This window comes from Jaculus jaculus, chromosome 13 (genome assembly GCF_020740685.1).
Source record: "Jaculus jaculus isolate mJacJac1 chromosome 13, mJacJac1.mat.Y.cur, whole genome shotgun sequence".
Classification (NCBI taxonomy): Eukaryota; Metazoa; Chordata; class Mammalia; order Rodentia; family Dipodidae; genus Jaculus; species Jaculus jaculus.
This window is the reverse complement of record NC_059114.1, coordinates 56,100,485-56,677,200: the sequence shown is the minus strand read 5'-3', so window position 1 is coordinate 56,677,200 and position 576,716 is coordinate 56,100,485. Positions and strand designations below refer to the sequence as shown.

The 576,716-nt window shown below is 35.9% G+C and overlaps 1 non-coding gene and 2 pseudogenes across 1 annotated transcript; 1 reads left to right on the top strand and 2 right to left on the bottom strand.

Moving 5' to 3' along the window:
• Window positions 1–181,084: 181,084 nt before the first annotated feature.
• Window positions 181,085–181,521, bottom strand: LOC101608277 (annotated as a pseudogene).
• Window positions 181,522–360,422: 178,901 nt separating this feature from the next.
• Window positions 360,423–360,529, bottom strand: LOC123454296. The gene has a single exon (XR_006633281.1). It is a non-coding gene; the product is annotated as a U6 spliceosomal RNA (small nuclear RNA).
• A 166,142-nt stretch (window positions 360,530–526,671) lies between these two features.
• LOC101607986 lies at window positions 526,672–527,287 on the top strand (annotated as a pseudogene).
• Window positions 527,288–576,716: the final 49,429 nt, after the last annotated feature.

Here is a 576,716-nt window from a genome sequence, read left to right as displayed (position 1 = left end):
TCCCTAGAAAAGTTTTGTCTTATAGGCATCTATTCTCTTGTATTTTGGTAGGCAAACCTAGCTGATTAACATAGCCACAGATAAATGAAATGGAAATGGTCCATACAGATATTGGAAACACATACAGATAACAGACAACAAAACAATGTGTTTGATAAAATTTGGAAACAAAATTTGTGTGTCTCTAGGTCCTCTTCTTATGTAGACTTTTGGGGCATGAAACAATAGTGATCTCATATATACTGAAAAATAGAATTTGTGTAGCAGTTAATTTAACGGAGCTACACAAATGTAGAACTCCAGAACTCTACATAGGAGCCTACTTAAGTCTTTGGCTGAATACCAAGAAACATGCAGGTAACAACAGTAAAATTAGTACCAGGAGTGGAGTTGTTGCTGCTAGAAACCTTACTGTAGCTTTTGACCTTTTGAAAATGACTTATAGGAGGAATATTGGAGGATTTGATACTTTTTCTTAAGAGATGCCTTATAATGTGATCAGTAAAGCTTGATGGATTCTGATCATATTTGAAAATTTAAGTACATTTAGAACTATGGACTACAAGATTTGGCTTATGAGGGAACAGCTTTGTTAGGACTGGTCTAGAACTTTGTATAAGAAGCTTGTTGGATTCCGCCTGTCTGTGTCCTGAGAACTTGTGATAGTTGCAATGCATCAAAATGCTCTTGCATGAGTAGATGAATGTGGCACAAAAAGAAAGGAAAGTTTTGGGTTCAACATAACAGCTCAACTTAGCTGCAATCATTTGACAGATTCCAGCTATTGTGATTGGACCAGATGATCTGCATTGGGACAACAGAAATAATGCTGACTCTTCAAAATTTAAGGAGTCTGAATCCTGAAGGAAGGTCCTGCTCTTCAAAATTGGCTTAATTTTCCCCTGGATTAACAATTTGGTAGTCCACCCAGTCCTAAGGAGTACAACAAAAACAGGACAGAGAGGGTTATTGGATTTGCTACACCATTTTGCTTTTGGAATTGGCCGTGTGCAATGCCAAGCAAGCTTGCTGGATTACCTCTATGGAAGTCTGATGGGGCCTTGAGGATGAACTGTAGTTTTCATCAGAGACCCAGTGGAAATGCCAGGACTATGGGATGGCTTTCAAACAGCTCTGATGGAGTTTTTCTCTGGGATTTTGAGTAGCCTGTCTGGAGGGATAAAATTGGAACTCCAGAGACTAGTCACTTAATCACTGATTAGAATTATTACAATTGGAGACTTTTCAGTGGTTAGAGTTATCAGACTAGAGTTACAGAAGTTGATGTGTGCCCTGTTTTAAATTGTGTATTGTTTCAACCTTTCTCTACTATGTCCAATGCCATTTTATTGCAGTGTCAATATTTATTTTGTGCCAATATGTTTTTTAATATTTATTTAATTAATTAGTTCTTTTGGTATTATGGTATATTTATGAGACCATAGACTTAGACTATGTGGATGTTTGAACAGCATTTGGATTAATAAAAACCATGGCGGCTTTTCAAGTTGGACATTACATTTTACATCATGGATATTCATCAGTTTATTGGGAACAGGGAAGAATGCATGAATTAGGTGTCCCCTGTAAGCCTTTAATGTTCTGAATGTTATGTTACCAGCTGATGACAATTTGGGAATTGGAACCTCCTGGAAGAGGTGGGTTGGTGGAATGAGCTGACGGATATTATAGTCAGCTTTCCCTCATCAGTGTTTGTCATGTTCTTCTGATGCTGTCATCCACCTGATGACCTGATGTTGTCCAGGAGGTGATGTATAGCCTCAACTCATACCATATTTTGCCCTGCCATAATAGAACTTCTCCACAAGTCTGTAAGCTTAAAAAAAAAAGAAAAAAGAAAAAACAAACTTTTTCTCTCACAAGCTGCTTCTGTTTGGGTGTTTGTCCAGCAACATGAAGATAACTATAACAAGCAGTACTTAAAAATGAATTGATAAATTTCTAGTAAATCATATGTACCTGTAAAGAATAATATCAAGTGAAGTCACCCAAACTCACAAAGTCCAAAATGATAAGTTCTTTCTCACTTGTAGGTACTGGATTGTAATATTTATAGCTATGTATATATAGGGAGGTAAATACAAAGGCAGGATGATAGCCAAAAGTGAGCATAAAAAGATGAGCTGGAACAAGGGTGAAGGACTAAGAACACATGTGACATGCAGACAGACTGGAGATGAATATTAGAGTGGGAAGAGAATTTGGAGTGGAGAGAGGAAAGAATCAACAAAAACAAAGTATATTTGAAAATTCCAAAAAGGATGCATAAAGTTTACCAACTAAACTTTTTTTAAAAAGAATGACAGAAAATTTTATGAAAATTACAAAATATACCTATAAGCCACTGAACTCTAAGCAAATTTAAGTCCTTAGAAGAAAATTGATAAGAGGAAATTTAAGACCCAAAACAAATGAATGATAATAATACAATAATAAAGAAAATAATTCAAGGACAAGTAGAAATAAAGAAATTCACTTATGGGAAAGGTATCATAATTACAAAAGGACTCCCAGCAGACAGCATGAAACAATAATATGCAGGACAGAAGACAGTTTAATATCAATTTTAAAGTAATCAAGGATATAGAATTCTATCATCCTTGATGTTTGGCTAAACAGAACATATCTCACAAAACAGAGAATGAAATAATTAAAGACAATAATACAAAAGGCAAGATAGTCTTTGGCAATAGATGAATCACAACATTTTATGATGATAAACAGTATATGACAAGCCCAATGTGTACACACAAACACACACACACACACACACACACACACACACACAGTGTGCACATCTGCATATATGTTGGATCCTGAAAGGCCCAGGTGTGAAGCCTAGTGGAAATTCCTGAGCCTAGCTAAAATTTGGCGACCTGTCTCTGGCCAGCTATGACTCAGCAAGACGCCTAATGGCTTCTGGCCTACTACCTCCGCGTGGCAATTATAATTACCATTTCAATAGTTAAAGTTTGCTATTGGCCCTTACTTCTTCCCCCATCCTAAAATCCCCGCCTTCATCCCCAACATGATATAGGCAACTGCTCAGAGTAATAAAACGAGTTGTTTCTGCGAGTTCCTGCATTGAAAAGACTCCCGACTCAGTGTGTTTTTTCTCCGGTGGCCAGGAGAGGTTTCTGAGTAGTCTGATGTTCATCATCCCCTCAACCCCTAGGGAGGAACCAGCAGGCCTGATCCTTCCCTCGGCACTACCTGACCAGGAAGGAGCCCCACACATATATATTAAATAAAGAGGGACATGAGAGGCATTTACAGGGACAGCTACCTGGCTTCTCTAGAGAAAATGCTGTTGAGTTGGCGATTACATCTTAAATTCCAGGAGATAATCCAAGCAAAATTTCTTCTTTCTCAGGAAAACTCAATCTTTGTTCTTAAGGATCTATGAGCTCATATGAAGGCAATCTTCTTCACTTAGTCTTTACTGGTTGTAACTCTTAATCACTTATATGAAGTTTTTACAACAGCATATAAAGCACATGTACACAAGCAGCTGGTCACCATTACCTAACCACTTGACATATAAAATTAAATGAACTCAAAAATTTCTCCCCACAAAATTAGATGAGAAGCACTGTATGATATAAAAGTTACAATCTGGGGCTGGAGAGATGGCTTAGTGGTTAAGCGCTTGCCTGTGAAGCCTAAAGACCCCAGTTCGAGGCTCGGTTCCCCAGGTCCCACGTTAGTCAGATGCACAAGGGGACACACGCGTCTGGAGTTGATTTGCAGAGGCTGGAAGCCCTGGCGCACCCATTCTCTCTCTCTCTCTCCCTCTATCTGTCTTTCTCTCTGTGTGTGTTGCTCTCAAATAAATAAATAAATAATTTTTTAAAAAGTTACAATCTGTATTATAGGTTAAAGTGAAATTTTGATAAATGAAAGATTATTTGACAGAAGCATCAGGCCCAATCAGGATCTTGGTGAAGTCGAGGACTTTCAATGTGAAGAGGCATGTGTGTGGGGAGCAGATAGCAAGGAGAGAAAGCATTTCTCTTGACTAAGGGCTTGAATAACTCATGGTATTCACATGTCAATGACTCAATACCTACACTGAAAATTTATGATTATTTTGGTTATGTGTGAAATTTAACTTTTGTGATCATATGCATTTTCCAGGACTTAAACATAACATGGGAAATTAAAATATGAATTTGAATAATAGGAATATTATGCCACAAAACACATTTAGGAATGTGGCCAAGAAGTATACTATATGCTTTAAATCTAAGCAAGCAACTGGGCATTTGAGGCAGAGGCTACCAGCCTTCCTTTGCTGCACAGTGAGTTACATAGATGCTATCTTTCAAAGAAAACTCTTGAAGAGCACAGGTAAATTCATGCTGAGAAAGTAATTTTGCAATTTTTGTAGTTTGGGGGTTGGAGACATGGGTTAGCACTTAAGGCACATGCCTGAAAAGCATAAGGATCCAGGTTTGATTCCCCAGGTCCCAGGGGATTAAGACAGATGCACATGGTGGAGCATACATCTGGAGTTCGTTTGCAGTGGTGAGAGGCCCTGGTGCTCCCATTCTCCCTCCCTCCCTACTTCTCCTTCTTTCTCTTTCTCTCTGTCTCTAAAAAAAAAAAAGAAATTAAAATTAAAAAATGAAATTTATGCAGTTTCATGAGTGTATAAATGAAAAGGAATATAAAAATATGTCTTGTTTTCCTTATCTGGATATAAAATTCAGAATTGAAAATCAAACTAAAAATGACAAATGATTACAAATAAAGGACAATATTAGTGTATTTTTATATATTTCCACTAACAAAACAACAGAAGCAAAATATATATTAGTGATTAGTAATTTATTTAATTCTGGCAATTTTTGAATAAATATAATTATATAAAAAGTCCTTTTTGATTTTCAGTTTAATGTTTTATTGGATGCTATCACCATATAAAAGGAAAATTAAAATAATATAAAGTCTGTAAATGAATATTCATTACTAAACTATCATATATGCAGGAATCCAGAGGTCCATTGTTCAAAATCTCTGTTAGCAAGAAAAGTAACCAGAACAAATCCTGGGAAAGTAGTGAGGCACTTTCAGCCTTACAGATTTGTGGTTTGAATGGAAATTAGTGTCACCCATATGAAATCAGTGTGATGGCTCTTAAAACTGAAAATAAAAAGAACCTTTTGATTCAGCTGCATCATTCTAGGTCATTACCCAATGGAACCTTCTTAAGCATAGCTCAGAGATACTGCCACATCCATGTTTATGTAACCACCTGGAACACATGTTCCAGTCTTACCATTCTATATTTCAACTCTAGGTATCAGCAGAGCGTCATTCTTTTCTGCAGTGTTTCAAGGACTGCCAACCTCTGCTTTCTGTCCTATGGGTCTAGATGCTGCCAGTGTTTCTGTTCTCAAGTCACCATTGTGCATTGTCAGGACCAGCAGATGTACCCCTATGCGTCTTGCTTTGGACCCAGTCTTTTCTCTCTCCTTTTTCTTTTCTTTAATTTCTTTTTTTGTTTGTTTGTTTGTTTCTTTCTTTCTTTGTTTTTTTTTCTGTTCTCTTCTTTTCTCTTTCCTTCCTTTCTTCGTTCCTTCCTTCCTTCTTCTTCCATTTCCCCTTCCTTCTCTTCCTTCTCCTTCCCCCTTCTCCTCCTCTTCTTCCTTTTTTTTTTTTTTTTAATTTTTATTTGTATAATGCATGTGTGGAAATCCAAGGAAAGCTTGGAAGTGTCTGTGCTCCACCATGTATAAAACAGGGTTTCTTTCATAACAAGTGAACTTCCAAACTGTAAAGGAATATCAGACTAGCTGGCTGCTTCCCCTCATCACTGCTGCCTAGAGATGGCAGATGTATGTCCCCCGATGCAGCTAGCTTTATGTGGATCCAAAGGAACTGAACCCAGGCCACAGGCTTCACAAAATAGTGCCTTTCACCTCTGACCCAGATCCCCAAACCACTTACTTTTCTAGTATTAAGGAATCTTATGAGAATATTGATCATGTCTGGCTAATCCTGATGAATCCACTCATGTTATCTTTTTTTTTTTTTTATTAGCAGCCTTAATTGTATCAGCAAATAGCACTCCAGCTTATAACAGCACATAGCATTTTCATCAGTAGGGGAAATCTGAGGGTCAGAGGACTCCCTTCTGCCTACTACATATTCCTCAGACTCAATTCCCATTCATCTAACATCAAGGGAGATTAGCAGATATTTAAAGCAGCTTCCCCTGTATCTAATGCCTTCCATTATGAATGCCATACACAAGTTTAAAAACACACAGTTGTTCTCCAGCATAAAAAGCTTGTAAGTGTCTTTAATCTTGAAATAAGAAATATTGCAAAGATTTAAATATTACCTTTACTCAATGAACTAGTAAGTTATTTCTATTAGATTTTTTTAGGTTTGTTCAACAGAACCCACATTGCCTAATTGTTTTGTAATGTTGGGTTCTGTCCATAAGTTTAGAGACAAGAAAGTGCTTGTTAGTGTTCTGCTTAAGGTTTGGAAAGGATTATTATGTTAGTCTTTGTCAGAATCAGCAGTTTCCCCAACCCTTTTAAAGGGCTTTAGGGAATAAATGGGAAAAGGCATATAGCATACTGGTAGTGAACTTCAACATCTGCATTTAAGAAAACCACCAAGACATGAATATAATAATTATTTTTGAAGATTAAAGCATTATAACTTAGTGATTCCCTCATCTGTATCTTGATATTATAATCAAAATATTATAATATTTGGAAACAAATAAAATTCCTTACATTTTTTGTGCATATCTCTCTATACATATTATATAGTCCTTTTATAATCATGACAATTTTATACTTTGCTATGAGAGAAAACAAAATCAATAAGAAAATTAAAAAGTGATAAAAATAGTAGAAAGGGCATACTTTGCCCTTACTCTGATTACATGTCTCAGGTTTTGCCTATTCCTGTCATACATCTGGAAATTGAATGCATATTTTGTGTTGCATAATGTCGACATGAACACAGTCATTTTAAATAAAGATAAAGCACATTCTCCTTTATTGGATTAGTTACTTTCTGTTCCCATTAATTTGATGACATTTATAATAAAATGGCACATATTTAGTTGAGTGCAAATTCGAGAGATGATTTTACTTGTCAAAACAAATATGTTATTCTCTTGGAGCTATAAGGGAAACATTTCCATTTGATTTATGACACCAATATAAAATTACAATACCACTTTATTATCATAAGTAGGATGTAAAGTGACATTATTGAATGCAGCTATGGAAGGAACAGTGGCAGCATGTTAATTAAAAATTAATTCAGATATTCAAAAAGCTTACTGATTATGAGTAGTTTAATTTAAAAAAAATACATATACAACTTAGCTTTGTTCTTGTTTTTTGAAGAGAAGACTAAGTGTATAAAGGAAATATTATGCAGGTGTGATTTTTTTTTTCATTCTCTACACTTATCTTTGGTTTGTGTGACCTTGCATTAATCCAAACACTGAGGACCTATATTGTTTCTGTACTGAAACATGCCAGTAACTAATGTCAGATGAAAGTTCATTAACAGGTAGAGTCAATTCTACTATAAAATCCTACACAAAAGTTTAATTATGCACTCTGTTGCCTCTCAATTATTTGGTAATGCCTTTATCAATTTTGTGATGGAGTAACTATATAAACTTATCATTAATTATTTTTATAATATGAAGGGAGGAATTGGCAAATTCCCTGTCTATTACACTGACTACAGGAATCACAATTGTCCTTTCATTGTTGTATCCTGGCCAAATGTATTTAAAACACTGACAGAACACTTTAAAAGGGAGATGACAGTCAGAGCACATGCACCAAGGTATTTTCAATTAGTATTTTAATTATGCTTTGTGAAATCTAGTGATACATTTCTTTATTTCCTCAAAACAAATGAAGTAAATCTCATCAGAGTTATCTACTCCTATGGATTGTCATTTACATGATAAACTTCTTTGATCTACAACTACATTACCAAAACCCAATTGTCTCATGCTGTTCATGAAAGTCAGTAATAGGACACAGACTGTGATACTACTAATGCAATTCAATAAAAGGGTATTAGAATATCTAATAAAATGTCACAAATGAGCAAGAGAATTTTATAGAGTGCTAATAAGATGTTGTAATATTGTACTATCATAATTTTGTAGCCTTTGCTTCTGTTTTACTGTTTGCCAGTAAATATTATTGATATACTTGTTTCCTCAAATATTATTGATATACTTGTTTTCGCAGTAGAATCAAACTTTTGCCCTAAATCACAACATGGCATCCTTCATGCTGAAGTCAAATTACTTTCTGTTGTAAAAATTCCTTGATTGTATTTAAAGTGGAAATATTTTATAAATTTTGATAATTTTCTAATCATTACTTATTGACAAACTTAGGCCTAAATATTAAATCTTACAAAGTTCTATTTAACTACTATACAATATATAAAATTCAGAGTAAGAATTTGGATTAATAAAAAATATGCCGGAAAAATTAATATGAAGTGTGGGCTTAGGACATAGCTCATTGGTACTATCCTTGCCTATATGAACTAGATAATTAAATTTAATGATCTATACCACAACAGAATACTATTTTCATTGCATATTCATGAAAAAAGTATTTCTGAAAGCAAGTTACATTTTTATAACCAGAAAAATCTTTTGGCCTCCCATGATGATCTTTCAGTGCTTGAAACTAAGGGTAGTAAGGTTTTCACTGTGTTGAAGATATGCCAGTACATGATATGTCTGTGTAAACTTATGATGACAAGTACATGGTGAATTGCTATTTCTAAATGACTTCAAACATTCCTTTCAGTGATTAAGTTAATAATTATTAGCTAGATTTTATCCTGCTACTAACATTACCAACCAAGTTGGTCTGCTTTCATACCTTCAAATCTTCCTCATAAATTACTTTGTTATTTCATTATTTCACTCAGCTTTCAAGGTGTCCATCAAATGCAGTTGACGATGTAAGATTCAAAGATGAGTCCCTGTTATTTTCTTTCATGAAAACTTACAAGGGTTGCAAAATAATTTGTACAAATGAAATAATGCAGACTCTATACAATAAACTTTTGGACTACTGTGGTATGATAATTGTGGTAAGTTGTAGCAGATAATTAGACATAGAATACAATTAAAAATAGAAATTTCAAAGAAAACCTTTTTTGATAAGTTTAAAATAGAAACAGTGGTTATAGAATTATATCACAGAGGTAACTAATATAAAGCAACCCTGGGTACAATATGTCCCAGAACAAAGGATGTACCTAGGATGTTAAATTAATATTTTATAAATTGATCTATGCACTCAAAAATTTTAAGAAAAAAATAGACAGCATTAATAACTTCTAAACTAAAAGATATATTAGAAATTTCTCATATGCTATTTTCATTAAGTAGGTTTTATACATTAATGAATAAAAGAAAAATATGTGATATTAATTTCCAACTCTAAAAGTTTTAAATTTGGGTTAGTTTTGTCTTTCTTCATTAGTAGCATTTGGTGAATAATAGAACTGGACTTGAATCAGACACTAGTCACCCTGTATAGGCCTCAAGTATATTTTAAATCCTTTTCCAGCTTTCTGGCTTAATTAGAATACTTGGAATTTATAAGCTGTTTGTATATATTTGCTCTCCTATGCAAACATTATTATTAGTTTTTTTCTGTAATTTTCTACATAGCTTAACAGATAATGATCTTTTTTTTTAATTTTTATTTACCTTTTTCTGTGGTACTGTAGTTTGAACACAGAGCACTGGCTATACCTGTTAAATGTTCCATCTCTGAGCTACATGTTATGTTTTAATAACAAATTTCATTAACCCTAATTTAAGCTCTTTGGGGGAAAACTTCAAAGTATGTGTTACGAAGTAAAGATGAGACCATTCTTTAGAACATGTTCCATTACTCAGAAAGCAATAGTCAAGACATAGCTTGTGAAGACAAATCTATTCATACTTAATTTATACAGTTTAATTTTCTTAAGGTCATTTAAAAAACATCCTTGTAGTAATTTTTCCTGATGATCATGTAACACATTATTTTTTATGCCAATCATAATTTATGTATTTATTTATTTATTGACAACTATAATTGCAGATAATAACCCATGGTTATTCCCTTGCTCCCCCCACTTTCCCTTTTGAAACTCCACCTTCATCATATCCCCTTCCCCTCTCAATCAGTCTTTCCTTCATTTTGATTTCATCATCTGTAACACGTTTTAATGGAGACACTGTCAGATCTCTGCTATCCTGTTGCTAGAGAAAAAGAACTCTTTCTCACTGTTGTTTTTAATATGACAGAAGTCAGGTTTTCTTTAAAGAGAAAGCAAGACAAGACTTTGTATTGTCACTTTTTTAGTTACTACTCTAACTTTCCTCACTCTGCTAAGTCACTAAAAGGTTGGAAAATAGTGGGAAATTTCAGAGGTGCACAGGCTCAGGAATCAAGTCTTCAAACTCAATGGTGAAATCGCATGAATCCAGTTGCTCTGATGAAAAGCTATTTTCTGTAAATGTTGAAAGGTTGACAGTAGTTGCTTTGTAGATTTGGGGGAAAAAATCGTTGATACCAATCATATATATATATATATAATTTTAATGGTAGTATATATTTTTTAAAGACAGAGTTTCTTTGAAGTGGTGACTTTAAGCCATGAGTTATACTTCTTGGAAACTTCTTATAAACTTTTAATCAACTCACATTAAAATTGTTACAGAAGAGAAATAAATGATAAAATATATTCCTGTGTTCATCAGTTCATGTTTTTTTTCAGTTTTACCTACTTATTTATGCTTGGATTCTTTATAATATAAACTCAGAATTAAGTGAAAGCATCTGAATCATCACCATGCTATAGTATAAGAAATTAACTTGTTGTCTCTAACTTAGATTAACAAGCCAGCCTCAGAATCTAAGCTTGCTAAAGTCATAGTGCCAAACAAAACCATTTTAAAGGGTAGTATCTAAGACATTGATATTTCATAAAAATAATGAAATGCTATTTTTAAAGGAACTTTCCGTTCCATAAATAATGTATTCCTGTACATGACAGCAGCAACCACTGTCTATTTCAGAAAAGATCAGCTGTTCAGTAATGTGTATTTCAAAGACTGTTACATATTGGCCCTTTTCACTAAGCATTATTGATTGGTCATTGTGAAAAAATGTGGAGTGTTCACAAATCAGAAAATAATATGAAAAGAAATAACAGTAAAGAATTGAGAAAATAAGAGTGGGAAAAATCTTCCTGAATGAAACCCCAGTAGATCATGAAATTAAAAAATCATTCAACCATTGGGATCTCAAGGAGCTGAAAAGCTTTTTCACAGACAAGCATACAATAAGGAGAGCCAATAGATTGCCCAGGGAATGGGAGAAAAAACTTTTGCCAGATACACATTGGACAGAGGCCTAATTTCTAGAATCTACAAATAATTCAAAAACCTAAACAATGAAAAGTCAAACAATACACTCACAAAATGGGTCAGAGAACTGCACAGGGAGTTCTTAGAAGAAATACAAATGGCAAACACACACTTAAGAAAATGTTCAACATTCCTAATCATCGGGGAAATGCAGATTAAAACAACTATGAGATTCCACCTTACCCAGTAAAGATAGCAAATATTAAAAAATCCAATGACGATAAATGCTGGTGAGGTTGTGGAGAACAGAAAAACTCATTCAGTGTTGGTGGGAATGTAAGTTGGTACAACCACTATGGAAAGCAATATGGTGATTCCTAAAAAGGATGAGTATAGAGTTACCAACAGATCCAGTTATTCCCTTACTGAGCATTTACCCTAAAAGTCCAAACCTCAGCTCATAGATATTTGCTCAACCATATTTATAGCTGCTCAATTCATCATAGCCAAGAGCTGGAATCGACCTAGATATCCATCATTAGATGAATGGATAAATAAGATGTGTATACCTACACAATGAAATTCTATGCAGCACTAAGGAAAAATGACACAATGAAATTTGAATAAAAATGGTCAAACTTGGAACAGATTATTGTCAGTGAATACACTCAGTCACAGACAGATAATCATTGCATGGTCCTACTCATCTGTAGCTCCTAACCCGAATCTGCCCATGATGCTGACATACCCAATAAACATCTGAAGGACTGGACAATAGGGACGGTGGGGTGGGAGGGAGTGTACAGATGGGGGGGTGGACAACAAAAACTGGATCAAATGGAAATGGTAGCATAAAATCCTACATCTTGAAAGACATACTAAAAGTTCAAACCTTCATCAGGTGCTTAGAGAGAACACCTGATTCACAGAAACATGGAGAGGGTATAATAAAAACTATCCTTAATCTTCCCCTGTTTCTCTCTCTCCTTCTATTTTATATTACCTATACTTTTCTTCCTTCTTCTTCCTTGGCACTGATCTATAACTCCCAGTATCAGCATGGTGGTAACATCTACAACGAGCTGCTGATCAGAGAAACCTAAAAGGCTTCCTGAAAGAAGACCGAATTCTGTCAGAGTACTTGATGACCCACCAAAGATTAATGGTAAGTCCTTATTACCAAAGATACCATATGCTGTTGAAACAGACATGGAGCAAACTGGCTAGAAACTGGAAAAGAGTTAAATCCCAGGTGGTTAGCTTTTCTAGTGCCAGAAGATGCTACATGAACAACTGGAGGAAAATGACCAACATCTGTCTAAGCTACTCATTGTCCAAGCTACTTAACAGCACTCAACCTGCCATGATGCTCACACAAATTCAGGAGTGGCACACAGCCATGGTGGAAAACCAACTGCTCTTGAGTTGTCTAAGGAATCTCCTCAGTGGAACAGAAGCCATACCTGGAACAGGGTAACAAGTCAGAACCATATCCCAAAACAAGCCCACTCTCCAATATCAAGCTCCTACCAGTGGGCTATAAGAAGACCTACACTTATTAAATGCTCTCCAAAACAATAATGGGTATCCATGTATCTTGCACTGACCTCACTTTCCACTGGAGAATTTGTTTCTCTTGTTCAGATGGATGCAGAACCTGAGGAGAGAATCTTCCCATTACACCCAGCAGGGCACCAGCTGAAGCCATAGAGTTAGCAGGGTAATGAGCAAGATCTGTTTCTCAGTAAACCTGGTATCAGCACAAGGGTAAAGGAGATTGACACAGAGAACACTCAGCTCCTACCAAATCAGATATTCAGAGACCTCATCACTGAAACAGACCTAAAATGAACCCAAATGGCTTGGGGAAATTTGTGGAAGAAGGGGTGAAAAGATTGTTAGAGCCATAACTTGGGTCATAATGCACAGAGACATTGCCTCACTCCCATAACTGATGGTCACCCCCACAATGCAACACCCACAATCCTCATGGGGGCATAACAAGGAGAAGGCTAATGTTGCTATATGATGGCTGTATACACACTATATACATAACTAATAAAAATAACTACTAAGTTAAAAAGAGTGGTTCCATAAAACTACTAATAGAAACGATAAATGCAGCAAAGTATTAGTAAGAGTGGATGGCACATCAAACACAGAGGGCTTTTTTCCCAGTAGTTCTCTGCACCCTATCTAAGAGAACAACCCAGTGACCAACTGTTTGAATGGTTGCATAGAACAACACTGAGTGCTACAGTTTCATGGCCTAAAAATGTGTTTAGCCAGGCGTGGTGGTGCACGCCTTTAGTCCCAGCACTCGGGAGGCAGAGGTAGGAGGATCGCCATGAGTTCGAGGCCACCCTGAGACTACATAGTGAATTCCAGGTCAGCCTGGGCTGGAGTAAGATCCTACCCCGAAAAACAAAACAAAACAAAAAAAGTGTTTAATACAATTGATAGCTGTGTTAAATACACTTTTGATGCATATCTATGTAAAGATCTCTGGTAAAACAAAACAACAACAACAAAAGACTTGAGATAAAATGTTAGGAATTCCAAAATCTTGCATTTTAATCAATGCCTATTTTAAAAGATCTTTGCAGGAAAATATTTTTGTTCTTTGTATTTTCTAACTTCTATGCATTATACACTCACATAGCTCTTATATTTTGAATTATAGCTTTTTTCCTGTGACATCTCCTTTCACATAATAACATCATATTGCTAATCAACTATAGTGTCACATTTTAAATGGTAACATAATTATTTAAAAGTAAAGATTTGCTATAAGCTTGACATTTAAAAATATCCCATAGGGAATTTTAACGATAAATTCTATATTTTTCTTTCTTTTTTGTTTTTATTTTTATTTACTTATTTGAAAGCAAGAGACATAGAAAGAGGCCAAGAGAGAGAAAGAGAGCAGAATGGGTGTGCCCAGGGCCTCCAGACACTTCAAATGAACTCCAGATGTGTGTACCCCCTTGTGTATCTGGGTAACATGAGTCTTGGGGAATCAAGCTTTGAACTGGGCTCCCTACTTCACAGGCAAGCACTTAACCACTAAACCATCTCTCCAGCCCATATTTTTCTTTCTTTAAGCACCTATAAGTTAATATGAGGACCAGTAATTTTGGTTTGTATCCTGAAATTATATCTGCAGAATTATATTAAAATATTTTTCTTTATCCTTTGTAAATGATATACAAAGTCTGAAATCTTTCTATATTCATAATTTTGTGTTACATTCTTCTCTGTAACTTTTCTATTGATTTACCATTTTATTAACATCTTTATACATCAGGTTAGGGATTTCTACAGAACTATTTATCCTTCTGCTCTTTGAACCCTCTGTCCATCTCTATTCTGTTGGCTACTCAAGTTAAATGTATACAAAGTTTTTCAACCCCTTGCTGCCCCATATGCTCTTGAAGCTCCCACTAATAAAACACTAAGCCCATTAAAGCCACTATGTATAAAATCTAGCAGTCCATCCCATATAAAATGTTTCCTCTGTTAAACCACCTGCAATATTGTTCACCCAAGCTGATTCATCAGTCTGATATCTATAAGAATCTAACTTTTAATATCCTTCATATAAAGTTAGAATTTCTCTTGCCATTGGGAATGAATTGGTTGACCCCTATCATTTATTATGAAAAAATATCTAATTATTTTTTCTAATGAAAACAGGAGAAACTCTCTTTGCTTCTATACCCCAAGTCTGATTATTTTCTGCCTGTCCTTTAGGCTGAAATTCTATTGCATTACCTCAGGGAATCCATTCTATGATATAGTACCTGAATCACAGATATGTAAGGTCAGAAGAAGGTGGTCCCTAGGAGGGAAGTTTTCACATTTAAATTCATATGCCAAGCTTAAGACAAAGCAGGTACTATTAATGATTATTTTGACCTTTTTTTTTTTTTTTTTTGGTTTTTCAAGGTAGGGTCTCACTCTGGCTCAGGCTGACCTGGAATTCACTATGTAGTCTCAGGGTGGCCTCGAACTCTCGGTGATCCTCCTACCTCTGCCTCCCGAGTGCTGGAATTAAAGGTGTGTGCCACCACGCCCAGCTATTTTGACCTTTTATGCAGCTTGTTCATATAGTAGTTGGAAGTAACCAAATTTTCTCATCTATAAATATCTAGCATATCTACAACAACAGTGCAATATCTATTATTGACCTGATACAGGTATAAGTCAATTTTAATTTAAAATACTCTTAAATTATAAATTTTGCTTCAAATTAAAAATATAGTTATTAGACATAGGCTATAAATAAAATAAAAAATCATGATGAAAAATTCCCAATTTTACTCTTTGTCCTAAAGAAAACATAATTCTGTTCCATTTGTCCTTGCTAACTAGTTCTGTAAATATTCTGCATCTTGCTTGTAAAGCAATCAACCCAGCATCCCACATACATTTTCTTTTTCTGTCTTTTCCTCCCCACCCTCGGGAACCTGTTCAGCATCCTTGCCAGAGCTTTCTGCACCAACAATGAGCATCCCTCCACATCATGGAACTTGATCCTCTATGAGGACATAGACATTATCCATTTCGAAATATAAAATTCTCAATACCCCTAATTCACAGATTCTTGTGTAGATATCACACCTCCCCATACTTATCCTAACACAGCCAGCCTTAGAGATTACATTAATCTTGAAAACTCCTTTGACTGGAATGCCCTTCTTATTTCTTCTGTATAGTATTGTCATGTCATAGAACATGATCCTTTTGTAATGACTTATTGTCCTAGATTCTTAAATTACCAAACGAATAAGTTACATTCCTTAAGGTATGTACTTATGTGTTTAAGGCACTCTGTTGAAAAGAGTTATTTCATATATATATATGTATATGTGTGTGTGTGTGTGTGTATATATATATATATATATATATATATATATATATATCACCTCAGTTGTGAAAATAAGTAAAAGGGAAGGTTTATTGTTTTTCTTATTCTTAAGCAGAAACTTTGTATAGACACATCATATATTGGTAGCATCATTTCCCTCCTCCCTGTCTCCATTCCAATGAGAGCCCTATTTAGTGGGATAGCTGGTATTCACCATGGAATTGTGGGTTACGAGTTGTGACAGCAGCAGTCAATCACTGTGGACAGGCACTATTTCTGGGAATTATCTCCCACCCTGTGGTTCTTCCACCACTTCTTTTGCAAATTCTCTGATACTTGCTGGATGGACTTTAAGTCAAGCATTGAGTTCTCAGCTACTTATGGATTTCTGCTTTGATGCATATTGAGCATCCTCAGTTTGTGTCTCCATCACCCTGGCCCAGGTTCTCAGCTTAGAGTAAAAGCAGCACTCTTGCTCATCTTGCCAGCTCCTCTGTGGTTTGATCTGCACCCTGGCTCTTTTGCGAGGTGTGGTTCATCTCCTGCCAGGGAGTCAGCTATCTATTCTTGTCTTGTTGATAGATTTTTGTTGTCCTTGTTTGTCACTGCCTTCTGGAAAAGAAAATTGAGTTCTCCAGTACAGAGGGAGATCAGTATTGATTGAAGGGTATAAACATTCTTAATTCAGAAAGATTTTTATGGGTGTAGCCTCACTTTTGGACAAAGACAAGTGGGATCTTCTCACTAAAATCCATCATGTTGGTATCCCTAGGATTCTGACTCAATTCCCATCTCCAATATGGGTTCCTTTCCACTGAGCAGATCTCTTAGCCATTCAAAAAGCCTCATTTTTGAAAGTCTGTAGAAGTCAAGTTTTGAAGATAAATGGTTATTAACATTTAATAGGTCATGAGATTGTATGCAGATGATTAAAAACGTATTAGTTATGTACACAGTGTGTATACAGCTATTTGGGTACCATCACTAGACTTTTCTATGTCCTCCCCCTCTGCAGAGACCCTCCTCCTTATAAAATGTGGTTTGTACATTGTAGGGTTATACATCAGTTATTGGTAAGAGGCAATGTCTCTGTGCATAATGTCCCAACATGTGGCTCTAACCACCTTTCCACCACCTTTTCCATAAAATTCCCTTAGCCATGATGGGTTTGTTTTCAGTCTACTTCAGTGATGATGCCTTGGGAGCCTCTGTGTGTTTGGATACCTGGTTTTGTAGGAGTTGGGTATTCTCTGTGTCTGTCTCTTTCACCCTTGTTCTGGTATCAGGTTCACCAAGAAAGCAGAACTCTTGCTCATTTCCCCAGTTACTAGTTGAGGCCCTGGTGAGGTATGATGGGATGATTATCTCCTCAGATTCTGCATCCAACTGAAAAAAGAAACAAATTCTCCAATGGAGAGTGAAGTCAGCACCAGATAAATGGAACAACCATTATTATTTTAGGGAGTATTTAGTAGATATAGACCTTCTTGTAGGCCATGATTGGTGTGAGCTTGATAATGGAGAGTAGGCTCATTTTTTGGATATGGTTCTTACTTGTTTCCCAGCTCCAGCTGTGAATTCCATTTCACTGAGTGGACCTGGTTGCCAAATCAAGAGCCGTTGGCTACCCATCATAGCTGTGTGCCACTACTGCACTTGTGTGAGCATCATGTCAGGTTGTTTGCTGCTGAGTAGCTTAGACTATGAGTTGCTTGGACAGATGTTGATCATTTTCTCCAAGTCACTCATTTAGTACTTTCTAAGACAGACACCTCCTCAGTGTGAAAGGGTGGAAAATGATATTCCAAGCAAATGGAAATAAGAAACAAGCCAGTGTAGCTATACAAATACCAGATAAAATAGACTTCCATACCAAAAGTAATTAAAAAAAGACAAAGGCCACTACCTACTCATCAAGGGAATTATCCAACAAGAGGATATCACAATCATCAATCTTTATGCACCAAACACAGGTACACCACAATTCATAAAACAAAACCTACTTGAAAAGAAAACAGAAATAACCACCAACCCCATCATAGTTGGGGACTTGGGAAATCCACTATCAGCAATTGATAGAACATGCAAACAGAAAATTAACAGGGAATTGAGAGAGCTCAATGAAACCATAGACATAATGAGCATCTACAGAACATTCTACTCAAAATCCACAGACTACACATTCTTCTCAGCAGCCTGTGGAACCTTCTCTAAAATCATATACTGTGTCATAAAGCCTGCCTCCATATACTTGTGAAGACTGATATAATTTCCTGTGTTATATCAGATCACAATGCTGTACTGCAAGAAACTAACAACAAAAGTTGTGCCAGAAATCCCATGAGCTCCTGAAAACTGAACAATACACTTTTGAACAATAGCTGGATAGTGGATGAAATGAAAAATGAAATTGTAAAATTTCTAGAGATGAATAACATTAAGAACACATCATACCAAAACTTATGGGACACAAGGAAGGTGGTCCTCAGGGGAAAATTCATAGCACTAAATGCCTTCATAACAAAGACAGAGAGATCACAAATCAATAGCCTAACTATGCACTTAAAAGCACTAGAAAAGCAAGAAGAATCAAACCCAAAAGTCTCCAGACATAAAGAAATAATTAAGATCAGAGCAGAAATTAATAAATTGGAAACTAAGAAAACAGTTAAGAAAATTGATGAAGCAAAGAGCTGGTTCTTTGAAAAATAAAATTAAAAAAGATTGATAAACCCCTGGCTAAACTTATCAAGTGACAAAAAGAGACACTTGAAATTAACAAAATTAAAAATGAAAAAGCAAAGATCACAACAGACATAAGTGTAATTGGGAGAATCATCAGGACTTATTTCAAAAACCTCTACTTCAAAAAACTGGATAGTATAGAGGACGTGGATGAGTTCCTGGACACATACCACTACCAAAGCTAAACTCAGAGCAGATTAATCTCCTAAAGAAACCTATCACACCCACTGAGAATGAAAAGATTAAAAACCTCCCCAAAAAGAAGAGTCCAGGACCAGAAGGTTTCTCAGCTGAATTCTGAAAATATGTTTTGAATCTGAAATTTATATACAGAAGAAAAGAATCAATGTAGCAGATATATTGTTAAACGTTTCTGTTGGAGCTGGAGACATGACTGAGCCATTAAGGTATTTGCTAGCAAAGCCTAGCGACTCAGGTTCAGCTCCTCAATACCATCATAAAATCAGATTCAAAACTGCCGCATGTATCTGGAATTCATTTGTTGTGGTAGGAGGCTCTGTTGTGCCTATTTTCTCTCTCTCTCTCTCTCTCTCTCTCTCTCTCTCTCTCTCTCTCTCTCTCTCACACACACACACACTCTCTCAAATAAATAAATAAAAATGAACAAAACATTAAAAAGAAATATTTTCATAGATAATATTATGGACACTATATGTTAGTTCAAGTTGGAAGCACCATTGCCTGATGATTGAAATGGGCAAAAGTTGATTGAATAAGAAGCAAAGATGACGTAAAGGTGATGGTTACAAGAATTTACTGAAAGATATGAAAAAGGAAGTTTCAGATTACATTCTCAAAATATAAATGCACTGTATTTTGTGATTAATAGTGGGTAGCAGAGGAAAATGATTTCATGAGTTCTTGTCTAATTATATCAACTGAATTCACTTTGAGGAAGCACACAACTGATAACTGCTTTTCTTCACTGGAAAAGCCCATCTTTGCTATTGTGGGCTTGAAGCTTGCTAGTATTTTCATTAACACATTCATCAAACTTGGTTCCATTTCCCTCAGGTGATGAAAAATGAGCAGAAGAAAGAGATGTGATAAATTCTTAAATAAATAATATTAGCAGGTTGTGCATTTTTTCTTGTATTTCACTTTAAATAATACATCTGTAAAATGATAAAACTGGGATTTGTTTTATGTAAATATGTAACCAGCACAGATTGTTCCAAACAAAGTTGAATAATAAAGCTACTTGCTTAAAAAATATTATGTAAGATTACATATTTCATGTTACTAAAACCTACATTTCTGCACAATCTTGTTAAAAGTAATGGTGATAATGAAGGCTCCTGTTTTGAACTAGCTGTAATCTTGTTAATGGAGTTAATGGATGTATAAAACCTCATGAGTAATTAGGCATAGGTTTCACAAATGGAAAGTATGACCTTGTTTTTAAAGACTTTAGATTCATTTTCTTTTTATATAGTGTTTAAAATGTAAATGTTGCAATGCATATGCAAGAACAGTATTTACTCACTGTATTTTGTGTGGAACAGTTGCTTTTCAGAGATGTTTTTAGCAGAAAATATGAAAAATATTTGCTGATCTTCTGTAAAGCCTTTAATTTTTTTTTTCTCTTTTTTTCTTACCTTGTTACACAACGCTGCATGAGGAGCAAATGGATACTGTTCTGTAGGGCATTTTGTGAGTACTACCGGAGCTGTTGTTCACAAGATTCTTCAGGAAGGGATTACCTGCATCTCAGATCGGACTTCTTCAGCTATGCCCATCTACCCAGTGAACTCACAAATTTGGTAACATTTTGTTGTTGTTTTTTTGTTTTTATTTTTATTTGATACTATTCATCAACCTGTAAATAGATAATTAATCATCATCAAACATTGGCTTGCTTTTAATCAATAAGTATTATGATTATACTTTTTTGTATTTAAGGCAAGATGAGAGCTTAAATGCACCTTGAATAACTAATACAGAAAATATATAGGAATATAATTGCACATGAATTGTGTAGGTTTTCATTAATTCAATGTCTGACAAGAAATTATCATCAGTAAAATACTAAATGTGATGAAAATTACATATATGCATGTATATGTAGTTAGTGTTTTTATTTAACTGAGAATTGTCTATTCTACTATTGGCTTTACTGAGCTTAACAAAAGATATGTGATTTAGAAATTTAATGAGTAAATAATACTATTTAAAAGAAATGAAGTGCTATGTGAGAAAATATGCCACAGTTTAATATAATTTTTAAATAGTAATACTTTCCATTTTCTGAAAACAAGTATATGTGTGTGTGCGTGTGTGTGTGTGTGTGTGTGTGTGTGTGTGTGTGTGTGTGTTTCTAGAAAAGAAAAAAAATAAATGTTTTGGACTTTTGCTTTATGTCAAGGCAGAATAATAGAAACTAGATTTAGTTTCTAGCCAGAGAAAAGCAAAAGAAAAATGGACCAAATGTAATAAAAATTGTTTTTAATATGTTTGTCATGAAATTATGAAGGATAACATTCTCAGAGATACATGACTAAAACTGAGTCCTTTAACTTTCTTAGCTGATTTCCAGAAAAGTATTTGCTTACCCAGGTTCAAGATAGTGAAAAAGTGAATGTCATATTTGAATGAAGTGGTCAGCATCCGTGGCAATGCAGCTGCACCATGTTATGTCTTTAGCATTGTCAGAAGCATTCACATGTAATGCTTCCATTGTGGTATCATTTCCTTCACAATTTTATTATCAAATTCCAATAATGTATATATAAATTCTAAGATAGCCCCAAATTAAGAAGGAAAATATCCTAGGAATCAAAAAAGTAGTTGATTTATTTAACAATTAGTAAAATGACCTTTATTCATAAAGGTAATAAAATATCTAAAACATAATATAAATATAAATGGACAAAATAATGCAATGCTTTATACATGAAATTAAATTCACATGAACACTATTAGGTAAGTATTCACATTCATTTTAATTTTTTATTTCTTTTTCTAGAGATGAAGGACTTCACTGTTTGACTTCTATTAACATATTCTTAAATTCATGGAAATAATATATTAGTTATAATACAGAAACCAATAAAATATTATCACTCTTGGCATTTGAAGAAAACGTAATATCTACTCAAGGCCATCATAATTGGAGGAAAAGATCATGACATCAATATAAAAGAGAAACTGATTGAGAGAGGGAAGGGAATATGATGAAGAGTGGAATTTCAAAGGGGAAAGTTGTGGGAGGGAGGGGATCACCATGGGGTATTGTTTATAATAATGGAAGTTGTTAATAAAAAAGAAAAAAAAATAATTAAAAAGGCATCACATAGTAAATCCAATTTGCATAAGTAAGGTTTATATATTTCATTGTGTATGTTACAAAATTGAACACAAACCACAGACAAAATTTGTGAAGTAAAATAATGTCTTCAGCCAGAATCTTCCTTTTTAAAAACAAGTTCTATTCCCCAGTACCCACTTAAGCCAGATGCACCAAGGTGATGCATGGATCTGGAATTCATTTGCAGTGCCTAGAGGCAATGGTGTGCCCAATTTCTCTTTTTCTCAAATAAATAAAAAATTTTTTTTTAAATGGAAAAAATAAAAATAAATAAAAACAAGTTTTCAGTCCAATTTGAAGCCTAAAAATTTTATTTAAGAAAGATTCTTCTATGTCAGTAAATGACTGTGGAAACTAATGTCTACTACAGGAAAAACTAATTTGCTGCAAATCCCAATTATTGTTTTTTAAATATATATATTTTTTTATTTTAATTAGTTTTGTACTCAGTGAATACAGTTGGTACCATTGTTAGCCTGCTCCCTGTCCTCCCCCCCCCTTAGCCCCTCCTTGTTGGGGTATGTGGGTCATGCATTGTGGGGTTAGCCCTTAGTTATGGATAGGAGGAAATGTCTCTGTCTCTGTGTATCATGACCAAACGTGTGGCTATAACATTCTTTCCACCCCCTCTTCCGGTAAATTTCCCTGAGCCGTGTTGGGTTCATGTTAGGTCGGCTTCAGTCATGAGGTATTGGGAGCCTCTGTATCTCCAGATATCTGATTTGGTAGGAGTTGATTGTACTCTGTGTTGATCTCCTTCACCCTTGTGCTGGTACCAGGTTCACCAGGAAAACAGCACCCTTGCTTATTTCACCAATTATTCTTAGTTCCAGCTGGGGCCCTTTTGAGGTATGATGGGGTGGTTCTCTCCTTAGGATCTGTGTCTATCTGAAAAAGAGAAGCAGATTCTCCAACAGATAGTAAAGTTAGCACCTGATAAATGGAATAACCATCACTTTTTTTAGAGAGAATTTAATAGTTGTAGGCACTCTTGTAGCCCACGATTGGTGGGATCTTCATAATGGAGAGTGGACTCATTTTTGGATCTTGTTCTGACTTGTTTTCCAGCTCCAGCTATGGGTTCCATTCCACTGAGTGGATCAGTTAGCCAAATCAAGAGCAGTTGGTTTCCCAGCATGGCTGTGCACCACTATTGCATTTGTGTGAGCATCATGACATGTTATTTGCTGCTAAGTAGGTTAGACCATGAGTTGCTTAGAAAGATATTGATAATTTTCCCTAGTCACCCATGTAGCTAGCACCTTCTGGTACTAGACACGATGACTGTTTGGGGACTGACTCACTTCCAACTTCCAGAAGAAATTGAGGAGGACTTATAAAATGGAAAGACGTCCCATGCTCCTGGATAGACAGCATTAACATTGTGAAAATGGCATTCCTACCAAAGGCAATATACAGATTTAGTGAAATTCCAATTAAAATCTCAACATCATTCTTCACGAGATAGAAAAAATGATTTCAAATTTCATATGGAAAGGCAGAGGGATTTGGATATCCAAGTATATCCTCAGCAAAAGAAATGCCTCTGGAGGCATCACCATACCTGATCTGAAGCTATATTACAAAGCCATAGTAATAAAAATAGCATGGCACTGACATAAGAACAGGAGTATAGACCAATAGAATAGAATCGAGGACTCAAACTTTGGGTCAAGCAACTACAGCTACTTGATATTTGACAAAGGCCCTGGAATTATAGTCTGGAAAAAGACAGCATCTTCAATAAATTGTGCTGGACAAACTGGATAAGCATAAGCAGGAAATTGAAACTTAATCCACACATCTCCCCATGCACAACACTCAAGTCCAAATGGATCAGAGACCTCAATATAAGACCAGAAACTCGGCAATAGCTGGAAGAAAATATAGGAGAAACTTTCTATGATATAAGAATGGAAAAATACTTCCTGAACAAAACCCTAGCCACACAGGATCTTAAACAGTTACTCAACCAATGGGATCACATGAGACTGAAGAGTTTCTTCACAGAAAAACATACAAAAAGCAAAGCCAGTAGATTACACACAGAATGGGAGAAAATTTTTACTGAATATCCAACTAACAGAGGCATAATCTCTACAATATACAAAGAACTCAAAAACCTAAACAATAAAAAGGTCAAACAACCCACTCACAAAATAGGACAAATAACTGGACAAGCAGTTCACAGAGGAAGAAATACAAATGGCAAACACAGACTTAAGAAAATGTTCATCATCCCTAATCATCAGGGAAATGCAAATTAAAACAACTGTGAGATCCCAAGTTACCCCAGTAAGGATAGGAAACATAAAAAAAAAAAAAAAATCAAATGAAAATAAATGCTGGCAAGTATGTGAAGAAATAGTAACCCTCACCCATTGTTGGTGGGAATGTAAGATGACAAATCCCCATTATTTTCCACATGTGTTTGTTGTCATTTCTGGGGTGAGCTAATGCCTTCCTCATCTGAACTGTCTTGTCCTTTATGTAAAACTAAATCTGAAGGTATCTGGGCATGTGGCACACACATTTAACCCCCACACTTGGGAGGCAGAGGTAGGACGATAACCATGAGTTAGATGTTATCCTGCAACAACAAAAAATATAAAAAATATGAAGGTATATATTATCATTTCTTACTGATATGGCACGAATGTTCATATATATATATATATATATATATATATATATATATATATATATGGTGTCATTTCACAAAAACAACATAAAATCATGAAAATTGTCAGCTAATAAATTCAATTATGAGAATAACAAATTTGTTGCCCAGATATTATTAACAAATGTCATACTGTTATATATCAAAAATATACTTTCTTTAATTATTGATAGTATGTGAATATATATAAATTAAAAAAAGAAGTTGTTACATAGTAAGTACCATAGATACTAAAATGGAAACTAACCAGATTAAAAACATAAAATGCTGCCTTTCAATAAAACAATAAAATAAATATTATGTGCTTAGTAAGTGCTTATTTTCTAGTTCATTTGCTTTTGTAAGATCCATCTGAATCAAACTTTCTTGGTGCATGTGTGTGTGTGTGTGTGTGTGTGTGTGTGTGTGTGTGCGTGTGTGTGTGCTAATATTTGTGAAATGCAGAATATGTATGCCGCTGCACATGTGGAAATCAGAGCACATTCTTGGTTATAAATTCTTGCCTTCCCCACAGATTGAAGTAGGGTCTCTCATTGTCCTCATCAGCATTCACCAGGCTGGCTGCCTGTGAGCTTTCAGTGGATTCTATTGTTTCCACTTCCCATCTTGTTATAGGTGCATTAGGGTAACAGACACCAGCAACAGTATCTGGCTTTATGTGAGTTCTGGGGACCTAAGCACAGCATAACAAGTGCTTTATCCATTGAGCCATCTTCCTGTCCTGAATCAAGCTTTAAGAAGTCACTGAGTAGCATCCCATTAGTCATGAGAGAAGGAATAAAAACACAGATTCTAGTGAATCACTCAATGGGACAGAAGAAAATTTTTCCTGTGATCAAATAGGCATTCTATGGAAATGGCTAGAAAAAGGAATCTGGGACATAGAGATAACAGAAATTTGGGGATTTTGGAATAGTTGTAGTATGTTCAAATAATTACTCTTAATGTAGATAACTATTTTACTTCCACTTAACATGGTACTAAGATTATAATTTATTAATTTTTTTGAGTTTTGAATGAATCTATGACATGTTTTATTTATATAATGTTGTTCAAGCCATTTTTCTTTTCCCTACCTCATTTTGCTGATTTCTTAAAGTATCAATCCAATTAAAGCAGTCAAGTCGTATTTTCATCCTCTCTGATTAAAAAAAAAAAAAAACAAACCAAGATTTAAACATGTACAGCTATCTTGCTATACTATTGTCAGAAAACTGATACTGAAGGAAGAAAGCTTGAGTGATCAGTTTTAAATTTACTCTATAAAATTACCTTTGTATCATGGGAAAGTAGATCACTACCTAATTACATGTCAGAAGTCACATTTTGTGGACAGTATTTCTCTGAATCAATAAAGAAGTAAGCCAAATGGAATTATAACAAAGCCTTTGTTTCTCCTCTTCAAGAGTTTGTGTTTTTTTCTTCCTTTTCATCACTATTTTTTGAGAGGGCAAGAGGAGAATCAGGCTTTATCTAAACTCTGTGATATTCATGTCAGTAAAAATCTTCAGAGTTGGGATACATTGATTTGCTTCCATCTCTGAAACTAGAAAATGTACCTCTTATCCTATCAAATAAAACACACACACACTCACACACACACACACACACACACACACACACACACACACACATACACATACACACAAAAAGAATGGAATCCACAATGAAGCTGGATGGCTCTGACTCCAAATAAAACATTCAGACAAAAAGTATAAAATTATATTCAGAAAAAATATAAAATTGTTATGAAATTTGGAAATTACTGAACTAATTCTTCCATATTATAAATTTAAAATGGAACTTCCCAAAACTAAAGTAATTATGAAGTAGAAATTGTAAGAGTACCTGAATTGTTACATCAAGTTAATATTATAGCCACTGAACATAAATTCAGGAAACAGGTCACCCACAATGCAGTTACCCCTATCCCATATTTTGCTGCTCTGCTCTAATTATAATTGCATTAAATTGTATGAGCCAAATCAAACTAAATGTTATATAAATGTTACTGAATGCAATGTACAATTATGTCATACTTATAAATTTAAGATGTTGAATTCAAGAAATTATAAAAAGCTGGGTGTGGTGGTGCACACCTTTAATCTCAGCACCAGGGAGGCAGAGGTAGGAGGACAGCTGTGAGTTCAATGCCACCCTGAGTCTACATGGTGAATTCCAGGTCAGCCTAGGTTACAGCAAGACTCTACCTTGAAAAATAAAAACAAAATAAAAATTAAAGAAATTGTAAAAAGCTACATTATCTATAATAACCATTATATTAGTTACTGTTCTTATTACTATGGCCAATTGTCAGAAAAGAGGCAGCATCAAGAAGGAGAGGTTTATTTTGGCTTACAGTCCCAGTGACCATAGTCCATCATAGCAGAGAAGACAGGCTGACAGGAACCGGAGACAGCTGGGCACTTTGTATCCAGAGATCTACTACACCTGCTCAAAAGGATTCACTTCCTTTGATCAATGTTTGTGTGCAATGTTTTGGGGCCATCAGGGACCTCCTTGGCCAACACCACTACTACCTGTACAAATAGTACCAGCAACTGGAGGCCAAGTGTTCAAATACATAAACCTGTGGAGGACATTTATAGTCAAACCTCACATACCTAATATGGATTTATTACATTAATAAAAATAATGTATATCACTACGTCACAGTAATATACACACACGCACAGAAATACAGAAATACCAAGTTTTCACAAAAAATAAACAGAACATAAGATAAGTATGCCAATATGTTCCAACTGAGCAGAGTATATCCTTGATGAAATTCAAAATCCATACTTTAGAAAAAAAATGTCCATTATAAATGTCATATTAAAAGCTAAACTATAGCCAGGCATGTTGGTACACGGCTTTAACTCCAGCACTCAGAAGGCAGAGGTAGGATGATCACTGTGATTTTGTGGCCAGCCTGGGACTATAGAATGAGTTCCAGGTCGGACAGGGCTGGCGGGAGAACAGCCCTAACCAAACAAGAAAAAAAGAAAAAGAATATTTTTTTTAAAAAAAGCTTAACATATAGCATTTTAACTGGTAATTTAATTTAACTGATTAGATATATACCTCAAAAATATAGAAATAATGTTAAATATATCCTATCATAGCACTTTAGTTAAAATAGTACTCAGGGCTGGAGAGATGGCTTGCTTATGGAGCATAAGGACCCCAGTTTGAGGCTCAATTCCCCAGGACCCACGTTACCCAGACCTACAAGGGGGCGCACGCGTCTGGAGTTTGTTTGCAGTGGCTGGAAGCCCTGGTGTGCCCATTCTCTTTCTCTCTATCTGATTCGTTCTCTCTCTGTCAGTCTCAAATAAATTAATAAAAATATATTAATAAAGAAAATAAATAAAATCATACTCAATGAGCTGGCGAGAGATGATTTAGCACTTTCCTGTGAAACATAACAATCCAGGTTCGATTCACAGTACCCATGTAAGCCAGATGCACAAGTGGCACGTATGTCTGGAGTTCATTTGCAGTGGCTAGTGGCCATGGTGTGCCCATTCTCTCTCTTTCTCTACATCTGTCTCTTTCTCTATCTCAAATAAATAAACAAAAAATTTAAAAAAGTAAAATTAATACTCTATATGTGTTTAGTTACTAATTTAGAAATAGTGTTTTCCAAAACATATTTTCTAATTGAATCATCATAAAATACCTGAGGGCTGGAGAGATGGCTTAGCGGTTAATCGCTTGCCTGTGAAGCATAAGGACCCCGGTTCGAGGCTCCCCAGGTCCTATGTTAGCCAGATGCACAAGGGGGCGCACGCGTCTGGAGTTCGTTTGCAGAGGCTGGAAGCCCTGGCGCGTCCATTCTCTCTCTCTCCCTCTATCTGTCTTTCTCTTTGTGTCTGTCGCTCTCAAATAAAATAAATAAAAAAAATTATAAAAAAAATAAAATTAAATAAAATTAAAAAGATAAAATAACTGAGTGACCAAATTGCATTTTAACATTTATTTTTATTTTTCTTTCACTTAATGAAATATTGAGTCTTTATTATACTTCAGTTACACTGACATAAAATCTTACATATTTAGGCCAATTTCAAACAACATTATAGGACATGGATCCCTTTACTTCCAACTGAAACAGTGTTTATTAAAATAAATCTTAACATAAGTAAGAATGCCTTTGAAAACTAAAACATTAACAATTATCTTTCTGATTTCTTGTGGACTTTCTTCCTTGCAAGGAAAGATGTAGTTTTGTCAACTAGTAGGTGAAAAGGCAAAGGAGACATTTGTTGTTGTTGTTGTTCCATTTATGTTCTAATAGTTCATATACTGCAAATTGACATCTACTACAGTACACAAAATAATTTTTAATTCGCATGCGTTTACCCTAATTACAAAGCATTTTATTTGTAATTTGCTATTTTGAAAGTCTAGGAAATAAGGCAAGACTTTAACATGGAGAAAACAAAGAAGTTTTATACTCAGATGACATTTGAACATACATGCATATTGCTGGCCAACAATGAATTGTTCAAATCACTAGTATAGTATTACTCATGATTAAGGTAATATGATTTTAAGGATCTTAGACACAGGTTTTCTGGAAAGTTTTCATGGGGAAGAAGGCATTCTGAAATATGAACTCTCTCAGGTCAATGTTACAGTTCTAAAATGCTATAAATGATCATATTCTGGAAAAAAATCAGAAAAGTCATAATTACCATCTTGACGAAAGTTTGCAATATTTGGCACTAAAACTTCTGCTGTATAAGTAACTTTAAAAAATTATTTGAAATCACCTAAAGAAAAATATTTAACAGGATTTCTATCATAGTGACAAAAAGTCTAACAACAAAATTAATAATTATTTAATATTTTGTACTATGAATACAATAAATTGCATATTTTCAAATAATGTTTGCACTATATGTATACAAGAATCTAAAGAGAATAAAGAGAATGATATTTTAGAATGGTTTCTTAATTTTTAAAAGTCCAATATTGCTTTTCAAAACACTAAGCTAATGTTTCTATTGAAAAGATTTAGGAAATTTAAATCTATTAGTGGTTCTGTTTCGAACAATATTAATAGACTAGAATAATTATTTGTAAGATTGAATCAGTGTAAGAATTAATAAAATTATTAGTATTAGACCTATCAGAATGGCACTGAAAATACATAAATATTAAGAAATTTTTCAAAAATGTGCTTCAATAATATAATTAGGTAAACATATCAGCATCTTTTAATGTTAATACAGACTTTGGTGTTATTCATTACACACTATAAACAGGCAAAAATTAAATATATAACATTGTCTTTATGTATACAATGTTTGTAAATACCTTTTAAATAGTGATAAAAAGATCTACCATACTATAGATATTTTAAGGAAATATTCATAATATTTATATCTTGCAATATCTGACAAAGATGAAAGCTAACCAATGAGATGAATAGAGAGATCACGAATTGAAGGAGAAGAAAGCCCAAGACAAAATGACAGAATTTTGAAAATGTCTTTGTACTATAATGTCCTCTGATACTTAGGAAAAGGGGGTTAGGATTTATAGGAATATCAAATTTGGTGATCCAGATGTAATGTCAGGTATCCCTGGTACATCAAGTAATCATTATCATCATGACAATAATGATTACATTATTTCATATTTTTATTCTATAGATTGTGTTATACTTAGTACTAATTTTCATTTTCTTCAAGAAACTTTCCACTTTATTAAAAAACTAACAGTTTGTTTTATTTAGTTAGCTAATTAGCTAGGTAGACTGGTGATTGAAATTAGAGCTTCAAACATTCCAGAGAGATGCTGTGCATTACAACTTCAGCCAAGATTCTATATATTTTTGTAGTCTCTAAATTATTTTTATGATTTGAATTTTTAATTGCTTATGTTTGGAAAATGTATTTATTTTATTTTAGCTATTATTCATATTTTTAAGTTAATGAGATATGTTTTGTTGAATGTGTAATTATTTACCCAGAGAATGAGTATATGCTTCTGTGAAGAAAGCTAGTCTGTATCTTCTGTAGATATCTGTTGGCTCTAGGGTATTCAGTTTCTGCAACTATTATTGTAATGAGAACTTACTAATATTTCTGTTAATATATTTGGGTGAACTTGAAATGTGTAAATATGTATTTACAATTATTCATTCCTGTATTGACCCATCTATCTTATACAAATGTGGATATTAAGCTAAATTGGGGAGGATGTGGACATCAAGCTAAATCACAACAGAGTAATCTTTATACAATCTAAGCCTGAGGATACTACACTTGTGCACATGGGGTAGAGTATCTTGAACTTGGTAGCTCAAAGCTTCTCCTATTATTTCCTGATGAAATGATTATGAGCCAAACAACTGGTAAAGGTGATCTGCATTGAGAAACATGAGAAGGGCAACTAGTGGTCTGTGAGGACATACATGACTCAATAAACTCATGATTTTCCCTGTGTCAGTTATTACAAACATTCCTTCAATTTGGCTCTAGCTCTCCACAGTTTTCTATTCATGAATCCTAAGTAAAAGCTGTGAGTACAGTTAATACAGACTTGTGTCTGCAGAGACCCCCCCCCGACCCTCCTTTACATCATACTTTACATATTGTGTGTTCATTTCCCATTAATCCAAATACCACTGGACTGTGTAAACATATAATGGCAAACCTTGCTGTTTCCTGACTTTTTAGTATATTTTATTTCATGGAATTGTGGCTATTCATGCTTTCTGTTTGAATATACTTTACATAAACTCTTTTTTTAAAAAACTTTTTGTTCATTTTTATTCATCTATTTGAAAGTGAGAGAGAGAGAGAGAGAGAGAGAGAGAGAGAGAGAGAGAGAGGGGGGGGGGGGAGAATGGGCATGCCAGGGCTTCCAGCCACTGCAAATGAAAATGAAAATGAAATGAAATCTGGAGATGCATGCGCCCCCTTGTGCTTCTGGCTAACGTGGGTCCTGGGGAATTGAGCCTCAAACCAGGGTCCTTAGGCTTCACTGGCAAGCATTTAACCGCTAAGCCATCTCTCCAGCCCTCTTTTATTTTTATTCATTATAGACATATTCACTATGTAAACAGCATATATTGGTACCATCCTTTCCCTCATACCTACCTCTTTTCCAAAGGGACCCTCCTCCTTGGGAATGCAGGTCATCCCCATGGGGATTGTGGATCTTGCATTGTGGGGACAGCCATCAGTTATGGGGAAGAGGCAATGTCTCTGTGCACAATGAGCCAACGTGTGGCTCTAATAACCTTTCCGCCCCTTCTAACACAAAATTCCCTGAGCCATGTTGGGTGAGTTTTAAGTCCACTTCAGTGATTAGCTCTTAAGAGCCTCTGGATCTCTGGTTTGGTAGGTGTTGATTGTCTTCAGTGTCTATCTCCTTCACCCTTGTGCTGATATCAGGTTCACTGAGAAAGCAGTACTCTTGATCATTTCCTTCCCCTGTGGTATCAGCTGGGGCGCTGACCTGGAATTCATAATGTAGTCTCAGAGTGGTCTCAAACCCACAGCAATCCACCTACCTCTGCCTTCCGAGTGCTGGGATTAAAGGCATGCACTACCTTGCAGTTTAAAATGCATTCTTACTACAACAATTTTGTCTATTGGTCTATTAGCTGCTTTATAGTGTGTGGGATGTAGATGTGAGTATTCATGTGTATAATGGCAGAGATTATGTGTGAGTATGCATATGGAGTCCAGAAGGCAACCACCTCAGTTGCCATTGACTTTTATGAAAATATTATCTCTCAGGGGCTTGAAAGATGGCTTCGTGGTTAAAACACTTGCCTGCAAAGCCTCAGTACCTATCAATCTCTTTCCAGATCCCATGTAAGCCATATGCATAAAAGGTGAGCCAAGTGCAAGGTCACATATGTGCACTAGGTGATACAAGGATCTGGATTTTGATTTCAGTGTCTGGGGCCCTGGTGAGCCAAATCTCGATCTCTCTCTCTCTCTCTCTCTCTCTCTCTCTCTCTCTCTCTCTCTCTCACACACACACACACACACACGCACACATACACACACATGCTTTTTCTCTTTGTCATTCTCTCTCTCTCCATGTCTCTCTTGTTTTCTCTCTAAAAAACATGGTCTTGGCTCCAGGGATTATTTAGTGATTAAGGTGCTTGCCTCAAAAGCCAAGTAACCAAGGTTTGATTCCCCAGGACCCACTTAAGCTACTTGGATGAGGTGGTACATGAGTCTATAGTTCACTTGCATTGGCTGAAGGCCTTGAACACCCATTCTCTCTCTCTCTCACTCACTCTCTTTCTCTCTCTCTCTCTCTCTCCCCCTCCTTTTCCTCTCGTGTGTGTGTGTGTGTGTGTGTGTGTGTGTGTGTGTGTGTGTGTGTGTTGTGTGTGAAACCTGATCTTTTGTTGCTATGTAGCTCACCAAATAGACATTAGCTGGTCAGTACGTCTCAGGGATCTACGTACTTGCATCTCCCCAACAGTGAGTTTACAATGCAGACAATCACACCTCCAAAGAAATAAGACAAGGGTGGAGATATGGACACTTCCTGGAAGAAGTGTGCTACTAAGGGCGCTACAGAACCAAAATTCTCCCTTGCTGACTAGCTCATTCTTGCTGCTTTCTGCAGCTGGTATAAAAAGAAGTGATTCCAACTGCTGTTATGTCATGCTTTTCCCAACAGCTGCATCTGATCAGCTGTTTTGTGCTGGCAACCAGAAGCTAAATGCAACACAGATTAACTCCCCAAGATTTCAAAAGAATATGGTTTTAAAGGCAGAGAATCAGACTTGTAGGATGTTTCCAATGTATCTTGTTATATAGCCATAGCAATAGTAAATCAACATAAAGCCTCAGGAAGCCAATGCAGGTTTTCCAATGTAAAGTACATTTTACTCTAACAAATATATGATTATATGCAAATGGCTTGAAAATTGGTTTTGCCAGGTTGCAGGACAAAAACCCATGGTAAAATATCAAGATTTTCTTGAAAAACTATTTGCAGAAACATAGATATTGAAATTTATTCTGAAGAAGGCAGCAAGAAACATAACAGGCTTTAGAAAAAATGTCTTTAAAGTTAAATATATAATAGTGACAAAAATATTACCACAAATAATTTGTTTTCTTTTTTAATCTTTTGTCCCTCTTCCCATCTCCTTTCCACTGGCCTTCTGTCTAACAAATCCCACTTTTGTTTTGATGCCTTTGATCATCCATATCAACATGTTGATGGACCAACTATTCCAACTATTATACAGAATTTTGTGCAGTTTCTGAACTGTAAGGTTATAAATGCAATGTTTCCTGTGGGTCTAGAAGACAATGTTCAAAAGCATACTTCCTTATCATTTGGCTCTTACATACTTTCTGCCATCTTTTCCATTGTGCTTCCTAGGCATTGGGATATTTGGTAGAGATGTTTTACTTAGGGCTGAAAACTCAACTCTCTCTTCTATCCACATGAGTAATTTTAGTCTTCCCAGTAGTCACTATCATCTGAAAAAAAAAAGCTGCTGTAACCAAAAGTGAGAGAAACATTAATATGTGGACATAAACATAAATATTTAGAGGATAATTTGGTGGGCATAGCATACCCATTTTGCAAAATAATAGTAGTAGGTTCTTACTACTTAGGGATGAAGGCCTTACAAGCCATAAACTTTTGACTAGGTTTTTAACACCAGGCATGTGTTTCCTCCAGGTCTCAAATCCAATCAGAGAACAGCTGGCTACCCCCAAAACATGCATTCACTATTGTTCTAGTAGAAAAATTGTGTCTGTCTTCAGGGTTCATTGCTGGTTAAGACTTTTCTCCTTCTGCTGAATACATAGCACTTTCTAGAGGTGTGACCACTAGTCAGCTGAAGAGGCTTCCAACTCAGTTCTGTCTTTATTTCTCAGTCCCCTACACCTGAAGCATGTGGTGATATCAGCAATAGAGTCTTATCTAGATCTAGTTAGCAACAAAGAGCCTTTACAACAGCCTATGTGTTGGTTTTTTTTTTTTTTTGGTTGGGGGGGGGGGTTCGGGTTCCTCCTGACCTAAACTCACAGGGAGATATGACACTTCTTTCACTGGGATTTTCCAGTAAGAACCTATGGCTTCTGTGAGCATTAATTGTGCACCACCATAGACTACTTCTGTCAAAACTGTTTAATTATTTGTTTTTTTTCTTTTTAAAGAAAATTTATTTCTGAGAAAGAGAGAGGTGAAAAGGTATGCAAGGCCTCCTGTACTACAAAGGAATTGTAGATGCATTCACCACATATTTATCCCATTTGTTTTTATAAGTGTTTTATGCTAGGGAATTTAATCTAGGCATCAGGCATTGCAAGAAAGCATCTTTAACCACTGAGCAATCTCCCATGCCCATACACATACGTTTTAGTTAGCTAAGAAAGAAGTAGGTTTCCATATGGATTACTCGTAACACATTTAGCTTTACCCACTTCCCATCCCTTCTTCTCATCCAGTAGTCTCCACTAACTCCACTTTTACCTATCCACCCATAGTGTTCTAGAGATGACCTTACATATTCAGTACTATCTCCTCATATGCACTCACGAATAAGAGGAATTCAAAGTTTTTCTATTGAATTCTCGTAGGCAAATGAAGGAGGAGCGTTTGCTTCTGGAAACTGGTTAATTGGTCTTTCTTATAAAAAAACGTTTTAGAAAAGAGCTTCTCTTATTTACAAAGAGTAGATTTTGTAGTTGATGAATATTGGTATACACCTGAAAGTTCCAAGCAAGTGTTGAGGGCTTTATTATTTTCCCTTTTCACATTATAGGGGAAAAAGTCGAGCAGAAAGGAATTAATTGATGAAGGAACTATAAAGCAAATCAGAATCAGTCCATAATAATTTAGAAATTTGTCAACTCATAAGATGTTTTATTTTGAAGATAGGACCTAGATATTTCTTTTTGCTAGTCATGATTTATAAATATTTTATTTTAATGGACTCACTTTTTATTTCATTATGTTGAAATTGAGTATTAGTTGTCCTTTAAATTGGTTTTAATTTTGTTGAAAGCTAGTTTATTTTTGGTGACTTATACCTTGGTTTCATTGCAAATTTCATTCTCTAATCCAAGATATTAAAAAAGAACATTTCTATATGTTTAAAGTTTTATGGTTTTAGCCCTTATGCTTTGTTTTTTGATACATCTTAAGTTACATTTTTATACATTGTGAAATGATGATACACATTCCATTAGTTGTAATGATCCAGGCATTGAATAGCAGTGTTTTTGAAAGAACTACTCCCTATCCCATGAAAAAGAAGGTATTATACTTCTGAAAACAAATGTTCCATGATGGGAAAGTTTCTCTAGAAAGTAAATTCTACTTTATTGAACTGTATGTCTGTCTTTATGCTCATCCACATTTTTAATTGCCATAAACTTGATAACTAACAGTATGTCATTCAACTTGTTTACTCATTATAGTTTAATTTTTTTTTAATTCCTGATCTTTATTGAGAACTTAGTCATCAATAAAGTAGCTCTATACAAAAAGGAAGAATTTTTTTATTAATTATGGACATGCTTACTATGGATACATCATAGGTTGTATTTCCTTGACCCTGCCTCCATTTCTCTGCATGCCATCCTCAGTGGGGTTGCAGGTTATCCCCATGGGGTTGTGGGTTATGCATTGTGGGAGCAGCACTCACTTATTGGGGAGAGTCAGTGCCTGTGGGCATGATGTCCCAACTGTGGCTCTTACAATCTTTCTGCCCTCTCTTCTTCGAAATTCTCTGAACTGTGTGGGGTATGTTTTAAGTCTACTTCCGAGTTGGGCTCTTAGGAGCATCTGGATCTCTTCTTTGGTAGCTGTTGAGTATTTTCAGTATCTGTCTCCTTTACCCTGGTGCTGATTGTCAGGCTCACCATGGAAGCTGCATTCTTGCTCATCTCCACAATTCTTCTGTGGTTTCAGCTAAGGCTTAGAGGAAGCATGAGAGGTAGTTTATCTCCTCCAGCCTTGCTACTGCCTGAAAAATAAAAGCAGATTCTCCAATGAAGGGACTTATTATCTTCACCTTTAATCTTTTTGGAAGTGCACGTTTAAAAAATCTCTCTCTCTCACTACATATATACATATATATATATGTAGTGAGAGAAAAAAAAATATATATACACACACACACACATATATATATATATATATATATATATGTATATATATATATATATATATATATATATATATATATATATATATATATTTTTTTTTTCCTAAGATCCATGTCCCTTTATGTGGGGAGCTCCTCGGCCCGCATGGCCAAGGCCTATGGGGAGAGTACCCCTGGCCAAACCCTAAAGATGGTGCCTGACGGAAGTTTAGTGCTTGGGACAAACAAGTCCATATTTGGAGGAGTTTGCCATCTCTGCCGCTCATTGGTTTCTGATGCTCTTCTGGAGGGGTTGGGTGGCCTGGAGTGATTGGGCAGAGTGAGTGCGCGAGTGAGTGCGCTTGTAAGGAATCCCCGCCCAGGCTCTGGGGAGATGAAGCTTGAAGTTGCCTGAATAAACTGCTGTAAGAAGAACTGGTGGTTGTGTCTTGCTTGCTGGTCAGGCAGACGCGACACCTTTACATGGCTTTTGGGCTCCACATGTACCTCTCTTCTCCCCACTATATTTTCCCATACCTTCCAGTTTCTCATTTCCCCACTCCTTTGTAAGATCTGAATAAAATGTGTTATTCTAAAATAATTTTCAGGAATCTGGAATTGCCAATTCTTTGGTTAGTTTGCAGATATGAACTCAGGGATTGGGGTACCAAAATGCAGCCCAGAACCTGAATTCTCCCTGTTAAAACAGCATTCTACATTACCAGCAGCTTTGAATGAAAGTTCCAATTGTTCCACAGGCTGTCTTGTTTCTGCATGTTTGTTTCTCTGCTTTTTAGGGTCTCCTGTAATCTAGAAGGCCTTGTATCTGAGGATGACCTTAACCTTGATCTTCCTGCCTCCATCTCCTGACGGATACTGTGGTTGTATGCCAGTATGGTTGGCTCTCGTTAATATTTTTGGAAGTAATACTTGCGTTATGCTATGCTCTTATATCTTAATTTGGATTTTCCTATTGTTAAACTATTTCTGTATTTGATGATTTATTTTATAACTACAGTGGAATTTCCATACATAAGTTACAATTCACAATTTATATATTTCAAAAATTAGCTAATAGTTTATTATGTGATGTATAATCCTTTATGAATTATGGATATATGTCTTAAATATATTTTGTGGTTCATTCTCAATACCTTTAGACCTTGAATATTTCTCTGGCCTAGCAATAAATAGAAATTTTGATATTATTAACAGGTATCTGTAGCAATTTCCTCTCTCTTTGGTCTGGTGCCATGTTTATTTCTCTAAAAACTATTTGTTAGCCAAATAGTTTAGGAGCTTCATGTAGGGTTTTTTTTTTTTTTTAATTTAAAGCAATATTCCATCTTGATTTAACCATAAGCAATTTCAAAAATATTGAAGTTGATGTTTTCATGCTCATACATGAAATACCTTTTCTGAAAAAAGTTTAAAGGGATTGCTGCAGTGTACTTCTCAAACTGGTCTTGTAAGTTAATAAACATTTGTTTAAAGATTTCTAAAACATACTATATTACTCTACTGCTCTTGCAGGATCTCTTTATCTCTCTTTTTGAAGTAGAGTCTCCAGCTCAGGCTAACCTGCAACTCACTTTGTAGACATTCTGGTCATGAGCTCACAGTGTCTTCCTATCTCAGTCTTCCAAGTGCCAGGATTGAAGTCATGAGCTACCAAACTCAGCCTAGCAGCATATCTTTATATAGTAACCTTAGTCTTCCATATCTATTTTTTTAATTTTCAAATCTTCTCAATCTGTCTTCTTTATTTTTGTTTTTTGGACATTTACATTTCTATTTAAAATTTAGAATAAATTTTTTTATCAATGTTGACAATAAATTCCCTTGTCAATTCATAATTATTCAGTTGAATCCAAAATTAAATTCAAGAAAAATCATTTTTTTTTCTGTAGGCTACATCATGCAGTCTAATTTGCATACATAATTTTCTATGTGCTTAAGTTTTTATCAATTCACAAAATACTATTTTGTTATGCTTAAGATAGAGGATTTTAACCTTTTTGTAATTTTATTATAATAAAATGTTTCAGCATAATAATAATGCAGATTTTAAATTAAACTTTAAATTTTAAACATTCTTTACTATGAGTACATAGGAATATATAATAATTAATTTATTCTCTTTATTTGATGTTCAGCTGAAAATTATGTTTCTCAGTATTTAACTTTAATAAGCTTACAAAACCTATGGTTTGATATTTTCTTTAAATACAGAAAGTGATTCACTATTGTTTCTTCAATACTTTTCTCCCATAGTGAGGATTAGTAGTGCCATCTTGGAAGAATCTAGAATCAACTAGAAGACAAATCTACAGGCTTGACTTTGAATGATTTTCTAGGTTATATTGTCTAAGATGGGAAACACTCACCCTAACAATACATAGTGGGGGTTCTTATTAAACAGAAAAGAAGAAATTACTCTTAGCACTAGCCTTCATCACTTCCTGTTTTCTGTAAGTGTAGTGTTACCAGACACTTTTACTTTCACCATGCCTTCCTGGTTATGATGCACTGTATCCCCTGGGACTATACACCAAAATATACCCTTCCTCCCTAAAGCTGCTTCTTGTCAGGTCGTTTGTCACAAGCAGGATAAAGGTAATTAATGTAGCCTCTTTCTTTCTTTATATTCACATAGTTATTATACATGCATAGGTGATAGGCCAAAGAGATTTTATGGTGTTTAATTTAAGTGTCATTTATTTTTTTTTTCGAGTTTTTAAATTTTTGTTCTTATTCTTTCTACATTTTGTGTCAGAGAATTACTCATCATCTCTTAGCTAAATGAACTAGTTACTGTTACCAACATGTTCTATAACAGTTCTATGCATTTCTACTTCATATGTGCAATTTTTCTGTTGTAGGATGATTATCTGAGTTCTTCAAAAAGTATTTTTTTCTAATACTGCTGAGATGTCTTACTTATTGATTTTTTTTTCTTTTTTGCCTAAGAGGGTTTGGGTATACTTGCAATGGCTTTTACAATGCTTTTAATCACCATGACTGCATTTTCCACATTTTGTTTATAGAAAATATTGTTCATCTCAGTCTTTGCATCTAACTTCTTTTTGCTCTTGCTGTCTCTGTCATTTTTTCTTTTTACTAACTGCTTAACTTTGCAAATCAGGCATTATTGGAATTTTGACTATTATGTATTTCTCTGAAAACTATTGATTTAAGTTGTAGTTCAAATATGAATTACAGGAGGGAACAACTTCCTTGTTTTGTGAATGTTGAGTATTTATGTTTGTCATAACAGCAGGGAAAGATTCTTGTAATAGACGTACCTAATCAGGATCCTTTAGGGCTCCAATGTGTTGATATAAGAGCTCCGGTAAAGATTTGGGCTGTATTCCAACATCATTGAAAACTGTGCAATGGTTTGTCTTTAATTTCATCCCTCCGTCCTTCAACAGAATAAATCTGCCCATGAATAGTTTACTTGTCCAGCATAGCTTTACGCTAAAAAAAGATTTTTGGACCTTCACACAGACACACATTTTCTCTTCTCCTCTGTTTTAGTAGTTTATTCCTGAATATATCTAAAGGACACACATTCTAAGTATATGTCTTTTTATTGTTTATTTCATTCATCTCCATTACTATATCACTTTTCTCATTATGGTTTCATTGTAAAGAAAAGCTATATTGAAAATGTACTTTTTTATGAATTGTAATCAGAAAAAAAAGTTATATTAGTTGATAAACAATCCATTTTATTTATGTAACAAACAGATATGCCTGTTTTATTTAATTTTACTATTTTGTTTTAAGTATTTCATTTATAATACTTCTTTGGAATTTTTTTTTGTCCTTTCATCTATATAGACATACAAGGCATTGTGTTGTTCATGAATGCATACTTTTTCTTCTCATTTTTGTTCTCTTGGGTATGTGTATGTTTGCATAGGTTTATTAACCAATGATTCCTAATATAAAACTTATTTCTAAAAAATATATATATATATATATGTATGTATAAAAGTATATCTGGTCATGGCTTTTATAACATACTTTTATTGTTTATAGTATTAGAAAAAGATTAGGAAGACAAATCCCAATTTAAAGGACACATGTACTTTATACACTGCATATCATGAATAACATGTCTATACTTATTTACTGTTATATTTGTAAACATATTTAACACTTATTAAAGACAATTTCATAGCAAAATCCCTCAATTTCTCACTTAGAATTAAATTATTATGTTAAAAATATAACTGTTTTGGCTGGCATGTTAGTTCTCACTTCCTTCTCCAACTTGGTGACTGTCAAGATTCTCAAATAAACAAACCAGGTTTTCTTTTTAAAAATATGCACATATCCCCCCATGTTTATAATGTATTTAATGTGTTTGCATACGTATACTACACATGTGTGTGAGTGTACACACACATAGATAGATAGATAAATAGATAGATAGATAGATAGATAGATAGATAGATAGATAGATGGTAATTCAGAATTATTCAGTTGAATCTAAAACTAAGTTCAAGAAAAATCAATTTCTTCTTTAACATACATTATTTATTCTTATTTATAAACATTATTTCCTATTTATATTTTTATTAATTCCTCCTTTTGTTGTGTTAATATAGAGGATCTTAATCACTTTTGTAATTTCATTATAACAAAATGTTTCAACATATGAATAATACAGATTTTCAAATTCAACATTCAGTTCTTTACTATGAGTACATAGGAATATATAGCAATTAATTAATGCTCCAGATTTGATGTTAAGCTAAAAATTATGTTTCTCAATATTTAAGTTTAATAAAATTATAAACCTATGGTTTGATATTTTCTTTATTAATGTATTTGTGTGTGAGAAGTATGCATAAACAAATGGGTAAACATGTATGTACATATATGTCTATGCATATACTGTGGAGTTGGGTTGATTGAACACTTACCTAGCATGTGTATAGCCCATTGTGGGATCTCCAGCACTGGAAATAGTAACAATGAATGCTGCAGTTTTGAAGTTGACACAAATGGGGCTCTGGCTGTTTGTGCTTATGGGCTGTTTGGTAGTGTCTCTCTCCTGTGTATCTACAGAAATGAGCCAGCTTCTTCCACCTTTGATCATGTTCCCCCTAGATTCTGGGAACCTGAAATAAACCTTTTTCTCCTGGAAGCAGCTTCTGGTCAGGTGTTTGTTCAAACAATGAAAAAAATAACTGCAAAAGAAAACTGGTTTGAGAAATGGAGTTGTTGCAATAAATCTGACCATTTTGGTATTTTGAAATGTGTTTGCTGGAAGAATGTGGAAGGATTTGGTGCTTTGGACTGGAGAAGCCATGCAGTGCTATATGCAAAGCTTTACAGGGTATTCTGGTGAGAGTTTGAAAATGCTAAATGGAAAGAGAATTGTGGAGTGTGAAGGTTTGGCTTATGAACTGTTAAAGGGGAAATAGAGTTATTGGTAGTCTGCCACTGCCAAAGCCATAAGAATTTGAGCAAGGTAGAACTTAAAACAACTGGCCTGGTGTGTGTGTGTTGGAAGGTAAGGATCAGAAAGATGTCTGGTTTATAAAAATAAAAATTCAAGCAAGTTTGAAGTTATTGGCATGGAGACTGTCTTTAAGTTAATGGAGCTACAATTGTTTTAGAAGCATGAAAAATGCAGAGAAGTGGGTCATGAAGTGTAACGTAGTTTTGTTTTTTGGAAATAGCCTCTGGGTAAAGTGAAACAGGACTAAGATCCCTGTGTGGATAGCCAGTAATGATACTATATAAGTATTAACTGGTTCCAGGAATAACAGGGATGCTGCATAGTGAAACAGGGTTTATATCTCAATATGTTGGCCATGTAAGGCCATTGTATGGATCTATGAAGATGAAACATTGTTTGCAGTGTCGACCCAAAGATGCTTTAGATATACCAGGACTATTGAAATGCTACCATGGAGGGTTGCTGACTTGGGATATAATTTTCCACAGGCTGCTCAGTCAAGCTGGAGGGACATAATAGGAATTCAGAGATTTAATGACTGATTATCGATTAGAATTTAACTGCAGATATCTGATACTTGCCTACTGGTTATTGATTCTACTGTGTCCCAGTTTCTCCTTGTTATGCCTTTTACATTGGAAATGTTTACTCTGTGATAAAGTGTTAGAAGTATGTAACTTGTGATTTGATCTTACAGAACTCACAGTTAAGAGAAAGTCTAAAATTTCAGATGAGATTTGGGACTTTAGAACAATATTGAATTTGGCAAAGACGATGGTGACTCTTGAAGTTAGTCTGAATGCAGTTTGCATTGTCAGATGGTCATGAGACTTATGGGGGACAGGGGTGGAATGTGGTGGTTGGATTGTGAATGTGTGTCTCCCAAAGCCTCAGGTATTTTCATTTAAGGGAAAGCTTCCTTCTTCAATCTCCAGTAGTGTGCTGGAGGAGGTGTCAGTGGGTATGCATCTTGTGGTCCAGCCCTCAGATTTGTGCAGAGCCAACTGGTGCGCTGTATTTTCATGTATGCTGGCCATTTGGTGGTGTCTCATTGTTGAGCATCTACAGTAGTGAGCTGGCTTCTTCTACTGTTGATAGTGTTTCTTTTGGGTTCTAAAGAAATAAATAAACTTTCATTCCCTGTACTGCTTGTGGTTAGGTGTATATATCAGCAACACAAAAATGATTGCACCTATGGGTTAATTATTATGTCTTACAAGCTCTGTAAAATCAGGAATGTTGAGATTTAAATGTAAGTCTTGAAAAGTCTTCCATGAAAAATGGAGTGAAGGAATGTAGCAGAGTATTACATATCATAGCAATTTTCATTAAAAGAAAAAAAAACATTAAATTATTTTGTTCATGTATACATTGAATGGCTGGAGAGATGGCTTAGTGATCAAATTTGCTTGCATGCAAAGCCTGAGGTTCCAGATTCAATTCCATACTATACATCTGAAGACAGATGCAAAAAGTAGTGCCATCATCTTGAAATCGTTTGCAAGGGCAAGTAGCTCTGGTGTAATCATCTCTCTCTCTCTCTCTCTCTCTCTCTCTCTTTTTCTCATTATCCCTTTCTCTTGGTCTTTCTATCCCTAACTCTGTAAATATATAAATAAAAAATTTAAATTTTAAAAAATTATATAAACAAATATTTAAAAGCAAAAAAAAATTGTAAATGTGTGTAGCATGTCTGTGTGGTTTGCTATGTGTATTTTATATAAATGCATGTATGTACTCTCCATGTGCATGTACACAGATGCCAGAGGAAAAGAATGGATTTCCTTTCCTTATAATTAATGTTTGTTTTTTTTTTTTTCCTTCAGACAGGATTGACTTCTCTATCTCAAAACAATAGCTTCTGTTCTTCACCAAGCCTCAGTGATTCTACAGTTACAACCTCTGCTGGACTGGGGTAACAGGCATGTATAGTTTATCTCTATAATAAATTATATTATAGCATTTTATGATATTTATTCTTGGTAAAATTAATGGAGGAATTAGTATATAAAATATATACTTCTAGATTATTGGGAGTTGTTGGTAATAGCCGTAGTATTGTATTTTTTGAATATATTATCATATAATTAAAATGGTAGTTCACAAAAAGCACATGAATATTTTGTAAGATCCAAATGATAATTTTTTGAACTACAAGACAAAGACGAAAGAAAACTGGCCTGGAAACTATTTATTTAACTTAAAAAAAAAAGACAATAATAATTTGTGTTTGACATTGAGAACTTAAAGGTGCAATTCTGCATTTGAATATGCATGTCAAATCAAGAGGCTCCAGTTCACTTGAGTATCAAAGGTCATAGGAGGATAACTTTCTGACACACCTAGCCCCTTTCTTTATGCTGTGATTTGTCTTTCCTAAACACTTGCACTTTCTGACTCTTTAGTTTCAATTCCATCCATATTCTACCCTCAACATTAATACTTTTGTTCTTGCATTGTTGTGTACATAATTCCACTGAATTTAAATACTCCTTCTTGAAGAGAGTGGCCCTGCTCGGGAGACTCAGGTGATCAAGTCTGGGAGAACTGAAATTTACAAGGTGACAGGGCCACTCCTTAAGACTTTAGGAGCAGAAGTAAAGAAGTGTTGATGGGTTGAGTGTGATCACTACTGTGCATTATTTTTTTTAAATTGAAACATTGCCAGTGGAGGGAGGCTCAGGAGACACAGGAAGTCAAGAAATCTGGAAAAAAGGGTTGCAAGATTCCTCCCTAAGGTTATGTAAAGAGTAAATTATTGGGGAGAGACTCTCTGACCTGCTGAGCTGCCTTCAACTGACAAAAACAAAGCAAGGATTGCTGTGCCACTTCTGAACACAAAGACCCTGAGGCTGAATTAAAAACCAGCATTATGCTGTTTTAACTGTGCCTAAAATTTTAATTTAAGAGACAAACTTCATAATTTAAATTTCAAACATAGTTTTATATTTTTTCTATTGATTAGATATAGTTATAGCAATAATTTTCTAATATCTTGGAAATAATTTTAATATAGTAAATAAGATATAATAAACTAGGTGGGCTTATGATTTTGTAATTTTGATAAAATATATAATTAGGAGGATTTTATGTGCAACCTTCTGAATTAGACATACATTACTTTGCTATGACTTATTTAAATTGTTTCTCTAAAAAGACACATAAAAAGTAAACTTATATACTAGTTAAATTTACTGAAGTGTGTTTAGTGTCCAAATTATCCAGTACTAGCTGACCATTGGTCAATAATCAGCAGCAGTCAATGACACTAACAGGCTAAGGACACCAGACCAGCAGTGTGGATCATATTAAGTCACTCTAAAGCTGGTGTTCATGTAGAGAGATAAATCTACTTCAAGCCTTCTCAGGTTTCTCCACTGTGCCTTCACACTTTTCACAATCACAAAAAAACCTGTTTTTTTGTAATAATTTTTAATAGTGACATTCATTGAAAACCACAACTGAATGGAAAACCATAATCTGTATGAAATACAAAATAATAATAATAATAATAATAATAATAATCAGACTTGAGTTACACTCAATTCCTTTCTTCTACAACCAAAGCACTCATAAATGGTAAACAATGAATACCAGGTAGCTTAGGTTCAAGGAAGACATTTGATACCTAGAGAGAAATAGGTAAGAAAGTGAATAAAGCAGTAGTCACATTTCTGAAGAATGAAGTTGGTAGATTGCAAGTGACAGGTTCAATTACTGGTCCATGGACCACTGACACATCTGCCTTAAACTCTGAGAAATGGGCAGTGGAAGAGGGATGAATAACTCTTAAGATTTTGAGAAAATATGTAACCACTCAGGCAGAAAATTAGCAATTACATTTTGTGCCATCAGTAATATCTATTTCAACAAAGATCTTAAGGGGACGTCAGCCTGCGTGACAGTATATCAACCATAACACCTATGTTCAATCAGTAGCCACATCCCTCAGTGTGATACTGAGCAGATCAGTTCAAATGTGGCTTGCTCAGTGATAAGCAAGATGGCTGGCATGTGGTGCAGAAGTGTTCAAGAGCAACTTACTTCCCAGTTTTGAAGCCAATTGTTGAAAAGAGAAAACTTCAAAAAATTTGAATAGCTGCTATTTGTTCAGGTTATCCTTTGATATTTTTCCTTGTCTATAATTAATATAATTTTTCCTCAAGGTAAAGTTCAATATTGTATTAATAGACCAATGAAAACTTCTAACAGTATATTTCTTCAGATTTTCAGTTGAACAAAAACTCAATGTTAATAAGTGCATGAATTAATGCCATTTTTCCTGTTCATTATCTTAAAAGGATGAAACCAATAGAATACAAACTCAAAATAGAACTAAAATATGAAACTATATTACTTTTCTTATGTTTTAAATGTAAACCTGACCTGACATTGTAGATTTAAATATTATTTTAAACTTTACATATGTACCGAGAAAAATGCATGAGAACTACAACTGATTTGTTTTAACAAAAGGGAAAATCTAACTCACAAACCCTACAGTTCTTTGTAAGTACTTTTAAAGTGTGATATATACAAAATAAATTTTAAAAAGACAAAAATTAGTGAAAATACAAAAGTATTAAAGATGGTTAAAACTGTTTGAAAACATTTGGTTTTTTTTTGGGGGGGGGCAGCTAAAGGTAGGGTACCACTCTAACTCAGGCTGGCCTGGAATTCACTATGTAGTCTCAGTGTGGCTTCAAAGTCACAGTGATCCTCCTATCTTTGCCTCCTGAGTTCTGGGATTAAAGGTGTGTGCCACAATACACAGAGCAAATGGTAGTGCTCTCCAAGACAAGACAGAGAAAATAAGAATAACTTATTTTCATGTAATTCAAGTGTATTACTGAAAAGTTTTAAAAGACCAGTCTTTCTGAGCTAGGAACAAGATTCTATAATTGTTTGTTACCTATCTTCCAATTTCTTTATAAACTGAAAGTTATCAGAACTTACAATTTTTTCCTTAGATTTTCTTCCTCATTACCCCTCATTCTCAAAGTCCCTCTGCCTCATCTCCATGCTATCAATGTTCAATTTCAGAGAGCTATAATGTTGGGAGGGTTTGAGTGACTTCTACTCATTAAGGTATAAATGATAGATTGATTCGTGGTCTGTCTTTTCCGGGGCATTTACATTTTAATAGGGGATAATTCTTTCATTCATGGGGAATGAGTTCTATAATAGTGTCATTTCAAACTAAAGTAATAGGACAATGGGAGGGGGGTATAGAATTGGGAAATCTTTGCTCATTTTTCTCAAGGTAATATCACATTAATTTTCAAGAGTTCAAAACTTTATCTATACCTTAGATTCTATTATTAGCAAGGATAGGTATAGTCTTTCCAAAAGTGAAGTCGTTTTCTATAAGCAACTTAAACATGGATACGATCCCATTAAATGTTTCACATCATTAAAGTGACACTGAATGTACAGTAACCATGAAATACAAAATTTCTCAGGTAGATGGAATCAAAAGCTAAAATAAAGCAATGAAATAAAAAGAGCATCAAGCACAATTGCATAAAGTCACAAAAAGTGTGGAAAGAAAACTTAATCAGACATCATAGCTGTAATATTTATGTACCTCCCAGCACTGCAGTAAATATTGTTTTATGTGCAATCGCTATTCCTTCCCTTCAAGGAGAGATGAGATTTCTAAGTACCCTTTTGCTGTGCAACCTTACTAAATAAACTGCACCATAGTCTTATAACCATCCCAGAGAGAGATGGAGATCACATCCAAGGCATTCTTATTTTTCTTTGCACCACGTTTTTATGAATTATAAATCATACAGAATCTTAGGAAAGGGAAATACACAAGAAACTCACAGACAACTTGTTAGTATCTATATTACAGAGGTACATATTTTAAAATCTACTACTCATATATCACTGTATTTATTCATCATGTCACAACAACCCTAGAGTGTTTGTAAAATTTTAAACATTATATATTGTTGATTGTGTCTTATGGATTGATTTGAGATGACAAAATTATACTGTGTTGCTTAAGAGACTGAATATGTAGATGGTCATTCCAAACACTGACATACTTTCATGCAATATTAATCCTATACAAAATTACTTTGTTGGGCTGGCAAGATGGCTTACCAGTTAAGGCACTTGCCTGGAAAGCTAAAGGACCCCAGTTCGATTTCCCTGGACCCATGTAAGTCAGATGCACGGTAGCGCATGCATCTGGAGTTCGTTTTCAGTGGCTGAAAGCCCTGGTGTGCCCATTCTCTCTCATTATGCCTCTTGCCCTCTCTCAAATAAATTAAGAAAAATTAAAAACAATTTGTTATTCATTATATAACTCACAAGGCAAGAAAACCAAACTCGTGTCATGGAATTCTGTACAAATGAAATTATCTAGTAAGCATTAATCAATATGTTTGAATACAGCCTAAAACATGTAGATGTATTTGAATTATTTGGAACAATTATAATGCAAATTTAAAGACTGAAAATGAATGACTTTTTTTAAATAATAGAAATTTAAATCTTTCTGGATCTTTTTATAAGAATTTATTAATATTGAGAGCCCTAAGCATAATTTAAGTCTCTGTTTGACTGATGATTAATTTACTTCTGTCTCCATTAGTGATTTAGAATCACTTATCAATTAATGAAGGCTTCCTTCTTCTTTTATCCCCCCCCCCCCCCCAGGTAAGCTCTTGCCTTAGCTTAGGCTGATCTGGAATACACTCTGTAGTTTCAGGGAGGCCTCAAACTCACAGTGATCCTCAGCCTCATGAGTGCTGGGTTAAAATGTGTATGCCGCCATGCCCAGTTCTCTTCTGTAGGATTCTTAATGATTTCTGATTTATTTTTATTTATTTATTTGAAAGCGACAGACAAAGAAAGAGGTAGAGAGAGAGAATGGGCGTGCCAGGGCTTCCAGCCACTGCAGACAAATTCCAGATGTGTGCGCCCCCTTGTGCATCTGGCTAATGTGGGTCCTGGGGAATTGAGCCTCGAACTGGGGTCCTTAGGCTTCACAGGCAAGCGCTTAACCGCTAAGCCATCTCTGCATCCCCTAATGATTTCTGAAAGCAAATTAATTTCTTTGGTAAAGTTTACACTCACTGCTTACTACATCTTTAAAATAAGATGTCAAACATGATAGTACAAAATGAAAAATGCAATTAAAATATTTTTGTTATGGAAACTATTTTTCAAATAATAGAATATAACTTTAACATAAAAAGAATTATAAAAATATTCAGTAGGAATAATTTATAATCCCTTTTGAATTATGTTGGTACATACATGGATTCTTCACTATTAAAAAATAAATAAAATTTGGGGCTGGAGAGATGGCTTAGTGTTTAAGGTACTTGCCTCCAAAGCCTAAGGATCCAGGTTCAATTCTCCAGATCCCACTTAAACCAGCTGCACATGAGGGCACATACAACTAAAGTTCATTTGCAGTGGTGAGAGGCCCTGTCACACCCATTCTTTCCCTCTCCTTTCTCCCTAATAAATAAATAGAAATAGAACTGAAATGAATGTTTACTGGGCAATTAAGACATTTTAGGATGTAGGAGAGGTTAATTAAAGCTACAGACATAGAAAACCACAGTTAAAGGCACTGGATAAGGAAGAGAATTACCAAGCTCTATAAACTATTTCAGAAGCAAATTGTTCTAAGTGTCAAACTCTAGGAAAAAATGACACTAAAATGATGATGGCACCTGAGTATGGTGGATACAACTTCTGTAATTTCACAACAAAATCCTTCATAGTTCTACGGTTTTCTTTTATACTACAATTTTCCAAATTCTAGCAACAAATGTGTTTTCTGTTGCTTGAAACTTTGGCCAGGTATTCACTTGCAAGAGCAATAGTTGAATAATGAAGTAAAATAGTCTAACGTGGGGTGTAGGGTGCACCCGCAGGCAGATGAAAAGGCCTGCACAGACACTTCACTGTGGGACCTAATACTACTGGACAATTTACAGCAGCGGGTGAAATGCCCCAAAGTTGTCACTCGCGACTGAAAAAGCAGCGCTGACTTCCTTATACTTGAAAAGTGAATGTATTTGGTGTGGTTCCTTTGATTTCAGTGTCTAAATAATGTCTCTATTTTCTTCTCTTTAGTGTATTTATGATTTGTACTATTGACTGGGGGGCAATTCTTAGATTTCAAAGGTTATTGTCAATGTGTGATTTGTGTTTCTGTTTTATAGGTGATCTAATGTGATATACCAGTTTTTATAATGATATTTAGATAATACTAATAACTGTATATTTGACAACCCATTAAAATGTTTTGCATTGGAGTCCCCCCCCCGCTAATTGTAATATGCTAACCTACTCATGACCATCTAAAAGTAAGTTACTCAATAAATGTTTGCATTGTGATATGTTCTCGAAACTTAAAAAATAAAATAAAATAAATAAAAATAAAATATTTAAAAAAAATAATAAAATTTTTAGATTTCCTGAGGAATATTTAATTATGGGAAAAATTAAAGCAGTAAAAGTTCCTAGTAATTAATTGCTACTTGATTCTCTATCCTGTGAATATGTAAGGATTACCAGTTTCTGGTATAAGAATAGAGGGAAAAAATGCAATTTCAATTAAAGAAATATCACTGGATGGGCTGGAGAGATGTCTTACCAATTAAGACACTTGCCTGTAAAGCCAAAGGACCCAGGTTTGATTCCCCAGTACTTACGTAAGGCAGATGCACAAGGTGGCCCATGCATCTGGTATTCATTTGCAGTGGCTAGATGCCCTGGCACACCCATTCTCTATCTTTCTCTCTAACTGCTTCTTTCCCTCTCTCCCTAATAAATGAGTAAAAATAAGATATTAGAAATATATATCATTGGAATACTGTGCAAAAAATCAATGAGAAAGAAAGAAAATTGAAAATGAATCCTTTTTATCTTTAACTGAAAATAAATATTTAGAGAATATTTGAAAATTACTTATCTTTGCTTCTTGCAATTTATGTTCAGTAATACATTCAAATTTCATTTCATAAAAACTGAATTTTAGTTAATCAGAAAAATAGCTGATCTGCTAACTCCAAGAAAGTGTTCATAGGCTAACTAAGCCATGAATGCATCATTCCAGTGTAACAACTGACATAAATGAATATTTTCTTTCAAATATATAATTCACTCAGTTGTGTTTTTTTAACAAGTCAACAATTTTCTCACTATGTCAATCTTAATATAAATGTAAGAGAAACTTATACTTTGTATTCATCAGTTTTCATAACCACCTTGGTTATTAAACTGGTGATGGTTTAAGATATAATATGCTTGCATTTTGGAAATTAACTGTAAAATATTGAATCATATTTCCACTTAAAAAAAACTTCTTCTAAAATGTTTACTATTTTAAGAGTGAAAAAAATTCTTTAGTTCAAGAAAATAAACATGATATTAAGACCAACTTTTTTCACATTTGCCTAATGAAGTTTTGCTTGGGTTAGTAGTCCATTAAACTTTCTAGATTAGGCCTGAGCACAGTGACACATGTGTATTATCTCAGGACTCTCCATATAAAGGCATAAGGACTAAGGCTTCAAGGGCAATGCTATAAATTGCTGACACAAACATCCAACCAGACACAGCTCATGGGAGGAAGGTATTTATTTCAGTATTACAGAGTATAAGGGAAAAACATGAAGCTGGATCCCTTTCATATATTCAACCACAGAGACATCACCAATAGCCTAAAAACACCAAAATCAACAAGCAAATAGAACTCAAACTGCTGCCTACATAACTTGGGCTGGAATTTAGATCGACCTTCAAATATACCTTAGAGCTGGACTCCAGAATCTGGCCACAATGACACACTGCCTGGTAACAGGGATCTCTCTGATAGGGCTCACATTCTAAGCTCAATTTAAATGAAACACCTGAGTCTATGTGGGCAGATATTCAAATGATCACATTCAACTACCACACTAAGCTACATCATGAGTTAGAGGCCAGTCTTTGCATTTTTAACTCTATCTAAAAACAAGAAGAAAAATCAGGTATATGTTTCACCTTAAAGTCTTTTGTACAGCAAAGCTCTGAAATTCAAATGACCACAAAAACTACTTAATGTAGGAAGAGGAATTTTGTATAAGTATCGATTTTGGGGATGAATTAATAGATGGAAAATAGAAGAAAGTTGCTGCAAATAAATATAAAGTGACATTGTGCTTTATTTATAAGAATACATTATGGAACCAACAGCCAGAACATGCATACATACTTCATGTTGCCATGGAAAGCTCTTTTCATAGCTCAAAATATAAAAAAATATAAAAATAAGAAATTACTTAATGTTTGATAACCTAGGACAAAAAATATAATGAAACAATTTTGACTCACTGGAACTTAGTCTTTCTTATGTAGAATATATAATATATGAAATTATTTTATTTCCCTTATGTTTTTATTAGTTTTCAGAATAAAACTGAGATAATGATGTATCTTTGAATATCCTTGTACCTTGTATAGAAAGAGCCGGAAGAGTGTAGGCAAAGGTTGATGAGTTGTGAAGAAATTCATACAACATAATAGCTGGGCGTGGTGGCACCCACCTTTAATCCTAGCACTTGGGAGGCAGAGGTAGGAAGATCACTGTGAGTTTCAGGTCACGCTGAGACTACATAGTGAATTCCAGGTCAGCCTGAGCCAGAGTGAGACCCTAACTCGAAAAACAAAACAAAACAAAACAAAAAAACAAAATAAAAAAATCATGCATCATAAAACAGTGGATAGACATGATACTCTCCAATATGGTTCTTTTTTATGAAAGGGTATTTTAGCAGTCAGCATTTCTCATTTCTAGGAACAGATGTTAAAGGAAGAGCAGCTTATGAAAGGAAAGGATTAATTTCCAGCTTACAGTTTGAGGAAATGTTTATCAAACAGAGGAAGCTGGCTCACTTTAGCCTACATCCACAGCAGAGGGAGAGACCATCAAACTTAGCTAGCTCTGAAAAACTAGACTCAGCCTCAAGGTCTGCCTTCAGCAAAACAGCTCCTATAGCAAAGTTCTAACTCCCAAAGACTTTGCCAGCTGTGGGCTAAGTAGGAAGCATGATTACAACCATTTGAGGCTGTAGGGTCATTTGCATTCAAACTCACATTTATCTTTGTGCTTACAGACATTAATTCAAATTCCAAGTCCTCATTTGTCTCCTTAGCAGAGTATTGATAATGACAGTGATAGCAAGCACCATTTGAATTCCTTGAAGCTTCACAGGAAACCAACTCGTTTTTTAAAATTTTTTTTGTTTTTTATTTTTATTTATTTGAGAGCAATAGACAGAGAGAGAAAGAGGCAGATAGATAGAAAGTGAATGGGTATGTCAGAGCCTCCAGCCACTGCAAATGAACTCCAGATGCATGTGCCCCCTTGTGCATCTGGCTAGCGTGGGTCCTGGGGAACTGAGCCTCGAACCGGGGTCCTTAGGCTTAACAGGTAAGCGCTTAACCTCTAAGCCATCTCTCCAGCCCAACCAACTTGTTTTATAACACTTGAGAAATGTTTTATTGTATGTCTTTATTCAGATAGGAAGGAATGTCATTGCTACATAGAGCTATGTTAATTGTATTATCCTTGGGGAAAAATCTGGGGCTTTAGTGTCATCTCACTTGTAAGGGAACTCTCTCATGGTGTTCAGACCATGAAAACATGAATTCCGTAATCATTTCCTCTGTTGTATCCACTTGTGACACATCTGTGTGACAGCTGACACACAGATTATCCATGTTTAGAGAGAGTCTGAATTCTGAGTGTTGCAGTCAGGTTTGAATTGCTGGTAGAAATCACCCAACCAAGAATAGCTTGTGGTTAAAAAGAAGTTTATTTTGGCTTATAGACTCGAGGGTTAAGGTCTATGATGGCAGGGAAAACGATGACATGAGCAGAGGGTGGACATCACTCCTTGGCCAATATAAGGTGGACCATAGCAACAGGAAAGTGTGCCAAACACTGGCAAGGGGAAGCTGGCTATAACACCTATAATCCTGCCCCCAACAATACACTGCCTCCTGGAGGTATGAATTCCCAAGTCTCCATCAGCTGGGAACCTAGCATTCAGAACACCTAAGTTTATGGGGGACACCTGAATCAAACCACCACATTCCACCCTGGACCCATAAACTGATACCAATACATGATATAAAATACAATGCATTCAGTCAAACTTTAAAAGTCTCTATAGTTTTTTATCAATTCCAATGATATTCATACATCCCTTTAGTCCAAGACCTTTTAACTGAACCATAGTACCAAAAAAAAAAAAAAAAAAAAAATTCACCAAAAAAACAACAATGGCACAGAATAAACATTCACTCTGGTAAAGATGGCATTGGGCATAACAAAGAAACATTCATCCAATACAAGATTTAAAACAACCAGGGCAAACATCAAACTCTGTAGCTATGAGTCCAACAACTCTAGTCAATGACAAGTCTCCAAGTCCGATAACTAATCAGCAACAAGTCTCTGGGGTTGCAATTTCACCCCTCCAGCTAATAATCACAGTCCTGGAAAACTTCATCTTGGGCTGCAGCTCTCCTTGGCAGCCATCTTGTGGTCCCAGCATCTCCACTGTAACCCACAGTTCATCCTCATAGTTTCATGCAGGCATCCAACAAACCTGCTTCACATTGCCCATGGCCATTTTCAAAGCACAAGACCGTGTTGCAAACTCAGTGAGCCTCTCTTTCCTACATTTCTTATACTCCACAATACCAGGCAGGGTGCCAAATTGTTAATCCGGTGGTAGTACAACAGACTTTGAAGAACAGGACACTCCTTGAGCACTCAGCCCCCTTCAAAAGAGTCTACATTCTTCCTATTGTCCTATTGAAAGTCAGCTGACTCAATCTCAAAGCTGGTAATCTCTCAATTGTAGTTGAATGGGCAGCAATTGACCCAAAGATTTTTCTTTCTGTGCTATGTCCCTCTGCTCACACCAATTCATTTCTACACAAAGCAACCTTGCACAACTTCTCAGGATATGGGCATAACAGCAAGCTTCTCACACACTGTTAGCCCAGTCCAAGCAAAGCTCTTTCTCACCTTCATAAGCCAAACCTCACAGTCCATAGATCTTACTGCTTTGAGGTCTTTCAAGTCTGACGAGAATAGTCAGTCCATCAAGCACATTCCTCTTAAAAATCCAAAAGGCCAAAGCCACACAGTCAGGTGTCTAGCAACAATCCCACTCAGCACCACTTTACTGTCACAGTCAGGTTCGCATTGCTGGTAGAAACCACCTAACCAAGAGCAGCTTATGGGGAAAAAATGAGGTTCATTTTGACTTAAAGGCTTCAGGGGGAAGCTCCATGATGGCAGATATTATAATGAAAGAAAAAAATTACCATTTGTGTAATACATGGGATTTTAAAATGTATTCCTTCTGGATATGAAAAAGGACCTTATTAGATTGGTATGCAATTTAATAAATTGTGGTATTTGCCATGGTGACAATTAATTATGACATCACTAACCTAAGCAGTCTGCATTACCAATAGTTGAATATAGAACATGAGACATATTCATCAGATAACAATTGAAAACATGCATGATTTATCTTGTGTGCTAAGTTTAAGCTTGTAAACAGGCAACTAATCCAAAAGATAGATTACTAAAATACCTTGGGCAATAAACATTCTCCTGTTTAAAAAAAAAACTGTAAAATATTATGTTTTATGAAATTTAGAGACTTTTGCAGTTACCTTCTCATTTCTAGAACAAAGTACCAGATAAAAGCAGCTAATGGAGGGAAAGGTTTATTTTATCTTAATTATTTTATTATATTTTATTTTGAGGCTAAGAACCTCAAGGGGAAGTGCCATGATGGCAAGGAAAAGCATGACCTGACATTGGGTGTACATCACACTACTACAGCAGGTGCAAGACAATAGCAGGAGAGTGAGCCAACTAACATTAGCGAGCTAGGTGCTAATAAACCTCAGGGTTCACCCCAGCAGCATACCTCCCATATCAAGGCTCCACCTTCGATGTTTCCACAGCTGGTGAGCAAGCATTCAAAACACATGAGTTGGGCTGGAGAGATGGCTTAGCGGTTAAGCGCTTGCCTGTGAAGCCTAAGGACCCCAGTTCAAGGCTCGATTCCCCAGGACCCACGTTAGCCAGATGCACAAGGGGGTGCACACATCTAGAGTTCATTTGCAGTGGCTGGAGGCCCTGGCACACCCATTCTCAATCTCTCTCTCTCTGTCTCTTTCTCTCTCTGTCATTTTCAAATAAATAAATAAAAAATGAACAAAAAATTAAAAAAAAAAACACATGAGTTTATGAGGAACACCTGATTCAAACAATCAAAGGATCATAGAGACAAGTCTTAGAGAAACACATTAAAGTCCTAGTTTCACACTCTTGTGATAAAAATGATAGATAGATAGATAGACAGACAGACAGATAGATGATAGATTGATAGATAAGAGATAATTAGATGATATGGAAAGATATGTAACTGCAAGATGATAGATAATGATGGACTATAGACAGAAGATAGATATAAGTATACACAGATATAGACATTGTTATAGACATACACAGATCTAATTTGTCTTGTAATTTCTAGTTCCTTTATTGTTGTATCCATCTTGCTTTATATGATGAAACTCATGAAAATTCAGGGAATTTGATGGATTCTTATGTTTTCAAATGCTGAATACATTGAGTAAATACTTCTTCTAGACATGCACAGCTAAAGAAATTTACTGTGTTTATAATCTGGAAAATATCAGAGAAAGACTGAAGTCCATAAAATAATTTCACTAAAAATTGTGTATAAAATAGATAGTATTTCTTTTATAATTTCCTTATTTTTTTCATTGAGGTTATTAATGAAGAAAGTGCTTTTATTATTTTTTTGTTTATTTTTAGTTATTTTACAGTGACAGACAGAGAGAGGAAGAGGCAGATAGAGAGACAGAGAGAGAATGGGCGCGCCAGAGCCTCTAGCCACTGCAAAGGAACTCCCGATGCGTGCGCCCCCTTGTGCATCTGGCTAACGTGGGTCCTGGAGAATCGAGCCTTGAACTGGGGTCCTTAGGCCTCACAGGCAAGCACTTAACCTCTAGGCCATCTCTCCAGCCCAAAAGTGCTTTTTTTAAATAGCTGAAAGCAAAATAAATAATCAAGAAAATCTCAACTGTTTATGAGTGTAAAACTATTTGTAGTTGCATATTTGTTTTGAGTAACTACTCAGAAATACCAAAAGCAGAAAGTTTATTTGCACAATGAATGAATGCATCAGCAACCAGAGGCTAATCCACCATGATCCAATAGTAGACTAGACCATATTGTATTTAGTATATTAAATTAGTAGTCTATTATTCAGAAGGTCATTTTGAAACTCCACATAATGCAGTTGCATTCATATCTTTAAATATTTATAGTATCCAAAACAGCATTTCTTTGGGCTGGAGAGATGGCTTAGTGGTGACACAGTTGCTGTGAATCCTGAGGACTCTGGTTCGAGGCTTAATTCCCCAGGACCCATGTTAGCCAGATGCACAAGAGGGTGCATGCATCTGCAGTTCGTTTGCAATGGTTGGAAGCCCAGGCACACCCATTCTCTCTCTCTGCTTCTTTCCCTCTCTGTCTGTCACTCTCAAATAAATAAATAAAAATAAACAAAAAAAAATGTAAAAAAAATAACTTTTCTTTTAGAAATCTATCTTACGTTGAACTAGAGAAAATACAGCTACAATGTTAATTAAATGATAATTTAAAATACGTCTCCTCCAAACACTTTTTACAGATTTGATTACATAAGTAACATTTAACTTAAATTATCATATGTGTAGCAACACTTGGATCATCAAAAGCCCTTAGATGAAAAGTAGGCAACACATTCTGTATAAGAGTCTCATCCTAATGGATTGTGCCACTGCAGTGTCACTGTTTGCACAGGCACAAAGGTGTGTGACTATGCACGTTCATGTATATTTATGCTTTGGGACTGGGGAAGGCGTCTAGTGTCATCCTCAAGAACGTTGGACCCCTTTTACAATAAGGTCTTTTTTAGGCCTGGAGCTCACAAATTCAGTGATATTACATGGCCAGAAAATCCAAACATCTCGGTCTCTGCTTTCTCACTCCTAGGAAAAGAGTCATGGGTCATCTTGCCTGGTATTTTACTAGGGTTCTGGAGATCATACACAGGTCATCGTTCTTGATGATTTTATGCTTAATTAACAATCAGTGAATAGAATACTGTGAGCATCTATAATTCCTGTATCTCCAACAATGTGTTAACAATGTGTTAACAGAGGCAGTCCACAGATTTGTATTAGATTTGCGATATCTTTGTTTACACTTAGTTTGTGATATTCCCATTTTGCCTTTATTCATAAAAGTTACACACTGGACTGCCATTGGTAAAACTGCCTTCAGAATGTGTTGCCTGGAGTTCTGCTGGAAAATTAGTGTATAAAAAGAAAAATGGGGCTGGAGAGATGGCTTAGCGGTTAAGCACTTGCCTATGAAGCCTAAGGACCCCGGTTCGAGGCTCAGTTCCCCAGGTCCCACGTTAGCCAGATGCACAAGGGGGCGCATGCGTCTGGAGTTCGTTTGCAGAGGCTGGAAGCCCTGGCACGCCCATTCTCTCTCTCTCCCTCTATCTGTCTTTCTCTCTGTGTCTGTCGCTCTCAAATAAATAAATAAATTAAAAAAATTTTAAAAAATTTAAAAAAAATTAAAAAATTAAAAAAATTAAAAACATTAAAAAAAAAGAAAAATGGGGGAAAACTCATAAAATTCATGAAGAATTATATTATTAGAATTTTAAAGAGATGACTTTCTTTTCACATTCTGTTTTTTAATTTTTTAATTTAGTTTTTATTAGATATGGACATATTTAGTAAGTAAACAACACAAGTTAGTACTATCATTTCTCTCATCCCTGCTCCTTTCCAGAAGAGGTCCTCCTTGTTGGGTGTGCAGGTCAACCACATAGGGATTATGGTTCATGCATTGCTGGGGCAGAAGTCAGTTATAGGGAGAGTCAAAGTCTATGTGCATAACGTCCCAACCTGTGGATCTAACAATCTTTCCACCCTATCTTCCACAAAATTCCCTGAGTCATATTGGGTGCACTTAAATTCTATTTTAGTGATGGGCTCTTAGGAGCCTCTGGACCTCTCCTTTGGTAGGTGTTGAATATCCTTGGTGTCTATCTCCTTAACCCTTGTGCTGATATCAGGCTCACTGAGAAAACAGCACTCTTTCTCTATTCCCTAATTCTTCTGTGGTTTCAGCTGGGGCCAGGGTGTAGTGTTTTGGGTTATTTATCTCCTCAGGTCCCACTCCCATCTAAAAAAAAAAAAAAAAAAAAAAAAAGAAGAAGAAGCAGAATATCTAATGGAGAGTGAAGTCAGCACCAGTTAAATGGGATAAGCATTATTAATTTAGAGAGAATTTAAAGAGTGTAGACACTCTGTAGCCCAAGATTAGTGGGAACTTAACACTGGAAAACAAAATCATTAATTGGATGTGATTCTGACTTGTTTCCCAGTTACAGACATGGTTTCCTTTACACTGAGTGGATTCCTGAGCCAATCCAAGAGCAGATGGTTACCCACCATGGGGGTGTGCCACTATTGCACTTATGTGAGCATCATGTCAGGTTATTTGCTTTTGAGCTTAGACTTTAAGTTGTTTGGGCACATGTTGGCCACTTTACCCAGGTAACTCATGTAGCACCTTCCAGCACTAGATGGGCTAAATGTCTAGGGACTGGCTCTCTTCCAGATTCCATTCAGGTCTTTCCATTGTCCATGCCAACATCATATGGTATCTTCATCAGTAGGGTCTTACCATTTACCTCTGTTGGCTAATCAAGTGCACTGACTGAAGTCTGTCTTGTTTGTTTTGGGAAACCTCGTAGATTTTCTCCAATCTACAGCTCCTTTTGGATGTTAACCATATCCTGATACAGGAATTACAGGCGAGTGCCAAGGGTAAAGAAAAAAGAAAAACAAAACAAAACAAACAAACAAACAGAGAAACAGGAAAAATTTAAGGTTAGGTTTCATCTCACCCTCTATAGGATCCTTTGATTCAAGTGTTCCTGCTAATGTCCTGTTGAGGGTTCAACCTTTTAGTCTAACTTCCAGGATATAGGATACTATGGTACCAGTTAAATTTGGGTTCAGTATTGTGTTCCCCTCGCCACAGCCTTCCCTTTCCCCCAACCACTACCCACCCTAGTGTCCAAGCCTTGAGATGCTGTTCAGTTATGTCAGCAACTCAGGCTGATGCATATTAGGAACTGCAGATGAATGAGACTATGGAACGTTTGTCTTCTTGTGATTGTGAGTCTACCTATGTGTCATCCAATTTGTCCAATACCATTTGTTGAAGATGCTGTCTTTTCTCCAGTTTACATTATTGGCAACTTTGTTAAAGACAAAATAGCTGTAATTACCTGACCTAAGGTTTGGTCTTCAATTCTGTTACATTGACTATGTTTCTGTTTTTATTCTAGTACCATGCTGTTTTTCTCACTATGGTTTTGTAATATAGCTTTAAATTGGTATGCCATTCCATATGGATTTTGAGATCATATTTTTCAATCTCTGTGAAGAATGACACTGGTATTTTTATTGGTATTGTCAAGGTGGATAATGCTTTTGATGTGTTCTTGAATTTGGTTGGTGAGCATTTTGTTCCCCAGGAGCTTTACATCTAAATTCATCAGGGATATAGGCCTATAGTTTTCTTTTCTCATTGCATCTCGGTCTAATTTTGGTAGTAGAGTGATGCTAGCTTCATAAAAGGAGTCAGGGAGGATTCCTTGGCCTCCAATTATGTGAAACACTTTGTGAAAAATTGTTTTCAGTTCTTCAATGAAGGTTTAATAGGATTTATCCGAGAAGCCATCCAGTCTTAGACTTGTTTCTTGGGGAGTTTTTTGACTAACTTTATAATCTCCATGAATGTGGCAGGTTTTTTAAGGAGATTAATCTATTCTGCGTTTAATTTTGGTAGGTGTCATATGTCTAGTAACTCATCCAGTTCTTCCAGATTATTTAATTTTATGGAGTACAGGTTTTGGAAGTATGCCCTGATGATTATAATTTTATTGATTTCTATTGTGACCTCTCCTTTTTATTTCTGATTGTGTCGATTTTCTCTTTCATTGTTGGATCAAATTTGCAAGGAAATTATCAATCTTGTTTATTTTTTCAAAGTACCAGCTCTTCCTTTCATTATTTTTTAAATCATGTTCTTAGTTTCCAATCATTTATTTTCTACTCTGATCTTGATTATTCTTTCTACCTGGAGCTCTTTGAGTTGAATTCTTCTGTTTTTCCAATGCCTTTAGGTGGACAGTCAGATTATTAATTAGGGATCTATCTTTGTAATGAAAGCATTCAATGCTATGAATTTTTCCCTTAGGAATGCCTTCGTTGTGTTCCTTAAGTTTTGATAGGTTGTGTTTTCATTATCATTTATTTCTAGGAATTTTAAAATTTCTTTTTTGATTTCTTCCATGACCCATTGATTGTTTAGAAGAGTGTTATTTACTCTCCAGGAGCTAGTGGGATTCTTGATGTGTGTCTTAATTTCTAGCATTAAAGTCTTGTGATCTGACATGGTACATGAAGTTATTTCATTTTCCCTGACATGAGGCACACTTTATGGTATAATATATGGCTAATTTTGGAGAAGTTTTCCTGGGCTGCTGAGAAAAATGTGTATTCTGTAGAGTTGTGGTGGTAATTTCTGAAGATGCCCATTAGGTTTAGTTTATCTATGATGTTGTTGAGCTCTATTATTTCCCTGTTGATTTTTTGCTTGTATGATCTGTCTGTTGATGATAGTGGAGTATTGAAGTCTCTGGTTATGATGCTGTTGGTGCTTACTTATGTTTTATTGTCAAGTAGATTTTGTTGTATGAGCTGGAGTATACCTTTTTGGGTGCATATATATTTACGATAGTGATGTGCTCATGTTGGATCATTCCCTTAATGAGTAACAAGTGGCCTTCTCTGTCATTTTATTACTTTTGTTTTGAAGTCTATTTTATTAAAAATTAGTATAGCAACATACACTTGTTTTTTTTTTATTTCCATTTGCATGGAATATCATTTTTGATCCTTTCACCCTGAGGATGTGTGTATATCTTTAGTGGTGAGATAGGTTTCTTTCTTTTTTTTTTTTTTTAATTTGAGAGCGACAGACAGAGATAGAAAGACAGATAGAGGGAGAGAGAGAATGGGCGCGTCAGGGCTTCCAGCCTCTGCAAACGAACTCCAGACGTGTGCGCCCCCTTGTTCATCTGGCTAACGTGGGACCTGGGGAACCGAGCCTCGAACCGGGGTCCTTAGGCTTCACAGGCAAGCGCTTAACCGCTAAGCCATCTCTCCAGCCCGAGATAGGTTTCTTGAAGACAATCAAAAGAAGAGTCCAGGTTATTGATCCACCCTGATGACCTGTGTCTTTTGAGGGGTGAGTTAAGTCCATTAATATTTAAGGTTATTACTGTGAGGTATGAATTAATTCCTGTCATGATGAGGTGTTTTATAGGGTTTGTTACTTTCTTGAGATTTGTACTTTTTTGAGACTGTTCTAGTTTTGGTTATTGTGATCTTATTCTTGTTTGCTTTTATTACTGGTTGTTTGACTGTTCTGTGTGGTGTATTCCCTCAAGTATTCCCTGTGGGTTTGTTTGCATATAACCATAGAGTTGACCTTTGTCATGGAAAAATTTATTTCACCATCTATCATGAGGAATACTGCTCTGGGCAGAATAGCTTGAATGGAAAACCATAGTTTTTTAGACCTTAACTTTAAGTGTTTCATTACAGATCCTTCTAGCTTTCAAGGTTTCCATTGAGAAATCTGACATAATTCTGATGGAATTGCCTTTTTATGTTGTAAGTTTTTTTTTTTTCTCTCTTGCTGCTTTTAATATTCTCTCTTTATTTTCTTTGTTAAGAGTTTTAACTATGGTATGCCTTGGAGAGTTTCTTCTTTGTTTCTGTCTGTTTGGTGTTCTATGGGCTTCTGATAGCTGGATGTGCCTATCTTGAGAGGTTGGGAAAAATTGTCTTTAATAATTTTGTTGAATATGTTCTCTATACCTCTGGCTTGTATTTTTGTATTTCCTTTCCTTCTAGTGCATCCATGATCTGGATGTTTGGTTGATTTAGGGTATCCTATAGTTCCCTTGTATTCTGTTCACTTGATTTTTGGGGAGGCCAAAAACCTTACTAAGTTCAATCAATTTCTTCTGTTTTGTCTTCCAGGACAGAGGTTCTGTCTTCCACATAAGTAATTCTATTGTTTAGAGGTTCTAGAGAGATTTTTATAATTTCTATTTTTTTTTGTTGTTTTGTTTTCTGTTGTGTTATTTTTCATTATGTCCAATTCTTTTTTGAGGTATGGTTTTCAGTTTGAGTTCTGATTTTCCTGACACTCCTTGAAATTCTTTCTTACATTTGATCAAGTCTTTCTTAGGCTTAATCAACCAGTTGTTGAGATCTTCCATTTTTTGACTCATATTCAATATGATTATATCTCTGTTGAGGGTTCTAATGTGTTCTTCAATAAAGTTAAGCCTACTTTCAGAAGCTGAATGCCTTAAGAGATGTTTTTAGTTTCACTGATACAATTGTTGGTTCTTTGATTTTTTGCTTCCAGTGTAGTTGCTTTTTTGATCAGGGTCTCATTGATTGTTGTGTTTTCATTTCGGGAATGAATTTCTGTTGATTTCTCTATGATATCCTTGGAGGCTTACTTTGTAGGACTATGGGTCCTTGCTGGAGATCCCTCAGTTTTCTGACTTTCATTGGTTTTTAGGGAGAGTCTTTATTTTACTGAGGAGGTAGCAAGTTTTTGTCCTTTGGCCCATACACTCTCCAATTCAGGATAACAGGGATCTTGGTAACCAGTGGCCAGTCAGGATACCAGAGAAAAATGCCTGATTCCATAGACCACACAGGGACCATTCCTCCCCAAACAAGGTACAATGTGACCTACCAGAATTAGGGAAAAGACACAAGCCAGGGAACAGAAATACGGACTACTTACTCCTTGCTATTCCGACCTGCACATCCTCCCATGCAGGGGACCTGGACCAGGGACCTGGGAGGAGCTGGAAACAGGGATCTGGCCCATGCTCTCCAATCTCTTGCCTGCCATCACAGTCTGGTGCAGGGAATTCAGACCCTGGAACTGGAACGAGCCAGGAATCAGGGGTCTGGTTTATTCACTCTGGGCCTGCTATCATACTCTCCTGTGTGGGGAACTGGGACTAAGGAGCTGGGAGGAGCAGGGGAACAGAGGTCTATCCTACTCACCACATACTGAGGCATCCTCCCACATACTGTCTGGTGCAGGGAACCTGGAGCAGGGCTATGTTTAAATTTTTTTGAAACTACAATAACTTCAAATAAAACTGTTTTCCCTATGCATGTTAAAATTACCCAACAATGCAATAAGAAACAAGCCTCATCTAGAAAAAGAACCAATTAGAAGAGGAGAGAATACAGCAAGAATGAAGTGGAATATGAACTTGGGATTCCAAACAGAGTGAAAAGTTCCTTCAAAATGAGAGTGAAAGCAAAGCATCTGAGGATAAGAAAGCACTGCAAGAATATATCTTTCCCAAAATTGCTCCATAGGAACTGCCAGAAGATGTCTTCTGATTGATGCAAAATACACCATTAGGAAAAACTATACAATAGGAAAGTGGGCAATTGAAATATTTTCTATATGTATAAAATATTAAAATATTTCTGTGTGTCAGACACATGCATAGTAAATTGTATGCTTTTTTAAATTTATTAAATCCATAATGTGACTAGTAAAAAAAATTGATGCCAGCATCTTAAAAAGTAAACTTGTAGTTTTTTTATTATTTATTAATTTTTTATTAAGGTCATAATTTGTATGGATTCAATCATGTGTTGTTTCCACCTTTTGTTCCTCCTTATCCCCATTCTGCTGAGGGCCCTCTTCAGTGGGGTTGCCGCTATTCCCCATGGAATTATGGATTATAATTGTGAGAGCAGCAGTCATTTATGGGGGTCAGGGCAATGCTTCTAGGTATGATCCTGTATTTGTTACAATATGTTTACCTCTTCTTCTACAAACTCCCTGAGTCTTGTTGGGAGTGTTTTAATTTTTTTCATTGATTTTGATTTATATATTTGAGAGCAACAGAGAGAGAGAGAGAAAGAGGGAGGGGGAGAGAGAGAGGATGGGCAAGCTAGGGCTGAGGATGGGCAAGCCAGGGCCTCCAGCCACTGAAAATGAACTCCAGATGCTTGGACCCCCTTTGCACATCTGGCTAAAATGGATCCTTGGGAATCAAGCTTCAAAGCAGGGTCCTTAGGCTTCACAGGCAAGCACTTAACTGCTAAGCCATCACTATAGCCTGAGTGTTTTAAGTCTACTTCAGGCTTGAGCTCAAGTATCTAGATTTTTGGTCTGATATATTTTGAGTATCTTAGAGTCTCTCTCTTTCACTCTATTACTGATTTTCAGGCTCACCTTTGAAGCTGTACTCTTGCTTATCTCCCTAGTTCCCTGTGGTTTCACCTGGACCTTGGCTGAAGTGTGAGTGGTGGTTTACTTCCTCTGATCTTGCTATGATCTTGAAAAAAATCCAGATTATTCAATGGAGAATGAAGTCGCCAAAACATAAATTGGATAATCATTGTTAATTCAGACAGATTTTGATGCATGTACCCCATATTTTAGCCAAAGACTAGTGGGACTTGCTTTTGGAGACCATAGGATTCTGTCTCCATAGGATTCTGACCTGGTTCCCAGTTCCAGGTAGGGGTTTATTCCCACTGAACAGATTTCCTAGCCAATCAGAAAGGCATGGATAAATAGCCAGGAAAAGCAACAACAGCAAAAACAAAAAACAAAAAAAAAAAAAAAAAAACTTCCATCCCAAGGCAACAACACTTTATGTTATCTTCTGCATAGCAATGGTATATACAAAACATCTTTAGGTCTCCACTGCCAACCATGTTCCATCTTACAATGGCCTCACCAACCTCTCTATCAGAGACTTCATGCCCTGCCTCATTTACTGTGCCTTAGCTGCAACTCATAGAACCAGAACTATGTATACTTCATGACCCACTTCCATGCATTTGTCATGTTTCCAAAACTAGTACCAGGAGTGCAGAACACAGCCATATTGCTAATACACCAATGAAGTATATCATGACCTAAAAGACCAGGTATCTTCCTTTCAAAAGCATTTGAATTTCTACCATTCGGTCTTTCCTTAGTGGAATCACCTCAGGGATCCTTTCCCTTGTTTCAAATCAACCCTACTTCTTGGTACTTATTTTCTGTTTTAGTTAGCATCACGTTGTGTAGAGGAACATCTAAACAGACACAGTTTATGGGAGGAAAAGATTTATTTCAATATTTGAGATCCAAGGAAAGTTCCATTCAATGGTGGAAGAAGCTGGCTCCCATTTAGAAATCCAAGCAGAGAGACACCACCAAACAACCAGCACCACAAGGAAACACAGCCATACCTTTAGGCTGGAATTCAGATCTGCCCTCAGTGGCATGCCTTTCTCTAGTAGTTGTCTGCCCCCTAGGGGTTGAAGCATAAAACTCAATTTTAATAAAACACCTAAGTCTATGGGGGACATATATTTAAACTAGCATAAGCCTATAATCCAAGAAACAAGCACACACACACGCACACACACACACGAGAGAGAGAGAGAGATTTTTAAAACATTTTTCTCCAGTTTTATTTGTAAGTAACTCTCTAATGGCCACGCAAGAATTTTTAAGCACATTTCAAGGTAAAATTACACTATGTGTGTGACATATCATTAAAATAATGCTAGGATGTATAACTAGAAGACCCCAGAATAATATACAGAAATAAAAATAATTTTAACTGGATATGTTGGTAGAGTGTAGAACAGAATAAGTCACCTTTAAGTTATATCCAGCACATTAGTGGATATAATTAGAATTACTTATTAACTTCACTTTTAGAATATAAACTTTTGGGGTATGGGTATAAAATGTATCTAGTTTTAAATATGGAGGCTTGATGACATAATTAGTATAATAATATTACCTTATGGCAACTACCCTTATTGAGAGGATGTTATAAAAGCAATATATAAATACGTCTCATTTCAATAAAGAGATATAATCCTATATTTAAAAAAATTATAGGGGAGAAAAGATACAAATGTATATTTATAACATACTCCTCAAATTATCTATATGTTTTACAAATATTATTCCCTATTGAAGCTTTTAGTTCAAAATGTACGTGCTCCTTCAAAAGTTTGTGTAATATTTTAAATCTATACTTACTTATCTAATAGAAATGATAGGTTGAATTATGATTTTTTTTTATAATCATTTAGGGAAAGTAGCTATGTTTTCTCTATGCTGTGACTAAAAGCATGGCAAAAACCACTTAGTACCAGAAGAGCTTATTTAGCTCAAGGGTCAGGGACACACAACTCATCATAGCAGGGCAGGCATGGCAGCAAGCTTGTATGACTATGGGAGCTTTAGGTTCCCTACTTGTATCTGTGTGTTTCCGGGATCACAGAGAGAAGAAAAAAAGTATGCCTGGCTACGAAACCACCAGACTAACCATTACACTCCAGTAACATGATTTTAGAATGTTGGTGATCATTTAGAAATGTACCTGGTTGGACAAAGTGGATCCCTGGACTGTAAAGGCTGAAATGATTTTGGATATTTCCTAGATCTTTTGATAGAAAACATCTTATCATCAAGACACCATTCATATTGTGGAACTAAGAATGCACATTTCTCTTCAATTGCAAAAACTTTTTAAACAATTACCTCTATTTTGTTCACAATTATCTAAAATTAAAAATTGCCATACATGGAAGGGAGGAGGATACTTAATAGGTTGATATTGTATATATGTAATTACAATGATTGTAATGGGGAGGTAATATGATGGAGAATAAAATTTCAAATGGGAAAGTGTGGGGGTGGGGAGGGAGGGAATTACCATGGGATATATTTTATAATCATGGAAAATGTTAATAAAAATTAAAAAAAAATTGCCATATATGCTTTTCCTTGCCACAGTATACAAGTCTTACTTCCTTTATTCCACATTCTGCATCGAAAATTTGGTTAAGAGAATGAGCACTTAGCATGTCTGAATGCTATTCTGAATGCTTTTATGTCTATAAAAAAGTTAGTCAGTTATTTTAGAGTTCAGATTAACTCTAATTTTTAGGACATGAGCAGCAGGAAGATGACTCTTTGGCAGAATGTAACATGAAACTATTCTAGGAAAATTTTCAATAGAATCCCAACTCTCACTTTAAGCATTATGAAAAGATTTTAGGATTATAAATTCCTACCAGGAACACCTAATAAGCTCTGTTTAGAGCATCCTTTCCCTTCTTTGTCTCTCATCTCCAAAAGCAACATTTTTCTTATAAGCTATTTCCAGAGGCCAATGAGCCACCCAGTCAGGTTTATAATAAAAATGATCCCACTTCTCAGCACCAAACTTTATATTAGTTCTCTCAGCATTGTGTCCAAATACTTTAAAAATGATAAGGATTAATAGATTTATTTTGGATCACAATTTGAGTCCATCACAATAGGGAAGTCATAATGCTAGGGAAATCCATGGTGGCAAGAGTATAAAGGTACATTCTCACATCTAGGCAGTTTAAGTAGCAGAAAGAGAAGGGAAGTGAAGCCAGGTACATAACGTGAAAACGTGTTCCCAGTGACTTACTTAAATAGAGGCTCTACTTTCTAAAATCACAGCCTAGGAAAGCAGCATCACAATCTAGAGAATGTGAGCCAATGAGGTCACTTCAAATTCGATCTCTGAACAGAAGTATTTGAAAATCTTAGTCTCTAGCTTAATAATTAGCAGGTAAGCATGCAATAGCAAAGTATAACATTCAATTTAGAAAATATTTAACTAAAACATAAACAGATAATGTCTCTTAGAAAATTCTGTTTTTTTCCCAGTCTTGAAAAAATTATAAAGAAATGGGATATACTTTTGATATATTTGAAATATCATCACATCTACATTTTCATTTTTTGGTCCCCACAATCACATTTTATTTTTTATTTGTTTATTCCTGCATCATACCTTTTAAAATTGTAAAATATTCCAAATGTCACTTATCAATACTTTTTTTTTTTCAGTTTCCCAAAATAAAGCACACTAGAAGATTTCTGGTTTGGTTTCACTGGTGAACTGGAAACATCAAATGCATGAATGCCTTTCTTTAGGGATTACTTGAGGGTTTTTTTTTGTTTTTCCCCTTCCTTTTTTTGTTATTCATTGAAAGATCAGGCTATAAAACCTTTTGATATTGTAAAAGATATGAAACTGAAACCACAGTCTACTGAAAGCCAGTCATTTTGTTCACCTTTAAAAGAAGTTCATATTTATACTAATCTTTTTGGACATCATTATCTATTTCTATGGAATGTATGTATTATGAGCTTAGATACAATATTAATATACTCAACCTTTCTGAATTGTTAATACAATACTAATTCAAGTGCTATTACAGTAAATTAACATGAATATATAAATTTAAGAGTACATATTTGCAACTTCAGATATTTCAGTAAAAAAAAAAAATTCATTGATATTTAGCAGCAGTTCAAAGAAGGCAGTTGATAGTTTGTGAAAAAGTATAGATAAAGTTGAGAGCTGAGAAATACTTGCATAACAATACATGGTGATTTTATTTCACTTTTAGTAACTCAGCTTTTAATTTTATTATTTGAATTTCTTTGAAATTACTTTTTTCCCATAAATAACAATAAAAACCATTTTCAATCCTTATGATAGAACCTAAGTGCTTACTGTGAAAACATGAGGAAGTGAGTTCAACATCCAGAACCCATGCGAAAAAAATTGTCATTGTTATGCATGCTGGCAACACCAATATTGAGAGGGGTTGAGCTAAGGGTGTCAGCAGGACTGGTTGCTCAGACACCAAAGAAAAGTGGAGCATCACAGGTTCATTAGCAGACACTGTCTCAGGAAGATGGCATGGAAAAGTGATAAGAAGACCCTTGATGTCCTTCTCTGGACTCCCCATGAATGAGAATAACATGCACAAATCTGCATACATGTGTCTAAAACACACATGGAAAAACCACACATACTAAACATACATATATAAAAGAGAACCTACAGGCAGGCAAGGAACCTCTAGGCATATTTGAACCATGCTTCCTAGGTACTTGGGCCAGGCAAGCCAGGGACTACTGGGAGCTCAGACACCATGTGTTTGAGCAGGCCCGTGAGCAGGATTCTACCTGCCATCATTTATCCCAGAACACCCACATAGATGCAGGACACACGCAGGCCCCACAACTACTATCACTGAGGTCCAGCCCCTATTGGAATTCCTCAATATTTTCTTTACTTTCTCCTTTTCTGCCACCAACAGCCATATCCAAATCCAGCAGCAAGAACCAGGAATGGAGTAGCAGAGGGAAAATAGGACACTGTCTGGTCACTGAACTTGCAATGCCTTTCAAGGTCCCACCCAGAATATCTAAGAGTCTGAACTCAAAAGGAAGACTTTGACTCTGACTCAAAAGCACCCTGTCAAAACCTGTGAGTGTAAGGGCATCCCACACCAAGCTTGTTCAACATAGACTCCACAAGAGCTAAGATACATAATATCATAATGGAAGCACCATTGCAATCATAGAAGACACTCCAGGCATATAACTCCAAGACAAAATTGTGACAAACATATTTAACAACCTTAATGACACCAAGAACAAAATTTGGGAAAAATTAGAAGAGAATTAACATAACTTACAGAACTATTTAAAGCATGGCTGAATGAAAACAGTCAACAAAAAGAATTCAAGAATTAAATAAAAGCATGGCTGAAGGAAATGAAAGAACATTAGCTTAAAAAATTCAATACACATCTAAAATATTTAAAGACAACAAGGCTGGAGTGATGGCTTAGCAGTTAGGGCACTTGCCTCCAAAGCCAAAAGACCTAGGTTCAATTCCCCAGGGTCCATGTAAGCCAGATGCTCAAGGTGATGTATGTGTTTGGAGTTTGGTTGTAGTGGATGGATGCTATGGTGTGCTCATTCTCTCTTTCCTTCTCCCTCTCCCTCTTTCTCTGACTCAAATAAATAAAATAAAAATAGTAAAAATAAATTTAAAAATTAAAGAGAATAAAAAGAACTTAATAGAAGTCAAAAGGAAATAGGAGAGAACCAAGAAAAAAAAATGAACTGAAGGGGCAAAAGAATAACTCAATGAGGATATAATGAAATACAAGAAGATTCCAACAAAGAATAAGCAAGTTTAATCAAGAAATGAAATTATAATTCTACAAAGAGATGAAAATGTTTGTAAAGAACAACAACAATGATACAACAATTTTAATAGGCTCCCAAGAAAGCCTCCCACCAGAAAAGACCATGTGGTGGGTAGACTATCCCAACTCAGGGACAAGATAGATGAAATAGTCAGACAGTTCAAAAAATATTTCATTTTTTTTTAAGTATGAACATAATATGAGGGCAATGTGAAACACTTTATGAAGACCAAATGTTCAGATCATGGGATACTTGATGGGGAAGAAATATGTGCCATAGAGAACATCTTCATCCAAAAATAAAAAAAAAAAATCCCTAAACTCACAAAAGAGAGGCTCAGCAAAGTACAAGAGACTCATAGAACACAAAAATGAGAGGACCAGAGAAGAAATTCACCATGTTACATTAGACTTAAATCCAAGTATTTTAAACAAAGAATGTGTTCTAAATGCTACAAGGGCAAAACAATTTGTTACATACAAACATAACTCAACACATTCACCTCTTATTTCTCAATGGACACTGTAAAAGGCAAAAGGGCTTAGAATGGAGCATATCAAATTCTAAAAGACCATGAATGTCAACGCAACATTCTATACTCAGCAAAATTACCCTTCATAACAGAAGGCAAAAGAAAATCTTTCCATGAAAAAGCCTATCCCACAGAGAATATTGCATAGAATACTTCATGCTGAAGAGACAAACATTGAAGAGACTGAGGGAGGGAAAATTAACCAAAAATAGAATGAATTTGAAAATATGCAAAGATCAAGAAAAGTCAAAATTGACAAAACCTTTAATTTAACAGGGGTTAACTCACATCTCACAGTTTTTTAAAAACTATTTTTGTTTACATTTATATTTTTGTTAATTTTTATTTGTTTATTGGAGAGTGATAGAGAGAGAGAGGGAGAGAGAATGGGTGCACCAGGGCTTCCAGCTACTGCAAACGAACTCCAGACGCATGTGCCCCCTTGTGCATCTGGCTAACGTGGGTTCTAGGGAATTGAGCCTTGAACCAGGGTCCTTAGGCTTCACAGGCAAGTGCTGAACCACTTAGCCATCTCTCTAGCCCTCATTTATATATTTGAGGTTGAGAGAGAGAGAGAGTGTGTGTGTGTGTGCGCGCGCACACACAAAAGACAGAGAAAAAGAGAGAGAGAATATGGATGTGCCAGGACCTCTAGCCATTGTCAAGAAACTCCGGACACATGTGCCACCTTCTGTATCTGGCTTATGCGGGTCCTGGGTAATTAAACATGGGTCCTTTAGCTTTGCAGGCAAGCACCTGAACCACTAAGCAATCCTTCTAGCCCTAACAGTTTTAACTGTAAATATCAATAGATTCAACTTCCCAATCAAAAGTCACAGGCTAAAAAGCTGGAACAGAAAAATGGACTCATCCATTGGACACCTTACCAATAAAGATAAACACCACCTTAGGATAAAAGGATAGAAAAAGATATCACAAGCAAATGGAAATAAGGAACAATCAGGGGTTGACTATATGGATACCATACAAAAGTAATCAAAAGTGATAAAGAAGGATATTTCATACAAATTAAGGAAACAATACAACAAGAGGTAATTTCAATCATAGACTCATATACACCAAACACAGGAGCACCAAATTTTTCTAATGCAAAATCTATTGGGCAATAAAGCAGAAAAAATCCCTAATAGATTCAATGCAATTCTGATCAAAATCCCAGCAACATTCTTCACAGAGTAAAAAGGGGTCTCAAAATTCATATGGAACCAAAAAAAAAGGCTTGAAACAGCCAAAAACATATTCAGCACAAGGAATACATCTTGTGTTATCACCATACCTGATTTCAATACATACTATAAAACCATAGTAATAAAAGCAACATGGTATACACTCTCTCACACACACACACAAATAAATAAATAAATAAAAATTTAAAAATCTCCACATAGTCTCACTCATCTCCAGTACCTAAACTGAATCAACCCAAGATGCCTTACATACCCAGCAAGCATCTGGTGGACTAGACAATAGGATGGGTGGGGAGGGAGAGGAGGACAAAGGAAGTGGTGGGAAACACAAACCTAGACTAAAAAGGCAATGGTACCATAAAATTCTACATCCTAAAAGGCAGACCAAATGGATAAACCTTCACCATGCCCTTAGAGGGAACATCTGAGCCACAAGACACTGGAGAGGGTATGATGAAGACTGACCTTCTGACCTTAATCTTCTACAGCCTCTCTCTCTCTCCCTCTCTCTCTCTCTCCCTCTCTCTCTCTCTCTCTCTCTCTCTCTCTCTCTCTCTCTCTCTCTCTCTCTCTCTGTCTCTCTCTTTCTCTGTCTGTCTTCTCTCTAACTCTTTTATATTAGCTATCATTTTCTTCCTTTTCTTAGTGGGCACTGGCCTGTAACTCCCAGTACCAGCATGTGGCTATCGTCCACAATGAGCTTTTGATCAGAGAGACCTACAAGGTTTCCTAAAAGAAACATAGATTTCTGTCAGAGTAATTGATTACTTACCAAATGTTAGTGGAAAGGCCCTACTGCCGAAGACACCTTATGTGGTTGACACATAAAATGGAATGGCATGGCTGGAGGCTGAAAGAGAGTCAGTTCCCAGACAATCAGGTGTCTAGTGTCAGAAGGTGCTACGTGGGCAACTGGGGGAAAATGACCATCTCTGTCCAAGCAACTCATGGTCTAACCTACTTAACAGCAAATAACATGTCGTGATGCTCACACAAGTGCAATAGTGGTGCACAGCCATGGTGGGAAAGCAACTGCTCTTGATTTGGATAACTGATCCCCTCAGTGGTATGGTACCCACACCTGGATCTGGGAAAAAAGTCAGAACCATATCCAAACATAAGCCTGCTCTCCATTAACAAGCTACCACCAATTGTGGGCTACAGGAGGGCCTACACCTATTGAATTCTCTATAAAATAGTAAGGGTTATCTCATTTGTCTGGTGCTTACTCTCCATTGGAGAATCTGCTTCTCTTTTTCAGATAGAGGTAGATCCTAAGGAGAGAGCCACCCCATCATACCTCAAAAGGGCCCCGGCTGAAACTAAGAACAATTGGCAAAACAAGCAAGCGTGCTGTTTTCTTGGTGAACTGGGTACCAGCACAAGGGTAAAGGAGATCAACACAGAGAAAAATCAACTCCTACCAAATCAGAGATCCAGAGACCCAGAGGCCTCCAATACCTCATCACTGAAGCAGACCAAAAATGAACCCAACATGGTTCAGGGAAATTTTGTGGAAGAGGGGCAGAAAGAATGTCAGAGCCACATGTTGGGTCATGATATGCAAAGACATTTATCCTACCCATAACTGTGGGCTAACTCCAAAATGCATGACCCATATACCTCAACAAGAAGGAGTCAGGGGGAGAGGGCAGGACATGGATGAGCCTAACAATGGTACCAAATTGACTGTATTCGCTGAGTACAAAACTAATTAATAAAATAATAAAATAAAATAAAAAGTAAAAACCAGGCCCATCTACCAATGGGATAGAGTCAAAGAACCAGGTATGAGCATGAGTAACTTCAATTACCTGATCTTTAACAGAGGAGAAATAATGCTCACTGGACTAAACACCGTATCTTCTGCAAATATTCAGAAACTGGTTTGCTGCCTGTAGATTAACAAATTTTGGGCCTTTCCTCTCACTGTGCACAAAAATCAACTCCGGATGGATCAAGGGCCTCTATATAAGACCTAAAATTCTAAAATTACTAAAAGAAATAAAAGGGAGAATGCTCCAAAATGCAGGCATAGGGAAAGACATTCTCAGTAGCCCAAGGAATTTGGGAAACAATCACTATGATCTCATGAAAATAAAAAGCTATTGTACAGATAAGCAAACTAACAACAGATTCAATAGGCAGCCTACTAAATGAAATACAATCTTTACAAACTATACCAGAGGTTTAATATCTAGAATCTACCAAAAAAAAAAAAAAAACCACCAAAAATAGAGCAGATATCCGGGCGTGGTGGCATGCTTTTAATCTCAGCATTCAGGAGGCAGAGGATTGCTGGATTGCTGGGAGTTTGAGGCCACCCTAAGATTACATAGTGAATTCTAGATCAGCCTGGACTAGAGTGAAACCCTACCTCAAAAAAACAAAAGAAAAAATTACAATTTACTAATAATGGTGCAGGGAATTGAGTGGAGTTCCCCAAAGAAGAGATATAAATATCCAACAAACATCTAAAGACACACTCAACATTTCTCCTCATCAGGGAAATGCAAACTACAGTGTCTTTGAGATTCCATCTCATTTCAATCAGAATACAACATATTATAGTTGATATATTTTGATATTTAAATTATACAAAAATTGACTAACATATTTAGGGCAGCATTTAAGGAAAAAAAGCACACCAGTACATATTTTTTTCAATTTAATTTATTCACTAGAGAGACAAAGGAGATGAGAGAGAGTGACAAGGAGAGAGACAGAGAATCGGTGTGCCCAGGTCTTCAGCCACTGCAGATGAACTCCAGATGCAAGTGCCACCTTGTGCATTCAGCTTGTGAGGACTCTTGGGGAATGAACCTGGGTCCTTTGGATTTGCAGGCAAGCACCTTAACCATAAAGCCATCTCTGAGGCCCCAATATTGATTATTTTTTAAGTATATCAGAAATTTAAAACAAAATTAAAATTTCCATTAGTCATTCCTTCTCCTTAGAAATAAGTAAAAAAAAATTCTTTCTGGGTATTTAAGTATTTTTTTTTCTTTTCTATAGAATGTGTTGTGTGATGTGTGCATATGGATGTGTGTATGTGTCCCCTGTACCTGCCTGCAGTGTCCTGTGAACTTGCTTGCTGCATTCAGAGATTACTAGATACCCTCTCCCATAACTCACTACACACACACTCACACACACACACACACACACACACACACACACACACACACACACATACAATTATTGTCAAAAGTCACTTACTGATTCAGGAATCTGTATCCAAGAGTCCCAGTGATTTTCCCATCTTCAGTTGCCACAGGACAGGGGTAATGCACAAAGCCATGGCCAGATATTTACCTAGGTTCTACGTACTTGAACTAGGGAGAGTCTCAGAAACCCCCTTGCTTGTGCTGGAGGTGTACTTAACCACTGAGAAGTCTCTCTAGACCTTGGGTGTGTTTTGTTTTATTTTATTTTATTTTATTTTATTTTATTTTATTTTATTTTATTTTATTTTATTTTATTTTATTTTACTTAGTCGAGAGTAGAGAGAGAGAATGGGCACAGCAGGGTCTTTAGAAACTGTGAAGGAACTCTAGATGCATGTACCACTTTGTTCATCAGGCTTACTTGGGTGCTGGGGAATCAAACCTGAGTCTTTAGGTTTCTCAGGCAAGTGCCTTAACTGCAAAGCCATCTCTCCAGTTCAGGTGTATTTTGTTTTAAGAAAACATGACTGGTCCAAGACATGGCTCAGCCATTAAAGTTTGTGCTTGCAAAGCCTGCTTACGCAGGTCCTATTTCATAGTACCTGCACAATATCAGATGCACAAAGGAATAGGTATCTGGAGTTCATTTGGAGTGGCAGGAGGCCCTGGTGTGCCTATTCTCTTCCTTTGTCTTCTACTTTCCATGCACAAATAAATATTGTAAAAGTAAAAAAAAAAAAAAAAAAAAAACTATTGCTTTTTTTTCTTTTTAAATTTTTTTTTTTTATTAATTAGTTTTGTATTGAGTGAATACAGACAATTTGGTACCATCATTAGGATCATCCATGACCAATCCCCTCCCCTTGGCCTCCATTGCTTATTAAAGTCCTGTATTCCAAGAATGGAGAGATGGCTTAGCAATTAATGCAGTTGCCTGAAGAGGCAAAAGACTCAGCTTAGATTCCCTAGGACCCACATAAGCCAGATGCACAAGGCAGCACATACATCTGGAGTTCTTTTGCAGTGGTAGGATAACCTTGTATGTCCATTCTCTCTCTTTACCTGCCTCTCTCTCTCTCTCTCTCTCTCTCTCTCTCTCTCTCTCTCTCTCTCTCTCTCACACACACACACACACATACATAAATAAATAAAATAAAATAATTTTTTTAAAATACTATATTCTAGAGAGTAACAGATGTTTTATTTCCTCCTGTTAACCAATCTGTGAACTGTAGGCTCTCCATCTTTTATAGATTTGATCTATGAGGATCAAAAAGGTTAGCTTTGCTTTAGAAAATAACCAATAAAATTATATTCAAATTTGTGTTTGACTAATGACTAAGTCTACATATGTTCATTTTTATTCTAAATTAAATTTATGTTTGTGACATTAAAACAAGAATTATATTAATGGGTGGAATACATTTTTCCCATGCATTTTATCAAAAGATAATATTAGCTTATATACTGACATTATTTTCAAGTGTACATAATCAATATCAAATGAAAACATGTTTTGTAGTATTTTACTTAAAACTGTGAGAGTTTCCTTTTTAATTCCTATACTGATTTTTATTTACTTCTATTGTCTTGTTATTAGATTTTTTAAGCATATCTAAATTTAATAGTAAAAATTGCACTGTTTTCTTCTTAGTTATTTCTAAAATCTGACCTGTTTTAGGTCTCATCTTTTATTAGAAACAGTGGTGCTAATCGTAAAAATCTGAGCTCAAGAATGTGCCCTTTTACATTATAATTATACACATATTGATAAGGAAAATCTATGTCATTTTCTCCTTTTCTAATTAACATGGGATTTAAAATTGGATGTATATTACATTAATAATCATATTGAAAGAGATTGCTAGAAAATATGTTAGTTAAAATTAACAATTGTTTGACTAAATTAAATATTCACACTAAAGAAACTTTTTCACTCAATAAGAAAAAAAGTCAAAATAATATCAAAAAATCTCTAAATTATAGACTTCCTTAATATTTTTAAGAAATGAGCCTAAAATACTTAATGGATTTCAATATAAAAATACCACTTTTAAACAAAAATAAATGCTGGAGATGGCAGGCATGCTCTATTATAAATAAGCTGACAGGAGAGATTTGAAAGCATTCAAAAATGACCATAGAAAGTATAAAAAAATATAGTCAGATTCCAGAAATGTGTACACATATGAACTGTAATGGACTAGACAAAAGAGACAGAAATTATATTTGTGAGAACTACTTTACAGAAATCTTCCTGAAAAACAAAGAATAATTGGCCAGAGCAAGAAGTGTGGGAATACAGATGCATTGACTATGCTATTCATGTTAATTAATCAAAGAGTCTATTTATAGCTTCAGATATGACACAAGAACAAGCAAATATCTTGCTGCAATGAAATTAAGGAGAGGTCCTTAATGTGAGTACTCAAAATCCAGTAGATAATGAGGCCTGAAAGAGTGTAAGTTGATAATAAATGCAACTCTCAGAGCTATCATACATCAAATGCAGATCAAAGGAAAGCCATGCTGCAATACCAAGCAGTGAGTTTGTTTTAAGTGTCCTTAAGGAGGTTACTGGTAAAATAAAAATATTAGATAGATAGATAGATAGATAGATAGATATTAAAAAAAACAGTGAGGAATCTATTCATATCTTAAAAAACTTCTCATTGGTTTGAAAAAAAAAACATACTAAAACTGTGTTGCAAAATAGTTTAGTTCATTACTTCTATAGTGCATTATTAAGGAACAGAGAACATACAAGCATTTTAAACAAGTCAGCTGACCATTTGACTGGAAGAATGCCTGCTTCCCTGAACTTGCCTTTGCTCTACACTCTACCTATGCAACTCTCCAGGAAGGGTACAGTTAAGAAAGTATATGTTTTCATTAGACCCATTATTTTTAAGCATTGAATTAATTACAAGGGACTTTGGAATATAATTCAAAACCAGGGAAGGACTTAAGTTTATTTTAGAATAATAAAAACAAATAATTGCATTGAGATAAGGTTAATGTGAAAGTTGAGTTAGATCAGAAAGAATATATGGGAAACCTTGGTAGCTGCAGCCAGTAAGGGACCAAAGTTTGATTAGATATCCAAGAGCTAATTTCAATAAGCTAGGTAAAATAATGCCTATTGTGTTGAGTATGATTCTATTTGTGAGATTGTATGTTTCCTTAAATATTTTTTTTTCTTCTAGATGGTTTTAACAGGATTATGAAAAGCATTATCAAAAACATTTTATTGACACCTTCATGTGAGTGTTTCATGTACAGGAAATGGGAAGCAAGACCTGAACAGCAAGAGGGAAAACTGAAATGCATGTGATCAAAAATGCATTCTATCATGGCCACAGGGAGCTGAATGAGGAAATGAAAATGCAAAGGTGGAATTCTGTCACCTAACTGCATCTGTTCATCACTCATAGAGGATGCCTGTAGCAGACAGAGGTGACAAAATGCTCAATTTACAAGTACAGTAACAGTTTTGCTAGACAAGTAATTATATACACGAAGAGAACAGAGAAACTGGAATTTGCATAGTTTTAAGGAATCTGTTTCATAAATAAAATCTGTGTTTTAACATAATCACCACTTAGACCTTGGCTTTTACCTTAAAGTCTTACAATTACTTAATACTGAAAAGTATGATGGCATATGTACACTAAGAACTCCATGCAATCAATGCAAACAAAATGAAAATACCTCACTTACTCTATGTTTTCTATTTTGAGGATTCAGCAATTGGTAGTCAACAAACTAAAACATATTCCTAGCATCAAATATCCAATATAGTTAAATTCATATGAACTGAAATTTTAAAATCATAAATTTGAGAGTTCCCTGGTCCCAGTACCTCCATGAAAAGGGTGTATATGCATAGCATGGAATGAGTAGGCCAGATCGCTGTTCCCCAGATCCTTCCACTTCTTTTGTTGTGATACCAGGTGGTGGAGGGTGTGTGGGCACAGTATGGAGTAAGGAGGCCAGATTCCTCTTCCCTGGCTCCCCTCAGTTCCCTGGTATGGCAGGTACCACTGTGCCTGGCTTAGGGAGGTCTGGTCCCTGTGAGGGGGCTATGGAAGCAAGCATTTTCTGTACTGGCCACTGGGTACCATTATCCTTGTTCACCTCAGTAAGAGAGTGCATAGTGCATTGTAGGAGCTGGCCTCTTGCTTCTGGTTCTCCAAATTACTGGTGCCAGCTTCTCCAACCCATGATACCCATGAGATGAAGAGTATGTGCAAGTATAGTGAGTAGGCCAGAGCTCCCTGTTCCCCAAGTAATTCTGATGTACCTGCAATCTCCCCAGTCTGTGCATCTGGGGTTATAACCCCATCATACACCAGTACCCCAATGTGGTTCACATTTAAAACAGAATACACTCTGAAGATCCCACAAGGATGCAGAATTGCTTCCTCCTCAAAAGGATATAGTGCCTGCCCAAGATGAGTAGACCCCAGTGCAAGCACGCGCGTGCGCACACACACACACACACACACACACACACAAAGCAAACAAAAGTTGGAAAACTGAGAGCCCTTCACCAAGGATGCCTAGTCCTCCAATGGAAACCTCCCATGAAATCATGGAGAAATCAATGGAAATTCAATCCCAAAATGAAAACACAACAACCAATGATACCCTGATTAAAAGAATTGCTGAACTAGAAGAAAAATATCAAAAAAAAAAAAAAAAAAAAAACAATCAGGTTGGAGAGATGGCTTAGAAGTTAAGTGCTTGCCTGTGTAGCCTAAGGACCTTGGTTCAAAGCTCAGTAACCCAGGACCCACATTAGCCAGATGCACAAGGAGGCACATGTGTCTGGAGTTTGTTTGCAGTGGCTGGAGGCCCTGGCACACCCATTCTCTCGCCCTCTCTCTCTCTCCCTTCTTCCCTCCCTCCCTTTTTCTCTTTCTGTCTTTCACTCTCAAATAAATAAATAAAAATAAATGAAAAAAAATTATTAAAAATACCAACAATCTTATCAATGTAATTGGAAACTAAGAACACTTATAAAAAATAATGAAACAAAGCTGCATCTTTGAAAAATAAAAAAGATTGATAAACCCCCTGGCCAATTTGATCAAGGAGAGACAGCAAGAGTGAGAGAGCGAGAGAGAGGTCTCAAATTAATAAAATTAGAAATGAAAAAGAAGAGGAGAGATTATAACAGATTCAATGAAATTGGAAGAATTATGAAGGCATGCTTCCAAAACCTCAACTCCACAAAATTGGGTAATATGGAAGAAGTCAATGAATTTCTAGCCATATCCCACCTACCAAATCTAAACTCAGAGAAGATTAATCTTCAAAGCAAGCTTATCACATCCATGTAGATTGAAAACACAATTAAAAACCTTGCCAAAAAGAGAAGTCAAGCAATGGATGCTTCTCAGCTAAAATCTATTCAACTTTCATTGAAGAACTGAAACCATTTTTTAAACTGTTTTGTATAATCACAGACAAGGGAATCCTCTCCAACTCCTTTCATATATCTAGACTAGCTCTAATGCCAAAACCAGACAGAGATGCAACAAGAAAAGAAAATAATACACCTATAACTCTGATGAACTTAGATGCAAAGATCATGAACAAAATCCTCACAAACTGAATTCAACAGCAGATCAAAAGAATAATTATGCATCCTGATCAAGTAGGCTTCATCCCAGAGATGCAGGAATGCTTCAATATATGGAAATCAGTCAACATAATACACCATATAAGTAAACGTAAGGATAAGAGCCACATGGTCACCTCAACTGATGCAAAGAAGGCCTTTGGCAAAATAAAATACCACGTCATGATCAAAACAATGAAAATCATAGGCATAGCAGGCTTATATCTCAACACAAAAAAAGGCTATATATAAAGCACCTAAAGCCCAAATAGTACTTAATGGGGAAAGACTCAAAGTGTTCCCATTGAGATCAGGAACAAAACAGGGGTGCCCACTCTCACCACTGCTCTTTAAAATAGTACTAGAAATAGTAGCCTAAGCAACAAAGGAGGAGAAAGAAATAAAAGGAATTCAAATTGGAAAGGCAGAAGTGAAGTTAGCCCTATTTTCTGATGACATGATCCTGTATATAAATGACCAGAAAGTCTACATCTCAAAACTTCTAAAGGTGATTAATTCCTTCAGTAAAGTGGTGGAATACAAAATCAATGAACAAATCAGTAGCCTTTCTATATGTAAAGGACAAATATGCAGATAAAGTAATGTCCCATTTTTAATAGCAACAAAAAATTAAATAACTTGGAATAACACTAACCAAGGATGTGAAAGACCTATATAACAAAATCTTTTAAAAAAAAAAAACAAAACCTCAAGAAATAAAAGAAATAAATAGAAGATGACTTGAGAAGATGGAAAGACCTCCCATTCTCCTGGACAGGTAGAATTAATATTGTCAAATGGAAATTCAACCAAAAGCATTATACAGATGTTACACAGATTTAATGCAATACCAATAAAAATACCAGCATCATTCTTCACAGAGATTTAAAAAATGATTTCAAAATTCATATGTAATGGCAGCAGGTCTTGGATATCCAAACATATCCTCAGCAAAATAAATAAATTAATTAATTAATAAAAACACCTGAGAAGGCATCATGATACCACACCCTATCTGCAAAGTCATAGTAAGAAAAACACCATGACACTGCCATAAGAACAGAAACAATGCCCATTGGAAGACCCAGACCTTAGGACAAGCAATTATAGTTACTTGATCTTTGACAAAGCTGCTAATAATGTGAACTGCAGAAAAGACAGCTTCTTCAACAAATGGTGTTGGACAAATTGGATGACCACAGTTAGAAAAATGAAACTAGACTTACTCATCTTTCCATACACAAAAATCAAGTCCAAATGGATTAAACACCTCAATATAAGCCCTGAAACTCTTCTCCTACTGGAAGACAAAAATAGGAAGCACTCTCCACAATATAGGAATGGGGAAAGACTTCCTAAACAAAACCCCAGTAGCCCAGGAAGTTAAACAATTACTCAACCAGTGGGATTGCATGAAGCTAAAAAGCACATGTAGACAAACACACCATAACCAGTGTCAATAGATTATTCACTGAATGGAAAAAATCTTCTCCAGATATACCACAGACAGAAGCCTAATATCTAGAATCTACAAAGAATATCAAAAACAAAACAATAAAAGTATCAAACAACCCACTCCAAAAGTGGTACAGAGAACTGAATAGGGAGTTCTTAGAGGAAGAATTACAAATTGCTTACACACACTTAAGAAAAATGTTCAGCATCCCTAACCATTTTGTAAATGAAAATTAAAACAACTATGAGATTTCACCTTACCCCAGTAAGGATAGCAAACATTTAAAAATCAAATTTTGCCAGGTGTGGTGGCATGCACTTTAATCCCAGCACTCAGGAGGCCATGAGTTCAAGGTCACCCTGAGACTCCATAGTTAATTCCAGGTCAGCCTGGGATAGAGTGAGAACCTAACTTGAAAAACAAAAACAAAAACAAATCTAATTTTGGTGAGGTTGTGGAGAAATAGGAACCTTCATTTACTGTTGGTGGGAATGTAAAGTTGTACAAACACTATGGAAATCAATATGGAGACTCCTCAAAAGGATGAATATAGAATTACCCACAGATCCAGCTATTCTGTTACTGGACATTTACCCTAAAAGCTCCACACCTCAGTTCAGAAATATTTGCTCAACAATGTTAATCACAGCTCATTTTATAATAGCTAAGAACTGGAATCAACCCAGGTGCCCATCATTAGATGAATGGATAACCAAGACGTGGTATATCTACATGATGGAATTCTACTCAGCAGTAAAAAAAAAAAAAAAAAAAAAAAAAAAAAAAAAAAAAAAAAAGACAAAATGAAGTTTGTAAAATAAATGATTGAACTTGGAATAGATCATACTTAGCTAACTCACACAATCACAGAAAGACAATTGTGGCATGGTCTCACTCATCTGAAGTTTTTCACTTGGATCAGCCCGAGTTGCTGAAATACCAGATCTCGAGGGCTGCACAATGGAGAGCATAGGGCTGGGGTGAAAGGAAAAGTGAGGGGAATATAAAACTCAACCCAGATTGAACTGGTGCCATAGAAAACCTAGATCCTGGCAGATGGACTAAATGGTTGAACCCTCAACAGGACCTTAGGGAGAGCACCTGCATTAAAGGGCCCTAGAGTGGGTGTGATCAAGCCCAACACTAAATTTCTCCTGTCTCTCTCTCCTTATTTTATTTATTTATTTATTTATTTATTTATTTATTTATTTATTTATTTATTTAATTTATTATTATTTTGCATTTTCCTTGGCTCTGGCCTATAATTCCTAGTACCAGGATGCAGATAACACCCACAATGAACTGTTGATAATAGATACCTACAAAGTCTCCCAAAACAAGATAGATTTCTGTCAGAGTGCTTGATTACCCATCAGAGGTTAATGCTATGACCCTATAGCTGAAGACACCATATGCTGTCAGCAAACCATGGAAAGACCTGCCTAGAGTCTGGAAGAGAGCCAGTCCACAGACAGCCTGTTTAATGCTGGAAGATACTACATGAGCTACTGGGGGAAAGTGGCCAACATCATCAGAGCAACTTGAGGTATAAGCTACTCAGAAGCGAACAACTTGATGTGATACTCACACAAGTACAAAAGTGGCATATAGCCATGGTGAGTAACTAACTCCTCTTGGATTGGCTAACATATTTGCTCAGTGGAATGGAACATAAACCATACCTGAAACTGGGAAACAAATCAGAATCATATCCAAATAATGATTTTGTTTTCCAACATCAAGTTCCCACTAATCTTGGGCTATAAGAGGCTATACACTCCTTAAATTCTCTCTAAATTAGTAATGACTATCCCATATAACCTGTGCTGACTTCACTCTTCATTGGAGCATCTGTTTCTCCTTTGCAAATGGGAGTAGAACCTGAGGAGATAAATGACCCTTCACACTTCAACCCGGCCCCAGCTAAAACAAGAAAGGAATTGGGGAAATGCATAAGAGTACTGCATTCTCAGTGATATCAGCACAATGGTGAAGGAGATAAACACAGAGGACAATTAACACCTACCAAACTAGATATTCAGAGGATCCTAAAAGACCATCACTGAAGTAGATTTAAAACACACCCAATATGGCTCAGAGAATTTTGTGGAAGAGGGGGTTGTTGTAGTCAGGTTCACATTGCTGGTAGAAGTCACCCAACCAAGAGCAGCTTCTGGGAAAAAAACAGGTTTATTTTGGCTTAAAAGCTTGAAGGAAAGCTCCACAATGACAGGGGGAAATGATGGCATGAATAGAGGGTGAACATCACCCCCTGGCCAACATAAGCTGGACAATAGCAACAGGAGAGTGTGCCAAACACTGCCATGGGGAAACTGACTATAACACCCATAAGCCTGCCTCTAACAAAACACTCCCTCCAGGAGGCATTAATTCCCAAATCTCCATCAGCTGGTAGCCTAGCATCCAGAACACCTAAGTTTATTGGGGATGTATGAATCAAACCACCACATTCCAGCCCTGGCCCCTATAAACTGATATCCATATATTATCTAAAATATAATGCATTCAGTCCAACTTTAAAGGCCCCCATAGTTTTTATCAATTCCCATAGTCCAGGGTCTTTTAACTGAGCCATAATACCAAAAAAAAAACAAAAAAAACAAAAAACTCAAGACCCATAGTTGCACAGAATAAGCATTTACACTGCAGAAGGTGGCATTGAGCATAGCAAAGAAACATTCAGCCAATACAAGACTTAAAACAACCAGGGAAAACATCAAACTGTAACTCCAAGTCCAACAACTCTAGCCAGTGACAAATCTCCAAGTCTGATAATTCTAACCAGTGACAAGTCTCTGGCATTCCCATTCCACCCCTCCAGCTAGGCTACTCACGGTCTTGAAAACCTTTATTGGGGCAGGCGGCTTTTCTTAGCAGCCATCTCGTGGTCCCCACATCTTCGCTGGGTCTCCACTGCAATCCATAATTCATCGTCATGGCCCCATGGGGGTCTTCATGCAGGCATCCAGCAAACCTGCTTCACACTGCCCATGGCCCTTTCCAAAACACAAGACGTGTTGCAAACTCAATGACCCTCTTTCTAGGATTTCTTATACTCTGCAATACCAGGTAGAATGCAAATTTGTTAATCCAGGGGAAAATAAAGCAGACTTTGAAGAACAGGACACTCCTTGAGCATTCAGGCCCCTTCAAAAGAGCTTACATTCTTTTGTTGCCCCAGTGCAGGTCAGCTGACCCAACCTCAAAAGATGTAATCTCTCAGTTGCAGCTGAATGGGCAGCAGCAGCAGTTCACCCAAAGATTTTTCTTTCTGTGCCATACCCCTCTGTATCACACCAGTTCATTTTTATGCAAAGCAACCCTGCACAACTTCTCAGGACACAGGCATAACAGCAAGCTTTTCATATAAACAGCTGGCCCAGTCCAAGCAAAGCTCTTTCAAACTCTCATAAGCCAAACCTCACAGTCCATAGTTCTTACTGCATTGAGGTCTTTCACCTCTGACCAGAATAGTCTATCAAGTTGTGGTTACAGCACTGCAAGGCATCCCTTAGGCTAAGGTTTCAAATCCTTCCACATTCCTCTTGAAAATTAGCTCCAAAAGGCCAAAGCCACATAATCAGGTGTCCAGCAGCAATCCCATTCCTCACTACCACTTTACTGTTACAGTCAGTTTCACATTGCTGGTAGAAATCACCCAACCAAGAGCAGCTTCAGGGAAAAAGAAATTTATTTTGACTTATAGGCTTGAGGGGAAGCTCCATGATGGCAAGGGAAAATAATGGCATGAGCAGAGGGTGGACATTATCCCCTGGCCAACATAAGGTGGACAATAGCAACAGAAAAGTGTGTCAAACACTGGCATAGGGAAACTGGCTATAACACCCATAAGCCTGCCTCCAACAATGCACTCCCTCCAGGAAGCATTAATTCCCAAATCTCCATTAGCTGGAAACCTAGCATCCAGAACACCTAAGTTTATGGGGGACACCTGAATCAAACCACCACAGGGGTGGAAAGATTGTTGGAGCCACAAGTAGGGACATTATGCACAGAGACATTGCCTCTTCCCCATAAATGACCATTACACCCATAATGCACAACCCACAATCCCTGCGGAGGTGACCTGCATTCCCAATGAAGAGAGCCCCTTTGGAAAAGAAGCAGGGATGAGTGAAAGAATGGAAACAATGTGTGTCATTTTCATACTCTGTGTGTGTGTGTGTGTGTGTGTGTGTGTGTGTGTGTGTATGTGTGTGTGTGTGTGTGTGTGTAATATTTTAAGGAAATGGTATTTCTGCAGTCAAATGAGCTTAAAGGCAATTAAAGATGCTATGCTTGAAGTATATTACTTTAGGAAATTGAGTGCCAGTCTCCAGATGCCTACAAGATAGGTTTTATCAATCTATCATGATTTTTACCTTGATACACTATCATTGCACATCCATTTTCTTTCACTTCTTAAAACTTCCTCAGAGATGTGGGATAGAAAACCTCTCATGAATGAATATTCATGTGTGCCATTATTTTGTTCTGTTTTTTTTTTTTTCTGATTTTACTTTTTAGAAGGTAGTTTTAGAGTCATTAATCTTTTAAAGCAGCTCCACATTTACAGATAGTTCTGTTTTTCAGTTTCCTAAATCAGGCAATAAGCTGTTAATCTTTAAGCATTTATTATAGTAATTCCTTTCATATGATGAATCCTCTGCATACTACAGATTATCACACCTTAATGAATTTTCTTTTGAATTGTGGCAAATGAAGCAGGTGAAACAACATTAAATATATTTATAAATTTCATTTATTTTACTTCCTACCTCAAAAATAATTTATCCTAGCAACATAAATTGAATTTTACTTATGTATTTTAAGTAAATATTTAAATATTTTAAAATAAAAGTATTTGGAATTTTATTTTTGCTGAATATAGTGGACTATAATGCAATACATGAGGAAAAATGAGGATATTAAACACATAGTAAATGAAAAAGAGGAGGTTCAGGGCTGGAGAGATGGCTTAGTGGTTAAGCGCTTGCCTGTGAAGCCTAAGGACCCTGGTTCGAGGCTCCATTCCCCAGGACCCACGTTAGCCAGATGCACAAGGGGGCGTACACATCTGGAGTTCACTTGCAGTGGCTAAGCAGCCCTGGCACGCCCAATCTCCTCTCCCTCTCTCTCTCTCTCTTTCTCTGTCTCTTTCTCTCTCTGTTGCTCTCAAATAAATAAATAAAAATAAACAACAAAAAAATTTTTAAAAAAGAAAAAGAGGAGGTTCTTTCCTCCAGTGCAACTTGATTTAGTAAGTTTAAAATCTCAATAGCTTTCATGAAATAGACAAATTAAACATTTCCATAGATGGTTCCAAAACATCATCCTATTAAGTGAAGAAAGAAAGGAGTCACAGGAAATAAGCAATATTTCCTTGCAACTACTGTTATGAATTAAGACAAAATAAAACTAAACAACAACCACTAAAATATGAAGTTGCAATGGCTTCCAAAAGAAAAATTTGAAAAGAGAGAAGCAAACTATGTAGAATGTATGCTGTCAGGGAAATATTGGCGAGTTGAAACTAAGAAGTTTATTTCAAAGTATAACAGGTATACTTTAGGAAATAGACTCAATTGATACCTTGCCAAATAGGCTGAAAGGACTTCCATTATGTGCAAAGGCAAAAGTATTTTTCTAAACTGGATATCAATTGTGTGTGAGACAGCATGGTTGACTGATTTGAAGTTTTGTGATGGGGAAAAATGAGAGAGGAAAAATGGAATGCAGCTTTGCTTTATTACTGTGATTTGTGGGTGGCAAAAACACAGAATGTGAAATATCATTAAAATAGATTTGTTCTAAAGAATTTCAAGACCAGTATGACAAGACCAAAGGCAACAAATAAAGTGCTGCCTGTGGGTGAGTATAGGTCAGAGCACTGACTCTCTCCATCTAGGTGCGAAGGAAAGCAATGGAAGGTACCAAGTAGATCACCTCAAGGGGGTCACTGCACAACCCCACTGGGGCAAAAAACTGAAACCATGAATTATTAAGTAGGTTTCATTCTATCTAATATGTATGTAAATATTCAATAGTTTTATGAAAGCAACTATTAAAAAAGATAATAAGGCACCCAACAGGTTACAACAAAATTAAATAACTAAAACCATATTATTATATATTAAGTATATAATGATGCTAAACAGGGATTCATGGACATTGCCAGTGATCACAGTATTAACTTTTCTTTCCAACTGCTGAGGCACTTGCGCCCAGTCAAATAAAGCTTTATCCAGCAGGCAAGTCGGAACAGAGCCTGATGGACACTGGAACAGACCAAGCACAGTACGCAATTCCTCCTTGTTAGCTTCCAGCCTTTGCTTCTATCCAGAGCAATCCTGCAGCAAGAATTACAAGGTAGAAATTGGGTTAGACCCTGGCCCATGGATGTGTAGGACATCTGGGAAAAGAATGCAGGATTTGAGCCTAGGATGTATGTATTTATGTTGCAGGTTCAGTGAAATAGAAAATGTTAATTGTAGTCAGGCATGGTGCTGAACACCTTTAATTTCAGTACTTGGAAGGCAGCGGTAGGTGGATTGCCATGAGTTCAAGGCCACCTTGAGAATTCCAAGTCAGTCAGACCCTACTCCCCTACCCCCCCCCAAAAGGGAGAAATTGCTGATTGAGTCCTACACAAACTTCATTTGGAAAATGAAAAGATCCTGGGAGACAGAAAGGCCTTTGCTATAGCAGAAGACTGTCAAACTATCTTATGCTAAGTTTCAGGCTTGCTGGGAAAACATCATCTGTTCCTTATCATTGTTCTCTCTGATGCCTGAAATTCTTCACTCTGAGTACAGGACTTCAGCCCTGAAAGATGCTAAAGAAGAAATGATGGTGATGGTGATTTCATAAACGTAAAGAAGGTAGACTAAATAGATTTTTCTTTTCTTTTAAGAAAAAGATTGAGAGTATTTTGCATAACATTACATGAGGCTTCTATTTCCCATGATCTATTGGAAAAAAGGTAATAATTTGCTTTACCTGTGATATTTGCTTTGAGAACAAGTTTCTAAGCATGTGTGGATTAGTTATGGCTGGAGGGTATTAGTAATGTGTGGTTATCTATATGGTCTCCATGAGCCAGGAGGAGATCTGCAGGCCTGCCTTCAGCCTTCCTGTCATTGGTATAATGTTTCCAAGTTTTTTGTTTTATTTATTTATTTTTAGTTGTTATTTGTCTGTTTTGTTTCTGCTCTGTTTGGGATTTTTCTTTTTTTTTTTTATTTTTTGCTAGTCTCATGAGACATAAATCAATTAGAGTCATTAAAATAAAATGATAAAAATACGTTTCACAGAAATGGTTTTGATGGGCATTAACAAGTAAAATATTGACTATAATGTGCATCAAATTGGAATTGTGAAAAATACACTTGTTTTTAAATAATTATTAATAAATAAATTTTTTATAAAGTTCCCAACTTTGTTTTGCTTATGTACTGTTAAATGTGGAGAGTACTCAGTAGAATCCCAGGCTTCTATTAGTGAAGAAAGATGCATACAGAACAAGTTATTCACGTGACTTCATGAATCTAGTAAAGCTGAAAACCAGAGAATTGTTTCTTTTGACTTCCGAATACTAATGATTTTATTATCACATGGTGTGTCCAAAACAGATCTTATTTTTTTATGTTTGTATTAATTAAGTCAGAATAATGATAAAAATCAACAATGCACAATGACTTGCATTTCTTAGCAGTAACCAAGGAGCAATTTCCCATATGTCCATTCAGAAAGTATTTATGGACATACAAGGGAATGTATAGTTATTCTTGAAGGTGCATTCTACTTGCACAAAAGAAATTGCATCCTATTTCTTCCTTGTGTCCTATTTTTGTACAAATGAAGATGTTCTTTATAACAATCTGTATAATCAATGGTACATTCTAAGGATTATAAATCATGTATTTCTTCAGGACCATAACTTTTTAATGCTTAATTTGGAAGTACTTTGCAGATCTTCCACTACAGGGAATATACTTGGTTGAGTCCCAGCAGCTATACTAGGAAATCTACAGCAATAGTTCCACCAACACCATACTTCCTTCCATATATTTTTCTAAGGTAATGACTGAATGAGGCAGAAATAGTAAGTCATGTTCATTCCTAGAGATATAAGGATTATCTGATAAACAACTACAAACTGATATTGTAACAGAACATTTTTTAGATCTGAATATTACTGTATAATGCTTTCATGCAACCTTCCTCCCTCTCTCCCATCCCACTTTTCTGCCTTTCTTCCCTTTTCTTCACCATGGGCCATCTTTACTATTCTTGCATCTGAATATTTTGCCAACCTAAACTATAGCAATTCTATTTTCTGCCAAAAAAACATTTTCCTTGATAACATTTTAATATTTACTACACATTTATCTACATGGAAGAGTTTGCTCATCTAATTTAAAAAATAGGTTTAAATTATTGCTATTAAAAAGAAAGCATACTTGATGAAAAATACGTTCAACATAATTTCTGAAGAAATTGTGGTTTTACTGGGCATGGTGTTGTACACCTTTAATTTCAGCAAACAAGAGGTAGAGGTAGGAGGGTCACTATGAGTTTGAAGCCAGCTTGTGACTACAGCACTTTAGGTAAGCCTTGGCTAGACTGAGACCCTACCTTAAAAAAAAAAAAAAATCATACCTTCAGATTAACTATGTGTTTTCATCAAGTCTGCCTAAATTTCTTACATGTGTTGACTTGGATTATGAATGATAGAAATACCTCAAATCCCTATTCAATATGGCTTATTAAAATTATGTTTGTTGGGCTGGAGAGGTGGCTTAGCAGTTAAATGCTTGCCTGTGAAGCCTATGGACCCCGGTTCGAGGCTCGATTCTCCAGGACCCACGTTAGCCAGATGCACAAGGGGGCACACGCGTCTGGAGTTCGTCTGCAGCGGCTGGAGGCCCTGGCATGCCTGTTCTCTCTCTCTCTCTCTCTCTCTATCTGCCTCTTTCTCTCTCTGTCGCTCTCAAATAAATAAATAAAAATGAACAACAACAAAAAATTTTTAAAAAATTATGTTTGTTTTTATGAAGTGTTTGTTTCCCATCTCCTAAAGCTGTGCAAGTTAACATGATTAATTGATATGGAGAACATGACTATTTGTTAATAGTTATACTCTAAACAGTAACATTTCATTGCTAGTTTATTTTGTGTTAGTACTACCCTAATGGGAGAATATGCTAGATTGGGAGAAGTATAGTATTTTCATTTCAGTCATTTTTGGTTTCCTTAATAGCAAATCACAAGGCTTATAATGTTAACTTATCTAATCGTTTAGCATTTTTTCTTATGTGAATTTACAAAAGAATTAAAACACAATGGAATAAGGTATTATTTAAGAAGATCAACATAAAAGTTCATTTTTATTAGTAAGAATTATAGCAGACAGCTTCAGGTTCACAGAGATGAACTTCCAGACAAGGCACAATTATGGAGGGAGGGATATTTAATGAAGGTTTGAGATACAGGGGAAGAAGTTCCATAGTGGCAGAAGAAGTTCATCTGCCTTCACAGGTCCAAGCAGAGAAAGAGAAACACAAGCCTAAAGGCACACAGTGCTGCACACTTCAGGATCTCCAGCTAGGAACACTTTGCATATTTAGATTGGATTCTCAAACCTACCACCACCACTATACCTTAGGGCTGAACCCTTAGATCAACCCAGTGACACTGCCTCCAGCCAGGTGGCTGCAGATCCAAACTACAAACTAATAAAACACTGAATACATTGGGGGCCATATTTTCAAACTATCACATTCTGCCCTTGGCTCCCAATAGAGATAAAACCATCACATATTATAAATTGTATTCAGTTCAATTTCAAAGGTCCCCACAGTCTCGACCAACTTAAGGTAGTGAGTCTTATAAAATCAAATAAGTTTAATACATTCAGCATATAAAGGCACACATAAGGGGACAGAATAAACATTTCTATGATAGTCCTTCCTCAGGCATCATTTCCATTGTTTTATTGTAAAGCAGTTGTTGTATCTTCCTTAAGATTGGTAATGTGTTGACAATAGCAGCTTCAGTAACCAAAAACCAGTCTAAGTGTCTTTAATTTTAACTTTCTTGAGGTTTACCAACTTAAAGTCTAAATCAGGCCAGCATCTTTAACCAAGCATACCAGTCCATTACAAATTTAACCCTGATCGAGCTCTCTGGGCCTGGGCAGCAAAATGCAGCCAGCCCTTCTGTCAGTAGTCCAGTTCCAACAAAGTTTTCTGCAGTCTTTCCTGTCTCTTAAAAGCTCATAAGCCAAGCTTTGGAGTTCAATACTGTCTGCACTTAGAGTTCTAAAATGCTCATCAGAATAGTCCATAAAACTTGGCTTACCAGGTTCATCTCACCCCACATTTAGGTACTAACTTCTGTAGCAGACAACTTCAGGTTCACTCAGATGAACTTCAAGACAAGGTACAGTTATGGATGTACGGATATTTATTGAAGGTTACAGATCCAGGGGAAACTCCATAATGGCAGAAGAAGCTGACCTGCCTTCACATGTCCAGGCAGAGAGAGAGAGAAACACAAGCCTAAAGACACACAGCACAGCACACTTCAGGAATTCTAGCTAGGCACATTTTGCATATCTTTAGATTGCAATCTCAAACCCACCACCACCACCACCACACCTTAGGGCTGGACTCTAAGATTCACCCATGTGACACCACCTCTAGCCAGGTGGCTGCAGAATCAAACCACAAGCAAATAAATCACTGAATATATTGAGGGCCATATATTCAAACTATCACAGAAAATAACAAAAGTATCATAAAAAAGGGTGAATGAGCCCTATGCAGTGACTTAGAGCTCATATTAAAAGGTCTGTAGGGCATTAGTACAAGTCAGACTACTGGCTGTCACAGACATAAGGAAACCTTGAACACTATCTGGCCAAACGGTAACATTACAGTATCTGAAATTGTAATTGAGAGACTTAACAGAATGACAAATTGTTGTCAATTATACTCCACTTATTTGAGCATTAGTCTTCACTTAGCCCAAGGACCTCTCTCTTCACTATTAATTCTGACTAAGACAAGGTACCAGTCTCCTTTAAGCAATTATAATTCATTTAAATATTTGAATAACAGGCTCTTTCAATAGATACTTTATTGTTTAGTAGCAAATGAACTTCTAATAGGCATATTTCAAATTTATTAATCAAAGTTATGAAAAATTCTCAAATAATCCAATTGCAGGCATAAATGTGTAAATACATATTTAGAACTGAGGGAAATTGAATGAGCATGTAGCTTTTTCTCTTTTCTGGCATACAACTTGGAAAGTTTAATCCAGATTTTGAGCCCCTGGGACAAGTCAGATGGACAGACAGTCACAGTGTCTGTAACCATAGAAAACATGGGAATGTATAAGACAAAAAATGGCAAATATTGGTTAAAATATTTTCAACCTTTTCTCTGTTCATCAGTTTACTCAACAAATAAATGATATCTAGAGTGGTCTTAGCATTCATTCTTTCTTTCTTTTGTAAACACACACACACACACACACACACACACACACACATACATACCTCTTTCCAACACTATGGCACACACATATATAGCACATTCCAGCCCCTTAGCACCTGGGAGTAGGCTTTCAGCTGATTCTAGACTGGTTTCTGAATTTTCTGTAGCCCAAACATGTGATGTCATCAGCAATAGGGTCTTACTGTCTAGTTATGGTGGTCAACCAAGAACCTTGGCAATAACCCGTGTTGTTGTGGGAATATTAGAGGCCTCACTGACAAACAGCTCAATGGGAAACATCCCAACTTGGACACTGAAATTTTTCTCTGACCTCCTTTGGCTTCTGGCTGTAGCATATATACCCTCACTGGGTATTTTTGCAGATGCTCTCTTTTTAAACATATTTTTATGATTAGCTATAAAAGAAATATATTTGCATATGGCTTATTTATATTATATTTAGTTTGAATTAACCCTCCTTCCACACCTTCCCCTCTTCCACTCACCTCCTGTAACACGTTTTAGACCATTCCATTCCCAGTACGCATCCCTGTTTTTGCTTCTCTACTATTTGCTTCATTTAAGCCCCATCCTCTTCCCTTACTAGAAGCCTGATACAGCCCAACATTGTGTAAATGTATGCTGTAGGCACATAAATATAGCCACTAAGCTCCTATATTTACACTTCAAAGGCTTTTGTGGAACCAGCCCTTGCCCTTAAATGGCTTGTCATAATCATGATGTACTAAGTCTCATATCCTCTCATAACACTGTCCATAACATTTCTAAAGCTTAGAAACTTTTTGCGCCTTCACTCCCTACATTCCTCCAACTCGTTATTAGGCCTTTTCTTTGTTGAAGAGTTGTATATATGGGCTATCTATAAACTATATTGCTCCATGCATGTTCCTTTTACTGTATAATAGTACTTGTCTCAACATGTGTGAGGGTTTATATTAAGTTGTTTACTCTTTGAATCAAACAGTCATCCTAAAGAAAATATATTTAAATTCTATTAGCAGCTACTGTATAGCCAAGAGTCTCTGGCTAGATCTTCTGATAGCTTCATACTTCTTTTAACAGTAAATTTAATAGCAAGAGGCCATATTCTAGGTGAATTTATAAACAACCATAAAATATGAATTATAGTAAATATTTGACAGCAAGAACTATTGTCTTAATTTGTAGTCAGAAGGTCAATAATATTTATAAACTTGTGTGCTATGTTGATTTATAAGAAAAATTACATTTCATTTATTTGGCCATGAGTCTTCATTTAAACCAAAATAAAAACACCTCTGATTAATTTTGTGAGACTATCTTAATAAAAAAAACACAGCCAGATAAAGACAATATATGTTTATATCCTTGATGACTATTGATGGTAAAATGTTAACAAAATATTATCAAACAAAATTAACAACAAATTAGGAGGATATCACACTATGACCCAATTCAATACCAATATGGTACAACTTAAAAAATCAATCAATTCAATTCAACTCATTACTATAATGATAAAGAAAAATGGCATGAGCGTTTTAGTTTACATAGTAAAATTATTTGAAAAAATACAATCTCTTTTTTTTTAACTAAATTGCCTTAATAATCTAGAGATAGACAGAATTACCACAAAATAATAAAGGTTATATATGGAAATCTAATTTCAAATTTATTTTATTTTTTAAGTGTGTGTGTGTGCGTGTGTGTATGTGTGTGCGTGTGTGTGTGTGTGAGAGAGAGAGAGAGAGAGAGAGGATTGTCAGAGACTCCAGACACTGAAATTGAACTCCAAATGTGTGTGTCCCCTTGTGTACATGCGTGACCTTGTGTGTTTGCATCACTGTTCATCTGGCTTACATATGACGTGGAAAGTCAAACACTAGTCCTCAGGTGTCAGAGGCAAACAACTTAACTGCTAAGCCATCTCTCTAGCTCACCAATTTCAAATTTAATGACTAAAAGAGTGAGAACTTATTTTTTTTCCTTGTTTGTATTAGGCACGTATGTGTGTGTGTATTTGTGCCACAGTGTTTGTGGAGGTGAGAGGGAAATTTATGAGTTTATTTTCTCCATGTATTTCATATGAGGCAGGGTCTCTCAACATTGTTCACCACTGCATTCTTGAGCTTCTAGGGAAATCTAATGTCTCTGCCTTTCTTTTCTCTCAGTAGGTATATGGAAGTTCTCACAGCTTTTGGCATTTAGGGATATGGGGATATAATTCTCTCGGAGTTATAAGCAAATAACATCATCCACTGAGCCATTTTCCCAGAACAAGACAGATTATTTTTTTTTCTTTTAAGAACATAAAAATAAGACAAAGATATACATTTTGCCAATTTTAACAATAATGCAAAATAATGAAATGACTAAAAAATAATTATAACATAGAAGGTAAAAGATCTGTTCACTAAAAACCATGAAGCATTACCAAAGAAGATTTAAAGCTGTTGAATAAATGGAAACATAGCCTCATGTAGGAAGATTAAATGTTAATATCTTCCTCTCTCTCTCTCCAGCCTCTGCAAATAAACTCCAGATGTATGCACTACCTTGAGCATCTAGCTTATGTGGATCCTAGAAAATCAAACTAAGGTCCTTTGGCTATACAGACAAGCACCTTTACAGCTAAGCCATCTCTCCAGCCCAACATTTCCTATTTTTAAAGGTAATACAAAGCTCAGTGATTTAAATATATACAAAAAGGCAAATAGATCAGTAGATTATACAGCAGAACCATAAATAAACATCTCATATATGGTAAGATGATCTTGGTAAAAGTGCAGACTATTCATTGGAAATATAGGACAATAAATGTTGCTGGGAAATTGGACATTCAAATACAAAGATTAAACTCTTAATTGCAGCATATAAAAATTCAGCTCCAAATGGATGAAAGCTATAAGCAAAAGAGTAAAAACAATGAACTCCTAGAAAATTATGGGATAAAAGTTTTCTAACATTAAATTTAGGAATAATTCCTTGACTACTGCACCAGAATCAAACATATACACGAAAAATAAAGAGGACAATATCCACATTAACAAATCTCTGTGCATCAGAGGATGCAATGAGTGATAAAGCATCCCAGAGAATGGCAGAAAATGCATTCACTTTTTAATAATGCAACATGTGCTCAAAAATGTGTCAAAAGGAGCTTTGGCCACTGAGGGAGAATTGCACATAAAAAGCTCAATAGACCAAGGATGTGTATTAGATGTATGTATGTATGTATGAATGTATATGTATATATGTATATGTGTGTATATATATATATATATATATATGTATGTATGGAGAGAGAGAGAGAAGTGTTAAAGATGTTAATTGATAAAGAACTTTTGGCTCTTTTAAAAACTTGTGGAATCAACAGAGGAAAATATAGAACTGGAAGTCATACTAAGTGAAAAACCATATTAAAATATTTTAATAATTTTTATCCTCTTTTATGGAATCCAGATTTAAACAATGGAAACATGAAAGTCACAAGGGAATAATTTGAGAAAAGGAACAAGAGCAATGTGAGTAGGGAGATGGGACAAGAAAGAATAATACAAGGGGAAATGTAATAAAATGAAATTAAAGCACAGTATACAATATAGTTACCAAAACAGCACAATGAAAACCTCTGCTTTGTACAATTAGTATAACTTAATGAAAAAAGAACAAATGTGCTGGGGAGATAACTCAGGGGTTAAGGACTCTGTTGCATAGCCTACAAGCCTAGGTTTGAGTCCAGTACCTTTGTAAAGCCAGATACATGAAGTGGCATCTGGACTTCATTTACAGCTGCAAGAAGCCTGACATGCTGTTGCAGTCAGGTTCACATTGCTGGTAGAAATCACCCAATCAAGAGCAGCTTGTGAAGAAAGACAGGTTAATTTTGGCTTACAGACACGAGGGGAAGCTCCACGATGACAGGGGAAAATGATGGCATGATCAGAGGATTAAAATCACCCCCTGGACAACATCAGATGGACAACAGGAACAGGAGAGTGTGCCAAACAGGAGAGTGTGGCAAGGAGACACTAGCTATAATACCCATAAGCTCACCCACAACAATACACTGCCTTCAGGAGGTGCTAATTCCCAATCTCTATCAGCTGGGAACTTAGCATGCAGAAAACTTAAGTTTATGGGGGACACCTGAATCAAATCACCACACATGCCCATTACCTCTACTCTCACAAATATATAGCAATATTTTAAAAAAGAAAAACAATATGTGGAGCTTCACAAAAATAATTTTAAAAAAGAAAGGGTAAAAAACTTCAATTTTATAGTTAATGCAATGTATAAAAATTAAAGTATTAAAGCATGTTTGCATGCATTTCTTATTAGACTATGATAAAGTGAGGAACGAAAATGAAATGATTTCCATCCTTCTTATATTAATATAGTAAATATATTAGTGCATAGAAAGGATCTGGTCTTATTTTAGAAATTTGTTCTTATTTTTGTGTGTTTGTGTAAATATAAGTGATTGTGTATATTAATTTTGAGTAGTGATCATTTATAATACAGCAACATTGATATCTTCATCATGGACACAAAAAAGTAATACTTGGAAGACTTACAGTAAAATAAAGTTTTATATAGGATGGCACAGAATAGAAAGGATTTAAGCTATAATAACTTCCTCAAGGATCAGTGATTTCCACTTTCTCTCCTCTCAGTTTCTAAGGTTTAAATCCCTAAATTCTCTTTACTCTTAAGCACTAAGCCTCCTCAGAGAGTATTACTTGAAGTCGTTTACCTTGCATACATGAGCAATGGAGCTAAAGACATGAGCACGTAAAACACCCCGATGTATATAAGAAAATCATTACTCAATTAAAAAATAGTAAAACACCCCAGAAGTCTTGGCAGAAAACTCTCATTTTGAAGGTTAGATTCAGGTGTTTCACATGGAAATGTGACTTACCAAATCAGAATAACTCACTGAAAGACCACCAGATAGAGAGAAGCTCACCCTAATTCCTCATCATGCTATGATAAAGCTAATTCATCAACATCCTGGTCCTGATAAGTACAATGCACACTCCTAGACATCTGAGAATCTGTAAATACCAAATAATTTGATCTTTCCAGTTTTTATCCACTGTCATTGAAAATGCATTTGCATGTGTATCATGCATTTTGATAATAATCCCATCCCATTACCTTCTCATTTCTTTCCTTTCATTACCCTTTCCATTGAATTCCTTTCCTTTTACAACTAGTCCTTCTTGTACTCGTGTGTGTGTGTGTGTGTGTGTGTGTGTGTTCAGAATTATTTACCAGAGATGTGTAGTTTACAAGGGATATACCATTGAGAAATTACTTCCCATTCTACCAGCAACCATTAATTGCAGATATCTCCTAAAGTGAGGATGGGATCTTCATGCCCAACTCCATTCTCCATGAATGAATGTTAATGAACACGACTTTGAACATTTAGATTTTATGTTTTAACTTTCATTTACAATCATTATATTTGTAATTATTCAGAATTCTAGCTCCTTTAGGAAGCATTTTCTCATGTAAGCAACATTAAGTCTCTTTTACTTCTAAAATCTTACTAATAAACAACACTGTTTAAACATTCACTTTGTTCATCTTCCTATTATGTTTCTTTAATTATTCAACAAAGGCTATCTTTTTAAAATGTTTATTATTATTAACAAAGTGTTTCATATGGATACACCATATGATGGTACCTCTTTTCCCTTGTCTCTGCCCCCATTTTTCTGGGGATTGCTCCTCAGTGGGGTTGCAGGTATTGCCCATTGGATTGTAGTTTATACATTGTGGGAATAGTAGCCACTTATTTGTGGGGGGCAAGAATACTTCTAGGCCTGATGTCTCAACCTGTGGATATTACAGTCTTTCCACCCCTCTTCTGCAAAATTCCCTGAGCTATGGTGGGTGACTTTTAAGTCTACTTCTGTGATAAGCTCTTAGTAGCCTCTGTGTCTCTGCTTTGGGAGGTGTTTAGTATCCTTGGGGTCTGTCTCCTACACCTGTACACTGATTTTCAGGTTCAACATGGAAACAGCACTCTTGCTTGTCTTCCAATTCCTCTGTGCATTCAGTTGGCACTTTGCTAAAGTGGAAGGGGTAGTTTATCTCCTCTGGTCTCACTACCTTCAGAAAAAGAACAGCTACTCCAGTGGAGAGTGAAATTAGCAGCATAGTTTTAATGAGAAAAGCATTATTAATTTTGGGAGAATTTGATGTATATAAACCCCATTTTAGCCAAAGACAAGTGAGAGCTTGACACTAGAGAACATAATCGTTTTCTCCATAGGATTCTGACCTGGTTCCCAACTCTAGATATGGGCTCCTTTACACTGAGCAGATCTCTTAGCTAATCAGAAAGCTATTGGTTACCCACTGATGCTGTGTGCCATTATTGCATTGGTGTGCACAACGTGTCAGGGTGTTTACTTCTGAGTAGCTTAGACCTCTGGTTGCTCAGACATTTTTTGGCCATTTTCCCTCAGTAGCACTTGTAGTGCTTTCCAGCACTAAACTGGCTAACTGTCTGGGGACTGGCTTTCTTGTGAATTCCAACCAGGTATCTCCATGTTCTGTGTCAACAGCACATGGTGTCTTGAACAGTAGGGTCTTGGTTTAACTTTTGCCTCAGGCAGGTAGTAAGTGCTTTGACAGAAATTTGTCTTGATTTGGGAACCTCGATGGTTTCTCCGATCAACAGCAAAATGTGGGTAACAACCAATCTCTAGTACTGGGAATTAGAGTCAAGGACAGAAAAATAAAAATATTTTAAGCTGATGTTTCATTCGCCCCTCACTAGCGTCTGACTTTTCAGGTGCTTTCCCCTGTAATTCTTTTGAGGTTTATATGTTTTAGGCTATCTCCAAGAATAAAAGTTTCTATGGAACCAGCTAATGTTGGATTTAATTTTGTGTTTGCACCTCCCCTCCGCTCCCCCTTAAACATTCCATCCCTATTGTCTGGTCAAGGTATGACAGCAACTCGAGCAGGACCACATTAGGAACCACAGATAAGTGACACCATGTGGTTTGTCTTTCTGTGATTGTGTGAGCTTGCTGAGTATATGTTCCAAGTCTGTCCATTTTTTCTACATATTTCATTGTTTCATTTTTTTTTCTTATTGCTGAGTAGAATTCCATTGTATAAATGTACCACAACTTTGTTATCCATTCACATTTTGGCATGCAGCTGGGTTGATTCAAGATCTTACTTATAATGAATTGGGCAGCTATAAATACGGTTGAGCAAATGTCTCTGTATTGATACACAAAGCATTTGGGATAAATGACTAGTAAAGGGGTAAATGAGTCTGCTGGTAGCTCCATGTTCATCCTTTTCAGGAATCTCCAACTTGTTTTCCTTAGTGGTTGTAAAAGATTACATTCCCACCAACAGTGGATGAGGGTTCCTCTTTCACCACATCCTCACCAACATTTGTCATTATAAGATTTTTTTTTATGATTTTAATTTTTTTTAAATTTAATTTATTAGTTTTCTTTTCAGTAAATACAGGCAGTTTGGTACCATTATTTAGGCTCATCTGTGATCTACCCCCTCCCATTAGACCCTCCTTGTTAATGAAAATGGGTCGTGCATTGTGGAGTTAGCCCCCAGTTATTAGTATTTTTAATGATGGCTGTCCTTACTGGAGTAATGTTGACTCTATAGTCATTTTAGTTTGCATTTTCTAATTGTTAGGGATGCTGAACATTTTCTTAAGTGTGTGTTATCCATTTGTAATTCTTCCTCTGAGAACTCCCTATTCAGTTCTCTGCCCTACTTTTGGTGCAGATTGTTTGGTTTTAGAAGTTGCTGGTTTTTTGTGTGTTTTTTTGAGGTAAGGTTTCACTCTGGCCCAGGCTGATCAGGAATTAACTATGTAGTCTCAGAGTGGCCTCAAACTCATGGTGATTCTCCTACCTCTGCCTCACGAGTGCTGGAATTAAAGACGTGTGCCATCACGCAGGTGGTGTGGCAGGTTTTTTAGAGTTTTTTTGTAGACATTAGATGTTAGACTTCTGATATTGTTACAGTGGGTAATATATTGGCTCTGCTTATGGTGTGTTTGTCTGTGCAAAGGCTTTTTTAGCTTCATGAGATCCCATTGGTTGAGTGCTTATTTAATTTCCTGGGCTACTGGTTTTTGTTTAGGATTACTTTCCCAACTCCTATATTGTGAAAAGTGCCTATTTTTCTTCCTGTAGGAGAAGAGTTTCAGGGCTTATAGGGCTTAACTCATTTGGACTTGATTTTTGTGCATGGAGTAATAAGTGAGTCTATTGTCATTTTTTTCTATATGGTCATTCAATTTGTCCATAACCATTTGTTGAAGATGCTGTCTTTTCTGCAGTCTACATTATTGCCACCTTTGTCAAAGATCAAATACCTGTAGTTACTTGATCTAAGGTCTGAGTCTTCAGTTCTGTTCCACTGGTTTATGTTTCTATTCTTATGCCAGGACCATGATGTTTTTGTTAGTATGGCTTTAGATCAGGCATGGTGACAACTTCAGAGGTATTTATTTTGCTGAGGATCTAACTGGATATCTGAGGTCTGCTTATATTCCATATTAATTTTGAGATTGTGCAGAATAAAGCTTGCAATTTTACTTGTATTAAATTAAATTTGTATATTGCTTTTGGTAGCCTTGCCATTTTCACAATAGTAATTCTATCTATCCAAGAGCCTGGAAGATCCAATTCAGCCTCAATTTATTTCTTAAGTTTTTATATGTTTCCATTATGTAGGTATTTCACATCTTTGGTTACTGTTATTCCAAGGTATTTAATTTTTGTGGTTGGCATTGAAAATTGGACAGCCTCACTGATTTCTTTCTCTGTATATTTGTCCTTTGGATATAGAAAGGCTACTGATTTTTGTGTATTAATTTTGTATCCTGCCTCTTTTTTGAGGGAAGTTATCACCTTTAGAAGTTCTAAGATGTATATTTTTGCTTCACTTACATATAGGATAATGTCATCTACAATTGGGCTAATTTGACAACTTCTTTTATAATTTGAATCCCTTTCATTTCTTTCTCCTGTCTTATTGCTTGTGGTAGTATTTCTAGCTCTACATTGATGAGCAGCAATGAGAGTGGGCACCCCTGTCTTGTTCCCAATCTCAGTTGGTACTCTTTGAGTCTTTCCCCATTAAGTATTATTTGGTCTTTGGGTACTTTATATATAGCCTTTATTGTTTTCAGGTATGAACTGTCCATGAAATGGAATTGTGTTTTGTCAAACGCCTTCTCTACAACAACTGATATTTTCATGTGGTTCTTGTGGTTACGTTTATTTATGTAGTGTATTATGTTGAACAATTTACATATGTTGAACCATCACAGCACCCCTGGTATGAAGCCAACTTGAACAAGGTGGATAATGCTTTTGATGTATTATTGAATTTGGCTTGTGAGGATTTTCTTCAGGATTCATGGAAGTGATAATTTGTTTAGGAAATGAATTCTCTTTGAGTTTAGTTTTGCTAGGTTGTATGTGTCTAGGAATTCATACATTTCTTACAGATCATCCAATTTTGTTTAAAAGATGTTTTGTAAGTAAGTCCTAATGATTATTCAATTCATTAATTTCATTGATGTCTCTTGTGACCTTTCCTTTTACATTTTTGATTTTGTTAATTTGAGACTTTTCATTTCTTTTCTTTCTTTCTTTCTTTTTTTTTTTTTTTTTTCTTGATCAAATTGACCAGGAGTTTACGAATCCCATTTATTTATTTATTTATTTTATTTGCTACAAACCAGCCCCTCATTCCACTGATTTTTTTTTCATTATTCTTTTTTTTTCTCAATTTTTACTAACATTTTCCATGATTATAAAAAATATCCCATGGTAATACCCTCCCTCCCTCCTCAAATTTTCCCCTTTGAAATTCCATTCTCCATCATACCCCTACCCATCACAATCATTCTACTTACATATACACAATACCAACCTATCAAGTACCCTCCTCCTTTCCTTTCTCTTCCCTTTATATCTCCTTTTAAACTTACTGGCCTCTACTACTGAGTTTTTTTTTTTTTCCTTCTCATGCGAAGCCCAATCATCTGTAGCCAGGATCCACATATGAGGGAGAACATGTGGCACTTGGCTTTCTGGGCCTGGGTTACCTAATTAGTATAATCCTTTCTAGATCCATCCATTTTCTTGCAATTTCATAACTTCATTTTTCTTTACCTCTGAGTAGAACTCCATTGTATAAATGTGCCATATCTTCATTATCCACTCATCAGTTGAGGGACATCTAGGCTGGTTCCATTTCTCAGATATTATAAATTGAGCAGAAATAAATATTGTTGAGCACATACTTCTAAGGAAATGAGATGATTCCCTAGGATATATGCCTAGGAGTGCTATATCTGCGTCATAAGGTAGATCAGTCTTTGGCTGTTTTAGGAACCTCCACACTGATTTCCACAATGGCTGGACCAGATTGCATTCTCACCAGCAGTGTAGAAGGGTTCCTCTTTTCCACATCCCCGCCAACATTTATGATCATTTGTTTTCACGATGGTAGCCAACCTCACAGGAGTGATATGGAATCTCAATGTAGTTTTAATGTGCATTTCCCTGATGACTAGTGACGTAGAACATTTTTTTAGATGCTTGTATGCCATTCGTATTTCTTCCTTTGAGAATGCTCTATTTAGCTCCATAGCCCATTTTTTGATTGGCTTGTTTGATTCCTTATTATTTAACTTTTTGAGTTCTTTGTATATCCTAGATATTAATCCTCTATCAGATATATAGCTGGCGAAGATTTTTTCCCATTCTGTAGGTTGTCCCTTTGCTTTTTTCACTGTGTCCTTTGCAGTGCAAAAACTTTGCAAATTCATGAGGTCCCAGTGATTAATCTGTGGTTTTATTGCCTAAGAAATTAGGGTTGTATTCAGAAAGTCTTTGCCAAGACCAATATGTTGAAGGGTTTCCCCTACTTTTTCCTGTAGCAATTTCAGAGTTTCCAGTTTGATGTTAAGGTCTTTAATCCATTTGGACTTAATTCTTCTGCATGGAGAGACAGAAGGATTTATTTTCATCCTTCTACAGATACATATCCAGTTTTCCCAACACCATCTGCTGAAGAGGCTATCTTTTCTCCAAAGAGTATTTTTCACATTTTTATCGAATATCAGGTGGCTATAGCTACCTGGACTTACATCTGCGTCCTCTATTCTGTTCCATTGATCTACATGTCTGATTCTGTGCCAGTATCTCACTGTTTTTGTTACTATGGCTCTGTAGTATAGGTTAGAATCAGGTATGATGATACCACCAGCCTTATTTTTGTTGCCCAGTATTATTTTAGATATTCGAGGTTTTTTGTGATTCCAAATGAATTTTTGGATTGCTTTTTCTATTTCCATGAAGAATGCAATAGGAATTTTGATGGGGATTGCATTAAATGTGTAGATTGCTTTTAGTAAGATTTGTTAAGGTTTGCTTTGTGTCCTAATACATGATCTATTTTAGAGAATGTTCCATGTGCTGCTGAAAAGAATGTATAAGAATGTATATTCTTCAGCATTTGAATGAAATGTCCTGTATATATCTGTTAGGTCCACTCCTTCTATGACCTCATTAAGTCCAGATGCCTCTCGGTTTATTTTTTCCTGGGATGACCTGTCTAATGGTGAGTGGGGTGTTAAAGTCACCCACTACCACTGTGTTTGGTGTTATCTGTGACCTTAGTTCTAACAGTGTTTGATAAATTTGGGAGCACCCATGTTAGGTGCATATATGTTTAGGATTGTAATGTCCTTCTGTTGGAGTGTGCCCTTAATCAATATAGAGTGACCTTCCTTATCTTTCTTGACTAATGTTGGACTGAAGTCTACCTTGTCAGATATTAGGATAGCAACACCTGCCTGTTTTCTGGGCCCATTTTCTTGAAACACTGTTTCCCAACCTTTCACCATAAGATAATACCCATCCTTTGTAGAAATGTGAGTTTCTTGGAGACAACAAATTGCAGGATCCTGCTTTTTAACCCAGTCTATATACTTATATCTTTTGGTTGGGGCATTGAGGCTGTTGATATTAAGTGATATTATTGAAAGGTGTATATTTATGTTTGCCTTTTTTTTTTTTTTTGTGGTTCTGGTTCTACCTTTGCTCTCTTGTGTTAACTAGTATTTGCGTATTGTTTGTTTTTCCCAGGTTCCTTATATGTGTGCTTTTCCTTCTCTTTGGCATGGAGGATTCTTTCAAGTATTTTCTGTAGAGCTCGTTTTGTCTTCAAATACTCCTTTAGCCTGCTTTTGTCATGGAATGTCCTTATTTCTACATCTATTTGAATGGATAGCTTTGCAGGATAAAGTAACCTTGGTTGACAGTTGTTATCTTTCAGAGTTTGGAATACATCACTCCAAGCCTTTCTGGCTTTTAAAGTTTGTGTTGAGTAATCTGCTGTAATCCTGATGGGCTTGCCTTTGTAGGTAACTTGATTTTTCTCTCTAACTGCTTTCAATATTTTTTCTTTGGATTGTGTGTTTGGTAGTTTGATTGTAATATGGTGAGGAGAGGTTCTTTCCAGGTTTTGTCTGGCTGGTGTTCTAAAGGATTCCTTTATGTGCATTGGCACCTCTTTCACAATTTAGGGGAAGTTTTCTTCTGTGATTTTGTTGAGGATGCTTACTATGCCTTTGGAGTGAAATTCTTCTCCTTCTACTGTGCCCTGAATTCTTATGTTTGATCTTTTCATAGTGTCCCAAATATCTTGAAATTCCCATTCATACTTTTCTGTTAGTTTGTCTTTCTCTTTGTTGGACTGTATTAGATCTGCCACCTGGTCTTCTAGCTTAGATATTCTGTCCTCTCCTTAATCCATTGTACTGGTGAGATTTTCTACAGAGTTTTTTTTATTTATTATTATTTTTTTTTATTTCATTAACTGTGTTCTTCATTGCTTGTAATTCTGCCTGGTTTTTCTTTATTATTTCTATTTCCTTATTTATGTCTTGTATTGACTTCTTTATTTCATTAAATTGATGGCCTGTGTCTTCTTTGATTCTTTTATTTCCTTTTTGATTTCTTTGAACATATTTACAGTCATTCTTTTGAAATCTTTCTCAGGCATTTCCCCTAACTCGTTCTCACTGGAGGTAATTACTGATGCATTAATACTTTTTAGTGGATTTATATTGCCTTTATTTTTGGTGTTTCTTGTGTTATAATGTATATATATTTGCATCTTGGATTAAGTTAATGCTTGTATTTCCTAGTTAGGTGGGTATTCTTAGCTGTATCAATTGATTTGATGTTATATATCTTCAGTGTAGGAGATTAACATGTTAAGTGTGGCTCTTAACACTCTCGGAGTATCTAGAAAAGTGTTCCTAGGGGTTGGGTTTGCCTGCTATGGGAGTATTCAAGTAGGATGAGTGGCACAAAATACAGGTAGATTCTAAAATTTAACTAACCACTGCACACATTCAATCATAACAGCACAGAGTATTTAGGCAAGAGTAGTTATTATAACAACCAGATCCTCTATCAACAAAGAGGTTAAGATTTCTGGTCTGTTGAGGGTTCCAAGTCAGCTTGTGACCAAGTGAGACCCTTCCCTGGTGCAATCCCAGTTACCTTTTTGGATCATTTTCGTCTCAGTCAAGTAGTCTGGCTGTGTTGCTGGACCACTGTTCTGTTTTCTGGAGCTGGGCACAGGCTTTTCCTGCAGGGCAAACTAAGCCTGGCAACTGTGGCCCTGCAGATCGGCACCCCCACTGCTGGATCCGATGCTGCTGCTGCTGCTGCTGCTGCTGCTGCTGCTGCTGCTGAATCCACCGATGCTGCTGCTGAAGTTGCCGCTGCTGGGTCCGCTGCTGCTGGAGCCGTTGTTGCCAGTGCCAGAACCACTGCTGTTGCTGCTGGATCTGGAGCCATGGCTTCCACTGCCGGAGCCGGGGCTGCTGCTGCCGGAGCTGCTTCACCCTGTATGTGTGGGCTTTTTCTCCCCTGGGCTGTTGTGGCCTGGTTCTTATGCTGCCATCATAACTGGTAGTCCTCCACTGATTTTTTTTTTTAATTGTGTTCTTAGGTTCCAATTCATTAATTTGGCTCTCACCTTGATTATTTTTTCCATCCTGAGCTCTTAGGGTTTGATTCTTCTTCTTTTTCCAGTGCCTTTAGGTTGATAGTCAGGTTATTAATTTGGGATTTCTCTGCCTTTGTTATAAAGGCATTTAGTGCTATGAATTTTCCCCTTAGCACTGCCTTCACTGTGTCCCATAAGTTTTGGTAGGTTGTGTTTTCATTATAATTCATTTATAGCAATTTCACAGTTTCTTTTCGATTTCTTCAAGAACCTATTCATTGTTTAAAATTAAGTAATTTAGTCTGCAATAGTTGGTGGTGTTCTTGATGTGTCTCTTGTTTATTTCTAGCTTTAACACATTGTTATCTGATAGGATGGATGCAGGAAATTATTCAACTTTCCTGGTTTTATGCAGGCATGCTTTATGGCCTAATATATGGTCTATTTTGGAGAAGGTTCCATGGGGTACTGAGAAGAATGTGTATTCTGTAGAGTTGTGGTGGACAGTTTTGTAGATGTCGAGTAAGTCTACCTGATCTATGGTTTTGTTGAGATCTATTATTTGCCTGTTAATTTTCTGCTTGTATGATCTGTCTATTGATTATAGTGGAGTATTTAAGTTTTAAACTATGATGGTGTTGGTGCTTGTTTCTGTTTTTTTTTTTTTTGTTGTTGTTGTTGTTTGTTTGTTTGTTTGTTTGTTTTTGTCAGGTAGATTTTGTTTTATTAAACTTACACCTATGGTGCATCTATGTTTAGTGCATATACGTTTATGACTATGATGTTCTCATGTTATGTCATTCCTCTGAAGAGTAAGAAGTGGCCTTCTTTGCCCTTTTTGATTACTTTTGGCTTGAATTTTATTTTACCAGATATTAATATAGCAACCCCTGCTTGTTTTATATTTCTATTTGTTTGACATATCTTTTCCATCCTTTCATCCTGAGGAGGTGTTTATCTTTAGTGGTAGGGTGGATTTCTTAAGGACAGTAGATAAAAGGGACCATTTTTAAATCTACCATGATAACTTGTGTCTTTTAATGGATGAGTTAAGGCTTAATATTTAAGGTTATTACTATAAGGTGTGATATTTATCCCTGCCATAATATGTGCTTCATTATGTTTGGGGCTTCCATGGGTTTTTAATTTTTTGAGTCTGGTCTATTTATGTTTTTTTTTTTTCCTATGACTCATTTATTGAAGGAGACAAATTGAATGGCCTGAGGGAGGGGCCATCTAGATGACAGCCAGGACAGAGCTGGCACCACACAGGGCAAGGTAATTGTTTTTGTTGTCTTCTTCTTGTTGGCTCTTGAGATTGGTTGTTTGACTCTTCTGTATGGTGTCTTCCCTGAAGTATTCTCTGTAGGTTTGGCTTTGTGTTCATATAATCATAGAGTTAACTTTTTTCAGGGAGTTTTCCTTTCACTTTCCATTATTATGGGTACTTTTGCTAGGTAGAGAAGCTTAGGTTGGAAGTCATAGTTTTTGAGACTTTGAAGTGTTCCATTCCAGGCCATTCTGGATTTCAGGGTTTCCACTGAGAAATTTGACATAATTCTGATGGGATTGCCTCTGTGTGTTGTGAGCTGTTTCTCTTTTGCTGCTTTTAACATTCTCTTTTTTCATTGTTAAGTTTTAACTATGATATGCTTTGGAGAGATTGTTCTTTGGTCCTGACTGTTTGGTGTTCTGTGGGCTTCTTTAATCTGGATGGGCCTCTCTTCAGAGATTGGGGAAATTTTCAATAATTTTTTGAGTATGTTTTCTATGCCTCTGGCCTGGATTTCCTCTTCTTCTGATATATACATGATCAGGATGTTTGGTCATTTTAGGGTATACCATAGTTCCCTCATATTCTGTTCACTTGATTTTTTTTCTACACCTTTTTTATTTATTTGTTTTTTTCTTCTGTGTTGTCTTCCAGGTCAGAGATTCTGTCTTCCATATGAGTAGCTCTGTTGTTGAGGGGTTCTAGAAAGGTTTTTAAAGCCTCCATTTGATTTTTGTTTTCTGTTTTATTTTGCCCCATGCATGTCTCTCTTTTTATGAAGTACTAGTCAAGTTCTGATTATCGTGATTCTTCTTGGAATTCATTCTTACATTTGATCAAGTCTTAATTAAGCTTAATCAATCAGTTTTTGAGATCTTCCATTTCTTGATTCACCATCAATTCATTCATATCTTCTTTAAGGGTTCTGATGTTTTCTACAACCAAGTTAAGCCTACTGCAAAAGCTGAACACTCTAAGAGAGGATGATGTTCAATTTCATTAATGTGACTGTTGGTATTTTGATGTTTTCTTCCAGTTCAGCAATTCTTTTGATCAGGGTCTCATTGGTTGTTGTGTTTTCATTTTGGGATTGAATTTCTATTGAATTTTCTATAATTTCATGGGAGGCCTCCATTGTAGGAATAGGCATCCTTGGTGGAGCTCATTCTGTTTTCTCACTTTTTTTTTTTTTTTTTGGTCTACCCAACTTGGAGAGATACTTTATTCTATTGTGGAGGAAGCAACATTTTGTCCTTGTAGCAACTTCAGAGGGTGTTCTGTTTTGAATGTAAGCCAAATTGGTATGCTGGTGTATGATGGGGTTATAACCACAGATACACAGATTGTGGAGATTTCAGGTACATCAAAAAAGCTTGGGGAAGTGGGAGCTCTGGCCTACTCCTTCTATATGCATGTACTTGCACATGAGGATCATGGGTTGGGGAACCAGGAGCCAGAAATTTGGACAACCTGAGGCAAGAGGTTCTTACAATGGCCTGTACACCTTCTGACTGAAGGGAATAGTGATGTTGCTACCCCATAGCCTTTAAAGGTACCATAGCAAAAGGCCTGCTTCCACAGTCCCCACACAGGAATCAGGCCTCCCCAAGTCTGGTAGTGTGACCTACCAAGACTAGGGAATGTGAAGGAGCCAGGAAGCAGTGTTGTAGCCTACTCACTCCTTGCTATGTGTGCCCTCCCATGCAGGGTATCTGGGAATTGGGGATCAAGGTGCACTTCAATCAAGAAGGGGGAGCAAGGAGCCTGCTTCTGTATCAAGCTTTCAGTGCCCATGCAGTCCCAAGCCAGCTGCATGGGACCTACTGGGACCACAGATCCCATCTACTCACTCCAAACTGCACTGACACATGTTCCAGACCAGGGTATCAGGACCAAGGAACTGAGAGGAGCTGGGAAACCGGGATTTGACCTCCTCAGTACACACCTTGTACACCATCCCATTCCGGGTGTCTGGGCAACAAAATTTGTCTTAATTATAAAAGTTACAATTAAGTTGTCTTTGGATATTCAGATATGTAATTAACATGACATTAATTAGAATTGCTGCCAAAAGCCATGGTCATTTTCTCAGTCAGTATTGCCAACTCAAAGTTTGTATTTTTCAGTTATACACAATACTACTATATAATCATTTTGAGATTTTGGTAAAACTATCAATACTTGCATGCATATAATATGAAATCTGTATAAAAGTTGGAACAATTTCAGACAGTCCAAACTTCCTGTATTATCTAAAATAATTGCAAATACTCTGGCAAAAAAAAGAAAAAGAAAAACAGAAAGAAAAAGATGAGAATCATTTACTCATTGGAAAAGCATTAGCCCTTCTGCTTTCATGTAACTCATGGCGTCTCTTTCAGTGTTTCACCATCATTTGACCACCATCTCTCCCTATATGTGTAGGGAGTATATGGTCCATTCACCTCCTAGGTTGAGTCTCCTTCATAAAATTTTTTTATGTGAATCATACGTTTAGATTAGCATAGCTTTTAGTAACTTGCAAGATTTGGAGTACAGGAACTCTGTGGATGCAATGACTCAAAAACTAAGAGTATGTTGTTTCCTGGTAGAGCTGTGGTGATTGTTGAAAAATGGTGCATGTGACTTTGAAGAAGTTGTGAAGGTGGAAAGGTAAAGTAAAAAGCATGTCGGGTCAGACCCTACTACAAAAAATGATTGTGACTGAGAGAAACATTGTCATCAATATTTACAAGAGAAAATCATTTATTAAATACACTAGTGAAAGTGTGTTCCTAAGGTCAGTGAAATTATTTTGACATCTCTGTTTACTGGAGGGAAAATATTAGTTCTCTTCCTTTCAACAAATTTTAAAGAGATGTTCATATGAAATTACTAAGTAGGCTAGTAATTTTATATAATGGTTATGATACAACAAAAATATTTCATTGCAATATGTAATTTATTGTATTTATATTATAACATGTGCTTCCAGATTATACTTGTAACTATGCTCAAAATAATATAATGTGTAATACGTAAAATAAATATTAAAACAGTAGTCAGGGAAGTCATTAGCTGTAATTTCAATTTAAATTTGACTGGAAATTTTAGGAAAAAAAATAGGAAATCACAAGCTCTCTTTATACTTATTTTTGTGAAGAACATTACTAGGCAGGAATATTTAAATAATCAAAATCTAAAAATTAAAACAAATACTTTTGAATGTAAATGAACACAAGTATATGAAATAAACTATTTGGACTTCAAAAACAAATAAAAATATTTACATTAGCTACTCCTATGTCAGGACATGAGTATTTTAGCAGAAGCAGGACAAATCTTATCTTCATTTCTCCATTGTTATTTGAGTTAGGTTTATAAATCATAAGACTGTACACATTAATGAGAAGGTGTTATTCAGTATTACAGTATTTTCCAGGACACAGGATATCTGACAGTCATAAAATAGAAAGCAGAAAAACATTTGTAGCAGTTTATATGGGACTCCATAATAAACTACCACAAACTGGGTACTTAACAACAATGACAGCAAAATTATTTTCAATTTCCAGTTTTCAGTATAATGGTATGACTTGTGATACAAATTCAATTGATTTTTTATCTTCTCTAGACTAGAAATATGTGATAGAATGTTTGACTTTACCCTCTAATCCCAGCCCCAATTCTGATGAAGATCTGTGGTAGGTTATATTTATTGCGGGTAACAATTAGCTTCACTCAGTCTCTGCCAGGAGGGTTTGTGGAAGAGAGGTGTTGGATTGCGAGTGCCTTAGGCTATTCCCACCCACACTGAGGCTCTGAAAATCATTTTTTACCCCTTCTGAAATGTTCCCAAGCCTTGGCAGACAGGTAAAACACCTAATTTAATGTGTTTTCTGTAGCCTCTGGACTGCTGTTTTGATAAGGTGTGAGTGATCACAGTGTCTGTAGCCCTTTCCTTGGAACTGGTTTTCAGGCTAGCCATAAGAGCAGTATTTACGTCACTAATTCTTCTGTAATGACTTCTGGGCCTGTGAAGATAGATCTCATGGTAGACAGTTGGCTGTCTATTGCTGATGTATTGAAGTATCCTGGTTCTCCCCAGTATTCTCTGCCATCTGAAAGATGGAAAAGATTCTTCAACTAAAAGTAGAAACAGTTTGAATTAAAGGGGATGAGCCTAGTTATTAGAGAGAATTACTGATGTGAGTGTCCACTCTTCTTAAAGAGCAATTGAAATTCTCTCTGATGCCTAATAGTTTCCTGTACTAGGTAATCTGGCTTGGTTCCTAGAGCCATATAGGAGTTCTCCACTGAGTGGGTCTCATGCCCAATCTGTGAGTAGTTGGTTACTTACATAGGCTGTGTGTCACTGTTGCACAAGTGGGTATATCTTGCTCAGCTGGTTGCTATTGTAAATAGCAGGATCTCCTGCTTATTTACTCTGTTGGCAACTGATATTGCCTAGCAGTTCTCATAGCTTGTTTCATTACTATAGGTGCAAACCAAAAGAATATTGGATTTCTATGTAGTTCCAGCATGGTCACTTGATGTTCTACAGCCAAAGGCTGTGGTGTCTTCAACAATAGACACTTATTTTTTTTTCCTCTCTCTTGCAGGTAACCAAGTCTTTTGGAAATGGCCTGTGTTATTTTGCATACATTATGTTTCTTCCTGACTAATATCTCAGTTTTGTGGTATGGACGGGGAAGGAGAAGACAATGTGCTGGGGTACTTCTGTCCCTAGGAATTACTATCCACAGCCCATGGTTTTAGGGATAAATTTTCTTCTCATTCTACGGGGCTCTGCTCTTGGGTTCTCCTTCCCCCTTATTGAGGGTAAAGGCTTGTTGAATGATATCCAGGAAGAAGTATTCCTTTTTTTTTTTTTTTTTCCTATGAGGTAGAATCTCACTGTGGCTGAGCTGACTTGGAATTCACTATGTAACCTCAGAGTAGCCTCAGACTCACAGTGATCCTCCTACCTTTGCCTCCCAAGTGCTGGGATTAAAGATGTGGACCATCATGTCCAGTGGTGAAGAAGTTTTCTATGTAATTCATAGTACATTAGTTTTGTGTATTGCTATCCCTCTTCCTCTACCTGTGAGACCTTTCCATCTCTTTTTGTTTTCTTTATTCCTTCCTTCCTTTTTTCTTTCTTTCTTTCTCTTCCTTCTTACCATCAGCTAGTTGTCAAGTAGCCTTCCCTCTTCTACCCACCCCCCATTTCCCTCTTTTCCTAGCTTTATTATAGTATGATGTCCATACTACTGAGTATTTTGACAGGGCAGAAACCTAACATAACAAGAAGGCACTTGATGTGGGTAAGCAATCTATACTCTCCAATGTACTGTATTACTAAATTGAGAAGCTTAGTAGGTTAGTAGTGTCAAATATTTTCGCTGTTATGCAATATCCAAGTGAATAATTATCATTTAAGTAGTTATTAGGCTATATATTATTTCTCAAGTGTTTATTTCATCATATAATTGAAGATATTTTCTTATGTCCATTTTAATTACTACAGAAAAAAATTCTGCTTTAAAATGATTTTTCAAAGAAACAGAGAAATATTTTCTTTTTTATATATTTTTAAGTTTGTTTTTTGACATGACCTATTATTTAGACCAGCTGCTTGGAACTTGTGATGCTTCTGTACCAGTCTCTGAAGTGTTGGAATTATACTTGTGTGTCAATGTCTAGCTTAAAATGACTATTTTCTAATTAAATCATTAATGTAAGCAAAAAGTAGAAATCCATTAAATAAAAAGGCCCGATTAAGAAGATAAATTAATAGAATCAAATGAAAGTGAGAATTTGAATTTAGGGGAAAAGTGGGAAATCTGAAAAAAATATATTAGAATGGGCAAATTAATGAATGTCTGTTTCTGTCTCTGTAGAGAATGATACTAGAATTTTGGCTGATATTGCACTGAAATTGCAGATTGATTTGGCAGGATGGCCATTGTTGCAGTCCAGTTCACATTGCTGGTAGAAATCACCCAACCAAGAGCAGCTTCTGGGAAAAAGGTTTATTTTGGCTTACAGGCTCAAGGGGAAGCTCCACAATGGCAGGGGAAAATGATGACATGAGCAGAGGGTAGACATCACCCCCTGGCCAACATAAGGTGGACCACAGCAACAGGAGGGTGTGCCAAACACTGGCATGGGGAAACTGGCTATAAAGCCCATAAGCCCGCCCCCAACAATACACTCCCTCCAGGAGGCATTAATTCCCAAATATCCATCAGCTGGGAACCTAGCATTCAGAACACCTAAGTTTATGGGGGAACACCTGAATCAAACTGCCACATTCCGCCCCTGGCCCCCATAAACTGATATCCATACATGATGTAAAATACAATGCATTCAGTCTGACTTTAAAATTCCCTATAGTTTTTATCAATCCCAATGATATTCATACATCCCCATAGTCCAAGATCTTTTAGCTGAGCCATAATACCAAAAAATAACCTCAAAAAACCCATAATGGCACAGAATAAATATTCACACTGCAAAAGATGGCATTGGGCATAGCAAGGAAACATTCAACCAATACAAGATTTAAACAACTGGGACAAACAAACTCTGTAGCTTCAAGTCCAGCAACTCTAGCCAGTGACAAATCTTCAAGTCCATTAATTCTAACCAGCAACAAGTCTCTGGCATTCCAATTGCACCCCTCCAGCTAGGCTACTCACAGTCCTGGGAAACTTCATTGGGGCCGGCAGCTCCTTGTCAGCCATCTCATGGTCCCAGCATCTCCACTGGGTCTCCATTGCAAGCCACAGTTCATCCTCATGGCCCCATGGGGTCTCTATGCAGGCAACCAGCAACCCTGCTTCACACTGCCCATGGCCATTTCGAAAACACAAGACCGTGTTGCAAACTCAATGACCCTCTTTCCAACATTTCTTGTACTCCATGATACGAGGTAGGGTTCCAATTTGTTAATCCAAGGGGGAATAAAGCAGACTTTGAAGAACAGGACACTCTTTAAGCACCTAGGCCCCTTCAAAAGAGTCTACATTCTTCTTGTTGCCCCAGCGCAGGTCAGCTAGCACAGTCTCAAAGGTTGTAATCTTTCAGTTGCAGCTAAACAGGCAACAGTTCACCCAAAGGTTTTTCTTTCTGTGCCATATCCTTCTGCACACACCAGTTCATTTCTATGCAAAGCAACTCTGCACAACTTCTCAGGACACGGGCATAAGAGCAAGCTTCTCACACAAACTGCTAGCTCAGTCCAGGCACAGCTCTTTCTCACCCTCATAAGCCAAACCTCACAGTCCATAGTTCTTACTTCATTCAGGTCTTGCAGCTCAGACCAGAATAGTCCATCAAGCTGTACTTACAGCACTGCAAGGCATCTCTTAGGCCAAGGTTTCAACTCCTCCCACATTCCTCTTGAAAATAAGCTCCAAAAGGCGGAAGCCACATAGTCAGGTGTCTAGCAGCAATCCCACTCCTCGGTACCACTTTACTGTTGCAGTCCGGTTCGCATTGCTGGTAGAAATCACCCAACCAAGAGGAGCTTCTGGGAAAAAGAGATTTATTTTGGCTTACAGGCTCAAGGGGAAGCTCCACAATGGCAGGGGAAAACAATGACATGAGCAGAGGGTGGACATCACACCCTGGCCAACATAAGGTGGACCACAGCAACAGGAAGGTGTGCCAAACACTGGCATGGGGAAACTGTCTATAAAGCCCATAAGCCCGCCCCTGAATCAAACCACCACAGCCATTTTAACAATACTAATTCTACCTCTCATAAGCATGGAAGGTCTTTTCATCTTCTGGTATCATCATTTTGTTTCTTCAGAGTTTTAATTAAATAAGTCTTTCACTTCATATATATATATATATATTTATTTATTTTGAGGCTATAATAAATAGGATTGTTTCCTGATATCTTTCTTCTGTATATAGTTGAAATTCATATCTAGTGAAATAACTGATTTTTATATTGTAAATTTGCATCATGTGACTTTGCTAAAAGTACTCATAAGTTCCTGGAGTTTTCTGGTGTAGAGTTTATGGATCCCTTATTACACAATCTTATCCTCTACAAATAAGGATATCTTAATTTTATACTTTCATATTTGCATCCCTTTCATTTTCTACTCTTATTGCTTCTGTTAAGACTTAAGTGCTATGTTGAATAGGAGTCAAGAGAGTGGACACCCTTGTCTTATTCCTAATCCTAGTGTGAATGTTTTAAGTTTTTCACCATTTTAGCATGATGTTGGCTGTACATTTTTCACATGTAAAGTTTATTAAGCTGAGATATGTTTCTTTCATTCCTAACTTCTCTAGAACTTTCATTTTGAAGGGATATTGAATTTTGTCAAAGAAATTTTCTTCATCAATTGATATGAACATATGATTTCTGTCTTTGATTCTATTTATATGATGCATAACATTGATGGATTTGTATATGTTGAAACATCATTGTCTTTATCTGTTCTTGAGTTCTGTGGCCAGGCATTTTATTGTAAATTATTATATCTACATTCATCAGAAGATTAGTCTATAATTTTCTGTTTTGGTTGTATTTTTATCTGATTTTGTATCAGAGGCCACTAGAGGGAAATCATGCCTGGTAATGTAAATCTGATATCAAATCCATGGTGATGACTTAGGCTCTAGAGGGGAATGAATTGCTGTGGTTCTGTTACTTGGCTAACATGTCAAACTGCCTTCCAAACACTTATGCTTGTTTCCTTAGTTCTGTTTACAGCCCCAAACCTAGTAGTTTGTTTATGCGAACAATAGAGGCCAAGACAGAGATGTATAGATGGTGTCATTACCAAGAATAAGTGAGTACTGTGCGTTCATCCCTAAGCACTACTTTTAACCACACCCCCAGATATTCAGGGAGCCTCCAATAGAAGGGCTGGAAAGAATATAAGCACAGAAGGCTAGGAAGGGGTGCTATGAAATACTGCCTTCTAGATAGGACAAGGATTCTGTGCTTATGACCTCTGCACATGTGGTTTCCTACACATTACTGAGTCTGTTGGTATTTTTGCATGGGTTAGGGAAGAAACCATGAGACTCCACAACTTACAGAGTAAAAGAAATGACTACAGGGAGAGAACAAGTTATGTATATTTGCAGTATATCTCATTATCCAATATGTATGCCTCGAATCATGATTATACAAGTGGTCCTAATTTACATAGTGGATCAAATAAAGGAGAATATAAGTAAATGAGGTAAGACAGTAAGACAGGAATGCAAAGTAAGAAGACATATTTCTGTGGGCTGAAAATGGGGAAGAGAGTATAACTGGGGTGATGAGACAAAAATGCATTGTATACATGTACAAAAATACAAAAAGGAAAAAATGTGATCATACCCCAAAGTCAGTATGAATCCTATCACTAACATTGAAATTTTATGTTAATTTGGATGAGAATGAAATAAGCCATGAATAAGATTTTTTTTCCTTAAAAATCAGCATCTCAAATGGTGCCTGTAGTTGTTTGAATGGATGGCCCCCAATATATTCATAAATTTTTAAAGTTTTTAATTTAGATCTGTAGCCACCTGGTTTGAGGAGGTGTCCCTGTGGGTGGATCCTAGTGCCCAGACCTAAGGTTTGGAGGTAGATTTAGAATTGCAGTCTAAAGAAATGCAAAGTACCTGAACTTTGGAGTTCCTAAGTGTGCTTGCTTCTGGTGCTGGTGTGGTGTGGCTTGTGGTTTTTCTCTCCTGGCTTTGGCCTGTGAAAAGGAGATCCACTTCTTCTGCCATTATGGAACTTCCCTTTTATCTTCAATAAAATCCCCTCCTCAAAAACTGCTTGTCTAGAAGTTAATCCCAGCAACCTGAAACTGTCTATGTACAGAGCCCTTGGAAAAATGCTTTTCCCTCTCTCTCTCTCTCTCTCTCTCTCTCTCTCTCTCTCTCTCTGTGTGTGTGTGTGTGTGTGTGTGTGTGTTGCAGCACTTGAATTTAAAGACTCATACAGGCAGGCACTCTACCATTGAGCCATAATCCATGCCTTGGGAGAATGTATTAACATGGCAAGATTCCTATGAAATTTAAAAGCAATTGTTCCTCTTTCCATTATTTAGTCTTTCATTCTTCCTGGAGGGGAACCATGAGGATTTCCATGCTCTACTTTTATGAGATGAAAAATTATTTTTTGGATCCCTAGGGTTCCACAGTAGCTTAGTGGGAATACTAGGTTGCTGCCAACATGACAAGCACATGTGACATGTACAATTTTGTGAGAACTTTTTCATGAATAAATTTTCATAATTTGTTTTGAAAGTTCATCAACTGGCAAATGAAGCCACAATAATAATCTTTAGCAAGGAAAGAAGTGTATACATCAATGTGTTTCCAAAAATGTATCTTACATATAGTCCTCATTTTTCCAAAAAGCAGACAGAATAAAAGTTAAATTATACCACAAGATGTGAGCAAGATCAACTATATATTTACAAACAAATGACTTTTTACATGGTAAGTTTTTTTTCCCCCCCTAAAGTTATGATTGATAGTTTATCCTGACAAAATCTGGATTGGTAGCTACAGACCCTCAGGACAGATTTTATATCATTACAAGCCCTTCTGTCTTCTAAAACTAACATTGAAAAATCACTTATGGCCATAACCTTCAGAGTTCAGGTTTCCTGAACTCAAGTCAAGCCAAACACAAGTAACACACGCACCTGTAATCCTTATGTGCCTATGACATGTGAGGCAGAATATAGTGAATCCTGAAGCTAGTGGGACAACTCGTCTGGCATAGACAGTGACAAATAATAGTGACAGTTTAAACAATATGAAATGGCATGGTAAAAGGGGAAGGAAAATAGCCTGAGGTTGTCTTCTAACTTTCACTACACCATAGAATGTATGCCATGGCAAATGTATGCCCAACTAACGCCCAATTCATAATACACATACATACACATGCACATGTATGCCTATACAGATAGACAAGATGATGAAGATAATCATAACCTATATTACTAAACATTAAAAACATTCTCTGTAGAGATTTTAGCTAATAGGAGTAAATATTAAATAATGTTGAAATATCAAATAATGTTGAAAGTTTGATTATGTTGTCACCAGGCTTTCTTGATTATGAAACAGGGGACATTCTGCTTTTTGAAGAGATCACTGAAATGTATATTACCAGAGAGTGAGCAAAATAACTTACACATTTCAGCATTTAGGATGAGCACAGCTACCTCGTTGCTGCTATCCTTTGCAGCACTGGAACCCAGTTTCATTAGTCTTTCCTTGTGACCCAAAGTCTAGAGGGTCCCTAGGAATCCTCCAGGCCTTCAATGCCAGACTCTCTCTCCTGGGACATCTAGTCTTATGGATTGAGTATCTCTGACCCTCCAGCCTGCAGACCACCCAGCTCATATCCTGTAATATAATCTAATGATTCCATTATTAATATACATTCATTATATTGGTTCTATTCTTTTGGAGAACCATAACTAATATGGCTAGAAAAATATTTACTTATATCATCTTATGGCTCTTGTTCTGTTCAATAGAATTTCTGTACAAACAAGGAATTTTAATACTTATTTAATGATAATGTAAAGATTTATTCAGTTATTTTGCTTATTGCTGTTAACTACATGCAATTACTAAAAAATGTAGGTTTCAACACTAAAATAACACATATTACATAAACAATACTTAAAATTTTGCAATGATTTTATTTTGATTGTTCTCAAATTATCTGTTTATAAATTTGTATATTTTGGGACTTTGAATCTATAAATAATTAAAATTGTAATAGAGTTATAGTCTTTATGATATTTTGTCTAAATGTTAAAGAAAATGATTTCAATTATAACAATTTTTCTTTGAGAAACCATAATCTTTTCTTATACGTATTATATTATAGACATCTTTCTATTATTCTAGACAGGAAAGGAAGAGGCATATCTTTGCCTATTTGTAAAACATCTGGACCCAGGGCTGAAGAGATGACTTACCTGATAAGGGAGCTTGATGTACAATTATGAGAGCATGAGGGGGCTTGAGACCACCTGACTTCACATCTTCAGGACCAACTTAAACAGCTAGGCCTTGCCACACATATCTACATCCACAGTCCTGAGAGGAGTAGAAACCAGATGATTTCCCTCAATCCAATTTGGCAAGCTCAAGAACCAGTGAAATACTCTATCACTGGCAAAACAGTCAGATGAGTAATGAAATAGGGCTCCTAATATTCTTGGGTTGCCAAAGGTGAGCCTGATAGGGGGTATAGTCAACCACATATAATGCTTCATCAGGACATAAAGCTGTATATACTACCCCCACGTACACACAGTATTCTCATGCAACTAAAATAGAACCTGGGGACACACACAATAAAAGGAATGAAAGGTGTGAGAGGCAGCGTGGAGTAGAATGCATGATGCAGGAGGCCACGTGGTGTAGCCATGTAGAGAGCCCAAACAGCTGGCCTAGGAGGGGTTGTGGAGTAGAATACATGGTGTGGAAGCCAGTGTGGGGAGGCCATGTGGAATAGGTATGTAGAAAGCCTGTTTTTCTACAGCTGCTATATTTTATTTATTTACATTTTTATATTTTCTTTTTTTAAGGGAGTTATAATTAAATCATTTTAACAAAGCAGACATATAAATTCCTGGTTTCTCTCTGCCATTTGAGAAAAGTTACCATTTAGAAGAATTCAGTGACATTTGGTATGGATATCTAAGTAGGATCAGAAGAGGTGGATGGACAAGAGATGGGAGTGTGAGAATGTTTAATCAGATATATATATATATATATATATATATATATATATATATATATATATATATGCCATATGATTACCTGTTTCTCTGGTCTTTCCCTCTCTCTCTCTCTCTCTCTCTCTCTCTCTCTCTGTGTGTGTGTGTGTGTGTGTGTGTAAAATGCAACAAAAAGTAAGAGATTGGGAAGATACAGCACATGGGGTGGGTAATACCATGCTCAGAACCTCTAATTTGTTGCAGAAAAAAGTAAGTCCCAGGGTCGGATACCTTCTATTGAGTTGTTAGGCAGTGAGACCCTTAAGCCACAAAAATAAAGGAGACTATTTCCATGGCTTTTGCTTGCCTACAAAACTAGAAGGCAAGACCCTACTGCTGATGTGCTAGGTTGCAGGACACTGAGAAATCAAGCTGGAAGTTTCCACCCAGAGATCATAGTGTGGAAAGTACTTTGTAACCTGATGGGAAGGAAAAGTCACTGAAGGTCTTAAAAGGCAGAGTTCCATGCAAGCTACACTTTTAGACAAGTACACAACTACCTACTCGTGCATTCTTGGCATTGCAGGAGTAACACCAGAGCACTCTGATTGGATTTGAGACTCACTACACTGAACAGCTTTCATGCCTGATGCTGCAAACCTAACCAACGACCTATGACTGGGAAGCCTTAAGCTGCAGTGAAGCTGCTACTATTGTTTGGTTGCATGGTCATATTATGCCAACCAAATCGCTTTCTAAATACTCAAGTCTATGCCTATATATTCTTACTGCTCTCACTTTTGGTTAGAGAATATTCTCTTTTCAGAGGACAGTAACTTCCAGGGAGACTCAAAACTCATCAATGTGGTGAGAAGAAGTGAAAATTCTGTGTTCGGCATTTAATGAGACATCTCTATCACACCGTCCAATGACTCAGGAACAACATCAGGAGAGGTGGTATGGCTGAAAGAATGTAAGAACCAAAGCATGGGAGGAGTTCTTTGGGACACTGTCTTTCAGACTCAGAGTGGTCATTGTCTTCATGAACTCTCACCTGCTGTTGTCACTTGCATAAGACATGCATAATACTGAATTGACCAACAAGGTTATATGTGGATTATAAAGAAGGTGAAAGACATGTGAAGAGGTAATGGTAGGAAAGAAAAGTGTTTTAGTAGAGGGTTAATGAAGGGGGACCAAAGGAGATTAGTGAGAGGGGATTATGTAACTTTTTGTTTGTTTGTTTGTTTGTTTGTTTGTTTGTTTGTTTGTTTTTCAAGGTAGGGTCTCACTCTAGCTGAGGCTGACCTGGAATTCACTATGGAGTCTCAGAGTGGCCTCCAACTCATGGGGATCCTCCTACCTCTGCCTCCTGAGTGCTGGGATTAAAGGCTTGTGCCACCATGCCCAGCCCAGCCTGGATTATGTAAATTTTTGATAGAGTTTTAACTTTTTAAATTTATTTTAGAGCAACAGACAGACAGAGAAAGAGGGGGAGAGAGAGAGAATGGGTGCATCAGGGCTTCTGGCCACTGCAAATGAACTCCAGATGTTTGCCACCTTTTACATCTGGTTTATGTCGGTTCTGGGTAATTATGCCTTGAACCAGGGTCCTTAGGCTTCAAAGGCAAGCACCTAACAACTAAGCCATTTCCCCAGCCCAAGTTTAAGAATTTTTAATAACAAAGAGACAGTTTACATTTCTTTCTCCTTACCCATCCTGAATTCACTGATTTCTCTGAAGACTGAAATGTTTCCAGGAGCAGAGTCCAAATTTGAAGGAGTTTAATGTTAATCAGTTTTTCTGTAAACATAGATTCACACCCACACTTATGTTATTTTGTCTTTGACAGACCTTCAATATTGTTAACCCTGATTTTCACACGTCTGCACACACAATGACTATACTGGTACTAAAGTCTATCATGTGCATGTAGCCCCATGAGATACTATAGATGGCAATACACTTAAGAAGTAAGAGTCTCTCCATGTAGGATTTTACTGTTGATACTAAAGTGTTAAAATATGACAACAACAATGGAATTTTCAGTTACCTCAGGTAAGTTTAGAATATTATCTAAAAATGCTACATTTTAGTCAGGTATAATTTCTACAAGGTTTTAATCCAGTTTAGTACCCATTAGGATATTTTAACTTACGTTGTTTCCAATTTCTTCAGGTAAAAGGAAGCAAAAAAAAAAAGCAATGATGAAAGCATTACCATGGACAACATTTTAAGTGAGTTAGTTTTAGGTCAGCATGAAGTGACTAAAAATATTATTTAAATCAAATTTAATGTACATATTTGAAGTCATAATGACTTCCAATATTGAACTATCATAACATTAGCTGTACAGCAAAATTCTGGTGGATCTATGATATACATTAATAATTCAGGAAAAATTGATTGATGTTTATCTGTACTTGTACAGCTTTTGACCTATGTAAACCTGTGATGATACTTACTGTAGTTTAAGATTTACTGCTGTTCATTTTCAGAATGAAATTAAGAGTCAGCCTTATTATTTCATAACAATGGGAAAGACATTGATTGTGCTGCTTTTGAAATTCAGCATCATATGAGGCACTTTCTAACAATGATACCCTTGGCTTGAATGGAAGAGAAAATTGGCTTGACCTAATTAAATACTCAAAAGATCCCCTCTATTATTATTTCATAAAATTTATGTAGGGTGTGTGCCAATTAATGAATGGACAGCCTTAAAAAGCCTGTCAAACATAGATGAAATGAGACACGTTAAAGAAAGTCAAATCATAAGAAGTGAGATGTGCCAGGCTGTAACATTATTCCAAGCACATCAATGAAGTTTCAAAATGGAGTGCATTCATCTTTGTTAGACTCTCGTTCCTCAGATCAAGAAAAGGACATTGCTGAGCCCAGACAGGTGAGCCTAATCTGAAAGCATCTCTCTTCACACACAATTACTCTAAACCTCAGTGAATAATGAAGCATTTCTTGTTACCTTGGTGCCATCTTTCTATCTTTCATTTTCTACTACAATGAGATAACCCCCATTATTATTTCTGAGTGAATCCAGAGCCAGGAAACTATAGACAGCTTGGATTAGTTCCAAGCTAGCTCTTTTTATTCAAAATCAGAATTATTTGAATTCACACACATATTTGAGCAAGTCAAAATATGAAATAAAATTCAGTCTCCATTACACATCCAACAACCTAACTAGACTCAGTATGGTTTAACACATCAATATCAATTTTCTTAAAATCGATGGCATGTATGTATCGATCTTTTTATCTCTTACATGTTTATAGTTGTCTCTTCCCCCATGTTCTGTATAGTTCTTCACCACACTCTACAAAATTGATCCCAAAACGGCTGCTTTTTAGTTTTGTACATGATATTTCATGTCAACATTCTTAGTCTCTGGTATTAACTCTTATTATTAACACAGTCACCTGATTTCTGTGATATTTGTTTTATTTCACAATAGCAACCCACATATATTTAAATATGATTTTATAAGTATAATTTTCTAATAATTGATATTTTGCCATTTTTTGAAACTGCCCTTTTCCTCATAAATAGAAACAATAGAGGAACAGGTTTAGTATACTTTAAAATATTAGGTTTCACAGGTATTTCAGATTTTAGATTTTTTTTTTCAGATTAGGTAATATTTACACAGATTTTCTTTTCTTTCTCTTTTTGTAACCACACTGTTATTTGAAAGTCCAACTTTTGTGTGTGTGTGTGTGTGTGTGTGTGTGTGTGTGTGTGTGTGTGCTTAAGGTTGAATCTAGGTCCTTGTATACGCCATGTCCCTGCCTGGATGTTTTCACTGAGAATGCTCACCCCATATTTGTATAAGGACTCTTTAAAATGGTTACATTAAAATATATTAATTTACTTACTTATTTGCAAGCAGAGAGAGACAGAGGGAGAGAGAGAGAGAGAGAGAGAGAGAGAGAGAGAGAGAGGAAGAGAGAGACTAGATGATCCAAAGCCTCCAGCCATTGTAAACAAACTCCAGATCTATGCACCACCTTGCACATACGGCTTTATGTGGACACTGGAGAATGGAACTAAGGTCATTAAGTTTTCCACGCAAGTACCATAACCACTGAGACAATTCTGCAGCCAAAATATGGTTAAAATTTTAATTTCAAGAAATTGTCTGCCAGTTACCCTGATTTAAAAAAAAAAAGTCTTACCTTACCAGGTATGGTGACATATATGCCTTTAACCCCAGCACTCAGGAGGTTGAAATATGTGGATGGCTGTCAGTTTGAGTCCAGCCTGAGACTAATTTCAGGTCAGCCTGAGCTAGAGCCAGATCCTACCTCAATAAATACATAAATAAATAAATGAATAAATAAATAAAATAAAAAGGTAAAAAAGAAAATCTTTACCCCTTACATATCAGTTTTTCTACAGTGTCCTAAGCTGCCAGATCTCTTCCAGTGGAAATGTTGGTCATAATCCTAATGGGAGGAGAGTTGAGTTAGTGTGACTGGACCCCTAAGGTGAAAAGCATAGTAAAGTTTGCACTTGCTAAAAATAAAAAATGTCTGATTTCTTATCTCTCCTGCCTAGTTCCCTAGTGCCGTTTTTCCACAAACAGCCAGGACTCCTCCTGGGAAGGAAGTCTTTCACAGGATTTAAACATTGTTGTTGGTCAAGTTAAGGCCCCCAGAACTTGGTACCAGGGCTAACCTCTTCCTGAGACAACCCCTCCACAACCAGCTGTTCCTCTGATTCACCTAAACCGAAAGACCCCCTACCACTAAAAGTTTATGTGATGGCTAAGGTGCTGTCAACTTGATCTGTTTAGTCATTCACAGAATTCCCTTTCACATGGGTCTCCGAGGTTGCTTCCAGGAAGAATTAACTGAAGGAGGAAGTTCTTCTCCCAGAGTGAACCCTTCCTCCAGAGCTGGTGGCCCCTCTCAAAGGGAGACTTTATATAAGGGAGCTCTTTTTCCTTCTACTTGGCTTTTTCCTTCTACTTGGCTGCCTGTTGTAGTCAGCTTTGCATTGCTGATAGAAATCACCTAACCAAGAGCAGCAGCTTGTTGCAAAAACAGAGGTTTATGCTGGCTTACAGGCTGTAGGAGGAAGCTCCATAATGGCAGGGAAAATGATGGCATGAGCAGAGGGTAGATAGACATCTACCCCTGGCCAACATCAGATGAACAATACATGAACAATGGAAAAGTGTGACAAACACTGGCAAGGGGACACTGGCTATAATACCCATAAGCCCACCCTCCTAAATACACTGCCTCCAGGAGGCATTAATTCCCAAATCTCTATCAGCTGGGAATCTAGCATTCAGAGCACCTAAGTTTATGGGGGACACCTGAATCAAACCACCATACTGGCAGAGTTGCTTGCTACCTTCCAGAGTGGATTGAAGTCCTGCATGGACTGAAGACCAGCATCAACTGAAAACACATGTGGACTGAAAACCAGAGGTTTCTTTAGGAAGCCTCCAGGCCTTCATTGCGAGATTGGGACTGCTGAGGCATCTGGCCACGTGGACTGAGCAGCTACAGGGTTCCTGGATTCTCAGGCCTGCACCTGATATTGGACTACTCTAAGCTAATCAAATAAATTCCCTTTTTAATATAATTCTTTCTAGCAGTTCTGTTCCTCTAGAGAACCCTGATTAATACTGGATACGAATACCTTTGCAAGGGGAGGGCAGGCACTCTGACCTCGTGAGAACTTCCAGCTGCAGTTGAGTTTTTCCATAGGCTGGACCTGGGCTGGCTTGCCCCAAGCCCAGGCAGGAGGACCCCTAGCCCTTACTCTCTACATTAGCTCCTTTATTCCCTCCAAGTCTCCACATGGCAGGATCTCCTTGAACTTGCTTTACTCTTTTCTTTCTGTATGTTTTTCTCTGGGTCCTCCACATGCAATCTCTAGTCATGTGGCTGCATTTCCTTGGCTCTGTATGTCCCTAAATAAATATGATAATTATCCTTCTCAGTCTTCTTTTTTATTCAATTCTTTGATTAAAGTTAGAAACAAACCTAGAGTTTGGGGTTTAAGGACTTTCCCGGGCCTCTAGTACCCTGTTACACTATGAATGTGAATCACATTATTATAATTGGGAACCTGTTGCATTCAGTGCACTTGCTTATGATACTCCCTTTTATATGATGATTGACACTATGAATGTCAACTAGCAAACCTCAAAAATCCATTGTTAATGATGGTTTTATAATCAAACTTTTTCTTTCTTTCTCCATCATGGAACTGCTATTATCTTTCCACAAGATATAAAAAGCTTGGATATTTTAGCAGTTAAGGTGCTTGACTGTGAAGCCAAAGGACTCTGGCTCAACTCCCCAGCACCCATGTAAGCCACATACACAAGGTGGTGCATGTGTCTAGAGTTCGTTTGCAATGGTTGGAGGCCCTACAACACCCATTCTCTTTCTTCTCTCTCTCTCTCTTTCTCTTTTTCTCCAATAAATAAATAAATAAATAAATAAAATAAAATAAAATAAACGATGTAAAGAATTTGTTGGTACCCCATACATGACATGTAACAAGCTTCCATAATTCCGTAAAATAATCTTATATTTTAAGTATTAGCTATTCTATTAGTTTAAGTGGCCCAGATTTCATACAAAGCATACATATTTTGTTAGCATATCCATAAAAAGTAATTTGACTGTTATTTAAAGGAAAGCACAACTAACTTACTATACTCAGGAGAGCTACTAAGTATGTAGGAAAAAAAAGTATTCTAGAGCAAGGTTAATTGGTTTAACAATATGGATTCATAAAGGCACTAAATCAAGTGGAGAAGTAGAAATAGAATTCTGGTGAGGAGAAGACTAGCTTGGACATCAAACAACAACAACAACAACAACAACAACAAAAACCCCACCTTATTATACCTAAGAAGAAAAAGAAGTCTGGAGAGATGGCTCACCTATAAATGGTGCTTGCTTGTGAAGATTGATGCTCTGAAGTTGAATTTCCCAGTACCAATGTCAAGCCAGATGCATAAAGCAGCACATGCATCAGAAGTTACTTACCAGCAGGAGGCCCTGGGAACTTATTGTCTCTCTGTCTCACTCTCTTCTCCTCATTTTTAAAGAAATAAATAATATATATATTTCAATAGAAAAAAAAAGATGTGTTCCTAAGAGGCATTATTTTTTTATGGAAAACATTAAACAATTACATACAACTTGACAGTCAAACTAGGGTACATGTTGTGCACTGATTCTGTCTCCATCCCACATAACCCAGGCTTTACCCACAACACAATGCACAGTTGTGGCAGCATATAAGGGTAGAGGAGTCCACAAGATAAGTCATTGTTAAATCAATGTTTATTCTTGGCATCCACCAATATACTTGGTTTATCAAGAAGTGGAATATAGTAATATATACCAGTTTTATCTCCTCCCTGCTAAAGAGCCACAGAATGCCTGCACAGTCAAATTCCATATGAGTGTTGTTCGTTTGTTTGCATCTTATTACTATGATAAAGCATATAGACATAATGCTATTAGCTCCTAGTTCCAAGGAAATTTATCAGAAATATGAAATTATTCTATTGGCTAGTTTTTAGTCACATAAAGAATATACTACTATTATATATTTGCTTGTTAGAGACAGATATAATTCATAACTTTACAGTATAGTAGAAACCAGAAAAAACTTAACACAAAATTTCTATAATGCTGTCATAGTTTTCCTTGTGCAGTAGTTACCCTCACATTAGTATGATTTTCTGTTCAGTAAGAGGGTTGATTTTAAATTTAAAAGGATAAATGGAACCTAATGTGTCTAAAGCAATTTGGCTACAAGTATATAGTTAAATGTGATTTATAAATGTAGCCACTTTTAAATACACATGCACATAAGGTTTTGAGTAGAGAATCATAGTCATTTAAGTGTTTAGACAAAATCAGAGATACACAATTTTCATTAAGACACAAATTGGTTTGAAACCCTATCTTTGAAAAATCAAATAAATTAAACTACATTATTACTGTTATATCATATAATACAATAATACAACTATGGGCAGTGAAATGCATTACTGAGTTCAATCATTACCAATATAAAATGAAAAGATAGTCTATCCTGAATTATTTCTTTTAAGGTTCTTTGATTCTAAAGAATACTTTAAGTATCTTCAATTCTTCAAGAATGATGCTGGGGGCAGGAAACACACACACACTTCTCCATGTCACTACTTTTCTGCAAAGAAGAACCACTTATCCACTATCTAATACAAAATATGTAACATTTGTTCATTCATGTCAGTAAATCTTCAAAGTTGTAGAAAACTTACATTTACAGAATTACATGCTTAAATCTAAACCTACTTCAGTCTTCATGTTGTCTGAGTAGAGTAAAGATATTTAACTTTGGTCAGATTAGCAGCTATCTTAAAAAAATAAGTCACAAACCCTGGTGTAGTAGTTGCTACTCTTGTTTAAGTATGCAGATATTTATGCTCAAAAATTGTCCTCTAAATACTTACTTTATGCATCTATCTATCTATCATCTATCTATCTATCTATCTATCTATCTGTCTGTCTATCTATCTATCTATCTATCTATCTATCTATCTATCTATCTATCCATCCATCCATTATATACATATGCATCATATATATGTGGTGTTGCTAATACTTTTGTTAGAAAAATCTCTTTTTTGTGTGGCAGTTTCTACTGGAGAGTCCCAAAACTTGTTAAAATACTGGGAAGAATTAACTTATGGGTGTTTAGCGTAATGAGACATCTCTATCATACCCTTCAATGGGTCAAGAACTATAGAAGAGGTGTGGGAAAGTAGAGCCAACGGATGTGAAGGAGCAATTTACAACATTGTCTCCAGACCTAAACTGGTCATTGTTTTCATGACCTCACTGCAGCCATGGTGTCTACATAAGAACTGCATAGTATTGTGCCCATAAACATATTGTCATAGGTGACGGAAGGGGGCACAACAATGTAAAAAATAGACATCAACATATATGAGGGAACAGAGAGAAAGCAAGAGGGGATTCAGTGGAGGATGAGGAGGGATAGGACAAACAAGGACGGTAAGAGGATGTTATGTAAATATTTAATCAATTTTATTTATTCATCAATAATAAACACAATGAATAAAATATAGATAGGTATATCAATAAATAGACACATAGATATTTGAAACAGAGGTATTGATAGAAAACTTGGTAATATTAGTATGTAGGAACGGAAACTATGATTTCAGTGTTCTGTGAGGATATTAGATGGGCATTTTGATATTAATGTAGAACATATCACATAATATTTAACAATGAATTGATTACAGATATTTTACCCTGATAATAATTCTACAGGATGTATTTACAAAAGGGAAGAGACTCATATAACCCACAAGTCACCCTTTTAAATATATTTATGTATATATTTCCCCTGTATTGCTCAATCCAGATCTTCTGGATGCCTGAGAGGAGAGACAGTATGCACTTTCATCTCCAGCCATGGGTGCACATTTACTTATCAATTTTAAATTTTATTAGTATATTATTGGGATATATGAAGACCTGGAACTGGAAATAGATTGGTGTTCAATATTTTTGTTCCTTCCTTGTTTTCTTATACTTTTGATTCTCCTTCTCTATCTCCTCCTGTTTTCTGTTTGCTTGTTTCTTTGTTTTACTGCTCTGTTTCTGTCTTTTTTCTTTTCATGTTGAGGCAGGGTCTCACTCTAGTCAAAACTGACCTGAAAATCTGTTTGTGTACATTATTAGGATGTTTTTTTCCAAGAAGTTTATATTCTGTTTATTTAACATTAAGTATATGTTAGGAAGAATTCTGTAAAAGTACAAAAAAAGAATTGGTGATTATACTACAAACTGTTTAAAACACACATAGTGGAGTACATTTGCTTGTTTGTAGGTTGGATAATTATAAAATAAGTCTGTAATCCTGAACAGTAAGGTATAGGCTTTCAATTCTATTGGTCAAAGGTCATGAGTTCAATTTTGGTACCAATAAGAAATGATATGCTGATTTTAAGAAATTGTGAAATTGCTTTCATGAGTAGCTATAACATTTTATATCCAGGCAACAATGTATAAGGGATCTAATTCCTTTTAATTCTTTGAAATACTTAGCATGGATGCTACTGTTTAGTTACATTAGATGTGTTTTAGCAGCTCATCATAGCTAAAATTTTCCTTTAGTATAGGGATTGGCTCTATGGGACATTTTTTATGTTTATTTGTTGTACTGTTTTTTTTTTTCTTTAAATAATTGTATTTAACTTTTTGCTCCTCATTTAATTGAACTGTAGTTTTTTTAACATTAACTTTTGAGAATTTTTTTTTTTTTGTAAATTTTGGAAATGAATCTGTTAAGTATTTATAAACAATTTTTCAAAGATTGTATCTTTACAACCTCATCCAATAATTTTTCACACATTTTTTTCTTCATTTTTTTAAAATTTATTTATTTATTTATTTGAGAGCAACAGACACAGAGAGAAAGACAGATAGAGGGAGAGAGAGAATGGGCGCGCCAGGGCTTCCAGCCTCTGCAAACGAATTCCAGACACGTGCGCCTCCTTGTGCATCTGGCTAATGTGGGACCTAGGGAACCGAGCCTCGAACTGGTGTCCTTAGGCTTCACAGGCAAGCGCTAACCGCTAAGCCATCTCTCCAGCCCTTTTTCTTCATTTTTTGAGGTAGGGTCTTTTTCTAGCCCAGGGTGACCTGGAATTCACTATGTAGTCTCAGGATGGCCTCAAACTCACAGTGATCCTCCTACCTCTGCCACCCAAATGCTGGGATTAAAGGCATATGCCACCAGCCATGGCTTTTAATGGCTTTTAAACACACTAGAAATATATATATATGTATATATATATATATATGCAGAGAAGACATAGATAGGTGATAAATGATGATGATAGATGAAAGAAAGAAAAAGGAAGGAAGGAAGGAAGGGAAAATAGTATTGCAGCCAGGTTTGCATTGCTTGCAGAAGTCACCCAGCCAAGAGCAGCTTTTGAGCAAGAAATGATTTATTTTGGCTTACAGACTTGAGGGGAAACTCCATGATGGCAGGGAAAACGATGGCATGAGAAGACAGTGGACATCACCTCCTTGTCAACATCAGGTGGACAACAGTATCAGGAAAGTGTGCCCAACACAGGCAAATGGAAACTGGCTGTAACACTCATAAGCCCACCCCCAACAATACACTGCTTCCAGGAGGATTCAATTCCCAAATTGCCATCAACTGGAGACCTAGCATTTAGTACACTGAAGTTTATGGGGGATACCTGAATCAAACAACCACAGATAGATGATGATAGATAGACAGACAGACAGACAGACAGACAGATGATAGATAGATAGCAAATTGGCACACTAGGTCCTCCTGCCACTGCAAATAAATTCCAGACACATGTAACACATTGTGCATCTGGCTTTCCATGGGTACTGAGGAACTGAACCTAAGCTGTCAGACTTATTTTAAAATATATTTTTAAACATTGATGAAATCTATTTTTATAATTATTTTTGTTTTATGTCCCACTTCTTAGTTTTGTATCTAAGGGCACTTCACCAAGCCCTGTTTTGTGCTTTTCTTTGTTTACCATCACGTGAAATGTAGGCCACATTTTTTTTTTACACCTTTGAATTACAGTATCGTTCTTGTCTTTAATATTTTAATACTTTTTCTTTTATTAATTTCATTTTGTATATTGTTATGCTTTCAAATTTACTTTCATCTTCAATATTTATTCCATTACTAAACTTTATATAAAATATATATAATATAAATATAATATATACAACAATGTAAGACTTGTTATTTTGGATCTTTGTTTGCATCATTTTTCACAATTTAATTCTGAATTAAATTAAATTCTGAAAATGAAACTACTTACACTATGGGAGGGTGGGAAAAACAGACCCGGCAGATCCCAAGAAACCTACATCATATTCCTGTCTCTCCTGCTTCTCTGCTGCAGCTGTGGACTTCCTAGCTGGATTTGAGCATTAAGCTATATTATTAAGCTATATTAATAATTTTTTCAGATAGTGAACACTAAAATTTTATCTTGCTGGTGCTGTTTTTTTTTTGGTGCTTTTTTTAAAAATATTTTTGTATATTTTTATTTATTTATTTGAGAGAGACAGACAGAGAAAGAAAGAGTGTAGGGATTGGCTCTATGGGAGAGAAACAATGGGTGTACCAGGACCTCCAGCCACTGCAAATGAACTCCAAATGTGTGCACCCCCTTGTTCATCTGGCTAATGTGGGTCCTGGAGAATTGAAGCCAGGTCCTTTGGCTTTGCAGGCAAACGCCTTAACTACTAAGCAATCCCTCCAGCCATGTTTATTCTTATTTATGGTAAAATTTTTGAGAATTATTCAATTTCATAGTAATACAATTTAATCATTATCTTATCTTTTTCTTCTTGCAACACATCTTTAGAAGGTAGAACCAGGAAGAAATATTTAGTATGAGAAAAAGAAGTGTGTGTGTGTGTGTGTGTGTGTGTGTGTGTGTGTGTGCTTTATAATTTTTATCTCTAGAAAGTTGATTTCAGTTTCTACAACTTCCGTGACACCACTGAACTGCTAATTACTCTTACTTTTAAGCATATGCCATAGTTATAATAACTATTTTTTTTCCTCTCATTGTAATTTGTGATTCTTTATGTAACTTATATGTTACTATAATTTATTCTGGAAGCCTTGGGTATACTGCAATTTATTTAATGACATTTACCTGTGTAACAGTAATTCACAGATAAATCTTCAAATGTTCCAACAGTATAGTTTTTAACTTGGGTCAGATTTGTTTTAGGGTGTGCTTCTTTGTTTTTCTAATTGGTAACCTGCTTAATAGCATCACCAACTTTTGAAAACTCAAGCTGATGGTTGGTAGCTAATTTTGAAAGGACCAGTAAGTAGAAGCGGAGAGAACAGGGGTGAAACAACACACAAACCTTTGTCTGGATTCCTTTTTCCTGAATTCCTGGGTGTGAGTTGGCCTTCTACCCAAAGAGAAAGCACTGTCTGTCTGGACAGAAGACTACTGAATTACCTTTGACAACCACACTGGAGGGCTGGAAAGGTTACATAGTGGCTAAGGCTTTTTTTTTGCCTGTGAAGCCAAAATACCCAGGTTCAATTCCCTAGGACCCATGTAAGCCAGATGCACAAGGAGCACATGTGTCTGGAGTTCGTTTGCAGTAGTTGAAAGCCCTCATGCACCTATGCTCTCTATCTCTTCCTTTTTCTATCGCTCTCTTAAATAAACAGAATAAAATGATAAAATTAAATTAAATTAAAAGAAAACCCCACTAAATTTCCTGAGGTATCATTACTTTAATGATATTGCTGTACTCTTTAATTTCCTTTCAGAAAATTTGAAATGAGATCACTGTTATTTTGGTACAATGAATTATTTCTCATAACTGGTGTCTGATTTACTACCAAATTTTAGAATATTCAGGAATTGTTATCATCATATATTAAGATTTTACCTTAGTATCATATTTTGATATGTCATGCCAAATATATATGCTGAATTATCTGTGCTTTTTTATATCGTTTACATGTACTAATACTCATGAGAAGGTAGCTTCTAATTTTTGGCACATATTGATAAACAACATATAGTGAATAATTATCTGAGTGATTAGTACATTAAATTGAATTAGAAACAGGATGTTATATCCAATGACAAGTAAAAATGGTAAATAGTTTCCTTGTTATAGATTTAAACAATAAAAACAAAACAAAACAAAAAGCTAGTACAGAAACAGAGAACATTTACTTTTTGGTGATTATCCTCATGATGACTGAATAATGAGCTAACCTGTGTGATTACCTATCATGTGTTTCCACTTTTATTTATAACACAAAACATTTAAATTTTTATCAGTAATATATGCAAAAGAATGGGAAGATGGAGAAAGAGAGAGAGGGAGAGAGAGAAAGAGAGGAGTCAGGGGTAGAAGGGGATAATAGAAGAAGAAAATTTACCTGTTTAGGAGGTTAGTTAATTTTGTACACCTTTATTTAAAAAAAAAAAAAAAAAAAAACGAAAACAGTGGATCTCAGCATGCAGACCACTGGGTTTCTTCCAAGGCAATTAATTCTCAGTGGGGTGCAAGTAAATTCATTAAAATAGAGAATTGTATTACCTCTGAGGATTTGTGGCGAGGTTCATATCTTTTAGAAAAGTAACAGCTGAATGAGCAACTCAAGTCCGTTGTAACTTTCTAAGTTTCTCGGTTATACTCGGGTTGATTCAGGGTGAAATATAATTATGGTAAAAGGTGACAATTATCATTACAGCAGTGATGTAGAAACACTGTAGCTTAAATGCATATCTATACCAGGCTCTCATTTGACCAATATAATAGATTAGAAAGACAAACAGATCAATTTTTTAATAAGAAATGTCTGAACCAGGAAATTAGTTTCTTGCTAGTTGCCTACAACTCTTCTTGAGAGATTAGCTCTAAACAGGAAAAAAGTCTGTCATTGTTGGAAGGTGTGTGTGGATACTGTAGAAAATGAAACTACTTACACTATGGGAGGGTGGGAAAAACAGACCCGGCAGATCCCAAGAAACCTACATCATATTCCTGTCTCTCCTGCTTCTCTGCTGCAGCTGTGGACTTCCTAGCTGGATTTGAGCATTAAGCTATATGCCAACTGAAGGCTCAGAATCTAATCACAAATTGCTCCCTTTCTTATATTATTCAAATAATTCCTCTAACAGAAGGGGTACTTCCATCCATCAAAACCATTTCCCCTGCTGGAGTGGTATTAGAATACTGGGACTTTAACAGATAATCAGCATTAGGTGATATCCTTATGGTGAAGGAGATGTCCTCGTCAGCAATATTTGTGTCCTCACAGTGTATGGGAGGAGTTTGCTTTCTTACTCAGCTGTGGGGGGAGACTCAGGGAAGATGGCTGTCTAGAATCCAGGATGGAGATGGTCTCCATACACCGAATATGTGGGCACATTGGGTGTGCAGACTTTCCAGAAATGAAAGCAGATTTGTTAAGCCACCTGGTTCATAGAATTTGATTATGGACCTTGGCATGAGTATATAATTATCAGAAAGTTTTCAAACTTATTTCTATATAATACTAGGTTCATCAGTTACTTTCTCTTTGCTAGGTTGAAGTCCATCACCAGAGAAGTAGATTTAGAAAGGAAAGGGTTTACTTTCAACTTACTGTTTTGAGGACAAGCCCTTCATGGTATGAAAAGCATTGTAGGAACAGGAACTCAAAGTCACATTGCCATATCTGCAGGGAGCTAATAGTGCACAGCCAGCTTTTTTTCTTTTTCTTTTTCATTTTTATCCGGTCCAGGAATCCATCTCAAAGGATGGTGCCACCCATAGTTAGGGTTGGGTCCTTCTACCTCAAATATTGTAACCTACAAAGTATGTCATAGATTTGGCCAGTTATGTGTTTCCATGGTGGTTCTACATCTTGTTGATATCAGAGGCTAATTATTACATCAAGTTAATGTTAATTTAAATATAAATATAATGATTTATAATTTATATGTAAATTAATGGCAAAATCAGTTTGACATAGCAATTATTTACATTTAATTCTCTTAAACAGTGTCATGTGTCCTATGGAAAATTTAATGGCTATATCTTATATATTTACTATCATATACATTGTTGTATTTTGGATCTTTAAATGTCTCTTGAAGTCCTATGTATTAAAAATGAAGATTGCCACAGAGTACTATTAATAGTGGTGGAGCAGCTAGAAAAGTTCATGAGTGCTCTTCGAGAATTGGAACCCTGTCTTTGAAGGGGTCTGGTGTTTCCAGAATCATCCTCCTCTCTTGCTTCCTGACAATAAGGTGAGTAGCTTCCCTTGGGCACACACTCCCAGCAGGATATGCTACCACAGGTACACAGTGAAGGTCCAACTGACCATGGGTTGATATCTTTAAAACTGTGAGAAAAGACAAAAGTTTTTCTCTTGATAAATTGATTATTTCTTTAGTGTCAGAAAGCTAGCATATGTCTGTAGAGACATATTCAAAATTACAAAGAGAAAGACATATTGTTTAGAATTTTAATAATTAAAACAGTTGCTGTGAAGTTTGAATGAATTTATAATTTAGCAATGCAGAATCTCCCTTAAAACTTCATCTGGCCTCTGACCCTCAAGTGTTATTCATTTTATCTAGTAAAACATGACTTTCAATTGATAAAATCACAGTTCATAGCCCACAACTCCAAGGTGAGCACCAATAGTCCCACTAAGAAGGGCCCTGGATGGAGTGGGGGCAGCGAGCAGGGAAATGACAGTGCTAACACATGAAAAGTCCACACAAAGTTTCTACTTAATAAAAATTGAAAAAAAAAAAAAAAAGCCGTAAGTTTCAGCTACTTTGTTTCAAGAGATGAAAGGTGGTACTATGCAACAATGAAATACGGTAGATCACCCAGTGATAATTCTACTTACAATGAGAATGTTATATAAATATGTATTGGAAGTATTACTTCTCTCTTCTAGGTTAAAATTGGTACTTCTTCATATTTTCTATGGCACTCATTTGGTCCTACAAAATATACCAGTCCACCTGGATGCTTCAAAGGAAAATGGCTCTTTTAAGCATAGAATTAATTTCCAGTCCATCTTTATTCTTTCTTTGCCATTCAGTCATCTCACACAGGAACCCAGTGGTCCTGAGCTGCTGCTCAAACCTGGCACTGTACAGGAAAGTGATATCTCACTCTCTTTCAGGCAAATGGCTTAGAGATTTAGTACAGAGTTTCTGCCTGCTCCAAGATTGGATTGCCTCTAGAAGAATGGAAATTGTGATACTATCTCCCTCAAAAGGTCATAGGACTTCAGACATCACATTGAACATGCATAGAGAAAGAAATTTCCTCACCACTCTTCAAATAATAGTACTCTTGTTTACAAAGCCAACTCAATGTCTAACTGCAAGTTTTCTAAGATTCACTATGCATTAGAAAGAGAAAAGTGTGTGACTTTAAACATAGATTTTTTTCTATTTATTTAATGCCACTCATGAAATGTTGCTCATACTACCTAGTTTTTTGAGTTAGGCTCTATTTTTAATACTTTTCTAGTCATTTTCTGATGGTTTGATAGGAACCTTTCATATATTTAGTTCAGGAGGGGGTTGATAAATACTTGTTGATAAAGCTACCCTTCCCCCACAAAAACTGACCTAACCTGTCACTTATTGTTCCTGAAACACTGTTGTTTAATTGCTTTCAATTATCTTAGCCTGTGCCTACTCAAGCAAAATGAAGTGGCGAATCAAGCAATTGTCCTGTGTATGTGATCAATATAGAAATTCAATATGGATAATTAAGGTGCCCCCCTCAACTTACTTTTTCCTTATAACAGGCTTTCTTTTCAAAAGAATTGTTCAGATAATTGCCTCAAATGTCTATTTTATTTTGCATCACAGAGTCGGGTTTGCAGCTAGCCTACCAGACCATGGAAAAACAGAATGGTCAGTGCACTTTACAGATATATTGCCATCTAGTTCACTTATCTATGGTACCTCTGAATTAATCAGGTTGACTGAAGAAATTTATTTTTTATCTCACAATAGCTGACATCTATAGGATGTAGAAGTATGACCCTAAATTCTATGTTATTGACTAGTAATACATGCACTAATGTTATTATACCCAGTATTTGAATTACATACATTAAAAAAGTATACCAAGATGAACAAATTGAATAGAACTTTTTCTTATGTAAATGAACAACAGAAACACTTTGGAATTCAAATAGGTAATTTTTAGAGCATGAAAACAAAAGTAAAATTCAAACTTGTTTAACATAATCAGTTTGTGAAAGAAAAGAAGCATTTTTATTAAGTGAAAACACATTTTATGTGATTTATTGAAGTAAAATTTGGGACATAGTATAAACTTCCAAAAATATATAGGGAGTGCTTTAATTTCAAGCAGTTGATGCCTACTCACATTTATAATGCTCCTTGTCAATATAGTTCCTTTTTAGAAGGGTGACCTAACTATTCCAAAACTTCTGTGGTTATTATTACTATTTACTTTCCTAAAGATTCCTTCATTTAATAAACAGGTTGGCTGCATAGATCATTTCGGAAAATTTTTAAAGTGACAGACGCATTTTAACTAAGTGATCTAAGAAAGATTTCTTCAAGAATGAAAGCAAAGATGTAAAATATTTGAAAAATTAAGTAAAATGTATAGTAAAAACAGATTAAATTGAACCTTTGTTTTTCTTTTTTTTGTAACTATCAAGGATATTTTGGAACATTGTTTATTTACACTTGGCCCTCTACATCTTTTTGTTCCTATGGAAAAAGATTTTGTAGGTTTTTGGCTATCTACTGGCTTTGCAATTGTATCCTTTAATGGCATGTTTATAGACAAAATTAGAAACACATGTAAGCTCTTTTATTTTTTGCCTTAAAATACATCTGGACTTAGACTTTAGGAAATATCCTTAGAAAAACAGATTCATTTCAAATGAATTCAAACACATTAAACTTAGCTCTAGATAATCATTGAACCTCTTCAATCATTGAACCTCTTCGAAGCTTGACAAAATTTCTACTTATATGTAATGTACCAAAGCAGGTATAAATTTAACAACAAAAATGCCATACTATGACACTATTAATTTTGCATTTCCAGGCTTAGATTCTAATAATTCTCTTCTTCACCTACCTTCTCTTAAAATCCTAGGGGTATATATTTTCTTTTAATATAAACAAATAGAATACCCATCAGAAATCATACTATAGCTGCAAAACACTTATTTTCCATTTCATCAATGACTTTTTTATGAAAATTCCCAATGAATAACATCTACATACACTTTATTTGCATATATATATATATATATATGTATATATATATATTCATGCAGGATTGGATCCTCTGTAAAGATGATAATTATCAAAGCACAGATAATACAGGCAAGATGTAGCCTGGAACAAGCTATGTCATTCTTGTCAGAAATAGCTATTCTCTACTTACCAGCTTATGCAGAACTTTTTTATATGTAAAGAAACCTGTACCAGAATGGATCCATTCAGCAAAAGGTTATTTTATTTTATTGTTTCATTATTTTGGCAGCTCGCTATCATGAGAAATTATTTCAGATCACTGCTGAATGCTGATGTTACTCAGTATACTGTTTAATTTTAAAAGCTTCAAATTCATATTTAACAAAGTACCATTTATTTTAAATCTATAAGTCTGCCAAACTTTTAGTCAAAGTTTGGCTTGCTGTGTTTAGTAACCAACTGTGTTTTTGAAGAAATAACCCATTAAACACAATTATAGGCCTAAACTACCTACACACCCTGAATATCAAAGCATGCAATTTATGTCCTTCTAGGAACACCACAGAGCCAGGTGGGTAGGATTACCACCTTCAGCAAAACTCAGCAAGAGGTATTTTGAAGATTAAAAAACGTCCAGGCCACAAGCTAATTAGATTTTTTTAAAATAAGTAGACTAAGGTAACATTTGTTAAGTTGTGGAAAATCTCTGAAATAATCAAGCAAGTCATTTCTTTTATTTAATCATCAAGTGTATGTCCCAGTATATCTAATATAGCTGATGGTGGAAATGTTTGTTCAGGAAAGGGACATTGTTATATGGAAATTGAATTTGATTTAATTTTACAGTAATAATAAATAAATGCCACGTATAAAAACTCTATAGTTTTGATTTTTTAATAATTTATTCTTAAGAAAATGATGAGAAGCTGTTCATGCAGACCAAACATAAGATCTATCATGTGTATATCCAGTATATTATAAAGAGCATAAGAAACTAAGATACCATTCTTTCAATATTCAAGAAATCATCATGTGATTCAGCAAAATTACTCATTGAAGAACAACTAAAATTGAAATCTGAGCATATATCATTATTTCACTTTCTTCTTACATATCATTGTGAACCATGTATCAGCCCATATTCATTTCAACAGTACAGCCATTATTCAATTATAGTTATAAACACTTGTCCATTTCTGTCTTCATTGATATATTTTCTCCTATTCTAATAAAGAATTTTTTCTATTGTGTTCCAGGAGCTCTTATATGTTTGGAGTATTAGCTCTCCTATTAGACAATCATTAGTGTTTCATAATTATGTTCTATTTTGGTGATGAACTATAAAAGTGAACTATGGGAAAGAACTATGGGAAAGAACTATGAAAATCTCTTATGGATCTTACAAAGATCTTTTCAGAATTCTTACTGAGAGATGCTGAATTCTTTACTTGTAATTTGCTCTAAAGTTAATATAATAACTGTAATCCACCTGCTTAAAGCAATGTCACTAGCTTTCCTCTGTCTTTGTGTACCTTTGCTTTGAATAGCTAGTAATTGATCTAAAAACTCTGCCCTGTGTTCATTTCCTCAGAAGCTTGGTTGGACTCTTGATTCAGAACAAACATACATACATAAGAGTTGTTTATCCATAGTGTTAAAGACAAAAAGGTCAGTAACTAAGGGAGCACAGCTCTGCTGAAGGCAACAGGTGGGCTTAATGTGACTTGTCTTATAATCAGAATGTGCATGTGTTCTGTATTACCAGAGTCTAGCAGGTCATACTCCCAAATACCTTCCTTTCACAAATACTGGGCTGGAGAGATGGCTTAACAGTTAAGGTGTTTGTCTGGGAAGTGTAAGGACAGATGTTCAACTCCCAGATCCCACATAAGCCAGACACACAAAGGTAGGGAAAGTGCAAGATCACACATGCCCACTACGTGGCACAAGTGTCTGGAGTTCAAATGAAATGACTGAGGCCCTGGCATACCAATGCTCTCTCTGCCCCTCTCTCTCTCTCTCTCTCTCTCTCTCTCTCTCTCTCTCTCTCTCTCTCATTCTCTCCTTCATACACACACACACACACACACACGGATTATCCAGAGTCAAATGCTCTGTTTCCTTTGCTCATGCAATATACTATTTGTGCACTTATTACTTTCCATAAATTTTGTTTTGTAAGTAAAAGCCACACCCAGCTATTGTAGCCCGTGACTCTAACCCCAGTCGTCAGGACACTGAAGCAGAATGATTTGGAGTTCTTGGTCATCCTAATGAGACCCAATCCTCAAACACAATAAAACAAAATTTTACAAAAACTTTAATAATGCACTTATAACATCTATTTTTATATTCCCTTATTAGGTTTTCCCAGGATAACAGATAATAATAACAGATAATAAGCCAAACAAATTGCTCCAGTCTTAATTTTGATGTTAAAAATATGAGGGTGTGCTTAGAATTTGTACTGTAGAGAAAACCAGGCTATGTTGAATTGGGAGAATAGAAAACAGTATTTTCAGCCATATATAAGATTTAATGTTTTAAAACAAACAAGGATTTCCAATGTAGCTGACATATTATCTTGAGGTGAAAGAACTATGTCATCAAATGCATAATTAAGCTAAAATTGTTTATGTTAAATCTTAATTAATTTGTGATAGAAATGTATAACTGTGACAGAGGTTACTTCTTGTTACTCATAGGCAATTCTTGAACCAGCATGTCAAGCTGGCAGCCATTGCCCAGGTATGAGACTATGCTGGGGACATTACAGAAGCAAACCAGTACTGGAAAGACTATTGCCATAAAGAGCAGGCATAGTTGTCAGCCACATTCCCAACATTTCCTATGACCATGTTGCATAAATTGTTAGTTTCCAGGCTATTCTCAATTGTTCAAGTGTACTAAGGTACTAAATAAATTTTACTTAAATATTTCAAACTTAGGAAACAATGAATGGAATTCTTCATAAAACATTTTGATTATAGATATGGTACATTGACTATGCCCATAAAATGTTTAGTTTTTTGACAATAATCTTATATTTGCCTTTAGACCCAGGCAGACATTTTTAGTATGTATCATTATTGAAGAAAGACCCAAACTGTCTTAAACATTAATTCATAAAAGTTAATTTAAATGTTGTTTGAAAACTATAATGGATGTAACGATGTGAGAGGGCTTAGGTCAATGAGAGTGGGTTATTATGGACAAAATACCTTACGATGAACATATTTGATGTTGAGAAGTAATGGGAAGTAATGGGAAGAAAGAAATTAAAGCCTGGCAAAAATAACTCTTCTGTAAAAATACATTTTAAAAGACTGAAAAGAATAAGTCTCTTTGTGATAGGTAATGGGAGAGAAAACCATGGTCTTGTTTTTGAGCAGGAAAAAGACATGGCATAGTAATGATTTCCAAAAGAGTGAAAATACCAGAGGCAGGAAAGATACAACCATCTAGTTTGGCATTGGGTTGTCAAAAGGATATGACTCTGGATCTTTGTAACTGGGTCGGTGTTGTGCTAGGATACAGGAAATCTCCATTGTTAAAATTGATTTCTGTACAGTAGAAAACAAAGTTATCAACTGAGAATTATGAGCATAGTAATATTGGGGAGATAAAGAGGTGAAAAAAATCCATGAAACAGTCATCTAAACCACATTATCAATCTGCAATTTATGACCTCATATAAATTCATTTAGCAAAAAGTGGAAGATGCAAGAAATTGTCTGCATAAAATATTTTTGTACACATTTTGGCCAAGAACTAGTTAAAAATCAAATGTTTGACACTGGAAAAACCACTCAGTGCTTCCTGCACAAGCATAAGGGCCTAACAGAGCCTATGGCCACCTGAGTTAATTTCCCAGCACCCATGTAATTAACTGGGTGTGGCCACATTCATCTGTAACTCCAATCCTGTGAGAACAGAGACTAGATAATAGTAAGACTTATGAAAACTCCATGCTCCAGAATCAGGAAGAAATTCCTCTCAAGGAGAGATATGATGGAGAAGGGACATGTGACATTTTTCACACAGATCCATCACAAAATACCCCACTATACACACTGCACATACACATTTATATAAACCATATACAATACCACATTATATTTATGAATATATTTATATTATATGGACAAACAGACATATATAACCACCACTTAATATTACACTCCACATACTGCACACACACAAAAATACCATACACAATACCAGACATAACATAATGCACACACACACACATATGCACACATACCTACACACACCACACAAAATACCACACTATATATACTGCACACACACTACCCTATACCTATTACACACACATATAATACCACACTGTACATACTGCACACACACAGAAGCACACACACACACACACAATACCACATTACACATACTGCAGACACATACACCATGCAATAACATACTGTACATACTCTACACACACACACACACACACACACACAGGCCACACACAATACTACACTATATGTACTACACACACACACACATGCACATACACCACACACAATACCACCTTATACAAACTACACACACACACACACACACACACACACACACACACATATTAATTGGGTAGGGCATCCAATAAGTTTCTGGTAAAGCTTGCACATGCAACTTCACTGGAGCTTTCTTCTGTGCATGGGATCACTATCACAGAAAATGTGTAGTTGGCACTGAATATATCACCATGTCACACAACTTCAAGGAATGTTCCGTGAAAATCCCCCTGATCAAACTTGAAACTTGTCTTTTATGAAATATAGTGTTTCTACTGTACATACAAAATTGCTTCCATAGGAATGCAATTTTCTAATTATAAAAATAAAGGCTTTCAACATTTTCATACCATAATTCCATATCATGTATCAAATTAGTATATTTTTGGATGATATTGTGTTCAAATGTCTGATTTTAAAATTGACATTTAAGGGCAGGTGTGGTGGTGCATGCCTTTAGTCCCAGCATGTGGGAGGCAGAGGTAGGAGGATCCTTGTGAGTGCAAGGCCACCCTGAGACCACAGAGTGAATTCCAGGCCAGCCTGGGCTAGAGTGAGACCCTGACCTGAAAAACAAAACAAACAAACAAAAAATGATATTTGAGTTACTGACTGGACCTTCATTTTTAAAAGATGCAAAAATTGTTGAAATTCCCTGAAACATACAAGAAACATTTTCTACACTTGTGATACTAACATCAGAATATTGATCAACTTTAAAAAATGAGTTTTTCAGGGGCTGGAGAGAGATGGCTTATTGACTAAGGGGTTTGCCTGTGAAGCCTAAAGACCCAAGTTCCATTCCCTAGTACCCCGGTGAACCAGATGCACATGATGGCACATGCATCTGGAGTTCCTTTGCAGTGGCTGGAGGACCTGGCATGCCCATTCTCTCTCCTCTCTCTCTGTAACTCTCTTAAATGAATAAATCTAAAGTATTATTATGTTTTTATTAACAACTTCCATGATTGTAAACAATATCCCATGGAAATTCCCTCCCTCCCCCCCCACTTTCCCCTTTGAAACTCCATTCTCCATCATATCCCCTTCCCCTCTCAATCAATCTCTCTTTTATTTTGATGTCATGATCTTTTCCTCCTATTATTATGGCCTTGTGTAGGTAGTGTCAGGCACTGTGATGTCATAGATATCCAGGCCATTTTGTGTCTGGAGGAGCACTTTTTAAGGAGTCCAATTCTTCCTTTGGCTCTTACATTCTTTCTGCCACCTCTTCCACAATGGATCCCAAGCCTTGGAAGGTGTGATAGAGATATTGCAGTGCTGAGCACTCCTGTCACTTCTTCCCAGCACCATTATGCCTTCTGAGTCATCCCAAGGTCACTATCATCTGAAAAGAGAAGGTTCTCCACCAAAAGTGAGAATAGCATTAATATATAGTTATGAACATTAAGAGAAGTGCTTACTAGGCATTTTGATGGGCATGGTATATACATTCAGCCAGACAGCAGCAGAAGTTATACCCCTAGGGCTCATGACTACCCTGTTGTAGGATTACAGTATCAGGGAGGTATACCCTCCCATGGAGTAGGCCTCCAGTTGACTTAGAGGGTAGTTGGTTTTCCCCATAACAAATGTGCAACTATTGCACCCTTTTGGCTCATTTAGCTTGGCTTGCAAAATGTAAGGCTTGCAGTGTCCACTGTGTAGTATCTTCATTGGTGATTTTCTCTCTCCCATTGAATTGCATGCAGCATGGCTTTTTTCAGCTTTCTGTCAGCTGGTCTACATGGAGGAGGTTTATAGCTCAGTTACAGCAGGATTTTTCAGCAGCCTTGCAGTCCAGGTATGTGGAGTCTTCGGCAATAGGGTCTTACTATCTATTCCTGGTAGAAAACCAAGGGCCTCGTCAATGGCCTATAATGTTTTGGGGGCATCAGGGACCTCCCTGGCCAACAACTCAGTTTAAGAAATGATTTTCTCTATGTCTTACAGTATGAGATGCTGATTTAGGATGTAAATTTTAATTGAATGTATATGTGCATATGGTATGAATGTATATGTGAGCATGTGTGAGGGGGAAGAGGTTGACATCAGATATCCTTCTCAGTTACTCTCTACATTTATTTTTCTGAGACACTGTTCCTCATTGAACCTGGAACTCACTGAATAGGCTACATTATTTGGCCACCATGGCCTAGAGATTCTCCTATAACAGCCTTCCTCGCATGAGAATTATATGCTCACATGTGATGGAAGTCCAGGTTTTATTTTTGTTGTGGGTGTTAGGAATACAAACTCAGGTCATTATGCTCATTTGGAGAGCATTTACTCACTAGCTATCTTCCCAGCTAACATATTTTCATTATTTAAAAATAAACAAGAACATTCATCTAGTTAGAATGAAAATTTGTTTTTATATTTAATATATGTAAAAGTTATAGGTATACCAAAAATATTTAAAATATGTTTTTGTTTATTGTTATTATGTGTTTGTTAATTTTTTTTTATTTGTTATTTGTTTGACAGAGAGAGAAAGTGGCAGATAGCGAGAGAGAGAAAGGGTTCTTCAGGGCCTCTAGCCACTGCAAATGAACTCCAGATGCATGTGCCACCTTGTAAATCTGGCTTATGTGCGTCCTGGGGAATCAAACCTGGGTCCTTTAGCATTACAAGCAAGGGCTTTAATGGCTAAGCCATGACTCTAGCTCATTTATTTGTTTTGTAGGACTGTATTCAGATAGTCCCTTGGATGAAGTTAAAATTTCTCAGTCAAAAAGAGTTCATGGGCTGGAGAGATGGCTTAGTGGTTTAAACACTTGCCCATAAAGCCTATGAACCCAGGGTTTATTTCCGAAGACCCTCATAAGCCAGATGCACAAGGTGGCACAGGTGTCTGGAGTTTGTTTGCAGTGATAGAGGACTTAGAATGCCCATTCTCTCTTTCTGTATCTCTCTCTCTCTCTCTCTCTCACAAACACACACACACACACACACGTACACACACACTTCCTCTCTAAAATAAAATAAAATAAAGTTCACTATTAGAAAAATTTAAGAAGCTATGATCTACATCACTAAGATGCTTACATTCAGAAAATCAGATCATATACACAATAAAATCTCCATTTTCAAACACACTCTTAAAGATCACTTTAAACTAAATGAATCAGACTTCAAGTTATTATTTCATGTTTTAACATTTGTTGACAAATTTATGCATGTATACGATGAGTATTTATCATAGTCATCTCTATTAACTTCTCCCCCCTTGCTAATTCTAGCCAGCCTGTCTTCTACTCTGATGCTTCATGCACATTTAACTAGAGCTGCTTACAGGAGCATGGCTGGGGGTTATTACTGGGGGTTATTATCAGTGAGAGCACATGCAGCTTATTAGTGGAAACAGCACTGACAAAAGTGTCCCACTGAAATGTTTAGCTGGTAATGTCTTCTCACTGGAACACAAGTTATCAGTTAGTTGTATGTGCTATCAACTAAAATGAAATACTGTGTTTTAAAGAGATATGATGATTTGTTTATTCATTTTCTTATTTGTTTGTGGGTATATTGGTATGTGTTTCTGTTTGTGTATGTAGGTGCAACTATGTGTGATGGTACATGTGTGCAGGGTACACATGCATGTGGAGGTCAGAGGACAATCTTGGGTGCTGTTCATCAGGATCACTGTCCATCCTTTTGGGGGACAGGATCTCACATTGGCCTAGAACTTATCTAATGAGGTTGAACTGTCTGAATAGCAAGTCCCAAGGATTCTCCTCTCTCCATTTTCCTATTTCTGAGGTTATATGCACACTTCCACATCCAGTTTTTAAAACAGTTTAGGAATTTATCTCTTGTATTTATCCTTCAGGGAAATCACTTCATTGAATAAGCTATCTCAAAAATCTATCTAATATCCTCAGAGATCTATGTCATTGACCAAATCGCTCATCACACATTGTATCTTTATCTTTAAAATTAGAGGTTTTACATAATTTGATAGTTTTCTCATAATTTCTAGACACAAACCTCTTAAAGTTAGATGATACCCAAAATCCATTCCAGTGTTAACATTTATAACTGGAAAAAAAATGAATCAAAGATGTCATTTTTCAATTAATCCTATTTTTATTTATCACTGCTTTTAAGATCATATGTATATAATGATCACTTTTATTTGTTTGCTTTTATTCCACGGTTTTCTTTTATTACTTTAATCACAGGCATTTGCTCTGGGTTTTTTAAATAAATGTGATAGTGCAATTAAGTTGTGGTGACTGTTTTACATTTCAGCCAATAACTCCTCAGAAGTTTCAGCTGAGCTGTTCAATTCAGTTCAGTTCAATAACATAAGATATCACTGTCAACATTCCTGATTGGTCACAGAATGAGCTGTATTATAGCTGTAGGACTGCTGTTAACTATTTGTAATTTTAATGACACCTCACATCTTTTGTTGATATCTCTATATTCTAAGAAATAAACAACCTCATTTTATTACTCATGGGTTGACTGGATAGAAATCTATTTTGTCCCTAATTTTCTCCGAGGAAGTTTGTACAGCAAAATACAACATTGGGTTGTTTCTACGATAGCCATAAATTAGAGGTCCTCTATCACTCTGGGTTAAAGCACACTTTCAATATAACAGAAATAAACTTCAAGATACCAAGGGAGTGAATTTACCTTAAATTAGAATAAAATCAATGTTCTCAAGGCAAGTCAGATGGCTTAGTTGGCAAAGAGATTGCCTTGCAAGCATGAGGGCATGATGGCATGAGTTTGATCCCGATAATCCAGTGTAACATGCTGGGTTTATAATCCAAATGTTGGAGTGGCTGAATCAGGGTGATCTCCAGGGATCCCTAGCCTAATAATTGAAATCCAAGCCAATAAAAGTCCCTGTTCCAAAGGAGATGGATGGCATAACTGAGGACAACAATGAGGGTTGTCCCTTGGATCCAAAGACAGACACACACAGACAATGCACATATACATAGACATATAAACAATATATGTATTATACACAGACATGTAGCCAAACATATTTAAATTGATAAATAAATATCCTCAAATTATCTAGGTAGCATTTGTCTGAAGGTTATCATATCAAGTATGAGGTTGGTTGAACACACCTAGAATTCTAATTGTGTAAGAAGTTTATGATGAGCAGTGTATATAATTTTCAGCAACTATTGCTCTAGCCAGTAAGAGGATATTTCAAAAGTCTCATTAACTATCATATTTTACATTAGAATTGGCATTTTCTTAAATTGAAACTAATCAGAAATTACATGTTTTGCAACTACTACTGTGTGATGTTCCTTTAAAAATGTATGTTTATAACACCATATTTTACAGTTAATAAATTTTCCAAACAAACCAAAAATGATTTGTAAAACTAAAAACTTTTAACTACTTAAAATTTTATAGTATACATTTATATAATTTAAAATTTACAGATATACTTATAAAATATATTTTGAAGTATAATGAATACTTCATAAACTGTCCACACATTCTGCATACAAATATTCTATTTTGATTATATATACAATCACAAAACCCTCACTACTACTAACATGATAAACATAAGCATCACCTTCAAAATTTGTCTTGAGTTCCTTTATACTCAATTCCTTTTAATCATACACACCCACATCCACAGGACAACCTAATGTCTCTAGACATGATTTATAAGTTTTCACTTTTTATGATTATAATATAAAATATTATATGCACATATGCTAGCTTTTAAAACGTGGCATCAATACTTTTGATCATGTTATATTCTATACAGCAATTATTAGTTTTATTTTTTTCTTTATTTCTTTCTTTATTTGAGAGCAATAGACAGAGAGAGAAAGAGGCAGATAGAGAGAGAGAATGGGCACACCAGGGCCTCTAGCCACTGCAAACAAACTCCAGATGTATGTGCCACCTTGTGCATCTGGCTTATGTGGGTCCTGGGGAATCGAACCTTGAACCAGGGTCCTTAGGCTTCACAGGCAAGCACGTAAGTGCTAAACCATCTCTCCAGCTTCTTAGTTTTATTTTTTAAAAAACATTTAATTCACTTATTTGAGAAAGAGAATATGAATGTGCCAGAACTTCTTTCATCTGCAAATGAATCCCAGACATATACACCTCTTTGTGTGTCTGGCTTTACTTCAGCATTAGGGATCTGAATTCAGATACTCATGCTTGCAAAAGCATTTTTTCCTCCACTGGGCCATCTCCCTAGCTCTTGTTAAGTTGTTGTTCATTATATAAATATTCTACAATTTATTTTCTCATTTACCAGATTCTCAAAACTTGAATAGTCCTAGGTATCTCTGTATTTGAATGGAAATCATATAAAAAATTTTTTATGTAAAATATGTTGTCATTTCATTTACTTAAAAATAAAAACTCAAATGTATTATTTTATGTAGTAGGTATATATTTAACATCATAAATATTTGAAATACTTTTTAAAATGTACATTTTTTTTTCCTATTTACCACTCCTGAGTATTTCTTATGGTCCATATTAACAATAACACTTTAGATAACTTAAAACTGTTTATCACTTTGATTTTTCTCTTCAAAATACTTTCATTTACAAATCCTGGGAAATTTGAATAAGAAGAATCTGTCTGTTCATGAAAGATTGAAGCAGACTATTTCTCTAACTTTGTGAGTCACAAACATCTAACCAAATCAAATGAACTTAAATATAACATCAAAAAATTGTTCAAGGGTTGGGCGTGGTGGCACACACCTCTAATCCCAGCACTTGGGAGGCAGAGGTAGGAGGATCACCATGAGTTCGAGGCCACCCTGAGACTACAATAGAGAACTCCAGGTCAGCCGAGCTAAAGTGAGACCCTACCTTGAAAAACCAAAAAAAAAAAAAAAAAAAAAAAAAAAAAAGAAAAAGAAAAAAGAAAAAGAAAAAAAAAATAATTGTTCAAGGTCTGGAGAGATTGCTTAGTGGTTGAGGAATTTGCCTGCAAAGGTAAAGGACTCAGATTTGATTCCCCAGGACCCATGTAAGCCATATAAGTACATAGGGTAGAATATGCATCTAGAGTTCATTTGCAGCAGCTGGAGGGCCTGGAATACCTATTTCTCTCTCTCTCAATCTCTCTCTCTCTCTCTCTCTCTCTCTCTCTCTCTCTCTCTCTCTCCTTTTTTTTCTCTCAAATGAATAAAAATAAAATACAAAAAATTACTTTAAAATTGTTCAAAACTGGAACTAATGGAATGAACAGTTATATGACTGTAGTAAATGATGAGACATGCTCAGATGGAATAAGGATTTTCATCTTAGTTAATGGCTGGCATGTTGGGAACATGGGCTTAAACAGTATATCTTTTTGGAAAAAAAATAGCAAAGATAAAAATATTCATATTGCCAATGTAGATAAAAGAAATGGAGAATAATTCTAGTCAGCTACATGACAACCTACAAAGCTTAGATGACTCAGCAGATTAGAGAAGGGACTATGAAAAGAATTTTCCTCAGAATAAATAATTTGCTTTCAAGCTGAAATCCTCTGCTTACTAGGAGAATATCTTATCTATAAAAGGCATTTGTATGAAATTTTAATGTTACAAATGCAGCTGTTCCTGTCATATTCCATTAAAGTAAGCTGAAGGCGATATCAAAAGAAAGAGGCATACTCAAGTCATGGACATCTGTTCCAAGGACTGCCACTCAGAACATATCCACCAATAAAACCATGAGCCATATCATCAAGGCTGACTTTAATTCAAAATTGATGATGGAACTGCCAATACCGACTTGAATGCTAGCTTTACTTCTAGTGTCACCTCTGGCCAAGCACAGTGTCAGCTCCTAGAAGTAGCTAGAGTGCAAATAAACTTTTTTGTAAAAACAGAGCAGAGTTGCTTATCCTTCTAGAATCCTCATTTTACCCTGTTCCTCCAGAAGGCATGCCAGAGTCATCCTGCCCTGTTTATGTGCTTGCTGTTGTGTCCTCAGCTATACTTTTATTTTTAATTAGCTATGGACATACTACATATGTAAATAGCACATGTTGGTACCATCCTTACCCTCATCCCTTTCCCCACCTCCAAAGGGACCATCCTCATTTGGGATGATTATCCTCATGGGGACTGTGGTCTGTAAATTGTGAGGGTATCCATAAGTTAGGGGAAAGAGGCAATGTCTCTGTGCATAATGTCCCAACTTGTGGCTCTAACAGTCTTTCCTCCCCTTCTTCTGTGAATTTTCCTGAGCTATGTTGGATTAGCTTTAGGTCTACTTCAGTGATGAGCTCTTAGGAGCCACTGTGTCTCTGGATCTTTGATTTGGTAGTAGTTGAGTGTCCTCTGTATCTGTCTCCTTACCCTTTGTGCTGATACCAGGTTCACCAAAAAAGCAGCATGCTTGCTAATTTCACTAGTTACTCTATGATTTTAGCTGGGGCCTTAGTGATATATGATGGGCTGCTTCTCTCCTCAGGTCCTGTGTCCATCTAAAAAAGAGAAACAGATTGTCCAACAGAGAGTGAAGTCAGCACTGGTTAAAAGGGGTAACCATTGTCATTTTGGAGAGAATTTAGTAGGTGCAGGCCCTCTTGTAGCACATGATTGGTGGGAGCTTCGTATTATAGAGTGAACTAATTATTTTGATATGAATCTGCCTTGTTTCCCAGTTCCAGCTATGGGTTCCTTTCCACTGAGAGGATCTGCTAGCCAATCCAAGAGTAGTTGGTTTCCCATCATGGCTGTGTGCCACAATTGCACTTGGGTGTGCCTCACATCAGGTTGTTTGCTGATGAGTAGCTTACACCTTGAGTAGATGCTCAGACATATATTGGTCATTTTCCCCCAGTAGCTCATATAGAACCTTCTGGCACCATAAAAAGTAACTGGCAGATGGCTCTCTTTCAGATTCCATCCAGGTCTCTCCATATTCCGTGCCATCAGCATATGGTAACTTAGGCAGTGGGGTCTTACGATTAACCTTTGATGGGTAATCAAGTTCTCTTACAGCAATCTGTCTTGCTTTGGGAAATCTCCTAGTTCTCTTAGATTAACAACTCATTATAGATGTTAAGTACATCCTGGTACTGGGAGTTACAGGCCAGTGCCAAGGGAAAAGAAGGAAGACAATGATTGGTAATATAAAAGAGAGAGGGACAGAGACAAAGAGAAACAGGAGAATATTAAAGTTAGTCTTTATCATACCCTATCCATGGCCCTTTGATTCAGGAGTTCATTCTAAGATGCTGCTGAGGGTTCAACCTTTAAATCTGTCTTCCAGGATATAGGATTTTATAGTACCAGTTCCATTTAGGTCCAGTTTTTGAGTCCCTCGCCCTTACCCTCCCCTCTAGCCCCACCTTCCCTATTGTCCAGACCTTAAGAAGCCTATTAGGTATGTCAGCATCTCAGGCTTATCCAGTTTAGGAGCCACAGATGAGTGAGACCATGTGACGATTGTCTTTCTATGATTGGGTAAGTTTGCTGAGAATGATCTGTTACATGTTTGACCGTTTTTCTACAAATTTCATTGTGTCATTTTTTTCCAGCTCCTGAGTAGAATTCCATCATGTAGATATGCAACATCTGGGTTGACTATTCATCTAATGATGGGTACCCCAGTTGATTCCAGTTCTTAGTTATTATGAATTAAGCTGCTATAAACATGGATGAACAAATATCTCTGAAGTGAGGTGTGAAGCCTTTAGGGTATAGGCCCAGTAAGGGAATAACTGGATCTGTTGGTAACTCTAGATTCACCATTTCCAGGAGCCTCCATTTTGCTTTCCATAGTGGTTGTGCCATTTTACATTCCCACCTACAGTGAATGAGGGTTCCTATTTCTTCATACCCCCACTAACATTTATTTTAATTTGACTTCTTAATGTTTGCTATCCTTAATGGGATAAGGTAGAATCTCATAGTTATTTTTATTTTATTTAAGAAGCTAGGATCACCCTAATACCAATGGCAGACAGAGCTACAACAAGAAAACTATATGTCTAGTTCCCTGATGAACTTAGATGCAAAGATCCTGAACAAAATCCTCACGAACTGGATTCAACAACACATCAAAAGTATGATTCAACTTGATCAAGTAGGCTTTATCCCAGGAATGTAGGGTTGTTTCACCAAATAGAAATCTGTCAATGGAATGCACCACAAAAATAAGCTTAAACACAAAAACCACTTGATCATTTCTAAAGATGCAGAAAAGGCCTTTGACAAAGTACAACATCACTTCATGATCAAAACATTGGAGAGAGTAGGCATTGATAGCTTATATCTCAACATAATAAAGGCTATATTATATATAATATATAATTTTATATTATATATAAAGCACCTAAAGTGCAAATAATACTTAATGGGGAGAGACTTAAGGAATTCCCATTGAGATCAGTAACAAGACAGGGGTGCCCATTCCTACCTCTGCTCTCCAACATAGTACTAGAAGTTCCAGCCCAAGCAATATAATAGGAGGAAGAAATAGAAGAGATTTAAATTAGAAAGGAAGAAGTTAAGTTATTCCTATTCAAAGATGACATGATTCAATACATAAGTGACCTGAGAACCTCCAAATCAAAATTCTTAAAGGTGATTAATTCCTTCAGCAAAGTGGCAGGATACAAAACCAACTGACAAATATCAGTAGCATTTCAATATACAAAGGACAAAGATACAGAGAAAGAAATTAGCAACACTGTCCCATTTTCAATAGCAACAACATAAACAACAACACTAACCTAGGATGTGAAAGACTTATATAATGAAAACATAAAAATACTCAAGAAAGAAATTGAGGGGGACTTGAGAAAATGAAAAGACCTACCATGCTCCTGAATAGGCAGAATTAACATTGAGAAAAAGGCAATATTACCAAAAGCAATATACAGATTTATTGCAATACCAATAAAAGTCCCAGCATTTTTCTTCACAGAGATAGATAAAAAGATCTCAAAATTTATATGGAATGGCAGAAGACCTCATATATCCAAGAATAACCTCAGCAACAGAAGCAAACACATTTGGGAGCATCACCATACCTGATCTTAAGCTATATTACAAAGCCATAGTAACAAAAACAGCATGGCACTGGCATAAAAGCAGGATTACAGGCCAATGGAACAAAATATAAGATCTGGACTTTAGGTCAAGTAACTACAGCTACTTGATATTTGACAAAGGCTCTAACAATATAGACTGTAAAAAAGACATCATCTTCAACAAGTGGTGGTGGACAAACTTGATAACCATATGCAGGAACATGAAACTAGATCCACACATCTCCCCGTCCACAAAAGTCAAGTCCAAGTGGATCAAAGACCTCAATATAAGACCGGAAACTCTGCTACTACTGGAAGAAGAAAATAGGAGGAACTTTCCATGATATAGAAGTGGGAAAAGACTTCCTTAACAAAACTCCAGTAGTTCAGGAACTTAAACAATCACTCACCCATTGGAATCTCAGTAAGTAGAAAAGTTTTTTGTTTGTGTGTTTGTTTTGTTTTGTTTTGTTGCACAGACAGACATCCAATAAGCAGAGCCAAATAGACTACTCACAGAATGGGAGAAAGTTTTTGCCTACTATATAACTGACAGAGGCCTATTTTCTAGAATCTACAAGAACTCAAAAACCTAAACTATATAAAACATCAAATAACCCACTCACAAAGCAGGGCAGAGAAGTGAACAGGGAGTTCTCAGAGGAAGAAATACAAATGGTAAACACACACTTAAGAAAATGTTCAACATCCCTAACCATCAGGGAAATGCAAATTATTTTTTTAAATTTAATAATTGCATCCATGTCACCAGGATTGAGCCATGGTTAATTTGAGGTATACTATCTCTATACTCAAGATATTGAATGGAAAGCCTAAAAGAATGTATCTCCCTTTATCCATTGTATAACATATTGTATTCAGGTTAGCCAAGTACAAACAAAAAACAGTTTTGAATTCTTAAGTTGCAAATGAACACCAGAAGGTAATCAATGCAGAGAAGAAAAAAAAAATGTCCCAGTGGGATTTAGACTGCTCTTATTCATTATTATTTTTTTTCCAGTTATGAAGTAGAAAGTGGGAAGTCAGTGACACTGCAATAAGAGGTCATTTAATCCCGGAGAGTCTCCTCATTAAGTTTCAATTATTTTGCCAGTTTGTAAAACTGCACAGATTTTCCATGTTTCTTACATTCCTGACACATGGAGGTGGCTAATATCTCTCCACATATGTTGCACAGCAGGACCTGAGCTATTAGAACACTTTCAGCTAAAGTTCATTTTCAGTTGAGCATGTAAGTGTGACCCCTGATGGGTGGTGTTCCTTCAGACATGATAAGAATCAATGACTGGGGCTGGAGAGATGGCTTAGCGGTTAAGCGCTTGCCTGTGAAGCCTAAGGACCCCGGTTCGAGGCTCGGTTCCCCAGGTCCCACGTTAGCCAGATGCACAAGGGGCGCACGCGCCTGGAGTTCGTTTGCAGAGCCTGGAAGCCCTGGCGCGCCCATTCTCTCTCTCTCCCTCTATCTGTCTTTCTCTCTGTGTCTGTCGCTCTCAAATAAATAAATGTTAAAAAAAAAAAAAAAAAAAAGAATCAATGACTCAGCCAGGAATACAAAGAAGCAGAACAGCGGAGAAAGCTGCACTTAGCAAGTTTCACTGGCAGTGGAAAAGGACATATTGACCACACATGATAGTCCTCTGGAAAACTGTGTTAATCTGAATACCGCTGACAGACCAATAGAGAGACAGACAGCAGATAGAGGATAGGTTGCCAATAGATTATGAGAATGTCTTAGAGTTATTAAATATGGTGAAACATCCAGAAGACTGCTCTGAAGAGAATCTGTTTTATTCTAGTAAAATTGTTACTCATAGGAATAATGGATTTTCTAAAGTACTAGATTGCACAACTAAGATATTTTCCTGAAATTAATCATAAAAAACTGCCTAACATTGAATTTACCCTTTAGTTGAGATACATTAATACATACAGTTTACCATTCTCACATGTGTCTGAATGTGAGCATGTGTGTGTGGTGTGTAATGTACTCTGGGTTGTGTATGTGTAGATGTGTATGAAGGTGTATATGTGCATGTTGTGATGTATCATGTGTTGTCATGTGTGGGTATGTACCAGTGTGTGTGCGGATGCGTCTACCCCATGTATGTGCATGTGGAGTTCAGAAAACTTTGGGAGCTCGTCTCCATTTCTCTGCTGTGTACTTTCTTGAGACAAGGTCTCTAGCTCAACCTAGAGCTGATGATTTTAGTGGGAGAACCCAGACACTCTTTGATCTCTGCTTCTCTGCAAACTGAGATGACAGTTATGTGGAATCATACCTATTGTTTTTATTTGTATTCTTCTTTATGAGAGAAGTACAGGAAAAGAGAGAGAATTGACACACCAGGGCCTCCAGCCACTGCAGTTGAACTCCAGACACGTGCACCACTTTGCACACATGTGCAACCTTACACACTTGTGCTCCCTTGTGTGTCTGGATTACATGGGACCTGGAGAGTTGAACATGGGTCTTTAGGCTTTGCAGGCAAGCACCTTAACCACTAAGCAAACTCTCCAGACCACATATTTCTTATTTTATGGGGGATTTGGGAAGTCAAATTGAGATATTCTCAAGCTCTCATGCTTAAAAGAAAAGCATCTTAACTACTGAGCCTCTCCTAAGCCCATCACTATCTTTTTAATATGCAACTTAAAAGGGAACTGGGCCTCAAAGTTACATATATGGTCATCAACCTTTCTTTAAAATTTTATTTATTTATTTATTTATTTGAGAGCGACAGAGAGAGAGAGAGAAAGGGCACACCAGGGCTTCCAGCCACTGCAAACGAACTCCAGACGCGTGCGCCCCCTTGTGCATCTGGCTAACGTGGGTTCTGGGGAATCGAGCCTCGAACCGGGGTCCTTAGGCTTCACAGGCAAGTGCTTAACCGCTAAGCCATCTCTCCAGCCCTCATCAGCCTTTCTTGACAGAATCTGAAATCATATAAAATTCTAAAACATGTAACAAATCTATGCTACAGAATTTTTGTTTTTATGTCTCCCACCTTATGTTTCCATTGACAGTCCTGCTGAAATTCACAAAACAGGTAATTTAAAACTTATTTTGCATTGCGGAAAATGACATTTAAGTTACAACAGGATTATACAGTCAGAAAAGAGTTTATTTTACATAAAGTTGATTTTCTCTACTGAAGATCATAGAATGGTGATATGGTCTTTTTCATTCTACTTTTTTTTTTAATGTTACTACCCACTCAGTCCCAAAGTAAGTTGTAATCTTCTCAGTAGCTTGTAATCAGAATTACACTTTTCTCAAAAGTTAAATTTACAAAGCAGGAAGTTTGTACGGATTCTTAAGAATATATTAGTACTCCTGAGAGACGCTGTTGCCAAAAAAAGTGCATGATTATTGTAATTTCAGGGTGAGATTCTTTTAATATGAATTTGTGAAATTCAGAATTATAAATAGACGACAGGCAGTGACCATAACTTTGATACCTCTGAGCTCTATTGAAGTGATACTAAGATCTTATATCAAAAAGTATGTTAGTGTCTTATGTCTTAAGGAATGATCTCTGACCACCCAGTAAAATAATGTAGGAAGGATTTGGGAGAATACGCCATTTTCTCTTCTAACCATCATTCCTGGAAGAGCTGTTCTTCCAGATGATTAGCTGCCATCACATGATGACTTAATGTGTTTAGGACACAACAGCCTTTGGTCAGTAGGGGAGGTAGAAGGGTAGATTAAGAAAATGGCAATGAGAAAAAACATCATTGACAATGTTAGGATGAATTAATGAATTAGAATATTTCTAGCAATTGTTAGAAATTTCCATCCCTTCTCTATGACTTTCGTTTTTGTGGAGGCTCAGTTCATACTGATTCATATTGACATAGTTTGTAACTATATACATACATATCATCCTATGATCCCAGCAGTAGCAAGGAGAAAAACCTAACTAATTGCTACTTCTCCTACATTACTGATATATGTGAATGAGCACAGCAAGCACACAGAGAGCTGCCAGAGGTAGAGTAAAATAGCCGTGCAAAACACCTGGAGATTCTAAGATCAAGGAAAACAATGTACACATTTTAAATGTGCTGGGATGTGGAAAACTTAATTGCATAACTGTACTTTAAATCATGAGCTGTTTTCACTCTCATGCTGATAATGCTGATAAGGATGAGGCTGGGATTTTATTTCCTCCTTCATTTCCATATATACAAAAGAAAATGAATACAATGAAAAGAAAAACAAGCTAAAGCACAGTCACTCAGAAGTGGTCTTTTCATGTTCAAGGGAATCTGGAAACCTCTTGGCAGTATGCTTCCTCCAGAAAGCAGTAGACCCATCCTGAAGTGGGTGTGTAAACGTGAGAGGAAATAGGCCCTTAGGGTGCCTGGGCCCCTAAAAGTAAAATTTCCAAAGCAGGAAGTTTGTACGGATTCTTAAGAATATATTAGTACTCCTGAAAGACGCTGTTGCCAAAAAAAAGTGCATGATTATTGTAATTTCAGGGTGAGATTCTTTTAATATGAATTTGTGAAATTCAGAATTATAAACAGACTACAGGCAGTGACCATAAGTTTGATACCTCTGAGCTCTATTGAAGTGATACTAAGATCTTATATCAAAAAGTATGTTAGTGTCTTATGTCTTAAGGAATGATCTCTGACCACCCAGTAAAATAAGGAAGGATTTGGGAGAATAATCCATTTTCTCTTCCAACCATCATTCCTGGAAGAGACAAGAAAGATTGCACTTGCTAGAAATCACAGATGATCTGACTTCTTATCTCTTGCCTAATTCTCTGGACCTCTTTTTCCATAAACAACCTGGGCCACTTTTCAGAAGGAAGTCTTTCCTAGGATTTAAATCTAATCTGAACACTGTGATTGGTCAAGCTTAGACCCTAGAACTTGCCTAGCCTCTTCCTGAAACAGCCTGTCTCTCTAATTACTCAGCTGTACCTCTGGTTCCTCTGAACCAGAAGTTAGGGTGCACAACCACAAGGTTATAAATACATTTGCAAGAGGGCAGGCTCCCTGAGCTGTTGGATCCCTGAGATGTTGGATCACTTGGGAATTTCCAGCTGCTGCTGCATTTCCCCTCAGCTTCACCCAGGCCCAGCCTGACTGAGCAGAAGGAAGATCCCTAGCCCTTTCTCTGCACATAGGTTCTTTACCCTCCTCTAGCTCCCTACATGGCAGGACTCTTTGAACTTTATTCTCACTCTTTTCTTTCCAAGGTTTTCCCAGGCCCTTCATATGGGATGTAGGTGCCCTTCCTTAGGTTTGTACTTCCCTCAATAAATAAAATAATTTAATAATTATCATTGACAGTCTAGTCTTTTTTATTCATCTGTTCTGATTAAAATTACAATCTAGAGTTTTGGGTTCAATATCTTTCCTAAACTCCAAGCACCCTGTTACAAAAGAAGTAATAGACCCTCATCTTGGGTATATGAAAGAAGCCCTCTTGTTACTGAGTCATAAAAGTTGAAGCAGTTTTTAGAAGGTGGAAGATTTTAAATTTTTCTAGCTCAATCTACTCTGACAATGAAACTGAAAGATATTTTCCATGTTTGTGTGTGTGTGTGTGTGTGTGTGTGTGTGTGTGTGTGTGTGTGTGTAGGGGGTTAGTGAACAAGATGTCATATCAGTTATCTGACAGTACTGCTTCACATACACCTCACAACTTAACAACATAGGACAAGTAACACTTTCATGTGAAATGTCCAATAACTTTTGCTGACCTAAAAGAGACTTATCTGTTATTTCTTATGCCCGGGTGTGCTAGCATATTCAGTGAAGCATCTAAGGGCTGTTTCTGATAATTCAGAAAGGGGCCTCTCATGGGTTTGGGACTTGGTGAATTATATGCCTGCCAAAGATGGTCTTTGTTTTGCTAATTGGATTCACAGCCCCTTTTCTCTAATTAACTATAGTGAGACCAGAATCAAGCTCAAGAGACACTTTTCTTGTCCAAATATATATATATCATATATATATGATGTTTTTATATATAATATATATATTATATATATAATGTTTATGTTTAGTACACAAGTATTAACACATGTACCAAAGTAACTTGCATGTCTAAGCACAAATAAAGCATCAAAAGGCTACATGGAAATGACAGGTGTATTTGTAAGGCTTTAAAAGGGCCTACTGTGTATCACAAAACACATGATCTTCAAGAGACGAAAGGTAGAAATCCTCATTTCTTTGAAACCCAAAGAAGAGAAAGCTACCATTCCTAACCATGCAGGGAGTGGTACTTAGGAAAAGGCAATGCCAAGCTGGGGCTTTAGAAGCAGTTCATGTAATGCAAATATGGCAGATCAGATTAACTAGGGCTCATCCGCTGTCAGGGGTTCATTGACTACAATTCTTTGGGTTCTGGAGTATAAAGTTCATTTCTATTTCTCTGACAATGTCTAGAGTGAATAGACCTGAGAACCAGATAATGTCTGCATTTCAGTACTCATCAAATTCTGCATTTCAAAAGCAAAAGTAAGCAAGAACAAAGCTATCACAATGTGGAGCCACAGAAAGCAGAAAGTCAGAGCATTGTTTTCTTCCAACTACAGAATAAAATTTCTACATACTATGTTTGCTTGCAAATTCAAAATCAGTTTGATTACAAGCACAACATTTTGTGTAATTTGAATTTTCAAATTTTTATTATCTTAACAAGTAACCTAATAAAACAAAGGATGCCCATTTATCTGCATATTAACCCTGAAGTATCTGTGTTCAGAAGAAATTCTCGTAGAATTATTTTACCACTAAAATATTAAAGAAATTCTTCTAAGAATTGAAACTCCTGTGAGTACAGGAGTCATCCACTGTTAAAATGTAGTATAGGGCTGGAGAGATGGCTTAGCGGTTAAGCGCTTGCCTGTGAAGCCTAAGGACCCCGGTTCGAGGCTCGGTTCCCCAGGTCCCACATTAGCCAGATGCACAAGGGGGCGCACGCATCTGGAGTTTGTTTGCAGAGGCTGGAAGCCCTGGCGTGCCCATTCTCTCTCTCTCTTCCTCTATCTGTCTTTCTCTCTGTGTCTGTCACTCTCAAATAAATAAATAAATAAATTTTTAAAAAATGTAGTGTAATTTTCTTTCTTCTCTAACAGTTGTTTGTGGTGTGTGTGTGTGTGTGTGTGTGTGTGTGTGTGTGTGTGTGTGTGTGTTGAAGGTAGATGTGCTCACCTGATGCTCACATGTATGGAGGCCCAAGGAGGATATCATATCTTCCTCTATCACTTGTGCAGATTACTTCCCTGAAACTAGAGCTCAAAATTTTCCTTTTTCAGTTAAACTGGCTGACCCTGGGACCCCAGTGATTCTCCTATCTTCATTTTTCCTGGTGCTGGTGTTAGGGACATTCACAGCAATGTCCAACTTGCTATATGAGTGTAAGAGCTTGAACTCAGGTCCTCATGCTTATTGAGCAAATATCTTTAACTGCAGATCCATATCCCCAGCTTGCCAAAATTGTAAATGTTCTTTATGCTATTTATGAGATCCTTGTGTGTGCTGTTATCAAAAACCTAAATTCAATGTTAAAAATCTTTTGGATAATGGTTCCCTGAACTTGTGTGACTGAATATGTTCTGAACCACAGTGAGTTTACCATAACATCCTGAGGATCTGTGCCCATGTAAAATTATTTCACCCATAGTGCTATATGTGTGCATTACTCTGGTAAAATTAGGACAATATTTAGTACTCTCCTCATTTCTCCATTTATTGCCTACTACTATCTTGTTCCATATCATCAAGGGAACTGCTGATTCTTCACTAACAGTGACTTGTGATATAGGATCTGCACAATTACCAATTTATATTTAAAATGATGGAGCCAGGAATGACAAAAATAAGATTATGTGTTAGAAAACAATTATCTATGGGTTTTGGTGTAGTTTTAGAGAGCAAAAATGTTTCTCGATTTTAGTTCCAAATATGTTTTTAACAAACAACTACACCAGAAACCATATATAAACATGGGTAGAAGAACAGCACTGAACATTGTACTGAGTTAAATGGTCTAGAATTTTGTAGTGAAAACTAAGAAAACAGGGATAATAAGGAAAAAGGGTAGATGGAGGGAAGGGGAAATATACGAAGCATAAGGGAGGGATAGAGACAACAAGAGAGGATAAAAGACATGGAATCTTTCCAATTGGAAATTTGAGCAGTACATTGAACAGGGTACATAGAAACCTACAGAACAGAGACGCAGATTATAAACAAAGAGACTCAGATGGTATTATTGTAATAGTCCTAAACCCATACGGATCGTCTTCCCAGAATTCATCCTACCTTTTTATTTTGCTGAAACTTATCCTTCAGTTTTCTTTAAAACAAAATAGTTTACTTTCACAAGCATACAATGAATTGTGTTTGAATATGATGTTTTCCAACACCTCTTTTTATGTTACTTCCCTCTTCTTACCCAAAACCCTCCATAGTATTCTTTGTGGTAAATACCTAAGTTGGGGCAGACAGAAGTAATTGCTTGGAAAGGCAAATATAAATTGACATAATTTCCTTTGTTGATATTGCAATGACTGAAGAGAATTTTGTTAATTTTGCTTTCTGATGGATTGTATATTGGTTACTTTTCTTTAGACTGGCATGAAGGAGCCACAAATAAATTAATGTCATAAAATAATTACCTTTTCTTTCCATGGCATACTTATAAGAAAGTAATTATTAACTTGTTCATTTAGTTAAACAAACTGTGAAATTATTATCCAGTGAATGCTAACCAGCAACATGACATGTTCTAGGCATTGATTTAGGCAAGAGAAATTCAAAAGCAAACAAGAGACTAGGAAGGTGAGACCTAAAAACTTGATTATTTTCGTAGGAAATTGTTTTCAACCATTCAAAAAATGAAGAAAAAATATAGCAAGGAAACAGACTTTTAAACTAAATCTTGAGAATCTGAGAATATTTTAACTTGATTACAATGCTTTTTAAACTTTTTAGCTTGAATATATTTCTTGTATAAAAGATAGATGCAAATGGAACAGAAAGATAGAAAATGTTGAAAATGGGAAATGAGTGAGTTCCTAGCTCTGTATCTTTGAGCTGAGAAAGCAATACAATAGAGGGTGGTGTAAAGATGTTGTTTTATATCACCAGCAAAAGCTAGAAGGCCAGAAGAAATGAGGTGACTGAAGATACATATCTAGGACAAATGACACAAAAATAGGAGGAAAACATTGAGTTGGTTTCAGGTGGGCTGAATTTTTCCTATGAAATAGCAGTTCAAGTCAGTGAGTAATAACTTCAAAGGCAGAGATCACCAAAACATATGAGCATGTGGTGTTTTGAATTAGGTGTTCCCTATTAACTGTGTGTTTGTAAAGCTTCATTCTCAGCTGATGGCAATTTGGGAGGTGAAGACTTGATGGAAGAGGTGTATCACTGGAGGTAGACTTTAGAGTGTTATAGCCAGCTATCCTTTGTTAGCGTAGGACTAACACTCCTGCCATTTTCTATCAGATGTTTGCAAGAGGGTACTGTCAAGCTTCTGCTCATGACATGCTTTCTCCAGGCATCAATGAGCTTTCCCTCAAAACTGCAATCCAAATTCAGTAACTTATTCTATCAACTGCTTTTGGTTAAGCACTTTGTCCTAGTAATGATAACTACAAAGGAGCACATATGAAGAAATGGAATTAGTTTAGAGATTGTATACCTTGTAACCTTAGAATCTATAGATCAAGGCTTCCAAAGGTGTTATGATGGACCAGAATAAATAGTCTTACATTTGTGACACATATGGTTGCTGTTGTATTCAACTCCACAGTTGTGGCTTAGAAACAACCACACACAATAAATCAATAAATGACATGGCTACACTCCAACAAAACTCTATTTACATGAATAAGTAACAGGCACATAAGGAGAGAGGACTATTAGAATACTCTCACAATTGAAAACATTTCTGCTTCTTCTCTTAGCTACATTGTTTAGAGATTATTTTAAATATGTTCTAAAATTAACTTAGATAATAATTTAAATCTCTACATATATTTCATTTTGCTAATGTATGTGAATGTGTAGTGGCAGTGATGGTGGTGGTTGTGGTGGTTGTGGTGGTGGTGCGTGTGTGGGTGTCTGAGTGTATGTGGATTGGCACAACTATATGTCCATCCAGTACCTCATGTGATCAACTGTAGTGGGTGGAGCGGAACATCTTCAGTCCAGTTCTATCACTCTTCTACCTCGTTTTATTTGAGCAGAAGTGTTACTGATCTTGGAGCTTGCCATGTTTTCTCAAGCTCCACTGGGTCTAAGGTCTCTGCTCCCCTATGAGGCTGGGGTTATAAAAGCATAAGGCTGGGCTGGACGATTGATCAGTGGTTAAAGGCACTTGTTTGCAATGCCTGAAGGCCACAGTTTGAATCTGAAATACCCATGTAAAGCCATATGCACAAACTGGTGCATGCATCTAGAGTTCATTTTCAGCAACAGGAGCCTCAGCCATTCCCTTACTCTATCTGTGTCTTTTTTTTTTTTTTTTTTTTTTTTTTTTTTTTTTTTTTGAGGTAGGGTCTCACTCTGACATAGGCTGACCTGGAATTCACTATATAGTTTCAGGGTGGCCTTGAACTCATGGTGATCCTCCTACAGCTGCCTCCCAAGTGCTGGGATTACAGGCGTGCTCCACCATACCTGGCTTTATCTCTGTCTTAAATAAATAAACGAAAATGTTTTTTAAAAAAAATCAATTAAAAGACATATTCTTTTAAAAAGTACATGGATACACTCTATTAATTACATGATGATTATTTTAAATATATGTCCCCATAGACTTAAGTGTGTTATTAAAATTGATTTTCCAGCCTCAGCCTCTAGGATGCAGATTCCTGCTATCAGGGGGCATGCCACTGGGGTTGGATCTGAATTTCAGCAATAAAGGTGTGCAGAGAAGTTTGAGCACTGGCTCTGCTTCTTGTTGTGCTTTCTGTTTGGTTGTGTCTCCTTGTTTAAATTTATGAATAGAAGCCAGCTTCTTTACCATTTAATGGAACTTCCATTGGAATCTGTAAGTTAAAATAAATCCCTTCCTCTCATAAATTGTGTCTGGTTTAGATGTTCATCCCAGCAACAAATTGCTGACTACAACCTAAATTTGGTACCAGGAGTGGGATCTTGAATGAGTAAACCTGATCATGTGGAGTTTGGTCTTTTGTAACTAGTGTTCTAGAGGAGGAATATGTAGGACTTGAAACTTGTGATTGCACAAGCCCTACAGAATGGTAAGCCAAGGTTTCTGCACTATTTTTGTGAGAGTTTGAAAATTATAATTACAGAGAGAATTGTATTGGCTTTTAATATGTCAAAGAGGAAGGAATGACCATAGAGAACATTGTTGGAACTGGATTACTGATATAAATCCTGGCTGTGTTCTTCTGCCCATGCCCAGAGAGTTTGATCAAGATTGGATTTAAAAGCAATGGACTAGCAGAAAGTATAGAACTAAGAGATGTAAGATTTAACACTGGGAAAATATCTAAGGAAGTTTACGGTTACTGGCACAGAGATTGTTTATTAAAGCTGCTAATGTTAATGATTTTAACACCATTAAAAATGCCTCAACTACTTTACATTAAAACAAATTAAAGGATTCTTAAGGTGAATCCACTCAGAAAAGACTGAAGGATAGAAATAAAAATTCCTTTCAAAAGGAAGTAACCTGCTCTCCAAAATCAAAATTAATTTCCTCCCTAAATTAACAATATGGCTGTGTCCACACACCACTAGGTTTTGGAACATGGAAAACACATGGAAGTGAGTCATAAAGTGCACCTGGTTCCAAAAGCTGTTGCTGAGACTCAAAGAATGAAACAGGCATCATGTCTCTCTTTTGAAGGCTGATGAGGCTATTGTCTGAAGCTAAATAGGATCTTCTGTTTAGAGGATGCATGGAAAACAGGAAATTATAATTTTAAAGGTAGGAAAGGCCAACATATGGAGTTGAAGATGACCTATGGTTTGCAGTGGAGACCCAAAGATATCTGGCATCTACAAGGACTGTGTAAGAGTTACCACAGAGTGTTCTCAACTCAGGATGGAAGTTTTCCCTGGCTACTCAATCCAGCTAGAGGGCCAGAATTGGAAACTCCAGAGACTGTTATCACTGGTTATGAACATTGGACTTGAACTATAGATGTTTGACTAGTATTTATTGATTTTATCTTAGTCAGTCTCTCCCTATTATGATTTATAGTAATGAAAATGTCTACTTTGTGCCATCATGTGGTTGAAATATGTCACTTCCTTGCATTTACAGTACTCACTGTTAAGAGATAGTTTTAAGGTTGGTAAATCTTATGGAATCTTTGAAGTTAGAATGAATTTAGTTTATTATGTGAGAAGGTCATGAGTCTATTGGGACCCAGGGGAAGAATGTGCTAGTTTGAATGTATGTCCTGCACAGTCTCCAGTATTTTATTAAAATTGAATTTGCAGCAGGTTAGACAACTCCTGGTATGGGAGGGAGGGCTGTTAATGGGAGTGGGTCTTAATTCCAGCCTAAGAAGATGCAGGAGATTTTGAGCCCTGTGTTGCTGGCTGTTTATTTGAATCTCTCTGCTTGGACTTATGAATGAGAGCCAGCTTCTTTTGCCATTTGATGGAACTTCCCCTGTATCTGTAAGTTTTAAATAAAACCTTTCTTCCCATAAATTGTATGTGGTTTGAATGTTCATCCCAGTGACATGGAGCTGACTATAACATGTGTCTTATGAATCTAGGTGGCATTTTCAGGCTTCTCTGGTACATGCACAGGGAGTGCTCTTAATCATTAAAATATTTCTCCAGGGGCAGGAGAGATGGCTTAGTGGTTAAGGTGCTTGCCAAAGGACCCAGGTTTGACTCCTCGGGACCCACATAACTCAGATGCACAAGGGGGCACACACATCTGGAGTTCATTTGCAATGGCTGAAGGCCCTGGTGTGCCCATTTCCTCCCTCCCCACCCCCCTCTCTCTCTCCCTCCCTATTTCTGTATCTCTCTCAAATAAATAGTGCCAGACAGTGCTACATGGGTGACTTGGGGAACATGACCAATACCTGTGCAAGCAATTCATGGTCTAACATACTTATTTAGCAGCAAATAAACTGTCATGATGCCCACACAACTGCGATAGTGACCCAAAGCCATGGTGGGAGACCAACTGCCCTTGATTTGGCTAACTGATGCCCTCAGTGGTATGGGACCTGTAGCAGGAGCTGGGAAACAAGTCAGAACCATATGCAAACATGAGCCCGCTCTCCATTATCAAGCTACCATCAATTATAGGCTAAAAGAGGGCCTACACCTATTAACTTCTCTCTAAAAAAAATAAGGCTTATCCCATTTGTCTGGTGCTAACTTTACTCTCTGTTGGAGAATCTGCTTCTCTTTTTCAGATAGATGTAGATCCTAAGGGGAGAACCACCCAATCATACCTCAAAAGGGCCCTAGCTGAAACTAAGAATAATTGGCAAAACGAGCAAGGGTGTTATTTTCTTGGTGAACCAGGTACCAGCAAAAGGGTGAAGGAGATTGACACAGAAAACAATCAGCTCCTACCAAATCAGATATACAAAGACTCAGAGACTCCCAACACCTCATCACTAATGCAGACCAAAATTGAACCCAACATGGCTCAGGGAAATTTTGCAGATGAGGGGATGGAAAGAATGTCAGAACTACACATTGGGTCATGATACGCAGAGACATTTCTCCTACCCATAACCGTGAGCTAACTCCACAATGCATGACCCATATACCTCAACAACGAGGGGCTAAATAAAAGGAGGGGGTAGGATATCAATGAGCCTAACAATGGTACTGACTTGACTGTATTCACTGAGTACAAAACTAATTAATAAGAAATAAAGTAGAAGGTGGACTCAATCCCTTAAGTGTGAAAAATAGATAATAATAGAGTATATGGGTAAGAGTGTGGTCTCAGATGATGAACTATCTATATGGCTGGGATACAATAAATAAAGATAGTTACTGATCAGAAAAATAATAAAAAAAATTAAAAAAAAATTTCTCCAGCCCTTGTTACATAATTTTGACAGGCAAAATTAATGGAGGTAGGATAAAAGAGCAAGAAGATGCATAAATTAGTCAGAATAAGAAAACAAAGTGAATAAATAGAAGTAGATGTGATGAGTAAAAGAAAAAATAGTTGCCTCCTAAGTAAATTATAATGGATATATTTATATCCATTGTTAAGTGAATAATATTTGAAATTTTTTTATAGGTTAATCTGAAGAAAAATCTATTTCAGTTTTTAATTGTAAACGTACTGTCCCTCTAACAGAATAGCATATCCTGGAATTCTTTTAGGTTTTCATTAAGACCAGCATCACCTCAAAAATGATCAAGCTGCCACTCTTAATAATATACTTACAAAAAAGAGAGAGAGAGAGAACAAATATCCAATTCTCAATACTCTCCTTTGGCAGTAGGGAGATTATAAAAGCCACAGGGAAGGTAGAAATATCCTGAGGCATAGCTCCTCCCCTGAAAGAATGATAGAGACCCAAATTACCGAAGAACACCAATGATCCTACTAAGGAAGATCCTCAGGGAAATGGGGACCAGGAATGAGGAGTTGACTATAACCTATGTAAAGAAAATACATAAAGTCTGAAGAGATGGCTCAGTGCTTAAAGTGCTTGCCTGCCAAGCCTGATGGTCCAGATTTGACTCTTCGATAACCATGTAAAAGTCAGATGCACAAAGTGGCACATGCCTCTGGAGCTGTGTATGCAGTGGCATGAGGATCTAGCATGCCCATAATTTTTCTCCTTCCTCTTTCTCTCTACTTGAAAATAAAGAAAAATATAATAATAAAATAAATAAATATTATTATTAATTGTAAAATATCCTCCTTTGCCTTCATAAACTAATAGGAAATATTTTACATGGTGCAAATAGATCATCCTTTACTGGTCATTAATAAAACAAAGGTCATCCACAATAAAAAATATATGTGCTAAGTATTATAGTGATTAATATTTTCACTTATAAACAATTTAGAAAAATAAGTTTTATATTCTTAATAACAGTATAAGGTAACAGAATGTCACAATGACTTTTCCTATTTCCCATCTACAGAATTAATCATAATGTCTTTAAAAAAGATTTTATTTTTAATTATTTATCTGGGAAATACAGAAAGAGGTGGAGAGAGGAAGAGAGAGAAAGAATGCACCTGCCAGAGCATCCAGCCACTGCAAATGAAATCCAGATGTATGCACCACTTTATGCATCTGGGTGACATTGATCCTGGAGAATCAAACCTGTGTCCTTTGGCTTTGCAGACAAGCACCTTAAACATTAAGCCCTCTCTCCAGCCTTCCTAATGCTTTTTAGTGTCATGTGGGTTTAATTTTTTGAGGTGTTATAAGCCATCCTTAAATAGAAATGAAAGATACCTAATCATATATCCTTTAGTAATTGGTGGCTGTTGCTCTGTAACTCCATGCTTTCATTATATTCCAAATTGCTCTGCTCTGAATATTTGAGGGGTGAATCAAGGGAAAGAAGTGAATAAAACACTCCAGGGTTATATTTGTTTTTCTATATTCTCACACCACCAAATTTAAGTGAGAGCCAGAAATCTCTTCAAAACAGACTTTTATTTCCTAAAGGGTGCTGAGTTTTCCTTTCTGAAAATCTTTTTGACCCTGTAACATTCCCTCCTTCCCCCCCACCCAACAAGAAATGTAGTTAATGGGGACTTCAGTATCACAGAACCCTAGAGAGAGAATGTGCTAAGTTTTTATCCAAAACCTACAACAGCTCGTACAATAAGCTGTAAAAGAACAGATGTACAGTGAGAAGAGGATTTCATATTTCTTTTTAATAAAGAAAAGACATTTATTCATAGGAAACTTCCCATCCATTTTATAAGAATGATAGAATACCAAAAGCCTCCTGACCAGCTTGAAGCAGTGGCTACACACCCTCAGCATTGACTCTAGAAAGAAGCATTGGATCTGTCAGGCTTCATCCTCCAGGACTTATTTGACTGACCTTTCAATCTGACTCTGGGGCATGACTGTACTTCTAACATTCTCTTGTTTTCTTAAATCCTACTTAGTTTTTTGACACTCATCCCATTTCCTGTGTTCTTCCACTCTCATTGATTTTCCAGATTTCTCCAGTTCCTTTCTGCCTTTGATTTTGCTTTTGTTTGTATTGACTTTGTGAAGCAGTCTCATTGTGTGCTTCAGGTAGTGAAGGCTAATGGGAAGCCTAATGCTTCAGTCTCAAGCGCTGTGATTACAGGCATAAGCTTCCATACTTGTCCTCTAGCTCTTTTTGATTTCCCTATTTCTGAGGTGTCAGTGCATATTTTCAAATTCAAACCAAAATTTTATATCTTAAAAGGCTTCATTTTATCTCTCTAGTGTATAGCTGAACATTTAAAGAGTAATACAGATTTCAAAAGTACTTGTTGAAGAATATTGATCATTGTTTATGTATGTGTTAATGTGTCTAATTAATGATCTGAGAGGGATGTGTAGGTATAATTGAACCCAACTTGTGTTGAGTCACAGTGGAAAGGAAAATGTGTTGTTGTTCACAAAGGCTTTTGTTGGTAGGCAAACTTACCCAGATACTGTACTAAATACACAAGCCACTAGAAGTGGATTCAATTAGGGCCTCTGAGCACATTTTCTGTGAGGAAGACAATACATATCTGCTTTGCTAACTATGAAGATAAAACTTCAATGGAATTCATTGAGAATTATGCTATTTCCTTCCACAGTTCTTCTGATAAGCAGAAAATGACCGTAAGAATGAATGTGGTGCTCTTTATTTTTTGTTTAGTCATTTTCTCCATAGAAATGAAAGAATATGATATATTTGAGTTGAGTATATGAAATAAAAAGGAGCCAGTATTTGCTTAAAAACCCTGCCAGCCCATGTCCAGTTTCCCAGTGCCCATTTAAAGCTAGATGCAAGGCTGGAGCGATGGCTTAGTGGTTAAGTGCTTGCCTGTGAAGCCTAAGGACCCCAGTTCAAGGCTCGATTCCCCAGGACCCACGTTAGCCAGATGCACAAGGGGGCGCACACGTCTGGAGTTCGTTTGCGGTGGCTGTAGGCCCTGGCGTGCCCATTCTCTCTCTCTCTGTCAGCCTCATTCTCTCTCTGTCTGTCCCTCTCAAATAAATAAATAAAACAAAAAAAATTTAAAAAATAAAAATAAATAAATAAAGCTAGATGCACAAAGCTACATCAATATCTGAGTTTATTTGTAATGACATGAGGCCCTGCTATGTCCATTCATTCTTTCTCTCCCTTCACTTATCCACCTTTCCCTCCCTCCCCCTTCTTTCCAAATAATATGTATGTATGTATGTATGTATTTATGTATATATGTGTGTGTGTGTGTATAAGCAATATATATGTATATATATGAAATATATAAAAATTGATGAAAAACAAGATTTTAATCACATAGTTATTTGTAGTATTAATTTGTCAGGTTCAGGATGGAGAGATTTATTACAGCTGCCAATACTAACCTTTAGCATCTGGGCATGGTGGCACAGACTCCCAGAAACTTAGGCTGCAGAGAAAGAAGAACTCCAATACCAAGTTCAGCTTGAATATTTGGTAAATTGCTGCCTCAAAATAAGATTTAAAAGTATGTAAGCAAGAAGGGAAGAAAGAGAGAGTGAGCAATAAAGTCTGAGGGCAGTTGAGATTCACATAATAAGTCCTAGTTTATCACCACCCAAGCTTTTCTGGACACCTAAACACCATAAAGTAAAATAGGTATATGAAGGAGATTTAGTAATGTTTTATAAAATACTAGGTAGCTACTGAAGATAAAAAGAGATATATAGTTATCTAATTTTCCTTTCATGTGTTAAAGCAGATAATAACAAAACTTTAAAATGAACACATAAGCCTATAGGAATTTGAATTGATAGATGCTTCTTGTGGAGTTCTGATATATTGGCATGACTGAATGATCTTACCTTAGTGGCTGGCATTTCCTATGTTCATGATAAAGAAGTAGTGAGAAAATCCTAAACTCTAAGTACTGGCTAACCTAAAGGCTCTCAAAGGCATAAGCTAAAAACATATGCTAACTGGCTTGATGAGGTTAAATTTGTCACACAATGTGAACATAGTTTTTCAGTAAATGCTGTGAATCTTATTATTGTCAAATTTTTGAAAAATCTTTGTCCATTTGTTAGCTGAACAGAAGCTCAGGGCAGTCCTGAGATCCAAAAGACTCATTTGACAGAATGAGTTCAGAAAACTTATTAAACAAATCTAAAAGTACAACATGGACAATATTGGTAATACCATCTCATTTCTTCAAAAGCACTGGCAAAAAGCAACTGATGAGAGTAAAGGGTTTATTTTGGCTTATGGATGTGAGAAGTTTCAGAATGGCACGGAAGTGATGGTAGAGCAGGAGATGGGCATCATGGCTTGCCATAGTAGCTGGTTGAAATCAACAAGACTTAATGGATCTTTGTCAAGGCATAAGCCTTGACAACACACAACCAGACCCTGTACTACCTCCTCCAGGAACCCACTTCCCAAATTGTCCTTAGCTTGTGACCAAGCATTGAAACCACATCAGTTTATGGATACAACTTATTCAACCCACTACATCCCACCCCTGGCCCAGATAGAATCATAGCCATATCATAATGCAAAATGAATTCATGACCTGAAGTGATGGCTCAGTGGTTAAAGGTGCTTGCAAAATATAGTCAGTCCAACATTAAAAGTCCTCATAGTCTTTGCCAATAATGCTTTAAAGTTCAGTCCAAAATCTCATCTGATACTCAATATAGTCCCTTAACTGTGAGCCTGTAAAATCAAAACACAAGTTAAATACTTCTAATCATACAGAGTAAACATTATCACTGCCAAAGAAGGCAAAGCAAGGAAAGATTAAACAAGGCAAGCTTAATAATGAGTAAGACAAACAATCAAATTCTGTAGAACCATATCTGGCATCTTGGAGCAATGGCAATGTTTCCGGAGTTCTAATTCCACCCTACTAGTTGGTCTTCTTACAGTTTGTTTGGGAAAAAAAAAATTACACACACACACACACACACACACACACACACACACACTTTCAGGATGTGGAAAGAGCAAGCACACATACCCTTTCAGAGACACTGCCTATAGAGAGTCCAGCCACAAGAAAGTACTTCTTCTCATAAGCCAAGCCTCCACAGTCCCTAGTTCTTTCTTAATTTGGGTCTGTCAATTATCACCAAAATGGTCCACCAGTTTCTGCTGACAGCATTCCAAGGTGTCTTAGTCCAAAATCATCCATATTGCCCTGAACATTAATTCCAAAAGACCAAGAGCACACAATAAGATTTCTATCAAAAAAAAAAAAAAAAACTTTTGCTGCCAATTTTTCTGTTGTTTTTACCTTCTTGTTGTGTAATGGTCTGAAGATCACTGAAGAAAGACCCCGGACTCAAATTGTATATAAAAACAAAGAGTGTTTATTCTGCAGACTCAGCCAGAATGCGGGGATCAACCATTCATAGAAAATGGAGACCAGGAAAAGAGCATACAGTCTCCATTTAAGCACAACTAGGGGAATTCCAGGCAGCTTAAGTAATCTTCTGACATGATTGGCTAGGCAAGCGGCAGTTACAATTGTGCATCTCTAATTGGTTGGGGCAACAGCGCCACAAAGAGACATATTTGGGCATGTTTGGACATGTCCTCAGAAACTGACTCAGTCTCCAGAGCACAAAATAGTGGTATCTTCCCTGGCCTCAGCCCCCAGGGCACAAAATGGTGGTTATCTTCCCTGGCCACATGTCTGGGTCACAGTTGATTAACAGCACACCCTTTCTTTGTGGTTTTTCACAGAAGTTTTGCCTACCCTGGGAAACTGAAACTTAGGCCTAGTTACGTGGCACCTTACTGAAGACTGGCATTGCATCAGTTTGGACCCTTCAGTTGCTACAGCAAAATATCTGAGTAAAAGCAACTTATGGGAGGAAAGTATTTATTATTTATTTATTTACTTACTTACTTACTTATTTTAGCTTACAGTCTTGAGGAAAAGTTATATGGAATGATAGGAAGTGGCTGGAAGAGCAGAGGCTATGCATCACATTTTGCCACAGTAGTGTAGAATATAGCGAGAATGAGCTGAACTCTAGAAAGCTGAAGGTTGGTCTATAATATGCCAAAGACCATCCTTAGCAAAGATGCACCTTTAAAATTGTCACTAGCTGAGAATCAAACATTGAAAAGCCATGAGATTATGGGAGAAATCTAATTCAAACCAGTGCAAATATATTGCAAACATCCTTCAAAGAAGTTGTGGAAACTGAGGTGTAGAATGGCAACATGATATTATAATGTTCAATTTTCAGCAAAAGTTATTAAGTGAGTCACACAAAACCTCAATCAAATGTACTCAAACTCAGATAAAGACAACCAATCAAAGCATCAACAGAGGAAACATAGCCATCTGCTGCACTATAAGAAACCTTAAAACAGCTGTTTTAAATATTGTTAAATAGCAAAAGTCAACCACTTATGTATATTTGGAAAGTCATTTCTCACTAATTATGTAATTTTAGTATAAAGATTGAGTTCCAAAGTAAAATATCAAACTTCAGTTCTGGAGCTTAAGAGTATAGTCAATAAACTAAAAAATTCATTACATGAACATAAGTACAGGCAAAGGAAAGAAGATTAAGATAGAGTAGTTTAAAATATTATCTGAGGAACACAAGGAAAAGAGAACAAAGAAAAAGTATCAGATAATTAGATGTGTGAGGAATAACATATGTTACCTGATACATAAGTACCCCACTGTGAGGGTATCACACAAGGAAGAAAGGAATGTTCAATTAAATAATTCTGTAAACTTCACAAATTTGATTAAAGGCCTGAATCTACACATATCTGAGAACTCCACATGAGAAAAGTAAGAAAGCACACTAAGAAAATTAATTAATAATTTATAATTAATTATAATTATGTTATGATATATAATGCAATAAGTAGGATACACTCTTTAATATATGACTATATAATTATAATTAATATAAATAATTGTAAATATAATTATAGTTAATTAATTTATTTTTTCATTAGGAAACATCAAGTCTAGAAAACTGTGGGACAACATGCTAATATGATATAGATAACCAATTACACTTAAAAAGTCTACATTAAGGAAAATTATCCATTCAAAATAAGAAATTATGATATTCCCAAGGAATTAAAGTTTAAGAAATTCTTGCTATCACACATGCTGTAGAAATTTTAAAGGGACTAAAGGTTTTTTTTTGTTGCACAGGAGATGGGAGATATCAATTTAAATAAATTTGAAAAAAGAGAAAAAGATTACCAGTCAAGGTAATTTGTAGATAAGAAAATTTAAATATAAATAAATTTTAATTGGTTATCATTAATTATTCTATATACTTTTGTGGAAAAGATCATGTACTTAATATAATAATTATCATCCTATATTGATGCACAAAGTTCAGATAGTCCTCAATCTACAATAACTAGATAATTTGATGCTATGCTGGTATACAAATATAGCCAGAAAACTATCTTCACTACAGTGCTCAATCACTTATATGATGTAGTAGCACTTTATTATATTGCAAGATCTGTGCTAGATTATTTTGCATAAAGTCTTCTGAATATATCTAAATTAGATCACACTGAATTATAATGTTCACTAGTTTAAGCATTTTGAACTTATATTTTTACTTGCAATGTGTTTGTCTTAACATGATCATATCATAAATTAAGAAATATCTACAAAATGTGCATTTTTTTTTTTTTTTTTTTTTTTTGGTTTTTCGAGGTAGGGTCTCACTCTGGTCCAGGCTGACCTGGAATTAACTCAGTCGTCACAGGGTGGCCTTGAACTCATGGCAATCCTCCTACCTCTGCCTCCTGGGATTAATTGCGTGTGCTGTGCCACCACGCCCAGCCAAAATGTACAATTTTCATGGTAATATTATTACAAATGAAATCAAAGAGGACTATGGAAACAAAACCTTTTATTTTATTAGAATTAAGTAGAAGATAGTTAGAAATAAATTTGGATAAATTAAGATACACATAAAAAGTCTCAATAAATTTAAAATGATAGAATCAATACAAAGTATCTGTTTGAACATAATGGCCTTAAAGTAGGACTCAACAGACATACCACATGGGAAAAAATATTACTATATAAAAGTTAAACCATATTTTTTAAAAAGAATTTTGTTTATTTTTATTTATTTGCAAGCAATGGACACACGGAGAGAAAGAGGCAGATAGAGAGAGAGAGAGAGAGAGAATGGGCTCACCAGGGCTTCCAGCCACTGCAAACAAACTCCAGACGCGTGCGCCCCCTTGTGCATCTGTCTAATGTGGGTCCTGGGGAATCGAGACTAGAACCAGGGTCCTTAGGCTTCACAGGCAAGCGCTTAACCACTAAGCAATCTCTCCAGCCATAAACCATATTTTTATAAGTATGTGTTGAGGCAAAGGCAGATCACAAAGACTTTGAGGTAAAATAAACAAGTATATTAAAATTGATAGGATGAATTAAATATTTACAGCAAACTATAATATCTGTAAATATCCAATAAAAAGGGTCAAATAAATACACAATTGTCCAACTAAAGAACATATAAATTAAATAAAAATAAGGAAAAATATAGTGATAGTTAAAAAAATAAATAAATGATGCACAAGAAAAAATGGAGAAAAGCAAAATAAGCTAAAAATTGAAAAAGCAACAACTTATTTTTTGTTTACTTTTTACTAGTTTATTGAGTTAAAAAAAGATTGAAGATCTTGCATTTTTAAAACGCCCTTTTACAGAAAGTAGAATTTCTAATTAACAGATTGGGAAATCATTCTGCACCAGACACACTATGGACGCAACACACAGATGAGACCTCCACAGACATACGCTACCTTGACATAGATCTGATGCCCTCCCTCCTAAGAATCTATAAAAAATTGCTCCAAAGCCCCTTTGAAATTGCAATAGTGCAGCAAAACCAGAAGTAAACAACTGCCTGTCAACCTGTTCTTTCAAATATAGACTGGAAGCCAACAGGCATTTTTGTGTGCAATGTTTAAAAACCAATGGTAAGTTGAGATTCAGGATCTGCACAGTGCTGTCCCTTCACAGAAGGCAAGAAGCTACCGACATCATGTTGGGGGGGCGTCCTGTGTTCTGGAGGCAATGAAAGTGGGCCTCTTTCAGGGTCTGATTGATGCAGCAGTATGGGCCTTGGCAGAAGGCAGACTGCTCGGGCACCGGCTGAGGAGTGCTGGGGCTGGATCCAGGGATGACCTGACTCAAGCTGTCCTCTGGCCCGCTGGCCCTGTCGGGGCTGCTGATGCTGCTGCTGCTGCTGCTGCTGCTGCTGCTGCTGCTCCCACCACCATCACTGCTCGAAGACTCGGTGTCCCAGGACTCCTAAAAACAGGGCTTCGACTACTCCTCTTGGTTAGGGGGGGACGGTGGGTGTCCTCTTCACTGCCATTCCTTATCCTTTTCCTGGGGCGGAGGCGCTTGCTCATGGCAGCTGTTGGAGGGGAGCGACAACTTTTAATCATAGTTACTCAAGACAAGCCTCCAGGTACCAAGATTAATAAAGCAAGAGATGATGCAGTTGGCTTTAAGGATATAACATTGGCAATTTCATGTTAGGAAGACACATAACTTAAATAGAATGTACAAATTGCTAGAAAGAGAAACACTACCAAAACTGAGTTAAGAAATGGGACAGGTCATTCCTTCCATTTGGAAAAATCTAAGACTAATATACCACTTCACTTAATTAGGTCATTTTTGTTTCTCATAACAATATTTTATAGTTGTATAAGATGCCTCTAAATCTTAAATACTTTTTCAATATAATTTTGATAAAAGTGAAAGTATTTTTAAAATCCATTTTCAAACATTTGTTGATAGTATATAATAATGCAATTGTTTTTTTTTTTATGTTGACATAGAATGATGTCTCAAAGAGACATTTTGGAAAGGAAAATAAGTTTGAAATTTCCTTTATGTACCTAATTTATATGAAATGGTGCCATTTTTATTTTAATTTTAGTAATGTTAAATTGAGTTGTTAAGTCATGTGCCCAGGAAGAATATAGGACTCAGTAATGACCTTCTAAAATCATGATCTTTGGGGTAAGATGGCGGCCTAGGCACCACACCAAAGCAGCCTAGGGGGCAAAAGGCCAAAAATTATCAGCAAAATACACACTTTTACTAAAAAGTGAGGTATTTAAGAAATTGGAACAGCAGCAGAGAAGTAGAAGAGATCCAGAGCATCCAGAGCCCTCACAGGCGGGCAAAAGCACCCCAGCAGATCCCCCGACCTGGGCAGTGCAGCGCACCAGAAAGCTGACAGGCCGGGCTCCAGCCAAAGGAAAAGCCAGGTGAGCGGAGCTTCCACTCACACCCGAGCTCTCCGCAAACTCTTAGAAAGGTGAAGGGAGAGTGGCAGTGAGCAACGGAAGAGCAGGTGGAACAGCAAAAGAACTAGAGCAGCATTGGCTCCCTCCCTTCCCCCATGGCCTGTACCCAGCTCCAGCAAACAGAGCAGCGGGTTCCAGGACCCGGCCATGCCAACTTGAGCCAACAGCAGGACCCAAGCAGGAGCAGAGTCCCACAGCAACAACAGTGGCTCTAGCACCAGCAACAGCCACCCCAGAAATGGCAGATCCAGCAAACAGCTTCAGCACCAGCAGAGGTGGTTACAAAGGCAGCTTCAGAGGCAGCAGCAGGGGATCCAGCAGCGGGGGCTTCAACAGCAGCAGCAACAGATCCAGCAGCAGGTGGGTGACTTTTTGTTTCTTACTGTTTTGTATTGCTTTAATTTTTTTTTTTTATTTAATTTATTAGTTTTCTTTTCAGTAAATACAGGCAGTTTGGTACCATTATTTAGGCTCATCTGTGATCTACTACCTCCCATTAGACCCTCCTTGTTATTGAAAATGGGTCGTGCATTGTGGAGTTAGCCCCCAGTTATTTTGTTTTGTTTTATATCTTTGACTATTTTTCTGTCTTATCAAATGTTTGTTTCCTGTATTTCCTAACGTTCTTTTTCTTATAATTTACCCACCTTCCAGTTCAAGGTTGAATTTAAAAGTAATTGTCTTGTGTGCTTAGAGGGAGGGAGGTATAAAACAGAAAGAAATGAAATATATGGTTAAATCATAGGCAAAATTCAACCAAGTTTGAATTTTACAGGCACAGAGACTGGTTTTACATTACTGAAACTTCAGTTGTTAAGCAGATTACCATTGAGGTAGCTCCAAAAGGCTAAAGCCACAGAGTCAGGTGTCTAGCAGTAAACAATCTCACTCCTGGTACCAACTATACTGTTGCAGTCTGGTTCGTATTTCTGACAGAAATCACTCATCCAAGAGCAGCTTTTGGAGGGAAGATGTTTACTTTTGGTTTAGACAAACTATAGGAGAAGCTAAATGATGTGAGGGGAAAATGGTGGCATGAGCAGAGGGTGGACATCACCCCTCAGTCAACATAAGGTGGACAACTGCAACGGGAGACTGGGCCAAACACTGGCAAGGGGAAGCTGTCTATAATATCCATAAGCACACCCCTAACAATACACTGCCTTTAGGAGGCATTAATACCCAAATCTCTATTGGCTGGGAACCCTGCATGCAGAATACCTAAGTTTATGGCAAACACCTGAATCAAACCTGGCCCCATCCCCATAAACTGATAACCATACATGATATAAAATTCAGTGCAAGCATTCAACTTTAAATCAATCCCAATGGTGTCCCAACATTCCCATAGTGTGAGATCTTTTAACTGAGCCATAATACCAAAAAATAAATCCCCCCCCCCTCCCCAAAACCCATAATGACACAGAATAAACACTCACATTGCAAAAGATGGCATTGGGCATATGAAAGAAATAGTCAACCAATACAAGATTTCAAACAATCATGGAAAACATCAATCTCTATAGCTCTAAGCCCAACAACTCTAGCCAGTGACAAAACTCCAAGTCTGATAATTCTAACCAGCAACAAGTCTCTGTAGTTCCAATTTGGCCTCTCCAGCTCAGCTCCTCACAGTACTAGAAAACCTAATCTCTTTAGCAGCCGTCTTGTGGTTCTGGCAGCTCCACTGGGTCTTCACTGCAATCCATGGATCATCCTCATGGATCCATGCAGTCTCCATGCAGGCATCCAGCAAGCCTGCTTCACACCCCCATGACCATTTCCAAGACACAAGACTGTTGCCAATTCAATGACAATGTCTTTCCTGCATTTCTCATACTCCATAATACTAGGTAGGGTGCCAATTTGTTAATCCAAGGGAGAATTATGCAGACATTGAAGAACAGGACACTCCTTGAACTCTCAGGCACCTTTAAGACTCTGTATTCTTTTTGTTGTCCAAATGCAGGTCAGCTGGCCCAATCTCAAGGGTTGTCATCTCTCATGTAGTAGAAGCTGAATGGGAAGAAATTTCAGCCCAAAGATTTTATTTCTGGACTGGGGGCATGGCTTAGCTATTAAGGCAGTTGCCTGCAAAACCAAAGGATCCTGTTTCAATTCCCCAGGACCCAGGTAAGCCAGATGCACACGGGGGCACATGTGTCTGGAGTTTGTTTGCAGTGTCTGGAGGACCTGGCATGCCTATGCTTTCTTTCTATCTGCCTCTCCCAAGTCAGAACCATACCCAAACACAAGCCCACTCTACAATATCAAGCTATCATCAATCACGGGGTATAAGAGGGCCTAAACCTACCTTACTGTCTATCAAAAAAGTAAGTGTTATCTCAATTTTCTGGGTGCTAACTTACTCTCCGTTGGAGAATCTGCTTCTTTTTTCCAGATAGATACAGATCTTAAGAAGAGAGCTGCCCCAACATACCTCAAAAGGGGCCCAACTGAAACTAAGGACAACTGGCGAAATAAGCAAGGGTGATGTTTACCTGTGAACTGGATACCAGCACAAAGGGGAAGGAGATCAACGCAGAGAAAAATTAACTCCTACCAAATCAGAGAGCCAGAGCCTCATAGGCCCCCAACACCTCAGCACTGAAGCAAACCAAAAATGAACTCAACATGGCTCAGGGAAATTTTGCGGAAGAGGGGGCGGAAAGTCACATGTTGGGTCATGATTTTCAGAGACATTTATCATACCAATAACTGTGGGCTAACTCCACAATGCACGACCCATTTTCTCTAACAAGGAGGGTCTAATGGGAGGGGGTAGATCACAGATGAGCCTAAATAATGGTACCAAATTGCCTGTATTTACTGAAAAGAAAACTAATAAATTAAATTTAAAAAAATATATATAGAAGTACTAAAAAAAAAAAAAACTAAATAGATATGGATTAAATTAAATGATTCTCCCTAAATATTTGAAAAAAAAAAAAAAAACTATAGTGAATCTTGTCAAAAATACAGGTATAACTAATAGAAGAAATGGTTGAAGAATTGAAATAAATCTAATCAAAAATACAGATATAACTAATACAGGAAATGGTTGAAGAATTCAAAAATTTTTACTTGGTACCTGATAGAACCATTACACAGACAGCTAGTGCTAAATTAAAATTCATACATGAGTCTAACTATGAATTAAAACAATGAGTTTTGTGAACCATATTATCACTGTACTATTAATTCAGCTATTCACATCATACAAACTTTCAGCATACTAAGAACATAAGGAAACTGCAACCTTAGAAGCTATAGAAACCTAGTTCCTTTATACTCCATAGCAGATGTAAGGAATTCTTTCCTAAAGTTTCAAAGAAAGTGAGAATATTCAATGACATCACTTTTTATAATGAAATGGAGATAGAAATGATATTTCAGTTTAATAATCTAATGCAAGTTCTAGTGAAATAATATAAGAAAATATAATTTCTAAATATAAAGAGTAGCAAATTACATAAATGCAATGAATTCCCAAGAGAATGTGAAAATCATACAGAAATCCCTAACCTTTGTTTAAAAAAATTCATATACATACTAATGAGTAACTTCATATTTTAAGATAAAAGGTTAATAACAGTCAAACAAATGTTTATATCTCAGCTATGGGAATTGAAAAATGGTACAAAATTAATTCCTTTGGCAATACCACTGATATAACTTATTTAGTTGTACCTGTAAAAAAACAATAAAATATTTATATGCTAGAAGTTATGCGGTACTGATGAAAGGAGCTGACATAGACTAAAACACACAGAAACATATATATATATAGTTTGTTGCTTCTGATATACAGATTCAAAAAAATCACGACTAAAATAAAAGCAGAGTTTCTGATGTATGAATAATAGATTTGAAATTTTATATAGACATGGAGAGAATATATATATATTGTTTTTTCCAAGATAGGGTCTCACTCTAGTTCAGGCTGACCTGGAATCACTATGTAGTCTCAGGCTGGCCTCGAACTCAAGACAATCCTCCTACCTCTGCCTTCTGAGTGCTGAGATTAAAGGAGTGCACCACCATACCTGGTGAGAAGATATATTTTTGCAACAACTTTAAATAAACCTACATACCTACAGTAATCAGGTTAGCTTAGAATTGTCAAAGAAATAGAGATATACATAAATACAATACAAAAGAATTAATAAATTTACAGGTATATACTCAATTGAGTATTACAATGGCAACTGGACAAGGTTAATTTGTAGAAAAAGTTACTAGAGTCTTTAAACATTCTATCAGTTCAAAATATAGATATAAAAGTTAACTTCAACAAATAAGCACTCTGTGATATTCTATATAAAAATGGATTGTCAATCTAAATGTAAAACTTAAAACTATCTATAATTTCTTTAAGAAACTATTGGGAAAGAGGTGGTTATGATGTTAGATTAGTAAATTCTTCAGTAAGAGAAGAACTAATAAATTACACTATATAACATGTAGTGTTTCTATTAATCTAAAAACATTATTAAGAAAGCAAATCATAGACAGGTGTGGTGGCACACACCTTTAATCCAGTCACACTGGAGGCAGAGGTAGGTGGATCACAATGAGTTCAAAGCCACCCTGAGACTACATAGTGAATTCCAGATCAGCCTGGGCTAGAGTGAGGCATTGCCTCAAAAAAAAAAAAGTTGAAGGTGGCAAGTAGTCATGGACTAGAAAAATATAATTCCCAATCACATTTTGATAAATAACCTTAATCCAAAATACATGGAAATGTTCAGAATTAAAAACAATCAATTTTAAAATAAGGTAACATGTAATAGATATTTCTTCAAGGAATAATTTAAAAATAACAAAAGAATCAACATAATTCATTATTTGAGAAACGCAAATTAAAAACACAATTAGACCACTTGAAATGCCTGCTAAAAATGCTATATAAAAAGAAAAAGTAAAAAAAAAAGAAAAAAGTGCTGGGAAGGATTCAAAACATTTCTCATGAGAATGCCAAGGGCTTCTACCTCCATTGAATGTATCTCAGCAATATCTTCTTGACTTAGTGAGCCTTAAGAGTCAGAAATATTCCCTCTAGTTATTTACCAAACATAGCACAACACATGTTCCCACAAATGCTATATTATGAATGCTTATATCAACAACTTATTTATGGCATTTCTAAACTGTGCCCAAAATATTTATGACCTTAGTATTGAGTTCAAAACACTGGGCTTATGTTTACTCATTGCATTAGACAGGGTTCACCAGAACAACCAGTAATATGTGTGTACGAGTGCTTGTACATTATACTCCATATATACTCATATATATGTATATGTATAATATTTATAATATATATAATGCCATATATATGTATATATATTTACACACACATATATAATATATACATATATAATATATACATATATAATATATACATATATAATATATACATATATAATGTTTTGAACCAAATTTCTTTATTTCAGGTTTGCAGATCCAGGGAAGTTCCATTAGCAACAGAAGCCAGCTCCTGTCCATGAATCCAAGCAGAGAGAAAACCATTACCAGCCAACAAACAAGAAAGAAGAGAGCAAGCCTGCCAACAAGCAGGACCCCAGATCTCAGACCTTTCTGCCTATGTTTTGGCTTGAATTCATACTCACCTCCAAACACACCTTTAGTCTGGACCATAGGACATACCCCCTGTGACACCATGATCAATCAGCCAGGAGGCTGGAGACCCAAGCATTAATAAAACACCTAAGTCTCTGGGGGCAGTACATTTAAACTACCACGATAGAGATAGAGATAGAGATAGAGATAGAGATAGAGATAGAGATAGAGATAGAGATAGAGATAGAGATAGAGATAGAGATAGAGATAGAGATAGAGATAGAGATAGAGATAGAGATAGAGAGAGAGAGAGAGAGAGATAGAGATAGAGATAGAGATAGAGATAGAGAGAGATAGAGATATAGTGATAGATGATCTATTGTGAGTAATCTGACAATGACACATTGGACAAGCTGAAAACCTGATAGCTTTTCAGTTCATGAGATTGAAGAGCTCAGCATTCCATTTCAGTCTGGCACTAAGGATGGAAGCTCTTTGGAATTTCACTGGTCTTGAGACTACTCAGTGAGGTCAAAGAAGCTTGTGTAGGCTGTCTGTGGATGACACCAGAATCAGCCACAGAAGTATTCAGGGAGACGCAAAGACAGGTGTATACACACAACTGCATTTCCTCAGACCTCTTTCCATCTGGGCTGGGTGCCATCCACACAAAACTTTCAAGCTTTTCCTCCTCAGTTGTTCCTCTCTTGGAAATCTCTCATAGACATAGCTAAAGGTGTGTCTCTTTAGTGATTATAGATCCAGTCAACTGGACTAAACCAAACTTACTGGTAATCAAACTTAAATAAAATATAAAATTTGGGCTGCACAGATGGCTTAATGGTTAAAGTGCTTACCTGTAAAGCAAAAGGGCCCATGTTCAATTCCCCAGGACCCACATAAGCCAAGATGCACGAGATACATGTGTCTAGAGTTTGTTTGCTGTGGTAGGAGGTCATGCTGTGCCCATTCTCTCTTACTATCTATCTGTCTCTATCTAATAAATAAATAAAATATTTTTAAGTATACAAAACTTGTATGAACAAGGACAACATTAATCTCAAGAGTATATTACCACATGAAATAAGTTAGGTACAAAAAAAGTACCTAAGCAAGGCTGTGTGACTTCCAGGGAAGGTAAGATATAGAGGACTGTCATCTGAGAGTGATTTTTTTCTGGGCCATGATGGGGTGCACAGTGATGCAGTGAACCAGTAGCACAATGAAAATATGCATGCCATTGGTGATGGTGGAGACACCACTCTCCTAATTTGTTGTAATCCATCAAAATACACAATAAACAGGGATGAGTTTTATTGTATATAAGTAAAATTAATATAATCTGTAATCTCATATATTTTTATGGGTGTGCATGTGTCTGTATATGTATTACTGAATAATTATAAGGATGCTAGCAGGTGTCACAGAAATTCCTTATGAGAAGTGGAAGTCTTTCACTAACATTCTACTTCTCTAAATAGCTTGGTTAAAGATTCTATAAATTTTTGGCTTGATCATATATGTTATTTCTATTTAAATATTATACATAGATAAGTAGAAAATAACTTCCTGCTTTCAAGACAGGCATCACGGAGCTCACAGAAACATAATTTTTGTTCTTTTATAATTACAAAATTACATTTGTCAAGTATTAAGAAATTATATAATGAAAACTGAAAATGGAACTCTTCCCAATAAGCTAAGAATGACCTCTTACCAACACTTCTCACAAATGCTTGTTGTAAGCATAAGAAAACAGTAGTTTAGGATAACTTATTCAATATCTGCTATTTAAAGGAAAACTTAAATATGGAAGGTATATGTTGTGAAGAGAACTATTAAATATAATGTGATCAGTATGCTCATAAATTTGTTTAACAATCTTTTACCAGACAAATCTAAGGAAATGAAGAGCAAAATATCACAATAGGCATCTGCCTCTGATGAGAGATGAAGTACGGGTTGAGGCTCTCCAGGTACAACTCTGTTATGATGACATTATCCATTAGGGAAGTAGAACCACAGTACACTGAGTATGGAAGAATGTGGATCCAGTGAAGAAAACTCCCAACCACACAAGTATTTTACAGCTAGCCAGCAACAAGCAAGAACAGCTTAAGACTCTATTGCAAAGCAGCCATGGATTGAGGAACTTTTCAGGGAGGATGGAGTGCCACTGACATGTTCCCACTTGAAGAACTCCAGAAAGCAGCCTATTGGCATTTCTTTACACTGCAGTCACATAAACTCTTGGGTGAAAGTATTCTGGGCCATCTAGAGTAGAACTGGAATAAGGGCTAAGTGTGTCCCAGACAACTCCTTTTTATTTTTAGATACTACTTTCACAAAACTTTTCTAGTTATTATTGAGATCTATAAATGAGAAAGGAGGAACAGCTGGAGTAATTCAAAGTGTATAAAATTACCTTTTATCCTGCATATTTGAATTTAACTCATGTAGTTTATATATCTCACATTAAGTATGCATTAAATCCATGTTCCCTCAAAGTTCACTCCAACCAGCTTGTAATATTCAAGATGTTTTTGAGAAAAAGCTAATAAAAAATATCAAATATTTGAGTGATCAGAGCTAAAGGTAAATTTAAATCTTGTTGCTTTGGAAGAATAATAATTGACAGTACACTGAAATGCTCAATAAAAGTAAATACTTAATATGTGTTCAACCATGTTTATTGCTGCTCAATTTATAATAGCTGGGAAATGGAACCAGCCTAGATGTTCCTCAACTGATGAGTGGATAATGAAGATATGGCACATTTATACAATGGAGTTCTACTCAACGGTAAAGAAAAATGAAGTTATGAAATTTGCAGGAAAATGGATGGACCTGGAAAGAATTATACTAAGTGAGGTAACCCAGGCCCAGAAAGCCAAGTGCCACATGTTTTCCCTTATATGTGGATCCTAGGTACAGATGATTGGGCTTCTGCATAAGAAGGAAAAAACTCAGTAGCAGAGGCCAGTAAGTTAAAAAGAAGATATAAAGGGAAGAGAAAGGAAGGAATGAGGGTACTCAATAGGTTGGTATTGTATATATGTAAGTAGAATGATTGATATGGGGAGGGGATATGATGGAGAATGGAATTTCAAAGGGGAAAGTGGGTGGGGAGGGTATTACCATGGGATATTTTTTATAATCATGGAAAATGTTAATAAAATTGAGAAAAAAAGTAAATACTTCAAATTTTTACATTAAGGAATTTATTCTTCCTTTTATATGCATATACTATTCACTTATAGAAGTAATTATAAAATTTGAAGTTTTTATATTTGATATTTATTTGTGAGAGAGAAAGAGAAACAGGAAGAGAGGAAGAGAGGGAAAGAATGGGCATGCTAGAGCCTCCAGCTACTGCAAACGAACTAAGACACATGTGCTACCTTGTGCATCTACCTTATGTAGGTACTGAAGAATTGAACCTGGGTCCTTTGGATTTTCAGGGAAATAACCACGTAGCCATCTTTCCTGCCCCCTTTTTGAAGATTTTTGTCTTAAATACTTTGTAATTAATAATAGTATGTTGCTTAAGCAATTGACATGTTGTCATGCATAATGCATAATGAAGGAAGGTTAAAAAAGAGATGCCAATTTAGAAACAAGACTACTTGGGGAAAAAAAGATGGATATAGAAAAGGGATTGGGTGGGGGAAAGGGAAGAAAAAAATCAAGACTATTATATAATAGGTATTTAACCCTAAAATATAGACTATTTACAATGGTTGTTATATGCATTTTACATATATGAAATTTCCTAGATAGTTTATGCTTTTCTAGCTTGCATATTTCATAAAGATTTTGCAAAGGTAGTTATATTCTTATGTTTGAGTACACGTATATGTAAAGGTCAGAGGACTACCTTGAGAACCAGTTCTCACTGTATACTATATAACAGGAAGATTCCCTTGTTGTTTATGTCTAAATTCACCAAACTAGCTGACCCATAAACTTCTTGGAGATTCTCCTGTCTCCAATTCCAAACTTACAGATGTTCAGTGGTTATAGATACTAATGCTTATAAGTCATAGGTTCTGAAGATCTGAGCTCAGGTACTCTTTCTTGCATGGCAAGCACTTTATCCACTGGACAGTCACTCCAGCCATGAAGAGCAATTACATTTTTAAGGTACTGATAGACTTGTTTTAATTACATTTTGAATTTCACCATATGTTAAAATACCATCTAAGCAACATCATGCCAGGCAATAATGCATCTGTTGTCAGGAAAATTAATGTATTCTGCTTGACATATACACTTTTGGAGATGCTGTGTCTCATTCAGCTTGTCAAACCATGGCTCTACTCTCCCATTGCATAAGCAAAAGCCAACAATGTCTTAAGCTGGCCTTTTGCTGCTACTGCTTCACAGTCTCCTTGTGCTTTAAAAGGTTCAGATGTTTGCTTTTTTAAATCTTAGATTATCTTTTAAACCCGTTCTGTTTTAGTACACCCCAGCCATTTCTGTCATACTGCTTCCATGTCATTTCATAGAATCAGCAGTAACTAAAGTTGCACAGAAAACAGTTGCATATTATTTTCAATTATGTTGAAATTTATATGGATATTCTATAGTCCAAATTTTAGATTTCAAATAGCACACAGAGAAAGATATAAGTGCATGATATTAGTATCTCATGGTCTCCATGCATCACTTCTTGATTTATTCCTTAGAAAAAGAGATAGTGGTAGGAGTGTTGAGTGGTGATTCTTTGCCTGGTCTTTTATCCTGCATGTCTCCTTTATTTTGTTTTCTTTTGGTAGAGAGTTTATGTCTTAAACATAATGTTATGAATTTAATATTGTGGTCTTATAGCGATACCAAGAATGCATTGCCTATATGGGACTCTCATAAGTCAAAATATAGAAATAAGACAAAGTTATAATATAGAAACAGGGAAGTCAATTAACAGAATTGGTATTGGCTTTATTCACCTTTCTATTGCTAATAGCACAAACTACAGAAAGAGTAGCTTAAAAATAGGTGTACTTTGTCTAAAAGCCTGGTATAAATTGTGGTTATATCTATGACTTTTCTGCCTTCTTGTGGATAGAGTCCACAGAGAGAGAGCTGGGTATCACAGAAAGAAAGAATGAAGCATGGTGACCCATGTAAATGGACTTCTATAATGGACTCTTATAGAATACAGTCAACTCATTAAACAACAATTGCATGACTGAATTAAGCCATTCTTGAGTAACCACATTTTTTTTTCTTAACAATATCACTAAGTACTGCTTTATTTCTCAAGATATCAATCATTATTTATTAAAAAGAAACTTATATGGACACATCATGTGTTGGTACATTATCTCACACCTCCCTTCCCCATTCAGGACCCTCTTCAGTGGGATTGTTGGCATTCCCCTTGGGATTGCAGGTTATGAGATATGAGCACATCAGTCAGTCATTGTAACGGTGGGGGGGAGTGCCTCTGGACCTTCCCTTCAACTCCGTGACTCTTTGCATATTTCCACCCCATCTTCCTCAAAATTCCCTGAGCTGTGGTGGGCATGTTTTAAGTCTACTTTAGTTTTGTGCTCTCAATCAAGTTTTAATACAACTTTCACAGGTGACAAATAATATTCAAACCACACAAGCATCAGTAACTAGTACAAATATCCTAACATATATTCTTCTTACAATTTTGTTTGTGTGTGTGTGAAATTTACTATTTAGGCCACTTCCAAGCTTTATATTTCACTTATTAGGTCAAATGCACTTCTCAGTGTATGCTTACTCATTATGTATAACACACTTTTATTAAGCTATGAAGCCAAAATTATATCATGCCAATTGAATAAAAGTGGTTCTTAAAATCATAGTGAAATAATAAAGACACTCGGAACCAATGTTTTCATTATATGTTAGAATTACTCTAATCTTGTAATCACTAGTATGAAGGATTTAAAATGGATATAAAATATCTTTAAATGCAATTAACTAGAGTTGTATATTTTGTAATGCAATTTCTCATTTTTAAAAAGTCCATGAAAAAATATTCCATGTTGTACTTGACTTCACTGTGCAGAAGACTATATACCTACCTTACGTCATTAGTCAAAATTGGAACTGAAAATATGAGAATAATTCAAGGTAGCCAAATCTCAGGAATATAAGACGTTTTTATTAAACAGTAATTAAATCACTGGGGATGATATGACTACATAGCAGAAGGGCTTCCCTGATGAAGCTTAACTAAAATTCACCTGGAAATATTCAAGGTGCTTCCCTGGAAACTATTCTATTACAAGGTAATAAAATCAACATCAGCCAGTATTAGAAACAATTATTTTTCACATATGTTATTGAGTAACATTTAACTTATAAAGAATGGTTTTGTGATGACAATGCAACAGTCGCTGGCCTACTGAGGCTTCAAGAAGTAATGATTTGTCAACTAATATTTTTTAAAGAAAAGAAACTGAACCAATATGCTTGGGAAAGAAAAGAAAACCAAGAGGGTCTCAGAATTAATTGTGAACAATGACAAGTTTAAAACAACCACATTATTTCTCTAATAAATTAGGTCAAGGGATTATAGAATCAAGCTATGTTTTAAATGTTTGATTTATTAACTCTTTTAAAAAATTCCTCCTTTAAGTTTTGGTTTTGTTATTTTATTATTCACCTTGGACTTTGGATGAAAGATGATAAGCCAATGACTTCAAGAAAGAACAAAGTAAGAATTTAAGGTGCCAACTTTTCCCATTATCACAGTGCTCATTGACCTGAAATGATTTTGTTATATTTGAGTACTTAGACTGTTTAGATTACAACAGATGAAAATATAATAAAATTAAATATAGCTACTTATTCTTCAAGAAAAGCAAACTTTAGCTTCAGAAGACATCAGACTTTAAAAATGCAAACTGATTCTGTGATATGTTCTCAGTATATATTTGGATTGCTTACCTGAAGGAATAAACAGCATAACAGAACTCCCTGATTACCTGAAAAACAACATGTAACCTTGGTCAGTTTGGTTGTTAGACTATGCTTTAGAGATGTTCCACTTGTAAGAATGCCTGCAAGCAAGTATATAGTTAAATATAAACCTGTGTCTCTTTGTAAAACTTGTGAACAAATTGGTACAAACAGATAAATGATTGAGAAGATAACAATCTCTCTTTCATTTCACAGTGTTTATTTTAAATGTACTTTGTATTCTGAGCACATAGAGAATTTGATTTGAAGAGGTTTCCTTTTGAAGGTGACAAGCCAGCATTCACTAAAACATTAATCCTCTGGCTATTTATCAGAGACTACAGACTTCCTTGACATGGGAGGCTAGAAATATTACTCCCAGAGAATAGAGAAAATCCTAGTTCTTGTTGAACTCAAGGATCTTTCTACATTACACAAGATTATCTGGAAAGCATGTGTTCTGAGTTAAAATGAAATAGTGAACTTTCAGTCATATATTTTTTAACCATATTACAAAAAATAATAGCACTTAGTAGATTTGCCTGAAAAAAATCTGTAAAGCTTTGATATAGTGTACATGCAAAAAAATTAAGTAGAAGCATGACCTTGATAGCTATGGCAAGGGAAAGTTGATTAAATGCTTTAATAATATTCTCCTTTTGATATTACTCTGATGGTCCCCAAGGACAAATAAAAGAATAATCAAAGAACACAGAAGAAGGACTTATATGGGAAGGGCATGTCAGGGACATGGTTGATATGTAGGACTATGTATTAATATAGGCCAGTTTTACAAATCCCTCTGCAATTATTTATGTGCACATAACTCCTAAATATTGTTTACATTCTAAATCATAATATAAAATTAGAAATATATTAATTAAGGGATTTTTTAAAGTAGTCATGATAGCACAGGTATAGATTCAAATGAGGATTTCAGTCTGTTTAAAGAAGAGATAATCAAGTTCCACTGCATCATTTTCCAACTCTGTTAAACAGTCACTAACATCCAGAGTGGAAATTAGGCAAGATCACATAAGAAGGAACTAGAAGTGGTTGTCAGTTATTTTCCAAACAGTTAGTGGAGCTAAATGTTACCTAACTTAGATTTATTATGTCAAAATATCTTGATAGCTCACATAGCTCTATGAATAAGACGATAAGATTAATGACAAAAGGTATACCAATATTGCTATATCTTAACAAAATTAAATAGATACAGAAGCATAATATTTACATATGTTTATACCACATCATAAACTGAATAAGGTTACACATGCCTAAAATATCAGCACTTAACAGGCTGAGGCAGGAAGAATTGCGGATTTGAGGATAGCCTATACTACATGGAAAGTTGCAAGTCAGCCTGCCTGAGTTATATGTGAGAACTTGTTTCAAAAGTTAAGCATACCTAATCATGATTTATGTGGTATATTTCGTAGCTACATGTTTATATCATTCATATATATATTTAACATAAGAAATAAAAAGAACAGGGCAAATGTATATCAAGCTCTTATTCATAGTAGCTTCTGAGGTAAGAGAAGTATGATTGAAGCATGTGATAATGCGGACTTCATATATGTTTATTACTACATTTTTCCATATGTAAAGTAAGGGTAATGATTATATGTATAACATAGAGTTGTAAGATAACATGAACAAACATAATAGAATGTGTAGAACACTGAAATAATACAGGACATTGATAATCACTATTACTAAGTATTTCATGATAAGGACATTAGATTCATTGTTTGAACTAATGATATTCAAACACATAACATGTAAATCTTGAATCTTCTTCCATACCCAACAACCCAGAAGGTACTGTGGGATATATAAATTTTATTGGCAATAGTTTCATAGAACATGTTTTTATTTATCAAATTATGTAATATTTATGATATATATCATATATTTACATACATACATACATACATACATACATACATACATACATATATATATGCCTTACATGTTATCTCCATGTGTATCTGTATATCTGTATTCTGAATTCGTGTGTATAAATGTAGGCATGAATGCTGCAGTATACATAAAAGATCTTAGTAAACCTTGGCCTCCAATCCTCTTCTACCACCTTGTTTGAAGCAATCTTTCTTTTTCCCACTGTGACCTCAAGGATAGCTGTCCAGTGGCCATGCCCAAATGTTTATACTGGGTTAGGATATTTGACCTCCTTTGGTTTCAGACCTCCTCAGGTCCTCATTCTTGCTCAGTGCTCATTGCTGACTATTTTTAGGTTTAGCAGTTCACTATTTTTCTCTCATATTTTAACTATCCTTTCTGTGTTTTGTGTTTATAACATATGCTGATTATTAAAAAGTAAAATATATTATTAAACAGAGCTTATTTCAGTATTTAAATAATTTTAAATCCTATCATTAAGTATATGAAAACATAATTTGCATTTTCTGGTTAGAATCTAATCAAATGCGGCATTTTAGGTTAATTTTCAAGATTAAATTTAAACATAATCAAGCAATCATTTCTTAATTTCTCAACAAATGATATTATAGACTCAGAGCAATTATTTCAGTGTGGCTGAGACAGAAATTAGTGGTAGTTTAAATAATATACGCACCCATTTACATAGTTCAAAAGCAATATTTTTATTTTATAGATAGCTTCAATGATGTGAATTTTAATTGTTACTATTCTATTAAGCAACCCTTAAGTCTTACAATCAAAGATCAAGTATTTTTTGCTACTTATTTAGAAAAAAGACTTTGGGGGAAGCTTTATGTCCTAGAAAAGTGGGTTAAGAATATCATTCTTTGGAATGTCAAAGGGGAAAGTGTGGGGGGAGGAAAGAGGGTATCACCATGGGATTTTTTCATGAAAAATGTTAATAAAAATTAAATTAAAAAAAGAATATCATTCTTGTGTGCACTAATCAGAATATTTAAAAAGTATAAATTATTTAGCAAAATAATTTTTAATCCTTTGGTAATGACTTCTCAGGTTAAACAATAATGGGTTCCCTGGAGGCAGAAAAAATTATCTTACACTGCTCATAGTTTTTACATCTTTGTAACATGAAGTCTTTAAGGCTATTGTGTTAGAATTTATAAAAAAGAGTCAACTTGCATATGTGCAAAAACAATCTGTATCTAAGTTGTATTTGCTTTTCATGTGGAAAGCTTAAGAAATAAAGAAGGGAGACTTCCCAAAAGGTAGAGAGAAAGGAGACATTGGGAAAATGGAGACCTAATAGCAATTACCTGATGCCCAAAATACAACTGAATCTTTTTTCTTTATTTTTATGTGTGTGTGTGTGTGTATGTGTGTGTCCATCTATATGACAGATGTGGAGGTCGGGGGACAACATTGCTTATAAGTCCTCATCTTCCATCTTGTGGATGCAGAATCCCTTTTTCTTGCTGTTTACCACTGTGTTTACCAGGCTAGTTAGCCCATGAGCTGCTGCTGTATTCTCCTTTCTTTCCCTTGCTTCTCACAGTAGACATACTGTGTTTACAGATTCCATCTATAGTGGTTGGCTTCACTTTGGTTCTGTGGATCTGAACACAGGTAGTTACACTTGTACTGCAAGTGCTTTATCCATTGAGCAAGCGCCACAGCTTCAGAACTGGGTCTGACTTTGTACCTTGCAACCTGTTAGGTTCCAGAGTTGGCATGAGAAAATAGAAGCTATGCTGTATGTTTCATGATCTTGCAATTTTCTAAAAAAAGCATGATGTTAAAATGAATTATAAATAATCCACTTATGTTATAGCTCCAAATTGCATGCATGCTGTCTGAAATTTGGTAGCTAAAATTACCCTGGACTAAAAATTAAAAAGTGGGTGGAACATCCACATTCACCTCTGTGTACTTCCTGAATGCTAAAACTCTGCAACCATTGGCCTCACCCACTCTTACTCCAACTCACTATGTAGCCTAGGATGACCTTGACCTTCTGATCCTCCAGGCAACATCCCCTCCTGCCAGCGATGCGATGGTGAGCATGCACCCCATGCTCAATCCGTGTGGTGCTGGGGACGGTGCTTCATCCCTGCTAGACCGACACTGATCCCACTGAGTAATACCACCAGCCTTCTCACAACCTTCCTTCTTTAAGTTTTGCTTTATTTATTTATTTTTGCCAGGTACTTATCATAAAATGAAAGCTAGTAAGAATTATGGGGTGTAGTATACAGTGAAGTCAAGTGTTGTGTGCCTCTCCTTTTACCCTCTTCCTTGTGACTGCTTTGGCTATGCTAAGACTGTGGTTCCATATGAATTCTTCTATCAGTTTCTACTTCACTAGTAATTGTGTAGGTATTGTACTAAATCTGTGTGTATCAATGTAAGCAACATGTACTTTACTAATATAAAATCTGCCAATCCATTAAAATGAGACCTTTCTTTATCTTCTATTTCTTCAATCTTTTTTAAGCGTTTATGGTTTGTCAGTATAAACACCTTTACCATCTGTATTTATACTTATTCCTAGGCATTTTTTTGGAGATAGAAATAATTTTTCTTCTCCTATTTCTATTTGTGGCTCTTTTTTATAACTTCTTTCTACTTTTTTATCATTTCAATAAGTATGATGGAATATATATTCTTGTGTAACTCCTGATATCAGAAGAAATGCAATTGGTTTCTTCCCATTATATAGAATACTGTCCATATTTTGTTATGTTTTGCCTTTCATTTGTTATGCTATGATCCTTTTATTTTTTTTTTTTTTAGGGTTTTTTGTGGTTTTTTTTTTTATTAGTTTTCTATTCTGCAAGTACAGGAAGTTTGGTACCATTATTAGGCTCATCCATGACCTGCCCCCTCTGGATTGGCCCCTACTTGTTGAGGTATATGGGTCGTACATTGTGGGGTTATCCCACAGTTGGTATGATTTTTATATTGCACATGATTTTAATTATAAATTGATATTTGATTTTATGAAAATTTTCTGTATTTGTTTAGATTATCACATAAGTTTTTCTTGATTATGTTTATATGCTGTTACATTTATTGATGTGCATATGTATAAAAGTACTTAAATTCCTGGAATTAAGACAATTATCATAGTGTGAAATCTGAATATAGGTTCTAAATATGTTCATATTTCATAGAACATTATTAAACTGTTTATTAAAGAAATTGTTCTAAATCTCTCTTACTTTATCTATCTATATCGCTGTCTCTCCCTCATCAGGTTTTGCTATTAAAATCATACTAACTTCATAGAATAAATTTAAAGATTTCCTCTGAACACACTGTAGGGCTGGCCTTGATCCACTCCCAGCGGCATACTTCCTCCTCAGTAGAGCCCTGACCACTAGAGACTCAAGCTGCAAGTTCAAGTTTAATAAAAGCTGCCAGATTCTATGGCACCATACATTTACACTACCACATTCTACCCTTGGCCTCATAGATTCAAGATCATTACACAAGTTAAATTTCTCTCAGTAAAACCTCAAAGTTTGACACATTCCTTAACAACTTTGATACTGTTCCAAAGTCCTAAGTTTCATCTGAGATTAAAGTTTCTCTCATAATTTTGAGTCATTTATAAATCAAAACACAATTTACATATATCCAGCATTCCCATTTCCAAAAAGTATAACAAAGAGAGGTTGGACTACTGCAAAATGAAGAGCCAGTAGGCAAATATCAAACATCTGCTGCTCAAGTCAAATATCCATAACCAATGACATGTATTTGGATTCAAATTCTACCCCTCTAGCTGGGCTGAGCAGCATGGGGAAAATATGTCCAGAGCCAATAGTGCTCCCTGGTAACTGTTCCAAAGTCTTGGTACATACAAAACAACTTCAGGTCTACAATGAAATCCATGGTTCATCTTAGTAGCTCCATAAAATGACCTTACTTGTTCTCCAATACAGGGAGCTCCACCCTCCTTCACATTCTTGGAACCATGTTGTAAATCCAATGACCCTTCTTTCCAGTATTTGTTCTACCCTATAGTACCAGGTGGGATACCAAATTTGTTAGTGAGGGGAGGGGTAGTGAGTAGCATACTCCAACACCAGTCTTCCTTCCAGCCACCTCCTTTCAAAATAATTTGTATTTTTATGGATTTGAGCTATCTAAGGCTCACCCTCAGAGCATAATTTCCATTGTTTCAATGAAAACTAGTTGGATAACTGTTGTAGTTAGATTCAGTTGTCCTCCATAAATTTAAGTATTCTGAATGCTAGGTTCCCAGCTGATAGAGACTTAGGAATTAATACCTCCTGGAGATGGTGTATTTTAGGGGGTGGGCTTATGATTACTATAGCCAGTTTCCCCTGCCAGTATTTGGAAAACCCTCCTGTTGCTGTTTTCCACCTTCTGTTGTCCAGGGGGTGAAGTCAACCCTCTGTTCATGCCATCATTTTCTCCTGTCAACATGGAGCTCCCCTCAAGTCTGTAAGCCAACATAAACCTATTATTCCCCTCAAACTGCTCTTGGTAGGCTGACTTCTGCCAGCATTGCAAACCTGACTGTGATAGTAAAGCTTATACTGAAAGTGGGGTTGCTACTAGACACCTGACTATGTGGCTTTGGTCTTTTGGACCTGACTTTCAAGAAGAAATTGGAAGGATTTGAAACCTTGGCTTAAGAGGTGTCTTGCAGTGCTATAAGTACAGCTTGATGGAGTAATGTGGTCAGAGTTGAAAGATCTGCATGCGATAAGAACTACGGACTGAGATTTGGCTTGTGAGGGTTAAGAAGAGCTTTGTCAGGACTGGACTAGAAGCAACTTGTGTCAGAGGATTGCTGTAATGTCCATGTCCTGTGAACTTATGCAGGGTTGCTTTGCGTAGAAATGGCTGATGTGAGCAGAGGGATATGGCACAGAAATAAAATCTTTTTTTTTTTTTTTTTAAGAGTGTCCTGAAGAGCAGTTCCTACACAGCCAAAGCTGAGACCCACTGGCCTGTGTGATTTCTGGATTATGTTTTTAATATTTTATTTCTATTTATTTATTTATTTATTTATTTACTTATTAAAATTTAATTTATTAGTTTTCTTTTCAGTAAATACAGGCAGTTTGGTACCATTATTTAGGCTCATCTGTGATCTACCCCCTCCCATTAGACCCTCCTTGTTAGAGAAATTGGGTCGTGCATTGTGGAGTTAGCCCACAGTTATCGGTATGATAAATGTCTCTGAAAATCATGACCCAACATGTGACTCCGACATTCTTTCCGCCCCCACTTCCGCAAAATTTCCCTGAGCCATGTTGGGTTCATTTTTGGTTTGCTTCAGTGCTGAGGTGTTGGGGGCCTCTGAGGCTCTGGCTCTCTGATTTGGTAGGAGTTGATTTTTCTCTGCGTTGATCTCCTTTCCCTTTGTGCTGGTATCCAGTTCACAGGTAAACATCACCCTTGCTTATTTTGCCAGTTGTCCTTAGTTTCAGTTGGGCCCCTTTTGAGGTATGTTGGGGCAGCTCTCTTCTTAGGATCTGTATCTATCTGGAAAAAAGAAGCAGATTCTCCAACGGAGAGTAAGTTAGCACCCAGAAAATTGAGATAACACTTACTTTTTTGATAGACAGTATGGTAGGTTTAGGCCCTTTTATACCCCGTGATTGATGGTAGCTTGATATTGTAGAGTGGGCTTGTGTTTGGGTATGGTTCTGACTTGTTTCCCAGCTCCAGATATGGGTCTAGTACCACTGAGTGGATCAGTTAGCCAAATCAAGAGCAATTGATTCCTCACCATGGCTGTGTACCACTATTGCACTTGTGTGGGCATCACATCTGGTTATTTGTTGCTAATTAGGTTAAACAATGTGTTGCTTGGACAGATCTTGGTCATTTCCCACAGTTGCCTATGTAGCACCTTCTGGCACTAGACACGCTGACTGTCTGGGGACTGACACTCTCCTGGCTTCCAGCCATGTCATTCCATTTTACGTGTCAGCTGTGTATGGAGTCTTCAGCAATAGGGTCTTACCACTTGCCTTTGGTGGGTCATCAAGTACTTTGACAGAAGTCTGTCATTGTTTGGGGAATCCTTGTAGGTTTCTCTGATCAAAAGCTCATTGTGGATGGTAGGCCTAAGCTAGAAGTGGGGGTTACAGGTCAGTGTCCACTAAGAAATTGAGGAAAACGATAACTAATATACAAGAGTTAGAGAGGAGAGAGATAGAGGGGAGAGGGGGAGAGAGACGGAGGGAAGATGTAGGAGATTTAGGTCAGTTTTGATCCTACCCTCTCCAGTGTCTTGTGGTTCAGGTGTTTCCTGTAAGGGTCTAGTGAAGGTTCAGCCATTTGGTCTGTCTTTTAGGAAGTAGAATTTTATGGTACCATTGCCATTTGGGTCCGGATTACTGTTTTCCACCCTTTGATTCCCTCCCCGCCCTCCCATCCATCTTATTGTCTAGTCCATGAGGTGCTTGCTGGGTATGTAAGGCATCTTGGGCAGATTCATGTTAGGTGTTGTAGATGAATGAGACTATGTATCGATTTTTTTTTTTTTTTTCTGTGATTGGGTAAGTTCACTGAGAATGATCTGTTCCAGGTTCAACCATTTTTCCTCAAATTTCTTTATGTCGTTTTTTCTTACTGCTGTATAGAATTCCATTGTGTAGATATACCACATCTTTGTTATCCATTCTTCTAATGATGGACATCTGGGTTGATTCCAGCTTTTAGCTATTACGAATTGAGCTGCTACAAACATGGTTGAGCAAATCTCTCCTGGCTTTTGGGTTGAAGGTTTTAGGGGAGATGCCCAGTAATGGTATAACCGGTTCTGTTGGTATTTCTATAGCCAGCTTTTTCAGGAGTCTCCATATTGCTTTCCAAAGTGGTTGTACCATCCTGCATTCCCACCAACAGTGAATAAGTGTCCCTGCTTCTCCACATCCTCGCCAGCATTTGTTTTCATTTGACCTTTTGATGTTGGCTATCCTTATTGGGGTAAGGTGGAATCTCATAGTTGTTTTAATATACATTTCTCTGATGATTAGGGATGATGAACATTTTCTTAAGTGTGTGTTTGCCATTTGTATCTCTTCCTCTGTGAATTGCCTGTTTAACTCTGTGCCCCATTTTGTGAGTCAGGTATTTGTCTTCTTATTGTTTAGACTTTTGAGTTCTTTGTAAATTCTAGAGATAAGGCCTCTATCAGTTGGATAACCTGCAAATATTTTCTCCCATTCTGTGGGTATTCTATTGGCTTTGCTTAGTATATGCTTGTCTGTAAAGAAACTCTTCAGCTTCATATGATCCCAATGGTTGAGTGACTGTTTAAGAACTTGAGCCACTGGGTTTTTTTTTCAGGAAGTCTTTTTCCATTCCTATATCATGGAAAGTCCTTCCTAAATTTTCTTCCAGTAGTTTTCGAGTTTCTGGTCTTATGTTGAGGTCTTTGATCCATTTGGATTTGAGTGTTGTGCATGGTGAAATGTGTGGATCAAGTTTTAGTTTCCTGCATGTGGTTATCCAGTTTGTCCAGCACCATTTGTTGAAGATGCTACCTTTTTTCCAGTCTATATTGTTTGGGCCTTTGTCGAATATCAAGTAGCTATAGTTGCTTGGCCCAAAATCCGGGTCCTCAAGTCTATTCCATTGGTCTATACTCCTGTTTTTATGCCAGTACCATGCTGTTTTTATTACTATGGCTTTGTAGTATAGCTTTATATCGGGTATGGTGACGCCACTGGAGGTATTTCTTTTGCTGAGGATATGTTTGGATATGCGAGGCCTTATGCCTTTCCATGTGAAATTTGAGATCACTTTTTCTATCTCTGTGAAGAACACTGTAGGGATTTTAATTGGAATTGCATTAAATCTATATATTGCCTTTGGTAGGATTGCCATCTTCACAATGTTAATTCTGCCTATCCAGGAGCATGGGAGGTCTTTCCATCTTTTCAAGTCCTCCTCAATTTCTTTTTTGAGAGTTTTTATATTTTCGTTGTCTAGATCTTTTATATCCTTGGTTAACGTTATTCCAAGGTATTTTATTTTTTTTGTTGCTATTGAAAATGGGACTATGTCCTTTATTTCTTTTTCTGTGTCTTTGTCATTTGCATACAGAAATGCTACCAATTTTTGTGCATTGATTTTGTATCCTGCTACTTTGCTATAGGAGTTAATCACCTTCAGGTGTTTTGGGATGGAGTCTCTCAGGTCTCTTACATATACAATCATGTCATCAGGGAATAGAGCTAACATAACTTCTTCCTTTCCAAATTGTATCCCTTTTATTTCCTTCTCCTGTCTTATTGCTTGGGCTAGGACTTCCAGAACTATGTTGAAAAGCAGAGGTGAGAGAGGACATCCCTGTCTTGTTCCTGATCTCAATGGGAATTCCTCCAGTCTCTCTCCATTAAGTATTATTTGGGCCTTTGGAGCTTTGTATATTGCCTTTATTATGGTAAGATGTGAACCAGCCATGTCGATTCTCTCCAATGTTTTGATCATGAAGTGATGTTGTATCTTGTCAAAGGCCTTTTCTGCATCTATCGAAATGATCATGTGATTTTTTATGTTTAAGCTTGTTTATGTGGTGTATTACATTGACAGATTTTCGTATGTTGAACCACCCTTGTGTTCCTGGGATAAATATCACTTGGTCAAGGTGGATAATGCTTTTGATGTGTTGTTGGATTCGGTTTGCGAGTATTTTGTTGAGGATCTTTGCGTCTATGTTCATTAGGGAAATAGGCTGATAGTTTTCTTTTCTTGTGGCATCTCTGCCTGGTTTTGGGATTAGGGTGATACTAGCTTTATAGAAGGAGTTGGGTAGCTTTCCCTGTTCTTCAATTGTGTGGCACAGTTTTAGGAAGATTGGTTTGAGTTCTTCCATGAAGGTTTGATAAAATTCACCTGGAATCCATCTGGTCCTGGACTCTTCTTTTTTGGGAGGTTTTTTATTACTTTTTCAATCTCCATGAGTGTGATGGGTTCATTGAGGTGGTTGATCTGCTCTGAGTTTAGCTTTGTTTTATGATATGCATCCAGGAATTTGTCCATCTCCTCCACATTTTCCAGTTTTGTGGAGTAGAGGTTTTTGAAATAAGTCCTGATGATTCTGCTGATTTCACTTATGTTTGTTGTGATCTCTCCTTTTTCATTTTGAATTTTGTTAATTTGGAGTCTCTCCTTTTTTTGCTTGATCAAATTGGCCAGAGGTTTGTCAATCTTGTTTATTTTTGCAAAGAACCAGCTCTTTGTTTTGTCAATTGCCTTAATTGTTTCCTTGGTTTCCAATTTATTAATTTCTGCTCTGATTTTGATTATTTCTTTCATTCTGGAGCTTTTTGGGTTGGATTTTTCTTGTTTTTCCAATGCCTTTAGGTGGATGGTTAGGCTATTGATTTGGGATCTTTCTGTCTTTTTTATGAAGGCATTGAGTGCTATGAATTTTCCCCTGAGGACTGCCTTCATTGTGTCCCATATGTGTTTGTATGATGTGTTCTCATTGTAATTCAATTCCAGGAATTTTGCAATTTCATTTTTTATTTCATCCACTATCCAATTATTGTTTAAGAGTGTGCTATTCAGTTTCCAGTTGCCATTGGGGTTCTTGTTGGTTTTTTTGTTGTTGATTTCTAGGAATATAGCATTATGATCTGATATCATGCAGGGAATTATGTCAATTTTCCTAAATATGTGGAGGCTATCTTTGTGACCCAGTATATGGTCTATTTTAGAGAATGTTCCATGGGCTGCTGAGAAGAATGTGTAGTCTGTGGATTTGGGATGGAAAGTTCTGTACATGTCTGTTAGGTCTAAGTACTCTATGGTTTTGTTGAGCTCTCTTACTTCCCTGTTGAGCTTCTGTTTGGATGATCTGTCTATTACTGATAATGGTGTGTTAAAGTCCCCAGCTATGATGGTGTTGGTGGTTATTTTTGTTTTTTTGTCAAGTAGGTTTTGTTTTATGAACTGTAGTGCCCCTGTGTTTGGTGCATACAGATTTATGATTGTAATTAGAATTCTCTTTGTTTTTCTTCTTCTCATCATTTAGGAATTCTTTGGAAATGGGAACCCTGTTGTGTTGTCCAGACTGCTCTTGAACTCAAAATTCCTGTACTCTAGTTACCCACTAACCTTATCCACTCGGAGCACTAGAAATGCAAACCAGCTCCAGCAAGGCTGGATTTGTGCAGCTATTAATGACTTAGCTTCATCACACAAAATAGTTTTTTTTAAATATTTTATTTCTTTATTTGAGAGATAGATAGAAAGACACAGATAGAGAATGAAAGAGAAAGGGAGAAAGAAAGAAAGAAAGAAAGAAAGAAAGAAAGAAAGAAAGAAAGAAAGAAAGAAAGAAAGAAAGGAGGGGCGAAAGAAAGAAAGAAAAGAAAAGAAAAGAACAGAAAAGAAAAGAAAAGAACAGAAAAGAAAAGAAAAGAAAAGAAAAGAAAAGAAAAGAAAAGAAAAGAAAAGAAAGAGGAATGGATGCATCAGGGCCTCCAGCCACTGCAGACCACAGATGCATGTGCTATCTTGTGTAATTGGCTTTTGGCTTATGCAGGTACTGAGCACCTGTGCCCTTAGGCTTTGCAGGCAAATGCATGAACTGCTAAGCCATCTCACCAGTACTCAAAATGTTTCTTATTTAGGGATAATGTTATCCTTAATATGACCCAATATACAAGTGTTCAGCTCTACATTGAAATTAATCCAACATGAATTCCATAAAAACCTATCTTTGAATATTGAAGTTGGATGTTCTCTGGGACAGATAGTTGTAGTGATATACTTTTAATGTTAATATGGAATGTCAGATGTGTGCAATGGCTCCCAGTCATCTGTGTGCACAAAATATACCTAACTGATCTCTATAGTGTACATATTTCCCAGTGTTCTTTTGATGCAAGTATTCATAACTTACATGAGATAAGAAAGGGTTTTTGCTAGATGAGCCTAGTTGGGCCAGAGTATGGCATTAAATAGAATAGGTATACTAAGTATCCTTTGATTTAATGATATTTTCTCTCTTTTTTTGCATTTTTTATTAGTTTTCTATTCAGCAAATACAGGCAGTTTGGTACCATTATTAAGATCATCCATGACCTACCCCCTACCCATTGGCCCCTCCTTGTTGATGGGTCATGCATTGTGGAGTTAGCCCTCAGTTATTGGTATGATAAATGTCTTAGCATATCTTGACCCAACATGTGGCTCTGACATTCTTTCCGACCCCTCTTCCACACAATTTCCCTCAGCCACGTTGGGCTCATTTTTGGTCTGTTTTAGTGATGAGGTGTTGGGGGCCTCTGAGGCTCTGGCTCTCTGAATTGGTAGGAGTTGATTTTTCCCTGTGTTGGTCTCCTTCCCCCCTGTGCTGGTATCCAGTTCATCAGGAAAACAGCACCCTTGCTTGTTTCACCAATTTTCTTTAGTTTCAACCAGGGCCCTTTTGAGGTATGATGGGGTGGCTCTCTCCTTAGGATCTACATCTATCTGAAAAAGAGAAGCAGATTCTCCAATGGAGAGTAAGTTAGCTCCAGGAAAAATGAAATAACCTTTACTTTCTTTTTTTTTTTTTTTTTTTTACAGAGAGTTTAATAGGTGTAGGCCCTCTTGTACCCCATGATGGATGGTAGCTTGATGTTGGAGAGCTCTTATGTTTGGAAATGGTTCTGGCTTGTTTCTCAGCTCCAGCTATGGGTCCCATACCACTGAGGGAATCAGTTAGCCATATCAAGAGCAGTTGGTTCCCCACCATGGTTGTGTGCCACTATTGTACTTGTGTGGGCATCACAACAGGTTATTTGCTGCTAAGTAGGTTAGACCATGAGTTGCTTGGACACATATTGGTCATTTCCCCCAGTCGCCCATGTAGCACTTTCTGGCATTAGATACGCTGACTATCTGGGGACTGACTCTCTCCTGGCTTCCAGCCATGTACTTCCATTTTACTTGTCAGCTGCATATGGGGTCTTCAGCAATAGAGTCTTACCACTAACCTTTGGTGGGTCATCAAGTCCTCTGACAGAAATCTGTCATTCTTTTGGGAAACCTTGTAGGTTTCTCTGATCAAAAGCACATTGTTGATGATAGCCCCATTCTGGTACTGGGAGTTACATGTCAGTGCCCACTAAGAAAATGAGGAAAAATATAACTAATACACAAGAGTTAGAGAGGAGAGACAGAGAGAGAGAAAGAGAGAGAGAGAGAGAGAGAGAGAGAGAGAGAGAGAGAGAGGAAGAGGGAAGGAATGAGGAAAAATATAACTAATACACAAGAGTTAGAGAGGAGAGACAGAGAGAGAGAAAGAGAGAGGGAGAGAGAGGAAGAGGGAAGGAGAGCGAGGGAGAGGGAGGGAGAGGGAGGGAGGGAATATGTAGAAGGTTTAGGTTAGACTTGATACTATCCTCTCCAGTGACTTGTGGTTCAGGTGTTTCCTATAAGGGTCTCGTGAAAGTTCAACCAATTTGTCTGCCTTTTAGGAAGTAGAATTTTATAGTACTATTGCCGTTTGGGTCTAGATTAGTATTTCCCACCCCTCCGATACCCTCCCCTCCCTCCCCATCCATCCTGGTGTCTAGTCCATGAGATGCTTGCTGGGAATGTAAGTTATCATGGATAGATTCAGCTTAGGTGCTGTAGAAGAGTGAGACTATGTGGCAATTTTTTTTTTTTTTTTCTGTGATTGGGTAAGTTCACTGAGAATGATCTGTTCCAGGTTCAACCATTTTTGCTCATACTTCTTTGTGTGATTTTTTTCTTACTGCTGTGTAGAATACTATTGTGTAGATATACCACATCTTAGTTATCCATTCTTCTAGTGATGGATATCTGGGTTGATTACAGCTCTTAGCTATCATGAATTGAGCCGCTACAAACATGGATGAGCAAATTTCTCTGGCCTGTGGTTTGAAGGTTTTAGGGTAGATGCCCAGTAAGGGAATAACTGGGTCTGTTGTTATCGCTATAGTCTGCTTTTTCAGAAGCCTCCATATTGCTTTCCAAAGTGGTTATACCATCCTACATTCCCACCAACATAGGATGAGTGTTGGTACTTCTTCACATCCTTGCTAGCTTTTATTTTCATTTGATTTTTTGATGTTTGCTATCCTTATTGGGGTAAGGTGGAATCTCACAGTTGTTTTAATTTGCATTTCTCTGAGGATTAGGGATGATGAATATTTTCTTAAATGTGTATTTGCCATTTGTGTTTCTTCCTCTGTGAACTGTCTGTTCAGCTCTTTGCCACATTTTGTGACTGGGGTGTTTGACTTTTTACTGTTTAGATTTTTGAGTTCTTTGTAGATTCTAGAGATTAGACCTCAATGAGTTGAATAACCTGCAAACATTTTTTCCCATTCTATGGGTAATCTATTGGCTTTGATTGAAGAAACAGTGCAAGATTTCAAAAATTTCAGTAAGTTCAAAAGTTCCTGTGAACAGAATATGAGGGAACTGTGGGATACACTTAAAAGTCCTAATATCAGGATCATTGGAATACCAGAAGGAGAAGAAATTCAAACTAAAGGCTTGGAAAACTTATGTAACAAAACATTGACAAAAACTTCCCCAGTCTCTTAAAAGAAAGGCCCATCAAGATAGAAGTAGCCAACAGAACTCCAAACAGACTGGACCAAAGGAGAAATTCTCCAAGACATATTGTCATTAAGACTGTAAACATTAACACCAAAGAGAAAGTCCTAAAAGAAGCTAGGGAAAAAACAACACACCATTTTCAAAGGTACCCCATCAGAAATACTTCAGGCTTCTCAATGGAAACACTGAAATCTAGAAGGGCCTGGAATGAAACACTGCAAAGTCTAAGAACCTATGGCTCCCAACCCAAACTACTCTACCCAGCAAAAGTATCCCTCATAATAGATGGTGAAAGAAAAACTTTCCATGACAAAATTCACTTTTACAATTATATGTACACAAATCCAAATCTACAGAGAGTATTTGAGGGAATTCTCCACAAAGAAGAAACAAATAACCAAACTCAAATGCCTACAAGAAGCAGATCACAACAATGAAACCCAGAGTAGGCACAAAAACCTTCAAAGCCCATGAAAACACTAACACACATCTACCACCACAATATGGCAGGGATAAAATCAAAGCTCACAGTCATTACCCTAAAGAGTAATGGCCCAAATTCACCCATCAAGAGACACAAGCTAACAGGATGGATAAAAAAAATTAGACCCCTCAATCTGTTGCCTTCAATAAACCCATCTCACCACTAAAGACAGACACTTCCTCAGGGTAAAGGGGTAGAAGACAATATTCCAAGCAAATGGGAATAAGAAACAAGCAGGTATAGCCATATTAATAATGGATAAAATAGACTTCAAACCAAAAATAATCAAAAAAGACAAAGAAGGCTACTTCCTGCTCATCAAGGGAACAATCCATCAAGAGGATATTAGAATCATAAATCTGTATGCACCAAACACAGGGGCACCATAGTTCATAAAACAAAACCTACTTGACAATAAAACAGAAATAACCACCAACACCATCATAGCTGGGGACTTCAATACACCATTATCAGTAATAGACAGATCATCCAAATAGAAACTCAATAGGGAAGTAAGAGAGCTCAACAAAACCATAGAGCACTTAGACCTAACGGACATCTACAGAACTTTCCATCCCAAATCCGCAGACTACACATTCTTCTCAGCAGCCCGTGGAACATTCTCTAAAATAGACCATATGCTGGGTCACAAAGACTACCTCCACATATTTAGGAAAATTGACATAATTCCCTGCATGATATCAGATCACAATGCTATGTTGCTAGAAATCAACAACAAAAGACCCACCAAGAATCCCAAGGGCACCTGGAAACTGAACAGCACACTTTAAACAACAAATGGATAGTGGATGAAATAAAAATGAAATTGCAAAATTTCTGGAATTGAATGACAATGAGAACACATCATACCAAAACTCATGGGACACAATGAAGGCAGTCCTCATGGGAAAATTCATAGCACTCAATGCCTTCATAAAAAAGACAGAAAGATCCCAAATCAATAGCCTAACCATCCACCTAAAGGTGGAAAAACTGGAAAAATCCAACCCAAAGATCTCCAGTAGGAAAGAAATAATTAATATCAGAACACAAATTAATGAATTGGAAACCAAGGAAACAATTAAGACAATTGACAAAACAAAGAGCTGGTTCTTTGAAAAAATAAACAAGATTGACAAACCTCTGGCTAATTTGATCAAGCAAAAAAAGGAGAAGCTCCAAATAAACGAAATTCAAAATGAAAAAGGAGATATCACAACAGACATCAGTGAAATTGGGAGAATCATCAGGAGTTATTTCAAAAACCTCTACTCTACAAAACTGGATAATGTGGAGGAGATGGATAAATTCCTGGACACATGCCATATATCAAAGCTAAACTCAGAGCAGATTAATCACCTCAATGAACCCATCACACTCATGGAGATTGAAAAAGTAATCAAAAAAAAACCCTCCCCAAATGGAAGAGTCCAGGACCAAATGGCTTCTCAGCTTAATTCTACCAAACCTTCATGGAAGAACTCAAACCAATCTTCCTAAAACTGTGCCACACAATTGAAGAACAGAGAAAGCTACCCAATTCCCTTTATGAAGCTAGTATCACCCTAATTCCAAAACCAGGCAGAGATGCCACAAGAAAAGAAAACTACTGGTCTATTTCCCTAATGAACTTAGATGCAAATATCCTTAATGATATTTTCAAATTATGATTAGTTACTTAGATATAACTGATTGTAGGTCAGTGGATATTTGGCTATGAAAGATATTTACCATATTTATCTTTTAGTATATTTATTTATACCAAAAATACTGTGTGGTATTTTTATCCCATGTGCATTTGTATTTTAATAAACCAGGCTTTAATATTCTTAGTTTTTTTTTTTTTTTTTGAGGTAGGGTCTTGCTGTAGCCGAGGCTGACCTGTAATATTATCAGTGACCTCAAACTCTCAGCGATCCCCCTACCTCTGACTCTCCAGTGTTGGAGACCATGCCTGCTTTAATCTATTTACTTTTAATGATTAATAATTCTTTTTTATTCTATTCTTGTGTGTTATTTATTTATTTGTTATTCATTTATTTGAGTGAGAGAGAGAGAAAGAAAGGCAGATAGAGAGAAAATGTGCATGCCAGGGTCTTCAGCCACTTGAAACAAACTCCAGATATATGCACCACATTATGCTTCTCAATTATATGGGTCCTGACGAATTGAACCTGGTTCCTTTGACTTTGCAGGCAAACACATTAACTGTTAAGCCATCTCTTCAGCCGTTTCTTATATTATTAAGAACATATACACACAAAACCCACAATTTTTGATATCACTATGTTTTTTATGTTTTTTTCCAATCTCCTTGCCTTATCTTCTTCCCCTCCAATGCTACTCTTTCCTTTTGTTTACATGTCATATGTGTTTTTTAGATCTTCCCTGCCCCTTCTTTCAGCACTTGTCTCTATACATCTCTTCATATTCACTTTTGGTTATGGTTCTATCTTTAATGATTTTATCCTCATTTGCTCAGCTTATGGATTCTATGCTAAAATCCATAAACCAGAGAGAACATGCAGTTTTGGTCTTTCTGAATTTGAGCTACTGAACTTGATATGATATTTACCAGATCCACCCATTTTCATGAAAATCTCATGATTTTCCACCACTGGTGAATAGAATTCCATTGTGTATATGTGCCACATTTCCATTATCCTTTCATTTGTCAATGCACACCTAGGCTGACTCATTTTCTTAGCTATTATACACAGAATTGTAATGAACTTTTAGTCATACTCTCTAAATATCTTGGTCCTTATTCTCTACTGTCTCAGGGTGGCCTTGAACTCATTGTGATCCTACTACCTCTGCCTTCAGAGTGTTGGGATTAAAGGCATGCACCACCACTCCCAGATAAGTCCTTGTTCTATAGTGTACAACCAATGTCTCCAACACATCAATCCTATGAAGGATTTTGGATTAAAAATATATATTCTCAGCTATTATTTGTTAATGGTTCTCATTGGGACAAAAGCTTTCCACTTATTTCAGGTATATTTTGACAATACAGGACAGACCATTCTTTTTCTTCCCATCTCATTCAATTCACAGGATGTTAAGAATGTCTGTTTAAAAAAAAAAAAAAAAAAAAAAAAAAAAAAAGAATGTCTGAGTAGTAGCATCCAGTTAAGGTAATAAGCACACCACAGTATGCAAGAAAATCCCTTACAATTTAGAGTTTTCCAAGGCAAAATGTCAGTAAATGATTCAAAAGCACTGTTGTAGATTGCTATGGTATTCTACACTTAGCCCTTAGTCAGTTACTTCATCTGATTTCTTGCAAGTAGCTTCTAAAACAATCAACATTTCCACTGTGATAAAAGAGAGCCAAACAATGTGTACCTTCTCACTTCAGAGAGTCATGCCTTTCTTTGGTTATTTTGTAGTTTAGGCTTTTTTTAAAAAAATACATATATTCGTTTTTAGGTTATTCCATTTTTTTAGAAAAAAATAGACATTCTAGTATATATTTCTTGATCCAAAGGAGATCAAATTCTATTCACTTTTTCCCCCTTTTTTTAATACCTTGGAATTGGGGGTAGATTGAATATGCAATATAAAAGCAAAGTCAACAAAATTCTTTGCATTTAAAATGTTCCTGCATTTCATTTTAACTATAAGTAATTCAATCTATACAAAGGCATGTCTCATTAACATTTGAAACTGGGATCTGTTTCTCTTGGAATATAGATAGCCTGCAGAGATTACAAACATTTTGAAATTGAAAAATGCCTTTGACATCAAATATGCCAATATGCTTACATCACAGGATTTGCCAACAATTCATTGGGGGAAAATTATTTGTACAACAAAAACAGGAACTCAGATATGAATTCCCACCATAAGCAAAACGGAAGCATGCCACAGCTTTTAGGCTAGAAGCATGTACTTATTTAACTGAGCATGAGATTCAATAGCATTTTGAGAAGAGATAAATATTTTTTTTTTTGCTGAAATAAATGGCTTAGTTATTAACTAGTTATATGGACTGGTCATGTTAAAGGATTTACACTAAATTTATTTACCTTTATTATTTTTTACAAATTCATGCATGCTTACAATGAATTTTGAACCCCACAGGTACTTATTCTCTATCTTGCCCTTTTCCCTCCCAGTAAGATGCTTCTTCTTTCCATTTGATCCATCCTACTCCCTTGCCTTGAATGAAAGTATTAATCTATATCACTGCTTTTTGAATTGGCTGTTTGATTTATAGCTACAACCTGAAACACTTTGTTTTACTCAGTAGTTCTATGGTTGGGTTAAGGTATCTTCATGTTAATCAAATTATTTGGTAAAACTGACACAGCTGCTTAAGTATTACCATCCTTATACATTTTCTCTGGCTAATAACCCAATTCCACACATTGCTTAAATATAAAGCATATATTTGATTAATGATTCTATTTGAAAATTAAGAGGTCTGTTTCTGCTCTCTATTTCTATTCTCTTAAAATAGATCATTCTCATTTAATGTTTAAAAAAGAAATGAGGGGCTGGAGAGATGGCTTAGCGGTTAAGCGCTTGCCTGTGAAGCCTAAGGACCTCGGTTCAAGGCTCGGTTCCCCAGGTCCCACGTTAGCCAGATGCACAAGGGGATGCACGCGTCTGGAGTTCGTTTGCAGAGGCTGGAAGCCCTGGCGCGCCCATTCTCTCTCTCTTCCTCTATCTGTCTTTCTCTCTGTGTCTGTCGCTCTCAAATAAAAAAAAAAAAAAAAAAAAAAAAAGAAATGAGGTTGGATATGGCGGTGCATACCTTTAAACCCAGCACTCAACAGGCAGAAGTAGAAGGATCACCATGAGTTTGAGGCCAGCCTGGGCTAGAGTGAGACCTGACTTTGAAAAAAAAAAATAGGAAGAAGATTAAGAAGAAATTACTGTGGTTTTGGCTTCATGGACAGGTTACCACATTCATGCTATCAGTTGATGAATACGTTTAAATTTTCTCTTGATCCTGGGTGTGCTGTAAAAGCCAGTTGGTTCAGATCTCCGCCATGTTTCTTGTGTCTACCAAGGTGATGTCCTTGAATCCTCAAGAGTCTGACCCATGACGCTTCTCCTTAGGAACAGAAAAACTGCCAAGCAGTGAGGGTAACCACTACTCCCCCTAAACTGTGAGGCATCCCAAGAGGGAAAATTCAGGAATATCCATTTGTTGACTTGAATCTGAATCAGGTATTTTTATAAACTCGGCATGCTCATCGCCTATTTTAAATGTATATGAAGGACCTTGGTTAGTTGGTGGGCTTAGAAAGAAGAGCTCAGCCTCAGAAGGATCCTGCCTATGAAGAGAGCAAACAACATGAAAGATTAAGTCTGAAGAATCAGGAAAATGCTTTTAGTACTATCTTGAGTTAAGACTGACATTATCTTGCCAGGGTAAGGTGGCATCTAGGTTCTTTGGGGCCTGTGTCGCTAGCTAGTTATCTTCAAAAGGCTACCTTGATCTTAATCTCTACAATTAGCCACTCTTGAGAGATAACCCTAACTGCTATTAGGGAAATTATGACTATTTTAACTTCTCCAAGCTGTACAAGGTCATAGAACATGGCTGTTACAGTTCTGCTAGAAGGAATGCGTCTAAAAACCCACAGTGGAAAATATTTTTCTTTTCTTATGGACCAGTTTGTCTCAGAACCTTCTGTGTCTAGGTTTTTTTTTTTTTTTTTTTTTTTTTTTTTTTTTTTTTTTTTTTTTTTTTTTGCACCTGGAGTAACATTTATTAAAGATTCACTATAAGTACAGTATGATTTCTATCAAGACAGTAGAAGAGGAACCTATCTTGTGACCAAGCGTATATCTATGTATTTTAAGCCCGAAGCAAGTGTCACAAAGAGAAGTGGATATCTATATTTAGAAATAAGTAAGGAAGTTTATGAGCCTGGGTCTTTGTTTATTCATAATATTCTTTGGTTATACTCTCTTCCTAAATTATCTAGACCAAGCAAGTAGCCAAAATTTTATTAGAAATGTATATTTGAAGGTTGGCTATGACATTCAGAATTTTCTTAAGAACCTAGGAGGAGCTTCATAGCTCGTTTAGCATTTGTGCTTCCCTTACAGGCATTCATTCTTCTTTTTCTCTTACAGACTGTACTAGTTGGAATTCATTCTGTGAATCTCTATGTCCTGTCTGATCAAGGATATCTGTGACTTTCCAAATCTGCCTATTTTTTTTTTAAGGTCAGACAAGCAAATTTTATTTAAAAAAGTGAAAGGAAAGGAATTATCTCCGTGATGAAGAGTGGTTCCTGAAAAATGAATGACTCCCCAGCCATTTTTAAAGTTCTCCCTGGTCACAATACTTAATAGTCATAGTGAGGATCAAATTTTAACATTGCCATTGGAGTGGCAAATCATATTAAAGACATAGTTATCACAGAGTCTACGTGAAACTGACTTCACTTTACTAAAACTTCTGGAAACTTATATCACATTTACTTTGCTCCATAACATTTTAAGTGATATGAATATATATGTATAATATATTAGTGTTAAGCTGACCTAATGTGGTATCCATGGTGTTTTCTAAATGTAAGGTTATTTTAAGATTGGTGATAACATTTGAAATACACATAGTATTTTTGAATTACGTGAATTGGCCTTGAAACATGTTTTGTGACAATTTTGATAAACAAGATATCAATTTCCACTCTATGTGACAAAAGTAGGAAATCAAACATTATATTGACCCATAAAGAAGTATATACTGTTGTTTATGAATTAGTCATTGAATTTATTTATTAACTACAAAGTTTTTTATTAACTTTGAAGAGAAAATTCAGAAATTGGTATACTGTTGATATTATAAAACATAGACATGAAAATACCTGGTAATTTTTGTGAAACATGAACTTGTCTCTACAAATGTAGACAGCATCAGTTTTGTGGTGGCTTGAGTGAGATATCCCCCATGGACTCATGTTTTATTTTGTTCTGTTTTTTCAATGTAGGTTCTCCCTCTAGCTCAGGATGAACTGGAATTCACTATGTTGTCTCAGGCTGGTCTTGAACTCACAACAATCCTCCTACGTCAGCTCATCCTAGGGCTAAAATTAAAGGCATGTGCCATCAAACCCAGAAGACTCAAATGTTTGGAATAGTTGATTCTCAGTTGATGATAATTTTGGAAGGTGTTGGAGCCTTTGGGAGGTGTACCCTTACTGAAAGAGGTTTGTTGAAGGAGTTAGATAGACCTTGGTGTCTTATTAGTCCAGCCCGCTGGGTACGAGCTCAATCAAACAACTTTTTTTCCTGCAGCTATGACAATATGTGACAACCTGGCTTCCTACCCCACCATGCTTTTTCCCTATTATGGTGAAAGTTCTGTTTGAAACTATAAACTGAAATAAACCCTATCCTTTCAAATGTTACTTCTGGTCAGCTGTCTCTTTCCAGCAAATAAAAACTGATAGAGTTCTATAGAACTTAAACTATGTTGTAATACTATGAAAATTACATTGAAAATAAACATATCCATTTATATTTATCAAGGTGTGTTGTCATTACAATCTCTATTCTAATTGGAATAAGAATAAACATTGTTTGAGCCTGAGGCAATAATGTGATGGGAGATTATGTGCACAACACAGTTCAGTTTCTTTCCACAAAAAACAACCAGTATGTCTGGCCCCAATGATCATCCACTGTGTCAGAGGAAAATTAAATTGAATTTAGCTTTGCTTCAATCTATTTGCAACTGGGAGGACAAACCCTGTGCACACCATAACATTTTATCTTTGAACCAATAACTAAAAAGTCTAACATTGTTAACGCATCTTGTAAAAGTTGAGAGGTCAGTGAAGGGTTTGAACCTGAATAACACAACATGCCTTCAATCTTTTGGTTCAAAACAAACACTGAAAATACAGTAAGCTCACTGATAGAAAAGCTGTTTTATTTCTCTGGTGCAGATAATTCACATGACCTGTTTGGTTCACCTCTCTCTTTTTATATAAATAGCATACTCCCTTCACCTTTAGAGCTTTCTGTGCAGATGGCCTATAAGACTGCCTTTTTCTGTTTGTGTCCTACCACAGTGGTTAAGCTCCTGAGAGAGGTTTTGCTATGAAAATTCCCAGAAATGTTATTATTACTGGTATTCTACATTTATGCTTATGGAGGAAACCAAGTAGTATTGCTCAAAAATGTATCATCCTGCCATGGATATTTCTTATTCCAGAAATATTTATTGAGATTTTGCTACATCTTGACCAGTACACTCGGTGTTCTCTATCCAGTGGGGTATGTTTGTGAGTGGTGCCATATCCCCAAACACACATGCAAAATAAAGCCAATAAATTTTTGTCAAAGTCACTAAGCTCTTGGGCTACAATAATATTGTTAAACCCCAAGGACAGTTTGTGTGTGTGTGTGTGTGTGTGTGTGTGTGTGTGTTTGAGGAGGCGACATATATTTTTTATAACAGAATGAAATTATAAGAAAAAGAAGATACAATTGGACTGGAGAGGTGACTTAGCACTTAAGGTATATGCCTGCAAAGCCAAAGGATCCAAGTTGGGTTCTCCAGGACACACGTAAGTCAGATGCACAAGGGTCACATACATCTGGAGTTTGTTTGCAGTGGGTGGAGGCCCTGGCACACCCATTCTCTCTCTCTCACTTTTTCTCTTTCAAATAAATAAAAAAAATAACAATAAGTACTTTAAAAAATAAAGAATCTGCTGTATAAAATTTTAAATTATACTCTATTAATTGCCATATTTTAACTGATGTTCACATTGAATTATAGGAATGGTATCATATTACATTAGTACTGTATCACAATAGTTGGTACACATGCTAGAATTACTTGTTGATTATTTTCATTTATTTATTTGAGAGTGACAGACAGAGAAAGAGACAGACAGGGAAAGAATGGGCGCGCCAGGGCCTCCAGCCACTGCAACAGAACTCCAGAGGTGTGCATCCCCTTGTGTATCTGTCTAACGTGGGTCCTGGGAAATTGAGCCTTGAACCAGGGTGCTTAGGGTTCACAGGCAATCACTTAAGCACTAAGCCATCTCTCCAGCCCTACAATTATTTTTAGAGTGTAAAGTCTTCACAGTTATATAACTGATTTCTATAATTTTACTTAATTTTATTTTTTAGAGGGGGAGAGACCGAGAAGAGAGAGAATTGGTGTGCCAGAGCCTCAGCCATTGCAGTCGAACTCCAGTTGCTTGAGCTCCCTTGTCAGCATGTGCGGCCCTGTGCTGGTCTCACCTTTTGTGTGTCTGGCTAAGGTGGGATCTCGAGAGTAGAATATGGGTCCTTAGGCTTTGTAGGCAAGCACCTTAACTACTTAGTCATCTCTAAGGCCAATTTTCTATAATTTTTAGATGTTGAGGTTTTGAATTATATTTAGGATTAAAAGGACTTATGAGTGCAGATGCCTGGATGTAGGTCAATCCAACATTTTATGAATTAAAGAAAAACACATGCTGTCTTTAACATGCATTTGTTTTAGTAATACTAAAATGTTGACTATGAGAATATAATGTCATATATAAAGCCATACTAATGGGGATGTTTGGCAATCCTAACTTTTTCATATCATAAAATGTAATATTTGGTATAAAAAGTTTGATTAATGGATGATATGGAAATAATGCAATTGTGAAATACAAGGCCCACGTTCCCATGTGCTACCCAATCATTGAATTTGTTGTATATTGTATTTATTTGTTGCTGGCTTAGATTTAGTTTGCTTGAGAAAGAGCAATGATATAGTCCAAACTTTTCTCAAAGGTTTGAGCCTCCTGCCTCACCCTTCAGAGTATTAAGTTTATGTATATATTTAACCATGATTGGCTCATTCTGTCACTTCTTTTTTATGCAACCTGTTTCCTGCAAGAGAACCTCATCTGCACTGTACTGCCTCACATGCTTCCTTCTCAACTCCTCCCTGTCTCGTTCTGGACACTACAGGCTTTGTGGTTGCTGGAGACGCTGGTAACAACTGGCCATCTTTCAATGAATTAAGAAATGAGTCTCTCACACAATCACTGACTGGCAGAGCTGTTACTGACATTATTATTGTTATTAAATCATAAGCAATAATTGTGCATGAGATGAAAATATTTATGTGACTGTTGTATTACTTATAGAATAAAATGAGCCAATCTATTGCTTAAATTCTTCAATAACATTTATACATTTTATAATACAGTGTCATTTCAAATTTTAAAATCACTTTTTATTATTTTTTCTTTGTTAATTATTTTTATACTCAGTGAATACAGTCAAGTTGGTACCATTGTTAGCCTCCTTGTCCTCCTCGCTCCCTTTGACCCTTCCTTATCGAAGTATATGCATCATGCATTGTGGAGTTAGCCCTCAGTTATGGGTAGGAGGAAATATCTGTGGGTATCAGGACCCAACATGTGGCTCTGACATTCTTTCCACCCCCTCTTCCACAAATTTCCCTGAGCCATGTTGGGTTAATTTTAGGTCTGCTTCACTGATGAGGTCTTGGGAGCCTCAGTGTCTCTGGATATCTGATTTGGTAGGAGCTGATTGTTCTCTATGTCTATCTCCTTCACCCTTGTGCTGCTACCAGGATCAGCAAGAAAACAGCACCCTTGCTTGTTTCACCAATTATTCTTAGTTTCAGCTGGGGCCCATTTAAGGTATGATGGGGTGGTTCTTTCCTTAGAATCTGCATCTACCTGAAAAAGAGAAGCACGTTCTCCAATGGAGAGTAAAGTTAGCACCAGACAAATGAGATAACCCTTATTTTAAATGCATCCCTCTTTTCTATATTATCATTAAAAATTTCAAACAAAACTAAAATATATTTGCTTTTTAAAAACAATGCTTACATTGTTTCCTAAGTGTAGCATAGTTACATTATTAGACTGTTAATAACATAATAGTAATATGTGGTTCATTTTAATTGGAATATGAAATTCTAATTTATTTTCATTATTTTAAAATATTATTCCCGTTACTAAATATTACTAATGAATTAATAATAACATTTTAAAAAAAATAACCAATAAGTAACATAACACTGTTTTCTCAAAATATTTAGTGATTATTGAACTTTAAATATGGTATAGTCTTTGATTTTAAAATATGATATCTTAAATTAACTTTTAATTATAAAAATGTCTACCAAAATTCAAAGTGAGACTTAGTTTTATATAGTTCATAATATACTGTATATTTATGTTGGTTTACTTCTTATAACTGTGGTAGGCTGTGAAGTACTCTTTATTTGTAACTTTATTGGAGGCAGTCATTCTAACATACTTGGATATGTTGTGTATTTCCTAGCACTGAATCATTCTAACTAAAGTGTATTGAGTAGTTTTTCATCTTTAGTGGGTAATTTTATGTCTTTAAACAATTTTAGGTGTTTTCCTATCAATTCATATACTTACAAGCATCTTATTGGATGGATCTTATAGAAAAAAGAGATTTATCACAATTTCATATCTCTCTTTCTCACATATACCATTCTATTTGTTTTATAGATAAAGTACCTAACTTAGAATAGTAGCTTCAACTTTTATTTCCTTTTCCACAGATGTAGATAATAGGGCTATTTGACTCCACTTTGTAAAATAAGAATATTTTTACATTTTATGTTCTATTAAGTTTTTTTCCCCATTCTCTTTTGTCTATTGTTTTGTTTCTGTTTCATTTTTGAAAGAAGACCTTGTTGAATGTGTAAAATAATATGCAAAATACTTCATGTATAATTATGCTTCAAATTTAGTATGATGGTATGGCAAATGTTGGATTTATTCTAATTGTGGAAAAGACAATGTTTCCTATCTCTACATTGCAACTTCTGCCTCACACCACTAAGAAGCATAATTCTTGTGTTATCAGTTTAACATGGAAGCAGATCAAGCTTATACTGTTAAAAATATTTTCTCATCTTGATTAACAAAGTTATATAAACATGTGCTATTTTATAAACATATAATTGTTCATTTCAATGCACAACTGTTTGATGTTCCTGTTTATCATCCACATGTTGAAGGTGTATGTTGAAACTCCTCTGCCATAGATGACAAATCTTAGATGTTATGAACTGACACTTCAGGACTGTCATTGAGCAAAAGGAAAACTCAATTTTATTTATAATTATCACAGTGGTTTTTGTATTACTTGAATTTAATTTTTTTTTACTTTATTGGTCTTTATATAATTTGCCTTGACAGTAAGGAGTTTGAATAAGTTTGAATTAACTTCCTTTTCATTGAGCTGCAAACACAACATGGCAGATTCTAACTTAGTTATTAACTTTATCTACTTAGAATATTTAGAGGTTGTTTTGATTTTCTATATTTGTTTTTCATCAAAGTTGATTCATGCAGCTTACAGTTTTGAAATTAACTCCTCAATTTTCTATGCTGTGTAAACAAGGATAAGGTAAACATCTTCCATAAATAGACCTTTTAAGCTGTGTCATATTTGACTTGTTGAATCACTGTACCCTTGTGATCAAGCAATTAATCCATTTGCTGCTCTTGCTCACAAGGCTATTAAACAGATCATAAACACATTATAATGGAGTGTCAAGGTCTCTAAGTTCTACTAGCCAGTTAGTTGTATGACCTTGAACAAGTCACATAATCTTTTTGACCTCAATCTCATTATATACATAGCGAGACAGCAATTATCTCCATGGGTTTTCTTGCTTGTATAGCTCTAGGATTTTATTTTACAATTATCTTTAGATGGATTTAGCTAAAGGAAAGGCATCATTGCAACATTTATGTAAATAATTTCTTATGAATTATGGAATTAATTTAGTGAGTCTCATTGCTTTAGGGGGATAATTTTCAGAAAAAGTAAATATTCATTTAAGAAATGCAGTACAGATTACTTACAACAAAATATATAAAATATTTTCTGTGATGACTTAGTAATTCCAGCAACTTCCCACCACATATTTTTTATATAACTGCGACACTGAAAGTTTTACTTACTAGTACTAGTAAATGTTTTGTAATATAGTTTACAACACTAAACACTTTATTTACTCATTTGCTTTAAATTATTTCTTGTTACATTATAAACTATATTTCTTAGAAAATAAAAACCCTACATGTTTAAACTTTATAAATGCTTATGTATAATATAAGAGAAGAAAGTTGAATTTAGGTCTTAGCTGTTATTTGTTGGAACTGAAGCCCAAGCTAGTCAATGCATTATTTGTAAAACTTGACAAATAGCATGCAGATTTTGGAGGGAATAATTAAACCATATGTATGAAATGCTTATTCTACATATGGGAAGGTTGAAAACCAGCATATTGGAAACAATTTTCATTCTTAATGAGTGGCTTGGCAATGAGTAGATAATGTCAATTAATAATAATTATTATTATAATTATTATTAGTTACTGCTAATAGCTGACAAGTATTTTAATAACATGTTAAAAAATCAGAGCCTTGGAATCCCTTAGGTCAAAAATACAAATTGACCCCGTAAGTCAAGTTTTCTTACACTTCTTACCCAGTATGGCAGAGTTGTTTTAAAACCATTTCCTTAGAGGAAACAGGGTTGGCCATGGCCTGATCTCAGGTCATACTGATAAGGTCTTCTTTTCAGGCAAAATCACTAGTAACCTTTTCAAAAGCTTGCTTCCTCTCCCACTGAAAATGTACCATAGATGGTTCTGTAATTTTATTCCACACTGGCAATGTGGAACACTGCCAAAGGAGGAATTTGATGGAGGAAAATCCCATGCTAGCACCCAGTTGAATGGATTTCACTTATTGTAAAATAGTCTCCTTGAGGAAGAAATAGTACTCTACTACATTTTCCTTTCTGAGTCTTAACTTTCCCCTCAGCATTTCAATACATGAATGTTAAAAACATCTGTATACATATTTATCATTGCGTATCAGTATTAGTAAAAATAAATTTAGGATTACTCATCAAACTAAATAATAGTGAACAAAGCAAACCTTAATAATATATTCATTTTATTTTACTTTACATTAATTTGTTTTTATCTATTTTGCTTTAGAGACTAAATTATAATTCCACACTAATCGAAAATGATTTGGGGAATAACTTATCTAGCAATATACTATTTCAATAAAGACCTAAAATAGGCAATGTTTATTGACTGTAAACAATGCCATGTATAATAGGATCACAAATAACTTGATACTTGCGAATTATTTTATTTAAGGTTGAAAATATCTCTATAAAACATTGGTGAAATAAATTAAAGACATCATAAAGATATTTCATGACCATGAATGGCAATGACTAATATTTTAAAACTCTTTATTTTTATTTTTTTTATTTTTTTAAATTTAATTTATTAGTTTTCTTTTCATCAAATACAGGCAGTTTGGTACCATTGTTTAGGCTCATCCATGACCTACCCCCTCCCAATGGCCCCTCCTTATTGACGTAAATGGGTCCTGAATTGTGGAGTTAGCCCACAGTTCTTGGTACAATAAATGTCTCTGCATATCATGACCCAACATGTGACTCTGACATTCTTTCCGCCCCTTCTTCAGCAAAATTTCCCTGAGCCATGTTGGATTCATTTTTGGTCTGCTTCAGTGCTGAGGTGTTGGAGGCCTCTGAGGCTCTGGCTCTCTGATTTGGTAAGAGTTGATTTTTCTCTGTGTTGGTCTCCTTCCCCTTTGTGCTGGTTTCCGGTTCATCAGGAAAATAGTACCCTTGCTTGTTTCGCCAATTTTCCTTAGTTTCAGTCCAGCCCCTTTTGAATTATGCTGGGGCAGCTCTCTCCTGAGGATCTTCATCTATCTGAAAAAGAGAAGCAGATTCTCCAACGGAGAGTAAGTTAGCACCCGGAAAATTGAGATAACACTTACTTTTTTGATAGAGAGTTTAATAGGTGTAGGCCCTCTTGTAACCTATGATTGATGGTAGCTTGATATTGGAGAGTGGGCTTATGTTTGGATATGGTTCTGACTTGTTTTCCAGCTCCAGCTATGTGTCTCATACCACTGAGGGGATCAGTTAGCCAAATCAAGAGCAGTTGGTTCCCCACTATGGCTGTGTGCCACTATTGCACTTGTGTGGGCATCACATCTGGTTATTTGTTGCTAATTAGGTTAAACAATGTGTTGCTTGGACAGATCTTGGTCATTTCCCCCAGTCGCCCATGTAGCACCTTCTAGCACTAGACATGCTGACTATCTGGGGACTGACTCTCTCCTGGCTTCTAGCCATGCCATTCCATTTTATGTGTCAGCTGCATATGGAGTCTTCTGCAATAGGGTCTTACCACTGACTTTTGGTGGGTCATCAAGTACTCTGACAGAAATCTGTCATTCTTTTAGAAAACCTTGTAGGTTTCTCTGATCCAAACCTCATTGTGGATGATAGTCCAATGCTGGTAGTGGGGGTTACAGGTCATTGCCCACTAAGAAAATGAGGGAAAAAAAAAACAACAACTAATATACAAGAGTTAGAGAGGAGAGAGAGGGTGGGAGGGGGAGAAGGAGGGGGGGAAGATGTAGAAGATTTAGGTTAGACTTGATCCTACCCTCTCCAGTGTCTTGTGGTTCTGGTGTTTCCTGTAAGGGTCTAGTGAAGGTTCAGCCATTTGGTCTGCCTTTTAGGAAGTAGAATTTTATGGTACCATTGCCATTTGGGTATAGATTAGTGTTTCCCATGCCTTTGATACAATCCCCTCCCTCCCCACCCATCCTAGTATCAAATCCATGAGGTGCTTTCTGGGTATATAAGGTATATTGGGTATATTCAGGTTAGGTGTTGTAGATGAGTGAATATATGGGTCGATTTTTTTTTTTTTTCTGTGATTGGGTAAGTTCGCTGAGAATGATCTGTTCCAGGTTCAACCATTTTTCTTCAAATTTCTTTGTGTCATTTTTTCTTACTGCTGTATAGAATTCCATTGTGTAGATATACCACATCTTAGTTATCCATTCTTCTAGTGATGGACATCTGGGTTGATTCCAGCTTTTAGCTATTACGAATTGAGCTGCTACAAACATGGTTGAGCAATCTGTCTGCCCTGTGGTTTGAAGGTTTTAGAGTAGATGCCCAGTAAGGGTATAACTGCTTCTGTTGGTATCTCTATAGTCTGCTTTGTCAGGAGTCTCCATATTGCTTTCCAAAGTGGTTGTACCATCATACATTCCCACCAACAGTGAATGAGTGTTCCTGCTTCTCCACATCCTCGCCAGCATTTATTTTCATTTGATTTTTTGATGTTTGCTATCCTTATTGGGGTAAGGTGGAATCTTATAGTTGTTTTAATTTGCATTTCTCTGATGATTAGGGATGATGAATATTTTCTTAAATGTGTATTTGCCATTTGTGTTTCTTCCTCTGTGAACTGCCTGTTCATCTCTTTGCCCCATTTTGTGACTGGGGTGTTTGAATTTTTACCATTTAGATTTTTGAGTTCTTTGTAGACTCTAGAGATTAGGCCTCAATCAGTTGAATAACCCGAAAATATTTTTTCCCATTCTATGCGTAATATATTGGCTTTGCTTATTATATGTTTGTCTGTAAAGAAACTCTTCAGCTTCATATAATCCCATTGGTTGAGTGATTGTTTACGATGGTGAGCCACTGGGTTTTGCTCAGGAAGTCTTTTTCCATTCCTATATCATGGAAAGTACATCCTAAATTTTCTTCCAGTAGTATTCAAGTTTCCGGTCTTATGTTGAGGTCTTTGATCCATTTGGATTTGAGTGTAGTGCATGGTAAAATGTGTGGATCAAGTTTCAGTTTCCTGCATTTGGTTATCTAGTTTGTCCAGCACCATTTGTTGAAGATGCTATCTTTTTTCCAGCCTATATTGTTCAGGCCTTTGTCGAATACCAAGTAGCTATAGCTGCTTGACCCAAAATCCGGGTCCTCAAGTCTATTCCATTGGTCTATACTCCTGTTTTTATGCAAGTACCATGCTGTTTTTATTACTATGGCTTTGTAGTATAGCTTTAGATCAGTTATGTTGATGCCACCAGACGTATTTCTTTTGCTGAGGATATGTTTGGATATTCAAGACATTCTTCTAATATTTTAAAACTCTTATATACCAAAATTACCTGTAAATTTAATATCGTCCTACTAAAGATCCAAGGTCATTATTCACAGAAATAGTAAAGCTTTGGAAGTTTATATAGACCCATAAAAGATCCAGAATCACTGAACAAATCTATTTTAAAAGTGCTGCAGGCATTCTTGTCAGTTTCAAATTATATTACAAAGGTCTAGTAAGCAAAACAGTGTGGAATTAGCCAAGGAAAGGCACACACACACAAATAGTAGAAATAAAAGCTAGGAGTAAACTGATTTTAAACTGTGAACAACTATTTGATAGACATCACAAATATACAATGGAAAAAATGTTCAGTGAATAGTATTGGGAAAGTTGAATATCTTTAAGAAAAATATTTTGAGCCCTTATTCCATATGTAAAATTAATTTAACATGATATAAAACCTTTTGTGGCATATTGAATCTGTAAAACCTCTTTAAGGAAGCAAAGGAGAAAATATACATATTTTACATTAGCTATTGCAAAGACATTAAGGCTTTTTAAGGTCTTTTAGTTAGACAATAAAAGTTAAAAATGATTAAGCAATCAATGGAAATGAAGAGTACACTTAACTATTACTGGCATTCTCCTCTTCATTGAAGTAACCAAGATATGAAACAAATTAAGTGTTAAATCTAGAGAATTGGCTAAAAATGGAATATCTGAGATGAAATATCATTTGAGAAGCCATGACTGTTTTTGAGGGACAAGTTCTAGGGGAAATAAACTATACACTGAATGTTTGCAATCACTTACATGCACAATTAAATCCTCACTGAACCTGTAAAACTCAGAGTAAAATGATGGTTCCTAGTTCCGAGAAGCAGGGATTACAGAAAATACTGGTCAAGGGAACAAACTTTCTCTTACAAGATAAGTAACTTCTGAAAATCTCAAACACAAGTAAATGCTAATGGGCTATATTCATGAAATTTACTAAAAAGGCAGATTTTAACTCTTCTGCCTATATGTCCCATAATGGAATGGAAGTGGAATATGTTGATCACATCCATTCTAGTGCTCATCTCACATTCTATAATCTACATGCATTATGAATAATCAGATTATACACTTAAAATCATCATGTTATTTGTCATCCATACTACAATAAAGCTAGACCAACATTCAAGTGGGACACTGAAGGGAACACCAGTCACACTTCCCTTTTATTCCTACTGTTTCTGAGATGTTTTCCTGTGTGTGATGGTAAGTGTGGGTAGAGATAGATAGGAGCCCTTGTACACATAGGCATCAGTGCAAACTGGAACCCTGGGTAATATAGTAAATAGAATAATGTATAACTAGTTGGAAAATGATTACTTCAGAAAATTTAATATAATAGTGAAGCCTTGAGCAAACCATGTATGTGTGGTAGTTTGTATCTAAAGTGTCACCTATAGCCATGCATATTTCTTGTTAAGCCTCATACTTCATCCCAAGGCTGTGATACTGTTTTAAAAATTTGTGAAGCTTTTGGAAAGTGGAAGCTTACTGAATAGATATGTCACTGGTGGTGGGCCTTGAGTTTTTATTAGTTCATCGTCACAGGGTGTTAACAGATTACTCTTGCTGTTTCCTCCCCTCTGATATGACAAGATAAGAAGTTTGTGTGTTTGCTGGAGCCATGTTTTCTCTGTGGTATTGAAACTTACCTTAAGAATTGTAAGCTGAAAATTTACTTTTTTCTTCCATAAACTGCTTCTGCTTCTGGTCAGATGTTTTGTCCAATCATTGAGAAGGTTACTACTACAGTATCTCTCTCTCTGCCTCTCTCCACCCTCTTCTTATGTATAATGTGTGTGTGTGTGGGGGGGGGCTATTCATATTTGGCTAAACTAAAACTCGTTATCATATCATCAAAAAGACTAACATCATTACATAAATAACCTAATGTCAAGGTTGTTAAAATGCAAGTAATTCAGAGGTAAATACAAAGAAACAAAGAAAGGTTGGATGCCCAGGGCATCACAACTATTACTATAGATTATGTTTGTCCAACTGACTAGAACTATTCAGTTAAATTTAAATTTCAGAGCAACATTATTTTTAAGTATAAGTCTAAAATATTCCATAGAATACACATACATAAATTTCCCTCTTATACTGTAATTAAATTTAAAATACCTATTAAATACACACACACATCTATGTATAAATATATATATATATAGAGAGAGAGAGAGAGATATCTATATATCTATCTATATATCTATATATCTATATATCTATATATCTATATATCTATATATCTATATATCTATATATCTATATATCTATATATCTATATATCTATATATCTATATATCTATATATCTATATATCTATATATCTATATATCTATATATCTATATATCTATATATCTATATATCTATATATCTATATATCTATATATCTATATATCTATATATCTATATATCTATATATATCTATATATATATATCTCCCTCATAAAACAGTACAATTGTAAGTGTTATAAATCTGAAGTTTATACTTATGGAATCATAGGCTACATGATACTCTTCATGTATGCCTCCTAAATGTGGTGATTGAATTACATTTACTATTACTACTGTCTGAGCAAGGGGCATCCTGCCATCCTGCTTGTCTATAGCTCATCTCCTCCTTACAGGTACCATCAGTATGTATACCCAGAGGTGTTAGGTACAAGGAGTTTTTTTCCTCAGATGGTACCCTAGATAAGTGAATAAGTAAGTCATAGAGCAGATAGTGTAACTTTTTCCCCTCAACAAAATATTTCCCTTTAATATTTACCCAAAAATGCTTGCATGAGAAAAATATATAAAAATATATAAATTATATATATAAGTATATATATTTATATTTAATATAAATATATATATTTATATTTAAATATATATAAATATATATACATATAAATCATATATATATATATAAAATATTGTGTTAAAATTATCATTCTTCATCACTAACAAGTTTTCTTCTTAATTACCACAAATGTGGCCCTTTATGTTTAATAAATATATATATATATATTTATATATGAATATATATAAATATAATTGTATATATACATATATATAATTATATATATATATAATATTGTGTTAAAATTATTGTTCTTCATCACGAACAACTTTTCTTCTTAATTACCACAAATGTGGCCCTTAAGAAAATTCAGAAGTACTTCACACAAAAACTGTGTATATGCCAAGAAATAAGTTGAAGTTACTAGATGAGAAACATTTTACAGCAGTTTCTTAGTTTCATCAAGTAAATCTGCCATTTCTATAAGATTGTGTTTAATCAAACATATGATACCTAGTAAGTTTCTCAGAAGGTATATGACAGAAGTAATATGAAAATAATGATGCCTCCCAGGCCATAGAGAACAAAGTGCTATCTTCAAACCAATGAATACAGAGGTTATGGATTCTAAACATTCTAAGAGCAAAAATCTTAGATTTAACTTGTGCTATATAATATTTGTTTAAAATAATAAAAAAATATGATTAAAGCATACACAAAATTAAAATCATAAGTAATTCAGTTATTTATTTTATGTCCAATTTAAAATATAGAATTAAATGCTCTCCATTAAACTCTAACTTTATTTTCAAAGAAGTTTGTTAGGATGTTCCTGTTCATGTTCACTAAGTCATGGTAAAAGCAATGAACTCTAGAAACACCAAAGTACTGATAAGTCATTTTATTTTTATAATTTTTTTTGTTTGTTTTTACTTATTTGAGAGCGACAGAGAGAGAGAGAAAGAGGCAGATAGAGAGAGAGAATGGGCGCGCCAGGGACTCCAGCCACTGCAAACCGAACTCCAGATGTGTGCGCCCCTTGTTCATCTGGCTAATGTGGGTCCTGGAGAATCAAGCCTCGAACCGGGGTTCTCAGGGTTCACAGGCAAGCCCTTAACCGCTAAGCCATCTCTCCAGCCCTGATAAGTCATTTTAAAGTGTAGGTCACTTAGGGCTGGAGAGATGGCTTAGCAGTTAAGGTGTTTGCCTGTGAAGCCTGAGGACCCAGGTTTGATTCTCCAGATTCTACATAAGCCAGATGGTGGTGCATGTATCTTGAGTTTGTTTGCAGAGGCCAGATGCCCAGGTGTACCCTCCCTCTCTCCCTCTCTATCTCTATCTAACTCCCTCTCTCTCTCTCTCTCCTTCTCTCCATCTTAAATAAATAAATAAATAAATAAATAAATAAATAAATAAATAAATAAATGAAAATAAAAATGTCTTTAAAGGATAGGTAACTGGGAACCGGCATGCCTTCACAACACATAATTTTGGCTTGGAAAATTTTCATGTTAAGACTACCATAATTTGAATTTTTGTATTTGAGTGTCCAAGTGTAATAACAGAATTCATTATAGTTGCCTTAGCAACTTTAATACTTTAAATCTCCACCATGTTGTGTGTAAAACAGATTACAGTAGCTATGTCAGCATTTTGACTAATTTCTATAACTCTACCAACAAAGAGATTTAATGAAGACTGGATATAAGCTGCTAACATTATCCTTAGTCTTGTAGAAGTTTTACATCTTTTTCTATTAAAATAAAATAATGAATTCTATTAAAATATCTTAACTCAGCATATTGGACTGCATATTGTAGTTTCATTCAATGAATTATTTATTAAATCAAGTAGTTTTATTTCCATTATTTTAGCAAAATTTTGAAGTAAATCTTTAGATAGCTTCTAATGGTTTTGAAAAATGTTCTCAAACTAAGCACTTTAACCTTTCTTGTCATTATACAGGTACCAAACTTTTTATGCTTCTATATATGAAGAATAAGGAAAAAAAAAAGATTCAATTATCTGTCCCAAATAGCAATTCTAAAAGGATTCTCTATCTTAAGATATGTTGCCTACTTTTCTTTCTCCTCTATAGTACTAAATGTGATTTAACTTCTAACAGTCATTGGCAGCTAAAGACTAATGACCCAACAGTCGTTTCTTCTGTCTTATAACTCCAGCTTGAAAGAAAATGTTGCATCTCAAAAAATTTACTTGTAGATATGTATTTTTAATTTTCTTTCTTGTACTCTTTTATAGGAACAAAAGTCTTCTTGTCATTTTAATAAATTTTTGGTCTCCCTTGTATTTGCTGCCATCTGTAAAAACAAGGTTTTCTAACCAACGGCAAGAACATCGTTAATCAAAGGACTTAAACATCCACACTTTGAAGGCTGTTTGCTGGGCATAATGTCTCAGTTTTGCCAAAACATACTGGAAAATTTCCTCTGGGGTCCATGTCCTTTTAAGCCATAGGTTTTGATTCAATTCCTAGTACCAAGAGTGGATTCACTCCCCATGAGAGTGCTCTCTTATCCAATCTGAAGAAGAGGCTCAGTGCTCAGCCCTGGACCAGTCATTTCTATCATATCCATCAAGGACCAGGGAATATTGAAGAGGTAGCTGAGGAAAGAATATGGCTGCTGCTTTCACTACTCACCATAAAACCCACACGTTTGAGAGGGTGGTAGTAACTGAGTAGGCTCAAAACGCATCAAAATACAAAATAAGAGGTTTTCAAGAGCTGGACAGCAAAGGTGATTTATACCACACCCTTCAAGGCTCAGAGAACATTACAGAAGAGGGGGAGAGAAAAAAATATATAGTAGGCACACTGTGAGTGTGTATGCTTTGGGTCATTGTCCTCTGACATGAGCTGAGTAGGACATTTATGACCCCAGACTGGTTATGACACCCCCACAAGACCAGCCTGGTTTTAAGCCTATCCTCATGTTGACAGGGAAGGAGGAGGACAAAAGGAAGAAGATCAAACAGAGGGAGGACTACTTTGAAAGGGGAACATCCTCACAGGAAGAACCACTGAGAAGAGAAGAAAAAAGATAAAGGATGTGAACTTGATCAAATTATTATATTTTCATATATTAAACCTCTCAATATAATCCAAGGAACTCTGTGTAACAAGCAATGTATATTCTGGTCTCCTCTTCACCATCTTAACTTCATTTGACCACGTCACAGAAACAGGGGTTTAGAATTCTACCCATAACTGTAATATTTCCAAATACCTACGGTGCTGTCTGTTATGGCACACATTGTCACAAACACATACCCCCCAAAAAATAAATAAATAAATAAAAAGAAAATTACTTTCTGTTTGAATGTGCAGTACTTTATTTCTTAATTTATCTTTTGACCAAATCTTCACTTCTTCACTATCCCATTGCTCTCCTGAATGGGATCAATTCAAACCTTTCCTAATTTCATCAGTGCCTTGCCTTCCATATCTGCAATGTCTAGCTTCTGCCTATATTAATGTCATTAACTAACTGTGACTCTCTTTCTTCCACATTTTTATGAATCCCTCTTGTTTTTATTCTGTCTTAAAAAGAATTATTTGGGCTAGAGAGATGGTTCAGCAATTAACACACTTGCTTTTGAAGCCTAAGGATCCAGGTTTGACTCCCCAGGATCCACATCTGCACAAGATGGTACACATGTCTGGAGTTTGTCTGCAGTGGTTAGAGACCCTGTCATTCCCATTCTCTCTCTCTCTCTCTCTCTCTCTCTCTCTCTCTCTCGATATATATATATATATATATATATATATATATATATATATATATATATATATATATATCTTCCTGTGTCTTGCTCTGTACCACATAATAAATTAAATAAATAAATAAACCAGAAATATATTTTTAAAAAGAATTACTTGCATTCACATTACCTTCTTATCTTCCAGTGCCACCTTCAATTGCAGACAAATTATGAAAAAAAACATGCATTTCTCCATTCATGTATTAATATTTTCCATTTTTCTTACCTTACACAACATTCATATATATATGATAGGATTATATACAATTGTTAACATGAGAACTGAAGGGCATGCTTTATATGCATATACACATTTAAGGCTGTATGTTTGTGACTGCACAACTAAAAAAAGACCACCACAATGTTTCAAATGGTTCCATGCAGCTTCTCATATAAATTCTCTACATCTTAACTCCCAGGAATAACATGATATGGACAGAATACTTGCATGGTCTGTGGGTGTTTCCACACAACACTGAAATTAGGCCTCTCTTGAGAAATAATTCAGTTATTAGCAATACTGATATATATCCTTCTTCAGGGAAAGTGAAAGTTATCTCTCAGCAAGTTTATCTGGAGGCATAAACAGGATAATCTGCATTCATGCATATTACCACGGACATCAATAGGGATTCAGACTTTCATTCTGTCATTAGCTGCTACATAGGAAGATCTATCACAGTAGCTTCTAAGACTGTTGTATGTTAAATGCATATTCTGCTCAAAAGACTCAACTTGTGTAGAAATATACAGAATCCTTAGAGATTCTCCCAATACCTATAATATAAATATATGTCTTTTTTACCTTATATCCTTTTCTGTTAAAATATATTGTTATATCAGGATGGAGACTTATGATGGTTCCTGATGATTGTTCTATATTTTAGTATTTGAAATAGTCTCTGACATAGACAGTAAGAAATCAGTATGCATGCTTATGACTGTTACAATAAGTGAAAGGCAAAATAAATAATAGAAGAATAATTCATTTATAAATTTTTAAATGATGAACGTTTTTATTCTATTTCATGCTTCTTGCTTTTTAACCATAGATTTGTTGTAGAGCATATTAAAAAAAAAATAGTTAACTTGTTTCTGTAGGTAAAGTTATTCCTGGAAACTTAGGAATGTATTCAATAAGGTAATGAACTTAATATATTGCTAAAACCTAGTTTTGAAAACTTAGTTTTATACTTAAGATAAAGACATGTGAAAAAATGTGAACATAGATTTTCCTTTACTTTAGACATTTTAATATATTTCAAAGATCCCAAGCAGTCTTACTGCTGTGAGATTTAATCCTCTGAGTTGCCCAGCGAAGGTGGAAATTAGTGTTATTTTAAGAAGAAAGAAAATATAATTGTTTGATCATTTGCAAGTTGGGACAAATAGCAAACAGAATTGTGTGGTAACAATACCTTACTTTTCAGCACCAAATTTATCAAAATCACATTGCTTTCATATGAAAAGGAAAAAAAAAAATCAACATCTGCCCCAACTACATCCTGAAATCCACCACGATGAGGTTTTAATTATATGTTTTATTTTTATTTTTAAATATATTTATCTATTTTCAAGGATGGTGTGAGAGATCCTTTTCCCACTTCAAAGGAACTCCAGATACATGGGCTATTTTATGCATCTGACTTTATATGGATATTGCAAAGTCAAACCAAGGTTTGACCATTTTTCTTCATATTTCATTTTTTTTTCCTTACTGCTGCATAAAATTCCATCGTGTAGATATACCACATCTTAGTTATCCATTCATGTAATGAAGGATCTTTGGAATGATTCCAGCTCTTAGTTATTATGAATTGAGCAGCTGTAAACATGGTTGAGCAAATCTCTCTGAACTGAGATGTGGAGCGTTAAGGGTAAATGCCTAATAAGGGAATAATTGGGTCGGTAGATAACTCTGTAGTCAACCTTTATTGGAGTCTCCATATTGCTTTCCAAAGTGGTTGTACGGTCTTACATTCTCACCAGCAGTGAACAGGGGTTACTGTTTCTCCACCTCCTTGCCAGCATTTGTTTGCATTTGATTTTTAGTGTTTTCTATCCATACTAGGGAAAGGTGGAATCACATAGTTGTTTTAATTTGCATTTCCCTGATGATTAGGGATGATGAACATTTTCTTAAGTGTGTGTTTGTCATTTGTATTTCTTTCTCTGAGAACTGCCTGTCCAGATCCTTGCCCCATTTTGAGATTTGAGTTGTTTGACTTTTTAATGTTTAGGTTTTTTAGTTCTTTGTAGATTCTAGAAATTAGGCCTCTGTCAGTTGTATAGCCAGAAAATTTTTTTCTCCCATTCCGTGGGTAATCTATTGGCTGTGCTTTTTGAATGTTTGTCTGTGAAGAAACTTTTCAGCTTCATGAGATCCCAATGGTTGAGTGATTGCATAAATTCCTGAGGGGTTTTGTTCAGGAAGTAAGTCTTTTCCCATTCCTATATAATGGAAAGTTCCTCCTATTTTTTCTTCCACCTATAGCTGAGTTTCCAGTCTTATATTAATGCCTTTGATCCATTTGGACTTGATTTTTGTGCATGGCAAGATGTGTGTATCGAGTTTCATTTTCCTGCATATGGTTATCCAGTTTGTCCAGAACCATTTGTTGAAGATGCTGTCTTTTTCTCATATTTGACAAATATGAAGTAGCTGTAGTTGTTTGACCCAAGGTCCTTGATTGTATTCCATTGGTTTACAGTCCTGTATTTTTATGCCAGTACCTTGCTTTTATAATTATTACTATGTCTTTGTAATATAGCTTTAAATTGGGTACAGTGATGCCTCAAGAGGTGTTTCTTTTGCTGAGGATATGTTTGGATATCCTAGGCCTTCTGCCATTCCATAAGCAATTTGAGATCATTTTTTTTTTTTATCTCTGTAAAGAATAATGTTGGGATTTTTATTGGTATTGCATTAAATGTGTATATTACCTTCAGTAAGATTGCCATTTCATAATGTTAATACTGCCTATACAGGAGCAAGGGAGATATTTCCATTTTCACAAGTCTTCCTCAATTTGTTTGTGTTTTTATTGTATAGGTTTTTACATCCTTGGTTAATGTTATTCCATGGTATTTTATTTACTCTTTTTGTTGCTGTTGAAAATGGGACAATGTCACTTATTTCTTTCTCCGTACCTTTGTCTTTTGCATATAGAAAATGCTACTTATTTTTGTGCATTGATTTTGTATCCTACTACTTAATCACCTTTAAGAGTTTTGCAATGGAGGTTCTAGGGTCTCTTATATATAGAATCATGTCATCTGCAAACAGAGCTAACTTAACTTCTTCCTTTCCAATTTGTACCCATTTTATTTATTTTTCCTGTCTTATTGCTTGAGCTAGGACTTCCAGTACTATGTTGAAGAGCATTGGTGAGAGTGGACACACCCTTATCAAGTTCCTGTTCTCAATGGTAATTCCTTCAGTCTTTCTCCATTAAGTATTATTTGGGTGTTAGGAACTTTATAACTAGCCTTTATTATGTTGCAATATAAACCATCCATGCCTATTCTCTCCAATGTATTGAAGTAATGTTGTATTTTGTCAAAGGCCTTTTCCGCATCTATCAAAATGATCATGTGATTTTTGTGTTTAAGCTTATTTATGTGGGATATTACATTGGCATATTTCTATATGTTAAATACCCTGAATTCCTGGGGTGAAACCTACTTGATCAAGGTAGATAATGCTTTTGATGAATATTTGGATTCAGTTTTCAAGGATTTTGTTCTTTACATCTAAGTTCATCAGGGAAATAGGCCTATAGTTTTATTTTCTTGTGGCATCTATACTTGGTTTTAGTATTAGGGTGATACTAGCTTCATAGAAGGAGTTGGAAAGCTCCCCCTGTTCTCCAATTGTGTGGCAGAGTTTGAGAAAAATTGGTTTTAGTTCTTCCATGAATGTTTGATAGAATTCAGCTGACAAGCTATGTAGTCCTGGGCTCTTCTTTTTGGGGAGATTTTTGATTACCTTTTCCATTGTGATGGGTGTGATAGGTGATAGGAGATTAATCTGCTCTGAGTTTAGCTTTGGTAGGTGGTATGTGTCCAGGAATTCATCCATTTCCTCCATATTATGTCCTTTTGTGGAGTACAGGTTTTTGAAATAAGTCCTGATGATTCCCCCAATTTCCCTCATGTCTGTTGTGATCTCTCCTTTTTCACTTTTAATTTTGTTAATTTGAAACATCTTTTTTTTTTTTTCACTTGATCAAATTGGCCAGGGGTTTATCAATCTTGTTTATTCCTTTCAAAGAACCAGGACTTTGTTTCATCAATTTTCTTAATTATTTTCTTAGTTTCCAATTCATTGATTTCTACTCTGATCTTAATTATTTCTTTCTGTAAGAAGCTTTTTGGGTTGAATTCTCCTTGCTTCTCCAGTGTCTTTAGGTAGATGGTGTGAGAGTTAAGGTGTTGTCAACTTGATCTGTTTGGTAATCCACAAAAATCCCTTTCAGGTGGGTCTCAGAGGTTGCATACCAGAAGGATCAACTAAAGGAGGAAGTCCTTCCCCCAGAGTGAGCCCTTCCCCCAGAGTGGGAAGCCCTGCTCAGAGGGGACTTCATATAAGGAAGCTCTGGGTGAATTGAGCCCCTTCCATTCTTCCACTTGGCTGCCGGAGCTGCTTGCTTCCAGAGTGAATTGAAGACCAGCGTGGAAGGAAGACCAGCATCAACTGAAGACCTGTGTGGATCAAAACCCAGCAGCTCCTCAGGAAGCCTCCAGGCTTTCTGGCACCATCTGCAGTGCTGGGTAGGGGCTGCTGAGACATCTGGCCATGTGCACCGAGCAGCTACCAGGTTCTATGATTCTCAGGCCTGCAACTGCTATTGGACTATTGTAAGCTAATCCAATATATTCACTTTTTAAAATAATTCATTCTAGCAGTTCTGTTCCTCTAGGGAACCCTGCCTAATACAGATGGTTAGGTTATTGATTTAGAATCTCTCTGTCTTTGTTATGAAGGCTTTTAGTACTATGAATATTGTCCTGAGAACCACCTTCATTGTGTCCCATAAGATTTGGTACAATGTGTTCTTATTGTCATTAACTTCTAGAAATTTTGCAATTTATTTTATTTTATTTTTTTTTGTTTCATCTACTACCTATTTATTGTTTACAAGTGTGTGGTACATTTTCCACAAATTGATGGGATTCCTGGTGCATCTTTTGTTGTTTATTTCTAGCAATACAACATTGTGATCTGATATCATGCAGGAAATTATGTTGATCTTCCTAAATATATGAAGGCAGGCTTTATAACTCAGTATATGTTCTATTTTAGAGAAGGTTTCATGGGCTGCTAAGAAGAATGTGTAGTTTGTGGATTGTGGGTAGAATGTTCTGTAGATGTCCGTTAGGTCTAATTGTTCTAGGGGGTGGTTGAGCTCTCTCATTTCCCTGTTGATTTTCTCTTTGGATAATTTATCTATATCTGAAAGTGGAATGTTGAAGTCCCCAACTAATGGTGTTGGTGGTTATTTCCATGTTGTTAATTAGTAGGTTTTGAATTGTGGTGCCCTGTGTTTGGTGCATAAAGATTAGTGACTGTGATACTCTCTTGTTGGATCATTTCCTTGATAAGTAGGAAGTGGCCTTTTTGTCTTTTTTGATTACTTTTGGTTTGAAGTCTATTTTGTCTGATATTAGTATAGCTGCACTTGCTTTTTCTTGTTTCCATTTGCTTGGAATATTTTTTCCTCCCTTTCAGCCTGAGGAGGTGTCTGTTTTCAGTGGTAAGGTGGGTTTCTTGAAGACAGCAGATTGAGGGATCTAATTTTATGATCCACCTTATTAGCTTATGTCTCTTGATGGGTGAATTAAGGCCATTAATATTTAGGGTAATGACTGTGAGATTTGACTTAATCCCTTCAATATAGTGGTGATTTATGTGGTTTGGTATTTTCTTGGACTTTGTAGTTTTTTGTGCCTTCTCTGAGTTTGGTTATTGTGATCTCCTTCTTGTAGGCACTTGAGATTGATTATTTGGTTCTTCTGTGTGAAGAATCCCCTGAAGTACTCTCTGCAGGTTTGGTTTTGTGTTCATATAGTTGTAAAGCTGAGTTTTATCATGGAAAGTTTCTCTTTCACCATCTCTTATGAGGGATGCTTTTGCTGAGTAGAGTAGTTTGGGTTGGAAGCCATAGGTTCTTAGAGTTTTCAGTGTTCCATTCCAGGACCTTCTGGCTTTCAGGGTTTCCACTGAGAAGTCTGAAATAATTCTGATGGGGTTACCTGTATATGTAGTGTGTTGTTTACCCTTAGCTGCTTTTAGGACTTTCTCTTTGGTATCAATGTTTAGAGACTTAATGATAATATATCTTGGAGAATTTCTCCTTTGGTCCAGTCTGATTGGAGTTCTGTTAGCTTCTTCTAACTTGGTGGGACTTTCTTTTGAGAGAGTGTGAAAGTTTTCTTTGTTAATTTATTCAATAACCTAGCCATGCCTATGGTCTGAATTTCTTCACCTTCTGGTATTCCCATGATCTGAATGTTGGGACTTTTAAGGGTATTGCACAGTTCTCTCATGTGCTGTTCAAAAATTTTTTTGAACTTATTGATACTTTTGGGCTCACATACCATTTCCACTGTTTTATCAGTCCACAGAGAGTTAGTTAGTTTTGAGTTTCTATACTTCACATGGCTGTCTTGGTTCTTGAGAGTTTCTATAGTGTTTTTGGCTTATTCAATTTGGTTTGTATTTTTCACTACTTTCTTATATATTGTTTCCATCCCTCTGTCAAGTTCCTTTTTGTGTTGCTTGCTGATTTTCTTAGTGCTTCTTTGATCTCTATCTTGCTTTTCTTTATGTCTTCATTGAGCTTAGTCAGCTGGTTGTTGAGGTCTTTTTGTTTTTTTTTTTTTTTTTTTTTTTTTTTTTTTTTTTTTTTTCATTCTCCCTCAGATCATTTAATTGTCTTTGAATCCTGTGGTGGTTTGACTCAAGTTTCCCCCGTAAACTTAGGTGTTCTGAAAGCTAGATTTCCAGCTGATGGAAACTTGGGAATTAATGTCTCCTGGAAGCAGTGTTCTTAGGGGTGGTCTTATGGGCATTATAGCCAGTTTCCCTTTGCCAGTGTTTGGCACACTCTCCGGTTGCTATCATCCACCTGATATTGGCCAGGGATGATATCCACCCTCTGTTCATGCCATCATTTTCCTTGTCATCATGGAGCTTCCCCCTGGAGTCTGTAAGCCAAAATAAATCCTTCCCCCCCACCCACAAGCTAGTCTTGATTGAGCGATTTCTACCAGCAACTAAAACCTGACTGCAACAGATCCTTTCCTGGTTCTTATCTATTAGGTCTAAGGTAGCAAGTACAGCATCCATATAATTAGTGGCCCCTTGCTGTTTTTTTTGCAAGTTCTGCTATTTTCTTGGTCCGGGATGCATAGCTTGTGTCTTTTTTTAAGGGGTTCTGATCCAAATATATCTTCTGTGTTTTGATTATAGCCACCCAATGTGGGACTGGGTGATCTTATTGGATTTACTTACAGTTGATTTTTCATGTTATTCCTTTGGTGCTGTGGTCTACATATCATAGTGTAGGAGTCATATTTAGTTTAGGTGGAAGCTATACTCTACCTTTGAAGTGTTTTCAGTGATTATTCCCTTCTATGATTGTTTCCACTAGGCTTCTGATGGTAATTGTGTCTGTCTGCTCAGAGGGAAGGAGCTCGTGAGGCTCTGGTGGGGATCTGGGAACCTGGTTTAGGGACTTGTTTCATGATTTGGGGTATGGCACTGTGTTTCCAGGTGTCTTGAGGGGACAGAGGGTAGGGGAAGATGGGACAAAGCAGACTGGTATTGGGGCTGTGCTATGGAGGAGGGGAGGATGGGGATGTGTGGTGGTTCTACAATGCTGAAGAGCTAAAGGATGGGAGGGCAGGTCAGACTAAAAGGTGGAACCCTCAAGAGAATCTTAGGGGGAGCACCTAAATCAAAGGGTCCTGTGGAGGAAACCTAACCTTAAATGTCTCCTGTTTCTCTTTCTCTTTTTTTTCTTTTTCTGTGGTGCTAGTCTGTAATACCCTGTACCAGGACATGTTTTACATTCATAATGAGCTGTTGATAATAGAAGCCTATTAGATCTCCCAAAACAAAACAGACTTCTGTCAGAACACTTGATTACCCACCAGAAGTTAATGGCAAGACCCTACTGCTGTAGACACCATATGCTGTCAGCACAAACGTTGTAGAGATCTGGTTGGAATCTGAATGAGAACCAGTCACCAGACAATTAGCTCATCTAGTGCTTGGAGGCACTACATGAACTTCCGGGGAAAAGTGGCCAACATCTGTCAAACCAACTCAAAAGCTAAGTGACTCAGAAGAAACAATATGACATGATACTCACACCAGTTTAATAATGGCACACAAACATGGTGAGTAACCAATTGCTCTTGCATTGGCTAACAGATCCACTCAGTGGAAAGAAAATCATATCTGGAACTTGGAAATAAGTCAGAATCATATCCAGATAATGATTCTGCTTTCCATTGGCAAGATCCCACTAACATTGGGCTATAAGAGGGTCTACACCCTTTAAATTGTCTCTAAGTTAATAATGGTTATCCCATTTAACTGGTACTGATTTCATTTTCCATAAGAGAATTTGCTTCTCTTTTTCAGAGGGGAGCTAGACCTCAGGAGATAATGAACTAATCCACTCCACCATGACCCCAGCTGAAACCACAGAGGAATTGGGAAATGAGCAGGAGTGCTGCTTTCTTAGTGAATCTGATATCAGCACAAGGGTGAAAGAGATAGACACTGAGAACACTCAACACCTACCAAACCAGAGATCCAGATACTCTGAAGTGCCCATCACTGAAGTAGACTTAAAATGCTCCCAGCGTGGGTATTTTTCAGAAGAGGGGACAGAAAGATTGTTAGAGCCACAAATTGGGACATTCTGCACAGAGGCATTGCTTCTCCCCCTGTGCCCTCCCCCCCAAGCCTAAATACATAACCCACAATCCCCATGGGATTGACCTGTATCCTCAACTAGGAAGGAGGGAAAGGATGGTACCAACATGTATGGCTTGCATACTAAACATGTCCATATCTAATAAAAAAAAATACAAACAAAAATAAATACTTGCTGATTTGAGTGCCTATTTTTAGAAACTGGTTTCAAACCATCCCATGCCACATGCATTCTAATAGTTACAGAGAAAAACAAAGTTCTTGCCTTTTGTTTGTATGTTTATCAAAAATTCCCTTCAGGGATTGGGAGGATAAATGCTTTAGAATGTTAAAAACTTTGTTCAGGAAGAAACATGAGAAAGACCTAGAGGCAAGATAGAAAAAGGAAAAAAAAAATCTATACATGTAAGTTCCCCAATAGTTAACTTCAACATTTGAAGCGTTTTAGTTTAGAAAGTAAAATGAGCAAGGGGTTTGAACTAACAAAAGTAAAAGACTTAAGGGGTCAAGAAAGTGATTGGAGCCCTTCTATGAAGATTAGAAGTTAAAACAATCAATTGAGATAATGAAATACAGTCTGTGTTCTTTGATGTGTGTAGAGAGAGAATTGTGTTCAGGCAAGTTTAAAGAAACCATGAATTGTGAAAATCAATCAAAATGCCTACAGGACATGGAAAACAGCTATCAGTTGAAGTCAGCTTAGTACAGCTATTATTCAAAATAGAGCTATATCTAGCTAATACCAACACATCTATTGAATTTAGCCCCCCCAAAAAAAACAACACATTATTTTGGTACTGTTAAAGACAAGCTATTGCTACACAATTATTTAGGCAAAATAATAAATAATAAGTTGAAAGACAAAGTAAAGTTGGGTATCAATTCCAGGGCTGCAGATGTAGCTCAGTCCTGGAATACTTCAGGTTTTGAAAGGAATGGGGTTTGACCCTTTTCACTAGAAAAAAAAAAAAAAATCAAGCTGAAACAAAAGGATAATATGTAATATGAAAATAACCCTCTTATGCTGCTTCATATACATACTTGTGTTTTCATTGGGGAATCTGGGCTATTCAACAAGCATTTTCTCTACACTATTAGGTACTCAGGACATACCTATGAGTTGCTGGACATTGTTGCTTGCTATGCATGACCAAAACCCTTTAACATATCGCTACTTGCACCTTCCTGATCAGTTTCCATAGTCAGTCCTTGAATTCACACATCAAGTTGGTAATGTAGGCATATCCTGAATCTTGAGGTATTCACGTAGAAGGAAGAGAGCAGTAAATTCCTTCAACTTTTACTGACTAGGAAAAGTAACTTCAAAGAGATCTATCCTGTGGCTTTGAGGAGATGTCTCAGTCATGAGCATGTACAAGTATGATGACCTGAGGAGAAACCATGCCTGCCTGTAACTCTAGCACTAAGTGGGGCAGATATAGAAAGATAGCTGGGGTTTCCTTGTCAGCCCATCCAAACCAAAAAAAGGTGTATTAAAGGATCAGTGAGAGAGATCTAGGATTACTTATAATAGTTCAAGATGGTACCATTGCCTTTTGGGTCCAGTTTTGTGTTCCCTTCACCCGTCCTTTAACCTTCCCTCACTCTCCACGCTCCCTATTATCTGGTCCTTGATATGCTTGGTAGGGATGTTGGATTCAGGTTAGGAGCTGTTGATGAATGACACTATGTAGTATTTATCTTTCTGTGATTGGGTAAGTTCACTGAGAATGATATGTTGCAGGTTCAATCATTTTTCTTAAAATTTCATTGTGTCATTTTTCTTTACTGCTGTGTAGAATTCCACTGTATAAAACACTACATCCTAGAAGATAGACCAAATGAGTGAACCTCCATCAGGCTCTTAGAGGGAACACTGGATTCACAAGGCCCTGGAGAGGATATGACAAAAACTGACCATTATCTTCTCCTTTTTCTGCTTCTCTCTCTCACTTTCTCTCTCTCTCCCTCTTCTCTCTCATCAATCTATATCTTTTATATCACTTATCCTTTCCTTCCTTCTTTTCTTGGGTGCTGACCTATAACTCCTGGTACCAGCAGGTGGATGCCATCCACAATGAGCTTTGGATTACAGAAACCTACAAGGTCTCCAAAAAGAAGAAAGATTTATATCAGAGTACTTGCTGACCCACCATAGGTTAGTGGTAAGACCCTACTGCTGAAGACACCATACACTGTTGGCACATAACATGGAGTGACATGGCTGGAAGCTAGAAGAGAGTCAGTCTCCAGACAGTTAATGTGTCTAGTGCTGGAAGTTACTAAATAAGTGACTGGAGGATTATGACCAATATCTGTCCAAGCAACGCATGGTCTAACCTACTTAGCAGCAAACAACCTGACATGATGCTCATACAAGTACAATAGTGGCACATAGCCATGGTGGGAAACCATCTGCTCTTGATTTAGCTAACTGATCTGCTCAGTGGAATGGAACCCATAGCTGGAGCTTGGAAACAAGTCAGAACCATATCCAAAAATGAGCCCACTCTCTATTAAACTCTCTAAAAAACAATGGTTATCTCATTTACTTGGTGCTAACTTTACTCTCCATTGGAGAATCTGCTTCTCTTTTTCAGATAGATGCAGATGCTAAGGAGATAACCACCCCCATCACACCTCAAAAGGGCACCAGCTGAAACTAAGAATAATTGGAGAAACATGCAAGAATGCTGTTTTCTTGGCTAACCGGGAACCAGCACAACAGTGAAGGAGATAGAGAACAATCAACCCCTACAAAACCAGATATCCAGAGACACAGAGGGCCAACCTTTTCACTAGAACATTTACCATTTCCTCACTGTTTAATCTTTTGCATAAGCACTGCGTGAAAATATTTAATAAAAAATAGTTCAAGGTGTGTAGGGAAGGCTGAATTTAACATAAAATGAAGAAAGTTACCTTATTTGAGGGAGGAGGTCCACATTTTCTCATTGCATATTAAAGGCTAGCCATTGTTAAGCAACTTACATACTCATAGAAAACCTGATATCATTATTCAAATGGAAAATGGCAAAAATAAGAACCAGAGTTTAATGCTGTTAAGAGATTAGTTTCAATCTTAATGAGATCACTAATTTTAACTCTTTCCCCCTTAGTTTCTTTATCAATAAAGTATAAAATAAATACAAGTGTAGAATGACTATTTTTGATCTGATCTACATATGATTAATGTGTTCTAGTTCATTCTTTGAAGGGCAGGGATGGGTCTCACTGTGGCTCATGATCATTCTGCCACAGTATCTCAAGTGTAAATTCTTCATGTACTAGCCAACTTGGCAATTGATGTATTCTCTAAATGATGTTGGTTTTGTGTGTGTGTTTTGTTGTTTCTTTTTCTTTCTTTCTTCCTTTTTTTTTTTTTTTTTTTTTTTTTTTGGTTTTTCAAGGTAGAGCCTCACTCTAGCCCAGACTTACATGGAATTCAGTATGTAGTCTCAGGGTGGCCTCTAACTCACAGCAATCCTCCTACCTCTGCCTCCTGAGTGCTGGGATTAAAGGTGTGTGCCACTATGCCTGGCTAAATAATGTTTTTCATAATATTTGTGTGTAACTAAGTGTATCAAACTTACCTAGAAAGTCTTTGAAGATACTTAATGCATATCATAAGAATTGTCTTTTACTTCAACACATTTAATCCCCTTTCTTACACAGAAAAACACTTAAATGATTGACACACAATAAAAAAACTCAAGTATTTTTGTTGATTTTCTACATTACAATAAATTATTCAATGAGTGAAATTATGACATAGATGTTGTAACTAGTGAAGATTAATCATTTGCTGTAGTTCTCCCTTTAAGTATAGAAATAATATCACTTATAAAGATTCTTGCTGTGAGTTAAAGTTGTTATGTATGCTTAATGCTCTGTTGTGTAATAATCCATATTTGTATGGCTCAGTATTATTGTTATTAAAATAATTGATGGTAAAGCTTAATGTTTTTTATAGCTACGTTATACTCCAACTGCGGAGATGTGAAAAAATATTAAATAAGGATGACTGATATCCCCAAGAGTTGAGTTTTCTCCCTCTCTGATTTTATCACTAACTACACAAAAGCTTTGATTTTTAAGATATGATGCAATTATTATTTGCTAATTTTAACCACAGCAGTATGAATGTGTATTTGAATAGGTGCAGATTTTATAATACTTTTGCATATGGTATAATCCCCAAAGACATTTCTAAATATCAGTTAATATAGTAAAAATAAGAATCAGTATCTCAATTTTCAGAGAAGGATACATAATAAAATTTAAATTGATTTCTTAATAAGTAATATATAAGGTAGTATTTCTTATTATGTAGCAAAGATTTGGTACTGTCTCTAAAGACTAAAGTAGTGAACAAAATGTACAAATAATCAAAAATAAATTAGTAAAATTTACAGTAACTTTGAAGTTCACTGATGTTCTTGTCTCTCATGTGAATTAAGAGCAGCACTTCTGAGATCAGAATTTGCTGGACCTGGTGCCTAAACTAATACCCATGTCTTCTAAAAACTCAGCATCAGCATAGCTTACTCAATCATAATCAAGATAGGAGGCATAAGCAATAAATAGCCTCTTTCAGCAGGTAAATGCTAGATGGTGCAGGGGTGTTTAGGAGTGTACCATTATAACAATAAAAAGTACAATGCGCTTATCTTTATTGGGTATTTATTTTACACAGAAATTGCCTGTGTTTTACGTACTACAACTTGGTCATTTACTGTAAAGTACTAAGGGTCTCGAAGAAGAGTAATGTTACCCTTTTCCATTATTTTTATGCTTGTTTAAATCAATTAAAACAAATCAAGTAATATTTATATTAAAATAAGCTTATTTTTAAGTTATAAATTCCCATATTAAATATGTTTAAAGTTGGGGGTAGAAGTTTAAAATGCACCTGTTCTTTCACTCCAGCATGTAGGATATTGTTATGCTCAGAAACATAGAAGTCTAATGAGTCATTATTTTTTTTATCTTCTATGGCACAGTGTCGACTACTGTTTGGGCAGTGATGATAGCTGATCTCTAACATACAGATGTATATTTGCATTACCCCTAGGAGATGTTGATGACAAGTCATGCTTGCTATATTGATCCTTCTAATTTTAAGCCATTGTAGTCTTTCAGGAGATGGACACAAATAAACAATGAGGATTTTTTTTTTCTTTTGGTTTGTGTGTTTGTATGACTGAGGGCACTGGTGTGTGGCAGTCAGAGAACAACCTCAAATTTTTATTGTTATTTTTATTTTTTTAATTTTTAAATTTTTATTAACATTTTCCATGATTATAAAAAAAAAATATCCCATGGTAATTCCCTCCTTCCCCCCTGACACTTTCCCCTTTGAAATTCCATTCTCCATCATATTACCTCCCCATCTCAATCATTGCACTTACATATATACAATATCAACCTATTAAGTACCCTCCTCCCTTCCTTTCTCTTCCCCTTATGACCTCAATTTTTTTAAAAGGGAGATTTTTAATAAACTTATATAGTCCATTATTTAGTGCATTTTCAAAGTAGATTAAGTTCACATACCTTTTGATTAAACTTACTTGACTCTGTATCAAAAGCTGGAAAGTTTTTTTTTTTAATTTTTATTAACATTTTCCATGATTATAAAATATATCCCATGGTAATTCCCTCCCTCCCCACCCCCACACTTTTCCATTGAAATTCCATTCTCCATCATATTACCTCCCCATTACAATCATTGTAATTACATATATACAATATCAACCTATTAAGTATCCACCTCCCTTCCTTTCTCTACCCTTTATGTCTCCTTTTTACCTTACTGGCCTCTGTTACTAAGTATTTTCATTCTCACGCAGAAGCCCAATCATCTGTAGCTAGGATCCACATATGAGAGAGAACATGTGGTGCTTGGCTCTCTGGGCCTGGGTTACCTCACTTAGTATAATACTTTCCAGGTCCATCCACTTTTCTGCAAATTTCATAACTTCATTTTTCTTTTCTTTTTTAAAAATTTTTTATTTATTTATTTGAGAGTGACAGACACAGAGAGAAAGACAGATAGAGGGAGAGAAAGAGAATGGGAGCGCCAGGGCTTCCAGCCTCTGCAAACAAACTCCAGACGCGTGCGCCCCCTTGTGCATCTGGCTAATGTGGGACCTGGGGAACCGAGCCTCGAACAGGGGTCCTTAGGCTTCACAGGCAAGCGCTTAACCGCTAAGCCATCTCTCCAGCCCATAACTTCATTTTTCTTTACCGCTGAGTAGAACTCCATTGTATAAGTGTGCCACATCTTCATTATCCACTCATCTGTTGAGGGACATCTAGGCTGGTTCCATTTCCCAGCTATTATAAATTGAGCAGCAATAAACATGGTTGAGCACGTACTTCTAAGGAAATGAGATGAGTCCTTTGGATATATGCCTAGGAGTGCTATAGCTGGGTCATATGGTAGATCAATATTTAGCTGTTTTAGGAACCTCCACACTGTTTTCCACAATGGCTGGACCAGATTGCATTCCCACCAGCAGTGTAGAAGGGTTCCTTTTTTTCCACATCCCCGCCAACATTTATGATCATTTGTTTTCATGATGGTGGCCAATCTGACAGGAGTGAGATGGAATCTCAATGTAGTTTTAATCTGCATTTCCCTGATGACTAGTGACGTAGAACATTTTTTTAGATGCTTATATGCCATTCGTATTTCTTCCTTTGAGAACTCTCTATTTAGCTCCATAGCCCATAAAAGATGGAAACTTTAAACTTGTTTTGTTGTTAGTTATCAAAGTCAAATAAATATTTGTGGTTTGGGTTATAACTTGATAAGACCAAATTACTAACATATGATTCATATCTCAATTTTATGTACCTCCAAATTATAAGATAACTTTGAAATTTAAATCAACAGAACCATAAATCTTAAAATATTCTATTTTATGTCAGAGGTGGTAGCACAGGCCTGTAATCCCAAAACCTGGGGCATGGATGCAGGTAGAACAGAAATTTAAGGTCATCCTTAGGCACCTTGAGGCTGCCCTGGCTACATAAAACCCTGGGTTGACATTTTGGTGAGTCAGATTTAGGTTCCTGATTGGACTTGCCTTCTTATTTTCCAGTGCATGTTGACATCATTGTTCTTTGTGCCTGTGTTCCTAACAATCTACCTATGAAAGAAGGTTCCTTTGCTCCTAATCTACATCAATATTACTTAAATGATATAAAGCAGACAATCACTCTGAACTAATAATAATTTTAATTGAAAAATTAAGATAGCAAAATTAGATTCCATTGAATATAATAAAATTTTGGGGAAAAAAAAAACTACTGTTGTTTGTAGTGACAAGCTAGTAATATGTTAGAAGATATCCTATGTGAGAAGTCCATAGTTTATCATTAGAGTGGTTCTAGAGATACAGAATTACAGGAATGGATTTCTCTAGCGGGCTTGGTGCTACCTGGAGTTAGCTCTCCAACTTCAGTGCTACTAAAGGCTTACTGGTAATAAGGAGAGTGCTGATAATCCATGGTGTGAAATATTAAAAGAACTCTGTGTATTTGATGATCCTGGGTCAGGTCTTGTGAAGATCAAGGGATTTAGTGACTTTGTATCTAAATTTTTGAATATTTGTCAGAGGAAATGGTTTATTTTGGATTATAGACTCTAGAGGAAGCTCCATGATGGCAGGGGAATACGATGATATGATAAGAGGGTGGACATCACCTCCTGACCAATATCAGGGTGGACAACAGATCACCAGGTTATTGTACCAAACACTGGCAATGGAAATCTAGCTAGAACAGCCATGAGCCTGCCCCAATAGTACATCATCTCCAAGAGGCTCCAATTCTCAAATTGTTACCAGCATTTCAGAGTACATAAATTTATAGAGGATATCTGAATCAAGACCAATACCACACTTATGATTTAATATAATATTGAAGAAGAGACTGGAAAGATTGCTTAGCCGTTAAGGCACTTGCCATGAGAAGCCTAAGAACATGTTCAAATCTCCAGGTCCCACATAGCCAGACTCACAGTGATGCAAGTGTGCAATGTTGCACATGCACACAGGGGGGCAAATTCTCTCTCTTTTCTCACTGCCTCTTTATTTCTCCCTCTCAAAAAAATAATAATAAAAAAATTGAAAGGCATTTGTATAATAATTGTATAATAATATCATAAGTTCTGATGTTATTAGTATTCAAGATATTATGTCAAGCCGGGCATGGAGGTGCATGCCTTTAATCCCAGCACTCCGGAGGCAGAGGTAGTAGGAGGATTGCCATGAGTTTGTGGCCACCCTGAGACTCCATAGTGAATTCCAGATCAGCCTGGGCTAGAGTGAGACCCTACCATGAAAAATCAAAAAAAAAAAAAAAAAAAGATATTATGTCAAATTCTGACTATTATAACAACTTAAGGTTACATGGTATAAATTCCTTATTTAAAAAAATGGGAAGATTTTTTACATTCTCAAACTAGAAAATGTTTTCTTCTTTGAATTAAGTATAGAAAATAGGAAATTTGGGGGGAGAAAAGTGTCTATATACATCTTATATGTCCTAATCTTTCTTGTTTTTAAGTGTGTTTTCATATATATATATATTTGTTTTTTGAGCTGGAGTCTCACTCTAGCCCAGGCTGGCCTGAAAATAACTATGTAGTCTCAGGGTGGCCTGGAACTCAGAGCAATCCTTCTAACTCTGCCTGCTGAGTGCTGGGATTAAAAGCATGTGCTACCATGCCTGGATCATTATTATTATTTTTTTTTACAAATACTTCTTTGATATGAAGTTTTATGTTAGATTTACTACTTAATGTGTTTGGGTCATGCTAAAATTTTCATAAAATTTGTTAGATTTATAGTATGAAGACACTTGAATAATTCCCTTTCACTTTGTCTTAAAAATATTTTATTATGTGAATTTTGTGTTATATGTCAAAACAATAATACTAAATTTTTACTGATAATTATATTTTAAATGTTATGTTAGGATACAGACAATGTCTATAAATAAGATTTTCTGCTGAGTTTTTATCACACTATCAATAAAATACTCATTATAGGAAACTACTTGGCAAATAAAAATATAATGTGTCATGTATGAAATATAAAGAAATTAGTTTCTGGACTAGCACACTCAGCAACTTAGAGCACATCATAAATATTTTATATAAAATATATAAATTAAACTTAATGATGTGAAGATATTTTATTACCATTTAACTATTGTGTTTCTCTACCCAAATGTGACCAAAATCATGCTAGAAAATGACACCAGTCAGAAGCTATTTAATGTTTAAAGATTTTTCTTGGTAATATTTGGTATATTCCCTAAAAATTCATGTCATTAAAATATTAAAAAATATATATATATTATCCTTGATTTTTAGAATATATATATTCCACTATGACTGAGCACTAGACTGGTAAAGGGACTCATGTAATGTAAGTTATTATAAATATAGGTTTTTTTATTAGAACATGGATATACAAGAGAAGACATCTACTGAGACAACAGACTCTGTTCAGTGTATTTTCTTAAGATTTTGACACTGGCTGTCTGTGGGGGGGCAGTTTTCCATTTATTGAGTTACAGTATCATGTGTTTAGGACTAGGATTTATAATAATTTCATGACATAGATGTCAACAACTTTCTTACATAGCTGCCCATATAATGCAAAGTTCATCTATCATTGCAAAGACATTTCCTTTGAAATCACAGCAGAGGCAGGACTGCAAAGCTGGCACAGTGCTGTCTAGCATGCATTGTGCCGTGGGTCCATCCTCACCTCTGCTTATGTGGATGTGAGGGTGCAAGCCTCCACTCTCAGCATGCCAGAGGTAGGAGGATAAGAAATTCAAGGTCATCCTGGGCTACCTGAAAAATTTAAGGCAAACTGAGACACACTAGACCTGTTATAATTATTTTTTCTATAAAACTGATGCTTTCCTTAAAATCTTAATAAAAATGCTGCAAATATAAGACGAAAAAACATATAAAAGCTGCAACGAAATCATATTAGCTAATATCAAAATTTATTTTTGAAAATCATAATAATGTAGAGTTTTTACTTTAGTAAGATAAGAAAACATATCACTGGGGCATAGACAGCAGGGTCCAATCAGAAATAGGGTACCATGTATTAAATCAATTAACTTTTTACCACTATTCAATATAGTTAAATTGAAAATAAGCATTATTTTCAAATAAATTACACTGGACTAAATGATATGCATATGCACATAAACAGAAATAGGAACTTCTGCATTCGTCCCATAAATAAAAACCTATCTCAAAGTGGATCATAATCACAACAGATTTTCTTAAATTTAGAACTGAAAGAAAAAAATCTTCAGAGAATCATTGCCTAGGTGTATATTTCCCTAAAAACAAAATAAATAAATAAACTGAAGTAAGGATAAATGATAAGATGCAATGTATAAATTTTACTCAATTAAAATTCAAAGGATGTTTCCAAAATGCAGGGAAATAGCTAAGGCTGATACCTGAGGTGGAAATAGAAGATAATTGAAAATGCATATCTTAGCAAAAACATGGACAGAAGATATAAAGAGCTCTTATAACTTAAGAATGAACATCGCAGGGCTGGGGAGATGGCTTAGCTGTTAAGATGTCTTCCTGCAAAGCCAAAGGATCCCTGTTCAATTCTCTAGGACCCACATATGCAGTACGGCACCAGGGGGCGCATGCATCTAGAGTTTGCAGTGGCTGGAGGCCCTGGCATGCCCATCCCCTCTCTCTCTGCCTCTTTCTCTCTGCCAAATAAATAAATAAATAAATAAAATATATATTTTTATAAAAGTGAACAGCTGGGAGTGGTGGTGCACACCTTTAATTCCAGCACTCGGGAGGCAGAGGTAGGAAGATCAAAATGAGTTCAAGGCCACCCTGAGACTACATTGTGAATTCCAGGTCAGCCTGGGCCAGAGTGAGACCCTACTTCGAAAAGCACCCCCTCCAAAAAAAAAAAAAAAAAAAAATGGTGAGCAGAGAAAACCTGAGCAAAGACTTAAGTGCACACGTGACTAGGAATGATATAGGTTGAAGGAAGGATAAATGAGCATCAACAGTGATATGTAAGGTCCTTACTGACTAGGCTTTCAGAGCAGGAGGCTAGTGCAAGTTTATGCCCCAGACCTGAGGCGCAGTGCAGCATACATTTCTTCAGCAGGGAAAGGGATGTTGTCTTTGGACTTTGCCTTCCTTTAATGAACACCAGAAACAGTAAAAATTAAAAGAAAGAATTACTGTATGACTTTAAATCCATTTTTGTGAGATTATGTTACATTTAAAGAATTTTATCTCCCTTTGCAATCTAACTTTTCAACATATCGAAGTTGTGAACATAAAATCTTAGTTTAAAACTGAATGATTGTGTAGCTACACACACATCCCACTGTGTGTTTAAGATTATTACCTAAAATTAACAAATAGCACAAGGTATTGCCTATATTTGAGCAAGATTTAGTTTGATTAATAAAATTATTAAGGGCTGGAGAGATGGACTTGTGGTTAAGACAATTGTCTGCAAAGCCAAAAGACCCAGGTTCAATTCCCTGGAACCCACATAAACCAGATACAAAAGGGGGCACACAAATCTGTAGTTTGTTTGCAGTAACTGGAGGCCCTGACATGCCCATTCTCTCTCTCTGTCTTTCTCTCTCTGTGTCTTTCTTTGTCTCTGCCTATTTCTCTCTCTCTCTGAAAAAAAAAATAAATAAAAATAAAATTATTAAAATTACTGAGCCTTGTTATGGATTTTAGACATTGGTATATGGATAATTCAATTAATTAAAGCCCATACTCAATTTACTAATAATGTCCAAATTCCCTCAGAAAGTAAAATAATTATGCCTTAGTACATTTACATCTATGTATTTTAGCTGCAAATCTTAGGACACTTTCTCAATTTAATTAAAAAATCTCCTCATTCACTTCACTACATAGTGTTTACATGCTACTATGTATTTTTTCTTGATTTGACAATTATATATAGTCTATGAAATTGTCATGGTTTATGCGTTTCTTAAAGTTGTCCACAGTATAAACTGTCTTTTTATATTTTTCTTTGCCTGTGTAACTTCTTGGTTTGGTAACAAACAAATGTCTTCTAGATGTATGTATGTTTTAGCATAGCTATATTGTATGAAAACTGGAATAATAGGAAGAAATAAAATACATTTCAATATTTAAATTAAAAAGCTATTTCTTTGTAGAAAAGTAGATCACAGAGATGGATAAATGTAACATGTGCCTTGCAGTGTCATATACTGTAATAAAATAACTTAAATATTTTATAAAGGTTTGGGTGTATTTATTTTAAAGATCGCATTTATTCAAAACAAGATATCTAAGATATTAAAACAATATTATTTTAACAGAACAGTAATAATTATACTACCTATACACAGTGCTGGATTCTAAAGTGGAAATATAAGACTTATAAAAATATTCCAATGAAATTGATATCTAAGTTTCAACTATAAATTGTTTTTATTCAGTTAAACATCTAATGTACATACACATATGTAATAATGTTCATTAAAAATATATTTATACTTTTTAATTTGAGAGAAAAAGAGAGATAAGCTGACAGAGCCAGAGCCAGAGAGTGAGCGTGGAAGTGCCAGAATCTTCTGATTCTGCATGCATGCTCAAAACGCAGGTGCCACTTTGTGCACCTGGCATACATGGGTACTGTAGAATTGAACATGGACCATCAGTCTTTGCAAGCAAGTGATTTTAATCACTGAGCAGTCTTTTCAGCCCACCATCTTCTCTTGTGAGTATTTATTTTAAGAATATGTTTTAAGAATATTAATAAGCATATATGTAGTTCCCTGCTATAATTTGCAAAGTGTAATATGATAAGAACATTTATTTGTACTATTTATTTGATTATTGGATGTTAATAAGGAAGTTTAAATTTTTTTTGTTTATTTTTATTTAGTTATTTGAGAGCAGAAACAGAAAAAGGCAGAGAGAGAGAGAGAGAGAGAGAGAGAGAGAGGGAGAGAGAGAGAAAGAGAAAGGAGGGAGAGAGAGAATGGGCACACCAGGGCCTCCAGCCACTGCAAACCAACTCCAGAAGCATGTGCCCCCTTGTGCATCTGGCTTACGTGGGTCCAGGGGAATCGAGCCTCGAACTGGGGTTCTTAGACTTCACAGGCAGGTGCTTAACTGATAAGCCACCTCCCTAGCTGGTACAAGGAAGGTTTTTATTTGGAGATAGGTGCCTTGAATTCTTAGTTTGTGGTGCTGGTGAGGTCAAAGCCAATGTCTAACCCCATGTAGACCAATTAGCACTGTTCTGTTTCCAGGTCACACACTATGCTTCTCACTTAGCATCCCAGTTAAGAAAGGGAAGGTGAAAGGAGAATAAGAAAGTGTGGATGAATCTGTGAAATCCAGATAATGTCAGTTGTCTGCTGCAGAGAAAATCACTTTCCTACAATCACACTACTACAGCCAAACTCATCACTTTACTCTCAGATTATGCTTTTGAAATTTAAATTCTTCTTATCTCCTAATGCTAGGATATTGAATATCTATTTTCCAAACTATAGCCACTTTGTTCTTGCAACCGAGGCTTTGATATCCAGTAATTGATGACATTGATTTTATATATATTTATGTGTGAGTGACATATATCACTAGGAAAATAAATTCTTACAATAGACATGCTGTTAATTATCTTCATTTCTCAGTGTACTTCAAAATTCTATTTGGATAAATATTGGCTAAGAAAAAGAATAAATACAGTGTATACATGAGATAAGGAAGATAGCACCAGAATAGGAATTACCTCCCCATAAATCCATTACATGCACTGAAATTCATGGGATTATTTTTTAGGAAAATACCTATATCCACTTACTCTATGTGTAACCTTTAAAAATAAAATTATGAAGTTGAGTATAGTTTTTTTTTCATTTTTATTCAAAATGTGTATTATTCTTTGATTAGCAATACTGAAGTTTCAAATGGCACTATTTCACTTTATTATTTGTAAAGATATTGGGCTCAATGAATGAGGGGGATGTTGTAATTCAGACTTAGAGTATTAATAATGAAATAAGGAAGCTTCCATGGTGATATTATAAGAACTATTTGTGCACATGCAAACTACTAGCTGCTCTCTTATGTGTTATTCACTCAACATCCCAAGCGCTAAGGAGCAGGGTCGTGATGGAAGGAGTTAGGTGTCAGGAAATGGAGATTATAAAATTCTTGGGCTGGGTTTTCCACAGGTGTCTGCTAGTCACAAGTGTATACTGAGTCTTGAAATATGTCTGGTCTAAACCAAGATATGTTATAGGAGGAAATCATTTTGAAGATCTACTAAAAATTTTAAAAAATGAAAAAAATACCAGAATATTTGAACAATATTGACATATTTGAGTTATTTTCATTGGGGTTACTAGAAATTTAAATCATATGTGCTTCTTATGTTTAGTTCCAATTGTCAATGGATAGTCAGTGATGTTGATCTAGAACTAGGCATTGTTGCTGAGAGATGAAATGATGCTATTTAATGCCACTATAGTTCCAATGGTGACTACACATCACAATGTGAGGAAGATGGCAGTATAGAACATAGACTGATTCTGTCATGACGTGGTCAAAAGTGTGTCCTTTATGAGAGGCTATCTCTCTAATGCAGCTTTAAAAATATTGTTTACTTATTTGACAGAGAAAGAGGGAGAGAGAGAGAGAATGGGTTGCCAGGGTGTTGCAGTCCGGTTCGCATTGCTGGTAGAAATCACCCAACCAAGAGCAGCTTCTGGGAAAAAGAGATTTATTTTGGCTTACAGGCTCAAGGGGAAGCTCCACAATGGCAGGGGCAAACGATGGCATGAGCAGAGGGTGGACATCACCCCCTGGCCAACGTAAGGTGGACCACAGCAACAGGAGGGTGTGCCAAACACTGGCAAGGGGAAACTGGCTTTAATACCCATAAGCCAGGCCCCAACAATACATTTCCTCCAGGAGGCATTAATTCCCAAATCTCCATCAGCTGGGAACCTAGCATTCAGAACACCTAAGTTTATGGGGGACACCTGAACCAAACCACCACACAGGGCCTCCAGCCACTGCAAATGAACTCCAGACACATGTGCCCCCTTATGCATCTGACTAACATGGTTCCTGGGGGCTGAAACCTGGGTCCTTTGGTTTTGCAGGCAATTGCCTTAACCACTAAGCAATCCCTCCAGCCTTAAGGCAGCTTTTAAAATTGATAAAATCAATCTGTATTGGCCACCACACATTCAAAAATATCCTTAAATGCCATTATCGAAATATAGTTTGAATGCAAAGTTTTACCTCATTTAAGAATAGTTCTATGCATGGTAAGACTATCTAGAAACCCCTCCTTAAAACTATGAAGAAATTCATTTCAGTAAAATAATAGCACATTAATTGTTGGGGTTAAGGAAGAAGATGAACATGCAGATTCATGTAATTTTCAATGGTAGGAATGTTGTTTCTCCAAAGCAGTAGAAAACCTGCAGCTGATTGTGTCATACATTATATTTTCATTGTAAAATACTAAATACTAAGGACTGAATAACTGTTTAAGTGAAATTAAAAGACATTGAAGCATTAATCTGACTTTCCCATTGAAGGATTGTAAGGAATTGAAATTGAAAGAGCATTTGCATTATGCATTTTACTGCTGTGTAATGTTTCCATGCAGTAGCTGAAATCACCTGAGGATCTGACTCATCAGCATTCCACACGTTGGGAAGCAATAGTGTTACACAAGCGTCAGAAGACAACAGACTTCTGCTCAACTCTCCCATTTACTAAATAGTGGTTTTGAGTAAGATACCATCTGTGTTATATGTTTATCTTATTCTATTAAATAATCAATAAAATATGTTCAGTATTCTATCATAACATGTTGTTTTAATGTTGATTCTTTAGACATTAAGCTTACCTTTTCAGAGGTGCCTTTTGGGAGAGGAAGACATGAATATGTAGTTTTCCTGCATTCACAGCTCCTCATCTCCTTTTCTTCTCTTGTTTAGAATATGAGAAAGTAAATGAAAAGAAACAGCATGAAGTTTTAAGGGAGAAAGTTGGATGAAAACATTAAAGGACAATTCTGTGGGGCAGAAATAGGCAATGTCATGCAAGTAGAACTCAACTCCTGTGATCTGAAAAGCTGAATTTGAATCATTCTCTCTTATAATACAGGCCTCATGCAAGCTATGTAATTCTGCATTATCTATTTTCTTCAACTAACTTTGACTCTGTACATATTGTATACTACTTTTGGGAACTTTATTAAAGCTTATAATTTAAATCTCCATCCACCTGAGTGGAGGAGGTATCACTGGGCTGATACTAGAGTCTAGTGTAGGGGCAGATTTGGAATTCCAGCCTAAAGATGTGCAAAGTGCCTGAGCTTTGCCTGGAGTTCCTGCAGGGTGCTTGCTTGCTTTTGGTGTTAGCCTTTCTCTGTTGGCATGGACCTGGGAAAGCAAGCCATCTTCTTTTGCCATTATGGAATGTCTCTTGGATAAGTAAGCTTCAAATAAATCCCTTCTTCCTCCCATAACTTCCTGGTTTCGGGATTCATCTCAGTGATATGTGGCTGACCACTGCACCTTGGAAGCAGCACTTTTGCTCATGTCTCCAGTTCCTCTGTGATTTCACCTGGGTCCTAGCTACTGTGCTATGGGTGGTTCATCTGCTGACAGGAGAGTCAGCTATCTATTCTTATCTTGTTGAAGGACTTTGACTGTCCTGAGTTCTTGCTGTTTTCTAAAAAAGTAAAAGAGATGAACCAACACAGAATGAGATAAGATAGGGTAAAGGAGATAAGCATTGCTAACTTAGAGAGATTTTGGTGGATGTCCCTTCACTTTTTACCAAAGACTAGTGGGAGTTTCTAATTTGAGTCCATATCTTGGCCTCTATAGGATTCTGACTTGGTTCCCACAGTTCCATCTAAGAGTTCCAATTCCACTGGCTGGATCTCTTAGCCAATCAGGGAGCCACTGCTTACCCTCTAGGTTTTGTACCACTATTGCATGTGTGTGTACATCTTGGCAGGATGATTGTTTGCATAGAGCAGTGTCCCCTGCTTGCTCACCATGTTGTTGGCCATTTTCCCCCAGCATCTCATGTCACAGTTTTCAGAAGTATGAGGGTTAACTATCTGGGAGCTGACTTATTTTCAGATTCAGCTGGATCTCTAAATGTTCAGTGTAGGTATCATGGGGCATCTTCAGCAAAGGATTCTTACTTTTCACCTCAGGTGTGTAATCAAGCGCTATGACAAATCCTGTCTTATTTTGGGGACCTCACAGGTATCTCCGATCAAAAGGTCAATGTGGGTTTTGCCAATTTTGTGTCAGTGAGAATTATAAGCCAGGGCGAAATATTTTAGTGTTAGGCTTCATTCCTCCATCATAAGGACCCTTACTGCTCAACAATGTTTACAGCTACTCAGTTCACAATAGCTAAGATGTGGAATCAACCTAGATGCCAATCATTTAACAAATGGATAATGAAGATGTGATTCACAATGGAATTCTACTCAGCAGTAAGAAAAAGAATTATATAATAAAATTTGTAGAAAAATGGAAAAACTTAGAACAGATCATACTCAGTGAACTCATACAAGCACAGAAAGCCAAATAGCGCCTGTTCTCACTCATCTATGGTTCCTAAACTGGATCATCTTGAGTTGCAGCCATACCTGACAAGCAACTCTAGGGACAGGTTAGAAGGATGAAAGGGTTGGGCAAGGGGAGGAACAGCTGACAGAGAGATATACACCAACTCAAATATAAAATGGATTGGTACCATAGAAATCTTCTTCCTAGATAACAAACTAAAATAGGGCAGTTGTTTTGTTGAAGAAATTTTTTTGATTTTTTTTTTCCATTTCTCACTTAGAAAGTGATATTAGGTGATGTTGTTCATAAAATTGGAGAGTTTAAATATCCTTCATAACCTGTCCTTTGAAACCATGATTGGCTTCTCTGTGACTAAAGTTTGCTCTTGTCTCACTTTTATGCAGTGCTAGGAAAATGAGCCTTTGGATAAAGGGTCAGAAGCTCAACTCAATCATCAAGACTGCTCCTGTGGGCTACTATTATGAGACAGCAATGTGAATTGCAATCCCACTTGGACAATGTGGGGGCTGGGGAAATTAGAATAGCAAATTTAAATAGACTACCCTAGGAAAACTGAGGGGTATATTCTTTACAATGCTGTAGGTTCCACATACATTTAAGAAGTCCACAGGTAGAATCTCTTTTCTGTTTCATCCATGCAGTGATGCTAACCTCCCAAGTAAAGTACAATTGTATTTCCCCCACTATTATATTTACCTATTGACAGCCTGCTGAGTGTCTAAATCAAGAACCCTCTCTCTGAAGGAAATCAAAATCACTATGTGTGAGCTTTTAATTTTCCAGTTCCAAAGCTTAGAAGAACCAATAAGCATGCAATCAATTTTAATTTAAATTGAAATCCACAGCTATATTTCCTGTAGATGGTCTTTCAGGGTACTGAATCTAATATAATTTCTTCCCTTACCTAATCATATTGAATGGGTATTTTGGCCAACCTGTTACAAGAATGTGTAATGGAATAGGAAGAGATAATGTCATGTTTTATGATTTTTTCTCATATTGTTCTGCAATTCTACTATTGTGAGCTGTGTTGGATCTTAAATACATGTTAGTATGTTATTACTGCTGATAATAGTACAAGATGGAAAACAGAAACTGTGATGGCAAATGGGGCAGAGCACTCAGGAGAACACAGCTGCAGAGACCTATGCTTGCAGGGGCTCTGGTTTAATACAAAGTTTTAATGGAAAACTAAAAAATGCAGTGATCTATCAGGCTTGTTTGTTTATTAATTTATTTACAAGGAAAGAGAGAGAATAGGAATGAGAATGAGAATGGGCTGCCAGGGCCTAGTGTTGCAAAGAAATTCCAGACACATGTGCTACTGTGTGTACCTGGCTTCACATGGGTACTGGTGAATCAAACCCAGGGCACCAGGCTTTGCAAAGCAAGTGCCTTTCACTGCTAAGCCATTTCTCCAGCCCCCCTGTCATGCTTCTTGATTTACATTTTTCTCAGAATTCTTCAGGAAAAGTAGTCTATGCCTACACAGGTGATTAAAAATAAAATTAATAAGTTTGAAACTTATCTAAAGAAAAGAATAAGTAACCTAACACATAAAAAATGAGGATAAAAATGATGCATCAATAGTAATATATAGACAATAGATAAACACATGATTCATAGTTATGTACACACACACCATATATATATATATATATATATATATATATATATATATATATATATATATATATATACACATATATATATACACATATATATATACAGATGATAGATTATAGATCCATATATGTTAAATAAATAATAAATAATAAATAGACAGATGATAGGTAGATGTTTCTGTCTGCACAAGAAGGAATGTTGTGTGATGAAGGGAAATGGTTACAGGGGAAAGACACTTTTGGGAAAGGTAAGTATCTTTATTATGACAATGACTTTATCAGTTTTATAGGCCTTTGTAAATATTCACACTTCATCAAAATGTATGCTTTAAATATGTACCTGTATGATTTATTATGTATTAATTTTATCTCAGGTAAGATGCTAAAAATCCATAGTTGTTAACATAATATGAGGTTGAAAGCAATTAAAATTATGATTAACAAATTTTGGGGCATGGTTTTTGAGATATATGAACCAACCCAAACAAAGTAACAGAAGCCCTGGTACTTTCTGTTAATAAAAGATTATTTTAAAACTTTTAGATAATTTTCTTAGCACCTTTAATATTTGGCTTCTCATATTATCATCACAATTTATGTTAAGGCCAAAATAGTTTCTAAAGTACTTTGAGAATACAGTAGTGATAATCATGTTTCTAAATGTGTCTGCATTTCATTTGAACATTTTGATGATGCATTTTATTCAGTTTTAATTTCTTAGATATAACAAGGGGCTGTAGATCTTTTATTATTCTAAAAATTTGCTTTTTCTTCTCAAGCTCTTTAGGTCCAAAATATTTCCATGAAAATCTTGTTTATCTCTTAGTCTTTTATCTTTGTATCTATTCTGTATTAGTTTTCCTAATCAAATAAAAAATACTTATACATTATTGAATAGTTATATTTAATAATTTGAATGGGAAAAGTTGACTTTAAGTAGCACATCAAAATAGTTTTAGCATATTTTGAATAAAGTTATTGATTACCAATTGCCTTCTATAGAATTGTATTTGTTTTTGTTTTTTTGCATTTTGTATATGTGTGTGTGTTTTCACATGTGTGAATGTGGCCATACATATGTAGTGGCTTATGTGTAGAAATCAGAGTACAAGTTGTCAGGTGCCAGTCTGCCTTTCATGTCATTTAAGACAGTGTCTCCTATACCAATCCACTTGCTAGCTTAGCTGGCCTGTGATCTTCCAAAGGCTTCTCTTGTCTCTCTCTCCCTCTCTCTTATGCTGAAGAATTGCTGGGATGAAGGATGCTGCTACAGTGTCTGGTTTGTTTTGGATTCTTTGGCTCCAAACTCAGGTATCCAAATTTACATGAAAGAGTTTTAACCACTGATCAATCTCTTCAGACCTGAATTTTTTTTTTGAAATAATATTTTTGAACACTAGATAAATATTGCATTTCATATGTTTAAGCCAAATCAATAATAATTTCAAATATATAAATATGTTTCTGGGCAAAGTTGTATGTTCATATATAATATAAAATATTTGAACTTTACATCTTGAATTTATATATTACTATGGATGGTATTGTCCTTCTTATGGTTGTCATGATATATAAAATAATTCACATAAGTTCTTCTAAGAACTACTCGACATCTAGATTTAGAAATTTTGAACTCATTAATTTAAAATGTACCTTTGCTCAAAGCAGCAAGTTCCCCTTTTCCTTAACTTTAGCATTACACACAAATATCCATAAAGAAATTTTCCAGTTCTTACCACACACATGGTGTTTAACATCATTGTGCCTTAATAAGCCACCAAATGGGGCTGGAGAGATGGCTTAGCAGTTAAGCGCTTGCCTGTGAAGCCTAAGGACCCCGGTTCGAGGCTCAGTTCCCCAGGTCCCACGTTAGCCAGATGCACAAGGGGGCGCACATGTCTGGAGTTCGTTTGCAGAGGCTGGAAGCCCTGGCGCGCCCATTCTCTCTCTCTCCCTCTGTCTTTCTCAAATAAATAAATAAATAAATAAATTAATTAATTAAATAAATTAAAAAAAAATAAGCCACCAAATGAATCTGATTCATAAAGTTTGAGAGGCACTCTATTCTGATAACAGAATTATTTTCTTCAAAAAGACATAAAACAGTGTAAATTGTTGGAAATACTGACCACTGATGTCTGTGGAGAATGAAGACCCACATTTATAGGTTCATTCACATAGAAAGATCTTCTGAAATACTGGATAGAAATTATGAATCCTCCCAAAGTCATTGGTTGCATATGTTGCCATAATTAGATTCTTATTCTGGGTTTGAACTTCACTGATTTTTTTTTTTTTTTTTTTTTTTTTTCTGTGAGTGAGAATCATTAGGAAGCTTTAGCCTTAAAATAGCTTTCCTCTACTTGGAATGTCATTACAACAAATTTTATTTTTGTTGCAATACACAAAGACATATCTACCCTCTCAAACATTGACAGCTGTTTTTTTTTTTTTTTAACAAAGCATAATAAAAATTCAGAACACGGAGGTGAGACAACTGGAATTCCTATCATATCAGATCAGTGTGTTGTAGAGACTGAGAAAATGCTACAAGCTCCCAGCTGGGAAAACTTGTAATTGCAACCAGGCAGAACATTGATGTAGAGATAGCAAAATTACTAACAAGGGAACAAGAAAATTTAAGAGACAAATAGAGGAAGTGTTTTCCTATGTATGACAAGACCCCTAGTAAATATGACAAAGTGCTCGTCCAGGCAGAATGTTGAACTTGCATGAAGAAAATGTAAAATTCATTACTACAATGACAAGCCACATAAAATGCCAAAATCACAACACAGGAACTCATTTCAAATCAAAGTGAAATAAAAACCCTCTCTCAAATTAAAGGGAGAAATGTGAACAAAACTAAACTTCTTGCTTTGGGCAATTCTGTAACCAGAAACTATAGTGAAAAGCAATCAAAACTAATGGTAACATTATCATAACAGAAGAATACACAAGGCTCTAGGGATTTTTTCGGTATATAGTTCCACAGCATCAGCTCCCACAACATCAGGAAAGCAGCAATCTGGGAGCTAATACCCCATTACAGTAGAATTCAAACAGTTATGCCATAATTTCACTTCTAAGCCAAGAACTATGTCTCCCTTGATTCACTCATAGCAAAGTACTATCAGTCAGAATGAGAGTTCACTTATGTATTCAGGATGGTAACACTATACATATTGATGGCAACTCAAAAATTTATCATTACAGCTGGTTATTATTAATGAAGGCTTGTTTTTAAGTCAGAAAATTAAAGGGATCAGAAAGCCTGTACATCTCATTTACAATGGTTTTCCCTGGAAAGTTGTTCAGCTGAAATTGAATAGAAAGTAGTATGTAAGTGACTGCTAAGCAAATGCCTGGTAAGTATAAAGACTACCTTTGTCCTGTGAACCTCATTCTCTGACCAGTCAGGTTTTGTTGGACGCGATTTGATTTCCAGTGTTCAAAGCAACCATGGTGTGTTGTTCTTTCGCAGTGGATATGCAAAGCCCTTTCAATGGTACTCAGAGTATGCATACAGAATAATATCCATCTGTGTAAGGTGAGATCATTGTCCTGCTGATGTAGGTACTTCTAGCCTCCCACTCCACTGTGGCCATAAAAACCGACAAATAGTAGCCAGGAAATCAATGACTAGGACTATGTGGTATAGGTCTTCAGAGACAGGGTTTATGACTCTACTTGCATTTCCTTTACAGAACTGCCGACCTTAGCATTCAGCCACGGTTCCCTCTTACAGTAGTGATTATTTGGTTTTATTTTGTTTTTGAGGTCATATTTCATAGCTTCCACAGGGATAAGAACAACATATCTTATGATGAATAGGCACAATTTTTTTGATTTTTGATGAAAAGTACCCAAATACAAGCTGCTTATTGTGAAAACACAGTCCTAGTCAACAATCAATACACCCTGAATACATACAGACATACTTGTCAGAGTCCTGTAAGTCACTATATGTTGTATTTACTGTACCTTTATAGTATGGCCATATGCTCCCTTTACAAATAAAATATTTAAGCTCTTAATCACTTGAAATTTCTCCCTAACTTCATGAGTCAATCTGTTATGTACTAGAGAACATTTAAAATTTTGTGACTACAAAACCAGATAGAAGAATAAAAAGGACAAGTATGAATATAATTTGAATATAGTAACGTGAATATATTTGTTATAAAATACTTACATGGGTAAGCCCATTTTTATTATTTGCTACTAGATAAATTTTCATTTCATAAAAATAGTTAATTTCTTAAAGTGAATATGTTTAGGTATGTATAGGAGAAAACATGTATATTGGTAACTTTTTGTCAAGTACCCGATACCTCAATTTCTTTTCTTGATTAACCATCTCTCTTTCCATATAATCACCTTTTCTCCAAACATAAAGTGAGATTCACATGAAAGCTATGCTGTATCCCAATTTCCTCCTCTAATTATGTTATACATTCATAAGAATTCATTTCTTTATATTCTATTTGACAAGCAAATGGCTATGGTGTTGTGTTTTGGTTTGCTTTTCTTTACTTTCATATATCCTGAATAAACTACAGCAGTGAGGCATTTCTCTCTCTTCATTTACATCAGCTGCTTTTGGTATGACCAACTTTTGTTTAAATCACAAAGTCGCTACTTACTACTGGCATAACAGACATTCTGAGGCATCTCGTGTTCTTCTCCTATATTCAGTATTCTCTGTAACTCACCAAAACACTGTAGTGAGTAGTACCAATTTGAGAGATTTAAATGTGTTCTGTTCAGTACTGACAGCCAAATCTATTGCTTAAACCTGGGCCTGCAGAATGGTATACAAACAAACTGAAAATCAAGTTCAATAACACTTTTGTAGGGTATTCAAAAGGAATAGTCTGCATAGCCATTATCATACCACAATGCAATCATGCTCTATTGTAATGTTTTGTAATGTAAGGTTTGTCTCCCATGAGACTATGTGATAGAAGTTTGGTTCTTAACATTGGGATGTTGAGATGGGGAGCAGTGAGAAGCTAACAGGTCATGCAGGTTGTGTTTACAGAGGGATTAAGTCATTTGTGCAACCCTTAGATAGTTGTCTCAATATAATTTTCTATAAAAGAGCAAGTCTGTCACTTTCTCATGCTTTGACTTCCTTTCTGGCTGTGTGATTCCCACTTCTCACATACACATTGTAGTATATTTTAATGCAAAATATCCCCAGTAGCCTCCTTTGTTTATGAATATGTTTACTACTTAGTCCCTAGCTGGTAGAGACCTTTGGATGTGGAGACTTGCAAGAAGTGGTGTGTTTCTCATTGAAGACCTAGCCTAGTGGATGTTTGGGCCTAATAGTACTTGCTATTTTCCCTCAGATTCTGATATATACATTGAACCAACTGTCAAGATTTTGATTGTGATGATTAAGCTTCCACTATAAACTCCAAGTATGAAATACATCCTTTCCTCCCATAAGCTGCTTCTGATTAAGTGTTTTTTTTTTTTTCTTTTTTTTTTCCCCCACCAACAAGAAGTTAACTGCGGTGAACATGCACCAGATTATCTGAGATGTTTTCTAGGCTCAACTTGCTGCTGGTGCCAACCACTTGAAACTAAATAAACTTTGTCTCCTTTTACAACATCAAACCCCAGAAACTTTGTTAATGAGAATACAAAGGAAAATGTCTCACATAATTGTCTAGCTCAAGGAAGTAATAAAATCCTACTTAAAAACTATTTACAAAATGATTGAAATTATAATAGTGTATCCTAAGAAATGCAAAAGGGAGAAATTTATAATTGTACTAAGTGAAATCTATGAGACATCTGTGAGTAAACTAAATCAAAAAGAGAAACTAATCCATTCCAGCAAAAGCTAAAGAATACTAATAAAATAACCTTGCAGTGAAGAAATTAACATAAGTTTAATAATTTTTTCATGAGAAACAATAACAGGAATTTTAAAATGATAATAGGAGGCTCGGGTGCACCAATTATCCCTATCTCTTGCATAAAAAAGCAGTCTGTTGGGCTTGCCTGAAAAAAAAAAAAATAAACAAATAAATAAAAGAAAAGTGGATTTCTACTTACCAAACCTTCACAAAGAGTCTCAGAGAGCAGTCTTTACATATTATGTTCTAGGATACAGCATCCTCTCTCAAGGTTCCTGTTTGCAAATAAGTTTGGAGAAGTCATGAACCTAATATCATTTGACTGTATGGGAAAAGACAGTTTATTTGGGTCAAATGCATTTTATCAACCCCAAAGTAGACATCACAAAATAAGACTTGAAGGAAGGGTCCATTCATGAGTGAACACTGTTCTGATCCATTAGTTTCATATTCTTGGGTAAAGTAGCCTGGTCCAAGAACATTCCTGAGGTCACCTCTGTGTAACATGAACAGCAATTGCTTCTGACATATTTCCAAGATAGAGCCAACAAGCACTCCATGAGCTGCAGAATCCATACCACAAAATACATAACTTCTGCATTGAAAAATACAGTTTAAATGTTGGGGCATAATCAAATAAGGAGAGAGGGAAGATAGAAACCCACAAGAGTTAGGAATTGGCAAGGAGAGGTCCAAAAACACATAAAGAGTTTGTTTTTTATTCAAACTGTGTTCTAAAAAATATAGAAGGCACATTTTATTGAAAACTTCAATTCAAATAGGACCAAGATAGAACAATAAACAATAAATAATAATAAACAATATTGAGTGTCCTTCAGCCATTTTCTACTCCAAATTTAGATATTTACTATAATTAAATAATTATGAGAATATAGAAATAACACTGTAGTGAAAAAAATAGAAAAAAACACACATATAAAATGTATATATATATGTGCCATATATAAACATATACATACATACTTACCTAAAGTCAGCAGTGAGGCAGGATACTCCACAGAGTTGCCTTTTGTTGAGGGTCAAAACCTTTTGTTCTTCAAGTTGCCACACTGATGTTTATTGGAATCAACACCTTTTAGAGCTGTTTGAGAGTCATAGGATGTGGGAAAGTAATTCTTATTCCTCAGAATATCCTTGAATCCTTGAATATGTTTCTTCCTAATTATCCACCAACTCAGAACTTTACCTCATGTAACTAGAAAGGAAGCAATCTCATTCTTCAGTACCTTCATGAAGGCAAAGTGATCAATTTCTCTTGAGACAAGTCTTGGATTACTGATCTAGCTCTTGAAAACACTTGGCTTCAGGTCCACCTGAAAAATATATTCATGTACATTCTAAATATCTAATTCTAGAAAGTGTAATAAATGATGAATCATTTACATGATGATATAGTATAATATTACTGAGTAGTCTACAGACACAAGAAACCTAACATAAACAGGTCCTACATACATTTGAAAATGAAGGTATCATATCAGCTACACTAAATATAAACAATAGTCAAGTTTTTCACCATTATATAGTGTGACCTATCAGCCTGGATCCTATTCACTTCCAAAGGGTGGCATCTAAGTTTTCCAAGAATCTGTTGAATATAACATTTGGTTTTCTAATAAGATTTTAGCTTATTGGTCATTTTTACCCATATTTTGTTTCTCACTCAATTTTCAGAAAGCATGTTAAAGGTTATTAATCATTATGGTTCACTATATAATAATGATTTTTTGTTACTAAGTAAAACATCTTGGCCCTGGCATGGCAATGCACACTTTTAGTCCCATCACTCCAGAGACAGAGGTAGAAAAATGGTCATGATTTCAAAACAACTTTGAGACTACATAGTGAATTCCATGTCAGCCTGGGCTAGAGCCAGACCCTACCTCAAATTTAAAAGAAGAAAAAGGAGGAGGAGGAGGAGGGGGAGAAGGAGAAGAAGAAGGAGGAAGAAGAGGAGGAAGAGGAGCAGCAAGAAGGAGGAGAAAGAAGAAGAATGAGGAGGAAGAGGAGGAGGAGGAAAAGCAGGAGGAGGAGGAGGAAGAAGAAGAAGAAAATTGTCTTGAGAAAAGGAAGATGCATTATTTGGTATCCACACTTCACATGCATACTTCTAGTTAGCTGACCAGACAGATTTTGTAGGAAGGGGGCTGGGGGTTGAGTCAGCAAAAGAGAAGAAAGTCTAGTAGGAAGAAATTTTGTAGAGGAGATAGCTAAGGGTGTGTGTGGGGGGGGGTCACTAAAGATGGTATCAGGAGGTGATTATGATCAAATAATATATTGTATGAAGGCTGTCAATGAAAAGTTTTAAAAGGTGAATGATCAGGAATACAAATGTTTTATATTTGATTAAAGAGTATGGGTAGAAAGACTTCTGGCAAGGTTGGAAATATAAGTTGAGACAACATTACAGGAGGCTACTACAAGAAGCCTTGTGAAATTGTTTCAAAATACCTTTCAACCTCATCCTTCTATATGGATTGAAATAAGCTACATTGGGTAGATGGGGGATTCAGGGATGAATTTAATTGTTATCTTCAATGATTCATTATATGATTCACAATGATACAATACAAAAAGCAAGTTTCTCATCTATAGACCGAAGCTTATTTATTCAATTAGTAGCATCCAGTGATGAAACTTATTTTAAATGATTTACTATTTGCCAACTTTATTCATATTGGTCCTAATAAAAGTTTGCTTGTAGGCTGGAGAGATGGCTTAGCGGTTAAGGAAATTGTCCACAAAGCCAAAGGACCATGCTTCAATTCCCCAGGACCCACATAGGCCAGATGTACAAGGTGACATATGTGTCTGGAGTTTGTTTACAGTGGCCAGAGGCTGTGGTGTGCCCATTCTCTCTCTCTCTCTCTCTCTCTCTCTCTCTCTCTCTCTCTCTCCCTCTCTCTCTCTGTTTCCCTCTTGCACAAATAATACATTTTTAAAGTAAAATTAAAGTTTTGATTATGTATATTTCACAACTGTATGGTACCCACTATTGTTAATAATTCTTGCCCTGAAAGAAAAGCTGAAGAATTAACTTCTGATAGAAAGGTTCCATCATGAGTGCTCCTAAGAGCATCTCATCATAGTACAGCAAAAAGCAGAAATGTTTATGGTTAACAATGTCCCAAAGATCCAGCTCTTCAAGTTATTATCTATGTTGACATTTTTAGGGGCCAGCAGATCTTTTTATTCTTTTTTTTTTTTTTTTTTTTTTTTTTTGGTTTTTCAAGATAGAGACTTGCTTTAGCCGAGGCTTACCTGGAATTCCCATGTAGTCTCAGAGTGGCCTACAACTCATGGTGATCCTCCTACCTCTGCCTCCAGAGTGCTGAGATTAAAGGTGTGTGCCACCATGCCTGGCTAGTTCCAATATTTTAAAGTGAAAACGGAATAAAAATATATGTTGACAAGGCATGGTAGGAGGATTGCCATGAGTTGTAGGCCACCCTGAGACTATATTGTGAATTCCAGCCTGGACTAGAGTGAAACCCTACCTCAGAAAACAACAACAACAAATTACATTTATATATATATATTCTGTTTAAGGTCCCATTGCCTCAGCCACTGTCCTCCTAACCCCATAAAATAATGAAAAGCAAAATAGCTTTCACAGGCCTTTCCTGTAGTTGATTCTCCAAAGTCTCAGCATGTGAAAGTGTTCTCGTGATGAGGATATGGTCAGAATAGGTATTCTACATAAAAGATTAGTATACAAAGCAGTGCTGCTAAATTGGTCAAGGCCTGTGATCTCCAGGGTGGCAAACTAAAGAAAACAACAAAAAGTTCAGGCAATGTTTTCTGGCAAAAGTATCTCTGATATAAACACATTATGGGCATTGTGTGGTATGATCAGTCAATATATTTGCCAATTTTGTAATCATTATGCCCCTTTGAGAGTGTGTTTCAGATGCCAATGCACCGTGGAATTCAAAGCAAATCCTTGAATGTTTTGTTATTCCCCCTTTAAAATGAGGATTAAAATGTTTCTATAATTTATTTTAGTGGATTGCTTTACTTATAGAACATTTTTTACACTGATAGATATATTAACAATATTTTTATAGCTTGTTTTTAAAATTTCTCCATAAGGTTCTATTTACACTTAAAAAAAGAAAATAGAATCCAGATGGTTTTGTTATTATATTGCTCAGCAAAACATAATCAAACAAAGCCATTGAGATAAAATGAACTAAAGAAACAACACAAAATATCAGCCTTCTCAACCCACATTTTCCCGATATCTTGGTTTTGACAGAGATTTCAAGTAATCAAGCAGAGCCTGAGAACTTGCTCTGAGAGAGAAGGCCATCCAGACTTCCCCAGGGTCTCTGACACAAGCATGCCAGCCCTTTCATGAATTCCTCACATATGTTTCCTGGTTTCTCAGCGAAAAAGAACCAAATCACTAGAGATTTTATGCCCAGTGACTTCTCTGCAAGCAGATTCTAATTTGGCAGTGAGTCCAGGGTCTTCCTGGTGAGAAAGCTGTTGCTGGCAGGAGCTCTGGCGGGAGGTGCTTCCACTCAGGGCTCTGTTCTCTTTGAACCGAGATTGAGATCACATCTGTTCTTGAGGATCCAAGCCTAACAGATCTCTGGAGTGAAGAATCATCATAGACAACTCCATGTTTTCCATTAAATGCCATCTTTTCCCCTATGTCAGAATGAATGCTCCTCATTACCTAATGACCCTGGCACTTTGAATCCTCACATAAAATTTGGTCTGGAGTGTACAATATAAAGAGACACTGTACGTGTGTGTGTGTGTAGTGGAAAATGATGTGAACTATATAGTAGTGCTTCATGTCATGTGTGGAAGTGGTGGAAAGGCTTGTTTTTCTGCTGTACAGTGACTACAAAATCACCCACAAAGAAAGGTACTCAAGAAACAAATAATGTAGATACCAAAAGAAGTTAATTTTTTTTTTTTTTTTTTTTTTTTTTTTTTTGTTTTTCGAGGTAGGGTCTCACTCTGGTCCAGGCTGACCTGGAATTAACTCTGTCATCTCAGGGTGACCTTGAACTCATGGCGATCCTCCTACCTCTGCCTCCCGAGTGCTGGGATTAAAGGCGTGCGCCACCACGCCCGGCTAAAAGAAGTTAATTTTTTTAAAGTGCCTGCTCTATTCATAAAAAAGTAAATCTTACCAAATGCCAAAATATTTTTTAATTATAAAATTATTATTGATTAAACTGTGAGCCATGTAATATGTGGTATTCATACTTATAAAAACTCTGACCACAACCAAAATATTACCTATAGCAGTGTTTGATGGCCATTTGGTGGAACTCAATTGAAGAAAAAATGCTTAGAAAGTGACATGACTTCATAAGTCTAATTTTCATAAATATTTCTAAAATGAAATGAAAATGAAGAAACTCATTTATTTGTACATGGTTAAGGGAAATAGATGTCTTTCTTTAAAAAAAAATATTTTTATTTATTTATTAGAGACAGAGAGAAGGAGAGACAGTGAGAGAGTGAAAATGGGCATGCCAGAGCCTCTAGCCACTGCAAACTCACTCCAGACGTGTGCACCATCATGTGCATCTGGCTTATATGGGACCTGGAAAATCGAACAGGGTCCTCAGGCTTCACAGGCATGCACTTTAACCACTAAGCCATCTCTCCAGCCCGGAAACAGATTTCATGAGCAATTGGTACCACACCGGATTACAGGCAAGTCAGGATAAATGTTTTCATTTTTCCCTTCATAGTCATTTGGTTATTAAGTACATAGTACTTCCATCTTTTTCCATCAGAACCACCTTGAATTTCCCAAGAACTGGAGCAAAGAGGTAAGCCATTCCAGTGAGAGCTCTCCATGAATTATTGGTCATTTGAAACACAATCTTCTCGAAAGAGATAATATTTCATATCACTGCTTTGTATGCTTCATTTAAATAGTCTTGTATGTGTATGAAACATATAATTCTGAGAGAAGGGCACACAAAGAACCACCTGCATGGCATGAGTGTGCCGCCTGTGGCTATTTCACAAGGAAATCTACCAACTCTCAATAATGTGAAAATCTCCTTGAGAGGTGCCATGGCACAGCAAGTCACTGAAGCAGAGAAATTCAATTTGCCTACTGTAAAGCATGTTTTGTCTTTCTCAGAAAGCTCCAATTCAATACAAAATTACTTTCCAGAAGCATTCATTCTAGCCAAGGAAGAGTGACTAGGGCCTGAGGTAGGACAGAGCACCCTGTACCCAGCTCAAAAAACATTAAGCACTGTCCTCACTTGTGAGACTTGAGCCATAGACCAAGCTAAAGGTAAGAGACCACACCATATTTGTTATAGAACAACCTTTACTCACTTTCACTTTTGATCTACATTATCTGTAATAATGCTGGGTCATAAATGGGAAACTAAAATAATAGATTACAAACATGTGGATGGAAAAGATACATTTCTATTTGAGTTCTGTAAAAAAATTATTTCTAGTTAATTCTACACATGCCTGGTGTTTACTCAAAGAGGGAAGACCCACCCTGAATGTAGATGATACCATCACTAAGGCTGAATGTGAGTGGTACCATTAAAGTGACATGGAGGTAAAGGAGCTGGACTCAATTGGAAAAAGAGAACATGGCCCTGGGGATATGGTGAAGCTCTTGCCAGGCAATTCTGAAAGCTTGAGTTTGGATATCTAGCACTCATATAAAAAACTGGGTGTGGTGGTCTGTTGTGGTTCTTGGCCACCCTGGGGCTTCTGCACATCTGTCTCCCAGGGGCATCCAGCCAACTGTGGAGCAGGCTCTTGAGCAGCTGTTAGTTCCATGGGAAGAAACACCTGGGACACAGCTTCAGTGAACAGCTGCTGTGTTTTTCAGGGGAATGGGTTAATAAGCGTTTGTGAAAGGGTGGGAAGAGGTACGGGTCATAAGGGGAATGGTTAATACAAAGGTTCAGCTGATGCCTAATTAGCATGTGGTGATGTTACAGGTGAGCGGAAAGGGTCTCAGGGTCTAAGTAGTGGCAGGAAAAGGTATAGGGTATGGGTCATAGAGGAATTAGCTTTGAGAAGACTACTGTTTGATACCTCATTAACATATAGGGAGGGCAAGAGGTAAGAGGTCACAAGGATCTGGTGAAAGTGAAACCTAATTTTTATCAGGACTTCAAGGTCCTGGATTGGGGGGAGGGAGCTCCTGCTCCTGCCTGCCCTCAGGCCCAAGGTTATCAGGGTTTAGGTTTGCTGAGACCTGGGGGAGGGGAAGGGAAGCTCACTCAGGCCAGCTTCAGGACCACAGGTTATCAGGGTCTATGACGTCCTCTAGCCCAAGTGCCCTTAGCCATGCCTGGCAGCCTAGGCCTGCTTTAACCCTAAGTGGCAACAGGGGTAGGGGGGTGGGAAGAGCTTACCTGTGCGCAGCAGCCTGTGCGGGTAATGCCAACACTGGAATAAATACAGTGGAAGAAGACATTAACCTCTCTCTTCCATGTACATGTGTGCACACATGCATGCTTACCTGCATGCACAATTTAACACATACACATACATGAGCATATATTCACACATGCATGCACCACACACACACACACACATACAGGCACATAGAAAAATGTAAAACAAATGAACTAAAAGGAGAAAGGGAGCCAAGCACCAACATTCAATGCTTGGTCAAGCTCTGCTGCTGTACCTTTCCCATGATGGACTGTACAGTCAAAATGTGAATCAAGGGCTAGAGAGATGGTTTAACAATTAAAGGGCTTGGCTTTAAAGCCTTAGGACCCAGGTTCAATTCCCCAATACCTAAGTGATCCGTATGCACAAGGTAGCACATGCATCTGGAATTCTTTTGCAGTGGCTAGAGGCCCTAGGACACCCGTTCTCTCTCTGTGTTTCTGCCTCTCTCTCTCAAAATAAACTAATAAAATTTTATTTTTAAAAAAGTGAATCAAATTCAACACTTGTTAATTATTTTTGTTAGGTATTTTTGTCACAGCAATGAGAAAAATAACTGGTGCATATTTATTTTACCAAAGTGTTACCTTTATTATGTGTTCTTATTTAATTCTTAACAAAATTAGTCCATTAGTATAAATTCTGGGTTTCTTATAATATTAATTACTATTTTAAGTATTGTTTGCAAGAGAAAAGGCTGTATAAAGCATCTAGACATTTTGGTATTCAACCAGATATCATTAAATGAATAAATTTGAGGACACTGATATCTTTTCAGCTATAAAAAAAGAGTACTTCACTTAAGTAAAGGGCTCAGAACTATGAAAAATATGGTAAACTATATTTAGTATTCATGGATTTTCTCCAGTGGACAAAGTAATCAGTGAAAGAGAGGCAGGTTTACTATGAAGTTCATGAAAATTAAGTCAGGCAGCATAAAGCCATTCATGATCTTCTAAGTCTACCTTTACTCATTATAATAAATATCCAGTTACTATATAATTCCATAATCTTAATTTTGTCTCTGTTTTTCTAAGGATAGTTTCCAAATTGAATTTCAGGTCCACAAAGCTTAGATTAACCCTTCTATGTAAAAATAGCCCTTCTGTATAAAAATAACTATACTTGAAAGAAAAGAAAAACAGTGTTTTTATCCTTTCTATTTTGATAGTTTTTATTCTATTACTTTTTATTCTTCTAAAAAAACAGAAAACTGAATGATATATACATTATGAACAGTAAGAAGACTAGTCTTGTAAAGAGGAGATGAATTAATTATGATTTTTCCAGATTATAAACCATAGGGGACAGCTGTTGATTCCTGAGAATGTTAAGCAAGGAAGATATTGTGTGGGTGGAGACTATGTTAGCCAAACAAAACAGCTCTGGGATGCTTATCTAGGTATGAAACCCGCCTGAGTTTTTTTTTTTTTTTTTCTTCCTAATGCTCCACCAAAGATATTCTGAGGTATTGTGTCTTCCACTAATGTATTTTCGTCTTTGAAAGAATGCTTTAGCCCAGGGATAACCACCTGTTTGACAACTCTGAATTTCTCCCACCTGCATATACAATTGCTTTTTCAGTTCTGAAAAGATTATGAAAGAAACAAAATATGCTACTTTAGGATAAGGATTATTTTCAGCTAGAGGTATTTGAGAACCAACCCAGGCAAAAGTATTCCTTCCATACTTTGATCAGACCAGGATAAAGGAATCACCATAAATACCCTCTGCCAAACAAGCTGTATGGCCATGAAAAAGAAGGACAGGTAAGCAAGAGATGTGTGCCCACATAAACCTAATTTTTTCCCCCTTAAGTTTATTTGATAGAGTTTTATACCAGTTCCTGGAAATCCAACACAATTTTTTCTGTGTCTTATCTTCCACTAATGAATTGTCTTTAAAAGAATGCTTTATCAGCCTAGGGTTAACCATGTGTTTGAGAAACTCATTGAATTACCCCACCTGCATATGCCATGTATACCAATGAACTGTTTATTTTTTCTTGTTAATCTTTCATTCTAATTAACAAAAAAAAATGTAGTAAGACAGAAGAAAAAGGTATGTTTAAATATTTCACACAATCTGTTGACCAAGGCTTGAACTTATGAGGAACTCCAGAACTTATATTCTTCCCTCTTAGGTCACTAAGGAGCAGGGACTATAGGTTAGGCATCATCACACAAGACTAGCTGGTTGAACTTTGAAAAGCATTACCAGCAGGGAAATAGATGGATCTGGAAAGGACTATACTAAGTGAGGTAACCCAGGTCCAGAAAGCCAAATGCTGCATGTTCTCTCTCATGAGATCCTAAGTATAAATGTTTAGATTTGTGTGTGAGTTGGAATAAAAGACTGTAGAGAAGACCAGTAGGCTAGAAAGGGACTATAAAGGAGGAGGGTAGAGGAGGCCTTAAGGCAAAGGTTTTGTATATATATAAGTAGATGAACATATTACTAGGAGAACAATGACCTAAGAGGGGTTGGAGAATGGATTGAATAAAAGAAGGGTGAGAGGAGGGTTAATCAAAATTTAAGATGTCATGAATAAGCCATATGGAAACCTACTTCTTTTTATAATGGCACACTCAGAAGCCATAGATTGTTACTAGAAAAAATTTAGTGGCAGGATTGGATACCTACCAGTTGACCAGAGAGGTCCCTAATGTCCCAAAACATTACAGGTCATCACCAAGGCTCTTGGTTTCCCACCAGAATTATATGGTAAGGTCCTATTACTGACTGAAGACTTCACATGCTTCACTAAAAAATCAAGCTGGAGCTGAGCTAAAAATCTCCTCTCTATTGACCAGCTGGAAAACCTAGAAAAACCTGTGCTGCATGCAGCCTTATAGAAGGAAAAAAAAAAGTTATCAACTATGTTAAACAGTAGTCAACCCTGCAAGCCCTAAGGTTGGCCAACTAGGCAAATGTGCCAACTGGTGCAATAATGGCATATCTGTTATAGGGGAAACCAATTGCTCTCTGATTGGACTGTAGGCTCACGCCATAGGCGGGAATATATGCCTGGTACTGAAAACCTAGTCAAAAGCCTATGGTGAGGGAGGTCATGAGTCCTGGGGGAGTAATGCTTGCTATTGTTTGGCTAAATGCATATATTATGCCCACTAAACTGCCCTGTAAGACCTTTTTAAAATGTCTATAGCCATGTGTTAATGCTAATCTTACTTTTGGTTAGAGAAGCCTCTCTTTTCAGATTGTAGTGGACATTGGGGTGACTCAAAATTCATTACAGTGCTTAGAAGAATTGATAGAGGAATTCTCAGCACTTGGACATCTCTATCATAGCTTTCAAGGCTCAGGATCCATTGTGGTACAGGTGACAGAAAGAATGTTATAACAAAAGAAAGATTAACTCCATATAATCCAATCTTAGAAACAAAAATCTGGCCTGGGTGTGACCTCATAATCCCTGACACTACCAACACAACACCTTCATAATAGGAAGAAATGATGATGATATCAAAGTAAAAGAGAGGCTATTTGAAGAAGGAATATGATCGAGGTTGGGAATGAGAGAGGGATGGTATAAGTGGGGAGGGAATTAATATGATTTATTATATGATTATGAAATCTGTCAATAAAATGTTTAATAAAAAAGCATCACCGTGCATGAAAACATATGAGTGAATGTATCCATATTTGTTAGAATTTGTATTTCAATGTTATCCTACTATAACATTATTCTTACCATTCGCTTCCTTGTTTTCTTACTGTTATTAGTGTTTCAAGATAGATCTCAGTCAGCTACCTAGCCATATTGGTCTGAGAATCACTAGGTAGCCCAGGCTGGTCTCAAACTCTTGGCAATCTCCCGTTCTATGTCTTCCCAAAGCTGAAATAACAGTGATGAGACACCATACATGGATAGGTTTGAGTTTTAGAAGTTCATCACCAGGACAAAATTTGAAATTGAGAATCATTTGTGTTATTGGAACCTCTTTTTTGTCTTATATACAAAATGAGAGATATGTACTATTCTTTTAAAATCATTCAAATATTAAAAATATGAAATATTAGTAAAATAAAAATTTCCAGAGTCTAGTTAGCAAAATATTATTATAATAATAAATCAGCTAATATTTTTAAAAATAATTGCATCTATAATATTAATCTTTAAATCATTTTGTTTCAAGGGAATTTATTCTCTATTTTTTCATATTTAGTATTTCACTTAAAATTTAGTTACAACTTCAATTTTTTAATTTTTTTATTCAATATTTATTTATTCATTAGAGAGAGAGAGAGAGAGAGAGAGAGAGAGAATGGGCACACCAGGGCCTCTAGCCACTGCAAATGAACTCCAGACATATATGCCCCCTTGTGCATCTGGCTAATGTGGGTCCTGAGAATTGAGCCTCAAATTAGGGTCCTTAGGCTTCATAGGCAAGCACTTAACCACTAAGCCATCTCTCCAGGCCACAACTTCAAATTTCAAGTTTTACTTTTAACGATGCTATCCTAGATTTCTGGGAAAAAAATGAGCTTGTACTCTCCTTCTGCCTGTTTAAAACTAAGATGAATTTCAACACTAGGATTTTCTTCTAAGCTATATATTCCATGAATGTAAATTTGAATAATGAACATTACTATTCTTTTTAATGTTGAAAAGTCTTTATCTATCTGGGGAGATGATACACATTAGAGACAGAATTTAAGTTCAGATACACTTAACCCAGTGGATGCAGTAACATGAGAATCAGTAATCCTAGCACTCCTTCACTGAGATAGAAGGAGTAAACAGGAGAATCAAAGAAGCTCACCGGCCAGCTAGAATGGTACATGCAGTAGTGAAGAAGAGGCACTGCCTCAATGCAGGAAGGTGATGAGTGACACATGAGCATGTCTGTGATAGTTTGAATATATGGTTCAATAGATTCAGGCTTGAATTTTGAAACTCCAGTGGGCAGAGCCCTACTGGGGAAGGCATGTCACTGGGGGCAGATGTTGGATTCCAACCATAAGGTATGTTTAGGGACAGATAATATTTCCAGCCCAAACTTGTGTAGGAAGCAGTTGGAGCTCTTCTGGTTCACACTTGCTGGTGTTTGTGTCTTCCATTTGCAGGTATTTCCCCCTCCTTGTATCTATGAAAGTGAGCCAGCTTCTTGTACCATTGTTGGTAATCCCCTGGTAATTGTAAGCCTTAAATAAACTCTTCCTCCAATAAGTTGTGTTTGCTTAGATAGTTCTCATAGCAATAAGGAGCTGACAGCAACAGTAATTTTGGTACAGAGAGTGGATTGGTTACTGCAATGGATTTGACCATTTGGAGTTTAGTCTTTTGGAATTTGTGTGCTATAAGAATGTGGATGGACTTAATTGGGGAAGCCATCCAGTGAAGTAAGACAAATTTTATAGGCTATTCTGATGAGTGTTTGAAAATGCTAAATGCAGTGAGAATTGTGTTTGAGGATTGGCTTATGAACTTTCAAAGGGGAAGAAGACAGCAGAGAACTTTGTTGGAACTACACTACTAACATAAATGCTGGCCACATTCTCCTGACCATGCCCAGAAAGTTTGATCAACTTTGAATTTAAAGGCAATAGACTAGTGTGCTCTACAGAAGATATAGTGGTAAAAACTATTCAATTTATCATAGGAAAAACTCAAGCAGGCTTAAAACTACCGGTACAGAGACTGGTTTTAAGTCCCTAAAACTGCTTTTCTTAAGCAGATTACCACCACTAAAGGAGGGCCAACTGCTTTGAATTGAAAGGATGGAAAGATGCCTGAGAAGGAAATTCCCTTGAAAAGCTGGATGTATAGGAATGATGCAGTTTTTTTTTTTTTTTTTTTTTTAAACCATGAAGTGACTTCAGGGAAGAATTCTAAAACCTGTGCTTCAAGGTTACTGTTCATTTCTCCCTTGGATTTACAAGTTGGATGTGCTGCTGCTCTCCTGGTATTGTTCCTGGGAGCATAGGAGCATGAAAAAAATGCATGGAAACGGAAACGGGTCATGAAATGCACACATTTTCAGGAGCCACTGCTGATATGCAACATTGTGATGCATGGTGACGTCCGTGTATTGAATGACAAAACAATAATTGCAGGGACCACAATTTACCATGGAGACCTGAAGACGTACTGGATGTACCAGCACCATACATCAGTAATCATGGATTGGTGTTGGCTCAGGATGAAAGTTTTTTTTCTGGGTTCTCAGACCAGCTGGAGGAGTCAAATTGGAAATTAGGGACTGTGATCACTGATTATGGATAACAGACTTGAACTACAGATCGTTACCTGGTGGCTAATGATTTGTGATGTTCCAATCTCTCCTTGTTAAGTCTTTTTGCAATGGAAATACATAACTCTGTGCCATTATATGTTGAAAGTATGTAACTTGTTTTGGTTTGATAGGACTTAACAGTTAAGAGACAATCTTCAATCTCAGATGAGACTAAAGTTGGTAAAGTTATGGGGACCTTTGAATTTGGACTGAATGCAGTTCACACTGTAAGATGGTCATGAGTCTATGAGGGTCAAGGAAGGACTGTGTTCCTTTGAATTTTGAGTCCCCAGGGAGTGGTGTCCTACTGGAGAGGTGGTGCCACCAGTGGGGAGGATCTTGGAATACAGCCCTAAGGCATAGAGAGAGCAGTTTGATGTCTGGTGGTTTGTGCTTGATGTCATTGACGTCTGTTTGCCGCAGTTATTTCTCTCTAGTATGAAAGTAAACCATTTTCTTCTGACATTGATGGTGTTCCCCTGAAATTTATAAGTCTAAAATAAATTTTGCACTTCCATAAGCTGTGTCCAGTTGGATATTTGTCACAGAAATGAGAAGATGACTGCACCATGTGCCCAAACTCATACCAACGAACACACAAACACACATACATACACACAGAAAAACACACAGATTTCTAACTGCCTTATCTATTATTCTCTTTTGCAATTTCTCTTATTTAGAATTTAAAAAATACATCCTTTAAAAAACTATCTCATTTTCAGTGCCAAGTTAGAAACATAATATTAATTATGCTAATTTTTAGATGTATATTATTGTGGCCTATTTGATGGGTTTAGTAAAATCTCAAGCTATTTTATTTTCTCTAACAGGAAATAAATGATCACTAAATTTTGGTATGTGGGTTAAAAGAGGTATAATGTGGGCTGGAGAGATGGCTTAGCGGTTAAGTGCTTGCCTGTGAAGCCTAAGGACCCCGGTTCGAGGCTCGGTTCCCCAGGTCCCACGTTAGCCAGATGCACAAGGGGGCGCATGCGTCTGGAGTTCGTTTGCAGAGGCTGGAAGCCCTGGCGCGCCCATTCTCTCTTTTCCTCTATCTGTCTTTCTCTCTGTGTCTGTCGCTCTCAAATAAATAAATAAAAATAAAAAAAAAAGAGGTATAATGTTTAGTCTAATGAAATTTCAGTAAAACAAAATCTTTGGCCCAGTGACTGGTTACTCTTAGAAAATTGTTATATTTTTGTCATAAATAGATAAGCAAACATTTTATTATAGTTCAACCACAGGGTAATTCTTTTAAACATTGACTGTCATTTGCTACTTAACACATTACATAATATAAAAGCCTCCAAAAATGGATTATTTAAAATATTTTTTCACCATTGTTGGAACTATTGCTTTTTGCCTGTTTCTTTTCTTTTTCTTTTTCTCTTACTTTTTTTTTTTTTTTTTTTGTTGTTGTTGGTGTTTTGTTTTTTGAGGTAGGGTCTCACTCCAGGCTGACCTGGAATTCACTATAGAGTCTCAGGGTGGCCTTGAACTCATGGCGATCCTCCTATCTCTGCCTCCCAAGTGCTGAGATTAAAGGCGTGCTCCACCCCCCCCCCCCCCCCGCTGCCTGTTTTTTTTCTTGACAACACAAGTATTTATTTGGAATTCTCATTACTAACAGAGCAATTTATTTGTTTGTAGTGTGACTTTATCTTTTGACTATTTGGTTCATTTAATTAGGGGTTCAAAGACAGTCAAGCAAAAGGAAAAGAAACTCAAACAAAAACAAAAAATAGCATGCAATAATTTCCTGTCAGTAAAAGTTTTGACTATTCTATTGTTGCTATAGGAAGGGTAAGGGATTAGTCAGGACAATGATATAATTATTCAGCTTAATCACTGTACCAAATTGTAATACAAACTATGTATAACATATAATCTTCCTTTAAAATTGTCCATTCAGCAGAAAAGAAGAGATTTTAAAGATTCTTCCCCCACTTAAGGCACTGATGTACTTCGCTAAAGATGGAGTTTGTTTTACTAGCTTCAGTGGTATTGTCCTTGGTGGTGTCTCCATATAGCTGTAACAAAGGAAGTCCTCATATGAAAGAATCTGTTCTTGCCTCATGGCGACTCAGAGGGATTTACTTTTTCTATTGAAGGGTCAAGGGCTTTCATTCATGAGCAATTCTGTCCACTTAGTAGAAAAGCAGTGGTTGCTTTCTTGTAAGAACATGTTCTAATCCAAAGTCAAAGGCCAAAGCATACTTCAAAGAAGAGAATCCTTAGTATTTCAAAATGTTTTATATTTGTTCTCGATGATATTTATTACATTGTCTTTCACAAGTTTCACTGTATTTTTTTTTAAGTCTTTGATTTCTGTGTTTTCATCAATAAATCAAAAAAGATTGGGAATTTTTAAAACTTATTTTCTGATGTAGTTGTTAAGTCTTTTCAGCCTAACTCTTGGTCCTTAGTGGGACATTTACTTATTCACAGTGTTTGCCACAGCTGATTCCCTAGTTTTTCATATGAGGATATTAAAATATAGACCATTTTGTAGATCAACTTTATCTTCATATTCATCATTCAGTTTATGAAAATTTTATTTTATTCTATCTTATACAATATAATTTTATTAAATATATGAATATTACTTTTAAATGTTGAGAAGCTTCATTGTTTCTAGTTGTTCTTATTTTTAATAATAACATGAATGACATGCATTTTTGTTTATAATAGGATTTTTCTAAAGAGTAGACATACTCAACATGTTCTGAATAAGTTTTAAATTACTTTAATTTCAACATTTTTAAAACAATAAAAATAATGTTTCTATTATAAGCCTTCAGATCCTTTTGTAAATGGATAGATAATAATTGATAAATGTGTTCTTTTAAAATTTATTTATTTATTTATTTGAGAGTGACAGACAGAGAGAGAAAGAGGCAGATAGAGATAGATAGAGAATGGGCACGCCAGGGCCTACAGCCAGTACAAATGAACTCCAGACGCGTGCGCCCTCTTGTCATCTGGCTAACGTGGGTCCTGGGAGTCGAGCCTCGAACCAGGGTCCTTAGGCTTCACAGGCAAGTGCTTAACCATTAAACCATCTCTCTATCCCTGATAAATGTGTTCTTATTATCTATCCTGAATAACACATGTGTATCCAAGATAACTATCCTTTATTATAACTAACTGAAAGGCAGCCCATTACTTATTTTAAATAATATTTTATTTCATTTTGTTTAATTATACATTTACAGTGTCTGCAGGGGGAACTTCAAATGCTTGGTTTTGTTATTCATTAATTTTTTTAATTTTATATTTTAATTTATTATATTAACAGTTATCCAGTGTCTCTAGTATTTCTGCCCATCCTCTGTATAGGAGAAATTGATAGCTTCAACTCAAAGTTCTTAAAGTTTTATATAGCAGGGAGTTATAAGACAGTGTCTTTTGACGCATAATTTATATTTCACAATCTGAATAGTAGAAATAACATCTCCCTCTAGGTAGATTTAGCGAGCTTGTTTTATCTATAAGATTAGAAAGTAAATTCTCAAATTTAGACAATTTAACATGGAGTATAAGAAGTCTGTGGAGCATATATGTGATTATTCTTAACTGCCCACAGTTGTTTGGTGAGGCAGAAAGAAGTTCTCTACTGAGACATAATAATAATAATAATAATAATAATAATAATAATAATAATAGTCTGTGTATCATAGAGGATTTTCTAGCAAATTATAATGAATAATACACACACACATACATGCCTAACCTATTATAAGGAATCAGCTCAAACTGGATTTTTGGCACAGATGGTTTGAAAATTATAATCTGGGTCTCAATTTTAAGAACTAGGGAGTCAGTGTTGTGAATTTCAGCCCAAGAATAGGTTATTTACTTATCTAGTTCAAGCAAGCACTGAGTAAAAGGCAAAATTAAAATTCTTCTGTGCATTGTGCTATCCATGTTTTCAATGCATTTCATGTTACACTTCAGAAAACTGCAAGCCTCATCCAGAAACTTTCAGTCTCAACTACAATGTTTAAAGAGTTATGTGCACATCTTTTGATCCGTTCACATTAACTCATGCCATTCCCTATCTCTGACCCAGGAGAGATACATGCCCAGCATATGTGAAAACATAGAATAATACATTGCTAGCTCAAAAACTGGATAAAATATAAGTCCCTCAAAAGTCCCCATAGGATTTTCTGAGTGGATCTTCAAGGTACCTAGGGTATTTGCATTGAGACAGTGATATTGGAGGAACTGGGGGCTGCCTAGAGACCTTTACATTCTCCTACAGTTTCTGCAAGTTGATCTCAGAAAGGGCTAGTTTCTGCTTCCTTACAAAATAGCAGCATCAGTGCCACCAGACTGCTTCCATAGCAGCTGAGCTGGAAAGAATGATATTCACAATAAGCAAGTTGGGATTTCGTGACCTTTTGTGACTTTTACTATTCATCCATACATTATCATTTCAGCAGTGTTCTATTAGTGTTACAGGCAAACCACAAACATATACAGCTAAAAGAGGAAGGGGAAGAAAATCTGCTTTATTACAGTACCCTGCCAATATTTATGAAAAGCATGTGAGACTAGACATTATTGTCGCTGCCTTTGTAAAAGATAATCTTTCACAGTAGGACAAGAATTGGCCAAATGTATATTATATTACATGTAAAAAATGTTATCACATTGAGAAATTATATGTCTGTATGTTTTAGTTCCCAAGTATTATTATAGCCTATCAAATGATAAGAATTCAGCAGTGGGATAATATTAATAATTATAGGCTTATCTGGGTATGGTGGCACACATTTTTGGTCCCAGCTGCATAGGAGGCTGAGGCAGGGGGACATACATAAGCTCCAAAGTTAAAGAGTATCCTGTGGAACATACTGTGACATCATCTGAAAGATTGAGAGGTTTAAATTATTTCATATACTTAGGCATATTATCATGTTCTAAAAATAGTACTCTGATTATATTTTACTGTTATTTAAATAAAATTATACTCTTAATTCTTTTTTAGATATAGACTTCAGGATAAAAAAGAAGTGGGCAACAATAAAACTTAAAGGGGTTTTAAATATTTTAGAGAAATTATGTGATACAACTCACCCTCTTTTGTGAAGGTTAAAGAAAATTGGAAAGGTGGTTACTTTAAGTCTTAACATGACTAGGCAAAATTACCCTAGTTCATAAGTAAAGAGCTAAATAAATTTGTCATAATAGCATAATTTAGATGTAGTTAACAATTATGTACAGTGGAATTTAAGAAGTTGCTCATAAATCTGTATTCAATGAATCCAATTGATTGACATGAAGAGAACATACTGATTTTTCCTACAGTAGAAAAAACAATGACTCAAGATTGCAGTATGATACTAAGCCTCAATTTCCAGCTTGACAATTAATAACACAGGCTGCCCACTTTAACTATCAAATATTTTTTTTTTTGCAAAAAAAAAACTTCCTTCTCTATAGACTATAAAGATTTAGATATAAACATTAATGGGTAATGACATAGATCTGTATGTATGCATAAATTTTACACATGTAAGCATATGCATAGGTAAACAAATATGCAAAATTATATATGTATATGATATATTCATTTTTCAAAGTTTCTCCCTTCCCCACAAAATCTCCCCATTCCCACTCTGGATGATAAAAATGATCATAAAAATATTTTATTTATAAGATATAATGGAGATTGAAAAATTTTTCTAAGGTAAATGATTTTTATATTAGTGTAATCCACATCATAATTAAAATGAACCCATATGTCTCACATAATCACATTTAAAAGTTCAATATGTATCTTTCCAAACAATTGAAGATAATAATTTCAAATTTTTCCATATAAAACACCTGACCAAAAGCAGCTTGTGGAAAACAAAGGGGTTGTTTTGGCTTACAAATTTGAGGGGAAAGTCCATGATGGCAGGGAAAGCAATGGCACGAGCAGAGGGTGGACATCAAATCCTAGCCAGCATAGGTAGACAACAGCAGTAGGAAAGCTTGCCAAACACTAGCAAAAGGAACCAGGCTATAACACTTATAAACCTACTCCCAGTTTAGGAGAATACAATTCCAAATTGCCATCAGCTAGGAACCTAGCATTCAGAGCATGTAAGTTTACGGAGGACCCCTGAATCAAACCACCACACCTACTTTTCACTTTCTGCAAAATAAGTCTAAATTCTATCTCATTAAATTCTATTTTAAGGAATGTATTTTAATCAATCAACAGGTCATCATTTACTTACATACAAAACCTCCTAATGTAGCACACATTCAATATATATTATTCTTGCTTGTATTGTTTCCTATGAACAGAAAGTCCAGTCATGTTGAAAGTCGTGCTGTAGTTTGCACAGAGTTACATTGGGATTACATGAACATAAAGAATAAATTTTGTGATTATAACTGAAGTAACAAGAAATGAATTGATTCTTCATGAATCAATAAAGCAGATCAAATCCATGAAATTATTTTCAATATAGAAAGCCAAGCAAGAACAATGATTTTTAGCAATGGAAAACCGAGTATGTAATTATATATATGTATATATATGCAGTCATATATATATATATATATATATATATATATATATATATATATATATATATAATTATATATATAATTATATATATGTAATCATATATATATATATATGAAATCTCCAGAGAGGAGAAAGAATGATTTGAGGAAGAAATTTGAAAATATAAACTTCAAATAGCTCTCCAACTTTATGCAAGTAAAATAAAATAGATTATGCCCTAGGATATAAAATGAGAAACCTTTAAGTTAGTTGTGAGTGAGTAATATATAGGTAATATGTAAGAGTAAAGTATAACTCTTAGTGTTTATTTGTGACACATTCACTACTACTCATAAAGAAAATATGAGCAAATTAGACTTCATAAAATATAAATAATTCATGGAATATAATAATGGAAAGGAAAATAAAAACCTCGTTATAGATAGGTGGTTCCTGGGGAATCAAACCAGGCTCCTTTGTCTTTGCTGGCAAATGTCTTAACTGCTAAGCCATCCCTTCAGCCCATCTACCCAATTTTTTCTTTCAATGGGTTGTTTGAGTTTTTATTGTTTAGTTTTTTTAATTAGTTTTTCGTTTTAGAAATTAAGCTTTTGTCAGTGGTGTAGCTGCCAAAATATTTCTCCGATTCTGTGGGTAACCTACTGATTCTGTATGTTTGTCCATGCAAAAGCTTTTGTAGCTTCCTGAGATCCCATTGGTTGAGAGATTGTTTAATTTCCTGGGTTATGGGGGTATTGTTCAGGAAGTCCTCTCCACTCTTATATCCTGGATTGGTACTCATATATATATATTTTTTCTTCCAGTAGTTGAAGAGTTTCAGGTCTTATATTGAGGACTTTAATCCGTGTGGAGTTGATTTTTGTACATGGTGAGATGAGTGGGTCTAGTTTCATTTTTCTACAGGACCATTTGTTGAAGATGCTGTCTTTCCTCTACAATATTGGCATCTTTGTCTAGGTCTTCAGTTCTCTTCTATCAATCTATATTTCTGTTTTTATGTCCGTACCATGCTGCTTTTTGTTAGTATGGCTTTGTAGTATAGCTTTATATAAGGTATGGTGATACCTCCAGAGGTGTTTCTTTTGATGAGTATATGTTTGGACATCCAGGACCTGCTGCCATTCCATATAAATTTTGAGATTTTTTAATCTTAATTAAGAATGATGGTGGAATTCTTATTGGCATTGCATTAAATCTGTATATTGTTTTTGGTAGAACTGCTATTTTTACAATATTAATTCTACCTACAGAGGACCATGAGATGTTGTTCCATTTTCTCAAGTCTTCCTCAATTTCTTTCTTGAGTGTTTTTACGTTTTCATTATATAGATTTTTCACATCCTTGGTTGGAATTATCCCAGGGTATTTAATTTTTTGTGGCTTTGAAATTGGGAAAGCCTTACTGACTTCTTTCTCTGTATATTTGTCCTGTGCATATAGAAAGATTATTGATTTTTGCATGTTGATTTTGTATTCTGTCACTTTGCTGAAGAAATTAATCACCTTTAGAAATTTTGAGATGGAGACTTTCACATCACTTATGTATAGGACAATGTCCTCTGTGAAAAAGGCTAATTTGACTTCTTCCTTTCCAGTTTGTATTGCTTTTATTTCTTCCTCCTGGACTTGCTTGGGCTAGGACTAGGACTTCTAGTACTATGTTGAAGAGCAGTGGTAAAAGTGTGCACCCCTGCCTTATTTCTGATCTCAGTGGGAACTCGTTGAGTCTCTCCTCATTAAGTACTATTTGGGCTTGAGATGCTTTTTAAATAGCTTTTATTGTGTTGAGTTGTAAACCATCCATGCCCATTCTCTCGAGCATTTTGATCATGAAATAATGTATTTTTTTCAAAGGACTTCTCTGCATCAGTTGAGAAGACCATGCAGATCTTATGATTAAATTTACTTATGTGGTATATTATATTGATCTATTTCCACATGTTGAATCATCCCTGCATCTCTGGGATGAATCCTGCTTGATCATGGTAGATAATGCTATTGACATATTGTTGAATTTGGTTTGCAAGAATTTTCTTCAGAATCTTTGCATCTCAGTTAATGTAGGATCAAAGCCTATATTTTTCTTCCCTTGTATCTCTGTCTGGTTTTGGTTTTAGTCTGATGTTAGCTTCATAAAATGATATGGGTAGTATTTCCTGTTCTCCAATTATGTGAAATACGTTGAGAAAAAAATTGGTTTCATTTCTTCAATGATGGTTTGATATAATTCTGCCAAGATGCCAGCTGATCCTGGACTTTTCTTTTGGGAATAGTTTTGATTATCTTTTCAATCTCTATGGATGTCTTAGGTTTGTTTAAGAGATTAATCTGCTCTAAATTTAATCTTGGTATGTGGTATGTGTCTATGAATTCACTCATTTCTTCCAGCTTGTCTAATTTTGTAGGATAGAAATTATGGAAGTATGTCCTGAAAATTCTTCGAATTTCATTAAGGATAGAACCAGTTTGAAGACCACATCTCATGATGCAGCTCCCTAAAAAATACCCTTATGCCTACTGTCTTTCTGCTTCAGTAAACCTGCTTATTGCTGAGGAATTTCCACTTATGGTCTTGAGTTATATAGATAGGAAACTCAAAACCAACTCCAATAGAAAAGATCAGATATGATGATAAACTGCCCTAAATAACTGTGGGTTGGGGCTCAGACTTTGGAAATTATTCCCTGAGTTTATGGCAACAAGAATAAATCTGATTCTCCACTCTGCTCCCAGTGGCTATTTGGTGAGTAGCATTTTAATGTAACATTTTGGTTCCCTGGTTGTAAGCCCTCATTGTGCCCACATATGAAGTTGGCCATTTTTAGCTACAATCAATAGGTGACACAGCTGTAGCAGGGAGCAGCCCAAGATGATTGACAGGCACCACCCATTATTTGTTCTGAATTCAGACTCCAGCGGACATGACCTGTTCTCTAGCAGACTGTATTCTGCCTGGTAAACCTGATGAGGAGAGTTGGCAAATCATTTTGGACTTCAGGAAATGGTAAGATTCCTTGGAGTACTCAGGCAGACCCAGGAAGTCGGCAGTTTGGTCACCTCTCAGCAGTTTTTAATTGCCTCACTTAAGACCACTGCATGTTGAGTAGCTGTCTGGAGTTTATATAAAAGTGGAGTGCACTTGGTATGAATGTGTTTGAGATCTTTGTGTTTGACTCTGTTCTTGTACACTGGCACAGTGGGAGTTTTATCACAAAATAGGCCTCCATCAAGCCTACTGTAATAAACTGCATAATAAAAAATTCTTCAGAGCTGAGTGTGGTGGTGCATGCCTTAAATCCCAGCACTTGGACGGCAGAGGTAGGAGGATTGCCATGAGTTCGAGGCCATCCTGAGAATATAGAGTGAATTCCAGGTCAGCCTGGGCTAGAGAGAGACCCTACCTTGGACCCCCCAAAAAATCTTCATAAATGGGTACTCAAGTTATTATGTGAGTTTGGTGGTCACTCTTCTGCATCCATTATGAGCTGATTTATTCATATGTTTCCTGAGACCTTCTCTTAAATAAAGTTAAAAAAAGAAAGGAGAACACTGGAGAGATGGCTTAGCAGTTAAGGTGCTTTCCTGCAAAGCTAAAGGACCCAGATTTTATTCCCCAGAACCCATGTAAACCAGATGCAAAAGGTTGCATATGAATCTGGAATTAGTTTTCAGTGGCTGAGGGCCATAACATGCCCATTCAATCTCCCTGTCTCTGTCTCTTTTCCACATTCTTTCTCTTGAATAAATAAATAAAAATTAATATTTTAAAAAGATAAGTAAATAATTATAAGTTTTATATAAAGCCATATTCTCTCTCTTACCATTGATAACTCTCTTTCATGTCACTAAAGTTCCATTATTCCTTACTAAAATACAATATTTTTGCAAAATAGAAATTTAAAGTGAATAAACTAAGTCTATAAAATTTAAGGTTTCTAAACACACTGTAATTACAAATATACTTGATATCTTGTTCATTTGAGTTCTGCCAAATGCTCATCACTGGCACTACCTTTAAAGTTTGATAAAAGAAATAATTTATTTTGTCATTAAGGCTTTCATTCTTAAAAGAGCTAAAGAAACAACACATGGTTTAAGAAAACCTATGCACAAATAAAATCAACATATGTTGCCTAAGCTTCATACATTCTAGTCATAAATATTGCTTTATGTTGAGTTAAAAATGGCTCAATAGTTATAGGTGTTTAGTGACAAGATAGCTTTATGTCAATCAAAATGTCTTTAATGTATATTAAAATCAATCTGATTTGGTAAAGGAATGACCAAGTTTTGTTCCATTATTTAGCCATATATAACTAAAGAATCCTACTCAAGATTTTACTTAAGTAATTGTCTCAGTGCTGATATCTTGAGTTAATTGTTCAGAAGTACATTAATTCTCAAGACATATGTCTTGTTCCACAGTACATCCTCTTTTTCAAATAATATTCATCTGGAAGAACTTATCACAAGTTCTGCTTCTTTGCTTCTAGTCTTCCCTGAATCGTTGATATCTATCCATGCACGTGCATCATTAACAAAACACAGATGCCAAGAAATTATGAGGTCCTAATTGATTTCTTCTGACAGACAAATTTTAGGTCTCATCAATTCATTTAGATTTATTTCTAAAATTATTTTTACTGCTGTTAATGTGTTATGTCTATACTTATAATTGTCATATAATTAAAAATAAAAACCCATAAGACATGCCTGGTTTCTATGTTGCAAATCTGGCTTGCACTGTCACCTGGCAATTAAACTTGACTGTTAGTCATAATGACTTTAAATTGTTGTGGTATTCCTTAGGTCTTTTTGTATTCAAGGCTAAGTTAATCAGTTGTGCTCACCCTGTTCTTCAAGAATGGTGTAACTGTACTTCTGAGTATTTAATAACCGTATGTAGAAGCTCAATGCCAATTGCAGATGGTGAATATTTTTTTTCCTGTTCCCAGGTCAAAAAAGGACACATGAGCTGATGGGACAATTCTGTTGTGTCCTATAACTCTCATAATCCACCTGTCTTCTTGATCACAGAGGACTTTGAGAACCAGAAGCTGGACTCCAAGTCAGTGTACAATCTGGAAGAGGAGAACCCTAGCAAAAGAAGCAGAGGGTCAGAACAGCCTTGACTTATCTTAGCAGATGACCTAGACTTTTTCTTTAATATTTTTATTGACAACTTCCATAATTATAAACATTATCCCATGGTAATTCCTCCCTCCTCCCATTTTCCTCTTTGAAACTCTACTCTCCATCATATTACCTCCTCCTCTCAGTCTCTTTTATTTTGATGTCATTATATTTTCCTTCTATTATGATGATCTTGTGTAGGTAGTGTCAGGCACTGTGAGGTCATGGATATCCAATCCATTTTGTGCCTGAGAAGGAGCATGTTGTAAGGAGTCCTATCCTTCCTTTGGCTCTTACATTCTTTCTGCCATCTCTTCTTCAATGGACCCTGAGCCATGGAATGTGGGATAGAGATATTTCAGTTCTGAGCAGTCCTTTGTCACTTCTTCTCAGCACCATGGTGCCTCCTGAGTCATCCCAAGGTCACTGCCATCTGAGAAGAGAAGGTTCTCTAGCCAAAAGTGAGAGTAGCATTAATATATGGGTATGAACATTAGGAGAAGTGCTTACTGGACAATTTGGTGAGTATAGTATATACTTTTAGCCAGACAGCGGCAGACTTTATACTCCTAGGGCTCATGAGTACCCGTGTTGTAGGTTTTCAGTGTCAGGGATGTATTTCCTCCCGTGGAGCAGACCTCCAGTCACATTAAAGGACTATTGATTGCCCCCATAACAGATGTGCCACTATTACTCCTGTTGGCTCATTTGATCTGGGTGGCCAAATATAAATTTTGCAATGTCCATTGTTGGGTATCTTCACTAGTGCTTTCTCTCTTCCCCATTGAACTGCTTTCTCCAGCTTTCTTTTTTCTTAACTGTTTACATTTTACAAATAATTTCTCAGCATAAAGAAAAAAAAAAAAAAAACAAAACACCTGGGCTGGAGAGACGGCTTAGCTGTCAAACCTAAGGACCCTGGTTCCAAGCTTGATTCCCCAGGACCCATGTTAGCCAGATGTCCAAGGGGACACATGTATCTGGAATTCGTTTGTAGTGGCTGGAGGCCCTGGCATACCCATTTTCTCTCTCTCTCTTTCTCTGTCTGTTGCTCTCAAACAAATAAATAAAACTAAAGAAAAATAATTTGAAGCAAAGAAATACTAAAGGTTCAGAGAAAGGATCTGAATACAGATGATGATGAGACATCAGGTAAGTTCACAAAAAATATGCGCTATATCTTGGGCCTCTAGATAAACTCCCTCCTGAACTTCTACTTGCCATGTTGTACTGCCCTATCAGCTTGAAGGTGCTAAGAGTGGTCATTGTCCCATTTCCTTAATAGCAGAGTTTCCTCTCAAGAGGAGAAGTATGTCACCTTGTGACCCTGGAAAGACTAGAACCCACATCTGATCCAGCTGCACGCAAGAGGGCTTCAGGCTATGCTTACATCACTCCTTGGTGTCAACTTCCTGCTCTTTTCTCATTTTAGCTCACCTTGCTGGGCTGGCCCCTCAATCAGCCTCTTGAGATTGCCAAGCAATCAAATCTCTCCCATGCACACCTGAATCTGATGGCAAGGCTCATTCTGATTAGATGCTTGAACCATATAAATGGGCCCTTGGCTCCTTTATAAAATGACCAAAGTGGTCCCCTAGGTTGATCACAATAGATGAAAACTAGCTTCTCATGACTAGGCGTGCATTTCTGACCTATCAAAACCACACAACCTGACCATCTGGAGGAAAGTCACTTTGTTTATGTCATCCTAATGTAATGCACTGTCAGCCCTTGTCTGTGTCCATTTCTATGATGTTCACACTAGTCCTTTGCTAGGAAAAGGAATCTCAAGAATCTTTAAGTACCCTGAGCCTGCCTATAGGTGAACAGCAGGGCTCCCAAGCTCTGCATCCTGTTGTTGGTGTATACCTTCCTCTGTCACTCAAAGTAAAGCCTCTTCCATTGTGAGAGGAAAAAAAAAAAAAAAAAAAAAAAAAAAAAAACTAACATTGGCATTCTTGTGAGACTTGAAATCCACCTCTGCAGAGGAACCATATATTCCATTCTGGATGTGAGACCCATTTCAGTGAAGAGCATACAGATTTCCTCACCCAGGGATAACAGAGGAAGCCAACCAATGCAATGGCAATGACCAAGTCACAAGTGGCTAGACAGAACCACTCAGCCCTCTTCCTGGGAACCAAAGTTCTAGAGATGTTCAAGACAAAAATGCTTCTTCTAGTTACCTAGATAGATCTACTCATAGAAGATGAGGTGAGTTTTCTGGGTTCATTTAGAGACTTGTACTATGTTATTTTATATGTATTGCTAACGGGATTTTGTAACATTTTAAATATAGATTTTACACAAACACAGCTTAACAAATTGAATTTTCTATGGCCCATGAGGCCAGGTGAATGAGCCAGAGTTCTGAGACCATGTTTGATGCTGCTCTTTGATGCTAAGGGGGATTTTGTGCATCAAAGCAGGGAATGTGATATGAAATTTAAAGCAGGAAGTTTGATCCAAATATGTAATAAAACCCCCAGAGCCTCTTTTTAAGTATAGAGCCAGACTCAAGACCTTATCTTATAAAGCAGCTGCCTAAAAAAAATAAACAACCAACAACAACAAAAAATACCTTATCCTAATTACTTTTCTACTTCTATAAACCTGCTTATTGATGAGGTATTCTTGTTTATGGCCCTGAGTCATGTAAACAAGAAATTCAAACCCACCAATGGTAGAACAGGTCAGAAATGACATTGAGCTGTCTATAAATGCCATAAGGGCAGGTGCCTTAGGATCCCAGCTCTGGAAAATATTCCTATGAGTCTCTGTCAACAGGGATAAATCTAATTGTCCACTATGACTCTGGTGCCTATTTTGTGAGCAGTATGACTAAAATAAAAATACTAGGTAGGGTGCAAAATAAATGGTCTCATCCTACATGACACATAATAAAGGCAGTGAGTTCAGCCTTTACCCAGGGCATGGTACTTCCTCTGAAAGTAATGGTGTGATTTCCATATAACCTAGCAATTGTGCTTTGCCATTAATCCTTCTAATTTCAAAATTTATATTCCCACATGAACATGATTATTTACAGCAGCTTTGCTTGTAATGACAGAAAAGCCTATGATGTGATGATATTAACAACAACCCAAATATCCTGCAATGATGAGCAGTTAATTTTTTAACATTGTATAGGAATTTTCTATGAATTCCCTTCTGGGAGGAGGAAGGCAGCTCATGAGGCTCAGGAAGACAAGTCTGGGGAAAAGTTGGACGACCCTGCTTTAAAGATATGTAAAGGGAAAACAACCATTTGGCAAGAAAGCCTGTGCTGCAGTGGGCTTTTCCATGATGCAGCTGCCATTGACACACCCATGCTCCTGTAAGCACCCCCCCCCATCTCTGCAAGTAATCCCAATAAAAGCATTTTTGGTATACTTGAACTTTGGTCTGTCATCTGTGCCTGAACTGGAATGAATAGACATGCATTCATGTCTTTTTAAGGAAAAGTTTCTTGGAACATTTCTCTATACCATGAAACATTAACAATGAGAAGCAAAGCAAAAGGACACATAACTGATCAAAATCAAAACTTGGTTGTATTTCAAGGAAATTATCTTAGAAAATAGGTTGTAATTGGAATGTTTCTCTTAGCACAACATTCTTGAAAAGCCACAATTATTGTCATGATTTAGTGGGAAGTCAGTGTGAATCAATTGTGTATCTTTTCTGGCAGCAAACACCAAAATCTCCACTTGTGACAAGTTTAAATAAACATATGACATAAGCAAAACTTGTAAAATCAAAAATTGAAAAAATTATCAATATTAACATTTTTGGATTGGACATTGTAGTATGCATGATTTTATTAATGAAAAAACAAAAGTCAAGTATACATAGGATTTGTTACTATTATTTCCTACTAATGCAAAAGCATCTTCATTTGTTTCAAATTCCTTTATAAAGAATCAAAATAAAATTTCAAATTTGCAAAAGCCAATAATAGTTTTGGGTATAGATATATAAGCAAGGCACCTGAACACATAATTTAAGGAATCGTTCACATTCTGCAGATGATCCTGGAGAGACCAGGGTTTCAGATGGCATGCCACATGGTGTTCTGTCCTTGACAACTTCGTTTCTCTCAAACTAGTTTGTAACCTGTCTAAAAATATTTGTGCAAGTATAAGTATCCTCCACTAGGCAACAGGACTGTAATGCCAGATGTGAATGCATGTTAATGTAAACACATTGAAAGTGTTAAAATAGAACTCACCACGGTGATGATACTGTTTTCTAAAAATTGACTCTTTAGCAGACACCAGTGTTTTAAATGAAACCAACACTACAGTATTCTGAGAATTTGTTATTGAAATGTATGAACTTGGAGGATAGCAGGATATTTGAAACATGATCCTTGAAGATATGTATCCTATGCTTGAAGTGGTATAAGATCACTAAAGGATGGAAAAAGAAGATATTAAAAGGTATATAACAATTGACCTAGAGCAGCAATTAAAGTACTAGCTAGTAATTGAAAAATTTGGAAAATGGATTATTAAAATATATTCAAATTATAAGGCAAGCAAGAGCAAAAATGTAATGCAATACAGAGGGATAACTAAAATAGACAAAAGTCATTAAGGCTATGTACAGCTTCAGAAATATTATCAACCAACACTAACTGAAATGTATGAAATCTTCCATATAATAGCAAATGCACATAAATATATCCTGACTAATAAAACAAGTTTTAAAAAAAGTCTGAAAGGGCTTAAATCCTACAAAATATGTTCTATAACAAAACAATTTTAAATGTGAACTCAATAAAAAAAAAATCCCTGGAAAATCTGTTACTATCAAACCAAAATTGCACAAATTTAAATCTACATGGGTCAGAGTAGAAGCCAAACATATATGTGTGTGTATATATATATATATATATATATATATATATATATATATATATATATATATGTATATATATGTATGTATATGTATAAATTTAATGACAATGAAAATGTATCATATTATATTACTAGTATATTACTAAAGGAACACATATGAAACATTTATGTCAATACATTTCATTATTAGAAATGGACAGTATTTCAGGAATACCTACAAAACTCAGGGAAATTATACTAGAAGGCAAAGAAAAGAATAAAGATCATAGTCAGGGTAAATCAACCAGAAGGAAAAAAATACCCAATAAATTTAATGAAATAAGTATGATTCTTTGAGTAGATCCAAACTTTTGATTCAATTCTAGCTCAGGGTCTTATCAGATCTTATCTGTGGTAAAATGTGGCTTTTGCCTATTTATGTATGTCCTGTGTGCATTATGAGCATGTATACACATGTATGCACACATGCAAAAATTTATCTTTTAAAGTTATTCAAAATTAAAACCAAATTCAGGGAAGTATATTCATCATGGAAATGACATATTTCACACTCTATAAATGAAATGAGTATGACTGAAATAGCTAAATTCATTAGGAAACCAAAGAAGAAATATTCATTTAAATTAATTTAAAATAATAGTAACAGATTTTTTAGCAACTTTACGGCATTTATTCTAATTACTTATCTGCAATATGCATGCTTGTACAATCCCACGTATATAACACTTCATAAGATGCAAACTAGTTATATAATAAGAACAGTGATTTCCTGGGACAATGAAAGAGATGCATAGCAGCACTGTAGGGAAGAATTGAAAAGTAGCATAAGGAAACTGGAAAGGGGGGGGTGATGAGTTCCTTGTGGTGATAACTTATCAGTATGCCAATACATCAAAGGATGAGGATTTGCACAATTGATTACACTTACATATTTAATGTCGATTGTACACATTAATACAGAAATGAAATTGTGACACACGAGTCTCCTTCCCCCCATCCGTCACAAGTGTAATAGAGACAGAAAATTCACAATTTCATTTTATAACTATCTTCTTCATCTTTTAAACCTAGGTTATGTCTCAGTATTCTGCTACAGTAACAGAAATTAAAAAAAAAAAATAGTAAGTTCTTTTTTTGGTGGTCTTTAAGTCATGAATTCCTAGCAAATCACTCTTGAAGGGTAGAGACCTCAGATTTCAATGAGCACTTGTCTCTCCCAGGCCTTTTCATTTATCACTGTCCACTAGCCTGGGTAGTTTAGAGAACCAGAAAAGCATTATGTTGATGGCAATGAGGCTTTTCTTCGCCAAACACATCTCTGTGGAGTAGTTACTTGACATAAATGACAAAGTAATTACTATGACACGTGTTTTTATTTTTTTAAATCTCAAATTATTCAGACAAGAAAACAAGTTCTGTGTACCTTGGAGATAGTTTAGACATACTTGTAAACTAAATGTTAAAAGAAAAAGTTTCACATGTGTCACAATTACTGCTTCTTTCAAGATTTCAGTAGTCAGTATATCTGTCTGCAAAATATGGGGATGTATTTGAATAAATTCTAAATGGCAGCACCTGTTCTTTGAGCCACTAATGGGCAGAATTTAGCAGATGGGATTTAATTTGGGGAAAGACCCATACCCTGGAGAATGAAACATAGCCTATTAAGAACGAGAATGAACAGGGGCTGGAGTTCAAAGCTCAAACCAATCATGTTGACAAGTTTTAGAAGTAAAAGTCCTTTTACTATCATCACAAATAAGTCACTTAGTGTTCCTGGTTCTTACCCCGGTGCTGTTGCTGTCGCTGTGAAAAATTGGACTTTTTGTTTACTTAACATTTGAAATGCCATCATTTGGTACTTGAAAAATGAGGAGGGAAAAATGAATGTCCTTCTGCTCATGACAAATGGAGATTTTATTAGAGCAAAAGAGGGAGGAGGAGAGTGTGCTCATCTGCTCTGTTGGAACCGGGTTTACACAGGAAGAAATACAACAATAAGTCAGCCACAGGGGGCAAGGGCAGCAGAATCACTTAGGGAGCTGATGACAACAGGAGCCAAGAAATCTGTCTGGGCCCTGAGCTGACCCACCTCTTCGTCCCCATACACACATAATGAATAAATGCATCTTGAAGTGAGGCTCATATTTCATGGCAGCATGAGACTCCCCTGTTTGACTGCATCTGTTAATAATAAAAATTTCCCTTCTGGAATGAGAGTTTAATAGTTCTTGTCCATGCTTTAAATAGGAGATCACAGCAATAAATCAGCATTACGATTTTAGTAGGTAGTACTATATGAAATATAATTTATTATTTCTGACATTTAATTTGGTCAAAATTAAGTTAAAATATTCACCCAAAGGGACAGATTGATAAAGTAATAATTATAAGCCCATAACTCTAAGAAATTTTGCACTTTGTGCATTCTAAAAGTGCTATTGAATTTAATATACATATTATCTTAAAGGAAATAATGAGAAAATATTCAATTATTTAATTCAACTATTGAGGCTTTGTTTCAAATACAATTTATTATCTCAATAAACTTCACATCCTTACTGTGTTTCACAACATGCTTTCATATTTTCTCTAACTGTGTTTCATTAGTTGTGAACATATGAGATTAATTGTGAAGTAAATTCTATTTTGAGATAGTACTAAACTTATGATTTTAGATGGGCCAGCCATAACAAATTTGGCATTTTAATAATTATTCAATTAATAGTTTCCACTTGCCAACACTCTTGGCCATACACACGTGTACACTCATATACAGAAGTATCAGAGCTGAAGCTTGCAAAAGGAGCAGTTGATAAAGAATTTGATATAGCCGGGCGTGGTGGCGCACGCCTTTAATCCCAGCACTCGGGAGGCAGAGGTAGGAGGATCGCCATGAGTTCGAGGCCACCCTGAGACTACAGAGTTAATTCCAGGTCAGCCTGGACCAGAGTGAGACCCTACCTTGAAAAACCAAAAAAAAAAAAAAAAAAAAAGAATTTGATATGCCAGTCTGAGGATTACACTTTGGATCTCTAGAACCCATGTAAAGGCAGACCCTGCATTGAAAAAATGCATAATCCTAGACTGCAAGTGGCAAGATTGGAGGTGGAAACAAGAGGATCACCTGGAAGCCTGTGGACGAGTTAGCCTTGCAAATGCAGCAGTGATCAATGAGAAATCCTGCTTCAAACCAAGATGTAAAATAAGCCCTAAGACCCAAGGTTGTTCTCTGAAAACGTGCATGCCATGGAATACACATGAATGAAATCATAGCCATAGACATGCTTATAGGCACACATGCGTATCCATATCAAAATGAAAAGAAAAAGAATTATCAAAACTAGCAAAATTATGCTAGCATAATTAGATATGAGTATAAAAATGTGTATTAAGAGCATATTCTTTTGAAATATGCATATTTTTCTTGAAATAATTTCAAATACCACTTAAAAGTGTGTTCAATAACTGGCTTGTCTTCTATCATACCAAATATATGACAATGTGTTACAATTTATTGAGAAAGTCATTTTCACAAAATCAACTAAGTATTCTCAAGAACAATATGTATTTAAGTATTATGAATAGAAACAAAATTCACATAGTAGCTAAGACAATCTGATTGGGTAAAGAGTATAACTCTATTGATCTTTCTAAGATAGCATGAATAGAATATACTCCTCCCAAAGAGAAAAACATTTTATTTCCTGCCACAGATTATGTTTAACTTGATTCCATGCATCTTTGCGAATTATAAGCTCCTAAGAAATATTTATTCCTGGATTTGGAAAACTGCATTTGTATTGCTATATCAAGGGACATTTTTGTTTTAATATTAATGGCTGCTAACTTTTACCAAGGACTATGTGAACATACTTGATATTTTCTAACCTTTTCTGCTTATCAACTGATGAGTTAATAGCTTCATCAATGCAGAACAATTACACTCCCTTTTTATACTGCATGTCCAATATACCTATTTACCACATTGCTTTTTGTATTTTAAAACATGGCATATGATTATTTTATTTTGTAAAAAGAATGCCTGATGAGGTAAAAGTAAACATATGAATTTTCCAGAAGGTAATATTTAAAATAGCTATACTCTGCTGCTAAACATTTTTCTCAATTTTAAAGACAAATTATGTGAACATGATATCAACACATTCAACATTTATTCCATTTAAATCAAAACATAATCACTTGTAGAAGATTGACAAATTTTATTTGAATAAATAAATCAAGCAAATGACACACACCTGTATTACTGTAATTCTATGTTATTCTATTGGGTAGTATTAATACTCCCATCTTTTTCTTTTCCCTAAAACTTCTAGTGATAGTTCTGGAGATTTTGCACAGGTAAGCAAAACAGGTAATCTGATTAATTACTAAAGAAAAAAAAATAAGGTACTTTGAATTTTTACTTTTTTATTTTCAAGAAGAGAGAAATGAGACACACAGAGAGAGACAGAGACAGAAACAGAATGGGCATATCAGGGCTTCTAGCCACTGCATGTAAACTCCAGATGCAAGTGTCAGTTTGTGCATCTGGATTTGCATGGGTACTAGGGAGTTGAACCTGGATCATTAGGCTTTGTGGGTGAGCACCTTAACCACTCTTCCATCTCTCCAGCTTTTTGATTTTTGTTTAAATTCAGGGTTTTATTTATATATTTTTTTATTACTAGATATGGGCATATTTTGTATGTAAACCTCACATGTTGGTACTATCCTTTACCTCCTCCCTGTCCCTTTTATGAAGAGGGCTTCATCATTGGGGATGCAGGTCAACCCCATAGAAATTGTGAGTCATGCATTATAGGGGCAGCAGTCAGTTTTGGAGGAGAGGCAATGTCTCTGTGCAAAATGCCCCAGCATGTGTCTCTAACAGTCTTTGCCACCCCTGTTCTGCAAAATTCCCTGAACCATGCTGGGAGCATTTTATGTCTACTTCAGTGATGGGCACTTAGGAGCTTCTAGATGTCTGGTTTGGGAGGTGTTGAGTGTCCTTGGTATCTTTCTCCATCACCTTTGTGCTGATATCAGCTTAACTAAAAGAGCAAAATTCTTGATCATTTCCCCAATTCCTCTGTGGTTTCAGCTAGGGCCGGGGTGGGGAGCACTGGGGCATTTATCTCAAGTCCAGTTCCCATCTGAAAAATAGAAGCAGATTTTCCAACAGAGAGTGAAGGCAGCACCAGTTAAAAGGGATAGCTATTATTAATTTAGAGAGAATTGTAAGGGTTTAGACACCTTTGTAGTCTAAGGTTAGTGGGAGTTTGACAATGGAAAGCAGAATCATTGTCTGGATATGATTCTGACTTGTTTCCGACTTCTAGGTATGGGTTCCTTTTCACTGAGAAGATCTGCTAGCCAATCCAAGAGCAGTTGGTTACCCACCATGGTTGTGTGTCACTATTGCACCTGTGTGAGCATAATGTCAGGTTGTTTGCTTCTGAGTCACTTAGACTTTGAGTTGCTTGGACAGATGTTGGCCACTTTCCTCCGGTAGCTCATGTAGCAACTTCCAGCACTAGATGGGTTAATTTTCTGAGGACTTGCTTTCCTCTGGATTCTAATCAGGTCTCTCCATGATACCTGCCAACAGCAATTGGTGTCTTCAGCAGTAGAATCTTACCATTAACCTTTGCTGGGTAATCAAGCGTTCTGACAGAAGTCTGTCTTATTTGTTTTGGAAAATCTAGTAAGTCTCCCTGATTAATAGCTCATTGTGGATGTATATCACATCCTGATACAGGGAATTGCAGGCCAGCACCAAGGGAAAAGAAGAAAGAAAAAAAAAAAAGCAGAGAAGAAGGAGAAACAACAGAAATTTCAGGATAGGTTTCATCTCATTCTCTTCAGGTCCCTTTGATTCAGGTGCTCTAAAGTTTGCTTGAGGGTTCCACCTTTTTGCCTGATTTCCAGGATATAGAATACTATGGTACCAGTTCAATTTGAATTCATATTTTTTTGCCCTCCCTTTTCCTTTCCCCCAAGGTCTACCCTCCCTATTGTCCAAGCCACATGGTACTATTCAGTTGCATCAGCAACTTTGGCAGATTCAGGTAAGGAACTCCAGATGAGTGAGATCATATGACTATTATATTTGTGTGATTGTGTGAATTCACTTAATCTGTTCCAAGTTTGACCATTTTCCTACAAATTTCAATGTGCCATATTTTTTGTACAGCTGAGTAGAATTCCATCATGTATGCTATCACCATATCTGATCTAAAGCTATATTACAAAGCCATAGTCACACTTCCAGCCAAGATGGTGACCACCTAGCTGCACTGCAAATCCCAGGGAAAGAAAGGCAAGACATTATAGGTTCACTAGGGTGTTTAGGGGACAGTAATCTCCAATAGATTGTCAGTGGGAGAGCACGTGGGGGAGGGCAGGTTTTCATTGATCCCCTTGCAGGTGTGTAGCTCACCCCACCCCCTAATAGCTGCTGTATCCATGGTGCCGCCAAACATTGATCCACCCCTGCATGTGGAAGCTTAGGTTGCCCTGCCCACTCTCCCACTTACTACGCTGGCCACTGCATGTTCAGCGAGTCCTGGCAATAACAGGGAACTGCTGATTCCCGTGGGGATGGGTAGCCCACCCTTCCCCCCAAGTAGCCACCAAAGCCATGGAGCCACTGCGCACCAATCCCTGGGTGCAGAAGATTAGACTGCTCTGCCCATTTGCCCTCTTACTGCTCTGGCTACCACGGGTTCAGCGAGTCCTGGCAATAACAGGGAATCCCTAATTCCCTCAGGAGCAGATAGCCTACCTCTCCTCCCCAAGTAGTCACCTTATCCACAGCGCAGCTGCTCCCAGATCAATCCCTATGTGTGGAAGCTTAGACTGCTCCACCCACTCCCTTGCTTACTGCTCCTGCCACTGCACATTCAGAGAGTCCAGTACCACAGAAACTGCCACACAAGCTCAGACTGTGTCCCTTGCTTGCGCCAGCTCATGTGCCATCCCCTACCTGTCTGCCGTTTGCCATTGCCCTGTGGCAGAGGAGTGCAGACTGCTTCTGGGTCCCAGTGTTCCCAGCCAGAGTTTGGGCTGCTTCAGTGCTTGGTGCCTCAGTGTCTCTCCTAGCTAAAACACAGGCATCTTTGGCGCATTACTGCTTGAGAATTCAGGCAACTTTGGTGTCCCTGCCAAGCAGTAGATCAGATGGCTTTGGCAAGCCCAGGCTGCTTCACAACTGCCCCAGGCTGCCTCAGACTCCCATTGTGATTGAGCCCAGACTGATCCACCCAACTATGTGCCCATACACTGTTATGGGCAGACCACAGCACAAAAGAAATAACATGAAAAATCAAATGCAAGGAAATCCAGTTAGATCACCCTCTCCAACAATGAATATATCTAACGAAAACATAGAAGAGTCATTAGGATCAGGACATTAAATTGAAGCTATGAGCAATGCAACCCTGACCAAGCCACTGGAAGAACTTGCAGGAAAGCAAGAAAGGACCAATAATTGTGTGGATGCTGCTATCACTGAACTATAAATAGTAGATAAGAAATTGGATAGACTTCAAAGAGAGTTAGGAGATTTGAGGGAGAGTGAATAAAAAGAAGACATTAAAAATCAGCTGGCCATGCTAAATGAAGACATAAAGAAATGCAAGAATGAATTCCAAGAATCTTCGAGAAAATCAGAAAATGATGTGAAAAGGGAGCTTGACAGAGGGATGGAAATTATACATAGAAAAGTAGAAAATGCAAACTTAATTGAACAAGTCCAAATCTCTCTAGAAGCTCTCAAGAATACAGTCAGCCAAGTGGAGGATAGAAACTCTGAACTGGAAGAACAGATGGAAGAAACAGTACGAGAGTTCAAAAATTTCAGTAAGTTCAAAAGCTCCTGTGAACAGAATGTGAGGGAATTGTGGGATACACTTAAATGGCCTAATATCAGGATCATTGGAATACAAGAAGGAAAAGAAATTCAGACCAAAGATGTGGAGAACTTATTTAACAAAAAAATTGAAGAAAACTTCCCCAGTCTCTTAAAAGAAAGGCCCATCAAGATACAAGTAGCAGGAGGGAGGGGAGGGCATCGAAGGGTGGTAAACAGTATTCTGGACACAAACGGCAATGGTACCATAAAATTCTACTTCCTAAAAGGCAGACCAAATGGTGGAAACTTCACTAGACCCTTACAGGAAACACCTGAACCACAAGACACTGCAGAGGGTAGGATCAAGACTAACATAAATCTTCTACATATTCCTTCCCTCCCTCCCCCCTCCCCTCTCTCTCCTCTCTAACTGTTGTATATTAGTTATGTTTTTCCTCAATTTCTTAGTGGGCACTGACCTGTAACCCCCACTGCAAGCTTGGTGCTACCATCCACAAGGAGCTTTTGATCAGAGAAACCTACAAGGTTTCCCAAAACAATGGCAGACTTCTGTCAGAGTACTTAATGACCCACCAAAGGCCAGTGGTAAGACCCTATTGCTGAAGACTCCATACGCAGCTGACAAATAAAATGGAAGGGCATGGCTGGAGGCCAGGAGAGAGTCAGTCCCCAGACAGTCAGCGTGTCTAGTGCCAGAAGGTGCTACATGGGCGACTGGGGGAAATGACCAAGATCTGTCCAAGCAACACATTGTTTAACCTAATTAGCAACAAATAACCGGATGTGTTGCCCACACAAGTGCAATAGTGGTACACAGCCATGGTGAGGAACCAACTGCTCTTATTTGGCTAACTGATCCCCTCAGTGGTATGGGACCCATAGGTGGAGCTGGGAAACAAGTCAGAACCATATCCAAACATAAGCCCACTCTCCAATATCAAGCTACCATCAATCATGGGTTACAAGAGGGCCTACACCTATTAAACTCTCTATCAAAAAAGTAAGTGTTATCTCAATTTTCTGGGTGCTAACTTACTCTCCGTTGGAGAATCTGCTTTTCTTTTTCAGATAGATAAAGATCCTCAGGAGAGAGCTGCCCCAGCATAATTCAAAAGGGGATGGACTGAAACTAAGGAAAATTGGCGAAACAAGCAAGGGTACTGTTTTCATGATGAACCGGAAACCAGCACAAAGGGGAAGGAGACCAACACAGAGAAAAATCAACTCCTACCAAATCAGAGAGCCAGAGCCTCAGAGGCCCCCAACACCTCAGCACTGAAGCAGACCAAAAATGAACCCAACATGGCTCAGGGAAATTTTGTGGAAGAGGGTGTGGAAAGAATGTCAGAGTCACATATTGGGTCATGATATGCAGAGACATTTATCTTACCAATAACTGTGGGCTAACTCCACAATGCATGACCCATTTACATCAACAAGGAGGGTCCATTTGGAGGGGGTAGATCATGGATGAGCCTAAACAATGTTACCAAACTGCCTGTATTTGCTGAAAAGAAAACTAATAAATTAAATTTAAAAAAAAAAAAAAAAAAGACACAAGTAGCCAAGAGAACTCCAAACAGACTGGACCAAAGGAGAAACTCTACAAGACATATTGTCATTAAGACTGTAAACATTGACACCAAAGAGAAAGTCCTAAAAGCAGGTAGGGAAAAACAACACATCACTTTCAAAGGTAACCCCATCAGAATTACTTCAGACTTCTCAATGGACACCCTGAAAGCTAGAAGGGCCTGGAACTAAACACTGCAAAGTTGAAGAACCTATGGATTCCAACTCAAACTACTCTACCCAGCAAAAGTATCCCTCATAATAGATGGTGAAAGAAAAACTTTCCATGAAAAATCTCAGCTTACAGTTACATGAACACAATACCAAACCTACAGAGGGCACTTCAGGAAATTCTTCACAGAGAAGAAACAAAAATCAAACTCAAATGCATACAAGAAGCAGGTCACTGTAACCAAACACAGAGTAGGCACAAATAACTTCAAAGTCCTTGAAAACACCAACCCAAATTTACATCACATCACAATGTTGCAGGGATCAAATCAAATCTCACAGTCATTACCCTAAATATTAATGGCCTTCATTCACCCATCAAGAGATACAAGCTAACAGGATGGATCAAAAAAATAGACCCCTCAATATGTTGCCTTCAAGAAAATGACCTCTCCACTAAAGACAGATACCTCCTCAGGGTGAAAGGGTGGAAAACAATATTCCAAGCAAATGGGAATAAGAAACAAGCAGGTGTAGCTATATTAATAGTGGCTATAATAGACTTCAAACCAAAAATAATCAAAAAAAGACAAAGAAGGCCACTTCCTACTTATCAAGTGAACGATCCATCAAGAGGATATTACAATTATAAATCTGTATGCACCAAACACAGGGGCACCAGAGTTCATAAAACAAAACCTACATGACAATAAAACAGAAATAACCACCCAAACCATCATAGGTGGGGACTTCAATACACCATTATCAGTAATAGATAGATTATTCAAACAGAAGCTCAACATGGAAGTAAGAGAGATCAACAAAATCATAGATCATTTAGACCTAATGGACATCTACAGAACTTTCCATCCCAAATCCGCAGACTACGCATTCTTCTCAGCAGCCCATGGAACATTCACTAAAATAGACCATATACAGGGTCACAAAGACTGCCTCCACATATTTAGGAAGATTGACATAATTCCTGCATGATATGAGATCACAATACTATATTGCTAGATATCAACAACAAAAGACCCACCAAGAATCCCAAGGGAACCTGAAAACTTAACAGCACACTTTTAAACAATAAATGGATAATGGATGAAATAAAAAATGAAATGGCAAAATTTCTAGAATTGATTGGCAATGAGAACACATCATACCAAAACTTATGGGATACAATGAAAGAGGTCCTCAGGGGAACATTCATAGCACTCAATGCCTTCATAAAAAAGACAGAAATCCCAAATCAATAACCTAACCATCCATCTAAAGGTACTAGAAAATCAAGAAATATCCAACCCAAAGAGCTCCAGAAGGAAAGAAATAGTTAAAATCAGGGCGGAAATTAATGAATTGGAAACCAGGGAATCAATTAAGACAATTGACAAAACAAAGAGCTGGTTCTTTGAAAAAATAAACAAGATTGACAAACCCCTGTCCAATTTGGTCAAGCAAAAAGAAAAAAAAAAAGAGAGAGAGAGAGAGAGAAGCTTCAAATTAACAAAATTCAAAATGATGAAAAAGGAGAGGTCACAACAGACATAAGTGAAATTGGGAGAATCATCAGAACTTATTTCAAAAACCTCTACTCCAAAAACTGGATAATGTGAAAGAGATGGATAAATTCCTAGATGCATACAATCTATCAAAGCTAAACTCAGAGCAGATTAATCTCCTCAATGAACCACACTCATGGAGATTGAAAAAGTAATAAAAAACCATCACAAAAGGAAGAGTACAGGACCAGATGTCTTCTCAGCTGTTTTCTATCAAACCTTCATGTAAGAACTCATACCAATCTTCCTCAAACTGTGCCACACAATTGGAGAACAGGGAAAGCTAACCAACTCCTTTTACAAAGCTAGCATCACCATAATTCCAAAACCAGACAGAGACGCCACAAGAAAAGAAAACTACCAGCCTATTTCTCTGATGAACTTAGATGCAAAGATCCTGAACAAAATCCTTGCAAACTGAATCCAACAACACATCAAAAGCATTATACACCTTGACCAAGTGGGATTCATCCCAGGAACACAGGGGTGGCTCAACATATGGAAATCTGTCAATGTAATACACCACATAAACAAGGTTAAAAATAAAAACCACATTATCATTTCAATAGATACAGATAAGGACTTTGACAAGATCACTTCATGATCAAAACATAGGAGAGGATTGGCATGGTTGGTTCATATCTTAACATAATAAAGGCAATATGCAAAGTTCCTAATGCCCAAATAATACTTTATGGAGAGAGTGGAGGAATTCTCATTAAGATCTGGAACAAGACAGGGTTGTTTACTCTCACCTCTGCTTTTCAATATAGTACTGGAAGTCCTATCTCAAGCAATAAGACAGGAGAAGGAAATAAAAGAGATACAATTTGGAAATGAAGAAGTTAAGTGAGCTCTGTTCTCCGATGACATAATTGTATATGTAAGAGATCCGAGAGACTCCATCCCAAAACTCCTGAAGGTGATTACCTCCTATAGCAAAGTAGCAGGATATAAAAATCAATGCACAAAATCAGTAGACTTTCTGTATACAAATGACAAAGATACAGAGAAAGAAATAAGGGACATGTGGTGGTTTGATTCAGGTGTCCCCCATAAACTTAGGTGTTCTGAATGCTAGGTTCCCAGCTGATGGAGATTTGGGAATTAATGCCTCCTGGAGGGAGTGTATTGTTGGGGGTGGGCTTATGGGTATTAAAGCCAGTTTCCCCTTGCCAGTGTTTGGCACACCCTCCTGTTGCTGTAGTCCACCTTATGTTGGCCAGGGGGTGATGTCCACCCTCTGCTCATGCCATCGTTTTCCCCTGCCATCATGAAGCTTCCCCTTGAGCCTGTAAGCCAAAATAAATCTCTTTCTCCCAGAAGCTGCTCTTGGTTGGGTGATTTCTAACAGCAATGCGAACCGGACTGCAACAGTAAAGTGGTACTGAGGAGTGGGATTGCTGCTAGACACCCAATGGTGTGGCTTTGGCCTTTTGGAGCTGATTTTCAAGAGGAATGTGGGAGGATTTGAAACCTTGGCCTAAGAGATGCTTTGCAGTGCTGTAAGTACAGCCTGATGGACTATTCTGGTCTGAGCTGAAAGGCCTGAAGGCAGTAAGAACTATGGACTGTGAGGTTTGGCTTATGAGGGTGAGAAAGAGCTTTGCTTGGACTGGGCTAGCAGTTTGTGTGAGAAGCTTGCTCTTGTGCCCATGTCCTGAGAAGTTGTGCAGGGTTGCTTAGCGTAGAAATGAACTGGTGTGAGCAGAGGAATATGGCACAGAAAGAAAAACCTTTGGGTGAACTGTTGCCTGTTCAGCTGCAACTGAGAGATTACAACCTTTGAGACTGGGCTAGCTGACCTGTGCTGGGGCAACAGAAAGAATGTTGACTCTTTTGAAGGGGCCTGAGTGCTCAAGGAGTGTCCTGTTCTTCAAAGTCTGCTTTACTCCCCCCTAGATTAACAAATTGGCACCCTCCCTGGTATCATGGAGTATAAGAAATGCTGGAAAGAGGGTCATCGAGTTTGCAATACGGTCTTGTGTTTTGGAAATGGCCATGGGGCAGTGTGAAGCAGGTTTGCTGGTTGCATGCATAGAGACACCATGGGGCCATGAGGATGAACCATGGTTTGCAGTGGAGACCCAGTGGAGATGCCAGGACCATGAGATGGCTGCCGAGGAGCTGCCGGCCCCAATGAAGTTTCCCAGGACTGTGAGTAGCCTAGGTGGAGGGGCGGAATTGAAATGCCAGAGACTCATTGATGGTTAGAATTATCAGACTTGAAGATTTGTCACTGGCTAGAGTTGTTGGACTTGGAGCTACAGAGTTTGATGTTTGCCCTGGCTGTTTTAAATCTTGTATTGATTGAATGTTTCTTTGCTATGCCCAATGCCATCTTTTGCAGTGTGAATATTTATTCTGTGCCATTATGGGTTTTTTGAGGTTATTTTTGGTATTATGGCTCAGTTAAAAGATCTTGGACTATGGGGATGTATGAATATCAATGGAATTGATAAAAACTATGGGGACTTTTAAAGTCAGACTGAATGCATTGTATTTTACATCATGCATGGATATCAGTTTATGGGGGCCGGGGGCGGAATGTGGTGGTTTGATTCAGGTGTCCCCCATAAACTTAGGTGTTCTGAATGCTAGGTTCCCAGCTGATGGAGATTTGGGAATTAATGCCTCCTGGAGGGAGTGTATTGTTGGGGGCGGGCTTATGGGTATTAAAGCCAGTTTCCCCTTGCCAGTGTTTGGCACACCCTCCTGTTGCTGTAGTCCACCTTATGTTGGCCAGGGGGTGATGTCCACCCTCTCTGCTCATGCCATCGTTTTCCCCTGCCATCATGAAGCTTCCCCTTGAGCCTGTAAGCCAAAATAAATCTCTTTTTTCCCAGAAGCTGCTCTTGGCTGGGGATTTCTAACAGCAATGCGAACCGGACTGCAACAGGACATATTTCCATTTTCAACAGCAACGAAAAAATGAAATACCTTGGAATAGCGTTAACCAAGGAAGTGAAAGATCTATACAACGAAAACATAAAAACACTCAAAAACGGAATTGAGGAGGAGTTGAGGAAATGGTATGTATACACAATGGAATTCTATACAGCAGTAAGAAAAAAATGGCACAATGAAAAACCACCACATAGTCTCACTCATCTACAGCACCTAACCTGAAACTACCCAAGATACCTTACATACCCAGCAAGCATCTCATGGACTAGACAATAAGATAAGTGGGGATAGGACAATAAGATAAGGGGAGGGCAAAGCAAAGGAGGGGGTGAGAAACACAAACCTAGACCCAAATGGCAATGGTACCATGAAATTCTACATCCTAAAAGGCAGACCAAATGGCTGAACCTACACAAGACCTTAGAGGGAACACCTGAACCACAAGACACTGGAGAGGGTATGATGAAGACTAACCTTAATCTTCTACATCTTCCCTCTCTCCCTCTCTCTCCCCCTCTTCCTCTCTCTTCTCTCTAACTCTTGTATATTAGTTATCTTTTTCCTCCTTTGTTTAGTGGGCACTGACCTGTAACTCCCAGTACCAGCATGTGGCTATCATCCACAATGAGCTTTTGATCAGAGAGACCTACAAGGTTTCCTAAAAGACAGATAGATTTCTGTCAGAGTACTTGATGAGCCACCAAAGGTTAGTGGTAAGGCTGTACTGCTGAAGACACCTTATGTGGTTGACATGTAAAATGGAATGGTATGGCTGGAAGTTGAAGAGAGTCAGTCCCCAGACAGTCAGTGTGTCTAGTGCCAGAGGGTGCTACATGGGCAACTGGGAGAAAATGACCAATATCTGTCCAAGAAACTCATGGTTTAACCTACATAGCAGCAGCAAATAACCTGTTGTGATGCCCACACAAGTGCAATAGTGATGCACAGCCATGGTGGGAAACCAGCTGTTCTTGATTCAGCTAACTGATCCCCTCAGTGTTACGGGACCCATAGCTGCAGCTGAGAAACAAGTCAGAACCATTTCCAAACATAAGCCCACTCTCCATTATCAAGCTACCATCAATCATGGACCACAAGAAGGCCTACACCTATTAAATTCTCTACTAAAACCAAAGTCTGGGTTATCTCATTTGTCCTGGTACTAACTTACTCTCCACTGGAGAATCTGCTTCTCTTTTTCAGATAGATGTAGCTCCTAAGGAGAGAGCCACCCCATCATATCTCAAAAGGGCCTGGCTGAAACTGAGAAAAATTGGTGAAACAAGCAAGGGTGCTGTTTTCCTGATGAACTGGATACCAGCACAAGGGTGAAGGAGATCAACACAGAGAAAAATCTACTCCTACTAACTGAGAAAGCCAGATCCCCAGAAGCTCCCAACACCTCATCACTGAAGCAGACCAAAAATGAACACAACATGGCTCAGGGAAATTCTGTGGAAGAGGGGGTGGAAAGAATGTCAGAGTCACATGATGGGTCATGATATGCAGAGACATTTATCTTACCCATAATTGTAGGCTAACTTCACAATTCATAACCCATATACCTCAACAAGGAGGGACCAAGGGGAGGAGGTAAGTCATGATGAGCCTAATAATGGTACCAAACTGACTATGTTTTCTGAATACAAAACTAATTTTTAAAAAAAGCCATAGTCACAAAAACAGCAATGTACTGGAATAAAAACAGAAACATAGACCAATGGAAGAGAATTGAAAACCCAGATTTTAGGGCAAGCAACTACAGCTACTTGATCTTTGACAAATCAATATATTTCCCCAAGCAGAGAATCACTGATGATGATAGTGATCCTTACCTCTCCCAATCTTCTCTTTTAAATTTTTTTTGTTGTTGTTTATTTTTATTTATTTGAGATTGACAGAGAGAGAAAGAGGCAGATAGGGAGAATGGGAATGCCAGGGCCTCTAGCCTCTGCAAACGAACTCCAGATACATGCGCCCCCTTGTGCATCTGGCCAAGGTGGGTCCTGGGAAATTAAGACTCCAGCTGGGCTCCTCAGGCTTCACAGGCAAGCACAGGCAAGCACTCAATTGCTAAGCCATCTCTCCAGCCCACTTCTCCCAATCTTAGCCACATCATTCCTTTTTATTCCCTTCTGTCTGGCAGCTCTATTACACTTTCACAAAACATAACATCCAAGTTGAAAAAAAAATGGTGCTAAACCTGTATTTAATGAGGTAGTCCAGCCCCATTGGCTGTGGTTGCTAATGCAAACATAGATTACTGCTCAGTATCATCATATAACATGATAAAGTAATTGAATTACCTTGCAATAAAACAGAGAAACAAATTTACCCCCTCCCCCTCAAAAAAGTTCTATCAGAGAGCTAAGTATATCCCCTCGATTGCTTACCAAAAAAGCACAATTTTTCTCAAAAGATACAGAATAACTGAATTTTATGGTAACCAAAGTTACATTATTTTCAAGGACAAATGGAGCACTTAATACAATTGACCATAAAATATTTTATAAGCCTTAAAACTGACAGTATTTCTTAGTCAAATCTCTGACAATGAAGCAATTATGTAAGAAAGCAACAGCCAAAGACAACCAGACAAAAGTGTTATGTTCCAGTTCAACACACAGTTCCATATAGTGTATTTCAGAAAAGACATGAAGATAGGCATTATATACTACTTACATGAGTAAGTATAGGGATACTAACTATATGTGCATAGAGATACATGGGTGCTTATGCAGCCAGATTGAGATTAGTGGGGATAATTATTCTCACTTCAATTGGGGATTGATATTTGCAATTTTTATAATAACTTTTATAGAGGCACTTATTTTTTAGACCACATTAGATGCTCAGCAAAATAACATGCAACTGGATTTCTTGTTAGGTTTTTGGTTAATATGGTTAAATTTTTTTTGCTGTTGTTGTTAATTTTTATCTGTTTATTTGAGAATGACAGAGAGAGAGAGAGAGAGAGAGGGAAAGAGGCAGACAGGCAGAGAGAATGGGCGTGCCAGGGTTTCGAGCCACTGCAAATGAAATCCAGATGCGTGCGGCTCCTTGTGCATCTGGCTAATATGGGTCCTAGTGAATTGAGCCTCGAACCAGGGTCCTTAGGCTTCACAGGCAAGCACTTAACCGCTAAGCTATCTCTCCAGCCCTGGTTAAAATTTTTAAGATAAATTTTCATCAGCTCTTGTAGATTCACTGTAGACAGAATGTTCAGTAGTACCTGATTCTTTAAAAGAAAACATTATAGGGATTTCTGCTGCATAATCAATCTGCCCTGCCACTCTTTTTTCGTCCTCCTCATTCTATGATAAAACACAAGACTATATTAGAAAGAGACAATAACATTCACAGCATTTCTAAAACAAGGCTGTGGTCTAAAAGAAATCAGAGACAATGGAGGAATGGTTTGCATGTTGGCATGGAAGGATAGTTCAAAGAAAATTATGCTAAGGACTGAGATATTCTTAAATCCAGCATAAAATTTCCATAGATATTTCAGGAACTTAGATACACTTACTCATAATGTAATTCATTAAAGTAGCAGAGTTTGTTATACCAGAATGTAATTTTGCTGAATTATCTTAATGGAAATATCCTGCAAAGATCAATGTGGAAACAGTAGCAAGTGTGCATACACTTGCATAGAAAAGAGTTTAGGCTAGGAAAGGGAATTCTATGAACTGCTGTTCAAATTTTGGCAAATATATTACAGATTGAGACGAAGTCACTACGTTGAGGGGTCCTTTGTCACAGCTATTGGCTTTCACTGATGCACACAATGAAATCAATAATTGCTTGGAAAATGTGACCTCTACCCAAATGCCGTGGTTGTTGAAGGGCAGCAGGTGGCATTGCCAGTCAATTATGTAATTTAAAAGATGCCCGAAGGGCATATTTGCAAGAACTTAAGAAGCTGAATTCATACTAGAAGAAAACTAAAGTAGAAGATACAAATCTAATGGGTACATTACATGCTCTGAAATAAGAAGAATATGGAATCCAACATTCATTCTTGGGAAAATCTTACAAACAAATAAAATAAGGTTGCTTAAGTGATTGCTAAATTATGTTAAGCTTGACTGTTTTAAATAAAGGTGTCCGAAACAGAAATTGTTTTAAAATGTTAAGAAGAAAAAAATGATTTAAATATCTGTCCTTAGACATATATCTATAACACACACACACACACACACCTTCCTGATATATAGTTAAGCAATGTTATCACATAATCATTCTTCAATGTACATACACATTTATTCAACAATTACCTGAATATCCTAATTATAAACAGAGAAATTTGGGCTGGAGATATTGCTTAATGATTAAGGCAGTTGCCTGCAAAGGCAAATAACCCAGTTTCAACTCCCTAAGATCCACATAGGTCAGATGCACAAGTTGGCAAATGCTTCTGGAGTGTGCAACAGCTGAAGGCCCTAGTACACCCATCCTCTCTCTCTCTCTTTCTCATTGCCATCTATATAACATAATATATATTTCATTCCCCTCTTACAACTTTTGAAGTGAGAGGAAAAAAATGTCTATATTAAGTCTCATTTAAAACAAGTGACTGCCATTTGACTTAACTACTTGAAAATACACAGAACAATATGAAAAGAACATATGAATGTTTTGGATTATAAAACTGCAAAATGTGTAAGAGTAACCAAGAATGAGCATGATTTTATTCAGATGCAAGTGATGTCATGAGAATAACTTTGTATATTATCCACTTTTGCAACACATTAGTTCTTTTAAAGTACAAATTTAGATTACCCAGACCAGAAAAATAGCTGTTAACTTTTCCAAAATCTCAGAAATATTTCTTTGCTACCATTGTTAAGTATATAAATGCTGTTACATAAATAAATAGCCATACCAGTAACTTCCATATTCTACATTTGATTGTTGGTTTAAATCCAAAAAATTACTCTACAAATTGTCACAAGTCATCTCCTGAATAATTTTTAAATATTACTTCTAGCAAAGAATAGGAAACAAAAGTCTAATGTACAACTCATTTTATTTTATTTTTTCAAAGAGCATTAATGCTGAGGATAAACCTTGCTGAAACATACCTTGGAAGCACTATTTATGCAAACATAGGGCTTTGTGAAGTCACTTTCATGAAATTACCTTTATTTTGCAGATTGGGAATAGCAGGCCATGTCTGTGTGATTATGTTAGGCGAGCAGCTGAGAAAATAAACAATTAGAGAGATAATTTTAGATTTGTTATTAGTAAGCAAAGTACTATAAAGTTATCTTACAGATATAAACCAGATATATGTGCAAATTTGAAATCACCTTTAAAGTGTCTTCAGTAGGTTTGTGGTTTGCATCTATTTCAAATAATTACTTCATGTTTGATGTATATGATGCATGAAGAATGTGGACACTCGGGGTAGAATTGTTATGTAAGTATGTACACAAAAGGATCAGTATTTGTTTTTCAGGTCTCACATATTCCACAAAGCATACACTGGCTAGTTTCATAATTATGTTATCCATTTCTGCAGAGTGCACAATATTTTTATTTGCACATTACAAAATACATTTTAATATATTCAAATTTATATATTAGATAATATTAGTAATTCTTTTGTACAGTTTTTTCTTTTTCATTCTTTTTTTCATTAGGTAACTAATGGAATTTCAATGCTCAAATACTAGTAATATTAGTAAATATATTTTCTAGCTAGAAACAGGCAATATGAATGAATTCATAAATGTATAACCAGTGTAATACATATAAACTGAAAAGGAAAATAAATAAATGATAATACATATATAATTATATACTATATTTTATGATATATTTTTCTATATAATAATATAATAGTTATATTGAATATAAGAATTTCAACCTTCAGTTAATATTAAGGTCAATATATTGAATGGTAGAGAATAACTGTAAAAAATTGAGTTTTTGTTAACTTTGCAGTCTAAGAAACGAGTAAAAGTTAAACATTGCATTCTCAATAATGAATTAAACTTTTAAATCACAGGTATATAGCCATTCAAATTTTATAAATGATGGAAATTTAGTTCACAATAAGCATTTCTAATTTTACTTTGGCAGGTAGATCTGGTGGATCCGTGACCACCAAAGCACCTATTAACTGTCAGAACCTTTAATGTAAAATTGTGTATGTAAGTGTGTAACTTACAACAGAAATTCATCTTTTTGAATTGTATTTTCTTATGCAGTCTGCAACACATTGGGAATTATTCTTAATATGCTTTCCATAGTTTAGTTCATTTTAGGAGAATTTTTCACTACCCATCATTTGCCTATTCATATTGGAAGAAGTCAGAAATTATGTTTACCTTATATGTTTCAATAAAGTATAAATCTAAGTTTTGGGAGATTAGGTCATGTTCTTGCATGGATAACCACAAAGAAACTTATGAAAATAAATTTCTCATTTTTCCCATGAATTGGCTACTAGTACGATGAACATTAGTGAACAATATGAATTATCAAAAGGTCTTTCTTCTAAGCCAGATATTTACAATTGGATTATGAATCCCCAAACTATCAGCAAAAGCATAATAGTTTATCACAATATGGCTTTGGTTTTTGAGCTTCTATTTTTTTTTTCATTATGTATGAACTAGATGATGCTTTGCCATTAACAGCCATGACAGGGAAAGGGATGGCTTATTTGTTGAGAAAGATTAAGGAAAGTCCCTTATATGATCTCTCAGCCAGGATGCCATATCATTTTTCTATGTTTTAAAATGTTTTTTTAATTATTAGTATTATTGCTAACAACATATTTTGTATGAATACATCATATATTGATACCCTCTTTTCCCTCACTCCTGCTACCATTCTGTTAGGGGCCCTCCTCAGTGAGGTTGCAGTTGTTCACCAGATTTTGTGGCAGTCAGGATACACAGATTTCCAGGAGTTGCAGCCAGGAACACCAGGCTCACATGCTTATCTAAATTGCTAGTGCATACATCTTTTTTGGGGGGACAGGAGTGGTGCTGAGTATGAGCTTCTTAGTTCAGTCTTTCCAGGCATTTTTGCAGAGTACTTTTCATAGCCCTCTATATAAAAACAAAAGAAACAAAAATCTACTAAATGTTATTTATTCTATTTTTTCTCATCCTACACTATATACTATCTGTTCTTAACCTCATAATGTTCTGTTGAACAAATATAATGACAGGAAGACAAAAGCTATATCTTGCCTGTTTCCTGACCATTTACAGTAAGTAATTAAAGGCTGTAATACCACTTTCATGTGGGTGTTTTGAAATTGATATCCTGGGCACCAGGTAACAGAAAAATTAGTTCACTCAGTTGTGTCAACTGTATTTTAAAATAACAGCATGGTTAAAAAAGCTTGCATGTAATCAGCACTGAGGCTTCATCAGAATAAATGATAGATCTGTATTACTTAGCCTCTTATTTGAATGAGCAATTGAATGAGTAAATTATATATTTCTTGTTCTGACATTATTATCATACAAGTTGTTGCTGAAAGAGTGAATTTTGTAACAAATAAAATATGGCCAAATAAAATATCATCTATTATATAAGCATAAATGGTTATACTTCATAATTTATTTCTTTAGTACAACTAATAAGTAATACCACTGAGGAATCTCTAGGAAGAATTCATAAAAATAAACTTAAATTGCTCTCCTGTTGTTTAAGAAGTTACAGGGATATTCTAAAAGACACACACACACACACACACACACACACACACACACACACACACAATACTATAGAAATAAAGCAAATTGTGAGTATGAAATATGGAAATGAACTATGAGGAAGAACAGTGCACATGTTTCTTGTAAACTTTAAAAACTTTTTCTGAGATTATTGCTGTGAGATTTGTTTTCTGCTAAGTTTCTATCTTATTATTTGCCCTAACGTTAATCTTACAACTATGTAGTCATCCTTCTTAGAGAAATGTAAACAGGTTTTCTCTTCCTAGATTTACCTTTGACCTGAACACCATATATGACCAATAATGACAAGGAACTTTTAGAGACACTGACTATTCTTAAGCTATAGTTTTTGTCCTGCTTCCTCAGTGCCTGGTTGCTCTTCTGACCCAGAACAATGTATGCATGCATGAGAAGTGCTGCCCAAAGAGTTGGAAACAACACACGTTAAAGTAATGAATTATCCGCAAGAATGTTGAAAGCAGCAGGTGGGGCTAGTGTGATTGCATTTGTGAGCAGTCAATGTGCATGAGTTCTGTATCAGCAGACTTCAACAGGCCATGCCTTTAATTCCCTCCATTTAAAAAATTGTTTAAAGAATTTTGTTTGGAGTCCAGAAGTTCCTTACCCCTCATGTGTTGGCTGGTCCTTGCCCATGTAATTCCACTTTTTGCCCCACAATAAAAATACCAATGAGTGCCTGTCAGAAGAAGCAAGGGGCACAGGAAGCAGCAGTAGCAGACACAGAGGGCTCACTCTTGGCTTAAATGGTTCCAAATACCATTTTTCTTTCTTTGTGGCTCTGCCTAAATGTCAGCTAGCATATTGTTGAGGAAACAAATCCAAGAGTCAGTTTCTATAATTGCAGGGGAGTGTACCAAGTGGACATGGTACATTATTAACTAGTCCTTTTTCGTATCCTTCCATATGTAAAAGAACTCTTCAATTTATAAAGCATACTGCCTTGCAATACATGATGTGCAAAGTAGTTTATCACTTTAGTGCAGAAACAAATTTAAGTAAATGTTTAAGAAGGGAATGTTTTTAAAACTTGTGTTTGTGTGTGTGTGTGCATGCACATGACTGTAGGTACACATGTGTCATACTGTGTGCATACAGGTCAGAGCATGACTTTGACTGTCGGTCTTTGCCTTACTCTTTTTAGAAGGTAGGTGTCTCTGTTATTAACTTTTGCACACAACAGACTAGCTGTCCCAGGAATTTTCAGGAATCTCCTGTCTCTGTCTCCCAACTGACTGGGTATACTGGGATTATAGAAGTGCACTGCTGTGTCTGGCTTTACATGGGTCCTAGAGATACAAATTTTGGTTGTCATGCTTCCATAGCAAGTTGTTTGGCCCACTTAATAAGGGTATCACATTTTGACAGGAAAGTCAAAATGTCACATCCCTACAAAAAGGATAAAATATTATTGACTAATACTTTGATGTGATTAACTTATCAACTAAAGAAAAATATGACTGTGATATAACTTGCAATCCATAGCTGGAGAGATGGCTCAGCGACTGGGAGTCGTTCCTGAATAAGCAGAGTGGTCTAAGGGGGTCTGAAACATTTGGAGATTGATTCATTTACTCCCATGTCACACAGCTGAGTGCCATTTCTAGAATCATCAAGTAGCTCAGTCCTAAGGAAACAAGTAGATGAGGGAAGGAGGAAGGACAGCTCATGTTCTCCTTTGGCATCTGGGCCCACACAAGGAGTATGTGCATGTACAAACACACACAGGATACCACAGCACTCATATGTGCACATGTACAATGACTGTTGATTTTATTTTAGGTACAAGAAATCATAGAGCTACAAGAAAAATGTCATGTACATTCAGCTTTTCATTTATTTATTTATTTATTTATTTATTTATTTATTTATTTATTTATTTAATGGAACATGAGTGAAGTCATTTAAGTAGTGGCATCCTTGTTTTTCATTTGCTGTTGTGGTAAATTAAATGTGATTTTTCCCATGTAGTTTTGACAGTGCTATATGACGCCACTTTCTTTTTAATGTTCTTTTAGATAATTTTGTACACACCCATTGTAAATGGTTGTTATGTAAGGACATTGACATACAAGTATTTATTGTATTCTTTTTATCCCTCAATCATTTATTTTGAATTTCCCTTTTCATATCTCCCCAGTACTTAGACTTTGGTCCCGCCAATTGAACACTTTTGACTTCGGTTGCTTTTCTGTAAGGATTCTTGGTAAAGAGTCATCGTTTGTTGCAATTGCCACCATTTAGAAAAATTAGTCATAGAACAATTTTTACATTGTTCCAGGAGGTTCATTGTTTCCTCTCTTTTTTTAATTTTTAATTTTTTTAATTAGTTTTCTATTCAGCAAATACAGGCAGTTTGGTACTGTTATTAGGCTCATCTATGGCCTACCATTTCCCCATTGGCCCCTCCTTGTTGATGTATATGGGACGTTCATTGGTATTTTATTGTATTCTTTAAATATTTATTTATTTATTTATTTGAGAGAGGGAGAAAGAGATAGCAAAAGAGAGAAAATGGGCATACTAGGGACTCCATGAGCCACTTTGTGCATCTGGTTTTTGTGGGCACTGGGGAATCGAACTGAGTTCTTTTGGTTTTGTAGGCAAATGCTTTAACCACTAAGCAATCTCTTCAGCCCCTATTTTACAATTTCTTCATGACTGGTGATTCTAGGTACTGAGTATCTTTCCACTATCTATTGTTATTTGCATATACATCTTATGCAATTTTCTATGCAAAACCTTGAAAATTAAAAATTGGTTTGTGAAAGCCAGGTGTGGTGGCGCATACCTATAATCCCAGCACCCAGGAGGCAGAGGTAGGAGGATCACCTTGAATTCGAGGCCACCCTGAGACTACATAGTGAATTCCAGGTCAGCCTTAGGTAGAGCAAGAACCTACCTTGGAAAAACTAAAAAGAAAAAAAAAAGATTCGTGCATTTTCTTTCATTTTTTCCCACATAGGTCTGGACTGGGGAGTATGGCCAACTCAGGGAGGGATTAACACATATGGCTGGCCCTACTCAGGATAGCAAGACAGGTATGCCCCATTTTCTTTTAAATCTATTTTCTGTGTAGTATTTGTGTCCTCTTAAATTATTACGACATATGCTTTGTCCCAGCAAGTAGCATTACCCGAGGCCTCCCATCATGGTTTTCCTTGTTAATATGTTTTGTATTGCACATTTCATGTCACCTGTAAGCTCAGGTCTAACTTTTCCCTTAAGCACCATAAGCTTTATGAGATATGCAATTCAAGTTGTTTAACTACATTTTGACTAAATGCAATTCATACTTTTAGCAGATCCAGAAAAATGCTTGTTTATATTATTTTAATGAGGCCAAATAAGACTGGAACCTACATGTATTATTCTGAAATTTGCAAGTTTGTTATTAGAACATATATTATTTCTATCAGTGCAATAAGATTGTGCCCAAAACTACAGTTTTTGTAATTGTCAGAACATACCAAAACTCTTATGTCCTCTTCATTCTAGTTTTAACTAACTCTACTGTCACATAAAATCAATATTATGATTCAATTGGGCCCTGTAATTGCTAATTTCATAATTCTTAGTATGTTGGAAGTTAAGCATTTGGTTATTTTCTGACACAGAATCATAAATTTACTTGTTTAACTGTTTTCAATTTTGAGCAACAAAAGTGATTTAGAAAACTTTATGCTTAAAATCTTCAGATTAGAGCCATGCATGGTGGTACACTTCTTTAATCCCAGCATTTTGGGAGCAGACATAGGAGGATTTCTGTGAATTTGAGGCCACTCTGAGATTATATAGTTATTTTCTGGTCAGTCTGTGGTAGAGTGAGACCCTTTCTCAAAAAATCAAATAAATAAATAAATAAATAAACTTTATTAAACTGTGAAGAAAAATTAAATAAGTACTTTGTTTTAATCATTGCTCCCTCTGAGGTTCCTAGCTTAAAATCTTAATTGTAGAAAAAAATAGATATTGGCATTTTACAAATCTCATAGTGCATTATTTTATTTCATATAATTTTGGCCAATATGACACTTTGGGGAAAGATTTAAAAAATACATAAAGGGCTACAGGGATGGCTTAGTGATTAAGGCACTTGCCTGCAAAGCCAAAGGACCCAGGTTTGATTCCCCAGGACCCACACTAGCCAAATGCACAAGGGGTGCATGCCTCTGGAATTTGTTTGCAGTGGCTGGAGGCCTGGTATGCCCATTCTCTCTCTCTCCCTCTTTTTATGTCAAATAAATAAAAATAAAATATTAAAAAAAGAAAAATACATGAAATCTTATGCTTGTTTAAAGCAGATTATATGAAATCAAAAACAATTTAGTGAACCTAATTTTATGAATTTTGAGTTATTTAGTGATATTAATACAGTTTAAGATATATACATATTATGAATTTTGAATGATTTTCAAAAGAAAAGTAAGGTAGAACTGATGTCATTTAAAATAACATTAATATTACATGAAATTAAATGTAGACATGGATTAAGTACTAATTCTAAAATTCAGTTAAAATTATTTTGGCATCATAGTTTAATTACATAGACAAAATATTTAAACTGTGGTAATAAACATAAACCAATAACAGCAATTAACATCCATAATTGGTTTATTTCTGTTTTATTTGTAAGAAATCTAATCCAGACATCATCCTTGGTTTTCCCCTGCCCACATATTTAAAGAATTTTATGTTATATAAGTTATTTATTTAATGTAGTGGATAGTTAACACTTGAACTTCTTTTCAGAATTTCATAAGGTTTCTGCAGTAAAAATATTTTACCAAATAAGAGGTCCACTTCAACACTTGATTGAACCTTGATTAATTTTTGAGTCTAGAAATCATCTAACAGTAATTCCTATGGCAAAATATTTATATAAAGAATAAAATGTCATTAATAAGGTCACAGTCTGACCAACTACAAGTTAGTGCATTTTGAGAGGATTTAAAATTCTAGAAACTGTTTCATTATTTTGTTAATTATATTTAAGTACTTATATTTATGTATATCTGCCCTCTACATATCTGAAGTTCATTTTTTATGATGCTAAGGAAGGAAGTGATACAGGAATTTTGGAATGCCTTAGGAGAGTGATGAAGGCCTTCTTGGCTCTGGAAGGCAATCACTCAGGATCTAGAGTCCTGGAAAACAACCACCACACAAAACTCACTGAGTCACTGGCCTCTGGACTTTTATGTGCTCAAAGAATTAAATCCACAGACTAGAGAGTGAAGTTTGATAGGTATTGTTGTATTATTCATTAGAGTTATTTATTAGCATAACAGAATTAAAGAAGTCAAGAGGACCAAGAGGAAGCATGAGCAGGATTCCTGGAAATGAAGAATCTGCCCAGAGAACCAGACTAGAGTGTTTTCTAGGTTCTGGATAAGGCCTGACCTTGATCTAACAGGTTACTGTGTGGTATGTGTGGTGTCTCAAGAATTTCAATCTTCCTGGAAGGGACTGGCCTTTCTATCTATCTATCTATCTATCTATCTATCTATCTATCTATCTATCTATCTATCTATCTATCTATCTATCTATCTGCCTACCTACGTATGTATGTATCTATCTATCTATCCATCTATCTATCTATCATCTATCTATCCTAGCTTTAAAGTAAGATATATGCATTTTTATATAGAATTACTTAAGAAATTAATGAAAAGATAAAGAATTAGCTCTGCAGTTGAGTACTACTTGCATAAACACGAATGCCTCAGGGGGCTAGAACCCACCTGAGTTGTTTACATGCTTGTTTGGAAACTCACACTTGTAATACCAGTACCAGTACTGTGTGGGGCAGAGTGGAGAAGTTTTAGGACTTTCCCACACCAAAAAAATAGGTGAGCTCTGGAATCAGTAGAAGACTCCATTTCAAAGAATAAACAAAACAAAACAAAACAAACAAAACACCAAGATGAGAGATGAAGGAGCGACACTAATCCTTTTCCACTGGTCTCCAAAAACACACCCAGAGTAAGCTTATGTTTTTGCACATCACAGAGGCATGCAACACCAAACACACATATGTATACCACAACACACATTCTACACACACACAAACACACACACACACTTTAATGGGAATCTTATAAACAGGAAAAGTACAAAATAAAATAGAAATACTAATTATCATAATTTAATTACATATAATTGTTAAGCAATTTAAATACTGAATTACACGTGGACAGCTGATATACAAAACAATAAATAAGAAGAAAATTTGTTGACTTATTATTTTTTTCACTTATTTACTCTGGTTTGGAAAGGAAATGATAATGACATCAAAAATCCAAACTTAATTATGTTTTGCATGTAACTATCTTTTTAATGAAAGTCTTGTGCATAAATAGTATTCAGGTATAAGCACGTTTTCATTTAACCTCCTTTGCACTTGGCACCAGTAGGAAAAATAACCCAAAATCATACTTGTCTATTAATCTCCCTCTTCCTTGCTTCACTCCCTCCTTTTTACTTTTCTTCCCTTTAATTCTCCTTCCTAAATTTATAGTATCTAAACTCATATCTCAGCTCTGATTAATGGTGTGGTTGAATTAAGTAAAATTTCAAAGTCCACTTTTGATTTAAATATTCTCTTTCTGAAAATAAGATAGTCAGGAGAGGGAGTTTAAAATTTGAAAAGCTGTCATAGTCCACATATTTTCAGCTTCAGCTGAAATTTGCTATACACCCAATATCACAGAACCCATTAATGTTGCCTAATATGTCAGATGCAAACAGTTTACGGAGTTTTGGTAGTCTAAATACTATTAGCTTTGCTATTGCTTAAAAACTGTGAACATAATTACACATTTGGAACAAATTTTCTATTGCACATTGCCAGGCTAAAATGAAAAAAAAACAATGAAATATATTCTAGTAAACATAGTCAGAACAGAAAAGAATGAAACACAAATTTATTTGGAAATAATGTTTTTTAAATGAACAGGATATGAAAAAATTATTTTAATAGCTTCTTTAGATTGGTTTGGGAAGTGTACTCTACCCTCTAATCCATAACATTTAATTTTTAAAACTGCTAAATCCGAGGAAAGAAAAAAAATGTATCAGCCATCATTGGTAAACTTTGTAATAAATCACTCATATGTAAAATATTCTGCATATGTTGGGCTGTGCTAACTGGCAATAGCTCAAAGTAAAAATTGCCAAATGCTTTAAGGTTATTTCCTTAATTAATACGGAAATTGGTATTTGATGTTTGTATATGCCTGGAAACATGAAGAAAAGAAGTGCAAATTCATTTCATTTCAAAGAAATGTTCTCCTGTCTCTGTGGAGTTCTGAAATTCAGATGCAAACCTCGGAGGTTCAACAGCTGTGTTTCTGATTACAGAACTTTCCTATATTTTATGTGCACACCTTAAAAATAATCAATACAAAGCCCTTTCTTTGTTGTCAAATAAGAAACAGTAAATTAATTTTGCCTTTGAATTATGTGGGATTGAATTATACAAGAAAATTCTGGCAATGTTCCTTCTTTTAATTAATGTTTTGTCAGATCATCAATCTTACTTTCGCCCCATGTGTTAATTCTCAATTTGTTTAGTATTTACTTAAGCCACATTTCTTTCCTAAAGAGGAATTCTTATCTAGTTAGTTAAGATGTCTCTAAGCAGCCTAACAAAAGCAGTGGGAATAATTTCTCACCATATTTAACAAAAACATGAAGTAACCAGTTTTTCATACTGAAATCTAGAGTTGTTTTTAAATCAATTAAGTTACAAGCCTACCCACAAATTTTTCAGGTAAGTGCAATCATCAGCCTGGCAAAGAAACTTTGTAAGAATAATAATATCTTAATAGGTCAAACAAATATTTAAGAATAGCCTTAGAACTCTGAGGCAAATGCTATTTTTCTTCATAAATATACTAAAAAGATGGTTATTTCTCACTTTAGTCACAAAGGAGATCATATATATATATATATATATATATATATATATATATATATATATATAAAATTTTTGCCCTCTGATCACTGGGTCTACCCATTTCAGAAACTTTATACTGAAAATATTAGAAGGTGCTATTACCTCATGGATCAGTGACTACTAAGCTGATATGCCATTGATTTTCTAAATCACAAGGCAGGGCACAGCCTAGCTCAGTGGATCAAATGTCTCAGTCCTGTTAGAAGGTCTTTCCCCTCATGTCTTTGTTGCACCTCTGCAGGGAAAAAGAAATCTGGAAGGAAATATTTTGGTAATATCTACTTTGCAGCATACAATAAAAGAATAAATTGCATTTTAAAGTAATTTTTTAAACAAATAGAAATTGTTTATTTTCAATATTAATAGTCAAAATTGACAAATTGTGCTTGTATGTGTGGTTTCACATTAAAATAATGGACACAGGATTGATTGGTTTCTTAATTACAAATTAAAAAATTACTGATTCAAATGATCAATTCCAACTAACTTGTCACATTGTGAATCATGTTGTGTAATTCTTAGAAGAGATTTTATCCATTCAGTTTAAGAGCTAACACACACACACACACACACACACACACACACCACAAAATGGGGGGTAAATGCAAATGATTCAGAATAGAAATAGTCTTCATATTTTTTGTACTTCCTACTCTGGCTCCATTGTTTTAAGAACAAGCATATTAGAATGAAAACAAAAGACATTGAAAATTTATGTAATTTTTGTCTACCAGAAATCAAAGTGAAGACATGAAAAATAGATATGAATTATTTTTGAGGTTGTGGAAAAAATCACCAAGAAGAACTAAATCTAGACCTTAAACTGTTAAATTGTGCCTTTCAAACTAAGTAGCCTTTATGCATGTAAGTTTGCATAGGGAAGTATAATGTTGAGAATTTCTGCTATGTTCTTTGAGAACCAAGAATTATTTAGATAAGAAAATTTAAGATGATTTAATCCAAGCTTAGAAAAATTAGCCAAAACTTGTTATGAAAAAGAAAATACTTTTTGTTTTCAGAGTTGAACAACATGAGGTCCATCTCCCTGTTTCCTCTTCTGTTTTAAAAGCTTAATTCTCAAAATGACTTGCTTTACCATACCAGTACTAGTGTTATTTTATTGTTAATGTTTTAATAGTTTTGTGTATTGGAAACTCATAACAAAATAAGTTGAGTATAGTACTGTGAAAATAAAAAATAATAATGATTAAAATTGGTTCTTTCTTTGAGGAGGCTTAACTTTTCCCACTATAATCTCTTAGTTTAATAAAAATGTTTGAAAAACAACTTCAATCTTAACCAGATACAAATGTGAATAAAAGGTATATATCAGTATATTGTGTGAGGGCAAAGTAAGTATGCTTAAAAAGGCATTATGTTGAAGACTTTTCACTAATCGATATCTGGCCTTGAAAAATATCAGCAAGTATACTTTTTGAGAAGTTAATATGATTGACATTTCATTCATAATGTGCAAAAAGATGAATTAAATGTCAGGTTCCTTCTGAATATTAGCATAAAACACTTAAAAATATGTATTCACTGCATTAAAATTTCTTGTTCTTCATGTTTTGACTTATTTTCTAAAAACATAATGGGTTACACACACAAACACACACATACACAAATTTATTGTGTATTGCTAATTTAATAACATTACTTAACATAGCAGAGCAGTGCCATCATAATAATGGTAATGATTTCTGCACATATATTACTTTGTACTGAGAGTCTAAAGGTGTGTTCATTTGTCAAGATTTTCCCATGCAGTGAGCATGACTGCTCACTGAAATTCTTCAAGGATGCCTCTATTCTGTCTTACAAGCTAAACTTGCATGTTCATATGAATCATGTGATGAGATAGATACTTGAGGGTTTTTTTTTTTTTTTCCTTGCTGGAAAATCTACAATTCTACTTATCTACAAACATGAAATGCATAAGACTACAATTACCTTTACCTTAAAATTCACCCCTGGAATAGAGTTAGTTATTTTATCATAGCAAAGGCAAAATTAATCTAAAATTCTTTCCCCTTCATATTGAGTGAGCAATTTGTGACTATTTCAAACCTTGGTACCAAAAATAAATTAACTGTACCTACATCATAAAATATTCTACTGAGCAAGTCTAAGAGATCCCAAATTTGTTTCTCCCTGTAATAAATACCAGAAAACTACAACTATATGAAGTATATTGTAGAGCTTAAAAAATAAACATATGGGGCTGGAGAGATGGCTTAGTGGTTAAGCGGTTGCCTGTGAAGCCTAAGGACCCCGGTTCGAGGCTCGGTTCCCCAGGACCTACGTTAGCCAGATGCACAAGGGGGCGCAGGCATCTGGAGTTCGTTTGCAGTGGCTAGAAGCCCTGGCGCTCCCATTCTCTCTCTCTCCCTCTATCTGTCTTTCTCCCTGTGTCTGTCACTCTCAAATAAATAAATAAAAAATGAACAAAAAAATTAAAAAAAATTAAAAAAAAAACATATATATTTTACCCAGCAATAAAAGTCAGGTTTCTTGTTATGAGTTAAGAATGATAAGGAAGCAAAGAGAACAAAAATTTATAATTAAACCTATACATGTTCATTTAGTGAATTTAACAGGGTGAACTTGTGATTTCAAAAAAAATCCACAGAGGTTTAGAAATGATCAATTACCTTGCTAACAACAAGAAAATAAGAAGCCCTGGGGTGTCTTGTGATCCCAGAAAGCAAGAAGGATGATTAGGAAAGGATAGAAGCATATCCAAAGAAAGCAGAAAAGAACATGAGTTTCAAATAATGCAAGTCATAAAAATGTTTCCCAAAAAAGAACAAGGATACTAGAATGTAAACCACAGAAGAAAACATAAATCCACAAACCCATACCAATACATGAATAAATACCAATACAAGCTATTATAAGTCACCAAGAAAACATACCTACATTCCAAAAGTCCAATTAATAAAGCAGGAGGCATGAATACAATAAAAATAAAATAACCATTATCATAGCATTATTAAAATAATTGCTGCTTAGATGTATTGTAGAATATTAAAATTAAAATGCAGATATGATATTTTCATGATGTTAAGTGTCTGTAATGAACCACTAAGTGGACTAAGAAATATAAACTTTTCACTGAAGTATCAGATGGCACCCATCATGACCACTTGATCAGGTTTAGTATTTTCAGTCATAGCTATATTTGTTTTTTTTTTTTTTGGAACTTTTTTTTTTTAAATTTAATTTATTAGTTTTCTTTTCAATAAATACAGGCATTTTGGTACCATTATTTAGGCTCATCTGTGATCTACCCCCTCCCATTAGACCCTCCTTGTTATTGAAAATGGGTCGTGCATTGTGGAGTTAGCCCCCAGTTATTAGTATGATAAATGTCTCTGAAAATCATGACCCAACATGTAACTCTGACATTCTTTCCGCCCCCTCTTCCGCAAGATTTCCCTGAGCCATGTAGCTATATTTGTATCACAAACTGATGTGATATAATGAGAAAGGCCCCATACTTATGTGACTACTTTGACCAAAAATACATACCCTCTTGTCATGAGGAACCTTTGGAAAAGTCCCAATTGTATATCAAGAAATGAAGGATACTCATCAGTAGTATCAAGGTCATGAAAGGCAGGAAAGACTGGGAAATTATAGAATGGAGGAGATGAAGAGGCAATAAAATCCAATGTGTGCTCATCAGATGTATTCTTGAAGAACCAAAGAGAAATCCTGTAGCCTTTCTTATACTTGGGGAAATACCAACAAAATTTTTGGTGTGTGTCTTCATATGATTATAGGATACTTCGAACTGTAACTTCATAGTTTGGATGATTGTTCTGTTTAGGAAACATGCTAACATAAGAGGAAGCAGCTAATCTGTACATTCCACACTATGTTATTTGTTTATCTTCTACATGCAAATGTGTTGAAAGATAGGAAGACCTGAGAGATTGCAGAGGCTGCTTTCAAACCAAGCAAGTCTTACCCCAAAATTTATTCTACTATTCATACCAAACTTGCTTCTATCTAAAAGAATAATTCATTAATATTCAAGCAACAGCTTGATTTTTAAAGGCATTTTGTTAATTTTATAATAATAAACTATAAAGAAAATTGAAATATTCAAAAAGGAGAAACTTTGTTTCTTAAAGGAGAAAATTCTCATTACATAATATAGGAATATCATTTGTTGTTTAAAAATTTTAATGGAAAAATTCTAAGATATACTAACATTTTGTTCCAAGCAACACTTTAAAAATTAGCTGTTTCTCTAAAATTTGTTAACATCATATCATTAGTTAAATGGGTTAAATTTATATTGTAATAATCATGTTTAATTATCATCCATAAAAGTTTAATGAATTTCTTGAAAATAACTTTGTGTCTTAAATATATATGTGTGTGTACCCACACCTGAAAAATCCCTGGTAAACATTAAATTGCATATGCAATATTCACTGAGCAAAATTAAAGTTTTGACACATTTTAAGCTATCTGTTACGTCATAATTAAAACCACTGCTTCCTTGTCCTATAAGGAATAAAATTTACCTTTCATCTTCTTTCTTTACTCCATTCTGCCATTTTATAATAGGTTATGTGATTGTATTATATCTCATCCCTATTTCCACAATATTTTGAAATATTGATAATTAGTAATAATTATTACCACAAAGCAGACAATCATTTAATGACTGAGTTAAGACAATTTACCTAAGAAATGTGCAATTACAACCAAATTACATCCTTTCGGTGTACACTTTCACATATGAAGGCATGGATGTTTCATTATGGAAAAGAGAATGTAAGATATTTAATCTCCTTAACTTTAACATTCAATTACTGTAGTTCTTTACTAAAAGCCTTTCATCTGTAATGAAAGAAAAAGTGGGTCAATATGATTCAAATAAGATTAATGCATTCATGATTTAAAGTACTCTGAAAGTATGAATTGCTCTTCAATATCAAATATTATAACATATATTCTACATTTTCTGCATGTAGAATGTTCTGAAAAAGGAACTAATATTTAGATAGAATTTAAGAAAAATATTTCAATGTCAAGTGATTTTACTGAAGATGTTAAGAATCGAAACAAGACAATAATTTACTATGGATAATTATAATTTGCAGTCAATTTTATGATGTTTATGAATATAATGAATACTGGTCAAAGCTGGTGATTATAGACTCATTTCCAGAGTACGACAACATTCAGCCTTCCAGAATAGTGTATAGAGGAGGCATGAGTTGGCACAGGCTACAGGGAAATTTGTTTAATAACCACCTGAACCTTTCTCCTGATGTTGTCCACTGGTATTTTTGTTCATTTAACTTATCTGAGATATGGGTATTATTTTAATTACTTGTACCTATAGTGTAAATATATAAACAGAGAACTGAAATATGGAAGGGAAAAGATACTATATGCAAAAGTTGAGTTCTTACAGGCATTATTAAATGGTCAGAACTGCTTCACTATTATTCATACTTAAAAAAATTGTGATTATTGTTGAAACATATTTTTCCATTCTTTGACCTCCCAGTAAATTTCCCTGAAACATGACCTTAAAGAATTGGGAATTGGGAATGGACCATGTTCAATTGATCTCTGCTTACCTATCCCTGGCATGTGAAAAAAGAAAAAGAAAAAAAAAAAAAAACTCATAGTGATTGTGATTAAAGCATTGCCAGTGTAGAATATTCACAGTAGAAAATTGAGACTTTAGCAAGGAGACAGAAAATCAAGAGAAAAACAGATGAGTATACAGAAAAAAGTATTATTCATGATTAGATTTTAAGATAAGCATTAACAGGTTCTAGGAATGTAGCTCAATCATTACAGTGCTTACTTTGTAAGAATGGAGACATGAGGGCAATCCCATGAGCTCATGAGGGAAAATACAGTGTCATTTGTAATACCAGCACTAGGGAGGCAGGAAAACCTATGAAGCTTGGTGACCAGTCTGCATTACTTTGAAAGTTCCAGGTCAAAGAGAAACCCTAAGAGACTCTATGTTAATAAAGGGGGGCCACATCTGAGGTAACACCTGACGTGTCATCTGGCCATCATATGCACATGCACACACATGTAAATGTGCATCCTCATGCACACAGGCTTTTCTAGAGCTGTGCATGTGTGCACACACATGTGTATGTGTGTTTGTGTGTTCACAAATCTATATGTCTCATGCACATATATGTACAGTCTGGAGGCACATATAGGTGTCCTATTGCTTCTATTTCTCACTGAACCTGGAGCTTTCTTTCTCTTTTTGTGTGTGTATGTGTATGTGTTTTTAACTACAAGGAATAACCAGTGAGCACCAATAATCCTGTTTTCTTCAACTCCATCAGTGTTGGTGTTTAGGCATGCACAGCCATTTGCAGGATTTTTTTTTTTTTTTAATTTGGGTGTTAGGAATTGAACTCAAACATCATGCTTGTGTAGGAAGTGTTCTTATCTGCCTTGATATTTTCCTAAATCCTTATTTACCCATTGTCTACAATGATACACCACCAGTGATGAGGAGTCATTGACATCACCAGGCATGTGCTACTTACTTAACTCTTGAAAAACACTGCTAATGCCGGGCGTGGTGGTGCATGCCTTTAATCCCAGCACTCGGGAGGCAGAGGTAGGAGGGTTGCCGTGAGTTCAATGCCACCGTGAGACTCCATAGTGAATTCCAGGTCAGCCTTGGCTGGAGTAAGACCCTAACTCGAAAAACCAAAAAAAAAAAAAAAAAAGAAAAGAAAAGAAAAGAAAATCACTGCTAACACCCAGAGTGAAGGACTGGAATAGTGGGCACAACCAAAATCTTTCAACAATATAAAAGTAGATGCTGATTCTGTGGCAGGAAATGAACCATCCCTAGCACAGCCGTTAACACCCACATGAAACCACAGCAGAAAGAATTTACTGCCAAAGACACCATATGGTGTTGGTATGGAACATGAGGTGACCTGGCTGGAATCTGGAAGAGAGTCAGTCCCCAGACCATTAGCTTGTCTTGTGTCAGAAGGTGCTACATGAGCGACTGGGGGGAAATGACCAACATCTATAGGCTCCACAGAGTACAAAATATTAGCACAACTTTGGAACCAACCATTCAAACAATAACCCTCTGGGGGATATTTCAGATTCATACCATAACAGAAAGAGAAGAGAAGAGAACAACATCGAAGGGGGGAGGGATACTATGACAAAGAGAAAGTAGAAAAGAAGAGCATCGAGGATAGAGGATAGGAAGATGTAAGAAGGAAGAGAAACAAGGTTAGTTACAACTTTCTAGCACTGGGAAAGTTGAAAAATAATATGGTGCTATGAGGCAATTGACTTGTCTATGAAAAGAATATTTGCGATTTTCAGAGAAAATTAGTAATATCTGAAACTATTTTTGTTTATTTGAAAGCATAAGAAAGAGAGAAGAATAGAGGGAGAAAGGGAAGGAAAGAATGAGCGTGCTAGGGACTCTTGCCACTACAAACGGACCTTGGATGCCTATACCACATTTTGCATCTGGCTGTATGTGAGTAGTGGTGCCTCAAATCTGTACCTGCAGACTCTGCAAACAAACGTCTTTACACATTAAGTCGTTTCCCCAGACCCAAGTTAATAATTTCAAAATTGTTGAGTTATATTTAAAAACTACTACAGTAACAAACACACATATGTATAGGGAAGCACACACATGCACACACAAAATTAGATTTTAGAAAACCATGTCTTAATATGATAATGGCTATATAAGATATGACTATTTAGTGAATTTTACCTGTTGTACTCAGTTTTATGCAAATACTATATGCATTAAATTGCAAATGGGAAATTGATATTTGATATGCTTGAAGGTGTAACTTTCCATTCTTTCAAGATGTTTCCTTTTCCTATAACACAATTCAAAATGAAAGACCAGGAAACATCATATCAACATATTTATCTACATCCTAAAATAAGCGATATAAATCATTTTTTCCTTGTAAAAGCTACTCACTTAACTTTCCACACTTCTTTTTCATTCACGTTGCTAACTCCTAGAATCTTTATGTTAATTTTCTATCCTCTTCAATCAATGAGTATTTAGGAAATAAATATGAAGTTGAGTCATATTACTTAAGACATGACATATTTAGTTTTTGGTAACTTGTTCAGTGGTTTCAGGCCATGAAAGAGATTGGAGAATTCTGGTTACATTAAATATGTATAAAAACATATTGGGAGATGAAATAAATTATTGACATCTTATGATATTCTCACTTGTTCTGTCTAACTTATCCCTCCTTTTCTTTCTTTTTTTCTCCATTCTTTTTAAGAAGTGAATCATGTGGTTACTTTTTCAACTCAATATTTTACTTTTATATTTGTGTATGTACATATTTGTTTCTGAGATTGATAGGATTGTTCCCTGCCCATGATAGGCAATTGCTCTATCACTGAGCTAAATCTCCAGTGGAAATTAAATATTCTAAATACCAATAGTCAATTAAATTCTGAAGAGGTTAGGACTGTAATTATTAATAGAACTCTCATAGTGTGTTTTGTTTAGTCTCATGTTCTGTTTTATGCATGCAATATACTCTTGCTATGAGATACAAACAAACATTTAAAGCCAAAGGAATTGTCCTACAGGCAGGTTAATATCTAAGAAAACTCTACTTTTAACGTAAACATGGAGAGGTTTACCTTTATACATTTCACCAAAGTCCATATTTTTCAGGCATTTATTGTTGATGAACATGTTGACAGGTGATTGTGTCCCAGACTTGATGACTCACTATTTTCATAAATATCATTGAGATGAGCCTCAATTCCACAAAGATAAATTTGTCAGCATATAATGATCTTACTTTTAGCTCTCACTTCATGACAGACTCATGGAGATGCCTGAAATTATTTAGTTCATCTATATGCAAATATACATGGTCAATCTTCCTAGTCTATTATGACAAAGAATACTATTGAAATGACACAAAATGATTTTACTCATTCAGAACTTCAGTTTATATGAAATAGGCATTGATTTTTTTTCATATGAAGATCTTAATGCTTCTTGAAATTTAGGCTAATAGAGATTTATAAATCCTAAAGTAAATGAGAAGTTGGTACAATATGGGCAACATAAGTATATTATGCCACTCAATTACAAAATATATTATTTTTATCACAATCAGTTTAATATTTATTACCTTTAATGATCCATCACAACTCTGGTACTAAAAATCTCACAAAATGTCATCAACACTGTACCAGAGTAAACTGGGGGTATAGCAATGTCTGTTAAGAAGGTCCAGACTGTGTGTCTCCTTAAAAGTCCATTTAAATGAACAAATAAGGAAAGTACAACACTGACTTAAATTAAGTATAATCACCAATTATATACAAATACTTTGTAGAGATAATTATTAGGAGCCAAGAATGCACTAAAACATATGCATGTTCCAACTTCCTTATAGAGACATATTACTTAGGAAATACTGTCCATCCAGGACATGGTTTTCAATCCCATTCCATTTCTACCTTCTTTGAAAGGTAGGACATTATGTAAGACTTTGTTGTGGCAGTCATGAGAACAGAAGTGAATTATGTGACTAAATATGCCTTAAATTGAAATAGTTCAGTTGAAGCTGACAAAATGCAGGTTCTTGTCCCTTATTTAGCAGGAAGCAATATTGTTTATTAAGCAAGTAATACAATATTCATTACCATAGTAAATTATACACAAATCTCTGAAATATAGTTTTTCTTAATTTTATGCCTCATCCAGCACTATCCTTATTGATTAAACAAAGATCTTTCAATTTAGACAAGAATAATAATGAACAAAATTAGGATTCTGAAAAAATTATTGAATTGACTCATACACTATCTGATGAGAGAACGAATGAATTGTGACACACTTGAGCAGACAGCTAGATAATGAACTGTTAAGAAGCATTAATTCACATGATCATCCAGAATGGTAATTCATATCTTCCATATTATTTTATATTACTTCAGAAGTACTGGTAAGCTTATGATTGAGGTAATGCAACCTTTAATCTAGTTACTATAAATAGAAAGATACATAATTCTTGCTGTCATGACAAAAGTAGTTTAATGTTAAAGATCATTAGAATCTATTGAGTGTTCAAATAACTGATCAGATACACAAGAAGATTAAAAAGTTAGTGTTAATCCAGGCAAAGTAACCCCCGTCTGTGATCCTAGTACTTTAGAGATAGCCACAGGAGGATCATCCTCTAACTTAGCTATTAGGATGTTTCAGACAAGCCTAGGCTACAAGAGTCCTTGTCTCAAAATAATTAAGTTGCAAACATTCATGATATATAAGTAATATTAAAATTATTTTATTAATTTATTATTATTAACAACATGTTTTGTATGGATACATCGGATTTTGGTACCCTCCTTTCCTTCATACTTGCCCTCATTCCTCTGGGGAGCCTCCTCAGTGGGGTTGCAGGTATTCCCCATGAGATCGCGAGTTATGATAGTTATGGGTTATGCAATAAGCCATGCTATTTTAGAAAGAATTTGACACATGCAACCCCTATTTTAGCCAAAGTGTTATTAACAATGTATATAACAACTTTTGAAGAAATTATAAGATTGGGATGAAATTTGGAAAAGTTTAATGAATATCTCTAACTCACATTAGGGAAATGAGGATTGCCACACATAAAAAGGTTTAATTGTCTATACACACCCATAGTGAATTTTGGTATATTTTAAATTATATATTTAGCTCATGATACATTAATAATCTTTGTAATAATAAATAATTCCTATACAAGTTATTGAATATGTTGATATATCATGGGATTTAATTATTCATATCTGTATTTGTGTGTACAATTTAACCATACAATTGTGTTCTGTATTAATCATCTGTGCAATTTTAGTATCAGCTTTGAATACCACTTATAAATACTGTACTGACATGTATATATATATATATATATATATATATATATATATATATATATATATATAATTGAAAATATAACAATGCTAAAATAATATATAGTTAAGGTTTAAAATAATTAAGCAATCTATGTGTCAGAGTATTTCTGTTATTTCACAACTGCTATGACTTTACATGAGTAATCTCATGTTTTGGTAATATGCACACTAAAAATTTCTCATTATATTTGGAGATTATATTTTTAAAGTAATTTGGGGCATATAGGCCATAAACTGTGGTTATTAGATACAACCTATATAATTGTTTAGTTTTTTTTTCCTTTCCTCAAATTGCATTTGATTTTACTAAAAATTTAAATATCATTTTTGTTCATACCATAATATAAATTGTTAAACTCATATATTCTACTAAATAACAAAATTTATTCAAATACAAAATCAAAGTAATGTCCTTTAACAAGTCCTGAGTTTTCCCCCAAATACATGCAAATGTAATACTTAGTAACAAAATGGGAAAATCTCCCTAAGTAAATTAAGATACAGAAAAATCACATGTTTATATTTAAATAGGATCATGGCTAGCAAAACAATGTAGCCAAAGATCTATTTATTGGTTTAAGGAAAATAAAACCAACTTTTTATTAGTTGCTGATAAAATCACTATATAAACCAAAATCTAAGAAACTTTAAACTATAAATCATATGATTCCTAAGTAGACTTCTTATATTATATTATACATGTATATTATATTATACATGTATAATATAAACATAAAGTAGAAAAGTAATTTTAAAAATCCCAATTACAAGCTGGGCGTGGTGGCGCATGCCTTTAACCCCAGCACTTGGGAGGCAGAGGTATGAGGTTTGCCATGAGTTCGAGGCCACCCTGAGACCCCATAGTGAATTCCACGTCAGCCTGGGCTAGAGTGAGACCCTACCTCGAAAAAAAAAAAAAAAATTCCAATTACAGTGGTGTAAATATAAAGTGGTTAGGATACAGAGACATGATACAGAATTAAAAAAATATATATAAAACTTCAGTTAAATACATTAATAAAAATGTGGATAAGTAGAAAAGCATTTTTTTGGATAATGACATGTTTATTTATAGTTGGCTACATTTTTAAGATCATTGTTGAGATGTTTGCTTAGAACAAAAAAAAATCCATTCAAAATATTACTGTCCATTGATAACATACTTGGTCACTCAATAATTCTGATATAGAAGACCCAGTGAGATGATTATTACATAAATTCCTGATAGTACAACAACTATAAGCTGTTATAACAGCTCATTGATTCAATAGTTTTTAACTTTTTTATTAATTTTTTTATTAATTAGTTTTGTACTCAGTAAATACAGTCAAATTGGTACCATTGTTAGGCTCATCCATGTCCTACCCTCTTCCCCTGGCCCCTCCTTGTTGAGGTATATGGATCATGAATTGTGGAGTTAGCCCACAGTTATGGGTAGGAGAAATGCCTCTGCATATCATGACTCAACGCATGGCTCTTACATTCTTTCCACACACACCCCTTCCGCAAAATTTCCCTGATCCATGTTGGGTTCATTTTTGGTCTGCTTCAATAATGAGGTATTGGGGGCCTCTATGTCTCTGGATATCTAATTTGGTAGGTGTCGATTGTTCTCTGTGTCAATCTCCTTCATTTTTATTCCACATCCATTCCATTAATTGAAATTAATACTCTGTGAATTATATGTGTCTTATCAAGATTTAGACATTTATGAGACTTAATTCAGCAGAGTTACTTAAAGTTTCTTGAGTGTTTTTCAGATGTCAAAATGACCATAAGAAATACAACCATCTATGCTCCTAATGAAGGTATAAATACAAAGAAGTTTTAAAAAAGAGATTAAGATACACAGGAAGATGCCTTTTGGGAAGTGAAAATATATTAAAATAAAATTTGGTTAAACAACTAAACTTTACTGATATAAGCTAATCTTTCCTGGTGGCACATACCTTTAATCCCAGCTCTAGGGATGTAGAGGTAGGAGGATCACTGTGAGTTCAAGGCCACCCTGAGACTCCATAGTGAATTCGATGTCAGCCAGGGGTAGAGTGAGACCCTACCTCGAAAAACCAAAACAACAAACAAAAAAACAACAAAAAAAACACCTTGTTAATCAATTTCAACTCAAATATTTTCATGCAAATATGAACATAATAAAACAAATAGAATGAGGAATGCTCTGGGCCTTGGAATCACCAAAGGATGAGTACATGATATGGTTCCTCAACTATTCAAAATATATCCAGAAAATGCCTTCATCATGCTTCCCAAATCATCCTTCTGGTTTGTTCTAGACTATTTCCTACATATTTAAAATAATATGTTTCATATTCTGAGACTATGAATCTAAATTGTTTTTATGTCAAATTTCAGTTGTAAAATACTTCACACCAACAATGAGACATTCTGATTTTTTAGACTGATAACAATGTGCTTTCATGTCTGATTCTTTTTGTCATAGTTTCCTTAAACATTTTTATATTATAGGAGTATTTTGATTGTGCATACTGAAGTACACTTCATTTAATCCCTCTTTTGATATCTCCTGCAGTTATTACTATATTAAACTTACATCAGCAGTCCAAATTAAGCAAAACATTCTATGAAAAACATTCTCTGAATTGGAAAAAGAATGTATACTGCTTTATATACTATTATATATATGGATACCAGGCTATTGGAGTACACAGTACACAGATTGCAGTGCTGGCTAAAAAGTTGGAGGCACTGATATTTTTGCATATATGCATATTTTTCAAAGCTTTCACATGTTTCTCAACTCCAGTAAGTGAAAACATAAATTCTACAATCTTTGTTTCTTTAAAAAGATGGAGTCTTAGAGGCTTTATTTTAGTCATTTGTCTAATCTTCATTTATTATTTAATATACAATTTTCTAGTGAAAAGAACCACATATAAGAGGTGAAGTTAATCAGTACTTTGTATATTTAGTTATATAAATTATATGAGTAGCTTTAAAAAATATTCTGTGTTCTGTCAGAGAATCTCGAGTACACAATGCTTAATATCATTTTCAGACCAAAACTAAATATCAGATATTTCAGTTGTAAGAAATCACTCAATAGAAGGAATTGAAGTGTTTTAATTGCAGTGAGATATAACAAATTTGTAAAACTCTGATACAATATCATTTTCTACTTAAGAAGAAAATTACTTATATTAGCTCTAGATAAAATAGGTATTTGAAAGATAAAATAATCTTATCTAATTGTGTAAAGATGATGACTTGGTCTTTAATTATACCTCTATCTGTGTCAACAAGAAAATAAAAATATAATCTTCCAAATCATCATTCAGTGATTTATCCAACATAAACTCTTAAATCAGATATTTTTCTCTGCAATATGTAAATCAATTTCTATTTTCTTTTTACCTTTCAATTAATCTTATTAAAGTGGTAATTACCTGGAATAAAATAAAAGAAATAATCTTTCCTTTTTTTCTTTCATAGTTAACTGAGGATAAAGAGATTTCTAAAACCTACTGATGGGCTTAGTTAAAATGTTTGCAAGTATAATTTTTAACTGATTAAAATTTTGTAATTCAACCTAAGACTATCACTAATAAAATAATTGTTCTGCATAATCATGGTTTTATTAATTTCATTATATATGGTAAAATTAATTAAATTATATATTTACAATGTTTAGAGATGTTTAAATATTATTATTTTTCATAAATAGTTTAATCTAAGTATTCATATATTATTTTGTATTGTATAGAAACCAATTTTATATAACATGCTCAACTTTTGCATACTATTGAACAGAAAGTATTTCTAAATCAAAGTTAAATCCTTCAACTGTATTACAAACAAAAATAGGTATGAACCATTGCCCATACACTGAAATCACTTACTATATCATCAAGTCAGAAGTGCATTCATTAGCAGACTATCACATTCTTTTGCTTCTGAACACACATGAGGAAATCACATCAATGACAGGAAGACATGGTATCATACTCACATTCATTATTCAACTACAACTTACAAGGCTTTTAAAAGCTAGCTCTCAGCTATGGGAACTGCAATTTTAAGTGCTAGAAAACTTATTCCTGTCTTTATTTTCTCAAGATAATCCTATAACCCAACTTTTCCTGAATTAACCATACCCAGCACCATGATACCCAGCATCATGGCTTACAATACTGAGAAACACATATTACACAGAGACCCTTCAAACAAAATGCAGTCAGAAAATAATGTCACACTCCATTTGATTCTCTCATTATATATTATGCTCACCAAACTGCCCTTTAAGCACTTACTTACATTCACACCAATATTAATGCTACTCTCAGTTTTCATTAGATAATTTTCTCTTTTCAGATGCTGGTAACCACTGGGATGACCCAAAAGGCACCATATTGCTGAGAAGTGACAAAAGAGTATTCTGCACTGAAATATCCCTATCATATCTCCCAAGGATCAGGGTCCATTGATGAAGAGCTGGTGGAAAGAATGTTAGAGCCAAAGGACAGGTAGGATGATTTATAATGCAACTGTTCAGACAGAAATTGGCCTAGCTATCCATGACCTCACAGTGCCTAGCACTACCTTCACAAGATACTCATAATAGAAGGAAAGATAATGAGATCAAAATAAAAGAGAGACCAAGGGAGAGAAGGAGGTGATGCAATGGAGAATGGATTTGAGAAGGGGAAAGTGGTAGAGGAGAAGGAAGTCTCATGGTTTATTGTCTGTAATTATGGAAGTTGTCAATAAAAAAAGTTTAAAATAAGAAAATAAAATAATTTGGAACAGGAGAATCTACTAACATGTTAATTAGAAGATGATACACATATCACAGCCCATGAGTAAGAAAGTGTGATTCCTTAATTTGTTTAAGCCAAGTAGCCAAACAAATATAGGGAAGTAATTTAAATTTCAAATCATTTTACATGTTTCAAACTAGCACCTATTTATTTTTTTATTTTTATTAGTTATGTGCACAGTGTGTATACAACCATGTTGGTGCCATAGTTAGCCTCCTCCCTGTCCTCCCCTCTCTGAACAGACCCTCTTCATTGAGGAAAGTGGTTCATGCATTGTGGGCTTATCCATCACTTATGGAGAAGAGGCAATGTCTGTTCATAATGGTCCAACATGTGGCTCTAACAATCTTTCTGCCCCATCTTCCTCAAATTTCTCTGAGCAATGTGGAGTTTGTTTTAGGTCTACTTAAGTGATGAGGTCTTGGGAGCCTGTGTATCTCTGGATATCTGGTTTTGTAGGAGTTGAGTGTTCTCTGTGTCTGTCTCCTTTACCCTTGTGCTGGTATGAGGTTCATCAAGAAAGCAGTACTCTTGCTCATTTCCTCAATTACTCTTGGTTTCAGCAGGGTCCCTGGTGAGGTGTGATGGGCTGATTTTCTCCTCAGGACCTGCACCCATCTGAAAGAGAGAAGCAAAATCTCCAACAGAGAGTGAAATCAGCACCAGATAAATGGAATAAGCATTATTATTTTAGAGAAAATTTAACAGGCAGAGTGCTTCTTGTAGCCCATGATTGGTGGGCACCTGATAATGGAGAGCAACTTGCTTTTTGGATATGGTTCTGACTTGTTTCCTAGCTCAAGCTAAGGGTTCCATTCCACTAAGCAAATCAGTTTGCCAATTCATTTGCCAATTCATGAGCAGTTGGTTATCCACCATGGCTGTGTGCCACTATTGAACTTGTGTGAACATCATGTCAGGTTGTTTGCTGCTGAGTAGCTTAGACCACGAGTTGTTTGGACAGATGTTGGTCAGTTTCCTCCAGTTGCTCATGTAGCACCTTCTGGCACTAGTTGGACTGCCAGGGGACTGACTCTTTTCTAGATTCCAGCCAGGTCATCCATGATGTGTATCAACAGCATACAGTGTCTTCAGCAGTTACCACTCACCTTTGGTGGGTTATCAAGTACTTTGACAGAAATCTGTCTTCTTTTGGGAAACCTTGTAGGTCTCTCTGATCAACAGCTCATTGTGGATGTTAACCACATTCTGGTACTGGGAGGTACAGGACAGCCCCTAGGAAAAGAAGAAAGAAAATTATAGGTAATATAAAAGAGATAGAGAGATGAGACAGAAGAGGGAGGGAAGGAGGTGGGAGAGAGAGAGAGAGACAGGAGAAGATTAAGGTTAAACTTTATCATACCTTCTCCAGGGCCCTGTGATTCAGGTATTCCCTCGAAGGACCTGATGAAGGTTCAACCATTTAGTTTGTCTTTTATGATGTACAATTTTATGGTGCCATTGCCTTTTGTGTACAGTTTTGTGACCCCCAACCCCATCCTTACCCTCCCCTTCTACCACACCCACCCTATTGTCTAGTCCTAGAGGTGCTTATTAGATACGACAGCATCTCTGGCAGATTCAGTGTAGGGGCCACACATGAGTAAGACCATGCTACAATTATCATTCTGTGATTAGGTGAGTTCACTGAGAATGATCTGTTCCAGGTTCAACCATTTTTTCCTCAAATTTCTTTGTTTCATTTTTCCTTTCTTATATGTAGAATTCCATTGTGTAGATATACCACATTTTGGTTATCCAAAGGTATTTACAAATTAGAAGCTATTCTAAATTCAAAGATTGAAAAATGTAGGTGGTAAATGACTGTTTGGTCATCTTATTAAAAAAAAAAAACAATAAAAAACATTTCTTCTAAATATACTTCCTTCTTTTATTTGATGATATAAAAAATACATTCACATCTATTTTTGCATACAGTGAAATATGTAACAAGAATGTACTGAACTTCCTGTAGATTACTCTTTAAACTCAATAGTATGTTATTTATCTGGTTTGATTTCTATTCTGTTACTGATCTTATCCTTTCTGTATCTTTTTATCCCAACATATAATCCTGTGTCATGTTATTTCTTAATCTCTTTAGTTTACTGTCTAGGAAATGTTATATTCAAGAATCCCTATGTTGTTAAAGTGATATGGGGAAACTTATGATAATTTATAAAAGTGAAGAATCAGATTATTGTTCCAATGTTATTCTTGATGATGATGAAGAAAATTATTGAACCTGTATATATACTAATCACTATGGAACTGAAAAAATAGTTGACAAGTGGAAAAACTTGTAAATAAATATATATTCAAACCAAAACATCTCAGGAGAACAGACACTATTTGATGGTATACTTTGTAACTTCCAATCCTCTGGTGAAACAAATAATGTAGAATAAGGTTTAGTCCAAAAGAAATTAATGTGATGATACTTCCCAAATTATAGAATTTATGAGAAGAGCCATGAATCAAGGTAAAATTCCCAATGACTTCAAAAGAGGTCCTGTTTGTTGTACTAAATAAAGTGCAGAATTTGGAATTGGAGAGTGTCTTCTCACTTAGTAAGACTCTGGGGAAAGGTTGGATAAAGCTTATATTGAAGAGTTATAACCCCAAATGGTCAGATAGCCTATGATCTAAATTTACATATATTGTTCTACAAAAAAATGAGGTCTTTCACAAAGCAATCATTCATTACAGGAAACAAATTATATCTTGAACAAAATGATTAGGTCTGCAAATGTGGTTCACTTGGTAGAGTGAATGTTTATCTTGAATGAAGTGCTTCAATTCAAGCCCCCACATGACATAGACTGATGTAGCAATATATGGCTTTAATGCCTACACTCAGAAGGGTCAAGCAGAAACATCAGTGGTTCAAGGTTACATTGTTAGTTTGAAGCTAATATGAGCTACATGAGACTCTATCTCAAAAATAAATTACAAACCAAACATAATCAATATCATCTGTCTCTCAAAGAAAAACATCTACATAGCAGAAAGGTAGGTAAAATGACAAAATCTTCAAACTGTATTTAAAATAAATATAATTTCTTTTACCCTTGCTAGAAGACAGCATTCTGTACAGAAAATGAGTGGTCATTAATTCATTGATCAGTTGAACACAGTTCCTCCATTTCAACCTAAACTTTATAGTGACCATAGGGAATATTTTCACAGCTGTGCTATCTCCTTTAATGAATAAATTATGACCTCCTCAATGAAAGTCAAGTTACATAAGGATAAAACAAGGTGTTTCAAATGTTTGTTATTACTGTCATATGCTACATCTTTTGAAAACACAGAATGTTCATGGACAAACTTGAGATGTAAAGACATGATTAATATCAGAATTGTGATTGAATCAAATCAGATAACACCTATCTTGGCATTTATAGAAATAGTACCAGAAGAACATTATGGAATGTTTGTGTGCATATATACATATATGATATACATGTAATCTTCATGAATGTATGTAAGTGTAATTATATAAACATATATTTGTAACATAAAGTTACATATAAATGTATATATGTGATATATATACATATATATATACATATATATGTATATATATACATACATATGTATATATATATACATATATATGTATATATATATACATATATATGTGTGTGTATATATATATATTACACATGAATGTTTGTGTGTGTCCACTAAATAGCAAAAATATAGTGAATAAAGTGTTTAGTCAGTGAGCTCAGTAGTGCTCTTTACTGAAGAGTAGAAAATAATAAGGAAATGGACAGGGCTTATGTAATACATTCATCAGCTGGGTGAGTGTAACTTCATACACAGTATGACACTATAGAATTTAAAAATTAAAAGGCATAAGCAAGGTCAGGGGAAGAGATTGAGTAAAGGAAAGGTGAGGGAGAACTAACAAAATCTAAGAGCATATAAACAAGTCACATGGAAACCTACTTTTTTGGACAATAGAGCACACTGGAACCGTAGATTGTTACTAGAATATTTTCAGTGGCAGGGATGGAATAACTTCCAGTGAGTTATTGGCCAGGGAGGTCCCTGATGTCCCCAAAACATTACAGGCTATTGCCAAGACCATTGGTTTCCCACTAGGAATAGATGATAAGACCCTATTGATGAAGACTCCACATACTTGGGCTGAAAGGTCACTGAGAAATCCTGCTGGAGCTGAACTGAAAACCTCCTCCATGTAGACCAGCTGACAGAAAACTGGAAAAAGCCACATTCCATGCAGTTCAATGGGAGAGAGAAAAATCACCAGTGAAGATACTCAACAGTGGACACTATAAGCCATATATTTGGCCAGCCAGGCCACATGAACCAACTGGTGCAATAGAGGCATGCCTGTTATGAGGGAAACCAACCGTCCTATAATTTGACTGTAGGCCTGCTCCATGGTAGGGAAAACATTCCTGACACTGAAAACATACAACAGGGGCAGTCATGAGCCCTAGGAGTGTAATGTCTGTTGATGTCTGGCTAAAATATATATACTATGCTCACCAAATTGTCCTGTTAGCACTTCTCTTAGTGTTCATACATATACATTAATGATACTCTCACTTTTGATTAAAGAATCTTCTCTTTTCAGATGGCAGTGACCTTGGGATGACTCAGAAGACACCATGGCACTGAAAAGAAGTGACAGAGGAGTGCTCAGCACTGAAATATCTCAATCTCACCTTTCATGGCTCAGGATCCATAGCAGAAGAGGTGGCAGAAAGAATGTAAGAGCCAAAGGAAGAGTAAGACTTCTTACAATGTGCTCTTCCAGACACAAAATGGCCTGGATATCCATGACCTCACAGTGCCTGACACTACCTACCATCACAATAGGAAGAAAAGGTCATGACATCAAAATAAAAGAGAGACTGATTGAGAGAGGGAGGGGATAGTATAGAGTGGAGTTTCAAAGGCGAAAGGTGGGGAGGGAGGGATATATCATGGGATATTGTTTACAATTATGGAAGTTGTCAATACAAAAATTTAAAAATTAACAAAAAAAAAAAAAAAAGAGCTTAGGGCTGTACTAGAGAGATCGCTTAGCAGGTAAGGCACTTGCCTGAAAACCCAAAGGACCTCAGTTGGATTCCGCAGGATCCATGTAAGCCAGATGCATAGGGTGATACATGTGTCCGGAGTTCATATGCAATGGCTGGAAGCCATTCTCTTTCCGCCGGTGTCTTTCTCTCAAATAAACAAATAAAAATATTTAAAAACTACCCAGTTGAGCATAAGTGAAGAAAACACCATTTAATAAGCAAATACTAGCAAAAATTTCCTAAATATGTTATCAGTTAGAGACCAAGACTCCAGTCTCTTTAAGAAATAATGAAGAAAATATATCGATAAGATAGATAAATTGTGCTAAATTTATCAAGTCAGAGGAAGAACACATAAAGGAGACTGTGTTTTATTTAAATATGAAATAAATAATTAAAATTCCAGGTTACAGTTGAGATAAGCTAGTGTAACATGTTTCTTTAAATTATTCCTTCCAGGGAAATAGTTTACTAGAAGAATAGCAGCATTAAATCCACATTACAAAATGAATGGCCAGTTAAGCCATAAATGGTTCAGAAGGCTCGTGTAAGCTGGATAGAAGATGAAAGCAATGCAATAATCACTACAGATTCTGAAGCAATAAGAGATACTTAGAAAGAAAAATCATCAGGTCTTGAGATGAAGCTATGTGAAATATCTGTAAGACTTTACCAAGTCAAAGGTGTCTAAAAGACTTATACTTATTTATTTATTTATTTTCATAGTAAGGTCTCACTCTATAGCCCAGGCTGACCTGAAACTCTGTATTTCAATGCTGATGTCAAGCTCACAATGATTCTCTTACCTCTGCCTCTTGGGTGCTGATATTAAAGGTGTGCTCCTTCAGGCCAAGCTTAAGACTTCTCTTTATTTGTCAAGGAATGCAGGGGATAAAGGACTTCCTGACACATCTGGGAGAGGGAGCTAGGTGACTTAGTACTTTGAAAATTTCGTTGTGTTTTATCCCTAAAATATGTAGGTTATACCTCGTCTCATATTCAATTACAGCAGGACTTGAGTGCCAGAATGTGAGTTTGTCGGTATAGTGATTGTGAATTAAGCTAATCTCATCCTTATGTCATCATGTTTTCAAAGTCATAGATCTCTGCATATATTCTATTATACTTACCTAATAATAATGTTAACACAAAGATGTTATTATGTACTCATCAGAATAATGTTTTCTGTTCACTTTCAAAATTTCACAAGACCTTTATAATAACAGTCATTCACTAAGAAAAAATATGATCATCAATTTGAGTGAAAAAAAATAGTAATGAGAGGACTAAATATGGGATGTTGAAGATTCCTACTGGCAAGATGTGTTCATGATATCATTTTTATCCCAATTCTTCAGAAACATGGAGAAACTAAAACAGTGAACATATGGCACTGCTCAATATGGTAGTCTCCATTCTATACACACAGTAGAGCTAATAGAAGCTACAGTGACTTGTGGGATTGACAACGAGGGAAAGAACTGACTAAAGTTCAAGCCTGGGAGGTGATCAGGTGATGCATGGAACAAGGTTGTCATCACACTTAAGGTAAATAAAGAAACCAAGAGTGCATGGCTTATAAGTGGGATTGGCCCCTTTTATAAGTATAACATGACAAGTTTCTAAATTTGTATGTGCACCTAATTTCCCTCATCTGTACAGTGTGCTTAATAATTGCATAATTTCAGAAAAATTGTTTATGAGAATTACATGACCTTTGTTTATAAAAAGTGGATACCATCTTGCCAACAGACAGAATTTTAGCTATAGGAGGAATACTAGCACATGTTGAAATAAGAACTAAAAAGGCTTGCTTTCCATACTACACTGGAATCCATACTTGACGTATTAAGTTTGTTTGACTCGTTTTGGCTGACAGATAGTGACGAATGCACATACATGGAAAGATATTTTGAAGATGGCAGCATATTTTTCCCCTGGTCACTTTTGTCTTTTATGAATAAATAATGGTGAATTAGAAAATACACTGTAGAATGATGGCAATACTCATCCTATACTTGCCCTTCCTGTTTTCTATTTTTTTTTTTTTTACCAATATATTATGTATAGCTAGTGGACCACAATATTAACACAGAGAATATCTACCCTTTAGGTGTCATTATATTAAAATTACCTAAGAGTACTATGAAACACTTGTGAAACATACTTTCACTTCAAACAAAATCCCACTTATCAGATGTCTTGATTTGCCTTCCTGCTTCCCAGTTTAAAGAAATTTCTTTGTAATTCAGATTTACTCTATGTCTCAAGTTCCTTCTTTATACAGAACAGGATCTCTTGCTTTATTACCTTCATGTGGTACTATGCACATATCCAAGTTGATGAAACAAAAGCTGAAAATATTTGATATGATAAATTCCTGAGTTATAATAGCTAATATTTTGTATTTTATGGAATTGCCTTATAGGTCAGTTTTGCATTCCTTTTAGGAGATTTGATTTAAATAACTTGTTTGTATTTTTTTCTAATGAAATTTCCTCCTACCAACACAAATGTTATTAACATTTCATAAACAAAAATTAGACTTTCCAGTCATCAATATGTATTATGCAAGAAACACAAAGACTGTATTTTACTCCCTTTTGTCAATAAATATGTAGCATCTCAAATGAGTATAAAATTAATGGCTGTGTCTGAGTAAGTGACTCTCTCTCTTTCTCTCTCTCTCTCTCTCTCTCTCTCTCTGTGTGTGTGTGTGTGTGTGTGTGTGTGTGTGTGTGTGTGTATGTATGTCTTCCCAAGTCCTTGGAAACACACAATAAACATTTAAAAAGTTGAATTGCCCGGTGTGGTGGTGAACGCCTTCAATCCCAGCACTTTGGAGGCAGAGGTAGGAGGATCACCATGAGTTCAAGGCCACCCTGAGACTACCTAGTGAATTCTAGGTCAGCCTGAGCTAGAGCGAGACACTACCTTGAAAAAAAAAAAAAAAAAAAAAAAGTCAAATTGATTTTTTTTTCTGAGTATTTTTCTTGTTCATAACATTCAAAATAAATTAAAACCCAACTTTTACTTTACTAAGCCATAAAAATACTAGGTTAAATTTTAAAAAACCAAAGATGAATAGTAGAAAAATATTTGAAGTTATTTGCAAAAACTAAATTTTCTTCCATGAAGAATTTATGTTTTTTGAAACATGCACAAATACAAATATAAATTTTAACAAGAGTATCAATCAATAAAAATTATTCACTTAAGGAAAAAATTTATTTTAGCCTTAAGAACATGACATAACTTAATTATGCAAGGTTATTTACAAAAATGTCTCAAAGAACTAAGTTAAACAACTACTTAAAGATACATATAGTTATTAACATTAGTTATTTAAGTGTTAGTGTTTAGATATGTATTGTTTCAATGTCTTTTATTTTTGCTAAACCTATATTCCCATATTAGCTCTTCTCACTTCTAATTTGGAGATACTATTTTAATTCTAATATTAAATCATTTTACCAAGAGAATATTAAAATAACATTTGAGTTGACTTTTATTTATTCTGAAAAAAATGGTAAATTGACACCCTTAAACTCAGAATGACTTTAGTTTTCTTTTTCCTGTTGTATTTCAAAATACCATTATTCTCAGGATTGCATTTTTAGAGGCTATAGAAATAAAGATATTTCTTAATCTTATGGAAAACCTTTGGGGAGATGAAAATCATTGCATCTCTTTCTATATCACAGAATGTATAACAACTCTTGTCTAATAGCTTCTGCAAATAGTAAACCAATCTTCACATTATACATATTTATTTTCAGCTATTTATTTATTTTTTGAGTTGAATAATATTATTTTGACTTTATGCTTTCCCTAGGCATTTAGTACATCCAGAATATTTTAAAGGATAATCCAAAAGCTACTATTTATCTCATATTCAAAGATAATAAAATTTACTCTGAGTGGAAGAAATAAATGTTTTTTATTTATTTAATGAGGACAAAAATGGCAGGTACATTTACAAAAACCTGGTAGAAATATCAGATATATTTATAAAAGTGATGAAAAACAAATAATCATTCAGGCTTTAAGTAAACCTGGCTAATCCAAATGTAGTCTTTCTTAGAGCATTAGAATTTTTCTGTTTTTAAAATTGATTGAAGGTCATCTAAGGCAATTTAATTTCCCTAGGAACTTAAGATTCTGGATGTGGTATTTGTCAAGAAGCTGGGCACTTCTGGAGTTTTCGCTCTATCAAATCAAAAGGGCATTACTGCTATTCTGTGTTTGAGGAGTGCATGCCTTCTTGGAGTTTTATTGTTCTCAAGGCTATATTGTTTATTCTGTTGTCATAAAGAACTCTGATGCATAGACACCACAATCCATAAATTAATAAACAATAATACTTGTCTCGCCACTTGCACCAAGCAGCATTGGTTTACTACAGTGTGTTCAGTACCAGTCTTCTATTATTGAAAAATCTGCTTTAATTAAGTGGCAGACACTAAGAGACAAGTGACTTTCCAGGCTGTTGGCAAGGCTCACTGTCTTTCAGCATCTGAGTTCAGAATTTCAAAGTGATTGCCATTTGAACTAGCATTCTAAGAAAGACCTGATTGAATACCCAAAGCAGAGGCTGACTCCCTTCAGCTTACCACCGTGACAGTAATAAGACAGACTGAATGCATATCCTTTCACTGCCATAACTTGGTGCGCAAACTTTTTCATTGTATCCTTTCAACCAAGAGGATGTCAGGCTCATTATTACGTATCAAATGTGACTGTTAATCTAAAGTCTCGATTAGAGTGGTTGCTTGTATTTTGATTGAGATCATTTTATTGAAATTCTTCAACATTAGGCATAATCTATTAATTTTCTCTTCAGGATTACTGTGGATAAAAGATATCCTTGGGTACTGACCCTCTCTAATTTAGTTCTCATATACATACCAGTCAATCATGATAGTAAGAATTATTTGAAAATTATAGAGTATTATTTCTAATAAAATTGTATCACAAAGAAAACATGATTCCTTATGATAGAGAAAAATACATTTGTATTCATAGGTTAGGCCAAATCATATATAACGTAAGACATATGAAGGACATACAGGAATGGTCTCTTTGTTATCTCATGTTGACCATAACACAAGAAAATATTTGTTTTATATGTCTATGCAAAAGGAAAAATATCTGTTTTTCATTAATGTCAGTTATGTGGTCAAGACTATATCTTTCTTAATTCCTGAGTAAAGCAGGATTTATCTTTGAGAATTAGGTATAAGATCTAAGTAACATAAATACTTTACTGAATCCATGGCTACATAAGAGGCATAATTTGATATAGACCTAAAAGTACCAGCAGTTTCCACATATTTTTTTGCTTAAGGGATGATAATTGTATCTTTATTGTCAATTAAGTCAATATTACCTACTTCTAATACTATTCCACATATTATTAGAATACACTTCCCTAGTACCATTGCTAAGTATTAGATTTAAAGTCACTTTATTAACATTATTATTATTTTATTAATTTTATTTTAAACTGTGAAATATGACATAATATGATAGCCAATTATTAAATAAATCTTGTGATAATCATGTATCTGATTATTATTTATATCCAGTATCAGATATGAAAAAAACTGGACAATTCATTTGCATATATAATTGAACAATTTCTGAATTGTGAAATTACATTTGTTTTGAACATATAAAACACAAAACTTAATTTTACTGTAGTACAAATTCTTTTTGAAGCACATAGTTTGCAGCTGGATTGCTTTTACTATAATGAAAATCTTTATTGAAATTTACATCCATTTGTATATACTTAATATTCAACTAGGATATATTTGACATGACTCAAAAATGAAAATTATGTTATCTTCACAATTGGAAACATTTTATTCATTCTTAAATACATTTCATACTGGGAAATGTTTCAGGTATTATATACATAACTATATTATAATATTGTTCCTTATTGATGGACTTAGACAGCACTTACATATTCCATAGTTATAAATAAATCTACAAAGACTACTTCTGACTGCTATACTGCAAAGATGGATAACAATGCCTCAGAAGGCTGTTGGATCAAGTATATAAAATAAGTTTTCTTGACAATGTCACAGACTTAGCCCAGGCTGGTCTCAAAATCAAAAGAGTATAACTTATCTTTCTATATGCTGATATTCTAAGTGTGTCCCACCATGCCCAGCTAAGAAATAATTTTGTCTTGTTGATATGATTCCAAATTCTGTAGGGCCAGGATTTCAGCAGTTGTTTTTATTCCCAAAACTGAGGAGAATAATTGAAAGTGTAGAGTTACAATCAGGCATTTTGTCTTTTTCCTTTATAGTACATTAACTATTATCATCTCAATTAATTTTTATACCATGAATACTTTTTTTTTTAATTTTTATTTATTTGAGAGCAACAGACACAGAGAGAAAGACAGATAGAGGGAGAGAGAGAATGGGCGTGCCAGGGCTTCCAGCCTCTGCAAATGAACTCCAGATGCATGCACCCCCTTGTGCATCTGGCTAACGTGGGACCTGGGGAACCAAGCCTCGAACCGGGGTCCTTAGGCTTCACAGGCAAGCGCTTAACCACTAAGCCATCTCTCCAGCCCTACCATGAATACTTTTTATCACATGGGATTGTTTTTGAAAATTTTGAAATATTTTACATCAAAATATGAAACATATAACTAAAACATAGCATAAACTTTGTGTTATGATAGGTACTATTAATAATATGTCCATGGTCTGGAGAGATTTCTCAGTGGCTAAAGGTACTTGCTTTCAAAACCTGAAATCCTGGGTTCATTTACATTGGTACCTGCATAAAGGCTTAATCACAAATAGTGCATGCATGTAGAGTCTGTTTCTAGTGACAGAAGGTCCTGGTATACCTATTCTCATTATATTGCTCTCTCCACCCCCTCTGTTTACAAATAAATAAAGATATTTTAGAAAATAATATGTTCATATTGCAGCTGAATACTTGTGTGAAAATCTGTATTTTTATTAGGCCATATCAGTTATCAAAGAATGTCATTAATATTGTTACACAAAAATCCTTTTTAATTTTTAAAATAAAATAAAAGTCATTAAGCATACTACTTGTGTAATAAAAAGCAGATACATTTAAATTTCATTCCTGTTTACTCAGGAATATCATACATGGATATGAATTTTTACCTGTTCTACAATTTCAGTTTTCTTCATTTGTGTGTATGTGTGCATGCATGTCTGTGTGCACAGAGTGTTTTGGTATTGTATGTTATGTACAGTTTAGGTATGTGTGGTGTCTGAATAAACTATGGGTTGCTGTGAGCATAGTGTAGAAGTAGAGAACTTCAAGTGTCCTTTTCTCTTTCTCATCCAAATACTTCATGAACACAAGTTCTCTTTCTCAACCCACATTATGGCCTTTACATCCTCTCCTTTTGTCCTGGGTTTGCAGACATGCTTGGTCTTGCCCAGGTTTTCATGGGTTCTGGTGAGTCAAACAGGTGGCTTCAGGCTTCTCAGGCTCTCAGGCTTAACCAGCAAGTGCTCCTAATCATTAAGCTATCTTCCCAAACCGCCTCATAAATTTTAATTTGAGGAATTATTTTTAATTTACAAAGACATAACTAATTTGGAAAAATATATTTTACTTGATTATTAACATCAGTCTTATTTATGTTGTCTTTAGGAATAATGAGTTTAAAATTTCCATTAACATGAAATCATCTCTCCCTTTTGTATAAAAAATTTCTATAAACTGATATAATTCACTTTCTCCTCCTATGCTTATGTTTTTCTTTATTTTTAGTGAAAGAAACAAGTGAACAACAACAACAAAAATCATATGGTGTAACTATTATTTATTAGGTTATTGCAGCAACCTTTTCTTTTTTTCTAGTTTTTTTTTAAATCATTAATTAGTTTTGTATTCAGCAAATACAGTCAGTTTGGTACCATTATTAGGCTCATCCATGACCTACCTCCCTCCGCTAACCTTTTCATTGCTGGGACAAACACCTGACCAGAAACAGCTTATAGAGAAAAAGGTTTATTTCAGGCTTGTAGGTTCTATGGGAAGATTCATGTTTCATGATGGCAGAAGAATATGAATCACTCCATCACACATCCACAGCAGAAGGAGTGAGAGAGAAAATATATATATCAATAAGAATAATATCAATAAGAATAAACAACCAAAGCTCAAGCTTGTTCTCTGTATGCCTGGTACAGCTGAACTCAAGATACACCTCTCCAGTGACAGACCTCCTCCAGCAGGGTTCTGGCTGCTAAACACTAACTAGGAAGTTTAAGCAAAAATGGTTTGCAGTGGCTGGAGGCACTAAGTTTTCAGTGGCTAGAGGCACTGGTGCGCTCACTCTCTCTCTCTCTCCCTCCCTCCTTCTCTCTGTCACTTTCAAAGAAATAAGTAAAAATAAACAAAAAAAAAATGACTGGGTCCATTTTGGACATATGCTTACATTTAAACCACAACGTTAATCCTCTGGACCCCCTAGACTCATGACCATCTCAAAGTACAAATTGTACTTAGACCAACTTTAAAGGTACCTTTGGTCTTTATCAACTTTGAAATTGTTCAAAAGTCTAACATGTCATGTGAGGTTCAAGACTATCACTTAACTGTGTCCTGTAAAATCAAAACATAAATTACATACTGTTGAACTTAAAGGTACACAGTAAACATATCCATTCTAATAATGCATAACAGGGAGAGACTGGACCATTGCAAAATCAGTAACCATCAGGTAAATATGAAACATTTGCAGTTCCAAGTCCAACATCAATAACCAATGACCAAGAAGTCTCTGTATCTCACCCCCGCCCCCACAAACTTGGTTGCTCACAGCTCAGGGGAAATTCCATCTCAAGCCAACAAGTTTCCATGGCAGCTACTCCACAGTCCAGGTATGTCCAAAGCATCTTCAGGTCTATACTGAAAATGCAGTTCACCTTCATAGCTCCATACTATGGCCTTACTGGTCTCAATACAGGGATTTCAACCTTACTTCACATTGTCACACCTTGGCTGCTCCTGGAACCATGTATACTTCATGGCCTGCTTCCCTGTATACATTATGCTTCCAAGATCAATACAAGGTGGGCAGCATAGCCAAGTTTGTAAATCAATGGGAGAATAAAACTTAATCTTGAAGAGCAGGATACTTCTTCAGTGTTCCATCAAGTCCCCTCTTTTCAAAATAATTTCCATTTTTACTATATTGAGCCTTCTATGGCTCACCTTCTGAGCATATATCTTCCATGGTCACATTGCAAATAATTTGCCCATACTTGCTGGTGGTAATATGCTTAGCAATTTCAGCCTAACTAATCCAAAACTAGGCACTGTGCCTGTGAATTCAAACTTGCTTGAATTTTTCCTGTGACAAACTGCATCTTTTATATCTTTCTATTCAATATTTCAACCAAGCATACCAGTCTCTTCCTTTTAAACTCAACTTTGAATAAATTCTGAAAGCATTGGTTCAAGAACATATTTAGCCTTTTGAGCAGTACCCTAGTTTCAACAAAGTCATCTCCTTCCGCCTTGTAAGCTCATAAGACAAGTCTTCACACTCCACAATTTCCTCTACTTTTAACATTTTTCATTTCATAGTTACAAATTCTTCCACACTCCTTCAAAACAAACAAACAAAACAACAACAACAACAAAAACAGTCCAAATGACCAAAACACACATGGTCAGATTCATTGCAGCAATAACCCTACTCATAGTACTGATTTTACTGTTGCAGTTACTTTTTTGTTGCTAGAAAAAATACCCAACCAAAAGCATTTTATGGGAGGAAAGGGCTTATTTAAGGCTTAAAGATGCCAGGGGAAGCTTCCTTGATGTTGGAAGAAACTGGCTTTTCTCCAAATGGGAGATGTAATTTCAAGTGCTCAGATGGATGAAAGGAGTATTCCAACTGCCTCAAGATGTCTTTTCTGAAAATTAGGGGTAAGAAGACAATCGCATACCCAAAATTGTAGAAAGTAAACTCATCCTTAAAGGGGAATAAAAATATGATATTTTAGGAACAATAATTAGACAGGTATCACATAAATTATCATCAGAATTATAGTTTTAAGAGATTGCTTGAACATGTACTGGGTAATGTTCTTATCTACTACATATACTACCTACTACCATATAAAAAACAAATAAATATATGTACCTACCTAGCTATCTGTAAAGTGTCCTGATTTAAAATAAAATTTGGATGTTTTGCCATATAGTAAGACTTAGAAAGTCCTTTGAGAATTACCATTTGCAAAATAAGGGGGAGGACTCATATTATGCTATCAAAAGATGTTAAGTCAAACATCAGCACACTTTTATGTTACTATTTGAATTCAAGTTCATTAGGATGCCTTTAATTATATTCATGTATGACAGAACTTTTTTTTGTTATTCTTTATAGCTACCTTGACTCCCTCAAATGTCAGAAGTACCACTGAGAATTAAGCCTGATTAATATTTGCTTTAAATGTATATGTCTGTCCATGATCTCTACTGTGATATTAAATTTTAAATTTAACTGTTTCCTTGCAGGTCCCTTTCTGAACATATAAGAGGCAAATCAAATTTAACATAATCAAAGTAGAACTGTGAATTCTCTCATCCTTTCCTAAACCTCCTTAGCCCATAATATGGAAGAAAAGTAGGATCCACAGGTATGGGTCTGAAATATATTTCAGATAAGTCACCCTTCTCCTGTTTCTGGCATTGTCACAGTGTAGGTTGTTGTTATTTCTAATCTGGATTGAAATTAAGGTCTCCAGTCCAGGTTCTTAATGTTGGTTCCCCTAAGGTGAATAGGAGCAACATATGCAAACACATCATCAGCTTTTAAAATTCAACATAATAAAGTAGAGATGTTGTGACCACTATGATTTGAGCCCTACCTCTGTATGAAGTCTTTTCTAATGTACAGTCATTTGACTGCACCCAGTAATCTCTCTCTCTATATATATATATTTTAATATGGAACGCTTCATGAACCTGCATGTCATCCTTGTGCAGGGGCCATCCTAATCTTTTCTGTATCATTCCAAGTTTAGTATATGTGTTGCCAAAGTGAGCACTCTCTGTCTTTAATATGTTTGCTTATATCTACCTGAGGGTCTTCCAGTTTCCCTCTCCTCAGCTGCCACTGCAGTCAGAAGGATCCAGATTCACTTGAATGACAGGTTTTTGGAGTTGGCCCCAGGAGCACATTGTCTGAACTATTCTCCCTGTCTGGCTTGATATTTATTTACCTTTGTAATATTTCACACCCTACTGTTAAACATCTATTATTTGTCTTTTACATTCAAATGTAAGTTCACTGAGAGAGATTTTATGCTATTTTTTTTCGCATGTCAAGAATTCTTCCATTATATTTAAGCGGACTACAAAAAAAAAAAAAAAAAAGCTGAACACCAGAATAAAATAATTGGAAGTTTCCGCTTATGATCCATCTCTATTATTCAATTTCTTTAGTGGCAATACTATCATATTATAATTAGTTGTGCTTTAACAAATGAATGTAAATAAATGCCATGTTCACTTTCTAAGTAAACATTACTATTGTGATTAAATATTGTGGTGAAGATTACAATCCAAAATTATCTTGAATTTGGGTTGTTTCATAGAAGACTAATATTCTGAAAAGTTGTGTTGCTTACTTTTGAACAGTTATTTTTAAAACTTCAAAACTGGAAAGAGCAATATGATTCATGTCAGATATTGTACACTAAATGCCTATGAAAATTCATGGCTGAGTTAGTGACTGAAGAATGCTGCTTTCTCCAAGATCACTCTGATCCACAGACCATGGAAAAATAACAAAAAGTAGCTTTGGAGAGGAACGCAAAAGAATGTTATCCTTACAATAAGTTTGATAGGGATATTCAAGTCCCAGACATGTGGTAATGGTTAGTGGTAAAAACTCATTTAAAGATTTATGAATTCCATAGGCAGAAATGTTTGGACTTTTTATAGGGAAAATATCTACGAACACTTTAAACTTCTGAGATTGGTTTCCTTTACATTACTTAACATACATTTCCTGAAAAGTATTAACTTTTTAAAATATTTTTTCTCAATGCCATTGCAAAGGTAACTAGGCAGAAGTGACAATTAATGCTTTCCAAGAACAATGAAACAGAAATTCAAAGCGAGGTATTTATGAAATGACTGCACATTATTTTAAAGACTAGAAATTATGTCCTTTTTGAGAATACAGCTACATAATTATTCCCTATGTTCAATTTTAATAATTTTCAAACTGATAATTGAAAAAATGATGGATATACCATCAATTGTGAACAACCAAAAAGCCCTATCATGTAGACTGCAGACAATTAAACCATTGTACATAAATGCAACAAGACAACTCTTTCCGATGCCTCATTCCTACACTATTCATGAGCGTAATAGACCGTGCTATTTCACTGCGGAATGCAGTCAGTGCTTTATTATCCTCACTAATGGTGCAGATAATCCAACGTGTTAGGTAATCCCCAAACCATTTATTGAAGCATAGAAATAGGCCTTTTACGGTTAAAAAAAAAAAAATCCTTCATAAAACGGATTGATTTATGTACCAAGTGAACAGAAAGCTGAGTCCTTCTTGTCCTTGTAGTGAGGAGATAGGAATGAAGGTTGCCCAGCCCCTAGTTAATATCTGTGTAATTTGATTATATTTTTATTTGGTAACGAATTATGCAGAACAATCTACAGTTTGTGTACTTATTTAATTTTCATTAAGCAAGTTTCAAAATAACAGATATGTACTTTTTCATAAATAGTAGTTGTCCAAATTTCTCCTAAGGTATGTTATCCCACACTTTCAACAACAAAAGCACTTTAAAATTGTAGGTTGAGAAAACATGCTTCAATGATCAACTCAAGCTTAGCTTTCACAACATAATTCCCTGCATTTTATATCTGTATAAATTTTTCACCTAGTGAACACCCAACAAATGTACATTTAAACTCTGATAGGAAAACACAACTTCACTGTAAGAATTTCTGTAATATGGAGCCATGAATATTTAGGAGAGTATTATAACCTTTTTTTATTATAAAATTTGACTGAGAAAATGAGGGTCATAAGATACAGAGTTAGGGAGCAGGAAAGATGGCTTAGCAGTTAAGGTGCTGGCCTGTAAAGCCTAAGGACCCATGTGTGACTCTCCAGATCTCATGTAAACCAGATTCACAAAGAAACACATGTGTAAGGTCATACATGTGCATAAGGTGGCACACATATCTGGAGTTTGATTGCAGAGGCAGGAGGACCTGGCATGCCAATTCTCTCCCCCCGCCTCTCTCCCTCTCTCATGTACACATATGCTCTCCCTTGCTCATAAAAAAGATATAGAGTTAGAAGCTGAAGGCCAAAAAGAGGGTACTGGGGCTGTGTGGTGCTGAGTATGCCTTTAATTCTGGGATTCTGAGGGCTGAGGTGTGAGAATTACAGTGAGTTTGAGGCCATTCTGAGACTACATATTGAATTCCAGGTCTCCATGGACTACAGTGAGACCAAATCTAGAAGAAAAAAAAAAATGGCAGGAGAGATGGCTTAATGGTTAAGGATTTATGGTTTGATTCCTCTTAATCCATATAAGCCAGATGCACAAGGTGACACATGCATCTGGGAGTTTGTTTGCAGTGGCTGGAGGCCCTGAGGTTCTCTCTCTCTCTCTCTTTCTCTCTCTCTCTCTCTCTCTCTCTCTCTCTCTCTCTCTATCCCTCTTTTTCTCTCTAAATAAGTACAATAAAATAAAGTATTTTTTTTAAATGGAGCAGGACAAAAGGCTGAAGCTGCTTACATGTAAATGTTGAATAAATAGATAATAACTATTTTAATCAGTTTTAGACTTATACGCCTTATTCTTCATGGATGAATGCTAGAATGCTTTGCAAAATTCTAGATAATTACATAGAAATTTATTTTGAGTTGATTTTATTTATACTCTTGCCTCCTTTGCTTTTTTGTAATCCTAGAATAGTAGATTTTGTCTGAATAATTTCTTGTCATTTTGTGATATTTGCTGTGTTATTTTGAGCCCAAACTTAAAAAAAAAATATGGAAGAATACAGTCCAGAAGTGTACTTGCCAGCTCATAAGCTAAGGTATTCAAACTAATTATGAATGGCCACTGTAGAAAAATGGAAAGCATTACCTGGCAAGCATTCATTTCCCACTTTTCCTTCTTATAACAACTAAGAAGGTATGCATGAAAACATATAGTTATCAATTTTGTACTCGGTGAATACAGTCAAGTTGGTACCATTGTTAGGCTCATTCATGTCCTACCCCTTCCGCCTGGACCCTTCTTGTTGAGTTATATGGATCATGCATTGTGGAGTTAGCCCATAGTTATGGGTAGGAGAAATGTCTCTGTGTATCATGACCCAAGGTGTGGCTCTGACATTCTTTCCACTCCCTCTCCTGCAAAATTTCCATGAGCCGTGTTGGGTTCATTTTGGGTCTGCTTCAGTGATGAGGTATTGGGAGCTTCTGTGTCTCTAGATATCTGATTTGGTAGGAGTTGATTGTTTTCTGTGTCTATCTCCTTCATTTGTTTGGTGCTAACTTTATTCTCTGTTGGAGAATCTGCTTCTCTTTTTCAGATAGATGCAGATCCTAAGGAGAGAACCACCCCATCATACCTCAAAAGGGCCCCAGCTGCAACTAAGAATAATTGGTAAAACAAGCAAGGGTGCTGTTTTCTTGGTGAACTGGGTACTAGCACAAGGATGAACATTCTTAACCATCAGGGAAATGCAAATTAAAACAACTATGAGATTGCACTTACTCCAGGTAGGTTTTCTATCATTAAAAAAGCCAGTAAATGTTGACAAGGATATAAGGAAAGAGAAAACTTCATTCACTGCTGGTGGGAGTGCAAACTTGTTCAACCTTCATGAAAATCAATATGTAGACTCCTGACAAAGATGAAAATATGGCTACCAACTGACCCAGGGATTCTTATACCCTAAAGGCTCCGTTTTTCACTTCCAAGATATTTATTCAACTATATTTATTGCTCCTTACTTCACAATAACAAAGAACTTGAATCAACCCAGATGGCCATCTTTTGATAATTGGATAATGAAAATGTGGTACATATACAAATTGAATTCTACTCATCAGTAAGGAAAAATGGTGTAATAAAATTTGTGGGAAAATAAATGGACTTGGAATAGATTATAGTAATTGAACTCACACTAACACAGAAAAACAAATGCCACATGTTCTTCCTTACCTGTGGTTCCTAACATGGAACATCTTGAGTTGCAGGCATACCTGACAGTCAACTCAAGGGACAGATAACAGGGATGGAAATTTTTCAGGGTAGGGGAATAGAAGGCTGTGGGGGAGATGTACACAAAACTAAATCGAAAATGAATTCATTCCATAGAAGTGTTTCTCCTGAATAGCAGAATAAATGTCACAACTCACAACAGGAGCATGCAAGGATTTTCTGGTAAGAAGTACCCTAGAGAGTGTTGGATAAAGAATGAAGTCTAACCATAAAACATTTGCCCCTGGTATGTAACTCCTACTACCAGGAATAGTTTAGAACCCATATTGAGCTGTTGAGCTGAGAGACCTATGAGGTCCCCAAAATAAGACAACCTTTTGAGAAAGCACTTGATTATTCTCCTGAGGTTAAAGACACTTTTGCTGCAGACACCACATGGTGCCAACAAAGAACAATGAGATATACAGCTAGAATTTAGAAAGAGGTCAGTTCCCAGGTGGCCTGTGTGTATTGTGGAAAACATTACCTGAGCTGTTAGGGGAAATTGGCCAATAAACTTTTGTGATAACAGGGGGCACTGCCATACATAAGCAACCAGCCTGACAAGATGAACAATCTGTACAATAGTGGCACCCCATCTAGGTGGGTAACCAATGACTCTCAGGTTTGCTAAAAGATCTTCTCAGTAGAAAGGAACCCATAGCTGGAACTGGAAACTGAGTCAGAATTATATGGAATCCAATGTCATGGATCCCAGTTAGGATCTCCCACTAGTGTTCAGCCAAAAGAGAGGTTATAACCATCAAAATCTCTCTTAATTAACAATGCTCATCCCTTTGAGCTTATGCTGACCTGATTCTCTGTTGGAGTGTCAGGTTTTTTTTTTTTTTTTTTTTTTTTTTTTTTTTTTTTTTTTTTAGAAGGCAGCAAGAGTAGAGGAGATAAACCATGTCTTGCACATCATCTAGTGCCCAGGTGAAAACACAGAGAAATTTGGCACCATGACCAAGAGTGCTGCTTGCATGTCAAGCCTTACAACCAGTGCTAGGGTCATGGAGACATATACTGAGAACCTCCAAACATACCAAAGCAAAAATCCAGAAACTGATGAGAGCACACTGCTAAAGGAGAAGCTCAGAATGATTTTAAGAGCCACAGAGTGGAAGAAAATGCCCAAAGGCATCCATGCCTACCACCTTACAATGACTGACCAATGCTGTCACATCTCATATAGCCCCAAGGGGAATACCAGCAATCCCACTGAAGAAGACCTCCAGCAGAATGGGGACAGGAAGGGAGAAAATGATGGTACAGTTCCTACTTAATTATATAAACATACATGCACACACACACACACACACACACACACACACACACACACACACATATTCCTATAACCTTCCAAAACAGCACCAACAAACGCATGAATCAATGGGAAATATATTACATTAAAGCAAACTGTAGTTCAGGACAATATGGATTATACCGAGAGACTCTTTCTTCAAACAGAAAGAAAGCTTCCATTAATATTTAGGAACTTTGTCAATATTAACAAATAATATTTAAGATCATGAAATATGTGTAACCCTTAAAGATAAGTATAAAATAAGAATTTCCATGGTGCTTTTGTTATAACAATCTCAAAACTAAAGAAATTATGTACATATATTTTTTTCCCCCTTTTTGTTTTTTGAGGTCTTTTTTCTATCCCAGGCTGACCTGGAATTCATTGTGTAGTCTCAGGGTGGCCTTGTGTTCATGGTGATCCTCCTACCTCTACCTCCCTAATGTTAGGATTAGAGGTGTGCACCACCATGCCTGGATTCAATTTTTAAATTATAAGAGCCATATTTTCAACTTAATATTTAACATAACAGTCTTTGTGACATGGACTACTGTACTCATCACAAATAATTTTTTTTTCATGTTCCCCTCTAGTAACATTACCTTTCTACTTTCCTCATTATATCAGGAAAATTGAAAACTCATCAAAGGATTCCAGAATACCCCTTCAAAATAAGTTCCTGGGCATGATAGTTTCTTAGTTAATATCATGTTGAATCATGTGACATTTCCAATTTTGGAAATCTTGAGTAATTTGATTAATAATATGAGCAAAAATAATATGACATTCTAATAGTGAAATCATCAATATGAATGAATAGCATGTGTTGAGTTTGTCATACCCAGGAGCTGTTTTTTTTTTTATCACAATAACAGTTTCATGTCATCTTCACTACTGTACTAATGTTTCTATTTTCCATAATTAAATGCCACTAATTAACTGATAAAAATAATATGTGATAAACTTTACTTGTGACTGAGACTGCAGATTCCAGACATGCTTTTCCATGTGACAAGGGCTTTTTTCTACATCTCTCTTCTAAAATAGAAGTAATATTTCAAAATGATGAAAGTGTACTTGATTTCATATCTTAATGGAAAAAAGTATACCTTCCTTAAAATATGGAAGCTTCCCAGCATTTTTCACTATTATCCAAAGAGCCAGAAGTGATTACTTTCAAGAAGAGCCATTCATTGATATCCCAGGATATCTTCTTCCATTAAGGCATGAGAAGAGCTGATTTGAATCAACAGATGCCAAAATGTGCCAAAGACGACAGTATTTGAAAAGAGAAGAAAAGACTTATAAAAGAAGTTTTATAATTCCATAGAAAGAGTTGGAATTGAAGATATAGTGTTCATAAGGAATGTCCTCACTTTAAACTGTAAATGTATATTGATAAGGGAAAGGACTAATTTTCTTCACATAATATTCTTTTCACCTAAATGTGAAATCGAACTCTTGAATACAGAAACAGTGAGTGATTTTTTTGTAAATCTACATAGAACAGGTAGTAAGGTTGTGATTCAAACAACCAAAATCCAGAAAACTCAAATGCAGAGATAAAAAAAAATTACAAAGTTGAATATCATTTCCCTTCCTTGGCTCCATTTGAAAGGTCTCTAAGAAAGTAAGTCTGAGCTGTATCTGGAAAACTGACCCTGAGGGAAAGTGGATTCCTCAAGACAACATCAGTGTGCATTAATCCCTCCTAGAATATGTGCAGTGTTGTGTGTTCAGTGGGGAAAAATTCAATTATACTATACAACCTCAATATAGCTGCCCAAAGTGCAATCTATTTTTCACATGCCTAACACAGTATAGTGTCATAATATGTAGCAAAACTTTTAAGATTATCACAAATAAGTAGACATCTATGTTTAACCACCACAACATACCTGTTGTAAAAACTACAAAAGTATTACTGATGAAAAAAATCCTTTGAATTTACTTAAAGGTAAGTCATTATTCAGGTTAGGAGGGCTTAAGTTATTATAGATGTCTTTCCTTCTTACTTAATCATATTAGCAAGGTAAGAAAATCCTTCTAAATGCTTTCTGAAAGTTATTGATTTTTCTTGTAGAAATTAACTGAGCTATATCATAGCATCATTAGCAGGTAATGCTATGCCTCACAGATAATGCCTTGACAGAATTTAGTGGCGAGGTAAGAGATTCAGGATACACTAGCCATTTGCTCAACTAATTGTTGTTACTATGTGCACTTTAGTGCATGCAGTCTCTGCAAAACAGTTTTTAATGAGGCCATTAGTCTTTTTCTTATATCATTCCCCTAATTCCCTTCTATATTCTTTAAAACCCTAATCAGCAGAATCACTCACAAAAACACTTCTTAAAGTGAAGCAGTTAGCCTCAATGTGGTATCAATGGACTTCATGTTAAACCTTTAATGTGTGTGTCCTGAACCTCTAAAAGGGAGTCAACCCCATGCATTTGTTCAGTAAATAATAATAATGACCTTAATAAGGTCCTATGCATATTTAATGAGTTTTTAATGTAAAGCATATTTCCTAATATAGAAAATATACCACAAGCAATCTTTCAATTCTAGTAATTAGCTTTCCTTAAATCTGTTGAGCAGGAACTTCCAAGTGAATGTTCATGAATTATACATAAAATTCTTTCTGGAAAAGCCCTCACATCTAAAAGGCTTAATATTGAATATGAAAAGATATGCAAATTAACTAGTACAAGCATTAAAAGTATATAAATGTTGGCCAAAAAGGTTAAGCATTGCTATGAAAAGATATAACTATGATTCAAAAGATTTTATTCTAGGCCCAAGGGTAGCAAAAGTAGAGATCCCAATATAATGGTCCTCACAAAAAAATTTTCAGACAAATTGTTCATTGCCTTGCATGGCCCTCCATTGAGTATTTCTAGCTCCTCCTTTATTGATGATATGATTACACTAAAGGCAATATGAAGTTCACATGAACATGGCATATTTTAAATAATACAAAAGACTTATAATCTTAAGTATTATACCTTACTTCCAATGATACTGACACTTTAATTTGGTTTAAAATATTCCACTGTGAAAATTTCCTATGAATTTTTAAGTGTTCAATAGAAGTAATTATTGTGATATCTTCTTTAACCAGTGAAATTTTAAATAACCCAGGAAAATATTAATACACTGCAAATATAGTATAAACATGGCATATCTGTACATGTATGCAATACACAGAATGCAGTATAAAGTAATAAAAGTATAACATATCACTCTGAAAATTAATCAGAAATGACTATTTCATAAATCTATGTCTGAAATTCAAGTGTTTTTCTTTCCAGAGATTTAGTATTTAGGTATACTACTCAATTTAACGTGTCAGTGCTCTGTTATGTGAACTCTTGCTCTAATACCTTTCTTGATATCCCTGATATCAACTCTACAGAGATGTTAGAATAAACTTTAATTGAAAACCCTAACTTAACTCCTGCAATATTTAGCCACGCATTTGGAGAATTCAGTCTACACTCTGTTTCACAGCCCATGAGGCCACTATGGACTTAGGATGCAGTCCAGTCTCACTGCTCTGGCCACTTGGGGAAAACCCTGAGGTCCATCCTGACTAGGTACTGAGTGCGGGCTCACTAACACTGTTCTCTGCCTGTTCCTGATGTACGAAGAGGCGAGTCTGCTTCCTGCTCACATTAAGCATTTCTCTGCCGAGATGATGCTTTTCCCTAAAATTGGTGTCATATCTAGTCCAATTGGTTAGTTCAAGGTTTAAGTAAGAGACCTGTCTCAGGATGTATGTGGAGAGTGAGAGAGGAAGACACTCAGTGTTGATGCTTTACATTGCATTAAATCACTAGATTTTTGCATTGAGTCACTAGATTCCTTTTGGTAAAATGGTCATTTTCACAATATGAATTTTTATAATCTATAAGTAGAGGTTTAATTATTTCAACTTTTCATGGAAGAATTAATTACTTTCTTTGTTAGGTTTAGTCTAAGTTATTTTATTTTAATAAATTTTGAGGTAATTGTGAATGGGATTGGGTCTTTGAATATTTTTTTCTCCTCCATGCCTGCTATTACTATATGGAGAAACTCTTGATTTGTATTTGCTAACTTTGTAATGTGTCCCACTGTCAAAAGTGTCCACCAGCTCTAAAAGTTGGCTAGTCAAATCTCTAGACTCTGTTAGATATAGAATTATAATTTCAAATAACGATACTTTTTTTTTCTTTTCCTGTATGCACACATTTTCTTTTCTTTTCTTTTCTTTTCTTTTCTTTTCTTTTCTTTTCTTTTCTTTTCTTTTCTTTTCTTTTCTTTTCTTTTCTTTTCTTTTCTTTTCTTGTCTAATTGGTCTATCTAAAACTTCAAGTACTATTACAAAAAAGAGTGGGGAATGTGGGCACCATTGTCTTGTTCCTAATCTTGGTGTGAATGCTTTAAATTTTTTTCCATTGAGTATAACCTTGACTAGAGTTTTGTTGTTTATACCCTTTATTATTTTATGACATATTCTGTCCATTCCCAGTATCTTCATTGTTGTTAGTATAGAGCAATATTGGAACTTATGAAAGACCTTTTTACACCAACTGAGTACATTTCTCCAAAATATTAAACATGTTAATTGACTTAGTGGTTAAGACACATGCCTGAAAAGCCAAAGGACACAAGTTCTATTCTCCAAGATTCATGTAAGCTATATGTACAAAGTGGTTCATGCATTTGGAGTTTATTTGCAGCAGCTAGAGACCCTGGTGTGCCCATTCTCTCCCTCTCTCCCTCCCTCCCAAATGAATATATCATTTTAAAAAGAATTTAACTGTGTCTTAAGTATCTGCTTATATTGTTTATCCCATAGCGGTCTAATTTGGATAGTGTTGATGTGACTAAACATTGTTTTCTTTAAGAATTTTCAAGTTAGTGCTTTTAAGGTTATGTCCTAATAGTTTTCTGAGTTTCATTTCTGTCTGTCTTAATGGATCCTTTCATCTCTAATTTTATCACTTTTGATATTTCTCTCTCCTTTTGTAATTTGACTAAGGAACTGTCAATTTTATTTTTTTCAAAGAATCAAGTCATGGCTCCAATGGTACTTTGTGTTTTTTTATGTAATTTCTATTTCATTAATTTCTGCACTGATTTAATTATTCCTTGCCATCTCCTGATTTGAAATTTGGCTTTCTTTAATTCTACTGAAGCCTTACTATGCTACGTCAAGTTACTTGTTTGTAAGCTCATTGATTTCTTTGGAGTGTGCAAGTGTGCACAATATGTATGCAGTATGTGTGGTCTGTTATGGTATGTGTGTGGGTTCAAAGTATGCATATCTGTGTGCATATGTACATGGCCTATGTACTCAAGTGAAGCCCAGAGAAAAACACTGGGTTTCTTTTTGTATTACTTATCCATGTGTTTCCCTGAGATGGAGTCTTTCTCAGAAGCCAAGACTACTATCTTCGGAATGTGGCCAACAAACACCAGGGACTCTCCTGTTTCTGCTCTGCACAGGACTGGGGTTATAGGTGTCCATGGCCATGCCTGTTTCTTATGGGGACCAAACAAGGGATGAAGCAGGCCCTCGGCTCTGTGCAACAAGTCTTGTCATTCACTGTGCCATCTCTTCATCCCTTATTGTTATTATTTATTTTAGTAAAAGAGTTTATATCTATAAACTTCCCTCAGAGGGGACTGTTTCAATTTTGCCCCATATGTTTTTGTATGTTATGTTCTCATTTTCATCTTATTCTAGGGTTATTTTCTTCTCTGTTTATTTTTTCCAATGGATTTTTCACTCTATAATGTGTTCTTTAATTTTTATGAATTTGGGTATTTTCTATAGTTTATTACATGATTGATATCGATCATTATTCTGTTGTGATTAAGTGAAGTTGTTTCACATTTTCTACATTTCCTAAGATTTTGTTTGGTAATACAGTACACAATTTAAAGAAAATACTAAGGACTCCTGAGAATAATGTATATCCAGCAGTGTTTGGATGAAATATTCTATTGATGTGGTAGATCCATTTAATCTGTGCTATCATTTATGTCAGATATTTTACTATTTATTTTTATTGAGATGGCCTACTTATCCATTAATTATACTAGGGTATTAAAGTCATCCACTATTAATGCATTAGGATTAATCTGTGTTTGATTAAATCTTTTCTCTCATTTTCTTAGTCTAAGATTTGCTGCTTGGTTGGGTTATTTTCTAAACCACTGGGGTTTGTTTGTTTGTTTGTTTTTTTCCATTTCTTTACTTTTGTTATTCTTTTGTACTCATTTTATCTATTATTTTATTTCCTGATTTTAAATGTTTATTTTTTTTTTCTAAGTTTAGGTTGAGTTTGTTCTTATTTACTTGGTTATTATGGTACAGAGACCTTTTATATTTGTGTTCAGTCTACGTGTATTTATTTGACAGAGAAAGTAGGAAAGACACAGAGAGAGAGAGAAAGAGAGAGAGAGAGAAAGAGAGAGAGAGAGAGAGAATGCCAGAGCCTCAAGCCACTGCAAACAAACTCCAGATGCATGCGCCCCTTTGTGAATCTGGCTAACATGGGTCCTGGGGAATTGAACCTGGGTGCTTCGGATTTGCAGGCAAATGCCTTAACTGCTAAGCCATCCCTCTAGCCGTCAGGCTACATTTTGAGTAACAGCATCCATTGATACAACTTTCCCTGCTAAAATGCTTATATGTATCTTTTGGTACTTATATTAAGCAATTCTATTTCCATTTGATATTGATTTAACTATATTTTAATTAGACTTAAATTGTGTTTTGTACTTACTTACTTTCAGTCTCATTGTATTGTGATCAAAGAAAAATTCATAAAAATATATGATGTAATTAAAGTTTCAGGGGCATAACTTTTTGGACTAAATAAAAAGAATATAAATTCATAAGTATAACTGTGGATTAAAAATAAGATATTTCAAATTTAATAAATTATTGGCTAGGTTGGCTGATATATATCAGGGCTTATATTTGATGTAATTTTGTGGTATGTAAAATCTAAAAAAAATAATATGCTACACAATACATATTTATCTACCAATATTATGGAGGATTATCCTTTTAGTATGTTTTTGAATTCTGTGCCCTAGTATTTTATAGAGAGCTTTTCCACATACGGTCTTCAAATTCATTGTTGCAGGGCATGGGCCCTTCTTTTGTATTTTGATTTATATTGTTTATATAATGAATTTGTTAGCATTACTTTGCTTCCTTTTGTATATATAGTGTGAAGAACATTGGTCTTAGTTCTTATTTAAGCACAGTAGAATGCAGCATTGAGTAAATCCATTATCAGCTTTTAATATCAGGTAACTTTAAAACTACTTCAACACTATTGTTGCTTTTGTATGTGTTTATGTTTCATTGTTTTGTATTCTTGGAGATAAATTTTATTATACCAAAGTGTCTACATGTTTGTGTTTATTCCTATTTTTCAATTTATTGGTACTTTTCTGTATTTCAGTAGTGTGTGCTGCAGAATCCCATCTTTCCTATTCTAATTTTATGAAATTTGGTAGTGTCTTTCTTTATCTTTGGCTAGTTTGTCTAAGAGTTTTTCATCATATCTTTTCAGATAGTCAACTCTGTTGTTCACTCATTTTCATTTTAATCTCAATTTCATTCAGCTCAGGTCTGATCTGTATTATTTGTTTTAATCTACATATTTCTTCTTTGCATTTCATTTTTTCTTATTTCCAAATGCCTTGAGATGAATCATTAACTTATTTATTGATAATCTTTCTGACTTTCATTCTATCACACTGATTCTGGTAAGTTTGCCCACCATTCTCATTTCCCCCTGATTTTATAAGTGAATGAATGCTTAGTTATAAGTATACAATTTAATCAATATTGTTTTTATATCCTCTACAGCCTTGTTTTGCTATTAACTTCTCATTTTTGTTTCATGATCAAATAAAATACAAGAAGTTCTTGCAATTATTTCCTTTTTTTATTTTTTTGAGAGAGAGAAAGAGACAGAGAGAATTGTCATGCCAGGGCCTCAGCCACTGTAGTCGAACTCCAGATGCTTGGGCCACCTAGTCAGCATGTGCAACCTTGTGTTTGCCTCACCTTTTGTGTATACAGCTTACTTGGGATCTGGAGAGTCAAACATGGGTCCTTATGCTTCATAGGTGAACACCTTAACCACTAAGCCATCTCTACAGTTGGCAATTGTTTTAATATTTGCTAAGATTTGCTTTATAGTCTAAAATATGAACTATTTTGCACTCATTTCTATGAGCTGGGGAGACGAATATGCAATTAAATGGAGAAATTAGGAGAAGAAGCTCTTTTGTTCATCACAATCAACATATGAGTCTATATTGTACTCAATAAATGCAAAGAGAAAAATGTTAAATACTCTAACCTCAAATATATGTATGGAAGATAATATGCTTGAAGATTCATTTTACCAGCTCATGTTATTTTCTGCTTTTATTATTTACTTTAATATGGCCTAGCTGAGCAAAGATACATTGCAAAGCTCAAAAACGTTTGAATTCTATCCACATCTGTATTGTATTTATGGGCATATGTGCTCTATGATTTGAGACCAAATAAGCATTTTGTTTCATAGATCAAACATATTATCAGGAAACACAGATTTGTTTAATGTCATGCCATTGTATTCTTTGGTGTGTTTTATAGAATATCTAAATGCTTAATTTAATGTTGTGATTTATTTTCATATGTTCTTTATTTTAGAAGCTTATTTTGACAACTGGTATTTTATTATTATTAAATAATCTCAACATATTTGAGTTCATTTCTGATTTCAAATTCATATGTCAAGACATGAGCAAGCCACTGGCAAACTCTTACCACCATGGATCATGTATATTCTTTTCCTCATAAGTTTCTTCTGTCCAGTAATCTGTCATAGCCTATGTAAGATATCATCTTTCTCTTCCTCCTTCTTCTTTTTGCTGGTATTGATACTACTTTACTTAATGACCTTTACTTTGTTAGACACAACATATATTCATCAATTACATCACTCATATAGCAAATATGGAAGTGTAATATTCAATTTTGATTGTGAACGTGATTGAATGAAGAAACAAGTAATGGACTTGTGAAATGCTTCTGTGGACATAGCCCAGAGACAAATAAATCTTGAACCCTTTGACCTAATAAAGAAATTAATTCTTTGATGGATTCATAATATGATCATCTTATTATAGGTTAGAAAATGGCAGGAAGTAGAGCCTAGTAAGAAAGTCAGCAAGGAACAGTTTTGGGGCCAGTATCTTATCATGGCCTCTTATTTTATGGTTTTCTTCTTTTTAATTTCCTTTCCCACAGGAAGTGAAAAGTTTTCCCACTACATGCTGCCTTTGTGGTGTTCCATCTACATGAACAGTGTCCAAGAACCATGGATTGAGACTTCTGAAGCCAATGTCTAAGTATATCCTTCCTCCCTTTGGTCATTCCTGTCAGACATTTTATCACAATGGCGAATAAAGCAACAAAAAGATAAGCATGCTCATGGTATGGTTTTCATCTTCATTTGTAAAATTAATGTATTCTAATATATGTGGATCAAATTTCTACCTAATCAATAATTGTGTCTGAATATGAGTCCCAGAGATAGGTTGAAACATATGGGCTCAGTGGACCAGTGGCAGAAACATACAAAATTCTGGAAATGAAATCTTACTTGTCAAGATGGTGATATTGTACATCATGTGACGGTAATGGAAAGCTGATTAATATAAATTCCCAAGTAAATATTTCTCTTCTATGTCCCATGGGACTCCTCATGCATACTATTTGACTCTGATTCCTAGTCATTTGCTGAGCCTTTGTCCTAATATTTAAATCCTAAATGTATATATGAAATATACCATGGAATTATGCACAATTATTTTTGTTGAATAAAAAAAAAATGGAAAATCCTTTAAGATGCACCCTCACCTGAATGTGTATTCTTCCTCTGGTGTTCAATCTTGAAGTTTTGGAGGCCTTATAGGCTTTATCCAGGTAAATGTTATCAATCCAACCAGCTTTACCTCACTTGGATGTATAAGAGGAAGTCAATATAAAGTATGTTGAGGAAAAAGCAGATACTTATTCAATCATTATGGAATAATCACACATCCGTTGTAAATTATCAGGATGTCCATCAGCTTTACATCACTGTACAAAATTCCTGAGGTAAACAACTTATAAGGAGAAACATCTTATGTTGTCTCATAATTACAAAGGTTTGCCTTAATTGTTTAGGGATCTGAGGTGAATAAATACACACTGGTTAAAGTATATGGTTGAGTAAATTGTTCATCTTAAGGTAGCTGACATACATAGAGAGAGAGACAAAGGAGATCAAAAGAAAGAGATCTGATATCCCCAGTATGAGAATGCCATCAATTATCTAACTTTCTCCAACTACACCAAGCATCTTAAGTCTCTATCACTCCAAATTGTATCATAGTTATGGATTAATCTTTTACCAAAAGACCTTTGGTGATACTTAAAAGCCAAAGTATAAGAACAAGTAAGTGTCACAAAGTTAGACATCATGCTCTATAGAACAACAAATATTCAATTTTTCAATTGAAAACCAATGGAGTTGCTATGTCTAAAGTCTTTTCAACCCTCCATACAAATGAGGCATTAAGTGTGGAAAGAAATTCCAAGTGCTTGAAGATAATAGAGAATTGTCATGAATTCATGAAACATCTCTTAAAAAGAACACTGAAAATGTAAACCATGAAGAAAAGTGTCATGAATTTACATTATTAAATTATAAGCATTTATTCAATAAAAAGTCTGATGGAAAGAACATTAAAGAAAACTTGACAAATTAGCGCTCAACTGTTGCATAAAGGTGAAAAAGAAATCTAACCAATTTGTAGTGTTTAGACATTCTCCCTAGACATCTCCTTAGCTAGGCCTGCAAGTTTATTGGAATATATCATATCTTGTAAGTTTTCATAATCTTAGAATTTGTTTCCCAAATTCCTAGTAGAAGTGTACTTTTCTCTGTCATTTTGGGGCAATTTCCTCATTGTGCCATCTGCCTCCAAAGACTGGTTGCTTGCAACCACCTAAACATGCATCCATCATGGTCAGTAGCCAATTAAACATGGTGGAGTGCTGTGCTTGGCCAGATAATTATTGCACAATTGATTATTGCTTCCATAGCAAATACATATTTGCTTATTTAGTAAAAATTTGCTGTTTTCATAATCCAAGTGCTACGTGGTCTGTAGAAAAATCCTACACTCTAGGCTGTAGCTAAGGCCAATTACTTGGCTATCTTATCTTGGAAAATACCTTGGAATTATAATAGCACAACCAACTCTCATTCTTTAGATTTTCCTGAAAGTGACTTTTCATTACCCAGCTATCTAACTTAAAATTCTTTAAATCATGAAGGTTGCTGGGTGTGGTGGCACATGCCTTTAATCCCAGCACTCTGGAGGCAGAGGTAGGAGGATTGCCATGAGTTCAAGGCCACCCTGAGACTACATCATAAATTCCAGGTGAGCATGGGCTAAAGTGAGACCCTACCTAGAAAAAAAAAAAAAAAAGAGGAAGAAGAAGACTGGTAATTAATGCATGTGTTAACAGGCATTTGCCCAAAAAATGCACATTACCAAAGCTGTAAGCTATATAACCAAAGATATTTACCTAGAAGAAAAATTAGCTATGACATAACAAAAATAGCCAAATGAGTAGATAAAATATGTTAATAGGAATACAATGGTTTTATTGTGATATGTCCTCATATGCCCATGTGCTGGCATGCTAGTATCCAATCTGGAGTTAGGCCTTGAGATGGTATGATTCAGGTGTTCTGCCAAAACTTATGTGTTCTGAATGCTAGTTCCTCAGCTGGTGGCAATATTTAAGCCTCCTGAGGGCAGTGTACCATTGGGGTCGGGTTTTTGGGTATTATAGCCAGCTTCCTCCTGTCAGTGTTTGGCACACTTTCCTGCTGTTGTTGACCACTTGATGTTAGCCAGGTGGCGATGCCCACCCTCTGCCATCATTTTCCCCTGTGATCATGAAGCTTCTCTTCAAGTTTATAAGCCAAAATAAACTTTCCTCCCACAAGCTTCATTTGGTCTGGTGTTTGTGCCACAACTTGCAACTAACTGCTAGAAACCTGACTACTTGACTTTTACCTTTTGGAACTGCTGCAGGAGGAATGTGGATGAATGTGAAGTGTTGACCTAAGAGACCCCTTGCAGTGCTGTAAGTACAGATTGATAGACTAATCTGGTCAGAATTGAAAGACCTGAATGCAGTAAGAACTATGGGCTCTGAGGGTTGGCTTATGAAGTCGAGAAAGAGCTTTGCCTGGACTGGGATATAAGCAGTTTATGTGAGAGGCTTGCTGTTATGAACAAGTTCTGAGAGCTCCTACAGGGTTGTATTGCATATAAATGAACTAGTGGAAACAGGAACATGGCACAGAAAAAAATAAATGCTGCCTTTGAGCCAAAAACTGCTGCCTGTTCTTCTGTACTTGTTGCATTGAGATTGGGCCAGCTGATCTGCATTGGAACAACAGGAAGAATGTGGACTCTTTCCAAGTAATGGGCCTGAATGATGAAGGAGCTTGCTGTTCTTCAAAGTTGGCTTTATTCCCAACTGTTTTAACAATTTGGTAGCCCACCTGGTACTATAGAGTATAACAAATGCAATAAAGATAGGATCATTGGGTTTGAAACATGGTTTTGTTTTTTGGAAGTGGCCATTGACAGTATGAAGCAGGCTTGTTGGACTATTTGTATCAAGGCCCAGTGGAGCCATGAGAATAAACCATGGTTTGCAGTGGAGACACAATGGAGATGCCAGAACTATGGGATGGCTGCCAAGGAGAGCTGCCAGCACCAGATGAAGTTTTCCATGATTGTGAGTGGCCTAGCTAGAGGAGTAGAACTGAAACTCCAGAGACTTGTCACTGGTTAGAATTGTTGGACTTGGAGATTTGTCACTGGTTAGATTTGTCTGATGTGTGTGCTGTTTTTTTTAAATATTGTATTGACTGATTATTATATTTTTTTGTTAGACCAAATGCCCATCTTTTGCACTGTGAATGCTTATTGTGTGCCATTATGGGTTTTTCAGTATTATGGATTCTTTAAAAGACTTTGGAGTATGGGGATATTTTGAACATTGTTTGGATTGATAAAGAGCATGATGACTTTAAAGTTGAACTGAATGCATTGCATTTTACATAATGGATGGTTATCAGTTTATGGGACCAGGAGTGGAATGTGGTTGTTTGATTCAGGTGTCCCACATCAACTTTCGTGTTCTGAGTGCTAGGTCCTCAGCAATTTTGGAATTGAAGCCTCCTGGAAGCAGTGCATTGTTGTGGGCAGACTTATGGGTGTTATAGCCAGCTTTCCCTTGCCAGTGTTTTGCACAGTCTCCTGCTGCTGTTGTCCATCTGATGTTAGCCAGGAGGTGATGTTCACCCTCTTCCCGTGCCTTCATTTTCCCCTGAGACCATGAAACTTCCCTTTAAATCAAAATAAACCCTTTCCTTGCATAAGCTGCTTTTGGTCTGGTGGTTGTGCAGCAACTTGAAACTAACTGCAACAGATGGGGACTGGGTGGGGTAATTGGCTCACTAGGGTGTGCCTTGAGGTATCTTAGCCTGGCCCAATTTCATATCCTATCTTTGCTTCCTGACTGCAGACTTAATACTTCACATTTATGTCAACATGCCTTCCCCATTGTGATGGGCTGTATTTACTTGAACTGTAAACCAAAATAATCCCTTCCTCCCTTTTCTTATTTGTCATCAGACATTTGGTCAGAGCAATGAAAAATTTACCCAATAAAACCATCACAAAAATAAATAAAATATCCCAACACAAAGAAAGAATATTTTAGTTATTTAATAGCACTTATTATAATAAATTACCTAGACTGTAAAAAATGAAATGACAGAAAATGCATGATATAAGTTAGGATTCTTAGAGTATTTGATGTATGAGGATAGATTTCTATAATTATCATTCTATCAGACAAAAAGTAGCAAAATTTTTAATAAACTATTATTAAGAAGTGAGATTTCCCACTAAGGTGAGTGTATCCTAGGACTAAAAAAAAATTATCATTATGTTTCCCCATAATAAGTCATATACATGAACAAAAATATGTATAAAGTTGCTTATGGCAGCATTTTAATAATGCACCCTAATTGAAAAAAAAATGAGAATAACTCATAAAAGTTTAAAATTTTTAAGTAAATGATATATTTATATATTATGGTATAATAGGTAAAGCAATTCCTTTGTCTTAGATATATAATGTTTAGCAAAAGAAATGGGTCATGAATATATATATATATATATATACATAGAATTGTTAGGTCATGTAAATTTGGTATATTTATATGTACAAACATATGTAACAACACTGTGTAAAAACTGAATGAAGTGGGTATAATATCCAGGACAATGTATATGCTGTAGGAAAACATCGAGAGGAACTCAAAATGGTAAGGATAGTTGAGTTTCAGAAAATTTCATTCATTTGCTTAGGGAGTGGGTACACAGTGTTAAAATTACTGCTCATTGTGTGAATATTGTTCAGTAAAGATATTTTAAGTGTGTACTTTGTGAAAAATAATTCTTTTTTAATCATACATCAGAACAACTCAATTTCTTTATGTTGTGCAATGCTCCGCCTAGAAGGGAGGAGAAAAGAGATAAAGTTCTACACAAAGAGTTGAAAAGAGAAGTTCTGATTGAAGCAAAGCCAAGGTTGTCCTTTAATCAAGTTATTTTTACCACGCCCCTCCAGAAACACAAAATATGATAGTAACTATCACAAAATTAAAGTTACAGAACTTAAAGAGAAGGAAGATTATTGAACATCTAGACAAAAAAAAAAAATGGCTCAAATTTGAAAAAAAATAAATATGGCTAACTTCAAAATTGTTAAGGAAAAAGTTCAAAGAGGATTACATATTATGTATAATAAGCCCATGTTGCTTACATAATAGGCAAGGCAATCCAAATATTATTTTCTAGACTCCTACTTTAAGTATCGTAGAATAAAAGCATCAGGCAAATATACAAATGGTTGAAGGCATAGGTGGATGGAGAGAAACTTATTAAATTTATCCATTTGATTTATGATTAAAAAAGAAAAGAAATCACTAGAAGGATATCTAGGATTACTGAATCAGATGAGTGAAATTGAACAACTAGGAGACTTTGAGTTTACAAAATATATTATTATATTCCCACAAAATATGTTTGTAGAAAGATGTTAGGGTATCATTGGTAATATGCTAATTTTCTCTGTTTATGTGAGTGCTAGACACCAGGGGGGTGGTACACACCTTCACCACCTACTACCAGCACAGGAGGAACAGCTAGGATGGTTGCCACTAGTTTAAGCCCAGCCTGGACTACAAAGTATTTTGCAGGCAACCTAGGATAGAATGATAGCCTGCCACAAAACTAATCAAAAGCAAGCTACAAATAAAACAAAACAATAAAGCACAGAGTTCTCATATCAGTGCTAGAGATATTTAACTTCATAAACATTCTCACTTTTGTAAATTTCATGTAATTTTAGTGTTACAGGGTACTTAACTTTTCCTACTTAAAAAAAAAAAAAAAAGCTCCTTAATTCTGGTTTCCTGTAATGCAGATTGAATATAAAATGACCTTATTGGTTCATGAATTAGAACTGTGGGTTCTCCGGTGGTGGCATTATTTGGCAGGATTGTGGAACCCTGAGTTGGAGGAAGTAAGTCACTGAAGTTGGTCTGTGCAGTTTTATAGACTGCCTTCATCTACTGCTGCCCTTCTGCTCCCTGCCTGTGAATGTAACCAGGGGCTTCCCACCCCTGCCACATTGCTTCCCTAACATGAAACTTCCCTTGAATTCTGTGATGAATATAAAGCCTTACATTCTTTAAGTTCTGCTTATAGTCAGGTATATGTTCATACCAAGAAGAAAGGTACTGATACAGCAAGGCGGTACCATGGAGTGGGCCATTATTGCAATAAACACAATCATGTGGTTAATGGGGATTAGAATTTTTTACTGTGGTAATGTAGAAAAGATCATGACTTTGCACTAAAGAAACTTTACAGTTATATAATCAGAGTAAAAGGGTCATTCTGGTGGGAGTTTCAGAAGCCAAAATATCAAGGGAAGAATTTGAGGCCAAACTCAGTAGGTTTCCAAGGGAAAGGACTCTGCTGGGGATTGAGGTAAGAATATTATGTGAAATTCTGGAAAAAACATATTTCTGCATTCAGTCTGTGCTCTAAGAACTTGAGTAAGGCTGGATTTTAAAGGAATGGACTAATGTATTCCATTGAGTCAATGGAATGGCTTCTAATAACTACTATTACTCCTATCTACAGTGAAAGGGAGCAAAATGTAGACAGGAAAATATAAAAATGTGAATTATATAAGGAAATAAATGTGAGAAGTTTAAAGTTCTGAAAACTGTAGCCAGTAAGGTTGTAGTTGTTAAAGAGATTAGCACCACAGAAGAGAATACAATAGTTCAGCACTGGTACAATAAAATATTCTCTGGGGGAAAAATCCAACTCATTAAAGCTTCTGCTTATAAAATGGAAATTCCTTTGAAAGGAAGAATCCTGAAAAACAAATGACTGAAAGTGGTTGTCTGCTCCAAAAACAGACTGCCTAGAAGAGTGTGGAAGGCATAAAAACAAGGTCTGGATAGTTTAAAATTGTAGGAGTCAGGCTCCATAGCCAGCTGGCAACAGAACTGGGCAACATCATTCATATGGTAATGGTTTTATTAGCAAGAAAATGCATGATTGAGTAGTCATAGAATATTTTACCACAGTTCCAGAAATTCATTATTTCACAGAGAATATATTGTAGGGTCAGAATATCTTCAAAGCAACCATGAGAAGCCACTGTATGAGGTTGGGAAGGTAAACCTCACATTGCAGTGGAGACCCTAGGCTATTGGAGATGTCAAATCCATAGGGGAATTACCAAGAAAATCAGTAGACGCAGAGTGGAGGCAGCCCATAAGATAGACTGCCTGTGGTACAGGCAGCAGAGGTGGAGTTATTGGGCTACCTATAACTCTTGCAGTCCCAAGGGTCTCATTAGACATCCCACGTATTTCACATAGAGCAACAGGATTTTATATTTACCCCACTGGGCTTTGGTCTTGCTTTGGAACAAGCTTCCACGCTTTTCTTTCTATTCTCCCATTCTACCCTTTTTGAATGGGATGTTTATTCTGAGTTTTTATGTGAGGCATGCCATTTATTTTATTAATTGTATAAGAGATACAAAGTAAAAGATTTTATGGAGTCTTAGAGTAGATTTTGAACTTTTGAACATCGTTGGGCCTACTAAAAGAAAAGCATGTGGATGTTTGAGGTTGAATAGAATTCATTTTGTATACATAGATGGCCATGGAGCCTATGGGGTTTAGAAGTTGAAATGTGGTTTGAATGTACAATATCCTCCAGTAGGTTCATGTGTTTGAGCTGATGGCTCTGTAGGAATGTTGTGGAACATTTAGGAGGAGGAGACTTGTTGGACGAAGTAGGTCACTGGGAGTGGGTATTGTGTTTTTATTTTCAGCTCAAATTTTTGTTCACTATTTGCTTCTTGCTAGCAGATGTAATGAGCCAGCTTCCCAGTACTGACACCTTGAAACTTTCCAACCAGAAGTTATTGGGCTACCCATAACTCTTAGAGCCCAGAGGGTTTCATTAGATATTCCACATATTTCACATAGAGCAAAAGAATTTCATATTTACCTCACTGGGCTATGGTCTTGCTTTGAAACAAGCTTCCAAGCGTTTCTTTCTATTCTTTCAATTGTAAGACAAAATAAACCCCTCCCTTTCATTGGTTGCTTTTTAAAATATTTTATTTTTATTTCTTTATTGGGGGGAGAGTGAGAGAGAGAATGGGTGGGCCAGGGTTTCCAGCTCCTTCAAAGAAACTCCAGACATAATCATAATCTTATTCATCTGGTTTACATGGGTCCAGGAGAAGTAAACCTGGGTCTTTTGTCTTTGCAGGCAAGCACCTTAGCTACTAAGCCAGCTCTCCTGCCCCCATTGCTTTTTAACATGTATTTGTCCATAACAACAGTAAAAAGTAATTGATACATGTTAATAGCATTTTTTTTTATTTATGCATTCATTCATTTACATTTGAGTCAGGGTTTTCTGTAGCCTGGGATGGTTTCAAATTTGCTATCTAGTCCACAATAACCTGCTGTCCCATGTCCAGTGTTAGGATTGCAGGATTATACCACTATGCCTGGTTTTATGTGTCCAGTGATGAAATTACAGGCTTATACCACTGTGCCTTATTTTATGTTTCTGAGGATCAAATACCTTCACAGATGCTAGGAAAGCAGCCTTTGAAATGACCTACATTTCCAACGTAGAATTTCATTTTAGATATACATGTAATTTTTATTCAGATTCCAGTTATACACCATTTTTTGAATTAAATTAAAAATTATAGAAGAGGTTTAGACCTAGGTGCCAACAACTGTAGCACTCCTACAGAGAAGCAATTGTGGCCTTAGATATTTTGAATATATTTGTTCTATATTTAAATTAATTTTCTAGCAACATTATCTTTTGTAATAAAACAAGGTTTATCTGAATATTCTTAATCTGTCTATTTTCTCTTTGGATTCATTTGGCAATTTTTAAAAGAACACAATAGCATTAAAATCACTTTTTAAATAGAAGTTTGTTTCTTATGGCAGTTTCTATCATCTTTTTTTATTTTTTTAAAATTTTTATTAACATTTTCCATGATTATAAAAAAAAAATATCCCATGGTAATTCCCTCCCTCCCCCCTGACACTTTCCCCTTTGAAATTCCATTCTACATCATATTACCTCCCCATCTCAATCATTGTACTTACATATATATACAATATCAACCTATTAAATACCCTCCTCCCTTCCTTTCTCTTCCCTTTATGTCTCCTTTTTACCTTACTGGCCTCTGCTACCATCTATCATCTTTATATTTATTGATCTTCTATCCATCTATTATTTACCTATGTACTTACCTATGTTTTTATCTTTATTGAGCACTTAGGATATAGTCTCTATAATGTAAATAAATTTGAGAAACGAATGTCTTCAAGCATTTAGTTTTTCATGTTATTCTGGGCCTAGTCATGTAGGCCTCTCTTCTTAGCTATGTGGGGCACTGAAACAGGAGGATCACAAATTCAAAGCATTTATACAAGAAGTAAAAACCACTTCAGGTCATACTTTAGTGACACAGGACTTGTTTAATAAGTTGAAAGCCTAGGGTTCAGTCCCCGGTGTTCACTCCTTGAAATAATGTTTCGTTTGGATGTTTAACTTTCTTCCATGTGCCTTTCTTCTATTATTTGATATTTATATCACAGATGCTTCATTTTTATAAAATAATTACTTTATTAATTTAGGTTTTAGCTTTGAACTTGTGTTAAATTAGTTAACTTTTATGTTTCTTGTTAGATAATTAATAGTATGCAAGTTTATCATCACATTTATTCCCTCAATGATTAAGCATTTGCTTTCTGAAGATTGTAGATATCTCTTCCATACAAGTATTTTGACAGTAAAATATCTTTCTATCTATAATATTTATTAGCATTTTAGCATTTTTGTATAAAGAACAAGGTGATAGCAGTTTGCAGATTACATTTCACAAAGTGTCTTGGTGAAAATATATGTATCTATGATATGGTAGTTAAATTTATGTATTAGACCTAAAATAAGTAAATGGGTACCCATAATTAATTTTTCATATGTTATAGCCTGCAGAGCTGAAATAAATATGTGTCACTGACATGAATGTGAAATAGTTATGTGTCAGCATCTGGAGCATGACGATTAATATCCTCAATTAAATATCTATGTGTTATGTAAGAATTGAAATATTCCTTACAGCTCAAAATTCTTCTAACTCTTATAAAAAAACTTTATTTTTGTTTAATTTTTATTTGGGGGGCAAATTGTGATTATTTTTGAATGTGTCATAATGCTGGGATTCACTTGGAGATATTCTTTCTTTTAATTTTTATTTATCTATTTGCAAGCAGAGACAGAGGGAAAGACACAAAAAGAGATTTGGCATGCCAAGGACTCTACCCACTGTAAATGAACTTCAGATGTGTGTGCCACTTTGCACATCTGGCTATCCGTGGGCACTGGGGAATTGAACCGGATTGTTAGGGTTTGCAAGCAAGTTCTTTAAGTGCATGGCCATGTTTCCAGCCCCAGGGGATAATTTTAAGAATAAAATTTTAGGAGTTAATGTGTTTGGGAATAGGCCTGGTAAAGCATGAGCATAATCCCAGCTAGTAGAGAAGGTGAGGCAGAAAGATGACAAGTCCCAGGTCTGTCTGGGCTGCCCAACAACAACCATCTTCACAATGAGAGCTAAGAAAATAAAAAGATATCCAGGACTCAGTGGTAAGGTGGTTGCATGAAAACCTGGCATCAGTAATCCATACTTCAGAAAGATGGTATCTGATTTGGTAATAATGTAGAAAAGGGGAAAATAAGTTTGGTAATTATACGTTGCTTAATATTTTATTATGGAAGTTCTGTGAGACTATTAACTGTGAAACATAAATCTGTTACTAAATATACTAAAATGAGAAAACTAGGTATGACAAAACAATGATAAAAATAATAATATAATAATTCAATAACACATCTATTATAAACTATGATTTCTGACTTAGCATTCATATTATAAATATCCATATAGTCATGTCATTGTAAAAAGAAAACCAATAAAGTTTTTAATATTTATTTTTATTCATGTATTTTTTGAGAGAGCTAGACAGTGAGAGAATGGGCACAGTAGGGTCTCTAGTCACTGCCAACCAACTCCAGATGTGTGCACCACCATGTGCATTCACTAAGCCATCTATATATCCAACAAAGTTTTGATAACTTATAGGAAAATCAGCTTTTGTGAATTCTAGTTGCCACTCACCAGTGGTTTTCCCTCTGGAGTTTCCCATTTTGATTGCAAGACAAGCATTGTCTGAACAGACATCCTGGCAACTACATGTTGCAATGACTCTAAGACCAAGAAACACGTTTTAGGAAAAATTTCCATAAATAATAAAATATTTCACATTTGTTTCTGAGCTAGGAGCATATTGACCAACTGAATCAATATGAGTTTTAATTTTAAAGGTGTTTGGCTTCACTTCCTAAATAATAATATCAAGGTTCAAAAAGAAGTTGTCTTTTCTTCCATGACAATGAATTACAGATCTAGACCCCAGATATGAACATTTCCAATTTATTAACTGTGCATTTATTTGGTTTATTTTCTGACAGCTTTTCCATTTTCATGAATTCTTAAGCCAAGCACATCTGAGCACTATGGAAAAATGAAATAGTCTGAATGCATCACTAGTTTGTATATTGTTCTTATGAAAATTACACAATAATTGGTATACTGAGAATTTTGCATGCATAATTAGCCCAAAGTATTCCATACAGAAAATTTGATCTCATAATTTTCTCAATGATGTTGAAAAACTATCTAATCTCAAGGGTAGTTAAATGCCACATGGCTTCCCTGACTTAAGGGTCACAGGTTACAATGGATAAAACGATTTAATTTATGTCAGTGAGTGAGCCATATGCTGCTTTGTATTTAATGATGTGCATCTTTTCTTTTGTTACAGAAGATGTGGTATTATGGTTGGAATGTGAATATGCCTCCACAGTATTCCAGGCTCACTAGGTCCTCAGATAATAGAGCTAGTTTGGAAGTATGTGGAACCTCTGCCAATAATGCTTGGCAGATAAACCTTGAGCCCTTTCAGGAGACCTGAGCATTCCTAATTCACCCAGCTGTAACAGGCCACATCCCAGTCTCCTGCCACTGAGATGTAGTTCCATGCCACACTCTGCTATGAAACTGTGAGCTAAAATATTTTAAATCATTCCCCTGGATTGCTTCTTCTAAAGTACTTGCTCAGAACATTAAGAAAAGCAATGCACACACTTGATTTTCCTAAGTAGCCCAGGCTGACCAAAATTCTTCAATCTCCTGCTTTAGTTCCCCAAGTACTGAGATCACAGGAAAGCACTACTAAGTTCAGGTACTTTTTTATTAAAAAGAACAAAACATATCAATCAGTATTCAACTAGACATATTTTTATTTACTAATGCCAGCTTAGTGAATATGCAGACATATAATCAGTATACCCAATGAGAAGGGTCCCTTTGGAGGTGGGGCAGGGATGAGGGTAAGGTTGGTACCAACATGTACTGTTTACATACTTAGTATGTCCATAACTAAGTAAACATAATAAAAATCATAGGAAATTTTCAGAGTATAATATTTGGAAACAAGTTGAAAAACATCTGAAAAAAAGAAAGGACAAATATGCTTCAAGAAGTTGGAAAAGAAAATTGAAATCAGATTGAAGTAACCTAAGTCATAAAATTGAAGAGAATAATTTTTAAAATAATAAAGTTCCCCAGAAGAAGTTGAAGTTTTTCTTTTTGTTTTAAAAATGATAATTATAAAACAGACGACAGAAATGTAAATGTTAAATCTAATATTGCAAAATGTATATGCTAACATATTTTATTTGTTGAAATTAATGTAGTCTTATATAAAATAGATAAATCTGATGATAAAATAAACAGAAACTTTCATGGAGTTGGTCACTAAACATGGTAATCAGCAAGAAAACCTCTTCAAAGCCAATTATAATATTTACCTTTATGAACAATGCATTTTCAATTTTGAACATTATCTAGCATGTAAAAATGTTTTCATAGTCTTACGGATAATATTAGTGCTAAACAATGATATATTGATTTATCAAACTTCAGGGAGACAAGTTAAGAAATATATGAGGTATTTATATGTAAACTTATATGTATATTTCTTATTAGTTATAGATATACTAATTATGAAAATATCACATGTTGGTGTAATCACTTCCCTCATCCCTGCTGCTTTTCTGAAGGGGCCCTTTTCTTTAGGGCCACAGGTTATCCCCATGTGGGTTATGTGTTGTGAGAGAAGGAGTCAGTTATCGGGGAGAGGCAATGTGTCTGGGCATGATGTCCCAACTGTGGCTCTTTCAATCTTTCTGCCCCCTCTTCCACAGAATTCCCCAAGCCATGTTGGGGATGTTTTCAGTCTATTTCAGTGATGGGCTCTTAGGAGTCTCTGGATCTTTGCTTTGACAGGTTATGCGTGTCCTCAGGGTTTTTCTCCTTCATCCTAGTGCTGATTATCATGTTCACCATGGAAGAAGCACTCTTACTCATTTCCCCAATTCCTCTGTAGTTTCAGCTGGGGCTTGGCTGAAGTGCAATGAGTAACATCTCCTTCTGTCTTGCTACCATCTGGAAAAGAGAAGCATAATCTCCAATGGAGAGTCAAGTCAACAAAGATTCAATGGGATAAGCATTATTATTTCAAACACCTAACTATACAGAGAAGTATAGATTCTGGAGGTTTGGCTCTTGACTTCTTAGAGAGGAAACAGGACTGTGAAGCACTGGGTTAAAAGCTACATTATACCAATTTCCTGAGAGCTTGAGCAAAGTTAACTTTGTAATGCAATAGTGTTTTAAGTAGAAAAAATGTGAAAACATTTGTATTTCTCCAGCACAGAGCAGAACAGGGACTGTATCCTGGTTCTACGCGGTTGTTTGAGAGATTACCACCATTGAGGATGAACCAAGTGCTCTGTATTGGGGTCAAAGGTGGAGAGATAATACTTTTGAAATGAGGAGTCATAAAGGCAGAATGCTAAAGACACTTCCTGGTCCTCAAAGTGTGATATATTCCCTCCTGGATTAACAAATTTGGTAGCCCACCTGCGATTGTTTTGGACAGTGTGACAAATGAAGAAATAGATATTATTATTGGATTATTGGATTTTCAAAGTGTTTTCTTGGAGGTGGCCATAAGCCTTGTTGAACAGGATCATAGTCTGTGCACAGAGGGTATGAGCAACCACGACATGGAGCAATGAAGATGAATCATGGGCTGTGGTAGAGACTTCAGCACTATTGAGATGCAAATGCTATGACAAAACCTACAGGGAGAACCAAAAGTTCTGTCGTGGGTGGCTCTGTCTGACATTTGAATAAAGCAGCAAAGACTGAAGGGGTGGTTGTTGAAACCTTTTGTAACAATTCTAAAATGCTGGACATGGAGCTACAGGGTTTGATCTTTGACCTGCATGTTTCCAATCTTGTATTGTCCAATCTTTTATTCCTATGTCGAATTTCTTCTTTGTGAAATGGGGATGTGTACTCTATGCTTTAATGTGTTGGAAGTATTTAAGGTATGTTTAGATATTTTTGGATTGAACATTTAGTGTTATGTTGAAAATAGCTATGTAAGTGAGATTATAATGAAAGTGGGTACTTTTGGGTATGGAGAAACTTCTTAGTGCAGCTGTGTGATAAGTGGGGAATTGGCTTGACTCTTGGTTTCCTTATTTGGCAGGACAAACTTCATTGCAGCTTCCTGGATATTTAAACACAAAGTGGCATTCGCACCATTAAAAGATATATCTACCAAAACACAGTTGCAGCTTTCTTGGTTCCCTCATGTCTAACTCAATGCCTAACAGGAAACCTAGCAAATGCAGTACTCTCTCTATATATATATATCTATATCTTATATATATTTTCTTGATAACCTGGTATCAAAAGTACACTTTTACCTGGACACCCTCCGCAATAAATTGAAATTGACTTTAAATGAAGTTAATATGTAATTTTCCCATTTAATTATGTACATTTTAAAAACTTTACAGACGTCTAAATTTCTCTTTTGCTTATACTTTTTTTTTTTAATTTGGTTTTTTGAGGTAGTGCCTCACTCTGGTCCAGACTGACCTGAAATTAACTGTGTAGTCTCACGGTGGCCTAAAACTCATGGCAAACCTCTTACCTCTGCTACCTGAAGGCTGGGATTAAACACTTGCACCACCACACCCAGCTTCTTTTGCTTATACTTTAATATTTGATATTGTTATATTCTTTTGTGAATGTTGTTTTAATGGTTTGTAAGTGGTGTATATTCTTTTTGAAATGTATTATATATTATTTCAAATTGCTACTGCATTGTATTTGTCTATTTCTGTATTTATTAGGTAAATTACATTTGTGGATTTGCCCACAACCCTATTTTTCCTATTCTGGAAAGAATTTCCTAGTCTATGGGTCATTGCCCATAATATTTGGTAAATTTGATAAAGGTTAACATTCACAAACTATCATGTGATTTGGTTAATGTTTATTTATTCAGATTCCTGTACTAATTATATGTTAATGCTATGAAAAGAATATAATGCTTTTAAGGAATTAAATTATTGGTTGATTTTTACTCTGAATTTTCTTCAGCTATAGTTTAGCAAAAAGTGTTATGAAAAATATCCCATGTATATTATTTCTACTAACATCACATTTTTCCAAGTATTCATGGGTTTTTTAAAATTTTGTTTATTTTTATTTATTTATTTGAGAGTGACAGACAGAGAGAGAGAGAGAGAGAGAGAGGGAAAGTAGAGTGGGTGAGCTAGGGCTTCTAGCCACTGCAAACGAACTCCAGACACCTGCACCCCCTTGCGCATCTGGCTAACGTGGGTCCTGGGGAATCGAGCCTTGAACCGCGGTCCTTAGGCTTCACAGGCAAGTGCTTAACCACTAAGCCATCTCTCCAGCCCGCGTATTCTTGGATTTTTAAATGCTAACTTTATAAAACAATATTCTTAAGGGCCATGCAGATGGCTCAGTGGATAAAGTGCTTGCTGCATTAGTATAAGTACCTTAGTTCAGAACCCCAGAACCCACATACAGCTAGATGCTTTATGGTATGAGCCTCTGTAACCACAGTATACCAACAATTAAGAGGGAGGGACAGCTAGTTAGCCTGAGATCACGGTGGCAAATCCTGCCTAAAAAAAAGTGGAAGGCAAGGATTGACCCCTGAGTTTATACAGCTGGGCCTCCACATATACACTGTGGCATGTATGTACTCCGACACATGAACATACACATAAATCAAAAAATGTTACTTAATATATATTTTCATTTCTATTACCATATGATTTGGAGCATTCTGCTTTGTTTTTTCCCATCTCATATTAAGTTCCAGTTGTGTGTTTCAGTCACCTTGATAAGACCACATACTTTCTAGCTATAAAAAAAAAAAAATTCAAACAATAAATACTGAGTAGAATGTAAAGAGTGAATTAAAAAAATAATATTTAATTGAAAAACATTAATCTCCTTGCTTTTAGTTACTTGATACACAGAATTGCTCAATTACTTAGTGTGACTAGAGGGCAAAATTTAGAGTGAGTGATGAATAGAAGCATAGATTTCAATTTACTTCTGCTTCCCTTTGGTCACGTCCCATAAGTTACTTTATCATAATCTACTCTCGTAAAATAAGAGAAGTAATAAATATGGACTCCAACGTGTTTTATTGCTCCATATTTTTCAAGGTCAAATATCCCTAATTTTATAATGAAAAATAAATGTCAAAGCATGTTCTGGAAATAGCTATGTCATTGGTTCAGACACAATAATTGAACCGAAATGCAGCATAGATCCTTTGAAAAAAATAATTCACACAGGATGGAGCTGGGATGATGTTCAGAAGTATTCATTCTAAAAGAAATAGAAAAGGACGAACAGAGAGCTGGCAAAGGAGAAAAACATTGTCTATGTTTGTCTTAACTCACATCATTAACTGTCATGGAGCACAATGTTCACTATATGTATATTTTTTTAATATATATGTATATACATACATTATATATATTATAAAATATTTTTTAGAAAAGGAAGGAACCCAACTATTATAGATATTTAATATTAATTGTTTAAAATTACAATGGAAAACACATAATATTTTTAAATGCATTTAATGATTATTTAATCATTTGCTACATTTCACAATTTAAAATAAATTATAAATTTTATTGTTGAGAAGAAAAATAAAGAGCTGAGACGTGGGAATGGATTACTGCTCTTTTCTTCTAAGTTATAGAAATAATGGAAATAATATTTTTCTGCATTTACCCTGCTCTATCTCCTCAGAATTTAAAACAAGCATAAATATATTAAATGTCTCCTTTCTTACCTATTCAATTGGAGCTGAAAGATGTGGAAAAAATAAAAGAGCTGTGTTTTAATTTCGATTGCTTCACTGATAAAACCTAGTCATTGCCATACTGTTTCCTTAATAAAATATAAAAATCTATTTTCTTTAAAAATTGTATTTGTGGGCTGGAGAGATGGCTTTGCAGTTAAGCACTTGCCTGTGAAGCCTAGGGACCCCAGTTCAAGGCTCGATTACCCACGACCCATGTTAGCCGGATGCACAAGGGGGCGTACATGTCTGGAGTTCATTTGCAGTGGCTGGAGGCCCGGGTGCGCCCATTCACTCTCTCCTTCTCTCTCTGCCTTCCTCTCTCTGTCTGTAGTTCTCAAACAAATAAATAAAATAAACAAAACAAAATTTAAAAAATTGCATATGTATCCTTTCATTATTTTTTCATCTTGCTTGTGAGATGATGCTGGTGTTTCTTTGTATGTGTTAAAAGGATGGATATATATAAGCTGAAGTGTTGACCGAGGGGCCACTGACATTCATCTTAACTGCACCTCCAGCACATTATTAATAGGGACATTTAACAGAGACCTGAGCTCTTATTAATCAAAGTAGAACTCTTAGTCCAAAAGCTCTTTGGAAAAAGTTATCAATAAAGAATTTTATTGCAACATGAAATTGTGCCAGCCATTAATATAAAACAAATACAGATAGCACTTACAGATTGAAATTGCAAGTGGATGGATGTCATTATGAGAAAATGGATTGAAAAATGCTGAATCTCAATAATCCAATTCTTCACAGACTGTAATTTACAACACTGACATATACTTATAAGAGTGATCTTCAGTAAATTATGGATAGGTAAAAAGCCTTGCAAATGGAACATTATTGAATTGTCATTTTAAATTGTGCTACCTTACCGACTGAGTCAGGGATTTCCAATGTGGGGCAGAGATTTTCTTGTTTTTCTTTATCAGACATAAGATTTCTTTTCTCTCTTTTTTTTTTAAGTTAGTTATGTACACAGTGTATACAGTCATGTTGGTACCATTAGCCTCCTCCCTGCCACCGCCCCCAGGAAGGAGCCCTCTTTGTTGGGGAATATGGATCAGGTATTGTGGGGGTAGCCATCAGTTATGGGTAAAAGGCAATGTCTCTGTGAATAATGTTCCAACATGTGGCTCTAACATTCTTTCTGCCCCCTCTTCCACAAATTTTCCTGAGCTAGGTTGGGTTCATTTTAGGTCTGTTTTAATGATGAGGTCTTGGGAGCCTCTGCGTCTCTGGATATCTGGTTCAGAAAGAATTGAGTGTTCTCTGTGTCTATCTCCTTCATTCTTGTGCTGGTACCAGGTTCACCAAGAAAACAGCACTCTTGCTCATTTCCCCAGTTACTCTTAGCTTCAGCTGGAGCCCTTTTAAGGTGTGATGGGCTGGTTGTCTCCTTAGAATCTGCATCAATTTGAAAAAGAGAAGGAATTTCTCCAATGGAGAGTAAAGTTAGTGTCAGATAAGGGGGATAACCTTTGGCTATTATAGAGAGTATTTAATAGGTGTAGGCCCTCTTGTAGCCCACAATTGGTGGGAGCCTGAGAATGGAGAACACACTTATTTTGGGATGTGGTTCTGACTTGATTCCCAGCTCCAGCTATGGGTTCCATTCCACTGTGAAGATCAGCTAGTCAAATCATGAGCAGTTGGTTTACCACCATGGCTATGTGCCATTATTGCACTTGTGTGAGCATCACATCAGATTGTTTGCTGCTGAGTAGATCAGACCATGAGTTGCTTGTACAGATGTTGGTCATTTTCTCCCAGTTGTTCATGTAGCACTTCTGGCACTAGACAAGCTAACTGTCTGGGTATTGGCTTTCTTCCACATTCAGCTAGGTCACTCCATGTTCTGTACCATCAGCATATTGCATCTTCAGCAGTAGGGTCTTACCACTAACCTTTGGTGGGCCATCAAGTACTCTGACAGAAATCTGTCTTCCTTTGGGAAACCTTGTAGGTCTCTCTGATCAGTAGCTCATTGTGGGCATGAGCCACATGCTGTTACTGGGAGTTACTGGTCAGTGCCAGAGAAGAGAACAATGAAAAAGATAAGTAATATAAAAGAGATACAGAGAAGAAAGATAAAAGAGAGAAAGAGAGAAACAGGAGAAGATTAAAGTCAGTCTTCATCATACTCTCTACAGGGCCTTGTGATTCAGGTGTTCCCTCTAAGAGCCTGTTGAAGGTTCAACCCTTTAGTCTGTCTTTTAGGATGTAGAATTTTATGGTACCATAGCCATTTGGGTCCAGTTTTCTGTTCCCCAACCCCACCAATACACTCCCCTCCTGCCTCACCAACCCTATTGTCCAGTCTTGGAGATTCTTATTAGGTATGTCAGCATCTCTGGTAGATTCAGGTTAGGAGACAGATAAGTGACACTATGTGACAGTTATCTTTCTGTGATTGGGTGAGTTCACTGAGAATGATCTGTTCCAGGTTAAACCATTTTTTTTTCAAATTTCATTGTGTTATTTTTCCTTACTGCTGTGTAGAATCCCATCATGTAGATATACCACATCTTGGTTTTCCATTTGTCTAATGATGGCCATCTGTACTGATTCCAGATCTTAGCTATTATGAATTGATCAGCTATAAACATGGTTGAGCAAATCTCTTTGAGTTGAGTCATGGAGCTTTTAGGATAAATGCCCAGTAAGTGAATAACTGGGTCTATTGGTAACTCCATAGTCAAACTTTTTAGGAGTTTCCATATTGCTTTCCAAAGTGGTTGTACCATCTTACATTCCCACCAACAGGATGAGGGTTCCTATTTCTTCACATCTTAGCCAACATTTATTTTCATTTGATTTTTTAATGTTTGGTATCCTTACTGGGGTAACGTGGAATCTCATAGTTCTTTTAATTTTCATTTTCCTGATGATTAGGGATGATGAACATTTTCTTAAGTGTGTGTTTGCAATTTGTATTTCTTCCTCTGAGAACTCCCTGTCCACTTCTTTGCCCCATTTTGTGAGTGGGTTGTTTGACTTTTTATTGTTTAGGGTTTTTAGTCCTTTGTACATTCTAGAAATTAGGCACCTGCAAGTTGGATAGTCAGCAAAAATTTTCTCCCATTCTGTGCAAAATCAATTGGCTCTGCTTATTGTATGTTTGTCTGTGAGGAAACTTTTCAGCTTCATGAGATTCCAATGATTGAGTGATTGCTTAAGGTCCTGTGCTACTGGAGCTTTGTTCAGGAAGTCTTTTCCCATTCTTGTATCATGGAATCTTCTTTTTATCTATTTTTATTCCTAGTAGTAACTGGAATTCCTATCTTATATTGCAGTCTTTGATCCATTTGGACTTGATTGTTGTGTATGGCAAGATGTGTGGATCAAGTTTCAAATTTCAGCATATGGTTATCCAGTTTATACAGCACCTTTTGTTGAATATGCTGTCTTTTTTCCAGCCTTTATTGTTAGGGCCTTTGACAAATATCAAGTAGCTGCAATTACTTGACCTAAAGTCTGAGTCCTTGATTCTGTTCAGTTGGTCTATACTCCTGCTTTTATGCAAGTACCATGATGTTTTTTTTTATTACTATGATTTTGTAATATAGCTATAGGTCAGGTATGGTGATGCCTCCAGAGGTGTTTCTTTTGCTGAAGATATGCTTGACTATCCAAGGCCTTCTATCTTTCCATTTTTTTTTTCCATTGCTGTGAAGAATAATGTTGGAATTTTTATTGGTATTGCACTAAAACTGTATATTGCCTTTGGTAAGATTGCCATTTTCACAATGTTAATTCTGCCTATCCAGGAGCATGGGAGCCATTTCCATTTTCTCACAATGAAAACATAAAAACTCTCAAAAGATATAAGATTTCTTAATATGACATGTTTGTTGTTAAGTTTTTCTGTCTTCATCTATTTGCTTATCCTGTAAAATAAACCTGTGCTGAGTTAATAGGTAAAACATGGAAGTTTATTTGGCATGGTGTGGGCAAGGATATTCAGCACTATGGCAGGATCACCTGTTTAGCATTTGATGAGTACCTCTGGCTGTACCAGAGAATGGTGGAGGGCATTATAGAGTAACATATCTTATATTCATAAACAAAGAGTCTCCTTACTAACCAACCAATCTATTAGAGGGCCCTGACTCATGACCCAATATCCTCTGAAATACCCTTTGAATGAAGTGTGGTAGACAAATTTAAACAAAAGAAATGTTTACTTTGTTCTTTTAAAGTAATTTTGCTATACTCACTACATTATTTAATTCTAATCTACCTATTTTTTCACAAATGGTGTGTGTTTGCCATTTGTATCTCTTCTTCTGTGAATTGCCTGTTTAACTCTGTGCCCCATTTTGTGAGTGGGGTATTTGTCTTCTTATTGTGTAGACTTTTGAGTTCTTTGTAAATTCTAGAGATAAGGCCTCTATCAGTTGGATAACCTGCAAATATTTTCTCCCATTCTGTGGGTATTCTATTGGCTTTGCTTATTATATGCTTGTCTGTAAAGAAACTCTTCAGCTTCATATGATCCCAATGGTTGAGTGACTGTTTAAGAACTTGAGCCACTGGGTTTTTTTTCAGGAAGTCTTTTTCCATTCCTATATCATGGAAAGTACTTCCTAAATTTTCTTCCAGTAGTTTTCGAGTTTCTGGTCTTATGTTGAGGTCTTTGATCCATTTGGATTTGAGTGTTGTGCATGGTGAAATGTGTGGATCAAGTTTTAGTTTCCTGCATGTGGTTATCCAGTTTGTCCAGCACCATTTGTTGAAGATGCTATCTTTTTTCCAGTCTATATTGTTTGGGCCTTTGTCGAATATCAAGTAGCTATAGTTGCTTGACCCAAAATCCGGGTCCTCAAGTCTATTCCATTGGTCTATACTCCTGTTTTTATGCCAGTACCATGCTGTTTTTATTACTATGGCTTTGTAATATAGCTTTATATTGGGTATGGTGATGCCACCAGAGGTATTTCTTTTGCTGAGGATATGTTTGGATATGCGAGGCCTTCTACCTTTCCTTTCTCTCTGTGTCTGTCGCTCTCAAATAAATAAATAAATAAATAAATTAAAAAATATTAAAGAAAAAGAATATAATGATTTAGGACTTCAGGTGTCATTAAGACAATTTTCTTTAATAATCTTCATATATTAATGCCTAATTCATCTTTTATTTCTTCTTCAAAATGTCCTTATCAAACTTGAGAGTTGTCTCAGTGGTTTGAGGCATTTGCTTGCAAAGCCTAATGGCCAGGTTCAATCTCCTACTACCAATAAAAAGCCAGAGTTGTTTCACAGGTATGAGTTAAGCCAGTAGTGGTGGTGCACACCTTCAGTCCCAACACTCAGGAAGCAGAGGTAGGAGGATAGCCATAAATTCGAGACCACTCTGAGACTACATAATGAATTCCAGGTCAGTCTGAGCTAGAGTGAAACCTTACCTCAAAAAGAAAGATAAATAAATAAATTAATAAATAAATTAATTAATTAAATGCCATGTGAGATCAATCCAATCAAATACTATTTTACAGATAAAACAGTTGGTTCAGCACTAATCTACATATTATAAACATCATATTAATTTATACAATTTCAATGCCTTTCTTCAATTTCCACTCCTTTTCTAAGTTGTTATTTTTTTAAAAAATCTGAGTTAGCTAGTAAGTTTATGTATTTTATTCTACCATTTATTTTTCCCTAGCTTTCAGGCTCTTTGCATAGGTCATCTCTTTTCTGAAAAACTTTTTATTATTGTTCTTGAGTACTTCTTTGCTGTTCAAACAAGCAACACAAATTTAAGTTTTAAATCCCAAAAGACACTGCACAGTAGGCTTAAATTGTATTGGAAGATGAGTTTTTATGGTATTTTTTAAATAAATGAGGGACACAAAGAGGGTCATCTATGCACAAGTTTTATACCACACCATTTGAACACACTTTCCAACTGTGATTGTGCTGTGCCCAGATGCAGATATGCACATAGCTTGATATGTAACTCCAATTGTGTCCAACTTGTTCTGTAACTCCAATTACCACCACTTAGAAACTTTGCTTATCCTTTTTTTTTTTTTTTTTTTTTTTTTTCTGATGTACGGTTTCACCCTAGCTCATGCTGCCCTGGAATTAACTATGTAGTCTCAGGGTGGCCTCAAGCTCACGGAGATTCTCCTACCTCCGCCTCCTGAGTGCTGGGATTAAAGGCGTGCACCACCATGCCTGGCTAAATTTTGTGTATCTTATGTTAGAAAAATCTGTTTATTAAGTTTACCAAAAATGCATATTTATATACCATAGCACAATATATTACATCAATCAAGTTACTGGCTGATTTTGAGAAAAAGTAAAGCCTGAGTCATTTTTGAGTTAAGAGAGCACAGAATATGAATACTTAGTATGACACTAAATGCTTTTGAAAACAGATATAAACCAGAGAATATACTCAGAATGTTGCTTAGCTGTGTCATAACAATCAAAATTTGAAAATCATAATGTTAAAATTAAAATGATTTTGTACAAAGGCTGCATTTTTCTTAATTAGGGTATTTTAATTTTTTTTTTTAAATTTATTTATTTGAGAGCGACAGACACAGAGAGAAAGACAGATAGAGGGAGAGAGAGAGAATGGGCGCACCAGGGCTTCCAGCCTCTGCAAACGAACTCCAGATGCGTGCGCCCCCTTGTGCATCTGGCCAACGTGGGACCTGGGGAAGCGAGCCTCGAACCGGGGTCCTTAGGCTTCACAGGCAAGCGCTTAATCGCTAAGCCATCTCTCCAGCCCTTAATTAGGGTATTTTAATATATTGAGTGTGTGTCTCTGTGTGTACATATACATTTTGTCTTTATGTGCACTTCAAAGATTTTTCAATATAACTTACCTACCAAATTTTACTTCTAATGCATGATTAGTCCTTTCATGGATTTTGCATTTTCTTTTTCAATATTTATAATTGGTAAAATACTAATCATTTATTTTTATTGCAAATTTCACCAACACTATATTTTCTGAATGTTTGGAAGTACATATATTCATATTCCAGAAACAAAAATCTTAGCAGTGAAATAATCTAACTACAAATTGATCTTGTAATTATAAATGATGCATGTAGAACTCAATACATTTTTAATGTTCAAATTAAGACACACTAATTACACAGTAACTGCTAAATAAATGACATATAATTTAGAGTTATGTCAAAGACTGTTGCTCAGATTTTGATGTCTCTAATCATGGGGAAAACTTGTTCACTGCTGGCGAGATGTTAACTTTGATGATCACACTGATGATTATTCAAGCAAAATTTACTAATGGAAATGTTGAGTTCACATGATTTCAGGTACATTTTTATTTCAATGGACTACTTTGAAAATTGTTTTGAAACTTTTTGCTTGGTTGTTGTGAATTGATATGGTATACATGAGAGGTAGATGAAGTCTGTGAAGATTGAAAAGGTTCTAAGCAGTTTTAAAGTCAATCAAATTTAAGGTCATATTTCTCTTTAGTATAAATTAATTCAAAATGACTTTCTTTTCCCTTCATGTATGTTTCTGTTACCTTTCCTTTCTGTATATTATCCTTAAGCCAGGTTTCTTGTGGCATCAAAAATTAAATAAAGATTAAAAGGTGAAAATAGAGAGGAGTTAGATGTTGATGAAGATCTGTTTGAAATAACCAGAAAAGGCTTGAAAAGGAAGGATAATAAAAGATCAAAATAGTATGCATGGGAATATGAAAATTTGCTTTATGAAAATTTAAAGTAACTATAAAAGAAGAATAGGTAACTAAAAATTAAGCTAATGTTTAGTATAAAGTAAGTAGGAAAGATAGTGGAGTATGTTAAATCAATTGAACAATAGGAATGCTACAAATTTGCTAGTACTGCTGAATCTGTTTTTAAACTGACTGGGACAAGGCAGAGACAAGTATACCCAAAGCCAAATAAGAATGATTAAGACAAGTACTTATTCATTACTACAAACACATCATTATTACTATATCTTCCTCATGTATAACCAGCATCTCAATGGAATGTCTAAGAAAGCACATATGGGCTTTCAAGATTTTTTTTTTGTCATTTTGTTATGTACCCCCAAAATACAGATTCTTTCCTTTGGTGGAATAAGAAGAACTCAAAATACAGGTTCTATTCTTGCCTTTAAATTGAGTTTGAAAACTTAGTGTGTGTTTCATAGTTAAAGCAAACCAGTTTAAGAATTAAATGTAATCAGTAATAATAGATCTATGTCTTGATTTGATAATCTTATAATGAAACATTGACACAGTCAAATTATATTAATATATGTCAAAATCTTCCCATAAGTGATCCAACTATCATTTAAAACACAGAATTTATTGGCATATGATTGATTGACAAAAAATGTACACCCATTGAATATGCAAAAATCCATGAACTTTAAGATAATTATGTGTGAAGTTTAATCTCAGTTGTCAACTTGATTGGCTCTAGAATCAACTAGGAGACAAGTCTGTGAAGAACTTCTGAATTAGATTGAGGGGAGAAGGCTTCCCTTCAACTGTGTTGGGAGCACCATTCATTTGTCAGGGGTTTCAGACTGAAGAAAATGGTAAAACCAAAAGCAAACTAAAAAAAGAAAAATGACCAGGTAAACAGGAACTTTGATCAATCCCTGCTTGTGATTGTGAATGAATGTGAACTTTACATCTCTCATTATCAAGAAAACTTTCTTACTTAACTAATTAATGTCACTCTAAGTTAATTAATTAATGTATTCCCTATTCATCTTATTGTATATGATTTTATATACTGTCAGTTTTTTTATGAGAGTTCAATAATCAAAAAGAAAATAGGACAAAAATTGTCAATTTTTTTCTAACATGGCAGATAACTCAATTTCATCTTTTCCTTGAGTCTCAAAAACTGTGGTCAGTTTCACAGCAATACCATTGTCCTAAAATTTATGATACTCCTATTTTTCTCAAGATGGACTTACCTAACAGTCTACAAAAGTCTATATGACAATTGTGCTGGAAATGTCTCCCAGTCTGCGAAGAAAATCACTGGCCTGCCCTCTAAGTTGAATTAGCATATATCTAGTATTTCACTTATAGCAATTAACAAATTACTCTTGGAATTGCATTATTTTCAAATACATGTTGCATATTGGATGATAAGTTCCTTTAAGACATGGTATACTACATGTCCTGAAGCTGCTAGACCATCAAACCCAGGGAGAGAGGAGAAACATAAAGGAATATTGAAAAGCATCTATGGACCACTTTCTTTGCATTTAGTATTCTCAAATAGAATTATACCAGAGCTATCTTTTTTTTGAAAGATGCATATATTGCATGTTAATTGATTCCAGAAATAAAATGACAGTCTTCTACCATCCATTTAAAATTAAATATCAATTAATAGAGGATGAGAAGCATTGTAGTTTAATAAGGATAAAAGCATTTTGATATGACACTTTCATAGCTACTGATGTTATCTTCAATAAGAGCATTTCAGGACTTTGTTGAGTACAAGCGCTAATGTGAGATACAATGTCTTCTGAAAATTACATGCACTTGTCCAGTGTGAACAACAACAGCTATACAATGCAATACCAATACTTGATTAGGTCACTAAAACTTATGCTTAAATCATGGTGCCAAATTCCTAACATCTTATTCTCCCATCACTAGAGAAAAAGGTGTAAACTGAAATAAGAATAAGAAATTGGAGAAAAGTAATTGTAATTTGTTCCACAGGCCTCAAAAAACTTCTGTATGCAAACCTTGGAAAAATACTTACAATAATAACTATTTTAAGCCATCTTTTAAACCAAGGACTGATTTATGAAATCTCTAAGGGTATTTCAAATAATACTAGATATATGTTGCTTTAAAAGTTAATAACAAAAAACATGTGGAGGCAATTTCTACATAACATTTTTATTTATAGTAAATATTTCACTCTTTATTATAACCCCAAACCTCCTATTCTTATGTCTGAATTAATCAAACCTCATCACATTCAAGTTCTTTATATGATTATCAGCATTATATAACAACACTTGTATTAACATGTTTGCACAGATGTTATTTTTTTGTTCATTTTCATTTATTTATTTGAGAGCAACAGACACAGAGAGAAAGAGGCAGATATATATATAGAGAGAGTATGGGCATGCCAGGACCTCCAGCCACTGCCAAGGAATTCCAGACCCGTGCACCCCCTTGTGCAACAGATGCTATTTTTTTTCTATTTCACCTTAGTGTTCAAATAACATTTGATATATAAAAGCTAAATATTCTCTTTGACCCACAGCTAGATGCATCTAAAATTCTCAGCCAAATGTTACTTGTGAGTTCAATTTATAAATCAGTAGATATTTTCCATAAAGTGTCATATAATAAACTTTATATGTAATAGGCCCTATCTAGGAATGCAAATATATATAAATGTAGCTTAATGGTAAATTTTTCTGACATGGGTGGGATCCTGGATTTATTTTCTCTGCCATACTACAACAGCAACTATCATATGTACAAAACTCACAGTATTATTTTGTTTTTAAAATGTTAACATTTGGGACTCAGTCTACAAAATGATTGACCCACAGTGTAAGGACTTTAGTTATAATCCTAGAACCCAAGTAAATACAAGGTTGACATGGCTGCCACCTTTAATGGCAGCCCCAGGGATGTATCGTCCTGGGACCTCAGGAGCAAGCTGTATAACTAGACTAGCTGAATTGTCAAGCTCTGGGGTCAATTGAAAGGTACTGTCTTTATAAATAAGGTGGAGAACAATTGGAGAAAATGCCAGACTTAAATCTGGCTTACATGGTTCTGGGAATTGAACCTAGATCTTTTGGCCTTGTGGGAAAGTGCCTTAATCGCTAAGCCATTTCCCCAGCTCCAGACTTTAATCTTGATCCCACATGTGTACACACATGTACACACACATATACACAGATGGGCAATCCATACACATATACACATGCTTACATAAACATGCACACTACACACAGATACATGAAAAACAGAATATGACTCAAATAACAGATAGGACCTGGGTCATATATTAAGCTTATATACATTATATAAGATTCTAGGAATAGGAGTGTTGGTTATAATAAAGAAGGAAATATTTACTACAAAGAAATATTGGTTTGAAAGTTAGTGTTTGTTTGATGGATCTTTCATGATAAATTTCAGAGTTTTCATTTAGTTGTATAAGAATTTTGACTAAATAACCTAATTTCCTCAGTTTACTAACAGCAATGGTTTCTCAATGCTTGCTTCAGATCAGGTGGCAAATTGGGTGGTGCTGTGATTAACATCAGATCATCTAAACAGATCTGTATTAAAATATGTGGCACATTATGAGAAATTCTATTTTTGTTTGAATATCTGAGAGAATTTATTATCATTTAGACTATCACAATGGTTAATGTTGTAGTTACTGTCTCATTACTAGGATAAAGATCTGACCAAAAGTAGCTTATGAGAGGAAAGTTATTTACTTCAGCTTAAAGTCCTGAGGAGAAGTTCCATGATGGCATGGAAAAGCATTACATAAGCAGAGTCTGGACATCACTCATTTGCCCACACCAGGTGGGCCACAGCAGCAGAAGAGTGAGCCAACTCACACTGTCAATCTAGGGGCTAATTATCCTCAGGTTCCACTCCCAACAATATACCTCCTCCAACAAAGCAACACCTCCCAAACCAATTGCTAAATTAATTCAGTGAATTTTCTTTAAATGGATTTGGGGTTAATGAATCTGGGATAATATGCTTGTAGCACAAATATGAGTCTGGATCATAGCACCCAAGAAGGATTCTGAGAGTGACAGAAACTAGTGTATCTATCATTCCAGCACTGAGGAAGTAGAAAGAGGACTATGCCTCATGCTGGCTGGCTAACTTACCTAGCTGAACAGAAGCTCCAATATCAATGACACATACTGCCTCAAAATCAAGTAAAGATTCATTAAGAAGGCATCCAACATCAATCTCTGGCTTCCAAACACACACACACACACACACACACACACACACACACACACACACACACACACCATGCATATGAACTCACATAGACACAGGCATACACTTAATGCTTAGGTGCACACATTGAAGAAAAAATAATTCTTAAAACTGAATTCCTGAATAATATCATGCTACATGCTTTCCAGGCTCTAGCACTCAGCAGCCCACAGGGGTCTGGGGCCAATCACGCACAAAAGGCCATGTGGGAGTTAACACTGGGCACTCAAGCTAAGTAAAACTTCCTCCCTCCCTTCATGTATGTGAGGTCTCCACCTGCAATGATCAGAGAGCCACTAGACTCGCAGGGCGTTAACTTCCCACAATGGAACTCCTTCTCCATCATCTAATCCTATAGTGATAGCACTGTGGCCTACCCTATGTTGGCACCTATTACACACCAAAGGCCAGGGAATGGTTTGGTAAAACTCAACCAAGTCCAGGAGAACTTCTCCCTCACATAAGTAACTGTCCTGGTAATCATAGAGAGTAGTGAGCCAGCATGCTGAAATGGAATCCATATCCTGTAGCCTAGAACTCCCAGCACGCTTGACCTGCCCCACAGGTCACTAGCCCTGAGACACACAAGGTCCAGGTGCTGAGTTTACTACCTAATGCCAGAAAGTAATCAACGTTGAGAAAACAGGGCCCTACACTGACATTGAATAGGCCAGGCCTCCCAGGACCAACTGTAGACAAGCCTTGTAGCTACATACAAAAGGAGGGCCCTGCTCAGTCTCAAATGTACATACAAACAGGTTGATATATCAGCTTTCCACTCATACTTTGACCAAAGCTATCCAGGCCACATATCAAGTACCAGAAGAGCTATAATTACTATGTTGTTGGCAAAACAAGGGGAATTTCTTGAGATGGTCAAACGCCAATGTAATACAAACAATGCAAGACATCAAACCAAGAATAACTAGTCCCATAAAGGAAATCTCCAACAAAATCAAAGAGGAAACTCCAGACATAGATTCTCATGATAAAACATTGATAAAAATATTAAACAAAATCAATGAGGCTATGAACAAGCAGCTGAGTGAATTCAAAAAGAAACTCCAGAAAGAATGTAAAGCAGAATTTTTAGCATGTCTGAATGAAGAAAACCAACTAAATGAGCTCAAACCATGGATTAAGAAAATGTGAGCAAATTAGCCAGAAGCATTTAATAGATACCTGAATTAATCAGGAGAGGAACAACAAAATATTGTTGGCAGATGCCTCAATATGATTGAAGAGAATCAAAATAGTTTAGCAGAGAGATAAATGAAATAGAGGAATGAATAAAAACATGGACTCAATGGTCAGTGTAATAAGCCCAAAGATGACATGATCAAAGGCAGGAAATAAATCTAAGAGACAACAAGAAAATCAAGCCAGGCAATAAGAATGCAATTCTATAAAGAGATGGAGATAATGAAGAAAGTCATAATGAATAATAAAAATGAAATATATCATATAAAAGGCATATATATTATAAAATATATAACTATATATAATATTTAAAATATACATAATATATAAATATTATATTTCTTATAAAAGAAAGCCTCACCAACATCATAGAACATGCAGATGACAGAATATCATAACGCAAGTAAAAGAGAGAAACTAGAGTGGGAGTCAAAACATAATGACTAGTTCAAAAAAGATGCATGAGTATGAGAAAAATGTGGGACACATTAAAACAAATGTCTGGATTATAGGCATATAAGAAGTGGAAGAAATACAATCCATATGTATATATAATATATTCATCAAAATTATTGAAGATAACTTTTCTAATATCACAAAAGTGAAACCCATCAAGGGATAGGAGGCTTGCGGAACACCAAACTAAAAGCATCAGAGAAGAAATTCTCCATGGCACATGATACTTAAAATTCTAAACAATAAAGACAAGGAAAGAATACTAAAAGCTGCATGATAAAAATAGCTTGTTATATAATAAAGTAAGCTAATCAGAATTACCTCTGATTTCTCAATGGAAACTTTAAAACCCCGAAGGGGTTGGGTTAGAGAATTTTAATATTTGAAAGATCATGGCTGCAAAACCAAACTACTATACTCAGCAAAATTATCCTGCATAATAGATGGTGAAAATAAATCTCTCCATGATAAATATCCATTGCTATGAATATATGAGCATGCAAACTATTCTACAGAAAACACTGCAAGTAATACTCCACACATAATAGAACAAACATACTCAAGAGGCCACAAGAGGAAAAAATAACAACCAAATATAGAACAGATACAAAATTATACAATGTTCAAGGAATCACCAAACTCCATAAAACTTCCAACATAACAGCAATTAACTCAAACCTCACTGTCATGATTCAAAATTAATGAACTCAAGACTCTAGTCAAAAAGCACAGACTAACAGATTGGGTCAGAAAAGTGGATCTCTTCATTTTCTGCCCAGAAGAAACCCACCTTACTATCAAAGATGGGCACCTCCTCAGGGTGAAAGTTGGAAAATGATTTTCAAAGCCAATGGAAAGTAAGAAAGTAGCAGATGTAGTTATACTAATATTCGATAAAATTGACTTTAAACCAAAAGTAATTTTAAAAAGGACAAAATAAAGCATGGCCCATATACCTCAACAAGGAGGGGCCAATGGGGAGGGGGTAGGTCATGGATGAGCCTAATAATGGTACCAAACTGCCTGTATTTGCTGAATAGAAAACTAATTTTTAAAAAAAGGAAAAAAAAAAACCTAAAGCTTAAAAAATAAATAAATAAATAAAGGACAAAATGATTTGTTACTTATTAAGAGAATAATCCAACAAGAAGACATTACAAACGCAAACTTACGGGAACAAAAAATATAGGTTCACCAAAGTTTACAAAGCAAAATTTAGACAATAAAGCAGAAGTAAATCCTAATACAATAGTAATAGAAGACTTTAATACTTTGCTGTCATCAATAGACACACAATCCAAGCAGAAATTAAGAGATAAATAAAATAACTTAATAATACCATAGATCAATGGGACTTAACTGGTATCTACAGAAGAATCCACTCTAAGTCCACAGAATACTCATTCTTTTCAGCAGTACTTGCAATCATCTCTAAAGTATATCATTCTTGCACAAAGCATATCTCTACAAATTTTGGAAGATTGTCAAACTCCTTGCATTACATATGACCACAGTGCAATAAAATTAGAAATTAACAAGAGAAAAAACAAGGAATATACCAACAACTGGAAACTAAAAAAACTCATTATTAAACAATGAGCGGGTTGTAACAGAAATCAAAAGGGAAATCCATAAATTTCTAGAAATTGATGATAATGAAAATACAAAATACCAAGACTTATGGGGCACATACACTCAAAAAGTCTTAAGAGGGAAGTATTGCATTAAATGCATACATTACTAAATCAGAGGGAGCTTGTCAGTTATGTGACCATCCACATGAAGACATTAGAAAAGCAAGAATAATCCAAATCCAGAAGCACCAGGTAGAAGGAAATAATCAAAATCTGAACAGAAACAAATGAATTGAAAATTAAGAAAACAATTAAAAAGTTGAAATGAATGGCTTGCTCTTTGACAGAAAAAATATATATATATATTGATAAATCCCTTGCCAAATTGATCAAAAAAAAAAAAAAGAAGAAGAAGAAGAAAGGAAAGAACACACTCAGATCAACAAGATTAGAAATGAAAATGGAGGCTTTATAACAGATACCAATCAAATGCAGAATATCATCAGGACACCTTTCAAAAACTTATATTCTGCAAAACAAGAAAATTTGGAAGAAATGGATCATTTGCTTAACTCTTTACCATTTTCAAATTTAAACATAGAGGATATCAGTTTCCTGAATAAAGCTATATTATCAAGTGAGATTGAAAATGTAATTAAAAACCACCCTCCAAAATTCCAGGTCCAGATAGTTGGAAGGTTGAATTTTCCAAACCTTCATTGAAAAATCTGAAACCACTATTTCTCAGGATATTCCATGACAGTGCAAAGGAGGGACTACTCCCTGATTCCTTTTATGAAGCCAGAATCACAGCAACACATAAACCAGGCAGAGATCCAACAAGAAAAGAAAATTATAGACTGATATCCCTGATCAACTTAGATGGAAAAATTCTCAATAAGATACTTACAAAGTGAATAAAAGAGCCTAACAAAAGAATCATCCACCTCAATCATGTATGTTTCATCCCAGGGATACAGAGATTGTTTGACATCCATAAATTAATAAACTTAATATATTACATAAACAGACTTAAAGATAGTAATCACATGATCATTTCAATTGCTGCAGAAAAAGCCTTTGGAAAAAATGCAAGATGCCTTTACAATTAAAACACTAAGGAGGCTAGGTATGGGTGATCCCTATCTCAACATTATAAGGGCCATATATTTCTAATGCCCATATCATTCTAAATAGGGAAATACTTGAAGTTTTCTCACTAAGGTTGGAAATGATGAAAAAATTAAATATAGAACTGTCTAGTAACTCAGTAGTTCCAATTAAAGCTATACTGTATACTCCTCATTGGAATGAGAGCATGTCCACACAAAACCTGGCACATGAATGTTCATTGAAGCATTTATATATGGCAAACGAATTAGAAAAAAACAAACATAAATGAGACAAGGGTGCCTACTCTCACCACTGCCTTTCAACACAAGATTTGAGGTCTCAATTCAAACAATAGGACAAGAGAAAAAAAATAAAACTGATACAATTTGGAAAGGAAGAAGTCTATCTAGCCCTATTTGTAGAAGACATGATTCTTTGCTTAAGTGATCTGAAAGACTCTACCAAAAAAAATCTGCTAAGAAGTGATAAACTCTTTCTGAAAAGTGGAAGGACATAAAATGAACTCACAAAAATCAGTAGCCTTTGTATATACCAATTTCAAATAAGTATAGAAAGAAATCAGCAAAGCAGTCCCATTACACTAGTCACACACACACACACACACACACACACACACACACACACACAATAGAGAATAGTGGAGAAGGGTTTGGAGGAAAGGGAAAGGGAAGGGAGGCAGAGATGTGAACAAAACTTAAGCCTTCATGAATTACTACCATGGGGACCTTTGTTTCTGGATGCAAAATTAAATATATACCCCTCAATACTAGTGTGGGGGGTTACTGTCTGAGCAGAAGGGCCTCAGAGAAAGTGGGAGAAAACCGAATCATAAAACCATTGGTTCTGGCTTGTAACTGCCAGTATCAGAAATGTATTACATTCCACAGTGAGATATTGGTCAGAGACCTATGAGGTCCCCAAAATAAGGCAGGCTTCTTTCAAAGCACTTAATTACCTTCTTGAGATAACATGGTAAGGCTTTATTGATGAAGACTACACAAGCTGATGAGACTGAACATTGAAAGATGATGCTGGAATTTTGATGTAACCCAGCTTCCCAATGGCTACCCCTCATAATGCTAGAAAGTGCTATACAAGCTGCTGGGAGAATATTGCCACCAACATTGTGAACAAGCAGGGTATCCTTCTAGAGATGAAATCAACTAGCCAGAATGGATTTCCACACTTGCTTAGTCAGGTAACCAATATCTCTGTAACTGGATAAGAGACCTGCTTAATGGGAAGGTACTCATACCTGGCACTGGGAACCAAGTCAGAATCCTATAAAAATGAGAGTCATGGACCTGAGTGAGATGCTCCCAACACTTTGGTCAAAATAAAGGAAATGCCTATCAAAATCTCAATTAATGAACTATGCATATCCCCTTTAACCCATGCTGCTCTCACTCTCCATTGAAGAACTGTGCTCTCATTTATACAAGACAATGTAAACTACGGTGAACCAAAATCCATCAAGATGACAAGAAAATTGACTAACTCCCTATCATGAGATGAGCCACCTTTGCACATCAGCCAGGGTCCAGGTGAAACCAAAAAGGAAATGGGGAGCTAAACAGGAGGGCTGTTCCAAGTGCTAGCCTGAAAACTTGCACAAGGAGATGGTGATAGATACCAAGGGCAATCAAAGTACATCAAAAGAAAAATCCATAGGTTGCTGAGAGCTTTACACTAAAGGAAATTTATAACATACTTACAAAGGCTCAGGAAATATTGTGTAAGATGGGACAAAAAGATTATAATAGACACAGGGTACAAAGGTTTATCCAGAAACACCCTCACACAAGCATCCAATGTCTGACTGCTACTATCAGGATTCATATCCCATAACCCCATGGTGAATAACCCAGCTGAGGAGACCCTCAGTGGAATGAGGGCAGGGAAGAGGGGAATGGGGAAAATACCTGATTTGTCTGTACTACATAGTTTCAAAATGATAAAAATAAATGAATAAATATATAAGAGTAAAACAAATCTTTCATGTGCTAGAATGGCTATAGTTAATGTAACTTACTAACAAGTGTTGGACATGACATGGGAAATTGTAACTTATATCCAGGGATGAAAATATAAAATGATCAAATTACTGACTTGTAACTCCTCAAAACTTAAATATAGAACTGCCTAGTAACTCAGTAGTTCCGATTACAGCTATACTGTATATTACTCATTGGAATGAGAGCATGTCCACACAAAACCTGGCACATGAATGTTCACTGAAGCATTTATATATGGCAAACGAATTAGAAAAACTAAACATAAATATCCATGAACTGAAAAAGTGACTAAGATTAGGCATGTCTATGTAATGGGCATTATCCACTAATAAAAATGTATGTTTTCGTGCTTTTTACATCATAGGTGCATACTGAGAAATCAGTTACAAAGGACTGCAGGCTATATGGCTGCATTTCTATGAAATAGCCAGTGCAAGGAAGGGTGGGATGTGACTATCTTGAAACGGAAGTTGGGTGTTCAGTGGGAAGTCACTGTTAATAGGTATAATGTTTCTTTATGGGGTGAGGAAAATATTCTAATGATGGTTTTACACCTGTGTTAATGTAAAAAAATCTTTTTAATAAAATAAGTGAATGTCACCTTCAGAACAAAAGTATTTTGCCAGAAGAGAATGCAATTTTTGGTTATTGACATGGCCATCCTTCAAAGTAAAAGCAGGGTTTTACAAGAAGACCAAAAACAATGCAGGCAACCCAATTAGAAATGCAAGATTTTGACAAGTGGAACTTATCTTGTATTTTTACAATTTAATTTATGAATAAAAACGTGATTTCTTGTAATTGACTTAGTACAACTTTGTAGAACTGTTGTATTATTTTAAAAATATTAGTTATTTGTTTATTTAATTAATTATTTCAGATAGAGAAAGGGAGAGAGAGAGGGAGAGAGAGAGAGAGAGAGAGAGAGAGAGAGAGAGAGAGAGAGAATGGGCATGGCAGGGCCTCTAGCAGCTGCAAATGAACCCAAGACATGTGCCACCTTGTGCATCTGGCTTTACATTAGTACTGGGGAATCATAGTGGGTCCTTTGGCTTTTCAGGCAAGTGTCTTAACCACTCACTAAGTTATCTCTCCAGCCCACAACTACTCTATTCTTGCTTCATGTGATTCATTTGAAATCTGAACAACTTGTCGTTACATGTGATAAGGTAGTCCAAGACTTAGCACTGGTTCAAGTTAGAATTTTCAGCTTTACAAGGATAGAAAAGTAATATTGGTTCAGTTGCAACTATTTACTATATTTTGAATTTTAAACTTTTCATGTCAGGGCAACATGATATTGTTTTGTGATGAGAGGTTAAAATGGAGCTGCAACTTCAAGTCAGCCTCCTAATCACAAGGGTGAACACATGACCACACAGTGAATGTACTGTTTTACAGTTCAGAAGGTGATGTATATTATATGTGTTTTCATCTTTGAATATCTTCAACTTACAATGACTTTATCAGTACAGAATTTCAAGTCATAGAAATAAGTTTTGAATCCATCACAGAGCAGGGAGACAAGTCAAAAATAATGTATTGTATATTTCAAAATATTTGTGAGAGTGAATTCCAAATTATACATAATTGTAAGTAATCGGGGAGTAATATATGCTAAGTATCTTTGTTTGTTATTATATAACGTGCGCATATATAAAAGCATCGGAGTATCCCCCATAATGCGTAAGTTTTGATTTGTCAACTTTGAAATGCTAATAAAATATTTTATTGTCCTAGGAAAAGAAACTATAAAAACATCATAAACACATAATGTAAAACTTCGTCTTTACTCCTTCATTAACTTGAACAAGTAATCCTGCTCTCAAACTAGAAATACTACAGAATCTGGGGAAATATTACACAGGCATTCTGACCTAGTTTATTCATCTGAGGGCCTGAAGCAGTCATCACTGTATTTGCTATAGATTTCTGCTAAGTTTGCAATTTGAAAGTTGAATTCATTATTTGTTCTTGATATCAATTTTGCATATATTTAAAAATACTTTTAAATATATTTATAAATGAATAAAATAGGCCTCAAGATGCCTAGCAGATAAACACTTAAGTTACATGTCATTTAATTTGAATTATTTGTGGCACATACAATTAATGATGGAAAGAATACAAACTGAGTGTTTCTATATTTCTACTGAGAACTGAAAAGTAATAGTAAGCTCAAGGCACATATATCACCAATATAAGCACTAGTGCCAACTAAATGGATGTAACAATCACTTATGAGGAGCTACAACTTACTAGGGATGTTTTATATACCTAAAGTAGTTGAGACAACAAAGAACTTCCTTGATATCATGAAAAAAAATTAATGAAGGATGTTTAATAACAAATTATATTCTACCCTGCACTGGATAGTGCTAAATGGAGTAGAGAAAAATAGCATTATAAAGGTGTGTAAGATTTGAATTTTGAAATAGACTGTCAGTAAGGATGTGTGATATGGAAAAAAAAATTGAAAATTAGGAACTGATAATTGTCTCTAGCACCAGGGAAAATAACATTGTAGGTAAGGGAACCACAAGAACAAATTTCTTGTGGAAGTGAACAGCAAGAAATCCCCTAAGAAGGACATGGAGAAAGACTAATTTGAAAACATAAAATGATCGAAAGGAAGCCAGCATGAAATTCATTGTAAAAATAGCAGGGGAGGGGGTTATACTAATTGATCAAAGATCAATGTTTAACCTTATTTAGCTACATTTGTGACTTTAGATAGCTATTCATCTAAAATATATTTGTATGACTTATTTCAGCAAAAGATGTATTTTATATTAAAAAGTAGAATTTTCCCCTGCAGGCCATGTCAATATATTGAGTATATAACACTAATATGCTCATACAAAGACTATTGTTTAAAAATGTCATGCATTTTTTGTTGCAAGGTTATAGTAAACAATGAGAATATTTTGTAGAGAATTATGAAGAATTGAAGGAGTGGATGCAACTTATGTTTTGTAGGCCAATAAAATGAAAGTTGAGAAATGTTTCATGGCAAAGTTTATCATGTATTCCATGTATACCACAAAGAACGTGGTTAGAGGAAAATGCCTTTTCATTTCCTTCCCTTCTGTGCTTAGAGTATTAGATGATGTATAACTATCTAATAAAAATTAAGTGAAGAGATATTATAGTTTCTAGCAAGCATTTAATTACTTGTTATAACCTATTATTTAAAGAATATTATATTCAGCTAGAGCTGGCCTGAAGCTCCTGCTGCCGTTGCCCACCTGTTGTTTCGGAGGTGATGTCCATTCATTGCTTATGCCATGCTTTCCTTGGCCACTCTGAAGCATCCGCTGGAGACTGTATGCCTAATAAAAATGATCTTCCCATCATCTGCTTTGGGTTGGGTGCTTTGTCCCAGCAACATGAAAGTTACTACAATGTACATAAGGAGTGGAAAAAAAAATGTATTAAGATCAATGGGTATTTGACAAATATTGTGTGTTCCACTTCTAGAGGTTTTTCAGTGACCATCACTACTTTAAAAGCTATGAAGTAATACTGAAGGTTCAGTAAAAAAATATTGGCAACATATGTTCATTACTTCATACTGGCTTTTACTTAGTAGCTGATATTTTTCTAAAGAACTTACATTGGACAGATTAGATGATTCAACTTTTCCCCACTTACACTGAACCTATTTTATGCTGGTCTTGTATAGGAAACCACAGGTACTGTGATTTCATGAGTGTAATATTAGGCTTTGTCATATTTAGTCAAGAGAGTTCCGCAGCGTTCCTCCAGTACCTCCATATATAACATTCTTTCCACCCACACATTTTAAATGTTCCATGAGCCTTTGAGCCTTGGGAGAAGATGATGTAGACGTTCTTTATAGTGCCAAACACTCAGATATCACTTATTTTCAGTACTTTCATCAGTTAGGAATATCTGTGCTAACTACAGTTGACTACAAACACTAAGGATTTTCTGTCCAAGACTGAGAACAATACTAATCTGTGAGTAAAAATATTTAGAAGGGAGTTTGTCATCAGATCTGTTTGGCTAAGCAACAATGGGAGGTTCCCCCTAAGGCCTATGGCCACCTCAGCCTTTGGCTTTTGACCAGGGTTATAGCATCAGGCATTTATTCCTTCTTGTAGAGTGAGTCTCGAATCCAATCAGAAAACATTTGTTACCCCCACTGCAGTCATACCATTATAGTACCAGTAACTGCCTCTTGTCTGGCAGGTCAATATTGTGGCTAGCAGAGTCTGCACATGGGAGACACTGGTATTGATTTTTGTCCCCCAGCAGCTTGTATAGCACCTTCCAGAACTATGAAAGCTAGTGACTTGAGAGGAGGTTTCTAGTTCAATCCCTGTGTGTGATTTCTCTACAGCCTATAAACAGAGAGTGTGAGGCTGTAGCAATAGATTCTTACTCTTCAATTCAGGTCGGCAACCATGAGTATCAGATAAAATCTGAGACACAAAATCTGACAAAAATTATTAAGTCACAAGACAATTTACCGTCAGATGATTTTAAAAGATATTCTTTGGTTTTAACTATGTTTGGTTTCAAAACTTGAGGATGATAATAAAGTTTGTAGTTTCATTAGCTTGAAGAAAATGGATTATACTTAAAAAAGAAAAAGAAAACTAAGGCAAACCTGTATTCTGCCCTCTGGAAATGCCTTGAAAGCTCTTACATAGAATCATGAAAAGATACTGAGCCATCCAAATGCATCTAGTAACACAGTGAACTCTATTTCTTCCTCCTTTGGATCATTTGATTCTAATTAAACATAATATAAACTTAAAATATGGCAAAGATAAATAGTGGCTTTTATATTTCAGACAAAAGTAAAAGACTGTCAAAATACATTTCACTAAATTATCTCAGGTGTGTTTACTTAATTAAGTGAACTTTACTAATGATTTTATCTAACATGCCAGTAGTAAATTCCTTCTTTTACTAAAATACTGAACTTTATAAAAACCAATCCCTTTAAGTGGTCTTTGTCCTTTCCTGCACCATACAGGTATCACCACATGATCTTCACTCTGCTTGATGGTACATGCGTAATAGTGCACCAAGGGAAAAACAACAATAACAACAACAACAACAAATAAATCACTAAAACAGAATCTAAGAGAAAATTTTGCACATCTGTTCCTGTGGGTGTTCTTTCATTCTTTCTCATTTATAATTAATGAAAAATAATGGTGCTGACACAAGTTAATTACTATGAAAAATTACAGTTTATGCTATTCATTATAATAATGGCGAATTATTCAAGATTTTGAAACACTGTTCCCAAGCAATTAGATGTGTTCATAAGGAGTTCACCTGTGAATTTTTTTCATCTGCATTTGCACTCTGTGAAATTAGAGAGCACCCAATATTTTTCCTTAGCATCAGTGATAATGCAGCAGAGATATTAATCATGGAGTCCTGTACCTGAGAATGCATTTTAAGCAAATTGGGATTATGTAGTTGAAACAGAGGTCAAAACAATACACAAAGGCATTCATTACAACAAAACTTTTTTCAGCAGGTTCAAAGAGATGGTTATAATTCTTGTGCTTAGTAAGAATTTGATATAACTAATTAGAATTATTATCTTATCCTAATTTACCATAGGTATTAAATTATTGATTTTTAAATTAGAATTAATATCTTGCTAATTAGCACATGCAAATTGGGGAATTGTTTTTCCACAAATTTATTTAATTATAAAGCTTTAAATGGTAAAACTAATGTAATATCTCTTAGGTTATTAAGGATAATTTATGATTTAAAATACTAATTAAGCTTCATATGCCTGTGTAAATGGGCTAAGTGAAAAACAGCTCTGTGAAATATTCAGAATATTGTCTATTTTATAGTAACCTAACAAGAGAGACATTCATGTTGTTCTATTTAACTAAATGAGGAAGTTTAAAATATATAATCATGTTTCACTTTTATTTAAGATAATATACAGGAAATATTTAAGTCAATGGCAAATGCTGTAATTTATAATACTTTGAATTATTAAATTACTCTTTTTGTTTATTTTTATCTATTTGAGAGCAACAGACAGAGAGAGAAAGAGGGAGAGGGAGAGAGAGAGAGAGAGAGAGAGAGAATGGGCACACCAAGGCTTCCAGCTACTGCAAACGAACTTCAGATGCATGCGCCCCCTTATGCATGTGGCTAATGTTGGTCCTAGGGAATCGTGCCTCGAACTGGGGTCCTTAGGCTTCACAGGAAAGTGCTTAATGACTAAGCCATCTCTCCAGCCCTTAAATTAATTTTAATTTCAGACACATATAACCTTAAGAATAAGCATTTGACTAATGGGTGTTAAGATATTTTGAAATGACAAGGAAAAAGTAAAGAAAAACGTGTCAATTATTATAAATAAGCAATCAAAAGTTTATGTTAAAGTAATTTTTGATAAAATGCTCAAAATATCTTAAATATTACACTTTCATTACTCTGTATATATAAATGCATACAAAAGAATTGCAAATATAGTAGGTATCATATTGAGCTGATATATTAAACCTTCACATAATTATGATTTCCATGTTTTCAGAAAAAAATGCTCTTTTTAAAATATACAATTCAAGTCAAGTCATTCTAAGAATGGAACCTCTTTAAAGCAAACAAGTGTACAAGAAAAATAATGTTTTGGTTTTAGTGATTTGAGTATCAGTTTAATTTTTGATGTGAGGAAATTTTTAACTCATATGATTCCATTTACTTTTTACCTGTTTGGGTTGTAACAGATGGGTGAATATATGTTATAAAATGAAGGAATGATAATTCATTTCTCTCTTTCATTGAGCCAGTTTCAGTTTGATTCCTGGTCTCCATGAGGTAAGACGTTGAACACTGATGACTACATGTTAATGACCTGAAATTTCAAAGGTATTAGAACGGTGGATTTCAGAGTACAAAAAAAAAAAAAAAATGTTCAAAGGCAGTAAGACCATATATTTAGAAGTTATGTGTGGCATCCACTTTCACAAGTCAGTAAGATTAGTTTTGTAATATTTTCAAATGGTTGAATACAACGAAAAATCTACATCTGAAATATCCACAGAATAATGCCCTACAGGTACTATTTTACTTATTTCTTTAGGAATAGTATTGCCCGCATTATGGGTTCCCTATTCTAATATGACTATGGAGAATTAATTCTAACTGAAGACACAGTTGATAATTACACATTTAGTAAACTGACCACAGTCAAACAGCAGGCTAGCAGGAGAGCCTGGAATCCAGCCAAATTTAACTTATTAGAAGTTTCTCTTACCACACACGTTCTCTCTAATTCCCATTTTGAATAATTTATATTTTTTAAAGAATTAATAAAAATATCATTGCTGAGGAAAATGGATATACTCTATTAAATCATGTCTTAAAGTTTGGTTTGCCAGAAAATAAATCCTATACTGCTCATATTTTTGAATTTTTGTCTTGTATTTCAAGACTCAAATTTTGGAGACTACACAAGTAAAAACCTGGCAGTTCTTTTAAATGAAACCACAACTCCATTTTCCTTTTTCTGCATTTATTTCATCTAATTTTGTCTTTATTTCATTTTCATACCTTTTATATTATTCATATTGCATATTGTAGTTTTAGTGAAATTATCAAGGATTTGTTTGTTCGTTTGTTTTGAGGCAGGATTTCTCTCTAGCCCAGGCTCACCTTGAACTCACACTGTAGTCCCAGGGTGGCCTTGAACTCATAGTGATCCCTCTATCTCTACCTCATAAGGGCTAGGGATTATAGGTGTGTACCTACTGCACCCTGCTCACTGTAGAATTTTAAAATAGAAATTAAATTGTGGAACTAAAGATAATTTTTATTTCTTCTGTATAAGGTATAACTATATATAATATATATCCATTTTATGAATTTATTTCTCTATAGTGTATCTTAATTCACTATCTTTTCCTTGTATCTTTCAGAATACATAGATACAATAACCTGAAAAGCAATCACATATTAACAACTTCCTTGGGCACAGAAGTCTTTTACATTGTACCTGTGTGATAGAATCCAGACAAAGAGAAAGTTTAATATTTTTTTTCAAATTAGGCCTACAAACATGACATATAATATCTTGGAATATTAAGAGCTGGAATCAACCCAGATGTCCATCACTAGAAGAACAGATAACTAAGATGTGATATATCTACACAATGGAATTCTACATAGCAGTAAGGAAAAAAAAAAAAAGACACAATGAAATTGAAGAAAAATGATTGAACCTGGAACAGATCATTCTCAGTGAACTTACCCAATCACAGAAAGATCATCATCCATAGCCTCACTCCTCTACAGCACCTAATCTGAATCTACCCAAGATGCTGGCATACTCAGCAAACATCTTGAGGACCGGACAATAGAATGGGTGGGGAGGGAGGAGAAAGCAAAGGAGGGGTGGGGACACAAATCTGGACCAAATGGCAATGGTACCATAAAATTCTACATCCTAATAAGGAGAGCAAATGGTTGAACCTTCACCAGGCCCTTGGAGGGAACACCTGAGTCACAAGGCACTGGAGAGGGTACGATGAAGACTGACTTTAATCTTCTACAACTTCCCTCCCTCTTTTTCTCTCCCTCCCTCCCCCTTCTTTGTAATTCTTTTATATTACTTATCTTTTTATTCCTTCTCTTCATGGGCACTGATTTGTAAATATACAAGAAAATTTTAAAAAATATATTTTCTCCAGGTGAAATTAATTGTCATTGCTGGTAACCATTCCAGAGATTTGACATTTTTAATTAAAATCACTGAGGATATTGTCCAGTGATCTTAGAAATAGAAAGTTATGATTTGTAAAAATTTGTAAAAGAGTTTCAGGTAGCCATGCTAATATATTCAATCTTATGATGGCTCAGATCATTGCCTGTAAGAGATGGGTCTGGCAGTTATTTCATTTGGGGGATGGAGGGAAGGTGTTAGCAGATGATATGCAGAGGAACTCTTGCACTTAGGAACATGAGTGTGCCTGGCTGTATATCCTCAAGAAAAGGTGCTTTTATCTCTCCCCCCACCACATACGCACAAGGAAATAAAGCAGGATATGCATGGGCACAGTTCTAGCATGTAGTGATCAAGTGGACCACAAGGGTGGTTTTCTCAGAGTCTCTGCCTTTGTTCAAATAGCGCTTGAGGAACACTGTATAGAATTCTGCTTGCTGATTAGTCTATAGAGCTTTGCTTATTCACATCTTTGTGGAACAATAAGCTTCTCCTCACTCATGAGCTTTCACACACTATCACAGTGAAAGCTTTACTGACAGGAAATATATAAATACATAGAAACCAGGAAAATGGATTTTTTTTTTTTGCTTTGATTTTTTGTAGTGTTGTTAGTCATGTATTTCTCCACAGACAAATTAAAGATTCAAGTAAATGTTCATGCCCTAGGTAGACACATATTTTACTCTTCGCAAGTGCACATATGAGAATCTAATACATGCATTTGTAGAACCCTTGATGAAGTAGATGACTGTAGAGAATGGGGCTAATGCTATTGAATGCTTTCTGAAATCCCAGTTATTGATCCAATATCATCTCTTCTAATATATTTTATTGTAGATACCTTCTTTTCACTGGGATAAAACATTCAACCAAAAGCAGATGGTGGGAGGAAAGGTTTATATTTTGGCTTACAATCTCAAGATGATGGCAGGGAAAAAATAGAGAGCATCTGGGAGTTATGGTGCATGCCTTTAATCCCAGCACTCAGGAGGCTGAGGCAGGAATATAGCCATGAGTTTGAGGCCAGGCTGAGACTATATAGTTAATTCCAGGTCAGCATAGCCTAGAGTGAGACCCTGTTTCAATAAACTAATAAGAATAAGAATAAGAACAAGAATAATGATGATGATGATAGAGCAGAGGCTGGCCATCACCACCTTTGCAACAGCAGGAAGAAAACAACAACAGGAGAGTGAGTCAGCTCTGACAATCCTATACCACCACAAAGCCCACCCCCAGCAGCATAGTTTCTCCATCAAGGATCCCAAATTTCTACCATCTGGGGACCAAGCATTCAAAACACATGAGTTTATGGGAGATATCTGCTCCATGCTATCATACTCTTACTATGATTACAGTGACAGAATTTTTCCAATAGAAGGAAGTTAAAGTTATTGAAATGAAATGAACAAATAATTGTTTACTCTATAGCTTTGATATGAACCTTCATTTGCCTCAGTTAAAGCACTAAGGGATCTCCACAGTATTTCAAAGTACAGCCATCGATTATGTACCAATCTAAAAATTTTGTCATGATTTGGGACAACTTGTCATGTCTAAAAACTGTTGGCTACAAGGTCACAATGGCATCATCCCAAATGCATTTCTCATCCATAAGGAAAGATCCAACACATAGCTGAAGTGAGGTAAATTTGCTTTGGAAAAAAACTGCCATTTGACTTCTGAGCTACAAAACTGCTCCCAAAGCTCAATGAAGTTAAAATATCCTTCAAACAGAACATAGTCTTAAAGACAAGAGAGAAAAATAAAGTCTTTCCTTCTCTTGATACCTTTATTTTTATTATCTGTTTGTACATATGTATGAATGAATTTGTATATACATGCATGCATGTAGGTATACATATTAGCTGTATATGTATATGCACATATGTGTGTACCTAAAGTGTGTCTGTGTGTGTAGGTGGGCACACTTGCCACAGTGCATGTGTGAAGGAGGTCTGAAGATGACTGTTGTGTGTTAGTCTATCTTCCACCTTGCTTGAAATAGGGTCTGTCAATAAAAATTTTTGCTATTGCATGTGTGTGAGTCTTGCTGGCTCATGAGTGTCCCAATTCTCCTGCTCCCACTCCCTTTTCAACATGCACTTGGGGGTCAAAGATATGTGTGTCCTTTGCCTTTTGCTTTTTTTTTTTTTTAAAGGCCAAGGATATATTTATGCTGTTTTATTGTATTCTGCAGCCAGTGTATACAAAATAGCTATAACATTGTGAAGTAGAAATTCATGAAAACTCAGAGGTAGATGTTAAAGACTGACAAGTAGAAAACGGCATCTATGGCACGTTGTTACAGGGAAGCTTTTATACAGGCCTTTTGCTTTTTATGGGCATTGGGGAATTGAATACAGGATATCAGCTTGCAAGCAAGTGCTTTTGACATATGAGCCTTCTTGCTGTCCCATGTTGTATTGTGTGTGTGTGTGTGTGTGTGTGTGTGTGTGTGTGTGTGTGCATATGCACACATGTGTGCATGCAACTGCATATTCATGCCAGAGTCAGCATGTCAGGTCAGAGGATAAACTAAAGGTATTGGCTGCCTATTTTTATGTACTTTGAAACAAGTTCTTCTTTTTGTTTTGTTGTTATTTTTTTTTAATTTTATTTATTTATTTATTTGAGAGCAACAGACACAGAGAGAAAGACAGATAGAGGGAGAGAGAGGGAATGAGCGTGCCAGGGCTTCCAGCCTCTGCAAACGAACTCCAGATGCGTGCACCCTTTGTGCATCTGGCTAACGTGGGACCTGGGGAACCGAGCCTCGAACCGGGGTTCTTAGGCTTCACAGGCAAGTGCTTAACCGCTAAGCCATCTCTCCAGCCCATTGTTGTTAATTTTGTATTTCTTTTGCCTCTGAAAGTCTAGGATTGAGATTCTCATGTCCCCATTCATTATTTTCCTAGGCAGAGAGAGATTACAGTTGTATGTGTCAGTTTCAGTCCAGTCTAATATGAGTTGAGAGTATTTCAAAGAAAGTGCCCTTAGTCAGTAAACTGTATCCTCATCCCTTATTTATTGATTCTCAGAGATATTTCTCCTATTACATTATAGTTGGAAATATATCTTTGTTTATACTGGGATTCTAGCTCAGAAGATACAATACGGAATTGGAAGAAAAACACGGGTAAAGAACACATGTGAGTGGGCAGAGAGGTAGAGCAACACAGACATTGTTACATGCTTTAGGGCTCACATCAGGGTTGAAGCAGTATGCATGAAGGAACTATTAGGTCATAGGAGAGAAAGCTGGACAGCCTGTGAAGGGATATGTGGGTTTGCTTGGATGGTCATCTGTTGAGAACGTAACAGGATATTACAAACATGAAGAGTGAAACAAGTTGACTCTTAGAGGACACCAAGAGCCAAAGGAAACTTGCAGGAACTGAAAGATGAGAAAATGACCTCAAAATTTCAAGGTGGCTACTCCAAAAAGCAGTACTGGAGATTTGAGAAGTACATGTAAGCTAGTGATGAGTCAACAACTCACTTCCAGACAAGTCATAGATATCAGACTTTATTGTGGAAAGTGCTAGAGTGACACTGACTTCATATCTCTAGAGGTAATGGAAAATAGAAATCAAAACTGGTCTTAAGTCACAGTATTTCTATTTGCCATGAGACATTGCAAAAGGATACTTTTGATGAATTTTAGCCCCTGACATGAACACCACTATGAGATCATTTGCCTATGCCACATACCTGTTGATAATACTTGAAATTAATTTGAATGTTATTGATACAAATAAACTCAATCTAAAATTTTCTATATTTGATAATTTACCCTGTCAAATAAAGTATACATTTCACTCAATTTTACATTTGAGTCTTATTTCCAAAATTCAAATCTTGTTAAAATTCCTGTCTTAAAAATTATACGAGAATATAGTTTGTCAAAATATAATTCAATATGTAACTTTGTATTTTTTATAACTGGAAAAAAAGAGAAAAAAGAAGGGAAAAAGGAAAAAGAGTTGATAGGAAAAATGGGAAAAAAAGGAAGGAAGACAGGTTTTGAAAAGTAGTAATATTAGATTCACAATAGAAAGTACTAGGAAATACTGTCTTAATAAGACTCAAAGCAAGTTGGCTCCTGGTTACTTCAACTTTTAACTTAAAACTATTTAAATGTAAGTTGTATATTACTTGGTGGCATCAATTACATTAAGGAGAAATATATTGATTTTCTGTTGAACCTAATTTTAGTTTCACAGATTCATTTTGTTGAAAACATCTTGTACCTCCTATGACACCTTTGTAATGGAGCCTGGTCAGCACTAATAAAGGGGGAGTGGAGAAGTTGTCTATCCACACCATTGGTGTGAGTACACTAGGATCTGAGCAGGGTCCCCCCTACATATGCAGGCTCAGTCAGGTCAGGGTGTGATTCTAGCCTGCTTGTGGTCCTAGTAGGGCTCTATTACTCCAGTGCTATTTACTGCCTGTGTACTTTGGAGTGTGATCTACATTGAGTACAAGAGGTCAGTTTAAATATGGGCAAACATAAGAGGCAAGACATAAAGCCAAGAGATCCCCACTAAGAATGCCTACTCTCAGCATGGAAGCCTCCAATGAAAACACAGATCTCCAGACCCAGAATCCTAAAATGAAAGCATAAAAAGCATATTATAAAAATTAATGAGAACATGACTAAATGGATGGATGAACTGAAAATGGACCAACAAAATTCATCAAACTCATAAATAGCATTGAAGAGGGCCAACAATCACACAAAGTTCTCTAGACTTGCCTCAATGAAACTGAAAGAATCAAAAAGATCTTAATAGATAGTTAAAATATTTGAAGCACAGTCAACAAATAAAGGAGTCCAGCAGTCAGTGGAATAAGCTTAATGAGGACATGATCAAATATAGGAATAAAATCTGAGAAACAACAAGGAAGTCAAACCAGAATCTGAAAACTAAACTCAATAAGGGATGGAAATGCAATAGCTTTTTCAAAGACTCACCAATAAAATAGATATTGTCGAGGAGAGAAATTTCTCCTTGAAGATAAGACAAAGGAAATTGACTGGCAGTCCAAAAATCATAAAAAGTTTTTTAAAAAATAGTATAAACAGAATATTAGGGAATGTGGTACACCTTAAAAAATTCAGATCATGGGACTATAAGATGGGAAAGAAATACAGGTCAAAGTCATAGAGAACATCTTCAACAAAACTATTAAATGAAATGTTCCTGTGCTCACAAAAAGGAGGCCCAAGCAGACAAAACAAACACACAGAACACCAAACAGACAGCACAAAGAAGAAACTCTCTATAACACACTATAGTCAAAACTCTAAACAAATGGAGAATACTAAAAGCACCAAAGGAAAAACAGCTCATTACATACAAAGGTAGGCCCATGAGAATTACCTCTGATTAGAGGGAAAACAGATAATACCAACACATGAGGTGTCCATTATAAGTATGTTAATAATAATAATAATAATGATAGTAATAATAATAATAATAATAACAATAATAATGAAGGATTACCTCTGATTTATAAATGGAAACTCTACATAGTTGAAGGGCTTGGAATGGAGACTCCAAAGCTTAAAGAATTATGGCTGCTAGTCCTAAATACTAAGCCCAGCAAAATAATCCCTCATAATATATGGAAAAAGGAAATATTTTCATAAAAAAAAGCCAGCTTTATGAGTCTATGAGTACAAAGCCAGTCCTACAGAGAATATTTCAGGGAATACTCCACACTAAAGAAATGATCACCCAACCTCAAGAGGTTACAAGTTGGAAAAAGAAATATCAATAACCAAAGTTAGACCAGACATAAAAATCCCAAGAAAGCACCAAACTCCACAAAGCCTTCAACATGACAAGAGTTAAGGAGAAACTTACAGTTATAATTCTAAGGAGAAATTGACTCAACTTGCCAAACAAAAGACTCAGGTTAGCGAGTTGGATCACAAAAATGGATCCATCCATTTGTTGTCTATAAGAAACTCACCTTGGGCTGGAGAGATGGTTTAGCAGTTAAGCACTTGCCTGTGAAGCCTAAGGACCCCAGTTCGAGGCTCGGTTCCCCAGGTCCCACATTAGCCAGATGCACAAGGGGGCACACGTGTCTGGAGTTCATTTGCAGAGGCTGGAGGCCCTGGCACGCCCATTCTCTCTCTCTGGGTCTGTCGCTCTCAAATAAATAAATAAATAAAAATTAAAAAAAAAAAAGAAAGAAACTCACCTTACCATTAAGGATAACCACCACCTCAGGATGAAGGAAGGAAAATTATTTTTCAAGCAGATGGAAAAAAAGAGAAACAAGCAGATATGGCTGTACTAATATCTGACAAAACAGACTTCAAACCAAATGGGGATAAAGAAGACCAAGTCTTACTCATTAAGGGAACAATTTAAAAAGGGGTTGTTATAATCATAAACTTATATTCACTGAACACATTTATGCCAAATTTCACAGGACAAAACCTACTAGACAATAAGCCAGAAATAAATCCCAATGCAATCATAGTTGGGGACTTAAATACTCCATCACAAACAGGCAGATCAACTAAACAGAAAATTAATAGAAATAATGGATCTGAACAATACCATAGATCAAGTGGACTTAACAGACATCTACAGATCATTCTATCCTACTCCTACAGTATACAAATTCTTCTCAGCAGCTCATGGAACTTTCTGTAAAATAGACCATATAATAGGGCATAAAACATGTCTACACAAAGTGAAGAAAACAGACATAATAGCTTGTCGACCTAACTCAACAACAAAAGAAACCATAGAAAAACACCAACTCCTGAAAAATGAACACCTCACTATTAAACAATGTATCAGTCACTGAAGAAATCTACAAATTTATAGAACCGAACGTTAATGAAAGCACAGCATACCAGAATCTCTGAGATACAATGAAGGTAGTCCTAAGAGGAAAATTTATATCAATAGATACCTACATTACCAAGACAGATAAATCTGAATTTAATAAGTTAACCATACATCTAAAGTGTTAATAAAGACAAAAACAAGCCAAATCTAAGAGTTTGACATGAAAATCAATAAGATCAGAGCAAATATTGATGATTTGAAAATTAATAAAAAACTTTAAATATTTGAAGAAACAAAGAGCTGTTTGTTAAAAAACACATACTAAAAATGATCAAAAGAATAAAGGACACACTGAAATTAACAAGATCAGAAATAAAAACTGGTTACATCACAACTGATAACAATGAAATTGCTAGAATAATTGGATCATATTAAAAAAAATTGTAGTCTACAAAATTAGAATGTCTGGAAGAATTGGATGAATACCTAGACAGATACCAACTATGTAACTTAAACCCAGAACAGATACATTGCGTAAAGAAACCAATTTTATCCATCAAGTTAGGAAAAATAATTAACCCCTTCAAAAACCTCCAGTCACAGATAAATTCCCTTTGTAATTCTACTAAATCACCATTGAAGAATTAAAACCACCTTTTCTGAAGTTATTTCACATGATTGAAAAAGAAGGAATACGCCTAAAATATTTCTATGAGTCCAGCATTATTGTAGTAACAAAACCAGATAGACACACAACAAGAAAGTTATAGACCAATATCCTTGATGATTTTTTAATATATTTATTTATTTATTTATTTATTTATTTATTTGACAGAAAAAGAGGGAGAGAAGAAGACAATGTACACAAGGAACTCCAGCCACTGCAAATGAATTCCAGACACATGTGCCCCTTGTGCATCTGGCTAACATGGGTCCTGGGGGATCAAACCTGGGTCCTTTGGCTTTGCAAGCTTGTATTAACCATGAAGCCATCCCTCCAGCCCATCTGATGAATTTTGATGCAAAAATTCATAACAAAATCCTCACAAATCAAATCAAAGAATAACTCAAAAGCATCACCTACCTCAATCAATTAGGTTTTATCTTAGGGATATAAGGAAATTGATAAATTGAAATAAATTGATAAATGTAATACACTACATAAATAAACTTAAGCACAAGAACCATGTGATCATTTCAAAAGATGTAGAGAAGGCCTTTGACAAAATACAGCATCCCTTCATCACTCAAATACTGGAGAGCAGAAGGATAGAATGACCATATCTCAACACAATGAGGGCTATGTGTAAACGCATCTAAAGCCTAGATCATACTAAGTGGGAGAAAAAGTTGACACATTCTCATCAAGTACTTGAATAAGACACAGGTGCCTATACTCACCATGACTTTTCAACATAGTCATACTACTAGAAGTCTTAGCTCAAACAATAAGACAAGAAAAATAAAAATAAAAATAATAAAATAAATAAAATAATAAAATACATATATATTAGCAAGGAATAAGTCAAATTAGCACTATTCGCAGATAATATGATTCTATATGTAACTGACCCAAAAGATTCAACCAGAAATTTTCCTAAAGGTGATAAATCCTTTCAGAAAAAATGGTAATATACAAAATCAACACACAAAAATAAGTAGACTTCCTACATGCCACAGAGAAATATTCAAAGAAAGATCATCATGGTTATCCCATTTGTAATAGCAATAGAATGTTATATGGACTACCACTACCTAAGTAAGTGAAAGCCCTACACAATGAAAACATAAAAACACCAATGAAAGAAACAGATGAGGACATGAGACAATGCAAAGACCTCATGGATAGGTAGAATTAATTATGTGAAATGGTCATTATACTGAAAGCTCTACACAGATTCAACACTACTCCAATAAAATAATTCCCCAACACACAGTGTTAGAACAAATAATCTCAAAAATCATAAGGAACTCCAGTAAGCCTCAGATATCTAAAATTATCCTAAGCAATAGATATACTTCTATATGTATCACCACACCTGACACATGCATTTTGTACTCAAAACCATAGTGATAACAACATTATAGTACAGGCACAAAATAGACATACAGGTCAGTGGAACACAATAGAAGATCCTGGTTTAAGTTCAGTTAAGTACAACTACCTGACCTTTGACAAAGGGGCCAAAATATCAAACTGGAGAAAGGATAGTATTTTTAATAAGTGATGCTGGAGAAATGGGATAACCACATGTACATGAATGAATTTAGACCCAGTTCTCTCACCCTGCACTAAAATCAATTCCAAATAGGTTAAATACCTTAATATAATAACTGAAACTCAAAAATTATTAGAAGAAAAATCTAGGGAAAACACTCCAACATATAGGCATGGGAAAACTTTCTGAATAAGATTTCTGTAGCCCAGGAAATCAGAAAAACATTCAACCAGTGGGATATCAGGAAACTTAAAAAAAGTTATTATACAGACAAACCAACCATCAACAGAGCCAATAGACCACCTGCAGAATGGGAGAAAATCTTCTGATTAGAACTATTATCTAGAATCTACAAATAAATCAATCTTTTAAGCAATGAAAAAACCTAACAATCCAAATAAGACTGGGGCAAAAATCTGAATTGAGAATCTCAAAGAAAGAGATACAATTGGCTAATATTCTCTTACCTATATGTATCCTCAATATCTAGTTATCAAGGAAATATAAATTAAAATGATTTTGGGATTCTATCTCACTCCAGTCAAGATATCAGTCATCAGGAAATCAAATAATGACAAATGTTGGAGAGGCTCTAGTGAAAGAGGAACCCTTATGCCTTGCTGGTGGGACTGCAAAGTGGTACTGACATTTTGGAAATCAATATGGTGACTTCTGAAAAAAAATAAAATAAAAAGGAAACTTAATCTACTATTTGATTCAGTTATAGAACTCCTAGGCATATACCCTAAATACTCCACTCCTCCTCCTCATCCTCATCCTCATCCTTCTTCTTTTATTTAGGTTTGTTGTTGTTTTTGAGTTAGGGTTTTACTGTAGCCAAGGTTGACCTGAAACTCACTCTATAGTCCCGGGCTGGCCTCGAACTTGCAGAGACACTCCGACCTCTGCCTCCTGGGTGCTTGAATTAGAGGCATGTGCTACCATGACCATCACAACTCTACTCTTTACTACAGAGATCCATGTTCAACCATGTTTGTTGCTGTTCTATTCACAAATAGCTAATTCACTGAATCAGCCCAAATGCCCATCAACTTACAAATGATTAAGGAAGATATGGTACATATACACAGTGAAATTTTAGTCATCAGTAAGGACAAACAAAATAATGAAATCTACAAAGAAAGGATGGAATTGGAAAATATCATTTTGAGCAAGGTTACACAGGCTAAGAAACACACCATTTTCTCTCATACGACAGCTAGTGGGCCTAGGAGAAAGCAGACACACAGGTATTGTTCCTACTGCTAACTTGACAACAAGTTCCAATGAAGCAGCAACACACGCAGTGGCTAATCAGAATATATCAAAACAGAAGTACAGAGGGCACAGAGAACTCAGAACTAAAACAGACTGCTCACAGACCCACCGAGGCTCAGGGATCATCTTGTACAAGAGGGCAAGAAGATGGTAAGAGCCACAGTGGGGGTAGAACTTTCCTAAAACACAGCCACACCAAACAGAGATTGATGAGCCTTTAATTATCCCATCCTTCACACCAATAACCTCCCTGAGGAATATCCTAAGAGAAAATCCAAGGGGATATGAGACAATAACTTTCATAAAAGTAACTAAATGAATGCTTTCTTAAAATATGTGCTTATAGAAATGCACATGGCTATCGAAGTCTGCTTTCTGTTCTACACAAAGTTATCTTGATTAAATTAGTTCACTCTTAGGCAAGTTCTAACAGTATTTTTTAACAATAATAGTTTAATTGCATCCACAAACTACATTTCTATGTAGAGATGTAATTAAGCAAGTCAAGGAATTCAAATATAAGTTATATAATGAATTCCAAGTTCTATGCTGGTTTCCAAAGTATTGATGTATAGAGTGTAACTCACTGATAAAATATATAAAAGTCCAAAAAAAAACTATATGCATTCAGAAGGAGATTGTGACTATGTGTTTCCTTTCACTAAAGTTTTACTCCAATTAAATTAATTCTACTTTAGGATAAACTGTTACTGCAATACCTCATAGTCCTTATATTATATATTATTGTCAACTCAAATATCTCATTGCAATAGTAATTAACATCTTACTTATGTTTAATAAAGTATAAGAGGATAAATACAGAATGTACAATTATTTGTACACTGGTAAAAGTGTCAAATGTAAATATAACTTGGAATGTATCTGGAGATTATGCAAAGTCAATATTAGAATATATGACCATAAATTAATAGGATAAAAGAAGCACTGAAATATTTCACCATTAATTGCATTATGAAAGCTAGATTACAACCATAATTATATTCCAGAACTACATCCTGGCTCTAGCAACACTGGGATATTTTCTGTTTGGAAAATCATAAGCACATGAGCTCAGTGATCTAGAGTGTATAATCAATTGTGGCTACAAAATACATGGTTTAATTTCTTTTGAATTTTAATGTTTTCCTAAGGCCTGTTCCTCCTGCCTTCTCAAACTGATTTTATCTCTGTAATATAATGCAATGGAATTAAATATGTAAATCTTGGCAGCTTATAGGTTTCCCCTCTGGGCTAAATTAAAATAGTGTTGAGTTTAAAACTTGTAAGCTCAATTAGGTTTAGGCCAAATCTACAAGAATTGGTTTCTTGTGCATTATATTTTATTTCAAATGCCTCATTTCAAAATTTTAAGACTTTATACATTCCAATACTTATATTAATTGAAACTAAAGTAGTTTTAAACACTATGTAAGGAAAACAGAACATAACTGCTCATTTAAAAAAAGGTAAGAAAATGAGTGAGATGTACTGTATGTAGATGTTGAAGGGGTGTTGGCTGGGTATTTTCTTCTTTCAAAGTGGCTTTAATATGGAAGACATCTTTAATTAAGGCCCAATAATATTAATATTATTGGGAAATTAAGAATCTTTAGAGCTCAGCACTGGTAGGAGGATCTCACCTACACCTGCCAGGGCTAAGGGGACATTCCAGAGAAGATAGAATAAAGAATGTTTGTGCTGCCCTCACTGCTGGCCAGAGAGACTTCGTTCTGAAAATTCCTGTGGAAAACAGGAGGAGCTATGAGTACATGTTTCTGTGGAATTAAGGGATTTTTTTCACAACATGCCAAGGTATGTAATTCACTTGGGAAAAGGATGATGGTGAAGGAACTTAAGATCCAAATTGAAAAAAAAAAAAGATACATATATATGTATATGCATGAACAAGTTATAAAAACATCACCTTATCACACTCCACATACAGAAGTTAATTCAAATTCAGATCACACTGACACATGCTAAAGTAAAGTTAAAAAATTAAAATTTCTAGAACAAAACAAGGAGAAATCTAAGGCAACTTGGATTAAGAAGAAAAAATTTTATTACAAAGAAGCATGCAATAAAACTATAAAGGATAAATTTGATTTTCAATCACAGTTTTGTACTTTATAGCAAACCTTACAAAATTAGAAAGTCAGGTCAATAAGTGGGAGAAAATATGTAGAGCCTATGAATTGGAAAATTATGTTAAGATTTGCATCTACAATTTGTAAGAGGAATTTTCTTTTTAAAATGGATAATATATCGAGCAGGCATTTAAAAAATTGAAAAAACTGGACTGGAGAGATGGCTTAGCAGTTTAGGTGCTTGCCTGCAAAGCCTAAGGACCCATGTTCACCTCTCCAGATTTCATGTAAGCCAGATGCACAAAGGTGAGGCAAGCACAAGGTCCCATATTCCCACTAGGTGGCACAAGCATCTGCAGTTTGGTTGCAGTGGCTGAGGCCCTGGAGCATTAATTCTCTGTCTCTGTCTTTCTCTCAAATTAAAAAAAAAAAAAAAAAAAAAGAAAGAAAGAAAGAAAAGAAAGTAAAGAAAAATAAAATTGAAAAACTAAGCACATGTACAGATTTCTTACATCATGAGTCATTAGCAATGTACAAAAGAGCATAATATATCAAGCTGCAAATACTGAAGCAACTCTACAAGATTGACATTGGTAACTAGTATAAAGGAGATTTTAAGGCAACTGAAAATCCCATTGGTTGATATGATGAAGAGTGGTAACCTATTTAGAAAGAACTTTTGTATTTTCTCATTCATACTAATTTGTATTTATTCTAAACTTCTAATCCTACCACTTTGTATTTTTCCTGCCCAAGAAAAACAAGAAGTCTTCTGAACAACAACAGCCAAAAAGACCTGTAGCTAGATATTTATAGTAACTTTATTATAAAGTCCAAAAATAAATAGCACCATGAAAAGATTATTTTTAAAAAGTGTGATGCTCATTACATGGAATACTACTTTACAACAAAAAATACCAAACTGGGTTGGAGAGATGGCTTAGCAGTTAACATGCTTGCAAAGCCAAAGGATCCAAGTTCAGTTCCTCAGTATATAAGCCAGATGCACAAGGTGGCACCTGAGTCTGGAGTTCATTTGCAGCCATGTAGACACTGGAGCACCCTGTTATTTTTCTCCCCCCCCCCTCAAATAAATAAATAGATAAATGTAATAAAAAAAGAATTAAAGAATACACATTAAGCATATAATGTGTATGGATCCCAGGAATATTATGATAAGTGAAAGAAACTTGCTATTAATACAACACACTGTTTTTATGAACTTGTAAAGAGGGCTCAAGTAGAGCCATGACTGTTTTATAGATGCCAGTGTAAAGGACTGAAATCAGCAGGGCACACAGAGACTTTTGACATGCTAGAATGTTTGTAGTAAGATTATGGTGGTAGTTACATTCTCTTATACATTTTTCAGCCTGCCTTAAGTTGTTAAATCTTATTATAAGTAAAGTGTAAATAATCTTGTTGTAAGGAAAGTGTAAAGAAGCTCAAATAAAGTCAATATCTTTGCACCAGATGACTAATTAAAAATCAAACTAAGAAATAGATAACAGAAATTGCTCTGGGTTTTTTTCTATGACACTGTTTTGAGGTATAGACATCTTAACATTATTATAGTTTTAATTCTTACATTTTATATAAAATGATGTTCATATAATTGCCTTTTGCCTCATTGTAAGAACTTGAATAAAACTCCTAAAGTTAAAATTTGAGGAAAAATCAGGAAAATGGCATAAATTGTAATTAAAGTAGTTTATAGAATTAATTGTGTATAACTCAAAGTGAATTAAAAATTGTTCAAATATTTGATATTTTAAAGAAATTTTAATTAGAAATACTGAAAATGGAACTGTATTAAGAAATACTGCCTATACTGTTATATGTTTAAAAAATACAAAATCAAAACACAGATCTGACCACCATCTTTTACCTGGACGTTTTCCAACTTCGTTATAAAAATCTCAATCTTAGATAAAGAAATGCTGACTTTTCTATGACCTTTTATAAGCTTTGTGTAAATCAGTATCTCATAGTGAATATCAAGAATATATTTGTATATATGAAACTCTGACTCAATTCTATAGTTTCTGAGGAAATTGTAATATTTTTTTTTAAAGTGGACTTTCCTAAAATTAAATATGGCATGTGAAGCAGTCATGAGAAACTTAACACTGCCTAAAACAATTACTTCTATCATTGATTTAGGAAAAGGCTTAGAACAAGAAAATTAGGTCTCCTCAATTTCACAGCTTCAGTTAACCTACAGTACTACACTGGTGAGCTCCCTCTCACTTGGACTGAAAACCTTTTCATTCTTCCCTGATAACTATTGGCACCACTTTCTGGTGGAAGGATTTTTTGATATCCCAATAATTAACATTTAAAGTTACTATCTAGTAACCTTTTAGTGTGAGAACTCTGCAAGTAAGCAGATTGGGCAACTCAAGGACAAAAGAGTGATAATTCAGTAAAAAGAGAACTTGAGGGTATTTTTTTTAACAGAATTTGAAGGCATAAAGCAACTAATTGTGAAACAGAATACATTTTAAATGGATCTGTTCAATTTTACTGGAAAAACATTGCTCCTACATAAATTGACAATGATTGAAATCAGCCCTTGCTAGTTAAACTAATGTAAGATTAAATAAAATCTTACTATTAAGTGAAGTAAATGAAAGCAATACCTGGAAGGTTCAATCAGTTGACAAAGGAAATGAAATGAGCCAAGGGAAGATTACAAAGCATCAGGATGTGCTGGCATGTGAAAAGTAAAAGACTGCTTTGGTTTTTTTTTTTTGTTTGTTTTTTGGGTTTTTTTTTTTTGAGTTAGGGTCTCACTCTAGCTCAGGCTGATCTGGAATTCACTATGTAGTTTCAGGGTGGCCTCAAACTCATGGCGATCCTCCTACCTTTGCCTCCCGAGTGCTGGGACTAAAGATGTACGCCACCATGCCTGGCTAGAAGACTGCTTTGGGAGCAGTTGGTGCCTCTGAAGAAGGACGGAAAACTCCTCAAAGCTGAAAAGATAAGCCTACAGACACTGACTTAGTTAAAGTGCCATCTATAGGAAGTGATGGGAAAAATGCACCAGGATCCTGCCATCTGTATAGGTCTAGAAGCTCACTTTGTCCCTTAGTCACTATTTTTTCTTCCTTTCCGAAGTTCTCAGACTTTTTTTTTTTTTAAGTTAAATACATTTACTGATGAACTGTTTTTAACTCATCTTAATTATCCATAGAAGTTGAGAAAATATTATAAATATCATTTGAAGCATAGTTGAAATTTTAAGATGAAAGTGTAATAGGATTAAAGAAACGTCCATATTCACTCCATTGACAGTTACTGTTGTATGTGATGTGTTTTCTTTATGACTCTTTTCTATACATTTGTTTATACAGGTGTAAATTTTATGCTGGACTGTCTTTGATGACATATCATATGTATTTTCCCATGAACAACTCCAATAACATGATATACTTGGTCAAAATGAAAATGACAATTCTGTCCATTTCTTTTTTCCATTGCAATCTAAGAGCAAAAGCTTTTTATCCAAATGTAAGGATGAAGAAACATGAATGCTGTGCTTTAATGTACAAATGTATTTTGCCTGTGCACAGATAAACTGCTTTGACATGAATGTACATTTCAAAGAATAATTATGTTATGCTTTCGACAAAAATGAAATTCCATCCACAAGCACTTTCAGGAGAGCAGAGTAAGAGTAAAAGCCGCTCTTTCACCATGAATTCATCCTCATCTTCGTAGAGAAATAATTGTGAAATTATAGTAAATTTAAACAACTACTTACTTGTTTATGTTAAAAATCTAGTCTACTGCAGTATAAAAATAAAATCTGAGAAATAAAAAGTGAAGCTTAATTTGTAACTGCTCTCTAAAGCCACTGGTTTACCATTGAGGGTGGCCCAGTAGACCCAGGTAGAAACTTATTGATCCTAAGTTATTAAACACAAATTACAAGTGCTCTTTTTGAAAAAGAAAACAACATGTAGATTGATGATTGTGATGTCCTCTTGATGGATCGTTCCCTTGATGAGTAAGAAGTGGCCTTCTTTGTCTTTTTTGATTACTTTTGGTTTGTAGTCTATTTTATCTAATATTAGTATAACAGCACCTACTTGTTTGTTATTTCTGTTTGTATGGAATATCCTTCTCCATCCTTTCACCTAAGGAGATGTCCCTAGTGGTGAGGTAGGTTTCTTGAAGACAACAGATTGAAGGGTCCATTTTTTCTGATCCACCCTGGTAACTTGTGTCTTTTAATGGGTGAATTAAAGCCATTAATGTTTAAGGTAATAACTATGAGGTTTCATTTAATCTCTGCCATATTGTGGTACTTTATGGGATTTGGTGTTTTCTTGGGCTTTATACTTTTTTGAGCCTTCTTTAGATTTGATTACTGTGGTCTGCTTCCTGTGGGATACTGATATTGGTTGTTTGGCTCTTCTATGTGGAGAATTCCTTGAAGTATTGTGTGTAGGTTTGGCTTTGTGTTCATACAGTTGTAGAGCTGACTTTTAATATGGAAAAATTTCTTATACCATCTGTATGAGGGATACTTTCACTGGGTACAGTAGTTTGGATTGGAAGCCATAAGTTTTAGGCTTTGCACTATTCCATTCCAGGCTTTTCTGGCTTTCAGGGTTTCCATTGAGAAGTCTGAGGTAATTCTAATGGGGTTTTCTTTATATGCAATGGGCTGATTTTAGGACTTTCTTTTTGTTTACACTGTTTAAAGTCTTAAGGATAATATATGTATCCCACAGTTCCCTTATGTTCTGTTCACAGAAATTTTTGAACCTAAACAGAGATACAGAGGCTCCTAAGAATCCATCACTGAAGTAGACTTAGAAAACAACAAACATGGCTCAAGGATTTTTGCAGAAGATGAGGAGAAAGATTGTTAGAGCCACAAGTTGGGACATTATGCCCAGAGGCATTGTCTCTCCCCGGTAACCGCTGCCACAGTGCATGATTCACATTCCTCATGGGATAACCTGCATCTTCAACAAGGAGGGCACTTTCAGAAAAGGGGTAGGGATGAAGGAAAGGAAGGTCCCAACATGTGTTGTTTCCATACTAAGTATATCCATAACTAATAAAAATTAATTTAAAAAATCTAAAATAAATTTGGGACCTAGAGAGTAGAGTTTGTCCCAAAACAGTGGTTTGCTTTCCCTTACTCAATGAGTTTATTATTATTATTATTATTATTATTATTATTATTCATTTCTCAAGAAGGAACCCATAGGCTCAAGGAATTCATATGAAAGACATTGTTTCAGGAATAAGGATAAGTATCTGGGTGGATATAGGAACACAGTCATGTATAGTAGGAGAGAGAAGGAGGGAGGAGCCACCATTTTCCACCTATTGTGGCAGAGATTATGTTCAGCCCCTTCTCATACTAACATTTTCCCTACCATCATAGAGTTTCCTTACAAAGCCAAAATAAATCCTTTCAGCCTATGAGGTACTTTTGGTTGGATGTTTTCTGCCAACAACTCAAAGCTAACCATGGCAGTAAAATAGGTACCAGGAATAAGGTCATTTCTGCTAGAAACCTGACTTGTGTGGCTTTTGGACTTTTAGAATAGATCTGTAGAAGGAAGAAAGAAAGATTTGAAGCATTGGCCTAAGAAATGCCTTGTGGGACAGCTTGATGGACTATTCTGGTTAGAGATGAGAGACCTGAATGTAGAAAACTATGAACTTTGAGATTTGGTTTGCCAAGGTCAGAAATAACTTTATTGGAACTGGGCTAGAAGCAGTTTGTGTGGGAGACTTGCTGTATTCTGCCTGCCCATATTCTGAGATATTGTTTAGTGTTGCACTGCATAGAAATGGACTGCACAGAAATAAACAAAAGTTTAAGGCTGAAGACAACAGCTCAGTTGAGCTGCAATTTGTTTGTGAGATTGCAACCATTGCAATTGGGCCAATCTATCTACACTGGGACAGCAGGAAGAATGTGGACTAGTTTGAAAGTAAGGGATTTGAATGTTGATGGAGTTTTCCTGCTCTTCAAAGCTTGGTGTTATTTCCCCCTGGATTAACAAGTTGGTGGCTGCCTGGTATTTTTTTTTTTTTCCTGGTATTTTTCAGTATAACAAATATAGGAAAGAAAGGGTCATTGAATTTTCAATGTGGTTTCGCTTTTTGGAAATGGCCATGGGAAATGTGAAGCAGTGTTGCTAGACGTCCCTGTGCGGTGAAATAATAGAGACATGAAGAAGAATCGTGGGTTGTCGTGAGACCCAGTGAAATGTAAGTAGTGTGAGATGGGCACCAAGGATAACTGCAGGCTTGGGCTCATTCTTCCCCAGGATGTGAGGAACCCAGATGGAGGGGAAGAATCTGAGCTACAGAGACTCTGTACTTCTAAAAATTATTAGACTTGGAAACTTGTCACTGATTAAAGTTGTGAGAGTAGCAGATAAATAATTTGTTTGCTTTATTTGTTTTAAACCTTGCATTGGTTCAGTTTTTCTTTGCTGTTCTCAATGCCTTCTTTTGCAGTGTGAATGCTTGGATATTTTTTTGTTGTTGTTGTTTGCTTGTTTGTTTTTTCTGGACCATTATGCTTTTTTTGTTTGTTTGTTTGTTTTTCTTCTTCTTCTTCTTTAGGTGTTAGAGCTCAGTCAAGAGACTTGAACTATGGGGCTATTTGAACAGTATTGAGACTGACAAAAGCTGTGGGAACTTTTAAAGTAAAATCTGAATGTATTACATTTTACACCCTGTATGGTTACCAGCTTATGGAGTGCAGAGATGGAGTGTGTTCCGAATATATGGTTCCCTGCTGATGACAATTGTGAATTGGAGCCTCCTCGAGGCAGAGTACCATTGGGAGTGAGTTATGAGTATTATTATCAACTTTCCCTTGCCAATGTTTGGATAACACTCCTGCCACTGATTGCCACCAATTGTGGCAGAGGTGATGTCCTTCTTTCTGCCACCATGGAGCTTACCTTTGGCTCTACAAGCCAAAATAAACCCTTTCCTCCCATAATGTACATTTAGTTGAATATTTTCTGCCAGAAACTTGAAGCTAACTGCAACAGCAATGTAGTTCATTTAACATGGATTGTATACATGTCTCAAGAGAGACTTTAAAATTGATTCATTTTGATAAGTGCTTAAGTATCTATATGGTCCAAGGTAATGCCACAGTAAGAATCAATTATTTGTGAGTTGGATATGATCATGGCTAGAATGTAAAGGTTTAGTACATGACCCTACTCAGTACCTGCTGAGTGTTTGATACAGCCTTGTATCATTGCATTATTTAAAGTTCTCTGAAGTTATGGTGCACTAAAACATAATGTACATGTTCAAATGCTTTCTATTTGTAAACAAGTATTTGTCCTCAACCAAATACATAAATTACTTAATTTACCTTTAGCTTATATTTCTTTGGATTTATCTGCATGAATTTATATTTAAAGTGAACTGTTTTCACTAATATGCCAAAATGGAAAGTCATCATAAAATATACTTTTGAAGGAATGTAACATTTTGTTTTATTTATCTTTTAGTCAACTAAAACAGACCAATTCAGTAAATTTTCTTTAGCAATAAAATTGTTGTGTAGCTATTTTCTAATGTCTTTTCAGATGAAAATATATGCTTCTTAGTGAAAATGAAAAAATAATTACAATGGCCACTTTCTTTAATGCAGTGTCTTTGACAATGACCCCACAAACTTCATTCATTTCTTTGGATATTACTTCATAATTTTAATAATAAGGACTACCACTGCAGTATGGTAGAAGTTTATGTTTAGTTGGTAACAATCCACTGGGATTGTGAGTATGAGGAGAAAGTTTTTTTGTTTGCTTGTTTTATTTTGTTTTGTCTTGTACTTTTTCATATCAAAGTTCTTTACCATGTATCTGTTTCAGCCCTTTAGATAAACTGATCTTTCTGCCAATCTATTAAACCTAGAATATTGCAATACATTTTCCCTAAAAGTGACAAAAGGTGAATAAGGGAGAAAAATGAGAAAGTACACCATGAATGGAGTATAAAAAATGCAGTCTTTGTTAAGTGTTGGGATAAATGGAGCTCAGCTGTTAGAACATTCAAAGAGAAGTTTTCAAATAACCTTAGGCACAGTGTGATGACAGCTCTTGATTCCTAAATTAAGTAACAGTTAAGCAAGTGTTAAGTCTTAATGTGAATGCTAAGCCAGGATATGCACTGCTCTTTACCATGAGGAAATGTTTCTTTAGACAAATAATAGCCATCTGAACACTGGGAAGTAACACCAGTTCCATGGAGTATTCAGAACCTCTTTGGTTGATGTTGTTAATAAAAACATGCCTCTGATAATCCGAGAGGACAAGAAAACTCATAAAAGTTAAAACGGATGTTTATTTTATTTAATGTACAGGCTTCTTTTTTTGCACAAGAGTGTGGGAGAACAGAAATAAGAATCAACTAGAGGCTTCAGTAGCCTTTGCCAATTTTAAAATCCTTGATGCATAAGAAAACACCCGGCAGCACATTTTTCTTAGTGAGAAATATTATCTTCCAATCTGGCCAAAACCAAAACAAAACAGAAAAAAGATTGAAAAATTAAGACAAAGAGAAAATAATAGATTATTATTTAAAGATAACTAAAAGAATGTGTGTCTGTGTGTGTGTGTGTGTGTGTGTGTGTGTGTATCAAAATAAGATATATCATTCTTCTCTCTGGTATTTTTAGGGTCATTGAACAAGGGATAATAATAAATTGAATCATAATAATGAAATTTTCCTTTATTTTTTCAGTTGACCATGCCAGAAAGAAAACATTGGTTATCTTACCCCAACCATATTAGATTCTCAGTAATAAATACCTGTTCTCCAGAAATATTAGGAGTACCTTTAAAAGGTCTTCTCTGAGATGTATATAATGGTTAATAAGTTATTATAAGGAGATTTTTATAGATATAAGTACTATGTAATATTTACCTGAATGATCAGCTTTATAAAATCATCACCCACACATTGGGGTAGGAAGAAATTAATCCAAGTGTCCCCAAAAATGTTTGTTACAAAGCTGATTTTGGGGGAGGGACTGGAGGAGTAAATGTCTAAAATAGGGGACCTCTGAAAGCTATTTAACAGATCACAATTTTCTCTTGATTATAAAATACAATATCTGAATAAGCAAGAAAAGACTTATTTTTTGTAGGAAGACTGTCAATTTTATGAAGTTTGGGGATAATCTGAACTTCATAGACATGAATTGAGAAACGTACATTTTTGACTTAGATAACTTGGAATGTAAATTAAAATTTTCAATGGACACACATATATAAATATACAGAGAAAAATAAAAACATCAATAGAAGTTTAACTAATTTGTAGTTCAAGAAGCCATGCAACTTTTGCTCAAACCTCTCCTCTACAGCTTATTAAAAATTAATTCCCTCTAAGAAACCAATAATATATAAGAAAACAGAGAGCCAGGTGTGGTGGCACACGCCTTTTATCCCAGGACTCCAGAGGCAGAGGTTGGAGGATTGCCATGAGTTCAATGCCAGCCTGAGAAAACAAAGTGAATTCCAGATCAGCCTCGGCTAGAGTGAGACCCTACCTCGAAAAACAAACAAATAAACAAAAAGTGTATCATCTAGAGGAAGGCTGGGGAGATTAGTAATCACAAATAATGTTCTCTTTCAACTTCTCCATTATTCTCATTGTTCTTCGTCCACACAAAATCTGTGAGATGTATTTCAAATCAATTTCTTTAAAAATTATGTAGTGAAATATTGGGGAATATGTGAATATTTTTCACATTAATAAGTAAATTTGATTTTTTTTAAAGTTACACAATAATTTATTTAGAGCCCTTTCTCCAGAGCCCTGCAAGTCTCTAAGTCATTTTCTCCACTTGTAGATCTGTTTTACTAGTTCCAGGAAGATGGCTGGAGGTAGAGGTACAGCACGCTGCTTGATGAGATGCAGGAAGTGGCTGTAACTGTCTTCCTCATACTTCAGGAACACAGTGGACAGGTCAAGGTACTCCTACAGGGCCTTCACCCGTGCCACTTTCTGGGGTCCTTCTACCTGTACTTCTCCTGCAAGATCTGGCTCTGTTCAGGGGTAGCCCTTTGGAGAAACTGGGCCACCAACCAGCTGCACTTGTTGTCCTGGATGTCAGTGCCAACACTTCCTGTCACATTGGGATTACCAAAGAGGTCACTGTAATCATCCTGGACCTGGAAGAATTCACCCATCTCCAACAGGATCTTCTTAGCATAGGCATGCTCCTTCTCCTCATCAGGTAGGAGTAGAAAGTGGCCTTATACTTCACAATAGATTTGTTCCTCTTTTCGGTTTTCGGTGTATCTGTCAAGATCCATGTGGTCTGTTTCCCACATAAACTACTCAGAAAAAAAAAAAAAAAAACTCCTGTGATCTATCTTAAACTTCTATCTTAAATTTTCTTGCTCTGTATCTATTTAATGTTTCTAGCAAACACTGCACAATATACATTTTAGAAGATACACATCCAATAAGGACTCCTAGGTATTCTGCACTACATTGCTATCACAAAGTAACCACTGCTGGGTAAGTCTTTATGCTCATCAACTTAAAAGTTGTTAATGAATTTTTTTTTATATATAAGTAAGATTTCTTTCTCTTCACAATGTAAAGACACCCTTTGTTCAATAGTATATACTTTTACCATTCCATTTCCATCCTCTTAAATGCAAAATGCAAACAGTCAATGTCCCCATGCCTAGGGAATGATTCTATAGAGACAAACTTACATATTTGAAAAGTGGATGAGGAAATCTGCAACAAGCACATAGAAAAGTAACTATAATTCTTCCTTCTTAAATATTCTTGCATGACTCCCTTATTTTCATGGTCCACTGAAACCATTACACACTAAGGAATTAAACATATACCATAAAGTATGTAGATTTGCAAAAATGAAAATGGCCTTTGACAGTTCATGCAAAAGAAAGCTTTGGGACATTTAAATAAGAATACAAGGCACATATATTAATAACTAATTTTAGTATGTTCTTGAAAAGATGACAAAGATGGTAGGAGAAAAGCCTACACACTAAAAGACATGGTAATTAGAGCTATCATTGCTGAAATAAATTGTATTGAAATTCCTGAATTGCAAAATTAAATGCATATCCAATGATATAAGTCAGGTGAATTAATTATAAGCATATTATGCAATGAAAATGGAAAAGAAAGGAGGATATTTATCACATCACCCTTTCTGATCTTAAACTAATAGAATATAAGGAACCAGAAAATTGAAAAGGAATATATTTTATGACATATGATATTATTTCAGAATTTTTAAACTTATATATAAGATATAGATGACTTTTAAGTGAAAAATCCAAGCCAAGATGTCTGCTCTAACAATTTACACACTCAATGATGAGATATAAAAATCGGTAAATAACTGGAAGCAAAGAAGCAAAACATGATGAATTTTTAAATAACATAATTATAATATGAAGTCAATGAACAGTTACTTTCACATATGAAAGTATTTTTATATTTATTTCCAAAAATGATATGAAATCCATTACACTACATGTATAAAAATGTCAATAAAATTTAAAAATATATATATATTGAATAATCAAGAATTCTAAAAACATACTCTTGGACTACAATCCTTTATAATTGAATGATCTTATATCACATCTAATTGCAACTAATATCAATTACTGATTATTTACAGTAAGATAAAGGCAGAATCACTTCTTACTCTACAGTTCAGATGAGTGCAACCACCCATATAAGACTAGGCTTGAAGCATAGTAAGTTATGAAGTTCACATATTTTCAGATATGTTATGGTTAGACTCCTCATCAGGGTTAAATGATGGAAAATGTTTTCCAAGCAAATGGAAATAAGGAACAAGCAGATGTTGCTATTTCTGACAAAACAGAATTCAAATTAAAAGTAATTAAAAAGGAGAAAGAAAGCCACTTTTTATTCATCCAGAGAATGACCCCAAAGGAAGACTTCATAGTAATGAATTTCTATTCACTAAACGCAGGTGCATCATATCTGTGTAATAGTGGCACTTAGTCTAGGTGGGAAACTAATAGGTCTCTGATTGGCTAAGAGATCCACTCAGTGGAAATAAACCAATAACTGTTACTAATGAACCAAGTCAGAATCCTATGGATATGATGATTATGGACTCCAATGAGAAGCTCCCACTAGTCTTTGGCCAAAAGAGAGGATACACCCATCAAAATCTCTCTTAATAAAGTATGCTTTTCCCTTTTAACCTTTGCTAATCTCACTTTGTATTAGAAAATCAGGGGTTTTGAGGGGGGGGTTGGGTTTTGGTTTTCTTTCTTTTCTTTCCTTTTATTTTCTTTTTTCTTTTCTTCTTCTTCTTCTTCTTCTTCTTCTTCTTCTTCTTCTTCTTCTTCTTCTTTTTTTTTTTTTTTGCAGAAGGAAGTAAAAGACAAGGACCACCAAAACCTATCAAAAAGACAAGATAGCTGAGTCCCCATCATGAGATAAACCACCCCTCATACAACAGCCAGGGCCCAGGTGAAACCACAGAGGAATTGGTGAGGTGAGCAACAGTGTTGCTTTTATGGTGAGCCTGACAGCCAGCACCAGGGTGATGGAGACAGACACTGAAGATACTCAAAATTTACCAAAGCAGAAATCCAGAAATGCTGAGATCCCAACACTAAAGTACTCTTATAACACACCCACCAAGGCTCAAGGGATTTTTAAAAATATTTTTTGTCTACTTTTATTTATTTGAGAGTGACAGACACAGAGAGAAAAAGAGGCAGAGTGAGAATGGGTGTGCCAGGATTTCCAGCCACCGCAAATGAACTCCAGATGCATGTGCCCCCTTGTGCATATGGCTAATGTGGGTCCTGGGGAATTGAGCCTTGAACCGGAGTCCCTGGACTTCATAGGCAAGCACTTAACCACTAAGCCATCTCTCCAGCCCTCAAGGGATTGTTACAGAAGAGGGGGCAAAAAGATTGTAAGAGCCACAGGGTGGGAGGGAATATCTAGAGGCATGTGTTCAGCCCCCCACAATGACTGACTGCTGCTCTCACAACCCCCTGTTGAATACCAGAAACTCCACTGAGGAGGGTCCTTGGTGAAATTATGGAAGGGTGGAGGGAAATGGCACCAACTCATGTTGTGTCCATAAAAGTTTCTACTTAATAAAAAATTAAAAATTAAAGCAGAACAAAATTCAGAATATAATATTTGTCCCTTCATAGATTTTGTAGATTTTTTTAACATTAAAGCTTCTGAAATTACACATTGATATTTTATATTACATCAAATACTTAAAAGGTGATAAACCTAGGAGTATAATGATGGAGAATTCCAATTGCAGGTGGGCATTGTAAAGACAGTCAAATGAACAAAATGGTAGCACACTACTGGAAATTCTGCTTATAAGATTATGTGGACAAATATCTCTCCCTATTTAGAACATAGCTGTGGGAAATTTGCAGAAGAGGGGGTGGGAAGATTGTTAGAGCCACAAGTTTGATCATTATGCACAGAGACATTGCCTCTTACCCATAACTGATGGCTAACCCCACAATGCACCACCGGTATTCCCCAATGAGGAGGGTCCCTGTGGAGGGGGCAGGACAGGTAGGAGGCCATCAGTGGTACCAACATGACTGTATATACACTGTGTACATAACTAATAAAAATAATTAAGCTGGGCCTGGTGGTGCACGCCTTTAATCTCAGCACTCGGGAGGCAGAGGTAAGAGGATTGCCATGAGTTTCAGGCCATGCTGAGACTACATAGTTAATTCTAGGTCAGCCTGGGCCAGAGTAAAACCTTACCTTAAAAAACAAAACAAAAATAAATAAATAAAATTAATTAATTAATTAATTTTTTAAAAGAATGGCCATACACAAGACCTGCACAAAATTGGGCCCATCAACATTTGAACTTAGATCATAGAAGTACAAAGTCAAAGGCAGTCAGAAAAACAGAAGACAGGCAAATTGGAAAGTAGAAGGTACTCAGTAAAAGGGTAGTGGGGAAGAGGAACAAAAGAAGGTAATGAATAGGAGAAGACTATGATCAAGTTCTATTACACTAACTTTATCACAATTGTAAATAATTTTCAGATAAATAAGATAGCAAAGGAGAAGATGATTGTGGGGAGTATCCTCCTTAAACAATCCCATAGTTTGATTTCATTGAAAATAATTTGTTTGATTTTGTTACTTATAACTGCAAGAAGCAAGTGAAGCAGAATAGTCAGAGTTTCGAATGACAAAAATCCAGAATAAATACTTAATTATTCCATCATACAGGAAGGAAATAATCTGGGAAGGAATAAAAGGAAGAACAAGTGAAATAAAAATGGCGAAGATGTGAGTGAGAAGCGGGAAGGAAGGACGTGGCAAAGGAGGGACCAAGACAGGCATATGGACTTGGAGGTTTTCGAACCCACAGCCTTAGCATGGATGAGGAGTATGACTACAAGCCAGAGAAGCACTGTTCATTTCTCACAGAATGAAGTGATGTCATATCATCTGTGCTGTCAGTGTTCATCTGAGGTCCCTGAGCATTGAGCCCCACTCTAGTGCCACACATAAGGATTTTCAAAGAAGAAAACCGCAGAAAAATCGGCATATACTTCAAAAGATAATGAATAATAGAGGAAATATGATATTAATGTAACTGATTCAAAAGAATGGAGTGTTTACCCTTTTTTATAAAAGACAGGACTTCTATTAGAGTGTTGTTTTCATTTGTGGGGTCCCGCAAAGAAATAAGGCACAACAAACGTACTAAAATCTCAGTTGTGGAGATTTGATTTCACTTGTGGACCACTGTGTGTGAAAGAGGACAGAAAGATACATTCAAGTTTTATGGGCGTCTGTGATGAGACAGTGAAATGAGATAAAGAAGGACAAGTGACTATGAAAAGAATGACCAAAACCATGGTTGCACTTAATATGTAATGGATATGAATGCCACCTGCACTCACATTAATTCTTATCTCATAGAAAATTAAGGTAGAATGTAGCTTACTTTTAAAAAGGAATTAGAAGCTATGTGATGCATATTAGAAAGACTATATTAAGCCTTTGAAAATAAACAATTTCTATCTATGGTAATTTAAATAAAACTATGGCCATCAAGATTGTCAAAGTGGGGTTATATTAATTACAAGATCCCTAGCGTGGCCTCAATTGCTTGGAAGCAAATAAAACATACGTCTTCAAAAATTCTTCATTAATATCAAAAATAACACAACTGAACTTTTTGGAAATAAAAATTTTAACGATTAATAAAAAAAAAAAAAAACTCTGCCTGGCATTGTCACTTTTTTTTAAATGCCTTTAACTTAATACTTAAGGATAAATAAAGCATTAAGAAGTTCTAGCACTGAATTCTATAGTGTCTTTTTCTGTTTAAACACTGGAGTGTGTATCATTACTGATTTTTTTATCTTGTGGGGGGAAAACTATTAACACTATTAATTAACACTGTGGACTTGTGTGTGGCCAAATAAAGAGAAGACAAGATCAGTAACTACTAGAGCTATAGCAACATTACTTGGTTCTCAGTTAATTCAGCAAAACTAGGGGGAACTTATACCAATCTGAATTTACATGGGCAATGAGTTTCCTATTCTCTGTGATGTTGTGGCCAATTTCATCACACTGGCCTTTCTTCTGAAGAGGCAATGTCTTATCTGCCCACTGCTAGTACAATCTCAGAAGGCATCTTTCAAGTAAACTAAATGAAGCAAATACAAACTTCATATTTCCTTTGGTTTCTGAGTCTTAATTCATTTGTTTTCAGTTCAAGGAATCTGAGGATTTCTCTATTTTCATGAGTGGCCAGAGATAATTTATTTGTGTTCTTTTTTTATATGAACTATCCTTGAAGCATTGTTGACTTAAGAATTATGATAATTTATTTCTATTTTTATTTTACAAACCATATAAATATTATCTCTCCTATGTCCTTCTGCTATGCCTTGTACAGTTTAGAGTTATGGTTGAAAGTACTATTTATATCACTTGGAAAAATAAACATTGTTAAATCATGTGCAATTCTTACAGAAAAGAAATCACTACTTCCTGTAAAGAGTCTGTGATTTAGTTGGAAACAAGGAATACAAACAACACAAGGTAGCAAAATGTTGGATGAAAATTAATGGTTGGAGCAGAAAATGTACTTGAAGTCTGAGGAGATTATTTCTAAGAAATAGGGAATGCCATGAACATTTTACAAATGATATTGTTTAAAGTAGTCCTTGAAGTTGAACCAGAGTAAAAAGAAAAATATTTTAAATTACTTATGTACAAACTTAGTGTGTAAACAGCCATGTTGGTGCCATCATTAGCCTCTTCCCTGATCTCCTGCCTCCTAAGGGACTCTCCTCATTGATTAAGTCTTCATTAAGTTTAATCAATTTGTTTTGAGAGCTTCCATTTCATGTTTTTTTTAATTAAAGATTTTAATTTTTATTTTATTTATTTAATTATATTATTAGACATGGACACATTTTGTATATAAACACCACATGTTGGTACCATCTTTTCCCTCCTCTCTGCTCCTTTTCTGAAGAGTCCTTCCTCATAGAGGATGCAGGTCAGTCCCATGGGGATTGTAGGCAATGCATCTTGGTGGCAGCAATCAGTTATGGGGGACAGGCAACGTCTTTATGCAAAATTTCCTAACTTGTGACCCTAACAATATTTCCATCCCCTCTTCCACAAAATTCCCTGAGCCATGCAAGGAGCATTTTAAGTCTACCTCAGTGATGGGCATTTAGGAGCATCTAGATGTCTGGTTTGGTAGGTGTTCAGTGACCTAGGTATCTCTCTCCATCACCCTTGTGCAGATATCAACTTAAATAAGAAAGTAGCATTTGTGCTCATTTCTCCAATTCTGCTTTGGTTTCATTTGGGCCCAGGATGGAGTGTGCTCAGCCATTTATCTCCTCAAGTCCAGTTCCCATCTGAAAAAGAGAAGCACATTCTCCAACAGACAGTGAAGTCAGTGCCACTTAAATGGGATAATCATTATTAACTTAGAGAGAATTACAAGGGTTTAGATACTTTTATAATCTAAGGTTAGTGGGAGCGTGGCAATGGAAAGCAGAATCATTGTCTGGATATGATTCTGACTTGTTTCCCAGTTCCAAACATGGTTTCCTTTCCACTGAATGGATCTGTTAGGCAATCCAAGAGCAGATGGTTACCCTCAATGGCTGTGTGCCACTATTGCGCTTGTGTAAAAATCACATCAGGTTGTTTGCTTCTGAAATGCTTAGACTTTGAATTGCTTGGACAGATATTTGGCCACTTTCCCCTGGTAGCTCATGTAGCACCTTCCAGCACTAGATGAACTAAGTATCTGAGGACTAGCTCCCCTGTGGATTCCAACCAGGTGTCTCCATAGTCCATGCTGACAGTGTTTGGTGTCTTCAAAAGTAGGGTCAATTCACATCATACAAAACTACTTTACCCAGAAAAAATATCCCTCATAATAGGACAAAGAACTGACCAGGAAGTTCTTAGAAGAAGAAATACAAATGGAAAACAAACACTTAAGGAAATGTTCATTGTTCTTAATCATCAGAAAAATGCAAATTAAAGCAACTATGAGATTCCACCTTACCCCAGGAAGAACAGCAAACATTAAATAATGAAATGGAAGCAAATGCTGATGAGGTTGTGGAGAAACAGGAACCCTCATTCAGTGTTGGTGGGAATGTAAGATGGTACAACCACTATGAAAAGTAATATGGAGACTTCTAAAAAGGTTGACTATAGAGTTACCAACAGACCCAGATATTCCCTTACTTACATTTACCCTAAAAGCACCACACCTCAGTTCAGAGAGATTGCTCAACCATGTTTATAGCTGCTCAATTCATAATAGCTATGAGATGGAATCAACCCAGATGTCCATCATTAGATGAATGGAAAAACAAGACGTGGTATATCTATATGATGGAATTGTACACAGCAGTAAGGACACATTGAAATTTGAAGGAAAATATTTGAACCTGAAACAGATCATTCTCATTGAACTCATCCAATTGCAGAAAGATAATAGGTGCATGTTCTCACTCATCTGTGGCTCCTAACCTGAATTTCCCCCAAGATGCTGACATACCCAATGAACATCTTTAGGACTGGGCAATAGGGAGGGTGGCATGGGAGGTGAGAATAAGTGTGTGGGGCGCACAAAACTGTACCCAAATGGCAGTGGTACCATAAAATTCTACATCCTAAAAGACAGACTAAATGATGGAACCTTCATCAAGCCCTTAGAGGGAACACCTGAGTCACAAGGCACTGGAAGAGGGTATGAAGACTGACCTTAGTCTTCTCCTCTTTGTCTTCCTCTTTCTCTCTCTCTCTCTCTCCCTCCCTCTTCTCTCTATTTCTTTTATATTACCTCTCTTTCTTCTCTTCTTTTCCTTGGTGCTGGCCTGTAACTCCCAGTACCATTATGTTGTTGCTTAACATTCCCAATGAGCTGTTGATTTGAGAGACCTACGTGGTTTCCCAAAAGAAGAAAGATTTTTGTCAGGATTCTTGATGACCCACCAAAGGTTAGTGGTAAGACCCTATTGCTGAAGACACCATATGCTGGTGGTACAGAACATGAGTCCCCTGGCTAGACTCTGGAAGAGTGTCAGTCTCCAGACAATTAGCTTGTCTAGTGTCAGAAATTGCTGCATGAGTGATAAACATCTGTCCAAGCAACTCATGGTCTAAGCTACTTAACAGGAAACAACCTGATGTGATGCTCACATGAGTGAAATAGTGGCACACAGCCCTGGTGGGTAACCAACTGCTCTTAATTTGGCTAAGTGATCTTCTCTGTGGAACAGAATCCATAGCTGGAACTCGGAAATAAGTCAGAACATTATCCAAAAACTAGCCCACTCTCCATCATCAAGCTCCCACCAATCATGGCCTACAAGAGGGCCTACACCTATTAAATTTTCTATAACATAATAATGGTTATCCCATTTATCTGGTGCTGACTTCACTCTCTGTTGGAGAATTTGCTGAAGATCCTGAGGACAGAATTAGCCCATCATACTTCACCAGGCCCCATCTGAAAATAAGAGAATTTGGGGAAAATGTGCAAGGGTGCCTCATAGTTGGTGAAACGGGTACCAGCCCAAGGGTGAAGGAGATGGATACAGAGAACACTGGACTCCTACCAAGCCAGATATCCAGATTTAATGCAATACCAATAAAAATTCCAGCATCATTCTTCCCAGAGATTGAAAAAATGATCATAAAATTTATATGGTATGGCAGCAGGTCTCAGATATAAAAACACATCCTCAGCAAAAGAAACACTACTGGTGGTATCACCATACCCTATCTAAAGCTATATTACAAAGCCATACTAACAAAAACAGCATGGTACTGGAATATAAACAGAAACATAGATCAATGGAGCAAAACGGAAGACCCAGGCCTTAGTTAAATTAACTATAGCTACTTGATCTTTGATAAAATTTTCAATAATATATACTGGAGAAAAGACAGCATCTTCAACAAATGGTGTTGGACAAATTGGATGACCATATGTAGAAAACTGAAATTAGACCCACTTATTTCTCCATACAAAAAAACAAGTCCAAATGGATTAAAGACCTCAATATAAGACCTGAAACTCTTCATCCATTGGAATCAAAAGCAGGAGGCACGCTCTATGATATAAGACTGGGAAAAGACTTCTTGAAACAACCCCAGTAGCCCAGGAAATTAAACAAGCACTCAACCAATTGGATCTCATGAAACTAGAGAGCTTTTGCACAGACAACCATACCATAAGCAGAGCCAATAGATCGCCCTCTGATTGGGAGGAAATCTTTGCCAGCTATGCCACTGATAGAAGCTTAATATCTAGAATCTACAAAGAACTAAAAAAAAAAAAAAAAAAAAAAGTCAAACAACCTACTGCAAAAGCAGTACAGAGAACTGAATATGGACTTCTCAGAGGAAGAATTACAAATCTAACACACACTTAAGAATATGTTCAACATCTCTAACAATTAGAAAATTGCTAATGAAACCAAACATGAGATTCCACCTTACTCCAATATGGATATCAAACATTACAAATTCAAATGAAAACAAATGTTGGCAAGGATGTGGAGAAATAGGAACACTCATTCCCTGTTGGTTGGAATGTACACTGGTACAACCACTATGGAAGTCAATATAGATACTCCTGAAAAGTATGAGTATTGAGTTACCCATAGACCTTGCCATTCCATGCTGGGCATTTAGCCTAAAAACTCCACAGCTCAGCTCAGAGATATTTGCTTAACTGGGTTTCTAGCTACTCAATTCATAAAAGCTAAGAATCGGAATCAACCCAGGTGTCCATCATTGGGCAAATGGATATCCAATATATGGTTTAGCTACACGATGGAATTCTATTCAGTAGTAAGAAAAAAAAAAAGCACAAAATTTTTAGAATGATGATTGACCTTGGAACAGATCATACTAAGCAAAGTCACCCAACTGAGAGCAGCTTGTGGGAAAAAGAGGTTTACTTTGGCTTACAGACTCAAGAGGAAGTTCCACAATGTCAGGGGAAAATGATGGCATGAGGAGAGGGTGGACATCACCCCCTGGCCCACATAAGGTGAATAACAAAAACAGGAGAGTGTGCCAAACACTAGCAAGGTGTCACTGGCTATGATACCCATAAGCCCACCCCCAACAATACTCTGCCTCCAAGAGGCATGAATTCCCAAAACTCCATCAGCTGGGAACCTAGCATTCAGAACAACTAAGTTTATGGGGTATCTGAACTAAACCATCACATTCCACCCCTGGCCCTCATAAAGTGATATCTATATATGATGTAAAATACAATGCATTCAGTCAAACTTTAAACATCACCATAGTTTTTATGAATTATAATGATGTTGATACATCCCCATAGTCCAAGATCTTTTAAATGAGCCATAATACCAAAAAAAAAAAAATCCCCCTAAAACCCATAATGGTATAGAATAAACACTCATACTGCAAAAGATGGCATTGGGAATAGCAAAGAAGCATTCACCCAATACTATATTTAAACAGAGAAAACATCAAACTCTGTAATTCTAAGTCCAACAACTCTAGCCAGTGACAAATCTCTAAGTGCAATCATTCTAGCCCGCGGTAAGTCTCTGGAATTCCAATTATGCCCCTCCAGCTAGGCTACTGACAATCCTGGAAAACTTCATCCAGGGCCAGCATCTTTCCATATCAGCCACCTCATGGTCTGACATCTCCACTGGATCTCCACAGCAACCCATGGTTCATCTTCATGGCCCCTTAGAGTCTCCATGCAGGCATCCAGCAAAACTGCTTTACACTGTCCATAGCTGTTTCCAAAACACAAGACAGTGTTGTAAAATCAGTGACACTCTCCTGCATTTCTTATACTCCACAATGCCAAGTAGGGTGCCAATTTATTAACCAATGGGGAATAAATGCCTTTGAAGAACAGGACATTCCTTGAGCACTTAGACCCCTTCAAAAGAGTCTACATTCTTCTTGTTGCCCCAGTGTAGGTCAGCTGGCCCAATCTCAAAGATTGTAATTTCTCAATTGCAGCTGAATGGCAAAAGTACACCCAAAAGGTTTTTTTTTTTTTTTTTTTTTTCTTTTCTGTGCCATATTCCTCTGATCACACAAGTTCATTCCTATGCAAAACAAGCCTGTACAACTTCTCAGGACATAGGCATAACAGCATGCTTCTTACAGATTCTGCTAGCCCAGTCCAAGCAAAGTTCTTTCTCACCCTCATAAGCCAAACCTCAGAGTCCATAATTCCTACTACATTCAGGTCTTTCAACTCTGACTAGAATAGTCCACCAAGATGTACTTACAGAACTTCAAGGATCTCTTAGGCCAAGGATTCAAATCCTTTCACTTTCCTTTTGAAAATCAGCTCCAAAAGGCCAAAGCCACACAGATAGGTGTCTAACAGCAATCCCACTCCTTGATACCACTTTACTATTGCAGTCAGGTTCATATTGCTGGTAGAAATCACTTAGTCAAGAGCAACTTGTGGGAAAAAGAGGTTTATTTTGGCTTACAGGCTCAAGGGGAGGCTCTACGAAGGCAGGGTATAAAGGTGGATGAACAGAGGTTGGACATCACCCCCTGGCCTACATAAGGTGGACAACAGGAACAGGATAGTGTGCCAAACACTAGCCAGGGGACAATGGCTATAACACTCACAAGCCCATCACCAACAATGCATTGCCTGTAGGAGGTATTAATTTCCAAATCTCTATCAGCTGGGAACCTAGCATTCAGAGCACCTAAGTTTATGGGGGGGGGGGCATTTGAATCAAACCAGCACACTAAGTATTTCATATATACTAATAATAAATAAAAAAAATTTACATTTTTTTAAAACTTTAAAAAGAAATGGCCAGAAAAATGATTAAAAAAAAATTGTCAACCTGTTTTTCTTAACATCTGCAATTGTAATGTCATAATGGGACAGATTATGTTAGTTCCCTATCATACAGTTAATCTCTGCTTGAAATTTAATGTGATAATATTAATAAGGGGAAAAAAACTTACACACACACACACACACACATAAATATATATATATGGACAACTTCTATACTTACATCAAACCATGATGTTTCCCTCCCTCATTTTCCCCTTTATAACTCTGTGCTCCATCATATCCTCTCCCTTTCTCCTTTAGTCTCTCTTTTAGTTGGGCATCATCATCTTCTTCTCCTATTATGAGGGTCCCATGTAGGTATTGCTAGGCACTATGAGGTTTGGATATCAAGGCCAATTTCTGTCCAGACAGTTGCATGTAAGAAGTGGTACCGTTCCTGTTATTCTTACATTCTTTCCACCACCTCTTTCAAAATAAACCCTAAGCCTTGGAGGGTGTGAGATGTTTCAGTGCTGGACACTCCTCTGCCCCTTCTTCTGAGCACTATCTTGCCTTTCGGGTCATCCCAGTGTTTATTGTCATCTGAAAAGAGATGATTCTCTAACCAGAGTGAAAGTAGTATTAAAATATGAATATGAACATTACTTTCAGGGCAGTTTGATGAGAATAATATATGCATTTATCCAGACAAGAGCAAACTTTATATCCCTAATGCTCATGGCCTCCCCTGCCATAGGCTTTTGATTAGGTTTTCAGTACCAGGCACTATGCCCTCCATAGAGTGGGACTCCAGTCTAATTAGAGAGCAATTGGTGTCCTCCAAAGCAGACATGTCACTATTGCACTTGTTTGGTCATTTGGCCTATCTGGCCAAACTTGAGGTTTCCAGTGTCCACTGTTTTCATTGCTGATGACTTCTGTCTCCCATAAGGCTGCATACAGTACAGCTTTTTCCAGCTTTCAGCTGGGTGGTCTAAAGGGAGAGGGTTTTCTGATCAGCACCAGCTTGATTTCTCAGTGACTTTGTTGCTCAGTATGTGAAGTCTTCATCAAGATGGTCTTACCATCTCTTTCTCAAGGGAAAACAAGGACCTTGGAAATAGTGTACTATGGGGAGGCAACAGGGACCTCCCTGGCCAACACCTCACTGGAAGGTATCCCATCCCTGGCACTGAAAATTTTCTAGTAACAATCTATGGATTCTGGATGTGCCAATATTCAAGAAAGTAGGTTTTATATGACTTATTCAGAATATCTTGAATTTTGATTGTCCCTCCCCCCACCCTTCTTTTACAAAATATCTTCCCCTGACCACACTTAGGCCTTTCCCCTCCCTGTAATGTGTTCTTCTACTTACATATATACAATAACCTCCTATTAATTCCAGCCCTCTACTCCCTCCCTTATAGTCTTTTTATAGCTTATTGGTCTCTGCTACTAATGTTTCGTTCCAGCACACACAAAATTCTATACATTTGTAGCTAGGATCCACATATGATAGCGAACATGTGACATTTGGCTTTCTGGGCCTGCCTGGGTTACCTCACATAGTATAATCATGTCCAGATCCATCCATTTCCCTGAAAGTTTCATAATGTCACTTTTCTTTACTGCTGAATATAACTCTATTGTGTAAATGTACTGCATCTTTATTGTCCATTCATCTGTGGAGGGACATCTATGCTGATTCCATTTCCTAGCTATTGTGAATGGAGCATCAATAAACATGGTTGTACAAGTATCTCTAAGGTAGTAAGGAGAGTCATTAGGATATATGCCTAGGAGTGTTATAGCTGGATCTTATGGTAAATTTATTTTGCTGACTAAAGAACCTCCACAAAGATTTCCACAGTAGCTGAAACAGATTACATTCCTACCAATAGTGTAGAAGGGTTCTCCTTTTATGGAATCATTGCCAAAATTTATTGTCATTTGTTTTCTTGCTGGTAGCCATTCTGACAGGAGAGAGATGGAATCTCAAAGTAGTTTTAATTTGGATTTCTATTATGGCTAAGGATGTAAAACATTTTTTTAAAGATATTTGTATATCATCTGCATTTCTTCCAGTGAGAACTCTCTATTTAGTTCAATAGCCCATTTTGTAATTGGATTGTTTGATTGTTATGTTTATTGACTTCTTTGTATATTCTGGATATTAATCCTCGTGAGATTGTAGCTAGCAAAGATTTTTTCCCATTCTGGAGGGTGTCTCTGTTCTATTCACAGTGTGCTTTGCTGTAGAAAAGCTTGGCAATTTCATGAGATCCCAGTGACTAATTAGTGGTTTTATTTCCTGAGCAACTGGAGTTATATTCAGAAAGTCATTACCTATGCCAATATGTTGGAGGGTTCCCTCTAGCAAATTCAGAATTTCAAGTCTGATATTTCAGTCCCTGATACACATAGATTTGATTCTTGTGCATGTAGAAAGACAAGGATCTATTTTCATCATTCTACATATAGGTATGCAATTTTCCCAGCACCACTTGTTGAAGAGCCTATTTTTTCTTCATTGAATATATTTGGCACTTTTGTCAATAATCAGCTGGCTATAGCTACCTGGATTAACATCTAGGTCCTCTATTCTGTTCCATTAATCTACATGTCTGTCGTTGTGCCAATACTATGCTGTTTTTATTACTATGGCTTTGTAAGATAGCTTAAAATCAAGTATAGTGATATCATTAGCCTTAGTTTTGTTGCTTAAAATTGTTTTGGCTATTTGAGGTTTTTTGTACTTCCAAATGAATTTTAGGATTTTTTTTTCTATTTCTGTGAAGAATGCCATTGGAATTTTAATGGGTTTGCATTAAATGTGTAGATTGCTTTTGGTAAAATTGGCATTTTCACAATATTTATTGTTTCAATCCAAGAACATGGGATGTCTTTCAATTTCCTTGTATTTCCTTGAGAATGGGGTATTGAAGTCCCACATTACAATTGGGTTTGGTTTTGTCTGTGACCTTAGGTCTAATAGTAGTTGTTTGATGAAATTGGGCACCCCCATGTTAGGTGCATATGGTTAAGATTATAATGCCCTTCTTGTTGGAGTGTTCCTTTAATCATTATAAAATGACCTTCTTTATCTTTCCTCACTGATGTTGTTTTGAAGGCTATCCTATCAGATATTAGGATAGCAGCCCCTGCTTGTTTCCTAGGCCCATTTGCTTGAAATATCATTTTCCATCCTTTCACTATAAGGTGTTGTCTATCTTTTATTGACAGATGAGTTTCCTGTAGGCAACAACTGGCAGAACCATGCCTTTTAATCCAATCTGCAGGCCTGTGAGTTTTGGTTAGTACATTGAGGCAATTGATACTAAGAGGGTTTGTTTTTTTTTTTTTTTTTTTTTGAAAGGTATGTATTTATTCTCATCATTCTTCTTATTTTTAGTGCTTCCTGTTTTCCCTTTACTCACTTGTTTTAACTGTCATTTGAGTATTGTTTATTTTTCCCTATTTCCTCCTGTGTGTGTTCTGCTTAAGAGGCATGAAGAATCTGTAGAGCTGGTTTAGTTGTCTTAAATCCCTGGTTTGTTGTGGAAAGTCCTTATTTCTCCATCGATCTGTATAGTTGTAGGATAAAGCAATCTTGGTTGACAGTTGTTATCTTTCAGAACTTGGAATACATCATTCCAAGTCCTTCTGGCTTTTAAAGTTTGCATTGAGTAATCTCCTGTTACTCTGATGGGCTTGCCTTTGTAGGTGACTGGCTTATTCTCTAACTGCTCTCAATATGTTTTGTTTGGTTTGTGTGTTTAGTAGTTTAATTATAACATGGTGAGGAGAGATTATTTCTGGGTTTTGTCTGTTTGAAGTTCTAAACACTTCTTGTATCTGCATTAGCATTCCTTTCCCAATTTGGGGAAATTTTCCTTCTATGATTTTGTTGAAAATGCCTATTAAGACTCTGGATTAAAATTCTTCTCCTTCTGTTATACCCTGAATTCTTATGTTTGATCTGTTCATAGTGTCCCATATGTCTTGAAATTTTACTCATTCCATATTCGCTTGCCTTTCTCTTTGTTGGACTGCACTGGCTCTGCCACCTGGCCTTCTAGTTCAGATATGATTTTCTCTCCTTCATCCATTCTATTGGTTAGACTTTCCATAGAGTATTTTAATTGACTGATTGTGTTATTCAGAGCTAGAATTTCAGCCTGTTTTTTCTTCAGTACTTCTATTTTCTCACTCAAACCAGCATGCTATTTAATGTTTGTACATATGAACTAAAGTTGCATGTATGAATTTTATTCAGTTTTGTTTGTGATGAATGACAACAGAATATTCTGTTATTATAGTGAAATATTTTCTATTCAATTTTCAAAATGCATTATTAAAATATCTTCTTTCATGGATGGATTATTTATAATAATCTGAATTAGTATTTTCTGAAATTAAATCCCACATAATTTCCAAAACATAATAAGAAAGAGCATATGTAGGGATAAAAATTTCCCTTCAGTTTATGAGACTATGTTTGTTGTGATTCTGATGCAAAATAGACATTGATAAAAATCTCAGTCTACTGTGATGGCATAGGTCATAAATCACTTTCCACAAACATATCAGGACCTGAATTTGGATCCCCAAAAAGCAGATAAATACAGGGTAAGCATGATGGACTACCAATAATTCTATTTCTGGGGGAAGCAATGGGATAATCAGGCATGGTGCCTAGCAAGTCTAGTCAAATCAACAAATTCTGAATTCAAGAGATTTTATCTCAGTAAATAAGGTGGACAGTGGTTATGGAAGACACATTACATCAGCCTCTAGTCTTCATATGGGCTCATGCACACACATGCACATGTTCACACATATCCACATACATGTTGAACATGCACATACACATGCATGCACATCTCACACACATGCACAGGCTATTTGAAAGGACACTGTCTTTACCAAAGTCCGTTATTAGATATAACCTTTAGAAAAATATGATATGGACTTTGGTAATGACACTGTCCTTTCAAATGGCTCATGTGGACCTTCACTTAAATGCTGAGCTAAGATTTCTTGTTTTTTAATTTTATTTGTTTATTTTTATTTATTTATTTGAGAGCAACAGACAGAGAGATAAAGAGGCAGAGAGAGAGAGTAAGAGAGAGAGAGAATGTGCACACCAGGGCCTCCAGCCACTGCAAATGAACACCAAACGCATGTGCCCCTTGTGCATCTGGCTAACGTGCCGCCTGGGGAATCGAGCCTTAAACCAGGGTCCTTAGGCTTCATAGGCAAGCATTTAACCAACCGCTAAGCCATCTCTCCAGCCCAAGATTTCTTAACTAAGATATCCCTTTAAAAATTGGCCTGTGCCTGTGTGAGAAGAAAGGAAAAGCTATATTAGTAAGTAGAGGAAAGAATGAGAGTCTAACTCTGTATGTTCAACAGTAGGCTTCTTAGATCATCATTAAACATACATAAGTAGAACATTTTCAGAGTAACTCCTCATTATCATCTCTCCAAGACACTGGAAGAATAGCTGTGCATGTTTCACCACAGCTTCCATGCTCATTTCCTCAGTGACATAGCATGGAACTAGCTGGATGCTATTTATTGCTTAAGTATTTCCTTTATTTTCTTATTTATTACCATTTAGTTAAGTATACCCAGATGATTTAACAGTGTAAGGAAAAGGAACATATTTTAAATAGGATTGAATATATTTTCTTTAGGTTAGATGTCACAAGCATATAGGATTTAACATGATTTTCTACATGTAATTATATAACTCTGGCTCATATAAAGGAGCAGATTTAGTTTATGTGCAGTTTTTTTTTTCTTTGATTATAGCTCTCAATTTCAAAATGCAGTTTATTGAAACATGTTTTATGATCACATTACTAGGGAATATTATACATATTCATGTACAATATTTTTATTTTCTTAAAGTAACAGTTAATCTCTATTTGAATCCTAAGGAGTATCTTGGTTGTAAAACTGAGCAATGTTCAACAGAGTTCAGTCATTACTATATTGTGACCTCAGGAAACATTTTATTTAGTAATGTGAAAATGTAGTTAATTTGCATAAAATATGGGTTGGTTCATGGAATATTTACCAAGATTCAATATTCAGAAGATTACCAACTAAACATTGAAACAAATAAAGAAGAAAAAAACAGACCTTCTCTTATGTTTTTAAATTCCATTTTTTATAACTTAAAATGGAAATGACTATGGGGGTCCAACTACACTGCAAATATAGGTATAGGCACAGGCACATGACATAAGTTTCTAAAATCCATCCTTAAAATTGAAACATCTCCCTTTACAATTGCTCTTACATTCTTATTCAGCCAGCCATTTGACTAAGGCTGAGAATTGCCATATCATAGGAGGAATGCTGTTGTGTTTTCAATGCTGATGTTTATTATGTAACTTCTGCACAACAATATAAGTTTGATATATCATATGCATTTGTTTTGTAGGAATTGATCAATTAACTTGAGAAAACTTTATGTAGTGTTGATTCAGTCATATAACAAGCATAATTTAATATAAATGGTGCATAAAACATTGATTCTGCCCAACTGCTCAGCAGAATTAGTGTCACTAAAGAAGGCAGCCAAGCTGAACTAACAGTATTAAGCATTTGTGCAATTTATCTCATGGTATAATGAACACTAAATGATATAACGACCAACAAGATTAATGATAATCCAAACATGTTAGTGAGATTCATGCTATAGAAGACCAGCTCACAGTTTTACTTGGTAATCAATAATCTGAAGACAAATTTTACCAACAGGGGTATAAAGTAAAGCAACAGGAAAAAGGGAAACTATTGCTGCTACATCTTCATTGCTATAGCCTTTAAAATGTGTGTTCAACAGCTGGGCGTTGTGGCTTCTTACTGAAATTCTCACACTCAGGAGTTTGAGGCAGGGGGTTTTCATGACTTTTAGGAAAGTCTAGGCTACATAGTAAGTTCATGGCAAGCCTAAGCTACAATATGAAACAATGCCTTAAAAATATATAAAAAGTTGAGACTGGCATGAATGTCTGTAATGCCAGACCTGAATAGAGTAGAGGTAGAAGGATCGGTGGCAAAAACAACAGCTTTGGGTTGAAGGACAGACTTTCTCAAGGAAGCAGACAAATGACCCACAAAAAGGAGTACTCTTGACAATTTCTGGCCTCTGCACATGTGAACACTGGGTTCATCTGTACACACAAGTGCACACATTGCATACATATCCCATCCGATACTACACACTTGGGGTGCACACATGCCAAAAAACATTTATATGTAATATATATGTAAACATTTTGATAGACTTATTTTCTGGAATTTTAATTTAAAGTTTTAAATTAACTCAAGCAGTTTGCTCCTTACATTTCTCTGAATTGAGGAAATTCCCAAATGACTAAGAATGTTTCTTTACTAGTTCCACTAAAAATTGAGAGATATTTATCAATAGTTTTTTTTGTATTCTTAAATAAATGGATTTCTTATTTTTGATATTTTAATTTAAATTTTTGACATCTTCATACATGTATACAATGTATTTTGATCTTATCTCCCCATCTTCCCCTCTTGTTATTCTTTCTGTCCCTCTAAAACCTTACTTTTTTGGGACATGATCTTGTATAGCCCAAACTAACTCCAGTTTATTGTGTGTCCAAGGGTAAAACTGAACTCTTGATCCTCCTGTCACCACTTCTCCAGTATTCTGCTCATAGGTGAATACCACCATGTCCAGCCTCTAGTGTACTTCTTTAATAGCTTTACTTAATGTAATTAACTAAAAAAATAATTGTCTTAAGCCAAAAATATTAATATATATTTAGTTTTTACTAAATATGCTGCTTGTGCCTTGAACTACCGCCAATGGTTACTTTGTCTCCAACACAAAGTTTAAATTTTATTCCCCTGGCTAACTCACTATAAAAACAAAGAATTTGTATCCTGGCTCTTTACATTCAAGTAGGTCTTATACTAAAATTGCATGCAAAATTCTTACACAATAAAACATACACCACTAGTAGCTACTCTGTATTTACTATACCTAAATTTTTCTCTCACATCATTTGTGGGTAAATGTACATATTGAAAGTACTTTTTTTTTTTGTTTGTTTGTTTTTTGGTTTTTTTGAGGTAGGGTCTCACTCTGGCTCAGGCTGACCTGGAATTCACTATGTAGTCTCAGGGTGGCCTCGAACTCACGGCAATCCTCCTACCTCTGCCTCCCGAGTGCTGGGATTAAAGGCGTGCGCCACCACGCCCGGCCCCATATTGAAAGTACTTAAAAACATGAGATTTTAAGACAGCAAAAGTAATGAAATTTATTGTCTTTCTATACTTCAGGCAGACCATCAAGCACTTCAAAAGTAATATTTGTCCATTCTGTCAACTTCTTAAGACAAGTTGTGAATATTACAACTGCTTATAGATGTTGATATAGAAGTGAGTAAGAGTAAGAGACATTAAGCCATTTGCTGTTAGCCCTCACTATCAGGTAGGATATCAGGCACAAAAATCTGTCAGTATTACTTAGATTATGTATGATTAATTCAAAAAGAAATTTCTCTATTGCAAACCAGTTTTGGAAAGATGAGTCAAATTTTTAAATTTTGTTTTTCATGTGTTTGACTTTGTCATGCCCATCCCATTTAAATAAAGCAATCCCTTGTTATTTTACTTATCTAATTAAATCCACATGATTACAAATAACAGAATATCATGGTTATTTTCAAGAGAAGTCACACATGTTGGCCTCTAGAAGGGCAGTAACAAGAGTGAAGAAATTACTATAGGTTTTTCACTGTCATATCTATCACTTCACTCCCCGGGAAGCTAGGCACATGTTGCTTTTCCTTGAGTTACAGCTCCCTTCCTGAAGGGATATGTTCACTTGATAGCTTATGTTCACTGGGAGATTTTACCCCTTCTTAACAACTACTTGCATTTTCAAAATCTTAGGGTTTCTGTTACAATTTGTAACAACTGCCTGCTTGAGCTCCTATTCCTAACTGCTGTGCTGTATAAATAGCTTTCTTACTTTTCCAAGGCCATTTGATTAACTAAGTCAGTTTTAGCAAAACTAATCATGAAAACTCACATGTATACTGGTCAGGAATTCTTCTATGAAGCTCCAGTCCTAGCCACAGTAGCATTAGCACTGTTGGAATGAATAGATAGACAGACAGACAGACAGACAGACAGACAGACAGACAGATAGATAGATAATAGATAGATAGATTTTTTTTTCAAGTCTAGCTGCGTTGATTATGGGATGATGAACATTTGAGAGGGTGTAAGCTGGCCAGCTCCATATTTGAGCATTCAGCACCAATATGTTGGTTGTTACAATCTCTAGATATTGATATGCATCATTTGACAAAAAATAATTTTGATCCCCACTCCCAAAATATAAACCTTGTCCATAGTTCAGTATATCTTAGTCAAATAGTGATTTGCTGAATTTGAATCATACTGTATACATGCATATAAATCTACATATAATGAATTTTTTTTTTGGTTTTTCAAGGTAGGGTCTCACTCTAGCCCAGGCTAACCTGGAATTCACTATGGAGCCTCAGGGTGGCCTCGAACTCATGGTGATCCTCCTACCTCTGCCTCCCAAGTGCTGGGATTAAAGGCGTGTGCCAGCACACCCAGTCATATAATGCATTTTTATCTTACATACACAATTAAACTCTAGTACCCTCTTTCCTCTGACTCTAACCCTTCATAAATAGTACCATTATAGTGTCATAATGTTTTTATAGTTTGATCCACTGCATGCAATAAGAGTTGCTTGAATGATCACAGGTATAAATTCATAACATTACAATGAGCTTGTCAATATTACACCATGGGTAACAGAAAGGCGTGGAATATTCCACTTCAAAAGTTATTAATTACAATGAACAGGAGAGGGTAAGTTACATTTTTAAGTGGTTTGGATATAGTGTGCATATATATATATATATATATATATATATATATATATATATATATATACAGTTTTTTTATATTTTGTTATGTGTATATGTGTGTGGCAAGTATGCATATGTAGGCATGGCTTCACTTGTATAGAAGCACAGATGTGTGAACTTAGGCATATCATGTATGCACATATCTGAGAACAGCTAGAGGCTAACACGAGGTGTCATCCTCAATTGCTTTCCACTGTTGTCTTTCAGATCATTTCTTATTGAACACAAAGCTCATCGATTTGGCTAGACTAGCTAGTAAGTGAGCCCATAGGATGCCCTGTCTCCTCCTACCCAGCACTGTGATTACAGACACTCGCTGTTATGCCTAACGTTTACTTGGGTGCTTGGAATACAAACTCTTGTCCTCGTATTTTCACAACAAGCCTCTCAACCACTGAGCCATCTACTAACTCTGCTTTTTATCTGTCTTCAGACAGAGTCTCACTAAATTGTACTGGTTGACTTTTGGCTCACTCTCAGGCAGGGTTGGACATTGAACTTGTTATCCTCCTGCCACAGCCTCCCAAGAAGCTAGAGTACACTATATCTCAGGACCATTTTTTTCTTACAATAAAAATGTATTTTATATTTTGTGTCCTCACACTGGCACTTTAGAATATTAATTATAAATAATTAGAAACGATTTACATATACACACTCTCTCCATAAAACTACCTTATTTGACATTTTATGAAGCCGATGGAAAATTTATTCAATTTTTCAAATAGAGAACATTTATTTATAAAGGGGTTCTACTGGTAGGAATTGAGACTAGTGAGATGGTACATAACTTATAATAATGGCAATCCATTCTTAACTCTTACCTTTAGCACTCTGTCAGGTCCTGGAGTAACTTATGGAAAACATAGGTTCATTGAAAGTTGGTTGATCTCTTTATGCCCATTGATAATGTAGAATATAATGTTGCATTTCAGACCAATTTCAACTAGTTAAAGTATGTCACAGTTAGTTTCATATTACTGGGATGAACCTCTAGACCAGGAAACCCTTATAGAAGGAAGGGATTTATTGAAGCTTACAGATCTAGGAGTAAGTTCCATAATAGCAGAAAATGCTAGTTCCCTTTTACAGGTCCACACAGAGAGAAATATCAACACCTGCGCTATAAACAAGCACACTCCAGGAACACCGGCAGCACTCCAAAACTCTGTAAACCTTTGAGTATAATTTCAGATCTGTCCCCAAACTTCAGAGCTAGACCCTTAGATCTAACCATAGTGACACCTCCTCCAGCAAAGTTAGAAACTTTAATAAAGGTCCTAAATCTATTGGAGGGGTCATCCATTCAAACTATCACATTCTGCCTCCCAGTTCTCAATGGATTCATAACCATCCTACATTGAAATTGTATTTAGTCCAGTTTAAAGATTGGCATGGTCGGGCTGGAGAGATGGCTTAGCGGTTAAACACTTGCCTGTGAAGCCTGAGGACCCAGGTTCGAGGCTCAATTCTCCAGGACCCATGTTAGCCAGATGCACAAGGGGGCACACACGTCTGGAGTTCGTTTGCAGTGGCTGGAGGCCCTGGCGCGCCCATTCTCTCTCTCTCCCTATCTGCCTCTTTCTCTCTGTGTCGCTCTCAAATAAGTAAATAAAAATGAACAAAAAAATTAAAAAAAAAAGATCGGCATGGTCTTATCTGAGAGATTTTAGATTGTCTCATAGCCGTGAGTCCTATGAAATCAAAACAAGTTATTTACCTCCAACCTATAAAGTCACATAGTAAACATTTCCAGCTGCTATAATGCATAACAAGGAGAGACAGGAACAATGCAAATTCAATAAACATCAAGCAAACATCTGCAGTTCAAGTCCAATATCATAATCAGTGATTGGCAATCTCCAGATTTTCCCATTCTTCCCCTCCAGCTGGGCTGAATAGCCAGGGAAACTTCCATCCCAACCCAATTGTTCTCCCTTGTAGCCCTTGAATAGTCCTGGTATACCCCAAATTTCTTCAAGTCTCCATGAAAACCATGGTCCACCTTCCAATGGCGCCAGTGACCTCTCAAATCATCATGCTGTGCCTATATGCCACATCTCAACAGCAGCTCCTAGAACAGTGTGCATTTCAAGATCCACCCCATACATTTTTCATGCTTTTGAAATCAATACCAGATGTGTAGGACACAGTCATATTCTTAATTCAGGGACAAAATAAATTCGGACTTTGAAGAGCAGATTCCTTTCAGTCAACTCCATTCAAAAGAGTTTGTGTTTATACCATTCACTTTTTCTTCAGGCATCCTTTCTATTATTTCAATGTGAAGTACTTGGGCCATCTTCATTCCAAATGCTAATGTATTTGAAAATAGTAGCTTCAGTAACCTAAAACTACCCTCTGTGCCATAAATTTTAAACTTGTTTGAATGTCTCCAATTTTAAATCTCATATCTCTCAGATCCAAATCTTTAGCCAAGCACTTAAGTCTGTTACAAATTTAACCTTGATCAAACTCTCAGCATGGGCAACAGAATGCAGCCAGCCCTTATGCCAATAGTCCAGTTCCAACAAAGTTCTCTGCCTTCTTTCCTTCCTCTTAAAAGTTCATAAGCACAGCCTCTAAACACAATTCTCTCTGCACTTAGCATTTGCAAATTCTTACTAGAGTAGTTAATAAAATTTAGCTTACCATTCTGTAAAGTATCGTCAGTTGCAAGTACCAAGTCCATGCACATTTCACCAAATGAAAAGCTCCAAAGACTAAGATTCACATGAGCAGATTCATCACACAGAACACCCTACCCTCTGGTACCAATTCTGTCACAGTCAATTTCACATTGTTGTGATGAAACCTCAGAACAGACACAACTTATGGGGGGAAGAGATTTATTGGAGAAGTTTACAGATCCATGGGAAGTTCCATAAAGGCAAGAAAAACCTGTCCCCCTTTTACAAGTCCTCACAGAGAGATCTATCACCACCAGCAAGCACATTCCAGGAACCTACACAGAACTCAAGCATTCTTTGACATGAATTTCAGATTTTCCCCCACACCTTACAGCTGGACCCCTAGAATCCACCCACAGTGGCATCTTCTCTGGTCAATTTACAAGCTTGAATAAAACTCCTGAATCTATTTGGGAACATCCATTCAAACTACCATAATGTAGAAACCCCATATTTAGATAATATTTTATATGCACATTATTTATTCTCACAATCTTTTCAAAATATACCTCCTCCCTTATCCTTTAACTACCATTATTAGTATAGAAAAGGAAAGAAATGATTTTACACTTACTATTTCCTTCAGAATCCAAAAATAGGCAACTGATCAGGAATTTCACTGAAGGGTGTGGTAAAATAATGCTATGTAATTACCACCAAAAATTTGAAGATCATGCTAATCAATGCAAATCTATTTGATTGAAGAGGATGAAGCATTGAAGAATCACATGTGGTCATGGGGCTGGCATTACTGGAAGAGAAAATTAGAAAAGCTAAATGAATGCAATTCTATCCAGCTGCAGCTTAAGAACAAATATGAATAGATGGAAAATATGTTATCAAGATTTAACATAAATAGCTTTCCAGTGAAGGAGAATGGGACTCATAATCCTCAGTTTAACCTTGGTGCCTGGTAGCATTTTTCTTTTTGAGTTTTCTCTGTTTTCATCATATACCACAGGAAATGTATCAGGGTAATAAAAGCAAATCAGATGTGATATTGATTTATATAAAAATGGCAAAGACTTTTGTGGATTATATCAATTATTATTGAACTATGGAATTTTATTTGCCTAAATTCTTCACCTTCAAACTATGAGCACAATGTATTCTTTTACCTATAATATTCTATGTGAAACACTGTGCAAATTTAAAAATACATGTATCATAATTGCTATCTATTCAAACATATCTATCAGAAATTACTCAAGAGAATTAATACTGACACATAAAAGGCATGAGTAATAGTTGGTAGAGGAGGATACTCTATGGTTTTGTCTAGAGAGACAAATAGGTGAGGCATCTGAGTTACACCAACTAAGAGGATATACTTAATTTTGCTAGTATTGACATGTTCCCAAAATGTACTTCTTAATGTTTACATCTCAAGGTGAGCAGACATAGTAAAATTCTAGATTTTAAGTAATAGTAATCTGTTTTTCAGATAGTATTATTCAAGATTATGCTGCTGAGGATGTCAGGAGGTGCCTATCATGTTAAATATTAAATAGACAAGTAGATGGTATGAATAGAATGTAAGAAATCCAATGTTTGCTATGTAAAATGACATCTGAGAGACTGATACAAGGTGTATAAGTGTTATACAGGAAGGCATATGTGAGGATGTGAAACATCTTCAGTGTGAGGCTATGTCCTGTGCATCCGACATGGTCAGACATCTCCTTGACTTTGCTCTAACTGGACAACAGCAGCCATTTTATGTAACACATCTGCTATTCTTGCTCTGGATCATGATTTTTTGACCTGGGATTTTCCAGTTGGTATGGACTGACTATCCAGAGATTAATGCTTTCCTACCTACCCCCCCCCATACTTCCCAGGCTTACTGGTGTTGCATAGAAGTATCTTGGATACAAATGAGTGATTTGTCAAGTTAGGGCTTAGAGTGAGTCAAAATAATAAAAAAGTTATAGGTTGTGGTCACTCCCTTCCCTCTCCTTAATCATAGGCCTGATTTTACTCTCAGCAGCCATGGACTCGGCTCAGCTTCCCTTCCTGTGCTTTAATGTCATAACAATCTCCCTTCACAGTGAGAATGAGCTTGCAGTGGTACATCCCATTTCCTAACCTGGGAGACAAATTGATCTTGTTCTGTGGTTTTTCAAAGAAATCCCACTTGCAAAGTCTCAAGCCACATATTCAAACATAAATTATGTCAGTAATTAAATAATGATTTACCCTCCATGCCCTGCCTTTATTTATTTTACATTTTATATGAGTCAGAAATTGAAAGTGGAGAAGGCTATTTTAAATTTTAATCAGCATCAACATTTCTATGTAGTTATGTGGCCCTGTGTGATATTTCAGTATATATATATATAGCTTAATGATCCAGTAAGGGCAATTAACACATATGTCACTTAAAACATTTATCACTGTGTTACCCAGGGTGGCCTGGAACCTGTGATCCTTCTGAGTCAGCTTATAGACAAGCTAGAATTACAGGTTTGCAACTCTATATGCAGTTCATAGTTATTTATTTTTGGTAAGAACATTCAAAATTCCATTATTTGGGTACACTGAAATGTACAATAAGCTATATAAACCAGAAATCACTTTGTGGAACTATAGAACATCTGGATTGTTATTAAAATCCATAATATCCAGTTTAATGAATTTCACACAATAGGATTATCAAAAGTCAATCTATAGTTATAGACAGGGCCCTGGAAGAGAATAAGAATTAAAAAAAAAAAGAATTCTGAATGAATTATTTTTTAATATTTATTTATTTATTTAACAGAGAAAGAGGGAGGGAGAGAGAGAGAAATGGGCAAGCCAGGGCCTCCAGCCACTGCAATCAAACTCCAGATGTGTGTGCCCCCTTGTACATCTAGCTAATGTGGGTCCTGGAGAATAGAACCTTCAGCTTTGCAGGCAAGTGCCTTGACCACTAAACCATCTTTCCAGCCTTGATTTTTTTTTTCAATAAAAGGAAGTGGTAAACTATTATCTATGAACAAATTTGAAACCACTGCTTATTTTTGTAAATAAAATATCATCAGGAAATAGCCATACTCATTTTTGTATTGTTTATGGCTATATTCACTCTGCAATGGGAGTCCAGTAGTTGGTACAGAGCCCAAAGCCCAAGAAATTATTTGCTTGTTAGCAGGATGCTACCTGAACCTTATAGAACTGTACAAAAAGTCTTTAACTAATACAACCATGAATTTATAGAAGAAAGGAACACTAGGTCACACAAAAAATTATATTAGTGATACTGTGTTTTGAACCTCTTAGGTTAAATACTAGAATTTCTTGAAATGTTGGAATATAGTAATTATTTTTATAAATATCTAAGTAAAAATGCTTATGCCATTTGATTTAGTATTTCCTAAGAAAGTGGCCATCTTGTCTCTTTTTCATATTGGGAAGTAATAGTCATAAACAAAGATAAAATGCATAAATCAGGTTTATATGGAAAAATAAATATCTGTTTTGGGGGGTGTGTTCTCTAAGGATTCTTTTTTGGAAGAGTCTGCCATTTGCAGGGAAGGTGCTTGGAAATTGGGGATACCAAGACAAATCTCACTTTTTTCTTTATTCTCTAGCACATAATAATATCATTTTTGCATGGGATGGATTTACTTAATCTGTGTAGTAAAATATGTGCTAAAGTTATAGTTATTATTTTAACAAACTCTGTAATTTCAGGGGCTTGAAAATATAAAAAAAAACTAACTCCTAATATAGTTTAGGAGGTGTGTTATAGTTGGCAGGTGAACATTCTTTATGTAGTATTTCAGATACCAAGCCTTTTCCATTTTCTAGACTTTTCCATTACATGACTCTTTCTGGATGTCCAGAGCCCATAGATCAGGAGGAAAAGGTTGTGAAGAATCTCACTTAGCTGCTACTTCCACTAGACTGTGGGCAGGGGTTCGGTTTCTTGTTCTCCCCACACCCATGTTAAAGATTTTACCAACTTTTTTTTCTTGTATCTCACATTTGGAGCCACTAACTTCTAAATCCATCTTTGTAAAAGGAAATACCCAAAGAGAAACTAAATCCTGGAGAGGGAAAATGTATTCCAAAAGCCAAGTCAAACATCCTTCTGGGTAGCTCATTTAGCTAATATTAGTCTTGATTTACTTGGCTTCATTTTAGTAATTAGGGCAGCAGTTTTCTTCTATGGGTCCAAATAAAATAATTTGGAATGAGCCTGCAAAAGTGCTAGTGGGGCAGGCATACACTTTGGACAAGTGGTGAACAATATGAGCTGTAAAAAACAAGACATAAAAAGGTAAATAATAAGACACAAAATGGCTCTTTCTTTTCTCACATATGGTAGAGAATTCCCCATTTGTTTGTAGGTTTTACTGACATATAGTGTAAATTAATGTCCCGGAGGTGACACCCATAGGAGATTTTTATTTTGATCACTTCCATTCTTTTAATGGAGAAAAGTAAGGCTTGGAGAGTTTCAGTGGTTTGGTCAATCAGATAATCAGTAATGGAAGATGCCATCTTTTGGTTCAAATTTCTGCTTCATTTTTGTCTGTTTTGTCCATTATACTGCACTGTGTCTCTGCAGAATCAGAGCATCAACTTTGATGGACTCATTAGCGTTAGTTAAAATGCTGAGTTGGCTGCATTGTTTTCTTCTTTATGTGCTGGTGTTCTTGTCTCTTGTTACACAAAGAGAGATTCTCTCCTGTTAGTTCAAAAACAGATATAATGCTTTCACCTGCAGCTCCCTGGATGAGAGAGAGCCAAGTTGGATAGATTGATGTCTGTACTCTGTGTGGCTGGGTCAGACGGAGTTAATTAAGCACACTCTAGGCCCCCAAGCTAGAAAGTACTTTTGGATGAAGTTCAGAGAAAAGTCCCTGAAGCTAGCATGGAGCTGGCTCCAACTTCCTTCTGCTGGCTAATACAAATATTATTATGTGTCCTATTAATCAGTTACAGTTTTTGACTTTGTGACCCTCTGAAGGAAGAGTTTTCTACAAGGCTGTGTGAAGTTTTTCCTTTTATTTGCTTGATATTTCTTAGTCATTCCTTCTAAGAATAAACTCCTTCTGAGGCTTCCACACACAACTCTAAGAATAGTAAAGAAACAACATAAATAAAGTTTTGCTAAATTTTAATCTTTAAACTATCAGGATACATTCAATTTCCTTTGCAGTGCCCATATGTGGATAATAGGAAAGTATTATCTAATAAATTTGTATACCCAGTTTACAATAAATAAAATTTTCAATGCTTATCTTTCCAATACAATTTTGATGTGATAAAATATACATTCAGTGGAATTGCCAAATCAAAGCCAATATAGTGATTTTTAAGTTTTTTACTGTATTTGTTTTCTTTTTCATATACTCCAGAGTATCTGGCATACCCATATTGCACTAAAATAAATTAAAAAAATATTGCAGCATTTTTTTTTCACTTTAGTGCATCTTTAAACATCAGAGGAGAAGTGTGAAAAAATAAATAAATTATTTTTAGAAATACATATGTATTTATATTTAATTGGAACTTTGGAATTATTATGCTGCTTCAAGACACTGGCTTTATCTAAACTTTCTTACAAACGCATATGAAAGTAGCTTTTTGGAGCTGGAGAGATGGTTTAGCAGTTAAGCACTTACCTATGAAGCCTAAGGACTCCAGTTCAAGGCTCAATCCTAGGACCCACGTTAACCAGCTGCACAAGGGGTGCATGCGTCTGGAATTCATTTGCAGGTGGCTTGAAGCCCTGGCACTCCCATCTGCTCTCTCTCTCCTCTGCCTCTTTCTCTCTCTGTCTGTCACTCTGAAATAAATAAAGAAAGAAAAAAAAAAGTAGCTTTTTGCTCATGTAACTTGCTCAATAATACAGGCTAACCTTAGTTACTCATTATCTCCAGCTTCCTTTAAATCAGTAATTTCTGTAAAATTCTCAAGAAAACTTGAGCAATTTCACATGTTTCACACAGATAAATTTTTCTACACACAGAGAAACAGAAATCAAGCAAGGGTTGATTTCTGCCACACAAGTGGCTAAGTTATATAGCAACTACTACGGAGACATAGCCCATTAGCAATGTTCAAAACAGTGAGCATAGCATTCAAGTACACGATTGAATTACATATGATTCAGCTCATACATTTCAAAATGAACCCATGCATGTGCTTTAAAAATATTTTTATAAATATGCTACATGTTTTGATGTTTATAATCTAAACATAATTCGGTCTATTATGGAAAGTATGATATCAAGAATTCAAGTGTTTATTGTCAAAGCACTTTTATTTTTTTCTACTATTTTGGAATACATGTATATTGATTCAATATAAAATTTGGCCATTAAGTTTTCTTTTTATTTTGAAGTTACCTTGTAGTTTGGATGGAGCTAAAATTTCTTTTTAGAGACACTTTTTCTGCTACTATTTAACAGATTTATCTTAAAAGCTTGTATAGTACATGAAAAGATACTTTGAAAACTTCAGTCCAAGAAACTTACAAAGAAACATCTAAATGCACATATGTGTGTACACACATACACACACACACACACACACACACACACACACACAAACACACACACACTGCTCCATAGTAGAATCAGTGAATCTGATAATAGGGTGGTGTGATGGAGGATTGAGAATTGATGATTTGCTACAGACATATAATAGAGAATAGTCATTTGTTCCTATGTTACCCATGTGCATGAAAAAAACATCTCAATCTATATTGCTATCAATTTTGTAAAATTTAGGGCAATTGCAAATCATGCCTTAGAGTTATTGCATTAGTTCAATTTCATTAGTTTTAACAAAATATCTGAGACTGTGAGCAATTCATCAAGAAGAGAGGTTTATTTTGGCATAGTTCTAAAGGTGGGTAGTCTTAAATTAGGGCACAGCATCTGGTGAGGGGCTCATGCTGTTTCAACCTAGGGCAGAAAGCAGAACTAGAAGCAGCAGTCCCACAAGAGCACTTTTCATGAAAGAAAGGAACTTTTTAATGAGGGCTCTACACTACAAGCCAAACTTCTACTAGTCCATACCTCCCAGTATTGCTGCATTGAGGAATTACTATTCCAGCATATGAACCTTTGTTAGATACATGCAACCATAGATCTAAGCTTCAAAATAGCTCACTGTCTATGCAGACCAGTATTGCAAAATATATCATCATTAAATTTTCATTGCAAAATTGTAGGCCTTCTATAACTTCATTCTATGTCATCATATCTCATTCTATGTTTTCATTGCCATTCCCTGCATTTTTATCTCCCACAGCTTTTAAGCAAACAACTGCTGAAGTAATCTTTTGAGTCAAAAAAATTGAAAATGGCTCAAGGATATGATGCAGCTGTCAGTTGAACAAGATACTTTTAGATTAAAGCTACCAATGCAGTGTAAAGTAATCTCAAAAATGCCCAGGTCATTATACCCCATTGTAATATATGTAGAAATTAAAAGTTCTTCTATCTTTTTGTTTGTATTGTCTCTCATCTATGGATAAAAAAGTAAGATATTTGGATGCAAAAATTTAAAATAATTATTGACATGATAACAATAATAGAATAATGAACATCAACTTGCAATAACATTATCATTTTTACAAAAAAAGAGAAATTTCAGATATTACAAGAAAGAAAAGGAGTAAAATGCAAAATCTCCCAATAAAGTATATGTTTGTGACAACAAATCAAAGTGTGGCCTTAAACTTAAAATTTGTAAAAGAAATTTATTAACACATTATCTAAAAGAGATTAATTTAGAAGTTTACATAGTTGAAATTATAAAGGAACAATATTTTATAAGTAAATATAAAATAAATACAATAATAGATATAAATATATTAACAAATATATTTAATAAATATAAATGTATTTATGTTTATTACATAAATAAATATGTGTAAATATACATATTTATAAATAAATATATAAATCTTACTTCAAAATGATCTTTCTTTTTATAGTTTAAGAAAAATATATATTATTTTTATGATTTAATTATATTAAGGTTTAAAATTAAATATGTTATGATTGAACTTCTCAAAACTTTGTTATTTTGTATCTAAAGTAAGTTAGCAATATAAGTTTTATTATAATTCCTAGTTCAATTGGTGTTTTAACTTGAAGGAATTCAAAATAAAGAGATTTAAATTATCTCATAAGTCAACACATTAACCTTTTTGAAGTAAGTAACAAACACATACTTAGAAATAAAATTGCATTTCATATAAATCTTAGTGACAAAGACATTGCAGTAAGATAGTACAAAATTTACTTTGCAAATTAGGGGATAAATGTGAAGAAAGGGATTCTGCTGGAATAGACATTAGGAGTTGGTCTTCTGTGAAGTGAAATTCAGACAGTGCCCAAATTCAATATTTTCTCAGAACCCTACAGAATAAAGAAGAGATCTTACACAAATTGTGTATTAAAAAAATAATCAGGGGGCTGGAGAGATGGCTTAGCATTTAAGGTGCTTGCCTGTGATGCCTAAGGACCCAGGTCTGATTCTCTAGTACCCATGTAAGCTAGAGGCACAAGATGGTTGCATACATGTGGATTTCATTTGCAGTGGTTGAAGGCCCTGGCAAACCCATTCTCTCTCTTCCCATCTGTCTGCCTCTTTCTCTCCCTCTCTCAACTAACTAACTAAATAAATACTATTTTTTTAAAAGAATCAGTAGCACTTTTTTACAATTTACCAAAATGTAAATGGATCCCACTCAAAAACTAATCATCTTTTAATTTGTATTATGTTCTTGAAACATTACCGGTGAAATTTGAGTAGAAATATCTAAAGGAGCTTAAGAAAAACAAATTAGATAAAATACCTCATACAGACCCTGGCTTTCTCTTCATCAGGTGTGTGTAGAATCCTACTGACTATCATGCTTGAAGTTATGTAACTTAAATTACTTCATATGTCCAACTGAGAGTGCACAGAAGTGATACATGTCTTTTCCTTCCACAGGCTCAAAGGATCAGGCTTTGTCGCCCTCTCTTTTTTCTCTTTCCAGGATCTAATGACTAGATAGTCTGCTTGCATCTCAGTGTGAAGACAGGTAGGTGGGTAACCTTCTAGAAGAGTGGAGGCATTGGGATAGCATCAGCAAATTGTGGCCATTGTGTCCCTTAAGCACCTGAAATGCATTCTTCGAGGAACATGGCACATATCTAAGAAATTACAATATTGAGGTAGATCTATTAATTTTAACAGTTTTATAGAATTAAGAGTACATTTGAAAGGACATGTTTTTCAAACTCTTGCTCTAGCCTTACCCAACTAATGAAACCGTTTTCAGTTTCAATTATTGCCTCTACTCCTAACCTCTAGCTTTGAAAAAGTCTGTTCAAAGCATCAGGGGCTTTTATGTACAGTCACTTTAAATAATGGCAGAGGGAAGTTTGTGTACATATTTGGGTTTAGAAAAAAAAAAGTGTCCCTTATTGCAAACGTTAGGTGTGAAAGAATCGAGCAACAATAAAATTGGAATATGAAATTCCATACCCTAAGGACAAGAAATCACCAGAAACCAAGCATCTGTTATGTACATTTAATCTCTTTTGTCTATCGGTTATCTATCAGTACATTTACATCTGTGTAAATACTGTTTGTAAACTCTAAAATACCCCAAATATGAGTTATCAAACATGGTATGCAGATTTAATAAAATACTGATACTAAATGAAGTATATTTTAAATATTTTTTGTTCATTTTTTTTATTTATTTGAGAGTGACAGACACAGAGAGAAAGATAGATACAGAGAGAGAGAGAAAGAGAGAGAGAGGGAGAATGGCCATGCCAGAGCCTCCAGCCACTGCAAACAAACTCCAGATACGAGCGCCCCCTTGTGCATCTGGCTAACTGGGTCCTGGGGAATCGAGCCTCAAACGGGGGTCCTTAGGCTTCACAGGCAAGCGCTTAACAGCTAAGCCATCTCTCCAGCCCCTAAATGAAATACTTTTTTTTCTGGTAAATGCTGTACTGTTCAAACTATCTAAGAACAACAACAAAAAAAGGCTTTATTATAATTACAAAGAGTAGGAAATGAACATAGTTTATTTTGCTTATTTTACAGTTCAGTCAAGTGTTTTATATGTGCTTGAAATTGTTCACTATATATATATATATATATATATATATATGACTCTAAAAGCACTTTAAATGCTGCACATTTTATTACTTATAGCTAATATGAAATGCATGACTATTACTACATAATTATATAATAATTATATTATATATTATATATTGTATATGTAATTATATAAATAATATATATTATATGTAATATAATAATATATATTATTACTATATAATTAGGCCAATTAATTTTTTAATGTCTTCCCCAATAACCTTTTCACTCAAATAGAAATAAAAAATAGGAAAACAGAGAGCATCATCAAGACCTATAAGTCAAGTTTCTTTTGTCTTTGATTCTGTGGGATAAAGTAATTGAAATTTAAAATGAAACTGAACTAAGGCAACGTGAAGACGAAACAAAGTAAAAAAGGAAAAAGTGAGAGGATGGAAACATCAATGATCCAGAGGAGATACAGAGGTTTATTATTGGTATATCAACATTGTAAATGAAAACCCATCTTGTTCTGAGGATATGCATGGAAAACACCTCCTAGGAACTTTGTAAAGTTATCCTATAGTGCAGTAACTATAGCTTTTCCATTCTTTGACATGGGAAAGATGAAGCAGAAATAGTTTGAACATAATCAAGAGACAAAGCAGATAAAATGTATTCCATGCGTTGGTAGTCACGGGGCTATTCAAAATAAATGACTTTATAGGAAGTTGTTCTAACTGGTTCTAAATAGGATGTACTTTGCCCAAGATATTTACATAGTTTCCATCATATAGAAAATAAAAAGGAAGATAACAGAAAATTTCTTTTCATAGTCCTGTATGTCTCAAAGCCATTATTTAAAAAATTAGCTACATCAATTTTCAAAGTAAAATTTATCTTACACAGCAGATCTTTGCAGCACTTTCTGTTCTTTTATTTCTGTTTTCAGAGATTGTTATGGGGGCCATAAAATCCATCCTACTAACTTTATGTCACTTTTTAGAAGGCACTTAAAAAGAAGAGCTGAAGGCTAGAATATTGCAATGTTTGGTTGTTTTAACTTGTAAGTAATTATCCATTTTGTGAGATTATAAACAAATCCATTTTCTAGTGCAAAAAGTGGTAGCCATAGCACCATCAGCTGCACCATTCATGGGAGGAGCAGCTACCAAACCAACTGCTAGGACTTCAATAAAGTGAGGGTACCATGGATTAGCTCTGTATCACTTCTTTTTTTGTTTTATTTTTTTATTTTTTTTAATTTAATTTATTAGTTTTCATTTCAGTGAATACAGGCAGTTTGGTACCATTATTTAGGCTCATCTGTGATCTACCCCTCCCATTAGACCCTCCTTGTTAATGAAATGGGTCATTCATTGTGGAGTTAGCCCCCAGTTATTAGTATTATTTTATTTTTTATTTATTTATTTGAGAACGACAGACACAGAGAGAAAGACAGATGGAGGGAGAGAGAGAGAATGGGCGCACCAGGGCTTCCAGCCTCTGCAAACAAACTCCGGACGTGTGCGCCCCCATGTGCATCTGGCTAACGTGGGACCTGGGAAACCGAGCCTCGAACCGGGGTCCTTAGGCTTCACAGGCAAGCGCTTAACCGCTAAGCCATCTCTCCAGCCCTTTGTATTACTTCTTTGTCTTTCATTTTCTGCTTGTGGGGATGGAAACTGAATACTGACATGTTAGAGAAGTGTTCTATCTCTGAGCCATCATGCTCTGCATTTCTCATTTATGTCTTTCAGTTCTCTATTTTGTAGACACTGACCCAAAGGGTTAATTAGAGTTAATCATTTTAGCCCTATATCCCTTTTTGACACAACTATTTACTAATATATTTTATTAGTCTTCTTACATTAAATAAAAACTTAATCTATATACTGTTAGGTGATTATAGTGTTCTTGTTTCAGTTGAATTATTCATCTTCTCATAGATGTTTTCATTAATCTGAACCATTGACCAACATTAAGTGGTAATGTACCTTTCAGAAGAAGTGAATGTCTAATAACACACTCCTGTCATTCCCAGAGGGTGAATTTGATTAACATTTACTAAGATAAGCACTTGAACATTTGCTTATGTTTGTTTTTCACCTTTCTAATCACCATATAATTTGACTTTTGTTGTTAAATTGTGAACCAATATATCTGACTTGGAGATTTCTATATTTAGTGAATATTAGTTATTGGCTCTGATGTTTTTAATAATCCCACACAGGAAGCACTTCTTGCTGTGAGTTAAAAGGATAGGTCTTTTGTAATAAGTATAAAAATATTAATTCCTGTTCCACCCTCTTAGATTACAGCTTTGAGATATTGCTTTTAATTAGTTCATGCCTTAATAGTCATAGCCACTCTATATACAGCTGCCTAGAAATACCATTTAGAATATAGCATTGGAGAGGAGGTAATAGTGGTAATGAAATCAAATAATTCTTGTGTTTTGTTTTCTCATGTGCCTTGTGGAGCAATGGGGCTTGAACTCATGGCCTAGTCCATGCTAGGCAAGCACTCTACCTCTGAGCTATATCTCCAGCTGTCAAATAACCAAATACAAGAGAAAATAACAGTAACTAAGCCCCACTGGAGGGATTAAATGCCTCAAGTGTTTAAAGTAATCCAAATAAAATGCAAATTGACTATTAACATTTAGGTCAAAGGATATTATTAAAAATAAGACTTTAAAATTGGATTAAACATTAATGCAAACATTAAAAAATGTGATGATGTCCCTGTTATTTTATTTCTTAAGATTACTTAGAGAAACATTCATCTAATGGTGATAGTAATACAAGTTGGTAAAGAAAATATTTCTCATAACTCCTATCTTATTCATATAAAACAAGAAAAGAACAATGAACGAATGGTTTGATCCTTGCTATATGTTCTTCTCATGTCTGGAGACATGGAGTTGAGGGGTTGAGGAGATGGCTTCTTTAATAAAGTTCTTAGTTTGTATTCTCAGCATCCACATAAAAGCATGGAATAGAGGTGGGGTACCTATTACCACAGAAGTGGGGAAACATAGATAAGAGAATCCATGGTTTACTGACCAGTTAGTCTAGTCAAATTGGGAAACTCCAAGTTACAACAAGACACAATGTTTCCAAAAGTATGGTAGAATATAATTGAGGAAGACTCTAGTATCAATCTCTGGCTTCTACATATATTTGTACATATGCGGGGAGAGACAGGAGAGAGAGAGAACAAATAAGTACCTGAAACAAAATAGCAAACAGAAAAGCATAGTCCTCATTAATTCTAAATCAAATGGTAAAAGGAAGATATAGAAAATACAGCAGGTCCTAGTTCCATGTTTATCTAAATGGTCTTCTCTTACTATCTCTCAATCTTATTAATTATGGAAAGAAACTGCCACCTAATTCAACATAGGGATTTTTAAAGTAAAACTTAAACAGGTTTATTTGTGGACCTGTCTATCCTTTTACAAGCAGATGACCAAGAAAATTCTCCAAATGGGACCCCATCTAGAAGATTGTTAATTTTTTTTTTTCTGTTTTTGTTTTTTGAGGTAGGGTCTCACTCTAGCTCAGGCTGACCTATAATTCACTATGGAGTCTCAGGGTGGCCTCGAATTTATAACAATCTTCCTAGCTCTGCCTCCTGCATGCTGGGATTAAAGGCATGCACCACCACTCCTGACCTAATTTTCTTTTCTTTTAAATTCTGTTGAAAGCTATAAATCAACACCATAAAATCTTTTAATATGGTCTTCTTTGTGTTTCTTGACATTAAGTATTTTGGGATGTGAAGTCATGAAGCTTTGGGGGCTGACCATGAAAACTGTAAAATGATTAATTAATGAGGCTGCTGAGACAGCTGAGTCTGAGTGCTTACCTAGCCTGTGTGAGGACTTCAATACAATTTCCCAGCCCTGAAAAAAATAGAAAAAATATTAATCAATAAACTTTATCAAAGTGACATTTTCCACCTGAAAATCTATAACAGTATGAATAAATAATTTTTACTGTAAGCATTTAATGGAGAGCAGAGAAATAGTTAAAGTTCTTAAACTGTTTGTTTCTGCTTACATCAGAATCTTAAAAGATCTCAGATGTGCTGCTTGTACTTTTCTTTAATATTAGCAAATATAATTAGTAAACAAAATGTATAACAATTATAAGCACAAGACATTCATAAAAAATGTCAGTCAATGGGCTGGAGAGATGACTTAGTGGTTAAAGCACTTGCCTGCAAAGCCTAATGGCTCATCTTAGACTCTTCAGGTCCCATGTAAGCCAGACACAGTGATGCAAGCATGCAAGGTTACACATGTGCACAAGGGAGTGCATGCATCTGGAGTTCAATTGCAGTGGCTGGAGGCCCTGATGTGCCAATTCTCTCTTTCTCTCTTCTCTCTCTCTTGCATTAAAAAAAAAAAAAAAGCAGTCTGAAGACTGGGCATTATGGCGCACACCTTTAATCCCAGCAGCAGGAAGACAGAGGTAGTAGAAGTTATCACCGTGAGTTCAAGGCCAAGGCCACCCTGAGATTACATAGTGAATTCTAGGTCAGCCTGAGCTAGAGCGAGACCCTACCTCAAAAAAACAAAAATCAAAACAAGAACAACAACAACAAAAAGGCGGTCTGTTGAGCTTGCCTCATATATATATATAAAGTTGATATATATATATATATATATATCAACTTTAACTTAATGTATGAAATCTAAAACATGAAACCTATTGAATTTCTTTGACATTTTAACATGCAGATTTGATTTAGCATCTTTCTTTGCCAGGAATCATAGTTAGAGAAAAAGAAAGAGCAAGAGAGGTGAACTCTTGTATGGAATTGTCAGGGAGAAACTCTCTTCTAGAGTGTGAATATAACATATATTCAGAGATTTCTAAAAAAATTCACAGAATTCCTACATTTCAATATGGATATTACTGAACCAACAGCCAAGATTTAATGTCTGCTGATTTCTTAGTTTGTCATTTTCATAACATAAAACAAATATTACCAGTTCTCATGGTGACATTTCATGATAAACTGAATTTTCATGATCTTTTCTTGTAGTTCTGGGTTGTTTTGAAGCCACATTTATTGAATAAAATTCCAGCAAAATAATGTAGCAAGCAAGGAAATGAGTGGGATTTGAGTCTTCTGTTGTTAATTATAGAAAGTATTCAGTGTAGAGATCAGTGGATTGTATAGAATTCTAAGACTGAAAAGAGACATGTAATACTATTGTGGAGCTATAAACATTACTCTTTGAAGTTATAAAAGCAATAATTCAACTTTACTTGTCTTTCATTCACTAAAATGCCACCTTCTTCTACCCTCCTGTTAACAACAGTTATTTGGATCTGTATTCTCTGCCTATCTGCATTGGAAGTAGGGCATTTTTCTAAGGTATGAATTTAGAGACACCTATAGTCAGTAGTCTTCAGCATTTTTAGACACTCCCCGGAATGTCTACCTTCCTATCTTGTTCCTCCTTGAACCCTTAACCCTAAGTGTTAAATCTTTTCTTTAGCCAGGGGTGGTGACATACACCTTTAATTCCAGCACTTTGGAGACCGAGGTAGGAGGATGACCATGAGTTCAATGCCATCTATTATCATCTCATTTTCTTTCCTTTGCAATGTGCCTGATTTCCTAAATTTAATAAGTTGACTTTTTATTTTATGTGACTGGGCTTGAAAGCAAAAAATCTTTATTCTAAGATTTAAGAAACAAATTTATAAGCTCAACCTTTTTCTATAGTTAAAATACATGATAGGCAGGTACTCTTGGTTTAATTCATTTTTCCTATAAACTATCCATGAAAATATTTAAACCATTCTTCCCAAATTATGGCTGTATACTTATGTATTCTTTTTTATTTTTTTATATTTTATTTTTATTTATTTATTTATTTGAAAGAGGCAGAAAAAGAGTGAGATAGATAGAGAGAGAGAGAGAGAGAGAGAGAGAGAGAGAGAGAGAGAGAGAGAGATAGGAGAGAGAGAGAAAGGAAGAAAATGGGTTCCCCAGGGCCTCCAGCTGCTGGAAGCAAACTCCAGATGCATGTGACACCATGTGCATCTCGTTTATCTGGGTCCTGGGTTACTGAACATAGGTCTTTGGGATTAGTAGGAAAGTCCCTTAATTACTAAACCATCTTTAGCCCTTCATGTACTCTTTTAACAACACTTCAGAACTGAATAAGTTCATGACACTTTTATGTAGTCCTGGTGTCAAGTAGTTCTTGTTGCTAAATTCTCTTCATAATTTATTACCATTTCACTTCATTAACATTTCTATAACAAGCTTTCAAATTATAGAATTAAATACTGCAGATACCAGATACCTTATTCACATATTTTCTCTTTTTGTTGTTATTTTCCAAAGCTAAGGAAAACCCAGTACTTCCTGCATGCTAGGTATTTGCCCTAACATTGAGACACAAATCTAATCTTGATGTGAATACATTCAGCAGCCAAACTAAAAAGATCCCACTGTGTGCCTTCTTCCTTTGAATAATCCTCCTACTAACTCAGCATGCTTTTGCATAAAGTCACATGGAAAATAATGCCAGACTATATGAAACATGCTGTTTATATTGGAGTGGGTTTCTACATCACTAAGAATAAGAAGAAATATCCTTTGCAATTTCTTTAATAATATTATAACATTATTATTCTTTATTAATATCATATAAGCCTTTTAAATTCAATTCAATAAAATTAGAGTGATGCTATTGATTAATAAAGGATTTACATGTTAGGCATCATTAGAAGAACCTCACTAACATTTATTTATAACATTAAAATTGATTTATGGGCTTTTATAAAAAGCTAGTTTTATTTATTTTTAAGCATATAGGCATAGTCAGGATTCATTATGCTATATTTTTCATGCAATTTGGATTTGTTTCCCTCTTCCCAAATCTTTTTTCACTGTCTCTACCTATAACCTCCCTCAGGCCTACTTTCATGTCACATGTGCTCTTTTCTCCTTCCCCAGCCACTCTATGCCTCTTACTTTCCCATGGTCTCCCACATAGCTTTATAGCCCATTCTTATTCTCACATTCTCTTATTTATCCAAAACCAAATATTGAAGGCTGGAGTCCACATATAAGAGAGGTATAGGGCTGGAGAGATGGCTTAGCGGTTAAGCGCTTGCCTGTGAAGCCTAAGAACCCCGGTTTGAGGCTCGGTTCCCCAGGTCCCACCTTAGCCAGATGCACAAGAGGGCGCACGCGTCTGGAGTTTGTTTGCAGAGGCTGGAAGCCCTGGCGCGCCCATTCTCTCTCTCTCCCTCTATCTGTCTTTCTGTGTCTGTCGCTCTCAAATAAATAAAAATTAAAAAAAAAAGAGAGAGGTATATGATTTTTGTCTTTCTCATCTTGAGTTACCTAGTATTTTGTTTGACACATCTCCATACGAGATAACAAACATTTATGAATGTAAAGCTCCTTACTTGAAATACTCTAAGGGTGTGTTCAATAGGATGTGAACTAACTCACATTAACTTATTTTAGTTTTATTCATTGCTGCCGTAATGTAATGTATTATCATCCTTCAAAGTATAAAATTTTAGCCAACTATAATAGGACCTATTATAGACCTATACATTATTTTAGACCTGTTGGTAGTCTAGTTTAGTGTTGAGCTCTAGATTTCTGCTTCCATAGGTTTTGATATAGAGAAAATATAATTTAAGCCACACCATTTTTAACATGACGTGTTAGATTTTGAATGTACTCTTATTTTTCACATAGTTGTTTTCAATGCTAACAAATCTTGCAGCATTTTTGCAATTTAGTTGTTTTTGTATATGGCATAGGTATCTGTGTATACATGCTTGAATGTGTGTTTGGGAAAGTGTCCATATAGATGTGTGTTAGTGGAAGCCCAACATTGACATATCCTTCTCAATCACTCTCCACCTTGATCTAAGATAGAATATCAACACTGAACCTAGTTCTCCATGATTTGTCCAGACAGGCTCCGTAGCAAGCCCCTGGGATTTGCTGTTCTACCTCCCCATATCTTGTACTATAGGCGAGTGACACCATGCCTGGCATGTTGATGTGGGGTTTTGGTATTGCCACTCAGTCTTCACACTTACACAGCAAGAAATCTATCAACAGTGCTATATTATTTATAAATACAGTCAATGTGTTTATTACTCTATAACAAAATATTACAAATGTAACCACTTCCCAATTGCCAGTCATATTTATTTTAATCTGGTTTTTTATTATTTAAAAATTGAAGTAATAAAGTTTTAAAATAATCTCCTTTGAAGTTTTATATAATGTTAGATATGTAAGATCATAGTTACATAAAATGTAGTGGTTTTATTACTTCCCATTTTATAAATATTGAAATAAGATTTTGAAATCCTTGTGACCTTAGATCATAAAAATCTAAGTAGCACCAACAGAGACAATATTAGGACCCAAATTAATCTCTCTAGTAATATTTTAGATAAAAATAACTTTATATTGACATTATAAACTTGTTAGATTAGGGCTTATTATAGAAATACTAACTGAAAGTTAATAATACCTCTAATACCCATTAACCCACAATTTTACATAAGTTGTAACCTTTATGTTTTATTTCTTCTTCAATAGCCACAATTAAATAAAGTAATTAACTTTTATTTCATTCTTTCTTCTGGATATAGTACATTTTTAAACTTGCAATATATATTATACTCACATATATACAGGTTGCACTCTTTCTCCCTTGCCCCAGCTCCTGTTACTTTCACTGTGGGGTCCTGAAAGACTCAGTCAGTCCCTGTGGGGTAGTGGGATGGAAAAAGCATGCCTCAGGGTATTCCTTCTCACTCCAAGGCTCTTACAGTCTTTCTGCTCTTCTTCAATGTTCCCTGAGCCATTTTAGACCTGTTGATGGTGGAGCTTAGTGTTGGGCTCTCTGTAGTCTCTGGATTTCTGCTTCCATAGGTTTTGATTGATTACTGTCTGTTATTATCACCCTGGAACTGGATGTCAGGCTATCAGTAAGAGTAGTGTTCAGGGTTGGAGAGATGGCTTAGTGGTTAAGGCTTTTGCCTGTGAAGCCCAAGGACCTATGTTCAATTTTTCAGATCCCATGTAAACCAGGCACACAAAGGTGAGGCAAGCATAAGGTCACGCTTGCCCACTAGGTGGTGCAAGGGTCTGGAGTTCAATTGTAGGGTCTAAGGCCCTGGCATGCCAATTTTCTCTCCCTTGCTCTCTTTCTCAAAAAATAAAATAATTTTTTTTTTTTTTTTTAAGAGCTGTGTTTATGTCCCTACCTTTTTTGAAATTTCTCCTGGGTCCTGGCAACTATGGTAGAGGTGGCACATCTCATGGTGGGCAGTTGGCTATTTCCTTGTCTTATCAATGGATCATAGTTATCCTCTTTTTTTTTTTTTTTAATGCCTGCCATCTGTGAAATAAAGTAGATTCTTCAAACATGAGTGAGAATAGCCTGGGTACAAGGGGGTATGCAGTTATTTTAGATATTCTTTATATATCCACAGAGCAGTGGGAGCTTCTTTCTAAAGTGTGAGTTTCCTGACCATGGGATTCTGACTTGGTTTCCAGTACCTAGTACAAGCCCTCATGTCGTCAGAGAACAACTCGTTACCCTCAGAGGCTATGTGCCACTATTGCACAAGGATGCATTTCCTGTCAGGCTGGTTGACTCCATAGTCACACAGAGTACCCTTGTCATCGACAAGCTCCCACAGGGTTTTCCAGGACTATGAGGGGAAACTGGAGGGAGCTAATTTCCCTTTTTGTACCAGCATGATATTCCAATATCCTGTGATGTCATCAGTTATAGGGTCTTACCTTTTAGGTCTGGCAGGGTATCAAGTTTTTGAGCAATGGACTTTTTTTTAAATTTATTTTTGCTTATTTTAATTTATTTATATGAGAGTGACAGAGAAGAAAGAGTCAGAGAGAGTTAGAGAGAGAGAGAGAGAGAGAGAGAGAGAGATGATAGATAGATAGAGTGGGTGCACCAGGGCCTCCAGCCACTGCAAATGAACATGCATCACCTTGTGCATCTGGCTTACGTGGGTCCTGGGGAATTGAGCCTCGAACTGGGTTGCTTAGGCTTCACAGGCAAGTGCTTAACCACTAAGCCATCTCTCCAGGCCCCAAGCAATGAAGTTTTTGATATGGGTACCTCATGGGTCTCCCTGGCCAACAACTTACTGTGGATGGCAATTCAATTCTGGACCTGGGACTTACCAGCCAGAGTCCATGGTTTTAAGGCTAAACTTGTCTACCATCTGTCTGGACTGATTATTATTATTGTTGGTTATATCTTGTAGAATGCTATCCAGAATAAGGGTTTCTTTGGAAACAAATTCACATTTTCTTAACTTTTGTGTAATTCCCTCACAAACCTCATAACTTTGTATTCATTGCAGACTGTATATTTACTTAAATTTAAAATATATCTACTTTAGGAAAGTGTACTTCTTTTTCCTGAAGGGATTTTTTTCTCTCCAAACAGACTACATTAACACAAATTTTAAGATGTACTAAGATTAAGGGACAAAAATTTCCTAACATAGAATTTAGAGAGAAAAGATTGATCATGGACATAAAAGTGATGACTACGTCTTAATGTCTGTACACAATTATATTTCACGCCATCAGGTTGCCATGGAAAATAGGCATCTATGTATACACAATATATTTTCCTAAATTTTATATATTGAAATGACCAAGTTATAGTGTTTGATTATATGCATTCTTTCTCTTACCATGAACATTAATGAAATTGTATTCAAAGAGAGCTTAGAACATATGAGAAATAATTTGACAAGCAAATGGGAAGAAACCACCAACCATATCTTTGGGCAGTTATTTAATCTTTTCTGAAGTTTATTTGTTTTTTATTAAAATTGATAATCTTTGATATTTGTTAGGTTGGAGATTAATTGAGGTAGTTTTATGTAGGATTTGAAAGACATAAGACATTGCCATACCCGGTTTTAAATATGTGGATTGTTTTATACCATACTATTCATAAGGTAGGCTTTAGAAGATTGTATTATCTACCTTTATTCTGATCTAATTTTGTCATTTTCACCTGTGTTTTGTTTTTTAAAGAGAAGCATTTAACTTAATAATTTCCTAGTAGATGTAATATCATTTTTTTAATTTTTTAATAGTCTTACATTCAAAAGCAATTAAATAAAAACATAGAGGTGCATACATAGGTAACATAAAAATAATTTAATATTATTTTTGATGAGCCCTTCAGCCATTTGGACACAATTATGACTTGAGCCTTATTTGAGAAATTTCACATTCTCTCCTGTCCTTGAGAACCACAGTCTCCTATACAAAAGCAGGCAGCTCTCCTTCCTAACAGACTTTCTTTATTTTCTTACTGTGCATTTCCCCATTTTTGAAAAATAAATATTTATTTATTTGCAAGTAGAGAGACAAAGAGAGAAGAAAGACAAATAGAATGGGCATGCCAGGGCCTCTAGCCACTACAAAAGTACTCCAGACAATGTGTCACCTTTGCATCATTATTATACACAAAATTTGTCTTGATCACTGCAGTAGTAGATTCTCGTGCTGGGAACTCCAGTCTGGGCACATTTGGACATATAATGCCATCTTAGCATAAGAATATTAAGTAGGTCATAAAAGGGATGTAGAACCACCCAGAAGGAAACAATGTTTTCATAATTGAAATGTTTTTTGATAAATTACTTCATAGGCAACCCAAGAGCGCTTCATGTAAGAAAGCAACTTGTATCAAGGCAGAAAACTGAAAAACCAGGACAAGCAAAAAGGCAATCCTTGTTAGACTTGTAAAGTGACTGGTGTGAAGGCACTCTTCATGAAGGTATGGACCTAGATCCAGTGTCATTGGACTACCACTTTAAAGGCTGAATATTTGAGAAATAAAATATATAAATCTGTTTGGACAAAGGAAAAATCTGTGCTTGTATGCTAAACATTATTCATCTAATTTATAGACTATTCCCAAAATGGATCTACTTTCTTACTTTTTATACAAATATCAATGAAATATTTTTAAGTTATGCAAATTATGCTATTTCATCTGTTATTTCAGAAATAATTTATTTTTTATTTGCAAACAGAGAACGAGAGAGAGCATGGTCACACCAGAGCCTCTTTCTGCTGTAAACTCCAAATGCTTGGAGCACTTTGTGAATCTGGCTTTAAATAGGTGTTGTGGAATCAAACTCAGGCTGCCAGGCTTTATAAAGAACACCCTTAACTGCTGAGCGATCACTCCAACCCCCTTCATTTGATAATTTTTGATACAACACACAGAGTTAGAGAGACCAGTGAAATTTTTAAATAAATTAATTTCTTTGTTGGGAAACAGGAAAATCATTTCTTCTTTCATGCTAGCACTACGTCTTTTACACTATCTTCTTACTTATAGAGCTTATGAAAATTTTTGGTACCGTATAATCTTTAGTGTCATTTAATGTTTATGAGATGGAGAGAATTGATACTTGTCATTAAAATGCTCCCATTTTCAAGTACTCCACATCCACATTCTGATTTTTAAAACTCCTTTCTTCAGCACGAATAATTGTCAACATGAAAGATAATTAGATGCATATGTATGAATATTATTTAATATATTGGTATGTGTACTATGAGAATTTTATTTAATTTTATCATTTTATCTGTACTCCATATGCCTCCAAAGGAGGAAGCAGTCTGCATCACCATGTATGGGATGTTGTGTTTTTCTTCTCTGAGGAATTTCCAGGAAAGTCTCAGCAGAAAACTGATCATAGTTGTGAGGTCTTCACACGGAAGCCTGGTTATGGACACCTTCCAACTCACAAAGGAAGAAGTCAAGGTCTCAGTAACTCAAGTGTATTTGTATTATGATTAAAAGTTCAACTCCCTCAATTTTCTGTCCAAGGGCATATCATGTATTTTTGTGTAAATAGAAGCTTCATCAAAACATGGCACTTCCTTTATTCGGTTGAGTTCTGTTTTAACTACAAAATGTCTATTTTGCTGTACATGTTATAGCTGTATTTTCACAGCTGCAAAGTACTGAAAATGTATTGAAACATTTGATATGCTACAGCATTTTTCTCCTTTGCGTGCCCAATCTGCCTCAGTATTATATGTGTGTGTATAAATTGTACTTTCATTTGATATGTTCTACTTAATACAATCCAGATATATGACAGAATCACAAAGTTAAAAATGTTTTACAATACTACCTGTGTTTCCTGTGGAAAAAAAGGTCAAAAAGATGAACACAACTAGGGTAATGTACTTTTATTAACATGCACTTTCATCTCACACAACTGCCTCCAATGCCAGGTAAATAGAGAGGAGCAGCAGAGCGAGTGAATGGAAACAGTAGTGACAGGAGACAGACATTTCCGTTTCCATATTTTCTGTCTTACTCACCTTCCCTTTGTACAATATTACCTTGATATTTATATTTTTTTATTTATTTGAGAGAGAGAGAAAGGCAGAGAAGGAAGCATAGAAAAACTCCTAACAAACTCCAGACAAATGCACCACTTTGTAATCTGGCTTTACATGGCTACTGGAGAATTGAAGCCTGGATTTGATAAGCTTTGCAAGCAGGCTTATTTAACTGTTGACCCATCGCCTCAGACTAACAATATTACTCAGAATGCCAGTTTTGGGAATGATACTTCATTTAAGAACATTTAGTAGATAACCTTCACTTTTTCAGAGGAAATAGCATGAATAACAGAGTCCAGTGGTTAAGGCATTTACCTGTGAAGCCTAAGAACTCATGTTTGATTCCCCAGAACCGATATGAACCAGATGCACATGTTGGTGCATACGTCTGGGGATCATTTGCAATGGTTAGAAGCTTGGAACACTAATTAGCTCCCTTGCCTTCCCTCCCTCCACTTTCTCCCTCTCTCTTTTCTCTCTCTTATAAATGAATAAATAAGTATAAAAATTAAAAAATAATAATATTTGTAATGTTTAGTGAACAAGTTTATATTGTTATATTACAAACAAGGGTCTTTACATAATGTAGGGAATTAATACACAGATAAATTTCTACAATGGGATGTCCCAAAAAAGATAAAAGGGGCTAGTTTACTTAATTGTATGGTTTCATATAATAACTTAGTAATCTTTTGAATGAGTAATCACTTCCTATAAAGCAACCTTTATAAACCTAAGATAGATAGATAGATAGATAGATAGATAGATAGATAGATAGATAGATAGATAGATGATAGATAGATAGATAGATAGATAGATAGATAGATAGATTTCCCGTGATTTAATACATGAATGAAATTAAGGGCAGCATATGTTCTAATCTGTCTAGGAGAATTAACTGACATTTTTGACGTGGAATCTTAGTAAGTGTATTAAATTTATGAGTTAATTCATTTAAGAAATCTTTTTAGAGGAAGAATTTAATCAAAGAAACATGTATTATAATTTCCTAAATTGTGTTATCATATGATTTGTCTCTTTAATTAAATGTGAATAGTTTTCTTGTTGTTACTTCTTGAATGATTTGCTTTTGTACATCACTATGATTATCCACATCAAAACAAATATATTTCTTGGGTTGGAGGGATGGCTTAAAGCACATGCCTGAGAAGCCTAAGGACCCAGGCTCGATTCCCCAGGACCTACATAAGCCAGATGCACAAGGTGGCACATGTGTCTGGAGATTGTTTGCAATGGTTGGAGGCCCTGGCATGCCCATTTGCTCTCTGTCTCTCTCCTCTCTGTCTCTAATAAATAAATCAATAAAAAAATATATTTCTTAATTTTTAGCATTTAACAAATCAGTGAATTGAAGAAAAAAAAAAACTATGACCTACAGCAGAGAGAAGGTAGATACACCTTCTCCAGATGAGTAACTTTCCTATTGATTATGTGTTTATTTCTTTCCTTTCACACATAGATCATTTTACATTTTTTTTAGGCATTATTTCAAGTAAACCTAGGTAGGCTGTCAGGAACAATTTATATTGTCATGGATAACTTTGAACTTTGGATCCTCTACTATCTGAGTGCTAGAGTATTATAGGCCTGCCCTGCCAAACCCAGTTTATGTGGTGCTAGAATGGAACTCACTGTTGCCTGAATGCTGGGTATTCACTCTTATGACTTGGGCTACATCCTCAGCACCAAGGCTTCACACTTTCAAACTGTGATTTTCTTTTGTTTTATTTCACTAACCCATATGTGCAAATGATATTCAATGAATATATGTAGCATATATATTGTCCTTGAACTTCAAACCTGTGTGTTGTGCTTCCTTCTACATATATTGGCCAGGTATTGCCAGTGGTACCTCACAACTATTATATTAATTTTCTTTTAAAATATATTACTTACTCTTCAATATATAAGCATCAATAACATTATGTAATAATAAAATCTGAAGTTTTTGTTTAGATATTTTATTCATCTCAATATACATAAATTATTGAACAGCCATACTGCTTCTTCCTTCTCAATAACTTTTTCATCTATCTTACCAAACCTATTGTAGTTCCACTGCTACCAAATCTTGTTTTCAGGCAATCTATTTCCTGGACTGTCCTTGCAGCCTGCTTAAGGGACTACATGGTTCCATCATCTTCCAAAATCTGTGAAACAAGTATTTCTAAAAATAAAAATAGCAAGGAGAATGAAAATGTGCCCCTCATTTTATTTCAGTTTCTAACAACTTGGTTATTTCCCATTGTGCAGTGGTAAAGGAAAACTTACAGAAGTTCTACTCTCATGTAACTGAGATGCCAATAAAATAAAGCAACTTAGTCTTCTCAAAGTACTTGAAATTCTAAATTATATTAATAATATTAAATTAATATGTATTATTTTAATATAAAAAAGAAATGTCCTAAAATGTTCTTAAAGTAACTATTCATTTCTGTCTGGGGGTGGAAGTGAGAAATGGGAATGAAAGGCATGGTAGTGTGAAAATATGATAAAAACATCAAGTAAAAAATTTTCTAGGATGTATTATAGACCTTATAAATGAGATTTGCATATATGTGACTCATTTACTGGTAATAACAAAGCATATTAAAACATTATAATGACTTTCACTTTATTTTCTTTTTTGATGGAGAGTAATGTAATTAGTATATTAAATGGTTCTGAACTCTCATAGTTATACTTCATTTATCTCATATTACTGAAGAAGGGCATTATTTTTAATATTAATGTAAAAGATAAATAAAAGTGTCTTTAGAAATTAAATACTAAGAATTCTACTTCCACAGTAACATTATGAGGAGCACTATAGAACCTCCCTCTAGCAAACAAATAGGTAAAAATACAAGTGGATGACAGATCAAATAAATTAGTTATGGTCTCTGGAAATTGTTCTAGAGCAAACTTTAAGGGAAGAAATATTTTCTGAAGATAATATATTTTTTTTAAGAACAGTAAGAGTCTGTGGCTTGGGCTGGAGAGATGGCTTAGCAGTTAAGCACTTGCCTGTGAAGCCTAAGGACCCCGGTTCAAGGCTCGGTTCCCCAGGTCCCACGTTAGCCAGATGCACAAGGGGGCGCACGCGTCTGGAGTTCGTTTGCAGAGGCTGGAAAGCCCTGGCACGCCCATTCTCTCTCTCTCCCTCTATCTGTCCTTCTCTCTGTGTCTGTCACTCTCAAATAAATAAATAAAAAATGAATAAAAAAAATTAAAAAAAAAAGAGTCTGTGGCTTTTGAGACACATTATTCTTCATCTTACCACCGAGGTCAGCTTGAGAGATTTTTGTGGTTAGGTGTGGCAAAGAGGCACAGCTCTGCCTTTCCTCTTCTCAAAGTTCACTGTGTGTGCACACGCACACACACACACACACACACACACACACACACACACACCCTGGGATAGTGAAGAAGTCAAATCTCAGCACGACCGAGTCTAAATTAAGGAGAACGAAATGTTGAAAACAGCCTTTCTCAACCTAGTTGTTCTGATAAAGTGACTGTTCCTTACAGGGTATAGAAGGCCATGAGTACAGGAAAATTCTCTTTGGCTTCCTGACAGGGTAAAGGCAGAATCCTGGGAAATAAAAGCTGAGAAAATTTCATACAACGCATAAAGGAATGGGCCCAATTTGTTCAAGGAAGAGAATATTCCAAAAAGTAGACAGTACAAAATCTTTCCTTCAAAATAACTTTATTTTGAAGCAAAGCATGCAACATTACATTTTTTGTCTTATGTGCAGGTAGTATGTCTGTTTATGGGAGCACACAATGCTTTGGTATGTGTACACATGTGTGTGTACATGTATAGAAGCAAGAGGATCACTCAGGGTGTTATCCACAGGTTTCTTTATTTTACTGTTTTTTAAAATTATTTATTTATTTATATTATTAGTTTTGAGGTATATGGGTCATGCATTGTGGAGTTAGCCCACAGTTATTTGTAGAATAAATGTCTCTGCATATCATGACCCAACATGTGGCTCTGACATTCTTTCCGCCCCCTCTTCCACAGAATTTCCCTGAACCCTGTTGGGTTCATTTTTGGCTTCAGTGATGAGGTGTTGGGGGTCTCTGAGGCTCTGGCTCTCTGATTTGGTAGGAGTTGACTTTTCTCTGTGTTGGTGGTTCATCAGGAAAACAGCACCCTTGTTTGTTTCACTATTTTTCCTTAGTTTCAGCAGAGGCCCTTTTGAAGTATGATGGGGTGGCGCTCTCCTTAGGATCTACATCTATCTGAAAAGGAGAAGCAGATTCTCCAAAAGAGTGTAAGTTAGTACCAGGACAAATGAGATAACCCTTACATTTTTATTGTAGAGGACTTAATGGGTGTAGACCCACCAAAGGTTAGTGGTAAGACCCTACTGCTGAAGATGCCATATGCAGTTGACACCTAAAATGGAAGGGCATGATTTGAAGTTAGGAGAGAGTCAGTCCAAGACAGTCAGCATGTCTAGTGCCAGAAGGTGCTACATGGGCGACTGGGGGAAATGACCAATATCTGTCCAAGCAACTCTTGGTTTAACCTACTTAGCAGCAAATAACTGTTGTGATGCCCACACAAGTGCAATAGTGGCACACAGCCATGGTGGGAAAGCACGTGCTCTGGATTTGGCTAACTGATCCCCTCAGTGATATGGGACCCATAGCTGGAGCTGGGAAACAAGTCAGAACCATATCCAAACATAAGCCCACTCTCCAATATCAAGCTTCCATAGGTTTTTTATTGATCTGGAACTTACCTATTTGGCTGTGTTAGTTAATAAGTTTGCCCCAGTGATCCTTTCATCTCTGCCTTCCCAGCACTAGGATTTAATGTATTTGTCACCATGCCTGGCCTTTTACATGTGTTTAGGCATAAAACAGCCTTTTTGCTGGACAGGTAAGCATTTGTCCATTTGAACCTTCTCAATAGCATTGAAAAATTCACTCTTAATCACCTAACACTTTAAATTATTAGCTTTTCTTAATTGATAACAACAGAAAAAACATAGCCTACCCAGTTTATCAAAGACTACCAAAGAAAAGAAATAATTCTCCTAGATTAAACAAATCTCAAAGTTTGACCACACACAGAAGAAAAAAAAAACATCTGAATTTATTAAGTTCTTAGCAGTAAGCAAATTTTGTAAGGCATTGTTAAAAACTACTGACCAATGAAGCAACTGCAAAGCTAAAACCAAATGTAACATATGCATTAATAGCAGCTATCAAGTAAAGAGGCCAAAAAATCCCTGACATTTCTCATCAATAAAAAATATTATTAAAAAGGCCTGGGAAGGTGACTTAATGGTTAAGGCATTTGCCTGCAAAACCTAAGAACCCAGATTCGATTCCCCAGTATCCACATAAGCCAGATGCACAAGGTGGTGCATGCATCTGGAGTTCATTTGCAGTGACTAGAGGACCCGGAGGGCTCATTCCATCTCTTTCTCTCTCACTTTCAAATAAATAGAGTATCTTAAAAAATTATTAAAGAGACAAATGGTAAAGGGTAAAATTCTTATCAAAACTATGATCAAATTTAATGATCACTTAGAGATCAGCAGCAGATCTAATCTGACAAAATAGAGAACTCCTAGTTTGCTCTATAGGAATTATGCAATATTAAGAATAGAGAGAAAATAAAAATGAAGAACAAGATAGAATATATTGTGTGGCAACATATCATAAGTGAAGTATCAGCAAGAGAGGAGAAAAATAATGTTACAGAAAAACTATAAAGGAAATAAGGGTAGGAAACTTGTCAAATATATATGTATAAAATTGAGCATACGTGTTAAAAATGGCAAACTCCAAATATAATACACCAAGAGAGATCTGTATCTGGACACATCATAGTGGAAATGCTGATGGTCACAAAGAGAAAATGTTGAAAGTAGTATAAAAAAATGTTTATGGCATACAAATGAATATCAGTTAGACTAAGAATGGCCTACTCATCAGAAACTAATGAAGTATGCAGGCAGTGCAATAACAAATTCAAAATCCCCCCCACAACACAGAAAGAGACTGATGTATTCATGACCATGGAGTGAATTGCAATTACCTCACTGAGGAGCGTCCACAGCATATTGGGAAAGGAAGAGGAGATACAAGAGGACAACCTGAGGAAAAAATGACCAACATGTGATTTCTTTAGACAGTAAAGTTCATATTTCATACAAAAATGTAAAAAGTAATGACAGATCTATGTATAAGAGGAATCAAAAATGCAAAATAAATTTAAAAAGTGTTACCATTACATCAATAAGTAATGAGAAAAAGTCACAACCTGCAAAGGGTATGTAGTAATTGGTTACCTTCTCAGATTCACATGGAAGGAAATTTCTTTGTCTTGTCGGGAATAACATTCTTGGAAATAAATATATATATATATATATATATATATATATATATTCTCATTTAATTAATATATATATATATATATATATATATATATATATATATATATATATATATTCTATATAAGTAAAAGCTTGTTATTGGAAGGATGGTCACCTGACTCTCTGCCATTGGTAATATAACCTCTTGACCATAAGGAAGGGACATACTCTCCCTTTTATGCTTGAAGCCTCAGAGTATCACAGAAGAAGCCATAACATCAATATTTATAAAATTCTTTGTCGACTGGAGAGATGGCTTAGCGGTTAAGTGCTTGCCTGTGAAACAGAAGGACCCTGGTTCGAGGCTCGGTTCCCCAGGACCCACGTTAGCCAGATGCACAAGGGGGCGCACATGTCTGGAGTTCGTTTGCAATGGCTGGAGGCCCTGGTGAGCCCATTCTCTCTCTCTCTATCTGCCTTTCTCTCTCTGTTTGTTGCTCTCAAATAAATAAAAATGAAAAAAAAATAAAATTCTTTGTTATTTCTACTTTTCTGTCTTGCTAATCTGTCTTTTTCTGTACATTAAAACTGATTTGTTTTAAACAGATTTATATTCTTAAAATCAGTTAATATTTTATATTAATTGAACTAATTTATATACCTATTCAAAAAAAGTTCAAAATTAAAAAAAAATAATGATTTTTTAAAAATTATTTTTATTTATTTATTTGAGAGTGGCAGAGAGAGAGAGAGAGAGAGAGAGAGAGAGGGAGGGAGGGAGGGAGGGAGAGACAGGGAGAGAGAATGGGTGCACCAGGGCCTCCAGCCACTGCAAACAAACTCCAGATGCGTGCGCCCCCTTGTGCATCTGGCTAACGTGGGTCCTGGGGAAATGAGCCTCGAACCGTGGTCCTTAGGATTCACAAGCAAGCGCTTAACCGCTAAGCCCTCTCTCCAGCTCTATTTAATGATTTTCTGTGAATATAGATTTAATCCCATTAACAACTGGAGGTTTCAGCGTAAACTTAGCATAAACTTAGTTGTGACATCTTTTTTCTTATGGATATGCTATAGTAGGCAGCTGAAATCAATAGAACTCTACTATCATCCTGTCTATTTTATTATTTGATAGTGTTTGGTTTTGTTTTATTAATTGATTGTAATATATTATTTTTGTTTTCACATCATAGCACATAATATAATGTGACTGACTGACATCTGCAATATTCTTACCTCTATCACAGTTATGAGTTTAAGGTGTTTTGAAGGGTAAGAAAGGAAAAAAATGCTTATTAAAGTTTGCAGATTTACATCATGAAGACGTCAAGGGTAAGAACACTGTTTTATATATTTGTTAACTCCTATATTGGCAGAGCCTCTTCCTAAAGGCAATTAGCCCTTCTACTTCAGTTCTCCCACTTGTCCCTGCTGAAGGAATGCAATGCTCATCTTATAAGGTTACTATGAGAGTTAAATGAGCTTTTGTCTGGGAAGAAGAGGTGTATCCCAGTGATTGAGCATGTGCTTGGCATTTTCAAGGCTATGAGGAGATAATCACAATACCAACAACAACAAAAATGGACTTGTGGTAAAAAGGCAAACATTTGACATGGCCATATATTTAATAAGAATTATGTGTGTCTGGTGATATTGATAACATATAGATGCCCTCTATCTGGTCAGGGTAATCTTATAGATCTCTTGGCACTTGCTATTCTTTTCAATTTTGAGATATCTGAGCTTACCAAATTCATCTTTTCATAAAAATTCACATTTATTTGTTATTTGTTATTAATACTTTGATTCTTTTTGAGGCTACTCTAATTATAAATAGGAAGGAATAATGACAAAATATAACACATTTATCTTTTACAGATATTTGAGATTATAACGAAGAAAATGGCAGATTTTATTTGGCAATAATTTGATAGCAAAGGCTCAGTGAAGGCGGAGGGCTGGGAATCAAGTTCTCTATACCGTTTCTACCACACTACAAGTGTAGACATTGACATTCGAATTTTTTCACAACCTGTCACAATACTTCCTTCATGCTCATTTGTCTGTTCTGTTAACTGTTCTGATAGTTGATGTCAGACAGAGTGCTGGAATTCATAGCAAATGCAGAAGTTCTACATTGTGGAATATCATTGACTGACAGTTTGTAGAAACTTGCAGAACTCCTATGCTTTAGAATATTTTTCTATGTTAAATTTGTTCCCCCAAAACAGCAGGTAAAATTATAGCATCCCACTGAGTATGAACAATTTAAGTAAGGACAGCACTGAAGAAAATGGACTCAAAATCATCTTTACTTAATAGTTACTTTATCACTTCTAAAGGTCAAAAGCTGCTTCAAAATGTCACCAGCTCTAGCTTTTATTTGTATATTCGCTATGACAAAGCTTCTCACCAAGTAGCAAGTCCCCAAAGTCCTGAAACACTTCTGTTTTTACATTATAAAAGTTGTAATAGTTGCCACTCAGAGCACAGCGCTCACGTTACTCACAAACTTTGAAATTCTACGGGTGGCATTGGGCTTTTAAAAAAATACATTCTTCTAGCAATCTAGCAAGCTTTAGGGTAAAAAAGGGATATGAAATGTTAAGAACAACAAGAAGCCAAATACCGAATTATTCTGTGGTGGTTTGACTCAAGTGTCCCCCAGAAACTTAGGTGTTCTGAATGCTAAGTTCCCAGCTGATGGAGATTTGGGAATTAATGCCTCCTGGATGGAGAGTGTACTGTTGGGGGCGGGCTTATGGATGTTATAGCCAGCTTCCCCTTGCCAGTGTTTGGCAGGCGCACTGTCCTGTTGCTATTGTCCACCTTATGTTGGCCAGAGGGTGATGTCCACCCTCTGCTCATGCCATCATTTTCAACTGCCATCATGGAGCTTTCCGGTGAGCTTCTAAGCCAAAATAAGCCTCTCTTTCCCACAAGCTGCTATTAGTTAGGTGATTTGTACCAGCAATGTCAACCTGCTTGAAACATAAAAATAAACCAAATAAATGCAGTTATTGAGATAGTTCAAGATGTGAAAGTGTATCTCCAGAAAATTCAAGACAGATAAAAAGGAAATATCCAATCATTTACAAATTATCAGAAAATGTTGCAAATTTTAATGTCTAGATTATTGAATAAGAGATTTATCATTTAGGTGAAAATATAATTTGAAAATACTAACAACCCTTAGTGGAGCCAGGAGGCATTGGTCTGCAATACCAGCTATTAAGAAGGCTAAGGGGGCTGGAGAGATGGCTTAGCGGTTAAGCGCTTACCTGTGAAGCCTAAGGACCCCGGTTCGAGGCTCGATTCCCCAGGACCCACGTTAGCCAGATGCACAAGGGGGTGCACGTGTCTGGAGTTCGTTTGCAGTGGCTGGAAGCCCTAGCACGCCCATTCTCATTCTCTCTCTCTCTGCCTCTTGCTGTCTGTCGCTTTCAAATAAATAAATAAAAATAAACAAAAGTTTAAAAAAGAAGGCTGAGGCAAGAGGATTATAAATTCAAAGCCTAATTTTGCTATAGAGTAAAAGTATGGTCAGCATGGGTAACTTAATGAGATCTTGTCTCAAAAATACAAAAACTGAAGTAGAAAGGAATGAGGCAGCAGCTAGGTAAACGATAGTACACTTTCTGAAGTGGGCGTGAGGACTGAGATTCAACCCCTAGAGGTGGGAGGGGAGAGAGTGTGAGAGCAAAAATGGAGGAAAAGGAAGAGAAAAAGGGGGAAGGGGAGAAAAAGAAGGATAGGATAAGGAGGAGAACAAAGAAGGAAGGAGAAAAAGAAGGGGTCTATTCTTAATATGTAAGGAGTGGTTGGATTCATTTGCCAACCCAGAATAATAATGCTACAAATTGTGCAAAGTTTAAATCTTGATGTTCCAAGGACAGTTAATATATTTCACAAAAATCCCAAATTTATTATAAGAATGTTGACTACAATCTAAATATTTAACTCAATTTTTGTGTTCATTTTCAATATGGAGTTAATTCTAACTAAATAGGCAAAGATGGTTGACACAACTTGGTAATGTTTTCTTTGAAATTGCACAATTCTGTGCACTACAGGGATTTCCAGTACATTAGGAGAGTCCCAGAAGAACACCTGTCTTCTGGGTCAGTGTACAAAAAGAACATCCTTTAAAACTGTAACAATTGAGAATGCATCCATCCAAATCCTACTTTATAATTCAGAAAGCAATAGTGTAGTGCTTTTGAATGCTGAGCAATAGATTAACCATAAACTCAGTATTGTAAGAAACACTAACTTTAGGTGAAGAGATGGCTCAGCAGTTGTTTCTTGCTTGCCCAGCCTAGTGTCCCAAGTTCACTTTCCCATTTCCCACATAAATCCAGATGCACAAAGTGGTGCATGCATCTGGAGTATGTTTGTTACAGCTAAAGGCCCTGGCATGCTCATTCTTTCTGTCTGTCTTTCTTTTGTCTCTCTCTGCTTGCAAACAAATTTTTAAAAAATTATAAAGAGAAAACACCAATGTGTGACCTCTTATAATTTCAACATTTCTCTAGTTCACAACTCCTCTTGGGATGTAATTTCCAGGATTTGGATATAAAGTATAATGGGTACTTTTCTGCTAATAAAAGGGCTTTGGACAGTTGGCCAACTATTCTGACCTTCTAACTCCTGTCCTATGATAATGCAAGATAAACACTAGACACCAGAATCTTGATTTTGGACTTCCTTGCCTCTAGATGCATATCCAAAATGTTGCTGTTTACCATAAACTACACTGCCACCTATAACGTCATAGACCATAACTAGAGCAACTACTGTCTCATATTCATATGATCTGAGGACACAGGGTATGCTAACAGGGTCTTCTGCTCAGGACCAGACTAGCCACCTTCTGAGATTTGGATGAGCTTCATTTCTCAAGCATGGCTCAGGAATTTCTTCCAAAGAAACTGATTTTAATGAAAGCATTTTCTGTAGGCCCATGATGGAATGACTGATACCAGATTCCCATTTACCCTTCAGAGCTAAGATACATATCACATTGCCTAGGAAACTCACACATGTGGTGTTCTTCCAAGCATTTGGGGTGAGTATCTTTAATGTCATATCATCCTCCTATTCTTATGATGCAGTTTTACAAATGGTAACATAACCAAAGGAGCAAATTTTCCATCATTATTTTTCATACACAGCCTGACTGAAGAAGAAAACATAGCATCATATATCTAGTTTCCACCTAAATTTAAAATAAAAGGACTTTACATGAATGCATGTAAAGAGTTTCATATTTTTACTATGGTTGGACTATGGCCTCCAAGTATTATATGGTGAAATCTCAATACTGAAGGTATTGTTTCAGGACATGGGATCTTACACAGGTGATTAGCTCATGAGCTTGAAACCCTTATTAGTGGTACCCCCCAAAACTAACACATTCATTGTACTCTGTGGAGACATGGGGGTATCTTAAGCTATCAAATGCCCCTCATCCAAACTCAGTTATGTGGATAGCCAGATCCTCTTGGAAATTTTTTTGTCCAGGAATTGTGATAAAAATTCTGATTTTAAAATATATTTTTATTTATTTATTTGTAAGCAGAGAAAGAAAATAGTATGTGTGTGTTTGAGAGAGAGAGAGAGAATGGGTATGGCAGGGCCTCCTGACATTGCAAATGAACTCCAGATGAATGCACCACTTTGTGCATCTGGTTTTATCTGGGTACTGGGGACTTGAACAAAGGCAGCTAGGCTTTTCAAGAAATGTCTTCAACCATTGAGCCATTACTCCAGACCAAATTTCTGGTTTTTAATATTTTTTAAAAAAAATTATTTATTTAATATATTGTGAGAGGGAATAGGCAAGACAGGGCCTCTAGCCCCTGAAAACTCTAGATGCATGCACAACCTTGTGCATTTGGTTTTACATGGGTACTAGGGAAGCAAACCTATGTCATTATGATTTATGGCAAACATCTTAATCTCTGAGCAATCTCTTCAATCCCCAAATTTCCATTTTTTAAAAGGCACCAGATTGATAACATTTTGTTATAGCTCCTTAAAGATTATGAAATCTTAAAGATAATCTTTGAATTCTCCCTACCTTAAAGGTATAAGACTGAGCTTAAAAAAAAAATAGTAACCATTTAATGAGAGATAATAAAACTCCAGGGATAAATTTCAGTTTAAAGAAAAATTAACATTAAACAACATATGTTATGGCAAAATGAGGAAATAATGAGACAAATCTAAATGCTGAACATTTTGCCAATTTGACAACTGAACACAAGTAAATATTTAAAAAGTCAATATTATTTAAAAAATCAGAAAACATTTAGGTTTGCATTAACTACACAAACAATCTAATTCTTCATATGAAATTTAATTAAATGCTTGCTCTAGACTGAATGTTTGTACTTCCCTCAAGTGAAGCTTTAATTCTGATATAGTGCCTTTCAGAGGTATGTAGATCATGAATGTTGAATTCTCATGAATGGAATAAGCTCTTTTTAAAAAAAACAGCTAGCAAGATAACCAACTTTCTTCCTAATATATATGAAGATGTAGTGAACGTTTTCAGTCTGCAAGATTAAAGAGGACCTGAATCAGAACTTAGGCAAGTTGGCACCCTTATCTCAGACACCCATACTCCAGAATTCTGGGCAACAATCAAGTTGTTTATAATTCATTCATTTTATGGTAGTGGGTTATAGAAACCTAAACTGTCTAAGGCAATGCTTAATATAAAGAAAAGGAGAATGAGGGCTGGAGAGATGGCTTAGCAGTTAAGGTGCTTTCCTGTGAAACCTAAGGACCTATGTTCCACTTTCCAGGTCCCAGGTAAACCAGACGCAAGTTGACACAAGTATGCAAGCTTGCACATGTGCACTACGTGGCACACAAATCTGGAGTTCAATTACAGTTGTTGGAGACCATGGCCCACAAATTCTCTCCCTCCCCCCCCCCCCTCTCTCTCTATGTTGCTCTTACTGTCTGGCATAAAAAAAAAAAAGGCAAGTATGTTGAGTTTGCCTCAAAAAAAAAAGAAAGGAAGAAAGAAAGAAAGAAAGAAAGAAAGAAGGAAGGAAGGAAGGAAGGAAGGAAGGAAGGAAAGAAAGAAAGAAAGACAGACAGACAAGAGAATAAGAGAGAGAAAAGGAAGGAGGGGAGATAAAGAGAATTAGAAGTAGGAGATAAATGAAAAAAAAAAAAAAAACCAGTAGCAGCTGCTATATATCTACCTATAATGTGTCATGATGTTAAGATGTTATTTCCGGGCTGGAGAGATGGCTTAGCAGTTAAGCGCTTGCCTGTGAAGCCTAAGGACCCCGGTTCGAGGCTCGGTTCCCCAGGTCCCACGTTAGCCAGATGCACAAGGGGGCGCACGCGTCTGGAGTTCGTTTGCAGAGGCTGGAAGCCCTGGCGCGCCCATTCTCTCTCTCTCCCTCTATCTGTCTTTCTCTCTGTGTCTGTCACTCTCAAATAAATAAATAAATAAATAATTTTTTAAAAAAAGATGTTATTTCCAAGTAGTTCTTCAATTTATATAGATGGTGGATGATAGATATGACACATAGATAATATATAGACAGATATGTAATAGGTAGATGGATGTTAGATGGAAAAACAGATGAAAGATTAGGAAAATGTCACAATGTATTCTAGCTACGGTGTTTTGTATGTATTTGTTTTGAGATAGGATATCATGTAACACAGACTGACTTCCAACATGCTATATAGTTGAGGATGACTTGGAACTCTTTTTTTTTTTTTTTTTTTTTTTTTTTTTTTCTAGATAGGGTCTCACTCTTGCCCAGGCTCACCTGGAATTAACTATGTAGTCTCAGGGTGGCTTTGAACTGAGGGCAATCCTCCTACCTCTGCCTCCCGGGTGAGTGCTGGGATTAAAGGAGTGTACCACCACATCCAGCAACTTGGAACTTTTGATATTCCTACCCTCTATATAACAAGTCTTGGGATTGCAGGTTTAAGAAACAATGCCTAGCACTATATTTGCTTAAAATGAGGATTATAAAGCTTCTCTACAAACGAAAGTACTAAAGAAGAAAACATCAGGAAGCAGCCACCAAAGTTAAGAGACGCACTATGGAAAGTCAAAAAAAAAAAAAAAAACAGAGCTGGTACTTGTGGCTCATGCCTTTAATCCCAGCACTGGGGAGGCCGAAGTAGGAGGAACACTGAATTTGAGGCCAGCCTGAGACTACATAGTGAATTCCACGTCAGCCTGGGCTAGAGTAAGGCCTTACCTTGCAAAGCCAAAATAGAAATTTAAAAAAAAAAAAACAAAAAAAACAAGAGAATATATGTTGAAGGTATTAGTCATGTTTTTAATGATTCTTTGTTTATTTTTTATTTATTTACTTGAGAGCAACAGAGAGAAAGAGAAAGATAGAGAGAATGGGCATGCTAAGACCTCTAGCCACTGCAAACGAACTCCAGGCGTGTGTGACCCCTTGTGCGTCTGGCTAACGTGGGTCCTGAGGAAATGAGCCTCAAACCGGGGTAGTTAGGCTTCACAGGCAAGCGCTTAAATGCTAAGCCATCTCTCCAGCCATGAAGGCCTTAGTTTTAAGCAATACATTTATGGTTCTCAAAAGATCATGGGGAATTCTCAAGACCATCTAAAAAGTTTTATGTAGTGTATTGTAACCTTTGCCTCCCCTAACCCACCCCATTAATCACCAGTAAGGTCTTATGGTAAAATGCTATTCCTCTTCAGCATTCCACTGGATATTTAAAGAGGTAATTAAGTCAGGCTGGGTCCTAACTCAATATTTTTGGTATCCTTTAAGAAGATGAGATTGGGAAACCCAAAGAGATACCTGAATTACCATTACCAATTTCTGGGTCAGAGTTCTCCTGTGAATATAAATAATGAATAATGTAAAATAGGGCAAGCAAGCAAAGTTTTATTGAGAAGTCAAAGAATAAAGCTCTCTGCAGTAGCAAAGTTCCCCAAAGACCCCATATCAGTGTAACATTCTGGACCTAAACGGTTTATGCATTGAGAATATATCCAACTGTTTTGGCCCACAAGGAACATTAGGCATAGAACTGGAATTAGGTTAATTTAAGTTTATATGGGCAACTGCAATTGGTGAACAGGTTAGTTGGAAAAGCAAAGACTCAGAACAAGCCCACCTGTGAGGGATAAAAGCTTGCCAGATTCTGAGTGGGAGAAAGAATCTAGAAATAGAAATATAGGACTGCTGCGCACCCTGTATCTTGATGAGTCAGGCAATTTTGGATTTGAGTTCCTGACCTGGTGTTACCTTCTAATCGTGCCACTTCAGGATGATAGTTGGTTTTATTTTATTTTATTATTTTTTAAGTTTTGACTTGTGTCCCTGACTAGCTACCTATAAGATGCAGCTATCTTGTTCCTCATCTCATCACTGTGTGTGTACAGATGACCAAGAATTATATGAAAATCACGCAGCAAAACCATAGGTAGAAGTCTCAGGAGAAACCAGCATTCTAATTTGATGTTAGACTTTCAGCCTTCAGACTGGTAGTAAAATAAAATGTATGCCTTTAAATGCATTACCTCAATCTGCAGCAGGAAATTATTTTACTTTAGAAAGGGTCACAGTTGATAAGATGTTATTGAGGAATCCAAATAGACAACACTAGATGAGGCATGTATTTATTAGAATACTGGCTGTTCTTATCCAAATAATAAATGTATGTTTTCTTTGGAATTATAAAGCATTGAACATCCTTCTTATATGCATTGGGGAAAAACCTAAATAACTGATTGTTCCAAATGAATTCATGACTCAATTTAAATAACAAAAAACCCAGAAATACTGCAAGTGTTTGTCAAGAGAGTAACTCATCCCTAAAGGAAAACATATTCATTTCATATCCTAAAAGTTATTCAAATGACATAATTTTCTCTTAAAAATAGTTACTTGTAAAGTCAAAAAGTAAAACTACTTGAAACGTAAAATTATATAACCCACCCTGAAATAGAACTAAATAGAAGTCACTATATGTTCCAGTAACAAAAAACAAGGGATGAAAGAAGTGAGTAGAGAAAGAGGCTAGAGGAAATTAAGTCAATAAAATAATATAATGATATCAGGTTTTATTAATGTACTTACTATGTTTAAAGAAACAAAAAAAATTCTTGAAGTTACTAAAATGGTATAAGAAACTGAACAGCAATACAAAAAAAAAAAACAAAACAAAAAACTATTCTTTAAGTGACAAACTCTTTAAAGTTAAATCCAAGTGAAGATAAGGACTTAGCAAATATTTGGATAGTAAATAAAAAATGTCCACAATATTACATGGAATGGAAGTTATTAGAAAAAGGTCAATATATATGATATTAGCACATTTGTGTCTAACATGAAGGATCAGCTGCTGTTCTTACCCTGCTAATATTCCCTACTCCTATTAATTTTGCTGTATATTTGATCAACTAGCAGTAAACATATTTTTTGGTTTGAGGTATTCTTTCTTTCTTGCCTTTTTCCTCTTTCCCGTCCTCCCTCCTTTCTTTCTTTCACTGCTAAAACACACTATAGTACCAGCTAAGACAGAATCAAATTTTTGCACAAGCCAATTCAAAAGATAACTCAAAACCCAAGCTAAGATATAGAATTTATATTTTAGACACAATAAATTAAAATAATCAATACAATTATGAAAGATGTTAAAACTCAAGTGTCAAGTAGATATAAATTAAAACCATACAAAGATAAATATGAAAAGTCAAAAAAATTGACAAGTAAATGAAGCAATGAAATCACTCCTGCAGAAATGATGAAGAGAAATCTCCTGTGCTAATGAGGACGAGATGTCTTTTGTACTAACAGTGAAAAGATCTCTCCTGTAGTAATGGTTCTGAGTTTCTTTTCAGTGTTAGTTGTGAGTATGGTTTTATAGAATATTTTAAAACCCTTGACATCATTTAATAAGCTTGTAGTCATGTATTATTATTCCAGTAATTAAAGCATAGGGAATATGTGCTTGAGTAGAGTGGTATTATTTATAATATCCCAGGCATTAAAAAATGTATCAATTACATGTTGTAAAAAAGTTATGTAAAGTTTTTGTAAAGGTATAGGTAATTCACCAGGGACACTTAACTAATGAGTTTTCAAAGGTGATTTAAAAATAATAAAAGCAAGACATGTATATAGTAGATGTCTTTGTAAAATCCATGGCTCAATGTTTTAAGAGTGCTATAGGAGCATGAGTGCCTGAGACAGCCTGAGTTCTTTCCACATCATCCATGAAAATCTTGGCTGTGGCCAAACAAGTTTGTTACCCTTATCCTGTGGGGTAAGAGATCCAAAGAGCTCTGGGACAATGACTGAAAAAAAAAAAAAAAAATGGTGGAAACCTGAATGCTGTGTTGAGTGAGAGATACTGTCCCAAAGAAACCGGCAAACAAAGTGATGGGCAGATGGCTCAGAGGGTTAGGCACTTGCCTACAAAGCCTAACAACCCAAGTTCCATTTCCCTGTACACACATAAAGACAGATGCACAAAGTGGCACATGCATCTGGAGTTCCTTTGCAGTGGCTAGAGGCCCTGGCATGCCCATATTAATTCTCTCTCTCTCCTTGAAAATAAATAAAATAAAAACATTAAACAAAACAGCAACCGGCAGACAAGATAAAAGAGGATATCTAATGTTCTCCTTTGGCATCCACATGTGTGTGCATTGGTCATATGCACCTACTCAGATACATGAACATGATGCACACACATCACACACATTACACACCACACACTCTACATGTGTATGCAACAAAGGTCGCATGATTTTAAAAACTGTCTAACTCTAAATTAGAAAATATATGTTACAATTTTTAGTTTTACGTAGCATTTAAGTAATTTTGTGTATATAAAACATAACATTCACGGGAAAAACTCCACTATCCAGATAGATTATCATGGAATTGGGATATATGTTTAGTTTTGAACTCCCAAAATGTTGGGCTCTGAAAGGCCGAGGCATGAGGCTTAGTGGAACTTCCTGAGTCTAGCTAAAGTTTGGCGACCAATCTCTGGCCAGCTAGGACTCAGCAAGACACCTACTGGCTCTGGCCTGCCACTTCCGTGTGGCAATTGTAATTACCATTTCAATAGTTACAGTTTACTATTGGCCCTTACCTCTCCCCTCCGTCCTAAAATCCCCACCTTCATCCCCAACATGATATAGGCAACTGCTCAGAGTAATAAAGTGAGTTTTTTCTGCAAGTTCCTACGTCGAAAAGACTCCCGACTCAGTGTGGTTTTTCTCCGGTGGCCAGGAGAGGTCTGAGTCATCTGATGCTCATCCTCCTCCTCAACCCCTAGGGAGGAACCAGCAGGCCTGTCCTTCCCTCGGCACTACCTACCTGACCAGGAAGGAGCCCCACAGCAAAAGACAAGGGGAAGCTTATTTTCCTAATATTTTGTGGCTGTTATTTCACTGTTAACATATTTCCATTTCTCTAAGTTACAAAATTGTCTAGACTGTGACACAATACCCAACCATATCCCAAACCAAATCCTCAGTCTCATTAATGCTCATATGCTTTATACTAGCATCGAGAAGCTTACATAAGACCACGCGAAGAGGCTCTAGTTAACAGAATAGCACAAGTTAGTGAAGTTCTATCTTAACTCTAAATACCAAGACCACAGCTCAAGGATAGGGATAAAGCAAGTTTTGTTCTAATTTTCAAACTTTCTACCCTTACTTGACACATTATAACATTTGATTAATTTTTTTTTGTACAAAGAAAATCACATAGCCACCCTTAATTCCAAGTGTGAGAACGTTTAATTCTTCAACATGCCTAGAAGGAGAAATTGAAATACATGTAGTTTGAATAACTATCACAGAAAATTACTTGTTATTTTTGTCTAGAAGCCTGTACACTTGGGAATTTAGCTAAGTTTATTGGAACCTCACTATTTTGTAATAAAACTTTTCAATATTCGGACTCAACATTTTTTTTTTTTTTTTTTTTTTTTTTGGTTTTTCGAGGTAGGATCTCACTCAAGACCAGGCTGACCTGGAATTCACTACAGAGTCTCAGGGCGGCCTTGAACTCATGGCAATCCTCCTACTGCTACTGAAATTAAAGGCGTGTGCCACCATGCCTGGCTAAAATTTTTTTATTACATAAGAAAAAACACACTCTATCATTCTCTTAATTGCTCTCCATCTCTTTCTTTTCCCTTTCTTGTAAGTCATATATTTTTAAACTTTTTTTCTGTACTAAATCAGAATCTTAATTTAAATGCCAGTAAATTTTAATTATGATTGTGATTCTCCTTTTACCTTTATTATAGGCCATAAAACATCCATATACCCTGTCCTTCAACCATTTATTCATTTTTTTCCTTGCTGTTACTTTTGTTATTTGTTCACACAGAGGAAAACTAGTTGTGCTGCACTTGGATTCTCTTTCCAATATTTACTATTTTTCTTTCAAGTGTGATCACTCCTTAGATGTTCTATGCCATTGGGATTTGTCTAATGTGTGTGTGTTTGCTTCCATATGAACTAATGACTAATGGATTGTTTTGAAATTTGTATTATTATTAATTTTTGTATTTATCCTTTTTCGAGTTACTTCTTTAGTTGTTGGAGTGTCTTAAGATATTGTTGCAGTAATCTACTTCTCCTTTTCTTGGTTGGGTTTACTAGTCAGCAAAATCCCAGTGTGTATAGCATGTGGGAAAACACTCTGAGAAGTCCTATAAGTAAGAAAGGAATGGCTTTCAGCAATCAGAGAATAGTGTTTGAAGGATCCTTGGGTCAAAACTCCAATTTCTAAGTCCCTTGAGAAGACATTTCTGTTGCCAACTAGCAGCACATATTTTCATATGCAAAATTCTAGAGTAGTTATAGCCTCACATACTAACCAGAGGGACAGTGATATGAATGCTAAGTTAGCAAGCTTATATCTTAAGATTGTCCACTCTCTCAATTATTTCAGAACTGATAAATCACAGAAACTGGCACATTAAAAAACAAAAATGTGGGCTGGAGAGGTAGCTTAGCAGTTAAGGTGCTTGCCTGCAACCCCAAAACACTCAGGTTCAATTCTCCAAGACCCATATAGCCATATGCACAAGGTGGCACATGTGTCTGGAGTTCATATGGAGTGGCTGGAGGCCCTGACATGCCCATTCTCTCTCTCACTCTCACTCTCACTCTCCGTCTCTCTCTCTCTCTCTCTCTCTCTCTCTCTCTCTCTCTCTCTCTTCCTCTTTCTCTAACACAAATAAATAAATAAAGTATTTTTAAACATGAGCATTTTCTTCATTAATCATTGAAGAAGTTTGAAGACTTTGAATTGAAGTTTAAAGACCAAAACTTTCTTTACAAAAATAGGAATATGTGGCAGAAATGATTGACTATGTCTTACTATATAGACTGTTATTCTGCATCTTTCTCTGCTGAATGCATTTTTCAGGTTTTTTGTCTTCCCAGTTCTCATCCTCTCTAAAGCAGACTAAAAGTCCTTGATATCAGTTATAAGAAGTTTTTTACTGTATTAAACGAAGTTGATACAAACATGTGAGTGAATGAAGGGGCCCGCCTCAAAAGGAGATGGATGAACATAGACTGCAAAGCCGGATCTCACTTGTCAGTTCACTGCAGCTCAGAAGTTACCGCTGGCGGGGGACACCCTTCAGCATAGAAGTTTGCTATCCTTTTTTGCCAGTTTCTTTAATAATAGATAATTACAGCTTGTCTGCATACCTCCCTGAGCTTAAATTGAACATAATTTTCTTCATTTCCTATCTTAAGTCATTGTAAAAATGTGTTGAAATTTAAACATCTGCTTAATTCCACTGAAGAGGTGGCTCTGTCTTGTGGTAAGTGGGCCAGTCTATGTTTAGCTTACTCCCTATGTGTGTATATTCAGCATGGTGATTTATATAAATAGTGCTATACACTTGAATCATACATTCATAATCCACTTGAAAAGTATACAGAATTTTTTCTAGAAAATAAATTTGTGACCATGATTTCATTACACTTAAAAAGATCACATATGAAGACAGAGTGTCTTTGTTTGATTTAATGGCTCCAATTACTATCTACAGAATCAAGTCAGGCACCTACTGTCCTAGGGGACAGAAGCTTTCAGAGCATCATGTCTCTCTTGCTTTCAAGTCAAACTTGGTTTTCCTTTTTGGCAGCTGTTCAAGCTTATTACTACATAATTGGCACCAACAGCTGCCTCTGCTGGGTAAACCATATGAACATCACACAACCCAGGATCTCACCATCTCAGTTAGTATTAGGCCTCATTTTGTGCAATGAGGTGTTTAGTCACAAATCAACAACTTCCTGAAATTATATGGACAGTCTCATAATCTCTCATTCAGAAAAAGATATACCAACAAAATTTCTTTCAGAATTTTAAGCTGATGTGAACTGATAGTACTTTGTGTTTTTCTACTTTGCCTTGGTTTGCTCGGAAATAAAGGGAGAAAGTAATTTAAAAAAAATAATTAAAATAGAGTGTCAAAATAATTATAAAGGGACACATCCTCTTGTATTTTTCCATTAAAATGAATTTTAAAATATATCCTTATGTTGTGAACATAATTTAAAATAATGAATAAGAAAAGCATAAGACTAAGTAGAGTTTTATCAAGATAGCATGTGAGGCATATGGAGTTTTACCCAGCTGATGATAAGGTGAACTGAAACCTCTAATTCAGAAGCACATCTCCTTCTGGTCCCATAAACCAAACATTTATCCATCTGCCCTCTCAGTGGGATGCAGACCTTTGGCCCATAATACAATTCACCTTAAGTATGTTCACTAGAAAACAGCTGTTCCCCCTAATCATAGTGCGATAAATGTTTGGAAGGCTTAGGAAATGCACCCTGGATGACACAGATCCAACTAGAGTAAACACAACTGCTTAGTTCTTTGAAACAATTAATCTTCATACTTGCTGATTTCACATTCGTTTTTATACAACTATGCTAAATACGTTAAAGGTGAATATATTATGTTAAAAATAAATTATGCGAGCCCAATTAGTGGCAGGAATATACACATATTCTAGACCTATAGGATGAGAAAAGGTAAATATAATTATGTATAGAGATATAGAGAGGGTGGCACACTCCTGTAATCCCAACACTTTAGAGGCAGAGGTAGGAGGATTGTCATAAGTTCGAGGCCACCCTGGGACTACATAATGAGTTCCAGTTCAGCTTGGGCTAGAGTGAGACCCTGCCTTGAAAAAATATTTTTAATGTGCATAAACAACAGTATGTCTTTATGTAAATATAAATGAACACATATATTGTATCTTTTCAGTGTACTATTGCTGGAATTAACTGTTACCAGTAAAAGAATTGTGGTTTATATTTTTCAAACTTTTCATTCCTTTAAGTACTAACTTTCTTGTAGCTTTTTAAAAATTTATTTCAAAAAGTTTAAAATCAGACTTTCAGTAAGCTTTCTTGATATATCTATTACATTAACTCCGCTGTTACAGACATCCTGTACTTGCAATAAGGACACATGTGGATCCATCCCATTTACCAAGCTATTCAAAATTCCTCAAGGATAATAAAACATCATTTTACAAAAACATTTTTACACCATGGCATTGTTTAAATGACTGCATGAGGGAGAAGGGTCAGTAAGACCCCACACCATCCATAGTAAGAGTGGAAACTGATGATTGCTAGGGGAGGGGAAATCAGGTTCCTTGTTGGTGCAGCCACTAGGGGATTGTCCATTCTCCAATAACTAATCTCCCCCTCCCCATGATTTTGCAAGTGATCATAATTTAAATCAGTGGGTCAATTAGAAAATGCCATACAAAAGATACAGAAGTAGGATAGACTTACAGAAAAAAAAAAGGAAGGTTTTAGTGAGAGGGCAAAAGGAGAGAAATAAGGCAAGGGATCAACTCAAAATGCCTTATACACATACAAGAAATCCTCAAAGAAAGTGTACATCTCAAACTGAAGAGGAAAACTAGAGCAGTGTTGGATTTTTTAAAAAATATATATATATATATATATATTTTTAATTTTTATTTATTTATTTATTTGAGAGCGACAGACATAGAGAGAAAGACAGAGTGGGAGAGAGAGAGAATGGGCGTGCCAGGGCTTCCAGCCTCTGCAAACGAACTCCAGACGCGTGCGCCCCCTTGTGCATCTGGCTAACGTGGGACCTGGGGAACCGAGCCTCGAACCGGGGTCCTTAGGCTTCACAGGCAAGTGCTTAACCGCTAAGCCATCTCTCCAGCCCATATTTTATTTTTTTGAGAGAGAGAGGGAGAAAATGGATGCACCAGGGCCTCCAGCCACTGCAAACGAACTCCAGATGCATGTGCCCCCTTGTGCATCTGGCTTACATGGTTCCTGGAGAATTGAATGGGATCCTTTGGCTTTGCAGTCAAATGCCTTAACTGCTAAGACATCTCTCCAGCCTGGATGCTTTTTTTTTTTTTTTTTTCTTAACACCAAATCTTCCTCTACAAACTACTGTTTGCTTATTGCTTCCATTCATCATTTGCTAGGAGTAATGTGTTAATATTTTTTAAATAAACATATCTCTAATTTTACCATGTGTTTAGATATCCATGGACATGATCATAGTTTGTCTTGTTTGATTGTTAAGTGTTTAACTGGCCTCTTTTCTGAAATTTTCTCACTTTGTAGTATGCTGCATCTTTGCTCATGGAATTGATTTGTTAATTCTTTGCTAAGAACTTTATGTCAGTAGTTGGGGGGGGGGTGTTGTGTGTATGTGTATTTTTGTTGTTGTTGTTGTTTTTCAAGGTAGGGTCTCACTCTAGGCCAGGCTGACCTGGTATTCACTTTGTAGTCTCAGGAGAGCATGGCAGTCATCCAACCTCTGCCTTCCGAGTGCTGGATTAAAGGTATGCATCCACGTCTGGCAATAGTCTTTGATGACTACCTGAAGTATCTATTCTTTGTACTATCTCTGGCTATGGTAGGCAGATGATGCTAACATCAATAAGTAAGTGGGAGTAATCTGGAAACTGTGTTGTATATTTGGCAGAATTCATCAGTGGAACCATTATGGTCTGAGGATTCACTGTTTTTGATATATTAGAAATTATGTGTTTGGTGATATCTTGTGTCAAACATTGTAGTTTTTAAATCCTGTAAAAATCAATTCACTTAAATATTAAACATATCACCAAGAATTGTTTGTAACATAAATCTATTGTTTTCAAACAACAAAGCATGTAGTGAAACCCTTCCTTCATTCGCAAGATCATTCTAGTAAACTGTAAAACAGCTTTCCTCCACTGATGGCTTTCCTGTGGCTGCTTGACTGCCAGTCCCTTATTTTCGTTTATTTTAAGTACAAGGCTACATATTTCCCTCTGCATCCACTTTCATCTGCAATCACAAAGTGTTTAATATATTTCCATTGTTATTTAAGTCGAAATGATTTATGAAGCAGAGGAATTCTTTTCATCTCATGGGTCTATTAGAAGTATTTTACCAACCTTCCAAGTGTTTGGGGATTTTTTTGGATATAATTTTTTTCTAATATCTATGCTTTCTCGGAGAGTATGCTTTATATAGTATCCACATGATTAACTAAAAGACTTGCTCCTTACTGTCTCTTTATCCTTTTTCCTAAATTATACATGGATTTTCAGAACTACTTGTTTAGCTTGAAAAACTTCTACCATTTTTTGGTTCTGTTTTCTAATGACCATTTTACTTATTTTTTCTTTAAACATTGATTTACTTTTCTATTTTTTTATTTATTTCAGCAGAGAAAGAGGGAGAGAGAGAAAGAAAGGTGTGTCAGGGCCTCCAGTCACTGCAAATGAATTCCCAATGCATGTGCTGCCTTGTGCATTTGTGTATCATACCTATGATATGTGGCTTTGTGGGCAGGTGCTTTAACCATTTAGCAACCTTTCTAGCCTCATTTCTTTATTTTTAATCTCTCTTAAATCATTTTTTTCTTTTGTTTTCTTTTCTTCTTTTTTTGTTGTTGTTGTTTTGTTTTTTGAAGTAGGGTCTCACTCTGGCCCAAGCCAAAGCCGACCTATGTAGTCTCAGGATGGCCTCAAACTCACCACAATCCTCCTACCTCTGCCTGCATCTCCATGTCCAGCAAATAATGTATTTTCCTGATGTAAAATTATTTGTTGCAATAAGTATTTACTTTTTCATAACTCATTTGAAGGCTTGTCACATGTATAACTAATTCAATATCTTCAGTAGTTCCAAATGTTGACTTAGTTTCTAGATCCTTTGCTATACTTCTATGGCTGTCCCATTAGTTTATGCACAAGGAGTTTTCTTTTTGCCAGCTCTCTCATTTCAGATTTACCCCACATTCTATAAATCTAAAGTTTCCTTATTAGTATTCTTGGTGAAAATTGTTTATTTGAATCTTAGGAAATTTAGATTTTTTTGTATTGAAATGTAGGTCCATTTCCTAGATATCACAAGAAGTCAGTGATGGGAGGAAAATAGAGAAAAAAAAATGGCACTTTACCCCAAACTGTGGCCAGATAAATGAATGGGATTAAACTTGTGACATTCTACATCAGGGAAGCGTCACTACTTTTGAAATATCCCTCTTGTCAGAGATAGAAATTCATGTCTCTCTTAAGGATTTCCTCCTACTTCAATAACTGTCCCAGCTCAGTTTCTTTAAAGGGCATTACACTGCCAGTTTTAACTTATTGTTCTACTTTTTCCTACTTTCTCAAATGTAATAGTGCGCTTCCACAAACCTGACCTTTTAAACCTTCTCCCTTTCCCCTGTATGAATGAGAATACTTAGAAATGTTTTCATATAGCTTATTCATTAAGATTGACTGAATGACTATGATACTTTGCCATGAGTTATCATTGCTTATACTTAGAGCAAATTAGCAGGAAATGAGCAAATGAAACAAATTTGGAACATAGCCAAAGAAAGTAAATTAAGAGATAGCGAATAGGTAAATAAACATAAGTTACATTTTTGTACATGCTATCTGCTTTTTTAACATAATGGAAAATATGATATGAGTGCAATTTCAGATGTTATTTTTACAAAACAAAAACACTGCACATATCAGTATAAATTATTTCATCTAGTATTAGGCTCAAATATCTACATGCTTTAAATTACCACACAGGGCAGAATGTTATTAAATAATCTTGATTAAATACCAATAAAAACATTTATGTTAAAATTAAATATATAGTGATAAATACTGGTAAGCACTCAGAAAATAGAGGCATGAGAATCAGGAGTTCAAGGCCATCCTAAACTACACAGTGAGTTTGAAGGCAGTTAAGGGAGAATGAGCCTCTGTTTTAACAAAAGAAATAAACAATAAATAAATAAATAAGACTTTTTTCTACTTAAATTTGACAATGTGATCACCAAATTATCACATGCAGAGTGATTTTATTCACAGCCATTTATCCATAAGTGTTCTATAAATTAGACATTTTTCTCTAAATTTGGCACAATTAGTGATCTTACCATACATATTATAATGCAAAAAAGTCAATGATAATTAGATGTTTCACGTAGAGAAAGGTAAACTGACAGTCATGTGAGATTCCAGAAAAAAAAAAAAGTGCCAGAACATAGTTTAGGGAAAGTAGAAGCAAAAAATAAAATTATCATTTTGTATACATTTAGAATGAATATAAAACAGAACCTGACACTTAGAAAATGTCTACTTTCTATTGTTGGCAATACTTCATTGCTTACAAATATTTTAAAGTTCTGCTCCAGTCAAATTTTGTTTTGCTTATTCTTATAGAATTTATAAGTCCTTAATTTTGGGTGGACAGAGACCATCATGACCACACAGTAAATCCCATAACCTCACAGAGGTGAGTCCCAGGGAAATGGGAACCAGGGAGAAGAAATAAAAGAGTATAATATGTTAAAAAATAAATAAGCAGGATGATATATTTTCTATACCAGGCAATTCAATAATGAAAATAATTGGTCCAACTGTAGGAAAAAACCCCCACAGGGGGTCCCCACGCTCTGCCCGGATAAGGCGACACCCCAAATCACTCACTCACGAGAAGCGGTCTTGATGCAAACTGCAAGAGGATTTTATTCCAAGCGCGCTGGGGCCCACAGTCGTACACCGCACAGGGGTAGAGGACTGCAGAGCCCTGAATGCAGGAACAGGACAGTTTTTATAGGGTTTCTAACAAAGCCTGTGCCTTAGACCAATCATTTTCTAATATTAGGAGCCCCGCAGGGTGTTAGCCAGTCAGTTGGTGCCACCCCATAGTTTCTAAGCCAATTAGTTTATGACCTTGGTGGTCAGCGTTTGCGCAGGTCCTTGGGTGGGAGTAGCAGAGTGTGGTATCAGTCTCCTGTGACCTTGGAGGTCAGCACTTGTGCAATTCCTTAGGTGGGGGTAACAGAGTATGGTATCAGCCTCCTATGACCTTGGTGGTCTGAGGCAGGCTGCTACAGCCTATGGTGCGAGTTACTAAGGCTTACAGTGTAGGCTACTAAGGCTTACAGTGTGGGCTATTAAGGCTTATGGTGCAGGCTATTTACAGAAACCAAATAAGTGGTTCACTTCATTACTCATTTCCCATCCTTGAGGGCTATCTCATGCCCTTTTACCTAGTTTTATATTAGGAGTGGGCTCTGATACAATGAGAAGAGGGATTCTTTACTTGCTTCTGACAGAGAGTAAAACCTGGAGTTTGAGGTATGCAGGTGGCCCGCTTAAGCTCCCTTTGGAGCGTGATAGTATTTCTGAGCTTCTGAATTCTTGGGCCTTTCACAACCAAGGTTTTGGCCTTTAAGCTCCCAGTAGTCTTTGGCCAAAAGAGGGGCTACATCCATCAAAATCTCCTTGATTAACAATGCTTATCCCAATTAACCTATGCTGACTTTATTCTCCTTTGGAGAATCTCTCTCTCTCTCTCTCTCTCTCTCTCTCTCTCTCTCTCTCTCTCTCTGTGTGTGTGTGTGTGTGTGTGTGTTTCAAAAGGCAGCACCTGAGGAGATAAATTGCCCCTCACAGTATGGTCAAAGCCCAGGTGAAATCAAACTAATTGGTGAGATGAACTAAAGTGTTGCTTCCATGACAAGCCTGGCAATCAATGTCAGGGTGAAGGAGAGAGACACTGAGGATACTAAACACATACCAAAGCAGAAATACAGAAGCTGCAGAGAGATCATCACTGAAGTATACTTAAATCACACCCACCATGGTTCATGGCATTTTGCAGAAAAAGGGGCAGAAATATTGTAAGAGCCACAGGTTGGGTCAGAATTCCCACAGGCACTGTTACAACCCTAATAGTTGACTGGTGATCTAACAACTCCAACCCACAACTCCATGGAGAATACCTGCAACCCCACTGAGGATGGCTCTGCAGAATGTGGCAGAGAGAATGGAAATGATAGCACCAACCCATGATGTGACCATACAAAGCATATTTTTCATTAAAAAAATAGTTATTCGGGCTGGAGAGATGGCTTAGTGGCTAAGCACTTGCCTGTGAAACCTAAGAATCCCAGTTCAAGGCTCCCTTCCCCAGGACCCACGTTAGCCAGATGCACAAGGAGGCACACATGTCTGGAGTTCGTTTGCACTGGCTGGAGGCCCTGGCGTGCCCATTCTCCCTCTCTCCCTCTCTGCCTTTCTCTCTGTGTCTGTCACTCTCAAATAAATAAAAAAATGAACAAAAAAAATTGTTTCTCCTTTTAAAAAATAGTTGTTCCAGGGATGGAGAGATGGCTTAGTGGTTAATTGCTTGCCTGTGAAGCCTAAGGACCCCGGTTCGAGGCTCGATTCCCCAGGACCCACATTAGCCAGATGCACAAGGAGGCACATGCATCTGGAGTTTGTTTGCAGTGGCTGGAGGCCCTGGCGTGCATGCCTCCCTCCCTCCCTCCCTCCCTCCCTCCCTCCCTCTCTCTCTTTCTCTCCCTCCCTCTCTCTCTCTCTCTCTCTCTCCCTCCCTCCCTCTCTCTCTTTCTCTCCCTCCCTCTCTCTCTCTCTCTCTCTCTCTCTCTCTCTCTCTCTCTCTCTCTCTCTCTCTCACTCTCTCTCTCTCTATCAAATAAATAAAAAATAGTTGTTCCAATATGATGGTGTACATGTATGTGTTAGTCGGAGTTCTCTTGAAGGACAGAACCAATAGAGTGAATTGTATTAAAGGGAATTTAATGGGTTATCTTACAGCAGTCTAACAATAGCAGTTTTCAGGCCTGAGAGTCAAGAAACATGATAGCTACTCAGTCCAAGAGACTAGATGCCTCAGCAGTCCCAATCTGCTACTGAAGGCCTGAAGGCTTCCTGGAAAGCTATTGTTCACAATGGAAATCAGCAAACAATGAGCAGCACCAGCATCCAGATGGGAGAAGAAGATACTTTCTTCCCAGAGCTTCCTTAGATAAGGCCTCTCTACTCCAGGCTGGCGAAAGGGTGCATCTAGGGGAAAGGATTCCATCCTTTAGTAAATCCTCCCTGGAAGGAACCTCCAAGACCCAGTTATGAGGAATGTAGATTCCTAAACAGACCAAGTTCACATAAAACTTAACAATCACAAGTCCACCCCTTGTCAACTTGACACCAAATCATGTCTCCTTACATCATACTTAGTTTCCAAATGAAGACAGTAACAAGGTAATAATTTCACCTAACATGATATAACTATCCCATGCACAACCATAAATGCACAATCTTCCCCACAACACAAAAAAGGTTCCTTGAGGAATGCTTAGTCTCTAATATAATAGGTCAAACATAAATTCAATGGCAATTAACTAGCAATATGATCTTATTCAGTCTTAATTACCTAATAGAGAATAAAAGCATCTTAATATTGGTGTAGATATGTACAAATACTCTTAACAATGTAGGACAGAAACACTCATGGCGATTACCATCCTCATTTTTGGCCTTAGCTTGTATTTGTAACTACCTTTTTCTGCTACCTATTCAGTATTTCCTCCACCTACAGCAAGCACCTCAGCAGGTCTTGGTTATTTCATACTGCCTTGATTGAATTGTTGCAATTGTCCATTTACTCTTTATAACAAGACATGGTAACACCAAGAGACACCCTGAAGGATCTTCTGAACTCCAGACATACTCTTCCTTACCGCCATTGTAGAGGAATGTCTGGATTTCCCCCTGGTAGTCTGGATCAATCATCCCTACTACCACTGTTCAGCCTGTTCACTTAAGGGCATCAGGAGTGTAAAATGGCCAGGGGTAAGCCTTAGCTTCTCATTCAGTGGAATGTTCTTTGTGTTTCCTGGAAAAAACACTCCCCCCTCTAGAACCAAGATGATTGGGCCAGTAGAATGTAAGGCCATGGAAACAGGGAGCAAAAATTTGTCTAATGAGTTACTTGGGGTGATGGTAAGTGGGACCATTCCCATTTGCACTTCTTGATTCCTGTATCCGTGAATCCAGGCTATAAGAGAAATAGTACCACATATAGAATACTGGTTCAGAGTACATACAGCCTGCTGGAGGACACTCCCCCAGCCCTGCAAGCTATTGCCACCTAGTTGACATTGTGGCTATTTCTTCAAAAGGCTATGCAAACTTTCTATCTAGCAAGCTGCATCAGGGTGGTGGAACACGTGGTAAGACCAGTGAATCCCATGATCATGAGCCCACTGCTGTATTTCCTTGGCTGTGAACTGAGTTCCTTGGTCAGAAGAATACTGGATGGAATACCATGATATGACATTCTGTAAGCCTATGGTTGGTAGTTTTGGCAGAAACACTATGTGCAGGAAAGGCAAACACATACCCAGAATAAGTATTTGTTTCAGTAAGGACGAAGTTCTGCCCTTTCCATGATGGAAGTGGTCCAGTGTAGTCACCCGCCACCAAGTTGCTGGCTGGTCACCCCTAGGAATGCTATTGTACTGCAGTATATTGTGACACTCCCTTTAGATAATGAAGGACAGCAAGGCAAACAATGTCCATATCATGTTCATGAATGAAAATTAATAAACCTAAAAGAGATTTGTCAAGTTCCTAAATGTGGGAAATATAAATAAAACTGGTAAGTAGAAAAAAAAAAAGTTTGAAGCCAGATAATGTATCTAAATATGCTATCAAAAGGTAGTACATAAGCATTAGAAAATAGAGAGGAGCTAGGAGTGGTGGTTCAGGTCTTTAATCCCAGCACTCAGGAGGCAGAGGTAGGTGGATGGCTGTGAGTCTGAGGCCACCCTGAGAATACGTAGTAAATTGCAGGTCAGCCTGAGACCCTACCTTGAAAAACCAAAAAAATAAAAAAATAAAATAAATAAATAAAAATAAAAATAGAGGGGACATATATATGTATGTATGAAAACAAATCATACTGAGGTCTGAGTGGAGACTATGAGAAGGGAGAAGGATTTTTATCTAGTACATTCACAGTATGTAAAAAACAAAAAGTTAAAATTATGAGAGTAATTTAGAACACTATACTTTTCCAAATAGAGAAATTAATTGCATAAGATGTTATGACTACCATAGTCTTAGCCTAAATGACTGCTACTCCTTCAATACATAAACCACAATCCCATAGGATATACCTGCAACGCGACTGAGGAGGGTTTCCATAAGAATGGGAGTAGGGATGAGGGAAAAGAGGGTACCAACACAAGATGTATCCATGCGAAACAGGGTGTTAGTAATAATAATGACAGATTTAAGTTAAAAAATATAATAGTAGTAATAACAGGACAACCATGCTTAAAAAGGTAAGAAGATTATTGAATAGAAATATCATTAAAATCCACTCATCAAGGGTGGAGAGATGGCTTCGCAGTTTAAGGAATTTACCTACAAAGCCAGAGGATCCCAGTTCAACTCTCCAGGACCCATGTAAGCCAGATGCACAATGGAACACATTCATCTGGAGTTTGTTTTCAGTGGCTGGAGGCCCTGGAGTGCCCATTCTCTCTCTCCCTCTCTCTCTCTCTCTCTCTCTCTCTCTCTCTCTCTCTCTTTCTCTCTCTCTCTTTATTTTTGTCTCCCTCTCTAATAAATAAATAAAAATATATTTTAAAAAATCCACTCATCAAGTAAAGGAAATATTCCCTCATCTGAAAGTCATTTTATTTCTGGCATTCATGTGAATATATCATGAATCAATATAATAAAATTGTTGAGATTCTCATGTTAACATTTAAGAAGAGTAACAAAATATTCTGTATATTTTATAGGGCTATTTTATCAATTCACATATAACATTAGAAATACAATAACAGGTTTCAATTTGGCATTTTCTTAGATGAGTATACTTTGCTCTTTTTTTACAACTTTTTCCCATTGCAATTTGCCTAAGCTTCTCTTATAGTTTCCTTTCCTCCATCCAAATATCCCTCCTTTCTGTGTTCAACATATATATATATATGTATGTATATATGCCATCTCTTGTGTTTTTCCTCCCCAACCTCTTCTTACTTTTCTTTGCTTATTTATCAGCTTTTTAGTTTAATACCTACAACCCCCCCACACACACACATGAGCTATTCCTATAAAAATACACAGTGTTTTTCATTTGGAATATTTTTATTATGCTTAATATAATTATTTACAGTTTTATCTATTTACCTGAATGTCTTAATTTCACATTGTTATGCATTCATCTGTTTGTGGACATCTAGACTGGATCAATATCCTAGCTATTTCTGATGTATATCAACATGCACAATGAGCAAAACCTCTCTCTTAAGTTTACTTAGAACCCGCCCAGGAGTGGTATAGCTGAATGATACGGCCATTCTACTGTCGTTTTTTGAGAGGCATCCATATTGATTTCTGTAGTAGCTTCATCAATTTATATCTCACAATGTAGATGGGTTCTTATTTCTTCTCAATACTTGTTGTCATTGTATTCTTATATGGATGAGATATAATCTCAAAACCATGTCAATTTTCATTATCAAGATGATTAAGGATGTTGCACACATTTTCTTGATAAATACAATAATATTTGACTTCATGGGTACAAAATGTGTGTGTGTGTGTGTGTATTCACACATTTCCATTTATTAACTACGGTATTGGCTCAGAATGGTTATCAGATCACCATAGGTCAGACACTTCATTTGCCATAGGTATTAGTTTCTCAGAGTTGTGCAGGCTGGAAATCTGACACTAGTGCACCGTGGTTAGATTTCAGTGAAGGCCTTTCTCAGTTTTCTTTGAATCCTCATGGGAGGAAACAGAAGGCATCAAGCACTCAGCCTCATGGGAAGAAGAGCAGTAATAAACAAGCTCTCAAAATTCTTCTCAGTGCACTGATCCTATTCATAAGCCTTCTCTTCTTCTGGGTTCATGAAATCCTAATTAATTCACAAAATCCCTATTTCCTAACAGGAAGACATACATATGGTATATATATATATATATATATGTATGTATGTATGTATGTATGTATGTATATTCATGTAGTATTTCAGTTATTTTTTGTCATTTTTTTCCAGGTAGGATCACTCTAGCCCAGGCTGATGTGGAACTCATTCAGTAGTCCCAGGCTGGCTTTGAACTCATGGTGATCCTCCTACCTCAGTCTCCCAAATGCTGGGATTAAAGGCATACACCACCATGTTCAGTGTCCGTTATTAACTTAAAAATTGTTTTTATATTTTAACTTATATGTATATGATCAAATTATACAGACAGTGCCCACTAAGAAAATTAGGAAAAAGGTAACTAATATACAAGAGTTAGAGAGAAGAGAGAGAGAGAGAAAGAGAGAGAGAGGGTAGGGGGAAGAGAGAGAGAGAGAGAGAGAGAGAGAGAGAGAGAGAGAGAGGGAGGGAGGGAAGATGTAGAAGATTAAGGTTAGCCTTGATCCTACCCTCTCCAGTGTCTTGTGGTTCAGGTGTTCCCTGTAAGGGCCTGGTGAAGGTTCAGCCATTTGGTTTGCCTTTTAGGAATTAGAATTTTATGGTACCATTGCCGTTTGGATCTAGATTTGTTTCCCACCCCTTCCATATCATCCACAATGAGCTTTTGGTCAGAGAGGCCTACAAGGTTTCCTAAAAGACTGACAGATTTCTGTCAGAGTACTTGATGACCCACCAAAGGTTAGTGGTTAGACCCTACTGCTGAAGACACCATATGCAGTTGACATGTAAAATGGAACGGCATGGCTGGAAGCCAGGAGAGAGTCAGTCCCCAGTCAGTCAGCATGTCTAGTGCCAGAAGGTGCTACATGGGCCCCTGGGGGAAAAAATGACCAATATCTGCCCAAAAAACTCATGGTCTAACCTACTTAGCAGAAAATAAACTGTTGTGATGCCCACACAGGTGCAATAGTGGCACACAGCCATGGTGGGGAACCAACTGCCCTTGATTTGGCTAACTGATCCCCTCAGTAGTATGTGACTCATAGCTGGAGCTGGGAAACAAGTCAGAACTATATCCAAATTTAAGTCCATTCTCCAATATCAAGCTACCATCAATCATGGGCTATAAGAGAACCTACACCTATTAAATTCTCTATAAAAAAAGTAAGGGTTATTTCATTTGTCCTGGTGCTAACTTACTCTCCGTTGGAGAATCTGCTTCTCTTTTTCAGATAGATGTAGATCCTAAGGAGAGAGCCACCCCAGCGTACCTCAAAAGGGCCCTGGCTGAAACTAAGAAAAATTGGCGAAACAAGCAAGGGTGCTGTTTTTCTGATGAACCGAATACCAGCACAAGGGGGAAGGAGATCAACACAGAGAAAAATCAACTCCAACCAAATCAGAGAGCCAGAGCCTCAGAGGCCCCCAACACCTCATCACGGAAGCAGACCAAAAATGAACCCAACATGGCTCAGGCAAATTTTGTGGAAGAAGGGACGGCAATAATGTCAGACCCACATGTTGGGTCATGATATGCAGAGACATTTATCTTACCCATAATTGTGAGCTAACTCCACAATGCACAACCCATATACCTCAACAAGGAGGGGCCAATGGGGAGGGGTAGGTCACGGATGAGCCTAATAATGATACCAAACTGACTGTATTTGCTGAATACAATACTAATTAATAAAAAATAAAAGTATTAAGGCTGGAGGCCGCTCTTCAGGTGCCGGCGAAGGTGAGGCTGGAGGGCAACTTGTGTTTATTGTGACCACACCTCTTGGACCATGGCAAGGGGAGAAAAAGGCAGCCTGAGCCTGCTGGCTGTGGAGACTGCAAGTCTGGAAGAGCAGCTGCAAGGATGGGGAGAAGTGATGCTGAAGTGATGCTGACAAGGTCCTGCGGTGGGAGAGAGCCTGGTTTCCACCTGCCATCATGGGTGTCGTCTCTTTGCTGTTCCTGATTATCTATTACCTTGATCCATCTGTGCTGTCTGGTGTTTCCTGTTTGGTTATGCTTTTGTGCTTGGCTGATTACCTTGTTCCCATTCTAGCTCCTAGGATCTTTGGCACCAATAAATGGACCACAGAACAGCCGCAAAGATTCCATGAAATTTGCAGCAACTGAGTAAAAACTCGAGGCAGAGCTTTGGGCTGGTGGAAACGCCTCTTCACCCTAAAGGAAGAAAAGCCTAAAATGTACTTCATGAGCATGATCAGTTCCCTTGCGGCAGTTGATTGGGTGGAACATCAAGTGCGCAACCTTCTTCTCACCTACCTGATTGTGACTTTTGTACTGTTGCTTCCTGGACTAAACCCGCACAGAATCATACCGAAGAACATTGGCATGGCCAAGGGGGAGATAAACAAGCTTCTCAAACAAAAAGAAAAGAAATATTACTAACACATCTGCCTTATTTGCTGTGGTTAATGGAGTATACTCTGTCCCTGGGAACGGTCTGTGATAAGCTGTCTGGATACTAAAATGTTACAGAAGTAGCCCTTTGCTCCCCCAGTTCTTCCCTTATTAATATGAATTCACACTTCCCAAGTGAGGTTTGTGCATAGTGTCTTAATGTCAGGTATAGCTGGGTGCAATCTTACCAGTTGTCCTTAAATGGACAACTTCTTAGGATGAGTTGTTTTGATTTTTCTCACCCCAGGATGATGGAATTTTCACTTTTGGTAATTTCAGTAGTGAGCTTTACTATTGTGCAGGTAAACAGTAACTGGCTAGTGGTTAATGATTGCTTTAGCTAGATTTAAGGCAGTGGAATGTGTCTACAGGAAGCTGGTTCTACTGTCTGCTTCCAGTCTGCTTCAAAAAACTGTCTGGCTTTGTGAATAGAGACCAAGTTTACCACTTTTGATGAAGAGACCAAGTAACTTCCATTCCTCACTCTGTTTCTTGACCTTGGAGAAGAGTCCCCATGGACAAGGTAAAACTTGATGCCATGCCCTAGTATATGTAGACTTTTCTCCTGTGCAAACTGTAGCCATATTTAGGGAATAATTTCTCCCTTCTTCCCCATGAGGAACCTGGCCAGCTTAGAGCTCTTGTTCCCCTCACTCACTACTTCCATTCTGTAGGTCTGTAAAGGGTTTTGGACAGTAGAGTGTTCAAGAATTTTGGCATACTGATCATTTCAGATTTTTACCTAACTTAAAACCACAAAGTAGGTTCTGAAGACACATGTCTGACCTTTCCTCCAGAATCAGCCAGGAAGGGACATAAGTCTTCCTTTGTTTATACAGTAGAAAGTAAAACAATTTTCTAATTTTTAAGACCAGAAAAGACCTTCAAAAAAAGAAGCCTCAAAATTCTCACTTCATGGTAATATTGGCTGTGTTTCAGTCATGCGGGTTTTGGTAGTGGAGATAGAGCAGCAGCAGTGTTTGACTTCTTGTCCTGGTATCTCGCAGAACAAAAGCGGGGCCTGTGGGGAAGAGGACGTGTGGTGGGGGCTGGCTTCTGGTCCGCATGGATCGTCTCGTTCCTTTGTCAGCTTACTCTAACACTCTTTGCCTCTCAGCTAGACATGTAGTTGAAACCTAGGATTAATCTTTGAGGGCCAAAAAAGGGACACACTAGGAACAATGACTTAATCGAGCTGTAAACAGTTTTGTGGTCGTTGCACTGACGCTGTAAAGCCTGTACCTTGCGGTGTATCTGTCCTCAAGCACTTCCTCCCCCCAGCACTGCTGAAACCACTGGCGCCCATTGTAGCATATGCTTGTTTGTTTGTTTGCTTGTGTTAAATGTTTCAAATAACAACTACCTTAATTTTACATGTTTCCTTGTAAAGAAGCCTGTCTTCCTATATGAATTTGTGTGTGTGAATGCCATACCAATAAACTACTTTGGCAGTTTGATAAATGGGAAAAAATAAAAAAAAAAATTAAAATGCAAAAAAATATTTAAAAAATATACAGACACAGAATATAAATATTTTAATGATGCTACTAGATTTGTTATTAAAAAAAATATATTGAGGGCTGGAGACATGGCTCAGCAATTAAGGTGCTTGCCTGAAAAAGCCTAAGGACCAAGATTTGATGTGCCACTACCCACATAAACCTAGATGCACAAGGTGGCACATGTATCCGGAGTTCATTTTCAGTGGCTGAAGGCCCTGTAGCACCCATTCTCACTATCTATCTTGTCTATTAAACTGAGAGGCAACCTGTGCACGCACACTTTGAGATGGTGAGTGGAGATAAGCCAGAGCCCCAGAACCAAGTTACTCATGGGAGTGGAGAAAATCCATGGAGGGAAAAGGGAGCTGGAGCACTTATGATCAATGGATGAACTGGCTTTTTTGTGACCTATGAAGCCACATGTTATAACTGGTTACCATACATTAGAGTTACATTAACTTTGTATACAAAATCAACATTTGATAGTTATTCTTCTCAAGATAAACAATATTCTATCTCACATAATTTTTTGAAGATCTAGAATATTCAATTAAATGGGATTTAGGATGAAATGATAATAACACTAGTTAGATTGCTGTTACAGTTATGAAAGGGTAAGTAGTGTATTAAGACACAGCGTGAGATTGGGCCTAAATACAGATTTAGCAAGTAAGCCTCATTTCACATGTTGTAACTCAACATTGGAAGTTCATTAGAGCAGTGCACATATGTTGTCTAGGATTTTGATGATTTATGATCTAGAGATTTTTACAATAATATAGTTGACTTCAGCCTGGACACACAAAATATTTGCTTATCAAAGAAAAGGGCAGCTTCATAGTAGCATGCAGATCACATCATAACTTATAAGAAATTCGTAAATGCATTACTTCAATGCAAAGACCAAACAAGTGAGGAAACATAACATTATTATATACATTTTACAGTAATGAAAATTATACTTAAGAAGTTAAAATTCATTCACAAACACATTGGTCTATATGAAACTTGTAAAGCCTATTTTAGCTCCTGTGGCTAGCTTCTCATATACATGAAAGACTCTGATGTTTTTAAAACTGTATTTACTGCACTGTTCCAGAACATTATCTAGAAAGTTATTTCTGAAAATAACAAGCAAAAATATGTTCTACATGCTACTGCATTTTGATATGAAAGGAAATGAATATAAGGAACTTAAGTGGGCTGGAGAGATGGCTTAGCAGTTAAGGTGCTTGCCTACAAAGCCAAAGGAGCCAGGTTTGATTGCCCAGGACCCACTTAAGCAGGGATCACAAGGTAGCACATGCTTCTGGAGCTCATTTGCATCAGCTGGAGTCCCTGATGCCCATTCTCTATATATCTCTGTCTCTCTCATTCTCTCTCTCTCTCTTTCTCTTTATATAAAAATAAAAATAAAAAAAGAACTTAAGCAACTTCTAAGGGAATGTTTCTAATGTCGCATATTATTTTAGAATTATTAAAACTCACTGCGCTAAACTTCTACAACGTTAGTATTAAATACTGCTAAAATCATTTGCCTAATTAGCTTAGTAAATTGTAATAAATTTTAAAAATGTAACAATATTTATTTCCTTATATCTTTTTTTCTTTATTTCAAAATAAGGTCTTGCTATGTAGCACAAGTTAATCTTAAACTCATGAATCATCTGTGTTGGCTTCTTGCATGCTGGGTTATTTGTATGTGTACCCATGGCTAGCTGTGGAAATATGATCTCATGGGCTGAAGAGATGTTCCAACAATTAATGTGTAGCTTAAGAACTGGGGTCTCTGGAGCTTGAGATATAATTCCTTAGTACTCAAATTTTTAAAAAAGTAGTTCATGACCATGCATGTCTGTCCACTGGACAGGCCTGAATGGAGTTTGCATGTCTGCATATACACATGAATACACCAGACATCACACACCACACCACATCCAAACACAAAAATACAATTTTATATCTCTTTCACTTATCACTAAAATATGAAAAATAATGATAAGTCTGGAAAATAAACATCAACTAATTTATGCAATATGGTTAGGGAACACTACACTGATGAAAAAAAGTGTTTGTTTATATCTAAATAATTAATCCTATGGTGTTGAAATAAGGTGCATATTGCTGGCTGAAAATGCACCAGCAAAAGCATCTTATAGGAATACAGGGCTTATTTGGGCTTACATACCTGAGATGAAGCTCCATGATAGCAGGAGGAAATCATGACTCAAGCAGAGGGTTGACATCACCTCCTGGCCAACATCAGATGGACAACAGTAATAGGAAAGTGTGCCAAACACTGACAAGAGTAAGTGGGCTGTAACACCCATAGGTAGTCCTTCCTCTGTTTTGTTTTCTCATTTGTTTTGCTTTGCTCAATTCTCCATCTCACAATGTTGATGGATTTAGAACTGTGCTGGTGTTGTGGAGTGATCAGTACGTACTGTGGTGTCATAAATGTACAAGAAGGTTCTTTTCAGGAGGACAGTTCCCAAAGAAGGCCTATATACCGTATAGCTCTTATATAATTTCCACCTCTCTGAGTCTGGCTAAGGGTGGCATGATAGAAATATAATTTACTGTTGAGCTCTTAATAGCATCTTATTTTCTTTTGATAAGTTTTGAATCTCCTCATTGTCTAAAACTGTCTCCATAGAGATGGTTCTCTAGCCAGCAGTAAAACAAGCTCTGGTGTCTGTTCTGTCACTCCCTGGGCAATGTTTTCTGTGTTCTGGTGAGCATGCCAGAGATGACTCTTCTAGTCCTGCGTCCTGGGCTTTTGCTTCTTCTTGTCATTTGGATGTATCTTGGGCCTCCCTGGTATTTGCATCCCTCGGTGAGTAAAAGGTTCTCTAACCAAAAGTAAGGTCAGCATTAATCAAAGACCATAAACATGCACACTTTGTAAGCACTTTAATGGTCATAATGTCTTTGCCAAAGGTCACTGGAAGTTTTCCTCAGGGATCCATAATCTTCTAAGCCAAAGGCTTTTGACTCCCTTGACAATACCAGGAGTTAATTCCCTCCCACTGAGCAGGACCTTACATCCAGTGAGAGAGCAGGTGATTATCCCCATTACTTATATGCCACTATTGAACTAGTGGGTAACTCTTGTCTGGATGGTTGACTGTGTAGTTTACACAATCCACTGCTTGTTCAGATTGTAGATGATTTTTGTTTCCCAGCAGCTTGAAGGACACTTTCCAGCACTTTGACAACTATCTTTCAGGGAGATAGCTTCCATTTCAATTCCACTTGATTTCTTGATGACCTGTAGCCACAGGCTGTATTGTCCTCAGCAACATGGTTTTCTCATCTCGTTATGGTAGAAATTAGTACCTTGGGCAATGGCCTACATTGTTTGGGGGCCATAATGGACCTCCTTGACTCACTGTGGTGGGTGAACCAATTCTGTTACTGGTATTTACCTGCTACAACCTAAGGCTTCAGTATGAATAAGCTTTCTCCACCACAGCAGGGTTTCTCCACCCAAAACTGTCTCTCACTCTCCTTTCTTATAAGACAGACATGCTACCTACTGTGCTAATGAGGCACCTCACTATTATCATTATTATTATTTTTGGTTTTTAAATTTAAAAAACTTTTTTTTCTGTCTTATTTATTTATTTGAGAGCAGCAGACAGAGAATGAGGCTGATAGAGAAAGAGAAAGAAAGAATGGGCATGCCAGGGCTTCCAGCCACTGCAGACGAACTCCAGATGTGTGCGCCCCTTTGTGCATCTGGCTAACGTGGGTCCTAGGGAATCAAGCCTCAAACCGAAGTCCTTAAGCTTCGCAGGCAAGTGCTTAACTGCTAAGCCATCTCTCCAGCCTATTTTTGAGTTTTTGAAGTAGGATCTCCTGCTAGCCCAGGCTGGCATAGAATTTTCTATGTAGTCTCAGTTATGGGGAAGAGTCAATGCCTTTGTGCATAATGTCCCAACTTGTGGCTCTAACAATTTTCTTCCCCCTCTTTTGCAAATTTCCCTGAGTCATGTTGGGTTCATTTTAGGTCTATTTCAGTGATAAAGTCATGGGAACCTCTGCATCTCTAGATATATGGTTTTGTAGGAGTTGAGTGTTCTATGTGCCTATCTCCTTCACCCTTGTGCTGGTACCAGGTTCACCAAGAAAGCAACACTCTTGCACATTTCCCCAATTACTCTATGGTTTCAGCTGGAGCCCTGGAGCATGTGATAGGCTAAATCTCTCCTCAGTTTCTGTGTCCATCTGAAAAAGAGAAGCAGATTCTCGAATGGAGAGTGAAGTAAGCCCTGGATAAATGGATAACCATTATTATTTTAGAGGTAATTTAATAGCTGTTGGTCCTCTTGTAGCCCAAGATTGGTCAGAGCTTGATATTGGAAAGCAAAATTGATTTTTGGATATGGTTCTGACTTTTTTCCAAGTTCTAGCTATGGGTTCCATTCTACTGATTGGATTTGTTAGCCAATTCAAGAGCAGTTGCTTATCCACCATGACTGTGTGTCACTATTGCACTTGGGTGAGCATCACACTAGTTGCTCATGTAGTACCTTCTGGCACTAGACAAGCTAACTGTCTGGGGACTATCTCTCTTCCAGATTCCAGCCAGGTCTCTCCATGTTCTGTACCAACAGCCTATGGTGTCTTCAGCAGTAGGGTCTTACCATTAACCTTTGGTGGGTAATCAAGTACTCTGACAGAAATCTGTCTTGTTTTGGGAAAACTTATAGCTCTTTCTGGTCAACAGTTAATTGTGGATATTAACCACATCATGGTAATGGGAATTACTTGGCCAGTGCCAAGAGAAAAGAAGGAAGAAAAAGATAGGTAATATAAAAGAAAAAGAAAGAAGAGAGAGAGAAACAGTAGAAGAATAAGGTTTGTCTTCATCATCCCCTCTCCTGGGCCCTTTGATTCATGTATTCCCTCTAAGGACCTGATGAAGATTCAACCTTTTAGTCTGTCTTCCATGATTTTTGATTTTATGGTACCATTTCCTTTTGGGTCCAGCTTTGCCCCCCCCCCTTACACCCCCTCCTGCCCCACTCTCTCTATTGTCTGATCCTTGAGATGCCTATTAGATACGTCAACATTTCAGGCAGATTCAGGTTAGAAGCCACACATGAGTGAGACCACATGACAATTATCTCTCTGCAATTGGGGAAGTTCACTGACAATGATCTGTTTCAAGTTTGACCATTTTTCTTCAAATTTCATTGTGTCATTTTTCCTTACTGCTATGTAGAATTCCATCATATAGATATAGCACATCTTGGTTATTACTTTGTCTAATGAAGGTCATCTGGGTTGATTCCATTTCTTAGCAGTTCTGAACTGAGTAGCTATAAACAAGGTTGAGCAAATCTGTCTGAACTGAGGCATGAAGCTTTTAAGGTAAATGCCCAATAAGGGAATAATGGGGTCTGTTGGTAACCTTTTTTGTAGTCTCCATATAGCTTTCCATAGTGGTTGTACCATCTTACATTTCCACCAACATTGAATTGAATGTGCTCCTATTTCTCCACATCATCACCAGCATGTGTTTTCATTTGATTTTTAATGTTTGCTGACCTTATAAGGGTAAGATGGAATCTCATAGTTGCTTTAATTTGCATTTCCTTGATGGTAAGGGATGGTGAACATTCTCTTAATTGTGTGTTTTCTATTTGTATTTCTTCCTCTGAGAACACCCTGTTCAGTTCTCTGCCCCATTTGCTGAGTTGGTTGTTAGATTTTATATTGTTTAGGTTTTTGAGTTCTTTGTAGATTCTAGAAATTATGCCTTTGTCAGTTACATAGCTGGCAAAAAATTCTCCCCATCTCTGGGAAATTTATTGGCTCTGTTTATTGTATATTTGTCCATGAAGAAACTTTTCAGCTTCATGAGATCCCAGTGGTTGGGCAATTGTTTAATTTCCTGCACCACTGGGATTTTATTAGGAAGTCTTTTCCCAGTCCTATATGGTAAAAAGTACTTCCTATTTTTTTTTTTTTCTTTTAATAGCTCTTTAGTTTCAAGAGATCCCATTGTTTGAGTAACATATGATTTTTAACACTTTTCTTTTTTTAATATTTTCAATTATTTATGAGAGAAAGAGAGATGAAGGGGGTGGGGAGAGAATGTGGACACTCCAGAACTTCCTGTCACTGCAAACAATCTCCAGATGCACTTTTTGGATTTGTCTTTACATAGGTACTGCGAAATCAAACCTGGGCCATCAGGATTTATAAGTAAGGGCTTTTATCAGCTAAACTATCTCTCTGGATTATGTTTTCCTTTTAATATGATGTTAGAATATATTTAATTTAAATATTTTAAATATGTAATAGTAAGGACAATCAAATAAATCAGAAAAAAATATTTATCATTTTTGAGATTAATTTTAAATAGGTCAAATTTGCATATTTTCATGTATTACTGATAGCATTAATAACTTCTATTTTACTTTTCAGTGACATATACACTTCATAAACATATCTGAGGAAAACAAAAAGATTTAAAACTGAAAGAAAGATTATGTAGACACAGTTGTTAATCATGAAATTGATCAATGTGTATAGTTTCTAATACAATCTCAAGTAAATATGCTTTTGCTTTCCAGATTATTGGCTTTCAATTAAATAAAAAAAATGGTAAAATCCAACAAAATTAAATTCTTGCTAGTGAACAAATGGAACTTAATTTCTTCATATAGCTTCTTAGTACATGTGTTTATGATTACTTAATTAAATTTTCATTGGTGTCACTAATTGACAAACACATACCTTGAAATTGAATTATCTTAAATAAAAATAGTGAAACTGAAAATAATCATTTTAATAAATTCCATGAAGGACTCCTGTGAAAGACTTCTTGTGTTTTCCTTGATATTTGGAAACATATACCCTAAAAATATAAACATTGTCTTAAATTGTTTTCTCTCTGTTTTTTTTAATAACCTTTGTTTATTTTTTTTTGTTTATTTTTTAAAAATTTATTTGAGAGAGACAGAAAAAGAGAGAAAGAGGCAGATAGAGAGAGAGAATGGGAGCACCAGGTCCTTCAGCCACTGCAAACTAACTCCAGACGTGTGTGCCCACTTGTGCATCTGGCTAATGTGGGTCCTGGGGAATCGGGCCTCGAACCAGGGTCCTCAGCCTTCATAGACAAGTGCTTAACCACTAAGCAATCTCTCCAGCTCTTTTTTTTTTTCTTACATTGAATTTGTTTCAGTAATATGTTGGAATCAAAACTTTATATTTTAAAGTAGCATTTCCTCATTTGCATGTTAGAACCATTGTATTTGGCTTGAAAGTTGGAAATAACCTAAGTAGCTATTCACTGACTATAAATCTTATAAGTAAAGCAAATGAAATAAGCAACAGAGCCTTTTGAAGCAAGAATTTTGCTGTATTTCTATGAGTAATTTCTAAGGGACAAAGAAATTAAAGAATCTGTTTGTGTGGAGTGCTTTTTTTATTGGGGTATTAGATTATTAGATTCAATCAAGTAGTTTAGATTTACTTGAGCTTTGTGACTATATTTAATATCCACCATGCAAGAGACAAGCATAATGTTGAGTCTATCAGACTAGCTCCCAAACTTAAAAGTTTTTGTTGTTTCTGTTTGTGAATATCTTGTACAATAACATTTTTCTCACAGTCTGTTTGTCTTCCACTCCTAGAAATATAATCAAACCTTCAAGAAAACATGAGATCTATGCAGTTACCCCAGGTCTCATTTGGACAGGTCTATACAACATGGCATTTGTCCAATGCCAAGGTGTCAGTCAAGTATTTCTCTCTCCACTCAGGCACATGAGCATGATGTACAATATCAAATGTATAGGATTTATTTAAGACAATAGGTTCATTTTACAAATTCAGTTACCTATGAAAATTTGTATAATAAAAAGATTGAGGCAATCGTGACTGTTTATTTCTAGCATATATAAAATAATTGTGGTAGGTTATTTGTAATGGATTTTATTATAACATTTTTATCCATACATACAGTATACTTTACTCATATTTATCCATTCTTTTACTTTTTTAAATCTCTCCTTCTACCCCACCATATCCCTAGTACTTCACTTTTTATTTTCTTACCCTTTTATTTTCCTTATACTCCACCTGCCCAAGAAAATTATGGCAGTTATCTTTTGAACCTGGCATATTTTCCTTAGTATGATAATATCTGGTTCCATCCATTTTATTAAAAATAACATCATTTTGCTCTTCTTTATTACTGAATAAATATTCATTCACATTGATACCATATATTCTTTATCCATTCATTAGTGACTACCATCTAAGCTGATTCTATAACTTGGCATTTATGAATAGGCAGCAGTAAACATAAATATGCATATTAGATTGTTTTAAAATCAGCCTTTTTATTTTATAAATTTAAAATGAGTAGTTAAACTAATTTCTATTACAAATAACACAATGAAAAGATGTATCTTTGTTAAAATTTTAATTATATCATTAGAATAAATTAGACAACAGTAAGTAAAATTTCCCAACTATTCAAACAGTATGATTCAATATTTTTCTCCTGCTACCATTATTTTTTTAATTTTTATAATTCAAGGAAACCATATTTTAAAAATACAACTGATTAGATACTTTGTTTTAATTTGTGTTTAGTTATACTATTCATTTTTTGGAGATAATTCAAAACTTTTGACTGGCTTTCAATCTGAGTATATCCTGATTAATCTAGAAGTGTGGCATATTCAGAGACAGTAGGATGGTTATGAGGATACCATATTTTTCATTAAGTTGACAAATTGCATGAGAAACACTATTTCTCTTGGTGAACCATATGCTGATTTTATCTTCCATGACATTTCCAGAAGATGATTCAAAATAGAGTTGGATAAAATATACTCATTTTTAATGTGTTTAGTTTGTCTTTGTGGGTATGTGTGTGTAGTATATGCATTGAATTGCTAACATATCTGTAGGTTTCCTTGCATGTGTATATATGATTAGATGCACATGTGTGCGCATGTATGTGGAGACCAAAAGACAATGCTGGCTCTTTCTCTTTAAGATTTGTCCATCTTTTTGAGACAGAGTCTTCTCACTGAGCTGAGGCTCCTAACCTGGTTTACACTGGCTGACCAGTGAGCTTAATCTTGCCAGTGTGGAATTATAGCAAGCCAAACCATTCCCAGCTTTGTTGTTATTATTATGTTTTACATTTTACCTCTGTGTTTGTGTGCACAGATGTGCATGTGTGTGTGTAGGTCAGAGTACAACCTCGTGGTGTCTTTATTCCACCTTCTTTGAGAAAGGGTTTCTTGTCCATGCAAATAAACTATCAGACTTGAAAAGCAATAAGACAAGTTATCTGTGAGCTTTGGGTTTTCCAGGTTCTATATCTCATTGTTGTAGGTAATTTGGAATCACAAAACCATATATCAGTTTGCATCTGTCTTTATGCAGTTGTTATGAAACTGAACCTAAAGGCAGGCTTTGTAAGTAAGCACCTGTAGTCACTGAGCCATCTCCACAGCCCTTTCTATTCTTTTTTAACATGGGTTCTGTGGTGGTTTGAATAGAATAGGTGGTCCCCAATATATTCAGTGTAGTTTGCATCTGCTGGCTACCTGGCTTGAGGCAATGCCACTGGGTGATCTTAAGGTGGTGGGTTCCCTATTTTGATCTAAAGATATGCAAAGTGTGCCTAGCTGGAGTTCCTGAAGTGTGTGTGGCTTTTGGCCTTTGGCCTTTAGGCTTGTGCTTCTCTCTCTCTGCTTGGTCCTGTGAAGGCAGGCCAGCTTCTTCTGCCATTATGGAACTTCCCCTGGATCTGTAAGCTTCAATAAATCCCTTCTTCCATAGCTGTGCCTGGTCTAGAAGTTCATCTCAGTGAACCTGAATCTGTCTGCTACAGAACTTGGTACCAGGAGTGGGGTGAGATGTACCTGGCCATGTGGACGTTGATCTTTTGGAACCTTTATTTTGGAGGAATGGGCATGGACTTGGTGCTTGCACCTGAAGATGCCTTCTGGAGTGGTAAGCCAAGTTTTATGAACTATTCTGATCAGAGTTTGAGAATGCTAAGTGCAGACAGCATTGAACTTTGAGGCTTGGCTTATGAGCTTTCTAAGGGGAAGGAAAGACTGCAGAGGACTTTGTTGGAACTGGGCTACTGGCATAAGGGCTGGCTCCATCCTGCTGCCCAGGTCCAGAGAGTTTGATCAAGGTTAAATTTGTAATGGACTGATGTGCTTGGCTAAAGATATTGGACTGAGAGATTTTAAGATTTTAAGCTGGAAAACCTCAAGCAAGTTAAAATTACAGGCACTGAGACTGGTTTTAGGTTACTGAATCTGCTATTGTCAAACATATTAGCAATATTAAAGGAAGATGGTCCAATTGCTTTACCATGGAAAGGATGCCTGAGAAAAGACTATCATAGAAATTCAAACACTTTTGGAAAGAGTTGACTGGAGAAGGAACCTGCTTTTTAAGGTTATGATTATTTTGTCTGTGAATTAAGAATATGGCTGTATCCATCCTGCACATGTGGTATTGGTTTCAGCAGCATGAAAAATGCGAGGAGTGGTCGTAAATTGCACATGCTTCCAGGAGCTGCCACTGAGATGCGGCATGAGGTAGGACCTGATGCCCTAATAGGCTGAAAGAGCCTTTGGAAAATGTAAGGAGTGGTCATGAATTGCACATGCTTCCAGGAGCTGCTGCTAAGACACAGCATGAGGCAGGGCATGATGCCCTGATGGGCTGAAGGAGCCTTTGGAAGATAGACCATGGTTTGCATGAAGACCTCAAGAAGTTTTGGATATACCAGGACTTTGCAAGGGCTACCATGGTATGCATTGTTGGCCTGGGATGGAAGTGTTTCCCTGCTATTCTGCCTAGCTGGAGGGGCAGAATTGGAAAATCTGGGAACTGTCAGTCTCTGGTTATGTTGAACTTGAACTGCAGAAGTTTGATGTTTGTTTGATGGTGGCTGAATTTGCATTGTTTTAGTCACTCCTTGCTATGCCTTATACCAGTTGAAAATGTTTACTCTGTGCCTTTATATGTTAGGAGTGTTTAGCTTGTTTGATTTTACGGGTCTTAATATCTAAAATTGGTGAAGACTGTGGAGACCTTTGAAATTGAACAGAGTACAATTTACAATGTGTGATGGTTATAAATCTATTGAGGGCCAGGGCAGAATGTGGTGGTTTGAATAGAATAGGTGGCCCCCAATATATTAAGTTATTGTTTGTAGTTTGTATCTGCTGGCTACCTGGCTGAGTCAATATCACTGGGTGATCTTAAGGTGTTGTGGTGGGTTTCCTATTTCGATCTAAAGATATGCAAAGTGTGCCTAGCTGGAGTTCCTGAAGTGTGCTGTGACTATTGGCTTTTGTCTTGTGTTTTTCTCTCTCTTTTAGGGCCAGTGAAGGCAGGCCAGCTTCTTCTGCCATTATGGAACTTCCCCTGAATCTGTAAGCTTCAATAAATCCCTTCCTCCATAATTGTGCCTGGTCTGGAAGTTCATCTCAGTGAACCTGAATCTGTCTGCTACAGGTTCTGACTTTAGAACTCAGGTTTTCATATTTGCAATTGAACTAACTACTGAGCTCTATTGGCCTTTTTATGTTCCATTGTATGAACATCATGAACACAAGGCCTGATTCTATTTTGTCATGTTAAGTTTACCTGTAATTAAGAGTATGAATCAATAATAAATCATCATTATTACTGAATCCATATCCCATTAAAAATCATTGACAATGATTGTTATATCCAGCATCCTATTAATACAAATACTATTATGCACCCTTACCATAAAGACTTAGTAAAATAATAACCATTTAATGTAGCAAAATAAATGATTTATAGCCTGAAGCATACAAAATATAAGTAAAATTATTCCATTACTACTTATTTAAATTAAATTTTATCTAAAATGTAAGCAATTATCAAGAAGTGATGCAGTCTTTTTAAGTGACCTAAAGATCAAATCTTTTTATTTTTTCCTCAATTTTATTAACATTTTCCATGATTATAAAAAGTATCCCATGGTAATACCCTCCCTCCCCCTCCCACTTTCCCCTTTGGAATTCCATTCTCCATCATATTCCCTCCCCATCTCAATCAATCTCTCTTTGATTTTAATGTCATGATCTTTTCCTCCTCTTAAGATGGTCTTGTGTAGGTAGTGTCAATCACTATGAGGTCATGGATATCAGGCCACTTTATGTCTGGAGGGATAGATCAAATCTTTTGACACTGATGGAATACCATGTAATGTTGTTATTTAAAACTGGGAATAATGACCAGCAATATGCCTGATTTAAATAAATATAGTTGATGAGGAGTTCATGCAATAAAATTGATGTGTTTCACTTACATAAGTAAGTCATCTTCTTGTAAGCATTTTACTATAATATAATAATGAATGAATCAAAAGATATGCAGAAATGATAACTTCTTTAACACACGCACACATGTGCGCCCACACACACCACAATACAATCATGAAAGTGATAATTATCCACATGAGTTGAGAATTTCAGAATGTTCCAAAGCCTTCTCTGAATGCCTTTGGCAAAAGATCCCACAATCAAATATTTTATTAATCTCTTTTACTAGGACCATGTGGCATTTGATACACAGACACACACACACACACACACAATAACTGAATTCTTGAGTTCTTCTTTAATTGACAGAAAAATAACATGTCATGGAGAGTGATACTAGGCCAAGAATTCCTAGGTAAAATGCATCAATGAATGATCAGAATATTTAAAAACAAAAATGTTAGTAATATATCTAAAGTATATTTCTGTAGTTATCTTTTCCAACTCATTTTTGTTCTTATAATGCTCATGTTGCCACATAAGTGGTGAGAGTATAGCAGGAAATTAAGTCACCTGACTTATCTTCCTAAAACTTTCATTTTGGTTACTGTAAATTTATTATAAGATTATAATATAACGGTAGGACCACATGGATGTGAGAAAAATACCAAAACATTGCAAATTTCATAACTAGGGCTAGACAAGGAGAAGGAGACATAATTAAGTCTCAGCCAAGTGTGGTGCACACACTTTCAATTGTTGCACTTCGGAGGCAAAGGTAAGGAGGAGGGCTTCTGTGAGTTCAAGCCAAATATGAGCCAACAGAGCAAGTTCTAGGAGTGAGACTCCCCACCTCGAAAAAAAAAGAAAGAAAGAAAGAAAGAAAGAAAGAAAGAAAGAAAGAAGGAGAGAAATATATCTTCACAGCTACAGAGATGACTCAGCAGTTTAGGTGCTTCCTTACAAACTGAAAGGCCTGGGCTTAATTCCCCAGTACCCATGTACATCCAGATGTACAAAGGGGTGAATGCATTCGGAGTTCATTTTCAGAGGCAGGAGGCCCTAGAGTGCCCCTCTCTCTCCTTATTCTTTCCCTCTCTCTCTGTCTCTCTCTCTCTCTCTCTGTCTCTCTCTCTCTCTCTCTCTGTGTGTGTGTGTTTGCAAAGCAAATAAACAAATAAATCAAATAAATGTGGGCTATGGAACTAAATAGACCGTTGGCAAAGGAAGAAATACAGATATCATATAAACATCTAAAAAAGTGTTCTACATCATTAGCCACCAGGGAAATGCAAATTAAAACTACTTTGAGATTCCATCTCACTCCTGTCACAATGGTTACCACCAGAAAATAAACAACAATAAATATTGGAGAGGATGTGGAAAAAGGGAAACCCTTTTACATTGTTGGTGGGAATGTAATCTGGTACAGCAATTGTGGAAATCAATGTGGAGGTTCTTGAAACAGATAAAAATAGATTTACCATATGATCTAGCTATAGCACTCCTAGGCATCTATATTAATGACTCTACTTACTACCTTAGAGATACTTATATAACCATATTTATTGCTGCTCTAATCACAACAGCTAGGAAATGGAACCAGCTTAGAAGAATGGATAATAAAATGTGATACATTTACACAATGGAGAAGTAAAGAAAAATGAAATTTGCAAGAAAATGGATGGCTATGGAAAGGATTATACTGAGGTAAAAAAGGCCCAGAAAGCCAAATGTCACATGTTATTTCTTGTATGTGGATCCTAGCAACAGATGTTTAGACTTGTGTGAGAGCTGGAACCAAAAATCAGTAGCAAAGACTAATAAGCTAGAAAAAGACTATAATGGAGGGAGGATAAAGAAGGACATTAGGGTATGATATTGTATATACATAAGTAGAAAAACATATTAAAGGGAGTGGAATGGCCTAATTGAGGCCAGCGGGAGAGATTAAGTCAAGGGGAGGGAGCATAAATCAAACTTCATGATATTCTGAATAAAGCATATGAAACCCTACTTCTTTGGATAATGGCACATCCAGAAGCCATAGATTGCTACTAGAAAATTTTCAGTGCCAGGGATGGAATACCTTCCAGTGAGTTGTTGGCAAGGAAGGTCCCTCTTGCCTCCAAAACATTGCAGGCTATTACCAAGGTCCTTGGTTTCCTAGGAGTAACAGATGGTAAGACCCTATTGTTGAAGACTGCACATGTGTGGGCAGTGAGTTCACTGAAAAATAAGGCTGGTGCTGAGCTTAAAACCTTATTACTGTAGACCAGCTAACTGAAAGCTAGAAAAAGCTGTACTACATGCAGCCCTATGGGAGACAGAAGTCATCAACAGTGAAAACAGCGGACACTGGAACCTCAAGTTTGACCAGACAGGCCAAATGACTGAACAAGTGCAGTAATGGTATATCTGCTCTGGGGGAAACTGATGGCTCTCTAGTTGAACTGGAGGCCTACTCTATGAGGAGGGATATATGGCTGGTACTGAAAACCTAATCAAAAGCCTATAGCAGAGGAAGTCATGAGCCTTAGGAGTAAAAAGCCTTCGCTTGTCTGGCTAAATGCATATAGTATTCTCATCAAACTGCCCTGAAAGTGCTATACTTAATGTCATATTCATATTCATATCCATATTCATGTATTCATCCTACCCTCACCTTTCATTTTGAAAAGCTTCTCCTTTCAGATGATGGTGACCTCTGGGATGACACAGTGTTGAGAAGAAGTGACAGAAGAGTGTTCAGCACTGAAACATCTCTATCATACCCTCCAAGGCTCAGGTTCCATTGTAGAAGAAGTAGCAGAAAGAATGCAAGAGCCAAAGGAAGGGTACCTCTCCTTATAATGCAACTTTCCAGGCAGAAATTGGCTTTGATATCCTTCAATTCACAGTTCCTAGCATTAACTTTACAAGACCCTCATAATAGGTGAAAAAGATGAGGACATTAAAATAAAAGAAAGACTAATGGAGAGTGGGAGGGCAATGATGGAGAGCAGAGTTGTGAAGGAGTAAGTAGGGTAGGGAAGGAAATATCATGATTTATGTCTGTAAGCATAGAAGTTGCCAATAGAAATAAGTTAAAACAATCAAAAAATTAACCTTAGCTAACAACTTCACATAGGACAAAGCCATGTTCCTGAATGTATGATGAAAACTTGACTCTAAAACTACCAGTCACTAGAGGTTTGCTTAACGAACTTCCCTTCTGCTCCAAAGTCGTTCTTAATTTGTATTATATGACATTTTCTTGATTTGCATTGTCATGCTTAAGGTATACACTTTAGGCTTTCCATCCAATATGTTCATTATAAAATGCTCTCAATTCTAGCTGCTGAAGAATATATCTTCCTAATGTCTTACATTTTGGCTGGTCTCTGGACCTGGTGTTAGCCTGGATATAAAAAATAAATAAATAAGCCATTTCATTTCAGAAATCCCTCATTCTTAAGGATTTTCATTTAGTAATATGTTGTATAGAGTAAAAGAACATGTTGTTATTCCTAAGTGATTAAATGTTTGTTTTCTTCATTCTGAGTCTCTTTAATAAATTATTTTTTAAAGTATTTTATTTTATGTTATTGAAAGAGTGGGGGAGAGAGAAAATGGATGCATTCCAGATGCATGCAAAACATTGTGCTTCTGGCTTATGTGGGTACTGAGGAATAGAACCTGGATCCTTAGGCTTCATAGGCAAGTGCCTTATCTGCTAAGCCATCTCCTCAGTCCCTACTGGGTCCCTTTAATACATTCTTATGGTATATTTCCTGTGATAAGCAAATGACATGGCCAAGGTGCATCTATCACTAACAAATAATATCCCCTCAGGAATTTGTATTACCTGTTCTGAACTCACATGATCAAGCAGAATAGAAGTTAAGGAGAAACAGGATCCATTACACTCTCTTTAGAAGTATGCAGCACCAAAATGAACATCTCTAGTCCTGTTTTTGAAGAATGAAATTCTCTCTAATGTTTGACTTATTCTTACCTACTGCAGCTTCTTGAGATAAGGTCTGAGAAAGGATTTGAAAGAGAAGGGCTGAAAGCTGCTCTATCAAACTGAAGGGTCTTCTCCATTCAGAGGGGTACTCTCTGCCATCCGATTCCTTCTTGAGAAAAGGCTGTTGTTAATTTTTCTACCTGTCTGTCAGGCTGATTCTGTAGAATTTCTGTGATATCCAACATCTGCTATAGCTTCACTATCTCTCACTGAAGTTGAGTGGAAAATATGAACACTTGTTAAAATGTCCTTGTATATGATTACTGGATGAAGTTTTGTGTCAAGACCATTTAACAAGAAAAGTTATTATTAGTTGTAACAGTCCTGAAGTCCACCAAAACTGCTTGGTGTAACATATGGGGGACAAAAGCTTCAGGTTCAGCAACTAAAACTTTCTTTTTTTGATGATGGCAAGACATACTTATTCTGTAAGCCTATGCTTCACACCTTGACAGTCTGCTGAAAGAGCAAGTTGTGAATTATGACTTTGGTAGGTTCCATTAAGACTTCCATTCTCTCTAAGCAATAGAATCCAGAAACCAACTGAGTCAACATAACACTCCAGCCTTTTAGCATTCTAAAAGGGGAGGGTTGGATTTGAATTCCAGAGAAACAAAAGGCAGACTCCTTGATCTCTTTCCATGTGTCTGATATCATAAAATATAATCTTGATTGTATTGCAAAAGATAATTTAGCCTGTTCTTGCCCTCATGCTTATAGCTTCAGAAATATTTTTAATATTGTTACAACAGATTGAAATATTCTATTAAGTAAAATGAGTTGACCTGTAACCTATCCTAAGGATCACAAATCTCTCCATGTTATATTTTAAGGATTTTGTTTTTTACTATGTGCTTTTAAATGGTATTTTGGTTATGACTGGTCATATCACACAGCAAATATCCAATCAATGTATTGAATATATAAATAAGGGAATGGAAAAGTATATTTACTTTAAAAGTGTTTTATCCTTCCATTAGTCATAGATAAACTAATTGTAAAGATATATGTGGACAATCTCATAATTTTACATGAATAATTTCCCAAAAGGGGCAGCAAAACACTGATAATGCATCCATATATAGTTAAATCTCACACTCTCTGCTAGTAAAGTGGTCTATGAAACTTTTGTCATTTATCACCTGGGCTACACTGTCTTCCTTCCCTGCTTTATTTTGTTATGCTTACTCACCCATAAATGAAGTAAAAATCTACTTTACCAACTTCAAATACAGGCATAAAACTGCCCACGCTGCCCAGTGTTATATTTAGGTAAAAAGAAGAATGTTTCAGGGAATTTAAATTCTAGTAAAACAGAATTTTAATATTTTCATTATAACTATAAAGAAACTGTTGAGACAAGCTACTCATTTGAAGCTACTACTTATTTCTACTTTTAGCATAATGTCCTGGAGTACTGACCACTTATTATTTTTAGATCAAAATAAGCCTTTCCCAAATATCCTTCTCTAGTGTATGTCCAGATGGATTCTCAGAAGTGCTGCAGGCACATGAATGAGTTGCAAAAGTTATCCTTTGATAAAAAGCAGAACACATCTCGTAAACCACGGATGCAGGCAGGGAAATCTAATATCACTCTATCTGCCTGGAAGACATCTTTTTCACAGGAAGAAGGGATTGCAGGTCTGAGCCCAGCCCAGACAGTAATTACCACGGGCCACTCTCCAATGTCTGTTTCCTAAGAGGATTTATCTGCTCAAAAAACAACTTTTAGTTATTATTTTCTTTATGTCCTTCCATTATCACATAACCCCCTGTATGTAGTCTCATTAAGCCCCTTTTTTCTTTCTGTAGATTAAAAACAATCAATTTAAGCTTTAACCATCAGCTTTTTCTCTTGAGTCCTAAACTTCGTGTATGGGGCCCCTGTTTCCTCAATGCATTATATGTGCATGGTATTTAAAACTGTGAGTCTTTGTGCTGCTAGTTATCTCAAAGGTTCATTGAAATTTCAGAGGGAAAGGGAAATTTTTAAAACTTCTTTACATCTTTATAGGGATATATAAACTATCATTTTTTAGACTTGCTATTGATTGTTGTCAGGTCATACAACCTCAAAACATGGCATCTTGCTATTTGATGAAAAAGGGGGGCAGCAGGACGTCACGGACACCTTTCCTTTCCCTTCCTCTGTGAAACAGGACATAAAACCTAAAAAGACCATCTTTGATGTTCTCTCTTCTTTTTCCCAACGATTCCCTTGAGACTACATAGTCTCTTCCCAGTCTCCAGAAAGGGGGCCATTATTTCTGAACACAGAGAAAAGCCTGAACAAACAGGGATTCCTGTGTGTTTTTACTTAACGTCATAGGACACACTCCATTCGCCCAGTCATACTCCCCTGCAGCTCTCCACAGCATGGCACAGCATGCCAACCACAGCATGACAACATTCAGTCTTCCCCATTTGCCCATGCTTGTTGTCCTGCCAAAGGCTCTTGTGCCAAGTAAAGCTTATAGTATGCCAGTGTGTATATTTTCCTCTTAAAAGTTCCTCACCCATTATGAGTAAGAATGGGTCTCTATTCTCTACTACCCATGTGCACTCAAAGGCCCTGGAGAAGGGGCAAGGAAAACTGTAAGGGTTTGATTCAGGTGGACCCCATAAACTTATGTGTTCTGAATTCTAGGTTCTCAGCTGATGGCAATGTGGGAATTGGATCCTCCTGGAGGCAATGTATTCTTAGAGATGGGCTTATGAGTATTATAAGCAGCTTTCCCTTACCAATGTTTGACACCAGCTCCCATCTGATGTTGGCCAAGGGGTGATGTCAATCCTCCTCTGTTCATGCCATCACTTTCCCCTGCTATCCTGGTGCTTCCCTTCAAGTCTGTAAACCAAAATAAATTTTTTTCTCTCACAAGCTGCTCTTGGCCAGGTGTTTTCTTTTTGCCTGTAATGTGAAGTTGACTGGAACAGAAACTTTTAGTGACAGGACATGGATTAAGACTTGTATAAAGGAGATAGACCCATCCATCCATTCTTCCATTCTCACTGTAATATCTTTTTTTATGGGAGGATAACATGCAAGGGAAATCATCTTACCTATAAAAAATTATTGTGATACCAAATTTTAAAGCTTAAATATAAATCTTTATATGTGTATCTGAAGTATCAGTAAAGATATTCAAAGATCATATATTTTAAAAAGTTTGAGGGGCTGGAGAGATGGCTTAGCAGTTAAGGCACTTGCCTGAGAAGCCTAAGGACCCATGTTCAACTCTCTAGATCCTACATTAGCCAGACACACAAAGGTGAGTCAAGCACATGGGTACCAATGTGGAACAAGCATCTGCAATTTGATTGCAGTGGCTGAGGTCCTGGTGTGCTGAATTTCTTTCACTTCTCTCTCTCTCTCTTTCTCTCTAAAAATGAAATAAAAAATTTAAAAAGTTTAATAATCAGTGAGGCTTTCTGTTGTTGCAGGAATTTAATGTTTAGTCCAATTTCACCATAGCATTCAAAATTCCTCACTTGGAAAATATATATATTTAGTATATGTTTTTGGGAAAATGATAAAATGATGTGCATGTTTGAAGACATATATAATTCATGTAAAATTGAGAGGTTACTTCTAAATGAAAATACAGAACAAATTGCAATATTTAAACTCTATTTATTACAGTGTATTTTCTAAGTTGGTAAAATAAAATTTTACTTAAAAATGAAAATATCACATCCATTATGATTTTAACACTAGTACAATAGTCATACACAAGATTTGGTGGGAATATAACTGCTAAAAACATTTTGATGTAATTTACTATATCTCAAATTTAAATAATTTTTATACTTTATTGTTATATTTAAAGATATAAAATCCTATACCTCTTAGCAACATAGTATATGATATATTTTCCATATACAACCTAATATTTTTGTTGGAAATGAAAAGCAAAAATATAAAAAATTTAAGAAATAAATAAAAGGAAAACATAAACATGTTCAGTTGGGCGACTTTAAGTGCATTTTGATAACAATGAAATACCCTAATTAATTCAGGAGGCAGAGTGATAAACATGCTAGAAATACAACTTTTTTATTTATTATTTGAGAAAGGCAGAGAAGAGGCAGAAAGAAAATGGATGCACTAGGGCCTCCAGCTACTGCAAAGAAACTCCACATTCAAACACCAACTTGTGCACCTGTCTTATGTGGATCCTAGGGAATCAAACTTGGTTCCTTTAGCTTCACAGGCAAGTACCTTAACAACTAAGCCATGTCTCCAGACCTTGAAATACAACTTCATGTTTGCTAATTTGAGAGGAAAGGTCATGGTCTTTCTCTGGTATTGTAATCACATATATGACCATTCTGCTTAGTAGACAAAATATATTTTTTCCTACTTATCACTGAATTCATATGTACAAGGATGTGTTGAGATTTTTAATTATTTTAGCTATGAGTCACTATTCTATGGAGAATTTCATGACAAAATCTAGGCAGTTAATGATGGTACATATTTGCATTGGTGATAGCAGTCTTTTAAATTAATTTCTTATTTTGAATTCTGGTGACAAGCATAGTCTTTTTTTCTAAAGCCATTAGAACAAAATTAGCATATTTATTAACATAGATATCCTGTTAGCTTCCTTAATAATATTTTATGCTAATATTTCTTATATTCTGAGAAAAATCTGAATCTTTCTTAAATGATGATTATGTTCACATTATGGAGATTAATATCTCCCGAATTGGTTTCACTTTTTACATATTCAGTGTCTCAGTAATAATAAAGGAAATTAATATATCTTTTGAATCCTAGGACATCTTTTGTAGATATTAGCAATGATTTATTCAAGTTTTAAACTACTGACCTTTATGTCAAAAGGAGATCTCGTAATAATGAAATTATAATGAAATAATATGTGTATACATGTTTAATACATGTTTACATGTACTACTCTCTTCGGAACCTTAAATACACGAAATCAAGCATTTCAATAAAATATGCTCTTTATGGTAACAATAAAGCATAGATTATTTTGGTATTTGCCATGTCCTTTTAGAAAAATGGAAATACTCAAGTTTAAGGTGAATGCATATTATCCACAGTTTCAGTTATTACAAATCAAAGAGTCCATGCAATTTGGTTCAAATCTCAATTTATTCTGAATTATGTTTATGCTTCTATCTTTATCAAAGAGAAGCAGAAACAGAGAGCAAACTGACTATGGGAATGATTTTTGAGAGCTATTATTTCTTAACAAATTAAAGAAAACCTTTGAAGTCTGAATTTTTTGAGTAAAATTATATAAACTAAGTTTATTTTTCTAAACTATATAGGTGCCAAATCATTATGTCATTATATTAGTTAATTTATTCAACATTGATTTTGAATTTTAGGATGTTCTATGTCATAGTCCACTACAGAAGTATTGAAAATCATACTTTTGACCTTTTTATTATACTTTTAATTATACTTTTTTTAAAAATTTTTTTTGTTATTTTATTTATTTGAGAGTGAGAGAGAGAGAGAGAGAGAGAGAGAGAATGGGCGCACCAGGGCCACCAGCCACTGCAAACGAACTCCAGACGCATGCGCCCCCTTGTGCATCTGGCCAACGTGGGTCCTGGGGAATTGAGCCTCGAACCAGGGTCCTTAGGCTTCACAGGCAAGTGCTTAACTGCTAAGCCATCTCTCCAGCCCTGATTATACTTTTTTGACATACATTTGATTATAAATTTAAACAATAATAACGGGATAGATAGATTGCTTAGCAGTTAAGGTGCTTGCTTGCAAAGCAAAAAGAACAAGGTGGTGTGATTTCTCAGTGTCCACGTAAACCCAGATTCATAAGGTGGCACAAGCACATGGAGTGGTTTGCAGTGGCTAACGGCCCTAACATGCCCATTCTCTCTTTATCTGTCTCTTCTTCTCAAATAAATAAAACACAAAATATTAAGAAGGAATAATCAGCTTTATAAGACTATGTTATGGGAGAACACATGCTATGATAATGGAATATGGGGCCATAGATGAATATAAATAAAGAATAATTCCTTATAAGAATAAATATAAATAATTTGTAAGAACATTAAGTGACTAATAATCGTTATTGAGTTTTTAAATGATTTAAAGAACTCTAGACAAAGAAATTAGCCTTTGAACATACAAGTAGTCCAATACATTTTGAAGGAAAATACATTCATATGCTGCATAATAAACAATGAATAGTGTGCACTGTGGGTAATGGATATCAACATACATAGATACCATATATTACAATATTATGACAAACTTTGAATCACTATATGATATCACAAATATCATAATGGTATAGTGCAACACATTGTCATTTTTTTGAAGATTTTGATGTCCACAAACCTGCTGGGCTGCCAGCTGTATAGCAGTATGATATTTTCAGATAGGCAGGAGCTAAAATACTTGATAATGCAAGGAAATTAATATGATACTCTTTGAGTTTTTGTTATTACAATATTATAATTTTATCATAATTTTAAATTATACATATTATACTTATTCCTAAAAACTTAACATAGGATACTAAGCAGTATTACACAGTCCACAACTTCATGAATCTCATGTTTGCTGCATCTCTTGATTACACCAAAACACCAAATAGAATTAATGCTTTGTAAAAGCAAGGTGCATAAGCACATTGTGATGATTAATCCCTGCTTGTCAACTTTACTTTATCTTTATTTAGCTTTATCTCTTCAGGACTTTTAACATGAAGGGATTTTAAATACTGACAAGTGTCTTTGTCAATTGATATGAAAATTAACAAGATTGTGTGACTTCTGTCCTTGAGTTCATGAAATATATCATCCTAAGTTCTGGCTTTTAAAATTTTCTTTTAACTATAGACACATGTGCCACCATATACATTTGGCTCACATGGGTCCTGGGGAATCAAACCTGGGTCCTTAGGCTTTGGAGACAAGCACCTTAACCACTAAGTAATATCTCCAGCCCCCAAGTTCTGGCTTTGTTTGTTTGTATTGTTTGTATTGACTGATCTGCTATTATCCATATCAGCTTGACTTTGAAAGTAAATATTTGTTTCTTTCTACTCTGAATGTGTTTTTATTACTTTGTGCATTTAGTAGTTTAATTATAATATGGCAATGAAAAGTGCTTTTATGGTCATTTCTGTTTTGTGTTCTAAACATTGCCAGAATCTGCATTTCCATCTCTTTAATTTTAGAAATTTTCTTCTATGATTTTGCTGAAAATACTTAGTAGCCTTTAGTTCTCCTGCTTATTTATGTTGTTGGTATCCAATAATCCCCAGCAACTCCCATAGCCTTTTCCAGCATGATGAGGGCTAGCCAGTTGGAAGCTAGTTTCCCTTTAAGTTCTGGCATGGTATCTTGATGTGCTGTTGCCACACCCTGTGGTGTCTTCAGCAATAGAGTCTTACCTTTTAGTTCTGGCAGGTAACTGAGTTTGGAAATGGTCTGCAATATTTCACAAATCTCAGGATTCTCACTAACCAATGAATGACTTTGATGGGTAACCCAATTATGTCCCTGTGATTTACCAGCCAGATCCCATGGTTTTAGAGTTAAGCTTTCCCTACCTTCAATAGGGCTCTTATGTCCAGGTCATCTCCACTTCTGTCTCATTGAGCTCTATATCTTGTAGAATGCTACCCATGAGGAAGGTTTCTGTAGTACTGATTCTTGTCATCAGTTTTTGGAGTTCCCTTCCCTGCCCTCCCCTTAATCCTTACCCCCAGAAGACCCTTCCATCCTCCATATACTTTCCTTTTTTTTCTCTCTTTCTCTCAACTTGATTATCCAGTAGCCTCTCCTTTCCTATTTCCCATCCTTCCCAATTTCTCCTTTCTCCTAGTGTCCTTCTAGATTCCTTCCAATACGCCTGTGCTTACTAATGTTTACAATCAACTCAAACTGATCTAGGTTAGTAACCACATATGAGAGAACAAGTGGCATTTGTCTTTCTGAGCCTGTGTGACCTCACTTAGTATGATATTTTCCATATCCATGTCCATTTGTATTTATTCAAATTTCACTTTCCTTACCCCTGAGTAGAATTCCATCATGTATATGTCCCACATCTTCATTAGCTATTCACATGCTGATGGGCATCTAGGTGGATTCCAGTTCTTAGCTATTGTGAACGGAGCAACACATATGGTTGAGCAAGTGTTTCTGTATAAATAATGGATTCTTTGGTGCACATGACCAAAAGTGGTATCACTGGACCAAATGGTAGATCTACTTTCAGCTTTTGGAGGAGTCTCCATATAAATTTTCATAATTTCTTTTTCTCCTGAATGGAATATCCAAATCCTCCATCTTGTCCTCAAGTTTAGTTATTCTATTATTTTCTAGATCAATTCAACTTGTGATACTTTCTACCAAGGATTTCTTTTTTTAATTTCCAGAATTTCATATTGACTTTTCTTCAGTATTTCTAGTTCCTTGTTCATATCTTGCTCATTTATGTAATTGATTTAAATGTTTTCCTGCGGTCTCTTGTGATTTTATCAGAAGTTTGTTATCTTCCTTGATTCTTTGAACATTTCTGTTAATTATTTGAATGTACTATTTATTTTTCTTATTTTATTTGAGCTTTTTTTTTTCAATTTTTTTGAGAGCAACAGAGAAAGAGGCAGATAGAGAGAGAGAGAGAGAGAGAGAGAGAGAATGGGCGCGCCAGGGCCTCCAGCCACTGCAAATGAACTCCAGATGTGTGCGCCCCCTTGTGCATCTGGCTAACGTGGGTCCTGGGGAATTGAGCCTTGAACTGAGGTCCTTGGGCTTCACAGGCAAGTGCTTAACCACTAAGCCATCTCTCCAGCCCTTTTTTTTGTTTTTGAGTTAGAGTTTCATTCTAGCCCAGGCTGACCTGGAATTAATTCATGATGTAGTCTGACGGTGGCCTCGAACTCTCAGCAATCCTCTTACCTTTGCCTCACGAGTGTTGGGATTAAAGGTGTGTGCCACTATGCCTGGATTTGAACATATTTTTAACAATTCTTTTTTTTTTTCTTTTTTGGGGGGTGGGGGTTATTCCAGGTAGGGTCTTGCTGCAGCCCAGGCTGACCTGGAATTTTTTCTATAGTTTCAAGGTGTCCTCAAATTCACAGCAATCCTCATACCTCTGCCTACAAAGTGCTGGGACTAAAGGTTTTTACCACCATGTCTAGCTCATCATTCTTTTGAATTTTATTTCATCTAAATCAATTTCAGTAGAGGTCATTAGAATGGGAGTCATGATTCTTGAAGGGGTTAAACTGCCTTGAACTTCTCCTTTATTACTCTGTTTTGAAGTTTACATCTTAGGTTATTTCATTGCTTGCACTTTCTTTGCTTTGTCAGATGTATTCTTAGGTAGGTCTAAATTTTTATCTTCTGGGTAGGAGCTCAAGCTGCCAGGTATATATTCTTCCAAAGTAGAATATAAGCAGCCACTGTGACCCAAGCTGCTAGATATGTCAGTTTGCAAATGTTCTAATAGACAATTAACAATGGCCCCTTTGACTCTAATATTTGTTTGTAGGTAAATAAACAAGGCTTTTTGGACAGGTTTCTATCTTTTCTATGTTACCTTGTCAAAACAATCCCCTTTTTGGCTTGTGTCAGCCAGCTAGGTAAATCAGATATTTCTCATTGTATATTTTATAAAATGTGCTAATTATATTCATATGTTTCGTACAGTATAATATGATGTAGACAGAAATATTATCACTCATTGTAATCCTAGCCCCACCATATCTCAGTCTGAATTGCCCAGTGAGATTTTAATGATCATGAACTCTGTGGCTGTAAAACTCTCTCTTTCACTTGTTACTTTCCTCACAGGCAGTTCTATGAACTTGAGCTTCACATTAATTTCCACCTCATGAGGATATTGTGTTATACATGTCAAACAGCTTGTCAAACAATAGAAGCTGAGAACATAGCACTGATTCTAGTTCATTTTTGTAACATTTGCTGTGACCTTATGCCAGGTAAATATTTCCAAATGCACACAAAAAGATGAAGCTCAGAGTTAAGTAATGTGTTGAATGCACAAAACAAGGTGGTAGTAGAAATTAAATTTAAACCAGGCTAATCTATTCCAAAATTCCAAATAGTTCTATATGCTTAAGTATTTCTCACTATCAAGTGAACCTTTTGAACAATTCTCACATGGAAGATGAAATATTAAAAAGAAAAGAATGAAAGTAGCAATGCTTGGTGAAGCCAACTACAGAAGTCAAACAAGAATTAATGAAAGTTAACTATGATTATAAAAATAAAGAGGAATCTGAGCATCTAAGCAGGATTAAGAGCTAGATGTGTAAGGTTGGTCATAAAGATCATAGATAACTTATGAATATATATGTATAAAATTTCACTTTAAAACTGTGGTATCAATAATATACATTAAGATACTTGATATTTTTAGTTATTATAGAAATATGATCATAAAACTGAAAAATCATTTAGGTTTTAGGTATATCCAGGATGAAAGAGAAAGTAATGTGACAAAAAGATTGGATTTTTATTAAAATATATAAAACAACTAGAAGGTAATGAGACAAATCTCTTTAAAAATAAAGTCAGTGGGTACTGAATAAGGACAATCTGCCAGGTTAAAGAGTTGTGTCCCATGAGGATGTATTAACCAGTGTAGGAATACTCATATCATGGCATATGTATGTCTAAGGGAATACAATGGGGGAAGTATATGGCACATGACAGGAGAGAAGATTTCTTCTTTCAGGGGAAGATAAATAAGTTAAGTCAAGTGACCCAGGTAGTTAAGGATAGACCAGGAAACATATGATGAATATATCATATGTTGCTGAACATAAATGAGTTGGTAACACATAAAATATTATAGATGCATACATACTCCATTCCTGTCCATTGAGATTATGTTGGAAGCAACAATGATCCCATTGCAATGCAAGCAAGGAAAAACAACAACCTTTTGAGTTCATCATTTTCCAACTGAAGGAAAGAGCCCTGTGTGGAAATGATTAATACATACAATCTTAGGATGACAAAATGAGAAGGTGTTAAAAGAAAGTGACAATTACACAAATCTGACAAGAGAACACAGAAGAAAATTGAGAGTGCAATCATTGGCTAAAGCTCAACCTCACAGCCATAAAGACATAAAAGGATTTGCAGATAGCCTAAAGTATAAAATAAATACCTGTGAGCCCTTGCTGGTTTAAACACATAACTCTTTAAATAAATAAATATCAAAAAGTTCAGTGTAAAAAAAATCCTAAATAATATATGTCAACATGTTGAGCTTAGGGAAGTCAGGCAACCCTACCCTCAACTGAATTGCGGTATACATATGGTGGTATATAGCAGGGAAGAGGGGGAGTACAACAGTATAAAGAGTGACATGAAGATCCAGGGAACTATGAATGCTGATTACATGATAAATCATGTCAGAGACATGGGCCTCTTTCAGGTGATGAGAATGGATTTTACCTCCAAACCACAACCCCAGTCTAATGTGAGAAAATGTCTTAAGAAGCCTAACTTAAAATTATGTAGCCAAAAATCTTACTATACATATCTCCAAGGTCATATAAAAATTAAGTCTTAATGGAACTGCTAAATCTGGAACACAACATAAGGAAATATGAGAGCTGAATGGAACATTATGTCATGGCAAGATCCTGAAAGAGAAAATGTATATTACAGAAAAGACAAGGATACATGGATAAAAAATGAATTTGAAAAAAAAATGAATTTGAATCTATAAGTATTTTTCCCATTATTATGGCAAATATGTATTTATACAATATTTGAGTACAGGGGAAACTGTGTCCTGGGTATGTTCATATTCTCCATACTACCTACACAAATCCTTTCATGAATGCAAAACCTTCCAACTTGAAAATCTTTCCAGAATGCACATGTTTTTGTTCCATCAAATATATGACCAAAAAAAAATAATAATAATAAAAGTAAACTTGTAGAGTAGAAATATTTTTAAAAGCACAGTGATTGAAATTATTGATTAATGGGAAGACAAATCACAACTGTAGCAGACAGCTTCAGGTTCGCTGAGATGAACTTTCAGACCAGGCACAGTTATGGAGGAAGGGATTTATTGAAGCTTACAGATCCAGGGGAAGTTCCATAATGGCAGAAGAAGCTGGCCTTCCTTCACAGGACCAAGCAGAGAGAGAAGCACAAGCCTAAAGGCCAAAAGCCAAAAGCCACACACACTTCAGGAACTCCAGCTAAGCACACTTTGCATATCTTTAGATTGAAATAGGAAACCCACCACCACACAGGAAGATCACCCAGTGACATTGCCTCCAGCCATGTAGCCAGCAGATGTAAACTACAAACAATAAAGAACTGAATATATTGGGGGCTGTCTATTCTATTCAAACCACCACAACAACTTCTCACAATCCTTTTAGAATAACAACAATAAAGAAAACTGACAAAGCAAAGGACTGAATGGTCATCAAGCAATAGGCAGTTCTGTACTTTACTGATGGACAAATAACATGTATTGGAAAAAAAAAAACTGTTTATACTCTGCAAAATCATTTGCTAGTTTCTTAAAAATGATAAACATATTTACAATGAGACTCAGATTTCTTCTCCTGGATATTACATCACTATCCACACAAAAGCCTGCACATGAGTGCTTGTAGTTACTCCACTATTAATCATAGGAGTCTAGAAATAACCATATGGTCCTTCAGTGGGCTAGATAAACAAATTATGGCACTACATACCAAGCAATACTACAGAACAGTGAAATATAATGGACCATCAATGCATGCAAGATCATAGATGAATCTGAACGACATTATTCTTAATGAAAGCAGTCAGCCTCAAGTTTATGTACTGACTCCATTTAGATGGAATCAAATGGGTGAAATTACAGTACTGAGAAAGAGGTCAGAACTTAGAGAATTGGTGAGCCACTGGTCTGTGATTGTAAAACAGTGGCAGAAAAGAGTTCTTTTACTTTGTTACTTAATTTTTAGTCTCTGTATAAATGTGTGTAGGTAAATAAAACTATACACCAAAATAAAGTAAATAAACCAACCAGTGATGGTCAAATACTGAATGGACAATTCCTGCTGTGCTCTATGTTATAAAAAGAAATGGAACAACATTTGATAATGCATAGCAAAATTTCTAATCTATGATCTGAGAAAAGGTGGAAGGAGAAGTGTCTTTATTTAGAACAAGTGTGATGAGTAGAAGTTTTGCAAAAAAATAAATAAATAAAGTGTAGGATGTTACTAAATAAATAAAGAGACATATGGGAATTAAGAGAAAGTGTGGAGGTTTAGAAAAACTCTGAGTGGACCATCATCTCTGTAACATAAGATTGGCAAGAGGAAAGGAGTTGATGGGTCGCAAAGGTGAGAGGCAGCCAGTCTCTGCAGACTCAGTAAGTGTGGAATAAGATCTGAAACTGTTGCTGGATAAATTTATTTTCTAAAAGGTTAACAAACTTGGACAACAATATATCTTACTCCATGAAGACATTGCTTCAAGCAGAAATGCCCATTGGGCTTAATTTATAAGGCAGTGAAGTACTGCCAGGCAGGTTTACACCAGTTTATATGAGAGGAAGTAGATATACTTTTATTACCAAACACTGTAACAGTAGCAACCATGCTCAGACCTAAAAATTAATCACCAATATCACATATGCCATACATAATTATGCTCATAAATATGAAAGTATGAATACATAAAATGTACAAATAAAAATGCATATATAATGCAAAATCTCAGTAACCACAAAATCATGTAGCTGGGAGCTAGCTAAATGATCATGTTCTCAAAATGAGGTGACTATTTCTTAGGGCCTTGTGCCCACCATAATTCTGGAGTTATGTATGGATATTTAAAACTTGAAAAGTGCTTGGTTTATGTTAATATAAAATAGAAAAAATAAGGTATCACCAGTATATCAATGCCTAGATGTCATGGATATTGTATATTAGTTGAGGTTCATATTTTCATTAAAAGTAAATACAAATAAACTTAGTATTTAAAAATAATAATAATGGAAGGAACTGAATTGCCATGTGAAAAGTAATATGTACACAAAGATACAGTTCAAAGGCCTCTCCTGGTAAAATGTCCCTGCTGTTTTTGTCAGGTTCTACTACAACAAAATTCCTGCAGACAGGAATCTGCAATAAGAGCTGTTTGCTGTCAGAATCATTTCTAGGTAGGAAGTCATTTTTTTATGGTAAGCTCAAGTCTACCTACCTTTCATTTTTAACCATTGTCTAAATGTCTGTCTTCAGCTAATATATAGTGAGCTGTATATTTTATTCTGGCCAGTAAAATTGGGGGAAACATCAACTGTGACAGTGCTTTTGATTATTCTAGTGAAGACACTGCTCATATTTTCAATAGTTCTCTGTTCATGCAAAAGTCCTTATCTCAGGCCTGGAGAGATGGCTTAATGGTTAAGGTACTTGCCTGCAAAGCCAAAGGACCCAGGTTCAAGTTCAATTTCCCAGGGTCCATGTAATCCATATATACAAGGTGGTTCATGTGTCTGGAGTTCATCTGTAGCAGCTGACAGCCCTGGCGTGCCCAGTCTCTCTCTTTCTCTCTCTTTGTGTCTTTCTCTTACACAAATAAATAAACAAAGTTACTTAAAGAAAAGAAAAATATTAATTTTAAAAAGCCATTTTTGGCTGGACATGGTGATGCATGCCTTTAATCCCAGCACTTGGGAGGCAGAGGTAGGAGGATCACCATGAGTTCAAGGTCATCCTGAAAGTACATAATGAATTCCAGGTCAGCCTGGGATACAGTGAAAGGCTACCTTGAAAAACAAAAAACAAAACAAAACAAAACAAAAAAGCCATTATCTTCTCACTACATCTCATTCTTACCCACCTACCCTTCAAAGTACAGGATTTAATCTGCATGGCCTTTGTCTTACCTTCAAAATATCAGGGATTTTATTAACTAAGGACGAAAATTACTTGAACTTCCTACTTCAAGAAATTGTTTCTGTGTGTAACATGCATTTCCACTTCCTATTTTTATAAACTTTCCTCTGGTCACAAAGAATTAACAAAGTCATGCTATGAGCAGAAGTCAGGGCTGTGGAGAGGACTCAGAATGTTTAGGACACTGTATGGAAACCATGGTTCTTCTCATCTCACTTTCATCTAAAGACATGGCCTCTTTAAGCATCAACATAACATTAATCACAGTGTGGAATACAGATTCTACAGAAAGTCTGCTAGTCCTCTCCTGTGAATTCACATAAAGGATGTTCCTCTCATCCAAGTAATTCGGAAGGTGACAAATATTACAGATGCTGAATTTATGGGAGTGCTTGCTCCCTGTTTATTAACTCATCCATCTTGTGAGAAATAAAAGGCCTAGACACTGAGACAAGTGGGCTTTTCTTATCCTGTCAGTTCAATGATGTTTCAAAGTAATCAATATCTATAATTACTAAATCCTGCCAAGGCAATTTAACCCTTCACTGCCCCATTATTGCCTTCCCACTTCCATTCACAATAGAAGGTTTCAAAGTTAATTAGCAAGCATGTAGCTTTAACTAATGCATTTATATCCCTCACCAATTATATTAATTTACATACATCACATCCGATCTTCCTGGTTGTATCTTCGTGTATCACTTTTCATCACATGGGACACATAGGTGTGAGATTTACTAGGCACAGGGTCTTGATAGGAACATGATGTGGGGTGTGTGCATCAACTGACATTACAGACTTTAGTTCTAAATAAACTCACAGTGCCAAGGCTTGACATCTGAAGTCTTCCTCATAGCGTGGAAAGGATTAAAGTCATCTTTAAGTAATGAAAAGGAACAAGTTAACTATATTTCAATCAATCTTTACCTGAGTCACAATCTTCAATGTAGAGTATGTTAACCTTATGAGCAAAATGCAAACTATGAATATGGTAGGATAATGAATTCAGGAGAGAAATAGTAAGACAAATTTATTTTCTCTTTGAAAGATCTTCAAAAATGAAATAGATAATTTATAGTAAAACTAGTAAGGAAAAAAAAAGAGGAGAAAACATTAGTCAAAATCAGAATGAGGGCCTGGTGTGGAAGTGCACGCTTTTAATCCCAACACTCTGGGAGGCAGAGGTAGGAGGATCTCTATGGGTTCAAGGCCAACTGAGACTACATAGTGAATTCCAAGTCAGTCTGAGCTAGAGTGAGACCCTACCTCAAAAAAAACAAAAAGAAAAAGAAAATCGGAATGGAAGGAAACAAAGATATTACAGGAACTTCCAAGATTTAAACAAAGAAAAATGACATGAAGAATATTTTGCTCCTTAATCAATAACAAAAGAAATGACATTTAAAAACAAAACTGAGGAAAGATGTATAGGAAAGACTAGAAGTATAAAATGAACTCTGAATGTAAAATTTAAGAGCCATTTAATTAATAGTTGTCCAGGTCTAAATGGTCTCTAATGAAGTTTAATAAATCTATAATAAATACCAATACTCTAAAAAATACTCTTTTACTGAAAAAAATGAATTAGAATCTCTTATGTAAAGTCACAAATTAAAATATGAAAAGTAATTTAGGAAATGACAAGTATGAATCAGTATTACTCATAAATATTGATATGGAAACATTTAGTATTAAGTAAAGTAATCCAAGATTGCACAAAAGGTGTAATATGTTGCAATCAAGTAGAATTTATCCCTGGATTAAAGATTAACATTGGAAAATAAGGCGAGGTATTAAGCCATAGTGAAATAGTTAAAACGAAAGCCATTTGCCTACTCAATGATGCAGAAAAAGTTCCTGACTAAGGCCAAGAATTTTCAACTGTCTTAACAGTGTAAGGAAAAGGAAGTTTTCTCAGTTTATAAAAATAAACCTTATATAGTAAAGACTATTCTTCTGAGATTACAAATGAACAAGGATGCATGCTCTCCCACGTTTTGCTCAACATCATATTTTACATTTTAGCTGTTCACATAAGACAAGAAATAAGTGAAAGATGAAAGGTGGGAGTATAATTGTTAAAATCAACATGATGCTGCATAGAAAATCAGAAGAAATTGATGTTTAGATTAATATAATGTGTGCATTATTAGCACTAATAGATCTATTTAAATAAATTTGCATAGCACACAGTTAATATACAAAATAAATTATTTCTATACTAGCAACTTTAGAAAATAAAATGAATATCCCACTATGGCACTAAAAAGAATAAATCTAACAAAAATGTGCCTTCATGTTAAACCTAAGAAGTAACAGTATTTTCAAGCTACAAATTAGCATATCACAGTTCTTTAGATGCTGGGATCAGACATGAAGCCATTCAGATTGTCAATATTATTCCCAGCAGTGGCAGTAATCAGGGTATCAATATATAAACCTGTTCTCCGTTCTCCAAGCCCAAATCTTAGGAAGACATAGAGTTAAATAATATACATGGGAAAATACCCCCAAATTAGAGAATGTATATATTAATAATTCTTGACCTGTGATCCTATGGAGATCGTGGTCCTAACATTTTATGTTTTGAATTAAATAAATTTGCCTATAGGTAAAAGCATTATTTAGAAATATATGTAGAATCATGTTCATGGATTATGATGCTCAAATGTTGCAAGGTCAGTAATGTTAGCAGTCCTAATACAGAAAAAAATGAGTAACTACAAATCATAAGCAACATTAATAAAATGCAGGTGACAAAAAAGTGCTATCAAAACAAGAGGATACAGTGACCAACTGTATCCAATAGACTTAGAAAATAAATGAAATGGTCAAAATACTTGATATCACAACTTACCATGTTGGACAAGAAATAAATGCAACATTTAAAATAACCATATATTACAGCTACAAGTTAAGTAATACTTCTCCTTGAATTGATATTTAGCTTTCAGGAACAGGGCAGCTCCAAGGGACTTTTAGAAAGGGTGAGCCCAGCTTGAAAGCCTGTCCTGCAGCTATTTGCAGATACCAGTTGCAATGTAAAGTAGGGCAGAGCTTTATCCCAGTCACAGGGTGCTTAAATAGAAGGTGCACTCCATACAATGATGATATTGACATAAGGTATGCTGAATCATGGCTATATAACAAGCTTTATTCATCTTGTATGCTAGGCTAGACGTTAAGCCCATTAAAGATATATGCTTCCATATTCCACCCTGTACACAAGTTTAAGGATTTTTGTTTTGTTTTGTTTTTATCCAGAGAGTAGAGCTTTGTACACATAACAGATAGTAACAATGTAAAGAATGGCCATGCGGGCTGGAGAGATGGCTTAGCAGTTAAGCGCTTGCCTATGAAGCCTAAGGACTCCGGTTCGAGGCTCGGTTCCCCAGGTCCCACATTAGCCAGACGCACAAGGGGGCGCACGTGTCTGGAGTTCGTTTGCAGAGGCTGGAAGCCCTGGCGTGCCCATTCTCTCTCTCTCCCTCTATCTGTCTTTCTCTCTATGTCTGTCGCTCTCAAATAAATAAATAAAAAATGAACAAAAAAATTAAAAAAAAAAAAAGAATGGCCATGCACTACTAAGATACCTACAACTAATGCCATACTTAGGAAGGTCTACAGCCAGGTAGATCCAAAGGATGTCCACCAAGAGATGAGGGAATCTTTAGTGACTTTCTGAACTGAAACAACCTCCATGTCCATTTCTTGTAGTTCTTACTCACCATCTTGTGCATGGTCTGGCATATATTCACAACATTCCACATGTAAGGACCCTCCTTGGGCAGCTTTGAGTCTAAGACCATTCTACTCTATAAAATCACCTTCCTCATCTGGGTAGTCTCATCTACCAGTACATCAAGTATATGCTGAGTTATGTTCAAGGTCTGGGCCCCATGTTGGGCAAAAGCTTTGACTTGTAATTCCATGGCTATTGTGCCTGCCCCCGGAACAAATAATAACCACAGAAAGAAGCCACCTGGCAGCAGGAGCAGCTTGGCTGTGGCTTTAATGCCAGCAATGCATCATAACATCCCAATTACGTGGCAGTAAAGAGAGGGTGGTTAGGATTGGGCCAGGTATGTGTGGATGTCCTGAAGTACATCTTCCTGTCTACTGAGTTGGGGGAGGTCATGCCATCTGAATTTAGCACATATCCAAATATACCAGGGGTCCGGAAGGAAAGTCAATGAATTTAGCACCTATAAGTGGGCCACCATCCCACTGTGCATTCTTTCTATTCTGCATTGTAATGTTACAGAAACTGCAGAGTATCCAAGCCAATTCCCTATGAGAAACAGCCTTATATTGCTGCTCAACACCCTTGGGCCCATGTCTGCCAATCTCACATTGACACTTTCCTTCCATCCCGACACATCTCCTCATGTCCCAACATACGGGAGGAGCACTGTCATGGTTCTTTTTTATAAGAAGGCATCAGGGCTGGAGAGATGGCTTAGTGGTTAAGTGCTTGCCTGTGAAGCCTAAGGACCCCGGTTCCAGGCTCGGTTCCCCAGGTCCCACGTTAGCCAGATGCACAAGGGGGCGCATGCATCTGGAGTTCGTTTGCAGAAGCTGGAGGCCCTGGCATGCCCATTCTCTCTCTCTCCCTCTATCTGTCTTTCTCTCTGTGTCTGTAGCTCTCAAATAAAAATAAAAAAAAAATAAAAAAAAGAAGGCATCAACCCACAATCCCCATTGGTCCAATGCTGTACAAGATGAATGATTCTCATGTTCCATTACTGAAAAGCAGTACAAAAAAATTCTCATGTTCCAGTACTGAAAAGCAGTCAGAAGTGGCTGGGCCCATGTGCCATAAAAGTCCTTCTGCCACCACTTGAATCACTTTGAGCACCTATGAAGAAGTGTGAGCTTAAGAGACTACAGAATTAGCCTGGGCTATTCTGGTCAGAAAAAGAGAGCACTTAGGGAGAACATTAAATGTAAATCTTTGCCATCAGGCAATGTACATGCCACCTGTTTGTCTTGTGTCAGAGTGCCTGCAGGGATAACTTCTAGGACTTAGACCTATGGCACAATACTTTTTCTCCTTGTATGGTTGAAGTAGAGAGTGGCACCTTCACCTCTATTGACAGGATATAAACTGGCCAAGCATGATCAATTACACTGTATTTTAGAATATTATAACAGTGCAAACACATCCATTGGCCATGTAGTATCATTTGAGAGTAAGGATACGTTTCAGTCTAGTCCTGCCTCCCATGGTTCTATTAAAACTTCCCATGGTCCAGATACTATGGCCTGAGCCACACAAGTCCATGTGAGTCATTTACCAGGACTCAGTGCCATGGGGGATAATGATATTAACTGTTTTTTTTTTCCTACCTGTATAATAGCTTCCCCTGTTGGTTTAAAAAATATCTTGATGGATACTACCAAATAAAATAGCTATACTGCTCTGGGTTGTATTTTCTGCATTTTCTTGTGGGTTCAAGAGCATGTAGTTTTGTTTTCAAGAAACCATTAGCTCTTTCAATCATATCTGCCTCTTGAGGTCTGTAGAGCACATGTAACATCCATCAGGTGTCCTATTTCTTGTTCCAAGATTGGGTACTGACCAATAAAGACTGAGGCCAATTTCTGTCTGAATGATTGCATTGTAAGCAGTCCTACCCTTCCTTTGGCTCTTACATTCTTTCCTCCACAATGGACTCTGTGGCTCAGCACTTCTGTGTTTGAATAGATTTAGGGCTTATTTCTGTCTCTAAAGTTTGGGGAGTTTCACTGCCATCTTCCATCTAGACCGCCACCTGTCACTTTCAGTACAAGCTGGAAGTGTGAGAAGTTACAGCACCATGACCTCTTGACCACCTTGTGGGTCTCTCACATATGTCGTATACATTTAGTCAGTTACATTAGAAACTCCTTCAGTCTTCCCCAGAAAATCTCATGTCTATATTTGGCTCCCACTAAAATAGGTTGCACAATTTATAAAATTCATATTTAATATTTGAAAAGAATAGTTTATATGATTAAATATTCTAATCTTTGTGCTTTATGAAGTAAAAAAAAAATCAATGGCTATACACAAAGTATATACAAAAAATAACTACAAAAATAACACTGTAAAAATTTGAAACTTAACACGCATTTGTAATCATTGCCCACAATATATGTCAATATTAATGAGTTACACCTAAATATGGCTTCTGTTTGTGAAAATAAAATTGCTATGAAAAACCCAGGATTATCCTAACATGGCAGACAAAATGTTGACTTTACAAGTGAGAAACTTCAAACTAAGAAGTAAGAAAATAATAACCACCAAGAAAAGAAATTCAAGAGAACAATGATGTTAGATGTTGGATGTTAGAATTATCTTACATGTATATGAAATGGATCATCACAACATACATCAAAAGTGAATTATAAATTCCCATGAAATAAATGGAAACTAGATAATTACAAAACAAATAAAAATCATAGATAATAAAATACATAGAAATACATAGAAAATAAATAGAAATACAAAGATTGCTAGGGAGAAAAGAAAGTAAAGTATCTCTAGTCAGTGTAAAATAAAATAATAGCATGCCTCCACCACCACAGAAGAGAGGTGACCAAATTAAAAATTGAACAGAAATTCAGAGGCTCATGGGATAATGACAACATAATTGACACATGTCCCAGAAGGACAAAAGACAGAGAGACAGGAATGACAGAACATCAGAAATAATATTTCTAGAAGCATCTCCAGCATGGTGAAAGGCTCAAGAAAATGAAACATCCCTTTTTAGGTTACATTCCAAGAAATGCATGTCAGAACAGCTCATAAGTGAACTTTTCAGAGCAGAAATCAAAAGAAAATCTTGAGGTAATAAAAAATTATTTATATAAAAGCAATGCAGGATTAACAGTGGATTTCTGTCTGAGAACATAGGGAATGGATTTTATTTCAAATAGTGAAAAATTATCTCTCAAAAGAAAATTTTTATATCAAATAAAGCTATACTTCAGAAATGATGGTGACCTGAATGTGGAAAGGGACTACTGGTATGAAATACTACAAGATGTGGGGAATGGTGATATGGTAGGAGAGGTGAATAAACAAAAATAATTCATGAAAATACAATAACAAAATATTAATTTGTATGCTAATTATTAACAAAGTAAAGCAATTAGAAAGCTAAATGCTTTGACATTACATATCGTTAGTTGTATAGAAATTAAAACTAAACTCATGGGCTGAGGAGATGGCTGAATGGTTAATAGCGCTTGCTCTACAAGTCTGCCTCATGGAGTTCAACTCCCAGCACCTACATGAAACCTCACACAACGTAGAGCATGCATCTGTAATCCCAAAGCATAAGATAGGTAAACTAATTATGTTTAGGGGAATCTTATCATGTATTATTATCCCAGAGTATAATTGTATATTTTAAATGGGGTTTGCTTTCTTTAATGTTCTAAGCATGAGTGCTCATCTCTAATATCCCTGGCTAGTTCATACACCATACTACTGAGTGCTCAGATATGTTGGCAAACAACACTGTTCTCTGAATACCACAATGCTCCCTAGATTTTCCATATCTTTTTTGGGTAAACATAGGATGGGACAATGCATAGAGTAACTAGGAACTTTAGGTGTCTCACATATTTGTCAATGAAGTAGCAATCTCTGCTAGAATGCCTTTTTTTTCAATGTTAGCATCACTTCATAAAATTATTTTGCTTATTTGAGAGAGAGAAAGAGGCAGATAGAGCAAGAGAGAATTGGTACACTAGGGCATCCTTCTAGCCACTGCAAAGGAACTCCAGATGCATGTGCCACCTGGTACATGTGGCTTTATGTGGGTACTTGGGAATGGAACCTGAGTCCTAAGGCTTTGTAGGCAAGTGCCTTAACTGCTAAGCCATCTCTCCAGCCCTCAGCATCACTTTTGAAATGCCTCACTGCCCTCTTCACTGGCTACACAAAGGCAGCCTGCTGCCTCAGGAACTCAGTTGGAAAGGAATGAGGTATATACTTTACTATAGATTATATATATTCAGAATTAAATTGCAATTTGACAAATTTAAATATTGTTTGATAGGTTTTCATTAACTATCTCATACATTAACATTGTGAATGCTTAAAATGATAGAGTTAAATATATAAATAGTTAAAAATGATTTACAATTTAAACAACCACCAGAGCTTAAATGTTCATGGGTATCTATTCAAAGGGCAAAGATGGTAACTTTTATTATTAAGCTTTGTAGAAGCTAATTTATGTCCCATGGCCAGAGTGATGTTGACAGGCTAAGATATCACTTGTAGATATTGCCAACTGCAGCTTTTGTTATTGCACTTGTCAAAATGGCCCAGTGGGATGGAAGATTTATTAGAATTTTCTTTCCAGATAAGTCCCTGTTGTGAATGAAATTATTCACTTTGAATCGAATAATATTTTTAGTAATAATTTTTGAGTTGTCTAAAAGTCATCACTAAGACACCAGTCATATATTATATTTTGATAATAAAATTAGAATGAAAAATTCAAATGAGTAGAAAATGTATTTCATAAGTTGACTTTTCACTATTTAATATTGTTAACATTTTTTACTGAATCTTATATCCCAGTTATTTCAAGAGTGGCAAACCATGGTATCATCTGATCATAAATATCATTCTTTCTAATCTATTGAAAGCTGTTAAGGATTTCAATAAAAGATTCAATCTTATGGTGATTAATGGTCCAAATAATTTTGAGATTTAGTTTCCCATTTTGTATGTGTATCCAAAGTCTACGTCCAGAGAAGCAGAACAAGTAAGTTTAAGCAATATCTGCAATCCCTATCTGTCACTAGGCCCTGTGTGTTTTCCAAATGTGATAAATGAGGAAGGTATGACAGAGAAGCCTCTTGTTCTCTAAGGGAAGATCAGCTCAGTAGGTAAGTGATGGACCCCATTACCCGTGGGTCTTCTCTGGGAGGTAGGTTCAGAGCCATGGTGACTTTTCATTAGGAGTAAAGCAGGATCCTTAGGCACTTGATCTTCTAACAAACCACAGGCTGGTGAACTTTGACTTTTACTGTTTAGATTAGAATGAGTCATTATGGTCATAATAAGTACACAAACATACAAGCATTCTTGTGCTGCATTCTGAGGTTTGTGAAATGAGAAAATTCATGCTTGGAATTAATAAACTTCTGAAAATTGATTAAGTAGGTTTAGTAAATATCATATTTAATAGATAAAAAGAACATATTTATAGCATGACAACCTTTCTGTTTAGCAAAGAACCTATGGGAAATAAACAAATACTTTGGTACATACACAACACCAGCAATAAAAATATGGAAAAACTTTGGAAGTTCTCACACATATTCAAAGTCTTCCCTGAAGCAAGAATCTTCCAACCAAATCTCTCTGACACTCACACCATTCACTTAACTAATCTTAAAAACACACCTGACAGAGCTACAATTCATTAGATCTGGGATTGCTCACTGTGGGGAACATCTTAGGGTAGGTTTCTTCACATCTGGGAAGCATCACTTCATGAGTAAAATGAAAACATTGATGTCTCCCTGAGTGCTCAGCACAGCTGTATTCAGTGGCCCACAGGTCATGCAGAGCTGCTTTCATGTATACATATACATATACATGTGTGCAAGCACATGTGGATAATATACTTACATTAATCAATAACTGAAAATGGTAACTGAAGATATTACTTAATGGTTAAGGCAGTTCCCTGCAAAGTCAAAGAACCCAGGTTCAATTCCCCAAGACACAGATAAGTCAGATGCAGAAGGTAGAGGTGGCACATGTGTCTGGAGTTTGTTTGCAGAGGCTAGAGGCCCTGGCATGCCCATTCTCTCTCTCTCTCTCTCTCTCTCTCTCTCTCTCTCTCTCTCTCTCTCCCTCTGTTTTTTTTTCTCTCATTCCCACAGACTGAATTAAAAATGAAAGAAAAACAGGGCTTTGATCCTGCCATACCCCTCTCTAGAAAATACAGTACATAGTAAATAAATGCTTTGTAATAGATTACAGGATGTACAAACTGGTTATATATCTTACTTGGAAATAATAGGTATCTTATGTTGAGGTGCCTTAGTTCATTGTATTTCTCACAAACATGATTTGTTTAGAGTTAATCAGATTCAGCCAAACTTGGGAGAATTACTCTTAACAATAAACAGAGAAAGCTATCTATTTAGTGAAATAGTGGTTGTCAAATTCAAATCTCACCAGAATCTTATTGAACTTGCCACAGATGTCTATTCATTAAATTATGATACTGACTCTTCTCTCATGCCTTTGATACAATCGGTTGCTTCCTGGCAACCAAAAAGGGTCTGATGATAGAAAGGCCTATCACAGCCATTGTGCCTTATATTTTGCTATCAGGCAAGGAAAGATAATGTGACGATTTTAAATAAGCCAAAGAATTTTGGGAAAAGGTGCTAAATAAAACTTTGTTCTTTATCAAAATGATATAAAATATTTTTCTTATGCTCTAAAAAAAAATCAACAAAATTAACTTGTGATATCATAGGATTAGTACATGATGTATTAAAAGTCACAAAGTGTCCCTAAAATAATGTAGACCAAAACACTTGATTACCTGCCAGAGGTAAAAGGTAAAACCCTATTGCTAAAGGCACAATAGGTCTCAGTCACAGAACATCTGAATACCATGCTGGTTATGTCAATTAGCCGCCCCCCACTAGCCCTCACAGTGATGGAAAACCCTATGGGAGCCACTGGAGGACAATGGTCAATAGCAGCATTCATGAATGAGCAGGGGATTTTGCAGACTAAAAAATCAACCATCTGGAGAAAAAGTACACACTTGTGCAGTAGTGGCACACAGCCTACTCAAGTAACCAACTGTTCTCTAAGAGAACATGAGGCTCCACTCTGACCTCATATCTGGCACTGGAAATCAACTCAGAATCCCTTGGTCAGGAAACTCAGACATCAGGGAGAAGCCCCCACTGCTTTCTGGAGTGGGGCCTTGCACATCAAATTATCTTGCAAATAATTAATCTAACCTGCTCTTACTCTTGGTTAAGAGAACCTATTTTACTTTACAGATTTAAGAGAAAATGGAGGGGAAACAAGACTCATTGATAAAATAAGAAGATAGCCAACTGTCCACCACAAGACAGCCCACCTGTACTACATCTACCAGGGCCTAGGAGAAATTGCAGAGGAAATGGTGAAATTAACACTGTTCTTACTGCTAGCCAGACAGACAGATCCAGGGTGATGGTGACAGACACCATGATCAATCAAAACCTATCAAAGCATAAATTTAGAGGCTACAGAGAACTCAACACTAAATCTGACTGCCAACCAGGTCTGCTATGGCTCAGGGAACATTGCAGAAGATGAGGTGGAAAGATTGCAAGAGCCACAGAGTAGGTAGAAGTACCCTGAGACACAGTCCACCTGGTACCTGACAGGAACTAAGAGAAGCCTTGTTGCCCCACAGTAGATACATGACAGTATAGGAGCAGGCTCCCAGGGTGGGGAGACCAGGGCAAGCCATGAAAGAGTATAACCTGGTATATTACTGTGTTAGGGTTCTCTAGAGGAACAGAACTGCTAGAATGAATTATATTAAAAAGGAAATTTATTGGATTAATTTACAGTAGTCCAATAGCAGTTACAGGCCTGAGAATCAAGGAACCCGGTAGCTGCTCAGTCCATGTGGCCAGATGCCTCAGCAGTCCCAATCCAACACTAAAGGCTTGGAGGCTTCCTGAGGAGACACTGGGTTTTAATCCACATAGGTCTTCAGCTGTCTCTGATCTTCAGACCATGCTGGTCTTCAGTTCATGCTGGAAGGCAGCAAGCAGTTCCGGCAGCCAAGTGGAAGGAAGGATGGGGCTCTTTCATCCAGAGCTTCCTCATATAAAGTCCCGCTCTGAGAAGATCCACCTGTTCTGGGAGAAGGGCACACTCTGGGGGAAGAACTTCCTACTTCAGTTAATCCTTCCTGGAAGCAATCTCAGAGAGCCACCACATAGGGATTTCTGTGGATTACTAAACAGATCAAGTTGACAACACCTTAACTATCAAAAGCCCACCCACCTCTTGTCAATTTGACATCAGACCATATCTCCTTACATAATAATTAATTTCCAAATAAAAACAGTAGCAAGCTCATAAGTCGGCTTAAGTTGGTATAACTAACCCATGTACACCCGGAAATGCAAAATCTTCTCCCCAACACAAAGCAATGTGGTGGATTGATTCAGGTGTCCTCCATTAACTTAGGTGTACTGAATGCTAGGTTCCCAGCTGATGGAGATTTGGGAATTAATGCCTCCTGGAAGGAGTTACTGTTGGGGGCACACTTATGGGTGTTATTGCCAGTTTCCCCTTGGCAGTGTATGACACACTCCCGTTTATGTTGTCTACCTTATGTTGGCCAGGGGGTGATGTTCATCTTCTGCTCATGCCATCATTTTCACTTGTCATCGTGGAGCTTCCCCTCAAGCCTGTAAGCCAAAATAAACCTTCCCCCCCCCCCACAAGCTGCTCTTGGTTGGGTGATTTCTACCAGCAATGTGTACCTGACTGCAACAGTAAAGTAGCACTGAGGAGTGGAATTGCTGCTAGACACCTGAATATGTGGCTTTGGCTTTTTTAGCTGATTTTCAAGAGGAATGTGGGTGGGTTTGAAACATTGGCCTAAGAGATGCCTTCCAGTGTTATAAGTATAGCTTGATGGACTACTCTGGTCAGAGTTGAAAGGACTGTGAGTAGCCTAGCTGGAGGGGCAGAATTGGAACTCCAGAGAATTGATGCTGGTTAGAATTATCAGACTTGGAGACTTTCACTGACTAGAGTTGTTGGACTTGGAAAGAGAGTTTGATATTTGCCCTGTTTAAATTATGTATTACTTGAGTATTTCTTTGCTATGCCCAATGCCATCCTTTGCAGTGTTTATTCTGTGCTATTATAGGTTTGTTTTTTTTTTTGAGGTTACTTTTTGGTATTATGGCTCAGTTAAAAGACTTTGGATTATGGTGATATACAAACATCGTTGGAGTTGGTAAAAGCTGTGGTAACTTTTAAAGTTGGAGTAAACGCATTATATTTTACATGAGGTATGGTTATAAGTTCATGTTGGCTAGGGGCAGAATGTGGTGGTTTGACTTCGGTGTCCTTCATAAACCTAGGTGTTCCGAATGCTAGCCTCCCAGCTGATGAAGATCTGGGAATTAATGCCTCCTTGAGGGAGTGTATTGTTGGGGGCAGGCTTTCTGATGTTATAGCCAGTTTTCCCTTGCCAGTTTTTGACACACTTTCCAGTTCCTGTTTTCAACCTTATGTGGGCCAAGGGTGATGTCCACCCTCTACTCATAGCATCATTTTCCCTGCCATCGTGGAGCTTCCCCTTGAGTTTTTAAGCCAAAATAAACCTCTTTTCCCCACAAGCTGCTTTTGGTTGGGAGATTTCTACCAGCATTGAGAACCTGACTGCAACATACATGCATATATATATATATATATATATATATATATATATATATATATGTATGTATGTATGTATATATGGAGAGAGAGAGAATAAGATTTAAAATATGTCACAGAGAAACAGTTCTTCATAGAATCAAAATGAAACAAACCAGCACCAGCAGCATGACATTGTGCTTTTAACCAAATAGGCAGGAAAACTGAGAAACACTTCTACTTTTCCCCAACAGGGAGATATGTCGGGAACTTCATAGCATAGCAGTAGTCTGCTCTCTTCTCCCCTTTGCCTCCTTGTTACTTTTTGAAAGGCACAGTTAAGTCTCAGAACAACAAATCACTGCAAAGACTTATTTAAAACCTGACCCAGTTCTGACTAGACCGCATGAGTATTTCAAGTACATATTTACCCTACAAGATTAATCTCCTTGTGAGAAGTCATTCAGACATGTAGATGTCAGTACATTAAACCAAACAAACTCCCAAAGTGTCATCACACTTTATGTCCCAGTACAGGGACTGACTTCCAAGTGTAAATTTTCTTATTATGTTTTTGATAATTTATTCTCTCTCTTATCACATTTAAAAATAAATAGAACTGTATATTTGAAAAGTTATATTTTACATTTTGGATCAAAAACCATGTCATCTCTCTTTCACTTCCTTATTTCCTTCCCTCTTCCCTTTTTCACTTACTTTTTGTTTTGATTTCATATTTTTTCTCTACTTTTTTATTTGTCCATTAGCTGATAATAATCAGCTATCATTTTTACAAAATCTGTTTTTGTTTTTTTTAATCTTTTATTTATTTATTTGAGAGCGACAGACACAGAGAGAAAGACAGATAGAGGGAGAGAGAATGGGCGCACCAGGGCTTCCAGCCTCTGCAAATGAACTCCAGACGCGTGCGCCCCCTTGTGCATCTGGCTAACGTGGGACCTGGGGAACCGAGCCTCGAACCGGGGTCCTTAGGCTTCACAGGCAAGCGCTTAACCGCTAAGCCATCTCTCCAGCCCCTAAATCTGGTTTTAATAGGAAAATTCCAAAAAAGTACCTTTCCTAAGTAGATTATGGGGTCAGTAAAGAGTTTGCATCTCTTAATGGTTACACTTTTATTTAAAATAGATAAATCATTATGACAACAAATGTATGTAACCATTTGTTCCTCTGAATCAAATCCCTCCGTAGAATACATGCCATAATACTCCTGGGCTTGAAACATTGTCAGAACTATGCAAAGATGTTTTTGAAATCCTGGCGTGGGAGCAGTGTGGATTGGTTCTATTTATAAGATCCAAACAAGAAACATGTAGACCATTGTTGAAGTGTGAATTTGAATAGTACAACAGGGCAATAAGTTAATTTGGAGGTCATATCTCCTTTTTACGTGGGCTCATTTCTGTTCATTCACTCTCTACCTTAGTTAGCATCTATTCCTCTCCCCCATCAACCACATCATTTATAACATCCATTACAATATTATGCTCCTATGGAAATTTTGTATTTTAATATTTATTCTAAAATTTAGCTCTTTATTCTGTACAGAAACATTAATGTGCATTGGAGTTTGAAATGCTAAAATGGTTGATGTAACTTATCCCTTGTCCATGCTTTCACAACCCCTCTTTATTCATTGCAGATGCAATGATTAAGAAAGAAACAGCATTCCTATTATTGTCTGAATCTTCCTGGGCAGGTGTAAAGAAATAGTCATCCCAGAAAACAAACCAAAACCAAGGAAACAATTTTGTTCATGTTCAGTTTGTTGAACTAATGAGTATATTCAAGGGATTCACAGAAGGCTGACTTAAAGGCAGCTGGATCACTGAAAAGTCCACCCAGCATGGGTGAAGCCTGCAATGCAGCACCCACAGTGTTCCCTGCTCACTAGTAGTCAGCACCTACCAGAACTTCCTTCCTCTTGAGCAGCTGCTTGTGAATCATGTCTGCAAGGGTGGGTCCTTGAGGGATCTGGTAACTTGCTAAGGTAGGAGAACATTGTAAGTTTCACTGGATTCCTGAATCTTTATAAGCTTTCCTTCTACCTCCAGGAGGAAACATTTCAATTCAGAATGAGCTACCCATCACCTACTTGTATGGGGGCATACATTATGATAGGAGATCCAGTTAGGAAAGGGAAGGAAGAAATGGGAGAGTGAATAAAAAATAAAAGAGAGGGCTGGAGAGATGGCTTAGCGGTTAAACGCTTGCCTGTGAAGCCTAAGGACCCCAATTCGAGGCTCAGTTCCCCAGGTCCCACGTTGGCCAGATGCACAAGGGGGCGCACGCGTCTGGAGTTCGTTTGCAGTGGCTGGAAGCCCTGGCGCGCCCATTCTCTCTCTCTCCCTATATCTGTCTTTCTCTCTGTATGTCGCTCTCAAATAAATAAATAAATAAAAATGAACAAAAATATTAAAAAAAAATAAAATGAAAGAGAATGAAAAAGAAAACTATAAGACATAATTACAAAAGGCAGGAAGGTTAAGAAGGAGAAAGAAAGGGAGGAAGAAAAAAGTAGGAAGAATATAAATGTTATCATGTAGTTGAAATGCTCCCTGTAATTGTAATAACTTACATAGAACAATAATAGCTCCATAACTGGTGGAAACTTTATCTGATTGCAGTAAGTGTGATGTATATGAAAGGTACGACAGATCCACCTGCAGATAAGCTAAAAGAAAATAGCTGTGGGACTAGAAAAATGGGCAGAGTGAAGGGAGTCAGCAAAAGGAAAATAAAAGGAGACATAAGTGAAGAGATATTTGAATTAGAATAATTTAATATGATACTGACCCAAGGCAGTGTAGGGTGACCAGGTTGACCAGATGTTAGGTCTAAGTTTAAGAATGAAGACATTGTCCTGATAGCTTGGGTAGTCAGATATCAAAGGTAGATGTTCCTCTCAAAACTTTGTTTCTTTTAAAACTAACATAGACAGCCCTATAAGCAAAAGTCAAAATCAGCACCTAGTTGGGAGGCCAATCAGAGGAGTTTGCTTAATTTGATCAAGGGGAGAGTCTCTATCAATATGTTATCATTTAATTTAATGTAAACTAGTTTAAGTTAGAGGTGCTTAATTTAAGATTTGGGGTATTTGTTAAAAGCCAAGTAATCATTAAAAAAGAAATAAAGCCTGAAAGATAATGGGATCTAATATAATTAATGTTCCTTTGAAGTAAGCTCAGTGTGTTGGGAAAATAAACTGCATAGATGAAGAATAGTTGATTATGTGAGCAAGCAGT